Source organism: Mustela putorius, unplaced genomic scaffold (assembly GCF_011764305.1).
Source record: "Mustela putorius furo isolate JIRA1106 unplaced genomic scaffold, ASM1176430v1.1 tig00000460_pilon_pilon_pilon, whole genome shotgun sequence".
In the NCBI taxonomy this organism is placed as follows: Eukaryota; Metazoa; Chordata; class Mammalia; order Carnivora; family Mustelidae; genus Mustela; species Mustela putorius.
The window spans coordinates 18,751,936-19,209,683 of record NW_025421389.1 but is presented as its reverse complement, the minus strand read 5'-3'; the positions used below and the strand labels follow the sequence as shown (position 1 = coordinate 19,209,683).

The 457,748-nt window shown below is 50.3% G+C and overlaps 2 protein-coding genes across 2 annotated transcripts; both read left to right on the top strand.

Moving 5' to 3' along the window:
* Positions 1-10,171: 10,171 nt before the first annotated feature.
* On the top strand, positions 10,172-13,881 carry LOC123392165 (basic proline-rich protein-like). The gene is made up of 3 exons (XM_045080318.1): positions 10,172-10,198; positions 12,554-13,221; positions 13,638-13,881. Exons 1-3 carry the CDS (start codon positions 10,172-10,174, stop codon positions 13,879-13,881), a joined length of 939 nt encoding a protein of 312 aa, XP_044936253.1.
* Positions 13,045-428,094, top strand: GRIK4 (glutamate ionotropic receptor kainate type subunit 4). The gene is made up of 21 exons (XM_045080424.1): positions 13,045-13,221; positions 131,383-131,487; positions 137,237-137,368; positions 253,872-254,036; positions 265,853-265,950; positions 270,495-270,660; positions 280,759-280,937; positions 285,137-285,190; positions 313,186-313,347; positions 323,327-323,479; positions 324,171-324,275; positions 345,998-346,105; positions 352,418-352,621; positions 383,004-383,117; positions 394,543-394,652; positions 398,192-398,365; positions 402,406-402,571; positions 403,435-403,660; positions 407,525-407,653; positions 421,268-421,386; positions 425,027-428,094. Exons 3-21 carry the CDS (start codon positions 137,287-137,289, stop codon positions 425,381-425,383), a joined length of 2,871 nt encoding a protein of 956 aa, XP_044936359.1. The 5' UTR covers positions 13,045-13,221; positions 131,383-131,487; positions 137,237-137,286; the 3' UTR covers positions 425,384-428,094.
* The last annotated feature ends 29,654 nt before the right edge of the window (positions 428,095-457,748 follow it).

Below are 457,748 nucleotides of genomic sequence, written 5' to 3'. Positions count from 1 at the left end.
GCAAGGTGTTTGAAGATGTTTTTTGAGGGGGGAAAAAAAATAAAGTAAAATATTAGCCTTGGGGGAAGGAGGCAAAAAGTCAGGATTATTTATAGTATTTGTTACAAGGGCCTGTGGTTCTTTTCCTTCTTTCGAACTGTTTTTCTGGTTTACTCCTTGCTCTGTTCCCACCATCACCAGGTCGTTTTGTACATGGGGCATCTAAAACCCCAGCCTGAGCCCGAGTTCCCGCTCTGGGATCATGCCCCTGGCTTCCCATCCTGTTCCCCCCAAATCCACAACTTTCCTCGTGTCCCTTGCCTGCCTGAGAGCCATAATGGCCTCATGGGGACTGCTGTATGCAGACAGAACTCTGCTTGCTTTCTGAGATGTCCACAATTCATTTGGGCAACTTGCTTTCCCTCTCTTACCCAGTCACCCTTCACCCCAGTCAGGCATAGCCTTCTCCCTACCCCCCTCCTCTTGCCTCCAGGTGGTCCTGCCTCAACCTTGGCTCTGACACCAGCCTAGAACAGACCCGACTATCCATGTCTTGCTCATCTTCCCAACCTCCCTTTTTTCATTCTCTGCGACCGCTAATTCCCGTTCACTTTGCCCAATTCTTTCAGCCGTTGTGGTTCCCCCCGTGTTCCACCAGCCCCCCACATTGCCAGTTAGCAGTGCGCGCTTATTTGGGTGCGTGCTTTGCAGAGCAGTGTAGCACTCCTGGGGAGGATCCAGCGGCAGGGAGGAAAGCTAGCTACATCCGTGAAGTAGCTACGGTTCCCTGCTCATGAAGTACATGGCAGGTGCCATCCCTTTATGTGCCTAACCTCTAATCTTCACAAGCACCCTGAGAGGTAAGTGGCTTCTTCTGTCCCCACCACCACTTTTTTTTTTTTTTAATAAAAGATAACTGAAGCTTGTGGCCGTTCTGATGTCCCTAGTGGAATAGCTAGGATTCAAGAGGAGGTCTGGCTTCCACCAAAGCCTTGTCTTTATGACCTGCTGTGGAAATGGTTTTTCCCTTAAAGGAATATTTACAATCAAATAGCGAAGACAAGTACACGACTGTCGCTTTCCTGCCTCTCTCCCTTACTAAACCGCAAGTTACTTACTCTGGACCAAGGGGCAGAAATTTGCATTTCATTTCAGCTGTTTGATCTTGGGATGGGTTTGGACACAGCTGAAATAAAAAGAATAAATCCAGCAGCTGAATCACACTGAGCAGAGTAGAAAGGGGACAGGTAGTAGATGGGGAAGCTGGTGGAAAACTATACTAATGACCAACAAGAGGCTTGAAATCAGTGGTGACAGAATAGGGGAAATGGTAGAGTCAAGGCAGGGTTTACAGATGTTGGCGTGTGAGTTACGTGCAGGAGAAGAAGGGGTTAAAAAAAAAAGAAGACTGTTTTGTGCACCTGAGAGATTGGTGTTGCCATTAACCAGAGTGGGTAAGCGTGAAGGAGGGAGGCTGCAGGGGAAATTAGTTCCATTTGCCACGTGGAGTTTAGGCAGCGGTCTATCAAGAGACACGTCCGCCAAGAAGCTACAAGTGTGCTCCTGGTGCCAAACTGAACTGAGTCCCCCATGTTAGTGTCCTGGCTGGAGGGAGAACAGGAGCCCTGTGTTCACAAAACCTCAGAGTGGAAAGCACTTCGCAGTCCGTCCGCTGACGTACCGTTTAACAAAATGGCGCGCCCACACAATGGAATATTATCCTGCCATTAACAGGAATGAGACACACCACCACAGGATGGTCCTTGGAGAACTCATGCTGAGTGAAGAAGCCAGTTATGGAATACCACAGATTGTATGATTCATTTACATGGAATGTCTAAAATAGGTGATTCCATAGAAACAGATTACTGGTTGCCAGAAGCTGGGAGATGGGAGAATACGAATGAGTATGGAAGGATCACAATGTTCTGGAATTCGATGATGGTGACAATACAACCTTGGAAATACACAAAGAACCATTGAATGGTTCACTTAAAAAGGGTGAATTCTATGGTATGTGAATTATATCTTTAAAAAAAAAAAGGAAGGAAAAAAGTACCTCAGAGATCGCCTACTTTGTTCCCCTACTGAGTGATTCAAGGCTTTCATCTGTTCCCTACTTACATTCCTTAAACATGCTCAGCGGCTCCTGCCACAGAGAACTCACTCTCCGTATACCTCATAGGGTTGTGCTGATGAAAAAGAAGGAAGAAATGTGAAGTATGTAGTACCTAGCACATAGTCCACACTTGATCAATGGCAATCCTTTTTTTCTTACTTCTTGCCTGTCCTTTACAACACAAAATCCCAGCAAGAACTCAATAAGAACATACATGTATTCGGTCATCCGATTGCCTGAAAAGCCTGTAGCACCAAGTTGAAGGAATGACCTTGTTGCAATAATCTGTGAAAACATAAGGTTGGTTAGTGGTCTTGTTTTTTAAGACTCTCAATGGGGATGGGGCGCCTGGGTGGCTCAGTGGGTTAAAGCCTCTGCCTTCGGCTCAGGTCATGGTCTCAGGGTTCTGGGATCGAGCCCCGCATCGGGCTCTCTGCTCAGCGGGGAACCTGCTTCCTCCTCTCTATCTGCCTGCCTCTCTGACTACTTATAATCTCTGTCTATCAAATAAATAAATAAAATCTTAAAAAAAAAAAAGACTTTCAATGGGATCTACCGACACTTTGACAGCCGATGAGGTCAGCTGGCTAGCAAGCTTATTTTCCCCTTCATGAGGCACGCACCCACTGTGGCCAAACATCTGAGGCGCTGTTGGACGGGGACAACGGTGTGACCTCTCATTAAGATGTGAGGGGAGCTCTGTATTTAGTTTCAACGTTTCACCCCCTGACCCAAAATGCCAATGATATTAAGAGTAAGATCAGTGTTTATTGGAAACAAGGCAGCTGACCCAAACCTTCTCAATAGCCCTCTGCTTTTTGGTAACTAAAATAGAGAAAGAAACCTAATTTGTAAAGGGAGTGAAAGTAATGAGTTGCTTCCTAGATTCTTACCCTGATCTCAGACTTTTTCTCCTGGTTTTGGCTTAGGTCAGGCAAATATGATGAAATGATAAGGCACAAAAATCCTAGGCAAGAGACAGTTTATTTAGGTTCAATCATCTAGAAGATTGGGACACCTTTTACAAGCCATTTGTTATATGACATTAGCCCAGTGCAGCCCTCATGGTAGCTGATGTCTGGGTAATCTCTTGGATTGCTTCATAAAACACTGTAATAAACCCAACAGGAGAAGCCCTCAACAGCTTTGCACCAAGGGGGCATCCCTCCTCCCACCTCTCGTTCCTTCTGGTTCCTACTCCCCAGCCCCTCACCCACTCACGATGCTGGGCAGCTGGAACCACGGAACACCAGGGTTCCTTTCAGAGGAACAGAACAACCAAAACATCCCCACCTGCTTTTTTAACTGGCCAGTTGGTTTCCTGATTTCAGTAGTGTGAAGCGTTTTTCCTAATCAATGTGTTAACCTCCCCCATATTTATTCAACTAGGTTGAATATACTCTATTAAATGGAACTCTGCGGATGGGAAAATAAATCTGAATTTCGCTTCTCTGGAGACATCATAGTATTTCTTATTATCTGAGGTTAGTGTTTTGCTAGGATATTAATGAGCTGTTTGCCTGCTGGGGAAGTCATTGCTTCTTCCTTCCTTCGATCGCCAAACAAACGATTTTGAATGAACTTGGAAACCAAGCTTAATTTCTTGATTCCTCCTCTGAATCTCGTTTGAATCTTGTTCACTGTTCCTTGCCGCTGTAGGTCATTTGGTGCTCCTATATGTCCATTTCCTCTGACCCTTGCCACTGATAATAGGATTAAAGCCTCCACTCTGTTGCTTTTCATTTACTTCAAATTATTGGTGATTATGTGTGCTGTATTTTCTTTCTTTAGACCCAAGGTATAATTAGGGAAGAGAGCTGGACAAAAGAGTATTTTTTTTCTGTCGCTCACCATGGTGTTGGGTGGAAAATGTCCAGTTCTCCGGATAAGATCCCAGCCGGTCCATGTCTTTTGTGACAGTTGGGGGAGGGACTTAGCTACGTAAATCCAGGCGTGTGGTGGTGTTTTTTTTTGGTCTTATTTTGTGTTTAATGAGATTCTTCAGATATTGTTACTTCGAAGTACTGTTTCTATTTTATCTAACACTCATTAAGTGTCACCCACGTGCTCATTTGCACACGAAGCATTGAGAATCTAGAATGCTTGCGGGTTTAATTTCAACGCTGGTGACTAAAAAAATATGTCTAATGGACAGTGTATGTCATCCTAGGGTATGTTTTCCAAATATTTTCTATAAAATTAATACATATTAGACCCTGCCCCTGGGAAAGATATCTATAAAACAAGGCACACTGGAACATACTTTAAAAGTCAGATTGATCTAAAAATGAGATTTAATTTTTGCTCTTGTTTTGAGTGATTGGTTGAATTTTCTAGCTATTTTGGGTTTGGGTCTTACCAGTGTTTTCCATTCTATAAAGAACGTTTTGGTCTTTGCATTTGGCCCAAGGCAAAATGGGTGGCTTGGCTCAGTTACAAAGAGCAGAAGTGTGGACTACAGATCACTTAATCAAGAGGTGACATAGCTTTGTTCCATTAAACATTTTGTTCCTCAGGTTCTATATGTATTACATTGTTGTGGGGGGAAGGCACCGGGCTGGCTCAATCTGTAGAGCGAGCAACTCTTGATCACAGTGTCGTGAGTTCAAGCCCCACATTGGGCATGGACCATACGTAACATAAAAATGAATGTGTAAAGGAAGAAAGGAAGGAAGGAATGTATAAAAATAGATAGGTATTACATCAGGATGGCAGAGTAGTTATTAAGATAGAACTGTAGTGGAAGGGGAGTTTTCTGGCTTAAAAATCAGAAGATACACAGGTTCTCTGCTCATCGGGGAGCCTGCTTCCTCCTCTCTCTCTGCCTGCCTCTCTGCCTACTTGTGATCTCTGTCTGCCAAATAAATAAATAAAACCTTTAAAAAAAAATCAGAAGATACAACTTGAAGGCTCATTGTTGACTATGACTTGGGTGATGTTCCCATCTTTGAAAGGGGGCTAACACCACAAGTCACAGGGCTATGATGAGAAACACGCATCTCTGATGGCAGCAGCAGCGAGAGCACATTCTAAACTGTGAACTGGGGTGCAAATGTCACTTGTCAGAGTGACAGGGAGATGGCCCAGGGACCTACATCATAACAGAATTGAAAGGTACGTATCAGGGCGCCTGGGCAGCTCAGTGGGTTAAGCCTCTCCTTTTGGCTCACGTCATGATCCCAGGGTCCTAGGATCGAGCCCCACATTGGGCTCTCTGCTCTGCAGGGAGCCTGCTTCCTCCTCTCTCTCTCTCTCTGCCTGCCTCTCTGCCTACTTGTGATCTCTGTCTGTCAAATAAATAAATAAAAATCTTAAAAAAAAAAAGGTATGTATCTTGAGAAGTCTTTCTATGTGAAACCTCTATGTTTGGTTTTTCATGAGTGGGGTGCAGGGGCAGCGATGGGAGCTGGGGACTGGAGTTAAGGGGGTGGACTCCCACAGAAGGGCCTCCCCCTGCCTCACCAGAAGGAGAGAGGGGTCTTCCGGAGGGCCCGGACCACATCTCCTCACACCTGCCTCCCCAGCACCTAGGACAGCGCCTGGCAACAAGCAGGCAGTGAGCAGAACATTCAGGAAACCCCGCTGAGGACTGGAAACACCCCAGCAGTAACCCTGTTATGAGACAACCTTTCTCTCCTCTGCCCCCATCCACTTTTTCATCCAGCTATACCGTAAAGCAGGTCCTGTAAGAGCATGAGAAAACACAAACCTTGTCTCTGGGGGTTAGGAGAGAGAAGACCTACATTCTACTCCGGTTAGCAAATGTCTAAGTATTTATGTATAGGTATTTTTGCCTGGGTCTGCTTTTGCCTTTTTTTTTTTTTTTTCAGTTTAACTTCTCTATTTCTCTTTCCCCGCCAAATTTTGAAGTCAACCTTATCACCTCCACCGGCTCCCTAATTAGCATTTGAAAAGCAGCGCACTCCATCAGACTGTGGTCGGGGGCAGGGCAGGATAACTTGGAGTCGATTTGTATTCTAAAGAACAGGGTATTACTGTGCAGGGCTGAGCTTTGCCCAAGTGCTTAATGCTTGAAAATGCATGAAGAAAACCATCCTTCCTCTAGCAGGTGGTACAGTCTGATTCCAAGGCATAAAATCTGTAGATATATTGAGATACATCTTCATTTTTCTCCACTCACTGTTTTCCTTCCTGAACGTGTATGCATGTGTGCACATTATAAGTCATTTAAAAAACAAGCACGATGTTCATCTATTCAAACTGGTCTTATTTGGGAACTCTCGTCCTGTCTTGTAAATAGATTTCCTTCTTTAACAAGGCCATTAATGCTATTTACCTAGTAACACTTGAGTGTATCAATCATATTAATTTCGTCAATAGAGCATTTAAGTGATTATCACATTTTCTAATATTAAGTATCTTCACTGCATTTAAGAAAAAGTGCCCATGCATCTAAAGAGAAAAGCCCAAACACATAAGGCATGTGTTTACTTTCAACAATAGGAGTTACATTTCTCCAAAGATTGACTTTTTTTTTTTTTTTTTGCCTCGGGCCGAAGAGACAGACTGAGAACCCAAGAATTTAGCGATGGAAGGTACCTCATTCAACCTCCTAATCCAATGCTGGAATCCCTTTTCTGGCAGTCCTGGCAGATGGCCATCCATCTGCTTGTATACTTCCAGTGTCGGGGAGCTCATTATCTCCTGAGGCAACTCATAAATTCTTTCTTATTTGAGCTAAAATCGGCCTGTAACTTCTACCCACCGGTCTTGGTTGTGAAGCAAATAGGAAAGATCCTCAGTGTTTGAAAACAGCTACCACATCTTCCTTTAGTCTTTTTAAAATTAAGAAAACTGGATGCTTCTAAATTAAGACTCTCACCTGGAATCTGGAAGAGTCAGGACGTAAACAACCGAGTGTTAAACCATGCAGTACCCGGTACAAAACTTGGGCTACAAAGCCGCTAGCGGGTAAACATCTCTTCTATCTTCAAGCCTGGCCATAGCCCACTGCGCAGTACAGTTCTGGAACATAACTCTTCCCTCATTTAGCTAGGAGTAGTAAGAAATCTGTCCTGGGCGAATAGCAATCCTACTATCTTATTCTTTTTACTATTCTGAATTCCTTCAGAGGGCACAAGCTCCTAAAAATTGCTGTGAGATAAAACGTAAAGGTTTTCCTTTAGAAGGGAAAATTAAATGCACCAGAACATAAATTTTTGAAAGTAGGAACTATGTCCAGTTTTTCTTTCTTTCCCCCTTAGTGCCTAATATCATTCCTGGCAGATGGAAGCTGCCTGCTGATTTATGGTTTTATTGAGCTGAAAAAGCGAACCAGCCAACATTATGTTGAAATATACATGTATTTGGGAATGCACACTAACATCCATCTATCTATCTACCTATCTATCTGTAGAGAGACATATATACACAAGCATATGCACACACATCTTTTTTTTTTTTTTTTTTTTTACCTTTACACTATCCTGGGGTCGTTTCATAGTAATTCATGGTAAGACTTAAAACCACAATGCAGGCAAAGCTGTTCTCTGGATAAGCTGAAAACCCCAGCCACCCGGGATGATGTGAAAAGTGGCATCTTATTTACTTATTTTGGCATCTTATATATTTCTTAAAGATTTTTTTTTTTTTAGATTTTACTTATTTATTTGACAGACAGAGATCACAAGTAGGCAGAGAAGCAGGCGGGAAGTGGGGGAAGCAAGCTCCCTGCTGAGCAGGGAGCCCGACATGTGGGGCTCTATCCTAGGACCCTGAGATCATGACCTGAGCTGAAGGCAGATGCTTTATCCCACTAAACCACACAGACGCCCTTTTTAAAAAGATTTTATTTCTTTATTTGAGAGAGAAAGAGAGAGAGGCAGGGGGCAGAGGGAGAGAGAGAGAATCCCAAGTAGATTACCCATTGAGCACAGAGCGTGATGCAGGGCTTGATCCCCGGACTCTGAGGTCAAGCCCCAGACTGTCACCAAGAGTCAGACACCCAAACGACAAGACCACCCTGGGCCCCCCTTGGCATCTTATTCTTGCATCCCGAGGTGGTTGCACTGTGAACGCAGACCCTCTCCTGTGTCCTCTCACTGCTAAAGCAATCAGGCTTTGCTCCCAGATACAACAGGCACCCCCCCAACCCCCACCTTCCTTGTCTTCCCTCCCTCTTCCTCCCTCTCCACTGTAGAGCTTCTCCAGTCACTCTTGTTCTTGGAGCTCGAGAAGGACAACAGTGAAAGGGTGAGAAAACGTACAACTTCTTTCATCGTTTGCTTTTAGCCCTTCATCCAGTTTGACTTAAGTGGGCTTATCCCCTTCTCGCAGAGGTCTGTGCCCAGTCGTCCTCCACGCGGGACTCGCCCTAAGCCACAGGTGCCTGCTGCTGGCCTCCACCCCACCCAGCCTGCTGCCGAGACCGTGACCACGTGACGGAGTCCACTGTATGGGAAAGATGGCACAGAGAATACCTGATATCAGAGTGTGCCAGAACTGTGACAAGAGATGACATTTTTTTATGTGACTGAACCCCAAGAGGCCAAGCCCTGGATTTGTCTTATTTCCTATTTCGTCTCCAGGGCCTGACACATAATAGGCACCAAAGATTTCTAGAAGAAGAACAAATTGCCATGATGGCTTATCTCCTCTGTGCAGAAGTAAATGGAAACTGAGACACGGGGTGGAGACGACTTAGGTTCTCAGGTTGGGAGCAGAGCAGGCCTACAGGAGGAGAGGCCAGGGTATTCCGATCAAGGAGGATCCCCGTTTTCACTGTAATTTCCGTGTGAGCAGAATCCTGTATGCCTAGACTAATGAAATGGAGAGAAGAGAGGTTGGGGGAAGGAGCTGCATCAGAGCAGGGTCAGGCTACGGCCATACCACCCTGAACACGCCCCATCTCGTCTGATCTCGGAAGCTAAGCAGGGTCGGGCCTGGTTAGTACTGGGATGGCAGAACACAGTCGTCAAGGGGAGATGGGGCTTTTTCACCATAGACATAGTCTTTACAGTCAGCGAGGCTGAGTGACGTGCCGCCGTGGGGCCTGGGGACTGTGTACATCGACACCCACAGGCGCACATATCTGCTCTGGGCCGACACTCAGTCACAATGTCATTAAGCAAAACCATGGCTTAGCGTCTCTTCTAAGGCAAGAGAAGAAAGAAAAAAAATCAAAGTAAAATCAAAGAACGATTCTCTTTCTCATTTCAGTTCTGCTTCTCAGCTGGTCCTGTTAGACATTCTCCTTTAGGAGGGAACCGTGTATCCCCCAGACAGGCGGCAAGAAGGACAGAGAATTATGTCGTTTAATCTGGAGTAGAGTGCGGTCCTCCAGCGGGGCTGCTGCGTTTGACCCCGTGGGGCGGTGAGGACGCTCGGCCAGCCCTGAAGTTGAACCCTACGTTCAGCTTAGGTCTGTAAAGGCTGCAAGCTTAGCGGGGACCAGTGGTTTACAGTGCCCGTCAGGAAGTCTCATCTGGCTCACGGAGACCAGCGACAGAAGCAAACTCGATTTGCCAGAACAGCAGACCTCACTAACCCCTACTTCATGCTGGTTCATTCATTCAGCACATTTACTGGGCACCTACAATCCCAGGCATTCTGTTGTTAATATAGATTTTTTTTTCAAGTCTGTATTCTCATTACGAGCTTGGGATTAACCTTCAAAAGGATCTTTAGAAAAGAGGTGGTAGGTAAATTTAAGAACAACTGTTCTGCTCTGTGGGTATACCTGAGGAAAATACAAAGAAGGAAGAAGCTAAAAATAAATCCAGGGGAACAAGTCCGTAGTCTTTAAGCGCACGCAGACACGAATCGAGTAAGTAACGATTAGCTCTAATAAGTGCAAGAGAATTCTAGAGAGGGGAGCAGCTTCTTGTAGGAGGAGATTCCTAAACTGAGTTTTGGGTGCATGTGTGTGTGCGTGCGTGTACACATCTGTGTGTGTGTGTGGGTGTGTGCAGAGGGGTGTGGTTTAGGGACCTTCCGGGCCGAAATCAATGTTAACATTCACAGAATGCTCACAGAAGCATAAAACAGGAGGACCAGGGAACTAACTGTGGGCAGCTTGGCACTGATGGAGCAGGAGGTGGGCAGTGGTGCGCGATGCGTGGGCTGACACGCTGTGCCGAGGTGTGTTGGACTCAGTTTTACTTTATAGGCCACATGGGGTCATGAAACGGTTTTAAGTGGAGATGCTAAGCAGTCATGTTCGTTTTAGATCCCTCACTTGGGCAGCCATTTGTGGGGTGCTAGGGGGCCGATCTGAAGGCAGGGACATCTGTTAGAGGCTGCAGCTAAGAAGTGGTGACAGGGGGACACCTGGGTGGCTCAGCTGGTTGGGTGGCTGCCTTCGGCTCAGGTCATGATCCCAGCGTCCTGGGATCAAGTCCCACATCGGGCTCCCTGCTCAGCGGGGAGCCTGCTTCTCCCTCTGCCTCTGCCTACCACTCTGTCTGCTTGTGCTCACTCTCGCTCCTCTCTCTCTCTGACAAATAAGTAAATAAAATCTTTAAAAAACAAAACAAAACAAAACAAAACAAAACAAAACAAAAAAAAAGAAGTGGTGACAGGGGGATGGCATGACCCCCGAGGTCAAGCATGCAAAAGTCACGTGGTCACTGGAGGCCTCAGTTGGCCCTACCGATGCAGTGGGCTCGCTAGGCACTTGTGATGAGCCTTCACAGGGACCTTTGGAAAAGATGGTCAGTAAAGTTAAGATCACGTGTTCTTTGCTGACAAAGGAGGAAGAAGCTATCAATAAACGTGGGAAAACAGACTCCTTCCTGTGCACTCCAGCCCCCAAAGAACTCAGATCCACAAGACTCCCTCATGGTGCGCAGGCACTGCTGAACCCTGGCTGGGACAGATGTTTCAGTTGAGGAGTTCGGGGGGGGGAGCCCCATTTCCCAGCTCCTCGGGAATCCCCCAAATGGTCTGGACTGACCTCCGCAGCCCATCCCCAACCCCAGCTGAGCTGGGGAACTTAGCCTGTCTGGAATCAAGTTCTGAGGGACAAGTGGCACTGACATTCAGGAAAAAAGAATGCGGAGAGCAGTGAGTACTCCAGACCGCTCATCAGCTGAGAGCAGAAGAAGGGAGGTTGTTGTCCCTTCACAAACCCCAGCATGGGGCTGCCGGTGGGCTTTTCTGGCCCTGCCACCCACCCCCTGACTTGTAGAGGGACCCTTGCTTCTAGGGTTAGAGCCCTGAGGGGCAAGACAGACTCATCCTTGCAGGAAAGGGAGAAACGGGGGCTACCTCAGACCCATCAGCAATGTGTCTGACCTTGTCCAAAGCTCCTTCCCGCCTCCTTGGTTAATAGGATGAGCTCACCAGGCAAAAGAATAAGATGAAGAGTTTCACTCAGTATTTTTTCTCCCAAGCCCTTAAGCTTCTATGGTCTTACTGATCTTACATTGTTCCTGGAAAAGGGGCCCCGGGAACCATGCTTGGAATTTCACAGTTGGAGGTCCTTCTAGAGATTATTTAGTTTGCTTTTCTTGTGTTTAGAGATGTGGAAACGGAAGCAGAGGGTCTTGAAGTCTCTTGCATCAGATCCCAGGGATCCCTCCAGTGTACTTTCTGCTGGGCTCAGGGCAGTCCTTCTGCCCATTTGGCAAATGACACCCAGACTGAGGGACTAGAGCTGGAATTAGAACTTCCTTCTGTGTAGCCTGTTCACCCCTGTGGCCTGCTTTGCCAGCTTCCTCCTCTGCGGAAGGGGACCAGTTTCACTTTGCCAATTGATGTGAAGGTGATTGGAAAGACAGTGTGTACCTGCTGTTGTCGTGGTACACAGTTGGTGCTAAATAATGTCCTCCCTAGGGAGCATGATCCCGGCCAGCGTGGGGAGGTGGGGGATGTGAAGTTGTGAGCCACACTGCTGCCTGCAGTCTGGGTGGCAGGGAGGTGGCAAGGGCCGGCGGCCAACCCTCTGTGGGGAGTGCCATGCCAGCCAGTGTTCTGTCCCTTCAAGCCTGAGACCCAACCGCCAAGGCTGAGAACAAACTGTTCACCGAGGGTCCCATCAGGCTGTGGATGTGGGGGCTGCAGCCCCGCGGGCAGGAGGGCTCTGTGATCGGTTCGGTTGTCAGCCAAGACCAACGTGTGTGGTGGAAAAGAGGGACCGATGTTTGCGGACCTCACAGGGCCTTGGACCTCCTTCCCCAGCCTCCTCCTGGGCGCAGCTGCGCTGTAGCAAACAGAGCACCGACTGCGTGTCAGACGGCTTGGTTGCCCTCCCGGTCCTGCCTCTCGCTACCTCGCTCACTTGGGGCCCTGGGCTCTGGGCTGGACTGTGCTCCTCTCTTGGCCTTGGGGTCCTCATCCGTTATACGAGGAGATAGTTCCTCCCAAGATGTTTGTTCTCATCAAACAGCGCCCTGGAACCCAGGCGCGGGGTCTCTCTGGCTTTCTGGTACAATTCGCTTTCCCGTCCCCGCACGGAGTCTCCAGCTCCCCGTCTTCGCCGCCGCCCGGCCGCAGTCTCTGGCAACCCCGCACGCTCGTCCCCCGCGCGGTTCCCCCAAGCCCCACAAGGGGGCGCCCTTTGCCCGCCGAAGCCGGCCGGGCTGTAACTCCGGGGGCCGGGACCGACTGCCCCCTCGCGCCGGGCGGTGCGGGCCGTGCCCGGGTGCCTCCCCCCACCCGCCTCCAGGGCACTACACCGCAGCGCCCGCCTCTCGTCCCGCGGCCGTCCAGCTCCGCGCGCCCCTCGCGCCCCGGCCCCGGCCTCCCGCTCGGCCTCGGCCCCGGCCCCCCCGGGGCGGCGTCAAGTTTGCCTCCGGCCGCCCGGCCCCGCTGCCGGCCCGCTCCTCCTGCGCCTCGGCTCTGGGGCGCGCCGGACGAGGCCCCCCAGCCGGCGCCCGGGGTGTGCGGGCTGCCGGCCACCCGGCCCCGAAGGGGCGCCCCCCCGGCCGGCGTGCGCGGGCCGCCGCAGTTCCAGCGCTGGCCGCCGGGCGGCGCCCCGTGCCTCGGCCGCGCTCCTCCCGCGCTGCCCGCTCCCCGCTCGCTCGCAGCCGGACACAGACTGCCTTCAGCTGCCGGCGGATCGCGCTGGGGCCGCCGCGGCTGCTGCGGAAGCAGGGAGAACCGGAAAACAACAGCCCGGCGGCCCGGCCCCAGCTCAGCCCCCGGCGTGCGGAGCCGCCCAGGTAAGGGCAGGGCCCGCCGCGGCGCCCCCCAGCCCGCCTCTTGGGCTGCCCCCGGCGCCCCTCGCGTCCCGGCCGCGCGGGCCCCGCGCGCGCCCCCTCCCGCGCCCGTCCCCCCGACTTCTGACGTCTCTGCCTCTCCGCTCCCCCGGGGCCGCTGCCCCGCACCCTTCCCTGCCCCCCGCCCCCACCGCCTCCCCGGCGCCCTGCCTCCCTTCTCCCGCCTTCAGCCCGCCGGTCCCCTGCCCTCGGATCCCTGCGTCTCCCGGGCTCTGGACCCCATCGCTCCGCTCCCATAGTTCCTCCAGTCTCCATCCCCGTCTCTCTCCCTCCGCAGCCCTTCCCCGGGCTCGCGATCCTCCCGCGCTGGTCCTCCCCTTCCCCTGTGCAACTCCCCGCCCTGCCTCTGCCCCCTGCAGGGATGCCGGCCCCTGCCCGCAGCCGGTGCGCTCCCCCAGCCGCCGTCACCCCTGCTTCCCGCCCGGCCCCGGCTGCTCTGCCCCATCCCGGCGCAGCCCCGGAGCCCACGAGGCCCCCCTCCCTCTTTGCTCGCTGCCATCTGCCTCCGCTGCCCCCTGCCCCTGCGCTGGACTCCGGCCACCACCACACCCCCACCCTCCACGCCGGGCTCGCTTCGGGGGACCGGCGTCCTATCAGAAATGACCCTCTTTCCCTGGACTCATGAGGCTCCCACCCACCTCACCCTAGTTCACCCGAGTGGGAAGTGAGGGAGAAACTCTGGAGACCTGCATTTGGGCGTGTGATGGGGGAGGGGGCTAAGGAGGAGGGGGGGGGGAGGGGAGCTGATTGAGATTCTCTCCGGTGAGGACTGGCAGAGCGGTGAGCTGCTCAGACCTGGCCTGGGTGGAGGGCCGGCTTGCGACAGCTGGGACAGGGGTTTCAAGGCACTGAGAGCACCTGTGTCTCTTTCCCTGGCTCCCTGGAGCTGAAGAAAGTGAGAGAGGAGGAGCCGGAGCCCGGGGAGAGTTGGCCAGTGGGCGGGGGCGGCGGCGGTGGGGGGCTGGGCCGGGGCCCTCTGGCCAGCCGGCCTGCCTGGCAGTGGTGGGGCGCTGCGGCCCGAGCTTCTCCCCTGCTGGACCTTTGGTTGCACAGCTTTTGGCATCTCTACTTTATGCTGCCATCTTCCTCCTGGTGCTGTTGTCTGGTGATGCCAGGAGGTGCCACCTCCCTGCCTCCCTCCAGTGGCTCTCCTGGGCATGTCTCCCAAGGGCCTGGGTTGTCTGGAAAGAAGAGGGGAGCTCTGGGCAAGGCCGGGGCCCCTCCAATACCAGACAGAATGGTCCTGGGGGCTGGCCCGGAGTGCGGAGCCCTGCTAGGAGCAGAGAGGTACCCTCACTTAAGCTCCCGGTGGGTCACCTGGGTGACAGTGACACTTCCAGGAGCACCTGCCAACGGCTGGCATCCCCTATGACAGAGGCTGTCTGGGTTGGCAGTGGACATCGGAGAGAGCAGTGTGGTCCTGCTTTGTCCCCCGAGTGTCTGTGCTCCTGTGATCTGGCGCGAGGGGCCTAGGGAGGTCAGCTGGGTTCCGCACCCCCCATCCACCCCCAGCCTGGGAAGGAAGCCCCAGGAACTCCACTGGGCATCGTCAGGCCGGTTGTATTTGCTGAAGCTGCAGCCCATGCCTCATCATTAATCAGGTTTATTATTTTCCTCACTGGCTGGATGTGTTCCTCAAGGTCGCGACCCTTTGGAGAGTTAATCTAATATGCACACATTACAGTGTCTGGGTTTGTTTAATTTTCCGTATTTTGTTCATTTCTTGCGGAGCGAGACTTCCATGGGGAGCTGTGGCCCGGGCTTGCCCACCAGCCTCCTGCCCGCCTGGCTGGCTCTATCCCCTAGCCCTCCTCCGGGCCTGCCACCTGAGACCAGAGGCAAGGCTGGTCCCTGGAGGTCTTGGCAGTGCCTGGTGGGGAAGGCGGGGTAGTGAGTGGAGGGGCACCGGGGAGGACATTCTGGCTTTTCTTTGTTTATTTCCCTCCCCCGCCCCCCAGGCGTCTTGATCATTGGCTGACATTTTCATCAGCACCAAAAGTTCTTCCCAGAGCCTGGGTCTGTGTCCCGGTCTGGCTTTCCAGTTTGGTTTTCCCCGAGGATGGAGAGGAACTTTGGAGGAGTGGGAGAGAAGTGGGGGCCGTCATGAGGGGATGCGGGGGGGCTCCTGGAGAGTGGGTCTGAGCCAGACCTGATGGGAGGAAGGAGGACCTGTCCTGGGCGAGGGGAGACACTGCTGGAAAAGCAGAGGAGTGGGGTGGCAGGGGCGGGTGCTGTGCGGCTGGTGGGGGGTAGGCCGTGGCAGGGAGTGTGTGGGAAGAAAGCCTCTGCCGCTACTTCTGCAGAGTACGAATCCCTTATGTGTGTGATGAGCGCCGCAGTTTTCCAAATGCTTTTTAGGAGAATTACTTCATCTGATCTCTACGAGGGCCCTACAAGCATCTCATCTGCACTGTCGCCCTCTAAGGAGGGATCACTGGTTCCCCCAGGTTCTGAGATCCGGAGAGCTTAGGTGACCTGCCCAAGGCTCTGCGGCCACACAGGAGGGCTCCGGACTCCCAGCCCAGTGCTCGGGTCTTGCTACTTGTTGCTGGAGAAGGTCTCTGCTGCTCGGCCCTTCCTCTCCCTGTCCCGAGCTTCATTTCACCTTCACCTTCTCTAGGGTCAGCGCCACACTTTCCCCTCCCCGTGGGGGCTGGCTGGTGGTCCCCACTGCCTTCCCCACCAAGGTCTTGAATCTGGCTAATTCTTGGCTCTGCATTCTCAGCCCTAGACTGGGGGCTTCTGCACATGGCGGAGGTGTGGGGGAGGCATGAGGGAGGAGGATGTCCCGCCGGCCCCGTGCTTCCTCTTAACTGCCTCCCACAGAGAGTTCCAGGTTATTCCAGACACTGGTCTGGAAACCGCAGACCCCTAGGCTCTGTCTTCCTCCTCTGTCTCCCCCACCCAACTCCTGGGCGCCTTATCCCTTTGGTGTTCAGTTCTTTCCAGCGCTTTTGCTACCTGGCCTGACCTTTCCTTTAGTACTGCTACTGCCCCATGCTGGACTCAGCCCCTGGGTGATGGGGACACAGGCTCCTCCGTGGGTGGCCTGTGGGCTCTATGTCCAGGCACCCTGCTGCCACACCTGCTTTCCCAGAAAGATGGCATTTGTAATGCGTCGTGACCAGGTCTCAGGAGCCTCAGGGCTGTCTCCCCCCCACACCCCGCAACTCCTGGACTCGGTTCCGTGGGGGTAGCTGGAGTTTACGGGCCTCCTCCTGTGGCCATGCTTTAGGCCTCTGGACCTGATCCCCCTCTCTGCCCCACCTGCCCTCGCCCCAGGCTAAGGGACGGGCAGATCCGGCTTCCTGTCTTCTTGTCACTCTCTGGGTGACTTTGAACAAACTGCTTAACCTCTCTCAGCCTCATTTGTCTCACCTGTAAAATGGGGACCATCTCCCCTGCCCGAGAGGCTAGTTGTCAGCATGGCTCTGTTTGTGTGGGCACGTGATCTGTCAATGGGAAGGCCACATGGAGGGCTCCTGTCACCCTGCCTCCTTGGGGTGATCTGTTGGTCTCCCTGCCCAGAAGGCAGGTCCCTTGAGGAGCAAGGCCTTTGCCTGGTGCCTGAAGTTTGTCCTTCCGTGCCCCGGTTTTCCGTACCCGTGCACCGGCCCCTGCTTATAGAGGGAGTGGAAGAAATAGTTGTTGCTTGATGATAACATTTGGTTACATAAAATAGGGTATGCCTTACACTGAACAAACCCAACACGAAAAAGCAATTTATGCCACGGTAGCAGGCCAAGGTAAATCGTGGGAAGGAAGGAGGGAATCGGTTTAGCACCGCACACGCCGCTCATTGCACAGTCACCCCAGCTCCATGTTTACGGATGAGGAAAGGGGGCCTACAGGGAGCCCTTCTGAGCCCCGCCATGGTCCGGGGAGCACTCCAGAACCCCCCCTTCCTTCCCTCATACGTGGGCTTAAAAATGGGAGGGAGAAGCCTCCTTATGGAAAGATCTGATACAGGTTTTCTTGGAACAACTCAACACCTCAGTCATTTACATAAGCAGCGTTTGGGTCTTTGGGGGGTCCTCAGTGAGGCAGGGCTTAGCGAAGCAGGTTAAGGATTTGGGGGGCAGCACAGGAGGATGCCCCCTGGATGGGACTAGGAGGGGTGCGGTGGATGTGCTCAGGCTGCCGTGGATGCTGGCGGTCTGATGGGGCTGGAGGTCAGTGAGGACGGGGAAGGACTTAGCCAGTGAGGAGGGCTGCCTGGGCGGAGTGGGGGGGACAGGGGTGGCCTGAGGGGTGGGTGATGTGTGGGGACAGACTGAGGGGTCCTGTCTTCGGGGAGTCAGGGTGGCAGGCATAGGGTAGAGCTAACAATTCAAGAGGACCTTGAAAGCCAAAGAGAAGAGGTTCACTGGCTGCCTGGGGCTTGGGGGGTGTGGAGCCTCCTGGGCAGGCCGATGAGTGAGGGCCCAGAGAGGGCTTGAGGGCTGGGGGCACTGGCAGCAGGGGAGGGGTGCATTTGAGTGGCATTTCCAAGGAACAGCAGAACGTGAGGACAGATTGGAAATAGCAGACGAGGCAGCAGAAAGTGTCGCCGAGAACTTAGAGATTTGGAGCCCTGGAGGCTCCCCAGGATGGTAATGCCACTTTAGAAACGGGGAAGCCAGAAGGGGAAGCAGGCCTGAGGGAAAGCCGAGGAGTGTGTTCCCAGAAGTGCTGGGAGGCAGGTGTGGGCCCGGGAGCATTTGGGGAGGGAGCCTGGGTGGCCCGTGGACTCCTGCTAGAAGTTGCTCCCCGGTCTGTTGCCTCCAGGGGCCCCCTGGGCTGAGCTTCCCTCCAGACACGTTCACAGGGGTGTCCCCAGTGCCATGCCCTGGGCAGGTGCTAAATAAATATTTGTCTTATTAAAATGGCCCCAAGTCATGTTTAACAAATGTTTGTTACTGAAATTCCTGGTGGAACATGGTGGGTGAGGAGGGGACTGGAAGACTGCGGGGGACCTCCGGTGTCCGGGAATGGGGTGTCTTGGGGCTCCCCCTGCCATCAGAATCCAGGCTACTTCTTGCTGCCTCAGTTTATTCTTTGTGACCTCTGTCATCTCAGGCATATGACACACTCGATCTCAGGGACAGAGTCTCGGGCAGGCTCCCTGGCAAAGGGAGGGGGTGCGGGGGGGGGCGGGCACGACCCCCACGACAGGGCACCACAGCGGCGGCCTGGGAGAGGGACTGTGGAGTAAACATATGTTTAGAATTAGAGTTTAAGGGCCAGAGTTAAAGAAGAGGATTTAATAGAATGAGAAATCAATAGCCCAGAGGAGGTTAAGATGTGTAAGTGAGAGCCTGGCTACAAGGTGCACTTAATAAAAAAGAAAATTTTAAGAAGAGCGGAGGACGGCTCCACGCTGCGGGGCAGCTAGGGCAGTTGCTGCCATCCAGCCCGGAGGCTCCTGGGTAGGGAGACTGGGTTTCAGGAGTGTAGTTCGGCTGTCCCCTTTTGGGGGCTGCTGTCTGTCTTTCTGGGTGGCCGGGGTGCGACACTCCTGTCCCTCCCCCAGAGGCTGTGTGGGGTCGTGGTCGGCCACAGCTGGCTCAGATTGCGCAGGATTCAAGTCCCGGCTCCTGCAGCTGTCCGGCTGTGAGCTAAGGACCATAATAGTGGCCAAAGGAACCCTCAGCAGGTGACGGAGCACCCGCGAATGGTCACAGTTGTCGCTGTTACAAGTATGATTACGTTTTCATCTTCACAGAGTCTCTCCTAGCCCCGTTCGGCTCATCCGCCGCTGCGGAATGCTGTCCCTGGCGAGGCTGGTGAGACCGTGGGAACTGGGTGCGGCCCTGTGGGCCTCAATGTGGTTAAGTCACTTGGTCCAAGTTGCAAGGTGGGCAGTGGCAGAGCTGGAGTGTCAGCCCAGGGCTCCAGGCTCCCTGGCCTGTATCCCTTCTGGGGGGCTTTGTGGCCCTCCACACAGGAGTGAGAGGACAGGCAAAGAGAGACGTCTGTAACCCACGTGGTCCTATCTTGGCATCCGAACAAATTCGGGTTGGTACTGACCGGGAACACCTTAGTTCTCTAAGGCGCTTAGACCAGGAGCCCCTCATGGTCAACGAAATGGCCTGTGTGTTTGTGTCTGGGGATAAGCTCACATTGTAGGTAAATGCAGTAAATATTTGTTAAGTGGACAGATTAGTTGACAGCAACAATTCCTATGGCCATGATAATGGCGAGTATTTTTCAGATGCCTCTCCTGTACCAAACACGACACAAAGTACTTTCTATATAGTAACTTCGCTTATCCCCTTACTAACTTTAAGCTTTGGGATACGGTTTATGGTACTATGATTAGTTTAGGTTCTACTTAGCCTTCTGTTATACCCATTTCACAGGCAGGGAGGCTGAGATTCGGGGAGATGATTCATTAGCCTAAAGTCCCATAGCTGGTAAGAAGCAGAGTTGGAATTTGTACCCAGGCGGTCCAATTTAAAAAAATACATATTTTCTTGTTATTAAGTAAACTCTCTCCCCAGCACAGGGCTCAAACTCACGACCCTTAGATCAAGAGTTGGGTGTTCTACCAGCTGAGCCAGCTGGCGCCCTCACTGTCCTGTTCCTCATCTCATAGGCAGGGAGGCCAGGCACGGGGGGCGCACAGACCTTCCACACACTCTCTGGCTTGTCTTTCCTTGACCTGATTTCTTTGACCTCCCGAGAGAGCGGTCACTGGTACTACTGGGGAATCAGGGAAAGGCTTCCCTTCTCAGAGCTCCTGCGCGGGCCCTGAATCATGGGCCAGTCTCTTCCCCCACAGAGGCCATCCAGACGAGAGCCGGGGTGGAAGCTGGAATGAGGCCGACAGGAACCGCGGAGGAGACTCTCTCATGACATGCAAAGTTTGAGGATTGGTGGCACTCGGGGGACACGTGGCTCCTTGAGGTTGCAGCAGTCCTGCCCTGTCTGGACCATTCCTTCCAGTGCACCGGGGTCCAGCCGGCTGGCGTGCGAGGCTGCCTGCATCATCAGTTGGGGGGTCTCGCTGGGGTCTTGGACTCTCAGAGGCATGACGGGGTAGCTCTGGAAGAAATCTGTTGGGACACTCCTGTCACAGTGGTGCTTTTTCATCTTTCCAGCATCTTCCTTGGCCTCGTTGTGTTCATACGATCACGACAGAATGTCCCCAGCAAGGTTGGTGATGGGATAGGAATTCGGGGATGTCTTTCTGGAGGCAGCAGAGACTTTTTCCGAGCTAGAGAAGACTGGAGTGGACGTAGGGAGGGCCAGAAGGGACCCCCTGGAGTCCTTTCCTGAGGGTGGCTCTGGAGTTTCTCACCAGCTGTTTGCTGCTCCTGAGTTTCCATCAGACGATTAGCCCTTATGCTGAAGCCGCTAATGCCACTTCCTGGTGGGTATCCCATATTCAGCGCTTACAATATTCTTGATGATTTCGCCTTTGCCCCAAGGATCGCTCTCAGAGGTGGACAGAGCTGCTAGGTATGATCGCCTCAGACTCCCAGAATTTCCATAACTAGCTGAAAACCAGTGTTTCTCTATTGAAGGCTTAGATTGGGATCCAGGAACCCTGCCCCCTGAAGGGGCTCTTCTGAAGGTGCCTTCTGAAGGTCACCCGTGGTTCTTGCAAATAGTGGAGGCAGTGGTCCCTGGGCGCTCCTGCTCTTCCCAAGGTGGAGAATATTCCACACAATAAAGCAACGTTTGTCCAGAAATGATGATGCCTATTTTATTGCTGGGAAAAATGAAATCCAGGGAGGGCATTAAAAACCAGTCTTATCCCTGGACCGAACTTGAATGCATTCATTCAGCGTCCTACCTGACACTCTCCTCTTGTCTACACACAGAATACCCACCTAGTTATCCAGCCCCAGCTGTTACCTCTCCCCTTCCTCCTCTTCCTCCCCATCTTCTGAAAGCTGACTTTATTGAGCACCAATTACATTCTAGATGCTTTACATGTATTAAGTTGATCTACCTACAACCAACCCCAAGAGTGAACCGAGACCCAGAGAGGTCGTGTAGCTTTCTCAAGGTGACACACTAGAACATGGTAGAGCCAGGACGGAAATTTGGCTTCCCGGGCCATGTCCTTGACCACTCCCAAGGCAGCCGTGAATGAGGGAAGATGTGAGAACACCCAGCCCGCTGTCTGGCATACAGAAGGGGCTCAGGAAATGCTAGCGATTTTCTTCAAAAAATACCAGAAGATTTTTACCTTATTCCCAAGCCAAATCTCCTTCCCATGGGTCCTCATTCTGCACCCCTCCTGGGAACCCCATAAGGCACTCCTGCCCCCCTTCCTGTTCAGTCCTCGGGCTGTGAAGACACCTCATGAGCAGAAGCAAAGCCGGCATCCAGGCTCTTCCTCACTGGGTTTCTGTCCAAGACTCCCTCCCCCACACCAAATCCCTGGCTGGGAAGATGATGGGGGAGCTCAGAGAGGTCCGAAGCTAGGACTCATGTACAGGTAGTTGCCTGATCCTTGGCCACAGGGCTGTGCGGGCAGCTGCCACACATCCATCATAGGACACGTTTCCGGAGCACCTCTGGGGTTCCAGGCGCAGCCACGGGCTGGCACTGGGTGGGCGCACCCCATGGCTGGGCCCTTACACCATGCCCACACAGATCCGGAATCTGCCAGAGGCTACACTGGGTCTTGGGTCCTGGGGGTGGAGGGCTTAAGGCCTAAGGTGACTGCCTGCTCCTTTGGGCTCCTCTGAGGTCTCTGAGGCTAGATGATGCTGCAGCTACCCCCCGCCCCCCCGTGAGGGCCAGAAAGTTCAGGTGACCCAAATCTAGGAGTACAGAGTGGGCAACTAGATGGAGAAAGCTCCCCATTTATTTGAGCTAAAATAGCACCATCCCGTTCGCCTTTGAAAAGGGAGAGTCCTGCCAGAGTCCAAAGTAAATAGGCTGGAACATGCGGTCGGCAAGGTGGGGTGCAGATTGGAAGTAACAAGGCCATGGGCTCTGTAGGCAGCAGAGTCAGCTGAGAGAGCGCATGTCCCTCAGTACCGGCTGGCTGCTCTCTCTGCCCCTCTGCTCCTCTTTGGGGAGGGGGTTAGTCCTGGGGTGAGGGGGATGCTGGGGCCTGACATGCTGGGACGGAGCCAACCTCTGTCGCATGTTCCCAGGCCAGGAAGGGCTGCTGCTCTGTGTCCGTTGTCTTGTGTCAGTAAGCCCTGCCCAGGGGTTATTTGTTCCCTCTGACCTAGCAGTAACTGCCCAAACCCTCTCTGTGTCTTCTCCTCCGTGGCCTGTGCTTCTCCGAGGAGCCAGTAGGTGTCTCTGTTCAGCCTTCAGCCCCGAGCAGGGGAGGCACTGGAGCTACTCACCTAGGGGAGGGTCAGGCCACACTGATGCTGCGGGGAGGTCAGCAGAGGTTATCACATCTGTCTCTGCTGCACTGGCTCAAAGACTGTCCACTTCTCAGCTTTGCATTCTCAATGACTAGGACAGCCCCAGTACATAGTAGCTGCTCAATAAACATTTTGCGGCGTGGATGGCTGCGTCTGTGAGCTCCTTGTTGGCCGAGGCTGTGGATGGGGGAGCCCTCCGCTGTGCTGAGCCCTAGCTCTGGAAAGCAGGGATGGGCTGCTTTAACTCACAGATGTGGGCGGCCGAAGAGTCGGTTAGTTGTGTGGATCTCAAAAGACATTTTCTCCTCAGACCGGGGGGCGGGGGGGCGGGCGGTTAGTGTGACCTGTCATGAGGCAGAACAAGTACGAAAAGCAGCCTGGGTTCTGCCTGGACCTTGACCCTAGGTACACACTTCACACTGTCCTCAAACCCAGCTGAGCCCTGCATGAAGGGCCGGGGGGTGGGGGGACTAGACGGGGCTGTCTTAGTGAGAGCAGGGGTGGTACCCACGGGTGAGGGGCCCTGGCGTGAGATCAGAGTGGGGGTGCTGTGGCTCCTGTGAGTCGGGGGGAGGGGCCGTGGGAGCAGGGACCTCCAAACACCCAGTGTGACCTGGGCCCCTGTGCACTCTGGAATTCAGGTACTTGCAAGTAGAGTCAGCGGGGCGGGAGGGCGGTGTGCAGGGAGGGGTGTGGGGAATGCAGGAAGAGGCTGCCTTTGTGTGGAGACCATGAAAAGGGGCCCAGGATCTAGGGGATGAGAGGAGGTCTTGTTTGATATTTCATGCCCTGGATCCCGGGCCCTGATCATGAGCCACGTGGAAGCACAGCCTCAGGGACTCTGGTCACCAGCTGCTGGCCATGGTCATCCGGGGCCACTGAGTCATCCCCACACACACCCCCTCCTGTGCCCATTTCTGCTGATGGGCGGCGGTGCCACAGGACTGAGCTGAGAGGGGTCTGCGGCCGAGTGTGGGCTCCTGGGACGGGGCCCAGTGCACTCTGTGTGTGCTGTGGGCACTGGGCAGGATGAATTTGCCAAGTGAGATTTTGGCCGACCATCTCATTTTACAGATGGGGAAATTACTCAGAGAGGGGAGGCAGCTCACCCAAAGTCACACAGCTTGCAGAGTCGGGATTTCCCTGACCCCTGGTTTGTTCAGTCTCGTGCCTCTCTGACTTGCAAGGAGCTTCTTATCAAGCCAGGGGGCCCAGTGCCCTGCTTCCCTGCTCGCCCCACCTTTGGCTGGGGCCCTCCACAGCTTCTAGCCAGCCCCCACCTGCCTGGGCAGGGTGTGGAATGATCCACAGAAGTAGGCCCTGCTCTCTGGGAGTCGTGACTCCAAACAGGGTATGGAGGAGGGCCGGGCAGAGGCGTCCCCCCCCCCCAGCTGGGGGAGGAGCGAATCAGTCACATCTAATAGAAGCCCATCTTAAATCATAAGGTGCTTCCTTTTTTTTTTTTAAGATCTTTTTTATTTATTTGAGATAGGGAGTGCAAGAGAGCTGAAGCCTGGGGGCAACGGCAGAGGGAGAAGCAGGAGAAGCAGACTCTCCCACTGAGCAGGGAGCCCAATGTAGGGCTCTATCCCAGGACCCTGGAATCATGACCTGAGCCAAAGGCAGACGCATAACCGGCAGAGCCACTCACGTGGCCCCAGAAAGTACTTTCATTAGATCCTGTCTGACTTTATTTATATAAGACTCAGGAACAGGCAAGGTAATCTTTGGTGATGGAAATCAGGCTAGTAGCTTCCTCGGAAGGGGGCCCAGGGGGCCCTGGCCTGGGGACCACTGGGAACGCTTCATGTCTGGATCTGTGAACCCAGCGAATGGAAAGTTCCTTGGGCTCTTCGTGTGCGATGCATGTGCACTTTTCTTTTTTTTCGTTTTTTTTTTTTTTTCATTTTTCAGTTTGACTTTATTCATGTGTTTAAATATTTAAGATTAGTAAATATATCTATTTTATTTTTTTATTAATTTATTTATTTTCAGCCTAACAGTATTCATTATTTTTTCACCATACCCAGTGCTCCGTGCAATCCGTGCCCTCTATAATACCCACCACCTGGTACCCCGACCTCCCAACCCCCGCATGTGCACTTTTCTATACACATATCATATGGTCAATTTTAAAAGTTTTTAAAGTGGTTCTCATGGCTAGAGTCTGGTCACTCAGCAGAATGTCCCGGAGGAGAGCTAGAGTGACATTAATGGAAATAGCAGGTGGTGTTTGCTGGACACATTTTAGGCAGTGTTGCTCGTCATTCATGCGTATTTTCTCATTTAATCCTTATAACCAGCCTCATTTGACAGCACTTAGAGGAGGGACATAAATGGCCCAATGTCACACAGCCAGCCCCCAGCAGAGGCAGGCCCAGGCCAGGTCTGACTGCAGAGCCGGCCTTGTCGGCAGAGTACAGAGGCCTCCGGAGCTGCCCTGACCCCCTGGTCCATCTGCTTACGGTGGGGTTGGGGTGTGGAAAGCGGCGGGGAGCCTCCTGGACAGTGTTGTCTTGGCCACTCTGCTATGCCCGGTACCTTGTGCCGGAATGTGCAAAACAGCCACAGCTGCCCGGCTGGTCCCAGTCTGGAGATGCCTCTAGAATGGAAGTGGATGGGCAGCAGGAGCCGGAAGGGAGGCAGTGTCCAGAGAGTCGCAAGTGCTGCTGGTGCTGTAGGGGTCTCCGAGGGGCACTGCCGGCTGGTGGGGATGGGGCCCTGTGGAGGCTGGGGCGAGGGCAGATGATGAAAGCCTCCAGGGCAGATCCCTGCCAGGTAAAAGAGGGAAAACCAATATTTCTCCCAGCAGCAGGGGGGGGGGAGCTGATCTGCATAATGCAAATTCCCACACTGTCCCCGCCAGCTGGGGGGTTTGCATCTTCACGGAGACCTCCCTGCTCCCCGGAGAAGACAGGAGGATCCAGGGCACACGCTGGCATCTTCCCCTGGGCTGGGGGCTGAGAGGACACTGGGAAGTCAGGCGCTTTTGTTGCCTGTCTTACTTGGCGAAGCAAGTCAGCCTAACTCAGACTAAGCCACCCTGACATGTGGCCTTGTCAAGGGGGAGAGAGGTGTCATTGTGTTCGTGTTTATATGCAACTGGCAAACCAGACAAAGCCTTATTGTTGTCCAAGGTTTCCAATCAGATGGGGAAAAAGAGGGCCCTGGCTTCATTCCTGGTGCTGGAGGGCTTCTTAGCCAAGGACCCTGCTCACCTCCTCTGGGAGGCCTGCCCTGATTAACCAACTTCAGCCCCTTCCTATTATATCCCAGTCCTCAGCAAGGATGTATATATGCTGGGAAGGGTGTAAGTACATTATCAAAGTTTGATTGTTTAGGGTTGATTTTGTCTTCAGTCTATTTCCAGTACCTTTTCCTATTACCCACTTTGACTGGAGGCTGGCTGAGGACAGAGAGTATGAGGACCTTTCCTTGGAGCCTCTCCTTGCGATTCCCTCTTTGAGCAGTTGCCCATTGAGCCCAGATGGCTGACTCGAGCTCCCTAGTGCAGCTTTGGCTCTCTACCTCAGGATGTTTGCACATGCTGTTTGCCCTGCTTGGAACCCCTTCCTCTACCACCTCTCCTCCTCTTGCTTTGCTCCTGCACATGGACTCTTTTGGGCAGCCCTTCCTGCTGCCTCCTGCAGCCTGAATGAGGCCCGTTTGGGTGCTTTGAAGCCTCTAGCCCTCCTTCCCTTTGGAGCGCACACCACGTTGTAACTGCCCATTTAAGGCTTGGACTCCCTGACTGGGGCCTGAGCTCTGGAGAGCCAGGGATTGGATTGGGCTGTTTGGGCCACTTCTGGGATCCAGGCCCTAACACAAAGCCCCGCACGCGGGAGGGTCTCACTGCATGTTTGTGGAAAGAGGTGAGGCACTGAGTGCCAAAGAGAGATGAGAGGTTCCAGAGCTGCTCCGTCGGGAGCCCACTTGCTGGGCCTGCCCACATCGGAAGGGTTGCCCTTGTCTGTGGACTCCTTCCAGCTGAGTCTGAGCCCCAGAGCAGCTGCTAGAGGCAGGCATCGAAAGCCCAGCCTGGGCACCAGGGATCACATGGTTTTTGCTCTGCACCGAGTTCCTGACAGCGGCGCACAGAGGTGCATGTATTCCACAAACATGCCTGGATGCTAAGCGTTTAAGACCCCTGTGGGGACTAGGGATTAGGAAAGGTGCTGGCCCTTATTTATTCGTCCATGGAACCAGGTAAGTGTAATTTCAGGTATCGTGCAGTTCTTGGTAAGGAGAACCCTTCCTCCCTCATACCCCTCACGGCCACCGCCCCCGCTGTGTGCATGTTTGCCAGCTTGCCGATGTAATAATACTCCCAGCAACTCTGGGAGGCGAGTGTTATTGACCCATTTTACAGACAAGGAAACAGAAGTTCAGAGTGGTTACGCTGACATGTTTGCTTCATGGTGCTAGACTGGTAGGTCGTAGAGCTAGGATCCAGGTCTTCTAGCATGCCCTGCCACAGCTGCCCTTCCTTCCAGGCAGCTAAGTGCCCTGCTTAGGAATCAGGGAGCCCCAAGTGCAATTCCTCAGAGTACCCCCCCCCCGCTTTCACTTGGCGCCTGGGAGTCCATGACCTTGGAAGGGCCTGTGTCCGACCACAAAATGCAGGTGGGAGGGAGACGTCTGGCTTTGACAAATAGTCCTGTGGTCCCAGGACATGCAGGGCTAATTCAAGTGCAAACAGTGTATTAGTATTTATTACTCATGCTCCACTGCTAATAAAATTTGAGTTTTAAAAATAATGGTGAGCAAATGAATTGGTCGATGGTCTGTGGGAAGAGGAAGCAGGGAAGGATATTTCATGGAGAAGAGTGACGGGGGACTTAGCTCCAGCAAGTTCCTTGCAGGGAGGGGTGGGGGGGTGCATGGGAAGGACTATTACTGGGGGCAGCTCTCTGCTCGCTGCCCTGTCCGGGACATCGTTCATCGGCATATTCACATCTGTCCGAGAGCCTTTGTCGAAGGTGGCAGCATCTCCAGGCTGGGTGCCTATCGCCCAAAGAGCCGTTTATATCATCTGTGCTTAAACTCCGAAATTTGGAAAGGCACTTCCTGCAGGGTCCCGTGCCCGTGATCCAGGGGGTGCCCCCACCTCCAAAACCTGAGTTGGATGAGCAGGCTGAGCTCTGCCAAGCAGGGCAGAGACCTAAGGAGTTCCTCAGACAAACGAAGGGACATACCATAGGCTCTGTGGTGTTTGAGGATGTGGGAAAAGGGGCAGAGGACCCCAAGTGTTGAGGGGCCTCGGAGCTGGGTAGCACTTTGGAGTGACGAGAAGTCTGATGGTCAGACACCCTCCCCTCTGCGGGAGGCAGCACCCGTGTCCCTGTAATTCACTGGTCTTGCCTGTGTCTCGGGAGCATCATGGGCTGGAAAAAAGTATAATTTAAGAAAGAGAAGACTTGCTACTGTGTGACTTCAAGCAAATCATTTAACTTTTTTGGGACTTAGTTCGCTGATCTATAAAATGGGAATGCTGAGGCCTGCCTGGCCCGTCATGGGATCAAGAGGGAAAACAAGGCTGTGCAAGCAGAAGGGATATGATGGGCCGTCTGGTGTCTGGAGACAGTGCTCACACTCTCCTCAAGAAACTGCTTTGCGGTTTGGGCTTTTGGAAGGCTTAGAAGATATGAGGGGACCTGGGGGTCTGTGTGTGTAGGTAGTACTTACAAGAGCTTTCGGTACCTATCTGTCAGGAGCAATAAAGGGGGCGTGGCACTTTCCTCCCCTCACCTTCTTGCCCCCACATGGACCTGTTCCGAAGTGCTGTCCCAAGTAGGGCTTAGACACCCAACGTCACCGTGCGCTGGACTGAGCGCTCTGCCCACATGCTGTCCAAGTCTCACCCAGCCTCGAGGTGGGCCCCAGTGTGATCCCATTTTATTGGAGCGGGAAACTGAGGCCCGAAGCAGTGAGGGGCCTACCCAAGGTCACGGTTAGAATTGAGCTCTGCCCAGTTCCTTCAGCGCTCTGTGCCCTCAAGGTTCTGGCCCAAGGATGTCATGCCGAGGGTTGCATCAGTGACCTTGGGGTGACCCTGTGGAGTGGATGCTTTCTCTTTTCTCTCCTGTGTACCCCGAAAGGGAGATGTGCCCTGTCTTTGGATGCCCTGAGCATGAAGATGGACTTCATTGCACCTGGCAGGTGCTTTGCCTTCAAAGAGCCTTGGGCTGCAGTGAGCAGGACTTCCGAAGGCCGAGCCAGGGTCTGTGGCCGCTCAGATGCCTGCCTGATTCTGATTTTGCCCTCTTGGAATCTCTGGTGGTTCCTCTCCAGTTCTAGAAGTGACCCGGCCACGTGCTCTGAACATCCTTGCCCCAACCCCTGGTCCCAGCTCCGTGCACCTGCCCGGGCCCACCCTTCACCCCAGGATGAAGGTCTGGCTGTCCCAGTGGGGTCTGCCCCGGGCGCGGGCACAGTGGCCCTGCAGGGTTTGCAGGGAGCATCCCACCCCCTGGGAGGCATTGACTCAAGATCTCCCCGGAGGGGGAAAGGGTATTGTTTAGACATTTTGTGTAAATTAGTAATATTGTAACTGTTAATTGAATGTGCATCGATTGCCTGTCAGAGGTTTGATTTAATCTGTCCTTCCCTTCCCGGTCTCAGTCGACTGCTTCAGTGGTTTGCTTGGTCTCGTTTCTCTTTCTCTAATGTGGACGCCTCCCCGGCACCCCCAACCTTGGTCTCATTTCGCTGGCTTCATAATGAGCATCTTCTGTTTTCTGGCACTGGCATTGGCCTCCCTGCGGCCACCAGTCCCTCCCAAGTGGATCCACATGACTTGTCCCTCAACTAGGGTTTTCTCAAGTATCTGGAGACCCAGTGAAGACAGACTTGGCCTGGTGCCTTTCTTTCGGGATTCGAATGCTTTGAGATGTTCGGAGGTCTGGAGACTTATGGGATGAGTCCTGGTTTTGCTGATTCATTCGTTCATTCATTCATTCATTCATTCATTATTTGGGGAGGCATTCACTTTATGCCAGGCCTTATGTTCAGCTCTCAGGGAACACATTTCCGAGTTCAGCATTTTGTAGTGAAGCTGGGGCAGTGGACGGATAACACAGTGCAGCGTGATGGGCTGAGGTGGAGGCCAAGGCACCGAGCCGGGGGTGCACAGAGAGGACATGGAAATCAGACGTGGGCAGCAGAGGAGAAATAATACCTGTAATACAGCTTGAGCTGATTTCAGAGAACAAGTAGGAGTATGTCTGGTAAAGAAAAGGTCAGAGGCATCTTAGGCAGAGGGAACAGTGTGTGATGGCTGGGCCAGGGCAGGAGCTGGGGGCAGAGGTGGCCAAGAATAAGGCAAGGGGCTAGGGACGCCTGGATGGCTTAGTCATTAAGCATCTGCCTTTCGCTCAGGTCATGATCTCAGGGTCCTGGGATCGAGTCCTGCATCAGGCTCCCTGCTTGGTGGGAAGCCTGCTTCTCCTTCTCCCGCTCCCGCTGCTTGTGTTCCCTCTCTTGCTGTCAAATAAATTAATAAAATCTTAAAACAAAAAAAAAGGCAAAGGGCTAATCACAGTTACAATGGAGCAGTTCCTAAACATCGGGCCATGGCTAAGGGTTTTCCTCAGATTATCTAGTTTGTACCTATAGCAATCCTGCATGCAGGGGCCAATAGGGTCTTTCATCTCTGCAGTGGCAGAGCCTGGATCCCATGTGTCCTTGGTGGGAATTCAGGGATGCTGCTTCTCTCAGACCCTGCAGCTGCACGGCGGTTGTCTGGCCCCGGATTGGTGTGCCAAGGGTTGGGTCAGTGACCTTGGGGTATCCCCACAGTATAGCTTATGAAGGGTCTTATGTGTGTGCACTGGAATGTGTGAACTATATCCCAAAAGCTGCAGAGAACCACTAAGAAATTTTAGACAGAATAATAGCTCGATCAGATTTGTTTTTAGAAATAACAACTCTTGCTGCAGGATGGAGGAAGAAGGGGATGTGACCCGGAGCGCAGGCACAGAGAGCAGTAACAGTGTGTCAGTGCCCCTGTGCAAAAGCTGGTGCCGCCTAAGGCAGGCGGATGGGTGTTTGGGCGGTGTGGAGGACACAGGGCACCTAGGGGTCGATTGTATATGGATGAGGGGTGCTGGATGAAAGGCAGGTGTTCAGGTGATTCTCAGATTTTTTTTTTTTTTAAACGAGAGTTTACAGAAATTTATTTTTCTAAAATACATGAATACATCTCATCCAAATAAAGTCCTGTCAAAAGCCAGATTATTACCTGTTCCAATTTCCAAATCAATGCAGGATATCTTTGTTGATCATGGAAAGGACTCATGCCCATGTTCCCTAACATGAGAAGACATGTGCATGGCACGACATGCTGGTTCTTTCTGCCCACTGACCGGGAGGCTCGTATAGGGCCTGGATCTCACACTGAGGACCATAAGCTGATACACCATCACTGACATTATTTAATAACACTGTTTCCCCCAACACAGAGAAGATGCATATGAAAACTACCCAGGGTGAAAAAGAAAGCCTTGTGGTACTTCATACCCTCTCAATGTAACTGCAAGGCTCATTAGCTACAGAAATTCCTCATTAACAGTTACCCCGGCCAGGACGGGTGGCTTCTTCTCCCCCGTGTTACTGAGACGTAATTGACAAACCTCACTGTAGAAGTTTAAGCCGTCCTGCTGTCCAGCATGGATATTGTGGAATGATTGATTAATGAATTTAGTTACCACCCATCAGCTCATAGATACAATAAAAAGAAAAGACAAAAAAAAGCAAAAGAATTTGTTTCCTTGTGATGAGAACTGAGGACCAACATTCTCAGCAGCTTTCTGTGTCCTACAGCCGTGTTAACTGTGGTCATCGCCTCGTACATGGTCCCCCAAGGACCCAATCGTCCCATAACTAGAAGTTCGTATCTTTCGACTACCTTCCTCCAACCCTCCCTCCCCTCTGCTCCCCAGCTCTGAGAACCTCAAGCTGGTCTCTTGTTCTGTGAGTTTGGGTTTTTGGTTTGGGTTTTATTTTTATTTTTTTAGATCTCACCTAGAAGCGAGATCATACGGTATTTGTCTTCCTCTGTCTTTATTTCACTTAGCGTAATGCCTTCAAGCTTTATCCATGTTTTTGCCAATGGCAGGATTTCCTTGTTTCTCGTAGCCGAATAATGTTGTGTTGTATATATATAGCACATCTTCTGTATCCATTCACATGTTGATGGACACTTGCACTGTTTCCATGTCTTGGCTGTTGTAAATAACGGGGCAGTGAACGTGGGGGCGCAGATAGGCCCTTGGCGTAGTGTTCTCATTTTCTTTGGATAAATTCCCAGAAGTGGGATTACTGCAATATACTAGTACTCTTTTTAAGGTTTTGAGGACCCTCCATAGTGCTTTCCACAGCAGCTGTACCAGCTTGCACACCCACCAGTAGTGCACGAGGGCTCCTTTTTCTCCACATTCGCACCAGCTCTGGTTGTCTCAGACTCTTCTTTTGGGGCAGCTGGGCGTCATTCACCAAGGCCGGGTGTACAGGGAAGGATTGGATTGCCGTAGAAGATGATGGACTCAGCCCTGTTGTAGACTAGCTAATTTGCAGCGACCATGGTGATCTCCAATGGACAGTTGAATATGCCCACCCAGAGCTCAGGGCAGAGGCAAGGGCTGGGGTGCAGATTTGGGAACTGAGGCAATAGGGGACACATGGGTTTGGAGGAACTCCCCGTGAAAGACATTTAAAAAAAAAAAAGATTTTATTTATTTATTTGTCAGAGAGAGAAAGCACACCAGGCAGAGTAGCAGGGAGGCAGAGGGAAAAGCAGGCTCCCCGCCAAGCAAGGAGCCCAATGCGGGACTTGATCCCAGGACCCTGGGATCATGACCTGAGCCGAAGGCAGCTGCCCAACCAATTGAGCCACCCAGGCCTCCCCCCCGCCCATCATGAAAGACATTTAACGATAGAAGAGAGGGGGTCTGGTGACGAGCTCTGAAGACTGTCCGCTTGGAGGGCCTGAGTCGGGGAAGGGACCAGAAGAAGTAGACAGAGGTAGAAGGACCAGCAAGAGAGAAGGGTGTCTCAGAAGGCAGGGTAGACATGGGGGAATGGTCCCGGTGTGGAGTGCTGTAGAAAGGTACATACGATAAGGCAAAAGCAAACAGTGTTTAGGGGTTTGGCAGCTCAGGGGTCCTTGGCAACCTTCCTGGGAGAGGATTGGATGGGTCAAGGGGAGGGGGAAATTCCAGGAGGGAAACGGTGTTGGACAGGACAGGAAAGGACTTTTGACCGTGGCCTCTGCAGCCTGGCCAGGAGGAGAGGAGAGACCAGGAAAAGTGAGGGCGAGGGCAGAGGTTCAGGGAGGGCTTCTCCAGCCCAAGAAACCCGACAGTTTACTGACTGAGGAAGATCAGCAGAAGTAAAGCTGATGGTGACCAACCATCAGTTGCCCATTCAGGGCTCAGAGGCTTCCTGGTACTCAAACTAAACCTGGGATGATCCTGGGCAAACTGGGACAGTTGCTCATTCTAGGAGAGTTTACTTTCACTGGTGAGCTGGTCAGTCTTTGACAAAGGGCTTGTGTGGAGGAAGCCCTGATGCATAGTATTTACTGAATGCCATGGTGCGAACACCCTTGCTATGGTGTGAACACCCTTGCTATGGTGTGAACACTCTTGCCATGGTGTGAACACCCACACCAGAATTCATTTTAAGCTACCAGCATGACATCACTGAAGGCAGAATTGGGAAGTCTCGTGAGGTGGTCTGGGCTGGCTCCAGCACACAGCAGAAGAGAGCCAGGGGAAAGGGCCTGCAGGGCAGGAGGGGCTTCCCCTCAACGGGGACCAGAAGGAGGAGGCAGGACTCTGGGTGAATTTCAGAGCCGTCAGGAAAGTAAGACCCTGCTTGGAGGGGGCAGGGTGGGCCAGGGACCAGAGGTGAGGCTGGGAGGGAGCCTGACCTTTGGGGCAGATGCTGTCAAGGGTAAAGGTGAGAGTACTGAGGTCAGTGCAGGTTTGGGGAAAGAAGAAACAACCACCAGGAGCTGGGCGGCCCCGGGGAGCCAGGTTCAACATGAGGCAGAGGCCGTAGGTGGGCAGCCAAAGGCACTTTTGGATACACATGTCTGTGCCGTCATTTGGCTGCTAAGAGGGACAATGAGGGGACTTTCCTGCCCCACGGGTAAGGTTAGGGTGAGGTACAGCAGCACTGGGCCAGCCTGGGGAAGTAGGAGAGGCCCGTGGGGGTGCCCAGGAGGGAAGCACCTGGTCAGGCCTGGCCACGGGTTCAGAGCCTCTCTCCTCAGCCATGCCTCCCTTCTGGCTGCAGAGCTGAACACCTCGTTCGGGAGCCAGCTGGCATCCCGGGACTGTCCAGGCTCCTGTCGGTCACAGGGCTCAGCTTGTAGAGTCCCTCTCTGTTCCCTGTGCTGCACTTTGTCTCTGCTCTTGGGCATGTTTTGGGGCTGACCCAGACAACAGGAGGCTTGGCTGGTACCGCTCGAGTTCTGGGGTGTGGGGATCCAGCACCGTGGCCTCGAAGTCCGAAGGACATGGGTTTGAGTCCCAGCCATCACTTAAACTCCGTGGGCCCCTGGTCCAGAAGCTTAACTTCCCCCAGTCTCAGCTTTCTCATCCATGAAAGAGGAGTAACAATAGTCCTCGCCGCAGAGACCAGTGAGGATTCGATGAAATAATTCACAGAAAGTGTTGGGTGCCATGCCTGGGGGCGCAGACTTCGCTCAGTTACTGTTAGACATGATCGCTGTGAATGGGTGTCTGTTCCCGCTGTGACCGCACATGCTCTTTCCTGTCTGCATCTACCTCCTCAAACTAACAGGAGGGTGTTGGCTCCCCGTCCCTCCCCTCTGCTCTACTTCCCTCCCTCCCTCCCTGACTCCTCCCCACAGCACTCACTTCCTGCTAATATGCTATATATTCTACTGATTTTATTTATCATTGGTCTCCCCTCACTAGACTGTAAGCTCCAAGAAGGCAGGAATGTCTATATTTTGTTCACTGCTTTATCCCCAGGATTAGGAAGAGTAGCCTGGTATACAGTAGGTATGAAATAAGTATTTATTAAATGAATTAATAAGTGAAAGCCTCAAATAGCCAGCAATCTTTATTCTTTTTTTTTCTTTTTAGATTTTATTCATTTATTTGACAGAGAGAGAGAGAGAGAAATCGCAAGTAGGCAGAGCAGCAGGCAGAGAGACAGAGGGAAGAAGGCTCCTGCCTGCAAACTTTATCCTTGCTATTTGTGTCGGCTCTTAACTTACCCGTTCCAGAATCTTTTGCTATTTATAAAGCCTGATCTGGATGGTCTTGCTCTAGTATAGTGCAAACAGGTTGCTGTAGGACCGGGAGGGAGGGGACAAATCATTCTACCTGAGGTGAGACTAGGATACGATTCACCAAGAAGATGATGCCGCTGAACTAGGCTTTGAGGGATGAATAGGAGTTTCCTGAGTGGGCAGGAGAGGAAAGGCTATTCCAGGCAGAGCCAGTAGCAAGAACAGAGAGAGGCACGGTGATGTAAAAGTCCTTGGAATGTCTGCAGAAGGGTGAACAGTATCTGGGTATAAGGAATGTGATGCCTGCCGGGGGCTGGAGGAGATGCAGTGGAAGGCTTGGGACGGGTCTGGCGATGTATGGAATCACACCTAAGAGAGGCAGACTTCATGGCCGGGCTGCCTGGGTCCCCGTCCCAGTGCTCTGGCTGCCAGGGGCACGCTTCTATTTGCTATGAACTGGGCATAAGCACAGTCCTCACCTGTAGGGCTAGAGTGGGGATTAAACGGGTAAAATATATGGAGCACTTAGTACCTGAGCAAAGTGATATAAAATATTAACTATTATTATTACAGCAGGAACTCCGCGAATGCTGAATTTTTTATATGCGCATTCGTGCACATATGCTCACATTTGCATTGCCACTTGTATGCATCCCTTGCTCCTACATAATGAACAGTCCTTAAGATACAAAAATGACGCTATAACCTGCCTTCAAATCAGCGGGCACGGTTTTAATTTTTCGGTGGTAGGCATGAATGTACATGAATACGGTATTAGTGAGCTCGGCCGGCTCCTCCCGACCACAGGGCTGCATTTATACCTTCGGGGGGCCAAAGCCAGGAATAAATCTGAGACCCAGACAAACAAAGGTAATCATAAAGTCCTTCTTCGAGGGGAGGAGCGGAAGATTGTAAATGCGATTCTGGAAGCATCGCGTTGAGGAATCGCGGAGAGGGTGAGAGGTGCCGGAAGTCTGCAGATGGGCAGATGGTTTCACAAAGGAGGAAAAGGCAGATTAAAAAATATTTTAAAGCAATAAGTGTTATGGCATTTTCCTCCAACATCTTGAAAGAGTTTACGGAGCAGATGGTTTTGGAGCGCTGGGAAAACAAAGAGGTGCTCACCGGGGCTGGTAAGGGTTCATGAAGAACACGCAAGGTCAAGTCCCATGTCCCGTTCTTTTTCAAAATCTTGCCGTGTTTCAGTATCTTAGACATGGGTGTCTTAATGTCAGGGAGCCTTAAGCCATGTCTTGATGGTGTCTTTAGAGATAAGATGGAAAGCTATGAAAAAAAAAGAAGGAGGAAGAGGGAAGGAAAAGCTGCAAACCGCCCAGTGGTACAGACAGTTGATCTGTAGCTGGCGGAACAGTCCGACCCAGGGCATCGAGGAAAGACCAGGCTGGACCTGGAGAGAATCCACAGTCCTCTCTTTAGTCATTCAGTTGCTCACGGTTTTGCGTGACGGATGTTAAGTGAACCGTCCCCGTAGGTCTCTAGTACCACGGGTGTCATCCTCGGCTCCGTCCTGGTGACATATCGATGTCTTGGATGGGGATAGGAAAGGCAGACTATTGAATTCACACGTAGCACCCGGATGGCCAGGAAAGGAGCTACGCCGCTGGCTGACATAAGCAGCGTGTAGAATGATCGATAGGCAGAACGATGAGCCCAAACCAGAGGAGATGGAATTAACCAGGAGCGAATGTGAACTCTTGCATATAGATTTAAAAAAAAAAAAAAAAATCAATCGCCTGAACACAGGATGGGGAGGCCTGGCTTGGCGTCCTCCAAGGCAGAGGACTTGGCAGTGGGGCTGACCACGGGCTCCGTCTGCCCAGGGCGTGCTGAGAAAAGCATCACGTGGCCAGCCGCGGGGCATGTTCCCCACCCTGCACCCCCCTTAGAGGATGCTCAGGGATGCAGGGTGCCTAGAACCCAGAGTCTCATTCTGAGACATGGTTGATAAAAGCTACCCTGTGTCCCCGAGCAGGCCGGCGAGATGGCACGGGGCTGCAGGGAGGTTAGAGAGAAGACGCAGAACGGCTGCTCGGGACATTGGAAGGTTTGCGGTGTGGCTAACGGAGAGGGCCTGACTTCTTTGTGTCCCTCTCCCTCACTCTTTGCCCCGCCAGTGGACATAGGACCCCCCTCCTTTTCTTTCCCACGTTTCTGTCATCCTCTCCCTACCTGGCTCACGGATCCTTCAGAAATGACGGAGGGGAAAGCAGGCGGAAAGGCAGGTTGTGGACAGCAGGGGAAGCACCCGGCTGGAGAAGTTTAAGTGCTCTTGGGTCCTAGCTGTGGAGCAGGCTTCAATACAGTCACTGTCCTTGATAGGGAGGTCGCACTGCTCTTTGCTGGGCATGAAGACAAGGGAAATGCATGTGTACAGATGAGATCTGTGGGATCTCTGTATTGCCTGGGGAAGTTCTACCTGGAAGGAAACGCCTTTTGGAAGTTCTTTCCAACCCTGGGGGGAGCATTTAAGCATTCTTTCTTCTCTGGTTCCCAAACACTTTGTGAACCGCTTCTCTCAGGCACATATATGTATGTATTAATACATAGTGATACATACATATGCTGTAGGTGTGTGTGTATATGGTGTATGTGTGTCTGTGTACGTACATTCGTGTGTATTTGCAAACTACGCCCCCACCACACTGTGAAACCGCCTTCTCCTAGTTTCAGCTTCCGCCGTGGTCCCACGCCATGCGCAAAGTAGATGTTCAATAATGAATGAGAGAATCTATTGCAGAATAAATACACGTTCTTCTGTGTACAGGTTGGAAGGCGTACTCACTCGTTCCTAAAAACCACCCGAACAAACCAACCTTTGCATAGGTTTCCCTTATTAGGGGGAGGGACCCAGGCTGGAGGGCAAGGATATATATTTACATGTCCTACAGCAAGGAACCCCAGGGAGGTTCACGTTTGTGATTTATTGCCAATGACAATGTTTAAGTAAAAACCTTGTCTTAATTATTTAGCTTTAATAAACAGGAGCGTGTTTTGATGTCCCCGCCGCAGACTTTCATATATCACACAGCCATAATGAGGGCAGAAGTCTTTCTTTAGCGATAGGAAGAAACAAACATCAGCACCACCCACCGTCTCTGAGGCTGCCTGCGTCCCTCCGGACGTGTGTCTTTCTCCAGGATGGGTCTGCTTTCCTGGACAGGTCTGGCATGGCGCCGGGTCAGGGGGAGAGGGCTTGTTTTTGGAGACGCTGTCCCTTCCTGGGAAGAAAGAATGGAGCCCAGTAATTGGTTATGGGCAGGTTCTTGTAAGGGAAGTAGACACTGTCCTGTGGACACCCCCCAGTCCCCACCCCAGTCCACACAGGGCAGGCGCGTCTGATCCCACACTGTGAGGTCAACCTTGTGAATGTCTCACTCTCCCAGGGACATGCATATCCAGCCTCTGCAAATCCTTGGGACTTCACATTCCAAGCATATTTTCTCTTTCTTTCTCCATGAGTTAGAATCAATTTTCACATTAGTAATGAAACTCTGTGTATTGCATTAGCCATTATCATTGGCTTCCTTGCCGCTCTGGGCTGGCTGGGCAGACTGCCTCAGGTCCCTTATACCCCTGAAGTATGGAGATAGGCCAGGGGCTGCACTTGGCTACTTGTCTGAGACCTTTAAACTGGCAGCCTATCTAGTCAACCTCATCGCAGAGAAGAAGAAAGTCAGGAGGGGAAAAAGAATGGGTTTCCATCCACAAGTCGGTGTAATCTGTGTACACAGATTATAGGACGGCAATGCTGAGTCCCAGCCAGGGCTCAGGGCTCCGACTGTGTCCCAGGATGGGCCAGGGGTCCTCCTGCAGGTGTCAGAGGGAAGGCCAGTGACCTCATTGGCCGAGGGAGGGATGGGCAGGTTAGAGGTTTCTTCTCTGCTTATTCTCTGCGCTGGGAAATCCCAAGTAAAGAAAAGGAAGCAGCCCAGACTAACTGCCCCTCAAACTCCTGGTGGTCCCCAAAGCCAAAGCCCCTTCTGAATCAGGTGAGAGGTGCTCAATTCAGGCTGTGGCGGTGGGTAGGAGGTTAGCACCTGGGGCTCTCTGCCTAGGGGAAGGCGCCCTCCGGCGGTGGCGGGGGGGGAGGGACGTGTCCCTGAGGGAGGAGAGTGTAGCTCTCTTACAGGGGTTGGGGTAGCTTCTGGGGGCCTGTGGGATAGTCCTGGGTCTTGTGTCCCTGCGGTCTGGAAGAGGTTCTAGGTAAGAGGTCTGGCACATCGCAGAGAGGACCTCTGGGGAGGAGCCGTGAGTGTCTTAAACTCTCCGTGGTGATCGTCCCTTACCTTGGTAGCCCACTAGGGGGTCACCAGAAGAAGCAGTTTTGCAGTTTCCTTTGCTTTTTACAACACCACCATGGGAAAGAGTGCTATTCGCCCCTCTGCAGATGGACTCCGAGTCCAGTGCTCTGCCTGGGATACACAGCTGCCCCTTGTGGCCATCTGCTGTAAGCAAAGCTGGCTGGGGACCTTACTTGAAGTATGGTAGGTCCCACAAATCGTATTTGATCTGGAGCTTAATTTGAGCTGCCATGAACAAAGTTATTATCAATGCCAAAGTGGTTAAATATTTAAAGCCATGTCAGCTTCTCCTGACTGAACAGGATCCCCAAACACAGAAGCCAGACGCCTCCCCACCAAAAGCAATTTAAAAATTCTTGAGTTTCTGTGGGGCTAGGACTTGGTCATAGGTGGGGAGAATGTGACCACATAGGGTGGGGGAGGGGGCGAAAATGGAGTGCAGCTCGGGCGGTTTGTCAGGGGCCCATCCAGGCCTCTGGGGAGGGATCACTGGGGTCCCAGGGGCTTGCTGCCTGTGGGGAAGAAGCAGGGCTCTCTACATGGTGTGGCATGCTGCTTTTGGGGGGAGAACCCAAACCACAGAGCGCAGGCTCTGAGCCAAGAGATGTGGCTGTGTCGCCGGGTTTCTTCCTGAAGGCACTTGTCTGTGGTTTATAACTTGGGGTTTATCAACGTGTAGGGGTCCCTGAGAGGGTTCAGTGTTGGGGTACAAGGTCAATAACATTCATTAGGTTCTCAGGGAGGTCTGTAGCCTCAAAAATCCTAATAACAACCCGTCTGCTGTGTAAGGCCCTCCCCAACCTGCCCTATATTTTATCTACCCCAACCCCCCAAACTGGGGTCTAGGCATAGGATTTAGGTAAACTTTCTTGAACGTTTTATGCTAGTTCAGGCTCCAAGGTCTTTGTTGGTGCCGCTCAGTGTCTGCCTCCTTTTCCACCTACCGAACTCCTGCTCATTCTCTGAGACCCAGCTCAAGCCTTTGCTGAGCTGTTCCTCTGGGCAGAGCCAATGGCGCCCTCCTTTGAGACCCCGTAATCCTTAGCTGGCTTTCCTGGAGCACCTATCACTCGGGTTGACACTGCTGATTCCAGAGTCTGTTTCCCCAGAAGACTGGAGGCCAGGGGTGCCTTCCACCTTCAGAGGAAACTTTTTGAGTAGACCTTCAGTGCAGCGTGGTAAATTGACCTAAGCCCCTTCAACCACGTTAGAGCAGGCTAAGTTTGAGTCAACGGGGTGGCAAGGGGGGCATCTTGTGGGTCATCAGAACTCTGGTCCTAAAGTAGGGGAGCGAGGTCAGGGCTGGAGCTGGCAGGTTGGGGATAATCACCTGCCTTGTCGTCAGGGAAACCATGTTTGGCCCATGTCACCAAGGGAAAGAGGAAGTGGGAAGAACTAGGACCTTGTTGAGCACCTTGTTGAGCACGATGCAGGTTCCCAGGTTGGGGTCAGACATGGCACCCGAGGTGTCTCATTTAATCACCACTGCAACCCAACGGGGGGAGTTCCTGTTTTCTCTCATTTGGGTGTGTGGAAACTGAGCCAGAGAGCTGGCACAGTTTCCAAGGTCACATGGCTGGTCAGCAGTGGGGTCAGAACTCAACTGCTGTGGTCCGTCATGAGGCCAGAGCACTACCGTCTCCCACGGTGTTGGGGGGCGGCATCTTGGAGCTAGAGGAGGTCTGGGCCGGGCATGGTGGGGTAGCCCGCAGCTGGGGCTCCCCGAGGCGGGGCTCATCCCTCGTCCTGGCTGTGAGGAAACCTCCCGTTGTTGCTAAAAGGACTGAGGCATCCCAGACCTGCAGCCAGCTTATCTTGTCTTTAGAATGTTCTTTTGGCTGCAACTATATTAAGTTAATTGAAGGTTATTTTCCTAAGATGCTTTTTTTTTTCCTAATTATAAAATGATACATGCTCATTGAAGACAGTTTAAAAATACAGGGAGGCAAATGTAAGGGGGTGGGAGGCATCCGTCACCCTACTGTGGAGTAGTAAGCACCGTCAGGTGCCTGAAGACACTATTATTATTAAGCCTTCTTTACACATGAGGAAAGCAGATTCCGAGAGGTTAAGTAACTGGGTGAAGGTCACACAGCCAGGAAACGATGATGGCTGTCATAGACGCAGCTGGCTCCAGGGTCCCCGCTCTTAAACTCCCCCTGTATTATGTGAAGTACCAACAGCAATGAATTTTGAAAAGGAGGAGTTGAAGCTGTTTACTGGGTTTTAACTACTCAGAACTCCAGAAATCTTGATTATAATTGTCAGGTAGGGACCATCGGCTCCAGGAATCTTTAGATAACAACACCTAGAGGGTCTCTAACTCAAGCTCTATGAAGACAGAACAAGAGTTATTGGGAACCACCGAGCTGCACTCCGTCACGAGAAGTTCACTCGGTTGGCGCTGTGTGATGACTGAGGGATGGAACAGTGAGGGGCGTGGCTCGGGGCCACTTCACCTGTGGGCCCCATGTTGTGGTCCGGTGTCCCACAGTGTGACCTGGGTACCCTTGGGTTCTCCCCAAGGTGGCCCTAAGGCCAGTGACCCAGAGGTCTTGGTCTTCTTGGGTTGGTTCAGGTGTTGGCCCTGAGACACAGCCGTTCTGTGTTTCCCATGAGTTACCCTGGGGCCGCATCCTCCCCGGGAACAGCGTGCGGGGACACCAGGCAGGAACCCTCACTTGAAGACTGCCCCTGACCACTGCCGCCTAGCCATATCGGTTTAATTGATTCATCCCCAGTTGGCAGGGGTTTGCTCGTGGATTTCTCAGTCTTGCACCCCGAGAAAGATGGGCTAAAACTAGATCTGGTCCAGAGAAGTGATCGGGAGTGTGTTCCAAGGAGGTCGAGGGGGTGGAGAGAGGGTGAGCAGACCCTCTGTTCTGTGAGAACAGACAGGACAGTTTGGAATGACCCCCTCTGGAATGGAAGAGGACTTCCTGAGGGACCGTGCCTGCCCACCTCCTGCCAGGCGGGGGGCTGGATGGCTTCTGTGCCTTCCGTTCCACTAGCCTGATTCCTTCTCCTCAGAGATCCACTTAGAGCAGGGGGGCTGCAGCCTGGACGGTCGTCTGGCACCTTGAGGGGGCTGGGCCCAGCGTGTTCCCATGGGAGTCCTGTCCCAGAGTGTGTAGAAGGCGGAGGCGGGAGTCTGTGGCCCACACACTGACGGTGCATGGAGAGGGCCTGGGTCTTGAGTGCCTCAGTGAGTCACTCCCCTTCCTGAGTCAGATACCCCTCCCCCACCCCCCACCTACCTCCCGGAGTCCCCTCCCCCCCATGTGGCTCCTAGGACCAAGGATGGAATTTGTGGCAGGCTTCAGGCCTCCCTGGATGGGACATAAAATGGAAATGCGAGAAGTCGATGAAGCATCTTGCTAGAGGAATCAGATGCCACTTCGATCTCTAATCTAGGCTCTGAAGCTGAGCACAGCTTCTAACCGGCGAGGGCTCTGCCTGGCTGTCCAGCTTCAGGCTGTTGCCTGCAGTGCCCCGGGAGCCTCCCCGGCACCCTGCCTCCTGGCTCTGGCAGCTTTCCCTCTGTGGGCTGGCATCTGTTGTGCCCCGGGCCCTTGTGTGGCCATCCCATCTACTGACTGCCCTCCTCTGCCCGCCTCTCCCCCTCCTCCTCGGGAGCCTGCACAGTGGTCTCCCCCTTGGAGCCTGGTCTGGAAGTCTTCCCTAGAAACACTCATGCCCTCCATACCCCGGGCATGCCCCCATCATCTGAGCTAGTTTGTTTTGACATCTCTCTTTGCAGCTGGACTGTGGGCCCTGGGACGTCAGAGACCTCGCCTCGGGCATCTCTGCGCGTCCAGATTCTAGCACGCAGTGACGTCAGCAGGTGGCTGCATGGCTGGAGGGACAGACAGACGAATGTGGGGAAGTGGGGTCACACCAGCCTGAAGTGTCACACACACATTTAAGACAGTAACCAGATAAGTGGGGGGTGGGGTGGGGAAAGGCTCTGGGGTGGGGGTTGGAGCTGGGGAGACCAAATGGGGAAGACTTCCTCCTATTTCCAGCCCGTCAGAGATGGTTTTTGTCCTAACAAAGGCGCATCGGTTTTCTACATGGAAAATCAGAAGATCTGTCTTTGGGAGAGACCACAATTCCATGAGCTTGTCATTATTTTTTAATTAAAAGACAGCAACTGCCAGTATTTGGTAAATTCAGCCTCCTCCCTGTGGGTCCACTAATGTGCCGAATTTATTTTTTATAAGAATCTGTTACTGAACCTACTTGGTGGAAAGAGCCTCGTTAGAGCTTTAAGGAACTTCTCATTAGCGGGATAAATGTGCCGGGTGCAGGGGGAGTGTGCAGCTCGCTGCTGCTGGGCACCGGCCAGGGTGAGCAGGCTGCCTGGCCTTATGTTGGGGGGGACTCCTGAGCCTTCCTGCGGGAGCACACATGTGCTGGGGGGGTACCGGGGAGACGCACGGGTAGGCATCCCGCCAAAAAGTCTTGCCTGAGTCGTCCCCCCCCCCGCCCCCATTACCTGGTGCCTGTACGCAACTCAGCCCACTGGGAATGCAAGCCTGCTGGACTCCCCAGGCCTGCCCCATCTCCCCCTACTCCGCCAGTTCCCTGGAGCTCCCTGATGAGTCAAAATAGCCATCGGCCGTGTTACAAGTGCTGGCGGTGGAAGGGGTGTAGAGGACCCAGGGCGTGGATATCCGGGTGATGGGCCTCTAATTCTAACTATGCGTTAGGGGTGGGTGAGGGTACACAGAAGACACTGATGCAAAGCCTTGATTCTTCTTCTTCTTTTTTAAAGATCTTTTTAAAAAAATTTATTTATTAGAGAGCATAAGAAGGGAGTGGCAGAGGCAGAGGGAGAAGCAGACCCCCTGCTGAGCGGGGAGTCTGACACGGGGCTCCTTCCCTGGACCCCAGGATCATGTCCCAAGATGAAGGCAGACACTTCACTGACTGAACCACCCAGGCAGACGCTTCACTGACTGAACCAACCACAGAGCCTTGATTCTGAGGTTGAATTGCACAGCGGGGAGGCCTAGGGCACGGGGGCCAGGGAGGCATTCCAGGCAGAGGGAACATCTGAGCACCGGCGTGGCGGTGTGGAGATAGGAGGGGGGCAGTCTGAGAAGGGGCCAGTGTCTCCTGGGCTGGACATCAGGCTTGTGGGAGGCAGGAAGGAGAAGCGGCTGGAGGCGGCTTCGTTCCTGATTGTCTCGCTGGGGGGTTTAGACATTCTCTACTGGGGCCCCAGAGACATGACACCATTCTGTTAGTCTCTGGGGAAGAGGGCTCTCCAGACGGCAGGGAGGATTCTGAGGGGGAGAGAGGAGGGTCTCTGGTGCAAATAGCCGAAAACAGAGGCAGGTCCCTGAGCCACCTGCCCCAGCCCCAAGGCCCATTCTGTTGTCAGCAGACTTCTTCTTTGGGGCCAGACTTTGGCGTGGAAGCACAACTCCAAAGGAACTTTCTAGGCCTGAGAAGCATTGTGTTAGAGGCAGAAGGGGCCCTAAGGTCACTCCCACAGCCCCTTCATTTTACAGACAGGACACAGAGCCCCAAGGTGCTGGGATTCATCCCAAGTCACTCAGAAGAGGGGGCAGAATTTGCAGGGAAGAAAGGGCGCTCTTGGCCAGGGGAGAACCTCCACTCGGGCACATGAGCCTGTGCCCAAATAATGCCAGTCAGACAGGTGGGGGGTGGTGCACAGCTGGAGGCAGGCCTGGGTGTGGTCTGGTAAGTGGTCTGGTCCGTGGTCTGGTCCGTGATCTGGTTCGTGGCCAGGTCTTCCCTCCGCCTCGCTTCACCATCGCAGGCAGCCGCGGGCTCCGAAGGATGCTCTTTGTTTCTTGGCTAGTTTTCACAGAAAACACACGTCCCCATGGGGTCCCGTTAGATGGCAGTTGTGAACAGACACGAAGTGTGGTGAAGAGAGAGTGACACCTTCACGGGGAGCTGCAGTGGCACGTGTTGAAAGGACTCTTTCCTTCAAAAGGACGCAGAGAAGGAGAGAGGAGAGGGAGGTATGCCAGCACCCCTGCCCTGAGCCTGGGAAGGGGGACATGCCCCGAGGGCAGCTCAGCTCCCTGCAGGAGCCCAGAACAAGAAAGGGCCAAGGCTGAGGAGGGTGGTGTAGGGGCAGCCGCCAGGCTGGGTGCAGAGGAGGAGCCCAAGAGGCAGGTCTTTCTGAAGGGAAGGCAGACCGGGGAGATCTCTGAGCGGATAGAGCCCCTCGGGACTGAGGACTCCCCCTACCCCCAGCTGCCCAGGCTGCTGCTGCTCCTGGCCCATTGTGCCATTTGGAAAAGGCAGCCCTGTAAGGGGAGGGATGAAGATCCGAGCTCTCCCACAGCTTCAGCCGTTTTGTGTCCATAAATTAGCTTCTCTCACGTAAGCCTGTTTGAGTTGGGTTTTCTGTCGCTTGCCTGGATTTGGTTCTCAGCACAACAAAAGCTGCAAAAGGATTTTGAGCTGGGGGGTGACGGGCTCTGATTTCTATTCTAAAAACATCCCTCTGGCAGCCATGGGGACAAGGAACTGTGGAGGGGCAAAGATGAGAACCGGCGACCACTGAGGCGGCAGGAGAGGTGGCTGAGTCACGAGGGTCGGTCACAGAGTGGCGGACGCCGGGAGTCCCGGTCAAGCTGGGACAGCATCAGCGGGTCTGCTGCTGGTGGGCTGGAAGGATCTGGGGCACTGGGGTGTGGACCGGGTTGCCGAGTGATACTGGAGAGAAGAGTGCGAGGAAGGTGTGGCTTGGGGGCAAGGGGCTGGGGGTTTTCTTTAGAGTGGGCTACATTTGAGATGCTGGTGATACCACTGTATCAGGTCAGCGGTTGGATGCGGGCCGGTTGCCCAGGCTGGAGGTCCGGGCTGGGGAGTCGCCAGTGATCAAGAGGAAAGACAGTAATGTGGGGAGAAAACAGAAACACTGAGGAGGGGGAGAGGAGTGAGGACAGAGCCCCGGGGAATGAGCACCAGGCAGAAGTGGAGAGACCAGCATGGAGGGGGAGCAGTTGTGGCCAGAGAGTGAGGAGGCCAGGGCCGTGTGGTGCCCGGCATGGCAGAGAAGAAAGGGCCCCGAGAAGGGGGAGAGGAGGGAGTGGTCAGCTGCACCCACGGTGCAGAAATGTCTGCAGGTTGGGCAACATGGGGGCCCTGATCAGAAGCCCGGCCGGAGCGACCAAAGAGTGGACAGGAGGAGAGGGCTGGGGGAATGAGCACAAGAATGTCTTTGAGAGGCCCTGTGAGCAGGTCCGTGGGGACAGGAGGGGGTGGGGGGGGGATGGGAGGGGACGGAGGTTCTAGGGAGCACATTCTATTTCTAAAGACCAGAGGTGGCAGAGCACGTGCACACAGGGATGGGAATATGGGGTCTGGGGACCAAAAGGATAATAGGGGAAAGCGGGTCACTTCCAGAATGAAGGCCTCGAGAGAGGGAGGGGTTGGAAAATGAATGGTTTGGCGTCTGATGGGAGAATATTTGCGTGGATGACGGAGAAGGTGATGACAGGCAGAGGCAAGTCTATAGATTCAGTGGGGGATGTTAGGGGGTGCCTGTGTACTTGTTTTCCCTGTGGACTTTGGGGGGCAAGGCCATGGGGTACAAGGGATGGGCTAAGGTATAGAATGCCAGTCTGGAGGGGTTGGTGTCACTATACTGGGGATCTATGGAGCAGGGTGGTCACAGGGCAGTGATGATGATGAGTGCCTGTTGAAAGCTTGTGGCTATAAACTACAGGGCAAGTGGGCAGCCGGCCATGTGGGGCTGTCTGGACACATTCCAGTGCTGGCGTGCGGGCCTGGAGAAGATGCTTAGTTGAGCGCAGGTGGATGCGGGGTTTTGCCAGGTGAGAAAAGGTTAAGAAGGAAGGTGCAAAGGTTTGGAGGGTAATTTGCAAGGGACAGATTCTAATGAGCTATGATTATGCACATCCCCAAACTGGAGAGAAGACACGGAAAATGCAGGTTTGGGGTCATCAGGGTAATAGGCAGTGGTGAGGGTTTTGACAGGTGGCCAGGGGTGTGTGTGGGGTGAGGAGGAGGAGGGCCAGTGACCAAGCCCTGAAAGCCAGCATTTAAGGGGTGAGGGGGGAGCCTTCTGGGGAGATAGATGGAGGGAACTCAGGCAAGGTGGTGCCGTGGAAAGCCCAAGGGAAGAGAAGAAGCTGGGGCCGACCATAGGGCTTGCTTCTAGGCAGTGCCGGAGGCTGGAACTCTTCATTTGAAGGCCACCCAGGGCCCGGTGAGAAGGTTTTCAGAGGAGAGATGGTGGTGGGGGGAGGTGCTGGCCAGAGCCAAGAAGGGAAGGGAGGAGGCGGGAAACAGTGAGTAGGGTCAGAGGATCAAGTGTTAGATACAGAGGGAAGTGGATCCGGGTCTGGAGAAATGAGAAATCGGTTAATTTTCCAAGAAGCTGTAGGGAGAGAAGTTATGATCTGAACTCGGGGTTATATTTGGAACCAGCAAACAGCGCCTGGCTTGCAGGGCCTGGAGCTGTGGAGGAGAGAACCCTCTGGACCTGGTGGGGCGGGGAGAAGTTAAAAGGGGTCAGGGGAATGGACCGGGAGTGAGGGCTGGCGCTGCTGGATCAGGACCAGCCGAGGAGCTGCACCTGTGCCCCGAGGTGTCTCACCCCTCTGGGGGTGCTGAAGTAGATGGAGCTCTCCCAACCCCTGCTGAGTGTGGGAGGGGCCGAGGGAGGGAGGACCCAGGGTCAAGGACAGGCCATTACTCCAAGAATTCACTTTGGTGAGCTGGGCTGGATGCAGGGATGCTAATATGACGGGAATGTTGTAGGTTTCACCCCCAGCCCCCACCCCCACCCGTACCTGCCCCGTGAAACTGACACGCACAAGGCTCTAGGAGTGAAAGAAAGGTGGATGAATATTGAAGTTAAAAACCTAGGGTCTAGCCCAGATGGGTCCAGCAATGAGAGCTGTGGGTTGCATGAGTGCTTTGAGCCCAGGATTTCACTGGCAGGGACAGTTTGTGCTTTAAAACAGCCCTGGAGAGTTGGGGGGATGGTGGGCAATTCGTTTTTCTCTGCCATGAAAGCCTCTGCACGTCTCACAGCATGTTCTGCCCTCTCTCTTTGTATCAGGGTGGGTGGTCAGGGCTCTGCGTGGGAACACACTGTCTCTCTGTCTTGCGACCCCTGCAAGGCCTTCTGCCTCCCCTGGGTTTTCTTTTTCTCCAAGTTTCTCTTCCCACTCCCCCAGCGGGTGTGCGGTAGAAAGTCAAGGGGGAGCTCTGGGTTCCTCTTCCTCCGCGGGCTCCTGGGAGGGGCTTGGTTGGAGAGCCCCTGTGCATCTTTTCATCTCCTGGCAGGTGAGGGAGGTGCTAGGCTTGAGGGTGCAGTGAGGATGGCTCTGGCGGGGGTGGGGAGGGGACATGGCAGCCACGTTGCTGGGAGGGTGGGACCCTGAAGCCCACTGGGTGGGGTGGTTGCTCCCACTGCCTGGGAGACCGCAGACTGCTGCCCACACGTCTTCCTGGCCGTGCACGCCTGGATCAAAGTGAAGGTGTCACTGTGTTATCCACCCATCCTTTTTTTAAAGATTTCATTTATTTATTTGACAGAGACCATAAGTAGGCAGAGAGGCAGGAAGAGAGAGAGGAGGAAGCAGGCTCCCTGCTGAGCAGAGAGCCAGATTCGGGGCTCGATCCCAGGACCCTGAGACCATGACCTGAGCTGAAGGCAGAGGCTTTAACCCACGGAGCCACCCAGGCGCCCCGGCCTGTCTTTACCACGGCTTCACGCTTAGCTCCTGCAAATGGATCGACAAAGCCCCAGAAAGCACGGTGTTCGATGCTTTTTGCAGGCTGGGACCCCAAATGCAGAGCCCGGCTAGTGGCTTCCTGTTTATTCCTTAGGTCCAGGAGCCACGGTGGGCTTTGGGGTCAGATGAGAAGTGGAGAAGCTTCCCTGCGGCTGACAGCAGCCCTCGCAGGTCTGGCCTTTGTTTCTCCAAGTCTGATTTGCACTGAGGTTGCTATGAAAGCTTTCTGCTGGGTCGGCCATTTACTCGAGTAGCCTGGCCAGCACTCCTGACTTTCTCATCTTCCCTTGGTAAGATTCACGGCGGGACTGAGGCTGCTGCCAGAGGCACACGGCGGGCATCCTTCTCTCTCCCAGCCCACCTGCCTTCCCTGCCCTACCCACTCCTAGACGGTTGACTTGGCGGCTAGCATCCAGAAGCATCCAGGGTCCTGATGGGGAAGTAGGGGAGGGGCAGAGAGCTTGGCCCCTGCTCTCCTGCAGTTCTGTGGCCGCCCAGGAGAGCTGTGAGTGGCACCAAGTATGCAAGTTCCTTTTATATCTGTCCCAACCACTCTGTCATCATGAAAGGCCTTGGGGTCCGTTCCCACTGTCCCTGTTATAGATGCTCCTGCCCACTGCGAATCACGGCCAGGCTGAGGCCACTCGTCTCAGGGGCAACAGAAATTGCTTTGCCTTGGATTTGATGATTTGGGCAATGACAGTGTTTAAATGGGCACTTCCTGCTTATGTACGGGTCATATTTCTAGTGGTTTATTTACAAATTGGCTGTTGGCTACTTGAAACGAGTTCTTACAGAAATAGGTTTTCGGGTGATGCTTAGGTTTCCAAGCCGGTGCACAGAGGGCTGTTTCACCGATCAAAGCTAGGGATCTGATAGTTGCAAGCGTCCGGTTATAGGTCAAGTTTACACTGAGGGAAGAATAGGCAGGGGTGGAGGTAAGCCTGGGTGAAGACGAGGGTCACTGACCCTGGGTCTACGGAAGAACGCCATCAGGCTGGGACATTCATTCATTCATGATTCCTTTCTTCACCTCACACCCATCTTCAGCTCCCCTTTGCTCCATCCTCAGAATATATCCCAAATCTAGCCCCTTCTGCTACCTACCACCACCCTGGTCCCAACTGCTGCCCTCTAGCCACCTCCCTGCTATGTGCTCCACCTCCCACCTAGTCCCTCCCCACCCCCCACAGCCAGAGTGAAGCTTTTAAAATGCAAGTCAGCTCAAGTCTTTTGCAAGGATCACAAAGAACTCGGTCCAGGAGGCAGGAGACTGGCACCCACCCCTCCCCCCTCCACCCCAACCATTCCACTTACCTTGGCCCCTTCCACCGCGAAGTTGGGGTCAACGTTTCTCGGGCGCCTGCTTTCTTTTGGAGCTGTCCGGTTCCCTTTTGTCCCTACATGTTCCTGCTTACTTCCTCAACATCCTACATGACCTCTGTCTTTGGAGCGGGCTGACCACCTACCCTTTGCTTTAGGATGACAAAATGGCACCTCCCTCCTCTCACCGGCTGTGTATACACCCCAGAGGGCAGGAGGACAGTTTTCTTTCTTTCTTTCTTTTTTTTTTAAACTCCACAGGTTCATAACTGCAGTAATTCATCTCTTCTGCGCTCCTTCCTTAATTGTGAGTGGCAGTCACGTTCCCGCCCCCGTGTCAGTTTAGCTCAGCTCCATGCACCAGGCTTCGGATTCCTCCTCATTAGTCACCCTCCCTCCCTCCCCTGCATCTCGCCACCCTTCCCTCCTGGGCCCCCAGCCTTCTCTTCCTGGGGTGAGCTGATGCCCCACCTTGAGCTGACCCATCAAGGCTGCATTCTTTCCCCTGAAGGCACCCACCTCTAACTCCCACTGCCACGTTGGCCTGATAGGCTCAGGCTGCCCTGATTCTCAGGCAGGCAGCAGCTTCTTGGAGCTGCCCCAGAGCAGCTTCCGAGGCGGACTGTTCTCTCCTGCGGCTCCATCAGTGAGTTTCTGGGCCCTGTGTCACGGCTGCATGGAATCTGGGACTGCAGGAGCCCCTGGGGGTCATTATGCTCTTCTCTTGCCCTCTGCCCTTCCCACCAAGGAAGAACCTTCTTCCCTGGCCAGGGACTGTCATGTTCAGCATCCTTCTCTTGCATCTGCCGGCAGGCTTCTTGCCGCGGGCTCCTGTCCTTGCATCAGGGGAAAAGACAGCAGTATGTCCTGCTGCTGGAGTCACCGGCCTCTGGGGCTGCACCCCCCCCCCCCCACGCCCATCCCATGCTTTTCTCTCGACCACTTGTTTACGGCTTCCCAGCTGCTCTGCTGTCTGGGTGATGGGAGCACCCAGCCAAGACAATCTGAATTAATTTTGCAAGTAAAATTTCATCAGACGACCTATCAAGCGCTTCACTAAATCAAGACATATTACATCTCGTGTGTGCCCTGAGCCCATTTATCATGAAAGTCAGCCCCTGAAACGCCAGACAGGCTTAGGCCAGGAAGGAAGAACGTTCTTCTGTGAAGTGAGAAGGGTCTTCCTTACCTCTAGATGTGTGACCTGGAGGCCTTTGCTCTGTTCTTTTGCAGAGAAGGCACTGTTGATCGTACTTGAGATTCAGGGTCAGATGACACTGAAACAGAACCCCTGTTTTGATGCTTCCTCACTGTGCAACTCTGTGCAAGCTGCTTAACCTCTCTGAGCCTGTTTTCTTGGGTGTGAAATGGAAATCATACCTACCTTAGAGGGCTGTTATGAGGTTAACTGAGATGAGCCTCCATGAAGTCTCTGTATAGCATGGGCTGTATGAATGTGCATTCCTTTCCCCCATACGAGGTAAGTTAGAAACCCCATGGATGTTTTGGTTCTGACATGTTGACGCGGAGGTATCTGCATTCGACATGAATGATAGGAAATTAACAAGTGAGTAGATGCTTTGCAGGTTACAAGGACGAGTATGTAGTTGACAGAAGGGAGGGAGATGGCTTCAGGGTAGTTCCTATTAACACAGAAAGAAAGTAGGCAGAAGATGTCACCTTCTAGGCACGGTATGGATTCTGTAGGTTGGTCCCTCTTTTGTGTCTTTTTTTCTCGCCCTGACTCATCACCTGTGAGTTGCTGTTTTCACAGAGACCTCTGAGATCTTGATAGGACCTCACTACGGTGATGTTGATGGACCCTCCCCTTTCTGCTTTGTTGTTTGACTTTGTTCCTGTCACCTTTCCAGGCAGCGGTTGACTAGAGCCATTTAGAAGCAGGCAAAGGGAGATAGAGACATATGCTCTCTTATCTGCTGCCAACTTAGGTTAGGACTCCTTCCAGAGAAGTCTGGGGTGGTGACCTTCATGGGATGTGGCCAAGACCCCCTTTGTGACAATTCTCCTCTAAGCTTGGCCTCCTGGGAGCTGGGAAAGTGAGGTCCTGGGCTCCCCAGGACTGGTTTTGGAGGGAGCCCAGGCTCCCTAGTTCCCTCTGCCTTCTCGTCTGCACATGCAGGAGGCACGTGGGCACCAGTGCTGCTGTGAAGGTCCCCCATATTTCGTTGGGGGCCTACCTGTGTTGCGCCTTGAGCCGAAAGGGCCAGACAGAAGAGTCTAACTGTCCACCAGGAGCTCCCAGTCCTGACTGGCACTGGTGGTGAAGGACAGAATGAGTTACGGGATGTAACTTATTTCTTTAAGAAGCACGATTAGGGGCTCCTGGGTGGCTCAGTGGGTTAAAGCCTCTGCCTTCGGCTCAGGTTATGATCCCAGGGTCCTCTGCTCAGCAGGGAGCCTGCTTCCCCCTCTCTCTCTGCCTGCCTCTCTGCCTACTTGTGATCTCTGTCTGTCAAATAAAATCTTTAAAAAAAAAAAAAGAAGCACAATTTAAAAAAAATAAATAAAATACACACACACACACACACACAATTATATATATATTTATATATTTTAAATATTTCCATGCAAGTAGACCTAAGAAAAGGATCACTAATGTGCCTGTCTCTCGGACAGAATACACAGAGCCCAAGCTGGTCATCCACCTCATTACTCAGGGTCTTATTAAAAACATCAGCTACTACCCGGATATTCTGGGTCCCACACCAAGTGGACCCGACCTGCTCCGTTCTTTACCCATTTTGTGGTTTTCACCTCACCTTCTTTATCAGTTGCTTCTTGCTGTTTTTGCCAGCCTGCCTGCCTCCCTTGTGTTTTGCATTTAGTAAGAATAAACTCTATTAGCATTAGGCATACACTAGAGTCTGGAAGGGTCTCTCTTGTTTATTTTAAGGCATTGTTATTGTTTTTGAGAGAGCTAGAAAGCTTGGGGATGGGGGTTGGGAGTGGGAGGGAGGGGAAGAGGGAGAGAGAGAATCTTAAGCAGGATCCATGCCCAGTGTGGAGAATGACGTGGGGCTCGATCTCATGACCCTGAGATCATGCCCTGAGCTGAAATCAAGAGTCAGATGCTTAATCAACTGAGCTGCCTAGGCGCCCCCCAACACTGAGCTTATCAGTGAGTTTACTTAATAAAATAAGAAATAAAATCTAATGTGTCATAGTTGTATCACTAGAAAGCAAGAGAGTATTTCCATGAGCTCTACAAGAGACAGTATGGCCGTGGGTAAGACTTAGTCAAACTGGGGCTCCCGTTTCAGCCCTTCCATGTACTAGTTGGGCGATTTTAGATTACTCTCTGCCTCAGTTTCCTTGCCTCAGAAATGGGATGATTATAATGGCTGCCTCACAGACTAGTGAATTCAATGACAAGACTGCTTTTAAACAGCTTAGCGCATATCCAGCCCATAATGAGCATGGGGATGTTAATGACAATGATAAAAAAAGAGCCAAAACGTCTGATTTGGTGGAAGAGTGGTAGAGGTGGTATGACCTTTGTGTGTGGGGGGGTGTTTCTGGGGACCATCCCTCCCTGCCCAGGATTTCCTCCTCCTCCTCCTCCCCCTCTTCCACGCCTCTCGGAAGCTCTTTATTTGGTCTCAGTGCTAGATGGATATTAATGCCGAAATGTTAGGGTTGGAGATTTCCACAGCCTTTGAATAATAGGCATTTGGAAAATTAAATATTTCTGTCAAGGAGGCCATAAATCTTGGCTGTTTAGGAAGGTGAGAAATTAAAATTGCAGAACAGCTGGGAAGGGAGCGTGTGGTCCAGCCCCTGTGTGTGGTCTCAGGATGAGGGTGGGTGGAGCCCTGGGCTCCCAACTGCTTTGGAGCAGGGACAGGAGCAGGGACAGGAGCAGGCCCGAGGGGCAGAGGCAGTCAGGAGAAGGTTGCCTGTCGCAGGTTCTCAGCCTGGCAGACTTTGAAGTTCAGATGGTTTTGATGGAGGCTTCCTGCTTTGTGTTCTAGATCGGCATCTGCTGCTGGGCTTTAAGCCATCTTCTCTTCTTTCCCTCCCACTAGGGCTTTCCTGCCCACCAGCTAAGTGCCCCCACCCACCTCCCCTCTCAGAGGCAGCGTGCAGCACCACGGACAAGAACTTGCCCTTAGTTCCTTCTGCTGCTGGAGAGCCACCCTGAAAGGGGGCAGCCCACTCTGGGCGTCCCCTGCTCCAGCAAAGGCAAAAGCTGTGATAGGGTCTTGTGTAAAAGGGTCTCCTGGACCACACAGAGGGGGCAGTGCACGTATTCCCAGGGGTCAGGAAACAGCAAAGACAAGAAGATAAGAGGTTGGAACATTCCTGATATGCCGGATACCTAGGAAATACAAGTACCAGTGAGAACAGACTGTCTTACCTTATATTGGGCATTGAGCTAAATTCTTTAAACACATTAATTCATTTAGCCCCAAGAGTCTTAAGATAATATTGTTACCCGCTTTAATAAGGAAGCTGTGATTCAGAAAAATGAAGTGACCTTCCCAGATGGAAGAGCTGAGAATTAAAACCCACATCTGACTTGTATTTTTTTAATATGTATTTTTTCAGATTCTGTTTGTTTATTTGAGAGAGAGAGTGAGTGGGAGAGCATAAGCAGGGTGAGGGGCGGTGGGAGAAGCGGACTCTTCGCTGAGGCGGGAGCCCAATCTGGGGCTCGATCCCTGGACTCTGAGATCATGACCTGAGCCCAAGGCAGACGCTTAACTGAGTGAGTCACCCAGGCGCCCCCACATCTGACTCTTAATCACTTTGGATCTCTTGCCAATAAGGCCTTGTTGAAAATTCAACAGGCAGTCCAGCCTTGTTCCTAAGAAGCTCAGTCTAGAAGGAGAGCGGGTGAGTATATTTGAGGATGGATGGGCAGGGAATAGGGAGGGCTTCCTGGAGGAGGTGATGTTTAAGCTTCGTCCAGAAGGATATACAGGAGCTAGCCCAGGGAAGAAACAGTAGTAGGGTGTTGTTGAGCCGAGGGAAGAGCTTCAATAAAGCTATGAGTGAGAATCAACTGAGTGAGAGTTTGTGTCTAGGTAACAGGAAGCAGGTTGGAACTAAGGTACGCAGGACAGAGAAAAAGCCAGAGAAGTAGCAGAGATGAGACATGAAAGGCCTTCTGTGTCACACTTAAAGACACCAGGAAGCCACTGCAAGGATTTACCCAGAAGGGAACAGGTTGAGATCCTCTGGGGGTGGTAGGACCGCTGGGTAATAAGAAGCAGAAAAATGAGGCTGTGGCAGATATCTGTGAGAACTGATGTGGGCTTTAACTGAGGCCTGCACATGGGGCAAACTTGACAGACTCTCTTAAAGGCAGAATCGAGGGGACTTAGTGCCCATTAGACATGGGGGGGTTGCCATGTGTAGAGAAGGGAGAAACCAGGTCTGAGGGGCCAGCGTGGGCAGCCTGTCCCCTCATACGTGTGGCCCACCTGCTTGGTGGCCATGGGGATCCTCACCATGGACACAAAACCCGTGTCTGGCCTTGTGTGGATGAAGGGGACGCGTTCCCTGGCTGTGGGATGCATGTGACCATTGAGATGTCAGTCATGCCGGCAGGGGCCCATCTGGCCCAGCTTCCACCTCTTAGTTCCCTCCAGGCAAACCCATTCTTTGTCCCTTACAAAAGGAAGTAGGTTCTTCCTGTATTGGACATATGGACGGTGTCATTACTGGCCTCTTTTCCTGTATGGCCTAGGGCTTGCTTAGCCAGCCAGCACTGAGCTTGGCCCTAGCTGCTTCTAGGTTCCTAGCATATGGCCATGGGGAAGGCAGCTGTCAGAAAGCCCCCTTGTCTAGGAGCTCTAAGATCCAAGTTCCCCTACACTCCAGCTTCTCAGGGCTCTAGAGACTACCTTCTGGGGCCTGGATGAACTGGTGCCCAAGAAGAAGCTTGTGAAAAGGAGATAAGACAACCCCTAGATTTCTGGGTTTCCTGGGAAGAAAGCAGGGTAGGTGGCAACCTTCACTTTCTGGGGTAAAATGTGAACTTTGAAAATCTGAGGACGGGAAATTAAGTTCAGTCTTAGGCCAAGCTAGCTAGACCAGGGGCTGAGAGGGGACAACGGCAGCCTCCCGTGGTTTAAGGACGGCATGGGTGGGCTTTGTTGCCGACCCAGATGGCTTCTCCTAGCTTACAGGCCAAAGCACTTAAGGGATTCTAGCCTTTGGTCCTTTGGTCCTCCATCCAAGGAAATTAGATGTGGTGCTCCTGGTTATTCAGCTCTGAATCCCCCCACCCCCTTTCCTGCAGAAGAAGCCCACCTCCTGTTCAGAGAATTTATGGATCCCTGTGTGCCTGTTCTGTCCCTTCTGGCACCTGTCACACCTGGGACGGGTTATGCCATGGGGACCTACCTAGGGCACCAGCCACCAGTCTGGCTGGACTCCTGACGGAAGCCGGAGGGCCTGGCCCCATTATCTGGCCCTCTAGGAGGAAGTGTGCCAGGCCAGGCCAGGCGTGTCTCATGATTAAATACAAGCTCCCAGGGAGCCTTTGAAAGGCTGAGTCGGGGGGTTGTCGGGCGGGGCGAGGTAGTCGTCCTCATGGTGAGAGAACAAGTGCAGGGAGAAAGTCGGGGTGGGGATCGGTGATGTCCAGGAGCACAGGATTCTCCGTGGCCGGAGGAAGGGACCCGGGGCCTGGGCGTGGATGGCGGCGGAGGCGGCGAGCCTGGCGCCCCCCGCCCGGCCCCGTCTCACCACGTGTGCCGAGGCCTTCGTTACTCTGGCAACTCGCCCGGCTCAGACGGCACCCGGCAGCTGAATCCAGCCCCTTGTTACGGGGGAAAATGCTCTCATTGAAGCGCCCGAGCGGAGCTTCTGCCTTTTATTGCGACCGGCGCCACCGGCTTCCATTTGTAAACTTATTAGTGTGCGCGCGCGGCCAGGGGCCCGGGAATCCGGGCGGCGGCGCGGGGCGACGGAAGGGGGCGACGGCCGCCGCATGCTAATCAGGGGCCGGGCCGAGCCGAGGGGTGGGCATGGGCTGCCCGCCGCGAGCGCCCCAGCCCAGGCGTTGCCCTGGGCCCTTCGGTCTCCGATTTCCTGCCCTTGCGCTAGGAGTGGAGTCGGAGCCGCGCACGGGTGGGGAGCGTCTTGGGACCCAGAGAGGAGACCGGTGTCTCCCGGGAGCAGACCCCCCTGCACCCCTACCCGACACCGGGATGGGGCGGCTCCCTCCCCTGCCCCGGGGGTGTCTCGGTCCCCAGGCCCGGGGCTCCGCACAGCCCCAACCCCGTGGGCGCTAGCCCGGCCCGCGAGGGGAGGCCCCGGCGCCCGGAATGATAATGCGCCCGCGCCTCCTTATTCTGAAGGGGCCGGTGGTTAGCCGGGAAGTGGGGCCGGGCGCCCCGCTCCCAGAAGGCTCCCGAGTGGGCTGACGACCAGAGCGTGGGCCTCCCGGAAGCCGGCTGCTCTGGACCCGTCCCCGGACTTCGCACAAGGGCGGCTCTTTGTTGACAGCGCCCCTCTCTCTCCACCCTCCCCACCGCCCCCGGTTTCCTTCTCCCCGCCTCCCCCTTTCCGGTGATCGGCTCCATGTGGGGGCGGGCCAGGGGGGGGGCCTGTCTGAGCGGCGCCCTCCCCCCTCCTGTCCATTCTGCTGGGGACCCTTCGCCGGGGAGGTGGCGCAGGCTCCCGGCCGAGGCGGTGACGCTGGGGCAGGCGTGGGAGGACCGACTGCCGAGCCCACGTCATCTGGCCCGCGAGGAGCGCTGTGCTGCTCTCCTGCCAGCGGGCGGAGGGGCCTCGCCGCCCCCCCGAGCAGGGCCACCGGGCCACCAAGGGAGCGAGGCTTCGCTTGCCTCGCTTGCCTCGTCGCCACCAGCTGCTGACCTCATTAGGGCTGGCATCATGGAGGAGCGGGCGGTTAAAGGACCAGAAGAACTGGAGCTAAGTGGCTGCGAAGAAATTGACAGCCTCCCTGGAAACTCGCTTCCCAATGAGCGGCTGCATCCCTCCTCCTTTAATTAGCAGGAGGGAGCTGGACAAGTTGTTACAACTGCAGGGAAAACGATAAAAGATGGCTTTGTATTAGTGTGGCAAATTTTATTAAACTGAGAGAAAGGGTAACTGAAACATGACAGCCGTGTGTGGAGTGCCTCCTGAATTTGTAATAACCCAATCTTGTTCTGAATCATCCCTGCGTTGGCAAATGGAATATAAAGCATTTAACAGATCCAATATTGTAGGAGGTACAACAGAGAACAGAGGAGTGGGAAAGGACAGGTAGGGGAAGAGGGCCTCCAACCCAGGGCAGCCTTGGCTGGTTAATGAGACTCGAACAGAAATACAGGGACTGGCTCCGGGGTTTGTCTTATTAATTACTCCTGCCCCCCCTGGCTCGCTCTTACATCCTGGTGTTTCCACTTATAATTCAGAGGTAATATCTGGCCACGAGAGAAAACTTAACTAATAGCACATTAGTTGGTAGAGAATGGACAAAGCCATCTTTTCCTAATGGGAGTAGAAAGACAGGGTGTGCCTGTGGTTATCATTTTGATGATAGACATGTGCGTGAGGCCCAGACAGGTTAAGTCCTACGTCCAGGACTTAGTAAATGGCAAGCTTGGTCTGGCACCTGGGTTCGGCACCTGGGTCCTTCAGAGTCCAAAGTCTGTGCTTTGCCTGCTACCTTAGGTCTCAGATTTCAGCTGACAAATGAAAAGGGGGAAAAATCATTTGTAGAGGCCCTTGAGTGAGGAATTGTAGCTCTTGAACTCTAGGGGAATATCAAGATCTCCTGATCTAGGCAAGATACTATTTACTCTGCTTTTCAGAAGAAGTGATTCTGCTCCAGAGATGTGAAGCCACTTGTCCAGGGTCACCCAGCCAGGAGGTGACTGAGGAGGGAGACCAGACCACACATTCCTTCCTACTGAGTAAAGCCTCAGATGTCCAATAATTCCATGCTTATTAAAACAGGGTCTATTTAAGATGATTGCGAGTTGAATCTGTGGACTGAGCCTGACTGACTCCTGCCATTTCCTCTTCTGCTGTCCTCAGTGGAGACAGCAACGTACATCACCGTCTTTCCTGTTGCTCCTCCTGGACTCGAAGGCTGGCATTTAAATCTGACCTCTCCCCTCACTCACATTCTTCCTGCCAAAGACTGAGCTGGACCCTCTTGGGGGTTTCACTTCCCACTCTGGAGTGATTAACATGTCCCTTCTCCCGGCACGCAGAGGAAATGAGCAAAGCACTTCTGTTTGGAAAAAGAGAGAGAGAGAGAGAGAGAGGACAAAAATATATAACACAACCCCAGGCTCCAGTTTGGGTTTGCAAAGTGGAAAACAAAACAGAACCATTTCCCAGGTACTTTTATGTTATTGCCTCTATAATGTGCCCAAAAATATTTTCCAAGTGATTCATCTACAATCCAATAAGAACAACGGCTGTTGCCATTCGTGGGAAAGAAGCTGGAGAGCATTAGTGAGCCATTTTATTTTATGAAGGGGAAGTGGCACAGGTGTTTGGAGCCATTTGCCTGAGGCATCGAGGCCGGTGCCCGGGGGCGTCTGTAGCTCCGGGCGGGGCAGCTGGCAGAGGTGCAGGTTGGCTGAGGCACCAAGCAGACAGTACCCCGTGGCTAACTCGGGACAGGGCTACCCAGGCTGGAAGCTTTCAACTTCAGCGCACTGGCCTCTCACCACTCAAAGATCTCTTTGTCGCCTGCCGACTTTCAGAAAGTATCATTAATGGTAATAATTCACATTTGTAAGGGACTTGGTAGTTTCCAGGGCTGCCATTTAGCCATCACCTGGTGTGATCCTGAAACTGAAACAGATACCGTCATCCCCATTTTACAGATGGGAAGACTGAGGCTTTGAAACCTTTAGTGCTTTATTCAGATTAAGAGGCTCCCTTCCCCACAACCTCTCTTCCCCTGCTGTTTTTGTATGTCCCTGCCCCTCTTGTGAATGCTGGGGATTTTCTGTTGAATTCTGATGTAGAGCAGGAGGTATGGGCTTCTCTAATGGGTAATGCTGCACAGTGTCCGGCCCTGGGACAAGAAGAAGGTTGTTAACCAAGAAACAGGAGTGGTCAAGGGAACCTCAAGGTGGCAGGGGAGAAACTCTGCCAGGCCCTACTCTGCCAGGCCCTACCCTGAACACAGACATGGAGGAAGCTGGGCATAGGAAATGGTGCTTCTTCAGACAGGTGGGCAGGGCCCAGGAAGGGTAAAGAGGGAAACTCAGAGTGGGTCTAAGGGGACCACCAGAGGCCAGGTTGGATAGATGAGTGACCCTCTTGTTCCTTTCCTCTTCTTATTTCCAGGCTGGTAGAACGGTCTTATTGAATCATTCCAGTCTCATTAGTTGTGCATTTTGGATTAAGGCAAAGGACGGGTTTGCAGCAAAGCAATAGTGAGGGGGACAAGATGAAGCTTAGGGGACAAAGGTCAGGGGAGAAGGAGCCTGCTGCCTGCCTCACTGGAAAACCTCCCTCTCCTGCCAACCACGGAAGGCCAGGGTTTGAAGAATTTGAAACCTAATCGTCCACAACAATGTGAATTTACCTAACACTACTGAACTGCACACTTGAAAATGATTAAGACGGTAAATTGTATTTCATGTAGTTTACCCATAAGAAAAATAACTAGTTGTAAGAACTGCTCATAGTTGATGAGTCAAAGGTTTATGAGGGTTCTGACAACAGACAGTATTTCTCTGCCCTACCTTTTCCTAACCCTTCAGCCTCCCCTCTTCGAAGCAATGGCTTTCAACTTTTTATCTCTTTCTTCTGACATTTACATATCTCTAGAGTTCTAAATAATGTGTATGTATCGTTTAGTCTAATGCATCAATTATATTATCTATTGACTTTCTATTTATGCTAATGAGGATTTAGTTCTCTTCTGCTAAGTCCCCTCTGATTCTTACCCTGATGTAGGGTATTTAAATTCTCGTTAAATCAATATTCAGGATTTATACTGCGCCTATTTGACTGTGATTCACAGCTGACAATTATATTATGGTTATGTTTCTTTTCTTTTTCTTTTCCTGACGTTAATAACCTTGTTTTGTTTTGTTTTGTTTTTTGCTTTAATTTTCTCTGTATTTACCAAAAGCCTCTGAGAATAACTTTCCTGAAGGTCAGACTCATCAGACCATCAGTTTGTTCCAACACGTGTCTTGGAGACTTCGCTTTTGGACGTCGCTGTCGTGTCCAGTTGGCTTATGCCTGGGCCTATGGCTCGGCTGTGATCCCCGGATGTTCCCTGCTCTGGTCCCAGGAAATCCCTTTGCCTTTCTGTTAAATACATGCCTTCTTTCCAGGGTCTTGCATCTTCTTTTTTTGGCTTGCTCCATTGTTTGGATGGAGTGCATTTACTGGGAGTTTTTGCAGGTTTGAAAGATGCGCAGTGACCAAAGGCCTGGTGAGGACAGGCCACGGTGTGGCGCTGTACACACTGGACTGGCATGTTCCTCACCTGGGGCACAGCAGCCTCCTCTCCCCTGGGTAGGATCTCCTGCTTTCTGAAGCCCCTGTGGTCTTTCTTCTTATCTCTTCCTCCTGCTGAAGGATTTTGAATTTTAGTAAGGCAGGGCCTTCACCCATGTCCCATTAGTAAGGGACAGAACGGTGACTTGAACCCATCTCCATGGCAAGCATGGCCATCTTGCTTCCACTCTGCCTAGAAAACTTCCCAAGGAAGGCAATGCTTTAGGAGGGGAGGGAGGAGGCAGCGTCCTTCAGCAGGCCAGCCAAGGCCTCCCAGAGACAGCCCCGCAAAGGAACCCATCTCCATGGGTTCAAGTCCAGCATCTTCTTCCAACTGAGCTGTGATCCGTACCCCTTCTACCACAGCAGGACCAGTGCTCCCAGGTCCTTGCCACGCACCAGCCGTCAGGCCTCATGCAACAGACCTCACCTCTAATTCCCTTCCTCTTTACCCAGTTCCATTGTGGATGCATGTCCCCAGCCCCCTGGGCCCCTGCCTGGCCCCTGTCCAGGGAAGGCATGGTCCCCCTGACGTGAAACCCCAGGGGCTATAAGATGACCTGGAGGTTTATCCTTTTCTGGGTGGCTGGTCTGCTTGGTGGAGGGGAATGTGGTTAAAAGGATCAAGGTCTTCCCTGCCTCCTCCCTTCGTCTGTCACACAGCCCTGCTCAGGCCCCTTTGAATTGGCAGGATGTCAGTGGAGGGGATCCCCTGTACGACATGCCTGGTCGCCTTTGCCTGGAAAAACTCAGGTCTGAATCAAACAAGGGAAGGCGTAGCGCATTGGGGAGAGAGTCAGGCTCCTCTCCATCAAGTCTGTTGTAACTCAGTAGGTGAGAGCATGTCATGGAAGCAAACAGGGCAGGAGAGCCTGTCCTTTGCGGGGCTGTCTCTGGGAGGCCTTGGCTGGCCTGCTGAAGGACGCTGCCTCCTCCCTCCCCTCCTAAAACATTGCCTTCCTTGGGAAGTTTTCTAGGCAGAGTGGAAGCAAGATGGCCATGCTTGCCTGAAGTCATGCATAAGTAAAATCCACAGATAATTCCCAAGCTCTGCTTTAGCCATTAGTTTTCATCTTTCTTGCCACAAAACCTTTCTCCAAACTGCTAAGGGAGCAATGCTGATTGATTTGTGCCTTTCCCCTTTATGTTTCCTCTGCTCCCTCTGTCTGCTTCTGATGAAGATAGAAATTAGCTATGAAATAACCCAAGTAAGGCCACTTCTTCCGCACGTAGATAGACAAGCAAGAGTCTTCAGTAATCCATAAACTAGATGATCAGGCCCAATGCCATTTACTGTTTACTTATTCATTTATTCATTCTATGCTGTTTACCCTATGCTGTTTACTCATTTATTCATTCACTCAGTGGAATCTTCTTGATTGAAGAACATTCTAGGCTCTGGGGTGATGAAATCATAGCATCTCGCTATCAGAGGTATTTAAAGTGCATTTGCAGGGGCACCTGGGTGGCTCAGTGGGTTAAAGTGCATTTGCAGTAGCGTGACCTCCTACAGACTGTAGTCACCCCAAGGCCATGAACCTGGATGGATTTGCTCGTTGGGTATGGGGTCCTCTGGGTCTGGCTTGGACGGCAGGACAGGCCGTTTGCTCAGAGTGAGAGCCCCGTAAGTGTGTGTTGTTGATGGTGATGCTTGGCCAATAACGCTAATCCCACCGTTGTCATCAGGGGATAAATCAGTCCTCGCGTGTATGAGAATTTCCCCTTGAACGTGTTTCCAAGGATGCTCAATCACACGTTTTATGGGTTCCAAGAGCTGAGGCATGATGAAAAGGGCCTTGGCAGTTGGCTGCTGGGGAGAAGTTGAGCAGAAAAGAGGGAGTCCGTGAATTAGAGCCCCGCTGCTCACCCATGCTACCCCGCGGCCGCTGAGGACCCTGGGCCTCCGCTCGGCGATCTTCAGCTCAAGCTTGCGAGTTCTTTGGTGGCCGCTCCCCTCTTGTCTCTCTGGGTGGGAGGAGGAGGTAGGCGTGGGGATGGAAAGTTGGCACCAGAGTACGTGGGACTCAGAATGGTTGTGAACAAGTGTGTAAGAGAGCAGAGGAGGACCGGGCAGGGGAGCGGCTGGGACTGGACTTGGACTCAGCAGGCCGTGGTCCTGGCCAACAAAGACCGCATGTGTGTGGCCGTGAGTCGGGAACCAGGGAGCCGCAGAGGTTGAGGGCTTGGGGCTCAGGACCTGCTCCCAGCCCCTTCTGTGTGGAGGTGGCCCAGCCTGACGGCTAAGCCTGCGCTCACACTCCTGCTTCTCAGACTGAGGCCTGGACAGAAGGACAGAAGGACTGCCTCTCAGTCCAAGGCCTGGACATGGCTGATGGCGAGGTCTTGGTACTTCAGCTGACTCTCCTCCACCGACTCAGGGATTGGGGGCGTCACAGCCCTGAGAGCATCTCCTGTGACACATCCTCTCCCCTCCAGGACCAGCCCCAGGGCCTCCAGGACAGAGTCCCCGATGTAAGGTTTAGTTCTTTGTTACATGTTTTCTCTGCAACCTTAGCTCAAGCTTCTGAGAACAAGTCAGGAACGTCTCCCATCATCCGAGTGTGCCCTAATGTGGGCCAGGCGTGTGACAGGGACTACGCAAGTGCTAGGCGGACAGAGCCGGGGCTGCGCTGCGTGGTTGTGCCAGAACGGATGGGGGACAGTGCCCAGAGATGGTGTCGCCAGGCAGGATGGGCCGTCATGGTTCTGGGTCTTCTTCCAGGGAGGGGAGGCCAAAGGGATGGAGATGATGGCGAGCAAACACTAGAAGGGTGCGTGCTCTGCCCCGGGGCCTGTTGGAACGCCTTACACAGGCGCCCTCATTTAATCCTTTTTTTTTTTTTTTTCTCATTTAATTCTTAGTACAGCCCTATGAGGTGGGTGTTCCGATTACGCCCACTTCACAGATGAGGAACTGGAGACCTGGCTTACTCCCGTGCGCTCTTCACATCTCTTCCTTGGCAAAGGCTCGAATTCCCTCCACCTCCCTGTCACTGCATTCCTTGCTCTTCCTGGCTGTTTGCTTGTCCCGCTTCCCCAGGACTGTCCGTAAGTTCTGTTTGCACAGGACAAGGCCTGTCTTGAACCCTTGTGTTGAACCCCTGGTACCTGGCAGGTGGTTGGTGTGGCGTAGATGGCCAGTGCATGTGTTTGAATGAATGGATGAATGAGTGAGTGAATGAACAGACCGCAGGAGTGTCCCTTGGTCTCCACTGACGCGTTCCCCCAGGCTGCAGGCAGGGTGGTTCTTTCTTCTGTGTCTCCCCAAGTGGCCCATGAGCAGAGGGGTGCCCCAGAACCAGGCCCCTCTGTGGAAGCCGTGTTTGTTGAGCACCTACTATGTGCCCAGGTCCATACTGAGTACCAGGGAAGGGGCCCCTGCCATCAAGGAGTTTCCAGCATCTTCTGTGGAGAAATCCTTTCCTTTGAATCTCTCCTGTGCTGCTCACGAATAGCCCCCACTTCATCTTGTAGGAGTTGTAGGAAGGGACGAATGAGGGCCATTCTCGGCAGCCTTCGCAGCCTCAGAGGACTCTGCCAGGGCCACCCTACCGCCAGCTAGACCAGCCGAAATGATTCGGTCATGCACCTTAATGCTGGGATCCTTTGCTCGCTTCTTTTTGGGAATGTGAGGTTTTGTTTGTTTGTTTGTTTCAAAATTGGAAGCATGTAAGTTTTCTGCTCAGCCTGTGGCAGACCAGGGGTCTCTTTCCATTTACTGTCTCCAGTCTTGCCTCGCCTCGCCTCGCCTCTCCTCTCCTCTGCCTGCCCAGCCACTGCCTTGTACCTGGTGTAATGTTCCCTCCTTATTCCGTGGCTCCTCACAGAATCTGACCTGCATCACATCCCTCTGGGTGCCTGGGTCTTCCCACCATCTTCCACGCTCTCCTTCCCCACTGGGACATTTTTGCAGGAGATGCCAAGGGTTTTCTGCGTGGGGTGTTCTCCTGAGAGTGTGGACGTGTCTCAGCACGTGCCTCACACCCTGCCCCAGGCACAGCTGTATATCCAACTCCAGCTCTTGGCGGGTTCTCTGTCCTTTTCCCTCCAGACACCACAAGTCTCTCCAACCTCCTGCTCGGCACCGCAGGGACATTGGCAGGCCTCGATGTCCTTGTGAACTGCGCAATAGAAAGCTGCTGAGGGGACCCTGAGCAGAGCTGCTCAAACGTGGTCCCCAGGGCATTCTGCTGCCGCCGGAAGAGGCAGCTCCTTGTATTTTGAGGCGGCGACCATAGGAAAACAAAGTATGAATGGCCATAATTTCCTGGGCTCCTGAGCAAATTTGTATTTCATTCTGATTATTGAATGTGTTGCCTAATTGTAGCTATAAAAAGAAATAGTCCATCTTCCCCATGAAAGCCTGGTGCTGGCTAATTGTTGTTTAATTAGTTGATTCCAGTGGTCGAGGGGTGAGTGTGGAATTACAATTACAAGTCCTATTATTTCACTGAGATGGCTGAATTAATTAGTGGGACAATAGGATTCCTCATTGTTGACATCTTAAGAATCCACAATAATAACTTTAAGATGGGTTGCAATCATGGAAGTTGGTAATGGATTTGTCTTCTCTGCTGGGTGAGACTGGACTTTAGGAGGACCAAGGCCTCCCTTTCTGTCCCACTCCCAGGGGTTGGATGGGAGTCTGCAGAGGCAGGTGCTCTCAGAGTTTTGGCGGGAGGAAGCAGGGAGGGATCCCACACCTGTGCTTGGCTCTCTCGTGACCTGAGTGGGTGGAGGCCAAGGGTAATGTGAGCTGGGGAAGAGGAGGAGGGAGACGGTCCAGCCAAGAATGTGCAGGGTTTGATTCAAGGTCAATGAAGAACTTTGCTTATAGCTCTGGTGATCACGGACAGCCACGCTGGCCAGGGGCTAGTGGCAGGGCTTTCGGGGAGTCAAGCAGTGACAAGGCCAAGGTCATGCAAGGAGCTCTTGGAACTGGATGGGTCCTCGGGAGCCTATGTTCCCAAAGCTCTCTCTAACTACCAGCCTGCGCTGGGTCAGAGACAAGGTTGGTTCCTGTTTGGTTCCGGGTGACCTTCAGCCTTCTGCTTAAAATCTGACCTTAGCTCCTGCTGGGCATGCCCAGGTTGGGGTGGGGAGCTGGGAAGATTCTGCTCCCTCTCCTTCATTGTCATTTTCCGCCCTCTCCCCAGGAGTCACCAGAAGCATCCTCCACTCAGGATATAAAAGAGAAATATTGTACTGTAGCTTCAGCAAGAGAGGTGATAATGAGGATATAGGAGAAACTGTTTATCCAGGTAGTTAATATATGAATCATCCTGAAGGTCACGTGGTAGCTTTCTTTAAAAGAGAGATTCCTACCCTAGCCTCAGCTGCACATGTGGGCACGTGGGCCAGGGTATTGTTCTGCCCGGAATTCTGGATCTTGTTAGAGTTGGAGCCTGGAGACGTGAAGTCTGAGATGGTGGGGTGGGTGGTGGGTGGGCTGTGGCCTCTGAGGAGAGTGGAAGGGGGTGAGATCCTGTGGAAAGCACTGAATGGGGTGATGGAGATCTCTCAGATTTGAAGGACCTTCTCCCTTCAGGTTCTGAAGACAGTTACCCAGTGAGAGCTGGACGGGAGCCCTTTCCGGGTGCTTTGTTCTGGGTGCGCAACTTCCCCTTTCTCCCACCAGTGTCCCACTCTGTTCTTCCAGGGCTAGAGGCCTCCTCCAAGGGGACAGAGGGCCCAGGGTTTCTTGGAAGGCACATCATTAAGATTTAATGGGACATTTCCTGCCAGACAGAGGGATTGTAAAATGCGACTAATTCAGATAGCTAGGGGAGCACAGAGTCATTTCGCCTGTCGGCTCGCAAAGGCCAGACATGAAATTATGCCAGTCCCCTGCTCTCCTCTCTCCAGCCCTCCCCACCTCACCCCTGGGCTGCAGCTGCGCTGCTCCCGGAGCAGCTCCTGGACAGTGGCCCACCCCACCGGCGGCCGGGTGTGCCGCACAGCCCGCAGAGGGTAGTTAGCAGCACTGGGAGCTTAATGAGGAATGCCACACCAGGCAGGGTCCAGGCAGCCACAAGCCCCTGTGCAGGGCACACGCTCCTTGGCTCAAGCCCTGGGGACTCCAGCCACAGCCCAGGCAACCTTTTGATTCCCCTGCAGTGGGTTTTCCGGAGCCTGATCTGTGAGGATCCTATCCCTTTGGCAGAGGGAGCTGAACAGCTGAAGGAAGGGAGTTGGAGAAGGGGATGCGGTATGTGTGTGCATGTGTGTGTGCACGCGCCTGCGAGAGACAAAGGATCAGAGACAGACAGACAAAGGGAGAGAGAGGGGCCAGAGCTGGAGAAGGAGAGAAATAAGAGTGAGTGGGGGGGCGGAGTAGAAGGGCAGCGGTTGCCTTCCCCAGGGCAGGATCATTTGGTCAAGGCTGGTCTCATCTGTGAGTCTATACCCACAGGAGCCTAGAAATGAGAACAAGGAGGGACAGAGAACAAGGAGTCCCACAGTCCTCTGGGGCTCTCTGCTCTGTACCTTCACTCTCGGGAGAAGAACATGCTGGATTAGATTCCCAGGAACCCCGAGAGAGGCGGGAGTTTAGAGCTGCCCATAGGCATAAGGTGGAAACACCTCTAGAGGTGGCCTCCAGAAGGCTCTGCCTCTTACAGCGGGTGTGACCTCTCTGAGGTCATGTAAATGAGAGGCTGCTGTTGCCAACCTCACAGGGTCGTCATGGGTATTCATGAGACAACACAGCCAGAACTTCTGGGATATACCAGTAAGCTGATGTTAGCCACCTTCCCTCCCTTCTGTGAAAGAGGTGCCTAAGGCAATGTCAGACACAGGCTCCGCTCTCCTCGCAACCTGGTGTCATCAGCCTCTGGGACCCGAGGACCATTCAGGAGCTGCCCAGCAAGACATGGGGCTCGGCCCGACCTGCCAGCTGGCCCCTACCCTGCCTGTCACGTATCCCTTGCTTTCTTGCGTGGCCCAACTTTGCCCATCCCCACAGGTACCCCAAGTGAGAGGTTTGCTAATGCCGCTAGCTTGCTGGTGGCTGGGTTTGAGCCCAGCCTCAAGTTCTGGGCTAGTTACTCCGTCCAGAGTGGGGCTGAGGGTAGGCCATCTCTTGGGCAGTGCCGGGCCTCCCTTGTGTCTGCAGCTCAGAGGCAGACTCCTTCCTGAGGACACAGCATTTGTGGCATACCTACTTTGTACCGGGCCCTGCCCCTAGCACCGAGGATTCCACAGAGGCTAAGGCTGGTGTGATGACTAGCTGTGAATGAAGATGATCAAGATGTGATAAATGTCATGACGAAATGAAAACCCCAGAACAGTTGAGGTATGGGGGGTTTTGGGGGGACCTGAGGGGGCATCCTTCTGAGGTGACGTTCTTCTGCTCAGATGTGGAGGGTCAGAAGGAGCTGTCCACATAGGTCAAGCCAGAGCCTTCTGGGTGAGGGGAATTAGGCTGGAGCAAAATCCCCCATGTGGGGCATACTTGGTGTCCTCGAGAGACAGAAAGATGGCCAGAGTGGCTGGCTCATGGCAGACGAAGGGAGGCTGTGTGGTGGGGCCAGAGCTCTAGGCGTGGCCTTGAGGGCTGGGCAAGAATTTGGATTTTACTCTCAAATGAGACAAGAAGACAGCAGAGTTTGAAGTAGGGAGTGACACAGTCTGATTTATATTTGAAAAAAGTGATACTGACTGCCCTTTAAGAATAAATTATAGGGGAGGAAGAATTAAGAAGCGACATATAATAGGCTGGCTTCGAGCTGATGGTGGCTTGGACGGAGGGCAGCCCTGGCAACAGCAGAAGTCTGTTGGGTGGGATCCAGATATATGTGCTTCCCTTTTCTGAGGAAGGTACACTTCATGTACATTAAAATGCACTATGTAACGCGAAGTTCTATGAATTTTGACAAAGGTGCACACTGTGTGACCAGAGCCACTCAAGATACGGAACGATCCCCTCAACTCACAAATTCCCCTGTGCCTATTGTCAGCCCCTCCTCCCACCTCCTCCCCCAGGCCCACCACTGATCTGGTTTTGTTCCTGTGGGTTTGCCTTTTCCAAAAAAGTCATGTAAATGGAATCATACGGTACATGGCTTTTGGAGTCTTTGCCCAATCCATTCCTTCTCTTCATGCAATGCATCCGAGAGCACTCTTTGTTACTGCTGGGTAGTATTCTGTTCTATGAAAATACCAGTTTATTCATTCACCTCTTGAAGGACATTCAGGCAGTGTTTCATGTTTGACAATGTCAGGTAAACCCTCGAGTACAGGTTTTTATGTGAGTATAAGTTTTGACTTTACCTGGGTCAACCCCAAGGAGCGGAATTGCTGGGTCATCCAGTAAATGTAGGTGTCACTTCATCAGAAACCACAACCTGTTTTCCAAGGTAACATTTTGCATCCGCACTTAGCAATGGATGAGAATTCTAGTTGCTCTGAATCCTTGCCAACACTTGGTATTGTCTTTTTTTAAAAAAAAAAAAAATGTTTTCCTCCATTCTAATAGATACATAGCAATATCTCCTTATGCTTTTAATTTGCATGTCCCCAAACGCGAATGATGTAAGTATGTTTTCATCTGCTCATTTGCAATCCCTCTATCTTCTTGGGTAAATTATCTAAGTCTTTTGTACATTTTAAAAATATATTTTAATTATTTGACAGACAGAAATCACAAGTAGGCAGAGAGGCAGCAGAGAGAGAGAGAGAGGGAAGTTGGGTCCCTGCTGAGCAGAGAGCCCGATGTGGGGCTTGATCCCAGGACCCTAGGATCACGACCTGAGCCAAAGGCAGAGGCTTTAAACCACTGAGCCAGCCAGGCCGCCCTCTTTTGTACATTTTTGTATTGCTTGTTACTTTTCTTATTATTGAATTTTGTGAGTTCTGTATATATTCTGGATGTACGTTCTTTATCAGAACTGCGATTGGCACAGGTTCTCTCCCACTCTGTGGCTTATCCTTCCTCTCATGCGTACTCATTCTTGCTTGCTCTCTCTTAAATCATAAGACCAAGGATATTTATGAAAATAGAACAAAGACTAAAACAAGCATAATTCTTTTATCACAGACCAATCCTCTGTTGTTCAGAGTGTGGTTTCAGAAGACAGCCTCTATGAGAATCTTACCTTGATGGACTAGATTTTGTGTTTCTATGTTTTTTAATTATAGTAAAATACACAGAGCACAAATTTAGTATCATAGCCATTTTTAAGTGTATGGTCCCGTAACATTAAATACAGGTACGTTATTATAACCAGCCTCTAGGGCACTTTTCACCGTTCAGAACTGAAATCTTCACCCGTAAAGCAACAGCTCTGTATTTCCTACTTCTCCAGGCCCAGGTGATGACTATTCTTTCTGCCTCTCTGAATCTGGCTACTCGTTAAGTGGAATCATACAATATTTATCCTTTTGCGACTAGCTTATTTAACCGAAGATAGTGTCCTCACGGTTCATCCATGTTACAGCCTGTGACAGATTTTCTTTCTTTTTTAAGGCTAAATGATGTTCTAGGGTATGTAGATGCCACCTTTCCTTTATCCATTCGTGTGTCAGTGGACATCTGATTGGCTTACACTTTTTGAAGATTTTTATTCATTTATTAGAGAGAGTGCATGTGCACACATGCGAGAGAAGGGGGAGAGGGAGAGGGAAAGAATCTTAAATAGACTCCCTGCTGAGTGCAGAGTCCTGACATGGGGCTTATGACCCTGACTGAGCTCATGACCTGAGCCAAAACCAAGAGTTGGACACTTAAGTGACTGAGCCCCTCTAGGAGCCCCTTGCTTATACTTTTTGATTGTTGTGATTAATGCTGCTATAAAATTGGGTGTAAGCATATCTCTTTGAGATCCTGCTTTCAACTGTTCTATATTCTTTTCATTCTTTGGACAGTGCCTTTTGAAGAGCGGAAGTTTGGGGTGCCTGGGTGGCTCACTGGGTTAAGCCTCTGCCTTCGGCTCAGGTCATGATCTCAGGGTTCTGGGATCAAGCCCTGCCTCGGGCTCTCTGCTCAGCAGGGAGTCTGCTTCTCCCTTTCTTCTGCCTGCCTCTCTGCCTACCTGTGATCCCTCTCTCTCTCAAATAAATACATAAAATCTTGAAAAGCAGAAGTCCTTAATTTGATAAAGTCTAATTTGTCAGTTTTTTCTTTTATGGATTGTGCTTTGGTATTGTGTCTGAGTACTCATTGCCTGATCCAAGGTCACAAATATTTCCTCCTACAATTTCTTCTAAGAATTTTATTATTTCATTTTATTTTATTTTTTTAAAGATTTCACTTATTTATTTGACAGAGCGAGATCAGAAGTAGGCAGAGAGGCAGGCAGAGAGAGTGAGAGGGAAGCAGGCTCCCCGCCGAGCAGAGAGCCCGATGCGGAACTCGACTCCAGGACCCCGGGATCATGACCTGAGCCTAAGGCAGCGGCCCAACCCACTGAGCCACCCAGGCGCCCCTAGAAATTTTGTAATTTTAGATCTGATTGTTTGGTTCATGATCCATTTAGAGGGATTTTTAAAAATATGGTGAGGGGTAAGGGTTAAGGGTATTTTTGTTCATTTGTTCGTATTTTGTTTTGTTTTGCAAGTGGATAACCGGTTGTTTTAGGACTGTTTGTTGAAAAGACTACCCTTCCTCCACTGAATGACTTTTACATTAGATAAGTTTTTGAGCTAGGATTGATAGGACTTATGTTTGGGTGTGGAACACGAGGGAGAAAGAGGAATAAAGGTTGACTGAGTTTTGGCTCAAGCATCTGGTAGGATTATGGTGCCATTTTCCAAGATGGGGGAACTTAAAGGAGAACAAGTTTGGGAGTTGAGAGTTATGCTTTGGAAAAGCCCATGAGGCATAAGAGCATTTGGCAAGGAGACAGCTGACAAAGGAGTCTGGAGTTCAGGGCAGAAGTAAAGGCTGGAGATACAAATTTTGCAAGTCACTGGTGCAGAGAGACAGGTAAGCCAACACTGAGAGTGCCATGTGCTGAGTGTAGCAATAGAGCTTTGTGCGAGGGGGGCAGGGCTCTGGGGCAAAGAGTAAGAGCGGGAGCACGGAAGGGGCTTCAAGGGGGCCAGGTGAGTGGGTCTTAATGAGCGAGTGGGAATTTGCCGAGAGAGGACCTGGGGCATGGCACTCCCGGGGAAGGATCAGAATGTGCACAGGTGTAGGAGTATGAAGCGCGGGGGTCTTAGGGAACCTGCAGCGTTTGGAGCAGCCAGAGGAAAGGCTCGGGAGGATGGGGCGGGGCTGAGTCTGGGAGAAGACAAGGCCAACTCAGGAAGAGCTGCTGTGTAGAGAGAAGAGTTTAAACTTCCTCATGGAGACCCAGGGTGAAGCAGTGACAGACTTTCTGCGAGGTCATGACCATATGCCTCTGCCCTCACATGTCTGTTTCAGACAAATAACCAGGGCCCTGGTGACAAGTGGGGACCTGGAGAGAGGAAGGGGGAAGGTCAGGGAGGAGGAGTTGGGTGCCTACGACAAGCTGATGTGTGCACTTGGCAGTGGTGGGAGGGATGGGAGGTTAGAGGGGCAGTGAGGACATTTAGGGCAAGTGCCCTCCTCTCTTAGGGCTCCCTCCTTCTGCACTACAAGCCAGTCTACCCTTCTTCTGACCTGTGGAGTGTGTTTGTCCCTCGGGATCCCTGATTAGATCAAACCCCACAATGTAGATGGTTCTCTGTGCTTTGCAATCCTGATGTGCGGTTAAAATCAAGGCACCTGCTCACTCCTGTCCACTCAGGCCGGGAAGCGAGGGGGGACCAGAGCCAGGCCTCCAGTGGACGGCGGCTGGGTCTGATCCTTCATCCATCGGCCTAATCAGACCCTGTCTGTCCTGACAGGAATACAGATGTGATGCTTCTTTTTCACTCTGTCTGAAATTGCTTTGTAATAACAGTAGGAGTTAGAGAGGCATTTTTATTGATTAAACAATCGAGGCGATCTGTCTTTACAAAACTGAAAATATAGAGGTGTCTCTTTCTCCCTCTGTATACATTACACATGCTTATTTATTAGTGGCAACAGTCTCTGCTTATAATCAAGCTGATGTTTATGATGGGCGCTGCTTTACCACGCCAGGCCGAGATGGTATAATGGGAACTGGAGTGAAAAGAAGCCTAATGAAATGACACTGACAATCACGGGTGAGAGGCCCCTGGGGAAGGCAGCGCCGGCGGGGATGAGCGGTTGGAGGGAACCATGGAGCCATTTTGATGCGGAAAAAAGGATTCTCATAATGTCACATGGACAGAACAACAGGGCTTTGGATCGGACGCCTCAAGGTTTGAATCCTAGCTCTGCCATTTATTGCGTGTGTCACCTGGGAGAAGCTACTAAAAGTCTCTGTCACCCAAAATGGGGATAATGATGTCTCATAGGATGGCATATGCGAATCACTTAACACAGTGTTAGACCTGTGGAATTAGTACCTCGATCTTTCCAGAATGGGGTTCTAGGTAGGGCTGGGTGTGCTTGGTTTGGTAACTTGGGTAGTGAGCAAGTTCAGAGCTGCTCAGAATTAAAGTTCAGGCCCAGCTCATTCATCTTAGATCCTGCTTGCAAGGCTGGCCTGCCCTCTGGAGCCTGCTGGGTTCCTGGGCCAGGTGCTGGTTAGCTGTGGTGCTAGGGGAGTCTTCCGGGGGAGGGAGCAGGCCGAGGGAGGTGGGTGAGTCACCTTTCCAGTCGAGGGGGTGGAGCGTGGCCTTGTTGGACAAGGAGGCTGCTGCTGGAGCGACTGGCTGCGTCTAAGAGATCTTTCTAATTCCAAACTGATATGGTGTAATTGTTCCAGCCCTGCAGGGCTCTGTAGGAAAACCGCTGGCAGTCGCTTGGCTGCTGGGTTTGCTAAATCGTTTTCCTGAATTCAGTTTATCATCCTCGATTGTGAGCCTCGGCACACAGACCAGGGGCCTGCAGGCTCAGGAGGGCAGGTGGCTGGAGGTGAGCGAAACAGATGTTTGGAGTAGCTATCTCTGCTGGTGGGCTGGATTTGGCCTGCTCTTGGGGATACCCAGAATCCAGAGGGAGGTGAAATAACTTAGGTGGGGTTCTCTGCATGCTTCTGGTCCTCAGGCTTCTGGGTGCTCGGATTTGGGGTCTCTTGGGGCAGGAGCTTCTTGCAGCATGATGTTCTTGGTATTAAAATGTTAGGGTGAGGTGACCACCCTGCCAGTCAACTGCCTTCCTTACTGCCTGGCAACTGATCAGTAATTGCAAACCTGGTACCCGCTGTGTGTATGCACCAAAGGGGATAGGGTTTCCCTGGAGTGGGTGGCGGCAAGCATTGTATAAAGTCTTCATGGGCTCATCTGGAGTAGGTTTTCAGAGGTCAGGGAGTTACTGTGAATTAACTAACCTAGTGAGGAAGGTCTTACGGCAGGAGTGGGGTTTGCAGGATTCAGTCTGCAGGGTGGTCTGGGAGGCATTTCAGAAGGTCAAGGGTAGAAGCCAAGGTCAAAGTGTCTGGAATAATGAATGGAAGAGTTTGGTGTCAGGGAAGAGTAGGGCCAGTGTTCTCAACATTTTGGCTCAGATGATTCTTTGTTATGGGGGCTGCCCTGGCATTGTAGGGTACTTAGCAGCATCTCTGGTCTCTACCTACGAGATGCCAGTCATACCAAACCCCTGAGCCCCCAAGTTGTGAAAACCAAATATGTCTCCAGACTTGTCAGACATGTGTGCAAAGTTGCACCCCTGTTGAGAACTGTTGGTGTAGGGGATAATGAGAGATAAGAGCGAAACATTGGCCGGGCCTTCTGGAAGGGCCTTGGGTTTCTTGTTAACATTGGGATTTCAGCTCAACAACAACAAAAAAATCAACCTGATTAAAAAATGGGCAAAAGACTTGAATAGGCATTTCGCCAAAGATGAAGGACCAATAAGCATATCAAAAGGTGTTTGATGTCACTAATCATCAGAAGTATGATCAAAACCACAATGAGGTATCACTTCACACTCATTGGGATGGCTACTATGAGAAAAATAAAAGTAAGTGTTGATAGGGATATGGAGTTGTACACCATTGGTATACCACTGTGGGAAAACAGTATGGCAGCTCTTCGGAAAATTGAAAGTAGACTTACTATATGATTTAGAAATCCCACTTTTGGGTGTAGATCCAAAATAATTGAAAGCAGGTTTTGAAGAGATATTTGCACACCTGTGTTCATAGCAGCTCTCTTCAGAATAGCCAAGAGGTAGAGGCAAACCACATGTCTATTGATGGATGAATTAATAAACAAAATGTAGCCTATGCATGGAATGGAATATTATTTGGCCTTAAAAAAGGACGAACTGTCTCATGCTACAACATGAATGAGCCTTGAGGATGTTTTGCTAAAGCCAGTCATAGAAGGATAAATATGGTATGATTCCACTCATATGAGGCATATAGTCAAGTTCCTAGACAGTGGTTACTCGGGACTGGGGAGAGGGGGCAAAAGGGAGTTGTTTATGGGTATAGAGTTTCAGTTCTGCAAGAAGAAAAAATTCTGGGGATCTGTGTCGCAACAATGCAAATATACTTAACACGACTCAACTGTGTGCCTACCATGGTTAGGACGGTAAGTTCTATGATATGTATTTTTTACCACCATAACAAAAATTAAAGGGAGTTGGGACTTTCTTCTGGAAGTAATGGGGAGATACAGGTAGATGATTCAGAGAGGTTTTGCTGTGCTACCGTCTTCAGCATTCTTCTCCAGAACCTTTTACCTCTCCAGTATGAAACTCTGTACCCATTGGATACTAACTCCCATGCCTCCCTCCCCCAGGCCTTGGAGTCACCATTCTGCTCCGACTCGATAAATTTGACTGCTCTAGCTACCTCATAGGAGTGGAATCGTACAATATGTGCCCTTTCGTTTCTGGCTTATTTCACTTAGCATAATGCCTTCAAGTTCCTCCCTTTAAAAAACTGAATAATATTCCATTGTGTGGACATTTTGTTTATCCATTTATCTATTGATGGACCACCAAGAGCTTTTGCTCAGTTCCAAACTCCCTTTCCTGCCAAGGGTCCCCAAAGACAGACGCAGTGTGGGGCCCAGTGGGATGGTAATCTGAATGCAGCGGGGAGGCCAAGCGGAAGCCAATGCTTGTTCAACAGCTTGCATTGGAGCCCAAGAGTGACCCCTATCTGGTTATACTACCTTAGTGGTCCTCAGACTTTACCAAGTACCCCCGTCATGAAGAGGACTGGTGAAAACACAGGCTGCTGGGCCCAGCCCCACAGTTTCTTATTCAGGAGAGAGTCAGAAAATTTGCATATTTATCGAGTTCCCAGGTAATATGTACACTGCTGGTCTGGGAGAGCCACTGTACTATATAATTTTAACTCATTGCCCAGGCCAGACAAAACAGTTTGTAGGCTATCGGTGTTCAGTGCCTGGCCTCTTCCTAGCAGAGCTCAAAATCCTCCCCTTAACCCTGACTTCTGAATAGTGAAGACCTGTCTAGGAAGGGCTTGACAGATTGGAGACACCTGCTTTTAGCCGAGGATAAAGTCTCCGGAACTCCTATTGGCTTAGCCACTGGAACATTCTCAGTGCTGACTACCCCATTCTCTTGAGCCTCTTGAATTAGGCGCAGCTGCTGGAGGACAGTGCTCAGAATGTCTGAAAAAAAATGCCAGAGGCATTGAGCCTTTGACCTTTTAACTTTGGGAGCATTTCTTGAATGCACTCCCTGCCTGCAGGAGGATCTCAGAAGACAAAACATGACCCTTCCCATAGAGGATCCCCTTGGGCCTCTCACTGCCCTCCTGCCGGCCTCGCCTCTTTGTCCACAATCAAGGCTCTCCTCAGCAGGGCAGAGCGCATTGGTCTCTTTTAATATATATTTAAAAGGTATTGATAGCCTAAAGGGCCGGAGGGACCCATACACAGCCCTGCCTGGGCGGCTGGCATTTTCAGATGTAAGCTTCTGTCTCCTTCACTCCTGAAAGGTGAGAGCAGGAAGGGGCCTCAAAAGTCATTCTACCTAAACCCCCGAGGCCAGAGAGGGAGGTAAGGGTCACAGGGTCATGCAGCCAAAGGGGGGACAGAGCTGGCTCTGGACCCTGGTCTTTCTTACTGATGCATCTTGCCAATTCAAGGACGTACCTATACTGAAGGTCAAGGTCTGGGGCCAGGAGGTTTCAGTGGCCTTTCCATCCATAAAAGAATAATTCCCATTGGCCTTCTCTTCTTTCTCTCTAGTGTTTCAGCTCCACCCAGTCGTCTGCCCCTTACCCTGCTCCTGATTCCTCTCAGCTGGCCTGCCTTTACCCACAGGCCTCGGCACCAGAGTTCTTGGGTTCACCTGGCCTGGGCTGAGCATTTCCTCACAGCCTCAGACTTTGTCTTTCCCGGGGAGAGAGTGAAATCATCCTGTAGCTTCTGCCTTCCTCCCCAGAAGGGGTCCTTGGCTGTGTGGATCAGCCCGGTGGCCTGGGTCTCTGGTCCCAGACGAATTCTTGTATGGATTCCCTGCATCCTGATGTCCGGGGACCACCTGCTGCTGCCTGGTGGTTATCACCTCGCTGCTGTTTTTCTAGGCTGTGCACAGGGCCTGACATATGATTGGCGCTCAGTCTGATTGTAGAGGGATAGTGGATGCACACATAGGCTTCGTTCCTTCCCTTGAGTTGGATTCGGGTCTCAGGAACTCCAAGCCTGACCATACAGTGACTCAGACACGACTGAGTGACCCATGTCCGTGGGATCTTAGGCCCTTCGTGCCACAGGGTCACTTTTCTCCAGGCCCATCTAACCTTTATTTGGGGAGTACCTACCAATGCCAGGCACCTGCTAGGCCGTTTATGTACGTTATTGATTTTCTCAGCAGCCCTGGAGGTAGGTATCGCTGTCTTTATTTTACAGTCTGGTTAAATGAAGATGTTGAGAGGTTAAGGAGCTTTTAAGAGCCTTGCCTTAACTCGTCCTCAGCTCTCTCTCTCCCTCCCTTCCTTGGCTTTCTGTTGCCTGACCCTGACCTAAGCCTTGAGACAGTCCCACATTGTGCTGGTAATTGCCAAGAGGCGGTGCGTTCAGCGGTTAAGTCACAAGAGCTCTGGCTTGTCCACGCGCGTCCTTCTTGTCTGGAGGGGTAAACTGAGGCAAGTCATCACACTTGGGGGATCCAGCCGTATCTGAGGACCCGGCTCTCTCCTCCTCCTTCCCAAGCCTCCAGCTGGGCTCTGGCAGGTGGGCCTGGGCACAACTGGGCCCCCTGCTGGGCAAGGGCGCTAATGCATCCGAACAACTCTTCAACTCCAAGTCACTTTTCCCCGTCCTCTTGGTACGGTCTCACGGTAGCCAGAGCACTGATCGTGTCAGGGGTTTAGGTGAACAACATGTTGGAAGGGTGAACCCAGATAATCGGGCTGCACCCCGTACCCCCTTCTGCTCCTCCCTCCCTCCCCTCCGCTGCCCCCTCTTCTTGGGAGTTCCGTGGGTCAGGACACTCACACACAACTCTCCGCTGTCTTCATCCCATGCGGCCGTGGTGTTTGCCTCTGGACTGAGGCTCACAGACACCCATCTTTGGTGCCAGCAAAGGGCTATGCTTTTGTTTTGCTGGGCTGTACAGTTCCTGACCTGGGTCTCTTTTTGAGCTCCCCTTCTCATCTGTATTTGCCGGCACAGGAGCTCTTCTTCCCATCAGATGAGTCAGGGGAGAGATCTTGGAAGAGTAATTAATTTGAGCAGATGTGTGTCAGTGTCCCAGGAAATAAGAGCTATGGGTACAAGCCACCTCTGGGCTGCTCTGACCACGAGCTCCGGGAACAGGTGGGCCTCTCTTTAGGAAAACCCACGAGGTCAAGGCCGTTGGTGTTACCAAAAGACCCATCACTTTACTGAAGTCTTTGCTGCTACTTTCTTTAAAATCGAAGCTCTTTTAGTTTATGTAAGTGGTTTACAGGTCATTAGGTACTTGACAGAGGGGCTTTAGGGACAGGAAAACTTTATGTTCGAGCTTAAGAACCCGGTGCCAATTACACATCTTTTAGAGATGAAGATGAAGCATCTCAGAAATTGTATGTAAGCCCTGGGGGCCACGCTGTCTGGCTCAGACGGGGCTCCCCACAAACTTTCAGAGATGGTAGGCAGGGATTCCTACAGAAAGGTCCCTGTTTCTCTTCAGGGATGAATTCTGCGCCCCTCTCCCGACCGATCCCCTACTCAAGGCTCCACCCCCTTGGCTGTCGGGGGAGATCACCGGACTGAAAAATCAGAGTTCAGTTCATAACCTTTGAAGATTTACTATCTTATGCTTTTGTCTAGTGGACTCCCTTTCTGCACCCCAAAGCTCCCTTTCTTACTTTCTCTCAGTTGGGACCTCCCTGCTCTGCCCAGCGCCCTCAGGCTGAGCTCAGCATCGCACCCTGGAGCTGGAGGCGGACCCGGAAGGTCTGGGATGGAGCGTCCTCCTCTCCCCACCGCGACCTGCAAGCCTGCAGCTCTCACACAGCCCAGCCAGAGCTCCGAGGGCGGGGCCTCCCGTGTGTGCTCTGGATCCCCGCCTGTCCCCTTCTCGCCCACCTCCCCGCCGAGATGGGTCCAGCAGCATATGGGGGCGTGCCCTCTTATGGGTCATCTCGGAGAAAGCCACCTGCCACTGCCTACTGAGACACTGAGCTCCAGCTCAGCTCCTTTTCTTGGCCCAGTGACTGAGAACAATGTGGGCACACTCAGTCCCCACTCCTTCACACCCCCCCCACCATTCACTCTCCTGTCCACTTCAGTCTGGTCTCTGTCCCTACTGCTCTGCCCCCCACCTCCCAGCTTGGGGAGGCCACTGGTAGCTTTCACGTGGCCCGGTCCTGTGGACACTGCTCATCTTGGCTTCTCAACAGCAGGTAACACCCTCTTCTGCTTGGAGACCCTTTCTCCAGGCTCTGGACAGGATACTCCCCTGGCACCCTTCCCACCCCCTCTGCTTGTTCTTCCTTTACTCTTGTCTAAATATTGGGGCGTCCCCAGTGTTGGCCCCAGGCCTTCTCCTCTGTCCTCACTTCTGCGCCCTGTGGTCTTGCCAGGTAAGCTCACTGGTCGCCAAGCATTAAATACATTAGATACATTAAATACTATCCAGTGATGACTTCCAGAGTTCTCTCTTGATCTCTGGTCTTGCAATTCTATCTGTGTACTCGAATTTTCCATCTGAATGTCCTGCAGGTATTACAAACATATATATGTAAAAACCCAACAACCCAAACTCTTGATTTCTTTTTCCAGATCTCTGTCTCCCTAAATCTTCCTCATCTCAGTAAATGACATCCACCACTTTGCAAGGCCAGAAACATGGGAGTCAGCCCTGATTTCTCCTGTCTCAGCTCACATCTCCTGTCCCACGAAGTCCTGCCAGTGTACTGCCCCTTGTGTCTCATATTTATACCCCTCTCTCCATCCACCCTGCCACCTACCAGCTGAGGCCTCCATCATCTCTGACCTAGGACCATAGCTTTCGGATTGATCTCTCTGCTTCCATTTTTGCTTCCTGGTCTTCACAGAACATGGCATTTTAAAAACATAAGATGTCGCATGTTACTCCTCTGCTTCCAACCCTTCAGTGGTTTTAAGGATAATGAATAAAATCCTAACTCCTTGCTGTGCCTTATAAGGCTCTGTGTGATCCGGCCATCCATGAGATTATCTAGCCTTAGCTTATATGCTCTTCTTGATTGGTTGTCCTGCCTACAACCCTTCCTCCCACCCTCCATTATAGCAGAGGCCCGATTGTGTTCAGACTGGGAGAATTTTTCGTGAAAGAGGTGGTGTTATTTTCAGGGGGAGACAAGCCCTTCCCCCTCTACTCCAGGAGGTGACCCTGGTGAATCTGAGCTCATCACGGGATGCTGCGACTCCGTGGCCAGTGACTGGCTTCAGGGTGGGTGTGCGACTGGTTCTGTGCCTTAGGACTTTAGAAGTGTCTGCTGGCCATGTGTAGGAAGGTTGTGTTGCCCTCATGAGAGAGTTGTACATAGGGGTGATGCCTCTAGGGTACCCTTGCTGCATTTCAGATGTTGGGTGAGGATGTGGTTCTGGACACCATGAGGGGGGACGCTGCCAACACTGAGGGTGGCAGACGACGGGGGCTGGTCCTCAAAGACATGGATGAATGGCAGAATCTACCCTGTGATCTACTATCTCCCTTAAGTGGGATAATAGATGTCTTTATGGTTCCGGTCACTTTTTTAGGAAGACTTCTGTTGCTTGTAATTGACCCTGTCCTCGCTGATATTCTTCCTCTTCTCACTGTGTCTCACCCTCATTGCCCTGTCAGCCCTTGGACAGGCCAAGCTCTCTCCTGCCCCAGGACATTTGCACATACTGTCCCCTCTGTTTAGAGCCTCTCCACCTGCTTTTCCCACAGCCACTGTTGGTCCATCCTTGGGTCTCTCATCGTTCTCACGTCATGGCTTCTTGCCCCTATTATTTTCTTTGCTGATACTCTGATTAGACTCATTTGTAGCTTCTAGAGCATTTTTTTAAAAAAGATTTTATTTATTTGACAGAGAGATCACAAGTAGGCAGAGGCAGGCAGAGAGAGAGGAAGAGAAGCAGGCTCCCTGCTGAGTGGAGAGCCCGATGCAGGGCTCCATCCCAGCACCCTGAGACCATGACCTGAGCCGAAGACAGAGGCTTTAACCCACTGAGCCACTCAGGTGCCCCAGAGCACTTTTTATTTTATTTTATTTTTTTAAAAGATTTTTATTTGTTTATTTGACAGAGAGAGATCACAAGTAGGTGGAGAGGCAGGCAGAGAGAGAGAGAGAGAGAGAAGCAGGCTCCCTGCTGAGCATAGAACCCGGCGTGGGACTCGATCCCAGGACTCTGAGATCATGACCTGAGCCGAAGGCAGCGGCTTAACCCACTGAGCCACCCAGGCGCCCCCCCCAGAGCACTTTTTAAAAAAGATTTTATTCATCCATTTGACATAGAGAGATCACAAGTAGGCAGAGAGGCAGGCAGAGTGTGTGTTGGGGGGAAGCAGGCTCGCTGCTGAGCAGAGAGCCTGATGTGGGACTCAATCCCAGGACCCTGAGATCATGACCTGAGCTGAAGGCAGAGGTGTAGCCCACTGAGCCACGCAGGCACCCCTCTAGTTTATTTTTAAAAGTATTTCTTGTGTTTACTTTTTTTTCCCCCTAGACTGTAAGCTCCATAAGGGCAGAGACTGTACGTCTCGCACGCCACTTCAGCCCAGCCCTTACACAGTACCTCATGGAGAGAAGGTGCTCACCTCCTGTGTGTGCATCGATTGCCTGACTGAAGGAAGTGTCTGATCCGTGCTAATTTTCCCGCCTTTATCCTCTACTGCTTGGTGACCTGGCATGCTTTGTGCTGTAGCCCTGCCGATAGGATAGTTTCTGGAACATTCTGTACTCTCTCACCTCTGGATGCTGCATGTGCCTCGAACAGTTCTTCTCTCAGATACTCCCACTCATTCGTAGGTCTTGGCTGAGATCTCACCTCTTCCCAGAGCCTCCCTCCCCAGATCGGGAGCCTTCAGGATGCCCTTCTGACCCACCAAATCCCTCACCAGACTGTAGGTCCCTAACTGTCTGCCCCTCCCCCCCCAAGACTGTGAGCTCCTTGAGGGAATGCCTTCTTCCTCACTTCCTTATCACTGTAGCCCTAACACCCAGCTCACAGTAACTGTTCAATCCTTAGTTGCTGAACCGAATCCTTTGACTGACATTTCTGAGTGCTCCCCGTGCGTCAGACATTGTGCTAAGTGTTCAGGATACAAAGGTGAATAAGAAATTGCCTTTATTCTCACATTCTGGAAAGGGACACTGGCCTGTTAACCAGTAAATATATATTGTGGTGAGTGTGGGAAAAGGGGCTGTGGAGACTCAGGTGAGGGAACGTGAATTCTGCCCGGGGACAGGGCAGACACAGGGTGCTGGGAGAGCTTTGGAGACCGAGTAGGAGAACAGCTGGAGGGGGGTTCAGGCCCACAAAGTTATTTCCAAAGAGGAAGGGTGATTCTCTGTGTTTATGTGTATTGGTATTTACAGAATGTAGAGAAGGGGCCGGGCTAGGGAGGTATGTTGGTGTGTGTGTGTGTGTGTGTGAGAGAGAGAGAGAGAGAGAGAGAGAGAGAGAAGGGCCTTCAGCAGCTAGGCCTGTGTTTGACCCAGTTCTCTCCTCACCTGGTGCTTCTTCATGTGTCAGTACTGGGTGGTGGGGGACTTCGGGCCCCCAGCTTGGTCCATGGCTACTCTCACAGAGCGGGGGACACACCAACCCCATACCACTCCGGCCTCAGACGACTTTGTTCCTGGTCTCCCTGGTTGCCAGAAGCATCGCTACTCACCTCCGAGGGCTGGTCCCTTTCCTTCTGCTTCTGCTCCTTACCGGCCCGGTGAGCAGGGACAAGGCCCTTCCCACTGTGACGGGGCGATGCTGCTTCCCAAGGGGGGGGGGTCTTGAGAGGCCTTAGGTGGGTTCACGGAGCGTGCAGAGCAGGGTGGGGGCTTGCAATGGCGGATCCCTCCTTCCTCTTCCCCTCCTGGGCTGGCTCTACCCAACAGGGGTCTCCTTGCCCTGCTCTTGCCCCAGCCCCCGGCTCCCTGGGCGCAGCCTTGTGGCGAACAGCAGAGTCTCCGTGTGACATAAAGGCCCTTCCTTCAGCTGCTTCTTTTTAAACAACAAAAATAAAATTGCCTCTCCGTCTTCCTTGGCTGCCTCAGCCGAACGCCTTGCCAACGTGTTTACATTAAGGGATCGGCGGGGGTCCTCTAGGTTGTGGGCTGTGTGTGTTTTTCCTATCTGGTGCGGCTCCCACTTTGTCTAATTTCCTGATACGGTGCAGCATGCTAATTTTTTCTCTTAAAGGTGTGAGAGGGAAAGGGAAATTGCGGCTCTAGACGAGTCCCTCCTCAGCGGCCCCTGTGCAGTCCCCCCCACCCACCCACCCAGTGTCGTGCTCCAGCCCAATTAGAAACCTGCTTGGCTTTTAGGAGCCGGAGTGCCTGCCGAGGAAGATTCCTATTCCAGGCCCTAATTACCGCTTGATGGAATGAATAAAGACATTGTGTTTCCTGCATTTTACTTACAGAGTTGCTGATGCAGTGAATGTTGGAGGAAACGTCTCTTTCCTCGGAGAGATTAAAAACCAAGTGAGCTCAGCGACTGATCCAAGTGGCTGTTTTGGCGACAGACTCCCTCCTGCCCCTGTGTGGCCTGGCAGTGGAAGCGGACCTGGGGTCCCGAGTGGGATGGGTCCCGAGAGGGACCTGCACTTTCTCCTCTTCTTCATCACAGGGGGAGACCTGGGCTGGATGATCTGAGTACAAAAGAGAGGGTTTATGTAGCCCTGGCTGTGTGTCCCGGGTTTTCACTCATTCTGTCCTATCGCTGTTTTGCGAGGACTTACTAGCCCCACTGGGCAGATGAGACACTCAGGATCCTGCCTGAGGTCACACACAGCTAGCAGGTGGCAGGATGGTGGTTTGAAGTCAGCCTTGCTGTCGTGCTGAGTTCATGGTCTTTCCGCACTGGCCCCTGGACACTTGCCTGGCCTGTTTGGTCCAGTCTGCCCTAGCCCTGGGTGGGGTGGGCGGCCAGTTCTTTGCCTTGAGAGTGGCCAGCAGACTACAGTGGTTAACTTCCACTGCATAAAAAACCTCCCCCAACCTTAGTGGCTTCAAGCAACAAACTTTATGGTTTTTCGTAGCTCTGTGTCCCCCTGGGTGTTCCTTGGGTTTGCACTAGCTCAACGAAGGCACGGTCTGGGATGGCCTCCCTCGGTCTCACCTGGGGCAAGACCCATGCGGTCTCTTGCTTCCCCATGAGACAACTCGGGGCCTCTTGTCTACCTATTTCATATGCAGATGAAACGTGGACACAGATACAGACACCCATCCTTCCTTTGCAAAAAATCGCCAGCGTGAACCCATCTATCTTGACTCATTCACGAGGCGGTGGATGGTTCCTAGCAGTGGAAGAGGGACATGCCAATGGAGAACCCTTTCTAGAGCCTCTGTTATTTTATGTTAACTAGTGTTTGCTTGGCCAAAGCAGGTCACCTGTTGGTGCTCGGATTCAAGAGGTAGAGGAGAGACCCATCCTCTCACTTGGAAGGGCTAGCGCGTCCCATTGCACAGGGCTTGCATCCCAAGATGGGGAAACTGGGATCGTTTTGCCATCTACCGTGAAGGGTGATGTTGCTCAGGAGGCTGTCTCAGCACTCCTGGTCCTGTCAACCAAGGGCTTGGCGAGGGGGACCTCCTGATCCTCTGTATCTGGACAGGATGTCACCAAGCCTGTTCCAAACAGTTGTTTCTTTTCTTTTTTAACATGCAGGGAATGAGAAAGCAACCTCCCGTGATAATTTATCCACATTCTCATAACCGGCTATTATCTTTCATTATTTTTTATTTCTCGGGACCAGATGCTTCCGATGCCTGGGAGTGCATGTTTGGACCGGGTAGCAGGCGCATCCCTGCGCCATGGCCTGTTGCTAGAGCGATGGTGGATGGAACAGCTCTGTGTTGCCTGTCTCCTCATCCTTTCTCTAGGACTCATGGTGTGCCCCGGTTTCTCCAACTGAATTTTACACATTTCCCCCCATTATCTGCAAAACGCAGACCAGAGAGTTTTAGAGGTTCTGAGGAATCAGTGTAGGGATCGAGTCTCTGGGTGTCTTGCTAGCTCTGTCTCAGAGTCTGCATTCCGGGGCCCCCCAGCCTCTCCCCTGTGCCTCCAAGGCCATGGTGACCTATTTTCTGAGTAGAAACAGTTTCTATGAGAGATCTGTGGAAGCCAGTTCCAAGGCCGCCCGCTTTGGTACTGTAGGGGTGTGGGCCTCATTTCAAGGTTGCTCTGGAACTCTCCTTCCACCAGGGGGAGAACAGGGCAGCAGAAGTAGAAGCTCCTTGGGTCTTTCCCCAGCTTCACCGTCTTGGGTCCGTCACTGTGGGAACCAGTCAAACACAGCAAGGCCCCCGAGGAGAATGACACAAAAGTGAGATGCTTTGGGGCTGCTTAGCACTATTGGCTGGTTGTTGGCTTTTTTTTTTTCCCTTCCTGCATTGGCTTGGGCACATAGCCCTGGGCCTGGCCCAAGAGACACACTCCAGAGGGCAACTCACCCTTCGACCCCTGTGCGGGAGGCCCAAGGACCCTAGAGGTAAGGCCCCAGGGAAGACGGTAGTGGCAGCTCTGGTGCTGATGGAAATAGTGGCTTCTGGTTGCCAAGACAGGCGGAAGAGAGGGGGTAGGGGGCCCTGAGGCTATACCCCTGAAGCCTACGTGCTCTGTCCTCAGAGGAACTCCTGAGGCTCCCTGCTCCGGGCCCTGCCTGCTGGCTTTCCGCACAGCCTTGACTCCTGGTGCTTGTTCACTGTCAGCCTTTATGGGTCCCATTAGAGCAAGAGAGTAAAAGGTTTTATGAGGGTGGTTTTTTCCCCTTTGTCTTAAAAAAAAAGGTAAAGCGTTTTCCTGCAAATTAAACAAATGTCAAATCAGCTTTGTTTGCCTGAATGGCAGCCTTCCAGAAACAGTGCCTCAGGGTAACCCAGGGAAGCTGGGCTTTCCACTCCCAGGGCCTCCCCAGAAGGCCTGCCTGGTCCTAGTCAGCAGAGGGCTGAAGCTGGCTTCTTCCTGCTCCTCCAGTCAGGGCTGTAGGAGGTCCCCTCCCGCGAGTGGTTTGTATTATTGAGAGTGAAATTGGGGAGGGGTAAACCTGTAGCTTTCTTCACATCCTCAAAGAGGTGCTCAGCCCTAGAAAAGATTAAGGGCTCATGAGAACTGGTCCATCTCCCTCATTATGGACCAGAAGAACCTCAGGCCCACCCAGGCCAAGTGACCCGATTCGAATCACACAGAACCGCAGCAGCTTTTTGTTTAAAGATCAGATCCCCATGTTCAAGGGGAGGGAGGCTTTTTCTCACTTGCGGGCGATTTGCAAAGCAGCTTGTTTCTTAATTGATTGTGTGTGTAGTGGTGGTTCTTTTTGTTGTTGTTGTTGCTGTTGTTGGAATCACTCCCAGAAGTAAAGGGGCTGAGATGAGCAAAATAAATAAGGAATAAACAGGCCCATCGCGTGGGGGAGGCGGGAAGTAAAGCACCGCTGTGAGTTTGGGGGCGAAACTGATCAGAAGTGAATGGGCCACGATAGAGGCGGGGCCGGATGTGTCCTTCGTGCAGCCTTAATGAGATGGAAAAGGAGCAGCATCAATGAAGAAAACCTGGAGGGAGTTTCTGTATTTTCTTTTCTGCCACAGCGGGGCCAAGGGGTTCGTGTTTTCTTTAAACGAGGAGCCCCAGGCTTTGGTGTGGCCCCCCGACTTCGGCAGGCACCTACAGGCCCGGAGGACTGACAAGGAACTCTAGCCTTCCAGGCCATTGATCCTTCCCTTTGATCTTGCCTGGGTCCCCTCCTCCCAGCTCAGTCACCCGCCAGGCACCCCGGGGCGGCTTCCGTGCGCTCTCACCTTTCTCCTTCATCTGGCGCAGCTCCTTCAATTCCCAGCTTGTACCACTGACAGTCCTGATCCCGGAGCTCCGGGGGCCCAGCTCCCCGCAGATGGGCCCCTCCTCGGTGTTACCACGGACGAGCGCAGCTCCCCCTCTTCTGCTCTCTGTGTAATGATGGGGATGCTGAAAACAATCTTTTGCGATTTTCAACTGATAAGAGTTTTTGCTTCCTGGGGCCGGTCTCTGTTTAGTGGATAAAACAGAACTCTGTAGGAATTGATTGCCTCCCCACTGGTACCTCGTAGGCCTGTTCGGGAAGCCCCAACCCCTTCCTGGGAAAGCCCCAACCCCTTCCTGGGAATGGGAAGTTGGCCAGATTAGAGCCTGCCCAAAGAGAAAGGGGGAAGAAACTAGCTTAGCGTCTTACAGACATTCCCTAGCGCTGACGTCATCGCCACCCCCAGCGGTGGGCATTCATAGTCCATTTTGAAGATGAGATTATTTTCTTTATTGAGGCCTAGAGCAGGAAAGGAGCCCACTCCAGTCTTTTTTTTTTTTTTTAAGATTTTATTTATTCATTTGACAGACAGAGATCACAAGTATGCAGAGAGGCAGGCAGAGAGAGAGAGAGAGAGGAGGAAGGAAGCAGGCTCCCTGCTGAGCAGAGAGCCCAATGCGGGACTCGATCCCAGGACCCTGAGATCATGACCTGAGCCGAAAGCAGAGGCCTTAACCCACTGAGCCACCCAGGTGCCCCCCCCCTCCAGTCTTGACAGCAGGAGGCTTGACTATAGGACTGTCTGCACCCAAGGCTCATTGTCCCCATGAAAGGCCCATGTGCGAGGGTACCCTCCTTTGCTAACTGTGTTTTCATTGTTATCTTGTTAATGCTAGAAATACATCCATGCGCTCAGTGCTAGCTCTCATAACAGGGCTGGAGGCAGAAGAGAAGGAGGAAGAGGGCTGAGGAATAGTTTTTGATGGGGAATCTCCAGAGCAGAGATCACAAAGCGGGAGGAGGGGCTGGGTCCCGTGGTCCTGTGAGCAGACACGCTGTGTCCGGAAATGCTGTTGCTTTGAAACGACTTTGAACGCCTTTGAGCCAGGCAGACATTTTCCAGTGAGGCCACAGGCTCACCTTTCCCTCCTGCCACCTGCCTGTCTGGGTCACACTTATTGTATCGGCTTGGCTGGCTCGGGAGAGTGATTTTGCACATCTAGCCCCAATTCTGCATTCTGCAGCGTCGGATCTGTAGCTTGAAATTGGCCATTTTGGGCATACCCACATCGTAGAAGTCAGCAAACAGGACAAATCAGAGCTTTTTATTTATTTTAGTTAGTGGCTTATCGTTTGTGAGCTCGTGTACCTGCACACCACTATGAGGAGGCATTTGCTTTCGAGGCTTGTTCTAAAATCTCTCCAATTTGTTCTAGGCATGTTCGCCCAAGTTCATTTATTTAATTCAGTTTCATTCACATCTCTTAAAGACTCTGCATGGGGAGGTCATCAACTCTGTCTTTGAAGACAAAAAAATGCACGCAGGGTAGGGCCAGAGCTGGAATTCAAAGTCAAGTCCTTTGCCTACAAGGTCAGTGCTGTCTGATGGCTTGGCTCCTTGGTTCTCCACTGGTTAGTCGGTTAGTTTTGCCACCCAGGGACACTTGGCAAGGTCTGGGGACATTTTCGGTTGTCACGGAGAAGGTGGCTCTCCAGGTATGAAGTGGGCAGAGCCCTGAAATGCTACTACAGATGCACAGTGCCTAGGACAGCCTGCAGGATTGATCCAGCGCTAGATGTCCGGGGTGCCAAGGTTGAGGCCCCCTGGCCTAGCTGGTGGTGCCCCCATGCGTATTTCTCTTCCTTTCCTCTCTTGGGAAGAGATGAACTAAGTAAAGGGAACTTTCATCTTGGTCAGGAAGGGGGAGCCGCCGATTGTCCAGCTGAGGCAGATTCCAGAATGGGCGGCACAGGCGGCAGAATCTGAGTCTCATTTAACTCACCAGTTAGATAGATACTGCTTAGAGCACAGGGTCTTTGCGAAGAGGAGTATGAAAGCCATCAGCAAGTTCCTAGCCGAGCATCAGGCCGCCGGGAATGTTCTAGAGCTGTGGTTCTCAGTGAGAGAGCTTCCTCTCTTTCAGTTCAAGTTCCACGTGGTTTGAGGATCTCCCCTGTGTCCAGGAGGTTCCAGGCTCTGGAGGCTACTGAAGGGAGGAGCCCTGGTCTTGATCATCAAAGAGCTTAGAGTCTGGAGGGGAGGCAGGTGTGGAAGGCCCTGAGCTATCACATGTAGAACGCCAGGCCCCGTGTACAGAGCGACGTGTGTCCTACTTTCCCTGGGTCTGGGGCAAGAGTGTACAAAGGCCAGGGGAAGGCACTTAGAGAGAATTCCTGAGGAAGTTGCTGGATTTTTGCAGGAGGAATAAAGTTCTTTAGACAAGGAAGGGGCAGGAGGCATGTAGACAGCCTGCACGGAAGGTTCGAGCATTGGTGGTGGCTGAGAGCCGGTGTGTCCGGGGTGGGGGGGTGTCTCCAGATCCCATGTTCCAGAGTCTACAGACCCTTCATTCTTCCCTCACTTTCTCTCTCCCTCCCCTCTTATCCTCCTGGGGAATGGCACATCTCAGGTGCAGACACTTGAAAAAGTTCATCTGCTCAGCACTTGATTTATCGGTCAAACCTTCGGTAACTGATTTCCAGTCTCATAAAATATTAAATACATCCATATATTGAATATCACATTTTGATATGTTTTCACGCCTCATTTGCCACCGACGTCAAGGACAGACTCACATTTTTCATGGCATGGGGCCCAGATTTGTCCTCGTACGGTGTTTTATTATATCCCCTTTCTCAACCCTCCACTGCGGACCCGCTGTTCCTCCATGTCTCACTGGGGCAGCCACACTGACAGCCCAGCTTGGCTTGGACCTTCACAGGCCCAGGGCATAAAGGCCACATATATCATCCCCAGGAAAGGTTGTTTACATAGCATCGTAAACATCTGCAGAAAGGCAAGGCCTCTGCCAGTCATCTCCAGATCCTGCATCAGACAGTGGCCAAGCCAGTGGCAGAGCCTAAGGGGAAGAAGCTTTACGTTCATTCTTCCCACCCATTCCGGTTCTTAGCTTGCAACTGACGTTTACTGAGCACCTGTTACATTGTCAGGTTCTGAGCTAGGCCCTGGAGATTTTAAGATGATATACCATTGCCTCACCTTCAAAGAGAAAGGTATGGATGCCATTCAGGGCACAAGAGGGCCACAGGTGTGCAGATAGAAGCGTGTCATAGGGACTATGAGGGTGGAGAGGAAGGCAGGGAATTCTCTCGTGGGAAACACCGGGAGGCGATGGGCGGCAGGAAGGACTTCACAGGAGTGATCCTCGAGCTCAGTGTTTGACGAGGAGTATATGAGCAGAAGGAGCAGGGAGGACGCGGACAGGCCTTGGAAGGACGAAAGATCCTGTTCTTGAGTTGGGAACTCTTGGTAAGGTTGGGGGGACGTGCTCAGGGTCGAGTCCAATGAGGCTTGAGGGTGGACAGAGGTGAGGACGGATCATGGAGCATCTCTGAAGCCATGAGGATAAAAGGCTCATGGGCTTTTTGGACTGTGTCCTCTAGACAGTGGTCTCTACTCCAGGGTTTCAGGCAAGAGAATGCGGTGATCAGATGTGTCACTGGAGATGGTTTCAAGCAGGACAGGCCATTTGGAAGGCTGTTTTTCTCAGCTAGGTGGGACACCATGAGGGTAGAAGCAGGTATAGGAGCAGGATATCACTTTGAGGCATGTGGGAAGTGGGCTTGACATTGGTGATAGAACCAGGATTGGGTGGGCAGTGAGGCAGGGTTCCCTCAAGGGCAGAGCCTGAGGCCAGGATTTAGGTTGTAAGAGGTTCGTTTAGGGGAGGTGACCAATGGCAAAGCGAGACAGGGAAGGGAAGGGATCCAATGCAGGGAGAATTAAAGAGCAGTTACAGTTACAGGCACATGGGTTCAATCCCACTGGGGTCTCGCAGAGACAGTGGGGGAACACAGCTCCAACGTATCCCACCCAAAGGACCAGGAAGTTGGGGTCCTCATCATGTAGTTCCCACATGGCATGGGCTCAGGTTGTGTCTGGGTTGAACTCCCCAGCCCTGCGGTCTGCGGGAGGAAGGCCCCCTGGACTGGGAAGTCCAGGTACTTGCAGTACGGGGATGGTGCTTGCTGGGGATGGGGGCAGGGCCCCGCCAACACCTGTGTGGTGGGGAAGCGAGAGGGGCACGTCGAGAATGATTCCCAGGACAACTGGTTGGGTGGTGATGCCATTCGGAAAGAGAGGCTTTGGGAGGAGTAGTCATTTGGAGGCAGAAAGAGGGATGATGAGTTCGGTTTCCATGTGTTGAGTTTGGGGGTCCACGGGGAAGCATCTCATTGGTGCAAGCAGCTAGTTGATGGGATCTGGAATTCAGGAGAGGGATGTGGGCTCAAGACACGGATTTGGAGTTCCTTTGGGTGGAGATGCAGCCAAAGCCATGGGGTCAGAGGAAGTCATGGTATCATAAAGGCTAAGAGGAGAGAGCTGGGGAACACGAGCATTGACCGAGGAGGAAAGCTCAAACGCCACCCGAGGAGTAACCGGAGAGGTAAAGGACACACAAAATCAACCCAGGGAACCGAGGGAGGCAGTTTCCAGGATGGAGGTGGTTGGAGGCGACAGGAGCTTCTGAGAGAAGGTGCAGTAAGGTGGGACAGAAGGCGACCGTTGGGCAGTGAGGGGGTCATGGGGCCTCTTGGGGGAGCATTTTCAGTTGAGTGGTGGGAGCAGAAGCTCAGAGCAGAGGCAGCTGTGTGAAGTTTATGAGCAAAGAAGTGGCAAGGTCAATGTGTCGTTTTAGAAGATCGTTCTGGAACTGGCTTACAAGATTGGAGAGAGGGGAGGCAGCCAGGGGGCTGCTTCGGGCGTCCTGGATCCTGGCTTGGAGTGGAGCAGTGGGCTTAGGAAAGAGGAGACAGATGGGCGGCAGCTTGCGAGGAAGACCTGATGGGGCTCCAGCTCGCTAGGCTGAGCGGGGTCCGTTTGCGGTGGCTCTCCGGGCCGGCCCCGCCGGTCACCCTCGGCTGGGAGCCTGCAGACTCTGCCGTTATCATGAGCGTGTGTGCGTTCCGGGGCTGAATGCTGTTCCCATTAATACACATAGTCGCTGCCCTCCTCCTACCGACAGGGTGATCTTGGCCATGCCCCTAACCCCTCTGAAGCTCACAGCTTGGAGAAGGCAGTGAGGCCTGCCTTGCCCACCTCCTAAGTTATGAGGCTCAAGTGCCTGATCTTTTCAAAGCACTGCACAGGCTCGTGCGGGCTTTTAACTAGGGACAGAATGAGCATTGGGGTCTGTATCTTTGGAAGGCCCAGGACGGCGTCCACTGACCCCGACCCTGCTGCCTCTAGCTCTGTTTCTCTGCTCGCTGGGCTCTGAGCCCCCAGATGTCCCCTTCTGGAAGCGGCAGTGTGTGCTGACCTTGGATGCTTCCACCTCAAGGTGGACAGGCCTGGCTGGATGGCAGCCTGTGGACAAAAAAAGTGACCTGCCAGCAGGAGCCCTTTTCTCTCTTCCCTCTTCAATTCAGGGCTGGTCTGCAACCCACTGGCAGGGAGATGATTGAACCTGATTTGCTGAAGTACAATAGCAAATTGATTTTGTAGCCACCAGCGCCTGTAACGAATTCCGAGTGAAGTTTGGAGAGCGCCATTGTGGGGTAATGACATTTTAATTGTGTGTCATATTTAGTCTGGCTACAATTTGGAGGCCTGGGGCAGATGCCCAACCCCACCTCCTCCCTCCCCCTGTAAGCCCAGTCTGGTTGTCCCTGATCGGAGGTTATATCCCCTCTCCCAGCCATCTTCTGCCCTGGGGGTTTGGGCGCTGAGCAGCTGGGGGGTGACATTGGGGCCAGCTCTGGGCTAGCTGGCTCCCATGTGCCCCCGTCCTTACTCATCCTTTGTCCTTCCTTCTCTGCTTCTTCCTTCTCGCCCTCTTTGTACTTCTTTGCAGACCTGCCTCCTGCCCCCTTGCCTTCCTATCGCCTTGCCCTCTTCCACATTCTGGATTTTGCTCCTTCGTTCCTCTCATCCCTCCTCTCACCTGCTGTGTGATCTTGGTCATGTCGCTCACCCTCTCTGAGCTACAGTCCTCTCACTTATAAAACCAGGTGGTTAGACTCGGTGGGGTTGGTTCCTCCATTGTCCCTCTCTCCCTCCCCCGTGCCTTCTCCTCCCTCTTTGGATTTCTTCCTCTCACTTCTTGGCTTTAGTTGCATTTTCTTATGACCAGCCTGCCTTTAGGCCAGGCAGCCACGCTGTCGGTGGGGAGCAGGACCTTCCCCTGTCCCAGTACAGGTGGAGGCCCAGGCTGCCTTTTACGGCCTCCGAGCCGTCCACGGGAGAAGGATTTAGGAGGCAGCTGACTGCTCCCCTCCCCCAGAACAGCCAAGTAATTGAAGAAAACATGAATGTTAATGATGCATTTAGCATTTGGAAGTTAGAAGGGTGATTAATATGTTGTAAGTTGTATATTAACACCTTCACGGTGGCATAATGAAGACAAAATATACACTTGGAGATGAGATTGTTTATTCTTGTGTGCAGCACTCCTGGATCCCAGCCCCTTAAGCCTGAGAAAACACGGCGTTGCTGTGTGTGTGCTCAGGAGAGAGTGGGTGGAGGAACAGCTTTCTGGCAAAATGGGTCCTGCTAGTGGGCGGTCCCTCCCACCTGTCTCTCACCTGGCCCTGGAGCTGGGAGCTGGACGCGGAGGGCGGGAGCATGGCAGGCAGGGACCTGGGGTCAGCGGAAGACCAGATGGCAGAAAACATTGTCCTTGAGAAGCAGCCTGTCCAGAGGAGAACGCAGTGTGTTCTTGGTGACTCGTGGGGCGGATTCTAAGTCTTTGGAGGAGCAAACGGATAGGGTACTCTCTTCAGATGTGCAGAGAGGGCGAAGTGAGGGAAGATGATGGACATAGGAACCCCCTGGGGCATCTTGAGCCTCAGGGACTTGGCCGTTTGCCCACCCTGCTCTGAGGTGGTCTCCTCTCCTGGACGGGGGATCCTTGCTAAGTCACAGGCTGGCCCACGTGAGACACACTGATGGGACACTCTGACTAGCTTCTTGTCCCCTGCCGATGCCTCTGGCAGGCCTTTTCGATGAGAGCCAGAGTTGGAGAATGTCGGAACGAGAATTCTCGAAAGAGCCTCTAGTCTCCATCTCATGGCTGACCCTTGGAAGTGAGGCGCAGCTTAAGGCAGAACGGGGAGAGGGCTGGCCCCTTGCTTGCTTCTCCAGGGTGCCAGACCACAGTGCTGAACACAGGAGCTGGGGCCCCTTGACCAGGTCACTCTTTTTGCTGTGTGGACCTGTAGACCACTCAGTTATCCAAGGGGCCAGAGAAGCGTCCATTCCTGACCTCCCCTCCCCCCACCCCATCCCCCCACCGCTACCCATATTCCAAAGTGCGGAACAGTGGGTGGATTTGAATCTCAGTGCAACCTGTATGGCCGTGAGAAAGTCACTTCCATCTCCCGTTCACTCAGCGGGATAGTAATACTTAAGATCCGGCACAGTTGCGAGGCTCACTTGTATCCTGAACACACACACGCAGACGCGGTTAGAATCGAAGTGTCTGTGTGGATGGGGGTGAGGGTGTGCGTGAAATGTCAGGTACTGTTTTGGCCACAGAAGGGAGCCCCCCCCAAACCGATGGTACTGAGGGTGCACTCTAACTCGTGGTCATCCCCGATCGCGTTCCTGGCTGCACACCTGTGACTCAGGATTCAGCTTAGTCATGTCCTCTGGGCCCATTGCCTTGCTGGCCACCCTCCCCCCATCTGGAGTTTCCCCCCTCGTGTGTGTGCTTCAGGTATTTACCCATCTGTCCTGTCGCTGCAGCGTGCTGGTCTCCTCCCCCATCTGACTGTAAGCTCAGTGAGGGCAGAGCCTGTGCCTCGCTCTCCCGGGCCTCCTCAGTATCATCCTTTGGCAAGTGTTCAATGACCGAATGAGGGATCTAACTGCAGGCCTGGTGAGCTCATCGTGGACCGCAGCCCATGGGCATGAACAGACCGGCGTCTCATTTTCCAAGATTAATCCTGCATCCTTCCATGCTACGCAGGGAACAGTGTGCTTTCGGGTCACAGGGTCTCATCATAGTGATGGGGAGTCTGAGACTCCGCTTACCTCCTTATGTGGCCAGTCAGGATGTCAGTCCTGCTGCTTTCTCAAGACCTGCCCTGCTCACACTGTCTTTTCTGTACAGACTCCCAGGATACGTGGTTCTTTCTTCTCCTGACGTAGTTGTCATTCTGCCTTATCCTCTGCTCCCTTGCTCACACAGCCTGCGTCCCCCAGGGTCTTTGGGGATATGCCCCATCTCTATCCCCATCAACACCTCTCACCACTTTGAACTCAGGGTGTTGGTCTATAACAGGCTGTACTGTGAGTGTCACCTAAATGGTATTTCACTGAATGAACGAACGAATGAATGAATGATTCCTACCGTATTGATAGTGCCAGAGCCCCTCCACCTGTTACCTCATTTTTTGTCATGCTAATTTTCTTACTCATCCAGGGTTCTAAGCTCTCAGAAAGAAAGGATCTTTTGAATTCTGTGTCCTCCCAGTGCTGGGCAAATAATGTTTAATGGGTAATTAGTTGCTCATTGATTTCCTCAAATTCTCTGTCCTATTAAGACTTTTGAAGAAAAAAAAAATCTTATTAGCCTTGTTAAGGGCTGACAGCATCTGAAAGAATTGACTGAGCCTGGCTCCCAGTGATGAAACTTGCGGCACGTGGGATTCAACATGACGGGTGGGAATCCTAAGAGTTTTTTTGATCGTTTCCTGACAGGCCCTGATTCCATTAATGAAGGCAAAAGATCTCAGTTAAAGGGAATTATTAGACTTGACAATAGAAGCTGTAAATGCATCCCTCATTAATGACTTGGTTAATTGAGCTGCCTCATCGTGGAGGGTAACTGGCTCTGGGGCTTCCCCTGTGACATCTGGGAAAGAGAGAGGAGATCTCCGCTCGCTCCAGGTCAGGCAGAGACCACACCACAGCTCTGAGCTGCCACCGTGCGTGGAGACCTGAGCTAGGGGCCCTGGTGGGCCTGGGGAAAGAGAAATGACCATTGACAACTTAGATCCCGGGGAGGGGAGAGGGGCTGCGATCACATGACGCGAGCCAGAGGGTCTGTGCCTGAAGAGACAGTTCAAAACAGTCCAGCAAGCGTGAGCGGTGGGGATGCTGGGGGGGACAGTCATTCGAGGCCAGAAGAGCTGGTCTCTGCCAGGTCATCTCAGAGTGTGAAATCCTGGGAGTGGTAACTATTATCTTTACACAGTCGTGCTTAGGAGCCGGCTTTGGAGGTTGGGGAGACTTAAGTTTGCAGCCGAGCCCAACCCCTTCCCAGCTGCTTAGCCTCCGGTCAGTCCCTTACTCCCTGTGTTTCTTCCTCTCTTGTGTGGGGTCGCAGAGGAATCACAGGCACACCTTGCGTTACTGTGATTTGCTTCATTGCACTTTGCAGACACTGTTTTGTTTTTTGTGTTTTTTAAAATTTTACAAATGGAAGGTTTGCAGCCACCCTGCATGGACGAGGTCTTGTGGTGCCTTTTTTCCAACAGTATTTGCTCACATCATGTCTCTGTGTCTCATTCTGGTCATTCTCACAATATTTCAGATTTTTAAATTATTATTACATTTTATTTATGGTTATCTGTGATCAGTGATCACAATTCCTTGAAAGTTCAGATTACGGTTAGCACAGTTTTAGCAATCAAGTATTTTCTAATTTAGGCATGGACACTGTATTTTATCATGTATTATTATTTTTAAAGATTTTATTTTATTATTTGAAAGAGAGAGAGAGCCTGAGAGGGGAGAGGATCAGAGGAAGAAGCAGACTCCCTGCTGAGCAAGGAGCCCGGGACCCTGGGATCGTGACCTGAGCCAAAGGCAATCCCTTAACCAACTGAGCCACCCAGATGCCCCTGGACACTATCTTTTAGACATAATGCTCTTGTGCATTTAACAGACTACAGCATAGTGTAAACATGACTTTCGTGTGGGCTGGGAAACCAAAAAGTTCACTAGGCTTGCTTTTTGGCGATAGTCATTTTACTATGGGGGTCGGGAACCGCACCTGTGGTAAGTCTGAGGGGCGCCTGTATTCTCCGTATTTTGTAGAAGGAGATGTATCTTTCCATCGGGCTAGAACCTGGGTCTCGTTAATTCATGTCTTAGGCTTTCCACACACGACAGCCAAGGGAAAGGGGACTGTGTCTGTTTAATTAGCTAGTGTTGGTAAGAGCTTTGGAGATACAAAGCTCTCGATATGAGCTAATCCTCTTAATCTTTGTAGGGCTAATGTGTGAATGGAATATACAAGGCAAATAGCACGAGGGGTGGTGGTGGGGGGGAATGGAGCAGGAGTGCAGGGCAGCCCAGAGAGAAGGGGAGGGAGAATGTGGACGTGCATTGGCACACACATAACGTTTGTAGGCAGGTGTGTGTGCACCTGTGGTTCATGCTTGCCTTGAGGGCACAGCAGAAATGATGGAGGGGGCATACGGTATTGGATAGGATTTGGGGGAATTGCCCTCCATGGCTTCCCATCACAGAAATTCTGTGATTCTGTGCTTGGTTGGGAAGTGACCCCAGGACTGGGGACAGGGAAATTCCTAAGTTCTGAATGCACATCCGTGTGGTCCAAGGGAATGATGTCAGAGCCTGGTGCAGAGTGGGCTTCCCACTCATTGTCTCAGGATGCCTGGAAAATTTAGGTGTTGGCCTATGGATCCCTCTGGCAACATTGCCTGCCATGCTGTAGCCTGGACTGGGGAGTCTGTGAACCCTCTGGTCTGCTTTGACTTGGTGGCGGACACTCTTTTCTCCCAGGGTTCAGGTTTGGTGTTAAGTTATGGGTGGGTTCACCCTCTCCTCTCTTCCCTCCTCCTCTCCCTAAGAAGCCTCTGCCCACATCCTCCCTAGCTTCCTTCTTCCTTCCTCCTTCCCTCTGCTGGGGGATGAACACAGACCCCCCATCACTGCAGGGCCTGGCCCACAACTTGTGCTAGGCTTGCTCCCCCAGAAGCAGAGGGGGCATAAAGGTGTAAGTGTGGTAGGTACCTTGGAGCCGATCCCAGGAAACAGTCATTTGCCTGAGAAACAAGATAGCAACGAGAAAGCAGACAGTAACACACGTTATAGGTTATCACCAAGGATGCCCAGTGCCCCGTCCATTGTGTCTGCGAGAGAGAGAGCAGAGCAATGGGCAGGATATCCTGACGACCAATGACTGCACATTGTGGCACTGGGTCTGCCTACGTACATGGGCTGCATGGGCTCTAGAGACCAGAAAGTTCTCAGGTAAGCCACAGGTGCCCCACAGCTGGAAGGCCTTTGCTGAGTCTGACGGGCAGTGGGCAGAGCCCCGTGGCTTCTCCTGGCCATTCCGAACTGAGCTGCAGACCAGATCCATGCTTGCTTGACCCACTGTGGGAGGGTAGCTTCCATGGTCATAGCCCGCTCGCTTGTGGATGGCAGCTAGCCTCTAGATTTAGGAGCATTTCTACAATTTTTGTTGCCCGAAGAGCCTGGTAGTGATCACACTTAGGAAAACTGCGAACAAGTCATCGTTTCTCCAGGGTTTCCTGTGTGCCAGATGCCGTGCAAAGGAAATCTCTTGCATACCTTATCTTAGTTCTTACGGTATCCCATAAAACAAGTCTCGTGATGCTTATTTTCCATTTGGGGCAACTGAGGTGCAGGTGGTTAGGGGATTCGCCCCTGTTCACACAGCTTGGAAGAGGCAGATGGGGACCCCTAACCAGGCCCTTGGTCCTGCCCTGCATAGCTCTCCCGCCTCATCACAGGCTCTGGAAGCTGGTGTATGCCTGTGGGTGGGCCAAGTCTGCGGGCCTCCTTGCGCAGACACCCAATGAAATTCAACTAAAAATCTGTTAATTACCCCCTGGATTATGGATCGATTGGTTTGCGCACCTGGAGGGATGGCAGCTGCCTTTAAACCAGGCTCTGAGGAATGGCCCAGCCTCTGGCCCTTTGATGAATTTGTCTCTGCCTGGCAGAGCCTGGCAGCTGCCCGAGCCCTGATCTCTTCCCCATTCCAGGAAGCCCAGCCATGCCAGCGTCTGCTTGTCACTCTCTTTGTTCCGCGGAGCCTCTGGAGACCTCTCAGGAACACATTCTACCTGTTGGGTCTGGCTGGCACACTCTGCTCCCCAGGGCCTGCTACCATGACTGCCATCGGGCTTCAGGATTATAGCTCACGGACAGGGGACCCCAGGGTCCTCTTTAATTGGGTGCTCGGTTTTCATTTGAATCATAAAGCTGAGGAGCCCTGGAGTAGGAGATGTTGATTTAAATCCCACTAATTGCTTGTATGTCTTTGTACTTTTCTTCTCTGGGCCCCAATTTCTTCATAAGCGATGGAATCCTGTATCCCTTCTAGCGCTCTGATCCCTCAGGGAGATGTGGGATGTGACTGGGTTACACAGAGGGAGGCAGGTTAACAGCTGTTTTCAGGCGTGGGTCTCTATTGGGTCACAGCTATCTGCCAGCTGACTTCTCAAGCACCCAGGATCCTTAGAACGGTCCCAGAGGCCTTGGATCCCACCCGTCCTAGAGTTTGAAATAACTGCTGGCCATCGATCTTCATGGGGATAAGCGGCAGAGGGAAATCGTGGAGATCTGTGCATGTAGTGTAGTCGGGGAGGAGAAGGGCTGTGGACACAATCAGATTTGAGCCCCTGGAATGTGGGCCAGCCCCAGGAATGGAGAGGCCAGTGGTTTGGACCAGACATGATGGATTATACCTGCTGGGCTTCTGGGTCAGTAATCCCTTCACTGAGGAATCCCCAGGTACATCTTAGCCAGAGCTCAGTCATAAGGACAGCACTGGAGAACAGAGCTTTCATAGCGGGGTCCTGGGGAAGAACCTGGTAGATTGTTCTTTCAGATTGGCTATGACAGACAAAGGCCTCAAGGAGCCATTATGAGCTTTCTGTTTCTCATCAGATGGAAGCTGGCTACTTTGTTCCAGAAGATTTGACCCTAAGCTGTTCAGCCCGGGTGGATAGAATTGGAGGTTGGCCCCTACAGGGCTTCAGCCGGAGGGCACTGGGATCAGCTAGCATGCCCAAATACCTTCTTCAGCCAGAGCCTGCCTTCAGTCCAGCTCTCTCTGCCTATAGTCTCTGCTTCCCCAAAGAAGACCACATCAACCGAGCACCTGTTAGGGGCCTGGCACTGTGCGAAGCCCTAGGGGATTTCCAGGTGAATGAGACAGAGACCCTTCAAGGGCCTTAGCTCCTGTGGGCAGAGACAGGACATGTGCACGTGTTCCTGGTGCCCATGGAAAACAGCCCAGAAGAGGAGAGCGTGCCATGGATTGGGATATAGGTAAAAATTCCACAGGATTTACCGGGGTGAGGGGCAGGTGGGAGTGGGGTTCCTCTCTAGGGCAGCTGCAGAAGCAAAGGTCTGATGGCAAGATTGCATCTCTGCCTGGCTTGAATGAGGGGTGGGGGGTATGAGGCTAGGTCTGGAACAAGGACCAGGAATCAGTGGGCAGCTCTGGCCCATGTGTTAGAAGGGAGGCAGAGCTTTGAGTGGGCTGGAGAAGACTGGAGATGGACAAGCACGAGTCACTGACTCCTGCCCAAGGGCCATCAGAGACCCAAGGCCAGAGGGTGAAGCCAGGGGGATAGCTTGAGGGAGCAGACGGATGGCAGACATGGGGTTGGGATGTTTGGATTTTTACCAGATACCCCTTGGCCTCGGGCAGTGAACCGATGAGCTTTTCTTGCTCTGAACATGCTGTGATACACTGTGATGACCTAGGCAAGTGATTCCAGCATCCCCTTCTGCGTCGGGCTATTTTTACTGGGCTCTGGGGGTTCCTCGAAGTTCCTCTTGGCCTCTGCGAGATGGGTCAGGGGTGGGGGTTCCCGGGGTGGTAGTAGACGACTGTGGCTGGAGCAGGAAAGCTCATGGAGGCCAGAGACTCTCACTGCCCACCTTCTCTGAGCCGCTTGAATGTTGGTAAAATGTTACGTAAGAGGAGTGAACTGTGTTTTCCTGGAAGCGATCTGAAACTTCCAACCAGACTCTCCGAACAGCTAAGGTTTAGGGCCAAAACATGTTCTGTGAGAGCAGTGTTCTGTCTACCTCGCTCTCCCCTGTATTCCCAGACCTAGCTCAGCACCTGAGCCTGTGTGGGCTATTACGACAAAACACCATAGACCAGGCGGCTTATAAACATTAGGCATTTATGCCTCACAGTTTCGGAGGCTGGCAGTCCGAGGTCAAGGTGACAGTGAGTTCAGAACACCCACCTTTCCTCTACAATCTCAGGGGTGGAAGGGGCAAGGGAGCTCTCTGGAGCCTTGATGACGACTCCGATCCCATCCGTGGAGGCCCCACTCTCATGACCTCGTCACCCCCAAAGCCTCCCCCTTCCTAATACCATCACACTAGGGGTTAGGATTTCAACATATGAGATTTGGGGGAATGCATTCAGTTTATAGCAGTGCTTAATAACTGTTGGATGACTAGATGATTCAAAGGAATTATGGTTCCTTTGGATGGGGAATGCATTAAATGCAGACGTTCCTTAGCCCCGTGGAAACTTCTTGTTCAATTTATTTCGTGTCTCTTTAGCGCCCGCCAGGTGCCAAGTATTACAGTATTATTATTGCTACACGTGGCTCCTTCTAGCCGCCCCCACTTACTGGACATCTGTAATGTGAGAGGCATTGTGCTAAGCCCCTTACAAACGTGATGGCCTTCGTCCTTATGACAGTCCAGCAAAGTAGACATCATGACCCCTCCTTTATAAATGAGGCTCCGGCCACAGTTAAGTTCCTTGCCCAAGACCGGGCAGTCAGTAAGTACAAAAGCTCAAATTCCAGCCCAAGCCTGCCTGACCCCCAAACCTGTATCCTCAGCCCTTATTTCAGGGCTGGGTGGCTCAGTGCTGAGAAAGAGGCCTCCTCTGGCCTTGTCCCTGTTCCCCCAGATTGGCTGAATTCTCTTTGGCTGCGTGTTACCATGGAGCTGTCTACACAGCCCGCCCGGTCCAAAGCCCCTGGCAGCTAGGAGAGGAACACGGTCGCTCTGAGTCCCAGGTGAGGTAAGGAAAGTGGCCGGGGCTCTGCGGAGAGTCTGGAGGATTGGGGGTGATCCTGAGAATCCTTTCTCCAGCCACGCTTTCTCACAGTCTGTCCTGCTGTCTCTGGTTAGCTGGCTGCTTGGACGCCTGCAGGCCCTCCTGCTAGACAGGATCAGGGGATCAGCACTTGGAGCTGTCAGGGAGAAATATTGGAATCATTTGAACAGGTAATCGTAGGATATTGTGAGCTTGTTCTGTGCAAGGAAAGCTCATTGGTGCAGAAACCCTCTCCCGGATAACCCATGGGCATGGCATCTAAGGGATTTCCTGTGGGTTGGACACAAAGGAGGCTTGTGTAGGGCCCTGCCAGTGGTCCAAAGGCCTGGGCCATAGGAGTGGTATCCATTGTGCCCTACGGGCCAATGAGAGGTCATGGAGGTTGGAGGTAGCATGCCTTTGCCTTAGCCTGGGAGTTCAAAGACTAAGATCTAGGTCCCACCTTGGTCGTTTCATTAACCATGTCACCTTGGTCAAGTCAATGTTCTTTGGGCCTCAGTTTCCCCCTCACTGAAACGAAGGGGCTTGCTTGCATGGTTTTAGTCCGTTCACTCTATCATTCTGCCATCCCTAGAAGTTCTCAGTTGGGGCAGCAGAAGGGGCTTGGTGCTACCTAACACGGCATGGGATGTGGCTTGGGCCTGTCTTTCCATGTGTCTGGTTATCATTAACCATAACAGCAAATATACCTGGTGGGCTCTGCTGGAAGGGTGTGATTTCACCTCTGCTTCACAGGCGGGGTGAGTGACTCGCCCCAGGCCACATAGCCTGTAGGGGGCAGAAGTGAGTTATTTGTCTTCACTTGGACTCCAAAGCCCAGGACCTCAGCCACTGGGCCGGTTTTTCAATCTCTCTGAACACGATCCCTTGCAAGAAATACGTTTCAGAGCCAGCCAACCCAGATGACCCCCAGAGAGATATATTATCAAATTCAGCTACTATGTCTGTGTGCTCTGACAGTTCTGTCTTCACCGCTCTTGGCTTTCTCTTTTTGGGATATCATTATTGTATTAGTTTCCTGTGGCTGCTGTAACAGATGACTGCAGAGTGGGTGGCTGACGACAGCAGAAGTATATTCTGTCGCAGTTTTGGAGGTTGGTTGTCCAAAGTCAAGGTGTTGTCTGAACTGTGCTCCTTCCGAAGGCTCGGGGTGGGGGGGCGGGGAGAATCTGTTCCGTGCTTCCCTTGCAGCTTTCGGGGGCTTCGGGCCACTGTTGGCTTTGGACGGTGTCCCTCCAGGCTGCCTGGCCACATCCTCCCCTGCGTGTCTGTCTCTTCTGGATACAGATGATTACGTTTGGGACCCACATGATAGCCTAGGCTCAGCCTTCCCTTTAAGATCCTTAACTGAATCAAACCACTTGCCCTATAAGGCAATATCTTCAGATTCCAAGGATTAATACATGGACTTAGGTTTTGGGGTACCCCTTTTATCTCACTACAATTAGGGACTCATGAATGGTTCAGCGTATCTCCATCAGTTATCCTCATTCTTCTTCTTGAAGCTCAAATTGTCTCATCCTCAGCCAGACGAAGCCCCTTCTGGTCAGCCCCTTGCTCATCAGAGAGGATCCCAAACTAATATAACATTGTACGTTAATTATACTGGAATTTTAAAAAGATTAATGATAAAATTTACAAAATTAAAAAAAAAATTGGACAGGACCTCCATAATCTAGGAGCAGTCCCTTGCTCTCTGGCACAAGCTGGCACAGGCTTACCTGGGCATTCCTTGCCTCTGACCAGGCATTTGTCCAGGTTGCCCTGATTTCTTTCTGTAGTGAGCAGTATTTCTTTTGCAGTATCGTTCATTCTAGTTCATTAAAAAAAGTACTGATTATGCCTATCGACATGATTTCAGGGGCCTGCAGTTTGAAAATCACAGAGTTGGGCTCTTCTGCTTTTCCTCGCCCTTCCCACAAGCTTCTATCCCATTTGAATGTGAAGTACCCCAAAGATAGGGCCAGATCTCCAGTCACTAGCTCTCCCTTGGCCCCAAGACACGTATGTGTCGGCTTCTAGCCACTAAGCCCCCCTCTTCCTTTGTGGGCTTCAGCTCTTTCCTCCTCCCCTCCCCTCCCCCCTTGCTCCCCCTTCCCCGGCTCTGCCCCTCTCTGTCCCTCTCATCCCCCCTCCCCAGCCCCCTCTCCTTCCCCCCTCCCTACTACTCTACCCCCTTCTCCCCCCTCCCCTCCTCAACCCTCTACATCACGGTGGGGCCTCCGATTTGCCATTCTGAGAGGCTAATGTGAAAATTGCTCACAGATGGCACAAACAATGTGGAAAAGAGCCTCTCTCTTCATTAGAGCAACACAGATAGTGTTTTTAAATGATTAAATTGTTATCGCAATAATTATGCCCAAATCCAAACATCTCAATGTGCCACTCCAGCCTCTCATCGAGGGCTCCTGAGGCCCCCATGGGGGTTCTTGAGGAGCAAAATCTCCCGAGCACCCAAGGACGGGCCGCCCAGTTCTTTCTGTGGCCTTCATCATGGGACCAAATGGACAGAAATCCGGGATGAGGGTTTGTCTCCACAGCAGCCCCTCGTCTCTGACCAGGTGCCCCTAAACTTTGGTCTTTGGTGGCTGGCTGCCTCTCTCCCAGCAGTCTTTCCTTGCTCCACCCCCAGGCTCTGAGCGCTAAATTAGCCCACAGGTGATCCTGGAGGGCTGGTCCTGTCCACCCTTCTGGGCTGACTGCCCCGGCTTCTAGAAGTCATGGTTCTCTCAGCACCCCCTCTGGAGTTGGGGGCAGTCTGTGGAGGAAAGCAAACTGGGTGAAGTCCTTCACAGGACAGACACTCATCTCTTACCCTCCCCAGAGTGTTTGGATTTTTGGAGTGTCTTAGGGATCGCTAGCATTTCAGCTGTCCCTCCTTACCCTTAGTGCCTAGGTTGGTGATGGGGGGTGGGGACACACACACACACACACACTCTCTCTCTCTCTCTCTCTCTCTCTCTCTCGCTCTCAGGTCTTCCTTCCAGGACTGGGAACCAGCTCTGCTTCCCTTCTTGCCCGCCAGCCCCCACCCTGCCTGCTGCCCCGAGAAGCACCAAATAAAGACAGCTTCAGGCATCTGGTGATCTGAAGGGGAGGCTTTGGGTGGAAGAGAGACTTAGGTACAGTGAAATACATCCGTGTTAAAAGTAAAGAGTAGCCATCAGGAGACTGCCTTTTAAACAAATATTTAGAGATTGATTTTAATTTCACAGTGTGGTCAGCCGGGAAGGAGATCTAGATGGAGGGCAATAAAGAAGGGAATGGCCCAGGAGCAGCTGCGTGGGAAAGGGGAGTCTGGGGATGCCGAGAGACAAGTGGGTGAATTGTTAACAGACGGCTTCATTTTAGGTTCGGAATTCAGTGTCACTAACACGGGAAATGCTGATGGTCAGCTTTTAAGCTGCTCTCTCCTTAGGTCTTTCTGTCCCTCCCCTTTAACAGGGACAACTCCATCTGTCCAGTAAAGGAGACGTTTCGGTCTGTGTCTCAGTGGACGGATGTCCGACCTGGCTTGTATGTTCTTCTCGTCCCCAGTTCCAAGCAGGGTGCCAGAGACACGGTATCCTCATCCTCGGTGTGCCCGGGGGGAGGTGGGTGGACCGACCGGCGAATCAGCACTTCCGGGTGGAATGGTCATGGTGGGGGCCGACTGGTCAGCAGGGGGGACAGGGTAGCCTCTGGGGGTGCGGGGAGGTGTTGGCGGTGGCCACCCTTGTCCCACCCCAGCCTCTGATGGACAGACGCGGCTCCATCCCCCTCCCATTCAGATTCTACATCTGATTAAGGGCCCTGACACAATATTTGAAGAAATATGAAAAGCCAAGTTCATCTGCCAGGATAGAATTACATTAAGGAGGTTGAAATTAAAGGCTTTTCATGGAAAGAGATCTCGAGGATAATTTGATGGAAGACTTTAATTACTTCAGAGTGCCCCCCAAAAAAAGATGCTTTCAAGAAGAATTCATTTGGGGGAATCGCATAAAAATATAATGTAGGAGAATCTCTTTGAGTTGTTACAGCTGCTATTGATCTAGTGCCTGTTGGCAGCCCACAAAAGGGGGCTTTGATTCCCTGCCCTCTCCTCTATGTGCTGGTGACAGATGAGGCAAGACTCGGCCACCAGGGGCACCGAGACCAAGTCACGGGAAGTGGGTTTAAGTTACTCTGATGAGACACCAGGGAGGACTTTGAAGCCATCTTGCCTGCTTTAATGGACTTGGTATAGATGCTTCTCTGGAAGGAAATTGATGAGTTTCCCCTGCCTTTGGAAGACAGAGAAGCACATCTTCCGTGAGTCAGGAGGCACTGTCCGGAGGTCGTGCTCAGGGCCACACAGGGTAGTGGTTCTAGGACCCCGTGTCCTGCAACCTGAGCATCTTTCCACTGCGAGACTGGCACTGCTTCCTGGTGCACTCACATCTCAAGCTCATTTCAAGCTGGGCTTTCCCCGGGTGAACCGAGTCCCTAAAACCCACCCGAGTTCGCTCAGTCCATCCCTCCGTCTGAACCCCCGTTCGGATCAGAGCTCAGGAGTGACCAAGCTGCTGCCCATTCTTTGATCTGTACCCACACAGTCTAGAAACCCTTCCCACGGCCCTTTAAGCCTATTCCTCCTTGTTCAGGGTTTTTCTGGAAGGATGGTAGAGTCCACTAGGCAGAGCTCTGTAGGGGCAAACAGAATGTTTGCTAGGTAGGCCTGTCCCGAAGAAGCACCTGCCGAATGTGATTGGCAAAGAGCCAAGCCTAGCAGCAAGAAACAGGGATGGTCAGCACCCCGCTTCTTGATGTGGTACCTGACGTCTGGAGGCTCTTGTGACTCCTCTGGGCTCCCCAGTCACTGGTGCCTGGGAACAGCCCCATCCATGCCGACCTTGTCTTGGGAGCCCCTGGGCCAGTCCTGGGGATGCATCTGGGCTTGTAGGGGCTCCATGGCCATCTGCATCATATTCCAGCTTGTTTACTGTCGTATCCCCAAGGACAGAACCTAGTAGGTGTCTCGCTAATATGGGTGGATGAATGAGCATCACAGAGCTTAAGGGAATCCAGTCCTTTATTCATCAGAAATTGTTCACACTGGCCCAGTTTACTCACGAAACCGACATGAGCTGGGAACCTTTGCTCTCGGTCTTCCCCAGAGGAGGCGGCGCATGGTCTGTGCAGGGAGAGCACTGGACTGAGAGTCATAAGGCTGAGTTCTAGCCCCAGTTCAGCCGGTGTTGGCTCTGTGAACCCCGTCTCCACACCACTCTGCTGTGGGGCAGGCGGGCTCTGCTCCCTCCCTCCAGGCTTAGAGAACGCTCTTCCTCTGTTTCCAGCTCTCTTCTTGGCCCTTTGCCTCCCAGAGTCCCAGGCTGGGGGCGGTGGGGGTGGACTGGACCTGCCCACCTGCTGCCTCCCTGTTGTCCTCACCTCCTGCCTGCTTGCTTTGTATAACTGAGGCTGTGTCAGTCCTCCAGTGATCTGCTGTATACAACCCCGGGGCTGCCCAGCCGCACCCAACCCCAGATCACCTCCTGGGGAGAAAGGCCACCTGTCTCAAGGGGCAGGAGCTGCTGGAGCAAAGCTCTCCATACAGCTATTGTCCTCTTGGCTTCTGGGCTACAAGCAGCATGAGCTTGTGGCCTGGGAGCACCTGCTAGAGCTGCCCACAAGGGCCTGAAGCATTTGTCCCTGTTGGAGCAGCTAAGCCAGGCAAGCAGAGAGGGGCCCTTGAGAACAGCCCCCATCCGGCTGCACACTCCCGAATTCCAGCAAGGAAGTGTTCTTCAGGTCCTAACATACTCCTTGAAGAATAAATGTCAAGGCACACTCCAAAGAAGACTCCCGAGCTCATGTCAGGGTGCTGCTGGCAATTGCTAGGCCCCTTAATTTCCCCAAGCCTCAGTCTCCTTGTCTGCAAAATGGGCCTAGAATGTTCACGACGAGATGGTTAGAGGCAAAGCTTGTGAAAGTGCTTTGAAAAGTATAGCCTTGGGGGAGAGGAGGCAGGGGTTCTAAGAAGGCTGGGCGGAGTGAGGGCGTGCTCCGTGGAGGGGTGCTGTAAAGATGGCTCAGATGTGGGGAGAAACTAAGAGGCTTGGTGAGCTGGTGGGTTGAGGGAGGGTGAGTGGGCTTGGTCTTCATCCCCCGGCCCTTCATCTGACCTCTCCGGCCCAGGCTGTTCATGGATCTGACTGCTGTCTTCTTCCCGGCCTGGAGGAGTTGTTAATCTTGCCCTAGAAATAGATCTTCCGTCCATGACATCAGGAGACCCCAGCGACCCCGACAGCACTCACTGCCTCTTAGCTGCCTGTTCCCTTGGCAGAAAGAAGGAATCTGACTCTTGAAAACCTGCTTACTCGGTGTTCACGGAGCCTCTCTGATGACCACGTGACCCTTTGGGTAAGAGCATCCCTGGGGGATTGTAGGTTTCCTGAAGTCAAGAGCTGGGCTCCCAGCGTCCCCCTGACAACACGCAGCCTGTGCACAGAGGGACCTGTGGTGCAAAAGCCCATGATTCCACCGAGATTGCCAGGTCATCCCTGCACTGGCCCGTGTCTCTGCCAGACAGAGGAGGACGGGAGAGAGCAGCTCCCAAGGCCCTGTGGAAGCCTGCTTCACGGGACCCAGGAGGGCCTGGGAATAAGAGCAGCCTTGCTAGCTGTTGGGATGGAAGGCTTCTCCAGAAAGAGTGAGAAGCCCCCCGCTCAGTGCTCGTTTTTGTTTCCTATACCATGAAAAATAAATGTGAAGTAAAGAGGGTTTCAGGAAAAGATCCATCCCTCTTCCCTCCCGCCCTCCCTCTCTTCCTTAAATATTTATCGAACAAGCTGTGTATGCCTTCCGTTATGCTAGGACGCTGAGCGTGAAGAACCTGTCTTCTGCCCTCTTAGGAGCTCACAGTATAGTCAAGAAGATGGAATAACCTCCGAACGAGGCAGTCAGAGTGGGCATGCAGGCGCCGATGGGGGTACTGTAGCCGATCTAGACTGGGTGAGCTTGGGGAAGCCTCAGGGAGTTGAGGAGGGCAACATGGAGGAGGCAGCCCAGAGCTGGGCCTTGGACGATCGCGAGGATCTGGAGAGGTGGGGGAGGGGGGAGGCACGTGGTGAGAACAGAACTGGTCCAGGGTGGTGGTTGATGATCTGAGTTTGTATCCGGTCTATACCACTGAATAGCCACGTGGTCTGAGACCAGTTGCCTTCCTACGTGAGCTTCAGTTTCTTCATTTGAAAAATGGGGGCAAGCACGGTATCTGCCTGCTAGCGCTGTTTGAGCCGAGCACGTGAGGCCAGGTTGCTCCAGAGAACGCGCACCTTCAGGAAGGGCGGCCATTGCTGTTCCCAGGAGCACCGGGGCTGCTCTCTCCCCTCTGCCTTTCCGCTGCTGCCCCTCAGCCTTCTCGTGCCCTCCCAGCCTCCCCACACTCTCTGCTGGGGCCACAGATGTACCTGATGATGTACTCGGGCCCTTGGCCAATCCCCTCTCCCCAAGCAGGGGAGGCTGGACCACCTCGAGCAGGTGGGAATTAAACCCAGCTTCCCTCCAGCTCTGTTCCTTGTCCTCTCGGGCAGGAAGTCAGTGTTTCCCCGGGACGCTGTTGCTGTTTGTCTCGGCAGCTCCAGCCACCTCTGCCTCCCTGACGTCCTCCCCAACCCCACCATGCTGGGTGGCTGGGGAGCTAGCCTTTTGGGAGGAGAGGGGGCTGCTTTGCCCTCAGAGGCAGTGTCTGCCGACCCCTGCTGGAGCCTGACATTTTGTCTGCGCCAGGCCAGAGGCCTCTGTGCTAATTGGGCCTTCCCAGCTGTCCTGGTGTCAATCCGCACCGTGAGCCTGTGGGACCCACCGTGGACTGGCACAGCTCGGGGGCAGAGGGCCCCGGCCACACAGGAGGGGCACCTGGCGTTTGGGCCGGGGGGGGGGCAGCCCTCCTCAGCCTGGGTCTTGGAGCCCACCGAGCTCGTTGTGCCCTCCCCTGGGAGGGTCACAGGCTTCAGAGTCGCTCCTCTTTCCAGCCATCACAACCCTCCCTGCCCTCAGCTGCCGCTCACCTGTCAGCCTCTAGGGTGAACTTCTAGAAGGCCCTTCAGCTGGACTATGTGGGAGCTGAACCCCTCGGAGTAGGCAAGCCAGGCCTCCCGGGGCCTGCTCTTTAGCTCAGACAAAAGGCTGCCTGGCCTCTTTGTGATGCTCTTAAAGGGTTCCTGAAACAAATCGAAATGTGCCTGAAGAACGAGGGTGAATCAGAATCTCCTTGGGTTGCGTGTGCTCCTGGCAGCCCTCTGGGAACAGGGGGCCATCCAGACCTTGAAGCGACACTTCTGCCAGGGTTCTGAGCTCGCAGCCACGGCCACCCTTCCCCGCGCTGCCGAGGGACCCTGCCATCGGCAGAGAAGCCCGCCCCTGACTCCTCTTCCCCAGGTGCTGGGCTGTGTGCAGGGGTCGCTGGGACCCTGTCTCCGGAGCTTCAGGTAAGGCAGAGGCTCTCGGGAGTGAGCTTCTGTTATGGTCCGTGAGTCCGTATCGCGTTGAGCACCGATGAGCTGATGATTTACTCCTGGCCCTTCCAGGCAACACCACTGGGTGCTGGGGGAGGGCAGTGTAGGATTCTGGGAAGTACACCGACCACGGTTCTGGGGCCTCGGCCGTGGGATCTTGGGCGGGGGCCCTTCTCTTGCCAGACCTGCTTCTTCACCTGTGAGATGAGAACACGTGCTCAGGTGACCCCCGAGTTCTTGGAGAAGGGCTCTGCTTCTCGCCTGCATCTGCAGGAAAGAATGAGGTAGGGGCCGGGACGTTGGATGGTCTGGCTCTGGGTCCCAGCTTTGTCATTTACAAGGAGGCTTAGCCTGTGTCTGCCTCAGTTCTCTTGTCTGCAGAATGAGAATCATCCCAGCACTGGGCACTCTGGGCTTTTGGGAGAACTGGTAGAGAGGCACAGAGCACCGAGCCCCGTGTTTAGCTCTTAGACAGCACCTGGAACGTGTCATCTGTCCTGTCTGCTCTCGATGCTGGTGTCTTCATTGTCACCATGCCTTCCGGTTCGGACAGTGCTGGCTGTGAGGCTGGTTGGGAGTTCCAGAACACTTTACAGACTTTAATCAGCTCATGAATCACTTGGAGACCTCGTCAGAAGGCAGATTCTGACACAGTAGGATTCTGAAATGGAGCCTGAGAATGTGTATTTCTCACAAGCTCCCTGGTGATGCCACTGCCATGGTCCCTAAACCACACTTGGAGTGGCCAGGCTGCAGGTGCATGGCTTGGCCATTGATGCACAGGGTGGGTTGGTGTGTTATCCGGGGCCAGGCCTCCGAGGGGGATGGGAGCCTAGTGGGGTCCCAGAAGAGAGGTGACCAGCTGGTAAGTTCAGCAGTCCCGTCATCATCAGAGAAAGAGAGGGCGGAGGCCTCTGGGGAGTGGGGCATCAGGTCAGGATAGGTCTTCCCCGCTGATGTCATGAAAGAGACTTTTAAGATGATTCTTGCTGTGAACTCTTAATTTTCTCATAATTTAGAGCTGATTGTGATGATTGCCTCATGAGTCTTGGGCTTGTCTTTCAAATCCTTCCAAAAGCTCTTTGAGGTTAAGGGTCTGTCTCCTATTCCTCTTCACCCCAGAGCTCCCAGAATCTAGCTGGGCTCGTGAGAGGCGCGAGGGACACCTGCCTGGAACCTCAGCTGTAGAGCCTGATGGGGTGGGGATGGGGTGAGGATGTGGGCTTTGCGGGTGGCCCCTGCTGCAGGCCAGCATCGTCATGTGCTGTCGTGCAGCTGGTGGGGGCACGTGCCCTTCCCTCGGCAGCCTTCCACATCTGGAAAGATAGGGAGGGCAGAAGCCGTCTTAGAGATTTAGCAGGATTAAGTGCGACAAAGATGGAAAGGACCCAGCTCCTAATGGGGCTTCTGCACCCAGCTGCTCCCATGCTGTCCTCTTTATCTTCATTCTGGGTCTTCATCCGTATTCTCAGACGCAGCATGCCTTCTCAGAATTCTGGAGCCACTTAGAACTCCATGCTCATTGCCAAGGTCTTCACTGTGCTGGCCAGGCCTGCCTCCAGGTTAGCTCCAAGCTGTGAAAGGTCTAAAACTTGTCCTCTTTTCCTGAGTGTTCCTACCCCTTCTGCCTTTCCTCCGTTCATCTTTTTTTTGTTTGTTTTACTTATTTAAATTCAATGGGTGAATACGGGGTTACCATTAGTTTCAGATGTAGAGTTCCGTAATTCACCAGTTGCGTATCATACCCTGTACTCATCACACCCCCTGTTCGCCTTGCTGTGAACTTTGGTCCTGCAGGAATGGTGTTCAGGTCTCGCTGCCCAGGGAGTCCTGGGGGTGGGGTGGGGGAAGTCCCACCAGTCCCCTGTAGCCCTCTGCACTACCACTGGCAGCCCCCAGAGGCCTCTGTGTGTTCATGGTGAACACGCCTTTCTCCAGGGACCCCAGGCCCCTTCGTTCTGTGTGCCGGAATGGGAGTACTGCGCTCTGCTTAGCCGCTGGGGGTTGCTGCCGAGGGACATCTGGGTTGGGGGAGTTGCTGCTAATCCTTACTCATTATGCCTGTTTGTAACCCTCTTAGAGTTCCCACGTGGCTGCCTCCTTCCTCATGTGGAACCTGTGAGGCAGGCCCGTTATTTCGCAGGTGAGGGGCCCCAAAAGTCACCTGGGTCACTCAGGAACACAGACGGTGGTACCTCTGTCCCCCCCCGCCCCCGGCTGTAAGTGCCTTGTCTGTTGCCATGGGGAACAGCCACCCTGGGACCACCCACGCAATGGTGAGGAGGAGCGTCGGCCAAGGGCACTGTCTGTGCGGTGACGATGATTTCCAAGTCTTCTTGGCCTGAGCCTTCACTTAGGATGAAATGCCGTCAGCAGGGTATTATCATAATTGGTGTATTTAAAGTGCTTAAATGTCTGAAGCTATGTCGGGCTTGCATGGCCCCCTGAATCAGAGAGGAGCCGCTCCGGGGGGCCGGTCTCGGGAATCGCAGCTCCCTGATTAGGAGCAGACAGCAGACCGTCTTCTGGAATGGTCCCTGCACCTCTCTGTGCACACCCGCCTGTGTGTGTTTGCGTGTATCTGTCTAAAAGCCCTTTGACTTAGAAGTTTTCAGCACAGTACCCCATGTCTGAAGTTAGGCTGCCTCACTTGTCGTTGGTGGGGCTCAATTAGGGACCTGAGAGGCTATTAACTTTTATTACTTAAGAGAAATTCTAAGCATTAAAACTACTGATGTAGCTTTTTCCTGTGAAGCAATGAAAATGCAACGTTTCCTAGGTGAAAGGGGGAGGGCTGGGAGAGGGTATGAGAACTCTCTCTCCCCCTGCCGGCTTCCTGGTGTTTGCTCAAGAGAGAGAGAAGGGAGGCATGGCTGTGTTTGGAGATCTGGGGGGGAGAGACGCCCCGCTTGCAGAACATCTACTGTGGGATGTGCAAAAAGGCCACTGGGAGCCTCTTTGCTTATGCAGCTGTGTAGCTGTGAGCCTGTGTCACAGGGGAGAGCTAGTATCGCGGTGAGCCGTGCAGGCTCTGAAGGTGGCCAGACGTGGGTTCAGATCTCGTTGCTTCCGCTTGAAAGCTGTACCATGTCAGAGCAGCTGCAGCGCCTTCCTGGACCGTGTCCCTAAAATGGGGCTCTTCAGACCCGCCTTTTGATTTGCGATAGGTATGTGAAGTGCGTCGAGTGGTACCTGTCAGGTGCTAAGTCCCCAATACACGGCAGGAGGCAGCCCCAGGTGCCCTGTGTTTGATGGCACGCTGTCTTTCTCTCTCTAAGGTGGTTGGAGTAGTTCACAGACACCCAGATATGTGCTGGGGCCATGGCTGAGGTCCCACAGCCCATGGGGACTCCAAGGTGAAGGTGAGATTCACACCTTTACTGGTTCACACCTGTGCTGCCGCTTTCCACGTGAAGGCAAGGGGAGCCCAGAGAGGCTTCCACCCGGCACACATGGTCTCCTCCTCCCTCAAGGGGCCAGCCCTGGTTTGCCCCCCTGCAGAGCCTGTGTGCAGGCAGGGCCCTGCCCCGGGGTTCTGGAAAGAGCCCCAGGTGCGAGACTCCAGCCCGCCGGCTTGCCTCCCCTGAGAGGCACTTCAGAGAGGGGGGGGGCAGTGTGTGTGTGTGTGTGTGTGTGTGTGTGTGTGTGTGTGTGTGTGTCTTTGTTCCCCTGGGGACCTATTCAGGGCTGAGTCTGTCAGACGGGGGACCTGTTGCTATGTCTGGGAAAACCACTGATCTGGAGACAGCGGGTTTGGAAAGAGTCTGGAGAGCGGGAGAGCTTCATCTCCAGAGCTCTCGTGAGACCATCGCTGGCAAGAGGAGGGGATACCCCCAGCCAGGGAGGGGTTTCTCTCTCCTCTCTGCCAGTCTCCTTGCCAGAGCCAAGCCTGGGGAAAAAAACAGACTGGTGAGACCCAGGGACCTTGAGCAGTCCAAGGGGTTTTTTTCCCTGGTCCCTTATTTGCTTTCAGGACTGAGAAGAGTGGAGGCAGCCGGGTGTGGCTGGCAGCTCTCCCCGAGGAAGCCTTAGGTCCTGGTCCCCACGATGCATCTGCTTCCTGCTCTGCCTGCTGTGAATTTTTGTCTGAGATCACAAACCTATAGCAATTCCCACGTGCTCAGGAGCAGGGAAATATTTGGATAATTCTTGGAAACGCGATAGAGCTGCCCAAAGGCCACTCAATCAGCTATGTAAATTAAGAGATGTAGGTCAAAATCCTGTTTGTTTTTTGGCAGTATAAAGTTGCAGTCCCTGGCAAGCCTTGCACGGACACACCCATGACACCTGCCACCTCCCCTCTGCCTGGAGCACCTGTCCGTTTCTGCCGCCCACTCTCCGTACCTTGGGGTAAGGATGCACCCCCTGCAGAAGGTGCCTCCCTCCACTGTGGCTCATGCTCCCGGAAGAAGCAGTATGCTCAGCGTGTCCCACGGTCTTTGGGTGAAGCGATGGCATCGGGGTGTTGAAGGCGCTAGGGAGGAGCCCTCCACCCCACAGCTTAGGTCTCCTTGCTCCTGCCTGGCCATGGTTACTATCTGGAGTTCAGGCAAATCTGCTTTATTAAAAAGGACATCCCCCAGGGAGGGGTCATACTGTTGAACGGCTTTTAGTCATGGACAATTTAGTGTGAATTAATTAATCTGATGCTTTCTGGTGTGACTGTAGATTAAGAGGTGTAGACTGCCACTTGGAAGGGGCGTAGGTCACATGGATGATTGAGAGATGGTGAAGGGCTTTGAAGACGTGCAGGACCTCTGCTTTGCCGCTTATCTCTCATTTACCTTAAATTTTTTTTTAAAGATTTTATTTATTTATTTGACAGAGATCACAAGTAGGCAGAGAGGCAGGCAGAGAAAGGGGAGGAAGCAGGATCCCCGCTGAGCAGAGAGCCCGATGTGGGGCTCGATCCCAGGACCCTGAGATCATGACCCGAGCCGAAGGCAGAGGCTTAAACCAGTGAGCCACCCAGGCTCCCCCCCAATTTTTTTTTAAATGTAAACTTTTTCATGGAAGTCATTCCAGCGTACCAACCAATGAAGAAATCATTAAGTGTATAGTTTTGAGTTTTTGCAGTGAACACACAGTTATATCCAATACCTGGGTTGAGAAACTGCACATTTGTCCCAGTTGGACCCCCCCACAGGTCCCTGTGACCTGAAGGTCCCCACCATCCTGACTCCCAGTACTAGGGCCAAGCCTTGCCTCTTTCTGAAGCGCACGGACGTGGAATCACGGAGCATGCACCTTTTGTGTCTGGCTTCCTTTTGTTCAGTGTTCTTCTCCTTGTGGGATTCACCCATGTTGTTATACCTTGTTCATTTCATGGCTGTGTTCCATTGTGTGACTATCTTGCAACTGATCCATTCTGTGGTTGGTAGATGTTGAGAAGTCTAGTTTTTGAATTTCATGAACACGGGTGCCTCGAATATTCTTGGACAGGTCTTTCTTATTTCTCTTTGACCTCTCCGGCTAAATGGTGTTCTCCTGGAGACTTCCTCTGACCTCCACCCCCAGGAGAGCTTAGGTGCCTCTCTGTTAGCCAGCGTACCAACAAATGAAGTCCCCCCCCCCACACCCCCACATGGGACTGCAGTACTCCATGAGGGCAAGAGTGTTGAACAGTGATATTTTCAGCTCCTAGGCTATGCACGGGGATGAGTAGGTGCTCAGAAGTGTTGGTTGGCTGAATGAACAGATTTAGATTTCATGTAGATCGCGGTTTTGGCCAGGGCTGGTCCTTATACTAACTGGTCTAAGGAAAGCAGCTCAGGAAAGCTGTATTGGTGATGAGGGAGCAGGAGGCTGGCTGAGGACAAAGCAAAAGCTGGCGCCTTGCACCCCCTCTTCACCCTTTCCCCTCCATAAGTGTAGCATCCCTCAGGCAGCCCTGACTGCCATGAACAATAAGCAAATAGTTAACTTGCAGAGCTCACAATCCTGCTAGACAGGAGTCTCCCTTGGCTTACAAATGTCCTAAATCTCACTAACAAAGACGATTGATAGCAGGATTGTGACACCCCACCAAAAAGTCTCCCAACTATCTTAATGTTAATGGCCGGTCTAAAGACAACACTGATCCAGCAGCAAGGGCAAGGCCTCCGGCAGGCCTGGAACATCCTGGCACCTTGTAGGCCCTCTTTAGCATATGAAAACTCCACTGGAACCTCCCTTCCCCTCACCTTCCCCCAACAGCAGGGTACATAACCTGCCATCCCTCACAACCCGGGGCAGCAGCTCTTCCTGCCCACGGGTCCTGTCCCCGTGCTTTAATAAACCACCATTTTGCACCAAAGATGTCTCAAGAATTCTTTCTTGGTCGTCGGCTCCGGACCTCAGCCCACCAAACCTCACCTAGGTTCTAGAACTTCATCATTGGGGCATTGTGGGGACCCACCAGGATCCTTCTTAGAGACAGTGCTGCTCTTTGGGTCCTGAGTGTCCCTGGGAATGGGATGAGTCCAAGACCGTGGTCAGGGGTGTCTGGCTGGGCAAGAGCATCCTTCTCTGGCAGTTTCACAGAGACCCAGAGATTAAACTGATGCCAAATGAGCTTCCCCCCACTCTGTGTCTCAGAGGGTCCCAATGCCCTGGGCTGCCCTGGACGTAGGCCTCTGGTAGCCAGCTGGGAGGGAGGAGTCACAAAGAACAGATGAGAATGAAAAGAGGCAGGAAGGAAGGGAAGAGAGAAAGAAGGAGCGAGAGAGCGAGTGTAGACGCACGACCAGCAATTTTTCCTTTCCTTTCCAGAAGCAAGGCGTGGGGACAGCCACCTAGGCATGGAGCCTGCGATCTCCGGGGAAGCCAGTGACCTCGTGTTGGGGCTGTATTGTTTTCACTAGCAAGTGACAAAGTCGAAGCAGGAGCACGAGCCTGTAGGAATACAATGTCAGGGTGTCCTCCTGGGATGGGCTTTCCTCCCCCTCTCCACAGCCAGAGTGAGTACCTCTCAGGCTTGCTGGCTGAGCGGTGTTGAGCAAGCAGGCTCGTCTTTATTCATACACCTTTTGCTGAGCTGCATAGCAAATGTGCTGTGAATTTCAGTGTTTTAGAGAGAGAGCCTGATACATACGACAGGACTACCCCACCCCCCGCAATATCACGGAGGCTGGTCAAATTCCACACACATCAAAGCTATTTGGGGTGTCTTTGCTGTGTTTCTGCAGTAAACATTACTTCTTAAAGAAGATCCACACCCAGAATAATTATTTCTCGGAGTGATCCCTGGCTAAAGCTGGTTTAATCTATTCGCTTGGCTCAGCCCAGTATTTTCCCTAATGAGGAGTGCCAGAGTGCTTAAAGCCCACACTGCAGAATGCTCCTTCTTTCTCCTGGGTCCCCTTGGCCTGCAGAACCTCACCTCCCCGACTCCTAATTATCTTGTTCCCGGTGACAGCATCTAAATCCTCATGTTATGCGTATATTTTTATTAATTTAACAAGTATGCGGTGCTTACTGTCTTCCAGACCCTCTTCTAAGCTCTTTAACAAATGTTAATTCACTTAACCTTCACAGCTCTGTGAGAAGGCACATATTTTTTTAACCCCATATTCCTAATGAGGGCAACAAGGCACAGAGAAGTTAAGTAACCTGCACGAGATCACACAGCTAGCGGGTGGAGTTGGAATTTGTTCCCAGCGTCTGCATTCTTCATTGCCATGCTCTGCTGTCTCTCAGCTGTGTCTTCTAAAGTGGCATGATAAGCAGGGGCCTTTTTTCAGGACTGAGAAATAACTTTCTGTGCCTTTCTGAACGTTCTCCAAGCTGGCCCCTTGACCTTGGAAGAGTAGAGGTTCAGCCCCTGGGGAAGAAGTCACAGGCTGTCCAAAGGCTCTGCTGACTTGGGAGCACCACAGTCAGCTGCAAAGGTGACCTTAGAGCTTAGCCCCAAACGGTCTGAGCTCTGTGTGGGAGGATTTCAAGGGCCTGCTGTTTATTCTCTTGCTGGACATGCATACCACCGGCGCTCTTGGCATCTCAAGGTTCGCTGTCTCTTCCTCCTGATTGTTGGTTCCTCTGTTCTTCTGGGATGGGGTCTCATTCTATCCTCTGCCCCTACCTGTCCCCCCCCCACCCCCGTCTCTCCTCTGGTGGAACCAATGTCCACACAGTTGCTCATTCTAGAAGGCAGGAAGTCCTTCTTCCTTCTGGTTTCTTCATGATCCAGCTCTATCCTCTAAAGAGGTCTAGATGCAAACATGCCTCTTCCTGCACTGTCTCTGTTATCCTTAACTCTCGCCAAGACACCCATCCAGCCGATCATCCCAGACCCCAGCCAGAACCCTCTAAAACTGTTTAGTTTCAGCCAGAGTGATCTTCCTATAAGTAATTCTGTTAATGTCACGAGTTTACTTACAACCCTTCAATGGCTCACATTACCCTTAGGATAACATTCAAATCTCTTCGCTTGGCTGCCAAAGCCTTGCATGACTGGGTCCTGTGTGCCTCTGGGCATCATTTCTCACTGCTTTCAGATTCCTAAAGATCCCCGTTTCTTCTCCCCTTCTGGCCATGTCCGTAGGTGCTGTTTCTTCCTCCCACCACTCCCCTTCCCTCTGGCTGACTCTGGCTTCAACATTCTTGCTTCTGAGGATTCCTCCTGATGCCCCGACTGTGGCATGGGGGACCCCCCCCCCAGTGTTCCCATGGCAACCAGCCCACACTTCCTCCGGGATAACACTGTGCACCTTGTATATGAATCTGATGACTGCCTGTGTGTTTATCCGTTCGGCATAGTGTCTTGCGTCCCCAACATCCAGTACAGTGCTGGTTTGTGTAAGATATAAAACAAACAAATTTAAAAAAAACAAAAAAAATGTTTTAGTGAGTGAGTACTACATGAAAAGGGTGTTGACCAAGCAGCCAGGAGAGTCGGGTTTTAGAACCTGCTCTGGCACCAATTCTTGACCTTGATGAAGTCATTTTCCCTCTCTGAGCCTAATTTTTCTATCTGTGAGCCGAGGAGCCTGTGCTGTGTGATTTCCAAGATCCCTTGCTGCATGGAGATTCTGGGATCTGTCTTCACCAGGAGTTGGGTTTTCCCCGACTCTCAACTTCCCAGGCTGTGAAGACCCCCCATCCCCCTGTCCCTTCGCCATGTTGCTGTCCCTTCAGGATATGCTGATAAGCAGAGCCTGGCTTCCAGGCTTCAGCTGGGCTCTGACGTGGCCTTGAGTTCTCCTTGTATCCTAGACAAGAACGCCTTGAAATTCTCTGATGCCCTTCTTCTCACTTCATCTTGTTGGCTGTCAGAACATTGTAAATAGGAAGCTTCTAATGCCACCTTTGTGTCTGAATTGTCACGGTAATCAATAGGCCCGTCCTCCGATCTCCTCCAATCTCCGCGCTCCTGAGGCTGCCCTACCCCCAGCAGAATTGGGAAGCTCCTAGGGGCCATAGCCCCCTCTTCAGAATATGCACAGCCTCCTCAGTGCTCTGCGTGTGTCACGTTGATAGCCGTGTACGAGAGATTTCTCGTATTAGTTCTGCACCTTTATTGAGCGCCTGCTGTATGACACGCATTACTCTAGCTGCGTCGGAGGCCCGAGGAACAAAGGAGACCAAATTCATAGGGAGCTTACATTTTAGAAAGCGTGTGTTGGGGCAACCTATATAAATAAGAAACATAAATAAGTCAAAAAGTTACATAATAAACTAGGAGGCGGTCGGTGTTACGGGAAGAAAGGAAAAGTAGAATGGGGAGGATAAAGGCGTCTGGAGACAGATTTGAGTCAAGGCCTGGAAGAAGATGAAAGCATGAGCCAGTCTTTTGGTGGGAGAATGTTCTAGGCAAAGGGCAGAACCCATGTGAAGGCCCCCCGGGGGGATCGTGCAGGGAGTGCGCGAGGAACCTGGGGACTTGGTGTTGCCCTTCACAGAGCACTCCCTGGTGCATAGTAGGCCTGTCCCCAGGCTTTGTGGGAGGTCAGAGCCCAGGCTGCTGGGCCTGCAGCCAGAGAGGCGACAATTAATCAGAACTGTGCCATGTACTAAATCTTCCCCGGCCCCCTGGGAGAAGCTGGCGGGTCTGATTCAGACAAACTGTTTGCATCCTGGCCCATCGCTTAGCTTTGTGATCCTTAGAGAATTACCTACCCTTGCTGCGTTTCTGTTTCTTCGTCTTCGCAGGAGGGTTCTGACTAGGGCCTCAGAGGGTTTTTGTGGGACCGGATGGTGGGAGCACATGGAAGGGGCAAAGACACCCGTATGCACAGGGTGCAGAGTGGGTGCCCAGGAACGTCAGTCCCCGGGATGCCCTTCCCTGGGTTTTGGGCAAGACATTTATTTTCTCTGAGCCTCAGTTTCCTCTTCCAGAAATAGTATAGTTATTCCAGTGCCACCTACTGCCTAGACTGTCATAGCCATCAGGTCACACAATGTGGATACTAGTACTTTCAGTGTAGACGGACAGTTTCCAGGGGCTCCGTGTTTCTGTGTGTATGCACAAACGTATGCGCATATGTGTATATATGTGTGTATGATTGTGTGTGTGTGTGTGTGTGTGTGTGCGTACAGCTCTGCAGGACACAGGTGGGTTTCTTTTTCTTATGATTCATAAAGGCTTCAAGGACAAGGACATTTGTACAAGACCTTATGCTTCCCCACACTGGGTGCTCGAATCCTCGTTGCATGAAGGAAATCGTGCCGATGTAAAGGCCCTTTGCTGGAGTAAATGTGGACCTCGATCGGCAGAGCTCTTTGCTTCTAGGTAGCAGGAATGTGGGGCCATTGTGAGTTTTATTTGGAATATATTTACTGGGGGCTCAACTATGTGCCAGGTACTGTCCTGGGCACTTCATATGCATTTCTCATTTAAAACGGCCAACAGCCCGACGAGGTAGGTGCTGCTATCATCAGTGTTCTACAGGGGAGGCAGCCCAGGCTGAGAGGTCCGTGTCTTGACCCCAGCTAGTAAACGAGGGGCCTGGCATTAGGAGTCAGCCTTGCAGAGCTGATGCACCTGCCTGCCCCTCATGAGTGTCCTGAAATGTCCCTGCCCCTTGTCATGGTCTGATTTCTCAGGAGGAGGAAGAGGAAGGATTGCTCTGGTGGCCAAGCCCAGAGGGAGGTCCCTGCTTATAATGGCACTTCTCAGGGCTTTGGTAGGCCTTTCCAGGGGGGGGGGGGCGGGAAAGAGGAAGGGCTCAACTTTTCTTGCCTGTAAGAGACCGTGAAGATGGTCAAAGACAAGGCTTGTTTTCCACTGTGTACCCCAGTTTGTCCCTTTCTTTTTGGCTTCAGGGTATGTTAAGATCTTGATGGGACTATGAGAGCCTTGGGCTGCAGGCCTCCCGTTCAGATGCTGAAAACCTGGCTACGTGTGTGTCTGTGCACACGCGGTACATGGTGTATGTCTGTATGAAGGGTGCACGTGTGGGTGTGTGTCTGTGTGTGTGTCTGGGTCCTTCAAGACCAGCTTAATGGTCCTTGCCTGGACCGTGCCTGGCATCACTAGAGCTCTCTGCCTAGGGGTGGCACTGCTTTTTATCTTGGCTGTGTGACTGCCCTGCCCAGCCTGTGCCCAGTGACGGATATCTGTGCCTGACTCTCCTTGAAAGAGTGTCTCGTGTCCTATTCACTTTTCCCTCACTTGCCACCGATGCCTAATAAATGCACACCGAGCATCTGGGTGGAGAGATGAATGGTCTTCGTGCCGCCGTGGCCTACGCCAGCTTGGGCGAGCGTATCATTCTACCCCCGGGTGTGGGTTGGTACCTTCCCGTGGGGTGGTGCACTTGGCCGAGCTGGAATCCTTATCATCCCAGCTCACGGAGGGATATCTGGCCGCGTGCAGCTGACCCAGATGTTCTCCCCTTGCTCTCAGATCTGTGGAGGGAGGGTGCTGGCCAGCCAGCTGTGGTCTGCTGGAAGACCTTTCTTCTGCAGTTCTGGAGCGTTCCCTATTTGGTGCCTGCTGGCTTCCTGTCCCCTTGCCTGCTGGCTTCTCCTTGGGTCTGTGTGGAGAAGGAAAGCGTTGGGAAGTCGTTTCTCCCCATGTTTAATGTCTTCCCTGCCTGCTGTGTCCCCCTGTGCTCAAGTTCCGGGCAATTACCCTCCTGCAGGGTTTTGTTGCTGAGCACAGCAGGTGGGCCTTGTTTGTAATTCACTTGCACCATTAACGCTGGGTTAGCACCATAAGGGCGACTGATCCACTCAGTGCCCCCAGCCCCAGATGCCACTTGATAGCTGGTTGTTAGATTGGCTTGGGGGTCCAGGCATTTCAGAGCTCCCTGAAATGTGTTTTCTCCAGTTGAAAGCAATGAGAAGCTTGATCTATTGGCGGTCACAAAGCACACACCATCATCCACACTAATGGGAAATCTGTACCCAAATGCCACCCCCCCCCCCCAATCACAGTGATTTGGCTCTGGACAATAATAACAATAGTCACAAGAACACAGTAGCCATCTCAGTCAGCTCAGTATCAGGGCAAGCAGGGCACACTTTCTGTTTGTAGCTGCATTGCTAAGGTCATGGGGAATCTTTGAAAGCAACCTTAGGAAGAGTTAACATTTTCTCCATTTTGTCGGGGGGGGGGAAACTGAGGCTTGGGGAGATGACTCACTTGCCCAGCGTCCCTGCTAGTAAGAAACTGAGTCCCGAATCAAGGAACGGTCTGAAGCAGACACAGAGCTTTGTGCTGCTAACCTCTGCCTTATGCGGCCTTCCTTTGGGAGGAATTATGTGAAGGGAGATGGGAGAGGGGAGAGATCTCTCAACCTGCCATCCTAATTATTTTTTTTTGTCCCAGCATTGATATTAAGATGAGCCACTGAGCAGGGGAATGATGAGTAGGATTAAAACATCCACTATAGGTTCACTTTTAATAATTAATCGTACACTTATTGAGCTCCAACTAGGTGGAAAACATTGTCCTGAGAAATCAGACCATGTTATAGAAAACAATGATAAATCATTCATCTGTTCGATCATTCTGAGAGATGGGGAGTCAGACATAGATTCTAGGACAAAAGACAAGGAATAAAATGTTAGTGGGGAAGGTGGAGGAGATTAGCTCGAACAAACCCTAGAGACTGATCTAGAAGAAAATCTTCCTGACTTTCTGATTGCAGGTTATGAAAACATTTTTGGACACATCCTATCCTCTTCAATTTTTGGACAGCCTTGTGCCTGTTTTATGGGAAACTAAGAGCCAGAGAGGCTGGAGGACTGGACCATAATACAGGGAACAGTAGCAAAGTCAGTTTTGAATGCAGGCCTTCTGACTCCCAGTTCACTCATCTACAGAGCCCCTCCCCGTTGGGCCCCATCCAGGCCCTACCAGATGTTTGATGTCCCGTGTCCTGCTGAGGCTGGCTTTGGGCTGCCTTGGGCTCTGCTTTCCTTGGAGATCCTTGAAGTCTGTGCTCTTGCCCAACGCTTGGCAGTCTAGAACCTTTCTTTTCCAGTCTGTGGGCAATCCAGTCTAGTGCCTTAATGTTCAGCTGTGCAGGGTCTGTTCCCTCCAGGCATGGCTTCTTCTACAATCTCAGGCTCTCCTGCAGTGGCTAAGTGCCCACTCCCCAGCCTCTCTGCCCTCCAGGCCATCTGGCACACCTCAGTCTCATTGATCTCCTGCAAGCGCAGCTCCAGGATTCACCCTCCCTTGCCCAGAAACTTTCAGTGTGGCTCTTTATTGCCTACACGATAAAGTCCCAGCTCCTTAACCTTGGCATTTGAGGCCTTCTAGAATCTGACCCCTATACTTATCTGTCTCTGGGTAGTGTGCCTCTGCCAAGCTGGTTAGTCACTGCCCTTTGGACACCTCTTGCTTTTCCTGGTGCCCTGCTAGAAGGTCTTCCTTCCTAAGCAGCATGTGCCTGCACTGTCCAAGAATGCAGCTCACCTGTCCAGGCCTGGGGATGTTCTCCGCCTCTGTTTTCCCAGTGCTTCTTTCTCATTTGGTGACGAAGGCTGCCCTGCCTTGTCAAAGCTGCTTTGTGACTGTGGCGCGTCATGCGTTCATAGGTGTGCTGCTTGTGACGTCCTCCTTTTCCAGGGCAGACAGTGCTCTAGAAGGTTCTGCGGCAGCGTTCTTGGAGGTGTGTCCAGGTCCCATCCGGGTGGCAGCCCCATCAGTAGAGGAGCAATGCTCACAGCCTTTCTCTCCCCTTCTTGGAGAGAAAGGAGCTGGGCTCCCATGGTCATGGTCTGTGCTTCTTTCACCGTGGTTCCTAGGTGGGGCATACGGAGTGTGGATACAGCTCCCTACTTAGCTAAGGAGGTCAAGGTTCTCCCCCACAGTGCTTCTGAGACTATGGGTGCCCCTGGAATTCCTGTCATCCACAAGAGAAGGACTGGACCTCTCTGGGCCATGGCAGAGGGAAAGTGATGGGACTTTGGCAAGCTGAATGCGAGCTGTGCTCTCCTGTGGCTTGTTGCAAATGCAAAAGCCCAAGGCAGCTGCTGGAGAGGGTGTCCTCTGCATCCCTAAGCCCCTCAGAGACCGACGGAACATGGCAGCCCTCCCACCCCGGGGTCTCTCCTTCAGAGGGAAGGCCCTCCTTTTGCCCAGGGCATGGGGTCCAGCCAAGAACCAGAGCTCAGGTGTATGGGGGGTACTCAGAGGTGAGCACTGAGGCTGCGGGTAGCCTGGGGAGGGGGTGGGAGCTGTGGGCGGAGGACAGGAGAGCGGAGAGTTGGGCTTGAACTGTGGCTGGGAGAGGAGTGTGATCTCAGGCCAGGTTCCAGGGTCAGCTCAGAACAACCGACTCTGACGAGGGCCGTGGCAGGCCCAGCAGTCACTGTGCACTTGAACCTGAGGTGTGTTTAGCCTCACTATACATAACAAGGGGACCCAGGTTCAGGGGCTTAAGTAGCGTGCTCATATCTCTGAGCCAGTCATTGAGAAAGTTGGGATTCTTTATTGTTTTTTAAATTATTAAGTAGATTTCTTAATTGAAACCACAGTCCAATCTCTGAAAATGCACACACACTGTAGAGAACACTTTAGAATGAAAAGCAAGTCTCCTTTCTACCCTAACTGCCATTCTAGAACCCTCTCCGGGGGGCAACTGGCCAGCAGCCAGTGACTGTTCTCTGCACTCACAGAGCCTGGTGCCAGGCCTCCCCTACGCAGGTGGCCGTCGGTGCCAACAGAATTGGGTGGCAGGGAAGAGGTGGATGGACCGTTCATAGGCTCTTGGGCAAGTCCCAGAGATTGTGTTTTGCTTGGATGACTGCTAGAAAAAGTTCAGTTGCTTTGCATCTTGAATGGGACACCACGTGCTTTGTTATGCACCTTTATCTTACTATATGGGGCTCTCTTCTTCTCCCCACCCCCCACTCATCCTCCACCCCAGGGAGAGCCCAGGGGGTCCATCCTGGGCTTCTCCGTGGAATACAGACACCTAGGGAGAGTTGGTTTGGCCCCTGGTCTGGCTGGCACTTAGAAAAAGAGGACAGGGCCTTGCTTTCTGACCATGGTGTCAGAGACACCAAAAAGCCGATATGTACGTGAAGTGACCGTGAACAGGACAGACTCCATTTCGGCTGGGTCAAGGGAAGGCTCCGGGTCTGCCACGTGCTTCTTCATTACTAACATCAGAGCGCTTTCCTCTGGCTTTGACCTCAGTGGTGTGGGAGAGAGTCTGTGTACCATCACCTGTGTGTCTCTTGTAACCCATCTTTGGCTTCTGATAGTTCAGTTCCGGTGAACCAGCCCACCCAGCCGTGCCGGCTCTTTCCAGATCTCCTTATGGAGGGCTGCGGTGCATACAGCTTCACCCTAGGGCATGGCCAAGCCTCTCCAGGACAACCCCTCTCCTCCCAGACACCCAGACAGATCCCGAGCAGGGGAAGAAGAGCTGTGTTTATCTGGAGGTAATTAAAACACTGTCCTTAAAAAGCAGTTTCTCTCTGCATCAGCCTTGTCGCCTGCTCACTCTCTGTTCCACTGTGGACACTCTTGCAAGGTCTCTCTGCTCTAAATGTGTTACCAACAGCTCCAGCACTGGGCAGTTTTGTTTCAAAGCCTCAGCTCACGTGGTCTCTGCTAGGAGCTCATCTCCCTCAGGACCCAGCCTGGTGGCCTCAGATAAATGCCAGAGACGTTCCTCACCCGTCCCCAGCCAGTCTTGCCTGTCACATCCGACGCTGGGATCCTCTTCCCGCCTCCCCCAGCTCACTAAGACCGGTGCTTAACTTCCTATCTTCTCACCTCTAACCACCTCCTTTGCACTGGAAAGCAGATTGGATGCTGTGGCCTCCTCTGCTTGTCTGGGAAGGTGGCTGGGTCCGGAGCCAGGTTCATGGAGGCAGCTGGCTTTAGATGCGGAGCTGTATCCAGGAACCAAGGGCCCCTAATGAGGGAGACGGGATGAAAAATACAAGAGACGGGGAATATGTTTCGGCTTTCCATCCTTTTGGACTCCCTGCCATTTCCAAAATGCACATTGCTGGCTCTCACCAGAGACCTCTGGGTCTCCCCTGGGTCGTTCCTCTGTCTGGGAATCTTCTCCCTGCTCACTGTGTCCCCTTTAAGAGACCTGGCTAACTCAGGTCAAACCTTTTGTCCCCAGGGAAATCTTCCCTTCCCACCACATGAGGTCCTTCTGCCACACACTCCATAGCATCCTGAACTTTTCCTTCATTGTCTGTAATCATGGCATCCAGCTTCTTGGATAGGAGGACACTGTCCCTTCCCTGACTGTGAGCGCCAGGGCCTGGACGGTGCCTGCTCGTAGGCACTCAGTAGAAATATTTGTGGAATGAATAAAGTATCAATCCTCTAGTGTTGTTAAGGATATTTCTATGCTTTGGCCAGTCTGGAGGGAAGGAACAAGGTACACCATTTTGTTTAGAAAGCGCTTTGCTCGTCTGTGAAGGAATGCTCCACTCATTTTCTCACTTGGTTTTCTTAGCAACCCTGTAAGGGAGATGGTTGAAGTATAACTTCCCCATTTTATAGACGAGAGGTTAAGAGATGGGTCCAAAGTCTGCTCTTCTCCTCCAGTCCCTGGTTTTTCTCCTCCGCTAGGCTGAGTCTGAATGAGGAAGGAAGATGACCTTCTTCAGAGAAAGCTTCCGGGATGGGGTTGACTTAGAGCAGCGTTTTGGGGATGAGAGAGCTGTGCGGTATTACGTGTGAGAGGCCTGGGAGGCTGCCCTGTTGGGAGAGGCTGTGGATGTGGTCCTGGACGCCTGTGTATAGGGCTGGAGGGAGCCTTGAATAGTGGGTGGAGAGAGGAAAGAATGGAAGTTCTCACGGACTGATTGCATTACAGTTAGAATCTATTGCAACAGCTTTTCAAGGGAGGAGCCCTAGGCCATGGTTCACGTTTGTGGAGATGGAGCTCTCAGAGCTTAAGTGACCAGCTTAAGGACACAGAGTGGCCCGTAGGTTAGGAAGCGGGGGACACTTGCTCTGGCCCCTGGGGAGGGGCAATTCTTTAGAAGTGGATTGAGGGCTTCAGGCTAGATCTACACAGGAAGTGGCTTGGAGGGGAAGAGAGACTGGTTATTCCTCATGTCCTGCTCGTTAGTGTCCGAGAATGGGAGACAGCTGTCGCTTGTCACGTGTCCTGAGTGCTAGCAGATTCCCCTGGTTGCTTTGGTCCTTGAATACCCTTCCCCAATATCAGGCCTGGGCCTGGCTGGCCACCACTGTCTTTAGTTTATCTGAGGAGTCAGACTAGGTCCCACTCCCCAGCCGATGCAAGCCGCCTTTGGCTAACATGCCACATTGTAACTCATCCCAACCTCCTGGACACATCTCCTGATGGTAAATCCCAAACACTGAGGACACCTGGGCTGTTCATTTGGCCAAGGGAGACACTCAGACTCCCTTCTCTGTTGCTTGCTTCCCCCGATGTGAAAATTGTGCAGATGGGCCCTAGATCGACTTGGATTCGACTCCTCTTCTTCAACATCATGATAATCATTATAATCATATTCCAACATTTCCTCAAGTACCAACTGTGTGCCAAGTTCTGGGATACAGAGAGAAGGCACGTGTAGAGAATACTGAGTACGAACCGGTCTTGGAGCCGGTGGCCTGGTATTCCCGTTGGCCCGCCAGGTGACCGTAGCAGGTCTCACGTAACCTCAGCAGTTCCGGCTGCCACATCGATAGGTGGAGAAAGTGTGAGAATCTGCCTCCCAGGGCTCTTCTGAGGAGCACTGAGGCTGAAACAGTATTCTGCACATAGAAAGTGTATATTCAGTAAATGTTAGCATGAAGTCGAATTCTTAGAGCTGCAGAACGGCACCACTTGAAAGAACTTAGCGAACATCTAGACCTATTCCCTCATTTTCAGAATAAGAAACAGACTCAGAGAGGTTATCCCCCAGAGCCTGTGAACACTGGGTCCCTGCCTCCGGTCCTGGGGGGAGATGGAAAACTTAGACATGCTGCCCAACTCTATCAGGCCCCAGAGGTTGATCCTCCCTCAAGGAGACCACAGGGTCTGGGGCAGCGCTGCTTCCCTGACCTGGCCACCCAGCTTCCCTGCACGCTCCGTCCAAGCTGCTGGCTGCTGCTGGGAGCGTCTTCCAGCCAGGGCGGGTCGGAACAGCCGAGAAGCCCACATCCATTTGTCTTGAGGAGCCTGGAGCATCATGAGGAGTAATCAAGATCTTGTTGCCCACAGACGAGAGAAAACCTGTAATTAATCTGGCTGCCCCTCTGATTTCCTCTGTCATCCCCGCTATCAAACACCGTCTGGTGGCTGTCAGCCGCCTCTCGGACCCACCCTGGAAAATCACGATTAATGGTGCAACAGCCCTATGAGGACTGGAGAGAAAGAGAGAGAGACGGGAGAGGGACTTCTGACACATCAGGAGAGGAGAGGCCATTTAGCTCAGCTGGGCTGGGTGGAGTCCCAGCGGCATGCTTACTACCTGAACGCGGTCAGCCGGCGACATGCTGTGTGCTGTGTGTGTGTGTGTGTGTGTGTGTGTGTGCAAACCAGTGGGGGCTGGGGATCTTCAGGCACTTAGCGAGTTCTGCTCAGTGTAGGCAGCACAGCAAAGTGTGTCGGGAAGCTACTTGTGCAGAAGAGATGTTCCCCTGCTCCCCTGGAGCTCATGGTCTGGTTGTGGAGCGAGGTGGTAAGTAAGCACAGATGCTTGGCGAAGGCCTGTGCAGGCACGGGGAGCTGGGCACTGTCCATGGTGCTGATGGGCCTGTCCTAGCACCTTCCATCAGGCGTCTAAGTGTGGAAGTGGGCCAGAGATGCCTGGAGATTTTAGGGATCCTCTGGCCTGAGGAAGTTCACCTGTCCTGAGATTCTGGGGGCGGGGGGGAAATGACAAATCAGGTTCTTTCAGAAGAAGTGGGGATGAGTGATTTTTGGTGTTTGTGTGAGGAAACTGCCCCTGGGTAGGTAAGCAGTAGAGCCCATCTCCTCCCGGAGCACATCCTTCCTGTGCTCAGAGAACAGTGGGCGTCACACGCTGCCTGCCACCAGAGCTTCCCAGGACAGCCTGTGCCATGGAGAAATGGGCTCTAGATTGTAGGCTCCTCCTGGGCAAGTGCTCCAAACGTCAGTCACGGGTAAAGACTTCATGCTGCCAGAGCCTTTTCCACGTATGTTATCTGACTGGATTCGTTCATTATTTCCACAGATATTTTTGAGTGCCTACTATGTGCCAGCCTGTGCTAGGCATTGGAGATACAGGTGGAAAATTCCAACGTGTTCCCCGCTCTCCTGGTGCTCATCAGCCTGTGAGGTAGGCATCACTGCTCCCTTGTTCCTGACGAGGAGGTGGGCTTTGAAGGAAGTAAGCCCCTCGAGAGTGTTCCTTCAGTAAGGTCCAGAGCCACCCCCACTGGCCTGACTTCCGTCCTGGTGTGGCCTGATCAGCAGGGTTATCCCATGTCATCCAGAGCGGTGCCCTCAGTGACACAGGAAAGGGCTACATGTCAACCTTCTGCCCTCCAAGTTCCCAAAAGTCCAGGAGTGAAGCCCAGCTCTGGTTACGTGGGGACAAAGATTCCCCAGAGAGCCAAAGTCATGCTTAGATACCTGCTTTGAACTAAAATTCTGCTGGAAAAGAGCAGCAAAAGTGCAAGAGACAGAGATGTTTCAGCTTTCCATCCTCTTGGACTCCCTGCCGTTTCCGAAATGCACACTGCAGGCTCTCACTAGAGGCCTCTGGGTCTCCCCCGGGTCGTTCCTCTGGGAATCTTTTCCCTGCTCACTGTGTCCCCTTTAAGAGACCTGGCTAACTCAGGTCGAACCTTTTGTCCCCAGGGAAGCTTTCCCTTCCCACCACATGAGGTCCTTCTGCCACACACTCCATAGCATCCTGAACTTTTCCTTCATTGTCTGTAATCATGGCATCCAGCTTCCTGGACATGGGAGTGCTGTCCCTTCCCTGACTGTGAGCGCCAGGGCCTGGACAGTGCCTGCTCGTAGGCGCTCAGTTCCTGCTTGCTTCCCTCCCCATGCTGTGATTCCTCTTTGCCCGGATCTACACCGTGATTTCCCCTTAGATTGTTTGACCTACAGCAAATATACAAAATGTACAAATCAATTGGCAATTTATTTCATATTGGTGTAAACTGAACATATGTCTTTTTTTTTAAATGACCCCTTTACTGTTTTAAGTAAACTACCCCCAACGTGGGACTTGAATCCATGACCCCAAGACCAAAAGTTACATGCTCTGCTGAGCCAGCAAGACGCCCGAGTCAATGCCTTTTAGATGTCATCTGTTCATTGATTCATTTGGCCAATATTAACAGAGCACCTACTATGTGCCAAGTAGCATGCTAGGTACTTGTCACTGTCCCTCCCATCACCGCTGATGGTTCTGCAGGCAGACAGCCTTCTTGTAACTGGCTAGTGCCATGAGAAAGAATGTTCCAGGTGTGGTGGCAGCATTTGGGGAAGAGATCACAGAAAGCCTCAGAAGGGAGATACTGCAGTGAGCCTGTAGAAAACTGTCCCCAGGCCATTGGGGGTCGAGGTCACATCCCACGTGGGAGCTCTCATACAGGTGGCATATTGGGAAAATCAGGGCTCAGATTTTGCTGGAACCTGAGGTGCAATGGGCTGGGGGCAAGGGCAGGTGAGCAGGATCCAGCTCGTGAAGGGTTTGCCTGTGGGACTGAGGAGTTTGCCCTTGATCCTGGAGGCAGGACAGAGTCAGGGGAGACTGAGCCTGGGTATGTCGTTATCATGTTTGCATTTTAGTAAGAATCCCCACCACACAGCTGAATGGAGAACCACCCTGGGAGGGAAGGAAAGACCCAAGGGAGGGAGGCCAGGAAGGCTGCTCTGACCAGAGTCCAGGTCATTGCTGAGAGACATCTGGATGGGGGTGGTGTGAGGGTGACAGACCATGGGGATACAGAGACAGTCATGGGCTTTAGGAGGCAGAGCAGTCGGGATGGGGTGATTGATCAGAATGGCGTGTGGGATGGGAACCATCTTTCTGGCTTGGATGACGAGTGGGGTGTGGTGCTGCCTAAGAGGACGGAGGAGAGAGAAGAAGCAGCTGATGGGTGTGAGGGGTAGGGGGAGAGGTTACCCTTTGTCTAGGATGCAGTGTGTCTGAGGTGCTCAGAATTGCGGGACGCAGCTGTATTATGCCAGGGCCCTGGGCATGAGATGAAGCCACACCATGCAGGTGGCAAGGAGCCACAGGAGGAGGGGAGCTCCCCAAGGGGGACAATGTTCGTGGGCAGGGGGCCTTGGTGCTGTATCTTCAGGATCGTTTCTTTTTCCTCCCTAAATTATTCAGATACTTTTAGTTGATAAAGGCTGCCCTCTTTGGTTCTAAGACCAGATTCATCTAAACATTAAAATGAAAATAAGACCTCAGATTTCTTTGTGCTTTTTGATGAAGAATCTGCAAGCTTCCTCTCTTGTTCTTATGTACACACAGTAAAGCTATATAAGAAAGGCCAGTGGAGTCAGAGACCTGGCTGTCTGGGGCTTTGCCTCCTGATGCCTATGTGACCTTGAGCTAGGCCCTTCCCCTTTCTTGGATTCTGCTTCCTTGGTGTGATTGAGATTTTCCTGTGGATTAAAGCAGAAAGAGACGGTGGAAAGAATTTTGCAAACCAACGAGCCTTACAATCATGAAACACCATGGTTCTTTTGATTCCTGTAAGGTTTGGGAAGAGAACATTTCTCATCTCTGTGCCCCAGATCATACAGTCGAGGCCCCAGAGCAGCCCAGGACCTCCGTCCTTGCTGTCCTTATGTGCGGTCTCCAGAGTCAGCTAGGCTTCATGGCCACGAACGATGGGAGGCAGGCCTGCATGGAAGGAGTGTAGTTGTGTCATCAAATAGAATTTACACAGGCTAATCTGACACCTCTTTAGCAGTCTGAATAATAATTACCGAGTGGCGTGCTGATCAGGCATAAATGGAAGGCATTTGACATAAATGATTATAGTTAGTATTGCTTTTATACAGCCTAACCAGATTTTTACAGTTCTTTCCTCTTTGACAGCTGATTCATTTATCCATTCAACACATATTTATTGAGGCTGTAATATATGCCAGGCCCTGTTCTGGGCCCCGAGGAGACAGACGAACAAGATTTCTGCTCCTCGCCCCACCCCCCCCTTTGTTTGAGCTTGCATTCCAGTGGGGGGACCATCACTGGACAATCAACTTTATCCATAGCGAGTCAGAATGTCAGGCTTCTCTGGAGACTGTGTGTGCTGTAATTTGTCCTTGCATCAACATCCATGAATGATAGGATGGAGATTCTGAGCCTGATTTGCCAACAGCAGAGTTGCCTTTGTCCTTTACCTTTCTTTCTTTCTTTTTTTTTTTTTTTTAAAGATTTTATTTATTTATTTGACAGACAGAGATCACAAGTAGGCAGAGAGGCAGGCAGAGAGAGAGAGAGGAGGAAGCAGGCTCCCTGCTGAGCAGAGAGCCCGATGTGGGGCTCCATCCCAGGACCCTGGGATCATGACCTGAGCTGAAGGCAGAGGCTTTAACCCTCTGGGCCACCCAGGTGCCCCAGTCCTTTACCTTTCTTTACCCAGGTGATGGCTTGAGCCCTTCTATTCATTGAACAAGTTCATCCTGCACACCTGTTGTGTATAAGTAGACTGGGGAATCAACAGCAGGCTGTCACTTGTCCTTGACCTTAAGAAACCCACACTGGTTCCATGTGTGGGCACATGGCAATGTGAGAAATAAAATAAACAGAAATATTTTATTTCTCCCAGCAATGGGAGGAAAAGCTGTAAGAATCAGCATAGGCTGTCACAGCGGCACATAGAGGGGCTCTGGATCCTGGCAAATGGCAGGGGTCGGGGAGAGGAGCATCAGGCAGAGGGAACCAGGGGTGCACAGGGAGCTGCCTGGTACTGGGTGTGGCTGGAACATCAAGTGTGTGATGCTTAAACAAAGACTTACTGAAGTGTGCAACACACACACACACACACACACACACACACAGAAAAGTGAATATAATCCTAAGTACACAGCTCAGGGAGTTTTCACAAACTGACTGAACACACTTGCTGGGCAGGGGGCCTTGGTGCTGTATCTTCAGGATCGTGCCTAGAGTAAGCAACAGGACATTGTCAGCACTTCCAGAAGACCCCACATGGCCCTTCCTGTTACCCCAAGGGTACCCACCAACAAGGCTTCTAACAGTTTTTTATGCTACTTTTCTTAAAAAAAAAATTATTTTATTTGAGAGAGAGCACGAGTGAGCAGGAACAGGGGGAGAGGGAGAAGGAGAAGCAGATTCCCTGCCTCAGGGTGCCTGATGAGGGGCTTGATCTCAGAACCCCAAGATCATGACCTGAGCCAAAGGCAGACAGTTAACCAACCGAACTACCTAAGCACCCCAGTTTTTTATACTTTTTATAGAAAGAATCATGTCATATGTGTGCATGTATGCTTCTGTTCCTAGTTTCTTTTGGTCAAATTATGTTCATGAGATTCATCCTGAATCTCAACACATGGTTGTTGATGATTAATTTTCATTTCCATGGAACCTTCTGTTGTGTGGATATACACTGTATTTCTCTGTTCTGCCTCTGGACAGCTGGGTAGTTTCCAGTTTGGGGAAGTGAAAAGTGCTGCTATGAACATTCTAATACATCTCTAAGACATCTGAGCACATATATTCTGTTGGAGATAGGCTTATTGTGGGGTTGCAGTGTCCCTACGGTACTGGTAAAGCTCTGGGTTTCAGGAGCATAAAGACCGGTTTTTCAAATCCGTTCTATCAACTTACACTTGCCTTGGCACCATACAAGAGTTCCAGTTGCTCCACATCCTTGTCAACACTTGACATTGTCTTTTTTAAAAAGTCATTCTGGTGGGTGTATAGTGGTTTCTTACTATGGTTTGAAGTTGCATTTTTTGATGCCCAGGGATGCTGAGACCCTCTTCCAACGTTTATAGGCTTTTGGATGCAGTTATTAGTGGACTGTCTGTTCTAGTCTTTGCCCATTTTTCTGTTGAATTGTCTGGCTTGGGTGGGGGAAGGGATAATTTTAATACTACTTTCCTAATCAGTGGTGACCAGGGGCTAGCATATCCAGGTGCTTACTAGCTCTGACTTGACCCCATTGATGGTGTGTGACTGGCAGGCTGCAGACTCTGTTCTCAGGGTGTTGGTGGTCTCAGGGAGGGGACAGTACCCATGCTGCCTCGGGGGAGGCAGTCCTCTCCAAGGCTCTGGTTTTGACACCAGGCCCATTGGCCCCAGGAGGAATGGAGATTGGTGGAGAAAGGATGGGGGGGGTGTCATTTCCATCAGGTAGCAGGAGCAGATGCGGAAACCAGCTGATGACCTGGTTTGTGTGCTTCTACTCTCAGTTTTTACTGAGAATGGACCTCTCGATCTGGGCCAGGGAGGGACTGATGGTGTGTAGTTCATCCTTTAGGCCAGGCCTGAGCGCAGCTGCTTTTCCCCTGTTATCTTGGTCTGTGGTTCAGCTCTCCCACCTGAGAGACGCCAGGCTAGTTTTACCTGCGAGGAAACTGAGCTGAGGGGTCAAGGACAGTCCTCCTGAAGGCCACCTTGCTAGCACGTGGAGGAGTAGGACTTGAACCTAGCCCCTTCCCCTCACTGCTCCCCAGTGAGCAGAGCAGGGCATACAGCGTGTCTCCGGGGCAATGGCATAGTCTCGCCACCCCTTCCTCTTCGGCTCACTCATGGCTCTTGTTTCTCAAGAGCAGATGAAGGTTTTCATTCCAGTTAGAGATTTCAGAACCGTGGAGCCCCTTACATCATTCGGTAAGAGTTACTCTCCCAAACCCCCAGCTGGATCGGGGGGCTGGGGTTAGAACATGAACCTTCTGTGGGCCTGGCCTCAGGAGCAAGGACCAAGGAGCTGGCCTGGAGCTGGCCTGGAGGTTTCCCTGCCAGTGGTTCTGCAGGGGTTTGAGAGCCCTCCCCACGGGGCAGCTTTGGTCCCAGGGCTGGGTGGGTGGCTACCTGGCAGGGGCGTCAGACTCACCTGCTCCCTCCCGCCGCTCTCCCGCAGAGTTATGTCATGCCCAGACCAGCAGAGGGCTCCATGAGGATTTATAGAAGATGCCCCGCCTCTCGGCGCCTTTGGTGCTGCTTCCCGCGTGGCTAGTGATGGTCGCCTGCAGCCCGCACTCCTTGAGAATTGGTAAGTGGGGCAGCCCAGCTCTGGGGGATGCCCCCGCCTGGAGCCCGGGTGTTCGTGGGGGACATCTTGTGCGTTGTGCCCTCCCTGAGTTCAGCTGGGCTAGTGGTGGGGGTGGGCCGGGCTCATAGCTCCGATCCTGCTGGTGGTCAGTCTGTCCAGCCCCCTTGTGGGGAGAACAGAGACGCGGAATCCCTGTTCCAGTTTGTGGCGGACTCGGCCTGGCACACGAAGGGTGAAGCAGGAGGGTGGGCATGACTGTGGGGATTTTAAATCCAGGGCTGGAGATTAGAGAAGAAATTACCTCTCCTGGTCTCTGATCAATCCAAGAAGTCTTCCTGGAGAGTGTGCCTCAGATCTAGTCAGGGAGAGCTCTCAGGGGCCCTGGCCGGCTGCTTGGCAGGGCCCTTGACATGGTGTGTCGGTTCTCCCTGGCCTGGTTCTAGAGAGGGAGGCAAGGCTACTGCAGTGGCCAACATTCTCCCCATGGCCTTGCTGCTGTGGGGACGCCCACTCTAGGGACAGGCAGGGGCTGTGCTGCTCCCTGTCCCAGCAGCAGCCCTGGTCCTGGAGCAAGGCCTTTCTCCCCTGGGAATACAGGAGTGCCTGGGAAACCAGGTGCCTCTTCTTCCCCACGACGGCATGAGCCTCATTCCCTATAGGCTCGGGCACTGCTAATGTGGGTCATATGAAAACAGCCCTGACTGCAGGGACAAGAAGAGTTTATGCCAGTGTGCACTGTGCGGTTGGTCCATCTGATGGCCCAGGACTGATGTGGGCTGTCATGGATTGGGGGATTGTGTATATATGGGGAACGGGGTCAGTGTGGACAGGTGGGTTGGGGTACAGCAGTGAGAAGCCCAGGTGGATGGGCTATTGGTCGTAAGAAGGCTGAGTTAACATCAGGACCCCTGGGGCAAGGGGAGACAAGAGCCCCAGAAGGACTCAAATCTAGGCAGCTTCTGCAGATAGGTACCCATGGGATGCCCCTCTTCCCAGACTGGGGTGGGGAGTGAGGGAAGTGGATACTGCCAATAAGGCAGGATCCTAGATCCTAGACCTGAACTTAAAAGTGTTAGAGGCTGATTGAGAAGGAAGGTATCTTGACGCCGAGTCCTAGGAGATTGGCTTTTAAGCCGCTTGTAACCAGGACTGGTCCAGATTCCTAGAGGTTGGCCTGCTGGTGGTGGGCAGGAGGCCCCGGGGGGGCAGAGGCAGGCCAGAAGCCGCGACCCAGGCTAGGCCCGCACCGTGGGCCAGAAGCCAAGCTGCAGGTCTCTGGGCTGCCCCGTGTGGACTCTTGGGCCCACTTCTCCATGCATATGCAACAGTGGCTGATTGGAATCAGAAATGCAGACAGGTGACTTAGTTCTTCCCTTCTCCCTGCCCTCAGCGCGCCACTCTGCATGCTTTAAAGCAAGGAATTAAAAACAAAATCTTCCCTCCCTCTCCCCATTCGTTTTTACCGAACTTCAAAACCTAATTTAATTCTGCTTAGGAGCAATGCAAAACGGTTCGTATCCTTAAGATGCTTAATTTACAAGATGCCTACAGTTATTCAGCGTTTGCTGCGAGGTTTTCTCCCCCTCTAAATGAGCGGATAAAGCGGTAACCCATCAATTTCCATTTGTCGCTAATGGGAAGCGGAAAGGGATTGAGCCAGAAACAGCAGCGCCTCACGGCCTTGGCTCTCCTGACACCGGTTCTCCAGGAGGGGAACAGAAAGTGGAGCTGACAGATCCTTCTCTTGGCTGGGACGCTGACAACGGAGGGCTTCAAAGGGACCCCTCCTGCTCCCGCACCCACTCCTGGAGCATTGCTTGTCCAGTGCTGTCAAGATGCTGTTGGCCCTCTGTTTTGGTTCACGCCAGGCCACTTTCAGCCCATCTCCAGCCAGGCGCCCTGCTGGCTGGCAAGGTCAAACCGGGCCTCCTCTCACACAGAGGCCAGGAAGCAGAGTGAAGCCAACAAAGGGACAGAAAAGAAAGGCAAAACCAAAAGCCTACAATGCCGGGACCCGTTTCCCCCGTCTCCTTGGTTATCCTGGGAGCCAGGAGGTTTTTCAAGTCTTCTGAACCTAATGAACAGAAAGGTGCTAATTACTGTGGGCTCCAGAGGGGATCTGGAGTGGGGCAGGGAGGGGAGGAGAAGTAGGTCAAGAAAACAAGTAGCTGAGCTTGGCAGCAGGCAGCCTTGAGCAGAACGGGCTGGACCGACGCTGGTGGGGCTGGCGTCTCCCGCGGCCCCCAGAGGCGCACGGGAAAGGGAGGGGTGTGGTTCCCCTTGCCCCTTTCCAAGGGTCACTTCTCCCTGCATTTGGTGCTTTCGGGGTTCCTCCCAAACTCCTCAGCCTGCGGAGAGAGTGAGGCTGCAGAAAGGATGAGGAATCCCAGAGATGAACTGCCCCACCTGCTCCAACCTCAGCCCTGCTCCGTCCTCAGCCCTGCTCCGTCCTCAGCCCTACTCCGTCCTCAGCCCTGCTCCGTCCTCAGCCCTGCTCCATCCTCAGCCCTGCTCCGTCCTCAGCCCTGCTCCGTCCTCAGCCCTGCTCCTCCACCGGTGACAGTATGGATGTTTGCAAAGAGACGGCCAAACCCATTACGCTGCCCCGGCACTGCTGTTTTTCATTCAAGTGAGGTGCGGGGCGGGAGATCCAGCCAAATTGTCTATTACGGTGCCCGGTGTTTACCCCCCGAATGAGGTTTTGGGTAAGAGAAAGGGATTTTATTTATGACCGTGAGGCTGCCCGCATAAATTCCCCAAACTCTCACACATATGTCAGCCCCCTTCAGTCATCCGTCTTCTGAAAATGTCTTTTGATTTTGCTTCTGTCCCTCTGGGTTCTCTGAGTGATGACTGTGGGAGCCACAAGTTAATAAATGCTCAGAAGGGGACCCCACCCCATCTCTCCCGCCCTCTAGTACTTGGAGGGACTGTCGTCTTCTCTTAGAGTGATGAAGGATTCTGAAGATCCCATTCTCCAAGCCGCTCATTTCACATATGGGGAAGGAGGCCCCAAGGGGATGTTGCAAGTAGGTGGCCGGGCTGGTGGCAGCCCACGCTAGAGCCACTAGTCATTGACCGCTCTTGCCCTGCTCGCTTGGCCTCCCATCTGTGGGCTCACCGGCCGTTGGGGGGGAGATTGGCCACCCGCGGTATTGTCTCTGGTGCTTTTCTTCCACCCCATTCCTGACATTAGCAAATGTTAGCTTTGCCCTGAACACATGAAGTACTCAGTAAGTATTTGTCAGCTTTCTAGACTGCTTCCTGTTACTCGTTCCTTGGCCCCCATTTCAGCCCCCGTGAACTACTAATCACTGTTACCCAAATAGACCAGGAGGCTTTGCTCTGGGCTTTCCCCTCCTCCCTCCCGTGCGGGGGAGCTGCTCTCCCCATTCTGGCTTCTCTTCCTGGAAAACTGCTCCCACGACGCGTCTGCTTCCTCTTCGCCTCCCCTCACTTCCTTCTCAGGAAACTCCTACCGCAACTACCCCTTCTCCCCCTCCCTCTCCTCCTCTTCCTCCCCCAACACTATTCTCCCAAGCTTCAATGGCTGTCCTTTCTCATGATCTCCCTGTCCGTCCGGGGAGAAATCATCTTTTTCCTGCCATGTTTCCCATTCCCTGGTACTTAACACCTGTTCCAGCACCTGCTGGGTCATGCTCTACTTATCACCAGACTGTGAACTCCAAGGGCAACTGGCCACCGGACACACTCCACGTATGTGAACGGATTGCTCAGATTCAGTCACTGGGTGTGTGGACAGATCCGTAGCCCCTTGCAAGACCAGGTTCCCCAAGAACACATTCAGTATCTTTGTTTTAACATACGGTCCTCTGGTCTTGCGTATGCTTAAAGGGGTAGACTGACTGCAGGAAGGGGAAGACAAAGGAGGAAAAGGAGGAGAAAATGTGCTCGGTCTTCTCTGGAACACATAACAAGAATGGGCTGAAGCTCTTCATTGGGTTCTGATGCTGGCTGTGACAGTAGATACAGTGAGTCAACTACCCATTTACCAGTGCCCTCGACAGGTGTTTGTTGAGTACTCTGTGCCGAGCACTGAGGACTTGGAGGCGCGGTAATAATCACCAGAGCCCCTCCCACTCAAAAAGGCCTTCCTCTCTCCCACGACCCGGTCTTCGTAGTTCACGTATATCCAGCATTGTCCATGGCAGAATTAACCACCTGATGTTTAAGATGAAGACAGGAAGCCTTGGGGAGTTGAAAGATCTCACAAGGTCGTGTAAGAAATTGGAACCTATCACCAAAGCTGTCTCTTTCTACCCTGGGCCACCGCAGCTGTACACCTGGAGACAGAAGGGCGACCCCATTATCAGAACACACATGTAAACGACACCGTGTTCTACCCAGTAAAGGAATTATCAGAGGGAGTCTTGGCCTTATATCCTCTCCAGCTCTCCGTGGATTCTTTTACCTGCAAATCATTTCCCAAGGGCACAGAGAAAGTCCATCTGACCAACGGGGAAACTGAGGCCTGGGGAATTGAGAGGCTTGCTCATGGGGCACAGAAGTCCTGATGGGCTTGGGGCTTAGGAGACACATGAGCAGGTTGTGGGAGCAGTTGTGTCTCTCTCAAGTTCAGAGTTTCCTGGCTGGTAAAGCAGCAGGAACCTGGATTTATTTGACGCTCTGCCTTACTAGGACACCCATGCACTTTACAACTACCATTTTTTACTTGGTTGGTTTCCCCCAGTGAGTTCCAAGTCCTGTACAGAGAACATTAAACATAGAATATTCAAATGTTATAAAGATGGAGATAATAAGAGAACTGGGGGAGGTAAGAGGGAAGAATTAAAAACACCATTTTTTTCATTCTCTTCTGCTGTGTATTAAATATATCTGACACACCGAGATCCAAATATACCAGCAAAATTCTGTGTCTTGCAAAGAAAGGATTCACCATGGGTTTTTTTTTTTTTTTTGAGGAGTGGGCTCCCCTCAATAATCTTACCACATGATGTGATTTATGGCATTTTGATGGGCACGTAACTTGTCATCTCTCTTCCAAACTGAGTCATGCAGGTAGGCAATCAATTGGTCTTTCATATTAGTGACAAATAGAAATTGATGACTTTCTCCTTCATCTGTCATCTAGAGAGGGAATATGGAAAGATTTCTGGGACACAGATCTCTCCCCTGCTGAACACCTTAGGGGATCTGTGTCTGTCTTTATGATGTCTGTATTCCTGGGTCTAACCCAGTGCCTGCCCCAGAGTCGTGCCCACCTAATGTTTGCTAGATGTGTGACCTGATGGCACGGTTTTGAAGGTGGAGCTTGACCGGTCCGTTTTTGGATGTCTCTCTCCCCAGAAATCGGTCAATGCTCAAAAACACCAAACAGTGTCGTTTAACGATAAGTGAGCAACATGTGTAATTAAAAGAGTAGATATTTTACCGAAAGATCAAGACATCTATGTGGGTGTGTGTCTATAAGCATGTGTGCCTGCACCAGGCTGTCTCTCCCTGCTCCCCCACCACGCCTGCTGCCACACCTGTAGTCGGGGGGAGGGAGGTCAGCTGTGTTTAGGTAGGCCACCCAGCCAGGGTGCTGTGCGGAGTCCCTCGGCCCATGATGTCATCATTTGTCTTCACCTGCAGCTTGCCTTCTTCCAAGAGTGCTACACAGGACGCTTTCATGAAGTCTGAATTCTCTCCACCTTCCCAGAGCCCATCGGTGCAGTATGACTTCAGGCTGTAGTCTTTTCTGCTGAGATGTGAGGATTGAGTTTGGTTTGGGTGGGTTTCATGTTACTGATAAAGAAAACTGGGGGTCCCCATTAGGTGAAGTAAGCCAGCAAAGGGCCCCTCCAGCAATGCCACAGCTCCTGACTCCCAGCCATCTGGAGAGTTCTGTGCCATGGTTTGTGGTATGTAATGCGTTCTCACACCTGTGTTAGCTCAATTTCCCCAGCAACCTGCAAGGCAGGTGGGAGTGAGCCCATCTAATGGAGAAAGGTCCTGAGGTTCACAGAGGTTGTGACCTGCCCAAGCTTCTCCAAGGGAGGAGGGGAGCAGGTATGTCCCAGGTGGGTTAGCAGAGGAGCTCTGGGAAGCAGAGTTGGGGCACAGCTAAGGCGGCAGGGTCCTGAATAGCCTGTTGGCGGTACGTTCTTGCTCAGTGGAACTGCAAGCCACTGGAGGCCTGTACACTGTCACCAAGACCTCCTGAAATCTGGCTGAGCTAAAGAGAATAGGCAAGTAATGGTAGCAAATGTTGTGTTTTCTTAAACAGATCGTGAAGGATCTTTGGGAGAAAGCTGGGAAAGGTCCCAGAAGTAGGGATATCAGAGCCAAGGAATGGGGCTCTTGTTCTGTAACTAAAAGTTCTATTTTAGAGAATAGAGCTGATTTTCAGATGAGTTTTGGTGTGTGGCTGCCTGGGTTCCCTTGTGTTAGAATGGCCTCGTTTCCCTTGGGCTCTCATTTTGCCCCTCTGCACGTGCCTGAGAGGAGCTGCTGCTCTGGTGGGTGAAGCCCAGCTGGGCAGAGACGCACCTGGTCTGGGAGAACAGCCATGACCGTATCACGTCAGACTTTTGGAAACCTGTCTTCAGCTCTGTGAGATGGTTTACAAAAGTCTTGAAATGGGGAGTGACTGGTTAGCAAGCTCTATTTTCTTCCCCCTGTGGTGGTTTCAGGTATGTGTGGGGACGGTGGAAATTATAGAGAGAAATTGGGCTGAGAAGTCAAAAACTGTCCATCAGGCAGACGGGATCAGCCATTCTGGGGACAGAGGCTCCCACAGCTGGAGGTGGCCACAGGGGTGGGACAAGGATTTCAGCCTCAAAGCCGGGGGTTGGGCATGTTACCTCGAAGGCCACTTTGAACCTGGGATTCTGTGGAAGCATAGTTTGGTCTGTGTTCATATGTCCATAGGGAGACATTTCATTATCCTTGTGTCCTCATTAACGACCATCAATAAGGGCTTAGAATGGAGGCAGCCATCTGCTTAACTTAAGCCCTGACCCCATCTGGCCCCAGATGCTTGGACAGGGCAGATAAGACAAGATAGCCCTCCTGATCCTTTCTCCTTAGTCAGTGTAGACCTGTCTGCGTGTTTCCCTTCCTCTTGCGGCCACGAGTCGGGGAGCTGGAGAAGCATGGGGGGATGGTGGGAGCTGCTGAGTGTGTGTGAGCCAAGTGTCCGAGTGCCCGTGGGATACACGTGTGTGCGTCGGCAGAGCCCCCACATCCCGCTCACAGCCTTGCAGCTTGGCTCCAGGAATGACAGCGGTCACGCTTTCTCTCTCTGGTCTCTGTAGGAGTAGACACACATTCTGTGTCAACTTGATGGGGCCTGGGCCATGGCTGCAGGGGAGCCCTGGGTATCAGGAGGCTGTAGACACCTGTGAGACTGCTCAAGTGTACTGCTGTGTCTCCCTGTGGGTTTCTTTCCATCGAGCTGAGTCATGGCGCCCAGCTGTCATGGCAGCTGGGTTGGTGAGGCCCATTTGAGCTCACATTGATGAGGAGGGCTGTGGAGAGGGAAGGGAGCCCAGACTGGCGTGGGTAGCGGGTGCTCAGCTTGCACCTCTGTTGGCATGCCTGGGGAGACCATGCTGGTCTCAGGAGGCACCACAGCCCTAATGGGGGCTCTTTCACCACAACGCCTGATGGGAGTTGAGATTCTCTCTGTTAGCATGACCCTTCTCAGAGGAGAGGGTCTGAAGTCCATTCTGAAACTCTACCCCAGGGGCAGACATTAGCCACATCCCCTCAGCTCCTCTCCCTCCCTCCCTCCATGTGTTGGGGTTGAGTGGCCATTTGTGGTGGGCCACGAGAGGGTCCCTCAGTGTCCCCTCCTCCTGGCGTTTTCCACCCAGACCCTCCCAGATGTCTGTGGCTATTCCAAACTGATGGGTGCATGGAGGGCAAGAGGAAAAGGGAGCCAGATGTGTTCTGGGTAGCACTGGGGTTGGCTCTGGAAGGCTCTGGCATCGTGTGGGGTTGATGCCAGAGCAGGAACTCTAACCAGACTGCCTGGGTTTGCATCTGAGCTCCACTCTTTATTGTGAGGTTGAATGACCTTGGGCAAGCACTTAATATCTCGGTGCTTTAATTTCTTTATCCATAACATGGGATAAGAGCGGTCCCCAGCTCAGGCTCTCACGAGAGTTCAATAATTGACCCCAGAGACAGTCCTTCGAACTGCATCAGGTGTGCAGTAAGTGCCAGGACAATGACAGCTGGGATGACGGAGAGGACTTTGGGGCCACCCTGTCTCCATCCGGCAGCTGTCCCCTGCCCTAGCTTTTCTGCACTCCTCCAGCAAATGCTATCTTTCCCCTTTTTCTAAAGCCTGCTTTAAATTCATCTTTTTCTGGGCACTGGGACTCCGCACCTGGTTGGGAAACTCTTTCTTCCAGAATTATCCAGGGGCAAGTCGTGCACATGCTCATATGTGCGCTGCACTGTGTTCACTGACGAGCACCCACCTCTCCCTTGTTTGAATTCCATCTAGCCCAGGAGCCTAAGAGCTTTTGAGAGATGGAAGTCTGTCTTCTCCACCCTCGAGGGGCACTTTGCACACTGCGGTGCTGGTCCCAGGTCCTGGCTAAGGGATCCGAAGGGTCTCCCATCTTAAAACGTCCCCAGCCTCACATCTGTCTTCAGCTAACGTCCCATGTCTCTCCTCCCCTTTACACAGAAACTCTGCAAGAGAATTACCAACTCAAAGCTGTCTATATCCCCTGTCTTCTCACCCTCTCCGTGCGGCTTCCTCCCGTTGTCCTAACATCATCCCCACCAGGATGCCCGCCGGACCGCATCCGGTTGTCAGTCCCGAGGCCTCATCTCACTGGCATTGATGTAGCCTCTCACTCCCTCTCCCTGGAAACATTTCTTGCTCTTGGCTTCTGGTCACGCTCCATCTTGGTTCTTGTGCTTCTCGCCGGCTACTCCCTCCCAGCGTCCTCTGCTGATTCCTTCTTGTCTCCCTGACCTCTGGATAGGGATGTGCCCCAGGCTTCGCTGCTGACACACTTCTCTCCTCACCCACCCCTAGTGATCTCCCTCAGGCTCGGGGCTTTATGTGCGTCTGGCTCCCGTCTTCTCAGCTCCCGCCCCGACCTCTCCCGCAACGCCGGACTCCTGCGCCGACTCACCATCCCCACGTGGATGTCTGAGAGAAACTCAGACTTGGCATACCCAAAGTCAAGGTTTGGATGTTTCCCTCCAGCCTGCCGCTCCTCCTTTCTCCCCCAGTCCACACACTGGAATATGCTACCCCCTCTTTTCTGACTTAGGCGCCAACCTTTGGAGTCACGCTGCATCCTCTCTTTCTCTGACATCCTGTATCTTTTCCATCAGAAAATTCTCTCCAACTATACCCAGAGACCAGCCACTTCTTACCACTTCTCTCTTGCTTTCCTGTTCTAAGACTGTATCATCTCGCACTTGGGTTACCACAAAGCCTTTCTCCTGGTTTCTCTGCTTCCTGCTTGCCTGGTCACTTTCATTTATCAAAATGGCAGCAAGAAATGATTATTTCAAAATGTCAGTTGCACCATGTCAGTGCACCTCCCCAGCGCCTTCTCAGCCCAGAGTCGAAGAAAACAGCCACAGGGTCCCATGGGACACTTCATGGTCTGCCCCACTATTGGGTTACTTTTCCAGTTCCTCTCTAACCGGGTGACTCTTGTTCACCCACACCAACCGCGACCCCAGTAATCCCCTGCCTTTTTCTCCGACAAGGCAAGGACGCGCTCACCTCAGGGCTTTTGCACGTGCTGTGCTCTCTGCCTAACACATGCTCCACCGAGATCCCTGCCTGGTCCATGCCGTCACCCCCTGCAGGCCATGCCCTGCCCCACAACACCCCCCTCCCCCCCACCCACCCTTACTTGCTTGATTTTTTCCTTAGCACTTATGGCCACCTGGCAAACCAGTCCTGGTTGTTTCTGCGTCCTCCCATCAGGGAAAGCTCTTTGTTTTCTTCCCTACTGTTTCTCCAGCACATCAACAGTGCTTGGTGTATAGAAAGTACTTGCTGAATAGCTACCGGACAAATGAATGATGCAGCCCCAGGGAGGGTCCCAAAGGAGCGCCCCATACGCCTGCCGTTCAATGGCAGAGACGATGATGGTCTCCCCGGACACAGAAGCTGTTCTGAACAGGTGTTCCTTGTTAGGGACAGTGCAGCAGCCCTGCTGGCTCCCTGTCCTGCGTTCTCCCATTCCTGCAGCCAACTCCAGGTCCTGGGGCCAATCTCAGTCTCAATCTGAGGAAGCCCAAGCCAGCAGTTAATGACTCAGCATCGGAGTGAATCTTGGCTGCTGGTCTTTCTTCGTCCCCCTCAGATTCAAACACCTGGCCGTTGACTTCTAATCACCCCCACCTGGGTTGCCACCGCAGTGCCCAAGATTCTGTCTCATTGGCAAGTCTGAGACCTCACTCTGGCATTCAGCAGTGCCCAGGCTCCCCTGGGCCTCTATGGCCAGGCCTTGCTCGTCTCTATCTTCTGAGAGTCCAGGGGCCTGAATCTGGACCCACCCTCCAGCTGCGACCCTGCCGCCTGCTTCTGGCTCTTTCCTGCAGCCTCCTTTGCTGGCCAGGGTACCTGTCTGTTGTCTGCCAGCAGATGTTCCCAGTGCTGTACTCCGCCTGTCACACAGTCCTGATGGTGGGAGGGACCCCGATCTAACCCATTCTGCTTTGAAGACTGACTGTTGGTCTTTTCTTTCTGTTGAGCCCAAATCCGTGTGTCCGTCTGTGTCTTCTACTTCCTGTCCCAGCCCTGCCTGTGGCTCAGGAGCATTCAGAGTGGGCGTCTGCTCTTCCCAGTGATGGCACCGCTGGGCTCCAAGACACTGTTCACAGCTCCTGGTATCTCCTTTCTTCCAGAGATCCATCATCACTGCCTTCATTCCTTCCTTCTCAGCATCCTGGTCACCCTCCTCCAAATGGGTTTCCTTTTTCCAGAGTATGCAACCCCCAGATCAGAGGCAGGCCCTCCCCTTAACTGCTTCCAATTGAACACAAGCTCCTGCTCCGGCTCCAAGCCCCTTGTTGGACCCATTCCCACCGAGCCCTGGCTGACCACTCTAGAGGTTAAAGAAAGCCCATCCAGGTCCCACCTCTGCCTGTGAAATGCTCCCCACTCCCCCCACCCCCCTGGCTCTTCACAGGCTGGGCTTTGCTCCCAGCCCCCAGAGTCAATGCTCCTGTTGGAGGGCCTGCAGTAGGATGTCCTAGGGTCACCTGTGCAAGGACACCTGTGTTAAAGAGCCCAGGGCTGGAGCTCCACGATGTTGTGACCCCTGTGGTGTCTCCCCAGATGTGCTTTTCCCCATCCTTTCTAGTATGGGTCTTTTAAGCAGGGAGTGACACAGGCAGGGCAGGGAATGCCACTTGGCTGGCAATGCTCGTAAATTCCCCCTAGTGGCTGGGATCTGACAACATGAGACTTTGAGCTTTCAGCTCATAAATGAAAGAACAGGGATTTTCCCGGAGATGACAGAAAAGGGAAGCACACAGCCTGGGGGGCCTCAGCAGGAAGCTGTGCTAAGGACTTGGCCCAGAGTGACAGCAGCCGCCGGTCTGTGTGGGAGTCGATTTGCTCAGGGTGGCCCCCAAACCTCTAGGCAGCCACCCTGGGGTCTCAGGCCAACAGACCCAGCAAGGGGGCGAGCTGTGCGAAGGCCATCTGTAAGGAATGCTGCTTGTACTTTCTGGAGCCCGCAGGGTTTCTGAACCCAAGGGGACTCTTACCTGGAAATGGTGGTTGATACGAATTTCCCCTTCAGAGCCAATTTGGACGCCAAGAATGTCCAAGGAATTAAGGTTGTTAAGTGGATGTAAGTAGCATTGGTGGAGTTGAGTCAAAGTATCTGTGATCCCTCCTATTGGAGCTCTCCTTATCCTTAATTAGCTTCTTCCTCATGGGCCCAGAGAGCATCGGCTTGAGCAGGACAGGTGGGCCAGGCTCTCTGGGAGGGCTGCCACTGTTGGTTTGTGGTTCCAGCCTGGGGCAGGGGGCTCCCTCTTGGGTCACGAGCCAGCGCCTCTCTTGGATTAAAAATTCATAGGTACGAATCTCCCTTACTGGCTATATTCCTTTAGGCAAATTACTGAGCCTTTCTTGCACTCAATTTCCCATCTGTCCACTGGAGATAGCAGTGTACTGTGGGAGGTTACTGTATTAACTGAGAGGAGGTACGTAAAATACATGGTGTGTGCATCTAGTAATATTTAATAAACAGTAGTTCATTTCCTTTTGTTCCTTAAAAAAAATAGTAATACATTCTATAAAAAGAGCAACAATTTGCTCGACATCGGGGCCAGCATAATTTTTGGATGTTGTCATAGGGTAGTGGAATGGCGATGGGCTTTATTGACAAGCAGTGTTGGAACTGAATTACGGTTTCAGCATGTGACCCTGGACAATTACTTGGCGCCTGTTTTCTTCTATAAAAGGGGAGTGACATTACTTACCCTGGGTGATTGTTGAGGTTTACGTGTGATAACTTATGCAAAATAGCTAGCATGGTGCCTGATAATTTATAGGTCAATAAATAATAGTTATCAGTAGTTCTATTAATTATTATTACCATAGTTAATAATCATAATTATTATTACTGTAGTTTTCCATTGCTTGCCATAATGAATTACAATGAATTCAGTGGCTTCACCAAGAAACATTCATTATCTTACAGTCTGTAATTCTGATGTCCAACACGGCTCTTGCTGGGTAAAAAACTACCGTGTCGGCAGAGCTGTATCCTTTTTGGAGGCTCTAGGGGAAAGTCTGTTTCCTGCTCATTTGAGTTTTTGGCAGAATTCAGTACTTTGCAGTTATAAAATCAAGGTTTCCGTTTTATTGCTGGCTATTGGTTAAGGCTGCTCCCAGCTTCTGGAGTCTGATGCATCCTTTGGCTCGTGGCCCCCTTCTTTCCCCTCAGAGCTGGGGGTCAAGTCCTTGTCACATGGTAGCCCAGCCAAGGAAGGCTCTCTGATTTTAAGAACTCAGGAGATTATATTGAGCCTACGGGGACAATCCAGGATAATCTCCTCATCTCAGGGTCTGTAACCTTAATCACATCTGCAAAGCCCCTTTTGCCTTGGAAGGTAACACATTCGCAGGCTCCTGGGAGTAGGCGGTGGGCGTCTTTGGGGGCCATTATTCTGCTCTTCTGCTTGGACGGCCTCCAAGATGGGAGGCTGAGCCACTCAAAAGCGTTCTCACGAGCTGTGCCTTGTGCAGGGGGCTGTGCGTGCGCTAGAACCTGTTTCCAGTCTAATCCTTGGCCCGAGCTGCCTGACTCCTGTTACGGTCAGCCATTTCGCAGGAGAACCAGGCAACCCAGAACACCAAAGCCAGTGCATTTCCTTGATGAGTGCAGAGAACCCCAGAGGACGGCCATCTGACTATGCCAGCAGTTGTACTGCATGGGGAGAGAGGGCCGGGAGACAGAGAGAGAGAGAGAGAGAGACACTGTAACAGGAAGCCCTTCATCATGTTGATTTAATGCGTCAGGGTTCTAAAGGAGTAACCTACTAGCTGAGTATTAGCTAAGGGCGTGTCACGCAGGCTTTGCTGGGCCTGGCTTGGAGTGATGTGTTTATTTCCTGCCACAGGGCCCGGAGACAATAACGTCCCCCAGGGTCTCAGCAGACTGTCTTGTACTCTGCCTGTCATCTTTCCAGAAAGGGACAGATCCTTCTTCCTCTAATGGTTTGAGGAGCACCATGATATAGGAAGGTGCTGCTCCGAGCAAGGAATTAGGAGGCCTGGAAGCTGGTCCAGCCTGTCCCTCTGCCTCTGGGTACTTACTGAATGCTGACCGTGCCCTGCAGAGGGCTCACATCTGTGGGACATACAGGACAGAGCACATGTTGTTACCGTTCTAAATACAGAAGGGCGGGACTCGCAGACATGAAGGCACCATGGGGCAGTAGGAAACAGGGAGGCATCCAGTGCTAAAGGGTCAGCAAGCAGCGGGGACATGGTGATCCAGGGACCACGGGCACATTGGCATTTTGGGTTTTGTTTGTGCTTCTTGATGCCTCTCCTGCTTCCATCTCAAGCGGGCTTAATGCAAGGGTGGTGGGCCAGCCCTTCCAAGGGCCTTAGTGCAGGAGATACAATGACATTTGCGTTTACTGAGCATCTAATATGTGCCCGTCACTTCCTATGGATTATGTATTTAACATTTGGCAGCAATTTCCAGAGGTAGGGTTGATAATGGCTGGTATTTAGGGATGGAAACTGAGGCTGGGCGAGACTAAGGTCACTCCTGCAGATCCTGGAGGACCCTGGATTTGAACCCAGAGTATTTTGGCTGCAACCCTGTGCTCTGTCCTCCACACCAGGCACCTCCCTTTCTTGCCCCCAGCCCTGCTGCCCGCCACGAAGCCCCCAGGGAGAGGTGTGGGGAGAAGGTAGGCATGAAGAAGGTCTGTTGCCCCCACCACCCCCAGGGGCACTGGGACAATTCAGTTTCTTCAAGGAAGCAGAAGGCAGATGCTGCCCCTGAGCCCTCCTCCTGGTCCTACCCTTGCCGGCTTCCTTTGTGGACATTTGGGAGAGAGAAATAGACTTGAAATTGAACCATAGGACTAGCGCTGGAGGCACCTTCAGGCTAAAACTGAGAGCAGAGGCTGCGCTGCTCAGAGGGGACGAGTCTGCGTGCCGCCTTTATTTATAGTCACTTATTTATTAGGTTTCAAATGATGTTTAACCAGGAATCATATGGCAGTGATCTTTGATTACTTATGCGGCTAATGGCTGAACATATATTATGATCGCTATTTATTCAGCCCTGTTAAATGTACCGGGTGTTGCTTTTCCTGGAAGCCACCAAGGAGAGGGCCCAGAGATTGCTTGCTGTGTAAGATCAGCGTGGGGCCCCAGGGGAAGGAGAATGGAGAAGGCGGCTTGGCAGGTGGTCCCAAAGACAGGGCAAGCCCCCCCTCGCCGAAGAAATTTTTATAAAATGGGGCAATTCTTTGAAGTAGAGGGAGTGGGGATGGGAGTGAGAAGGAACACTCTAAAAGGGAAGAAGAGTTTGGGGTGAGATTTGGGTTTTGGGGGGGGCCAGAAATATCTAACCTTCTAATAATAGCAACTTTTAATAAGTATTTATTGCATGCCAGGGATGGGGCTGATCAAAATTATTTAATCCTATCATCAGGCCCATTTTAGAGATGAGAAAGCTGAGACTCTGAGAAGTTCAATCACATACCCCAGGTCCCACAGCTGGTGTGAGGCTGGAGGCCTGTCTGCCTCTGGAGACTGTATGCCCATTACACCATCCTGCCCAGCTTCAAAACCAGTACCCTTCTCCTCTTCTGATGAAGCTTGACTTCTTTAGTGAACAGCTCAGGAAGATAATGGAGAGCTTCTTGTCCCTGGAGCCCAGCAGTGTGGAGACCGGAGTTGCTGGCTTCTCTCTGCTCGCCCACGGTGCTTGACGAGCTCTCAGGATGAGCTTCTAGCCCCGGGGCACAGCCCACCCACCTGACACAGACCTGGGGGGCCACTTGGGGAGGGGCAGGAAAGGTGCCATTCGGGGTGGTGGTAAACATTTACTCAGACAGTGGGACCCCCTTCTGCCTAAGCCGTGGGGCATGGCAGCCAAGAAGGTGGCAGGTGGCAGGGTCCTGGGGGCTTCAGGCCCTGATACACCAGGATCCAGAGCCAAGACGTCCCCACCCGGATGTCTGAGGGAGCAGGACCTGCCTCTCAGGAGAGCTTGGCTCACTGAATGACCCCAAGCCCACTGCTACCACTCCAAGCCCTGGCCACCCTCGCTGTCACCTCCCACTTCCCGAGTGTTTCCCAGTTTCGTCTTTCTAGAAGAAAGTGCAAACTTCTTTCCAGGATATCCAAAGCCTTCACAGGCAGGCTGCAGACCTTCTAGAGGCATCATTGCTCAGTATCCCTCCCTCCTCCCCATATCCTGCCCCGTAGCCGCTCACTAGCTCCCCTTCCACCTGCTGGACACACAGGCGTCTCCAGAACATGCTTGCCCATCAGGTGCCTGGTCCTCGGCCCCCTCTGCCTGAAACGCTCCCCCTCTCACCTTGTGGGCTGGTGGGATTTTATTCACATTCAAGGCCTTGTTGACCTCTGAGCTCCTCCTGGGTCACCAGCCTGACCACCCTTTCCATGTCAGGGACTTTGGCCTCTCCCGTGCTCCGCTTCCCAGGGTGCGTGTGACTCACAGGGACATGGCGATGGGAGTTGTAAGCACTGATTTCTCTTTTCACCTGCACTTCCTTGGCCTTGCTCATAGCAGGTGGTAAACAAACACTGGTGGAATGAATGAGTAAATGGATGACTCATTTGATCCCGGGCTGCACTGGGGGACGTGTTTGTTCCACGTGGGACGGTATACCCACTGGCTTTGAAAATGGGGACATTGGGGCAGGAAGCAGGGACTAAATGAGCTAAGTTACGCATCTTGAAATAGAACAGCAGAGAGCCTGGAACATTCTGGTTGTGGCGGGGAGGAGGGAGGCTGTGAACTGGCTGTCTCAGAGTTTGGAAGGGAGGGAAAGAGACTTGGGGTGGGGGGAGCGCCCTCCCCGTGCCCTCATCCTCCCTCTCATTACTACGTGCCTGTCTCCAGCCTTTCCAGTTATAGTGGGATACTCTGCAGGAAGCCTTTGACCTTTAGAGATGGTATATGCTCGGCCCAGCATCTCAGGGACCCCCTGCCCTGCTTGGCTCTGATGCCCGATTCCCCCCCCACCCCCCCCACCAGGGAGGCGCCCCTGCGCCCTGGGGTGGGCTGGCCTCAGGGTTTGTCACCCTTCTTCCTCTTCCCTCCGTGCCCTTCCCTTCATCCCTGCAGACACAGCCAGCAGCTGGCCCGGGTTCGCCCAGAGGCGGGGGTGCTGGAGGTGAGGGTTCCTACAGGCTCAGGTCAGGTTGGAGGAGGAACAGAGAACCAGTCCATAGCTGCGAGTTGGGCAGCTCAGAGCTTGGGAGGAAAGCCCAGGATGAGAATGAGTCTCCGGCTGTGGCACCTGCTGCCGTTCAGGGTCACGGCCCCTCTCTGGACCTCCATTTCTCAAGCCGTGGTCCCCCAGGTTCGCTTCCAGCCAGAAGCCCTGGGCTTCTGGGCAGTTCCTCTCCCTCTCCTGAGGCTGCAGCAGACGCATGTGAACCTCCCCGCCTTCGTCCCCCTCTGCTGTTTCCTCTCCCCTCCTTCTCTTCATTCTGCCCCTCCAAGTATTTACTGTCCACCTGGGCCCAGATTATCCCCTGATTAAGTGCCATTTAGCTGTTGGCTGCCTGTTCCCTCCGTTTTATAGACACATTCAGCATGGCACAGAGGCCAAGGCCTGATTTTGGAGAGGGAGGGTAATGAGAACAGAGCACAGCGGCGGCCCACTTAGATTGGATTTTAATAAAGTTTCCAGCTAACCTAAATCATCCTCGTCACAGGCTGCCTAGAGACCGCAGAGTGTGACTGTCAGCCCGGTTCTGCCTCTCCAGGCTGGGGCAGACAGGAAGGTGCAGACCTGGGGTAGTGGGGGGGGGGGGCGCTGCTGGAGGCGGCGGGGGGGGGGGGGCTGTTGGAGAGGAAGTGCTTGTCCCCAGCAGAGGACCCTCCTTGCGGGCAGGGGCGGGCGCGGTGGTAGAGGGTCTTGGAGGGGAAGCCTATCACCTTCTCTTGGAGCAGCTGTTAATTAGTTGCAGATGATGAGATAATTCATAAAAATTAGCCGTGATTTCCTTCATTGTGTTAATATCGCCGGGCAATAAAACTGCTGTTAAAGATGACTTTTCTTTGCATCGAGGAGCAGGATGTCAAGGAAGAAAACAGCCCTCCTCAGGGGTGGAGGGAAAAAGGGAAACAGGGGCCGGGCCACAGAGAGAGAATGACAGGGGGAGCGATTTCCAAGCTTTGGCGGAATCGTAGGAAAGGAGTCCAATTGAAATGCAAATCCTGGGTGTCTCTGAGAGCACTGGCTGGGAAGAAATGCATTTGGTGGTGTCACCTTGGCGATGTGGGCAGACAGCTGGGCCTCAGGGAGGGCTTCCCTGGCTGCGCGGGGCAGGAGAAAGATGGCAGTGACCAGAGGCTGTGGCTCCGGCTTCTGCCCCCAGCAGCCCCTTCCCGCTGGCCGAGAATTTTCCAGGAGAATTCTCTGGAGAGGAGACACACTTGCCTAGAAGGCGGCCTAGGAAGCATGAGCTAGCCTTGACCCCTTCCATCCGCCTGTCTCCCCCAGCTCTGCCCACTCTGACCTGGTGTCTGCTTCTTCAGCGTGCCCAAAGCCTTCCTGGGTTAGGGGCTTCACACACGCTGTTCTCTTTGTCTAGAAGACTAGTATTTGCCCTGCTGCCCTTTGCTTTTCTTTTTCTTCCTTTTTTTTTTTTTTTTTTTTTTGGGCCAACTCCTGTGTGTCCCTCTGGTCATTTCCGCAGATAAGCCATTGGACCGTACTTCTGGTTCCTGACACAGTTCCCACATTGTGTACAGGGGCCAATCAATGGACTAAGAGTCCTTTCCCTGCTTAAGCCTCTTCCGGGTTGCCTATTACCTCCAGGAGAAGGTCGCAGCTCACGTGCATGTTGATAGTAGCCGTAATAATTTGCGAGGCCTGGCATCACCAGGTGCTGCAGACAGGGTTGCTTGCATGACAGGAAAGTATTTCTTCATAGGCTGGAGGCTGCAAGTCCAAGCTGCTGGTGTCGGCGTGTTAGCTTTCTCCTGAGCCCTCTGTCCTCGGTTGGCAGATGGTCACCTTCTCACCATCGCCTCTCGTGGTCTCTCCTCTGTGCGTGTGCACACCTGCTATGTCTCTGTGCGTCTGAATGTCCTCTTGGCATAAGGACACCGGTCACCGGTTGGAGTGGATGAGGACACACCCTAATGACCTCATGTTAATTTCTCACCTCTTTAAAGGCTGTCTCCCCAAATACTCTGACATATAAGGGGTGAGGGTTTCAATATATGAATTTCAGGGGAACACAGGCCACTTCATTGTAGTACCCCATATTTTCTGGCCCTTGCCTACCCTACCGGGCACATCACCACCTCCTCTCCCAACTCTGGGCTCTGCTTAATGCGTCCCGAAAGTGCCCTACTTTTCTATCTGCCACCACACCCAGAAGGCTTTTGTCTGTAATCCTCTAAACGAAGTTTAAATGTCATGTGTCCGATGCGGTGTTCCCGGTTACATTTTCTGCTCCGTCCTAGTGCTCAGACCCTTCTACTGCGTCATCATGCCTTATAAATATCTTTAGGGTAGGGGCGCCTGGGTGATTTGTCAGTTAACTGTCTGCCTTCGGCTCAGGTCCTGATCTAAGGGTCCTGGGATCAAGCCCCACTTTGGGCTCCCTGCTCAGTGGGGAGTCTGCTTCTCCCTCTGTCCCTCCTTCCCACTTGTGTACGTGCTCTCTCTCTCTCTCTCTCTCTCAAATAAATAAAATTTTTTTTTAAGTTTTTTTTTTTTTTTTTTTTAAAGAGGCAGGCAGAGAGAGAGATGGGGAAGCAAGCTCCCTACTGAGCAGAGAGCCTGATGCGGGGCTCAATCCCAGGACCCTGGGCTCAATCTCAGAACCCTGGGATCATGACCTGAGCTGAAGACAGAGGCTTTAACCCATGGATTAAACCCACCCAGGCACCCCACTAGATAAAATCTTTAAGCAAAAATAAATATCTCTACCATAGCAGGTTTGCTTATGAGTGTTTCCGGAACTTCTCCTGTTCTTTTGACTAGCACAGAGGGGATATGCCATCAGTTGTTGAATGAGCAAATGAACACATGGGTTGAAAGATCAGAACATAGTTTTGGGTACCATTGAATAATCCGGAGATGATAATGGCCTGAGGTGATGTTGACTTAGATTAGGAGGGGGACAGTGGAGATGGTGAGAGGTGAACAGTTCTTTTTGAAGTTGAATCGACCAGTCTTGGTTGTAGATTGATGTGGAAGATGAAGGAAAGCTCAGGAATGATCTGGTTTCTGGCTTGAGCAGCTCAGTAGTCAGAGGGATCGTTTATGAAGAAGGGGAGAATGGGAGAGGGCAACCCTGGTTGGGGAAGAGGGTTAGGAAGGGTGCATTAGGAAAGATTCCATCTGGGAAACAGGGAATTCTATAGGCATCCAAGTGGAGATGTCAGGGAGTCAAATGGAAATAATGTGATATTTAGAAGGGAGGTCTTGGATGGAGATATGAATATGGGCATAATTATTAGTCTTTTAGGGAGAGAATAGTGTGGAGGACCTACAACTGAGCAACCTGAAATGTTTGCTCGGAAAAGAAGGATGATCAAGGCTCACGGGGCATTTTGCAAAAGAGACCTAGTCTAGTGAATCCACAATAAATCACAAAGCTAAAGTATACATGAGGGGGACCTGGGTGGCTTAGTTGGCTAAGCATCTGCCTCTTGATCTCAGTTCAGGTCTTGATCTCAGGGTGGTGAGTTCAAGCCCCAGGTTGGGCTCCACACTACATAAAAAGAAAACAAAAAAACAAACCAACTAAAGTATGAGTCTCAACCAGTCAAAATATTTTAACCGGCAAGAAAGGATAGAAAGTTGTGAATTTTGTGTCTGAGAAGCACATTAGCTAATGATGCTGGGTTAGCCATAGAAAAGTAAACAATTTTCTCGAAAAACCAGTCTCTCTTCTGGTGACCAGCAGATACTAGGTCCTGCATTGTGGTTTCCCATCCTGTCCTGGATAAAGTACATGTTAGCCCTGGAGTCTCTGGTTGCCAGGCTAGGAGAAGTTGGATGTGTTGGATGATTCTCAAGGGATAAATCATGAAGTTGGATGTGTTGGATGATTCTCAAGGGATAAATCATGAATGCAGACTTGCAAGTATGAACAGAACTTTTCCAGACCATCAACACTTTCTGGTAAGCATTCTATGTTCCTGGGAAGAAAGAGTGAAACAAATAGCATATGCATTTGATTAAAAAACATTTAATTTAATTAATTAAACTCACATTTAATTAATTTAACATTAATTAAATGTAAGTTACATATTACATGTAATATGTAATAAAATTATAAAATTACATATTACATGAATATGAGTAATATTCACACTCAATATTGTGAGCAAACCGCAAGTCAAGATTCAGAAGAAAAAGAGTAGTATTTGATTCCTGACCTCTGAGAGCTTGTGGAGACAATACTGACACATAGCAAAAATTGAAGAACCATGCCAGACAATCTAATAACTCTAGTGAGACAAAACGTATCTTAAGCGCCCAGTGAACAGTAGAGATCATATATGGTATGAGCCTAGCAGTGGGAGAAGTCACCCTTGCTATACTGAAGTAGTCAAAGGAAGCTTTTCTGTGCTCACCTGATCCAATTACGTATCTTGGGAGAGTGAATACAGGGTGCTCTGCATGGCGTGTAGGGAGTCCAGATGGAATGGAATGGAGTCTGCTTTTTCATGGAACATGACGTTTAGATCTGCTGCCATCTGTTGGTGAGTGTGAAAAGGAGCCAGGAATCCAGCCCAAAAGCTGCCAGGAGTCAGGTGTTGTTACCTACCTGTCTGGGACAAGTAAGCCTTGGTCTGCTCCATTGTCATTAAAAATATGTCCTGTTCCCCATGCAGTGGGAACGTGGTTCTCAGACAAGCAGCATTGACATCACCTAGGAGTATGTTAAAATGCAGACCCTCAAGCCCCACCCCAGACCTACAAAACCAGTACCTACAGTGTAACCAAATCCCCAGGTGATTCTCACGATCATTCAAGTTTGGGAAACACTGAAATAGTCCTGGTGATTTCAGAATCCTTTGGAGACCTCTGGGTGGCTCAGTTGGTTAAGCGTCTGACTCTTTTTTTTTTTTTTTTAAGATTTTATTTATTTATTTGACAGAGAGATCACAAGTAGGCAGAGAGGCAAGCAGAACGGGGCGGGGGGGAGCAGGCTCCCCGCTGAGCAGAGAATCCGATTCGGGGCTCAATCCCAGAACCCTGAGATCATGACCTGAGCCAAAGGCAGAGGCTTAACTCACTGAGCCACCCAGGCACCCCAAGGGTCTGACTCTTGATCCTCAGTTGAGGTCTCGATCTCAACTCTGGTTTTGATCTCAGGGTCATGAGTTCAAGCCTTGCGTTGGAATCTGCTTAAAAGAAAAAGGAATCATTTGGGCTGCTTCCCAGACTCTCCTCCCTGGTAATTCTGACTGGTGGGACAGAGACAAGACTTGGAAATTCATATGCCCAGAAGCTGTCTGCCATCTGCAAAGTTTTGGAAGCTCTGCCTCGGGTGTGGCCATGTCCTTGGGTCAGCTTTCTCACCGTGCATACATCCCTCTGTAGGTTTTCTCTGCATGAAATTGTTCAGTTGAATCTTCTTTTAAAGAATGCCGCCAACAAAATGGCACTGCCAACCAAATGGTGCTTTCTTGGTCTTCACCCTCTCATCCTTTTTTACGTCTTTGTGACTAGTACCGTCTTGACTACCTCTTCCTTTCTGATCTCGATTTCCATTTAGATCTTTGTTGATCATGGTTTCCATTAGGCCAGGGTCATCCTCCTGACTCCTTCTCACTTTCTCCTCCTGACTTTCTTTGTCTCTTTTCTGGTTATTCTTCTTTCTTGAGCCCTTTATACTTTCCTTACTTTTCTGGGCTGTCTTGTCCACTCTGTGGCTGAAGATACCATCTCTGTGTAAACAGCCTCCAGGTTATCTGCAGTCCTACCCCTCTTCAGCTCCAGCTGGGGGCAGGAGGTCCCACATGTGTGATAGCACCCTCAGGTGGTGGGTCAGTGGGGTCACCCTCAGGCAGGGAGAGCTAAACACGTTTATATCTGAGTCCTTCTCTTCATGTGCCAGCTGAAGGATCACAGGTAAATTAATTTACTTTTGAGTCTCCGTTTACCTCTACAGAACGAGATGATTAGTACATCCTTCCAAGGATTATTTCCAAGTCCAGTTGGGATAATGGATATAAAAGGGTAACATGTAGTAAGTGCTTAATAAATATTAGATTCTTTTTTAGAAACATTTTTACTCATGATTGATACCTCTATCGAACTGAACTCAATTGCTGGTACCCATCTGTTCTCTTAGCTCTGTGTCTTTGCTCAAACTCTTCCCTCTGCTTGGATTATTTCCAATTTTGCTATCTTTTAGGGCAAGATCTGTTACTACCTTGGCCAAGTCTGTGATCAACTCAGGCCTGAATCAGCTTTTCCACAAAATTCCTGTACTTCTTTAACTGTCACTCTGATGTCACTTTATACCTTGTATTGTAATTATTTGGTTATGTGATATCTTCCCTATGAGACTAAAAGCTCCACTCAGGCCAGCCTATGACCTTACAATAGCTTTATTCTCTAAAAGCCCGAGCACAGTGCCTATCCATTCCACATCCTGGAAGCTCAGATGTCCTGCTGGTGGGGGGCGGGCTGCATTGCCTTTACAGGTGGAAGTTAATCCATTACTCTTCATTACATATACTAGCGGAGGGTGTAGAATCAAAATAACAGACTGTCTTGACATTACTGCTGTTGGCTTTGGAAGGCAGTGAGGTATTTGAGATTCAGATTTACCTTGCTGATTATGTTTCGTCTGGCATACATTAATGTGGGTTTGCATTCCATCAGCATGCACCATCTGGAAAATGAAGGGGATGATCCAGAAGCCTGCTGAGCAGTGGGAGAAGCTAGGTTAGGATTTTCGATTGTCTGGGGATAACCCCCGAGCGAATACTCAACCCCACCCTAACTGAGCATTGGCTGTTTTATTATTATTCCTTTCTTAGCTTTCTCTGGTCAAAACCCTTTGTGACGACATGGGCATTAGTCAGGGGCACGCTAATCACCTATCAGAGACATAAAATCCTTCTGGTGATGGAGCAGAAACACTTGGTTTTGAATTGATGTCAGACTATTATAATAATGGTGACTTCTATTTGTATAACAGTTGGTAATTTATAAAGAGCTTTCATGTATGTTATTGCATTATAATTTCTTGTGCCCTGAGGTCAACAGAGTAGCTCTCTATTGTATTTGACAAATGGGGAAACCAAAGCTCAGAGAAGTTTGAGTGACTTCCTGGGCTCTCTTAGTTAGATAGAGGCAGAGTCAGGGACCACAGCCATGGCCTTTATAGCTTTTCCCACTTTACCATGTTCCTTTCATAAACTGCCACTTTTTAAAGACATTTAGTATTACTCGCTTGTAAAATTTCCAGGTGGTTCTTTTTATAGTTTCTAATTTTCTGGTGAAATTCTTTATTTTCTTCTGTTTTCTATACTTTCTTACCATTTTCCAACAAAGTTATCACGAAGTCCTTTGAACTCTGATATCTGGATCACCTATGGGTCTGTTTCTATCGTCTGTTTTTTTTCCCCCCTCTTGGATTTTGGTCAAACTATTCTATGTCTGGGCATACCTAATTTTTTTTTTTTTAAATATTTAATGCCAAACATCGTATAGGCTGTAGACACTGTGACCTTCAGGAGAGGATTTACTTTTCACTCGGCAGAGTACAACCAATGATATTAATCTAATTAAAGACTGAACTGAGTCCCAGCTCTGTTGTGTTTTGATAAGGTTTAATCTACTTCGCCCCTTTCTGAGGAAATAGCCAGCATTAATTGAGGACCTAGTGTGTTCACTGGCTCCCTTCTCTGCTGGGTCCTGATTCTAGTCTTCTCTTCTCAGCACCTTGAGATGGCAAGAAAACCTGTTTTATAGAGGCTTTCTGCTAAGGTTTTTTTGTTTGTTTGTTTTTTGTCCTTCTGTTCCATTCAGCTTTAGAATTCTGTAGATGACCTCAAGGGAAAACTGGCCATACATTTGAGGCCCCTTACATTTCTAATTTCCTCTTTGTAGTGCTAAGTCTGCCAGAGGCTGTCCTGCCTTTCTTTGTCCCCTAGCAACAGCCCTATGCCAGTGCAAAGCCTGGACTCCCAGCCTCTCATCCTGTGCCCAGAAATGGCAAATCCCTCCAGGTTAGAAGCAGCTACAGAACATTGGCTCACTCCCCCTCAATTTCCCCTCTCTGTCATCCTGTCCTCTCTGATCCCTGTTGCTCCAGCAGGTCTGTGATGCCTTGAAACAGATGATCATTGTATTTTATTTAGCATTTCTACTTGTTCTCTGTGCAAGTATTGATCTGCCACAAACTATCCCATCCTACCCGGAAGTAGAAACAGATGTTTATTATTAACCTATAAAACCCACAGGATTACAAGGGTAATTCTTAGCTTCGGGTCTCAATAGGTGGCCCAGCCAACTGGGGGTGACCCTTCCTTGAAGCATTCACTAGAGTCTCTGGACTGCCCTGCCAGAAGGAGGCAGGGAAATGGATGGGTTGTAAGCACGTGCCCGGAAGGAAGGCATTCATTAGGCTGAGGAATGAGCGTTCAGCAAGCTCTGGAAGCCTCACCACTCCATCAGGTTTCTAATGATTTTGTCAGAGTGTTAATCCCCCGGGTGAGCAGCAGCATTTTGATATCAGCAAACAGATTGTGTTTCAGCCCAGATAACCCAATATGGAGTCCTGCAAGAGAGCTGAATACAATTCATCATATTTTAATGGGGTGGAGAGAAGCTAGGCAGGATAATTTATACTGGAAATAGGGCAATGGGGTTCACAGTGAGGGTGGGATGGCGGAGAGGCCCTGGATATGGGACCGGCCCCTTCGTGTACCCCAGTGGAGTGTGCTTGTGTGTGTGGGTGTGAAAGAAAGAGAGAAACCATATGCACAGAGTGTGCTCCGGGGATGTGTCCAGTCGGGGCCAGGTCCTGGGAATACAGAGATAAAGAAGACCAAAGCCCAGCTCTTGAGGACCTCACAGTCTGATGGCGGAGGTCGACAAGTAACACAGATGACAAATAACAGGGTGCGAGGTGCTGGGTGGAGCCCAGAGCAGGACAGGGCTTGGGTGGGCCAGGAGACAAGTGAGCTGACCTCCGAAGTGAGCCAGGTGGATGGGGGTGTAAGACACTCCAGGCAGAAGGAACAGGTTGAGGAAATGGGGTGCTCTAGTGTAACCGTAACGTGCCCACCATTTTCAGAAACAGAATTCCCATTGTCTCTGCCATTGCCCTGGTTGGGTCTTTCTGACCCCTTGCCTGGGAGAACCTTCCCCCTGGTTCTGGTCTTTCACTTCCTGAGTCTGTTGTACACATCAAACACGAGTTTTCTTTCTGGCCTATAGACCTGGCCCCTGCTGTTCACAGCTCCAGAACCTCCCAGGGTTGCTCTTGTTTATCAAGTAAAGTACATCATCTTTGGTGTGTGTTAAGCCCTTTCACCATCTGACCATAACGTCCCTCCCTTTTACCATTCCCCTCTGTACCTTTCCCAGCCCTACCCAGGGCCCTGTTCTCTGCTCTGGTCTTATTGGGCCTCTCACTCTTCCTGTCAACAACCAGCATTCTTCTGCCCCCTGGCTTTGTTCCTGGCATTTCTTATACCCGATGAAATTCCATTCTCGACTTAAGACCCAGATCATATGTCACCTTCTCTCTGAAAATGTCCCTGATCTTCCCCATCAGAATGAGTCATTTTTTCTCTGCGTTACCTGATAGTTTGCTCCTTGGTTAAAAGCCCTCACATTTTGCCTGTCTTATGGCTTTTTGTACTCTATTGGCAACAGCCCGACCCACACCGTGGCAATCTCCTTGAAGGCAGGGAGAATGCCTCTTTCATCTTGTAGCCTCCATCAGCCTCACAATGCCCGTGGGTACCCGGTGCTCGATAAATATTTATTGATTGAATGAATAAATGAGTATTGAATGGGCTTTCCATGTGTTTTGCTCCAGGTGTCTCTTATTGTAATTAAAGGGTTTTTTTTAAGTCAATTTCAGACAGAAAGCAAGATAAATTTTACGTGAGCTTTGAGAAGAACTGTAAAAGGGATTTATGGTTGAGTGGGAGGATCTGTGCAAACAGGTTGGGGAGATGCTCACAGGCAGCGCCGGCTCCCGGAGTCGCTCCAGACCCCTAGTGGAGAACCACAGCTGCCCTCAACAGCCATGGCCAAGGCCTGAGGCCCTCAGGTGGAAGGCAGCCCCCCACCCACCCGGCACAAGAGAAGCTTTGGTATATATGGTGTTGAAACACTGGATAAAAACACTCACTTCTGATGGGGCATGTGGAGGACTCAGTGGGTTAAAACCTCTGCCTTCGGCTCAGGTCATGATCCCAGAGTCCTGGGATCAAGCCCTGCATCAGGCTCTCTGCTCAGCAGGGAGTCTGCTTGCCTCTCTCGTACTGCCTGCCTCTGCCTACTTGCGATCTGTCTATCTAATAAATAAATAAAATCTTAAAAAACAAAAACAAAAACAAAACACTCACTTCTGAGAGAGCGTGTTAAGGGTGTGAGTAGCATTCACATATAATCCTCCGCAGCCCCATGTTTGGAAATGGTCCTTGTGTTCTCAGGCACCTCTGCACCCATGGGGATAGTTCCTGTCTGGCATGTTCTCGCACTGCCACCCTGGCAAAGCCCACGTGGGGCTCAGACTGGTGACCTTGCCCTTCTGGCCTTATGCTCCCACCAGCCGGGCCAGCTGCCACAGTAGGACCTCGCTGCACCGGTCTCTTATTTCCAGAGCGAAGTTGAGGCTGGGCCGCGGGCAGCCGGCAGCCGGAACTGGGACCCTGGCTGTCATGAATCGGATGCCTGGGAATAGGTGTTCATTGTGGAGACTGAGAAGACCTTGGCAGCCAAGATGGGTCCCGAAGGAGCCATTTCTCCCAAACAGAGACAACAGCCCTGGGACCTGTGGCTTTCGCTTTCTGATGACTTGGCACCAACAGCCAGGTGCCGGCTTGTCCCCCCACTCCCCCCACCAGCCGTTGTTCCCAAGGTCCAGATTTAACTTTCTCTTATTTTAGTTTCAGGCCATTTCTTCTTTTAATGGTGTCCCAAGCTGCCTGAAATAATTCTTGCCCTTCTTTTATGTGGCTCTGTCTCGCATATTTATGGGAAGTTATCATGTCCTCGCAGGCCCCGGTTCTCTGGGTTCCATATTATGTGCCTTTAACCTCCCTTTATAGGTCAAGGCTTCTAATTCCTTTAATCATTTTTATTACCTTCCTTTGTATTCAGACTCTCTCCATAGCTTCTTTTAAAAACAGGAAAGCCCAAACTTCAGAGTGTGTTCCAAGAATGACCCGAATGGGGGGCAGCCGGGGACCCCTGTTGTGGAGGCTTTTTTGCTCCTTCCTCCCGATGATGCTCTTGTGTATTTCTTGTTTTATCTTGGCCTCACTATTCTCCAATCATCTACCCTAAACTTTCTCTTCCCATGCAATGGGCTTATTCTCCGTGTGGGCGAATTCCTAGACTTGCGATGGGGATGAGGACTCTTTGAGGGTGCCGAAGCTGAGATTAGGAGGGTTGAGGGTAGAAGGAGGCGCGAGGCAGCAGATACCCAGCGCCTGTGATGTCCCGGGCACAGTGTAAGACACGCCACGTAAGGTAACTCATGATTCACACGCGAGCATATGAGGTATGTGTTCTGTCTCCTTTTGGCTGTTAGGGAAGCTGGGGCTCAACATTGTAAAATAACTTCCCGTAGGACGTATAGGTAATAAATGGCACACCTGGGATTTGAACTCAGGCCATGAGATGAGTCCAAAAGCCTTTCTTTCCACTCGATGCAGCCTCCTCCAGGAAAGTGGGAGAGACGGTTTTGCAAACGGAACATTACAACCCAGAGCAGCCTTAAGGTGAGGACTCTGTTTCCTTTGCCTTCATTAAACCTAGATTCTGGGGGACAAGTGTCTTTCTTCAGGCATGAGAATAGGGAAAAAAAAAAAAAAGATCCAGATAACAAACTAACTTTCTTTAGCCCTGATGCCTGTTCTGTATCCTGAACTCAAGTTATTTCCGGCCTCTTATGCAGTGGGAAGCCTGTGCTTCCAGCTCCCTTGCCGCTGGCTTGAGGGGCGTATTGGGGATATCGTTGTACTACCCCGACCGTACTGCTGAGCTGGTTGGAGAGCATTCTCAATCCTAGAGTTTGGGAATTTTCCCCAGAAGTTGATGTTGTACCCAACCTTTTCCTCCTTCCCACCGGGGCAGCCATGTCTGTGCCCTCCTATGCCCTGGATTGGCCTGAGCACAGACCCTCTGTGGTGGGTCTCCCATCCCATCCTCTCCGAGACCAGCCAGGCAGCAGAGGGAGGACATCACGGCCCAGCATGGCCAACCAGCCAAGGTTCAGTGGTACCAGGTAAAATGGCTACCTTCCTTGTTGCTTGGTGGGAGGTAAGGAAGGATCTACCACTGTTCTGGTGCCCCCCACCACCTCCCTGCCTCACCCCATCATAAGAGTAAACACACAAGAGCAGTGCCCCATCAGGAAATGTCAAAGAAAAGGCTTGGCTCTTCCATGATGGAGACACCCCTCCCTCCAGAGCACACTCAGCTCTGGGGAAGGTTTCTGAGGCCACATGGGGGCACATCCCTCACTTCATACCCAACTATGGTCATCATGCTGGTCTTTGTGCTGGGCGTTGGGGAGACACATGAGTAAGACCTAGGACTCGTTTTCAAGGAGTGAGCAGTCTAGTGGGAGAGATGACACGTGATCCAATCATGATAACTCCGTGTGGCAATGTCAGGGATGGTGATCGGCAGAGGCAAGGCACCCACCAGCCCAGAACAGGGGTGGCAGAGACAGGAATGGAGATATCCCCTGAGCTGGGTTTATAAGAAGACTGAAAGTGGGTCAGGTGAAGGAAAAGGATATGCCACAGGGGAATAAAAAGTAGGACAGTCAGGGAGGTGAGATTGGAGAGGAATCCAGGGCCAAGCCATGGAGGCCCAGTGTGTCATGTGTGTCGAAGAACTCTGGGATTAACAGTGAACCCTTGAAGAGGGTTTTAGGTGAGGAGAGCAATTTATAATTTAGATAAGTCATCTCGGTGGGAAGGTGGAAGGCATATTTGAGGGTAATAAAATTTAAAAATAGAGACCAGTCAAGAGAAGTTTACAGTAGTCCATCTGTCCATCCATCCATCCATCCATCCATCTGTCCAAGTACCAATCTGTCCATTCATCCTTTGAATCAATATTTACTGAGTATCCGCTTTGTGTTGGGCACTGGGAGAGTGTTGGGAATACAGAGGTAGGTAAGAAAGGCAGAGTCCTGCCCTCTCAAGCTGGTACGGGAGCGGTGAGGAAGCCTGGACCTGTCTTGTAGAGCAGAGAGAGGAAGGGAGATGAAGTAAGGAGTCATTTTGGAGGTCCGCTCGGTAGGATTTGGTCATTGATTGGATGGGATGGTGGTGAACATGAAGGAGGAGGTAAGGATGTCTCCCATTTTCTCTTCTGGATGACTGCAGGGGCTGAGTCAACCTTGGCATCCCGATTAGGTCTATAACCGAAGGAAAAGCAGAGTTCCTGCCATGTAGACTCAGCTATGAGACTCAATCACTAGCCCCATTCCCCCTTTCCCCTTTCAGCCCGACTGCCTTTTATTCCTTCCTATAAACGTCCTGGGGCTGCCCCTGGGCGCCCGGGGGGCTGCATGGTCCATCCACGGAGGCCGGCATCCAGCAGGGGCAGACAGTGAGCGGCAGATGTGGAGGACAGCAGGTGGCCATGGACATCTAAGTAGAGACATCCAGTAAACACCGGACACACAGCTCTGAAACATGAAGGAGGGTCTGGATTGGAAGCATGGCTTTGGTATTGGCAGCAGAGGAAACCATGAGAGCAGATAACATGGTTGGTGGGGGGAGGGTAGCATCAGAAGAACAACAATGGACTGAATGTCAGGATACCTTGACTTGGGTCTCAGATTTGCCATTCATTTGCTGTGTGACCTGAGCTCTTCCCCACTTGGAGAGTCTCAGACACCCTTATCTGTAAAATGAGATCATCAGACTAGATCGGAGTTTCTTTTTTTTTCCCCCAAACTTGCTTTTAGAGGCTCAATGTTTTGTTCAAATAAAGTCACACACAGAATCCCCATAGGTACACATTGAGCCAGTTGAAGCGGGACATCAGGACGGGGGACTGGGCTCCCTTCTCCTTACCTCCCAACATCCAGCTGTGGCCCCCGAGGGTGCTCTGGGGAGCACACTTTGAGAACCAGAAATTAATGACATTTTTGAGTTCCCTTCCATCCAACGCCAGCCTCCTGGAGCCTGATTCATAGGTCACTCGGGTGTGTTGAGGCAGACACGTGAGTCTCCTGGAGGTCACAGGGGAACTCGTGGGAGGCTGGGGAGGAAGAAAGGGCCCGGAGACCATTCCCGTGCCAACAAACTCGGGGTAATTTTTATCTTTCTGTAGCCTTATTAAAATCCAAGTCCTTTAATTTGTTTCCCTTAAAAAAAAAAAAAAAAAAAAAGATCGAGAAGCAAAGAAGAGCAACACAGACCATAAAACACGGCAGCCTTCCCCCTAATGATTCCCGTTCCCTCCTGCGGTTGGAGTTCTTCCTACTTTATCATCCTCAGGCTTGATCACAGGAACCTGATTATTTCCTTTTCCCCTCCAGAGCGTTTAGGAAGGTTTAAAAAAAAAAAAAAAGGCAAGGAAAGAAAGGTCCTGAGCCTCATCTGAAGCTGCTTCTGGACCTCACCCCTCCGTCTCCTGTCAGGGTCCTGTGCTATTTATGGTCCACAGTCCCCGCAGGAGGAGACCCAGAGACCCCTGGCTAAGAGCCCTCGCCAGCCCTCGCTGCAGCCCCTCCTCCAGGCCCAGGGCTGCGCCTGCAGACACAGGTGGCCCACCTGTGTTCCTACTTGTGAGTTTGCCAGCTGTTGCCCGATCCCAGAGGAGCTGTAAATAGGGGCTTGGTGGCCCTGGGCTTGTGCTTGGAGGCATGCCCCCCGCCCCTTCTGACCTGTCGTGGGGTCAGCCGGCTCTCCCTCCAACCAGGGTGTCTGCCGCGACCTGCCATGAAGAGCCTTACGTGGCTGGCCTCGGGATCATTTCCAAGATGCACGGTTTACCCCGCCCCCGCGAAAAGTCTCACCCTGTCCTCCCTGCAAAGCCAGAGAGACGGTTCTTAGGCCACATCAAGACATCGGCTCTTTTGGGGCGCCTGGGTGGCCCAGTGGGTTAAGTTTCTGCCCTCGGCTCCGGTCATGATCTCGGAGTTCTGGGATCGAGCCCCACATCGGGCTCTCTGCTCATCAGGGAGCCTGCTTCCTCCTCTCTCTCTCTGCCCGCCTCTCTGCCTGCTTGTGATCTCTCGCTGTCAAATAAATAAATAAAATCTTAAAAAAAAAAATCGGCTCTTTAGCACCAACGGGGCTTGAGGCCATGCTTGTCAGAAATTTCATTTCTGCAGAAGAGGAGGAGAGGTCAACCCGCAGGATCCGGCCTAGAAGAAGGCTGTGGGTGGCGAGGTAGAGCTGGGCAGAGCCAGTCCTGCCTCCTTCACACCACCAGAGCCCTGTTTTGAGGTGGAGCGGCTGCAGGCCAACACCCTGTGTGACCAGCATGAGATGCAGGGTCAGGAGCAGCACGGCCTGGCTACTTGTGGGTCGGCCCTGTGGAAAGGCCTGGTGGGGCTGGCAGAGGGAGTTGCCGTGCAGACCGCTGCCCGTGAGCCGCTCCCCCCCAAGCACCAGCAAGGGCCGGAGGGACTCCACAGCGCTCACACAAAGCCCTGCCCTGTGGACTGGCAAAGCACGGGCCTCCACCCTGGTGCCTGGAGGTGCTCTTCTCCCGAGGGGACTTTTCCCTTGGTGCTCGTCCTTTCCAGGCACAGGGCTCTGTCGCTCTCCCTCGCCGGCAGAGGGATCCGGGCTACCTACTTCTGCAAGATGCGAGCACCTCTGTGACTTGCCCTACAAATGACAATAGCGCTAACAAGATCTAATTGGCTATTAAAGGAGAAAGCAGCCCTGTAGATGCTGCAGGCTAATTAACCCTGGGAGAGCGCAGAGCAGGAGGATGGATCTCTGCAGGGGCTCTGCCTGAGCACGTCTGTGCTGAAGTGTGTTTGCCCCAGGGGCAATCAGAGAGAGCTATGCCCTGAACGGTGGACCTCATGCCACCCATGTTGTGTCTCAGAGTCTTGCTCGGTGGGGAGGGAGGGGCAGGGCCCACCCCAATTCAGAGCCCGGGGCATCAGACCAGAATGGAACCTCAGGATCGGGTCCTGTGCACTCCTTGTACAGATGAGGAAACTGAGGTCCAGAGATGAGGTAGGACTTACGCAAAGCTATAAAGCTAGCTGGCTGGTGATGGGGCCAAGATTGCACTTGGGGTTTGGGAAGGCCTGTCTTCCCTGCCTCATGTCCGGGACAGTGTGTGAGGTCCCCCTCTGTCTTGGGGCGTTCAGGGTCTAATGAGGGAAGCAGCCCCTTGAGGGCAGTGTGCAATGTGAACCGAGTAGCGAATGCTGTGCTCCACGCAGGCAAACAGGAGGGCTTCCTAGGGGAGGTGACCTCTGAGCTACTTTTGAGCAAGATGATTCTGGAGAGAAATGTCAGGGGAGCGCATATGGCGGAGGAGCCTGGGGAAGCTTGGATTCATTGAGGCCTGATGTGAGAGAGCCGAGGTTGAAGCGGGGTTTTGAAGTCATCTGTCCAGCATGGAGTCAAGGCGCTATCCTGGGCGTGGTGGGGGGTCAGCTAAGGAGGTGACTTCCTCATGTTTCTATTTGGAAGAGACATGGAGGCAGCCAGATGGGCTTGGGCTGTTGGTAGGACAGAGTCAGGGAGAGCTGGGAGGCAGCCTGTGCTGCAGGCCAGGTGAGCCATGTTGAGGATTTGGCCAAGGCCATGGCAGCAGGGACCGACGTGAGGGCCAGGAAGGAGCCTGCGTGTGACTCTCAGACCTTGGCATTTCCGTAGTGACCGTGTGAGCCCGCTCTGCTCTCACCGTCCTTGCCAATGGACTCCCCAGCTCATAGGTTCTCACCACCGAGCAGAGGCCTTTAGCGGTCTTCTGGTCAGCTCCTTCATGTCTCAAAGAGAAACTGAGGCCCAGTGAGGAGCTGAGATGAGGTGGGATACCCGCTCGTCTGGAACCCTGGCGTCTTGCCCTTGTTGAGTGTGCGTGTGTTGTCTCTTCTGAAAGAAGCTGCCTTCTGCCTCCGCCCATCCTTCGTCACCTTCCTCCCTCAGTTTCCCCCTTGGCCCCTGTGACTGGAGCCCTCTGGTCCCACCCAGGGCCGGCTCTGCCTTGCAGCTCCCCCTTGGATTAAGCCGTCAATCCTGTTCTCAGAGAAGGGACAGTTAGAGCCTGTGGTGGGTCATGGGAGTGAAGGGGAGCCACAGAGGACCCCCCGAAGCACCCGCCATCTCCAAATCCTCGACGCCCGACAGCGCGCTGTGTCCAGACTTGTCTCACCAAGTCTGACCTTTAAGACAGTGTGGCTCCTTGGGCACACGCCAGCTGCTGGGGGGACGGGTCGCTTACGATGCATGAGCTTTGAGTCAGTCGCTGAGCAACCAGGGCAAGACTAGTGTGTGCAGGACGGCTCCTGTGAAGATTCACCTGCACGGTCAGGCGTGCGGGCCACCTTACACTCCCAAAGGTGGGATTTATACTGGGGTGGGGGTGGGGCTGTCGGGTTGGGGCCCGCTTCTCTGGGAAGGGCCATCCACGGTGAGTGGGGGCCTAGAGTGGTCTGGACAGAAGGTCTCCGCTCCTGCACATGCCCTGTCCTGCTCTTGCTCCAGGCCGCCCTCTCTGCTTCCAGGGTCCCAAGGGTAGGGATAGAGTGGCTTGGCCAGAGCCCGAGTGGTCCCACTGACCTTTCTGGCTTTGATGGTGTGGTGTTTCCCAGTTCAATCAATCCATTTTAAGTATTTTGAAAAAGTCTACTCTCCTAATATGAAATTCAGAGATACTAGAACGTTTCTGCACACATGATTTAAAAAAACAAAAACAAAACAAAACAAAAAACTCATCATGTCCTAAATATGACATAAAGGATAAATTAAAAGGAACTAACAGAATGGACTCAATACATAAATGCTTAGGCGTTATTATATGGAGAGGGCAAAAATGTGCCCCAAGTTTCCAGAAAGCCTCCTAGGGCTCTTGTTAAACCACTGGCTTTGGAGTTAGAGGGACTTCTATTTAAAATCTGTCCCTCGCCGCTGACAGCTGTGTGACCTTGGGCAGGTGAACCTCTTTGAGCCACCCGGCTCCTCATCTATGAATTGGCCCAAACAGTGGTCGTGCCCTGGGGGGAGGAGGTCTTAGCCAGATGCAGTATTTTTAAAGCTCTTTGCCCAGCCCTGACTTCTCTCCTGCTTCCTCCACTCCTGATACCCATGTCCTGGCAATAGGTGAGATGTCCTTACCTTCGCCTTTGCTCTGTGCTTCACATCGGGAAGCAATTTTGCGTTGTCCCGCCCTGACCACCTGCTACTCCCTCCTCCCCCCTCTCCATGGCTCCTTGCAGCCATCTCGGCAGCCCAGCCCCTACCTCTTACCTGCCCTCCAGCCTTCTGCCCTCTCAGACATCCCTGAGCCTCTGACTGTCCTTACGCTTCTTTGGCTCCACGCCCGGGGGCGGGGGGAGTACCGGTCCCAGGAGCCCATTTACCCCCTGCCCAAGGTAACTACATTTTCCTAGATTGTCAGTGCATCGTTGTAATCAGGGGAAGTGGGCTCTTGGCTTTCATCTGTCCCCAGGGAGGCGACGTCCCTGGGTAAGAGTTTCTAGTAAATACTCCATCACCCTCCCTGCTGTACATCATGGGGAGAAACCCTGTCTGGCTCAGGCAAGTCTTCCCGCCTGCATCCCTGGCAACCGCAAGCTCATACTTCACGTCAGTCTTTACAGTTCCCATCGCTACTAGATGCTAATAGAACCGACTGTTGCAGTTCGCGCGGCTGCCCGTGGCCCTCTGGTCCCGGGTGGCAAAGCACCGTCCAGCTGTGCTGATCCTCTCTCGGTGGCTCGTGCTCCAGTCCCCCTCCTCCAAAGCCCAGGGCAAACCGTTTGCTCTAAGGAAAGATCCAAATGGCTCTTCCATGGCTTCGGGACACCTGGGTGGCTCCTGGGGATCACTGTAGGCTCCATAAGCCCATGAAGGGTAAGGTCTATACCAGGGCCTTTTGGTTCCTTCAGTTGCTGAACAAATACTTATTTAGTGTTTACTATGGACCAGGTACTGTACTAGGCACTGGGCATGAAGTGGTAAATTAAACACTTACCCCTACCTCATAAAGAATATAAATAATGGTATGCGTCACACGTGTGTGTGCACATGTGTGTGTGCGTGTGCGTATCTAGTCTGTTGGGGATGAGTATTAAGCAGAAAAATGAAATAGGGAAGGGAAAAGGAAGATCCAAGGGAAGGGGCTATGGTGTCCTGGGACAACCTTGCGGGGAGAATGATGTTTAGAGACTGAGAAGGAGTGACAGAAGGAGTCCTGCAGATATGAGGGGAGGATCCCATCAGAGGGGGACATAGCAGGTGCAAAAAGCACAGAGACCAGAGGTAGGAGTGGGCCTGGCCTGTTCAGGGCACAATGGTGTGGGGGGTGGTGGCTGATGTGGCTGGTTCGCTGTTAGCCCTGGCGGAGCAGCAGGAGGGATGGTCAGAGACCTGGGCGTGAGGGTCCAACCACATGGGCTCTTCAGAGTAAAATGGGAACCAGGCAGAGGGTTTGGGGCAAAGCAAGGCCATGATCCAACTTAGATTTTTTTTAAAGGGACCGCCCTGTTGCTGCTTTGAGAAGGGACTACAGGGGGCCAGGGAGGAAGCTGAGGGCCCCCTGAGGGGGTGTTTGCATGCTGCAGGCAGGAAAAAGAGGGAGTGTTCTGGACAGATTTTGAAGGTAAACCCAGCAGACTTTCCTGAAGGTTAAAATATGTGGTGCGAGAGGAAGTGAGGGGTCAGGAGGGACTCGGGGCTTTTGGCTTGACTCCAGATTGGTATTTGCTGAGACAGGGAAGGGGCCCGCGCTGGTGTGGGGAGAAGGTGCTCCTTGAGTTCAGTCTCGGGCTAAGGCTGAGAGGCGGGTCAGAGGACATGTGCTGGCAGTTGGGACATGAGCCCAGAGTTCAAGCTCCTGGACTCTGCTGAACATTATCAGACCACGGATAGGATGTAAGGCCGTGAGACTGGGTTTGTGTGGAGAGAGAAGAGGACCAAGGACAAAAGTCTGGGACACTTCAACATCAGGAGGTTAAAGAAAGAAAAAAGAGATGACTAGATGGAGAGGCGCAACCAGGGCATAGTGGGAGAACCCCGTGAGCATGGTCTTCCAGAAGCTAAGGGAAGAGTGGTCTGCTTTAACAGAGGTTTCTAAGAGATCCAGGAACATGAGGACTGAGAGGTGGGATCACTGCGGTGGGGATTTTTGTCTTACTTATTTTTTAATTATTTTTAAATTATTTTAAAAGATTGATTTATTTCAGAAAGAGAAAGAGCACGTGCATGTGAGTCGAGGAAAGGGACAGACAGAGTAGGGGAGCAGACTCTGCATTGATCGAGGAGCCCAACTTAGGGCTCGATCTCATGACCCTGAGATCATGACCTGAGCCAAGACCAAGAGTTGGCCACTCAACTGACTGAGCCACACACATGCCCCTCATTCTGCTTTTTAATGCTCCACGTTTTTGGAGGAGGAAGTGTGGGGAAGAGTAGTAGAGCCGGGGTGGGGATGTTTCTGAAGGGTCCAGCCCTGCAGAAAACAGATGGGGGGTCGGGAAAGAGGAGCTATTGGATCACAAGGGAAATAGGAAGACATTAACATTCTTGCAAGTTTGCCATCTCATTTTCTTCCCACAGCAAGTCCTGCTAGGGAGGTATTTGTAGTGGTATTCCCATTTTAAGATGAAGAAAATGAGGTGTAAGGAGGAAACATAGCTGCCTTTAGGTCTTGGACTCCTTTTTTTTTTTTTTTTTTTTTTAAAGAGTTGGGGGATGGGACAGAGGGAGAGGAAAAGAGAGAGAGACTAAAGTAGGCTCCCCACCCAGCACGGGGCTTGACCTCAGGACCCTGAGACCATAACCTGAGCCAAAATGAAGAGTTGGACACGTAACAGACTGAGCCACCCAGACACCCCAGGTCTTAGAATTTTAAGTCAATGTTGGCCAATACAATTTTGACCGATGATGGAAATGCTCTGTGTGTGCTTGGTCCAGTATTGGGTCTGTGGGCTACCTGTGGCCGTTGAGCACCTGACATGTGTCTAGTACAACTGAGCTGTCTTCTTAACTGTGTTTAAGTTAATCTAGATTTATATTTATAAAGAGTGACCTGTGGCTAGAGTCCACATTAATGGACAGTGCTGTTCTAGGTGGTGAAAACTGGATTTAAACTCAGTCTTCTGACCCCAGGCCTGGTGTCTTTTCTGTCTTTTGTCTGCTTCCAAGAAGGTGGTAGAATGTTCCAAAGAGGGTGTCTGGCCTGAGTTGATTAATATGTTTTGAAGAGAACAGAGTAGGAGAAGGAGCTTATATATATTAAGCTAAGGGCTCGCCTAGAGTTCTTGTGTTTATTGGTCAATTTATAGGTTCTCCAGAGGGCCCTGAAACCTTTAGTTCCTACTGCTGAACCCAGGCTCTGTGAGTTGGGTGGACCAGAGAGGAAAATATACCTACTACTTGTGATCATTGATAAATCCTGCCATCCATCCATTCCCTCTCCTTCTTGAAGCTTTTCTTGTCTCTTGTGTCCCTAAGACACTCCTTTGAAATATTATTTAAACCTCTTTGGGGGCACTTAGGCTCTACCTTGTGTTATTGTCACTGTCTCATTAATGTCTGGGTCCCACCTCCTGAATCACTAATAAACTCCTGAAGGCAGGTGAATTATGTCACATCCTATTTCCTGTTCATGGTAGATACCAGAGGGTGCGGTGTAAAGGGCATTAGTCTCCATCAGCATTGTGTCCTTAGAGCTTAGAAAACTGGAAGAGCTCTTTGGATGTCTGTTTAATAATTTAATGGTTAATCTTAGAATCGTATAGTTCGGATTCAGATTTCTGGGTGTCCGTCCATCCACCAGCTTTGCGACTCTGCACAAAATACTAATCTCTTTGAAACTCAGTGTCCTCATCTATATCAAATGTGTTTACAGACTTTCTTTTGTTCCCATGAGGATTGAATGAGGGAATGACTGTAAAGTTTTTGTACAGTGCCTGGCTCCTATCAGATGCTCATTAAGTGATGGGATTTTATTGTATCTGTTTTGGTGAGGTGTCTTTGGCTTATCTTTCACTAGACTATGATCTTCTGCAATGTTGGGACTGTATTTTACTCACCGTTGTCCTCTATAGCACTCACACAATGCTCCAAACATATTAGGATCTCTGGAAGAGCTATAAGTTTTATTGCTTGCTGGACACTTTTGGGCCAAACTCAGGAGATGCAGCTGGGTGAGACATGACTGAGATCCAACAGGGAGCATTTAGGTGAGCCCAAGCTTAGAGGATTCAGGGCTTCTAGCTTGGCTTGAAAGCCTGCTTGTAATTTACAGACAGTATCATTGCTTCTCTTCCCCAAGGGGCCACTGAATTTCTTGATTGCAGGACTGTCCTGGATGATTCACCTACTAGAATGTAAGCTTCACGACATTTTAGTCTAGTTCTGTCCAGTGTTGTATCTAGAGCAATACCTGCTCCATGTGGTAGGTGCTCAATAAATGTTTGTTGAATGAAGGAATGTCCACAGATAGGTATGAGAAGCAGTATTTTATATAAGGGTTGTCGTTTTTTTAAAGGACCAAATAATATTTTAGACTTATGAGACTTGTGGGCTTTCTTGTCTCTGTTGCGATTTACTCAGTTCTTCCATGATAGCACAGAAGCCGCCATAGACAAATACGTTGCAGTAAAACTTATTTACAAAACCAGGTGGCTCGTGGTATTCCAGTTGTCCCAGCATGGTCTATCAAAGAGGCTATTCTTTGCCCCATTGAATAGTCCTGGCACTCTTGTTGAAAATGTGTTGGCCAGAGACATTTGCATTTGTTCTGGATTCTCAGTTCTGCTTCATTGGTTTACATGTCTATCTTTATGACAGTACCATAATGTTTTGATTACTGTAGCTTTGTAGGTATTTTTGAAATCAGGAAAAGTGAGTCCACCTTTTTTTCCCCCCAGTACTGTTTTGACTATTCAGGGTACTTTGCAATATTATATGAATTTGAAGATAAGTTTTTCCATTTCTGTAAAAATGCCATTGGAATTTTGACAGGGATTGTATTGAGTCTATGGAACACTTTGGGGGAATACTGCTACCTTAATAATATTAAGTTTTCCAATCCATGAACATGGGATGTCCTTCCACTTAATTAGATCTTCTTTAATTTCTTTCAGCGATGTTTTTGGTTCTCAATATGCAAGTCTTTCAGCTTTTTCATTTAACTTATTATTAGCTATTTTATCCTTCTTAATGTTAACATGAGTGGAAATGATTTCTTAATTTCTTTTTTGGATTACTCATTGCTGGTATCTAAAACACAACTGATTTTTTTTTAAAGGTTTTATTTATTTATTTGACAGAGAGAAATCACAAGTAGTCGGAGAGACAGGCAGAGAGAGAGAGGGAAGCAGGCTCCCTGCTGAGCAGAGAGCCCGATGCGGGACTCCATCCCAAAACCCTGAGACCATGACCTGAGCCGAAGGCAGTGGCTTAACCCACTGAGCCACCCAGGCGCCCCCACAACTGATTTTTTTACATTGATCTTGTACCCTTCAACTTTGCAGAATTTAATAGTTTTAGTAATGTTTTGGTGGATTCTTTAGGATTTTCTATACATAGAAAAATGTCATCTTCTAGGAATAAAGTTGGGCCCTTACTTTACATACAGAATCAAACTCAAAATGGATCAAAACCCTAAATATAAGGACTAAAACTATAAAACTATAAAAAGAAAACATAGGGGTAAATCTTCATGACCCTAGATGTGGCAGTGGGTTCTTAGATTTTACACTGAAAGCATAAGGAACAAAAGGAAAAAATAAATTGAATTTCATCAAAATCAGAAGCTTCTATGAATCAAAGGACATTATCAAGAGAGTAAAAAGGCAACTTACAGAATGGGGGGAAATATTTGCAAATCATGTGTTTGTTAAGAGTTTAGTATCTAGAATATATAAAGAACTCAACAACAAAAAGTCAACTGCATTTAAAAGTGGGCAGTGGATTTAAATAGTCATTTCTTCAAAGAAGAATCTACAAATATCTATCATCTGTGCATGAAAAGATATTAAACTTAACTGGTCATTAAGGAAATGCAAACCAAATCTACAATGAAGTACCACCTCACATCCAATAGTTTGGTTATATGACAAAAATAAGCAAACATTAAAAAAAGAAAAAAACCGAATAGCAAGCATTGCCAAAGATATGGAGAAGTGTGAACCTTTTGTACACTACTGGTGGGAATGTAAAATGGCGTAGCCACTCTGGGAACAAGTTTGGCAGTTCCTCAAAAAGTTAGCGGTAGAATCATTGAATGGTCCACTAATCCCACTCATCGGTGGGTACCCAAGAGGAATGAAAACATGTGTCTGCACAAAAACTTGCATATGAATATCGATAGTATCCTTTTTTTTTTTTTAAAGATTTTTATTTATTTATTTGACAGAGAGAGATCACAAGTAGGCAGAGAGGCAGGCAGAGAGAGAGGAGGAAGCAGGCTCCCTGCTGAGCACAGAGCCCGACGCGGGACTTGATCCCAGGACCCTGAGATCATGACCTGAGCCAAAGGCAGCGGCTTAACCCACTGAGCCACCCAGGTGCCCTCGATAGTATCCTTAAAAGGTGGGAACACCCCAACTGTCCATCAGTAGATGAACCAATAAGCAGATGGTAGTCTATCCATATCCACACTATGGAATATTATTCAGCCATAAAAAGGAATGGAGTCCTGATACATATTATGACATGGGTGAATCTTGAAAATACTGTATAAGAAGCTGGACACAAACGGACAAATATTTTATCATTCCTTTGTGTGAAATATCCAAAATAGGCAAGTCTATAGGGACAGAAAGCATATTAGTGTTTGCTAGAGGATAGGGAGGGGGTGGCTTGAGGGTGATTACTGAAAGGGTATGGGGTATTCTGCGATGATGAAATAGTTTTGAAACTGGAGAGAGTTCGTTGCACAACACTGTAAATGGAGGCACCAATACCACTGAGTTGTACACTTTAGACTATGTGTATGGAATCATAGGAACTGTACGAATTTCACCTCAGTTGTTTACCTGTGGGCGGGCCACAGTCAGTCCTTGTTCGAGAGCACTGTTTTCCAAACTGCCGGCCAAGACCCATTAGTAGGTTGGGAAATCAATTTAGTGAGTCACAACCAGCAGTTTTAGAAAGCTAAAAAAGAATGGACTAGAACACACCAGGGGCATCATGGACCGTAAAGAGTTATTGTTTCATGAAATGTATGTTTTATACATATATATAGGTATGTGGGTCTTGGTTAATGATGTGGTAGATATTTTTTCTATGGGTCATAGTTAATAAAACTTCAAAGCCACGTTTTACATAGTTCTGGGTCCTCTTTTGGGGTCAAGTCCATTGCCAAAGGCTAACGCCATTGTGTGCTTTCGGCTCATCTTCCTTGGAGACCTGGTGGCTCAGGCTACTGTTTGACTTCCTCCTTTAGCCACAGCGAGGCCACCAGGATGTCCCACCCCCAGCGCTGGATCCTGAACACCAGAGAACTGCTTCCCATGTCCGTTCTGGCCTGAGCAGCACTTTTTCGTGCTCAGAGACCATGAGCAGGTCCATTTGGTACCCGCTCAGCAGAGACACAAAAACCTCCTCCTGCCTTTGTTTGTTGATCCACCCTGAAACCCGTGCGTCTCTCAGGAAGGGACCGAGGGCCTAGATCTGACCCTGATGTCTGCCTTTAACTCTCTTACCATCCTTTTACCCCCAACCATACCCCTCTAGGCGCTCTGTGTAGATAACTTGTTGACATTCCGTCCCAGTTTCCTCTGGTCTCCTGGGTTTTGTTCCTAGCTCTCATTTCCCGCTTCCCCACCCTCTTCCTCATGCCTGTGTCAGCTGCTGGGGCTCCAAGGGAGCTGGTGTGAGTGTGCACGTGGGGGTGTGCTCCTGTGTCTGCACATGAACCTGCACCCAGGTCTGCCCTGGGTCCTTCCCCTTCTGCGGGATGCAGGAGCTTGGGGGCCATGGAGAAGCCTCCCAGGGAATGGGATGGAAGCTGGACTAGAAAGGCTGACAGGCCACATGTGTGGTTTTCTGAAGTTTTAGGAGGGAGGGGACCCCTCATGGAATGGGGTTGATCTCTGACCCTAGACATACTCAACCTTCTGGGATCTTTGTCACTCCAGATGAACAGGAGCGGGTAGTCGGTTCCATGCAGTGTTTGAATAATATGGGAGATTCAGAGAGGAGGGCTTATGACCAAAGCCCTGGGGAGCTACAGCTGAATCGATGGCGACTAGTCCCAAGGCCTCTGCGGCCGCCTGCATGGTGGCCTCCTGATTTCTAATTGGTGGCCTTGTGTTTGTTATAGTCACCGCGTTAACATACCAGGTGCTGACAGCTACACCCTATTGCCAAGGCATCAGGCACCACAAAGGGAATAAATACCCCTGAGTTCTTTCTGTCTCAGGGTTCCTGTGACAGCCAAGTGGGGCCTTTTTGTCCTTATCAACACCAATCCCCAGGCTTGAGGGAATCTGGCTTCTTGGGAGGATGCTATGGCGTGATGCTCATTTCCAGAGACTCAGAGAGAAGAGCTCTGGAGAGCTATGGAGGGGGCTGAGCACATGTGATAGAACCACAGCCCTTGGGAGTGGGAGCACAGCTCTTCATATCAGTTTGCTGGCTGAGACCCACTCACTTAGCCATCAGCCTGCCCGGCACAGTGCCTCTGCTCAGGGCGAACCATCGACGGGAAGCTGGAGGAAGGACCTGTCCAAGTGGGCTGAATCACCTTTGAGCTGCCCCTGCAGGTCCCACATATTCGTCTCTACCTGGATCCATGTGGCTTTTAATCTCTGAAACCCTTTCTTGGTGGCAGACTGGCAAAAAGTAGGGGGAGTGACCTAAGAGTCTGGGCAACCCTGGTGACCTAACCCAGTCACAGTCATTCATTAGCTCACAGATCTCCAGTGGGAAAAGCTCAGTGGGGGAGGGTTCTGGAAGCTCGTCCCTGATCCATGTCGCATGGACGGGGATGGCTGATGGTAGAGTGCATGTGTTTGGAGCTGGACAATCTGGTTCAAGACGGCTCACTTCCATGTCTGGCAGGTTGTTGTTGGTTGGAGACTCAACAGAACTGAGGACCAGGGACCCCTCTCTTCCCTTCCACATGGATCTCTCCATGTGGGCTCCTCTGCGGGCTACTTGAACTTCCTCACAGCACAGTGGCGGGGGTCCAAGACTGAGCAACCCAAAAAATGGTGCAGAAGCTGTGTTGCCTTTTATGATTGACCAGGCGGACTCATAAAGCCTCACCTCCCCTGTAGCTCCAAGCCCACCTAGACCCCAGAGGAGGGGCCACAGACCCCACCTCCCGATGGGAAACATGCAGGGTCACATCCTAAGATGAGCATATGGGATGGGAGATGTGACCATTTCTGGAAATTAGAGTGTCCATATAAATCACAGAGACGGAAGAGCCGTTTGGATGTTATCCCATCCTTGGAACCCCAAGGAACTTAATGATGTGGTAATGAGTATGAAGGTAAAGTGATGAGGAAGTAGATGTTGGCCACAAACAACCCTTGTTTCTATCCTTCCCACAGTGGGGGAGGGGGCAAAGGGGGGGCACAAAGCATTTGATCTGCTTCTTTGTTCTATGTGAAAGACCCTTTGTGAGAAAAACACTAGATGGGATTTCTATGTGTTGAGTCTCCCCACCCCTCCCACCTCTATCTCAGCTCAACAGAAATCCCTGATGAGTAATCCCGATCAGGAGGAAACCAGAATTATCTTCCTACTTAACAGGCAGGCAGAGGCGGGGATGAGCCCAGGGCTCGGAGGTGTAGCCCCAGCAGCTGGCAGATTGTCCAGCTTGGGTGGGTTTTTTTGTTTGTTTGTTGTTGTGGTTTTTTTTTTTTTTTTTTTTTTTTTCCTTTTGAATCTCTAGGCCCTGGAACAGAGCCACATCCTGGGAGATGCCCTCAGCCTGGTGCTCCTCCTGGGGCTGTGAACAGGCTCCAGAAGACAGACGCAGCTGCTGGTTCCAGAAATGAAGCTTCCCCTTTAAAGGTTAATTGCCCTCAGCTGTACTGGGCCGGAATAACGTTGCTGAGCCCCGCTGTCCTTCTCCTGTGCTCCCTGCAGCCTGCACAGGGTGAAGGCTTTGGTGTAGGGCAGGGCAGCTGGGCAGTCCCAGATGTGCTGTCCACAGATGCTCCTTTTCCATCTCCCAGCTCCCTCCCCCTCCAGATGGAGGGAGGTTTATCTGTGGCTCCTAGGACTCCAGCAGGTCCTCTGGCTCCTTGATAGTGGCCCAAAGCCTGAGCCAAGTCTGTGGGGTGATTTTTACCTGCTTGGCCTGGGGATATTTCTAAAACCCAAGAGCTTGGAGGCAGACTCTGGACAGGCCGCTCTCAGGAAGACTGCCGGTCTGGGAATCCAGGGTCCTTTTGAGCTAGAGTTTTGGAAGTTGTGGGGTTGGGGACGGGGCAAAGATCACCTATTTAGAATGCTCCCTGGAGAAACTTACTTAAAATGCAGACTTTTCAGACCTACTGAATCTAGAATCTCCAAATCTGGCATTTGCATTTTATTTATTGATTTATTGATTTTAGAGAAAGTTCACACACATGAGTGTGAGGCCGAGGGGCAGAGGGAGAGGGAGACAAAGTCTCTAGTGGTGAGCACTGAGCTGGATGACGAGCTGGATCTCATGACCCTAAGGTCACGACCTGAGCCAAAAACCAAGAGTCAGATGCTCAGCTGACTGAGCCACCCAGGCACCCCTGGCATTTGCATTTTAACGAGCACCCCAGTGATTCGTAGGAATTCTAAAGCTTGAGACCCATTTGTAGTCCCCACCCCTAGTCGAGAATGCCAAAGGCAGCAGCCCGCATGACCTCTTTTGAGAACCCACCCTGTACTTTGGGTTGTGTTACGTGCTAGAGATGGGAGGATCAATAAGACATGGTACCTGTCAGGGAAAGGATACTCAAGAAATAGTTCCAGAAATTCCTGGACTAAGTATCACCATCTGAAATGAGGATTCACTTCCCTGACCCTTCTAGCATCACCTTCTACCAGCTTTTGGAGTCATTTCCTAAGGGCTTCTCTACAAATGCTAACTAGCTTATAGAAAATAAAAGGTCAGTTTGAGAAGAGTCCTAGGGAATTGATGCCATCTGGTTTTTGCAATGTGGGATTTTAATAATAACTACACTTTACTTTTATACGGCACCTTTGACTGTCCCTGCAAATAGACAAATCTAGAAGCGTTTATTTCATACCCAGAATGCTTTGGACAGCTGTTCACACATTTCCCAAAGCTCCTTCCTTTCTGAGGCTCTTTTAGGTTCTTCTGATTATACCAAAGAGTCTTCAGTTTTCCACAACTAAAAAACAAAAACAAAAACAAAAACCAGAGCTGTGTAGAAGAAAGCATCATGAACAGAGAATAAGATGGGATCTGGGTTCAAGTCCCCTCTCAGCCACTTATGACCCATGAGACGTAGAGTGTGCGTTTTTCTCCATTGCCCACCTGCCACACTGGTACCCTCAGCCTCCCTCACAGCGACCAGATGGGGACGGCAGATGACGGTGTGTTAAACACTGGACAGCAGCCACGCACATGCAAAGCATTCTAATGAGGAACAAGAACTCTGTGCTTTGATTTCAGAATTGCCTCAGGTCCCAGCTGTGAATAGTGGTCAACAAGAGGCAAAGCAGAAACAAAATGAAATGACTGACCCCATGTCCCATCTTAGATCTTGCCTCCACCAGTCCCCGTGTCCCGTTTTCCAGTGAACCCTTACAGCTGCGTTAAGAAAGAGGGTGGACAGATGTTATCTCTACAACGAGGAGATTGAACCAGATACTTTCTGGGGTGTCTTCCAGCTCTAAAATGAAAAAATTCTCCTATTTGTCAGCTGAGAAAACAGAGTTGAACTGAGCTGGGGCAGGGGGAGGTTAGGAGGTCTGACTGAGATTCCTGGCTTGTTAAGGACAAAAGTCAAGAGGTGACAGGCACCTCTGGTCCTCTGTGCATGCTCTCCTGGCAGGCTGTGATAGCTCACCTTGACCCCACACTGATGGAGCAAACTTTGCTTCTGAGTCTGGCCTTCTGCTGGGCTCCACTGGCCCCCCAGGTCCAGCTGTGCGAGACATCAGCCACGGGGGCCCCTTGCTCCTGAGCTCTGCGACTCACGGTAGAGCCTTAATAGATTGGAATGAATGGGCGGTTTCTGGCCTCTGGGGAGTGAAGATCCCTTGGCATTTCTTTGAGGAGGGAGGCACACTTCTAGACCCTGAGTCCATACTGGGTCTGACCTGTAAAGATGGAGGCCTGCCCGACCCTTCTCTCTCAGCTGCTTTGCCACCTTGGAGAGTAGAATGAACTGTTGTCACTTTACTATTTTAAATGTTAATGATTTGTATTATTTTAAAATCTGTTTGTGCGCCCAGAGGCCTCTTTGCTTGAGGCCCACTGAGGAAGGAAGCAGGTAAATACATAAACAGGGAGCCTCCCACAGACTTCCACGTTCTCCAGAGCACAGTGCGGAACGTGAGCATCCGGCCTCCCAGCCGTACCCTGGAGGCCCACAGCAGGTAGGGAGGATGTGTTGGCTGCTGTAGGCCTCACAGCGGGCTCCACTGAGCGGCAATACGTCCGGGAAGCATGCCTCCCTCGAGAGACTTTCAATATTAATAGCAACAGTGGCAAGTAGAGGCCGAGGGTAAACAGAAATGAGTATAAAAATGCTCATTTCAAGGGCCACTTTGTTCGCTCCTGAAAGGAGCAGGCCAAAGTGAGGCATTTAACTCTTTGAGTCTTAACTTTCTCAAAGAACTGACCAAGTTGAGATGAGTGTTCTGCATTTTATCTGCTGTCTCAAGTGGGAGACCTCCCCGTGCCCCTCGCCTGTCTCTGCCACAAGCCAACGTGTGTGGGGAGAAAGAGCATACTCACGCTGGTGTGACTTGTGCCTTTGGGCCCGGAGGAGCTGCGGATCTGTTTCACAGTACTGCTGAGTCACACCCTTGAATGGGGCATGTGTTCATGGGAGGGGTGTCTCCCAGGAAAGCCCAAGTCCAGCCAAGTCTAGAATCCCAGGGCAGATTCCCAGAGCAGACAGGGAGCCATCTTTCCAATCTCTGCCAAAACCACGTCAAACAGATCAATTCTTCCTGTACCCCGGGGAAGAATTCCCTCAAATGTCTCTTGCAGGACTGTCCAGTGGTAAAACATAGCCAGCTAATCCACCTAGAAGCCGCAGACGTCCTATTGGGAGGGAGGGGACAGGTGCTTCCTCTCCAGAGTTTGAGGCCAGGGCAGAAAAGCTTCAAAACTGCTGTGCAGGAAACAGGAGATGGGTTCCGAAGGGGTGAGAAGCTTGGAAGTCGTAGTGTCTGAGTGTGCGTGTTCATACTGTAGTTATGTCAGTTCCTTTCAAATCGGTTCATTCATACATTCATGCATTCGGAAATACTTCTTCTGCACCTGCAGCAACTAGATACAGTAACGAGCAAACAGCAAACCGGACCAGGCCTCTGCTTGCCTTCAGCCTCATGCAGCGGGGAAATTAGATCAGTACGTGGTAACTGATTGTAACTGGGGTTAAGTACTTGGCACTAAGGGAGCTGGGATGCAGGGGCACCTGACCTGCTTTTGAAGGTGCTGGAAGCTTCCTCAGAAGGGCTGATGCAGAAGCTGAGTCCTGATGTTCAGCCATGGTTTGCAAGTCGGGTGGAGCTGGTATGCTGGTTTGGGAGTTGACAGGAGAGGGGGCAGAAGTAGCAGAAAATGCGCCCTGAGAGGCAGGACTCAGGTGGGGAGACAGAACTTGGCCTGCTGGTCTCCAGAAGCGCCTTCCCCAAAGCAGCTCCTAACTATCCCCTGCTCCATCAGGAAACACTCCCAGCAGCCTTCTGTACTCTGTAGAGGCCGTATCAGCTGAGGCCGTGGGCTCTTCTGGGTTTGTTTTCTCCTGAGTTCATCCTAGGCTTAAATCCTGCCAGGGACAGGGTGCTCACTGCCTCTTGAGGAGTGGCCTTGCCTGCTGGTCAGTTTTTTTTTTATGTCAAGTCCACATCTGAACCTTGTCACTTCTTTCTGTGAGTCCTGAGTTTGGACTCATGGGTCTAGGGAAGTCGGCTCTTAGTTCTTCTTGATGGTCCTTTACATGCTTGAAGTCAGACACGGGGCCCCTTCCAGACAGGAATGAAAATTTCCCACTCCTTCAGCTGCTTGATTTCAATATATGCCACTAGCCCAGACTCTCTTTTCATCTGACTCGTCCATGTCCCTCTGAAAGTGGTGACCACACTGGTCACCGTGTTGGGCATTAGTCTGGCTAGAGCAGAGATCAGAGAGGCAGTCCCCTCCCTGTCTCAGACCTTGTGCGATTATTAATACAGCCCAAATTGCACTTTAAAAAAAAAAACAAAAACACAGTCAGTCCTCATCAAGCTTGTGGTTTTAGTAACAAAACGACAAGAAAAGCCCACGTGTTTTTCTTATGATAAACCTACCCAGGCCAGGTGTCCCCCACCTATGGGTCTGCTATTTCTTGATTTGGGTCTGCTATGGATCTTGATTTCTAGAATCCAAATGTAAAACTTTTGCATTTTCTCCCCAATATTTTATTTTCTTGGGAGCCCATAGTATTCTTCTCCGTTGGTCATTTTGAGTTTGGATTCTGTCACCCTGCTGAGAGCAGGCCTTCGCAGATTTGTGCCCTCTGCAGATTTGATCAGCCGGCGTGGGCTGTCCTCCCTGATACTTGCTGCGAGTCCCCAGACTCCGGCCGGTAACTCCGTATAGCAGCAGGAGGAAGGCCAAGTGGGCCCCCCTTGCAGGGCTGACACTGGGCTACTCAGTCATTGTCACGTTGTAATTGGCAAATGCAAAAGGAGCAGCGTGCTTTGTGCTCCAAGCCCTTTCCTGGGCTAGGTTTAATTGCTCTGGGATTTATGACCGGAGCTCGTAGGGCGTAATAGATGTGGCTGTGTCTCTTTCATCCTCGCTGGCTACAGAGGACTTCTAAGGGAGGAGGGAAGACAGGTAGGACTGGAACTAGAGCCCTACGAGGTGCAGAGTTGGCCGCAAGTGACTTGATGAGCCGTGGCCGCTAAGCTCGTCCTAAGAGATGGACGACATGAATATTCATAGTTCCGTTTGCCTGTCTCGCCTTCTCTCTGCACGGCAGCCTTGGAAGAGTGGGAAAGGAGGGCTCAAGTCTCCATTTTACAGAGCGAGAAATTGAGTCGAGAACGGATTTTCCGCCGACTCCAGGTCCCACTGAGAGGCGGGAACAGAATGGAGGCTGGGATCTGGGTCTTTGGCTCCGATCCTCTTGCCCTGGGGCATCCTGTGCCTCCAGGATTGCTCACAGGATTCCACCTCTGCTCCCCCCTCATCCCTCTTCCCCTGTGAGCGAATGGGCGTGCCGTCACGCTGTAAACCAACGCCGGGTGGTGCCAGCCACTGTGTCCGCCTTTAGGACAGAGAACTTGCTGCATGCAAGGCCCCATGCTGCGCCCCACGTGGGATGCGAAGTGTGTGACGTGCTCTCCTGGCTTTCAAGCAGTAGGAGTGATGCTTAATAATGGCAGGAATTCACCCAGCTTGGAGGCTCATCTTGACTTCCGAGCTACAACTCGGGGCTTTTGAAGAAAGGAAAGCGCCAGTGTACGTGTCTGCTGCAAACTAGAGTAAAGACAAGGGACTCGAAGAAGGAAAGGGCTGACCTCTCTCTTTCCCCTTCCTCCCCTTCTTCCCTTCCCTCCTTTGTTTCTTCCTCTCTTCCTTCCTCCCTCTCTTTTCCCCTCCCTCTCTGCCTCCCTCCCTTCCTCCATTCATTTATTCTCCCAATTCTATTTTCTATCAACAACTATTTATTAAGAAACTGTTGTGCACCAGGCACCGAGCCAGAGGCTGGGGACACAGTGGTGACCAGGCAGATGCAGTTTCTAGCCTCTTAGGACTTCGCATTTACTGGAGGAGTCAGAGGACTGAGCACTTACGGAAAAGTGTCAAACACATCCTGATAGACGGCATGTGGGGTACTGGAGGATCAGTTAGCAAGGGCCTGTGACCTGATCAGGCTGCTAGAGGAGCCCTCCCGGACGAAATCATAACTTAAACGGAGAACTGAAGTTTAAGTAAAAGGTGGGAGTTAAGCACAGGTGTAGAGTGGGTAAGGGTGTCGTAGTCAGAGGAAAAAGCCTGTTCACAGGCTCAGGCAAGAGAGAACATGGTATTTTCAGGAAATGGAAGGGGAGGAGGAGGTGGGAAGAGGTCGACCTGGAGGGGTAGGTAGGAGTCAGATCATAAAGGGCCTTAGCAATCCTGTTGAGGAGGGTTGGACTTCAGCCTAGTACAGGGGAAAGCTACTAAAGAGTTTGAAGCAGGGGGGCGCCTGGGTGGCTCAGTGGGTTAAAGCACTCTACCTTCAGCTTGGGTCATGATCCTAGGGTCCTGGGATCGAGCCCCGAATCGGACTCTCTCTTCAGCAAGGAGCCTGCTTCCTCCTCTCTCTCTCTCTCTGCCTCTCTGCCTACTTGTGATCTCTATCTGTCAAATAAATAAATAAAATCTTTAAAAAAAAAAAAAAAGAGCTTGAAGCAGGGAAGAACTGATCAGATTTCTATTTAGAGACACTCTTCCAACTGCAGTGAGGAGAATGAATTGGAGGTATTCAGTTGGAGTCCTGCTGATTCTGAAATGCTCTGGGCTTCCAGTAGGTCTGGAACTCAGAAGACAGGTACTGCGGGCCATAGGAATGCACCACATCTGGTCAGCACGGGGACCTGAATGCTGGTCCGGGCCGGGTGCTGGGACTCAGCTTCAAGCCGTAATTGAGGCCCTGGGTGTGGTTGCTCCCACCGGAATGGAGCAGAGGGCCCAGGACCAAATCCTGAGTAGCACCAACCAGTGAGGACAAGCAGCTAATCAAGGAAAAGGAAGTCCGTTTTGGAGTCACAGTGGAATCCAGTGAAAGCTGTGAGTCTTCCTCAAAACAAACGAAGAGACCCAAAGCTCCTGAATGTCTCTGAGGCTGATTGGGGAGGTCTGATGAAGAACCCCTGGCCCCAGGGCACTCCCTGGAGGGAACCCAGGTCCCTGCTCCTTCACCCTCCTCTGCCTTTCCCTGATTGTCTGCTTCTGGCTCTCCCCCACCTTCACGTTTCTTTTGCTAGACTTTCGTTTTCCCCACCGATGACTTCCCAGTCAGGTATGGAGAATGACATTTGCAAAGGGCTCTGAAATTCTCAAATGCCGCTGGCCCTAAGCCATGCTCCTGCAACATTCGCTCACACCAGGCTGCACGGGTGACTCGCTGGCTGCTGTCTTGGGGCCAGTGGACTCGGGGCACAGATCCCACTTTGCAGGTAGAGCTGGAGAAACTGAAGCAGAAAATTCAACACGGCCTCCTCTGGGTTCTGACTTCAATTAAATTCAAATAAGTTCAACATACTCTTCCTGAGCCCCTGCTTTGTGTGGAGCACTGTGGATTCCAGCTGGGGGAAATAACCCAAGCAAAGACACTGGGGCAGCACCACTCTGAACAGAGAAGGGGCTTCAGGGTGGCTTCAGAACTGGGTGCATGGGAAGTCTCCATAAGGCCAGAGGGTAGGCTGGATCCCGATGCTGGCAGCCTTAAATGCAAGGCGGATAAAGAGTCCGGGCTATTCTGTAGGGCAGTAGGGCGCTGGCAGCAGCTTCCGAAATGGGAAGGACCGTATCAGAGTCGAGACAGAGGAACCAGAGCCTGATTTGCAGAAGCTCAAACCTGGGTTTGTGCAGTTACCGAACTCATTAATTTACCCAACATGAATCGAGTGCCTGCTATTTGTAGGCTCAGATCTCAGACCAAAGCATGCAAAGATAAGAGGCAGCCGGTGCCTTCAAAGAGTTGGCAGCCTGGCTGGGGAAACAGAAACAGTGACAAATAGATAGGGAGAAAGCTCAGGCCCCTGGACATGCCCTCCCCGCATCGCACCCTACCCCCCACCCCTGCACAGAGTCCCTTCCCGTAGGGAGAAGAGGAAGAGAGAATCTTCTCTCCGGGGGGTGTTCCTGGAGAGAGCAGAGAGCAGAGACCACCCTGAGCAGAGACCTAATGACGGATTCACAGGAAGGAAGTTCTCACTGTACTTAGCGGCTCAGGGCCCTGGTACAAAAGCCTGTTTGCACGGCCCCGAACCAGGATTTTAGCTTGGAGGGTTAGAGAGGGTCTTAGTGGGGATTAGGATCCAAATCCTCTAAACATTTGCTGTGGGGACCACTTTGTACTCAAGTGGGGAGGGGGTGGCGAGCAAGCAGTCTCCTGGCGTTCGGGCTGGCAGTCTGGGGTCTGGCCGAGAAATTGCCACCTGTGACCAAGTGACCTTCCAGTGGAGGCCACATGCCCCCTGCTTGTTGCAGACCTGGTCACCTTAAGGTGAGCCTGGCCGGGCTAACGCTGAGGGGCCCGAGGGCTGGGAAACAGGAAAGGACCACACACACACACACACACACACACACACACACGGTGGACAACAGCACAGGAGAAGATGCTTTTGGAACAATGATCGCTCTGGGATCCTGTCAGAAGTGTTTGCATTATCATGGGGGGGGTGACCCCTGATGCCCCTTTGGGTTTTTACATCCTTGTCTTGTCTACTGAGTCTGCTCACGGGAACCGCCAGCCTGTGGAGGACCCAGGAATGCTAAGGTCGCAGAGAAGGACAGGGCCCGCTTCTCCTCTCTGCCACCCCCAACCCGACCTCCCCGCCAGCCGGTGTGAGTCCTGAGCCAAGGCATTGGGCTCTGGGTGTGATCTGTGATCTGTGGCTGTATCCGCTGAGGCCTTCCAGTGTCGCTGTCTTATAAGAAGGGAAATGAGTCTCACCCTCACTCCCTGTCTCACTGAGATGATGGGAGGGGCCTGAATGGGCTGGGGAAAGAGCTCATCATGGGGAGCACCCTGTGTGTGTATGTGCGTGCACGCGCGTTTGTGTAGGGGCTTCTCTGGAAAGCTAGCCTGGTGTGGCCTTCTAGCTGGGTGTGCGCACACGGGGTGCTGAGCTCGGCGCCAGGCTGGGGCAGAAAGTCACCAAGGCACACCTCCCGGAGCCTCCTGGTGCCCGCCCTGTCCCCTGACCGGAGACAGCCGCCTGCTGCAAGAGGGCTTGAGGAAACTGCGAATAGAATGAAATCAGGGCAGCTTTTCCCCCTCAAGTGTCTGTCTAGACACACACCTGGTTCCAGGAGAGGAAGGTCGTAAGTCAGGCGCTTGCCGCTTTGGGTCCGGAGAAGCCTGTCATCTCTCCTCGATTCGGATGCCTTTCTTCCTCCATCTCCTCACCAGGAGCCAAGACAGGGCTCAACGCTGGAGCCACAAGACAGCAACCCTGGGACTGTCACTGGAGTTCTCAAGGAAGTGCCCCCCCCCGCCCCGCCAACCCTCTGACCCCCTCAGTGCATCCCTAAGGCAGCCGGGGCCTCCCAGCCACCTTGCCTCTGTCTTTACCCGGGCTTTCCAGAAACAGCAGGAAAACCTCCATCTCTGTAGACGGAGGGGTGATGTGGCCAACGTGTCTAAGTTGCTAAAGCATCCATATTCAGGAGTGGATGTTGGCCGGTTTCCATTTTCCCTGAGGACCGAGCGAGGAGAAACAGACGTAGACAGCCACAAGCCGGATTTCGGCTGGGGTGAAGAAAGAGCTTGCCGCCGGTGAATAGAGTGATTTGCTCGGCTCCTTGCTCCTGCTTCTCCTTGGTATTCTAAGCTGGGGACACTTAACCTCCAGCTGTAAGTATAGCCTTGTCCCAGCACGGGATTAATCCTGCTTCTGAGAAGGAAGAAAGGCGGGGGAGCGCCCAGCATGCATTGAGCACCGTCTGCATGCCGAGGCTGCGCAGGGCGCTCTTTGTGCAGTTCTCCGTTGGGGCAGACAGGAGGACGTCCAGGGCTGAAGTCTGACGCGTTGGGAGGGTCAGCCCAGCTGCTGCTGCCTCTAACCCAGCTCAGGGTCTGCCGGTGCCCTGCCTTGACTTGGTCCTGCCTCGACTTTGCCCCCTAGTCTGGGCCCTTACCTCAAGGTTGCAGGAACCTCTCACTCTGTTTGCTGCTGCCTCCCGAGCCAGCTTCCTAGACCTTCCCCTCTCCTTCCCTGGCACCCTGGCTGGTTTCCTTGCCATGATGACTCTGATCTGAATCATTTCATGACTGGTTGAGCCTCATTTTAATGAGAGTTGCTCAACGCCTCCGATCCTTTCTAGAATAAGGTGGTGCTTAAAGAAGGAAAGCAGTGGGTTTTTAACATATAAGAAGAATATAGCAATAGCAATTTCTGTGGACACACAGGAAGCAGTATTTCCTATACTCTGGCCAAGACAGAGCTAGGGGTGGGGATGGTACTCGAGCAGAGAACTATGTAATAGAAGGGGAAAGCCTTTAGAGTCGGATCTGGCTTCAGATCCCAGCTTAGACACTCAGCTCTCTGTGACCTTGGGCCCAACTGCCCGGTCCCTTGGACCTCGAGTGTGGTCTCTTTTGGTAAAGTCAGACTGATCATAATACCTCGTAGTTGTGAAGATGAGCTGAGGTGAGAAGTCAGTCTCCTGGGGGCCTCCTGAATACGCTCCCTCCCTCCTTCCTGCTTTTCCCGTTTGCCTTCATGCCTCGGGAGTCTGGCGTTGTTGATAGACTCCCCTTCTCATCCTAAACAGAAATTCCATTTCAGAATCAGATTTATCTGGAATGAGAGAGTTAGGGAAGCTTCTCTCCCACCTCGTATTCGAAATCGAAATTTACGAAATAGGAAACTAGAGCACAACAGCTAGACTTAGACGGACAGAAGCTTTTTGCGTGCAGGTATCTTCTGGGGTCCTTCTAACCACAGAGGATTTTTGTCCATGTGACAGAGAAGCCAAGAGGAGAGGCTGAAAGCTGAAGGATAGGAAATCTTAGGAATCTTTGTTTTCTAAAGATGAATCGGAGAAAGGAATAAGTAGATCAGACAAGTAAGATTTGGGGAAACTGGGATTTGATTGACAAAAATTCAAATTGATTCAGGAAACAACTTTCTTTTTTTTTTTTTTTAAGATTTTATTTATTTATTTGACAGAAATCACAAGTAGGCAGGGCGGGGTTGGGGGGGAAACAGGCTCCCTGCCAAGCAGAGAGCCTGATGTGGGGCTCCATCTCACGATCCTGGAATCATGACCTGAGCCGAAGGCAGAGGCTTTAACCCACTGAGTCACCCAGGCGCCCCTGGGAAACAATTTTCACATGAAGCAAAGTATGCCTGAATCAAGGAGCAGCATGGCGCTGCCCCGTGTCTAGAAAGTGGAGCACAGTGTGTGTGTGTGTGTGTGTGTGTGTAGAGAGAGAGAGAGAGAAAGAAGCGAGGGCCACTATTGGCATGACCATTAAAATTACTTCTGCCGGTCACAGTCATAGCACATTAAGGTCTGCTAAGGCAGGATTGGTCATGAAATCGATCAACACTGCATTTTGTGTCTGTCTCTGGTTTATTGTAGATTGTTTTCTCCAGACATCCTCTGATGCCTCTTTGGCCGTGAGCAAACTAATCCAGATTTCCCCCACCACATTTCAGGTCTCAAGGCTGAGTCCCCCACCATTGTAGAGCTAGGGGGGAGAAGGGAGAAAGAGCTGTTTGAGATGGTGCCCCAACCCTTGATCCCAGGTGTGGACTGTGTGGGAGGCAGGACGTGAGGGTCTGTGTGCTCTGGACTGGGAAGGCAGTAAGCTCTCAGGTGGGAGATGATGGTGTGCGGCCACGGGGAGTTGTGGGACAGGCACTGACACTAGGATGAGCAATTGGGAGGGTAGAGGCTGGGAAGGGGCAGGGAGAGACGTAGACTGTAGATTTCAGTTCCGTTTTAAGGACTTGAACGCAGTGGGGTGCAGTGTAGGTTGGAGGGGGAAATACTAGACTAAGGGAGGAAGGGGTAACTCTGTGCTTCAGAGCGCAATGGGAAGGACCAAGTAGCGTGAAGAGGTAGTAGAAGAGGAAGGGCAGAGAGAAGAATGGGGGGCAGGGAGAGGTGGTGGAGTTGAGGGTGAGTGAGTTATACAAATTGGATGTGTCTTTCTGGTAGTAATTACCGAGCACCGGACATCACGCTGCATGCCAGAGAGAGGATACGGCTTGAGCTCTCCTGGACTGACTTCCTCATGGAGGGTCTACATCCACAAAAATGGATGGATGACAGTAGCTGTGGGAGCTCATGGGAGGGGCACTGGTCAGGGGCTCAGGGAGGTGGTTCTGGAAGACTTCCTGGAACAGGTGACCTCTAAGCTGTGAGCCGGTCAACCAAGCCAAGTCCTAGAATAAGGCAAGAGAAAACGAACAGACACGAATGGGGCCGCCTGCTTGGCGATAAGACATCATAGGTGACCCTCGAGAAAATAGCAGTCTTGGGGGATGAGAGCTATGATAGAGGCAGTGGTTTAAAATACAGTGTGTTTAGGGCGCCTGGGTGGCTCAGTGGTTTAAGCCGCTGCCTTCGGCTCAGGTCATGATCTCAGGGTCCTGGGATCGAGTCCCGCATCGGGCTCTCTGCTCAGCAGGGAGCCTGCTTCCCTCTCTCTATGCCTGCCTCTCCATCTACTTGTGATTTCTCTCTGTCAAATAAATAAATAAAATCTTTAAAAAAAAATAAAATAAAATACAGTGTGTTTAAAAAATAATATAAATAAAATAAAATACAGTGTGTTAATAGAAATTTTAAGGAATGGTAAGGCCAACAGATTGGGAGAGAACTGCCGTTGGAAGAGTGGCTTGTTACCCGCAGGTCTCCAGAGGCAGGGCCGTACCAGACCAGGCGGTGGGGGGCATCCGGTGGGACACCAGGGCTGGTCAGGAGGCAGAGGAATGAGAGTAACGGCAAGAATGTTTATTGTGGGTTTTGTGGGAAGGGATGAGTGAGGCAGGGTGGGCCCGCTTAGGTTTGGCTCGTTTGAAGAATTCCAGTGGGTTGTGGAGCATAGGGGTGGCCCTCGTTACCTGGTAGGTAGCTGGCCCTGGGATGATGGGGGCAGGTGGTCACTGGAGTCGAAGTGCCCAATGAGGGAGGTGGTTGGGGGTGTAGGCTCAGAATTGGTCAATTTGTAGTTGAAAAGCGCCTCTAGCAAGAGGATCGTTTACTGTCTTTAGGACTTGGCTAGCCCTGGGAGGGTCAGTCCGTGAGAGCCTCGATATAGAGAATGGAACACATGGTCAATGCAGGCCGTTAGAGGAATGATCGTAGGTGACATTTAATGACACTGTGCCTCGGGTGCTCTTCTTGGTAATTTATGCACTTTAGCTCCATTGTCACTGCTTCTGGAGGAATTAAGTACTAGTTTCTGGATGAGGAAACTGAATTCAGAGAGGTTCAGTAGCTTGAATTGAGTCACACAGCGGGGAAACCTCTGTCGTCCAACCCAGCCAGCGCTGGACTTTCAGGCGAGCCCCATCCCTGTGTCCTGCTGCCAGTCTGGTGGGGCCCCCCCACACCCCCGCACCCCCCCCCCCCGGGCAGGTTGCAGTAAAGGTCAAGTTGCATTCCATCAGCAGTGACCAGTTTAAGTAAAGCGGAGAATTTCTTGCTTTTCCATGCAGCGTTTTTCCTTTCCAGCCTCTGCACTTGAGCCTCCCGCTTCCACCGCAATAGAGGTAATGGCATTCTGGAGCAGGGTTAACAGAGGCTCAGAAGGGTTTTGAGTGAGGCTTTTCCAAAGAGATGTCTTGATGTATTTGGGGAACCAGACTCCCAACGTTGCTCTTCTGCAAGGAGCTGGCGTTTCTGTGGCTGGGCCTAGCTGGCAGGCAGGCTTCCCCCCAAAACGGTGCTCCTCCTTCATTTGCATGCACACAAAGCATCTCCAGGCTTCAAGGAATCTTTTGAAGGGGAAAGACAAGTCTTTGCTGAAGCCTGTGGAGCATCCAGTGAACCCAAATGAGATTTACTTGGTAATTATGTTTTCCTGAAGGAAGTAGGAGGGAGGCGGTAACTAACAGGGCTTTATTCAGAGACACCGATTGCTCATCAGTAAATGGGGCTTTAAGAGCAGAACCATAAACAGAAGATTTGGAAGGGTTCAGATTCCAAAGGCAGCAGTGAGCTGAAGAGGGAGAAAGGAAGAACTGAGCGTTGGAGCCTATGTTTTAATTTCCAATAGACGGCCTTGCCTCCTGTTTGGGTGGCATGGCTAAGGTTCCAGGGCCTTCTTGAAGGTACCTTGGTGGGTTCACTGGGAGGCTGGAGCTCAACCCCCAGCCTAGGAAGACCTTCTCGAGGTCCATGAAGTGAAGTGTCTTCCTTTACCCCTTAAAGGTGATTAGACATGCAGGAAAGACTGAGCCTTCCATGTATTTGTAATCGGGGCAGAGAAGGGGAAAAGTAGCCCCTGGGAATCCCTGGGCTGCTGGTCGTTAGAAAGAGGACCTTGTCAAGGTCAGGACAGTTTGCAGCAAAAATGGCCTTGACTCCTGATTTTGTCACAGAGTTGCCTTGCCCAGACGGGCCACCATCTGGACTTCCCACTGTGGGAGGCACCTCCCTCCAGGGTCCAGGATCCGTGATTTCCACCCACTGCTCTGCAGGGCTTTGTTCCTATCACCTGTCCTTTGTGGGACCCTCAGCTGGAGGGAACAGCTGATAGGTCTTCTTGCGCCTAGCCTGTGATACGTCTCCTGGTTCTTAGCACAGAGAAGGCAGTGGGTAACGAACGATCTGGACCCTGAAGCCTGCCATTATTACCCAACCTTTAACCAGCTTTATGGTCTAGGGCAAATTGCTGAATCAGAGAAGGTAAGGACCCAAACTTCAGAAGCTGAGTTTCAGAGAGGTGTACTTGCCCTTGGTCGCACAATTATACCCAAGGGGTCAATTTCAGGCTTTGGAACCAGATCGTCAACCGAAGTACTGGTTTTCCCACATAAAGTCCACATGGTTTCGTATGGAGCCATCCTGCTTATTTCCAGAACTGGGTCAGTGAGTCTTGCCCAGCCTCCTTCACAGTGGGCAGGACATGTGGAAGTGCTTTGAAGCCAGGAAGCTCTATACCAGCAGTTCTCAGTGGGAGTGGTACCGATTTTTTGGGAACACTTAAAAATTTTGAGGTATAATTATATACAGTAAAATCCACTTGTTAGAGTGTACAATTCTGGGCGTTTTGGACAAACACATGCCCGTAACTCCGCTGCAGTTAAGATGTAGAACAGTGGCATCATCCCCTGGAAATGCTCTTGTATGGTTTTGTTGTCAGCCCTTCTTTCTGCTCCCAGCTCCTGGCAGCCACTGATCTGTTTCCTGGTCCTAGAGTTCTGCCTTTTCCAGAAGATCATAGAAGTGGAATCACACAATGCTATAGGCTGGGGGTTAGGTCCTGAGGCTGGGACCCCCATGAATGGGGTTAGTGCCCTTGAAAAAGAGACCCCAGAGAGCTCCCTTCCCCCTTCCACCATGTTAGAGAAGACGACCGGCTGTGAACCAGGAAGCAAGCTCTCGCACCAGAAATTGCACCTTGATCTTGGACTTCCCAACCTCCAAAACTATGAGGCACAGATTTCTGTTGCATAGAAGCCACGAAGTCTCTGGAATTCTAAGACATACAGTGCGATAGCCTTTGAGTCTGCCTATTCTTCACTTAGCATAATGCATTTGAGAGCCATGTGTGTTGTCGCCTACAACAGAAGTGTGTTCCTTTTTATTGCCCAGGAGCAGTCCATTGTGTGGATGTGTCACAGTGTGTCTGTCTGTCCATTCACCAGCTGAAGGACAGTTGGGTTGTTGCCAGTTTGGGACGACCATGAGCAAGGCTGCTATTTCATGGTCCTACAAACCGAGCAGGTGTTTTGTCAGCATGTAGGGTCGCTTTTGGTTTCATAATAATTGAGGAGGGAACGCGGCTGGTGTTTGAGGAGCTAGTGCTCTTCAAGATTCAGGTAGAGTGCCGCACGATGAAGACGCATCCTGCTTCCTACAAGACATTTAGGTGTTCTTCTGGGACGTGCATGTAAGTGATAAACTTACTGACCTTTAAATACCTGAACCTAGAAACTAACTCCATTTTATTTGGAAAGACGGAATATTTTTTTGGAAAAAAACTTGACTGTGCACTGAATGTTCTATTAATGTAACTATTAAGTAACTTTTGTTTTGTTCTGAAGTTTACCAAAAAGTAATTTTGGTAAAAAGCATTTTGGAGACATCACACCACTCTTCATCAGTCTGGCCAACTCAGCATATGGCATTTGAGTTGCTAACACAATAGTCCCGTGTTAGTCTGTATTTATAGTTGCTGTGCTCACAGTGATTCAAATAGGGTGCAAACATCTGACTCTTTCATTGTGTTTTTTGGGTTAGTCATACTCAAGTATTGTGTAATAAAATACTTGGCTTATTATAAATTACTTTTTAAATTATTTCCTTTTATTATAATTAGAATTCTATGGGTTTTCAAAAACTATGAGGCATACGTGGTTATAGATGGATTTTCTTTCAGAATAAAAAAGGTGTGTTATAAAATATTAGTTACAGAAAGGGAGTATTGGTTCTAATAGAGTTCTTGACAACTGTTCTTTACATGAATTGGGTGGTCTAGACACTTTATCTGGAAGCCTAGACGGGGCCCTGTCCTGAGTGAAATGTGAAATTGGCAAGTGGCAGTTTTAGAAAAATGTTCACATTCCAGAATTTGCTGGGGCACAGGGCCTGGCTCCCTCAGGCGTAGCCAGAGGCATTTTGGAAGACAATTCACTGATAAGTATTGATTGAGCACCTGTTAGTATCACTGCCCACGATGAGGATTCTCTCGGTGGGCGTGGTGGTGGGAAGGTATGGGCACTCACAATATTTATAGATACAAGTTAATGAACGAGATCAATGCAGGAGCTATAAGTGCTGAGAATAAGATGAAACAGTTGACAGTTTTACATAGGCTATAAAGAAAGGCCTCTCTGAGTTCAGACCTACATGGTGAGAAAGAGACAGTGTTACAAAGGTGTCACGAAGAGCATTGCAACCATAGGGAACAGCAAGGGTAACGGCCCTGAGATGAGAAACATATGGGGATGTTTTGGGGACAAAAAAGAGCAGGTGCCTGGAGCAGAGAAAAAGTGGCAGAGGACGGGGTCAAAGGAGACACAATGCTCCAAATTATGCAGGGTCCTACAGGCCACAGTTAGGTGTTGGAATTTGGTTTTTGGCGGTGGGAAGCCTTTGGTTTGTGTTAAACTTGGGAATGATGTCATCTGAGTTTTGCTTTAGAACGACCACCCTGGCTGCCCTGAAGGGAGAGGGAAGGCAGAGAGACCAGGAAGCTCATGCAGAAGTCCAGAAGAGGAGGCTTAGCATGAAGCCTCTTTCCAAAAGTTCAGTCCTGAGTTTTCAGGGCGCCTGGGTGGCTCAGTCCGTGAAGCGTCCTGAGATCTAGCCCCAAGTGGAGCTCTACTCTCAGCAGGGAGTCCACTTGGGATTCTCCCTCTCCCTTTCTGTCTGCCCCTCCCCCCACTCACGGAAAACAAAACAAAACAAAACCAAAAAAACAAGAACCCAAAGTTCATGAGCACTCCTTTCACACAAAAATGAAATGATTATATTCATACCCCATAAAAGTTACTGTAAGAGAATGAGGAGAGTAACATTCCTGGCAGGCAAGGAAAGCAGGTGTGTCCCAGCAGGAAGCCATGCTCCAAAACAAAGAAAAACAAAACAAAACCCACCCTATATCATGCTGTTCTCACAAAGAGCTTAAAGGCATTTAGCAACAATACCAGAAGTGAAACATAACACAAAATGGGGATTAGAAAAGCTTAGCAATTTCTCGAGAGAATTTAAGAAAGGATTAGAGATAAAAGAAAAAAAAAGCCACCGTTTTACTAATAAAGACTAATGACAAGGAACATAACAGCAAATAAACATTGTCAATAATGCCTTATAAGAAAAGAAGGCATAAAGGAAGGAAAAATTTAAATCCGAAAAGAAATTAAGTATGTGATAAGCATGGTTTGAGAGGAAGTGACAAACACTGAAGAAGGCAAAGAAGATTCAATACATGGATAATAGGTATCCCTGGAGGAAAAAACAAACACAAAAAATTAAAGCAAGATCATGAAGCAAATCCTAAAAATTAGAATTCAGAAAAAAGTCTGAAATTAAAAATACATGCTTAAAGCAGCCCGTTGAGAGAGTTTGCTACGTTTGAGAACGCTGACCCAGAAGAACCAAGACATATTCTAGTACGACTACTGAGCCTTAAAGAAAACGAATAAAATCTTTTGGGCATCTAAGCCGAAGAGAACGTGGCTGATGAGGGGAACAAAATGATACCATCATCAGACTTTTCTGCAGCCCTGTGTTATGACAGAAGAAAATAGAGTGACATTTTCAAGGTACTCCAGAAAGAGAAAAGTGACTATGAGAGGCAAGGATTTTATACTCCGTGAAATTGACCTTCAATATTAAGAGCACAAGCTATCATCAAAGAGCATGTATGAACTCAGAGAATTTTGTTCCCATGAGTTCTTCCTCGGGAGCCTGCTAGAGATTGAGTTCAGACACCAAATGGCCAGAGACACGTTGACATGAGCCTGGGTGAGCATTAAACATGAGGTTCCTTACAGCGCGAGAACTACGGGAGGGGGTAGAAGGAATTATATTATATGATACAATGTCAACATGATCTGACAGTTGGACACAGTATATTAAGAGAAGCATAAATAGAGATAGCATTTGCAAAAACATTCTAAACCTTTCATAACACCCGTCATGGTGTTCCCGTTGCTACTGTTTTTCTAAGACTGTTGTATGTATGGTGTGGGGTAAAGCAAATGAATAATTATGGGTTATTCTAATTCCATCATTTCTGTGTCCTTGAGGCCAGAATTCTCATTGCAAAAAGAATGGAAATACAGATGGGGCAGAGCAAGGGCAAAGAAAAAACCCCTGTAGACCCAAATTGGATTTTTTATTTTAGTTTAGTTTATTATTATTTTTTAAAAGATTTTATTTATTTATTTGACAGAGATCACAAGTAGGCAGAGAGAGGGGGAAGCAGGGTCTCTGCTGAGCAGAGAGCCCGAGGCAGGGCTCGATCACAGGACCCTGAGATCATAACCTGAGTCAAAGTCAGAGGCTTAACTCACTGAGCCACCCAGGCGCCCCACATATGTAATATTTCTATCTCTCTTTGTCTATTTTATTTTGCCCCCTGGCTCTGTCCACTGAAAAAGGCATAGCAACTAGATGCAGAGATACAACCAGATTATGGTCTTGCCGTTCCATTTCCCACTGGAAAACAGGGCTTCTTGGAGAAATGTCTGATCCTGTTTCCAGGCAGGAAATGTACAAAATAAGCCTGGAATAGGTCATGTCAAAGGCCAACATAAAGGGAGTCCTGCTGGTCAAAGATAATATTAAAGCTGAGCTGAAATAAAGACAATCATTGCAATGAATTAAAACTCATGTTTAAGCATGGGTTTATGATGTGTATATCCATGCATTCATAAGGACACTACATTTTTAAGTCAGTATTTTTTTTTTTTTTTTTAGTAATCTCTACACCCAACATGGAGTTTGAACCCACAACCCTGAGATCAAGAATTGATGCTCTTCTTCTTCTTCTTTTTAAAGATTTATTTATGTATTTGTGAGAGAGAGAGAGAGAGAGGGAGAACAAGCATGGGCAGGGGGGGGGCAGAGGGAGAGAGAATTGCAAGCAGACTCCCGGCTGAGGGTGGTGCCCGACGGGACAATTGAACTCATGACCCCAGGATCATGACCTGAGCCGAAGTCAAGAGTCAGATGCTTAACTGACTGAGCCAGATGGGTGGGCCCTCATAATGTCATTATGAGGTCAGTTTTAAAATGTCATTATTAAAACTGAACTAATTGATCATCATCAGAGGATGACAGGGAGCAAATTTATTGTTGTGAAAAGCAGGTCAGTAAGGGAATTACACAGTTACCTTCCTCTAGGAACCGTGCCCCTGGGTAATCAAATAATAGATGAAGAGTTGCTCTCCGTAAAAAATTATCCAGGCTGATATATGAAAACTAAAATGATTTAATGGATCAAGGTCTAGATTTTAGACATTAAGCAACCAGAGTTGCAGATACAGGAAAAAGAAAAGGCAGAGGCATGTGCCTCATGAGGAAGGAGCTCAGTGTTGCTTAGTATTGGCTAAAGGCTTGGACTTGAACTTGATAGGGCCTTTAGGTCTCGCTGCCGGGTCATGAGAATACAGGGACAGAGTTGCAGGCTGAACTGCTCCAGGAACCCACAGGCCACAGACTCAGAGGCTGTGGGAGTCCCCACAGGGCAAGTGAACTGAAAATAAATTGTCAGAAAGAGAAAGAGTGGAAAGAGAAATCTGTAAATTTAAGAGAATTTAAAGAGTTTCCAAAAGTGGGCAATGAATCCGCTTGGATGATAAAGCCATAAAATAAAAAAATAACACAGGAAATTACTAGAAAGGTTAGGAAAGTGGTTGTGTGTGGAGGGGAGGATGGGGCTCTGGTTGGGTCTGGGACCAGCAGGCCTTTGGGGTGGCCAACAAGCTCTGTGTTGCAACCTATGTAGTTATTATGGGGACGTTCACCTTATACTCACTCACTAAGCTGTTTACTTGTTTTGTGTGGTTTTCCGTATTTATCTTTTATTTTACCATAACCAGGTAGAACAATATTTTAAAGTGGATTTTGAAGCCACGGGAAGGGTCGATCGAGGTCAGCTGAGAGCGCAGACAGGGAAGACAGCCCGGGACTGAACCTTGGGGGCACCCCAGCATTTGGAAGGCTGGGATGAAGGAGAGATGGAGAGGGAACGGTCACTGAGGCAAGAAAGCAAAACCACAGCGAGGGAAGATCAGAAGAGCAGGTTATCAGGCACAATTTGGGAAGACGGTGTTTCGCAGGTAGATGCTTCCGAGACGACTAAACAGAGAGAGAGGCTAGATTACCCGTGGGCTTCAGCGTGATGTAGGTAATTGGTGACTTTAGGCAGCACTGTCTTGGAGTGGGGGAGATGAAGTGAGGGTGGGTGGAAGTGAGAATGAATGGGTTGGAGACTGCAAAGACCATACCTCTCAGGGCACGTTGCATGATATGTAAGGCGGGGAGTGGGGGCGGAGGTGGGTTAGCAAAGCCCTTAAGCTCCCTTAGTGCCGGGCAGGATGGGCATCCTACCCAGCTCCGTGACACGGGCATTCTCTCTGAACATGAGCTACCTGGCACGTTCTTCTGCCAAGGTCCATCACCCTCCAGCCCAGACCCTGCCCTGTCCCACCCCCTGCTCCTCCAGGGCAGGACGCTGAGCCCGGCAGCAGGGGGGCCAGCTGGTGTCTTGTGAGCTGAGCCAGCAGGGCCCGGAGGGCAGGGGGTACCACGCTTGTGGACAACAACAGCCGACTGTTGAGAGGACGCGACTCAGATCTATGAGCCATCAGCCAGGATTTCTGATCTCTCTCCCCAGCTGCTCTGGCAAAGCTGAGAGAGCCAGTTCTGCCGTGTCTTGTGCGTGCCTTCCTTCCAAAGCTCAGCAGCGGCCCTTTCTCATCTCGATGAGACAGGAGGGTCTGGCGGCTGATGACAAGGCAGGCGTGGGGGGTGGGGGAAGCAGTTGGAGACACAGCCAGTGGGGAGCCAGCTCGGACTTGTCCAAATAGAGAAGCAGAGTAGCTCTTTGTTCATGGAAAGATCAGAGCCCAAAAGTTGGAGCAGAGAAACTTTAACAGCGGGTCTGGAGGCCTTCTTCAGAGCAGCCTGGCAGTTGAAAAGGGGGCATTGTAGCCCTTGATTTGCACCTGTCCCCCAAGCTTCCACTGCCCAGTTTGGTTACTGGGACTGCCAATCCACCCACCCTGTAACCACGTACCTTGCCATAGGTATTGGGATGGAGAGCCAGACTTGGGGTTCCTCATTTGTATGGAGATGGCTACAGTCCCCACCTCATAGAATTGCTCTAGGAAATGGCTTGCTGTCCTAAAAGGGGACAGAGCCTGGGACACAGCAGGGCTGGTTGAATGCATCTGCCCTGGAGCTTTCCATGGGTTCTCTCTGGACACTTCTGCGAGTCTGAGGCTGGACTTGCCGCAGAGCTGGGCCAGGGCTGCATGTCTGCTCATCCGACCTGCCCACTGCCCGGGTTGTTGTGAGGAGTGAGGGAGCCCAAGGATGATTTTGTTAATGAGAAAACCAAGGCCCATAGGGGAGAAATCCTCCTCTCTGACATCTAGAGTTTTCTCTCTCACTCTCCTATATGTCTATACGTTGGAGCCAGAATTCTACATTGCTCTGTGGATGAATAGCCTTTCTGTCCTCTGATGGCAGTGCTCAGCAGGGTTATACGTGCAAAGCCGTCACCCGGTATTTGTGGTGAATTCACACAGAACTGGCCCAGTCCACGCCTGCCTAGTATCTAACGGGCAGGTCCAGGCTAAAGGGTGACTTTTGTGGCTATAAACAGAATCACACCAACAGGACCACATACACCCACCAAACTCATTACCCGTGTCATAGGACAGCGCTCCACCCAGCAGACCTCACACATGCTCCTCCTCGTCCCCCAGGACAGCCCATCTGGTGGCCAGAGTCTGTATTTGGTAAATGCAGATGGCTGGTTTGCTTGACATTGAGCAGCTTGGGATCCGGGCTCCATGGACCATTGGCTGAGCTTGTGTGGATCCAACCAGATGTCTGGCATCGCATAGATCTAGCTTGTTCTGCGCTCCCCGCCTCCCTTCCTGAGCCCACTCTCAGCCCCCGGGGATTTGAATAAAATGCCTGAGCCTGGCGGGACTCCAGAATCTACAGTCTGTCATACCTGCACAGAGCAGTGGGTTGTAGTTAGGCCACTGGGACGGTCCTAGGCTGCCCGTGCAACTTGCTTTTGATCTGAAGATCAAGGGGACTGAGGACAGTCCCAGCTGGTGTCTCACGGGCAGTAGCTCTCAGCCGCTGGCTCCCAGCTCCACGTGAAAGGCAAAGCCTCCGGCTAGAGTAAGGGGAGGGACTAGGGCACCCCCCTCAGGAAACTGCTGACCCCACCTCATCCACAGCTGCCCCATGGCTCTGTCTCCGCTGGGGCTCTGAGCATTGCGCCCTGCCATGCACCGCACCAGCGGAGAACCCCAGCAGGCAGAGGGCAGGGGAATGGCCCAGGAAGCAATCCGCCATGGCCTGGTGACTTGGACAGCTATCTTTGATATCTACCTGCTATCCAGGCTTCCCTAGGTTGGTCCAGAAGAGCTGGTCCCTGCCACTGTGTTCCCAGGGAGCAGAGTGACTAGGGAGGGAGGGGAACATGGTGATATTTCCCCTCCTGTCCATCAGTCAGTCCCCTTCCTCGTAAGTGCCTCAGTTAGTACATCTGTCAAGTACAGTGGCCTCCTTCCCCCTTCTCCTGGCCACGTGCTTTGCAAAACACTCTGATTATGGGCCATCTCCTGTCTCTTCCACACCACCTGGGCACCCTCACCTTTTCATGGAGACAACATCTTCCCTTGGTTTTATATGAACCCAAGGGTTGAGATTGCACGGAGGTACCTGACCCTAACCCCATATTTCTGGGTCTTCCAGCTGGGCCAGGGACCTAGCCACTGGAGGGAGGAGGGGCCTCAGGGAGCCGAGGGTTGTGTGTAAGGCAGTAGCTCAAGCACCTTCCCTGGGGTAGATCTCTGGTAGGTGCTCCAGAGCCCCCACTGCTGTGCTCCCCTCTCCCTCTCCCTGGGATAATTGCTAGCCTTGAGCATTTAGCAGAAGCCTGGTGTCACTCTGGGCTTTTGCATGCATTAACTCAGGTACCGTTCACAGCATCCCCTGTTGTACAGATGAGGGATTGGGAGATGGGAGACGTTAAGATCCTGGCCCCAGGTTTCACAGGTAAAAGGTGGCAGAACAGGCAGTGTACTCTTAACCCTTGTGCCATCCTGCCTTTCCTCAAAGAACGAGCATACAGACTTCCCTCCTCTGGTGGCCTTCTGTTCCTGCGATTGAATACCACACAAGGGACCTTAACCCTCCAGGTCAAGTGTAACATGTATCTGTTCTCCTGAACGTCAATACACAGGCATGTGCCCATGTATGCACATACAGACTTGCACATCGGCAGTCATTGTTTTGCTTTTCATTCATTCATTCATTCACTCATTCATTCATTCAAACAACCAGAACCTGTTGAGCCCCAGTAATCCTTGTGGTGGATGCTGGGGCTTGAGAGGGGAGTGAGGCATGGTCTTGGCGCCAGGGGAATTGTCAGGTCAAGAGAACAGTCCTGGAGACAGACAGTGGACTGAAGCAGGTGCAGCAATAGAGGCGGAGAGGCATGTGCCTGATCTGGGAACCTGGAGAGGGGGAGCTCGTCCAGGAACGGAGGGAAGGTTAGGTATCATGGGATCTCGGAGTCAGCATAAGGAGGGCATGGGCTCTGGTCCCCGCCCGGCCGATGTGGGCTGGGGATTTGTTGCTGACTGATGTGTCTGAAGATGTAGTATTAGGGTTAGCATGGACCAAGTCTCATAAATTTTTTTAAAATTTATATTTCACAACTAGCTTTGTGACGTTGAACAAGTTAGCTAATCTCCTTGAGCCTCAGTTGTACCATTTGTAATGCGGGAGCGATCTTATCTGCCTTGACTACTTTTAAAGATGATGGTAAGGAGAGAACCATTTAGTTCAGATGAAAGAGCTTCAGCGTGGGAACTGGCCTCTTTGCTGTAAGAGCTGGCCTGGCATTGTGGGCAGGGAAGCCAGGATCTTGGGGTTGTGCCTTTAGGTGCCTTGCAGAAGGACTCCAGTGACAGCAGCCACTGGAATATGATTCTTCCAACACCCTGATGTCTCCCATGCAGGGCATAAAGCCCTTTGCAGTGACAGTCCTTGTAAATACTTTGCAATAACAACAACCTGTGTGATTTCAGGTGGGGGGGGCACAGGGGGCTGGAGGAGTGTGAAAGGAGCTGTTCAGTGTCTGTTAAGGCCAGGCTCCCATCAGACCCTGTGCAGACTTGGGAATGAATGTTCAGGAAGCTGTGGGATTCAAGCTTCTTCCTTCCCCTTGGGCCTGGACATGGACAGGATACCCTGGTCCCCGGCTCACGTCAATCAGTTTGGCTTTTTCTTGTTGGTGCATTTTATTTGGGGGATTTAATTCATACTAAAGAGGCAGGAAAAAAAATAAAAAATCCTGAAAGGCCCGTTCTCTGGCTGGAAGAGGGAGTCGGGCTGCAAACAATGACAATAATAATGTTAGCCACCATTTGCTCTGTGCCAGTCTCGGGCAAAGCAGGTGGCAGTGTCATACCAGCTACCGGCTGGCCACCCGGGGGATGGAGTGTTTTTTTCCCCGGGGGGAAGTAGATGAAGAAGAAGCAGGAGCAGAGATCAGCAAAGGGAGTGGGGCGGCGCAGGGTGGAAAGAATGGCATTTGTGAAAAAGACTCTGGGGGGGATGTACGGAGAAGGTAGTGCTGGAAAAAGCAACAGTTCTAAGTGGAATATTAATGGAATCCATTTTCTTGCTGTTTCCTGCAGGAACACTGTGGAAGTGCATGGGAAAAAAAATCACTTTGCAGTAATAACTGTTATTTATATAAGAGAACAGCATTGGATAGATCAAAATGTGAGGTTTCAAGGTAATAACTCGACCCTCACAATCATCATTATCCATTTAAAAGGCAATTTCTGGGCTAGCAAATTGATGGGGAAAAATGGCCTGATCCTACTGTGGTGGTAAATAAATTTATGTTTCAGTTTTATGGTTTGATTTCATTCTGAATCAGATGGGACTTGGGGGCTGAGAGAGTTGGGCAAGGATGGAAGTAGGAATGACCTTGCCCAGAGCACCTTTACTGAGGTCCAGATAGGACTGCTGGGGAGAAGCCGGGAGCTTCTGTCCCCATCTGAGCTGGAGGGCAAAGAGTGGAGATGGGAGCATTTCCTGCCAGAGTCTGTGGGGGCATCTTCTGCCAAGTTTACCTCTAGCCCCTGCTCTTCCCCCTTTCCCACCTGCCAGTTTAACCACCATGCAGGAACATTCCTCTGGATTTTTTTCTGCTCATACTAAATCTCTATATATATATATATATTTTTTTTTTTTTCCAAAACAGACGGGGAATTGTTCTAGATGTATTACATTGTGGTTGACCTTGTTCACTATACTGTGAACTGCTTTCTAGGTCAGTTGATAAAAATGCACCTACTTCTTTTTAAAAGCTGCGCGTTCTTCCTTTATATGAATATTCTATTGTTTAAGTCAACAGTTCCCCTTTTGATGGACATGTGGGTTGGCTCCAGCCCTGTACATGAGTCTCTGTACATTTGCGGGAGACTTTTCTGGAGAGGAATGCTTCGAAGTGAAAGATTTGGGTCAGAGGGTATGAACGTTTGCATCAGAATCAACTAGAGCATTATTGACCTTGAAAAATGAGATCTGACAGCCTCTGTCCTATAGGTCAAATGGGTTCTCAGGATATCAGCCAAGTGGGCAAAATTGTGAAAGATCTTTCTGGAAGTTGGTGCTTTTGCTCATTTGGGGCCAGGATAAAGGCTGAGAAAGGAGATGGAGCTGGGTTTGTAATACACGATGTGGAGCCCCATCCCCACTGATGGTGTCAGTGGTGTGATTGGAAGGGATCTGGCGGGTAATGGTGACCCCCTTTGCCACTTCAGTTAGTGACGTAACACCTACCGCTGAGCAATGAGCATGAATGGGGCACTGTGGACTTGCCGTCCAGCAGCAACGCTGGGATTCCAATGGGGCTGTTTGGGAGCTCAGGACTTGGGTGTGGTTTTTAACCTCTTCCTGGGTGAGATCGGCGCCATCACACACAGCCCACAGAGCTCTTCCGTGGGTTAAATATTATAATTCTTGTAATACTGTTTTATCAAATAGAAAGCACTACTGAAATCCCAGTGTCATTGTTGATGATGGCTCTGAGGTCGATTTAAAACCGACCAGTCCTTCCCCACCCACCCCCACCCCACCCCGGCCTCTACCACAGTGCTCAGTGTCCTAGGACCGCAAGCACAAGCGTGTGTTTTCTCCTCATGGCTCTTTGACCTTGGCAAAGTTACCAAACCTCTCAAAGCCAGACTTTCCCCTTTTGAGAACTTGAAGGAAACACAGCTGTTTAAGGGCTCTGCTGGTTTTTAGATAGAGTGTGGGTTAGATAGGTAAGTCGATAGGACAGGTAAGTAGGCCAATGGGAAGGGCAGGGAGGTCAATCAGTAGGTAGATAGGTAGGTAAGTAGGACAGGTGGGTAGGAAAAGAGACAGATACGTAGTAATACAGATCAGTTAGGTTGGACAGGTGGGTAGGCAGATACATAGGTCATGTCAAGGTGAGAAGAGCTAACCGCCTCTTTCTCTAAAGCCCCCTTCTCTCCTGGCTAAGAGGGGAGGGCTCTGTGCCCTCAGAGACCAAGGACTCAGAACACAGAGCCCTGGCATAGAAAACACCTGAGGAATCAAGGAGCTGTCCCAGACAGATGGGCAGCCGCTTGCCCATACGCAAACGGGAGAATAAAGCCTCCATTTGTATTCAGCCACACTGTGGAGAAATCAAGAAATATTCAGGAGTTGTGAGCATCAGATGAAAAGGTCTCTCTGTCATCATCAAGAATCCCACATTCCTCAGAAGAGAGGCCATAGAGCTCAGGCCTTCTCACCTCCTCTTAGCATATCACTCAATAGCATTTCAAACACAGACAGCCCTTGAATTAATGAAGACACTGTGTGAAGGCGGGTGTTGGAGGAGGGGGACAGGTCCACAGACTGGTTAAGACGGTGGAATTGGGATTCCTGCTCCACCACCGGTAAGCTGTGTGACCTTATGTAAATTGCTTAGCCTCTCTGAGCCAGGGTTCCCCCTTTCTAAAACAGGGGTAATAACATGTTCCTAGCAGGCTTGCTGTGAGAATTAAATGAGGTAAAATGCCTAGAATAGAGCAAGCTTTCAGTACGGGGAGCTCTGTGAAGGATAGCATCCCTGAAATAAAGGTCGTGTATGCCATCGCCGAACTCCTAATGGCCAGTTAAGGTCCACATACTCAGGCCTTTCCCAGTACCAGCAGACACTGCCTTGATGTGCTAACAACCCCTAATGAGCACCATGATCATCATTTACGTAAACAAGCAATTAGTGGGCAAGCAGAAGGCTCTTCCTCAGCATTTCCTATTAATCTGCTGGTCGTTAGCTCACATTAGCTGGAAGCTGATTAACAGCACGTCCTAACTGGCACTGGACGACCTCAGTTCTGAGTGAGGCCTGTGCATTCCTGGCCTGTCTCGACATGCCACAGTCCCCTCCCCTCCGAGGGTTTGTGACAAACCCAGTCAATGTATGGGCTGCTGAAGATATCTGGAAGGAAGCCAGGGAGTGACGGGGAAAAAAATCCCAAACCTCCATAAACGGATTACCTTAGATGTAAAGTCAGGAGTGTTAAGGTGGTTTGAGGCTTGTGAGAAACTTAGACAATTAGTTGAGGCTCTAGAAATGGCTTCCGAGGTACTTAGAGCGGGGCGGTGGTGGGAGGGGCGAGAGGAGGCGTCCAGGCTTCTGGGACTCCTGGTTCCGTGTGCCCTTTGCCGTACTTCTGCTTAATGATTTACTGTGAGCACAGCCCAGTATTACTCTTAATATTTTTAGTATCATGGTTAATATGGCAAACTTTGTTGTCAGATAACTTAATTGCAATTTTAATATGGTTTCTAGAAACAGGCACAGGGCCTGGCACAAACTCTTTGTGGACAGACACACACACACACTCACACACACACGGCCCAGTTCTGAAGGCTCACCGTCTCCAAGGATGCTTTTCAAACAAGACCCAGGGTCAAGGCCATGCAGGTCTGAGTCCTTAACATGACGTGCAGACTTGACTGTTTGCAACCCAAGCCCACGATCCAGTAACTGAACAGTTTAATTAAGCTTATCACTGCTACCCCGAGCCAGGCGCCTCTGTGGATTAATATAGCTAATTCGGTGTCCTCTCTAAGAAGTACCATCCGGGAATGTGATTCGGCTCTGAGAACCAGCCTTCAGTCTCTCCACTCCCCACCAAAGCCTGATCGGGGTGTTCGAGGTTGTCTCCCAAGGTGGTCTCTGGGAAGCCTGTGGACAGGGGCACTCCCCTCCCTCTACAACCCCCGCCAAACGCTCTGCTGTTGGGTCCACTGGACACCTTCCCAGCCCCCGCCTTCCTCCTTCCATCTCCTTCCACCCCTGCTGAGCACTTTTAATTTGCTTGGAATAATTGATTCTGTCTTCTTCTTGTACCTCATTTTCTGCTCGCATTTATTTATCACTTTTAAACCTCTCCTGGATAGAAGCAGGCCCTGGCGTCTGCAGGGAGAAGGCAGAGCTGGGTGTGTGTCGGCGGCTGCTGTGTGGCAGATGGACGTCCAGTGCTCTTCTGGCCCTGGGATCCACCATTTCCACTTCCCTGACTCCCCCTGCCCTGGTGCCCTCGTGGCTGTGACCTCAGTGTCTAGAAAGCCCCTGGCGCGCGTGAGAGTAACAAACAGCCGGACACAATGATGAATGCACAGATGACGAAATCAAAGAGCGAAACATGCCTTGTCTCTTCCTGGCTCTGGCCTTTGTACCTGCCTCTCCTCTGATGGCCCGTGCCCTCCCCTGCACCTCACCCCTACTCAGCATTCACCATAGGGCTCCAGACCTCCATCCTCTGCGTCGCCCTCTCTAGTCACCATTGGAAGTCATCTGGATCCAAACTCACTTTGTGAAAGAGGAAACTGACACTCCCCAGAGTCCCTGTTCCAGGATTGTCCCACAGCCGACCTAGGGCAAGGATTCTGATCCGGAGACCCCTTTGGAGCTCCACACTTCTCTCTCCCAGCACTTTGTTGTTTCTCCCCCTACAATTATTTAAGTTGTTGCTGGGGGACTGGTATCGGGTTATTGTTCTTGAAGACCTTTCACAAGGTAGATAGCAGTGTTTGCTACCCAGTATCGAGCCTCCCTTTAATATCTGCTCGGGTTTATGATAATGATATTAATATCATGCATCTGAGAATTTCATTGTCCCATAGATATCCCGGAGCATTTTTTAAAAGATTTATTTATTTGACAGAGAGAGAAACCACAAGTAGAGAAGCAGGCAGAGGGGGAAGGGGAAGCAGGGTCCCCGCTGAGCAGAGAGCCCGATGAAGGGCTGGATCCCAGGTCCCTGAGATCATGACCTGAGCCAAAGGCAGAAGCTTTAACCCAATGAGCCACCCAGGTGCCCTTATCCTGTAGCATTTTGCATGTAGAAGATAAAGTTTCTTCTTTAAGTTGAAACTCCTGGGCAGTGAGTCACACAGGGTCCTTTGGGAGTCAGAGAGGTTTGGCAAGCTGCAGCCTTCTCTCTGCCTAGGGTTATGGTAGAAATCTGCTGCTCTTCCCCATACCCCCTACAAAGCATCCCTGACTTTCTCAGGAAAATGGTGATGCCCTTTAACCAAATTCCGAGTGGTCTGTGTCATTGGTGTGCGTGTTGGGATTGGGGCTGGGGGATTGAGGCCAAAAGAACCGGAGGACCTCTTTAATGCAGTCGGCCCTGTATGAGCTTCTGACCACCCCTCGCCTAGATTAAGAACTTTGTGGGCTCCTGTTTCTAACTCACTAGCCTTGGCTCAGTGACTTCTCTCAAGTGTTGTAAGCTACCGTCTCCTCCTTCGTCTACTGCCCCGAGGTGGGTGTATTGAAGCAGGAAATGAGAGCTCCAAGGGTTTGGGATTTTGTAGGCAGGGTCCCATCCATGCTTGGGCCCTGGTACTTGTTTGTGTCCCCAGGGGAGTCCTGCCAGTGCTTCCTCCCTTTTCTCCCTGCCCATTGACCGTCTTCTGCTGATCTGATATGGCTGGGGAAGGCGCAGAGCTCTCCAGAACCCCACAGAGCAGCTGCCCTCTGGATACGGATGGCTGGGGTGCCTGGCTAGAAGGGAGGCCCCCTCGCTCTGTGACCCTGGGCGCTGGGGGGCATGGCCGGAAGGAGGGGGCTGCAATAGGACCAGAAGACTTCTCTTCGAGCAGCTCACATAGGGTGACAAGGAGATAGAGAGAAGCAAACAGTCCTGCTGCTGTCCCAGGGGCCCCCTCCTTGGGGAGGCCATGCCGCCGGGTGGATCAGAGACACCTGCAGAGCTTTCCAGGTGGGCTGAGAGGGTGCAACCCAGAGCAGATGAGCTCCCCACAAGGGGTCAGACCCCAAAGGCCTGGGTTTGCACAGCTGAGATTCAGAGGCCTAGCCAAGTGCAGTGAGCACAGCCCCAGAGCCCCAGAAAGGCGTCAGAAAGATGAGAGGTGCCCACCTCTGCTCTGCAGAAGGGTGGTCCCACCAAGGGGGCCTTGGTGTAACTCTCAGGAGGGCTGATGGGCTCTGGTGGGGCGGCAACAAGTTTCAGAACTCGTTTAAAATTTACTTTTATTATTTTTCGCTGATGGATGAGAAAGAGAAATCAGTCTCGCAGTGGGCCCCAAGTTTAGTGTTGTATGATGTGTGCACAAGAAGCCTTTGTGAATGTGCTTTCTTGGCAGGGCTGGCAGGGGAGGGGAGGGAAGGGAGGCCATAGCCTCAGGTAGAGTTTCCCAACGCGTTAGTGCTGGGCAGAGCCTCAGAAGTCCCAGTGTGACTTCCGTGTCTTACAGATAGAGAAACTGAGGTAGAGAGACGCAGGGACTGGCTGGAGCTGACACAGCTACTTTAAGGCAGAGCTGAGACAAGCCCGGCCCCATGCACCCCACCAGCTGCTCCGCTCTGTGGGAAGAGGAGGGATAAGCTGCTGAGCACAAAGATGGAGCCTCTGTTTCTCCCATGGTGGCTCATGGTGGTCATTAAAAGCATGTTACTGAATTGAAAAAAAAAAAAAATTGTTGGGCACCTGGGTGGCTCAGTCATTGCAGCCTCTGCCTTCAGCTGAAGTCACGACCTCAGGGTCTTGGGATGGAGTCCCACATGGGGCTCCCTGCTCAGCAGGGAGCCGGCTTCTCCTCCTGTTACCCGCACTGCTTGTGCTCTCTCTCCCCTTCTCTGTCAAATAAATACATAAATAAAATCTTCAAAAAAAAAAAAAAGAAAAAAGAAAAACAATCCTGAAACCTGTGGTGTGGGTACACGCTGACCCTTCCTTAGTTGTCAAAGGGGATCGTCAGTTTGGAAAACTCTCTCTCATTCTTCTTCTTGTCTAGAGCACGAGCTCCTCAAAGTGAGGAAGGAACTCTGTGTGCCATTTTATTTAGATCGTATAATAATAGTCTCCTGATGAGCTATTCCGTACCGAGTACTTTAGAGAAATTATCCCATGTAATCTTCACCAAGTCAGGCCGTAGGTATTGTTATCCTCGTCCCCGATGAGGAATGGAGTGATTTGCTCAGAGTCCCGTGGCTGGTTTGTGGTTGGGCGAAGATCTAAACTGGAATCTGTAGGTCTTAAAGAAATACATGGGCGGTTGAGCCTTTTGCCCCATGAAAGTTAAGCAAAGAGGTCTGTCTCCCTGTAATATGCCCCCGTTGGCTTTGGCCGGTGTGCAGAGAAGGCAGGCTGGGGAGACTCCAGCGTGAGAATCTCGGTGGAGAGGAAGCAGGCAGGGCAATCTCACCTTGGCAAGACCCCCCCTGGCCAGGCCCCCTACTCGAGCACGGTTAATCAACTCTCCCGTGGCAAGCACAGAACCCAGGCTTGGCGGGAGGGAGCAGGTCCCTGTGCCCGTGGCTGCCAGCAGGAAGCACGTGGCAAGGAGGCTGCTGAGCCGAGGGCAGAGGACCAGGCAGGAGGTGCTGCAGTGCTATTACAATTAAAAAAAAAAAAATTAAAAAAAGGAAGGGGGGGTAGAAAAAAAGAAAAAAAGCCTTGGTGGTTCTTGGCTCTGAATCCCAATTTGCATCTCATCTGGGAGTCATTTGCATAGGAAGTCCTATCGGTAGCTTTATGAAATAAAATAAATAAAATGAATGGGCTGGTGAAGCTGCCAGGCAGATTCCCAAAGCCTGTGCTCTGAGAGGGAAGTTATTGCTTTGTTGGGTTCTCAGGAGCCCTTACTGCAAGGCTGTTTGGGGGTGGGGCTGTGGGGAGGTGGAGGAGAGGCTGGGGGAGGGGCAGGGTGCAGCTTTGCAGAAGGGAGCAGGTCAGGGGCACAGGAGGGCTTCTGCCTGGACTCCTGCAGGCTTCTACTGTCTTCCTGCCTTGGGCCCTGCCCTCTCATTCCAGCTCCTCTGGGACTTCCGGGCTGGGCTCTGTACCTGCTCAACATCATTTTTCCAAGTTGAGAGAGCGCAATAGTCCTGGGGAAGCTCGTTGAAATGAAGGTCCCCTGGTCCCATCTCGGAGTCCGATGGGAACGTCAGAGGGGGACCCAGGGATGTGTACCTCCAGCATGCAGCTGGGGGCTGGGGAGGTCACTATTGGAGGACCCCTGCTTTAAGGTACAGGGGTGGGTGTTGACAAGATGCCCAGTGTTCCCCACAAGGTGACGTGTCCTCACCCCAGACCAGTTGTGTGCCCCTGCAAGCCCTGACCTCACACGGAGGTCTCTAACTTACTATGCCAGACCGGGAAAAGACCTTCAGATGGGCCAAGATCTGCCCAAGGTCACTCAGCCAGGAAGCAGGAGAGTTTGATTTTAAATGCCCCTCTCAAGACTCAAAATCCTGCTGTGTTTTAGTGGGAGGTCCTTGAAGAAGCAGCAGCGGCTTTTCCGGTGGACTTAAAGCCACCACTGGACCACTCCTGATGGTCATGAGTGGGGAGTGGAGGGTGTGAGCACATAGGGGGTGTCATGGTGGGCATAGCCCCTCGCACAATATCCGAGCCTTGTCAGCGGGGGTGGGGCCAGTCCACCAGCTGGGAAGGGTTGCCAAGGCCAGAGGAACCCCAGCAGTGGGGGGGATTGGAGATCCCTGCTCCCCTCTTAAGCCCAGCCATTCTTCTCACACTCCAGGATAGTCCAGCAAAGCTGTGAATGGCTCTTTAAAGGTCAGCCATTTAAATTTGTTTTTTCCTTTTAAAGTGACCCCACTTTTGTAAATCGGTTATGTTTTCTTTCCTTCTATGGCAGCTGGGGGCCCCTCCTCTCCACAGTGTATCCTGGATCGGAGGAAGCAGGAGGGCTGCAGGCCTGGGCTGCAGGGTGCCCTTGAGGTGCCACCTCCTGGGTTTGCCCCTCCCCCCACCATCTTGTGGCCTGCAGGGAAAGCATCCTGGGAGTGCAGGGTGCTCAGCGGGTGGGAGGGGGGTGCTTACCAGTGCTCCACCTGTCACTGTTCATCTCATCACTTCCTTGGCAGGGGAGAGGCTGAACGAAGGATGGGTGATTTGGCAAAGACAAGAAAGCTCTGGAGCTTTGCCTGGCTTTCCCTAGAGCAGAACAGAACTGCTTCGCCTGAGCCCCGCTCTGCGTTCAGCCCGTTTGGGTGTATCGAAGGAATCTGAGAGGTCTCCAGGGCTTCTGGCCTAAGGCTGGGGAGCCAAGGCAGATGCTGAACCTGGGACCACCATTGAACACTCAGACAGCAATGTGTGTGTGTGCGCGTGCGTGTGTGTGTGCGCACACGTGCACCTGCGCATCCGTGAGGGATAGAGAGAGGGAGTAAGTTAGGGGAGCTCTGCCTAAGGATGGGAATAGCAGACAGGTTATCAATACTGGAGTCTAGCCTTTTGCCCTGTTGTCATTCACCAACTGCGGCCTCAGATGAGACATTTAATTTCAATGGCCCTCAATTTCCTCTTCTGTAAAATAGAAGTCATCACCGTCCCAGCCAGCTGTGACTAGACAAAAGTCAAAATGGTAAGCGCGTCCCCTCTAGATGCCAGGATATCATTACTCTGATGATACTGAATTCGAAGGAGAGGCCACATACCCTGTTTTCATTTTGGGCTGAAAGGGTCATCGCCTTTCACCTCAACAATGACATAGCAGTTATTCTGCTCCCAGGCCTGTTTTCATCGCTGGAAGGGATTTGAGAAGGAAGATCCAGCTCAGACCCTTGTTTGCCAAAGTTAGAATCGGAAGATCTAGAGGTCAGAGAAATGAAGACGTCCGAATCTGGGTGCCGGCTTTGTCTTGTTACTGTAAGGAGCTTTGCAGAGTACACTCCCGTAGCCTGCAACTCTCCAGTTAAAGCAAACATTCCAGTGGGTCTTGGTAGGTTCACAAATGCATACACCTCTCAACACCATCACTTCTAGAATGTTCTCACCCTCTCAAAACAGAAAGCCGGTGCCTCTCAGCAGTCATTCCTCAACCCCCTCATCCCTCCCAGCCCCTGGAAACCACCAATCCACTTTCTGGCTTGACCCTTAGTGGAGATCTCGAGTGAAACGTGCCAGACAGGCTGTGGCTTTTTGTGTCTGGCTGTTTTGTGGAGCCTTATGGTCTCCAGGCTCAGCACATTGTGGCCGTGAGGACTTTATTCCTTTTTATGGCTGAGTAATATTCCATCGTGTGGGCAGACCCCGTTATTTATGCCTTCATCGGTTAACGGACATTGGACTTTTTTTTTCCCCCTGCTGTTTGGCTGTTGTGAGTAACGCTGTTCTGAACATGAGTGTCCAAGTTTTTGCATGGATCTGTGCTCTCATTCCTCTTGGATGTATTTCTAGGAGTGGGATCTCTGGGTTATCTGGTAATTCTGTGTTTAACTTTTTGAGGAATTGCCAAAATGTTTTTCAAAGGGGCTGCACCATTTTATATTCCTGCCTGGGGTGATTTCTCCCCATCCTAATCTCGTGTGGTTTTGATCTGCATTTCCCTAATGGCTAAGAATGTTGAACATCTTTTCATGTGCTGATTGGGCGTTTGTATATCTTCTTGGGAGAAATATCTGTTCAGATCTTTTGCCCATTTTTAATTGGGTGATTTGTCTTTTTATTAAGTTGTAGGAGTCCTTTATATATTCTAGATACAAGTCCCTTATCATATATAGGATTTGCAAATCTCTTTTCCTTTTGTGTGGACTCTCTCTTCGCTGTCTCCATGGTGTCCTTTGAAGCAAGATATCTGAATCTGACTTGCAAAAAAAGTGTCCATGTTAATTACATTGAAACCTCATTAATTTGGACTCTGGTAATTTGGAATTAGTCAGGGCAGAGGTTCAAAGTCTGTTCATTCAACAAGCAGTGATGGAGACAGTCGGCAGTCAAGGGCCTGTGCTAGGCACTGAGGAGGGAGGGGTGGATAAGGCAGTGCCTGCCTTTATGGTCCACAGTCTGCAAGAAAATGCTCCCCATTATCCAGCCAGTGGGCTGGGCTCTGATGGCAGAGCCCCGGGGAAGGAAGAGCTAACGCCGCTCTTCCGAAAAGGTTTACTAAGCAAATGAGCAGTGAAATCTATTTGGGAAAATAAAGTGCTTTTGAAGGCCCCTCCATCCCCGTGATGGCTTTCATTTCTGTGCTAACAGAAGATGCTGTTGGCCTGTTCCTATCCTGGGAGGAAACTTGCCTTAGGTGCTTCTGCTGCTCCTCCTGTCCAGGACACTCTCTCACCCTTGACCTTCGTGATGACCGGGTGGGTCAATTGTTAGCGTCACTGTTTATGGAGGAGGAAGCCGTGACTTGGGGAGGTTGAGTGACTTGCCCAAGGTGACAGCAATTAATTATTGGCATGGGATATTGGAGGTGTTCTTCCTCTAGCATCGTGTTGCTGTGCCTTCCCTAAGATGGGAGTGATACTTCCTGGCCTGTTGAGATAGCTTGTCACAGGCTCTACCCAGAGCCAATGTATGGTATCTCTCTTGCAGCATGAGCTTGTCCAGGCCGCACCAGCCTGACGAACGATAGTGTGTTGTTGGCCTCCTCTAGCTCTCAGGCCTTACCCTCCCGCCATAGGCTAGGACTGCAGGCCCCGGCCTGCCATCAGATGCTCTCTGGGTCCCGGTAGCTCCTGGCACTTCTCTAACTCCGACCCTCGAGTATGCTTCGGTGTCCTGATGTGGAGAAAATGCGCCACCCTCTGCTGCCCAGGGAAGGAAGCAGGGCTGCCTTCTAGGCTCAGCACCTGAAAGAAAACCTGTCTCTTGTTTTTGCTTGTTCTTTGTTGCATGTTCCCTGGGGTTTGACTCATGGGATGACCATGAGTCCTGCTGGCCTCCAAATCATTTTGTTTTCCAGCCAGTTCTTAATCTCTTACACCAAGTTGACCATTACCCCCTCTTCTCAGTCATGCCAGTGGATCCCAGTAGCCCCACCCCATGTATCTTCCAGACTTCCCATTGTCCTGATGAGAGCACGTGGCTAGCTTCCAACCCTGAGCTTTCTGGGCAGTTTCATCATTTCAGAGGCAGGAGGCACATTCAGTGCAGTGTCCAGGCCCACCACACCCTGGGGCTATGACCCAGACCAGGCTGCCATGGGCTTCTTCTCTACAGGCTTTATGCAGCCCGTGTAACTCCGCTCCCTTTCCACCTTGGCCCCTCTCTGTACCAGATACCTGCGGCCAAACATCCAGCCTGTGCTCAGCTCATTTCCTGCCTGGAGAGCACAGTTCAGTGGAGCTGATTTTTGTGCCCTTGAGTGAGCCCAGTGTACTTGCCCATTAGCCCAGTGGCCTGTGAGGGTCTCATTGGTGGCACGGCGGCAGCATCAGGTGGGTCTGCTTCCTGTCCCAGTGGGGGATAGGCTCCCAGAGTGGGCACAAGAGGCCACTGGAGGCACGTCCTTGGCCATCAGGAGCCACCAGCCCTGCAGAGACACCAGTAGATCCCCTGAAAGCAGCCTCTGGGGAGATGGAATGGAGAGGGCCGCCAGGTAGGGCATGGCAGGTCTTGTGTACTGCCATGACCTTGAGGCTTTCTGGAAGGTGGTGTGGCCCCTGGAAGGAAAATGGGCTTCTTGCCAAAACCTGGCTTTTATTTTCTCTGGCTGTATCTTTGGGTAAGTCCTCTAACTTTTCTGAGCCTCAGGTACCTTATCTGTAAAATGTGGTTAATAGTATTACCTGTCTCATGGGGTTTAAGAGGCAAAACTATGTAATGGAAAATTCCAAGGATGGTGCCTGGCCCAGGGAGGCCTCAGTAACTCTTCGTCTCTCTTTGTTCATCATCTGTCCACCTCCAAAGCTATAAAAGGAAGACGAGCTCTGGGGTCAGGCAGCATCAGTGAAACCTCTGTCTCGCAGCCCTCTCTGTTTTATTTTTGGGGTTCCAAAATAAGACTCGGTCTCCAGAAAGGAGGAGAGCTGCATTTAAACACTGGTTTTCCCTCTCAGGCACGGAGCCACCGGTCTTCCTCTCTCTGCAGTGACCAGAGAGCCGTTACCAAGTCTGAATTATCTGTGGAGGAGAGATTAGATGGAGGCACAGGCAGAGCCCATGGGGGTCCTTCTCTCGGACCTCTGGGGACAGGCTTTCTCTAGTTCCCTCTGCACTGGATGTGGTTGGAAAATAAGAAGGGAACCGGAAGCATCGGGCTCGCCCCCAGACCTTTCCTGGGCAGTCCCATAATGAAAGACTTTGAAGATTCCTTACAACTTAAGGAATTGACAGCATGGAGGCTAGTATCGTTGCCAGCAGGAGGAGCCATGCAGTGTAAGAGATGTTCCCTGTAGCCCCCTCCCCACCCCGACTTTACCAGAGGAATCACCTCCAGCACCAACAGTTCAAGCCTCACGATGGTTTTAGCTCCCTGCCCAGGATGAACGTTGGGCTGAGATGCCCACTGGGGATTGTTCTCGGCCTCCTCGGGACCCCTGCAGATCCATGTGCCTGGACATCCCTTACACTCAGGGCAACATAATCTGTCCTCCACCCCCTACCCTGGAGCAGGGGCAGCACATTGTTCAGTCCAACAGGACGCAGCATGGCTGTAAGACCTCCCCTTCACTCTACCCGCACCTTTGGCTATCCGCCTTGCTTTTCCCCATCTGAGGACCTAGAGGGCCCTGTGCCTGGCATCTGCATTTCTGGAGTGCCTTAGCAAACTAGCTGCTTGCTGCTGGAGACTTCAGAGGACCTCTTAAGGCTTTGCCTCTGCATTGTCTTATCCCAAAGGCTCTAAGCCAGCCAGTATTGCACAAACTGTAAAAGGAGCCAGCACTAAACCTATAGATTCAGTAGGGTATGATTTATGTTGGAGTAAAGGGTACCATTGTTACCTAAGTTTGGGAATCGGTGTATGTTCTACTCTTAGCAGCACCGAACCAGGGCCTCAGTGATGCCCAGCACCGTCTCGAGGTGTCTGAGAAATCGCGCAGTGAAGACAACTGCTTAGCTTTGTTCCTTGCAAATATTTAAATATCAAACCTAGAACACTCAATGATAGTTAAGTCTCTCTTGAATATACAGACCCTATATGACACGGAGTCAAACATTGCAGAAGATAAAGTGAGTACCGGAAGACAATCACCAGATGTTAATTGGTCTGCATAGGCATAAATACGTGAGGAAGTCTTGGGTGTCTTACTTAATAACATCTCATGGGACACTGCTGTTCCACAAAGTGAGGCCTGGGTAATGTTGTCTGCATGCAATTTACTTATTTGTTTATTTTAGTGAAAGACTTTATTTATTTGTTTATTTATTTAAGAGGGTGGGGGAGAAGCAGGGGGAGAGGGGTGAGCAGGCTCCGTGCTGAGCGTGGAGCCTGATGCAGGGCTTGATCCCACGACCCTGAGATCATGACCTGAGCCGAAATCAAGAGTCCGAAGCCCAACCGACCGAGCCAAGCCAGGCACCCTTGTTTGAAAGCAAGTTAGAGAGCTCCTGATAGCCAGGCCCATCGCGAGGCACTTGGGGTACAGTGGAGAACAAGACAAACGTGGTGTGGGCGGTAAGCGAGCCGGGAGACTAGCAAGGAGGCAGGGACAAACAAGTGCCGTGTGCTACGGAAGGGTGAGCCCAGTGGGAATGGTGTATAGCTCTGGCGCATATCTTTCTAGGAGGTCTCAGGTGGCCCGTCCTAAGACATTGCTATTTATGGTGAAACTTGAAAGATGGGGCCTGCTGGCTGCACAAGGGACGGGGAGAGGAGAGCTCTCTGGGCAGAGGGAATAGTATGTGCCAATGGCCAGAATTGAGAGCTGCTTTTGGTTGTAAGTAATGAAAAACCAAACCCAAAGCAGCTTAATGGGTAAGAAAATGAATCGGCTTCCACAACAGCAAGGGGACAGGTGGGCAGGTGTCACTGCTGGTTGTCTCTGGTGGCTCAGCGAAGGCAGTAGAGACTCAGGCTTCTCCCCATCTCAGTCTGCTGGCCACGCCCTCAGCTTTATCCTGACATCGGCTCCCCCTCATGCTGTGGGCTTTCAGTAGCAATTTTCTTAAGTCTATCAGGAGACTGAGATCCAGACAGAGTTCTCTCTCTGCAAGTTTTGATGGACCAATTTAGAGCAACCTAACCACCCTGAACCAATTATTGTCTTGAGGGTATGCCTGGCTCTGAATGGCTTAGTCTGGATTCTTACAAGAAAAACATGGGATGGGGATTACCACGATCGGCTTAGACCAGGAATCACCAAACTTTTCCCATCAAGGAGTAGATAGTGAATATTTTTGGCTTTATGGGCCACACAATATTTGCATATGGTGCTTTGTAGTTCAAAAAGCAGCCACAGACAAGACATATAAGTGAGGGAGCCTAGCTGTGTTCCAGTACAACTTTATTTATGGATATTAATATTTTCATACTGTGTCATTTTCCTGTGTCGTGAAATAGTCAGCCTCCTTTTTTTCCCCAACCAGGTTACAATGTCAGAATTCTTAGCTTGCAGACCAAACAAAAAAAAAAAACCTCCCAAAAAAGGAGTGGCAGGCTAGATTCGGTTCATGGGCTGCACACACAACGCTGACCTCCAATTGAGAATCAGCACTCTTTCCTGGAGTAGGGTTCAGTCCCTAAACCATGCTGCTGTCACACGGGTGGGAGAGGTAGAATGGATCGGGGGTCAAGCTCAGGTACCTTCCTGGGTACGTTTGAGGGTCTGCAGGAAGCCCAGTGGCTCAACAGGCAAACTGGGCATTACAGCATCTGGGCAACTCTTCATGGTGCACAAAGCCCTTGTTAACAGCTCATGGGCAGCCCTTCCCTTCTTCCTGCCTGGGTGCTGCCATGACGCCTTCCTGGCTTAACTAATACCCCATTTAAAGAATTAATTTTGGAAAATTGTGGCTGGGCAATCACCCTGTCATTTCCTACCAACATCAAAATCCACACACACTCACAGGGTCTTTGTGAACACAGGGCCCCCACTTTTGTTGCCAGACCCTAAAGAGTGGCTGCAATTAGTCAGTAAGTAGTCACTGAAACACTCACCAGCTTTGCAGCCCCCCTGGGTGCAGTAGGGGAAGCGGGAAGGGTTGGATGATTCTGCTTTATAGCGAAGGCGTGGCATGCAAAACAAACACACACAAATCTTCCCAAACTCTGCGGCGCAGAGCCACCCGGATGGCAGTGGCATGATAGAATGACCTCGACTCCCAGCATCTGTTTATGCCACACAGTGAAAGTTAATGAGGGCTGACCCCCTGCAAAACTGGGAAGTCAGGCAAAGTGCAGCTTCCGGCTCAGGCCATCCTTTGCGAAGGCGCGTGGTAAAATCTTCCCCAGCCCTGTCACCATAGCAGGCTCACTGTCCTTTCTGACTTTGCTCTGTCCTTTAAATAAGGACCCACTGTTGGCCAGTCCCGCTGGAGATGGGTTAACAGGATGTACTTTGTTCTGAATTTCAGTTGTGTCTCTTTCTCATGTTGTATATGCGTTTTAGTATTTTATGCTTAATTTTATTTCACGCAGTGAGACTCTGTCTCTGGAGCAGATCATTTCAGGTCAAAGCAAGCATGTGGTGGGGACTGATTTGAAGCTGGGAGAGAAAGGGCAGAAATCACAGCAATATTAATGTTTGGGTTTTACTTCATTGTTTGTAGAGTGCCTGTGCGTGCACACACACATGCATACAGTTTCTCACAGGACCCTGTGAGCTGGTAAGGCTATGACAATGTTGTCACCATTATACCCATTTTATAGGTGAAGAAACTGAGGCTCAGAGAGACTAGAGGTGCCTAGTTGCTGTGTCGCTAGTATATTGGTGGGACAGAGAGTTGAACTAGAAATTCAGACTGTGTCAAAATGTATGCGCTTCCCAATGAGATGCTGCCCCTTTCCTAGCCCCGGCCATCCTCACTTCTCTCTCGGTCTGTTTGTGAGGACAGCTGTGAAGATAAATCTAGTCAGGAACTTTTATAACTAACTGATTCATGTAGATAACCCCAAAGCTGATTAGGCTATAACTGTTGAAGTTCCTTCCTTCCTTCCTTCCATCTAACCATCCATCCACCCATCTTTCTTTCCTTCCTAGCTCTTCGGGGTAGAAATAATAAATACTGTGAATATTGTGCTGTCACTGCCTTCCAGTCGTTCATTTATTTAATCAGACTTTGTTGGCATCTACCACATGCCAGGCTCTGTGCTAGATACTAGGGATATCAAGAGGAGATCTCCATTCCCCTGCTTCTAGTAAACAATTATCGCGCAACACCTAAGTATTGGGATGGAAATTTGGGCAGGAGACAGTGGCTCATGGGAAAGGGCATCCAACCCAGGCTCAGAAGGTCAAGAAGCTGACTTTGGTGACTAGGCCAGGATATGCAGTTAAAAGACATATCGTCAAAGCAGGAATTTGTGTGCATGTGTGTGTGTGTGCGTGTGTGTGCGCACGCGCGTGTGCATGTTTTACATGGGAGAAATGAGAGCCTGTTATATTCTAAGGGGAAGGAGGATGGGAAGGTAGAGTTACAAGAGAAAACGTGTGAAGAGTAAAGAAGTGTTGGAGTTGGAAGGACTGGTCTTACACAGATGAGGGGTATTGCTTCCCCCTGGACAGCAAAGAGTACTGGTATTAAATATTGATGCCTTCGTTCACTCATCTAGTCATATTAACTCATTAGCTCTGAACTGAGCGTTGCGAAGTGCCAGCATTGCTATGCTAGGTAATGGGGATATAAAGTTGAAAATAATGAATTCAATACATATTTGCCAAGCATCTCTCTACTGTGTGCTGTCCTAACAATGACAGCAATAATGTAGTAAGTGTTTGTCGTGGTGCTTGCTTTCATTTGAAGATTTTAGCATCTATTATTTCATTTAATCATCATAACAGTACATGCTAATGTTATTGCTATTTTTAGATGCTTAAACTGAGATGCAGAGACCTGCCCGATGTTACAGAGCTAGTAAGTGGCAGAGGTCGGCTTTGAACTCAGTCAGCCTGCACTCTGAAGCGCATGGCTTGTAAACACTGAGTGTGTGGTCTCAAGCTCGCAGGCCCAGTGGAGGTGGACAGACGTGCAGGCAAACAACTAAAATACAGCAGATGTCTATTTCTGCCAGCACGGTTGACTAGATAAACTGAAACTCCTCTCCTAGAAAATACTAAGAAGTGTTGGATAAAATATAATAACAAACCTTTGAACGCTAGCTGAACAAGGAGGAGAGTCAGGAAAACCACAAGGGACCAAAAATGAAGAGAAAGCGGAAAAACGAAGTGGTAAGCATGTAAATTGATGCTGTGGCAGCTTGGAGTGAGGCTTTGGGGGCTGGGGTTGGGGGGGAATATTGCTAGTCTCCAGATTCAAGCAGTCAAGGAGTTTGGATTTCATTGGCCATGAAGAGGTAGGAGGCAAGATCTTGGAACTGTGTAAGATAGAGAGGTAGAATTGAGAATCCCACATAAAGAAGATGCCCTCAGTGAAATGGGACTTATAAAATAGCCCGATCTTAAGCACAGGGTGATAACTTGGGCACTGAGTGAGAAAAAATGGTCTCTCTGAGACTTTATAACCACAGGGTATCCTTAATGGGTTTGAGGCTGGAATTTATACTTCCTGCTAGTCCAAGAATTACCAAGTTGCAACATCGGTATAAAAAGTGGTCACAGCTTGGTAATGCTCCTGAAGTTTCTGATAAGCAAAGCAGAGCCCCACAAATGGATGTATCTTCAACCCTGGCTGCAAGGGATTTCCATAGATAAAGCCCATGAATGAGAGTTAGCAGGTGCAACAGATGTCAGGATGAGACCCTCAGGAAGTACAGCTTGGAATCAATATGTTTGGCCAGGTGGACTTCACAGGCATTTACAGGTCATTCCATCCAGCAACCACGGAATACACATTCTTCTCAAGGGCACATGGATATTCTCCAGGGTAGATCATATTTTAGGCCACAAAACAAGTCTTAATATGAGAAGGTTGAAATCATATCAAACATTTTTTAACCATAATGGTATGAAACTAGAAATGAATTACAAGAACTAAACTGGGAAAGTCATGAATATGTGGAGATGCAACGATGTACTGTGGAAAGACCAATAGGTCAAAGAAGGAAATTAAAGAGAAAAAAATATCTTGAGGAAAATTCAAATGGAAATACAGTATGCTAAACCTATGGGACGCAGCAAAAGCAGTTCTAAGAGGAAAGTTTATAGCAATAAACCTCTACACTGAGAAAAAAGAAGGGTCTCAAGGAAACAATCTAATTTAACAGCTCAAGGAACCAGGAAAAGAAGAACAACTCAGGGGGCACCTGGGTGGCTCAGTGGGTTAAGCCGCTGCCTTCAGCTCAGGTCATGATCTCAGGGTCCTGGGATCGAGTCCCGCATCGGGCTCTCTGCTCAGCAGGGAGCCTGCTTCCCTCTTTCTCTGCCTGCCTCTCCATCTACTTGTGATTTCTCTCTGTCAAATAAATAAATAAAATCTTAAAAAAAAAAAAAAAGAAGAACAACTCAGCCCAAAGTTAGTATAAGAAAGGAAAGGACAAAACTCAGAGCATCAATAAATGAAATAGAGACTAAAAAGACAGTAGAAATGGTGAAACCAAGAGCTGGTTCTTTGGAAAGATAAAACAGACAAAGCTTTACCTATTCTTACCAAAAAAAGAGAGAAGACTAAAAAAAAAAAAAAGATATGAAATAGATGTTACAGCTGATACCACAGAAATACAAAGTAGTGTAAGAGACTACTACCAACAATTATATACAAATTGGACAACCTAGAAGAAATGGGTAAAAATTCTCAGAAACATAGAACTTGTAAGACTGAATCATGGAGAAATAGAAAATCTAAATAGACCAGGTACTGCTAAGGAGATTGAATCAGGATTGAATCAGTAATGAAAAACTTACCAATAAACAAAAGTCCAGAACTGGATGGCTTCTCTGGTCAATTTTCCCAAACACTTGAAGAATTAATAACAACTCTTCACAAACTCTGCAACAAAATGAAAAGTCACCCTATGAACGAGGAGAGAATATTTTCAAGTTATATTCATAAGGGGTTAATATCCAAAATATAGAAAGAACTCATACAACTCAAAAGCAAAACAAAACAAAATAACCCCAATCTGATTAAAATTGGGCAGAGGACCTGAGTAAACATCTTTCCAAAGAAGTCATTCAAATGGCCAACAGGCAGTCTGAGGTAAGAATTTCTTCTTCCTTGGGAATCTTAGTGTTCCCTTATAATACCTTCGACTGATTAGATGAGGCCCACTCACATTATGGAGAGTAATCTGCTTTACTCAAAGTCTACTGATTTGAATGCTGATCACATTCTCAAAAATGCATTCACAGTGACATCTAGACTGGTGCTAATCTGACTCATAGAATTAACCTTCATAAAGTGGGACCTGATAGTGTCTGTCTGTGATCTGGAAGACAGAGTAGGAGAGTTTGGAGTCAGAGATGTAACGGTCGGATCAGCAGGACCTAGGATCAAGGTGGGGGAGTGAATGAATGGATGAATGAATGGCTGAAAATCTAAGTGACAGCAGAGGGACTAGCATGCATGGCCCCTCTGTCACTGAGGCAGGAGATAAAGAAGTAGGTACAGGTCAGGGAGGAGGAAGAGGGAGCCTGGCCGTTCTTCCTGCACCCCCTGTTTTCTGTCCTGGACACCCTGGGGTGGTTTATGTTTTCAGTATTTTTAACTTCATTTGAGTTGGTGTTGGATGAGGGCCTTGTGACATGGCAGCCCCTTATGCATGTCCTGGACGGTCTTTAGGCCTCTACTTCACACCTGGTCCGTTGACAAGCCTGGGGCCCTAGCTTCCCAGAACCTGCTGTAGATTGAAGAATCTGAACTCTCACATGTGAAACCGCACACAAGCCACATGGAGAGCTCCCTAAGGGGGAAAAAAAAAACGTGTGGGGAGGAAAAGACGGGATGTGCCTAGAAATGCAGCTGGAGTTGGGTGGCTGAGGGGAGAAGGAGTTAGTCCCCCTCCTCCCTTTGCCACCTGTGTGACTTGAACAGACCTAGGCTAACGGTCCTTGCCCCCTAGACCTCACCAGGTTATCTAAGGACCTAATGAGTTCACTTTGTAAATTATAAAACATGGCGATAGTGAGAGGTGCTATTTGTAGGAGCTTAACGTATGCGCAGAGCAAAGAAAAGGGAAATTTCCATTGTCTCTGGAGTGCGAGGGGGTACGATGAGACGCTGACATCATCTGGGGGAAGACCTTTCCCAAGCACCTACTGTGCTCCAGACCCCGTGGTGGGTCCTTGATATTCAGCTGCTTATTTAAACCCCATGCAACCCTGATGACAACCGTTGTGTCAGACAAACCAAGCACATTGCCCAAGGGCAGACAGTGCTGTGGTAGACCTGAAACTGGGGTTTGAGAGTGCCTGACCGTTTCCCCACCACACAGTGTACCCTCTTGGGGTATTTGTGAAGTATTCTTATTATTGTCAGGAGGGCCTGGAGACGTAACGCTCAGCATAGTGATTATAGTCAACGGCGCTATCCTGGAAACTTCAAAGTTGCTAAGAGACTGGATCTTCATTGTTCTCACCACAGAAAGAGGTGCCGAGTGGTACTGATGTTAGCTCAAACTGCAGGGGTAATCACGCTGCAGTCGGTAAGTGCAATCAGCCAACACGCCCTGTGCCTGAAATTAACACGATGTTGTACGTCAGTTACACCTCCATAACAAAAATGAAAGTGGAGTATGGTTGTTGGGGTCAGGCTGAGACTCTTTTGCTACCCGGTGGTCATTAGGCAGATAGTAGACCACGTGGTACAGTGGCAGCCTGGGAGGGCTTCCCTGAGAAGGTGTCTTGGTTTGTCTGAGAAGCTGGGCAGGATGGCCTTCCATATATGTATATATATATATATATATATAATTTGTTTGAAAGACCATAAGAGAGAGAGCATGAGTAGGGGGAGGGGCAGAGGGAGAGGGAGAAGCCGACTCCCCACTGAGCAGGGAGCCCAGTGTGGGTTGGATGACAGGACTTGGAGATCATGACCTGAGCCGAAGCCGGACACTTCACTGATTAAGCCACCCAGGCGTCCCTAAGGACTTCTATCTATCTATCTATCTATCTATCTATCTATGTGACAGACAGAGATCACAAGTAGGCAGAGAGGCAGGCAGAGAGAGAGGGGGAAGCAGGCTCCCTGCTGAGCAGAGAGTCCGATGTGGGGCTCGATCCCAGGACCCCGAGATCATGACCTGAGCTGAAGGCTCCCCCCCAAGGACTTCTCATTGAGAGTGTTAATAAGGGGGGACCTGGGTGGCTCAGTCCGTTGCGTGGCCAACTCTCGATTTCAGCTCAGGTCAGGATCTCAGGGTCATGAGATGGAGCCTTGTTCCGGGTTCCAGGTGGAGTGCGGAGCCTGATTCTCTCTGTCCCTTCCCTCCACCCCTTCCCCCACTTGCCCGCTCAAATAAATAAATAAAGTGTTACTAACACTGAATAAACAAGTTAGAGAAAGGCCAGCCTCCACGTGTTGTTCCGGCAGGCGCTAAGCCTGCCCTGAATCACCAGTTCCGTTACTGCCGTGTAGACGCCACCGCAGTACCCTCTGATGGGTTCATGAATTAAGCATGCGTCGGGGGTGGCCGGTCACATGGCCGGGTACTAGTGTCTCTGCCACACCTCTGGGAGCTGCAGGGCCACAGGGGCAGGCAGGCCACCCGTGCCACAGAGCTGGAGAGGGGATTGCAGTATCCCCACGTGGCCGGGGCTGGCCTCCGGGCTCCTGCCCGCTGGGCTTTGGAGCAGTGGCACTGAAGCCCCCTTCCTTTTTGCCAGACCTCCTTAGGAATGTCTGATTGGTGGCCTTTACAGAGGTGACAGCCTCCATCTCACCTTGCAACTCTGTCCCCACGGTGGGGGATGGGAGTCCGCTGGGGGCTCTTGAAAGGGAATTAGGCTATATGAGTGACCTACCACTGCCTAACAACTCACCCAGGAACTGAGTGTTTATTATCTTGGGCGGTTCCTGGGGGTAAGGAATCCTGGAGCCACCTAGCAGGGTGGTTCTGGCTCAGAGTGTCCCAGGAGGCTGCACTGGAGGTGTGGACCATGGCCACAGTCAGCTCCAAGCTCACCCATGTGGCTGTTGGCAGACCATGGCAGACCGCGGTTCCTTGCTGGCTGTTGAGTGCACCTAGTCCATGACTGTGTGGGTCTCTCCATAGGGCCGGTCACAGCACGGCAGCTTGCTTTCCCCAGAGCAGGAGGGGCGATGGGGGTGGTGCTGGTGGAACACAGTGTGAGAAGGGCCAAACCATCCCTTCTGTCATTTGCTGTTGAGCAGAGCAGCCCAGGGTAAGGTGTGAGGGGTGTGAATTCTAGGAGGCTGAGTTGGCCGGAGTCCCCCGGGGGCCTGACTGGCACACAGCCTAGCAGAGACTCTACTGGGACAACTGCTAGGGAGCTAGAAACTTCGCCTGGACATCCTCCCAACAATTTTAAAGATGCTGTTACAGCTTTCTCAACGAGTACCTTTGAGATCAAGTTCAAGTCTCTTTAAATGGCCTAAAAGGCCCCTCACAGCCCACCCACCTCACCATCAACAGCTCCAGCTTCGTTTTCTCTCTTCTTTCCAGTCACCCCAAGTCCCGGCTGGGGTCAGCTTGGCTTCATGTCTCTGCCTCTGGACCAGCAAGTCCCCTTCCCCAGCCAGCGACTTTGTATTTCACAACCCAATTTAATGGTCTCCTGCTTTGTGAAAACTTCCTAGGTGACTCCCCAGAAAGAGGTCTCTCCTAGCACTCCAGAATCACCCCCCCACACACATACACCTCTCCTGTAGCACGACTCGTTCCATGTGGCAGGTGTTGCTGGAATGCCTGCTCTATCCGAGGCACTGTGCCAGGGCTGGACTCAAAGCAGTAAACACAGCACATAAAATTCCTGCCCTTCCCTGAGCCCTTCCCTGCATAGATTTACATCGCAGTGGGGACCCACACACCACAAAAAAAGCAAGGAAAGGCAGAGCGTGCTGGATATTGATAAGTGCTGTGGACAAAAATACAGCACAGCTGGGTGAGGGAAAGGGTGAGGGGCAGGGGACGGGGGAGCTCTTTCTTGCTGGGTGCTTGGGAAAGGCTTGCAGCTGCTGCAACACAGAGCACGGGCTGGCAGGACGTGAGGATTGACTTGGGGGGATATCTGGAGATAGAATGTTCTGGACCTGTCATGTTGGAATATTTGCTTTCACTTCCATCTGCCATTTCTGTATACTCCTCGAGGGCAGGGACCAGGAATATGTCACCTCTGTGTCCCCACTGCTCTGCCCAGTGTTGGTGTATAGCAGAGGCTTGGGGAATGATGAATGTCCTTTGGGTGAGTGGCGGCAGACACGTGAGAGAGACAGGATCGGACACTCTGCGAACTCCCACAGAATCCGGGAGGACTGTTGGGGGAGAAAACCAAGAGAGAAATTTGTTTTGTGGATTAAGGGTTTGCTCCGTAGACATCCCTCTGTTTTATAGACAGGGGTGAAATGAACGTGAATTTAAATAAAGACTTTAGTCTGTCTTTAATGATGCAGTTATTAGACTGCATTTGGCAATGCGTCCCCTGACATAAAGTTTTAAAATCAGCCTTTTCAAACACTAAATTACCCTTTGGGTCTGCCAGTTCTAATGATAAATAAAGTGCAAGTTGACCTCATTACCATCAGATTCATGGAGTGGGTTAACGTTTGGTAGATTAACCAGTTCTAGGTGCCGAGGGATGAAAGCTACAAAATGATAGACTCTGCTGGAGAATCAGGGGCTAGAGCCACATCTGCAATCAAGTTTGTTACACCGGGATCGATGAGCCTTTGTTTCTAATCGGTGAGAACTTCGATTCCTCCACCATCTTCTAACAGAGTGGCCTGCAGATGCCTTGGCTGGGGCAGCCCGGGAGTACCGGATTCTTTGGGGGCAGGGAGGGAAGAAAGCCCTGACTCGGAAGAGGTGGTGTGAGATGTCTTTGTGAGTCCACAGAGTGGGTTCCCTGGGAACCCTGTGCTTTTGGAGGGGTGTGTCTAGCCCTCCACGAGAAGCACCCCTATAGCTGGTCTGTCAGACGAGAGTGGGGTGAGTGCTGATTTGGTAGAAGAAGGCACTAGAACCTCTGTTGTGTGTTCCTTCAGGAGGGAGAGGGAAGGGCTTCGTGAAAGGTGTGGTTGACTGGTAGGGTTCTCTCTGCCCCCTGAAAAGTTCCTGAGAGGGGACTCCATCCCGTGACGCAGAGGAGGGACCAACTGCCCTCAGAGGAGATGGTTCAGAGGCCTGTGTGAGGAAGGAAGTCAGAGTGGAGGAGAAACCCCCACAGGTCGTGTCTCTCCTCATCCTGAAAGACTAGACAGACAGGGTGGTCAGGACAGAGAAAAGTACAGCTGGTGGGTACAGGAGGGGAGAAAAATATCAGGAAGCTGTCCCCTTTCAATTACAAATACCCTGGTGGGGTGCTGGCGAAGGAAGAGAGAGCTGGGTTGACTGCCAGCCAAAGGCAAGAGGACATGGATGCCTCATGTTGGCCACCAGACATTCTAGAACATGGAGGCCACTGTGTTTGCTGGGAGTGAGAGCCTGGGCCCAGGGTCACACAGATCTAGATTCAGAGTCACAGTGGAAGTGGTCAGGTGATTTAAGGGGTCTGTTTTCTTTGTCATCACCTATAAAATAATAATAGTAATGCCCACTGTTAGGGCATTGTATGTGAAAATTAAAAAGAAAAACAGATACAAACTGCCAGACACATGGAAACATCCAGAAAATAGTGATTTTCCCTAAATCACGAGAGAGGAATCTGCCTCAAGTCAAATAATTCCTTCTCTTCCTTCTCCCCCACTGCCTTCCTCCCTCCCTCCCTCCCAACTAGTCAGCTACTATGTATACATCACTTAGCACATAAAGGGTGATTTACTACACAGAACATTCTAGGAGAAGCATTGTGATATACTGGGCGGCATATTGTCGTGGAGCAAAGGATCTGATGTTTACTTTTAATCTCTCGCCACATCAGCTGCATGGACTTGAATAATTTAATCTTTCTGGGCTTCTGCAAGCTCATCTGTGAAATGGGCATGGCAGTATTTTACTGTTACCTCCTAGATTATTATAAGATACAAATGAGATCAGACGTGTGAAAGTGCTTTATAATCTATAAGAAAAACAAAAACAAAAATACAACCCAATTCTCTGGGGGGCCCTGGGTGGCTCAGTCAGTTAAGCATCTGCCTTCAGCTCTGGTCATGACCCCAGGGTCCTGGGATCGAGCCCCACGTCAGACTCTCTGCTCAATGGGGAGTCTGCTTCTCCCTTTCCCTGTGTCCCTCCTCCAACTCCAGCTCTCTCTTTCTCTTGTTCTAAAATAAAATCTTTAAAAGAAACGAAAACAATTCTTTGTATTTAAGAAATCATTTTTAGTTGTGGTAGAATATATAGAACATAAAACCAGCTTAATCATTTTTATGTGCACAGTTTGGAGATTTTACATGCATTCACACTGTTGTTGCTGTTTTTGAAGATTTATTTATTTGAGACAGTGAAAGAGAGAGAGGGAACAGAGGGAGAAGGAGAGAGAGAATCCTCAAACAGACTCCCTGCCAAGTCTGGAGTCTGACACAGTGCTCTGTCCCAGGACCCTGAGATCATGACCAGAGCCGAAACCAAGACTTGGATGCTTAACCAACTGAGCCACCCAGGCACCCCCATTCACAGTTTCACAACCGTTAATTGCCACCACCCAGTCTCTGGAACTTTTTGCATCTTGCAAAACTTTGTACCTATTGGGCAATGACTCCTTATTCCCTGTGTCCTTGATCCCCTGGCAGCCGCCTTTCTACGGTCTGTCTCTATGAAGGTGAACGCTCTTAGCTATCTCCCAAAGGTGATTGTACTTATCTTTTTGTGTCTGTCTTCTTTCATTTAGCATGATGTGTGTAGGGCTCACCAATACTGTAGCAGGTGTCAGAATTTCCCTCCTTTTTAAGGGCGACTAATATTCCATTATATCTATGGATGCCACATTCTGTTTACCTGGCTGCCTGTTGATGGACACTTGGATTGCTCCCATGTTTTGGCTACTGTGAGTGAGGTTACCATCAATAAAGGCACACAAATATCTCTTTGACATATACCCATATACATCAGCCTCTTTTGGATATATACCCAGAGGAGGAGCTATGGGACCAGCTGGTAATTCTGTTTGTAATTTTTTGAGGAACCATCATACTGTTTTACACGGCAGCTGTACCAGTTTCATTCCCATTAGCACTGCACAAGGATTCCAGTTTCTCCACATTTTTACCAATACTTGTTATTTTCTGGGTTTGCATGTGTGTGTGTGTGTGTTTTAAAGATTTATTTATTTCACAGAGACACAGTGAGAGAGGGAACACAAGCAGGGGGAGTGGGAGAGGGAAAAGCAGGCTTCCGCTGAACAGGGATCCCAATGTGGGGCTCGATCCCGGGTCCCTGGGATCATGACCTGAGCCGAAGACAGAGGCTTAATGACTGAGCCATGCAGGCGCTCTATTTTCTGGGTTTGTTTGTTTGTTTTCTTCTTGATAATAACCATCCTAATGGATGTGAGGTAAAAAGAATTCAGAGTCTTTGTGGTTCACACAAGCACTTGATTTCATGGTAGCTTACCTCCTTCAAAACAGAAAACAGGGAGGCATACAGCATGATCGAAGGCATAACTTGGAAGGAGTCGAGTTTGTTCTGGGTGTGGTCCCTGGATTAGCAGTGTTACCGGCTCCTGGTGAGATGTTAGAAATGAAGATGCTTGGGTCCGGAATCAGAAACCCGGGGGCGGGACCTGACGGTCTTTATTTTCACAGCCCTCCAGGGGCTTCTGATGCAAGCTCAAGTTTGTTCAGAGGAGTAGAAGCCCATGAAGCTGGGTGTGGGTTAGAGGCTAGTTTATGCGGCGTAGAGCTGGGTCAGGGAGTTCACGCTCTGTTTATAACCCTCTGGTGACTGCCCTTTACAGTGAGAATAAAATTAAGCTTCTCATTATGGCCCACAGGGCAATATGATCTCCTCTGTCCCCCTCTTCACCTTCCCTCCTGCCGTCCATCCCGTCATTCACTACACTCCGCCACGGAGCACCAGCGCCTGCAGGACCTGGAGGCATTGGAACGGTGTCACACCTGAGGAGGGGGCTCCTGGCATCTACTCCTCGTGACGCCCAACTTACCGTGACCCCCAGGACAGCCCCCTACAGCAAAGAACCATCTGTCTCCAGATGTCAGGAACACTGAGTCCAAGAAACTCAGCTCTAAACCAGGCTGCTGCTTGCAGGAATGGAAAGAAAAGAAAAAAAAAAAAGAATATTTCTATTTGGCAGAGTAAGATTTTGTCCCCATCTGTGCCTCCCATTGTGACTTTAAATCTTTTTCATAACAAAATCAGAAGACCCCAAGCACAGAAAATTCTTCTGGGAATATGGTGTGCCACGCTTTCGTCCTGTTTCTCTAGGTGCCTGTCTCGAGCTCTGGCTGATCTTGGTTTTTTCTTTCCCTTCTTCCCTCTCCCTTTCTCTTTCCTCCTCCTTCCCTTCTTCCTTCCTCGGTCCTCTTGCTTTTTCTTTCTTTCTCCTTCTGCTCCCTCCATCCCTTCTCTCTCCCTCGGTGAACTGCTCATTATGAAGATTTGAAGTTTAGTGGGTTTATGGTCTCAGTCCTTAATTTTTAAAGCAGGTAATTGCGTAGTCTATACTAAATTAAATTTACTAGCTTTCTACTTCTGTGGCATATGGTGTCTGAATGGGGCTGCTTTTTATCTCCTGTAGGTTAGTGCTATTTCTTTTCCTTTGTCTCTCTGTGCCTTTCGAATATTCTGATGGCAGCCACTCAGCCGCTCTTCCAGCCAACAACATGTCTTTAGGAAACTCAGCCAGTTACAGCGTGAGGTTGCCGAGACCGAGACCTGGTCTACCGAGTTGCAGTGTGGACCCTGGGCCGATGCCCGCTGTCAGAGTGCGCCCCCTCGATGTCTCGGGCTGCTCTTCTGGGTTCTTCATCACAAGGGCTGTTGGTCTTCCCTAAAGGGGCCACCCCACTCTTCCTCGATATCGCTCCAAAAAGCACTGCGTATGCAATTCCCCAGGGATACACTGAAGGGGGGCGGTGGACACCTGCTGAAGCTTAAATTAGTCTCATGGAGAAACAGGGTGCATAGAATGGGTTTTTGAGGGAGGACAGACCTGAGAGGTATTTGTTTGTGTGCGGTATTCTGTAGACCATGTGGGAGGTGCTGGCCTCAGGGAAGCTGACAGAAACCGAGACCGAGTTCCTTCCCTAAATTCTAGATGGAGGCTCCATGGGAAATTTGCTTTCCAGCACAGAGAACAGGGACTGTCCTCCCCGCTCGGAAATAGTAATTACAGTGTGAGGTAGAAGGTTGACACATTTTGATGACACGAAGCTCCTCTCTTCCCATGTTAGGTAAAGGACAAGAGAAAGAGGATGACGTTATTTGAATATATTTTTTGAATGAATGAGCAAATGAATATTCTGTTCTTCTCCCATTGTGAGGCCTCAGCTTACCCTCTAAACCCCCGTGTCCTCCTGGATAAATGTTCCCTGTCCTGGTCCCACTCCCAGGGAGATCACGACAGTGAATCAGATCTATTGCTTGGGCTTTGATCTCCTGGGATAAGAGACGGAGAACTCCAAGGTGCGAGCAGTCGAAGTCATGGCCCTGTGGATTTTTCAGGCCATATTCTTGCAAAGAACTCAAAGCTGTCCTAATCGTCCATTATCTCTCCCTTGCCCTTTTCTCTGAGTGGAGGGACATTAGCATCATCCAAACATGTCAGACTTCTAGCGCCCGTTCTAATGATCATTTCCGATCCGAGGTGACAAGGTCCCACATCGTAAATGGTAGCGGGTGGGGTCCTCCTTTACTCACAGCTGTGGCGAAACTGGGGAGCTAAGAAGCCCTCGGTGCTCTGATGGCCCAGGCTCTCTCCGCAAACTCAGGGAGGGGGCCCGAGGTAATGGTGATGTGGTCGGATGGAGACCGAGGCTTGGGTCAGCAGACCACACAGAGCGCTTGTGACTCAGAGGTGGGGGATTGTGGGGGTGGCACCTGCCCACTCCCCCACGGGGCTCCCCTTTCAGAGCCTGCCTGGCACCCTGTTTGTGCTCTCTACCTCACTCCCCACTCCCATCATCATCGCCCCAACTCGTCCCCGAGTGAGAACAGGAGCCAGAGGCACCTGATGTCCCCACGTCCCGTGTTCTCGGTGGTGTCTACCCCACGAGGGCCTGGCGTCAGAGAGATGATCAGTATGTGCTCACCGAATTGAATTCCCCAGACGGTGAAGCCGACCTGGGCTCAGTGTCCTCTAGAAGTGAGGCAGACCTCCTGGGCACCCTTGGACATGCTCGACCCGCTAGGGCTCCCAGCAGCCCCCAACACTCCCCGAGCCTCTGCCTTCATTCTGCTCCAGCCTATAACTCGGCCGGAAGGCTGTCACCGGCAGCCATTAGAGAAGACAAACGGGCAGCTCCAGCACCCACAGCTTCTCTCCCCCGCCTGGCTCTGCGCGCAGGGAGCCTGGAGCATGGGGATGCCAGGCACTGTGCTGCCGCAGTCATGCATCTGGTCCCACCAAAGCCAGCCAGGGGAGGCTGCCATGGACAAAGCTGGTGGCCCCCTCTGGAACCTTGAGAATTCATGGGGACTGTCCTTCCCCCGGAGGAAACCCAGAGGGACGTGGCACAATCCAGAGAAGCCAGCTCTGGGTGACTTGGGAATATCAATGAGGTATGTGGAGACCTTACAGAGCGGCTGTATAACTAAGGCTCTAAATGCAGATGTAATCGCTGGTCATGCCAGGGACTGTATTCATACATTTGTTTGCAGGGATGTGTCCTTGGTCAGCTGTGGGAGGATGAAGGAGGAAGGGATGGAGCTAAAGGTGAACCATGTTGTGAACGTCCCAACCATCAACACACATTGTGATCGGGTCTTTTAACAAGTCTGGAAGGCACGCGTGATGTGTAGCGTTTGCCTGTATCTGCTCTGAGTCTTGGTCGGGAGGTTGGGGGAGGCGGGGATGGGAGATGATGAGACGTGGCTTCTGCCCTCGAGGTCCTCACTGTTCGGAGGGCTGTCTCGTGGCACCAGGAAACAGCGCTCTACCCCCACCCCTTTCTCATGCACTGGCCGCATCGCCCACCTTCCTTGGGATCACTTCCCCTCGCAGCTGTGTGCTGTGTCTCCAGCTTGGGCTCTTCCTCCTGGCCTCCCTGTAGACCCTTTTCAGCTTGTTATGGAGCCCTATTCTGGGGAGAATCCAAACCTGTCAAATAGAGTGCTTCCCTTTCACCCATCTCCAGAGGCAACTGCTCATGAGAGAGAGAGAGAGAGAAACAGAGAGAGGGGCAGCTGGATTTCCCTGCTCCCCATCCTGCCTGTCCTGCCTCGTTCCCCGAGACAAGCCTCCACTGGCGCGGCACCTGCAGTTCTTACGTTGGGCTGTGATTCCTGGCTCACCACGTCCTCTCATCTCTACCTTTGCTCTCACAGGATCGTCCCCAGCACCCATGGGTCTGTTGTCTCGTGCCATTGCCTTGGAGATACATAACTTCCACCTCCAGCGGGCTTCTCCTCTCCATATCCCTTTCTAACCCATACTCAGGACTGTGGCCATGCTGGGTGACCTTCTGCCTTGGAAAGCTGAAATTTCAAAATCCCACAGTCTGCCAACAGTACCCTAGGCTCCTGATTTCCCCATCTTGCTCCCTTTACTAAAGTTCTTGCCACATCCACATATCCACGTACCCCCAAGCTCTCCGTAGCCTCTCAGCTGTGTGGGCTGTGTTCATTTAGATTTTTGCTGGGTTTGACCCCCTTTCCGGGTCTTTCTTTCAACTCCTGTGTCCCCTCATCCTGCCTTCTCACGGTTCCTCCCACCCTTGACTATACAGACATCTACCTGCCTTGCTTTTGTCTGTGTCCTGAGGCTGCTTGCAAAAAAACAAAAAACAAACAAAAAAAAAAAACCAAAAAACCAAAAAAAAACAGCCTCTCTTCATTTCATCTGGGCCCAAACAGAAACACAGTTACATGCCGGAACACCTGTTCTTAGCTTTCGCCTGAAACCACCTACAGCATCTTTGCCACTGTTGCAAAGATGACGTCAGAAGGTGACGATCTTGCCTCTTTTCAGAGATAATAGAAACTGTCGAGCTCAGTCTCCCTCAACTCCTTTCCCCTCCATGTTTAGTTAGAGCCGTACTGATGAGTATTAGACCAGCACTGACCGGCGTTGTAGCCACTAACATTGTCTGAATTCAGATGGACAGTTTATTTATTTATTTATTTTTAAAGATTTTGTTTACTTATTTATTTGAGAGAGCATGAGCTCATGCGAGTCGGGCTGGGGGCGGGGGCAGAGGGTGAGAGGGAAAGAGAGATTTCCAAGCTGACCCTGCACTGAGCATGGAGCCCCACACGGGGCTCGATCTGACGACCCTGAGATCATGACCTGAGCCAAAACCAATGTCAGAAGCTTCACCTGCTGAACCACCCAGGGGCCCCTCAGCTGTACTGCTTAAGGACAAAGTACACACTGGATTTTAGTATGAAAACAATATGAAAGATCTCAATGATTTTATATGGTATAAAGAGTCTTCTTTGGAAATTTGGGTTAAATAAAATATTTAAATTACTTCCGTGATTTTGCCTGTTTCTTTTCTTACTCGTTTGGAACGTGGCTGCTAGAACACGTCAGGTTACAGGCATGGCTCACGTCGCGTTTCTGCTGGACGGTACTGAGCTGGAGCTTCCGCTGCCTGGTAGCACAGTGAGCTGAAGGAACGTGTGGTATTTCCAAAGACAGAAGGGTATTTCTCTCAGGTGTGAGTCCCTGAGTCAGCCTTGGTCCCCGGCTGGCTGGGGGCAGGGGCCAGGAAGACGTGCGTAGTTCCCATGCATTCCTGTTGTCACTATTTACAGTCATCAAGAAAAGGGAAGGGGAGTCCAGGGCAAGGGGACGACCTGGATGTGTCATGGTTATTGCCACTCAAGCACGTTGTCCCCCTTTGGCTCCTGGCCTCCCCCAGCTGCAGAAGAGGCTGGGGAACATGGTCTGGGGTTGGGCCGCCGTGCATGCAGGTGGCACTTAAAAGAGTGTTTCATGATTAAAAGGAAGAATGGGAGAAAGGCCGTGGGGCCAGCGAGCGTTTCCGTGGGGGCCTCTCCTTCCTCTCACCCTGTCTTCTCAGCCCATGTGAACCTACACCCTGTGCCCCAGGCTCTTTCTCTATTGGCCTTTCTGCAGCACTTGCTTCCAGAAAGTGCCCCCTTGCTTCTGACATGATCAGCTTCTCTCTGCCCTCAGGCTCCTTCTTCTGAGGCCCTCTCCTGGGAAGTCAAAAAACCCTCCCTTGGGCAAAGTGAGTCACTCCACCTGCTGCCCTAATCCCACTCCTTCCCTCCAAGACAAGCTCCTGGACTTGTTCACCAGCTCCTTCTTGAGCAGCTGGGTCTGCCTGCTATCCCCGCATTCTCTTGGAAGGGCTCTCACCAGGGTCCCCGGTGACCGCCTAGTTGCCGAATCTCCTAGAACATTCTCAGTTCTTATCTTACTTGACTTTTCTTCCAGCCTCAGGGCTGTGTCTCAGCCTCTTGCATCAGCTCCACTTTCTCTACCTTCTCCCCCGACGTGGAGACCCCAGGGCCTGAGCCTCATCCCTCCTGTCTCTCCACTGTCCACCCTAGGCCAGATCCAAATTGGCATCACCACCCTGGCCCTGGGGTCTCCCAGGTCTGTGTCTTGAGCCTGGATTGTTCTCTGGGGAGCCAGGCCAGTGACTGTCTCTGCTAAACATCGTGCCCCGAGCTTAACAAATATGATCCCAGACTCATCCCCTGGGCCCGTCTCCAGAAACAGAACAGAACAGCCTTTGTCTTTACACCCCTGTGTTCTCGATGCTAGTCAATGACATCACCGTCTCCACCTAAATAGTTGAACCAGAAGCCCTTCACATCTCCTCCTACCCGCCACAGGCAGCTGCTCTGTTCGTTGCATCCTGTGAATCTTGCTCAGCTCTGCCCCATCCCTCTCCAGCCCTCACCGTCCTGCCCCTCACCCCCTGCCTCATCTCTCTTTCCTGGGCTCTTGACATCACCCCAGACTCCTCTTCCCAGCTCATCGGTCAGTTGCCGCCCCCGTCCATCTTCCATGCCATGAGTGATGGCGCTACAATGCAAATCTGATGACATCACCATCTGTCGAAGGTCCTCCTGTTGTCTCCTCCGTTCCAGTTCCCTGGCATGACACACAAGGTCCTTCCTGCTCAGGCGGCCTCTCCTTCCAGCCTCTCCCGCCAGGTGTTTGGGCCACTGACACCGGCTGAAGCATTTAGAAGCTCTGCATGCTGGATCGCACCTCGTTTTCTGGCCTCCCTGGGAGGCTCACCGCCTGCTTCAAGGTTGTGTCTTCCATGAAGCCTGGGGCAGTATGTGGGAGGCAGTAGCCGCTGGACACCTGTGTGCAAAAGATGCATAGATCGAGGCCATCCCAACAACTTCTCTCCGCTACCCGGAAGAATCTGTGCTTCCTGCAAACTCTGTGGTTTTCCCTCTTAAACCACTATTGTCTCTAAACCCCTCCCTGCAAATGTCTTTGAGAGCCAAAGACCCACTCGTAGTTTTTTGCAATTTCCCAGCACCTGGATGGCTTACAGATGGATCATAATGGGGTTTGGTCATAACACTTAACCGTATCAGGTTGTGGCTATTTGATTTTATGGCCGTATTCTCCTCTGGACACTTTAAAAGCAGAGATACATCTTATCCTTCCTCTACGTACATAGTGCCTTGGTTAAGATAGATGCTTTAATAGGTATTTGATGAATTCATAAATAAAGGAATGATTGAGTGGATGAATGCATTGCCTGTTTCAATTACAAAGCACAAGATTAAGTGCTAAATGAATGGCACAGACTGTCCAGAAGATTCGAAGAGGCAGAATCAGGGCGGCCTGGATTCGTCCAGCACCTGCCTGGGGTCCGGGCGGGAGGGAACTTGAGAATGGCGCATAATTTAGGTAGGGTTTGGATATGGGTAAAGAAAAGCGGAATGCTTTCCAGGAAGAAGAGACTACCTCGAGAAAAGAGAGGGCAAAGTAACAGGCTCTACTCAGCATTCAGCAAGGACTACCTTGATCTAGCTGAGTGGTCAAAGAATTTGATAGAATGTGAGCCTGGAAAGGTGTGTGATGCTAGATTGTGGAGGGGGTGGATGGGAGGCAGGTCAATCCACAACATGGAGAAGCTGGGTTTTCACAGGGGGGAGGCGAGGGTTGTAGTGGGAGTAGAAAGAGAGCAGAGGTTGGGGGCACATCCCTGGGTGGTCCTCGGTGACTGAGCAGGTCCAGTGGCGGGAGGGCTGGGGAGAGGGCAGAACCGCTCCGCCATGGATCGCGTGTGGGGAGGCAGAAAGAGCCCCCCCCCCCAACCTCGCCAATTCTGCGAAAAGATAATGGGTTACATTTGGGACATGGAGTTTGGAAGGGCCTCCAAGGGGATATTTCCCCTTAGCAACCAGAAGTAGGAGTCTGATGTGTGGATAGGGAAGTGGGGCTGGGGGTAGGGGATTTTGGAATTACCTATGTAGGGCTTATAGTTGAGAATGAATTCTTCAGGGAAAGTAGACAATGAAGGAAAAGTGGACTGAGGGTGAGGCTTGGGGAACACTGCCAGCCACGGTTCTGTAAAAGGGGAAGGAGCTGGAGCTCGAAGGGGCTTGGAACAAAGGTGATCAGGATGAAAATCAGGCAAGCGTCATATCAGAGATGTTAAAACATGACAACCCAGAAAAAGCCTCCAGTCACATGTAAATCAGAGACTCAAAATCCTAAAAAAAAAAACAACACAAAAAGATTTGTAAGGAAGGAGAACTTTAGTGAATTCAGAGATGGTGGAGGCTCAGGATGGAGAAGATGCAGAGGAATTGGAGGCAGTAGGTATAGATCACAGAGTTTAAAATGTCTCATTGGCTGAGGGTGAGGAGAGAGGGTAAGAAAACTTAGGAAAGAGCCGGAAGAATAGTAACTTTTTTCTCATCAAAGTGTTTTTTTAAAAAAATTGAGGGATCACTTCCATACGATAAACTGCCTACATTTTGAAGCATACAGTTTGAATAAGCTTTGCCGTTTGTACACCCGTTACACCATCGCCACAGTCCTGATGATGCAGTTTTCTGTCACCTAAGAAAAATGTCTTGGGGCCATTCTCATTCCTCACTTCCCCTCCTTCCTCTGCTCAGCCATCCCGGGCGATCCCCAGATCGGCAACCACCGATCTGCTTCCCATCACTACAGTCTAGTGTGTATTTTCTAGAAGAATATATACATGGAATCCTAAAGTCATGCTCTTTTTGTCTGACTTCTTAAATTCCGTTTTATTAGTGAGTAGTATTTTGTTGTATGGGTATACCACAGCCGGTTTATTTATTCCCTGATGGGTGGTTGTTTCTGGTCTTTGACTATCACAGAGCAAGTTGCTATGAACATTTATGTATGAGTTTCTGTGTAGACTAGGTTTTCCTTTCTTTTGGATAAACACCTAGGAGTAGAATGGCTGAATCATATGGTAGGGGGAGGTTTAACTTCTTAAAAAATGACCAAACTTTTTAAAGTGATGATGCCATTTTACATTCCCACCAATTGTGTGTCAACATTCCAGTCCTTCCAGATCCTCACTGGCTTGGTGTGGTCAAGCTTTTTAATTTTAGCTATTCTAGGAGGTTGATGGCAAGATCTCATTATGGTTTTAATTTGTATTTCCCCAAGACTAATGATGTGGAGCGTATTTTCACATATTTATTTGCCACCCATGTAACTTCTTTGGTGAAGTATACATTCACATCTTTGGGACATTGCTTAAAAATTGGATCGTTTGCGGGGCACCTGGCTGGCTCAGTCAGTGGAGGGTGTAACTCTTGACCTCAGGGTTGAGAGTTCAAGCCCCATGCTGGATGTAGAGATTACTTAAAAAAAAAAATCTTTAAAAATTGGATTGTTTGGTTTATTATTGAGTTTTAAGGATTCTTTGCATATTCTGGGTACAAGATCTTCAGCACATATATGCTCTTTGTATATTTCTCCCAGCCTGTGTCTTGTCTCTTTGTTCTGCTCATGGCATCTCTTGAAGAGCAGACATTTTTAATTTTGATAAAGTCCACTTTGTCAGTTTTTTTTTTTTTAATTTTATCGATTTTGCTCTTGGTGATATTTCTAAGAAATCTTTTCTAACTAAAAGTCACAAAGTTTTCTTCTAGAAGTTTTATAATGTTAGGTTTTACGCTTAGGTCTACGATCTGTTTTGTGTTAATTTTTATGTATGGTACAAGTTGGGGTTGACTTTTTTTTTTTTTCTCAATGTATCCGACTGTTCCGGTGCAATGTGTTGAAAATATCATTTTTTAAATGCGCTTTTGTCAGAATCAGCTGGCCATGTATGGATGGATCAGAGTAGTAATTTCGAAGGAAGGAATAGAAGTTGGCATAACATCCCTCAAAAGCCAAGATGAATTTGGCTCAGACATTTACGGAGTGCTTCCTGTTGTCAGGCAGGGTGCCAGGCACTGGGGATAGAAAGATTAAAGAGGAGATGTTAAAGATGAAACTGATCATTTGGAAATAGAGTATATGTGGGGCTCTATGACTGTACATCCTTGTGGCCCTTGAGCAACGTCTGTGTTCAGAGAAAGCTTCCGGAAGGAGGGGAAGTCTGAGCTGAGGACTCATGCCGAATGGGAGCAGTCAGTGAGCCACGGTGCAAAGGCGGAAGGAGGAGCACGAGTACAAGTGCCCAGGGACCTGACAGCGTGCGTGTGCGTGCACGCGTGTGGGTTTAGGTGGTGCTATGGTCTTTCGGTATTTCTAGAAAGTAAAGAGGGATGGGAGAGAAGCAGAACATAAGATTCGAGAGAGGGAGCCAGATCTTGTGTACCACACCAAAGAATCCCATTTATTTTGAGACCGAAAGCTAAAAGCAGGGGTTTGTGCCTTTCAGTGACCAGGAGCTGCATGTGGGCATGACTGAGGACTGCCACGTGGTGGCTGAACGTTTGGTGGGAAAACCAGGTGAGAGGCAAGAGGTTGCTGCTGAGTAGTTGAGAGGAAAGGGCTGAATTTGGACCATGGGGCTGAGAGAGAGAAAAGGGAACAGAGCTGGGAAATAGTGAGGGGCAAAGCCAGAGCTGTTGGAGGTGAAGGATGGGGGTAAGGCCACGAGGCCTGGAGGGCCGGCGCTCTCATTAGCTAACCTTAAGAAGAACGTAGGAGGGAAGAGGGTGAGTTGGCTTTAGGTCTTAATCAATTTGAGATGCTCATCGAACATTTATGTGGAGATGTCCTCAGGCAGGTGGGCGGCAGTGATGGGTCAAGATCACTTAGGCAGCCTGTGGGAGTGAGTCAAGAGGAGGGCCGTGCGCAGACCTGGGAGCTCTCCAGTGTTGCAGGGTCAGCTAGAGTCAGTAGACCTTGACAGAATGGACAGAGAAGCAGGAGGAAAGCCCCAGGGGCTTCATGTCATGGAAGCCTCCAAACCTGAGGGTCTCAAGCAAAGGACTCCGAACTCGGGACTCCAGACGCTCAGGACTCAGGTTCAGAGGAAACCAGCAGGCAGCTACCGAGTGGTCTGGGAGCTCATGGGTTCCAAACCCAGGTGGCCATTAAGAGCTGTGGGATTTTGGCCAAGTTGCTCACCCTGCCCCTCACTCAGTTTTCTCACCCGTAAATGGGGGCAGTATGTTGCATAGTTGTGTGAGAATTACCTAACGCAATGCACGCGATGTTCTTGGAATGGCCCCTGGCAGACGGCGAACAATCATGCCGGCTAGTGATAGAATTGAAGAATCCAAGTGTCCCCTGACTTCACAACGATGATTGTTTGGGTGACTTTGTACGCACAGCACGAGTGGGCCGGTGGGGACAGAAGGCCGGGGGGGATGTGAGATGAAGTCAAGTCAGCGAGATGTAGAGCAGTCACTTGAGAAGTCTGGTTTGGTTTGAAGGGCGAGCCTGAGGGTCATACACGATCTGCACGGTCCATGTTGGGTCTCTGAGCACGTCCTCGCGAAGGGGAATAAGCTAGTCTGGGGGAGAGTTGGAAGGCCAAGGGGAGAAGGGAAGCATGGTGGGGCAGGGTGTCGGGAGAGGTGAGCTGGGTGTGGTAGGGCTCTCCTGGAATTGGGTCCCTCGTGATCTGAGCCTGTTGGAAAGGGGCGCCTAGCTGGTCCAATTGGAAGAGCATGTGACTCTTGATCGTGGGGTCATGAGTTCGAGCCCCATGTTGGGTATAGAGATTATATATGTACATAAATACATTAAAAAAAAAAAAGAGGTAGAAGGACAAAGTATTACAGTTCCCTGCAAGTGGCTTCATATTAACCTCTCTATGGACGAGAGAGGGAGGGGGAGCTGGGTGGTGGCTAGAGGTGAAAATCCAGGGGATGGGTCTTGTGTCCATCTCTCCTGTTCATATGTTAAAGTACTAACTCCAGCACCTCCCGAGTGAGACTGCACGTGGAGACAGTGTCTTTGAAGAGATAATTAAATTAAAATGAAGTCATCAGGGTGGGCCGTAATCCAGTATGACAGGTGTCCTCGTAAGGAGAGGAGATGAGGATACCGCTGTGCACAGAGGGAAGACCGAGTGAGACCGAGACCGCAGGGAGAGAACGGAGGAGGGAGGCCTCGGGAGAAACCAGCCCTGCCCACACCTTGATCTCTGACTCCTAGAAAATAAATTTCTGTTGTTTAAGCGCCCCTCGTCTGCCCTGCTTTGTGATGGCAGCCCCAGCAGACACAGTCTAGAATGTGAGAGGGAGCAGGCCAGGCGAGGCCAAGGGCAGAGGGCTGTCCTGTGTTGCCCCCCAGGTGAGGAGGAAGGCTGTGGGTTTGGGCTGGAGTGGCCTGCACAGTGTCGTGGCTTTCTCCAGCAGGAGGGATGACAGGGACCCACAGGAGTCCGGGATACAGAAAAGGACACGAGAGCTCAGAGGTGAGCAGGGGAAGCTGGTGCGGGTGACACTCGGGCTGGGAGCGAAGCCGGCTGCCTCCCTGGAACTCCAAGGGTCTCTTCTTGTTAGGACAGGGCTCTAACTGGCTGAGCTGCACAGCTGACAGAAGAGCAATGGAGCCTGCCTGTCAAGACTCTCCCGTAAAACCTCTTTATTCCCCGCTTTAAGAGTTAAGAGTTATCAGAGTGCTTAGAAATCTTCAGGAGGGAGATTCTGGAAGATCCGAAGGATTAAGGGAGGTTGATTTTCCAACCTGAGGCGTCACTGCTGGGCTGTTGGGGCTAGTCCTGTTCCAGGTCACCCAGGCGAGCGGAGAGTAGAAGTGCCAGGCCCCGGGTGCCCGGGAGGACCCCAGCGGCCCTGCAACCTGGAGCACTGGTTCTGGGGGACCGCCCTCTGCCTGAGCAAACAGCGAGTGCTTCTGCACCGTGTCACGTTATTCTTTCACTCAATAACCATTCATTAAGGGCTCCTGCACGTGCGTCTGGAATTGTACAGGAACAGAGATGAATCAGCGCGGCCCTCAGCCTCAAGGAGCCGGCTGCCTCGGGGAGAAAAGACGGAGAAACAGAGAGGCATAATAAAAAAGTCAAAAGTGATTCGTGTCTAATGAAAGGTACAGAGAAATATCTGTGGGAGTTTTAAGGAAGAGGGAATTAATTTGGGATGGGGAACCTGGGAGTTTCAAAGGAAGGAGAGATTACTCTGAGCTTTTTAGGTTCAAGCTAGTTGAAGAAAATTCTAGAGAGAGATGTAAAAGGTAAACAGCCCTCCAAGGCAGTGAGTGGTCTCTTGGGAAACCTAAGGAGAGCATTGGGCTGGGGGCATCAGGGAGGGCTTCTTGGAAGAGGTGGGTCTCAGGGGAATAAGGGACAGAGCTGGTGTCAGCAAAGGCATGGAAGAGGGAAGGCAAGCCAGCTCTTATCCTAACATGGGGGTGCTGTTGCTGTGTGAGTGGAAGGGGGTGCTCCAGCTAGAAGGGCATTGGGAAGCTAGACTGCAGAGGGCCTGGCTTCATCCTAGATACTCAAATGGAACCCGCCCTTGGATAATGGGGAGGCCTGAGGACTTTGAGCAGGCGAGTGATAATCATGGCCACACTCACGGGGTGAACCAGAAAGGATTAGGGTGGGCACAGCCAGGCCTGCTAGCCCCAGGGAGGCATCCTCTCCAGAGTAGATGTAGGCCTGGGCCCAGAACATGGAGAGAGGACCTTAGGGTAGAGGTGGACACAGAGTCAAGAGGCTGCTTTTTCCTTGGCACGAGCTTTAGAACTCACAGAGAACTGGGGGGAGGTAAAGCTATTGGCTCTTGGGAAGAAAAGCCCAATGTCAGTGGGGAGGGTCACCAGCTCCCTGGGTGCAAGAGAGGCCTGTTGAGGACCTGCGATGTACAGATCACTGTGCACGAGTCCCCACAGCTGGAAACCTGGGGAAGACCCTGCTCCCTGATCACCTGTCCCCATCTCAGCCTTGTCCTGGCTATTGCCCTAGACCTTCCCGTGTCTCCTAGCTCACTTCTCTGCAGAACAGTCCTGGGGATGGCGGCTGTGCCAGGTGCTACTGCTCCTCATTAAGCAGTGGCTGGGAGCTCGGAGCATCCTGGCCAATGCAGTCACGGGGCATGTGCGACAGAGCGCCGGCCAGGAGCATCAACGGACACTCGGTCCTGAGCACACTACTCTCCACCTCAGGGGCCCCTCGTTGGGGACTGCCAAACAGCAAGGTGCTCTTGGTAACCGCCTGTTGGGAACGTGTTCTTCTGTTGTCCTAATGGGGCCCGAGTTGGTCCCTCACCCTTTGTGTCCACAGCCCCAGCATCTGGGTTCCTGTTACCATCCTGATTATTCTGATCCCAACACATTTGATGCCAACCAACCATCCAGTTGAGGCTGTTCCAGACAGGAGTTACCATTGTCTAAAACCCCAAATCTAAAGCCAAGTGGTACCCAGAGCGCAGAGGTTGGATGGAGTGCAGAGCCCTTCTTTGGGCCCTGTGGGGAGGGAGAGAAGAAGTAGGTACTCAGGGGACCGCCTAGGCCCCTTAATAGAAAATCCCCACTTTCCCTCTTCCACACCTGGCCATGCTCCCTCTGTCTCCAAGTATGTCTGGTGACACTCTGTGAGTTGATTCTGTGGTGTTCCGCGGCTGGCTGACGTCCCGTACATCTGGGTTTGCACTGGCACGTTATCTCTGTCGGCTCGGGCTGCCATAACAAAACACCGCAGCCTTGCTGGCTTCGACAACAGACATTTATTTCTCGCAGTTCTGGAGACTGGGAGTCCAAGGTCAAGGTGCCAGCAGACTCGGTTTCTGGTGAGAGGACCCTGCTTTCTGGCTTGCCTTCTCGCTGTGTCCTCACATAGTAGGAGAGAAAGAGGACTCTCTGGTGTCCCTTAGGACACCCATTCTATCCGATGAAGGGCTTACTCTTAAGACTTCGTATCACTTGAATCACCTCTTCAAGGCGCTGTCTCTAAATGTCGTTGCATTGGGGGCTAAGGTTTCGACATGTGAATGCGGAGGTGGGCGGGGGGCAATATTCAGTCCACGGCACGTGTCCTCAGTGCACACTGTTCAAGAAGAGAGCACACAACCCTGAAACAGACTACTGGGTGTGCGGTGCCTCCTGTGGTTTAGGTGTGGTTGTGCCCTTTGTTACTGATGGGACAGAGGCAAGACCGGTGTCGAAAGCCTAAATGACCCCATTAAAGCATTACTGAAGTAAATCCCCTCCCCTGCCAGAGGGCTGAGCTCCTTCCTAGTGTGACAGGAGACATGGGCATTTTCTGAGAGATTATTTTATTACTTATTTTATTGCAAGCGATATCCTAATATTTAAAGATCATATGGTCCAAAGAGAAGAATGCCCCCTCGTCTAGAAATCTCACGGGGCTTGGGAGCATTAGTTAGGGGAATGTCCAGAGGCCCAAGGTCCTGCCTGTTAAGTGTTTCAGAGTTGATTTGCCTTGGTGACACTTTCTTTCCTTCTGGAGGCTGCCAAGCTCATGTGCTCCACTGCGATGAATGGAACTGTGTCCTCCCAAAATTCATGTGTTGAAATCCTAGCCCCATCCCCAACCCTGCCACAGATAGCTTTGTATTACGAGGCAGGACCTTGGGGGAAGCATTCTGTTTAGGTGAGGTCATGAGGGTGATGGGGCCTTCAGGATAGGATGAATGCCCTTAGAAGATTCCAGAGAATGTTGTCCCTTTCTTTCCACCCTATGAGGACCATGTGAGAGGGCAGAGGTCCGCAAATCAGGAAGCAGGTCCATCGTCGAACCCAATTCTGCCTGCACCCTGATCTCAGGTCCCCCCACCTCCATCCAGAACTGGGAGAAATGTTTGCTGTATAAGCCATCCAGTTTATGGTATTTTGTGGCCGCAGCCTGAACTAAGACACCCCTCCCTAGTACACCCCCTTCTCAGCAGCAAATCCTGACGAAGACAAGTTTTACTAGAAGGAAGATAAGCCTTGGTTCTGGGTAGAGGGTCTGCATGAGGCCGACCTGGGGTCACCTTCCGTCTCTCCCCCTCACCAGCGCTGTGAATGTGAGCACGTCCCTTGACCTCTCTGACCATTTTCTCATCTCCAAGGGAGGATAACAGGAGGAACGCGCTCATCTCAGAGTCATTACAGAGATTAAGTGAGCCCATATCCACTCAGCACTTATGCTAATGTCACGGGATAAATGTGGGCCTGTTCACATAAAACTCAAGTGTCAGGGATTCCGTCCCTCTTTCTCATGACTTGTGTGTGATGGTTATACCAATTCCTGACATTGCCGATGCCTCTTTTCTATGTTTTAGGGTTAGACTAATGACTTCTATTTTATTTTTAACAGCGAAACATTTTTTCCCCCATATCAAGTCTCCCGTGGAACCCCAGTATCCAAAACTGATAGGTGTGGAGGTGTGCTTGTTGAAGCTGGTGGGGGCTTGGGACGGACCCCCATGTGGTCTCTCCCTCTGCTTCCTAATGGAGCCCAGGGCCCTCCAAGGAACACCATTTAAGAATTACTTTTACAGGGCACCTGCGTGGCTCAGTGGGTTAAAGCCTCTGCCTTCGGCTCAGGTCATGATCCCAGGCCCCGCATCGGGCTCTCTGCTCAGCGGGGAGCCTGCTTCCCTTCCTCTCTCTCTGCCTGCCTCTCTGTCTACTTGTGATCTCTGTCAAATAAATAAAAAATCTTAAAAAAAAAAAAATCACTTCTACAGGCTGCCCTACTTCCTTTCTCTTCCCAGAGTCTTCCTCCTGGGACATCGTAGCACAATATTTTAGGTGTCTGCTTCCCGCGGAATCTTGTCATCCTGGTCTCACTTTCCTGAGGTTACTTGGGTAGTTACTTTGGGTGTCCTCAGTCTCATCAATCACACGTGTGTAGCTCTTTGGGCCGCTCTTACAGGTGGTGATCACTCCAGGTGTGTGAGGATTTTGCTGCGTAATTCCCAGAAGCCCACTTGAATGGCAGGTCTTGGGATGCGCCTCTGTTATCCAACGTGTGGCCCAACCGATGTCAGTAAAATGGGACTTTTATCATCCCGCAAGGCTGTGCATATAAACACATCCACACATCACGGGGGGAGAAAGGCTTTGTAATATTCTGTGTCCCGGATTTTGGGTTGGAAAATGGGTCACAGTAGGTGTGGGAGAGGTGTACAGAAAAGACAGCGTGGGACCTGGGTCTCTTCTGTCCACGCCAGCCGCAAAGATTTCACATGTCGGCGAAACCCATTTGGATCGATACCCCATGTTGCTCTTCTGAGCCTTCAACCTCTGAAAGATAAGCTTGATATTTCTTCTTCTTTTTTTTCTGTAAGAGCTTTATTAAAGTGTAATTCATATGCCACATGATTCACCCATTTAAGACATACAACTCAGTGGTTTTTAGTGTATTCACAGAGTCAGCATCCCCAAAAGAACCACCCCCCCATTAGTAGTCACCCCCCCATTTGTCTCAGTTTTCCCACCACTGCCACTAGGCAACCACTGATCTACTTTCTATCTCCGTGGATTTGCCTTACTGGAAATTTCTTACCAATGGGATCATCCCGTGTTTTTTTGCGTCCGGCTTCTTTCACTTAACATCACGTTTTCAAGGTTCATCCGTGTGGTGGCCCTTGTGAGTCCTTCGTTCTTTTGTCTTGTTGAACACTGTCCCATTGTATGGACACACCACATTGGTCATATTCATTCATGGTGACGGGCACTTGGATTTTCCAAACTTTTGAGTTGTTACACAGAGTACTGTGACGAGCATATATGCACAAGTTTTTGTAGAGATCTGCAGAGATTTGCAGTCTTGTGACTTCCTCTACCAAGAGAACGAAGCCTACCCAGAGCTAGGTTTGTTGAGCCTTTTGGGTACTGTGCCAAGCACCTCACGCAGACTTTCAGGTTATCTTCATGATGGCCCAAGGAGTGGGCTCTCTCCCCATTCTACAAGCGAGGGAACGGGTCTCAGAGCTGCTGCGGGGTGGACCTGGGATCTGAACACAGGTCTCTAGGCTTCCAGAACTCTTACCTTTAATGCTGCTTCTGGAAGATGGGCAGCTCGTGGAACTAAATGACTCCAACCACTCATTTCAAGTTACACCAGTCAAATGCATGTGATATGTCGCTTACAGACATTATCTTACTGAATCCTCACACCACCAAGGCCCTGAGGTTGTCTTCCTACTCTTCATGCTCAGGGAAGAAAAGAAGTTCCGAGACCCTGCCTGGCCCACCAGCCGACATGGTTCCTCAGCGTCCGAGCCTGGAGAGCTGGTGTGCGGCCGAATGTGCCACGACTCCCCCTGTCGTGCCTGGTCTCCTTTCCCCGTCTCCTGTCTCAGGGAGAGTCCTGCACATGCCCAGAATACCATTTTCCAAGGACGGCCCCTGTGTCCCTTCCTTTGCACGTGTGTGCCTGTGTGTGCGTGTCGGCGTACCTCCAAGCATGTCACCACATCTGGGTCTGGTACACATAGACCCCGGTGGCCTGCTGTGACATCTTTGGGTTTCTGAGGTGGATAGGAGCATTGGAATTCATGGCCACGCATGGCTACGAACCAAGACCCTCAGCATGTGGAGGACTTGCTTTTGGACTAGTTCCAAGAACGGCACGGAGGCGGAGGGGAGGGGAGGCGGGGAGATGCCTGGCAGAGGTGGCAGTGGGGGGGAGAGGAGAGACTGGAGAAAGAGGAGGTAACAGGAGAGGGTACCAACTGTCTCCGTGTGGTTGCCTGCCCACAGCTGCTATCTTGGATGACCCCATGGAGTGCAGCAGAGGGGAGCGGCTCTCCATCACCCTGGCCAAGAACCGCATCAACCGCGCTCCTGAGAGGCTGGGCAAGGCCAAGGTCGAAGTGGACATCTTTGAGCTTCTCAGAGACAGCGAGTACGAGACTGCAGAAACCAGTACGTAGAATGAGCAGGGCTGCCCTCTGCTTTCCCTGCTAGCAAGAGGGGCGAGGTAGTGGGAGCTACACCCGTCCCCAGGCCTGTGGTTAGAGATTTTCTGGACAGGGGCAGAAACATGCACCAGCAGGCCCCGAAGGGCACAGTCTGGGGGAGATCCCCAGTTGTTGTTGCCAAGTGTGTGTGGAGTAGAATTAAGACAGGATGCTCATTCATTCATTCATTCATTCACACACTCATTCATTCCTTCATCTATGGATTCATTCATCTCCTGGATGTATTATACACAAACCCCTGAATGAAACCTTGTGCGTGATTAAGAAGAGGGGTGTAGCCAGCTTGGGGGAGGTCACTTAGTCAACGCACATCTGATCACCTATCTTGCTTATTTGTGTGGAGGGCAGCACTGTGGGACTTGGGATGGAGTTTGACCGCTCTGTGGGTAACCTTGGACAAATTACATATCCCTGTTTAACCTCAATCTCTTCATCTGCAAAATGGGAATGCTAGGCTCTCTTTTGCCAATCTTATAGGTTGTTGTGGGGTTTAAAGGATGCGAAATATAGCAAAATCTTCTGTCAGTTGCAGGGGTTTACAGACATATACAGTAGGGCACTCAGATCCCACGTGTGGAGCCCCTACCATGTGCAGGGTACTGCTTTTAATTCTACCAACACAAGAGTTAAGTGTTCTTGTCCCCACCTTCACAAGAGAAGCTGAAGCTCAAAGACGATAAATAACTTGCCCATCCACAGAGAGAGTCAAGGGCTGAGCCGGTGCTGAACCCTGGAGTCCTGAGCTCATGCTGCAAGGCCGCACCGAGGCCACCATGACCTCCCTGGAATTCCCTGGTGTGTTGCTGGCTTCACCTTGACAACTTTCCAGGCTGAGCTTCCCCAGTCAGTGGGCCGGTGACTCAGAGCCGAGCTGGCCATGAACAACCCCGGTGCAGAAGGAGGGAGAGGAGCCCCTCAGCCTGGAGAGGCGATAGGTCTCTTTCCTAAGATTCCGCCCCATCTCCTCCCTTTGTCACGCATTTTAACCTCAATGGCAAAAACAGACAAAAAGACAAACAACTTGCTCAGGTATATATTGAGACAGCTGGTCTTCTGGGGCAGGAGAGGAGGATTCAGCAGTGCTCTGATCTCACATTAGTGCTGTGAGAGAAGAGACACACCCCACCGGCCCAAGTGCAGTAGGTAGGGTGTCCTGTGGATCCAGACAGAGCAGGAAGGGAGGAAGACAGCAGCCCTGTCTCTGCCTTGGGGACAGTGCAGAGAACAAGGTAGACACAGAGGCTGCTGTCCGCTGGCTCCCAGTCTCTCCCCTGTGTGTGCATCAGCGGCAGCTTCCGTTAGCATCTCTTGGTTTGCATTTCCAAGGTAGAGGATCTGCTGGGTCCAGCTCATCTTGCATGGCCGATCTCACCAGTCACAGGTGTTGGCCAGACAGGCCTAATAGCTATGAGCGTCCAGGCTTAGGGACCAAGGATGGGTTCCTGCCCTACAGAACAGGACTGGTGAGACCAGACCGATCAGTGGACACAGTTTCGTCCCAATGGGGGAATGGAGGCAGAACAGGTGCCTGAAATAGCCACACACTTATTCAGTCAATCAGGTAATACATATGTAGTGAACACCAGCTATACTCTGTTCTAGGCCTGGGGGATTCAGCAAGGAGCTGGTAGAAATCCTCGCTGGCAGAGAGATGAAATTCTAGCACAATGGAAGTAAGATTCCAATTTCTCTGCATCTTCTGAATGAGATCAGAAATACCAGTGATGACAACTTGTGAATCTCCTCGTCTGATCTGTGGTGGTTCCTTGTCCAGAAGGACAGGTCTCTGACAAGGGGCCAGATTCCTAGATAGTGCTGTAGAGTGTTCTTCCAGAAGCCAGCTCCAAGCCCCTTCCTTCTCTTGGGTTCTTCGGGGTTTCCCTGGTGGAGCAGAGAGCACAGATCGTGCACTGGGATTGGAGGTCTTTACCACATGTAAATTTCCTCTCCCGGTGACCCAGGCAGCCTGGCTTCTTAAAGTCAATACTTCTAAAATATTAAGCCAGATGAATCAGGGGAATAAAAGAAACTGATATTTTTATTCCACGTTCGAGAGCTTTGGGGCATCTTTTTCATGCCCTTCTTTTAGGCGCCAAGTATTTTTATGAGCTCGTAACCCTTGGTTCAGCTTTTACATCTCAATGTGTTTGAGGCATGATTAGCATTTGTTAGAAACAGGGCTTCTGGATCTTTCTACCCCAAAGGCCTTTCATCTGAAGCCAGAGCTGTTCCCCCACAATGGATTTTAAATACCACCCAGATAGTTCACAGGAAGGTTCCAGCCCAGCCATTTCCCTCCCAAAATAAGGGAGAGAACGGGCAAGTGCTATTGGCTGAAGCCAGGCGGGGACTGGACTTCTCAGTGGCAGTGTTGGGGGAAGGAGAAAGGAGGGAGACGGGGTCCCTGGATCAGGGAGGGACAATAGCTCTACGATGCCTGCTTTGGGGCATCTGTGTTACAAAGAGCAAAAACATGGATTTTAGCATCAGACTGGCCACCTTTAAACCCTAGCTCTACGATTTACTAGCTATGGGACAGTGGACAAGACGCCGACCCTTTTGTACTACAGTTTCCACGCTGATAAGATGAGGGTAATGGTGACACCTCTTACTGGGGTCTTCTGGAGCACACCACAGGACAACGGCGAGGCGCCTTGCTTCAGGCGTGGGACTGGCATTCTGTAGGCAGCTGCTGTGGACTTGGCTGTTGGCTCCCCCCGCCTCCTCTGAGCAGGCTTCCTCCCCCGCATCTGCCTCTCTCCTCTGTTCAAAGTTCAGCCTTCCGTACACAGCAGCCCTGTCTGCCTCCCAGCTCTCCCCACGTGGCCTGTCTTCATGTCAGCTCCCCTCCTGAGGTGGGAGAGGACATCGTAACTGGACATCCCCTTTCTCTTTCCAGTTCTCAGGGCTTGATGCCTCTGACAGCGTCGAGCCTTTGGGCAGTGCCGTGGGCCACCCAAAGCCAGCTGCTGCTCTGTATCTGGGGCTGTGTTTTCCCCAGGTTAGGGGCCCAGGGCTAATTTGCATTATTAACTTCAAAGGATCTGAGTCAGTCTGGGCTCCTGAACAGTGACCCCAACCTCACACCTGTCACCCCAGGCCAGGTACTCTGCTTCCAGCAGACCAAGGAGACCCTGGCGGTGATGTTCTTGGTTGTGGAGAGCTGAGGCGCTGCTCTAAGTTGGGATGGTAACATACCAGCAATGGGCAGTGGTACCTCCTTGCAACAATGGGTGAATTTGCAAAAGCTCTGTACGAATCGTGCTGTCATGATTCATGTTCGGGGAGGGAATATCAGTCGAGGGGAACAATGACTATTTCAAGAATCCAAGACAGCTAAGTGTAAAGCAACTGAAGACGCCGGCGTCCCGAGTTCCACCTCCTCATCTGATGATTCAGAACGAGGCTGGGAGGTGGGAAGTACCAGACGGGGTATCATTAATAACAGCCCCGGACACCGGAAAGTTACAAGTACAAAATCACCTCCTACTGTATCTTGTTCACTTAGATGTTCATATAGTGGGTTTGTGTAAAGCGGGGGTCCTCCGTAAAGCTTCCTCAAACCCGAGACTGGGTCCCTGCACCTCCCTGCTCCTCTCCCCATCGGCTCAGGCTTCTTGATGTCTGACTTCCTGACTCTCTCCTGACTCTCCGGCCGATCTGAAATAAGAGGGATGAACAACACCCATGAGGTCATCCCCTTCCTGCCTGGCCCTTTCCCTCCCAGCGACTGTATCTTATCTCCACCTCAGCCTTTCTCTGCAGGGAGGGTCCCGCGGGCCCTGCCCCCTCTCTGTCCCCTAGATCAGTGTGTCTCCCGCGGCTGCCGTATTGGACTTAACGGAGTTCCCACTCCCTTATCATCCAAACACCCGGAGGCACCTGCCAAAGCCAGTTTGAAGTTTAATTTACTGCAGAGCTAGAAGCGGGGGCCTCTGTGTCAACCGCTTGCCTCTGCCGAGGTTTGTCTCTGTGAGGCCAAGCGTGCTATCAGCTGTCCACACGGCTTCCCCTGGAAACTCCAAGAACGCGCGGGTTATCCGGCCCCACGTGGCCTCTGGGTGCCTGGAGAGGAACCCGGCGTGTGGAGCTCTGGCTGCAAGCTTCCTCCTCCCGCATGAGCTCCCCGAGCTTCTCACAGGCTCCGTGGCTGTGACCTCGGGTGGTCGGGAGCCACCTCTAGTACGAGAGGGTGAGCATCCCCCTGTCAGTTCAATAGAAAAGTCCAAGGCAGCATAAAGGGAGACGGTGAGAAGTCGCAAGAGAAAGTCACATGCGTAGTGATGAGTCACTCAACAAATATTCCTTGCTCCCCACTCTCTGAGCTCCCCACATCACGCATGCACAGTATGGACTCAGAAACACATTGGAATGCAGTGCTTAGAAATCGTCTTGTCCAACCACCTCATGGTTGGAGGTCAGATGGGGAAACTGAGGCTCATAGCCTTTAGCAGGAGGCGGTTAAAACCCAAACATCCGAAAAGTGACATAAAGTTAAGTAGCTCTGCTGTGTGGTTCAGACATGGGCAGAGCACGGTGGGAAATAGGGCTGAGGTATAGCCGGTGGTCAGGTAAAGCCTCTGGGGGGGACCGTAGAATGTTTAGTGGGTGGAGAGCAGGGAAGCAGGGTCTCAGGGCAGGAAGCCACAGTGTCTTGGGACACAGTGACAGATGGGCGTGGCTGGAGCAGAGAGGTTCTGTGGGGTGGTGGGGAAGCCCAGGTTAGCAGTGTAGACCGGGACCAGGTTCTGGAGTTGGACACACCAGGATCCTAATCCTGGCTCTACCAGCACCTCGGGCTTACCTTCTGTGCCTCGCATTTGAGAATAATAATAGTTCTTTCTTTAAGAGGTTTTAATTTTTTTTTTTAAGATTTTATTTATTTGAGAGAGTGAAAGAGAGAACATGAGCAGGGGGAGGGTCAGAGGGAAAAGGAGAAGCAGGCTCCCTGCTGAGCGTGGAGCCCTGGGGCTCAGGCTCTATCCCAGAACCCCAGGACCCTGGGATCACGACCTGAGCCGAAGGCAGGTGCTTAACCGACCGGTGCTTAACCAGGAAGCCTGGTTTTCTGAGGATTAAATGAGATGAGGCACTTGTAAGACTTGGAGTGGTGCCGGATATAGGGTGAACTCTTGATAAATTTTACACAGTAGCAGTAGTAGCAGAGGAATTCTTTTTTTTTTTTTAAAGATTTTATTTATTTATTTGACAGACAGAGATCACAAGTAGGCAGAGAGAGAGAGAGAGAAAGAGGGAAGCAGGCTTCCTGCGGAGCAGAGAGCCCGATGCGGGGCTCGATCCCAGGACCCTGAGATCATGACCCGAGCTGAAGGCAGCAGCCCAAACCACTGAGCCACCCAGGCGCCCCTAGCAGAGGAATTCTTACAGTGAATCCTCCTCTTGGGATGATTACAAGGCTTCAGGGAGCTAGCGTGTCTACCAGCCTGGTGCCTGGTGCCCGGGACGCCCCAGTACATGCTCTCATGGTGGTCTGCGACCAGGCTGAGGGCTTGGAAGAGAATATCATTAGTGACGGGGGGCTGATGGCAGTTGGTGCTCTCTGACCAGGGAGAACCCCACCACGGGGCATGAAGGGGCAGAGGTCTCACATTCTCTCTCTCCTGTGTCCCCTTTCTCAGCTCGGGGATCAGCAACCCCCCCCCCATTCAGCCCACTGTCTGCTCTCTGGTGGGGTTTGAGAATGGACCACACTCCCACAGGCTCTGGTTCAGGTGAGGATACAGTTCTTCCAGGTGGATCGAGGTGATGGGAAGGATGCTGGGTTCTCCCAGCCCCCTCTGGCCCACCTCATTTTCAGCCCCCATTGGCGAGCCCTGTCCCCCACGGGGGCTCAGGGAGCTCTGAGTAGCTCCCTGGAAGTGCCCTGCCCGCCCCCCCCCCCCACCCAGGAGGCCCCTCCTGCCCTACAGGGTCTGGAATCTGTGGTGCCCATGGTTAACCCCTCTGTACTCTCTGTATCACAACCAGACCCTTCCTCTCCCTGGGAAGAATCAGAGAAGGACTTGGGATCCAGGCTGGAGCTGGTATCTTGAGGGAAAGAAATCCACCCCCCCCCTTATCACACCCCATTGTGGTCTTTTATTCCAGCACCTTCTCTGACCCTTGTCTTCTAGTGCTTCCGGTGGCTGGGAAACTTTGTTGCCATGGCAATGTCACTCATGTCTCCCCATTCCCTCTCTTTCGGGCTCCTGAGGAGGCAGAGATAGAATGTGTCCCCCCCCACTCCTGTCCCTCCCACAAACTGCTCAGGGCCCTCACGCAGATGTCTGGATCCCCGAAGTTTCAGAGCCGAGGCCCTTCATAAACAGTTTCCATTCGTGTTGAGCAGAGCAAACCTCATAGGGAACGAGAGAGTGATTCCCAGACCCCAGGAAATCCTCGGGTCATGGGGATTGGATCATAGTGGATCATTTCAATTCAGTTGAGCAAACATCTGTTGAGCAATTCCATTTTGCCAGAGTCGAATAGATGCGACCCGAGCCCTCAAGGAGTTCCCAGTCCGGTGTGGGAGATGGGAGATGGACACTGAGAACAGAAGGCACATGTCCAGAAAGCTGCAAGGCTAGATGTTTTTAGAATCCAGAACTCTCCATATATTGGGAAAGTCATGAGGTGCATACACCATATCTTAAGTAACATCTCCAGGTGGGGCCTGGGGCAGAACCCCCCCAGCATACCTGTATTCAAATATTCACATACTATAAATAGCCTCACATCTGTTTAATAGATCAGATTTGCCACCAAATGAACTTGATGAAAATCATCGAGCTTCAGAGCCTTTTGGATTTTTGGAAATGGGAGTAAGAGATTTTAGCCTTCTATAAGAATTTATTTTTAGGAGAAGCTTCTCTCTATTGAAGCACAACATAATGAGCCAGCTTGGGGTGGAAGCTGGCCAAGAATTCAGAGAACAGGGAAGCTGATGGGCCTCAACAGAGCCAGCATAGGGCTGACTCAGAGCCACAGAGAGATGTGCATAGAAGGGGGAGGAGGGTTCTTCTTACGTAGGGGCAAGATCTGAGTTGGGCACTGGAGGATCAATAGGAGTTTTCCAAGTGAGAGGGTAAAAGAGGGCCTAGACCATGGTCTGGGGGTGCTAATGGTGCTAATGGACTCCTTCTCATAAAAGTGCTTCTATTCTTTTTTTTAAGATTTATTTATTTATTTGAGAGAGAGAAAGCACATGCTCAGGCAAGGGGAGGGGCAAGAGGAGAGGGAGAGAATCTCAGGCAGACTCCCTGAGATCATGGCCTGAGCCAAAACCAAGAGTCGGCCACTCACACGACTGAGCCACCCAGGTCCCCCACAGAAAAGTGTTTTAAAATGAGTAAAATAAAATAGGATGACCAAGGAAACCAGTTACATGAAAATACGGTTAAAATATTTTTCTAATGATATATAAATAAATGTGCTTCTTTATTAATGTATTAAATAGCCAAGCCTAGCAACAGGTCCAACGGCTAGCCTGATTTTGAAATAATAAAACGATCTCCTAAGATTATCTCTAGCACTGCAGGGTGGCAGGAAAGCATTTGTGATGTTTGCTGGCGACAAAGTCAGAGGTGCTGGTAACTTACCGTGGTTTATTTCCTATGTTCAAAATGGAAGGAAATGGCAGAGTTCAGTTAGGAGAAAAAAGAGTGATGTCATTTTTCTCCCCCCTCCAAAGTGCTCACAGGCCACTGACTTCTACCCCCAGATCTGAGGCAGCAGATTAAGAATCCCTGGTTGGGTCAGGGAGAGCTACCGGGGAACAGGCTCGAGAAGGAAAGTAGGAAGGAGCCGGGCGAAGGAGCCAGAAGCAAAATGGGAGAAAGTTCTGGAAAAGTAGTATCTTGAGGAGATCCCATACATTTGGATTTTACTTGCTTCTCAGAAGAAATTTTTCTTATGACAAGTTATGAAAGGAATACATGTGCATTATAAAAAGTAAAGGGGAAGAAAAGGGAGAAGAAAGTCATTCCGAGTCAGCAGTCCCCATGAACGTCCAGCCTCATGAGCCATGGGAGGCTGCACAGTACCGGGCTTAGCGTGCTGACCCTGGGCCCAGGGACTGAGGGTGGGAATCCTGACTCTGACCTTCAACCTTTTTGTCCTATTTTCTCGTCCATAAAAGGAAGTAATAGTTCCAACCTCATCAGGTCGTTCTAAGAACTAAGTAAGTCCATTTGTACGAAGTGCTTAGAATGATCCATAATTAGCATTCAGGAAATGTGGGCTTTTGTAATATCTTCTGGTCATTCCTGAGCTCATAACTGGTTTTTGTATTTACTTCATTGCAGCGTTCCTATCTCTCTACATATAATTTTATACCCTGCTTCTTTCTTTTCATATTATTTCATAAATATTTTTAATACTGTTATAAACCGCTCATAAGCATTTTAAACACCTAAGCAGTATTTCATGTGGGTATATGACCCACACTTTAGGTAAGTATTCCCTTAGGATTGGACCCTTAGATTATTTCCAATTTCCCACGGAAAACGTGGAGCAGGCTTCTGTGTGGTTCACCTGCTGTTTATCGAGCACGTAACCCCAAGTCAGGCCCTCTGCTAGGTATAGAGAACACAGATGTAAGTAGGACCAGCTTTCTGCCCTACAGCTACCACACACCTATGTTTTGGGTTTACAGTTTGTCTCACAGTCTGGAGAACGCATGGGAAGTGAAGAATTCTGGAGACGAGAGAAACCCCTTAGGAGGCAGGTGGCAAAAGGGGACGGACTTAGGACAGTCACAATGGGCATGGAAAGGAGGGGACGGTGGGCAAGCAGTTTGGGGGGTCAGAACCCAGCCGCCGGTGGGGTACAGTGTGTGTGTTCAGTGAGAGAAGCCAGGGAAAAGTCACAGGGGACTTCCGCGGGGAGCTTATGGAGCTAAGGGGGGTGGCGTGCAGTGATTCAAGGCTTTGTTGCCTAATCTCTGAGTTCAAGCCCAGCTCTGGCCTGTATTACCTGTGACCTTGAGCAAATTCTGTCAATGTTCTAAACCTCCATTTCCCCATCTGTAAAGAGGGGAAATACTGAATCTTCTTCCTAGAAGCATGACTGTCAAATCAGATTTTAAGTACCTGGCTCACGTGTTGCATGGGCATAAGAACGCTGTGTAGCATGTCAATGTCGTTCTAAGCACTTCAGGTCTATCAATTCGCTTTAATTCTCCCACCACCCCTACTGTTAGAATTGCCGTTCTAATGACGGGGGAGCAGTCCAGAGAGGTTTGGTAGCTTGCTCAGGGCCTCACAGCAAGAAATGACAGAGCCAGAACTCAAACCCATGCAGTCTTGTGTCAGAGTCCACGCTCTAAATGACTGTGTTTTCTCCCTCTCTGCCGTGGATGTGATGAGTCCCTGTGGCAATGTCCGGCAGGTGTTTGGAACGAGACTCTGTAACCCAGAACATAGGTCAGAGTGCAGGATCACCTGGGCAGGGACAAGAGTGGAGGTTAAGGCAAGGGTGACGTTGCCAAGGAGAGGGAGGCACGGATTGAACCTGGATTTAGCAGGTGGAGAAGGGAGAGGAGCTGACAAAGGCAGTGAGGAAGACTGACCAGAGACGCAGGCAAGAACCAGGGCTGGCTGGTGTTAGGAAATTCAAAGGAGCAAGGCCATCATCAGCAATGATATAAATGCTGTAAAGAGTAGGGTGAGAACCACCAAGAAGTCCCTGATGACCTTGGGAAACAGATTCAGTAGAAAGAAATGGGGTGGGGACCTGCATTGGAGGGGTGGGAAGGGGTGCATGAAGCGAGCCGCGGGGAGGTGGGTGGCTTCAAGGGAACAGAATGAGCACCAGACAGGAAGGGGCCGGCACACTCGAATTTGGACACTGGCTCTGACCTGTGTGGGGTGCGTGACTTGGGAGGAGTCACTGGACAACCCTTGGATGCTCTTTCCTTGTTGGTAAAATCAGGAGCTGAGATCCAGCCATGAAGCTGTTGTCGCCTGACGGCTGATGACTAAGAACGTCTAGCAGGCAGTAGGAGCAAAGCTGGCTGAGATCATGTGGGTTAACTTACAGGGAAAGTGCTTGAACCGGGCAGAGCCCTCTTCGGAGATGGGTCTGTTCACCGTGGCTTTGTCACTGGGAATGGCTCTGGCACAGTAGGGATGAGTCCCCTCCAGCACCCAGCCTCTCTCGAGATCTGTGGCATGGCAGGATCCATGCCCGAGCCTCAGGCTGGGAAAAGAGCTTGTAGATCTGCGTTTTTTGTGGTAAACACTAGGGTTTGGACTCTGAGGCGCTCCCCACCGCCTGTACCCCATGAGGGAGATTGCCTGGCCATGTGGGCCAATGGTGAGGACCGTACCCTAGGAGAAAGAGCAGGGGTGGCTTTGCGGCCGACTCAGCGAGGAAACTTGCACTGATCCCTTAACCTCAGTTTACTGACCTGGGAAATGGCTCGGCCTTACTCTTGACATGAGTAGGAAGAAAATGTGTCCAGAGATAAGCTTTGAGTTTTGCAGGGAGGAATGCCTTATAGCATGTCAGGGAAAGTCAGTGTATATCCCCTGGGGGCAACTCTTGGGTTCTGGTATCACAATGTATGTCCTGAGAATTATGACAGATTCTGTATGTCAGAACTTCCGACTTCTTCTCTCGTCCCTCCTTTCTTGGTCGCTAGTGTTTACAAATGTGAGATTCTCTTCTCCTCTCCTGACCACACAGCCTATCTGTCCACTCATTCATCCAATGAATATGGGCTGGGCACCTAAAAAAAACATGTGCTGGCCACTGAGGAGGTGAGGAGTGGGTGTTCAGAGAGATGGATGGCTCAGCTCCTGCCCTGACGGGGTTTGAAATCTGGTGGGAGCTGAAAGTCACCTAAGCAATAAGCTGAAACAGACACGTTTGCCAGTGTCTTAGTTCAGAGGGACAGACCAGGGGCCTCGGGAGCCCAGGGGGAAGATTAATTCCACATAGAGGAGCCAGGGAAGGTGTGAGCAGGAGACATTTGAGGTGCTCTTTGACAGGAGAATGTCCAATGTAGAGGAAGGAAGGGCTCCTTCTCCACGGGGAAGCCCCAGAGTCAGGGAAGCAGGTGCACCAGGCCAGGGTCTAGGAGAACGGGAGTGGCAGAGGCGGTATTGAGACAGGAGACCCCCTCCTTGCCGCTCACTCTCTTTTTCTGCCTCTCCTTTTCTTTTTCTTCTCATGTCTCCCCTACTCCCTTTGGCTTTAGCGGAGTCTGACTTCTCCTCTCTTGTCTGCGTCCTCCTGCCCTCCCTTTGCACCCCTGCTTGTCTGCCTTTCTCCCTCCCCTTCCTCTTTACATTTGCTAGGCTAACAGATTGCACGGCGGGTGACTGTTCCGTGAACGGGGCCCTGCACCCCCGTGGCAGCCGTGCCTCGCTGTGCCTCCCAGGACCCACCCTGCCGGATGGAGTCTGCAGGTTCCCGCCATTAGCCTCTGTCCTTCAGTGACAGCCAAGACAATTTATACTCCCTGTTGGCTGTGGCCGTATGTTGTCATAACCTGGGCCATTTCCTCATTTAATACCGTCCATAAACTCCAATAAACCTGTCCCGGAGTCCCTTAGTCCAGAAAAGGAGAGGCACGGGGTTTGGAAGGATGGGAAGGTGGGAGGGGGAGACGTGGAGGCGGGGCTTAAGGTGAGGGTCCAACAGGTGAAGGTTGGACTTGAACCTGACACCCAAGCAGGGCACCTGGCCCCTGTCCCACCTGATGAGTGCCTTGTTTCCTTTCCCGCTGTCCACGCTCTGTCCCGTTGCTGGTTGCAGTGTGTCAGATCCTCCCCAAGGGGGTGGTCGCTGTCCTGGGACCCTCGTCCAGCCCAGCTTCCAGCTCCATCATCAGCAACATCTGCGGGGAGAAGGAGGTGAGTGCCCTATGGGGGTGGGGGGCCATGGGCAGGTTGGCAGCCTATGCCTCGGGCCCCAAAGTATCACGGATTCTCAAGGTCTAGAAGAGCCCATTTGGGCCTGGTAGGTGTTACCAATAACAACAACAACCAAACATTGAAAAAGAATAGTCCTTTGTTGGGCACTTTCTTTTCTAACAGAATTTTCTTTCTTTGTTTTTTTAAGACTTTATTTATTTATTTGATAGAAAGAGAGATATCACAAGTGGGCAGAGAGGCAGGCAGAGAGAGCGGGGGAAGCAGGCTCCCCGCTGAGCAGAGAGCCTGATGCAGGGCTCGATCCCAGGACCCTGAGATCATGACCTGAGCCAAAGGCAGAGGCTTAAACCACTGAGCCACCCAGGCACCCTTGTAATAGGATTTTCAAACCTCAAAGACCTCTGGGTCTTTGAGTCCCCAGAGGGCCCCTTGGTTGTGGTGGGGAGAGGGGAGAGGCTGTGGGGGGTAGTGGTCCAGGGGCCACCAAGAGGGCGGGAGTCTGAGCTCCCCAGGAAGTTTTGAGACTATTTGTTTTGACACTGGGATTCTGGCAAAGAATACCTTTGGGACTGCTACATCTTATTGCTAAAATAAAGTTGGAAACCTCTGTCTTATAAATTCTCTAGAATCTTCTTCCCCATTCACCAATTTCCGTGTTTACTTCTTCAGTCAGAGAAATCTTCCTCAGGTGTCCCCTCGGCCTGGAGCCTCTCTAGCGTCCGTGTGGAGCTCGTTTCCTCTGGCTCCAGTTCCGTGGGGGATAAAGACAGTCGGGGATGAGTTTCTGAGTAATAGCCTGCTCCCCGGTCCATCAGCTCTCTCCTTCCTCTTCCCCTGGAGAAAACAAACTCAGAAGTTTGTTTGTTGTTTAGCTCATTGCTGGAATCCTTCCTGGCTTCTAGCTTCTATCCGTCTTCCCCTTCACAGAAATCCCCGGGTTACAGTGGCAGAGTGTCCCTACAGGCTCTCTCTGGCCTCAAGGGCCTTCTAGCTGGATCTCTCGAGGACAGATGGAGCTTGGTGGTGGGGGCGAGAGGTCAGGAGCCAGGGAGGAGGGCGGGCAGAGGGCCTGGGAAAGGAAGGACCAAGCTTGCACCTGTTCTGGAGCCTAGAGGCTCAGCCTTCCAGAAACATTAGCTTTGGGAGGCTCTGATTCTAGATCCCATTAGGATCTGATTCTAGAACCCACTGAAGGAACAGACTCTGCCTGAACAAGCTGTCCCTATCCTACCCATTTGGGAACCTACCGCCTTGATGCTGGACCACTTCTCTTTATGACCCGTAGGCTTGGCCAGAGTCCCTAACGCTTGGGGCAGAATAGCTAATTTCCCTATTTCATGAAACCGCTTTCAGAATCGTGACCTGCACTTTGAAGTGCTGGGAAGCCCTACTCCAGTCCCGTGGCTGGTTCTGCTCCCTTAGGACTGAGCCACTGCCCTGTAGGCTGGGCCCCCTGAACCTTTTCTGGCCGGGGCCAGGTCTCTGTTGACAGCCCCCATCCCTAGCCCCTCAGATGTCCTGAAAGATGACTCTTGACCCATCCCAGGCCAAAAAAGGAGCCTGGGCCCCCATCGCACCCCTTCCACCCACCCCCTTCTCACAGGCCTCGCCCCCGGCCCCGCCCCGGAAAGTGGAGCTGATGTTTAATTTAACTCTTTCTTGCCACACTCCACGGAGCAGTCAGATCTGTGGCAGGCTGTTACTCCAGCAGCCGCTGGGATCCTCGCCGCCGAGTCCGGTTGCTAAGACTTCAGCCCCCTCCCCCCCCCCCGTTTCCTCTTTTCTCCTCCCTCCCCGCCGCCCCCCATCACACTGCCTCGCCATTCCTTCCGGTCATCCCCCAACCCCCATTCCCCGATGGCCTCCTCATGGGCTTCAGTAGATGTTTTATATTAGCTGACACGTTTCCCTTAACCCCGTTTAGCATTTCAGGCGAGAGACAGGGACCCTGATTTACAGCCATCTCCCCGACCCTGCCACTCTGGCCCATGTGCCGTTGACCTGCCAGCCAGGTCATGTTGCCCAGGGAACGGCCAGCCGGTTCCCCCTCCTTTGTCTGGTCATGTCCCTTCCAGAACAACCTTTCCTCTCCGTTCAGATTATGCATTTCTTTTTCATATTTTATGAGGCTGAACTGGCTCGCACTGATTCCCCTCCGCTCCAGGGAGAAGAAATGGAGTTCTCACCAAGGAGTCCGTTCCTTTAAATGCCGCTAACATCTCTATAGCCCCGTGGCCGGCTGGTTCTGCCTCACCTCTCCTTCCCCACACACCTCCATGGTGATGGGGACGGGACTGTTGGATGCATTTGCAATTGCAGATCAATTCTGGATTGATCTTTGTCCTAGAGAGAGAATCAGGGGGATTGGCCTGGGCCGTCCCTGCGCAGCCCCATCAGAGCAGCTGGCCGATCTTCCAGCAGCCTTCAAGGTGGCGGGCTGTGCTGGAGACATCCCCCCGACTCCACTTGCTGGAGGAGCCCCTCATCACACACATCCCCTCACCCCCGCAGGGACAGCTTCAAGAGCTTTTGCAGGAGCCCCAAGATTTGGGGAGAAAGGGGAAAGGGAAGGAGAGAAGGCATTGCTGGGACACTTATGACATGTTAGGTCCTAAGCTGTCCACAAGCAGGCTCTCATTCTACCCTCCCAGAGATCCATGAAGCACCCATTGGTGTCTCCGTGCTAGGAAGCATAGACAGGTTAAGCAACTGACCCCAAATCATACAGCAGAACCTGGCTGAAAACCCAAGTGTATAACCTGTAAAACCCATTTGTCCTTCATTTGCCTGAGTATCCTTCCTGATCCATCTCTAGGGTCTGTGGCTTGAAAGGTATTTCTAAGGGTACATTCTGTTGGGGTGAGTTAGCTGGAGCCCTGCAGTCTGGATGGCCACGCACAGAAGGCCTGGGTCAGGGATGCTCAAACGTATAAGCTGATCGGTCTGGCCACCCCAGCCTCCCTTCCCTTGCTTGGCCTTGGACTCCGTCTTGGCCCTTTGTGACCTGTTTTTCCTTTCAAGGTGCATTTATTATTCCTTTTAGACAGATTGTGCGGGGTGGAAAATATAAGGAAGAAAGACCCTTTATGACAGTCCTCAGATCAACCTCAGTCTTCTAAGTCTTTTCTTGTAACTCACCAGGCTCTCTCCAGGACTGCATTTTTCAGTCTCTGCTGGAAAACATTGGTTGCCTTCTCTCTGTGGTGCGAGGGCTAATCCTGGTTGAAGGCAGGAATTTTCTCCCTAGTGTCTGCTAAGTCTTCCCCTCCTCCCCACCCCCGCCTCCAATCTCAGAGGAGCTCTGGTCTCTGGCTGACCTCTCCCAGGATCTTTTTGTTGTTTTGTTTTAATTTTTTTCTCTCCCAGAATCTTACTAGGACAAGGTGGCAGAATCCTATAGACACCATCTCAACATCCTTCCAGACTCTGGGCCAGCCCCAGCCAAGAAAATTTCTGCTGTCATTTCTAAATAACCGATTCCCAGAGCCAATGAACTCACCACCAGGAAGTTCTTCCTGCTCTCTACCCTCAGTCTTACTTGCTTTAACATCCTTCCAAACCCATGCTTGCTGCGACCTGGCCCTCCCCCAGGGTGCTGGTCCTATGGGAGGATGTGCACTGAGGTTTCCTGAGTCCATCTCCAATAGAGGTACCAGGTAGCTCTCCTGGCTCCGGGTACCAGGGATGAGAGAGACCAAATAAAATCAAGGTGGATGGCAGCTTATTACGCTTTAACTTTCCTATTACCTACCCGATAGCCTTAGCCACTGATAGAACAGCATCAGAGGCTGCTAATATCTCTTTGCAGGAGAAGAGAGGTAGGAGGCAGGGGCAGTGCCTCCTGGAAATGTCGGTAACTGACACAGAGGGAAACTGACACTGTCCTAATGAAGCCAGAGCAGGTTTTTATTTACCTGGCTCCACTTGGAGGCTCTCTGGACGGCTTCTCAGCCTGCGACGCTCCCCACTCTGTGTGTGTGTCTGCAGAGGGACCCATCCCAGGCTGTCACACAGGAAGTTGGTTGGGAGCTGGTTTGTACACACTTGTTGGCCAGGTGGGGCTGATGGGGCTCCTTTCTTAGTCCCCAGGGCAGTGTTTTTCTCTTTTTGCCGCCTCTGCTCTGATTTATTAGCTACCAATGAAATATTGTAAGGATTATGGCTTCGAGACACTTTTGTCTGGCTGCCTAGCTGCGGGCAGTTGCTCTGAGAATAAAGACCTATGACTTTGCCCTCTCGGGGCCACAGTCCCCCGTGCCAAGGTCCACAGGGCACTTATACAGGTCTCTGGCCAGAGGGCTTCTCATCCTGGGTGTTCCTATTTTAAGCATCGCGCAGGACTCATTCTTGCCTTCTTCCTCCGGCGTGGGTGTCCCGAGTCCCGCAAGCTCCATCTCCACCGGAGTGTGGCAAAGGCCTTCCCGAGAAGAATCCGCCATCCACAGCCTCGTTTCCCTCATGGCTGCTTTCCTTTGCACTCATTCTGGATCCTCCCGGACACCTGTTTTTGCTGCTCCTCCCAGGTCCCTCATTTCAAAGTGGCCCCGGAGGAGTTTATCAAGTTCCAGTTCCAGCGATTCACAACCCTGAACCTCCACCCCAGCAACACGGACATCAGCGTGGCTGTCGCTGGGATCCTGAACTTCTTCAACTGTACCACCGCCTGCCTCATCTGTGCCAAAGCAGAATGTAAGCTTCCCCCGCCCCGGACCCCCGCGCGGCTCCGCCCCATGCAGTCCTGGTTCCTTTGTGGATTTCCACCCCCCCCCCCCCCAGGGCTTTGCCCTTGGCTCTGGATCCGCCTGGTAGGGGAGGGCTCCCTCTGCTGGTGGGGGTGATGATCAGCAGCTTCAGGCATTCCCACGTGTCCTTGGCTGTTTGTGGTCTCTGTGTGTGTGTGTGTGTCTGTGAGAGAGAGAGAGACAGAGAGAGAGAGACAGAGAGAGACCGGGAGGGAGAGAGAGAGCGCGCCGTCCAGGAACACCCTTTGCCAGACATGGGCGGAACAGAGAGAACTGGGTTACAGGGAGACTGGCCAACATCCAAGCCTTTTTGCATCTGCAAACTCAATTCCCACATTTTCAGCCTCATTGTGAAGGATCTACAAAAAGAGAGAGAGAGGGAAAATGTAAAATTGGATGCATTTTGTACTTGACGGGCTGAAGAGCTTCTTTCCCTGGAGAGCGGGTTTTGCTGATGGAACAAGGTCCAAGGGCAATGCCTGATAAAGCATTTTTTTGCAAATGCAGGTTTTAGAAATACGGTTTCTCTGACTCTTAGACAATTTGTAACGTAAATTTAGTGTTTATGAGATTTAGCTAATTTGAGCCAGCATTTTCTAGCAAATCTGGGCATCTGTGTGCTCCCAGTGACAGCTGTGCACCCACATGTGGTCAGGCAGGTGCTGGGCCCTGCCTGTCCCTGGGGCCCTGTGCCTGAGCCCCAGGCATCTGCATCCCGTGTAGCTCTCCGGCAGGTCCTGGCAGGCTGCACTGGCCGACCTATGTCCTCTCCGTCGGGGCTCCTGTTCATGTGGGTTCTCAGATCTGCTCTGCCCGCTGGAGTCCCTTCTCCACCCGGAACCCCTCCAGCACCTGTAAACAACCACCCCCTCCCAGCCAAGGGACAAAACCACTTTCTTCACAAGGCATTTGCACCCAACTGCCTCTCTGTGATGGCCATTCAATTCACTTACTTGCATAAACACCGATTTGAGATTTACTCCGGGCTACCCCAGAGAGTAACTGAGCTCCAACTGTGTGTACTTTTTATATAGTTTATTTAATTATCACAATGATCCAGTGGGTTCGGAGGCGTTGGAGTTCCCCGTGTCAAAGTTGACTCAAACTCAAAATCCAATTCCTCGGTCTCACTGGCTCCCGGCAGACAGCACAGACCCAGAACATTTCCGCCATCAGAGAGAGTTCTATTGGACAGCCCTGCTTTAGATAGTGTTTTGTGGCTGAAATTTAAAAAAAAAGGGTGGGGGAGGAATGTTTGGATAAACACTTTACTCTGTTTCGCCTCATGGAGATTCACGGCACACATTAGCACAGACACACTGAGTTGTCCTGTGGCCAAAACACCTATTTACCTCTTCTCTCCGAATAGGATTGACCATAAGTCCCAAAGGGATACTGATCGAGAAGCCCACAGGATGCCAGTGTTTAATGGGGTTGAGGACCATGGCATCCCACCAGGTGGCCCTCCTCCTGTGGCGTCCTCCAACCCTGTAAGGTGGAACCCAACCACGGATTCTCCCCCTGGAAATTTCTGCCACATCCCCTCAGGCAGGACTCAACAAGAGTGCCCCATGCATACAGCGGGAATGTTAAGAGACAGAGGACAGGCCATCAGTCTCTCCCAGCAAAGATTCTCCTGCTGTGCAGGGTCCAGTGTCTGAGCAACCTGATGGGAAGTTCTTTCTTGTGTCTAGCCACAGTCCCCCTTGCTCGTAGGGCGGGTCCTGCTCTCTCTGCTTCAGCTCTTCCTGGCAAGTCAGTTGCTCATCTGTTTGCTGAGCATCTACTGTGTGCTGAGCTCTTCGCCTGATTCGGTTGCCTTGTAAGGCAGGGTTCTTTCCCTTAGAATCATGACCTTCCTTGACATGCATGACATTCATACAGTCCTGTGCAGACGGCAAAGCCCTTTCATGTACATTTTGCCATTTTATGCCCCTCCTTCCTAGTCATTCTAGAACCAAGAAAACAGTCTTGGAGCTGTTAAGGGACTTGCTTGAGGTCATACACAGCTGGTTTTACGTGGCAAACCATGACTCTCACTCAGGTCTTTTGAGTCAGGAGTTCCTCACCTCCCCTTCTGTCCTCCTCATTTGCACAGACAACTTCAGAGCAGTGGCTTCGGGCAGGCTCTGCCTGGCAGGTCCGGTGTCCTTTGAAGGGCAGAGATCTCTCCGGAGCAGCGTGTCCCCCTTGCTCCCTCAAGCAGGGTGCGGGATGGCTGAGCACAGACACAGTCCTGAAGAGGATGAGCCTGCCTGAGAGCCAGAGGGGCCAGGCCACCGCCCAGGCGGGACTCGTCAACCACACAGTGCTACCTCTTCTTGAAGAACTCATCCACTGTGGTTGCCCAGTGACTCCGGGCCCCACCTCCTGGGGCCCAGGGAAGGAAGGTAGGGCAGAGCGGGAGAAGTTCAAGGGCAAAGAGGATTAAAATCTAATCAAAGGATGAAGAAATCAGGGGCTGAAGGGAAATGCAGCTCCGAGCTGGGGAGGAGGTGAGCTTCTGTCTTCCTTATTAATGCAGGGCCAAGAGATGCCGCATGTTGAATTAGAAACAGGCATCTAATTCTATTTTTCAGCCATCAAAATTAGGTATAACGGAGACCGTTCCACAGGGAATCCTACCACCTTTTTTCTTTCTTTCCAAAAGTAGAGTTTTAATAAGCAGGTTTTAGACCAAGTAGAGTTGTATTGTATTTTACATTATTTTTCTTTCATGGGATTAAAAATCAGGACGTCTGCATGTGCCTAGTTCTAATGAGGCCGGGGGGTGAAGGGAGATGTGGTGAGGGGTGCAGGCATGCTGTCCTGGGAGCCCCCGAATGGGGAGAGTCGAGGTTCCCCACCGTGGCCCCTGAGGCCCGTTTGGCGCCATCACCCAGCCTTGCCGCAAGACTACCTTTTGAGACTCTCAGGATGGACCCAGGGCCTTCAATTTCCTGTAGTCACAAGGACAACATGCTAGATATTTTCCTGGTATATTCGAGCGGACTCAAAGACTAAATTTTTTTAATGTTTGCATTGATGTTTCTAAGTATTTTAATGTCCTTTTTGTGGCTACGTGTCCTTCTCCCATCTGTTTAACACCTGTGTGACCTTGGGAGAGTAACATAGATACTCTCCAGCTTCCTGTTGTCTTATCTATGAAGTGGGAACCATGATGCCTCCCTTGCCGGATGGCCGAGGGGATTAAGTAGGACGAGATATCCAAAGAGCACGACACAGGGTCCATACCTGGGCAACAAGTGGCACACGTGAGTTTTTCTTTCCTTCCTTCCTTGGATCCCTTTCAAACAATACCAGGTCAGGACCTGGAGCAGAGTGACCAGAGTTCAGCACTGTCCTTCCATCATCCCTGTGTTGGCTAAACTCTGCCCAGGTGGTTGGAGAGGAGCAGACTCTGATTTTGGGGAGGAAGTACAGTTGGAGAGAAGTCCAGAAGGGTGCAGTAAAAAAAGAACCATCTCGGGAGCCAAAACAAGCTTCTCTACCATGCATGAGCTGTGTGATGTTAGACAGATCACCATACCTCTCTGAGTCTCAGTTCCCTTCTGCTAAAGTGGGAATAAGACTGCTTTTCAGGGCATCTGGGTGGAAGGTATCTGGCCCCAGAATATAATAAACATTTACTTATTTTACCCTGTGATCCTGGCTGTGGCAGCGGGGGCTCGGAGATGGGAGAGTAGGGCTGATACTCAGAGCCCCTTGTGAAAATGGTGGGACTCTAGAGGATCTTCCCCACACCAGCCTCAGGAGGCAACACGCTGTGGGAGGCCTTCTGCTGGGAGCAATACAAAAATTAATCATTTAGTGAGCACTCACTCTGCTACGGCTTTAGAAATTATCCCATTTGAGCCTCGTGATAACCATCTAATATGGACTTTATAAACATTCCTATTATCTGCATGAGGAAAAGGGAGATTAAGTCTTATTTTCAACACGCATGGTTCTTGTTTCCTCTTCTCCCTGCTTGTTTCAATGCTGTGGAAAAGACAGAAGAGAGGCACCATTTTTTCCCATTCTGTGGCTGGGTTGACGCCTTGCCATGCCAGCTCAAGTGGGGAATCAGAAGCCGGAAGCCAGAATCAGGAGACCTGGTTTGGGTCTTGGTCAGTCTCGGGTTTTCTAGCTCTATGATCTATCACTGCACCCCTCCCACCAGGCACACCTGCCCTCCCCGAGTCCTGGGGGTGGGGGCCAGGGTGGGGTGTTCAATCAACCGTGTATGAGGAAACGTGAAAGACTGCTCAGGGCAGGGGCACCTGCTGAACCCCACTAGGGGAGGCACAAGCTGGAGACATGCTCCAAAGTTCGGAGGCAGTGGGAGCGCAGAAGCCACGCTCTCCCCACGCCAGCCCTTGTGTCAGAGAAGACGACGGGCTGCAGGGCCGAGCCAGGCAGAGCACGGTTTGCCCATGAGCGGAAAATCTCACCTTCTCCCTCATTGCCTCTCTGTCTCCTCCTCTGTCTCATGTGGTCTGGCCTCACAGGTCTGCCTGTTCCCAGGGCCAAGCCCAGCTGTGAGATGAGACAGACCCAGGAAGCAGGTGCCATGGGTCATTCAAGCCCTTGAACATGCTCTGTGTCCCTTCCCCATGGTGACTCCTTGGACTCTCATTCCCTGTCTCCCCGTCAGAATCTGCTCGTGGAAAAGGTCTGAAAGCCACACACCCTGAGGCACGAGGCCTGGCAGCAGGAAGGGGCATGAAGCGTTACTGGGTGTAGGGCAGTGCGGGCACAATGGCGAACCATGGCATCTCCCCAAATCCCCGCCACAGTCCCCCGAGGTCAGTTTTACATCCCCAGCCTCCAGCAAGATTTAAAAGTGCCGTCCCTCCCTGGAGAATTAGCATCTCCCTTAACCAGAGCCCACAGCCGAGGGAGTCCGCCAGTGGAGAGGGATAGATGCCAGTTGAAATGGATGTTTATTCTTATTTTTTGGTACAAGGGTCCTTTGTGTCCCCCATAGACCCATCACTTAGGTATTTGTGTCCTAGTCCTGCGGCCCTGTCCAGCCCCGGCTGTGCCTTTCACGGCTTCTCCCGCCTCCTCCCACCCCGCCTGGCCCCTGCCTTCTAGTCAGCCTCCCTCCTGCTTCCCAGAAGAGCCGGCCTGCTGAGGCTCTCATCCGTCCATCCCGTTGGATCCTGAGCGAGGCTAATAGGTTCCCCAGGTCCCTCTCAGCCTTGGACTTGGCAGGCAGACCTGCTGCTGGGCCCCGGGGCCACCCAGGAGAGGAGGGCTGGGGCAGTGGCAGAGAGGAAGCCGGGAAAAGAGCAGCTTTTAACCCCTCTGGTGGCAGCTGCCTTTAGGAAATCCCTTAGTTCCATTAAACAGATAGAGGTGAGGAGAATGACGTTTGGAAAATTCTACACCGCACGCAGAAACTCCTGATGTTCTTAATATCGCTAAACCACACTTCCCCTTCTGCAAATTCCTTGCACTGCCTAGCATGAGAAAGGATCCCTTTCTGATTCATAGAACTAGAGAATCTCTGGGCTAGAAAAAACAGCAGTGTTCTTCTAGTCCAACTTTCCATCCACTGGTGTAATTCACTGACAGTCGGCAAGAGGGGCTTTAGTCTTTCCTTAACTACCTCCAGTGACAGGGAGCTCACTACCACTGCATCTTGAGATAGCTTGAACAGAGCTAAGTCTGTCTCCCTGTGACCTCCCTCCACTCTTTATTCTGATGTGTCGTCCTTGAGGCTGCCAGGAGCAAGTCTGTCTCATGATGGTCCTTCACACTCTTCCTCAAGCCAGGGACCCCCTTTCCTTCAGCTGCTCCTCAAGGCTCGTGGTGTCCTTTCCCCACTTGGCACTGATGCTCCCCTGCTCTGTGGGGCTGTGGGGTCCCGCTTGTCCCCCCACAGCCTCAGTGTCTAGTTCAGCCCCCCAGCCAGCGCCATGCACCCTGCCTCACACCGGGCATGTGCGGAAGAGTCTGAAATGGGAATTCGTATGGAACACCGTGAAATGCTTCGTGTTTACGTATTTCCTATAATATACATATACACATACATATATGCTACCAAGTGTTTTGCGTGGTTTATAATGAAGGACCATATTTTGTGGATTGGATAATAAACCCGGGAAGAGGAGGAGATGGGTGAAGGTCAGTTAGGATGGAAAGGGTGGGGGAGGGGGTGAACGGAAACCGGATTTGTGAAGCATCTTCTAGGAAGGAAACCAACACTGTCCTGCTTGCCTGCCCTCCTTGTACTAACCATGCAAGGTAGTAGTTGTCCTTACTTTACAGATAAGGTCACTGAGGGACAGAGGGAGTCGCCGCCACTGGCCAGTCCCAGCAGTGCTAGAGCTGGGACCCCCCCGGGGGCTCCCCTGCCACCCTGTGCTCTGTTTGCTGCTCCAGGTGCAGTCCAGGCTGGGAAGGCAGTGACTGATAGGAGATCCTGAGTGGGATACAGACTCTCCGCACTACCCCACCCCGCCGACTCGCTGCCCTTCCACTCCGACCCCCCCCGCCGCCTCTCAGCACACATGACAAAGTGTGCTGGGTAAGATGGGGATGCTGGTTCCTTATTTAAAGGGCAGCAGAGTGCCCCACAGGACAGTCCAATGGGGTACACTGGGCACTGATCAGAGCAGGGGCCCCAATTTATCTGACATCTGGGAGGCTCTTCCCTGGGAGTGCAGGGCACCTGACAATTTTAAAGAGATGAACAGTCCTGGCTGGGCATCTCCATGCGAGGCCTAATCCTGCCATCTTCCAAGCTTCCCTGTCTTGTCCCATGAGTTTCACTGCCCCTTTGAAGGATCCCATGGGATTTGGCCTCTTTCCCAGGCAGGCTCTAGCGAGTCTCCCTGCTTTGTTCCAGGGTCCGTGGCACTGTCCTCGGCCACCACTCGCCTTGCCCCTCCAGCTCCGGTGCTCCCTCCTCCCTAGCACGCCCAGGCAGATCTTTTCTTGTGCCAAAGAGAAAGCCAGCTGTCCAGGAACACTGGCTCCTGTGGCCTCCCCTGACCTTCTCCCCTGACCTTTGTGCAAGTCGGATTTTGCTTTTCACATCGCCTCTGAGGAAGACGTGAATATTCTCTCCATTTTACATATAGACCTAAAAAAGGCAGTCCCCAGAAAACGGGATGATTTAAGGCATCAAACAAAATATGGGTTTGACTTGAGCTTCGTGGTGGACTTACTTGCAAGTCCCTGCCCTCTAAGCTTCCAGAGTCTGTATCTGACCAACCCCTCTCTGCTGATGTCTTGGCGGTCCAGGGCCTGGCCCTCAGGACATGTGCAGTGTTGGTTGAACAGATTTGCACTGTGGTCCCTTTTTGTTCTGCGGGCTGTTGTGGCGATGAGTAAAATACAGGAGAAGGAAGGCTGAAACCATACGTTCTAGTTCCCAGCATGCTTCTGCATCTCCGTGAGTTATACCCATTTTACAGATGAACAATGGAGGCTCCAAGAGGTTATATGACTTCTCAAGATCACACAGCTGGGGAGGGCTGACTCAGAGCTTGAATCCAGATCTTCTGTAAATCAGTTGCAGGAAGTGCCCGGCAGCATCAGGGCCCCTTCTGATAAGGGTGAGGGCCTGCAGGGCCACAGAGAGCGGTTCAGATTACAAGTCTCCTTTGACGCCCTGTGGGGGAAGGAAGGGAAAGGCCAAACAGCTATGATGCCTTTTGAATGACAGCCCCTCCCAGGGTTTTCCCCTCCGGGCTGCAGCTGCCAGCTCCCCAGACCACCTTGGTGGGACCCAGGACTAGAGGATGGGGGCTGGCGTGACCTTCCCAGAGCTCCTGTCTTTACCCTGCCAGGTCCCTGGGTTACACCCTGCTACCTTGTCCTTGTTAGAAAACACAGTCACCGTGGGTTTTCCTCCCCATGTCCAGAGATGCATACCCCCAGGCCGCTCCTAGGTTCTGTGCCTGTGGCCCCTGCTGCTTGTGTCCTGGGAGGCCTCTGGCCATATAGGAAGATGTGAAAGTAGAGATGAGAAAGTAGAGATGAGAAAGTAGAGATGAGAGAAAGATCTCTCATCACAGAGATGAGAAAGTAGGAACCCTTGTCCCTGGTCCCAGCTACTTTCCTGCGTGAAGAGGATCTCTACAGATCAAGGGAGGCGGCTGCGATGCCCTTCAGAGGCCTCTCTCTCACCATTTCATCCTCAATGATGTAGGAAAGACATTAGGGTTCAAAGCCAACAGCCAAGAAAGAATTCTTGAGAGTCTTTGGTGCAAAAAGCTAGTTTTATTAAAGCACAGGGACAGGACCTGTGGGCAGAAAGAGGCTCCTTTGGGGTCATGAGGAGTGGACCATTATATATTTTCAAGTTAGGAGGAAGTTAGGGATATAGCCTAAGTCTCTAAGGAATTTGGAAGTTTCCAGGACCTTGAGGGGGCTAGCTATGGTTGGGAAAAGGTCAGTTATTACCATCTTATAAAACCTTAGTCATGAGACCATTCAGATGTAGATCGGCAGGCCATATGCTTTGGGGGGTGTTTGCCAACATATATTTTGGGGGTTTAGAGGTAAAGGAAATTTCTAAAGGAATTCTTAATGTGTTGAAGTAGACGTACGGGCTCCTGGGAGTTGGGAGGAGACAGTCGGGCTGGGATTGCCCTTTTCCCTCAGCAAACTGTCAACATGGAGAGACAGTTGCGTCCCCAGAGGAATGCCACTCTGCCTGTTTCAAGGACTTGTCTGTGGGCTCTAGGAAGGAAGGAGATTTAATAATTTCTCTTCTGCCTTTGTTTCCCACATCACTCAAGGGTCAGGAGGGTGAGGAACCTGTGCAGGGAGGAGTCTGGGGTCATTTGGAAGACATCCCCACCATGACTGTGCTGTAGCTGGGGCAGGAGCGGGAGCGCCGGGGCCTTGGCTCAGAAAGCCAACCCTTCCCTTGCCATCCAGTGTGCGGAGCTACTCATCTCGTACCTCCTGTTCCCCTGTGTGGGATTAAAATGCGTTGTAGGATTGTTGTAAGGACTTGAGGACAAGCCATGTGGAAGGTTTAGCTCATTATCTGGAACACCATAAAGAATCAATAAACCCTACTCTTGTCGTTGCTTTTGGGAGCAAATGCCTGTACTTTTCTTTCCACTGGAGTTGAGACCATCTCTAACCAAGAGACCCTTCCCACCCCCAACCCCACCCCTCCCCGCCACTCCCACCCTCTTCCTGGCCTGCCTCTTCAGAGGCAAAGCTGAATTAAGACCCTTGTGTCTCAGTGACATCATTCTGGAGACCCTCCTCCCACCCCTGCTCCTAGACAGCAGTTAGCTGAGGTGGGGGCGGGGAGGGGATCCCGTATTTTCCTTTTGTTCCCAGCCTGCGTTCTTGCCATTGGAGCGCAGTTCAAAGCCTGTGCTCTTATAATCTTAATAATACCTTGTCTTAATGCAACCACTATGCTCTGAGGAGTTCAAAGGGTTTTGGTGAGACCTGTTTCCTGGACCTTGTGATCTTGAGGGAACTGCTCCCCCACATCCCTGAGGAAAACAAAGGCCCCGCTTTCCTAGAGTTAGATGGGACCTTTGTGGGCCTTTGCGATGGGCGAGGCCCGGGCTTAAGCAATTCACAGATTCCTTCATTTCATCCTCAGCGACATCCTGGGAGCTGGTGGCTTATTCTCGTTTCTCAGAGGAGGAAACTGAGGCCAAGGGCCGTGGCCATGTGAGAAGGTCACTTGGTGTGTGAGCAGCCAAGTTAGGGGGAAAAACCAGGCCTCCTGGTCTCTGAACCCAGGTCTTGGCCACTGGGCAGTGCTGTGTGGGAGGAGTGGGAATCCTCTCATTCCTGTCAAGGGACCTCAATCTCTGTTTAAAAGAACATTCCTGATGGAGATGGAGGAGGCGCGGGGGCTTAGGAACATTCTTTTGACTGAAGCTGGGAATACAGAAGCCCACAGAAGTTGAGAAGCTTGCTCAGGTAAAGGGGCTGCTGCTTTGCACCAGCAGTGGGGGCCAGACCCATGGCCCAGCCTCTGGCCCAGGGCCTCGCTCATCCTGCCTGTGTCCCGGTGTCTCCCAGGGAAGTACCGGGGACCCTCAGCGCCTTCATCCTCTCTCCCCTCCAGGCCTTTTAAACCTGGAGAAGCTGCTCCGGCAATTCCTTATCTCCAAGGACACCCTTTCAGTCCGGATGCTGGATGACACCCGGGACCCCACCCCGCTCCTCAAGGAGATCCGGGACGACAAGACCGCCACCATCATCATCCACGCCAACGCCTCCATGTCCCACACCATCCTCCTGAAGGTGGGAGCCAGGCCCGGCAGGCGCGGTAGGCGCGGAACCTCCTTGTCCCTCCCCCCTCCCCCTCCCCTTGAGCCGGCACACCGCTCCCTCCTTGCCTCAGGTGTTGCCCAAAAGGAAAGGCCAGATGGGGCTGATGTTGGAGAAGCATCACCTCCCGGTGCAGCCACACAGCCCCCAGCCAGAACCCTCTCTACCAGGGTCTGTGGGGTCTCAGGAGGGACCACGGCCCTTGGGGGCCAAGGCTCTGTGCCAAGGAATATAGAAGTATTTCCAGGTGTGGACAGCCAGGGCAGTCCGACCAGCGTGTACAGCAGAGCGTCAGCCCTCTGGGTCCTCCCTGCACAGCGTACTGGTTTCCCAAGCGCTGCCGTGGGGCTTCCCAGCCTAATCCTCTCAGTGCCTAAATGGGGCTCGTACCCCATCTTCCCTGGACAGGCGAAGAAACTGGGACTCTGGGCGATGAATGGCGAGGAGCAGAGCTGGGCGCGTACCTGCTGTCTCTGATAGCCGGTCACCAGCTTCCTCTACCGCAAATACAGGGGCAGGGTGGCAGGCCCCAGATTGGAAAGTCAGGGGTGGCGGGGCAGGGGGTAGGAGGAGTCCATGCTGGAGAAACAGCGTGGGACCAGCTGGGCAGCCTCGGCGTCCTCAGGCACCGGCTCCCGGCCTGGTGGCTGGGCTCTGCCTGCAATTCCAGATAGAGGGACCCTGCTTGCAGGCCGCTCCGTAGCTCCTCCAGCCCCTCCAGGCACACTGGCTTCTTCTAATGCCGTCCTAATTGCACATTAAACGCAACCTGCTATCTTCCACTGGGGGAGCAAGGCTTCTCCTTAACCTCTGCCAAGCTGTGGGGAGCCGGGCAGACACTCAGATGATTGTCTCTTCCTCCCCCCTCTTCCCCCCACACCGCCCCTCCCCAGCTAGTTTTTGTCTCGGAGTTAATAAGAGATTTGAATGAGTTCTCTGAGTACCGAGGGCTGTCCCTTCAGCCCGTTGCTATAGTAATTCTCCGCAGCTCCAAACCCACATCTGTCCGGGTGCATGTACGCAACTCAACACACACACTCAAATGGAAATTTTCTTTTTTTCTCTTGTTTTGTGTCTGGGCCTCTGATGGATGAAGTCATCAAGAGTGGAAGGGATCCTCTAAGTTTCAGGACCTCAAAGAGGTCAACTCCCCAGGGATGATGAGGGACAGAGAGGGAGATAATGGTCCTCCGTTGTCATGTCCCCCTCCCCCCGACCCCATCTCACTCCCCTTGCAGAGGCCAGACAGAATGCGCGGTGCCCCCTGTAGGAGCCAGAGCCTTCCTGAGCTGCCCCCATGTGGAATCATTTTGGGGACAGCCTTTATAATAATAATGTTAACCTCAGGACTAGTTCATGGCTCCCAGCTTATGTGGTTGGGCTCTTTTTGAAAAAATAATACGCCTATTGTTGAAATTTTGGAAAGCACAGAAAAGTACATAGAAGATAATAAGAATTGTTATAGCTTTTCCCTTCTTTCTTATAAGCCTCTACTTTGGGATAGGATAGGATAGGATCTTACAGGTATACATGGAAAAGAAAGACATTCCATCACCCAGAGACAGCCACTGTGAAATGTTGATGTCTCTCCTTTCTGCCTTTATAGACACATTTGTTTCTTTTCAAAATTATTATCACCCTGCACATACTCTTCTGTAACCTGCTTTTTTTTTCCACTTAATTATATGCCCTGCATTTTGCTTATGTCATTACATATTTGTCTACAAATACTTTAATGGCAACATCATTTCTTATCATACGGATATGCCGTAATTTATTTAACCATCCCTTTATTGTTGGAGATACAGGTTGTTTTCAATCTTTCGCTATAATAAACAATACAGGATGCGCATCTTTATACATAAATCTTTATGCACATTCATGAATATTTTTGTAGCATAAATTTCCAGAAGTGAAATTACTCAGTTAAAGAGATGCATGCTTTTAAGGATTTTGATATGATTTGCCAGATTGCCTTTTCAAAAGGCCATAACAATTTATACTCCCACCAGCAGCGTATAGGTATCTTATGGTACCCTTGCCAATACTGGGTATTTTCATTAACAACACTTTTTTTGGGTTTTAATGGCTGAGTTTTTGAAGAAAACTCCCCCTGTCATGATAATTAATAGCAATTGTTTCTGCTGGGTGGACAGTAGCAGGCTTTCCTGAGACCACCTATTGGCCTTGGCCTTTGTGACCTTCACACCAAGCCCATCACTGACCAGTGAGACTTTCGAAGCCGGCTCCCTTTGTTCGCATCTGACGTCCTGGTGCCCCCAGCATGCAGGCCCCACATCAGGCCCCGGAACTCGGGCCGCGGGCTCGTCCTTGCCTGGTTAACAGCACAGCCTTGGGAGTCCCCCAAGGAGGCTGGACTCAGTGTGGGAAGCTGTGTGAGCAGAGAGCGCACGGAGCTTCTGGGAGACTCACTGCGCCCACGTGAGCCTGGCCGCAGAGCTTGGCAGCGCTCTGCTGTCTCTTGATTTCAGAAGGATTTGCAGAGTAATCCCCTACTTTATTGAGCAGCTGTTCCGGCAACAAACTGTGTGTTTACCCAGAACTCAGGTCTTAAAAACCAAGGATCTCTTGTCTTTTATCTTTGGGCAGCAGATTTCGCAAATGGGTTCTAAGCATCTGACGGTACCCCCTCCCCACCCCAGGCCCCAGCCCCTCTCTGTCGCCAGGTTAAGTGGGGTTCCCACCTATCCAGGCAGTGGTGACAGGCACTGGCACTTTTCTATGGACAGAGTTGAGTGTGAGGGGATGGGAGGGGCTGGCCAGCAGGCCGTACCGGCCTCTTGGAAGTGGAGGGGGAAATGTAGTTTTGGAGGAAGAAGAGAGGCCTCGAGTCCCCTGTGACCCTCGCATCCTCTTGCCCCAGGCCTAGAGCCCTACTGTACCTCAGTTTTTGTCAGAGCGGTGGCAATAGAAGGACCCAGACTGCCCTTTAAGGAACCTGTGAGGGCTCCTGTGAGAAGGCTCACAAAGTTACTGGAGCTCCTTGGGAGGTAAACACTTTGTAAAAGGAAAATGTAATCATCCCTGGCCTTGTTTTCCCCTCATGCACCTCAGCGGGCAGGACAAAAGTGGCTTCCCAGTGGCCCTGGGGCTGCAGCATACATGATGAAAATCTGCCTGTCAGAAGGCATGAGGGTCCCCGGGAGAGCTGAGCTCATTATTTACCTGATCTACTTGTCGGTGTCTGTAGCACTTGTCACACTCAAAGTCGGGCACACTGACAGGGGAGGTTGGTGAGGGGTGTCTGTGAGGGCTGCAAAGATCAGACAAAAGGGAGGCTGTTCTGATGTCGCGGCCTCCCAACTGCGGCACGATGACACGCGGGTGTGCTGTGATCAAGGGTGAGGCATGTCACCGGCAGCTTGTTCCTTACTACTAATAAAGGACCAAAGTTTGCAAATGATTCGCTTGTTTCCTACATTACTGCAGATTCAAAGACTCTGATGAGTCTTGCTCGCTTGCCTTTGACAAGGGTTGAATTAATTTGGGAATCGCCTGTAACCCGCAGACTCTCCTGTCTCTGCCTCAGCCCCTAACAGAGCTGTCGGGACTTCCATCAACACCACGGTCCTCCGGGGAGAGGACAGTTAGGTTAAAAGGACTGAAATTAGGCGGCCTGGCTTTAATTTCATCTTTCCCCACTTAGGAGACATGTGGTCTTTGCAAGTTACAAAGCCTTTTGGTGTTTTGAGATTCTTCCACAGTCAGATGAGAGGTGGAAGAGTGATAGGCCTACCTCATCGACTTAGCCCAAGTGAGATGCTCTCTAGCGCCTCGCCCATGCTAAACAGTGGGCACTGTTACTGCTAATAGTTTGGCAGATAATTATTTTTGTCTGTTTTATTATTTGCTTCATTTCCCTGAAAGTCATTTTGGTTTCCATAATATCTGGTTGTATCCATGGGAATGTGTTAGGCATGAGAATATCACCTTCTACGAGTGTCACTGCAGGGGTGGAAAGCTGGGGTGGTGGTGGAGATACCTGACTCTAGAGGCCAGTGTTTCTGTTCTTCATCCTCCCAAAGTCAAGGGCAGCTTAAGAACCAAAGGGTGGTGGGTCAGACAAATGGTGGACGCTTGGAACCCTCACTGCTCACTCACTCCCAGTGAGTTTTTGTTTTCTGTCTAATCTCTATGTCTTCCCTTTGCAGGCAGCTGAACTAGGGATGGTGTCGGCCTATTACACATACATCTTCACTAATCTGGTAAGACATTTTCACAGCTCACCTCCTTGCCATAGAGTATCAATAACTAGGATCAGTGGGGTATGATGGAATGAAGCTTGGGACATGGAGGGAATCAGAGCAGAGGAGCAGAAGTCAACCAGAGAGGCAGGATATTCTAGAAACGTGGAAGTCCAGGAGCACCTGGGCTTCCCATCTGAACAACTCTTGGCCTTGGGAGGACGGGAATTTGGGGAATCTAATGCCTCCATCCACACGCCGCCGGCTACCTTGCACTGATTGGGGTAAGAGCGCAGATGTAGAGTTGCTGTCATTTTGAAATGGCATAGTTTAATCTCCATGGAAGCATTTTGAAGCTGTAACATACTAAGAAATGGGCATGGTCATTGTGAAGGATACACACTCAGAGAATAGAGGGAACCTTGGGGAACTGGTTTAAAAAAAAAAAATGTTATGACTTTTTACTTGAAATGATTGTAGATTCACAGGAGTTGCGAAGATAGTAGAGCGTGGTGCCTTCAACCGCATTTCCTCCAGTAGTTACATCTTACGTAATGGTCATAGGGAATCAAAACCAGAATATCCAAACCTCAGATCTGTCCATCCTGTGTAGATGTGTGTCAATCCCGTTGGAACCAGGACAACACCATCTCGTCACCACAGAGATCTCCCTTGTGCCACCATTTTATGGTCTCACCCGTGGCCCTTCCCCCCACTATCCTGAATCCTTAACCACCACTCATCCATTCTCCATTTTGACACTTTTTTCCTTTCTAGAATGTTATATAAATGGAAGCATGCAGTATCTGACCTTTGTTACACAGTGTAATGCCCTTGAGACCACCTGAGTTGTTGCCTGAATCAGTAGTTTGTTCCTTTTTGTGGCTGAGTCATTATTTCTTGGTATAGGTATACCACAGTTTGCTTAACCATCCATCTTTTAAGAGACATTTTGGTTGTTTCCTGTGTTTGGCTGTTAGAAACAATCCTTTGGAGAAGGGTTTATTTTATAAATGCATGAGATGTCAAGATTACTTAAAGCAGTGGCCCCTCCATGGTGACATGCTTCTGAGCACCTCTTAACTAACGGGAATGGGACCAGGCATTAGGGATTAAAATGGGAATAAGGAACAAAACCTGCCTTGGAAAAATTAAAAATACTTGTTGTAGTGCAAAGTGGCAAATTCTACTAGACGTGTGTACAGAATGTTCCAGATCCTGGAGCAGTCAGGAAAGGCTTTACCAAAGAAGGGACCTTTAGGTTATGCCCTCATTGTGGGGGGTGGTGTTTCCTAAATAAAGAAGGGAAGAGCATTCTGGGTTAAGAATATCCACATGGTGGTTTGAAAGGACATGGGCTGTCCAGGAAACAGGGAGTCATTTCAGACGTAAGGGCCACTCCCAGGATGGGCCTATGCCAATTAATGACCATTCGCTTATCTATTGACACTCCACCCTTGCAAGTTACCTCTGTAGAGGACTTAAGGCAGATATCCATTAGTTTTAAGATCCTTGCTAAGTTAGGAAGCAGAATACAACCTCTTGACTCTTAAATCTTAGAATGAGAAATGTTCTTGAGAAATTATGACTTTCTGGGGTCAGCATGTGTGATAGGGCGACCGAGGAGATGGTGCAGTGTCCCTCCCTGCATGGAGGGACCAGGTCTTCTGGAATGGCCTGCCCGGGCGAGGACAGTCCTGTCCAAAGAGATGGGCTGGGGCCCCCTGATCCTTGTTCATTTCCAGCTGTAGGATTTTATGAATGGCTCTTTCTTTCTTTCTTTTTTTTTAAAAAAGATTTTATTTATTTATACGACAAAGATCACAAGTAGGCAGAGAGGGGGGGAGGGAAGCAGGCTCCCCACTGAGCAGAGAGCCCGATGCCAGTGCCAATGCCGATGCCTGGCTCGATCCCAGGATCCTGGGATCATGACCTGGGATCCTGGAAGGCAAAGGCTTTAACCCACTGAGCCACCCAGGCACCCAGAACGGCCCTTTCTTGGGGTTGCTGTGGAATGGTTCACCCTGAAGCATGCTGAGGCCTCTGTTCTGAGTGGAGCCATCTTAGAGGAATGGAGTGTAGCTTCTTTTCTGGTGTAGGGACTCCCCCTGATGAAGTCTTAGAATATAAGGGAAGTTCATGGGCGTCCAGAGCCGACGACCAAGAAAGAATTCTTGAGACATCTTTGGTGCAAAATGGTGGTTTATTAAAGCATGGGGACAGGACCCGTGGGCAGAAAGAGCTGCTGCCCAGGGGTTGTGGGTGGCAGGATACCTATGATGGTGTTGGGGGAGGTTAGGAAAAAGGGAGGTTTCACTCCAACTTTCATATGCTAAAGAAGACCTACAGGATACCAGATACCAGAGGCCTTGCCATTGTCAAGGTCCTTTTCCCCTTCTTAGCAAGGTGTTTTTTGTTTGTTTGTTTGTTTGTTTTTAAGATTTTATTTATTTATTTGACAGAGATCACAAGTAGGCATAGAGGCAGGGAGAGAGAGAGGAGGAAGCAGGCTTCCTGCGGAGCAGAGAGTCTGATGAGGAGCTCAATACCAGGACCCCAGGATCACAACCTAAGTCAGAGGCAGAGGCTTTAACCCTCTGAGCCACCCAGGTGCCCCCTTAACAAGGTATTAACATTAAGATATTTGGGAGGTTCCTAAAGAACGTCACATTTGTCCCACCCAGGAGTGGGGGTGGGGGAAGGTTGCAGGGTGTTGGTTTCTGCTTTATCCTCAGCAAGCCTTTTGTTCCCTCATCGCCCCCACAACAGGCTTGCCAGAGAGCCATTCAGCATTCCCTCCTTCTCAAGGCCACCACCGCCACAAATCTACCAGCTCCGTTGCTGGAATTTTTACTTGAATTCTAGCATACATACACAGATCATTTGTGCGCAGCCCAGGGAACGTTTTCCAAGGGAGCACACCTGTGTAAGCAGTACCCAGATCCCAAAATAGAACCCAAGCAGCACCCCAGAAGTCCCCCTCCCGCCTCCTCCCCGCTGCTACCCCACAAAATGGAAAACAGAAGGAATTTCTTTGTTTGCTTATTTATTTATTTTTCTATCCTGTGCTGCTGCTGCTGCTGTAAATCAGAGCATTAACATGTAAAAAGGGAGAAAAGGATTCCATGAGTCCCAGAGCACCTCAGGAGCATTTGCTTAAAGTAAGGAGATGTCTGGGGAAGCCCGGGCAAGTTGGCTGAAGCAGGTAAAGGAGATTCAAGTACAATCGGGCTCCATCTGGCCCCCACCCCCACCCCCGTGGGATGCTGAGGGGAGCAGAGGGGAGAGGCAGGCCAGGGGCGCCGCACACGTTAGGCAACCCCTTAGGCAACCCCGTCAGCAGAGGAGGACAAAGCCGCAGGAAGGCATGGAATGTGAACTCCCAGGACAGTCCCTAGAATAAGCTGGAAATGCTTGGCTTGGAGATTTTGAAGAAAGCACCCCCCCCAACCTTCTCAGGACTGATAATAACGCGTGTGATGATTTATCTAGTGGGAAAAAGTACAGGCCTATGAAGTCAAGAGACCCAGGTCAACGTCCCATTCTGCCTTACACGCTGTGTGGCTTTGGGGAAGTCGCACAGACTCTCTGAGCCCATTTTCTCATTTGGAAAATCTTAAATGGGGGGAAAATCTTAAAATCTTACAAGGTCATTGTAAGGATAGGTAAAAATGCATCATAAATTGAAAAGTACTATGGGTTTCTAAGGCGTATTTTTTTTTTTTTTAATAACACGGTGATACGTTCAGGTTTCAAAGAGCTTTCTCCTTTTCTGGCGGCATGGAAGTGAACAAGCTGAGCTCTGGGAACATGCCTCAGCCAGAGAGTTCTTTGAACCTAGAATTACTAGGGCTCACACAGTTTGTAAGTTTGCGAGGAGAAGTCAAAACAGTCACTGTATGAATGCTGATGGTTGAGTAACACTCGGGAAAATAGAAGCAGGGCCACTGCAAAAATCAGTCAGTGGGAGGATTTTCTGGAAGCCTCTTGTTAATGCTTTGACTTTCTGGAAAGGACAGGCCCCTATTAAGAGGAAAGAAACTACTTTTAAGTCCATTCTTCCTTCCTAATTGACCTAGGAGTCTGGAAAAGGAGAGGGAGGGGCCTCTTTCCTGCCCCACCTACCACCACATACAGATGCTGCCCACACGTTAATATTTCTTTATTTCTTTGAATTCTTCAGGGATAGCCATCACGGCCCAGCTCTCTGATTTCTGCCACAGTGATGCGGCGGGTGTTTAGATTAGTTTTTTGAAAGCTTACACGTGAGCTGGAAAGGCAGGGGCCTTTGTATTTGGTAGACGTGATTCAGAACTCTGCTTTGACTAGCTACCAGCTGTGTGATCCTGTGTGAATAACTTAACCTCTCTGAACCTCAGAGACCTCTTCTGTAAATGGACACTATTAACACGTGCCTCAAGAGATGGTATCTGTGCCGCACCTGGCTCATAATACAAATTTAGTAAGGAGGAGAGATTATTTATGAAGTCCTATTTGTGCTTCCCCTGTGCTAAAAAGAACAAGAGATACTAATTTTTCTGTGCAGCCTCTAACGGCCTGTAAAAGTGACTCTCACCATGCCATCCGACTGATTTGCCGAGAATGACTCAAACTTAGTAGTTTAGGCGTTATGCCTGACTGAACTGACCAGAGTAGGGTTCGTGTGTGTCCGTTCTCATTCTTCATTCCCACCCAGGCATTAAGAAGGCAGATCAACACCTCTGTTTTTAGTTTTCTGAGGAACCGCCGTACTGTTTTGCAGAGGGGCTGCACCCATTATGTTCCCACCAGCAGTGCAGGAGGGTTCCAATTTCTCCACAGACTCCCCAACACTTGTGATTTCTTGTCTTTTTGATTCTAGCCATTCTGACAGGCATGAAGTGGTATCTCATTGTGGTTTTGATTTGCGTTGCCTTGAGGATGAGTGATGCTGAGCACCTTACCACGTGACTGCAGCCTGCCTAAGTGCCATTCGGTCCAGTAATTCCATTTCTGGGTATATTTACCCAAAGAAAACAAAAACGCTAATTCAGAAAGATATATGCACGCTCTATGTTTAAGCAGCATTACGTGCACTAGCCAAGATATGGAAGCAGCCCAAGTGTCCATCGATAGATGAGTGGATAAAGAAGATGTGGTGTGTGTGTATGAACATGTGTAATGGCCTATTACTTGGCATAAAAAAGAATGAGACCTTACCATTTGTGACAACATGGGTCATGGATGGACCAGACGGTATTATGCTGAGTGAAATAAGTCAGACAGAGACAAATATTACATGATTCTATTTGCATGTGGAACCTGAAAAACAAAACAAATGAACAACAACAATGACCAAAAAAAGAGACTCAAACATAGAGAAGGAACTGATGGGCGCCAGAGAGGGGGGCCACGGGGGGATGGGTGAAATGTATGAAGGGGATTAAGATGTTACAAACTTTCAGTTATGAAAAAAACAAGTTACAGGGATAAAAAGTACAGCATAGGGAATGTAGTCAATAATAGTATAATAACTTTGTATGGTGACAGATGGTGACTATACTTGCCGTGGTGAGCATTTCATAATATATGTTATTGTCGAATCACTATGCCATACATCTGAAACTAATCTAATTTTATATATCAATTACATTTCCATGAAAATTTAAAAAAATTTATTTTCATTTGAAAAAGAAGGCCAGTTGATTTAGGGCATCTGTAATAAATAAATCCAATTGATTGCTCTGAAGTTTAATCAGTTAATTACCCATTATAAGAGTTGGGAGAAAAATCTCCATCATGAGTCAAACTTCTAAACCTTCAATTCAGTTGACCCTCTAGACGAACCATTTTTCTCTCTGTCCAGCAGGAGAGTGAGGATGCCCGCCCTGAGCTTTGGGGGTCAGGGGTAACTGACAAGGAAGAGGAAGGGGGCCAAAGTTAGCTGAGTGAACAGATGTTTAGCATCTTTTTTATACATCTATTTTTTTTTAAGATTTTATTTATTCACTTAACATACAAAGAGAGATCACAAGTAGGCAGAGAACCCAATGCGGGACCCAATCCCAGGACCCTGGGATCACCACCCAAGCCGAAGGCTGAGCTCAACCCAATGAGCCACCCAGGCACCCTATACATCTATTTTGAAATGGGATTTGGGGTGGTTTGCACTGGTTTCAGAGGTTCAGTGGGAAAAACAGCTTCTTGCCCTGCTTCTGGTTTTGTTGGGTCAGGACTCAGTCCCAGCAGAGTGAGTCTCTGATCAACAGGTGGCAAGGAGCCTCTGAAGGTACCCGGCTAAGGTGGGACCTCAGGACAGGGGATTGGTGACCTTAGAGACAACTTTAATGGTAAACTAAGAGCCACGATGTACATTTGGTCAGTGATCTGGACAGGAACCCAGAGGGAAGCAAATCATGGCAGGTGCACCAAGGTGAGGGTCAAGAGTTCAGGCCCAAACAGGGGGCAAAGCAAGACAACCAAGAAAATGACGCTTGAGAGTCCGCAAAGACACAGATGCATGAGCAATCTGAAAACTGTTTCCTGCCTTTATCCAGATTTCTTTCTTTCTTCGTTTTCTGAAAGTTCTTAGTGGGATGAAGCATATATAACATTCGATTTGCCATTTTAACTATTTATAAGTTTACGGTTCAGTGGCATTAATTGCATTCACAGGGTTATCTGACCAGCATCCCTATTTCTATAATTTTTTCATTACCCTAAACAGAAACCTGACATCCATGGAGCAGTAACTTCCCATCCCCCTCCTCCTGGCCCCTGATAACCTCCTATCGGGTTTCTGTCTCTACACATTTGCCTCGCCTTAGGTATTTCATAAAAGTGGAGTCAGACAATATTTGTCCTTTGGTATCTGGCTTATTTCACTTAGCGTCCTGTTTTCCAGGTTCATCCATGTGATAACATGCAGCAAAACTTAATTATTTATTTATTCTTAATTCTTTATTCTAAAACTGACCATTTTAACCATTTTTAAGCATATCTATCAGTCATAATAAGTAGTAAGTTCTGCAGCCATTACCACCACCCCTTTCCAGAACTCTTTTCAGTTTCCTGAGCTGAAATGTTGCAGCCATTCAACACCCATCCCTTCTTCCCGACGGCTGACGATCATCTGTCCCTATGAATGTGCCTATTCTGAGTACCTTTCGGTGGAAATACGCAAAATTTGTCCTTTTGTGTATGGCTTATTTCACTTGGCATAAAGTCTTCAAGGTTCATTCATGTATCAGCATTTCCTCCTTTTTAAGACTGAGTAACATTCCACTATATGCGTTCCCATTCATTCATCAGGAGACACTTGGGTTCCTTCACCTTTTGGTTATCATGGATAATTCTGCTATGAATGTGAGTCTACAAATACCTGTTTGAGTCCCTGCTTTCAGTCCTTTGGGGCATATACCTAAGAATGGAGATGCTGGATCCTATGGTAATTCTGTGCTTAATTTCCAAGCTACCACCATACTGTTTTCCAGAGCGGCTGTGCCATTTTACATTCCCACCAGCAATGTGTGAGAGATCTGGGTCCTCCCTATCCTCACCAATACTTGTTTTTATTTTTTAATAATCTCTGTCCTAACGGGTGTGACGCAGTCAGATGTGTTTCTCATTTCTGTTTGGAGTTTGCAGATCAAAAGAGGCAGGACCCCATGGCTGAAGTTGAGAGTCAAGCTGATGCAGAAGCTTTGTAATGAAAGAAAGTAGCCAGCGTGTAACAACCCAGTCAGACCTGGTGAAAACCCCCAGGTCAGGAGCTTCCTAGCTGTGCGGCCCTGAAACTCGGGGAACTCGGTTTCTTCATGTGTAAAATGGAAATAATAATATCCATTTCAAAAATTTTTTGGTAAAATTAAAATTTAGCTATTGAGAAGCAAAATGGGATTGGGAGGGAGACAAACCATAAGAGACTCTTAATCTCACAAAACAAACTGAGGGTTGCTGGGGGGAGGGGGCTTGGGAGAAGGGAGGTAGGGTTATGGACATTGGGGAGGGTATGTGCTACGGTGAGTGCTGTGAAGTGTGTAAACCTGGCGATTCACAGACCTGTACCCCTGGGGCTAATAATACATTATATGTTAATTAAAAAAATAAATTTATTTTAAAAATTAGCTATTGATAACACTTTGGATCTGGTAGGTAATGCCAACTACCATAACAGATAAACCCTCCAATGTCTTGGCTTTACGCAATGGAAGTATATTTCTCATTCAACTCACGTCCCGAAAGGGTGTTCCTGATCAATGGGCAGCCTTTCATTATGTCATGCGGAGGCCTAGGTTTCTTCTGGCTTATAAATAGGTCCTCTTAGAGGCCAGGAATGGGAGAAAACCGTGGAGGGTCAGACCCAGGAGGATATTATGGTCCAGGCCTGGGAGCAGCACATAGTATTTTTCTCCCCTCATGACTCCATTGCCTAGCCCTCGGTCACAAGCCTGCCCCTCCCTGGAAGGGGGCCATTGGAAAATACAGTCTACTGTGTACCCAGGCAGAAAAGAAAATAGGCTTGGTGATCAGTTAGCAATACCACCACGTTATTAAATTATTAATCATTGTCACGCATCTCTCTCATGTGTGCCGGGAAAGCAATTAGCGCGCTAAGCCCTGGAAAGTCTGTTTAGAGGTCAACTGATCCTGTCTGTGGAAGTCTGATTAGCACCTCGATGTAAGGGTATCAGCTCTCTAATACACGGACGGGTCTGCCCCTCTGGTGGGGCAGGCCTGAGATGGTTATAGATTCTCTGAGCGTGTTCCGCGCCTGAGTGTGGAAGGAGTCTCTGTCCTCCATTCGGCCTCGGGCTTTGGTGGGGGAACTGCTGTTCTACAAGACTGATGGGAGTTTGGATAGAGGATACGAGGAATTAAGGGCCTCTGGGCAAAGCCCAGTTGGCCTCGGAGACAGCAGAGATGCCATCCGAAGAGAGGGGGTGAAGGAGGAGACACAGTTGGAGCTAATAAATCTGGAGGGATTAGCCAGCTACTAATGAACCCGGGGAGACTTGCAATCACTGCCTAATAGAAAAGATAAAATCACCCTAATCTATTGTCAGAGAGTACAGATGGGCCCCGTGCCAAAGGCAGGAGCTACCGCCTTGGTGGGGAGAAGCGTCAAGATTTAAGGTTAAGGGTCAAAAGCGGTGAAATGTCAACGGAAGGCAGGAAGTCATTGGGCCCTGGAGGCAGGAGGTTTGCCTCCTGGGCTGGCAGGTGTTGCCGGTGGCACAGCCAGCTGGGTGCTGGGACAGCTCCTTCACTGTCATGCCCCAGGCAGGGCCCAGGACTTGGTATTCGGGGAACCATGATTGTGCCAGAGGCCAGGCTGCCATTTGTGGGGTGTGGAGAGAGGCAGCGAGCCCTGCAGAGTTTTTCCCTTGGGGAGTCTAGAGAGAAGGGCCCAGGTGCTGGCTGTGCCAGGATGGAAGGCATGGGGAAGGGTTACAGCAGCGGGAGGCCTCATCTTCTAGGGGACAGGCAGTGAGGAAGCTGCGGCTTCTATCTCCAGACAGGGACCCCAACTGCTTCCATCTGTTGCACTGGTCTAGGCAAACCATTGCCCCTTGCTGGGCTTCATTTAATCATCTGTAAAATGGGTTGTGTCGGGTGACCTCTCAGGGTCTTTTCAGCCCTCAACTGGGGTTATCCTACACCCTGTTGGGGCATTTCATTGCACAGCACCCTCGGATAGAGAACGTTTCTTGGAGATGGGGACAGGGGATGGCCATGAAATTGGAGGGCCCGCATGGACCATGGGGGTGGTTTCTGTTCAGCTGATAGGTCCTCGGACCCCTAAAGAGTAGCCGGGTCCCAGTGAGTCCTGCAGAATGTAACCTTTCTCTGCCCCATCTCTGTCTCGTTTGGGCAGAATGAATCTACACAGCCAATTTTTCTCCTCTGGGTTCATTTTATTGTCAAGCAGACCAAGCCTATGTTTATTTTTCTAAAGGTCTATCAGAGAGATTAGCCATAAGTAATTGAAATTGCTAAAATTATTATAGAAAGGGGAGCCAGGGCAGATGGGGAGGAGAGAAACCAGAGGAAGGGAGCATGCTCATCATCTATCCCTTCTGCTCCTTCGTTGGCGAGCCAGACATAGTCATCTCTCGGGTCTTATTTAATGTCACTACCTCAAGCAGTCTCCTCCAACACCACACTAGGCTGGGTCCTCTGTGATACTGTCCCACCACCCTGTGTGCTGTGTTCTATAGCATTCATCTCAAGTGCGAATTCTTTCTTCTGTATCTGACCCCTCCACCAGACTTTGAACTTCATGAAAGTGAGACCAAGTCTGTCTTGTTGATCCCTGAACTCCAGGTGCCTACTGGCACATAGTAGGTGCTCAATAAATACTTACTGAGTCAATGAAGGGAACAGTTCCTAACAGGGTAACGTTGTTGGACCAGGAGGGCTGGTCAGGTGAGATGGCTTATCTCCTTGCATCCAGAAGGAAGTCAGAACATCCCACGAAGCCCATGAGCACAGAGGTCTGCAGCTTAGCCCAGGAGGGTTGGGCTCAGTGTTCCCTTTGCTGAGATGCCTCCACACTTTCATAGCCCATAGGGTAACTACTTAGTCTGGTATGATGCCCTTCCTCCATTCTGGGCTGGCCAGACTTGAAAGTAAGAGCGTGCAGGATGCTCAAGTGTGCTTTAGTTCAGGACCCAAGAGACAGCATTCCAGGGAGTTCTGATGAGTGGAGTAGTATCAAGACCTGAGCCCCAAGGTGGGCACCAAGACTGAACACTGGGGTAGGAAGAGGCTGAAGAGTATAAAGGTAACCCAGCTGATTGTGCTGTGTGCACTGATTGGGCTGCTTTCTGTCCTGGCCACACCATGTCCAGGCCAGCCTTGGGCAAGTGGCCTCTTCAGGCCACCTGAGCCCTGGAACCGGAACACGATGGTCTTTGGGACCAAACCTCTCCTTCGTGGTTTCAAGGTCGTTATGAAATTATCTGGTCCTGTCTGCCGTCCCCATATGCCGTTTGGCATATGAGCTTGGGTGGATAGAAAGGACGGAAATATGGCTTAAGGGAGGCAGCCAGGGTCTCAGGTCAGAGAGGACGGGAGTTTGCAGCCCGGCCCCACCAGGCGTTGGAGGTCCACGGGGCACGTTATTCACCGGTTGGAATCTCAGTCATTCCTTTCGTGAAATGGGAATAACAAATCTTATAACATCATTTAGTGATGGAGGGTTCCTCATCCTCAGTGGGCCTGCCCACTTCCCTGTGGGGGATTTCCATCTTTAGACCTCAGTTTCCCGACTTCCTGCCTCTAGTTTTCTAAAACCCCAAAGCTAGTATCAGAAACATTTCCAAATTGGCCTCTCACCTGGTTAGAACTACGGTTCCCATGGTGCTCCTGCCCCTCCCATAGCTTGCAGTCTTTTCTGAAAGCACACACCACACGTGTTCACACACGTGCATAGACATGTACTCACCTTGCTACGCACACATACATGCGCGCGCGTGCGCGCGCGCACACACACACACACACACACACACACACACAGCTAGCCCACGGCTACAGTGCATCCTCAGACAACTTTCTAGTGCCAGAACAATTGATTCTAAAGTGTGATTCACTGTAAAATTATTAAGTCTATCTACATTCTTCACCTTTATTGAGCCTTTTAGGAGAACCACTCTGTATAATACTGTACACTTTGGTGAATAAATATGTTTTTAGGGTAATGAAGAAAAGAGTAATGGAGTGAGTGAAAGCTCCGTCTGGGCCTCCAACACCTTCCCCTCCCCCACACCAGATGCAAACCCTATGAAGTAGCAGGTCTGGCAGGAACAGATCTCTCCGGGTCCCCTACATGGGTACACCAGCATCTAAAGGACAAACTCTCCATCCAAATTTGTGCTCTCTGGCTGCCAACCCTCCTGGGTCTGTTCTCCGAGCTAGCTCATTGGTAGGGAGGGGGTGTATTCAGAAGGAGAAATGGCAGGGAGAATTAGAAGGAGATTCAGGAAGTATTGACTAAAGAATTATTCTTTACGTTTGCACTTGGGAAAACTGTGTCTGGCTGCTAGAAGCCCCTTGGCCCAAGTTATAGGATTATAAAGTGCTTAGCCAGCCATGATTTAGTGACTTACCTCCGCAAAATGCTTAAGCCAACCATATGTATGCAGCAAAGATTTATGAAGTGCCTACTGTGTGCTGGGGGAATGCCAGCAGCAGCATGATGGGGCTGGGAGAGCTCTGGCTGTCAATGCGAGGTGTGGAAGGCCAGAGAAGGGAGCATTTAGGGCCTCCGTGGGAGCATGAGAAAGGTTCACAGACAGGGTCTCCTTTAATCATTTATTGAAGGATGATTAGAGATAAGAATGGGGGAGGGACATGGGGGCAGAGGTACAGGGTGGGTCAGAGCTAGAGCACAGGAGCGGGGCTGGGGCTGGAGCAGGTGGGGGTGCGGGGGTGGAGAGGGATGGAGCCGGAGCCAGCAAAGCAAGGTGCAGGTCACAGGACTCCTGCAGAGCTGCTGGGCTTCTTAGCCTCGCATTGACAGGCCCAGGGTCTTGTCTCGGCTGTCCCGCTGATTGACCATGCGTGTAACTCTGAACAAGTTCTCTCTCCCCTGGCAATGACCTAGAGGGTCTCCAAAGACCTCTCAACCCTGATGTGTTACTGCCTCTGTGGACTGGACGAATATTTGATGACTGGCCGAGGGACTTCTCCAGGCCAGCATTTTCCATGTAGAGGAGGGGACTTTCCTCTCCGTGGCTTTTCCGTGTCCTCCAGTGCCCCCTAGAGTCCAGGTCCCCGAGGTGGGGCAGCACACCTGACTTGTGAGCCAGGTGGGTCTTTCACTTCCCCTTGCCCAGCAAGAGCCCTCCTCTCTCCCGGGCCCAGCCCACGTCACCTGCTAGATAACGGGCCTCCCCGTTTGTGCTAATGTTAATGGATGATGATAGCATTGAGTTGGAGGAACCCTTGAGAGGATCTAACTCAATCTCATCGCTTTCCAGTTGTGGAGAATGGCTGCGGAGAGTGCATGACTCACCTGAGCTCTCAGAGCGAGCCAGGAGTGAAGGGGGGGCGGCCCCCTAGTTCACCGGATGGGCACTAACGGAGCGTGCATGGTGTCAGCGACTCAGCGATGCATAAAGCCCCAACTTCCAGGGGGTCAGCCTAGAGGGGGAGATAAACCCAAGTAAATTATTGTAGGTCAGCAAATGGAAGGAAGGGATGATGAGGGCATTCACAGGGCATTATGGGGCCACCAAAGAAGAGCCCCCTGGCCTAGCCGGACAGGCTCAGGGAAAGCTTCCTGGGGAAGGCTACATACACCCAAAGGGCTTTAAAGAATCTACGGGGCTTAGCCTGGTGGAGATGGGGGATGGGCAGGACAAGCTAAATGAGGGATATGCACGGTTTCATATCTTAGACAACATTTGCTTTTTAGCCGAGGCCTTAACCAAGGAAGTGGACAATACGGAAACCTGTGAAGTTGGTGAGGAAAGTTATTTTGAGGTAGGAAGAACCTTTCGGAGCCTTCACGACTTCAAGCATAGGCAGCCAACTTTCCTAACCGTGGAAAACAGGGCAAGAGGGAAGGTCAAGCCCCAAGTAGACCTGAGTGAACACCATGAGGCCCAGATGCCTGATACACTTCGGGCTCCCTTGGGCAGCTGTCAACAGTTGTCCCCCTGCGAGGTGATGGCGCCACTGAGAGAGAGAGAGAAGTGAAGCCAGGGCTGCCTGGGGAAAAGTGGGGAGATTTGGCCAGTTTTACCAGCAGGGTGGCCCTGATGTCCTCAGGAAGCAGCTGCTGTAAGCATCTGATGGACACACTTTTCTGCCGATCCAGAGTCTGGCACTGGCACATTCCTTACGGTGAAGCAGGCTCAGCCTGGCCTGGCAGAGTACCCCCTTCTCTATTCTCCCCAGTTGGCAGGGTCTCCCAAGCCTGAGCCCTAGGGAAGGAACAACCCCTTCCTGGAGAAGGAGAGCTGCTGGCAGCTGTGGTGGCCATCAAGGGAGTGGGTGACGGTGGGCACAGGTCCAGACCCAACTCAAGATGCCAGGCTACCCTGGACTGGTGGGGCTCATTTCCCATCCTCGGTCCCCCTGTGTTATGGCCACACTTCACATGGCCGTTCCTTCCGCAGAGCTTCTGGAAGTTCTCTCTCCGTCCTCTGGATAGTACCCAGTACAGGGCTATAGACCACGAGGCATTTGAATCAAGCCACTGCCTGTCTGGGCTGACAGATGTGTGATTACTCACCAAGTCATCCTGGGCAAGGACCCCCCCTCCTTGGCAAGCCAGGTGACAAAAAAAGAATCATCCCAAGCGGCCCCTGGAGGCTTCTCCAAGAACCACCGACTTGGAGATATTCTGAATGTGTTCCTTTATCCGCTCTTTACCCAGAGCAAGGATTATTCTCCGCTGAGGCTGATGAGTCCGTAGATCTAGGGTGGAGCGGTGGGGGAAGTGAGGCATTATTGTCAGTTATCCTGGAAGAACCAGGCGCCAGTGGCAGGGAGGCAGGATCGTTGAAAATGGAAATGACCCAATTAGGCCTTTATCCCAGAACTTGGGCTGGGAGGAGGAACCTGGCACCTGGGCTTCACAGTGGGCTCTGGTTTCCAAAGCTGAGGCAGGAGCTTCCAAGTACACTTGAATCCTTCCCGCGCGGGGCAGGGGATATGAGAACAGAGTGAGTACTGCCAGGAAAATCAATGGAAACCGAAGAAGCGTTCAACAGGGGGTTTTGAGACCCTCGCAGAGTTTAAAAAACTGCTTCGCTTCGGAGGAGGCAATTATCAGACAACCCCTTTGCTGATGTTTGACAAACAGCATGACCGTGAACGTGGCTCCCACGGGGCTCTCAGAACTAAGGTTGAGATATTCGTGTATCATCCATGTAATATAAATTGAAACTCACTTGTTCCCTGAATCTGCCCCGACACACACACCCTCACACGGCACACACAGTCTCTCATCCACACCCGTGTATGTCACTGACTGGGTGCACCAGACCGTGTATATGAAATAAATCAATTGAAATAAGAACTAGACTCTGGGGACTACTCTGATTCAGTATCTCCGGAAACATAACAGAAACGCCCCCCTCCGACTGCCCAGGACTTCTGTGTAATAGAGCTCCGGAGGAAGGGAAGACCTGCCTTGCCATCGGTCACAAATTTGTTAAAGATTCAGAAGTTCCATTAATTCAGTGAGAGAAGCCTTGACCTCCCCTTCTGTCCAGCGATCCAGTCATCCCCATCATCTCCGGCCAAGAGTCTGAGCATAAAAATCGACCCATTTCCACAGCTGGGATTGTCGCAGCAGTCACCGACGTGTCAGACGCCATTTGAAACTATTCCGTTCAGGATCTCGAGGCCCCAAAACATCACTACCAGAGAGGCGGTCCGTTCCGCAAAGCAGGAAAGCAAGGCCCAGAGAAGCTTGAGAGCCTTGACTAAGGTCATTCAGCCAACACATGCTGAACTTGTGCAGCTGAAAATCTGCCCTTGACCTCCCAGCCCACACCTTGTCCTTATCGAATGGATATTTGTGGCTTTTTCTGTGCTGTATTAACTTTCTGCTGCTGTACGACAAGTGACCACAGAGTTAGCAACTTAAAATAATGCCAGTTATTAGCTCACAGTTCCGTAAGTCAGATGTCCCGCATGGCATGGCTGGGCTCTCTGCTCCGGCTGAAATCTGCTGTCTATCTTCTCATCCGGAGTTTAGGGGCCTTTTCTAGGCTCCTTCGTGTTGGCAGGATTCGTGTCCTTGCGATTCTAGGACTGAAATCTGTTTTCTTCCCGGCTCTTAGCTGGGAACTGTTCACAGCATTCGGGGCCACTCTCCGGTCCTTGGCTGGGACCACCTCCATGACCTCCCCAGCTCCTCTCACCCACGGAGAACCTCCCTCTGCACCAGGCCTTCTCATACTTTGAATCTCTGCGGTTTTCTTCGTCTGCAGCCAGCCAGAGAAAACTGTTTTTTGAAAGAGCTCATGTCCTTAGGTTAGAGGCACCTGGATAATCGGGACCTCATGATCTAATCATAGAAGTAGATCCTGCTATAGCCCCAGTCCCGGTAATTGTGTGTGTGTGTGTGTGTGTCGAGGTGGGGTGGGTTTTAGGAGCTCACCTTAAAATCCTGCCTACCTATGCCAAACTTGTAAGTCCATTCATTTCTTCCGCCATCCGCTCCCCCATCATCTGCAGAAAGGATGGACAAGGAGGGATCTAGCCAGGGAACCAGGAAGAAGAGACCAGAGAGTCTTGGGGCAGGAAGTGGCACATCTCCTGGGAGCTGATACAGCCGGATTCTCTCTGCTGGCCCAGTGCAGGCCTCCAGGCAGAGAGCACCCCCAGCCCCTGAGAAAAGCCTGAGAGCCAGAGTCCAGAGGGGAAACTGAGGCCACTTGGCACTGCGGCAGCTATCACAGAGACGCCTGGCACGGAGGAACTTAGGCCCTGCAAAGAAGAGCGTTTGGGACTTAATGAATGTTTGGAAAGCATAGGGAGTCTGAGAATAAAAGACATTATGGCAAATCGTATTATTATTATTATTACATTATAAGTGCTATTGTATTACAAGCACCATTAGGAGTAGCAAGTGCTGTTATTATGAAGCAATCCAGCTTCTCTGTCCCCAGCGTCAGACTCTACTCAGTGTCAAAGGCATCAACAGCTCCATTAATCCCCATCCGAGGCTTCTCCCCAGCCCCGTCTTTGTGGTCCCGACACCTCCCGTTCACAGCCCAGAGGTCAGCAGGACCCCTGCCCATCCGGCCGAGGTGTCCAGCAACAACCCACACAGTGGATACCTCTCCTGTCAGTGGCAAAGCTGGGTTGATACCTTGCCTGAGCATGAAGATCCTCCTGAAACCATGCCTGATGCTCTCTCCCTCGTGCTGACAGCCCTCCCATAGCTCCCCGTAACCCTCAGGGTAAAGTCCAGAGCAGCCTCGTAGGCACTCCCCTCCAGGCTTTACCCTGCCCCAGTCCCCACCGCCCACGGCTCACCCCAGCCAGACTGTGAGACTCGCAGTTCCCTGAATGTGCCACACACCCTCGCTCCTGGGGCCCTGCGCCGGCTGTCGTCTCTGTCTGGGAAGCTCCTCCTCCCACCTCGCCATCTGGCTGCCTCTTGCTCATCCTCCAGGCCTCGTCTTGCAACCAGCTCTCCGCTTAGGAGGATCAATGGAAATTCTGAGGAAAGGGACCACCTTTCCCGGCTCCTCAAGTGCTCATCCTGACCCACCGTCTGGGACTCGCCACCCGCTTGCTGCTAAGTATATGTGCCCGGAAGAGAGGGATGAGGTCGGTCGTGTGTCTCGTGCCTGATACAATGTGTCAGGTGATGCTCAAGTTTTTCTGGAATGAATGAGGTGAAAAGGGCCAAGATCTGAAACTCTCCTATTAGGTCCATTGCCCTTCCCTGTGGGAAGATGTATCTGTGAGCCCAGTGGCCCAAGTCCCAGTCCTGCCTGAGTCACCTATGTCCTGTCTGATCTGGAGTGTCCCTTGTGGGAGCCCATTGCTTGGTCCAGGGGCAGAGCTGCCGATGGGCAGAGTCAGGAGGCCGGAGCTGCTGTTTGGGAGCACTGCTCATCTTCCTCAAAACCTCCTTAGAGCCCTGGGGAGAGGGGGATGGGGGTGCCTGGAGTCTCTACAGGCCTGAGGTTCCACACCTGATGTGTGACCAGGAGGTCCGATCAATGGATTCGGAGTGTGGGGGGGACTCAACTCCTGATAAGGGAGGCAGGCCAGCAGGGAAGCAGTCATCCTCCCAGCCCGTGGGGAGAGCACCGTGTCCACAGCTTCTCGTGTGAGGTCGACCCACGGAGGTTTCAGCTTCCCAGTTGTTTTATTTTATTTTATTTACTTGACAGAGAGAGAGAGATCACAAGCAGGCAGAGAGGCAGGTAGAGAGAAAGGAGGAAGCAGGCTTCCCACTGAGCAGAGTGGCCGATGCAGGGCTCCATCCCAGGACCCTGAGCGGAAGGCAGAGGCTTTAACCCACTGAGCCACCCAGGCGCCCCACCTTCCCAGTTAATAACCATTATTGAGCCTCAGAGGCACAGACCAGTCTTCGATAGACAAAATGAAGACGATCTCAGCTGCTGGAGTACAAGTGGGAGGGTTCTCCCCCGACCCCCCACTGGCCTCTGCCTTCTTCTTCGTGGGAGCAAATGACCCAAAGGCTTTGGAAAGGTGGTCCCACCCCGATGGGTGTTTACAGGTGAACATTAATTCCTTTAATGAATGTGTATTGGGCATTTGCTAAGCCCAGGCATCCAGTAAGGTACGGGGAAACAGATCAATGAACAAGACAGAATATGGTCTGCGTTTGAAGTCCTGTCTGGGGATTCACATTGGGAAAGAAAAGCAGAGAAGGGACAGAGTCCCTGGGAGGAAGGGGTATACGTGTTTAGGTCACGGGGATAAATGAATAGGAAGCATGTGGGGAGAAGAATCCAGGAGATTTGGGGGCTGAGAGGTTTAGGACCAAATCTCCCATTAAATGGAATTCACTGACAGATACGAATTAGTCTCCCAGCTGCTGCTTTCTTCAAAGACCCATTCCACAAAGAGCAGTTGCCCGGCCTGCAGAGACCAGAGGCTTTGATGCAGATTTCATAGACAGACAGGAACCCGGGGTGGGGGTGCCGGGGGTGTGTGTGTGAAAGGGTACCCAGCAGACTCGACTCCTGGTGGCTCCAGGGCTTTCCTGAGAAAGGCTGAGAGTACTTGTGAGACACAGGTCTGGAGCCTGACTTCTGTCCCATGACTTCTGCCATGCCTTAGGTTCCCTGGGAAAGATGAATGGCTATAGCCCTAAAGGAGAGCCTTGTGAAGTCAGTGACGTCTGGGCTGTCCATGGGGTAAGATGGGGGACAGCCTGACAGGGGCTTCCTGCTTAAATTTAATCAGTAAATAGTGTTGACTTTAAAAAAAAAAAAAGATTTTATTTATTTATTTTAAAGAGAGAAATGGGGGGGCAGAGGAAAAGGAAGAGAGAGAATCCCAAGTAGAACCCCTACTCAGTGAGGAGCCTGCTGCAGGACTTGATCCCATGACCCTGAGATCGTGACCTGAGCCAAAATCAAGAGTCAGATGCTCATCCGATTAAGTGTAGACTTCTTTCTCTATGTTGTGCACCAGTGTAGATGCTGGTAATATGAGTGTGTGTCCGGAGCACCCAGTCCTGGGGAAGTAGCTTTGAACAAACTCACGTGATAAAAGGCTCTGAGTGATGATAGGGATAGCCGTGAAGTATAGTGGTGGCCCAGTGGAGGCCATGGCCAGTTCTGCCTGCTTTGGGTGATAGAAGAGGGCAAAGTGAAGAATGGCAGAGAGGTAGACAGGAATCACAGCATGAAAAGACATGTGTCAGAGCGCCTGGGTGGCTCAGTGGATTAAGCCACTGCCTTCGGCTCAGGTCATGATCTCAGGGTCCTGGGATCGAGCCCCGCATCTGCCTCAGCATCCCTGCTGAGCAGAGAGCCTGCTTCCCCCTCTCTCTCTGCCTGACTCCCTGCCTACTTGTGATCTCTCTCTCTGTCAAATAAATAAATAAAATCTTAAAAAAAAAAAAAAGACGTGTGTCAAACTAAGGAGTTCGTTTTTGTCCTGTTTGCTGTAAAAAGCACTGGGAAATGGAGAGCGACTCATGATCAAATGCATAGTTTAGAACGATCCCTCCAGCAATAGCACCAACAAGGAGCTTGGAGAAATGCCAGACTGGAGGAAGGGAAACCAGTTAGTTGTTAGTCCAAGACAAAGCTGGTGAAGATCTGAATTGAGGCAGAGGGTAAGGGGATGGAGGGAAGGGGAAAGACTCAAGAGATCATTGACGATGTAAAACATTCTCCAACGACCATGAATGTACCCACCCAGGAAAGAATGAGATAGGGAACGTGATAGAATGGGAGAAACAGAGAAGGAGTTATTAATTCTGGACCAAATGATGGGTGGATAAGGGTCACATTCACAGATAAGCAACCAAGGGAGGGGGTCAGATTGGGGGTGGGAGATAAGGAGTTCAAGTTTGGGAGTGACATCATCTTATGGATATCTTCCATCAATCCAGCTTCATAATAATGGCTTAAGAAATTGGAATCCTCTGGTGTTCTCAGTACTCCTGGGGTGAGAATATTAGAAGTTGTCAGTCATTAACAACCTCATTGAAGGGCACATGCATTTGAGTTCATACCGTGTCTCCTGGTGACCTAGTTCTGAGTACACACTTGGGAGACATGAGATAATCAGCACTGATCTTATATGCCAGTACCTGGATCTTAATCCCACCTGTCTTCTGGGCAAGATGGTTAACATCCAGGCGCCTTAGTTCCTTTTTCCCCCAAATGGGGATATGAATGTCCTGTCCGGTCTGAGTGTGCTCGTGAGGACCAGAAGTGATACGTGGAAGTGTCTCGTAAGCTATGTGGAACCATGTCCACAGCAGTAGTAAATGTTATTAATTCAGTAAGAAATTGATGTTTAATGAATGGCTTGTGATTTGCGTGGTGCAAGCTGCTGGTCTCCTCCCTCAGGCAGTGAGAGGCCAGGGCTGGGCACAGAGATGAAGGGACCAAGGGCAGATTCCTCGTTGAAAGCAGCCAAAAAGCAAGGGTGTGTTTGAAATGTCATTGTTAAGAATAGAAACCAGTTCTGGAGGGAAAGGGTCTATAAAGACAATCACAGCCTGATTGGGTCCCGGTGGCCCAATTGGGGGACATTTCAGAGGTCATCAGGCATCAGGATGGCACCGTTTAGGGGTTGCCCGTGGCCTGGCGGGAAGGGAGCTCTTAGATTCTTGGGCCGCTGAGGATTTTACACAGGACTGGAGAGGCTCATCTTCGTGGCGTGTCTGGTGGCCTCCGCGGTCTCCTCATTGCCTGTTAACAGTGCCTCAAAGGGCACGCAAGATGCCTGCCTCGAGCGATTGTCATTGTTCCTTCTACTAATACTAGTAACTCAAGGAATTCATATCATCCTTTGAATCAATGGAGGGCTTTTCCTGTGCGTTATCTCTTTTAAGCCTCACATCAATACCGCGGAGTGTCATTTCCCCCACTTCGTACCGAGAAAACTTGTCTAATTAAAAGAGATAAAAAATGAAGCGATTAAAAAATGTAAAAACCAAGACTGGTTTTGCAACATGGGTTTATATTGAGGAAAATCCAGGACCAGATACCCAGAGAGACAGTATATGCCTTCGAATGTTCTAGCTCTGCATTGATACCTGTTCTGTCCGGAACAATTATTCTCCTAATCATTTCATTAAACCAGCGAGCCAGCTTTTGGTGTCACCGACTTTCTCTAGGCACTAAGGACACAGCAATGAGTGAGACCGCCCAGTGAGTGAGATGGCAGGGAGGCATCCGTGCCTCAAATGATGGTGACCTTAGAAGGGTTTTAAGGATGACTGAGGCTCCTGAAGGACTCATGCCAGATGGTCAAGGTTATGAAGCAGCATCATCACCTTCTTCCCTCTGCACCTTAGCCACATGCACCTTCAGTTCCGCCGCCTTTATTTCCAGGCCCCCCTCTCCACCTGCGTCCACCCGGTGTTTGCTCCTGTCCCTTCTCTGGGCTCTTCACGCTGAATGGGGTGGAGCAAACCTCCCTCTCCCGGGTCCTCAAGATCATCGCTCAGTGGCTCAGTCTGGGGCCCCGCCCCAAGCCCCCAGACCCCTATGTAATTAAAATCCTTCTCATGGAGAGATTTAGTGGATGTTTGGTATGTTCAGGCTACAGGTGTTCATTTTGTAGCCGTGAATATTCTCATCGGTCTTTAAGTTGAACTCTACGTCCTGAAATCAATTGTAACTCAATTTTCCAGCTGTTTTTATAGCATCTCACAGTGAACTCGGAGGGCCTCTGGTGGTTGGTGCTTCCACATGGAGGCGAGTGGGGGGGATGAAAACCTGGAGCGCTGGCTTTGACGTCAGCTGGGCCTGGCTTTGAATCCAGTCCCCTTTGTTCACAGCCATGTGCCCTAGGGAGAGCTGCTTCACTGTTCTGGGTCTTGAGGCTGCTGAAGGCAGCCTCACGACGGCAATGATCGCTCCTGTGTCATCGGGCTGCTGTCGGGAGGAATGGAAACCCGGCTCAGAAAGTGCTCAGCTTTGCCAGGCCCACAACTGGTGGTCACTGCGTTGTAGCAATTATTATTATTCTAAGTATTGCTTTGTTATAATTATTTATGGTTGGAAGATCTGGAACTTCAAGCCTTCTGTCTTGACACAAATAGCCACACCGTGCAATTAACACCTTATGGTGACTTGTTTAGCAAAACTTTTCTCATTTGACAAGTAGCTAAAAAAAGCTTCTTAGAGAGTGAGAGAGAGGAAAAGCCCCCAGGCCAAATATTTCCCTTTGTCAGGATCCAGCCAGTGGCATAGGATTGGGGAGAAAGAAAGAGAAAGGGGGCAGGGTGGAGGGTGAACTGTGTTTGGGGAGAACAGGAATCAGATGTCATGAATGCCTAACGGTGCACGAGCCACTTTCCGTGGATTACCCCGGCAAGGCAGATGTACTTTTCCTGCATTTTACAGGTGAATAGGCTGAAATTCAGAGAGGTTACTGACCTGCCCAGCATCTCCCAACCAGTTTGTGGCCAAGTCAGGATTGGAACTCAGGATCATCTTAGTTCTTTTTACTACAACCGGATGTGTCCTGATGAGACTGCCACATTGCACAACTCCAGGGGCCGCCACTCTCACTGTTGTGGATGTCAATGGCACCTGGGAGTTGGGCAGTGGCGTAGCCCTAGCTCCTGAGATCAGAGGTGTGGTCTCAGATAACGGGCTGTTGCAAAGGAGAAATGATGAAGGCCGGACCTGGTAGGGTTGGAAAAGGAGGGACAGACTCAAGAGATTCAGGGAACATTTGAGAGACAGATTTGACAAAATTGCCCACTGACTGGAAATGGAGTTAAAAGATGAGGAGGATTTGCAGTTTCCAGCTTATGTCGCTGGGGGAATAGCAATACGCTTCCTGGGTTAGGAATACAAGGAGAAGGGGCTGCCAGGGAGACAGAACATCAGAGATTGTCACCTCTGCTCACTTCCCATTTTGCCCAGACCCAGGCCCAGGCGATGTAGGGGTAGGGGATGGGTTGTATCCAGGAGCCCATGTTTTACCTTCTTGCTTTTCTTCCTAAAGTTGAGCACAGAAACTGAATCTGGATCATTCAAAGTTCTTGTGCTTTTAGCTCTAGTCGACTGACCTTGTCCCCTGACCCACAGCCTGCCCTTGCCCTTGGCTCTGTGGCTGGAGAGCCAGGAAGTCCCTGCAGGTGGCTGGTGAGTGGATGCCTGTTGGTGGACCAGGACACTGGAAATGTCTCCCCTGCTGGAGAAAGTGAGGGGCGCTCCCTAGGTTGTACCATTCCCGATGACCTCTCCGTGTCGCTCTCAAACCCTTAGCCATGAGGCTTTCCTTCCAGGCCTGTTCAAAATGGCCCTCATTCAAGGGTAACCATCCCCTGTATCCGTTTGTAGCTGCGACATGAACTTTGATGGCAGTTATGTAGTTCCCTGCAAATCTTTGCACACTCAAAAATTCACACACACACGCACACACACTCTCTCTCTCATACATGTGTGCATGCATACACATTTTAAAATGTTCTAATGTGAAAGTCAAAAGATAAGAAAACAAGCTGTCCGGAGTTTGTTTTTCAAGATACAACAATGCAACCTCCAGAGGATAATCAGGGCGTGGTGCAAATTTTACTCATGTTTGTACATCTTCTGTGGGATGAAGACAGCAGACTAGGAGACTAGGTAAGAGTTAGGCGCCCTGAGGACCCCGGGGTCCTCGGTCAGTGAGAAACGTCTTCAATCAACAGCCCTGAGCCAGCATTTAGCAGACGGCTTGCGGGCGTCAGGCACTCTGCTGGGGGCAGCATGGGGTTCAATGACAAGCCTGACATTGTTGTTCTCTGTAAACATACAGGCCTTTGGAGGGAGAGAGGCCACGAGAAGGTAATGGCAGTGCAGGGGATGTCACAAATTCATGCAGATTTGGGGTCACTGTAGATCCGCGCTTGGTCTGTTCTGCCGCTCAGCTTTACCAGGTGGCCCCTGGCTCTGTTCTTCACCCTGGTTCCCCTCGTGTCACAGCAATGGACTCTAGTCCCATTGGGAGCGGGGACCCTCAGGATTTCCCTTCCTGAACCATTTATAAGAAGAGAATGAAGGCCCCCCCTCCCCCCCAGTAAGAACCTGTTTAACCCCAGGACTTCCAGCCCTTTCTCTCATTTCAAGTACGATTGCAGCCAGCGGACTGTGTGGTCGGTGGGGAGGGGGCACAGGGAACCAAGTGAGCCAGGTGTGCTTTCCTACAGCTTGTGGTGGGCAGCAGGAACCAGATGGCTCTTAATCCTGAAATTGTTAATTTTATGAAATATCCCTCTCAGCACAATGTTTCCGCCACTTGATTTGGGGGTATATAATCCATATTTTCTTGAATGTGTTTGGAGTAGCATTTCCCAGGGCTCCTGGGTGGCTCAGTCGGTTAAGTGGCTGATGCTTGATTTCCGCTCAGGTCATGATCTCAGCATCGTGAACCCCAGCCCCACGCCAGGCTCTCTCTCCCTCTCTTTCTTTCACTCTTCCCACTTGCACGCACACAGTTCTCCCGCACCTCTCCCTCAGAAAAGAGTAGCATTTCCCAAAGTACATTTTGTAGAACACTTCTGTGAGACCCTCGTGGGTTTGGGGAGAAAGAAGTGTTCCATGGTAATACATTTGGAGGGTTCTGGGTTGAACAAAATTTAAACAAGCTACTTTCCTGCAGGATTTCTTTAAGTTTTTCATACTGCTAGTGTGCGTGATGAATCTTGAAAATACAGATATAAATAATATACAGTGTCTTCTCACCTTAAATGGGAACCTTGTTTCTGTGAAATTTCTCTTAACATCCTGGAAAAGCTAGTGTCCCCAGGAATACATTTGGGCAAAAACTGGCTTAGAAGGTGTTCATTGTATAGAAACTGGCAGTGGTCAGGGGTTTCCCATTATTCATTTAGAGTTCAGCCTTCAGCAGCAGCAGAAGAGTCCAAGTTTAGACATAAAGAGGCACTTCCTACCTGAGAGGGCCCTCAGGGAGTAGAGTCTAGAGTGTCCCTGGAAATTATGATAAGAGAACACACCATCCCCTTTTTTGTCCTTTTGTAAGCTCTCCCATGAGTCATTATAAATAGAATGAATTATGAAGGAAGCTCCTGGATCTTTTTATCTTAAGGGGGGCCTTTGAAAAAAAGATATAATTGAGGGATAAGAAGGTAGGAATTAAAAGCAAGAAGACAGACGGGCTGACTTCTAAAAGGGTCGTCTCTAAGTGCCTGTAATTAACTCATTCAGTCTTCCTCTGCCCAGAGCACAGAATTGAAGGAAACACCTTCCTAACTCATGTTTCCTAAATAAGTGGAACTACCGTTGAGGGCCGGAAGGTGCCCGAGAGCTCAGGGTCGTATATCGGTCACTGTCCTACGTTGAACACTTCCATGTGCAAAATATAGTGTAAAGCCTTTTGCGTGCATTTCCCATGTTTCTTGAAACAGCCTGTTGGGTAGCTCTCAGGATGGTTCCTCATTTTAAAATGAGGATCTGAGGCCCAGAGAGGTCCTTCCCTAAGGGCATCCAGTATGGTGCGGAACCTAGATCTGAATGCCAAAGCCCTTACTCACTATACGCACCTATTGCCATGGGGAGTGTGTAGACATCTGAGACATCAGGGCTCCCTTGAGATGGGCCTCCTTCCATCAGGAGGTGTCAGAGAGAGGGTGGAGGGGAGGAGTGATGAGGAAAGCCAAGGGAGAGGGGGCACCTTCCCGCTGATGAGGCCCCTTGGTTGCCTGACAGCAGCCTGGCTCTGTGCCCCCACCACCTCCCCCCCGGTCCCCTTGCCAGATGCATCTCTTCTTATTAGCCATCTGCCCCTCGTGCTGCTGGGAGCCCACAGCGCACAGGCAGCTGCCCTGTTCGAGAGCCCAGAGATAATATCAGCTTATGAGTCAATACGTTCTCTGGCACGTCTGTGTTCCCCTAACGGGAATGCGGCAGGATCCAAAATATACTTAATCCTTAACGGGCTCCACGCTGTCAGGGGTTGGAGGCTCCAAAAGAGCCTTTGTCATTCTAGTTTGTAAGCTGTGGTTCATCAGGCTGGACTCTGGGCCGGGAGCTCCGGCCCACGGCCTCAGGCCTTGGCAGCGGCTACCATAGGTGAGTGTGCAGGGACAGGCCAGGGGCCCCGGCCGGGCTATGTCTTAAGAAAAGGAGTCTGCAATGCGGTGTACGCAGTGCTTCGGCCCAGCCGGAAAGGAAGCCCGGGGCTCCTGCCATCTGTCCCAATAGGCTGAGTGGCTGTTGGGTTTGTCCTGGGCTCTGTAACTACAGAGCTCTGTGCAAGGTGCTCGGAATGAGGGTGCATTGGGTGTGACTTCAGGGCATGAACATGACCTGACCTGTGCTGGAAGCCACTCTTCCAGGAGCAGGATTGGTGAGCTAAGTAAATGCACACCTGCTTTGCCGGGTTTCCTCACACACAGCCTTGGAGGGCCCGCACACCTTGAGCTCAGCCATGCCGGAGGAGGGCGATTCTTCTCCCTTTGACATTGACCAGCCTCCATGGGACTGGTGCCTGCAGGTTTTATCTTGCTGGGAGAGCAGCTGACTCCAGCCAGCCAGGGCCCTGGAAGAGGGCGGTGGCTCCTGGGAGCATGCCCTTGAGCTTTTAAATGTCACTACCCTGGATGGGGTCTCTCTGACTCCCTCATTCAAAGCAGCTTCCCCTACTCCACTATTGTTCCCGTAGATGGCTGAAATTCTGTTTTTTGTGTGTGCTTACTGTCTGTCTCCTCCAAGAACCCACAGCCTCCTTGAGAGCAGGACATGAGTCTCTCTTGTTCGAATCTTTTGTGCCTGGAACATCTTTTGTGCCTGGGTCTGGCTCATGATAAGTACTCGAGTATCTGTTAAATGAATGGGAAAATGTAATAATAAGCGAAGGCACAACCCTATGGGCAGACCTCCAGGCTGAGATTCTTCTAAAGCAAACCTGGCTTTGTCACTCCCCTGACAACAGTCCCCTCCGATCCCAGCCCCTATAGGATGAAGTGTGGGTTTCCTCACCTGCTGGCCAGGCCGCTGAGCTCTGACCTCTGCTGACCTCCCCAGCCTCCTCTCTTCCTGTTCCCTCACCCCTGTATCCCCCGTGCTCACCCGGCAACTCCCAAGCATTGCTGTGCATGTGACCTTGGGACCTATTGAGAAGGCGGACTCCCAGCCCTCAGCTCAGCTGATTCGGATTCAGTGGGTGTTGGGAGGGGCCCAGGAATTGCCACATTTTTTAAAAAAGATTTTATTTATTTATTTAACTCACAGAGAGAGATCAAAGTAGGCAGAGAGACAGGTAGAGAGAGAGGGGGGGAAGCAAGTTCCCAGGACCCTGAGATCATGAGCTGAGCCGAAGGCAGAGGCTTAACCCACTGAGCTACCCAGGCACCCCGATATTTTTTTTTAAAGCTATCTCAGAGAGTTCCAATGGCAGGTGGTCCGGGGACCACACTTGGAGCAGTGCTGCCCGGTCCGAGTACCCGGCAGGCAATTGGCTGACAGGGCCACAATTTCTCACCTCCGTGCCTTCCGATCACAGCCGCCATGGGGACTTCTTTCTGGAATCACCTTTGTCCATCCTCATTTGCCACCCAGAGGATGCCTCTGCCTCCTTCAAGGCTCAGCTCAAAGGGTCACACCATCTGTGCATACAGTCCTGCTTCCCCCACGCTCATTGGACTTTTCCTCTCCCCGTGCCATGCACGTTAAACGTACCCCTTTCTTAGAGATCATGCTACTTATTTCTCTCCTCTCCCAACACTGTGAGCTCTCAGAAGAGCCACCCGTGATTCTCTCTGGATCCTGAGTACCTAGCAGAGTGCCTGCCAGCAAACATTCATGGGACTAGAAGGAGAGCCCTGGACGTGCTCCATCCCCATGCCTCTGCCCTTGCTAACCCCCTTCTCTGACTCACGGGTCTTGCAGGAGTTCTCACTGCAGAGAATGGACAGCCTTGTGGATGACCGGGTCAACATTCTGGGATTTTCCATCTTCAACCAGTCGCATGCTTTCTTCCAAGAGTTTGCCCAGAGCCTCAACCAGTCGTGGCAGGAGAACTGTGACCATGTGCCCTTCACGGGGCCTGCTGTAAGTATCCGCCGGAGTACTGTGCCTGTTTGCCTCCTCCCGCAGGTACCCTCCTGGGGTCCAGCCCGGTCCAGGCCCCCGCTCAGAGAGAGGTGTGTACCAGTGCTGGGAAGTGGTTACAAGGGAGGTTTGGGGAGGAATGAGCTGTGAGCAGCAAGCTTCTTGGAGGCCCGTAGGGAGAGCCCTGTGCAGAGGGACGGATCTGTCATTGAGTGATATCCTGATGTCCGTGCATGTCCTGTGGCCAGACTCCCGATCGTGCTGTTGCTGAGAACTGTCTGAATTGAGGATCCACAGTCCTCCTCTTGGAAGGTACTTGTAGCTCATCAGGTCCTCATTTTTCAGGATAGGAAACCAAAGCCCAGCCTGGGAATGGGGCTCGGGGTGGGGACGTGGAGGTCTTGTTCAAAGGTGAACATCAAGCCTTTCGAAGGGTGATGGTAGATTCTGAGATGTCCTCACTCCTGGTGCAGGGCTCTCTCCATCCTGCTGGACCACTGCTCTGAGCAGGAGCTCATGCAGAGAGGCTATCCTGTGCCCTCACCCATGTTCTTCCTCTTTGAACTTCCTTCCTCTGCTCTATGTGTGATGGAAGCAGAGTTTTCCCCAGCATAGTGCACTGGGTTTGATGTCCTTATTCTGTGGGGCAGGTCCAGTATGCGGGCTTGTGTCCGTCTGTTAAAAGGTGAGATCTCAGGAGACCAGGATTGTCTGGCTTTCTAGGTCCTGTCCCCCCCGTGTTACATTTAAGCCTCCCAAAGCCTCATAAGATAGCTCATGTGATGCTCTTGTAACTTTTCCAAGGTCTGCTTTCAGTATCTTCACTTTGCCGATGATGTAACTAGGCCCAGAAAGGTTAAGTAAACAGCCCAGGTCACACAGCTAGCAAGCAGAGGAACCAGCATCAGAACTCAGGTCAAAGTTTTAATCGCTATGCTGTTTTCCCCCTTCTAGGAGCTTCATTTGTGGTGCCACTGCACACTGGCCTGGCAAAGTGAGAGTAGTTAGTGGGTGTTTGTCGAACGAATGAGGGAATCAGGGAGGAGGAAGGCGGAACAGTGAGCTAGAGACAGAACAAATTGGAAAAGAGGTAGGCCCAGGAGGTGGCAGTGGAACCGGACACCCTCCTGGCGTGGGACCTTCCCTGGAGGGCTCCTAAAATAGGAGCAAGACCTGGCTTTGATACATGTCCAGGGGCAAGGGTGTTTCTGGGTATTTGCACAGACACCTAATTAGTGGTTGGCCAAGGTCATGATCCAGAGATAGGCTTCCTGAAGGCAGGCGCGTGGATGGAGGGCCCTTCCAGCAAGCCGTGTACCTCAAGGACTGCGTAGGCTGCAGGCAGTCCTTGGAAGGAAGGAGTAACTAAGGGGTCAGAGCTCATGCAGAGCTCAGGGAGCTGTGAGCAGGGAGCCGGGTAGAAGGACACTTGAGAACTGAGTTTCGGGAACAGTTTAAGGAGCACATTCCGACGAAGTATTTTAGACCTGAAAGAGGTGAGAATCCACAGGAGGGACTTGGCAGGGGTGAGACATCGGAAGGAAAGGGCTTCTCCCCACCAGTAGATGGGTTTGGGACGGCCCAGGACATGCTCAAGCATGGTAGGACAAGGCTCGTCCCTCCCAGCCGGATGCAGACCTGTCCCCTGCTCTCCCGGCCGGTCTTGCAGCCATGGCTCCCAAATTCTGATGAGGTGCGGGCAGCCTGGGAAGGCTCACGGGGTAGTACCAGGAAAGGAAGCAAAGCTTGCTGCCTGCTCTCCAGCCCAGACTCCTCCACATTCGGCACCTGGCCTGGTGAAATAAAGAAGTCTCTGGGCCATATTTCTAGTTGCTCTCAGAGGGGCTCAGCCCTTCCATTAGCGCTCACAACGACCACAGGCAGGCAGAGGAGAGGCCCGCCCAGGACCCAGTGAGAGGGCTTGACAGGCAGGCCAGCTGAGGACCGGCCGTGCTCACATGACTTGACAGGCAGGCCAGCTGAGGACCGGCCATGCTCACATGCGCCTGAGAGACCACTGGCCTCGGAGGCACAGAGGACCTGGATTCAAACACTGGCCTTGCCGGGTTCTTGCTCTGTGATCTTTGGTAGTTCCATAACTCTTCTGAGCCTCTGATTTTTTTTTTTTTTTTAAGATTTTATTTATTTATTTGCCAGGTTAGAGAGGCATCACAAGTAGGCAGAGAGGCAGGGAGAGAGAGGGAAGCAGGCTCCCTGCTGAGCAGAGAGCCCGATGCGGGGCTCAATCCCAGGACCCTGAGATCATGACCTGAGCTGAAGGCAGAGGCCTAACCCAGGCGCCCCTGAACCTCCAATTCTTTACCTGTCATTTGGGGCTGATTCTGCTCGACCATTTTAGGAGATTTTTCTGAACATAAAATGGAACATAAGTCTATCTTCAAATCAGTTATTCACCAAATGAGCTTATTTTACACGTTATAGGGCCTCCTCAAGGAGAAGTATTAGGAGATGTTTCTGGTAGGTTTTGCTGTATAAATGCTGAGTAACAATCAACCCCCAAATCGCAGGAGCATGTGACGTGCAGCCCTCTTGTAAGTTCATGGATCTGTACATCAGATCGGCTTGTCTGGGGCTTGTCTGGGGCGTGAGGGAGGATTAGCTACAGATTCCTAACCCAGCTGGAGTTCAGCACATCTGAGCCCTTCTCTCTGTGAATCCGCCTCGGTGGCCTCACATCTTCTCAAGGCAATGGCAGGGCTGTGACAAAGCAAGTAGGAATGCACCAGGCTTTTTAGTGCTAATTTCCCAGAATGGGCACACAGCGATTGCCATACCATGTTGCTGGCCAAAGAAAGGCACACAGACACTTTCAAAGTCAGGGAATGAGGAAACAGACTCTGCGCTTTTGGAGAAGGAAAGTAAGGAGTCAGAAGGAAAAGACCTGAGTCCAGGGTAGAATGAAGGATGGGGACCCAGCCCGTAATCCACCCCGGTGAAGCAGAGCCAAAGCCTTTACCTTTCGGGATTCGTGATGTGTGAAGTAAGATCTGCCTCCACCGCTAGTTAAATGGTCCTTGTGGGATCTTGCCCTGTGGAACCCGAGTGAAGCCCCTTAGTTCTGCCTGGAATGGTGAGGGAAGGCTTCCCGGAAGAGGGGGATGCAAAGACCACATTGCTGCTCGCTGCACGTGCGGGACACCGTGCAGGGTGTGAAGGCATCCAGGGTGGAGCAGGGGCCGCCTGTCCGGTCACACGGAAGTAGCCCTCCTGATCTCATTTTTGTCCTTCCCCATTCAGTCTCGGACCTCCCAAAGCCTCAGCATCCTGTGCTCCCCAAGAATGTGGGGGACCTTCAGGGAATGAGGGTTTCTCTGGAGGCTCCCTCCACATTTGGGGTGGAGAACAAGAGTATAAGCCTACTTCAGAGGGGCGATGTGAGGAGATGAAGCATGAGCCTGAGACCCAGCCCCGGTCCCCAGGAGAGGACAGTCCGTCCTGTGTCCCGGATTGTGGTGCTACCTCAGTCAGCTTTCTCTTCGCCGAGCCCTGCTGTTTTCTTGCCGACGAAATAGGGACGTGTGTTCTTTCTAGCTCAGGAGACCAGGGTGCTCATTCCATGTGTTTCAACTGTGCGCAGAGCTGAGAAACCCTGGAGCGCTTCCCACAAAATCATCCCACCTCGACCTCTTCTTTTCCTATTCATGACATCCTATAGCAGATGAGAGTGGTCACACGTCCTTTGTTTGGTAAATGGAGAAACTGAGGCACAGAAGAAGGAGATTAGAGCCCAAGACAGCCTCTCTGTGCCAAGAGCCTTGCAGCCACCATCTCCGTGCCTCTGAGGAGGAAGGGAAGCTGTTACAGAAACTCCTCACCTGGAAGAATATGGAAAGAAAGCTCCCAGCTTCAAACAGCAACAAATCCTTCTCAAGGCTTCTCACTTAGCAACTGCCTTTTGAAAAGCGGTGCCTCTTCCTGTCTCTTTGGGGGTTGAAATTCCCAGCACAAACAGCCCAGCCCTTTCATTTGCTGGGGAGCTGGAAGGCGAGAAATAATCAGTTCCAGGAAAGCCCAGGTCCATCTCTCTCCCCATCCAGCTTTCTAAAAAGGCTGCAGCCAGCCAGCTCCTCCACGGGGACCCGCTCTCTCCTGCCTCCAGGGTCCTCTTCTCTCTCGAAGTTCCCCTCTGCGCGCTCTGTCTCAGGTCCGGTCTCTCTTCCTTCTTGTGCCTTCTCTCTGGACTCTTTCCTTCTCCTTTTCCCCTCCCCCAATCACATCCTTCCCTTCTCTTCCCCTTCCTCTCCTGCCCTCCACCTGCCTTCTGCACCCTTGGCATCTCTCTTGTCCCGTTTCTCTTCCTCCTGAATTGTGTGTGCCCCCCTTGTGTGCAGGGCAGCTGCTCTGAGGACACAGAGAGGGAGCATCTGAGCTGAGGGGTTAGTCATCAAGAAAGAGAGCGAGCGAGCTGGGCTCAGCACACAGGGACACACACACACACACTCCGGCCCGGGATGCATCTCCAGGTGGCTGACAGCACGTTTCTCTCTTGCTCCCGCCTGACGCTGTGCGAGCTGTGGGCGGGGGAGCTGGGGATGGAGACACATACCCACTATTTCACGTGCCGTTCCCATTAATCACACTGCAAAGAACAAAATTCGTAGAAAATCGTTAAAATTACAGATGGCTAGGTTAAGTAATTAGAATTTAGGCTAAAACAGATGTTTGTAATTAAGTGTTTATTTCATTGAATGAAACCCAGATTGTACGGACTATTCGATGAGATTTTAATGGCTCCTGTCCTGGTCTGATTTGGGGGGACAGAGTTTAAGCTACAGAGGTTCAGAGACGAATGGGCATCCGAGAGAAGGGGATCCCAGTGGTCTGGGTGAGCGAGCTGCCCGGGGAGGGGGAGATGAGGTTTACAGGGGTGTGTTTGGAAGATATTCTTATTTTTCTTTCAGAGGAGGGGGCGGAAACTCAGCCACTGTTCCCTGCGTCAGATTGATTTCATCTTAATTTATACAGTCTTTCGTTCCCCTAAACAATTTACAAACAGCTCAAAAGGAAATAACAATGAAGAACCAAATGATAATTTAAAAACAAGGGAAATCAAGAGTCCCTTGCCAACGACATTTTGGTGCCAAGAAAAGAGGAGAGGATTTTAAACAAGGATTGAGCCGTTTGGGGGATTTAATATTTAGAAGATCAGGGGCAGGGGAAGCAGAGACAAGACGAGAGAGGCGTGCGCACAGATGGGGCACGGAAGCCACGGAAAGACAGAGGCGGGTGGGGAAGGGAAGGGCCATGGGATGGGAGACGGGCAGGAGCAAGAACGAGGGGAGTCTCCGTCCAGACTGGAGACAGGGACGGAGCGCTGTGTTGGTACCAGAGCCGCCTTCTCCCAGGTGCAATCCTGAGTGCTTGCCGGAGCTAAACTAGTAAATAATAGCAGAGAGCCAAAGCAAGGAGAGCAGCAGGCTGCTTTGGGATGGCGATCTGCAGTGAGCCCAACTGTTGATGAGACAGAGATCCTAGGCCCTCCGGTCAGAGGTGGACCTGGCTGAGCGGAGGAGATGGGCATCTGGGGTGGGCTGGGCAGCGGGGCTCAGAGAGGCAGCTGGAGGATCCGGGCGGAGGGCCTGGGAGCCTCACCAGGAGTCTGCGAGACAGGGGCTGTGTATGGAAGACTCTGAGGAGACCCAGCTGGGAGGGATGGTGTTCGGGGGCTTAGAAGGCTTCTGCTCGGATGAGCCCAGGTTCAGCCGTAGAGAGGACCCGTGAAGCCCGGGGCTCACTGGGGACTGCCACCGTGTCACCTCTCTGAAGTCAGTATGCAGATGGAGAGGAGACAGGAAACTTGAGGCTGACCCCCTTCCACTGACCCCTGCCCCCATCATCCCTCTAGGCTTCCGTTCCTAGAAGCGCTGGCAGATACCACGAAGGTCCCAGAGCACAGGATGCCCAAAGAACACTGTGGACGGGCACGTGCCCCACTCCCAGCAGCCGGATCATTTGCTAATAAGAGAACATCAGCCAAGAAAACCACATCCCAGACGTGTGGGAACAGCAAGCAGGAGGCAGGAAGGAGCCTGGGGGCTGGTGGGAGGGTGTGAGGAATGGCTCGGAGAGCGGCGTCTGCCAGTCTGCAGGGACTGGGGTCTGCCAGGGACCAGCACACAGCCTCCTGAGAAGAAGAGCCTCTAGAGGGGGATGAGGGGGCCCAGGCCTCTCTGAGGGCAACCGTGCCCTGGGAGGAAGGTGGTCCCTGGGGCCTTGGTACTGGCTAAGGTGCATTCAGCTTCCAACAAGGGAAGTCTTGTATTAAATTACTTTATGCACCAAAAGGAAACAGGTGAGCTCGTGTCACAGCAAGTTGGGAGGGAAGGCAGGCTCTGGACGGATGTTTCTGGAAACCCAGTTTTCTTCTGTTCCTCCGTCCCCTCTGTCAAGCCAGTGCTCAGGCCAGAGCCAGGCTGGCTGCCGCAGGCCCAGGCGCCGTGTCCTGACACGGCAGTGCTGAGAGGAGAAGGAAGGACTCCCTCTCTTGGAGAGTTCTGGGAAGTGATCCCTCCCCGCTGGTCTCCGTTCCTGTCTCTGGGGATCCGAATTGGGCCGCTGGCCCGTTCCCGATTCAATGATGGCGATGATGGAAGGATTTCTGGACCACTCAGGATCCCCTGAGAGCTGGGGGTGGATTGGCCATCCCTGCAGCACGTGGGGAGTGGAGGAGACCCGCGCACAGTGGGAGGAGCTCTGCTGGGGAGGAAGAAGGGGAGAATGGGTGCTGGGTAGGCAATCGATGGTCCTCTCCTACTGCCGCCTCCGTCCTGCCCTGTCCTGTTCTCACGACGTTTCTAAGTGGCTCTTTACTGAGAGGCTAGTATGAGGACAGACAACCAGTTGGACCAAGGGGCAAATTGGGTGATGGCCAAACCCAGGACGAGAGAGAGGCCTGCCCACTACCTTTCCTTACCCCCAGCGCTGGCCCACGAGTCTCACGCTCCTGTCTGCTGTTGAGAAGGTCACCACATCGAGAAGACTGCCCATGTTGTCCCGGGAGGCTGGGCATGTGAATAAATCTGACAGGGTAATGACTCACCACCGGTTTCTCGAGGGGACGGAAGGACAATGTCGTAGACACAGAAGGAAACCAGACTGGAGAAAGGGTCCTGGGACTCCAGTCCTGGCCCTTCCTCTGTTCTGCTTGGTGACTTTGGGCAGTAGGTGAATTCTTCGAGCCTTGGTTTCATCACTGATAAAATAAGAGAGTAGGTCTCTTTGATGTCTAGGAGCCTTTCCTGTCTAATAGGCCGAGATTTTGAGACTCTCTGAATGGACAGATTAGTGGCAAGACAAAGGAGAAGGTGGGACAGAAATTAGTTTACTGTATCCTTTAAATAGCCAAACAGAAGGATCTGGGGGTTAATGTCAGTGGCGGTAACCAACGCCCCCCTCCTCGGGTCAATGTTTGTCTAAGCTGGAAAGGGAGAGTCTGTAGCATTGATCATTTCCATATGTCCTTTTGGCAAGGAAATGTGAGAGGTCCATTAATAAAGGAGCCACATGTGCTCGGGGGAAAATGAATTATGTGCAAAGGACAAGGACAGTTGTAGGCTCTCCGAGAAGCATTGAGCGCCTTGCAGGTGAGCCTGGGATCAATGAAGAAGGAGCTGAGCTGCAGAGGGGAAGGCGGTGGGGAGGAGAGAGCAGGAGGTGATGGGCAGGAGGGACTCTAGGGAGGTGGCCGGTCAGCACGGCTCAGCCTGACTGCAGAGCTTTCTACTGGTCCTGATCGCTCTGTTTCGTGCTCCTGCCTGCTTGGTCTTTAGGCCACAGGGCACTTCAGGGACAGGGGACAGAAAAGGAGGGGTGAGGGAGCTGAGAGACCCAGCCCAGGCACAGCGGGTGCAGGGGCTCCTGCCCGTGTGGATGTCTTGAAGGAGAATGGGAGATGTTGGGGTCTCAGTGCTGCCACATTGTAGGAGCTGAATAAATGTGGAAAGAAGGAAAAGAAGGAGCCAGAGAGGGATGGAGAGGGGAAGAAGGAGGAAGAAGGCAGTTTTGCAACGCAAGTGAATGCGGATCAGGGCTGGGACGCTCTCTGGGCTGTTCTCCCTGTAACTGACTTTTAGAAAGATGATCTGAAGTCAACACCGCTCCCCCCTCCCCCCACCAAGTCGCTATCACAGCACTCCTTGCCCAACAGGCAGCTCAACTGCAGAGGGAATAAGTCCCTGTTCCCAGCGTGTTTCCTACCTTGAGCTCCCCGTTCTTTCGACTCCCTGTAGCCTTCGTTCAGCCAGCACCTGCTCCCCGGGCTGACACCTGCCAGAACCCAGGGGGTACACAGTTGGCAGAACACGTTACAGACACGCAAGCCAGGGGGCTGCCTCTCCTTTACGGGGAGCCGTTGTTCTCTCCAGGCTTCCAGCGTGCTCGGGATTGCTCAGCACGTGTGTGAGGGCTGGAATCTAGACTCTGGGTGTCCCCGTCCCCGCCTCAAGATGCTTACACTCTGTCTTGAGAGCTCGAAAAAAATCCCAGAGGTCATCACATGGTCTCCCTGCCTCCAGCCTTGGAGGGGTCAGACTCCCAGGGCCTGGCCAGGGAGGAGGAGGTTATAAGAAGTGACAGATCCTGATATGACTGCCCCTACAGGGGATGGCCTGCCACTCAGGGCTCCTGTGCATTTTGTCCCTATTGTCATTTACACTCAGTAGGTTTTCTTGTTGGGGACTGTATGTGAACAGCCAAGTGTCGTCCAGGGCAGGCAGCTTCTGATTTTCCGCCCCTACCCAAAGCAGCAAACATTGGGTTAATACATGGGGCAGGGCTTTGGCGGAGCCTCTGTGGGCAGATTTCACCCAAAACTTAATTCAGTTCTAGAAATGTGTCTTGGGGGGCCTACCACATGCTGGGGCCCGGTGCTAGATGCTAGGTGGGGTATAGAGATGATGACCCTACCTGTTCCTGCCTGAAGAGCTTGCAGTTAGACTAGGGAGAAGAAAATTTGAGCAAGCTGCCTGGGCTTCTACCCTGGGCTCTGACTCCCTCCGCAGAATCATCCCTGCCTGCATTGCTGGTTTCTTGCCTCTTCCCCTCCCATGCGCCCCCCCCCAAGTGTGTCCCACACTTTGCACCCCTGTGCATGTCCAGTTCCACCTCTGGAGGCCCTTTTCCCTTTCCCCAGCTGCTCCCCCTCCCAGATCCAGTGATGTCTTTACCAAAATCCTTCAGCGCTCAGTTCCCACGCTGTGTCCTCCAAGAAACGTTTCCTTGATCACGCAACATGGTCTTCCTCTTTGGACCCCACCCTGCCCTGCCCTGACCTTTGTGTGTCCGCTCACTCGGTTTCACGTTACCCTTGTTTGGGTCCTGTCCCCCGCCCCCTACACCCTCTCCTATCCACGGCAGCCTCTTGCAGGAATAGAGTCTTGCTCAGTTTGGGCTTTGCGTTTACCAAGTGCTTTGTAAGTACCCATCACACTGAGTAGTACAGAGCAGTTGACCGACAGTAGGAATATCCAGGGAGATGCCATTTCCTGGGGTCTTCTAGGAAGAGGTGACCTTTGGCCGAGCATCGAGCAATGGGCAGATCTGAACGTAGTGTCCAGGTTTCTTCCCTCTTCCCGAGATCGGTAGCCCCATCCCCTTCTTGGGGATTTCGGACAGCAACGGGATTTGCTACCTCCTTGGGGCAAAGAAAGAAAAAGACATCCTTGAAAGTGGTTGGGGCTCCAAGGGACAGCTGGGTGGTCCAATCCCAGAGAAGCCTTCGCCACCCCTGCCTGCCTCCAGCAAACGCCTGAATGCTTCGGGGAAGTGGAGCTGTCCCAGAGCCAGGCAGTGGCCCCGAGCAACAAACAAGTGCCCTTATTTCTTCTTTGTTTCTCTTTTCTCTTGTCCCCCTCCCTTCTTTTCTTCCTCCTTTCCCTTCTCCACCCCCTTCACACCCATCCCTCCTTCTCCCTGGGCCCCCCCACCCCTGCCCTCCTGCCCGCCGTCCGCCCCCTCCCAGCTGTCCTCGGCCCTGCTGTTTGACGCTGTCTACGCCGTGGTCACCGCCGTGCAGGAGCTCAACCGCAGCCAGGAGATCGGCGTGAAGCCTCTGTCCTGCGGCTCGGCCCAGATCTGGCAGCACGGCACCAGCCTCATGAACTACCTGCGTATGGTGAGGGGCCGCTGGGGCCCCGCAGTGGGGGGTGGGACGCTCTGCTTGCCGCCCTGCGCCTCCAGGCCTTCTCGGAATATCCCAGCCCTGGATAAAACAGCCATCCGCAGTGACACCATTCCCTGCACCGTGGGCCACCGTTGTTCCCTGATCCCTGACGCCCCACTGAGGAGGCATAGTCTGGAGCTGGCTTTCCTGGCCACATCTCCAGCTGTGGCTCCCCTGAGGGGATGGACATGGATCTCTAGGCCACGACGAAGACCTCTCCTGTCAGAGAAGCCTGGTGCAGAGTGGGTTTTGCATTTAGAGTCAGGGGTTTCCTGGCTCCCTGCAGACCCAAAGGTGGGTGAGCAGCTTCCCAAAAAGGATAGATTCTGTTAACAAATAGCACCCTCGGGGAGGAACACAGGAGAACTGGAGTTCAGGCCGCCATCTTGGCACTGTGTTGTTTTATGTGTGGTCCTTGGGTGTGGGGCATCCTTCTCCGACTCCAGCCCCAGCCAAGTCTGAATTCATTCCAGAAACATCACATTTGTAGTCATAAGATCCTGTGGTTGAGAGACAGGCAGGAGAATGGACCTTGATGGTCTGCTTTCTCTCAGGCATCCTTAAATAGCCCGTGTGTGGAATGCTTAGAGCCAAGTAGGACACGGGCCCTATTTGGTGCTGTAACTCACTTTCTCTTGGACAGGTAGAATTGGAAGGTCTCACCGGCCACATTGAATTCAACAGCAAAGGCCAGAGGTCCAACTATGCCTTGAAAATCTTACAGTTCACCAGGAACGGTTTTCGGCAGGTAAGTCTGGCTCCACAGTCACGATGGCCCATCCTTCCTCATTGTTCCCTTCTGCGTCCCCAACTCTCTCATCCCATATCTCCTTGGCACCCAGGATGGCCCCTTCTCTCGGTTATTGCCGGGAGCTACAGGTTGCCTCCTATGCATGGCTCCCGGCATGCACCAGCCTCCCCCACTTCTGGCCACCAAATCAGCTAGTGTGGGTCAGGGACTGCAGCCTCAGCAGAATACCAAGAAGGAGGCCATCATGCTCTGTAGGGGAAGGGGGGCAAGAGGGTATCACCTAAGGAAGAAATTCCCAGGCCATGCCCACCATTTTGAATTATTCTACTCCCTGAGTTTCACCCTAACGCTGGAGCCAGCATCAGACTCCCGAGAGCACACAGGGAAGGAACCAACTGGGTCCCTTGGTGTTGGAGTGGACGGGCAGCTCCCTCCTGCTGGCTCTTTCTTGACCGACCCACGCCCACCCATGCTGCTCACAGCTCTCCCCTCCTGTCTGCTACCTATCTTCTCCCATCAGCTCTGGATAGCTCCGTCCTCTGAAGCTCCTTTTCAACCCCTTACTGCTCCCTCCTTTTTCCATGAGCTCATTCTCCCTCTGTCCGGTCCTCTCACATCAGCGGAGACAGGGATCCGCACAGCCCCTCCAGGAGCCTCCCTGAAGGTCTCCCAACTGCCCCGTCATCTGGATAATCAACCCCCTATTCTTAAGCTAACCTTCCTCCAGCCTTAGAAAAGCCAGAGAAATTGGAACTGATGAGCTAATTATAGCAGGAACCAGACGCACTGTCAGAGTAGCTGAGCGCGGGAATGTGGCCCAGAAGGGGCTACAGTCACCTTTCCTCAAGGTTATCCAGATTCTTTGCCCTCCTCCTCCTCTTCCCCTTCCTCTCCTCCCCCTCCATCATCATCATCACCATCACAGAGCAGCTTGGCGCTTCCTAAGCTCTTACCACCGGCCATAAACCATATTGGTTGTGTCCTATGTGTTTTCTCATTTAACCTTACAGACTAGGTGCTTTCCATTTATTTTCATTTTATTTGTTTGTCATCTGCGCACAGAGACAGTTAATCTGGATACCATCTATTTCCTTTTCTTGTCCGGCTCAGTGGCTAGAACGTCAGCGTTCAAAATTGATAAGTTGTTTCTGCTCTTAAGGGGAACACTCTGGCCTTCCACCATTAAATGTGCTGCTGGCCCTGGAACTTTATAGATGTTCTTTATCAAGTTGAGGGCTTTCCCTTCTCTTTCTAACTTCCTGAGAGTTTTTGCCATGAACATGGGGGTTAAATTCTGTCAAGTGCTCTGTCTGGGTCAACAGGTAGAATCGTATTACTTTTCTTCCTTAGCATGATCATAGGGTGGATTATATTAATTGGTTTTCAAATGTTTAACCAGTGTCACACCCCTGGAATAAATCCCACTTGGACAGAGTGTATAATCTGTAGGCATTGTTGGATTTGGTTTGCTAATATTTTGTTGAGGATTTAACATCTATGTTCTGAGTGGTTACTGCCTTGGGCTTGAAGGGTTTTTTACTTAATTTTTTTTATTCCTTTTGTCTGCTTTAGGTATCAGGGTTCTGGCTTCACAAAATGAATTAAGAAGTGTTCCCTTTCTCTTCTGTGTTCTGGAATAAGTTGTATACAACTGCTGTTAATTCTTCTCTAAATGTTTGGTGACACACTCCAGGGAAGCCATCTGGGCCTGGAGATTTGTTTTTCAGGAACCTTTAAATTACAAATTCAATTTCTGAAATGGTTATAGGACTATGCAGGTTATTTGTTCCATCTTAGTTAGTGTTTGTTCTTAGTTGGTAGTCGGTAATAGGTACTTTTTTTTAATGCCTATTTTATAAGTGAGGAAAGGATGCTCATGGAGGTGGACAGACCTGGCCTTGAACAGTTAGCATGGTAGCTGACATTTCTGACTCTGAAGCTCGCCTTCTTAACCGTTATGACAGACAAATCATGCCTCAACATCGCCTTGGTAATTTGTTCAAAACACAGGTTTTTAGACTCCACTGTACAAGGGTCCCATTGGATAGACCTCGGGTAGGGTCCAGGAACTGATGTGGTCACTGAGTATGCAGGGGGATTCTAACAAAACCCTAGACTACACTGATGAGTCCTGGCCATCAGTTCCCATGTCTGAGGGGCTCCGGTTCAGCCCTTCCTTCTGGGAGGACAGTGATTATGCTAGGCCACGATGCCACATTACCTTTCTTGGAAAACAACAAGATAAAAGGAGAGAGTCCAGGGTTAGGTAGATAGCCAGAAACGCTGGGCTGGAGTATCACCTAATGGTCATCTCATTTCTCTAACCAACCGATGAGCATGTGCTCAGTATGAGTGAAAGTTCTGGCTTCCCCGGCTGAACATTTATGCAGAAGAAGCAAGTCCCTACGAGTGTGGATTTGACCCTAAAGGGTCAGCATGCCTCCCTTTTTCTATGCGATTTTCCCTAGTAGCTGTAACATTTCCACTCTTTGATCTAGAAATGACACCGCTTCCTTCTGTCAGGTACTGTGCTGGGCTCGGAAGAAACCAAGCTACAGAAGGCACAGTCCCTGGCCCTGGGAGAGCTCACAGTCAGGGGACACGGGAAAATAATAAGTGCAGTTTGGGGTTAGGAACCTCAGATCATGCCCTCGGGCTCCTAATTCCCTGAACAAAGGAAGCCTCCAGCCTGTAGGGAAATTGCCAGGCAGACTTCTGTGAGCCCCAGTATGCTCATGGGCTGCGAAATGAAGAACGTTCATTCCTGTGTTCAGTAAATACCTGTTGTGCCTACTATGGTCCTGACTTTTGTCTAAGCACAGGCTTTAAAGAATGGGCAAAGTGTCTGCTTTCCTGGGGCCTATATTGTAGTATGGGATAAACAATGGCAAACACATCCTACATAATACAGCGTCAGTACTGATCAGCGCTATAGGAAAAATTAGAAAGGGTAAGGAAATGAAGCGCGTGGGGATAATCACGGGGAAGACGTAGTTAGGAGAACATAACACTCATGCCCAGCCCCAGACGCACTCCATAGAAGGTTCAGTCCCAGGCTCCCCATTGAACCTCACACCTGCGTTCAGAGCACTGCCCGGAAGGGGCCCCCTTCCAGCCCCCTCCCACCAGGCAACACCCACAGTGGCAGAGTTGGTTGGAGGCTCTGACCCCATCTTCTGCTTGAATGACAGCTGGTTAGGCTCAAAGTACCTCTTTCCCTTAACTCTGCTTGTCCAGTAGGCACTACTCAGGCTGGGAAGAAACGGCATCACCACCCTCCAGGCCCCAGCTCAGCCCAGCCCAGCCCAGCCCAGGGCAGCCCAGTACAGCCCAGCCCAGCCCAGCCCAGCTCAGCCCAGCTCAGCCCAGCTCAGCTCAGCTCAGCTCAGCTCAGCTCACCTCAGCCAAGCCCAGCCCATCAGGGGATTCTGGTCTGCAGCATCCTGAACAGTGGCTACTGGTCCTTCTTCAGCTGCATACACGGTTGGTGTAGGTAGGGTGTCTCCAACCCAAACGTGCAGAGGAATGACCTAGGTGCTTGCTGTAATCATACATTCCCAGGCCCCACAGCTGTAAATTCTGAGTCAGTAAAAGGGGTTGCCTTGCGTAGGTCTGCATATTCTTGTCTGGCACCCAAAGAGCCAATTACAGTATAGGGAGGCCACAGGCTGTGTTTTGACAAATAGTGCCCTCTGTGCATAGAATTTCCTCTTGACCTCCCCCCACTCCCATCTTTTTGAGCCAAGGAGTCCATCAAAGAGGAAGACGTTTCTGGTCTTCCGCTACCCTAAGGGATGCACATTATTCTAAGATTTTATTTTAATACCAATTAGTTAACATGCAGTGTGATATTAGTTTCAGGTGTACAAATAGTGACTCAGCACGTCTCTGTGTCATCCGGGGCTCATCACGACCCGTGCCTTCCTCCGTCCCCATCACCTAGTTCACCCCTCCCCCCACCCCACCCCTTTCTGGTGACCAGCAGTTTGCTCTCTGTAGTTAAGAGTCTGTTTCTTGGTTTGCCCTCCTTGTCTCTCCCCCCCACCTTGGCTTGTTTGTTTTGTTTCCTAAATTCCACATATGCCTGAGATCATACGGTATTCGTCTTTCTCTGACTGATTTCACTTAGTGTATTACTTTCCAGATCCATCCATGTCATTGCAAAAGGCAAGCTTTCATTCTTTTTTATGGCTAAGTAATATTCTTTATTATCACATCTTCTTTATCCATTCATCATTGGATGGACACTTGGGCTGCTTCCATAAGCTGGCTATTGCAGATAATGCTGCTATAAACACCGGGGTCCATGTCTCCCTCTGAATTAATGTATTTGTGTCCTTTGGGTAAATACCCAGTAGTGCGATAATTGGATCGTAGGGTAGCTCTATTTTTAACTTTTTAAGGAAGCTTCATACTGTTTTCCAGAGTGGCTTACACCAGTTTGCATTCCCACCAACAGTGCACGAGGGTTCCTTTTTCTCCAGGGACACCCATTCTTGATTGGATTTATAAAGTGGATTGCGGTAATCCGCTTTATTACCCATTTTTCTTCAACAGATCTGGTGACTGTCCTGCTACTTCCCTGTCTCGCTCAGGCTCTGCGAATACCCGTGAATACCATGCAAGTTGTATCATGGGCACAGACAGAGCTCTGCAGCTCTGGTCCCCAGGTCCCATCTCAATCACCAACCCAATCTTTACCTCTTGATAGGTGTCCTTCCCCTGATTATTATAGGATGAAGAAATGGTTTGGGGAGTGATAATTACTTGGGCTTCTTTTCCAGGGTGGGAGGAAAGTCAGTAGCTCTGCTTGAATATTCTTCCAATGCCATCCAAGGTGGTGCTGGCAGGGGAAGGGAGAGCGACCAGGAACAGAGGCAATAACATCTCTTGAATACCTGTTGTGAATCAGACACCACATGGGCCCTTGGCACAGATCCTGTCTGACATGGGGGACTGCCCTTGAAGGTGGATAAACCCCCACATCACACATAAGGAAACTGTTGCTCCAGGAAGATAAGGAACTTGACCCGAGTTCACTATTAGCAAAGACTTTGGGCAGAGCTAAAATTCACCCTCAGGCTTGTCCAACCTGAAAGCCCATGCTCTTAGACCTCCCGCTCTTGGCTTTTGCTCACTTTCTTGGAATCCCTGAGCTCCCAAATCAAAACACTTCACTCAGGTCTGTTGCTTTGCTGTCACCTGCCCCTGGTGACCTGCTGGGCTGGGCTTTCTTTAGTAATGGTGTCTTCTCCTTCGGATTTGGTTTTGTTCTTTCTCTTCCTGTCTGGGTGAGTGGCTATTAAGAGCTGGTTTTGATTATTTAGAAAGCACCACACAGGGACCCAGTGGGTTGTAATTGGTAAAATGTCTGAACCAAATGCCATATTCCCTGCTGGTGGCTGATTAAGGGATTATTGCCATTTTTAAAATAGTCTTTCAGAATTGAGGTGGTTTTTTTTTTTTTTTTTTTTTTTTACCATTAAAAGAATTACTATTTTGATTCTGTTGGAGAGGGTTTTCCATCTTGGAATTCTGTGGAGCTCCTATTGGAGACTGTTTGGGGGGAAATGTTCCCTAGAGTGTCCCATAAGTGGTATTTCTGAAGCTGGACCATCTCCCATTTGCTTATTTATGGGCCCAGAGGTCAATGGTATTGCTTTAGGGTTCCCCAAGGCCATCCTCTTGTTCCGCCTATGTGAGCTCTCCATTCTCCTGCCCGTATTCTCCCTTTCCGTTCCCCAGAAGATGTCCTAGATCACATTGGAATAGTATAATCTCCCTTCTTCATTCGGGATAAATCAGATTTGGAAGAGACAAGGGGAACAAAGAAAGAAGCAGAGCATGAGAGGGCCCTTAATTTTCTTCATTTAACTTAGTCTGAAGATCAGAGATTCTGAGCAGCCCCCACGTGACTTTCTTAGGGCTGTAGTAGGATGAGTACACCTTTTATCTGAGGATTGGAAAGGGCTTAACAGGCTCTAATTAAGCCTTTGGGAGAAGGAGGGCTGAGGCATGGGGGCCTGACATCCCTCGCTAAAGAGGCAGATCTCACTTTTCCTATTGGATCCCTGTACATCACAATGGGGATACCTGAGTTTTCTTCCTGTGTGAAGGTGGTAACTCCTCAACGTTTGGCCTTGTTAAACCCGAGGATTAATGAAACTAGATTTGCATGGTACTCTCTTCTGCTTTCCCGTGGCTAGGTAGAACGTTGGCTCTGCTGACATCATGAGATAATAAGTTTCCTCTGTGATGCCCCATGCAGAGTGGTGTACATAGATATTTAAAATTTCCCATCTTGTATCAGCCATACATAAAGGCTACTCTCTCCATCTTGCAGGCAAAGAAACTGAGGCAGAGAGAGATAAAGTAATGTGTCCACATCCATACAGCTAGTGAGTTCCAGGCTTACCTGAGTCCAGGCCAGGCTATCTTCAAAGTCCATGGTCTTTTGACTCTGCATCTGGGCCCCAGAATGCGTTGGGGGAGACCTCCAAGGCCTCTAGCCTAATCTTCCATCCCAGTGCAAGAATGTTTTCCATAGTGTCCCCGAGAGAAGCGGCCACCCTGCCTCTCCTTGAGCCTTCCCTGGGCTGGGGAGTTCACTACCTCTCAAAGAACATATTTCCAGATCTTCTAAGCAAAGGGTCAAAATCTGCCTCCTCATTCTGCCTTCTGAAGCAGCTGCAATGGCCCACTTTGTGTTCTTTTTACCAACTCTTCAAATATTTGAAAATAGTTTGATTTTTCTTCATTTATTCACTTCTTCCTGAAATTTTGCATAACACTGTTGGAGCACCTTCTCTGTGTCCAGGGTGGGGAATGCAAGATACATGAGTCATGATCCCTTCAAGAGCTCATAATCTTTGGGGAAAGGCAAAAATTGTGGTCAACAATTACCCTAGTGAGCCTCTGATATCTTTCCTTCTGCCAACAACAACCCATAGCTGTTCCCAATATAATATGGCCCCCAAACCTCACACCTCTGATGCTTTTGGGTTTGTTTTGGTCTCCATCAAAACACGAAGCTCAAATTGAGGACCACACTCCAGATGGGGTAAAATGGGATAGGGTTGAGAGCACTGGCTCACAAATGCTAAATTTCCTTTCACCACATTAGCTTGCGTCCTGGAATTAGCCTCCGAATCTTTGATTCGTTCAGAACTCTGGACGTTGGGGTCAATTACTTGTTCTACTTGCACCCTTGCCCCCAAACTATGCAAGGTTATTTTCATGTGAACTTTTCGCAGAAACCATCCCTGAGCCACCCCTCCCATAGACCACTTGTGTACTTAAGTCTGTTCCCATGGAAATGGAGAGATATGCAGATCTGGCCAAGAGTGGGCGAGGAAAAAGCCTTGAGAACTGATGGCCATGTTTCGTTTTCCAAAGCTGATATAAACTCAGCTTTTCAAAGGGCTGGTTCTCTGGAACGACTTGAGTGTAGTTCTAACGAGGCAGGGGATGAACCAGATGGCTTTTGTGAGTCACCCTCACTAGCCAAGAACTCAGGGGTCCCATGTCCTCCAGAAGGTTCAGGGAATCCAGCTCCAACTTCCTGAGTTCCTGCGGGACAGCCTGCCTCTCTCGAATTTCCTCTCCTGCCGCCTTCCTCGACAAGCCCGCACACAGGCACGCCGGCCCCCCGTGCGGGGACGTCTGGGATCGGGCAGTGTTTATGGTCGTAGAACTCACTTCGGCAGCACCCCCGAGCCATGTGAAGGCAGCCAGCTGTATTTCTCACCATGGCTCTCTGCGGCCGGGGACACTAGCAAACAAATTCTGTTGCTTTGATGGCAATCTTAACAGAACTGTTGGTAGGATCCCCTCCTGTCTCCACCTCCAGACCCTTTTCCCCACTTCAAAAGCAAACAAACATAGAACAACAGAAAACTCTAGAAAGACCCTGTCACATGAGAGTCTGTGCTGCCATTGCCTGCAGGTGGCATTGGGGGAGCAGTGAGGAGGGGGTCCCCCCTCCGTGGAGAGGCCCTGCCCTTTGGCCGATTCCCTCCCATCATGAGCCTCTGTGACAGCGCTGGTGTGCTAACGAGAACAGCCATTAAGGCTCAGACAGGTTCCCGGGTGGAGCGGGGGACGTTGCTCTGAGTGTCCTGATTGCTAGTGTCTAATACATTTTCAATTTGAGGAAGGAGTTTACCATAAATATGCAGATCCTTTGAAGCTGCCTTTGCGGAGCCTGGCTCGGAGCGCCGGAGCGGGGGTTTGATTGCTGGAAATCAGCAGCCTCGAGTGCCAGCTCGCTGGCTGGGGGACAGAGCTGACAAGAGTGGGCTGGCTGGGGAGGCTGCTTGGTGGGCCATTCCCCAGGAGCCAGCGAACCAGCGAGCGCTTTGCCTTTGATGAGGAAATTCTGGGATGGCAAGCAGCTCTCTGGGAGAGGATGGGGGCTGCTTTGAAGGTTACTGAGAAGTCATTTGCGTCTTCTTTTTAATTAAGGAGCCGGGAGAAGGGGAATTGGTCCGAGGTTTGAAATAGCTGATGTCTCCTCGAATGTCATAAATTCTTAGAGCGGGAGGAGCCCTGAAGGGTCAACGGGTCCAGGTCTCCCTCCGGAGAAAGCGGACAGGCGTGTGTCACTCCAGGTCCTAAGACCCCTCATGGCCCCGTTTGCTCCCAGAGTGAAATGGCAGCTCCCCAGTGAGGCCATCACATGCCAGGCCCTGCTTACCTTCAAGCGTCCTCTGGTGCTGTGGGGCTTGGACGCTCTGCCTCTGCTGGGGGTTTTCTGACCCTCATCCTTGAAAGCAAAGCCAGCCCCGCCCTGCCAAGAGTGGGGCTCAGCACAGGCTTGCAGAAAGCAATGCACCAGCAAAGAAGAGACTGGGGTGTGTGCAGGGAGCACCCCAGACTTGTGACTCTAGCCCTGAGGAACTCACATCCAGCAGGGATGCTGGAGCCCTGGGGACCTAGGATTTTGTTGTGAGAGCTCTCTAAAAGCTACCTTTCCCCAGTTTGTTCAAAGAGAGGGTTCCTATGACAAGCCTCTGTGTTGGCAACTGAAATTTGAAGCTGTGAAATGGGAGGTGCCCCAAATCACCACACACGTTTTCCCTTCCCCCAGAGAGTACCGTCTGTAAGTGAATTAACGCGCTCTTCCATCCCTCTTCCCAGGAGGGCATCTGGCTTTCCTGGCCACCCCCCGGAAGACAGACAGCCGAGGGGCAGATGAGCTGGCTTTGGATGGGTGTGGCCTGAAGGTCCCTCTCTCCTCCTGTCTCCCCGGCCCGTGTGCATCTGGTTTTTTCTCCCAAAGCACTGGCACTTCCTGCTTATCAGCTTTGACGGGAAATTCACCGACTGCAGAAGCTTATTCACACATCAGCCGCCAAACAAATTAGAGCTACTTAAATTTTCCAAACGGGGGGCTGCTTTTGGGCAGAGGAGCGGGGTTGCAAAGTGCTGCATTTTAAATATATTTCTTATACTATGCCCCATCACGCATCCTGCCGGAGCCCAGCCTGGGGAAGTTTGCCAGTGCAGAGTGACTCTTCTCCGCGCCTCTTCAGCCAGCTCATGCCTGGGAGAGCTAGAAGAGGCCGAGCTGCTAATTTGGTCTCATGAAGCAGCCCACGTCATCAGCTCTGCTGAGAGGTGGGCACGCCACCGACCAGAGGTGTGGGCAGTTGAGGGCAAGCAGGCCGGCTCTGGGGGTAGCCCAGGGAGGCGAGGGGGAGCCGTGTGCCGAGACCCTAGCGTTCTATTCCTCTGTGTCCCCCCTCCTCCCAGTAAAATAGGGCTGATGGTCTTAATGATACCTGCTTTATGGACTTTATAAAATGATCGTGAGCGCAAAACGAAAGGCTGTTTGTAGATGTGCTTGGAGGATTCTGCCGTACTGTGCAGAATTGAGTCCTGTCCTCTCTCTCCTGGAGAGGCCTGTGTCTATATTTCTCTGTCTTTGTACGCAGCTTTCCTGGAGTCTTGCTTGTAGCCTGGTTCAGGGCAGAAACAAGGACAAAGCAGGGCTGAGACATGTGTTTACCTCACCCCTGCTCCGAGTCCAGAGCGCTGCGGGAATGCCAAGAAGCCCAGCCCCCGCTTGGGGAGCTCAGTTCTGCCACCCAGCCCCCCCTTGCTGCAGGAGGGGCTCCCCGTGGCCTTCCCCTCCCCTACTTCTCTCCTTCTCCACCCCTAACCTCTGTCCTCCGTCTGGTCCTTCATGTGGCAGCTTCACACATGCCGCTTGGCTCTGGGTGGGATGAAGATAAGCCCAGAAGTCACGGCTCCCTTCCTGGGAGAATCGATAGAACTTTCTAGGGCCTACCTGATGTAGCACTGCCCTGACGAGAGCTGCCGATGCCCCCAAACTAGAAACTCCCCCATCTGCTCAGAGTCCCGTGAGGCCCAGCCACACGCAACCTCCCTGTGGCCCCGCATCCCGGTGGGGGCAGCGACGGGCCGTTCTCAGGCCTTCCCTGCGAGCTTAGCATCCAGTGGACTCTTGAAAGACAGGGAGCAGCCAGGCTCCTCCAGGCCCAGACACTTCATTAGAACCATTAGTTCAATTGGCATCTGCCGCTCAGAGCTCAAAGTTGTGTGTTATTAGTACAACTGCTTTCCCAAGACACTTCTCCACCTGGCGAGTTTAACAAATGAAGCCAGGAGCTCTCCATGCCCCGACCGTGGCGTGTTCATTGGCAGTAATTTCCTTGGAAGATGAAAAATCTGAGGCATGCCTGAGCACTCTGATGAATTCTCTCCTTAGCAGCTAATTTGAAATCCCTACTAGCTTCTGGGAGGCGGGAGAGGGATGTGCATCTGGGTTTCCCTGTTTCCAGGCTCTCCTGTGCACTTGGCCGGTGCCAGCATGAGCCGGACCGATGTTGGCCCTCCCCCCGCCCCCAGAGGCTCGGAAGAGAGTCTGTGAGATTGTTGATCACACCAGCGAGAGGGAGAAAGTGATGTAAATAAAGGAAATTATTCAACTTATAAAGTACTTCTGTCCAAAAAAGAGAAGCAGAAACACAAAAAGGAAAAGTCGTCTGGGCCCCCTTCGCTGCCCTGTGTGGGGAAATTGCCCTTCGGAAGCCACGAGCCATTGGAAGAGCCTGGGAAGTCCCCCGAGCGTGTCTCTGGAGGGCGGCATTTTCAGTCCGAGCTGCCTGCTACACACTGAGCTCCGCTCCTGCCCTGGACAGTATTTATCTGTCGCCAGAGTCCCTGAAAATAGCCGCTATGGGTCTCTTCTCCTTGGCAGCCGGAGCAGTAAGGGCCGGGCCAAATGCCACTTGCTATCCCGGAGGTCGGGGATTCGGGATGGAGGTCTGGGCCCATCTCCGCACGAGCCAAACACTTGAGCACACGCACAATGCAACTGTCTCCTCGTTATTGACGGGTTCCGTTTTTGCAAAACTGTCTACCCCCTAGCACCTGTCTGTGTCCCAGAACCAGTACTCGGGGCAATTCTCCGGACAGGGAGAGAAGAGTGGAAACTGAGGCAGCAATAGGCACGTTCCCGGCTGAGGCAGAATGGGCAGGATCTGCTTCTGCTTTCGGTCCTCGTACTGTAAACCTGTGTCCTTTTTTGTGGTCTACTTACTGCCAAGCCTTTCACACCGGTGGGTTTGTTCCTGGTTCCAGTGCTGTTTAAGATGACCGCCCCCGCCCCCCAGCGGAGTGCTGAAGTGATAGGTAGCGGACGGAAGCACCAGAAAGCCATGGTGTGCCTTCCGGACAAAATGCAGGTGTTCCAGAAGCATGGTGCAGGTGTGAATTGTAGTCTGTTGTTCAGTATGAGTGAATCGACAGTATGTGTGATGTACGGTGTCGGTAAGCAGAAACACACATAAGACGAGGTTATGTGTTAACTGGTTGAGGAAAATGCAACAGAGGCTCCTTGGAACTGAACCCTGCTTTTCCCCTAGGAGCAGTGACTCAGCATCCCCTAATTCAGTAATTTCTGCAAATAATGACAATCTACTGTGATGAGATTCAGCCAGGAGAGACCAGGAATGAGTCCACTTAAGAGCTGTTGAACTTGTCCTGTGGTGGTCTTTTCTCTCTGCATTCACTACCCCATACTCCTACTTTCTTATTTTTTTATAATGTTCCTCTGTTCCTTGATGCCCTGGCCTTCCTCCTGGTTTCCCTGGTATAGAAGTAGAAGCTAGATCCTACAATCTTGGGGCCAAAAGGAGTAATAAAGGTCCTCTAGACCAGTACTCTAATCAGATGTTTGGATTCTTGCAAGTGTGTTCTCATGAAGTAGAGTCTGTGCTTGAATGCCTCCCATGTCAGGGAACTCACTACCTATAGAAAGGAGAAAGCTCTCATTATTAGAAAGATTTGCTATCTAATGGTCAGAATTCTTTTGCCCTTTTTTCTGCTTCCTGGGTCCACACATCTATTCTATCCTTCCCATTGTTTGCCTTTCCTTTTTCCTTATATAGTACGATTTCAGTCTCCTCACCTTCCTGGTCAATTCCTTGGAGTATAAGCTCGTTCGTCTGTGCTTTGCTTAAAAAGCAGTGGCTGGAACAACTCGCAGGATTTCAGGTGTGGTCTGAGAAGAAGAGTACCGTCTTCCCTCACATCAGACCAGCCATTCCTTTGTCAGTGGTGTCCGCAGTGTAGAAGTGTTAATACCACCGATTAATTTTCACGTTAACTAAACACAGTGTCTTAGCTCCAAGACCAGGCTCTACTAGAGGGAAGCCAGGCGTCAGCCATGGGGCACAGGGAGAGCTATTTCATGGCAGGAGGGAGAGGGCCCTTCCTCACATCCCTTTTTGGTGGCCACCTTTGTGCCTGTGCACCTGAGCTTCTGGTCACCTCTCCAAGGCCTCTGTGTTGTCCCTCTCAGGACTGTCCCTCCCCGCCTTTTCCCCCAAGGCACTTTGGAAAACTATACCACATTATAAATACAGCTGTCATTTTTAGGAATTCAGGTTAGAGCTGGATAGGATTAGACTCTATCCTTCCTTTATAGGAGAGGTAAGGCCGAAAGGAAGTGACTTGCCTGAAGGAAATTCATAACATAATTAGGCAGATATTTACTGGGCACCCATGACACGTTATAGGTCAGGCCTTGTCCTGGGAGCTGGAGCTACATAGGGGAATTTATCAATGCAATCACCAACTGTTTCCTAAGCACTGATGCCCTGCTAGGCTTTAGGGATGTGATAGGGAGCAAGACAGAGCCTTATCATTCATGGAGTGTACTGTGTAGTGGGGAAGACAGACTGGAAACAAATAATAACTGAAATAATTATATGATTACAAGTGCAATGGGCACTGCTCTCCCTTCCCCTCTGACCCTCCCACTCATGATCTGTCTGTCTCTCAAATAAATACATAACTTCTTCTAGGTAGGGAAGTCAGAAACAAAGACAGGGAAAAGTGTGGACTCTCAGACAGGAACCTTGTAGCAAATAACAATGGATGAGACGTAAATATTCGGATATTTACTAAATGTTTAATGACATATCCATAGCCTGGAAGAATTAGAATCTTGGGGACAGTGGAGTCTAGTGCCCCTGCATGGGTTTGAATCTGCATTAACCTACCCTTCCCAAGCCTCAGTTTTCAAGTCTGTAAAATAGGGATGGTAGCAGTACCTCCTTAGTAGTGTCATTGGGAAGATTAAGTAAGATGACGAATGGAAAGCATTCAGTCTAGTATCTGGCCCACAGTAAGTATTCAAAAGTATTAGCTTGTATAATTTTCTTAGTCTTTGAGCTATACGTGATGAGGACTTGGAGTTTATGGTGGCCAAAGATGTGTTTATTGAGCATCAGCTTTGTTCCAGGAGCTCTGTTGAGCTAATGAGCGTGAACAGGCAAGGTGTCCACATTCCTATGCCAGGCACTTCCATACTTTGGGAGCAAGACTTCCACATGGGTTTTGTAACCCAGGACGCATGGACACCTGCCTGTACGTAACTGAAACCAGAGCTTATGAATCATGGCGGCCCCTGCCGTGGGCAGTACTCTCTGATCTAGTCTGGATTTAGATTTCATTTTTAAGATGCAGGTCTTGACCCACTAAATTGATTTCAGAAACCGCTAATGGGGAGCAGCCATGCTCGAACAAAACACCACCTTAGACCAACTGAGTTGTGGCTTAATAAGCACAGGTAGACATTCCTTTGATGTGAAGTCTTCCCAGTTTTCTCAGGGCTTGTTTCTGATCTCTTGCCTTTGGTATTTACTGTGGTTATCGTTTGATCCTGAATTTTCACAGCATTCTGCATGTAAGCATATATGTTGTGTTAAAAGCATATTTTGGCTAAGAGAACAAGGTCTTTGATCAACATCAGCAATGCCCTTTGTTCCCCAGATCACCCCCTCGGGCCCTCCACTGTGTCCTTCCTTGTGACCCAGTCTCCTGCATAAACTAAGCTTTTATGATTGGAGATACCGGATTTAAATTCTATAAAAGTTTAATTCCTTCATGCTTGGGGTGTTTGCGGTAGGGGTTTAGTTTAGTAGGTCCGTTTTGAACTGACCTTCAAGCCAGGTACAGCCCTATGCTGTAGAGACTCTGAAACTATAACTCAGTCTCTGTTAATTCCAGGGGTCTCTAGTCATGGTGTCTCACATCTGCCTGTCGTTGGTCCTGCCTATAGGTCAAAATCAGTTCTGTGCACTCAAGGAGACCCTCACGTGTTACTGTGTGCATCCTTCCTCTTGAGAATTTCAACTTCGAACCCTGAACCTGAGGTCAAGAAAATGAGTCCTTGGTTATGGTTAATCCAGCTTCGGCTGGTCCCAGAGAATAAGGATCTGGAATAAAACAACAACAAAAAATGCTTGTATTGGGATAAGACTTTAAATTTGTGTCACATCTGGGATTGTCTCAGATCAGCCCAGTAAGTGGAGAAGTAAGGGAAGGCCTACCCTTACCTCATAGGAGGCAAAATTGACTTCCCAAGCCACATGGCAAGGGCAGGATGGAACTTGATGTCAAATCTCCTGGCTTCTGGTCAGCTGCATGGCCACCAGACAGACAGTACTTTATTATCTTCCATTCCCATGGCTGCTTCTGGCTCATCAAAAGCCATTTTAATATTATCTTGGTTGATGGTCAGCTACAGTGCTGTGCTATGGGCAATGGGTTCGTTTATTTCCATTTTATGGATGAGAAAGATTCAGGGACGTTATGTGACTTGCCGAGATCACACCGCTTATGCACGGCAGAGTAGGAAAGAAGATGTGGGTCTTCTGGGGCATCCCCCAACCCTCCATCCCCTTGTGTCTAGCAACCTCCCTGCACCTTGGCCTCGATTTTGTGGTATCTTGTAGGAGACTCCCTTCAGAGCTGTACTGTCCAAAACACAAGTTCATAGTCATCAAAGAGGTATGTGCAAAGGCCCAGATCCTAACATCAAGAGAGCCTGCAGCCGTCCCAACTTGACCAGACGGTACAGAAATAAATAGAACGTGGCTGCAACTCCCAGTTTAACCTTCTGTTCGCTAGAATCCACAGCAAGCTGCCTGACATCTCTGAGTCTCAATTCCTTTGATTCTTTCATTAATTCGTTGAGTCTTTCAATAATAACTTGTATCAAGTACCTATATTAAGCATTATTACTGTTGTCGGAAATGTCTACAACTCTCAGGTGGGAAAAATAATAGGATTGTTATGCAGAATCAGGGAAATTTATGTGAGCAAACCAGTGGCAGAGTGCCCAGCATGCAGAGGTGATCGATAAGTATTTGCAAACTCTGGCTGTGGAGCAGAAGGCCCTGCCTGGCCGTGGAGTGATGTCAGCTTCTCTAGAAGCTAGATCCTGGCAGCGCTGAGTGCAAAGAACAATCGTTCCAATGTACATAAGATATTAAATGTTACAGAGCCCATACCCACAGATACAGGCAAAGATGGGAGGAAATCCCTTGGGGCTTTATTTATTTATTTATTTTCTTTAAAGATTTTATTTATTTATTTGACAGAGAGAGAACACAAGTAGGCAGAGAGGCAGGCAGAGAGAGAGAGAGGGAAGCAGGCCCCCTGCCGAGCAGAGAGCCCGATGCGGGACTCGATCCCAGGACCCTGAGATCACGACCCGAGCCGAAGGCAGCGGCTTAACCCACTGAGCCACCCAGGCGCCCACCCTCCTTGGGGCTTTAGAAATGAATCCCTTTTTACCTACTTGGGAGAGAACAAATAGGCAAAATGACAGCTCTGAGTGATTCCAGGCGGGGAGGGAGAGAGCTGTGGCGGAGGGGCACATGTGGCTGCTGCAGGCAGGACCTGACCTCCCGAGGGGACAGCAGAGGGCTCTCCCTTGGAGGCATAGCAAGAAAGGCAAGCAGTGAGCAATGATCTCGTTGCTGAGCACATAATTAGAGCCCAAGACATATGTTCGGAAAGAGAAGAGAAGATAGTTTGGGGAGAAGTTTGACTTTGGGAGAAAAAGGAGAGAAAGGCCACTTGGAAGCAGTGACTTTTGAACTGTAGCCTGAAGGACTAACATCTGTGACCTCGATCAAGGCTTGGAAAACTTCTCTGAAGGTCCAGATGGTAAATAGTTAGACTTTGCAACTCTACGCTCGTCTATGAATGCAGTCACCGATAGGAAGTAAGTGAATGGATGTAGCTTGTGTGCTGATAAAACTTTATTTCCTAAAACAGGCAAGAAGCCAGGTTTCGCCTGTAGTCTGTGGTTTTGCAAGCCCTGAATGGCTGAATGAGGCCTGGGGGTCAGGGTGGGTAGGCAGCACAGAACATTCCGGAGGGGGAATGGCATGCGCACAGACCCTGGCAAGAAGGGACACATTGCACTTGAACACGTCAGCAGGACTGGCACACAGACAAAGCTGGAGAAGATAGTGTGAGATGAGCATGGGCAGTGGGCAGAGGCCCGCCGTGCAGGGCCTGGTAGGCTGTGGGAAGGCCCTTTATCCTTAAACCAAAATGGGAAGAATTGCAGGGTGTTAAGCCTGGGTTAGAGGAATCGTATTTGAGATTGTGTCAAGACCACTGCCCGCTGCCGGGTGAACAGAACAAGGGACCAGAGTGTCCCCTCGTCCAGAGGGAGCTCAGTAAGGCCAGGGAAGGGGGAGACTTGGGGAGGTTTGCTGACTTGCTTAGGGCCCCTGGGCCTTGCGGTCACGGTGTAGATGTTAATGTGGCCCTCCACGCCCCACGTGACACGCTACCAGCTCTTTCGGGAAGCAGCAAGGGAACCCTGGGGTCATGGCCCTGGACAAGCATTTCCCACGGCGTATTGCCGAGGGAGTGACCACCTTGCTTCCACCGATCTGGGGTCACACACAGACTAAATGCAGGTCTCGGACACTCCTTCAGCTGTTCGGCAGTGGCCTTTCCAAAGGACTGCGGGCAGTCTGTATGGATGCCCCAGAATCCATTCCCCAGTGCCCCGACAGCCCATCCGGCCTTATCTGGGTTTTCCTTACAGCAGTTCATTGGAGTTCTGTCCCTTGGTTGCTTGCCCAGGGGTTAAACACAGCTATCCTGAGAGCGGTACCGAGTGGCAGTTCACGAGGAAAAAAGACACTCTGAGAAGTAGACAAATTAACTTATCAAAGCACAGAAATGAAGGCAAGTGGCCATCCCCATCTCAGTGACACAGACCAGCATTTATCACAGCACAGGGTAGTAACTGCCTTCGCAACAATGACACTGAATGAAGGTCAGGACTCTCACTCTATTTAACAAGACAGTGGAACGTGTAATTCTCTTCAAAAGAATTTTTGGGAACAGTGCTTTCAAATAAATAATTAAAGTCTCCAAAATTTTACTGCTTAAGGAGCAAAATTATTATTAATTCATATGAACACAAATTAACATAAACCCTGTGTCCTTTAGAAATGGTAGATGAAGGATTCTTTCTGGGCACACACAAACACTGCCCGTATCATTGATTTACGGAAATGTTCACATTTGACGAAACACTCCAATCACGAGATGCTTTTCCCAGGAGCATCAGAATCAGTTGTGAAAAGAGGTACACATTTTTAAATATTATGATCTTCAGGGAGCGGCATATTGGCCTTGTCTTGAATCCTGTGTTTTTTCACTTACCAGCTCGGTGACTTGGGTTGGTAAAGCCCGTGATAGGGCACGGAAGAGATGCCATCTTCTGTCTCAGACCATGGCATTAAAAATTAAATTAACGAATGCTTGCCTAGTGCTCACATACATACCATGTCCTTTAGTCTCATTAAGGAGTCTATGAGGTAATAATTACTATTTTCTGCCCCATTTTATAGATGAAGGAAACTGAGGTTCAGGGGGATCGAGCAACTTACCCAAGGTCACACAGCTCCTCAGCAGAACAGCCATGTTAAACTCGGGTCCCCCCCACTCTGGGGCCACTGCATTCATGGTACAGATGGTGCAGACTCAAGGGCAAGGAGAGGCTGGAATCCAGCATGCCCAGCTGAGCACCTGCGCGGCCACACCAGCCCAGGGGGAGGGTGCATTTTTCTTACCTGCATTAAGGTGTCGTCAAGGCGATCAGTGCCATCCAAGTCTATGGACATGGTGCAGAGAGAGAGAAAGTACAGGGAGGGGGCTCTGGGAAGACATCATTTCAACATAATCAGGCCGGCGCGTGTAGGCACGCAGAGGATGACCAAACAGCTGTTCCTGCAGGAAGTTTGGGGGACAGGTGTCAGCAGTGTGGAGCGAGGGAATCTGGCTGGAGGCAGAGCTACAGATTGTCAGTGAGGAGAGCTGTGTCTCCTGCCCACCCCTGGCATGTGTGTGGCGTGGAAGGGGCCCAGTGGGTGGGACAATTAGCCTGTACCCCAGGATGCCTGGCTCTGTCTCTCCCTTTCCCTCCCACCGCCTTTCTGTAATTAGATTGCTCTAGGTAATAGCTGCCAGGCTGCTTTGTTGCATCTGATGAGTTTATTAATTTCTTGGGGACTAATGGGAGATTCATTTCCTGACTGGAGCTCAGGGGCTAATTAGTCTGTTTGCTGTGTCCCCAGAGGTGGGGCGGGGCGGGGTGGGGTGTCAGATCAGGCTGTCAGATCTGGCTCCGGATAAATCATTTCTATCTCTGGCTTTTTTGGGACCCTCTCTGATGGCTTGGGTAAGATTGAGGAGTCTGGCCTGGGGGCTGGTTAGTAAAGATTGGGTCCTCCAGGAAGAGCAGAGGTGGGGCAGTGGGAGTGAGAGTTGCTGAGGTCTTGCTGGCCCTCTTGGTGTGAGGTGCACATTTAGGTGACAGATGAGACTGTGAGAAATTCTGTCCTTGTCCCACACATCTCAGTGGTGACATCCAGCCCAATTGTTTATGTCCTTCTGTCTAAATCTGGCCCTTCCCACCTGAAGAGACCACTGGGAGCCAATTCTAGCCATTTTCAAGGTAGGGAAATGAGCCTTCAAGAGGAGTCGTCTCACTTGACATTGGCAGTGGAGTGTCAAAACCCAGGACAGAAAAGCGGTGCAGGGTTCTTGCTGGATGGCTGATGTTCCTTTCTCTGGTTCGCCAGGCCTGCTTTCATGGAGCCCGTGTTGGCATTGCCACCAAGAAGATAGCAGCAGACAGGAAAGTCTTGTTTTAGGGATCAGAACTCCACGTTCAAGCCCACGCACCACCACCAGGCGGGTGACCTCAGGCAAGCCGCTGAATGTCTCTGAGCCTTGGTTTCCTCATAAATCAAAATGTCAACGCTTCCCACAAAGTTGGGGGGAGAGTTCAAAGAGATGATAGAACACATCTAGCATGACAGGTGTCTTGTCACTATTGCTCCCATTCTACTCTGTGCTAGAAAATCATCCTCCCCACCCACTTTCCCTGCAGAAGGGGGCAGGTGGGGGGCTCCAGCAGCAAGCAGATGAGGCCGGTCCCTTCCAGAAGCAGTAGGGGCTCCAGAGAGCTAGAGGGGGCTCACTTGTCTTCTGCCCACACTCCACCGGCAGCAGCAATCTGCTGATATGAAATGTTGGCTCCCCTGCTTCCAAGTACCAGCCCCCAAGCAAGATGCTGGGGCGTGAGCACACACCGGCCAGCCCCACACAGGCTAGTGGAAAAGACAGGCAAACGCAATTGCGCTGTAGGACATTGGAAGAGCCAGACAGGATGGCCGTGAAGGCTTGCTTGGGAAGACGCATCTGGGGCTGAAGCTTGGGCTTCTCGGCTGCTGGGTGAGGCGACCCTAGGACAAGGTAGCCGAACTCTTATCTCAGCCATCAGTTGGTTTATCTGTCAAATGGGGTCTCCCGTGTGGATAGCATGAGACTCTGCTTGTAAACGAGAAATGAATGAGTGTGTGTCCAGGACCCATCTGCCCTTGCAGCGGTGAAGGCTGCCGCTCCTCTCCACGTGGCACCCTCAGAGGGGCTTGGAAGGCAATTTGGGGTCATCTCCCCTCTGGCAGATGGAAGGCTCGCCTATGAGACCATCAGTCCTCACTTGGCCCTCCCCTCTTTAAGCTGCCGACCATGATACAGAGAGAGGGTTACTGACTCCCCCAGACCCGCCACTCTCCAGCCCTACTGAGTGGGGGTTAGGGCCAGGGGTGAGATATGTCTTCATGGTTGTTCTGTTTTCCAAAAGAGGAACTTGGAGCCCAGCTCTGGTAAACAGAGCCGCATGCCATCCATGGAGCTTGGGAGGGTTTTCCAGGAAAGCTGCTGCTGGTGCCTAGAGGTACCTGGCAGAGCTGGACATGTGCATTTCACTGGGTTTCCAGCCAGTTGTCAGCCATGTCTCCTGGATGCCCACCTCCAACCCAAGAGCCACAGAAGGGATTTACCAGGGGCTCTGGCTAGTAGAAATGTATTGGTATGTCACACATACACACACACACACACACACACACATACACACACACACACATATTCATACAAGAGGTTCCACTGAGAAAACAAACCATCTAAACACCCAGTGAGGTTGAGTTTAGGTATAGGCGACATTCTAGAAAGGAAACCTGTCAGTTGGGTGTTTTTCCTGCTTAAAGGGAAGACAGTGGGGAAGAGGAAGGAAAATAGTGTCAAATATATTCTCACAAGGACCCAGTGACGTTTCTGGGATTATTTCCATTTCACAGATGAGCAGACACACTCAGAGAGGGCCAGTCAGCGTTCGGAGGTTATGCGTTGGGGATCCATGCTCCTGGGGCCGGGCTGAGAAATCTAGCGTCGAGCTGGTACAGCCAGGATCTCAGCTGGCTCTGAGGAGAAGGCGGGCAAAAATTACCACCCCCGCTGACAGATGGGGGAACCATGATTCAGATTTAAGTAACCTGTCTAGGTTCTCACAGCTAGTGAGCGCGTCAGCCAGGACAATGACCCGGGTCTTCCCTCTTCTGGTTCATTCACCCACTGAGCCCCTCAAACAACATTCACTGAAGGGACGAGTGTCTGTCAGTTCTGTCCACTCTACTGTTCTGGTTCTTATGTAGGGAATCAGAATTATGGGCGGTAGGCTAAAACAAAAGAGCTTTGTGTCTTATTCCTGCCTTCAGGTAATGCAGTTCCCCACTTTTCGTTCCCTTCCGTGTGAACGAATGTCTCGGAACTTCCCTTTTTCAGCACCCCCCATCTTCCCGGACCCCCTCAACCCTATGGAACGGTAACCCTGCCTTCATCCAGCCCCTCTCCATACTCCATTTCCCTGCCTTCTTCTATGGCTTCCATGTGGTTCGGCCCGAGGGAGGGGACTGGCCTCTCGGCTCCTTCCAACCCTGGAGGTCCGCCCACGACCTCAGTAGCCCTGCTCCCCAGCTGCCTCCTCACCCCATTCCTTCCCAGCCCTCTCTCCTGTGTCTCCTCAGATCGGCCAGTGGCACGTGGCGGAAGGGCTCAGCATGGACAGCCGCCTCTATGCCTCCAACATCTCCGACAGCCTCTTCAACACCACCCTGGTTGTCACCACCATCCTGGTAAGCGGGGTGGTCCCGGGCCTCCCAGCTGCAGCTCCCCGGGGTGCCTCCTCCAGCTCCCAGCGCACCCGGGCTTCCCAGAGAACGCGAGATGGGAGCTCTAATCACAGCGCCGAGGCCAATTTATGACACTGTAATTACACGCAAGTTGCTGTTTCATATGGAAATGATATCTGATGAGTTCCAGAGCAGCTGGGGAAGAGGGATGGAGTGCAGAGACATCCCAATTTGCGGATGCCTCTTCCAGGGTCACCCAGACAGCCAGGGTGGCTGTGCCTGGCCCAGGGAAGGGGACCTTCTGACATGACGGTGGGGGAGGGGAGGAGCCCAGCAGGGGACTAGATCCAGTCTGACACCATGGCCCCACTCTTTCACAAAAGCCTACCTCGTTTGGTGCCTACTGTGTATAAAATATGCCCCCTCCCAGTAGATCCCCAAATTTCCATGGGTTTTTATGGCTTGTTTCTTCATTTCCAGATGGTCAAAAGAATTCTCCATCTATAGAGTAAGGAACCATCTGCCTTTTTTATTTGATTCAATTCTCGTCAACAGTTACCAAAGCCTCCTCCCCATGGGTCAGGCACATTCCCAGAGACACAAAGATGAGTAAGACATGGTCTCTAGCCTCAAAGAGGGTATGATTTAGTAGACAGCAGGGGTCAAATGCATTCATGGCCAAGGTTGTCATCTTCTTCCCCTGTAGAGACCTCATGTTTTACAAGATTTATCAATTAACCCAATGACATATATTAAGCAATAATTAGTTTGTTCCTCTCCCCTCACTCTTCCCCTCTGAACGAATCAAAAGCGTATTTGCCTGCCTGGCGCAGTGTCTTATCAGCAGGAGATAACCACTGTAGCCACGCTGATATAATTCCAGCCCAAAGCAGAGACTCGATGCACTAGTTAGTCTGCTCAGCCTTATCATTGCTGAATGCACGAGGTCTGCAAATGCGTCTGTTTCTTTAGGCTTTTTGAGATAATGAAAGAGCTCGGGGACTTCCATCCCTACCTTCATGAACTCCTGGGGCACAGGAACATTAGACTGGAATTCTTGATCTACTGTGGGCAGAGTGCAATCAAATTCAGGAAAGAGGGGCACACCTGCCACTCTGGGAGTTGAAAGAGGGAGGGGTCCCATCCCATTAGGAAAGTCAGCAAAGCTTCCTAGAGAAGAAGGGGCACTGAAAACGGGCTCCAGAAGACGGAGCGACGGGGAGGAGAGATGAATGAAGGACAGCATTATAGAGTGTTTAGGAAATGCTGAAAAAGGCAGCTTCTCCAGGAAATAGGCCTTGGTCGAGAGGGGAAAGGTTGAGACCAGAAAAGTGGCCTGGGCCCATAGTGCTTCAGGACCTGGATGCCATGCTGTTGAGTTTCCCCTTCATGTTAGGAAACGGAGTCACTGAGTATTTTCGTGAATTTATTTAGTGACTCTTTGGGGGGCACTGCTGTACACTGGGCACTGTTGTAGGTACCCGGGAATGGACAGAGCTGGAGGAGGGGAGTCAGGGTGCCAGAGCATAGGTGTCCGTGTGGACGTGACTGAACTGGGGAAATCCGGAGCAGAGACCTGTTGGGCGGAGGCGGGAGCCACGTGGCTATCTGGGAGAGAATATTCCAGGCAGAGGCCAGGCTCAGAGGGAAGAATGGAAAGAGCGGTTCCAGTCCCGGGGTTTTGTCACTTCCCCTCTCAACTCCAGCCTTAGCTTCTCTGAACCAACGTGGAAAGGCCAGAAAGATTGGGGGGTAGTGGTGTCATCACGGCCCCTCCTCAGGTCTGGAGGAGCCTGGCGGACCTGGGTGATGGCGAGCTGATGTCCCGGCTGAGCACGACAGTGGGGACTGCCCTCCCGCCGATTTCTCTACCTCAGAAGTGCTTCTTGAGTCTGTCCCTGGCTGTCTGTCCCCAAAGCCCATCCCCCAACTGAGGCCCATGTCCCTCTTTCACCTGAGCGTGACCTCCCTGGAGGCTCCCTTCTCCCTTGCTCAGTCTACCGCCCATAACACTCTCTACCACTTTGTGGGCATGACCTTTCTAAGGAGGACCCACTGCCCCTGCACTTGGACTAGAAACCCCTCATAATCAGGCCCAGCTTGCTGTACCCGGTACCTGCTTCCTCTCCACGTGACTTGGGCTCTGGTAGTCCGGGACTGCCCGGCATTTCCTCACCGTATCATGCCATTGCCTGCTTCTGCACATGCTGTTCCCTCACCCCAGAGTACCCCTCCCCCAATACCCGTTTCTCTCCGGAATTGCCTGTGCACCTTTCAAAGCTCTTTTGAGATGTTACTTTTTCCATGAAGTCCTCCCTAACCTGACTCCTGCCCTCTCCCCATCTCTAGCACTTTGCCCACGCTTCTGTTGTGGTTCTTTCTCCTGTTAGAGGTGGTTGCTTCCGCCCTACTCCCCTTCTAGAACGAAAACTCCAAGAAGATTGGGGTTCCTGGCATAAAGTGGGAGCTCAGTGATTGGAATTTGAATATAGGAGTTTCTTCCTCCAGGGTAGGGAGATGTCCCTTAAAAGCCAGCCAGAGGCTGTGAGGGACGTGGGGACATCACTGGGTTGTATTTCCTGCCTCTCAGGGGCTGGACTCAGACGGTGCTCAGAGTTTTGGCGTGAAACCACAGGGATGCTGAGACCACGGGTTGTGCTTCTAGATTGGGAAAAGCCATCTGACTCTATGTGCGCGTGTGCATGTGTGAGTTCACATGTTCATATATGCACATGTGTGTTCGTAAAGGGCGACAGCAGGGCTCCTCTGTGTCAGGGGACATTTAATAACACAGTAAGCAGAGTTCAGACACAGATTTTGCCTCGTGCGTGTGTGTTTGAGTTGGCGGCTACAAGTCAACAACTCTCTCCAGGAATGATTACCTTAATTTAGTCCCTGGGGACCATTTGTGGGTTATCCTTGGCAAGTGGTAATCCAGAAGGGCTTATCCCTTAAAACTCAGCACACATCCCTGTTGTCTCCTGTTCCTTCGGGGGTACGCCTGGGACATGGGAATGATGTATTTGCACAGAATTAGCCGGAGCTCTCACTCCCTGGGCACTTACTGTGTGTCAGACCCCAAGTTAAACATTTTGCCTGTGTTACCTCCTTCATTCTCCCAACGCTCCTGCTGAGACAGGGGCCCTGCTCCAGGCCAGCGTGCGTTCCCATGTTCTCCAAAGTGCTGGTGAACCCCAACCTTTCTGATATTTTGAGTCTGTCCCCTGCTGTCTGTCCCCACCTGTCTCTCCCTCCAGGATTAGTCTTTTGTATGCTTACTTTGAACATGTCAGTGAATTTTTCCATTACCATGAGAGTACGGAGTATCTGGGGAGAAGAATTTCATGAAACTCCCAGGGTTAATTAAAGATAGACTAGGGGGGCACCTGGGTGGCTCAGTGGGTTAAAGCCTCTGCCTTCGGCTCAGGTCATGGTCCCAGGGTCCTGGGATTGAGCCCTGTGTCAGGCTCTCTGTTCCTCAGAGAGCCTGATTTCTCCTCTCTCTCTGCCTGCCTCTGCCTACTTGTGATTTCTGTCGGTCAAATAAATAAATAAAACCTTTAAAAAAAAAAAAACGATAGACTAGGATGTTACCAGTCCAGGGTTGGGATGCCCAGCTAAACACTATTCTTCAGTGCTTCTCCCTCAGTCCATGAGTACCTAATGCTGGAGCTAGATGGGGCTCCCAAAGAAGGGGAAGAGTCCATCCAGGTCCCATCCAAGGAGCACATCCTAGAGGAGAACTGGACCCCTGTGGGGCCCTGGCGGTGAGTGTAGTGGGAGTTCTGAGAAGTGAGCTGGCCTCAGAGGAGGTGATGGGACCCCAGAGACAGAGGTGAGTTAGGATAGGCAGAAGAAGAGGAGGGCGAGCACTTGAGGCAGAGAGAAACCATTGAATCAAGGACAGGATGTGTGGAAGGCAGAGTCTGGCCTATCTCACTGACACAGCAGTGAACTTGGTCATGAAGCGGAACCACATCACCTTTGACTCAGAGCTCCCTCTCCTTCACAGACAACATTCTGTCTTCTCTCCCATTTCCCACCCACATAATCGCTCTCCCATACCATCCCCTCATGGCCTCCAATCTGTCTGACTCTCCATCTTCCCCAACCCAACACGAGCTCAGCAAACCGGCATTTCAGCACCTCCGTCTCTTACCTTCTAACACAATCCCCACCATGATGCTCAGCCCTCCCACCTCATATCTGTCCCACACCCAGCTGTCCCTGTAATCCCTGCTCCCAGCTCTCAACCTCCCAACTTCAGCTGGGCCTTGGCACCCCCTGGGCTCATGTCTTGTTCCTTCTGTGTCCTAACCCCTGAGCAGATCTGTCAAACCCTTCTGCACACCAAGTCTTCAGTCCTGCCACCAACCCAACTCTGGGGACTGACATGGATTCCCTGCCCTCCGTCGCCTCCCTTCCTCTCTGTATCCCACGTCCATCGATGCTTTCACCTCACCTCCAGGCCCGCTTCCCAGCATCACTCTCACCTTGGCCCTGTCCCCTTCCACAATGCCCCACCAGCTAGCACTTCTCTTGCTCATCTCTCCATCTGCGGGATCCTTCCCCTCTGCTACAAGTATACCCACATCCCTCCTATCCTCCGATACCATTGCCACCCCCTTACTCATGCCCAGCTACCCCTCCAGCTACCCTCCAGTTTAGGGGATCGTAAATCGTGCTGTTGGTGGACACTAGGGGAGTCCTTCAGCCCTGTGGTTTGCAGACGGGGGAGCTGAAGCTGCAGGAGAGACATGGCCAGTAGCCGTCAGGTGAAGAGGTCATCTGCCTGCCTTCCTTTGTCCCCTAACATCTCAGAATTCTGGTCCCTTCTCTCATGTACCTCTCATTTGCTCCCCATTCCTGCAGAGTCCTGCCAGCCCCCCTGAACCTGTCTTGGAAGGGTCGCCAGCGACACCTGGCCCAGGTGCCCTTCGCAGCCCTGCTTCCTCTCTGTGTGGGAATGTCTGCACTCTCCTTCCCCCTCCTCACCTCCTTGGCTTTCAGTGGCCACATTTTCCTGATTTTCAGCTTTTCTGGCTACTTCTGCTTTGCGTTTTTCTTGGGCAGCTCTTCATCTTCCCACAGTGGAAGATCAAGGTCTTGTCCCTCTTCTGTCCTTCCTCAGGGCTTCCCCCTCGATGGCCTCACATGTCCGGCAGCTTCAGACACCCCCTCGGTGCAGAAGCCTCCCAGGCCCTGCCCTCGTCTTGCTCTCACTTCCCATTTGAGGCATTCAGCCAGGACTTCCTCCTGGACAGCCTACCAGCACCCCACATTCAACATGTTGCAAATCCTCTTCCTTTCCAAACCATCCCTGTGGGTGAGGTTGCCGTCCTCAGTCATCCACTCAGGCCCCACAAGTGTGAGGGCCCCTACCCTCGATGCCCCACAGCCCCTGCTGTCCAGCCTGACCTTCTCGCTGTCTCTTACAGCTCCCAGTGCTCCTACCCAAGCCAAACTGTGGCTCAGGACTCAGTGTCTCCTATCAGGAGACAGTCCGGCCTTTCCCCCAGGTGTTCTGTCTTACAATCTGATATCCTTAACCCTTAAGTCTTGCAAACCCTCCCTGCTTCCGTTCCATGTGTGTACGATGTGTCTCCACTTTGTCCTGGCTTCCGAGGCCCATCGGACCCTAACCCATCTAATTTATCCTCGCAGCCACCCCCGCACACAACCCACACTCCAGCTGAGAGGAGGATCCATTGTGCCCTGAGGAGGCCATGCTCCTTCTCACTCATGATCATGCCTTGGGTCTTGCCTTTCCCCTGTCTAGGATGCCCTCTGCTCATACCTCCCCCATCCATCTTCCAGGCTCCTCTGGCCCAGCTTGGATTCTGTCTCCCCTGTAGAAACTTCTCTGGACATTTCACCAGAGAGCCCCATCCTCCTTCCCAGAGCTCTCATGGCTAGATGTGCTCTGCCTTGGGTTGCAGCTGGTCCGTGGGTGTCTGACACTGCCTTGCTGCGTTGTCGGCAGCCTAGTATCTTGTGATGTCCTATGATAAGTCTGTGTGCAGTAGACAAGAGGAAGGGAAAGGCAGAATGGATGGAATGGGGGGTAAGGTTGGATGATGACCTTGAACAAGGTGGAGGGTCTTCAGCTCAATCCTCTGTGCACTGGGGACCCTTGCGTGGTCCTGGTAAAAGAAGTGCCTCGTGGTTGGGAGGAGAGCTCCTTGCCACCTCCAGAGTAGCCCCCGTTACGCACATCACTCCCCTCCCCCCCCACCTCGGCCTTGGCACCCCCATCCCTTGTGGCTGAGACACCAGGAACAAGATGAGAATGACAGCTGCCCAGTTTTGCTGCAGGAAAACCCGTATTTAATGCTGAAGGGGAACCACCAGGAGATGGAAGGCAATGACCGCTACGAGGGCTTCTGTGTGGACATGCTCAAGGAGCTGGCAGAGATCCTCCGGTTCAACTACAAGATCCGCCTGGTCGGGGATGGTGTGTACGGTGTTCCTGAGGCCAACGGCACCTGGACAGGAATGGTCGGGGAGCTGATCACAAGGGTAAGGAGAGGGGAGGTGATCTGGACTTGGAGGTGGGCCAGGGAGGGAGGCAGAAGGGCATAAGGTCGTACCATATACTCATGAGCCATCCACGTATTCAGTCCATCATGCATTTTTCATGTAGTTGTCTGTGGCACAAATCTTTTCTGAGCTGACACCAAGCCAGGCACGGCTGGTACACATCGGTGAACGAGACCACCATGGTCCCTGCCCTATGGCTCTCCCAGCTCAGCACCTGTTCCAAGTAATGGAGGTTTTGGCCAAACAACATGGATATGATTGTTTGGGGTCCATTTCTGGAAGAGCCTGGTGCTTTTGTGTGTTCTGATGATTTCACTGCTCAGTAGTATCCCCTGACAGAGCTTGGACAGGCCTGGGAGAGCAGAAGGCATCACATCCTTTGACTTTGACACTGGAGAGGAGCTGTCAGGGGAGATATAGTAAAATAGCAGGGGGAAAGGGATGGACTGTCAGAGCAATTGGTCACGGTTATGGTTATCTTGCTTCTCGTCTTATTGTCTGTGGTTGTTAATGTGCTGTTACAGACCCAGAGTCAAGGTGCACTTGGATAGGCTGTAGGTTTCCAGGGTAAATGTGGGGACTTGGTTAAGATGCAGGTGAGCGTCACAGAATGTCAGTCATTTGCTCAGTTAGAGCAGTGATAGAGAAAGTTCTTCCAGGGAGAATTCTCTTGTTTTTTTGGTACACACTATTAACACCCGTAAAAATTAATTAAGTCATTACTGATTCAGTGTCCACGTTTCCATAACCGAGTTTTTGTGGCCAGAGTCCTGCTGATGGGAATTCTGTGCAGAGAGCTCAGACCTGGGTTCCTAGCGCGACCTTGAACCAAGCCCTCTCCCCCTCTGTGCTTTCCAAGTGCAGAAGGAGCCCCTGCAGGGCTTCTGCAGCCTCTCTGTGAACACCAATGTGCAAGGTGCTTTACATACATTATCTCTAATCCTCTTTAAACATAGCTTTTAGCTAGTTGTTATCCTCATTTTACAAACGAGCCATCTGAAGCTCAGAGGGCTTGAATGGCTTGTCGGAAGCCACAGGTTAATATGAAACGGGGTCGGGATTTGAATCTGGATCTGTCTAACACCAGGACCCATGGTCTTCCCCCCACCACCCACCACTGCAGCTGGACTGTGATGTCACGGAGAAAGGTATCCTTCTGTCCAGGCCCTTCCTGTCTCCTTCCTTTTGATGGTTCCTCCCTCCACATCTCCCTTCCCTTCAGTCTGACTTTTTTCTTTTCATTCCTTCCTTCTTTTTTTCCCCCCTGCCCTTGCTCTCTTGAGTTAATATGATTTTAACCCTTCCTATGTACTGCACTTGGGACGTGGGAAATTTTTGTCATCCTAGTGTTCAAGGATAAAAATGTTAGGCTGTTAAGAAAGCTGTCCTTGGCGGTGCATCATGAAATGGTCTATCTGGACATGAGCATGAAAGATATTGAAGAGCAGAGGAGGAGGGGTGCTTAGAAAGGGTGGCCTGGCAGGAGAGACAGCATTTGCAATGACCCGGCGGGGTACATGGCCAGACTTGTGCAGGGAACTGTGAACGCTCCAGTGTGAGCTGATTTTGAAGTGAGGCCTTGCTCCCAGGGAGACGTTTGCACACAGAGGACTGATCAATCAACAGAAGGCTGCAGAAGGCCTAGAAGGAGCCCTGGGAACATCTCACAGGGGCAGGGGTTGGGGATGAAGATTTCTTCCGAGAGCTGTCTGCTCTCTTTGAGATTCGAGCCCATCCTGCCAGCGATGCCCGTGCTTCAGCACAAAAGGACGCGTGTGCTCCTTCTCCATTCAGCCCCAGAGCCCCTCCTGGAACAGATTTCTGGTTTGCATCTCGCCCTGCAGCCCTGTGGTTAAACCCCAGAGAGCTGACATGCCGAGCCTTTTCCTCCTCCTCTTCCCAACCAGCTTGGTCACCTTGAGCCCATTGTTTTCAGCACCCTTGGGCTGCCTGGTGACGGGTAGGGTGATTTCAGGGATGCCAGAGTTAGTGTACAGCCAGTCCCCTTATAAGCCCCCTAAGGAGCATTGACATAGGCCGGCAGGGAGAGGAGGGGAGTCTGAGGCTCAAGGACATGCATTTCCATACCAAAGGACTTAGGCTATCAACCAGGGATCCTAAAAATTCCGCCCAGGCGGGCTTTCAAGCCCAAACACTGCTGCTTTGGTCTCATCAAGACTTGGCTATGTAATATTTTTAAAAATATTTTATTTATTTATTTGACACAGAGAGATCACAAGGAGGGAGAGAGGCAGGCAGAGAGAGGGGGGAAGCAGGCTCCCCGCTGAGCAGAGAGCCTAATGTGGGACTCCATCCCAGGACCCCGAGATCATGACCTGAGCTGAAGGGAGAGGCTTAACCCACTGAGTCACCCAGGTGCCCCACTGGCTATGTATTACTAATTAATTAATTCCTAAAATCATTAATTCCATAACCACTTATTAGTTACCTTCTGCTACTCAGATGCTGGAGATACAGTGGGGGACAAAGTGAACATGGACTCTGCCCTCATAAATCTTACCAGTGAGAGATGGATGTTGATGAGAGATCATACTACTATATAATTTCCAGGGGTGCCTGGGTGGCTCAGTGGGTTAAAGTCTCTGCCTTCTGCTCAGGTCATGATCCCAGGGTTGTGGGATTGAGCCCCGCATCAGGTTCTCTGCTCAACAGGGAGCCTGCTTCCCCCTCTCTCTCTCTGCCTGCCTCTCTGCCTACTTGTGATCTCTGTCTGTCAAATAAATAAAATAGTTTTAGAAATCAAAAAATTATTACTATATAATCTCCAACCATAAGTGCAAGTGAGGCAAAGTAGAAGGAGCTATGGGAATGCATCGGAGGGCAGCGGGATCCCGTCGTGGGAGGCAAGACGGCCGGGGAGGGAAGTCTTTTCCCTTTGGAAGAATAGGCCCAGAGGCTGCTGAATGCTGGGGGGGTTGGTCCTGGGCAGGACTGGGTGATGCAGGGACCCCACGCTCCCCAGGTTCAGGCTTTGATACGCCTGCCAAGATGGTCCCCGTGGTTTACGTTAGTCCTGAAGCCTGGATCCATCCTGTGTGATCAGACAGGGACATTTCAGAGGCTGGAACAGCAGAGTCTGGAATGTTCTAGCCAGAAGAAACTTCCGAGCCCACCACCCCTGAATCTGTCCCTTCTATAGTTGAGGAAACAGGCTTGGAGAGGTTGACGATCACATGGCTAGTAAGTGCAGAGTCAGCACTGTAAGCTCGGATCTCTCTGACTTCAGCGCTCATGGTCTCAGAGGACACAGATTCTGATGCTAGATGGACCCAAGGTTCCATTTCTGGTCACCTTCTTCTGAGCTTCCGTTTCTGGTCAGCTCCTTCCGGATGTGCTGAGTCTCATTTCTCCTTGGCTGAGGTTCACTCCACAGAGGGTCACATTCCCCATGCTTCCGGGTTGTGCCCCAGAACCCATGGCCACCTTCAAAGAAGTCAGATCCTGAGGCAACAGTGACAGCACCCCTAGAGCCAGCCACGGTGGACGGGCCTAAGCCGCTGAGTCACCTCCCTGCCCACGGCCTTGCCTGCAGCCAGATGAGCCCGTGCAACCTGGGTCCCAGGAGGCCCCGCGTACTCCTGTCTCTCAGCAGCCTCGGGAAGCCTCGGGGCTTGAGGCTGGAGGCACAGGAAGAAGGGGTGAGGTGGGGCTCCACGAAGGGTCAGGAGGAGCAGACGGTAGGCTGGGCCAGCCGGGAGGGTGGAACGCCATGCTGGCAGGGCCTCAGCCACTAAGGAAGTGATAGAATGTGCTGTGGATTGTGAGGACACAGCTGCTGTGAGGCCACCTGCCTGGGGCCACAGGTAACACTGAGCAGAAGTCCTCTTTTTTTTTAAAGTAAGTTCTAGGCCCACCGTGGGGCTTGAACCCCGAGATCAAGAGTCCCCTGCTCTACTGACTGAGCCAGCCAGGCGTCCCTCAGGAGTGATTATGACTAGGCTCATTGAGGCATACCAGGTGTCTCAGTGCCCCTTTCTTGGCTTAAGGAAATGGCCTTCCCCCATTCGAGAAATGAAACTAAGCCAATCATGATGACAGCTAAGGGTGTAAACGATTGTTTATAGCATCACACCAGGGTAAGTCAGAGATTTCTTCATGGGGGTGTACCGGTTCTGGGCCAGGGCCTCCGTGTCAGGGCTCAGGGCTTGTCCTGCAGGCACTTGTGGCTTTGGGGAAAGAAAACGTGCAGAGGGGAAGGCATCCAGCGTGTGTGTGTGTGTGTGTATGTGTGTGTGTGTGTGTGTGTGTGTGTACAGGGCTGCCCACCAGCTTCCCCTGGACAACTAGCAAGGTGAGGACAATTAGAACTGCAGCAGGAGAGAAGAAAGCTGGACATAAAGGGGGACCACACACCCCACACGGGGGGTGGAACCTGGCTAAGAAATTTCTTCCTTTAGAGTATTTGAAGAATACAGCAGCTTCCCGCACATGTGAGTGAGACGGAGAGCAGTGCCGAGGTGTGGACCCTCTCCTGTGGGTGTTCTAGAGCCTCTGAGTTCATGTCCATTGTCACCTACTGACCCAAGGCCTTTGGGCCCGGACACATGGCGTATTAGTTGCAGAAGAGTATTCGAGCATGTTTACGGCATCTGTTTGGAAATCACCAGAATCTGTCTCTTGGCACAGATCCCGTGACAAGTGGGTTCCCATCAGCTGGACCAGGTAGATGGCCTCTCATGCCTGTGCTATGTTTGAGCAGCGGAGAAGAGAAGGGTGACTCTTTAGGGAGGCTGTTGGGTTTGGTTTCATTTTGCCTGAGTCAGAGCTTTCTCCAATGAGCCCGCAGGCCTGCCCACAGTGATGGCGTGTGTCGGTGGAGGTGTATTTGGTAGAGAGGAGGGGATGGACTAGAATAGTGTGAAGTGGGAGGTGCCCCAGGAAATGTCTCAGGGGTCCTCCTGTAGCACTCCAATAAACTTATTTAGAGTTTTCTTTGAAATTGTTCGAGGCATTCAGATACAAAGATGACTAAGACAGGCCCCAGGGCACTCTTTGGTGAGGACTGTTGGCTGAAAGCACGATGAGAAAGACAGTGATGGGAAAGAGCAGGGTACATAGAGAGAGGGCTGGAGAACAGGCTCCTAATTCTGCTGGTGACATCTAGGAGAGACTCTTGGAGGAGGTGACACTAGACCAGTATCTCTAAGGATGAAGAGAGGTTGACCAGACATGGAGGGACATGGAGAGAGAAGAGCATGCCGGGAGGAGGGAGCACGAGATCCTGGGCCGAAGGTGCATGGATAGTTTCCATCTTAGGTTAGAATATCCAAACGGATCGTGGTGGGAAATGAGGTTAGGAAGCAGACAGTGGTCATTGATGAAGGGCCCATGTGTCCTCCTGCGATGTGGAGCAGGGACAGCTGATGGGGGTGGGGGTGAGACAGTAGCAAGGAAGCCATGGAGAAGGCTTTACTGTTGCAAGAGGTGGTAAGAACCAAAAGTAGCTCGGGCGTTCAAAGAAGGTACACATCCAAAGGCTATCTGAAAGGTAACAGTTTTTCTTCTATACAAAAGAATATAATCTTTTTAAAAATATATGTTTTAAAAAAAAAAATATCATTTATTGTTCCAGCATCCAGTAGTACCCCTGGTTATCATTTTAGTTTCTCATCCCTCTGATTTCTTAACAAATATATATACTTTACAGAAGTAACAATAGCAATGGGGTCATAGTGGACGGGCTGTTTTGTAACCTGTTGAAAACCCCTTAATAGATCAATCTTCAGGACTCAGGGACCAAAAGAGTGCGGACAATGCAAGAGGAGGGCCCCAGTAAGAAGACTCCCAGATTTCTAACTTGGACATCAGGGTAGATGATATTGCTGATCTTTGAGGTGGAAAATTCAAGAGAAAATCAGGGTGGGAGGAGAAGGGAGAACGAATTTCGCTTTGGAACTGGGAACTTTGAAATGCGTTCTGGACGTCCAGGTAGAGGTGTTCCTCAGAGAGCTGGCTACCGTGGGCTCGGCGCGCTGAGGCAGTAGCTGCTAGAGTGCCCCGTGAGTAGGAGGTTGCTGCTGACGCGTTGAGGGGGGAAGAATGCCCCAGGAAAAAAAAAAACACATCCCCAAGAGGCCACAGAAAGGGAAAGGATAAAGAAGTTTTGCAGCCCTTGAAAGGAGGTACCGAAAAGCATTTCTCAGATTTAGCAGGATGGGAGTCACTGGCTGGAGCAGTCCCAGTGCAGAGCTGGACTGAGATCTGATGGCCATGGTCAAGGCTGATGGCATGGTCTTTAAAGAAGCCTTAGCTTTTGTGGGGAAGCGGAATGAGGGGTTGTAGCCAGAGGGAGCTGTGGAGCAGAGGGCTGGCATGTTGCTTCAAGTGAACTCACTATGGGAAGGGCTGCTCAGAGTTCAGAACTGAGCACAAGGCCTGGGACAGAACACAGGGTGGGGTTCACTGACACTCCAGTGTTCCCATGGCAGCAGATAGCTGGGGAGCAGCACGCCCGGGGTGTTTCTGTCCAGGGTGCTGTCTCAGTATTGCTTCCCCTTTGTGCCATGATTTCAGGTCCGAAACCACTTGCACAAGCACTCATGCTTTACTTTTCACCACGGTGCTATCAAGTAGGTACTTCTATCCCTGTTTTACAGAAAAGCAACCTGAGGCTTAGGAGTACAGAATGATTCTCCCAGTGTCCCACAGCCAGTGAGTGGCGGGGCAGGGTTAGGCTTAGGCTTTGAGTCCTAGTAGTCCATGCTGGCACACGACCCCATCCCCCTGGAAGGGCAGCCTCGTAAAGCCACAACTGGCATTCACTTCAGAGATGTCCTTCTAGCCGGAGGTTTTGGAGGGTGCCTGGGACTTGGTACCCACATCTGGCTCTGGCCCATGAAGGGATTGCACTCCATCTGGAACGTGAAAGATCTGGGCAGAGGACCTCCATGATGCCTTCCTGTCTCACTCTGCTTGGGTGAGGCATCCTTGTTGGTAAAGCCTGGAGCACTGGTATCCTGAAGGGGAGGAACTGCATTTCACATCCATAGGACCCAGCTCGAAAGCACATTCAGGAAGAGAAAGAGTCTTCCTCTAGTTTCGAAGTGCAGAACCATCCACCCTGTTGGCATTCAACACCATGTTGGCAGAATGGCATATTAGGTTCAAAGAGAAAAGGGCTTTGGAAGGCTTAGAATCAAGGCTCATAAGCCTTTGACATCAAATTGCTCTTACCAGTGACATTTTGATAAATTAAGTGTAAATGAAGCTGAAATGCCTCGTTCCATTTCCTCTACTGGGCCCCTTTGAGAAAGGATTGAGGAGCCAGTTTGCCAGAGACCTGGTGGGGTGGGCCATGAGTGGCCTTGACCAATGGGGAAGGCTGTCCAGAGATATTTTGCGGAGCTAAAAAAAATAACCGCAGCAAGTCCCCTGGGATTGCTTTTCACCATGAAGCCAGAGAATATTTTAACTGCAAATAGGTCATAGAATTCTGTTCTTTAAAAGAAAGATGCCAATCCAAGGGGCTAAAACTCTGTGTTCAACTCTTACCCCCATGCAGCAGCCAGGCTCAGGGAGAATTTTACTCTACCTTCCCCAGGAAGACCTGCTTTCTGAATTTCCTCAAATCAGGAAGAGATGGGCTTCAGTGATCATTCACTGACTCATTGATAGATTGATTGATTCATTCATTCGTTCATTCATCAAAGTTCACTCTCTAACAAGCACTATTTGGATGTGAACAGCTGCCAGTAAGGAGTCCAGCATCACTTTAAGAGGCCGACAGGTAAAGCAAGAATTATGGTACAGGGCGATATATTAATAGTGATGGTAATAATAATGATGATGATGATGATAATAATGGCTGACATTTATTGTTTCCTATGAGCCCAGCACTCTTCTAAGCACTTGAAACACTTGACTGTATTAATTAACTCCTTTAGTCCTCACAACAAATGTTGCATATGAGGAGACTGAGTCACAAAGCTGACAAGGAACCTATTTAAGGTCAGGCAGGTAGTGAGTGACAGGGGCAGGTCTGGGAGAAGTATGGGCACATGTGAGCGGGGAAGGGCTCACCAAGGAAAGGACGTAGTAATAAGGATGGAGAAGGATCATCTTGGTCGAAAAGACTATCCTTGGTGCAGCCAAGGCCGAGATACAGACCGACCGGTGTGGGCGGTTCTGTGTGGCTGCAGTCAGACACGGGAAGGAGCAGGAGAGAGTAGGGTTATAGGCAGGGCCCGTCGTGATCAGATTTATGAGTCTGGATATTTAAGTGTGTCCAGAAGACTTTCGGGGAGCTGTTGAAGAACACGGTGGTCTGTTTTGTTCGAAGATGGGAGTGCCTTAATTGGCTTTGGCTCCTGAAGGTTCCTGTGGTAGCAGAGAGGGGAGTGGAGGGGACAAGGGAAGACCAGATGTGGGTGTACTCATTAGGCATCTGTCCCATGATCCAGGTGGACAGATGGCCATCGAGTCAAAGCTGTCAAGCCATGGTGGGGGCAATGCCCAGGAAAAGATGGTGATACGTAGGGACTTCAGCATTTGATTCTAGGACCTGGTGAGGGGTTTGGGCTTCCCTTCCTGAAGGCCTTTAAGTGCAGGTTTGGGTACCTGCCTCTCGGGGGAAGACGATGACTGTTTGACTCTGGGAAAGGTCCTTTCTGGAAGAGCATCTTGCGGGAGGCGTGTCTTGTCGCCATGCTGGCTTACGGCTCCCAGAGGCTTGGGAAGGGAGGAAATCCATCTCGCCTGGCTCATTATTCACATACCATTGTCCTAGAGAAGAAAAGGGCCAGGGTTCTGGACCACATGTTGGGCTACAGCCGCCCCCGCCCTCCCTCTCAGCAGTGCCTGCTTTTACACTGCTCTGTCTCATTTCCAATTCTCAAAGCTGCTTTCCCGTCACGCACCTCCTTTTACCTACCTGATAAAAAGCTGATAAAGCGGTCTTGAGACTACAGCCACACTCCCCTCCTTCAGAGACGACTGTGTCAGCAGCCACCAGTGCAGTGGGGCTCTCCTGTCTACCTCCGTGACTGCTTCCCTCTCCCCGTTCAGGAGCGCCCTGCCTGCACCCCGCAAGACGGGGCCTGCAGAGCCACAGGCCGAGGCAGGGTGAGCCCCAGGTTCAGCAGATGGTTCTGCCAAGGCCTTCAGATGTCCTCCTTCTCCTTGCTCCTCTTGGCCATATGTGTCTCCTCTGCTCCAGACACTTGGTGACATCTCTGCTTAGTTCAAAGCTGAGTCCCCAGGAGTGAAAGACCGTAGGAGTATCAAGGGCCAGGCACAACACAGGAGCTCCTCTTGCTGCCCCGCAAGGGGCCCGCGAGATGCAGGGAGTGACTTTGGCCGAGTTTTCCTGTCCTCTGTGTCTGCTTGCTGGAATAATGGGGAGGAGGGAATAGACTTGCTCCAGGAAAATGGCAGTAAGGGAGATGGCTCTGAGTGGCCTGCTGGAGGGGGACATCTGGCTGACACTTATATCCTCAACCCCCTTCTCCTGGAGGTGGGTGTTATTGTAACTGCTTCCTTTTTACAGACTAAGAACTCACAGCCTCAGAGAGGCCAACACCTGGGAGTGCTAGATTTTAAAACCAGGTCCCTTCCCTTTAGGAGCTTCCCTTTAGGGGCTCTCCCTTTAGGCTCTTCTGCCTGCTAGAAGGGCAGGCAGAGAAACAGAAATTATTTTAACACAAGATGGTATGGGATAAGTCCTAAATTAGATATACGAAGTACATCATACTTGAATAGCAACATTGGAGGCAAAAATGACTTCTGAAGGAGGCTGTTGGGATGGATTCTTAGTGGAAGGAAGACTAGCAGCTCCTTGAGGGCAAGCACGGCATCTTACTCATCTAGACCTCATTATGCACCCAACTCGGTGCCTGGAACACAGCAAAGCATTACAAAACAGTTGCTTTGAATCCTACAGAACAAGGCGCCATGCACTAAGTATTCCGTGCATAAACTTAGCGAGATCACCCCTCATCCTTTGATGCTGTCTCTTGGTGGCAACCCAGCTATCAAGCCAAGGCTTAGAAAACCAGACTATCAATCAAATAGTCTGAATCAGCTGTGTAGCACTGTGTAGGTCACGGTGCTAGGGGCCTGGGACCAAAGGGCAGACCAGATTTGGTTCCGTCTTTGGAAGGTTACCGTCGTGGTGATGTAGAAGTAGGGGGAGCACGGGCACATTGAAGAAATGTTTGCTCCATTGTGGCCACAAGAGATGTGAGTCTGTGGCTAGGGGAGCCCCAAACCAGGCAGGACCAAGTAATGACATTGTACACCACTGCGAAGGTGAACAACTTAAATCCTTCTGTCCCCTAAAGCAGTCTTCAAAAGCGTGAGGGGCAGAGAAGCTCAGCCCAGATTCAAGAAAAGACCTCAGGGCTCTGCCTCCCTGTCCTTCCAACCCTGTGGTCGTTCTCTTCCACAAGAGGGGAGTGGATGTGGGTATGTCCGGGGGCCGGGGGAGGGTGGAGTTCAGCCGTGTTCACAGCTATGTCAGCTGCTTCAGACTGGGAATTCCTCCAAACCCCATGGGCTTCTAGAAGCAGCCCGGGAAATTGTCAGAAGGCTCACTTCTTGGGAATTATTTCCGCCGTCCCCACGGAGTCCAGCTGTTAAGGGGAATGAGGGGTCCGCAAAAGGAAATGGAAATGTATTAATTAAGGCATCTCTAAAAGCCTTCCAAGAGATTGGCTTGCTGTTTCACAGAAGAGACAGGCAGTAGGGAATTGATTTGGGGCAGGGGTGGGGAAGGAAGCTATAGAAGAGGGTATCTTATTATCTTCTGAGGGTCCTCTGGTCCTAACTGCCCACCCACACGGCAGAGCTGAGATGTATCTGCAGGCTCATTCAGGCTCTGGGCTCTAAGAGAGCTTTCAAGAACTCCAGTTCAGTATCAGGCACTTAACCTCTCTTTCAGTCCCCAAAGCATATTCTTGTTCACCACCCAATTCTAATAATTCAGTTCCTGATTATTCTTCAAGCCGAGTCTCTCATATAGCTAACCCCAGTCCTTGGACTCCCCTTTACCCAGGAATAAGAAACTTATCCCTGAGCCTGAGGCCAGGACCCAACTCGTCCTGATGAGATATTCCCATCCTCAGCCAATATTACCTGCCCCTGGATGCACTGATTCAACATCAGTTGTGGCTTCAGGTTGGTAAGGCACAGTCTTTACTTCCACTGAACTCACATGCTGTATACATGGAACCTCCAAATACAGTTGCACAGCAGCCCTCACGCTGCTTGCCAAGCAAGTACTGTGATCTGAGCCTGTAACTACCTGTATAGATCATCTTCTTAAAGAGAGAGCCTTTTGTTGACCAAACCACATGCCCACTAAATCTACTGGGAGGGCGAGCTTTTATATGTCATAGCATGGTCCCAACCACACTGGGAATGGGACTGGGTGTGTGAAAATCATGCGGCCATACATGTGATATATGCAAAATAGAATCATACAAAACTTTGTGGGAACACAGAGAAAAAGGGAAAGAGTTCGTCCCCAGGAAGCCAGGCAGAACTTTGGAGCAGAGCTAATGATAATAATAGCTGTCGTTTACTGACTCTACTCCTTGCCAGGCATTTGTCATATATCAGTTCCTCTCCAACAATAATCTGGAAGGATAACTATTATTATTTATATTTTATAATGAAGATGCTGGGGTTGGCCCCAGCTTAGTGGAGAGGCTAATTCAAGGTCACACAGCTAACAAGGGATTGATCTTGAATTCAAAGTCACGGCTGTCTGACATCAAAGTCCACAGTCATTCTAACTCACTGAGATGCCTGAAAGGGAGGTACAGTCAAGTTGGACCTTGATGGACAAGTAGGAATTTGACAAGCACCAGGGGGAAAGATTCGCAGGCGGGGAACTGTGTGGGCAGACGTGGCATCTGAAATGGTTGACAGCTTTAAGGAACACAAGTCGTGCACTGTACTCTCTTCCCAGGCTGAAGGGAGGTCAGTAGCTTGATGCTGGTGATGCCTGAGAGGCACATCTAGGCCAGGTAATGAGAATGACCGTGAGGAGTTGGGACTGTGTTTTAAAGACAGTAGGGAGCCACTGGCGTCTGTAAGCAGGATTGGATCCTTAGTGTAGAAATGCGTTGTAGAGCCCTAGTTCTCAAACTGTGGTCCTTGAGCCAGCAGCAGCAGCATCACCCAGGACTTACCCGAATTCCAAGTTCAGGGGTCCCATCCGGACCTACTGAAGCAGATACTCTGGCATGGGGCCCAGCAGTTTGCCTCTGAACGGGCTTTTCAGGCAACTGTGATGCACGTTCAAGTTCGAAAGCCCTGGTTGGTGATGTGTGGGCACGCGTCTCCAATTTAGGAACCACTGGTGCCCGTGCCTCTCCACTTTGAGAACCATCAGTGCCCATGCAGCTCAGTAGACGGATGGCATGGGGAGGCCCTGGAAGCCACAAGACCAGTGTAGAGACTACTGAATAATTCAAATGAAGACGTGAATAATGGTAGCAGCACGGAGAGTTGAGTCGCGGTAATGGATGAAGCAGGCTTTGCGGAAGTGAAATGGATGGGCCTTGGTTATCCAACGGGGAGAGAGCAGGGAAGGGAGGGTGACGGCAGACTCCAGGCTGACTCCCGCCCTCTGATTTGGATGACAGGTGGCTGGTAAAGTCATGAACTGAGAAATAGTACAAGGAAAAAGAATAGCTTTAGGTGGCAGAGATGTACATGACATGAGTCTGAGGGTGAGAAAGACCAGAGGTCATGGGGAAAGGCCAGTGGGAGGGCAGAGCTGGGCCTGCTCTGCCTTTGGGAGTCACTGGGATACACATGGTAGAGAAATGGAAGGACTGGCTGTGCTCATCCCTGTCCTCACACCCCTTTCCTGCCCCTCGGGCCCTCGTGTAGATCCTGCTCTGCCATATGGGAGCCATGAGGGCAAGTCCCCCAACGTTCCTGACCACTGTGTCTTCATCCTCAAAATGGAAGTGCTAGCGGCCACCTCTGAGTTAGAGTATGAATCAGTGACCTACAGTCTCGGCAGTGTGCCTGGCATGTGGTCACTCATGGAGCGTGAGCCCTCTCTCTCCTATCGCTGGCATCTATTACCCATCTCTCCAAGCACAGGAGGCTGTGCTTGTGCTTCCTCTCTGGGCTCACAGCTCAGGTCCTCAGCCTCCCCACCATCCATCCCCATCCCTCCAACATACACATGCACACAGGCATGCCCACCTGCTCCTGGAGGTACACACAGCCCGGGCTGGGTTCTTCCCTATTATGGGATGGCCTGGGCTGTGTCCTTTGGCTACACCATGCCCGGTCACTGTATAAAATTACCAGATCAACACAGAGCAAGCAGCCCCCGCCCAGTTCTGCTCCTATAGTGGGGAGGTCCCGCAGCCTTCCAGAGGTTCTATGCAATGGTGGTGGCCTGCTTCTGAACCCCCTCTTTTCTTGCCTTTGTGGGGAAAAGGGGCACAAGGAGCAGAAATTCCCTCCAGAGGGAGGGGCTCTCTGGGCCTTCTCTTGGGGAAGGAGGCACCTCTTTTAGGTGATGAGGGGCTGGTAAGTCCACGTGTCCTCTTGGGCTTGAGTTGAAAGTCAGGGTCTTTCCCTGAACCTTATATTAGTGGCTGAATCTTCCTGGGCCACCATTTGCTCCCCTGTTAAATGAGCATATTCATTTCCCCTATGTTCTGTCTTGCATCGGCCACAGTTTCACTAATACCGCTGGGGTCTGAAGGACTGATCCAGAGCCCACAGGGCTCTGACTCTCCCCCCATCACTTGGTTCTCACTCTCTGTGCTGTACCCCTACTGACATTGTCTTTGTCCCTTGGACACACATGCTTCTTTCTGGCACATGGCCCATACGTTTGCTCTTCATTCTTCTTCTTTCTTTTTTTAATATATATATTTATTTGAGAGAGGGAGAGAGAGTGTGAGCAGTGGGGAAGGGCAGAGGGGGAGAGAGAGAGAGAGAAGCAGATTCCCCACAGAGTAGGAAGCGTGATGCGGGGCTTGATCCCAGGACCTGGAGATCATGACCTGAGTCGAAGGCTGACACTTAACCAACTGAGCCCTTCAGGTGCCCCATTTGTTCTTTATTCTATTGGAAACCTGTCTTACCCAAGTCCAATATGCTGTTTCCCTTTCATTATCCATGTCTAAGCCAGGTGTCACCTTCTCTGAGAAGCATTCTTTCCTGCCACCCTAAGGGACCTCCATCCTTTCTCTTAGTCACACTCTACCACATTATTTTGTTGCATTATCTTCCATGAAATCATCATCATCTAAAGTCGTCTTGCCTATTATGGGAATATTTGATTCTTGTGTGTCTCCCTTCTCTAGAATGGAAGTTCTCAGAGATCAGGAATTACATCTGTCTTAATCATCTGCATAATGGTATAGGACCCAGAATATAGTAGTACTCAATAATTGCAGGATGGATGGATGGATGGACGGACGGATGAATAGATGGGTAGGCGGACAGATGGTTGGATGGATAGGTTGATGGATGGATAGACAAACAGATGGAAAGATGAATGGGATGCTATAAAGGCAAAGAACGAACCATTACAACCTCTGACCCCAAAGAAGTTAGAGCCTGGACAGAACAGCCCAATGCCAAGAACTAGCTATAGATCTTCAGACAACCCCTTGGACTAGTACTAGGGAAAGCACACCAGTGGCCTAGGTTTACTGCGGCGTTCAGTAGGTTGGGCTGTTGGAGTTGATGCCTTCTCTGGGGCTGCCGTTTCACAAGCAGCTGCATAGGCCTGCATAGGCTTCCCGTAAATCCCTGCCTCCTCTTCCTCCACGCCCAACCCCACCCCCCTTGGCACGCCCATATTATCTTGAGAAAGAAGAGCTTCAGCGACCCCACTCCTCTGTCTTCTCCCCATGAGGTGGGAATGTCCAGGGTTAGTTGTCTGGCTCTAAAAATGGACCCAGGGTCTCCTGATCTGTTCCCCGAGTCACATCTCCACCACTGTCCACCTGTCCAGTTCCAGTTGGCCTAACTGGGTGTTTGCTCAGCCACCCCCCCCAACCACACACATTTATCTTCTAACTGCCTTTGTCATAAACCTTGTCCCCATTGTACTTGCTGACTTTGTCCCCTGAGTCTGTGTGTTGAGGGGTGACAGAGGCCTGAGCATCACGGAGCAGGCTCGAGGTTCACCTGTCTGTGGCCTTCTCAGTGCCCCTCACCTGAGACTCATGTGCTGTGCTCCAGCCCTCATGCCTCCCTCTGCTGACCTTCTGCATGTCCCTTGGCTGGAAAGTGCTCTAAAGATAATCCCGGCCCTGTTGGGTGAGCCCTTGCTATGTACCAGAGACAGTGCTAATAATTGCTTTCTAAATATTATCTCATTGATTCCTTAAAGAACTTTACTAGGTAAAGTCTCATCACCCCCCATTGTGTAGACCAGCAAACAGGCTCCGAGGCTAAACATGTCCAAGGTCACGTGGCTACAGAGTGGCAGAATCGGGCTCCGAGCTCAGATGGGTCCACAGCATGTTCTTTTAATTACTGCACAGAGCTGCCCTGAGCACACGCCAGGCTTTGCTTCCCTAGCGGGACCTCAGTCATCAGATCCTGCTGCCGGGGCTCCCCGCCCTGCCCCAGCAGGCAGGCCCTGCTCAGCTCTCATCTTCCTCTGAACAGAGAGGCCTGCTTCAAAGACTCCTAGAGTGACAGCTCCCTCTGTCCTCTGGCCATTCCTCACTCACAGAAATGAATTTGCTCCAGAAGGTCTTGCGGCGTTCAACTTGCTCACTGCCGTGGCTTGGCCTCCCCATCTCACAGTTCCTGGCCAGCACCATGATAGGCTCTGTGGGGCTTATTCACAGACTATTTTTCGTGCCATCCTCGAGCTCGTCAGGAGCCACTGACATCCCACCATTTGTCAGCATGAGAACCAGGCCGGTGTGGTTCGTGCCAATGGCAGCGTTGACAGTGATGGAAGCCGCCGCGAGCCCTGGGCTGCTCCAGACATTTCCAGAACCTGAGGAATTATTTCTCATCTTCTGCAGCCCTCAGATAGGCTCCCTCCCCTGCTTGGCGACAAACTCCTGCTCTGGCTGTCTCTACATTTGCAATCTAGGCAGCAAAACAAAGGCCTACATTTTTTTTTTTTTTAAAACGGCCGCATGTGGCCCAGTCAGTAAACTTGGACTGCTCAGATAGACACCATCGACTCTTGCCAAATGGATCCCTTCTCCCAATTCAGGAGACACCCGGAGCAGACTGCCATGACCTGGAGGGTGGTGGAACGGTGGGCCGGGGTCCTTGCTGGGGCCCCAGCCAGGAAGTGGTGAAAAGCGGGGTGCGGGCAGGAGACCTAAAGAGATGAGATGGGGTCAGGAGCTATAGCCAGTGTGTCCATTGGCGTCATCCTGGCCGAAAGTGAAGATGAGTCAGTTGCAGCAAATCAGGTTGAAGGGTTCAGCCTTCTGGAAACCCCCACCGGGCAGGATGGTGCATCCCACAGCAGAGGCCACGTCCTGGGGGCTTCAAAGGGACTAGGCAGAGGATGGAGGCTGGACTCTAGAATCAGCCACAGCATAACAATGGCAGTGAGCACTTACTAAGCACTGAACATTGACTGCATCAGGCCCTGCACCTTAGCTCATTTAATCCTCACAACCCTATGAAACGAGCAAACAAATTCAGAGAGGCTAAGTGGGTTGCCTGAGGTCACACAGCTATCAAGGAGCAGACTTACACCCAGGGCTCTCGGACAGCGTTTCAAGACCCACCTCGAGTGGGGGCTGCCCAGGGCTGGAGGGTGATGGCAGATCCCAGCAGGGAGGACTGGCTACCTAGGGGTGTGGCCTGGTGTTCAGCAAAGAGTTGGTCCCTTCGGAAGTTTTGTAGTTTTGTAGTCTGTTCAGCTGTTTGGACCAGATGAGGGATCTAGACTTTTTTCTGCATCCAGATGCAAATACAAATCTAATTAAAACATGCAGCTGTTCCTTTCTGCCCTTCTTGAATTAGAAGTCACCCAGATATTTACACGGAGATGCGCAGTAGACATGCCGGGCCTAAACTGACCTTTCTCGGGGTGTGTGAAATCCCCAGCCTGAGGCACAGTTATTGTGACCGTGGTAGCACCCCCCACACCGCGTGTTTTCTGGGCCTTTCTTTCCCAAAGAGTCATCACGAGGCTCCGTGTCTGCTTGGGCAAACCACTGAACTTTTTAAAAAATTTAGATATAAATAGATATATAGAAAAGTACAGAGATCTTTAAGTGTCAGCTTGATGAATTATCTCAAAGGGAAGGTACCCATGTGATCACTCTCCAGGTCAAGAAATAACACCATTAGTAGGACACAGAAGGACCCTCGTCCCTGCCCCACCAACATGCTTCCTCTTCTCTCTACAGCCCCCTTCCTGCCCAAAGTTAGCCATTATCCCTGATTTTTTTCTTTTTAATTTTTTATTTAAACTGATTTGGCCAACAGAGTACCTCGTTAGTTTCAGCTGTAGTCTTCAATCATTTATCATTTGCATGTAATACCGAGTGCTCATCGCATCACGTGCCCTCCTTGATGCCCGTCACCCAGTGACCCCACCCCCCACCCGCCTCCCCTATCTCCGATTTAATACCTCCCGACTCTGCTGAGCCTTACTTACTCTTCTGTCTCTAAACTGGCTACTGCTGACCTGGCAGGTGTTGTGAGGCTGAAAGCAGTCTGTGCAAAGCCCCTTGGGGATGTGGTTATAGGTGGGCACACAAGCCACGTGGGACACAGTGGGACACCTCTCAGAAGGGGATCAAATACACTTCATCACCCAAGAAGGGTGGCCAGAGGCTCATGTGACTTCTCTCACTCGCCTCTTCAAAAACCTACAGGAATCCCTGAGAAAATGCCCTTCTGCCCTTTGCAAGGGTTTTGACTTGTGCGTGTACTGATAAGAGATGAGAGAAAGGCTGGGAGCGTCCCGCGTTCTGGGTCTGATTGGTCGCATCGTTGCTCCCTTCCTCATGCCGTTGGGTAGTTCGGGGGCTGGTGTGAGGCAGGGCTGGGACCTCCCTCCTTGTCCAGCAGGATCGTGAGGTGTGGGCAGAGACGTGGAGGGGAGTTGTTGGCACGGAGCAGTGAGGAACAGCGGGGAAGCCTCTGGGAGTTCAGCAGTACTTCCCACAAAGGGTGGTCGTTGATTTCATCCCACAAAAACCATCCTAATAACGGGGCGGTTGAGTGACACTGGGTTTCATTACAAGGCCGACAGGTGGGAAAGGAAACGAAAGCAAGACGGCCCCGTGGGCTAGTGGTATGGTCAGATTCCTCGGAAGCGGCTTGCCTGAGCCTATGTGACCCGCCCCCGCAGTGTCGACTTGGAACCTTGAGGTCCCAGATAGATGTTGAGCCGGTGTGGTCAGTGCAAGCCTTCTGCTTATGAAGTCAGGGCTGCAGGACTGATCCCCACGTGGGCCGGGGAGCTGTGCTCTGTGGTGGGGCCCTGCACTGTGCCCCAGTACTCACCCTGTGCCAGAGTGGGTGACGGGCCTGAGGGTGCAGACTTACTAGTGACCATTCCATGCCTCTCAACGCCTGTCCTTCACTATCTGGAGGGATTTCTCGATTCCGGGGGAAAGAGGGGTGTTTGTATTAGAAATGAGTGTGTCATCTTACACATTTCAATAGGATTCTATTTTCTTTATTTGACACGTGATTGCTGGCATGTCTGCAGAACGTCGCGTGTGATGGTGAGGATGACGATGCGGTGACATGGAGGGAGCAAGCCAAGCTCGGGCATCTCAGGGCTTCAGGGCACAGGTGCAACCTGCTTGGACCCAGCTGTCGCTGCTGTTCCTTCTTTGTCCCTTCCCAACCACACAAACACTGTGTCATGAACATAACGCACGTTGGTTTTTCCAATTGTAGGATTTCTTTGCATTTTCTCACAACCTATGCCAATGTTTTTGAAACAGTATTTTCTAGCAGAATTGAAGTTGATCCTTTAATGTGGAGCCCACAAATAAAAGAGCTTATGCCTCTGTAGCATCTCCTGTTCTGGGCATTGTTCTAAGGGCTTTCACACCGTAATTCATTTGGTCTTTGGAAAGCACGTATGCAATATGTAGGATTCCTGTCCCCATTCTTCAGATGAGGAAACTGAGGTACAGAGAGATTAGGTAACTTGCCTAAGATAAGTGGCTGGTGAGTGGCAAGGTCGGCCCTGGAGTGTGTTCTCTTAGTCAAAACACGACTACAAAATTGCTCCCCCAGCGCGGAGTCAAGGTAAGAGAGTAGTGCGAACAGAGCTCCTACTTCTTTGATTCCCCTGTTCGTGCATCAGATGTTTATGGGGAGCCCACCAGATTCCAGGCCCTGTTCAAGTCTCTGGGGGTACATGTGCATACAAGGAGGTACAGGCTTCTGCCTCCTGGAGATTGCGTTCTAGACAATAAACAGCTAAATGAATAAACACAGAGGACAATTTTGCATCATCATTTTTGCTGTGAAGATAACACAGGATAATAAGACAGAGAGTGTCAGGGAGGGGGTCCTTTAGATGGGTACACGGGGAAGGCCGCTCTGAGATCTGAGCAGTGGGACAAAGCCAGCCTAGCCACAGCCAAGGCCAGGGCAGAATACCGCCGCCGGAGGAAGGAGGAGATGTGAAGACGCAGATGAACTTGGGAGGTCAGAGGAGCAGGATGAAGGCCAGCATGGCCCACGGGTGGCGAGTGGGCAGCAGGGCACAGGAGGTCTGGGGTCAAGAATGACACTTGGCCCTTTAACGACATGGGTTCGCACGGCGTGGGTCTGCTCATACATCGATGTTTCTCTGTAAATACAGTACAGTATTAGAGTGCAGAACAATGTATTTTCTCTTCCTTATGATTTTTTAAAATTATGTTATTTAAAACCAATTAATTAACAGTGTATTATTAGTTTCAGAGGTAGAATTCAGTGACTCATCAGTTGCATATAATGCCCAGTGCTCATTATATCACGTGTCCCCCCACCGTCCATCACCCAGTTACCCCAGCCCCCCCAGCAACCCTCTGTTTGCCCCCTATGATAAAGAGTTTCTTATGGTTTGTCTCCCTCTCTGATTCCATCTTTTAAAATTTCTCCCTCCTTTCCTCAATGCTCCTCTGTTTTGTTTCTTATCCTTTTGATTTTCTTAATAAATGACACTTTCTTTTCCCTAGCTGACTTTATTGTAAGAATACTGCAGAGCATACCATACAACATACAAAATAGGTATTAATCAACTGTTCGTTATCCGTAAGGCTTCTGGTCCCCAGTAGGCTATTCATCGTTAAGTTTCAGGGAGAGTCAGATGTTACACATAGAGTTTCGGCTGTGCGGGGGGCCAGCGCCTTATCCCTGTGTTGCTCTGGGGTCAGCCTGTCCTATTTGCTGAGAAGTGTGTGCAAGTTCCTTTCCTGGGGTCCTTGCACACCCGAGGGCCTGAGAATAGCATTAACACAGTCCATAAACTTGGAAGGGACAAACTGACACCTCTTCTTTGCTAAACTTAAGCTCAAATATGTTATTTCCTTCAATGACAGCTGTGGGCAACAAATGGTCGTGGTATTTTAACCACACCTGCGCCATTGTCATTGCTGGTGTCACCGTAATGTTGCTCTTAGACCAACCTCTGGCTCTTCTGTGCCCCGGTAGCGCAAAAATGGAAAAATATTTTGACAGTCGTCTTTCTGCACCCTACAGTTAGGCAATACAGCGAATGGGAGAAACATCTGTAAATGTTTCTAAAGAAGGGGTTGAGAGACCTCAGCAGAGTGCGAGAAGGGTCCCCAGGCACAAAAGCGATGAAGAAGTCAGTATAGGATAGAACAGCGCCATCTCCGTTCGTTTCTCAAAAGCCTCCTCTGGCTACAGTCAGAAGAGGGGACACTGAGAGGCAGGACCACACCCGAGCTCCATTTACATAGGTTGTTACCTCTCATCCTTCCAGCAGCCATAAGTGATTTTGCCCATTTGAGAGAGCAGGAGACCGAAGCCCAGACTTGAGGTAATTTGGCTCAGCCGGTGGATGGCGGGGGGCTGGGATTTAAACATCCATCTCTCTGTGACGCCGAAGGACAGGAGGGTCCACAGCCCGTGAACGGGAGCCTGGGACAAGAGGTCAAAGGTGAACGGCATCCGCTTGGACCCCCGCACCACACCACCTCACCTGTGGACGAATGGCCGTCCCCTTCTGACTCTGCCAGATTCTGAAATCTGCCCACATAGGCCAGTAATGCAGCCCTGAGCCGAACCAACTAAATATTTCATAGGGATTTTAATTTAACTCTAAAGAAATTCATCCAGCCCTGAGAACAGACTGCCCCTTGGAGTAATAGCACTGGGGAGCACTTGGGCCCGAAGATGACATGCCACTTCCCCAGGAACACTAATGTGCCTGGGACATCTGCTCCTGAGCATTATGGAGGAGGGACTCCGCCCAGCGAGCACAGAGAAATCCCACAAATGTGGGTTTTGTGTTGGTTTGTGAAAGCTGTGATCGGAGCCTCCCTCTGAACAGGGAGCAGGCCTTCTTTGGGGCCTGGGTGCTGGCTGGGTTGGGGTGTGTGTGTGCATGTGTGGGTGTGTGAATGCATGCACGTGTGTAACAGGTGACCAGCTGCCTGCTCTCCTCTGTTCCCTCATCTGTGTTTCCAAATCCTGGGAAGGGAGGAGAGGTAGGGCTGGCATCTGGATGAGGACACGGTTTTGCAGGCGCCCGGTGAGCCCCAAGAGCGAGTTTATTCTTGACCCCGTGCACAGCGGGAGGAGTGGGAAGTCAGCCTGCCTCCCACCCCTGGTGAGCAGATGTGCGCACTTCTCAGGCTTGTTATTAGGAAGGCCTAAATGATGACTTTTCGCAGAAGCTCGAGCCAGGAGTGGGAGTGAGCTCCCCATCTCCTTCAGATCCTGCTGCCGCTCTGCCTGGTGACCTTGTGAGTCACGGCAGGTTCCCTGGGCCTCTCGCTAGGCGGGGGAGGAGTGGGGAGGGAGAAAGGCACCCAGCAGGTGAATCGATCCAAAGACAGGAAGTAAGCAGATAATCTAATTTGAAATGGGCTGAGCTGCAGATGTTAATCTGCTCACTGCGCAGCAGGAAAGGACTGGGGGCCGGTGAGATTCTGGAAGGATCTTCATGCAGCCAGTCCCGCCTCTTCTCGCTGGGCCCAGGGTGGGCCTGTCCTCACCCTCCCTGTGCCTTCCCCCGGGCAGCATGAGAGCACAGGCCGGTTCCTCTCCTGCCTGAGGCTCCAGGGCATAGACCTGGGAGGGCGTGGGGGGGGGGGCAAGGAGCCTGCTGCTAGGGATGTGGGGCATTGAGTCTTCTTTAGGCTGGAAGAGGAGGATTGTATCTGACCACGTCTGGATCATGACCTGAATCTGGTTCTACCATTCTGACTTGCTGATAAAATCCCTCCTGCGTACAGGCTTGCGTCAGACTTCAGCCTCATTCTGTGGTCAGCGAGGAGGCCCTCTAGGGTAAGCCACGTTTGGTGGGCTGTCCTCCTGTGTCCTGCAATGTTGGCTGTGCTGGTTGTCCATTTAGGGACGTATTGGGGGCCCACTTTGGGAAATCCCCCTTGAACAGTGCAACCATCAAAAGTACACAGCCCTGGGCACTGGGTGGCTCGAACGGTTGGGCATCTGCCTTTGGCTCAGGTCATGATCTCAGGGTTCTGGGATCGAGCCCCACATCAGGCTCTCTGCTCAGCGGGGAGCCTGCTTCTCCATCTCCCTTTGTGTTCTCCCTTTCTCTCTCTCTGTCTCTCTCAAATAAATAAAATATATTTAAAAAAAAAAAAGGGTACGCAGTCCTGAGACTACATGTGGGTCTGAAGCCAGCTTTCTTATGTCCTAGCTTTGTGTACTTGAGCAGGTTACTAACCTCTTTGGGCTTTGGTTTCCTTGTCAAACAGGGCCAATGGCAACGATGAAATGCTACGTATGTTAAGTATTCCAAAGACCTTGTCCCGGGAGCTGAGACAGGCACCCAGATGCCCACACCAACAGGAGGGGCAAACATTTACAGAGAGTTATTCTGTGCCAGGCCTGGCTTGAGATGGCATGCTCATTCGATTCCCATAGAGACTCTGTGAAGGTGGGAACTGTTGTCCTGCCCCCTTTAGAGAAGAAGAAAGTGAGGCACAGAGAAGGTGCGTGCAGAGCAGACAGCCAGCTAGGAAGTACAGAGTTGGAGGAGGAGCCCTGGGCCCCCTGCTCTGATCCAGGGCAATGCGTGGCATACGCCCCTCAGTGGTACAAGCAGTGTGTTATCGCTTTTGCTGATGGAGCAGAAGAAGGCCTTACTCCTGGGGAGGTGACAGATGTTTTTGCAGAGCAAGTAAACTGTGAATGGACCTTGAAGACCCAGTGGTTGTGGGTTGGACATTCAAGATGGAGGACACAGGTCGTTGGAGCCACTGCTGTTGGGATGTGCAAGGTGTGTTTGGAGTCAGGTGCTTGGGGCCCCAGGGGATGCTGGGAAGTGAGGCTGAAGTCACTGGAGTTCACAGGATTGTGGATAGTTGGCTAACAGGGAGGACAGGTATGGTTGTCATGGTGTGAAAGTTTTTATTTTTTTTTTTAGAAAAATGAGGATGGTCTTTTCTTGCCTCTCTTGAATCTTTTTTCTTCACTAGAGCCAACTGAATTGGTTGAGGGTTCAGGACACAGTCTCTGAAGCCCAGCTGCCCAGGTTTGAATCTGGTTCTGCCACTTACTTGCTGTGCAACCTTAGGCAAGTTCCTTAACCTCCCTGAGCCTCACGTTTCTGATCTGTAAAATGGGGTAATCATAGTAGCTTGCCCCATACGGGTCTTAGCGCTAAGTGAGATAATATGCAGCAGGTGCTCCGTCCATTACCTGACACACAGGAAGGGCTGTAGGCGTTAGCTGCCTTAGTGTTACAAATCTTATCTTGTAGGCCATCCACTGCTTAAAATACTCAGGGTCCATCCGATTCCTCTTCAGTGTGTTGCCTCTTCTGCCTGCCTCTCCAGCCTCCTCTTACAGCATGCGCCCCAGCCTTATGTCCTCCGGCCACTCTGGCTTTCTTCCAGCCCCTGGAATGCACCAAGCTTCCTCCTGTCTCAGGGCCTTGGCACATGCTATCCCTTCCCCTGGGAGTGCTCAACTCAGGCCATCTCACAGGTAACTCCTGCTCAGGCAACTGCATCTCATCTTGGGAAAGCCCCTCCCGCCCCCCATCCCACCCCCAGACCTCCCAGACTCTGTCAATGCTCTGTTCTACCTTCTCGTGGTGCCTTCTAAACCCCTTCATAAAACCTGTTACAGCCATAATTTTACAAACATTTACTCTAACGGTCTGATGATGGGTCTGCCTCCCTAGTGGACTGTCAGGGGCCGTCAGGGGCCATGCCTGTCTCTCAGCACCTTGCCCACTGCCTGGGTCAGGGAGGAGAGTCAGAAAAGAGGGCTGAGGGAATACTGAGCATCGCAGATGGAGGAAGAGGCACTGAGTTCTGCACATTGTCCCTGCCTACCCCGAGAGTCCACACTCAGGTGGGGGGAACCCAGAACATAGCACTCACAAGAGCTCGACGAGCTCAGTGTCCCATGTCACCCTCCGCCAGAGCCTAATGCACATGATCCCTCGCTGCCAAGCCAAGCTTGGTGGACTCGGAGCTCCTTCCTGCCTGGGTGTTTACGCGTTATGCCGGCCCCGTTCTCGCAGCCTTAAGCAGGCCTCGCTTCAAATTCCGTAAGCCTCCTCCATATACCGGGATCTCCCGAGACAATTATCTTGGAATGAAGGTTTCCAGGAATGCTCAATACAACCTTATTCTGTGCAGCATTTTCTCATTCCATCTGTAGCCTCCCAGAGCTTTCCAGAGTTAAGTAACACAATTACAGAGTTAAATAAATGACAGCAAAGAATGCGAGGCACTGTGGGGCCTGAGCGGCAGGTGAAATAAAGTGTGTGCATGCAGATGGGGCCTGCAGAGGGGCAGGAAGCGCTGGCACTGGGGAGTGGCTGGCTGCCCCAGGGGGCAGGAGGCTGGGGTCGTCAGGGTGCAGGGAGGGGGAGAGTGCTGTAAAACAAAAACAAAAACAAACAAACAAACAAACAAAAAAACGGAGAGAAAAGATCTGGAAGCTGATCACAGATAGCACCATGGAAGTCAAAGGAAGCTGGAGAGGTCTTTTAATCTGCTGTCCCTGGAGGAGAATCACATAACAAGGAAGAGACTTTGGGAAATGACTGGATTTGGTCTCCAAGCTGGGTGTCAGCTTTTTCCTTGAGTTTTCTAAGCAGTGGGACAGGATGAGGCCTAAGAAGGTCCATATGTGAATCTTTGGAGACAGGCAGTCACACCAGTGTTAACACAGCTCTATGTCTGTCCCGGGATAGGCCAAATGTCCAGGGTCCCCTGCCCTACACGAAGCTAGAAGAGGCCTGGCTGCCCTCCCGAACGTTCCTGCTCAGCATGGGTTGGGGTACTGTCTGCAGAGACTCTTGTAGGCCTCCTGGTGGCAAACGTGCACTGGGTACTTTCTTTGCACTGGGCCCCGTGCTCGCGTCTACAGAGTGTCGTCTCACTCAGTTCCTTAGCAAAGCTAGGAAGTGGGTCCGATTATCATCCCCACTTTACATGTGAGGAAACTGAGCCTCAGGGAGGTTGAGTGACTTGCCTAAAGTCACACAGCAAGTCGGTGCATACTAATGGAATCCAGACAGGTCCTTCCCATCCTGAAGGCTGAACCTCAGCCCCTCATCCTGGGGCCTCCACAGCTCCCCCAAGGCCCGGCAGAGCTCTCCAGGGTGTTTGGGTTAGAAGACTTGCACTCCCGCCATCTCTCTTAACTTGCACAATAAAATGAGTCCCAGAGAGGCTGAGTGGCTAGAGGCATGCGTCTTCGGCCCTGTCCCATCCTCTCCTTAGCTCAACTCTGTGGCGGGGTGGGGGGGGGTGCCGGTCAGGGGAAGGCGGGCTGAGGCCACTGGCGGTCGACCCTTGCTGCTGGGCCCTGGCTGAGAGAATGGGAGAGCATTTTGCCCAAAAGGGGGCAGCAGCTCTCTAAAAGAGGAGGAGGACACAGAAGAGTGCTTTGTTCCCTTCAGACGGTCCAGGATCCAGGGCTGCCATCAGACTCCTTCCCTGTGGTAGCCGTGTTCTCAGGGAGGCGCCAGGTGAGAGCCAGGGCTCAGGCAGATGCCGCCTGGAGCCCTGCTGTGAATTTGCGGCCTTCTTCGCAGCCAGGCCCCAGCTCCCAGGAGAAGCACGGCAGCCACACTGAGCCTCCAGGCTTTGATATCAATGGGGGCAGTTGCATGACCCCTATTTAAACTCCATGAGAGAAAGGATAGTCTGTTTTGGAAGTGACCTCCAGGCCAGCTCCAGCCTGCCCTCCCCTTGTAAATTCTGCAAACATCCAGGAGATAAAAGAGGGGGATCTCTCAGTGGCAGAACATGAAGCTCTTCAAAGAACACTTTCAATCAAAACTGGGGAGGAGAGAGGTCTTTCTCTCAGAGGGAATGTATTTATATGCCCCTGTGTGTGCGCGCACACATACACACCTCCACCCCAAGACCGGGAACATCGTAATGTATACAGAACTTTCTGCCACTTCTCTTTTATCAGCCCTCCTTCGGTTCCCCTGGCTCTGGGGGATGCCTACCTTTTTTTGGTTTCCCACTTTGTGGAGCTACACTCCCAGACCTGCTGTCCAGATGGGGGTGTCCCTTCCTGACCTTTCTGGATTTCTTTCCCTAAAATAAAATGTCCCCTCCCGGGGTCCCTGTCGGCTGCTGGTCTTTGCTGACCAGTCTGCGAGTTTCTTCCTCAGAGCTCCTTCACCTCGTCTGTTCCAGAACATTCAATTCTGCGATCCACCATCATCTTGAGCAAAACAGGGGCCCGCGGAAGTAAGCTCTACCCATTTGAGGCAAGCGAAATGCGAGTGTGGGGTTTGGGAGCTGGAGAAGACAGTTTAGAGGGCATGTGGTGGGGGCCTTTTCATCTGACGGGATGAAACTTCACCCCAGAAAGTGGAGTCACTCGCCCACGGTCACAGTGAGCCGTGGCCTGGCTGCAACCAGGGCCATGTCTTCTGATGTCCTGTCTACAGCTCTTTCTGCCCAAGAGCACGGCCCTCCTGCCCCGAGTGGCCAGAGATGCAGAAGGGCTGGGGCGGACGGGCAGCCTGCCCTCCCCTCCCTCCTTCCCCTATGCCGATGGTTGCTGGCATCGTACACTCCCAGCCCCCTTGGCTTGTTAGTCTGGTTTCATGGCATATTATCTCCTCATCTAAGACTGCTTTATAGCATAATGTCTTTTTAATTAAGGTGAAATAAAATGAACGCGCATCTTTTGGAATAACCGGATCCCCAGAGGTTGTCGCTAAAATTTCGGGGGGTGTTGAAGCCAAGGTAGATAATTATTATTCTCTACTGAGTTGATTAAATAAAAACAAAACAAAATAAAACAAAAAACACCACCACGAAATCTCCATCATTTCTTTTAGCTTGCCACGGCTTTTTTCCATCCCTCTCCTTCCCTGCCTCCCCTTCCTGTAACTTACTCCTGCCGGGGGCGGGGGGGGGGCAGGAAAGTGAAGAGGGACCGACTGGTGGCCAGGAATCAGCAGTGTCCACATGAGGCGGTTGTTCTGTTTGGCCCCAGTTTGGAAAAGCTCTCTCTGTGAGTAGACAGAGATGCCCTGTCCGAGCCTGGGGCACACACTCTCCCTTGGGTATGTGGCCGTTCTGCATGCACCCGGGAAAGGCTCTACGGCTTTACCATGACATCATGACAGCTTTTATAAACTTGTGAACCGATTTCCAAATTCCAACTCAGCATTTGCCCTTTTGGGATGTGTGGGTGGCTCAGTTGGTTAAGTGTCTGTTTTCGGCTCAGGTCATGATTCCGGGGTCCTGGGATCAAGTCCCGCCTCGGGCTCCTTGCTTAGTGGGGAGCCTGCTTCTCTCTCTTCCTGCAGTTCTCCCTGCTCCTGCTCTCTCTCTCTCTCTCTCTGACGAATAAATAAATAAAATCTTAAAAAACAAAAACAAAATTTACCCTTTGGGGGCGAAAGCTGTAGGTGAGGAAAAGAAACCTGTGGGTAGAGTTGTTGAGTTCAGTTAATTGGCAGGACAGGATCTGTGTTTTTAAATACTAAAAGCTGTGTTTATCTTTGCCCACTTTATCCATTTTGGTTTCCTCCTCTTTTCTTCCGTTCTTTCAGTCCAACCCAACTGACTCTCTCGTCTCCTCCTCCCAAGGTTCATGCAGGGCTTGGCTGCCGACTAGCTAGAAGCCTGCCCGTGTGGGACCCGGCGCTGCACCTGCTGGGTCTTTGTGCTGCGTTGATTATCTGTTGGCCTACACCTGTGCTCTCAAGCGGGCAGAACTGCCATCAGTGCCACCGTCACGGAGGAGCCGAGGTTCTGAAAGACCCAAGCAGCCCTCCACAAAGAGCCCCCAAATGAAAGCATTAACAATCTTCTAATCAAACTTCGTTTTTTAATCTCAAGGGTTGATTCATTTGATAGCAGTAATTAGCACTCTCTTGGAGAAATACAGAAAGAGCACAATGAAGCATTCACATATTTCATTTTATATTGAAAAATCTCTTACATCCGCACCCTAGTTTCTTTCCTTGGCACCTGGCCTGCCTTTATAAGGCCCTGAGTTTGTTAACCTCTGCCAGATTACATGGCTGCACCAGCAGACGGAACGTGGATCGGGAGTGGAGGTGCAAGGTCGAAATGCGGGAGAGACTGACCTTTGCCAAGAGATTTATCCTTCTTGTACGCAAATCGCAAATTCCCTTGTGTGCGGAATGAGGACCAGCATGTCTCTTTCTCTATTTTCTTTGCAGTGATTTAGGAAGAATCGTGCACTTGTGCGCGTGTGTGCGTGCGCTCATTCAGAGACGACGCCTGGCCTGTTCTCAGACTGCGGGGGACTCCACTTGTCCTCCTTTCCGTCTTCCTCTCTCCCATCAGCTGCTCCACTGGAATTAGAAGAAGGAGTTAAGCTGACATGGAAACCAGTGGAGGCCAGTCTGAGATACACGCCTCCGTTATAAAACATGGTTCTTTGGGGCACCTGGGGGGCTCAGTGGGTTTAGCCTCTGCCTTTGGATCAGGTCATGATCTCAGGGTCCTGGGATCGAGCCCCACATCGGGCTCTCTGCTCAGCGGGGAGTCTGCTTCCCCCCCAACCCCCGCCTGCCTCTCTGCCTACTTATGATCTCTGTCTGTCAAATAAATAAAATCTTTTTTTAAAAAAATGGTTCTTCCATATTAGTGGATGTCAGAATCAGCTGCGCAGCTTGGTACCCACCGTCTGATCCAGGGGGCCCTGGGGTGTGACTCAGGAATTCGCATTTTAGTCAGCCTCCCACAGGATTCTGATTCAGGTGGTCAGAGACGAGATGTACGAGATGTTGAGAATCCCCGTTAGAGAATCTCTGGGCAGGGTCCTGGCACGGTCTTCACCTCACATCCTTGGTTTAAGGACAAGGCCAAGGATGTCTAGGGACTGGCCTAGGTTAGGGAGTTGGTGAAGGACCGGAACAGAACGCTGGTTCTGGGCTTTTCCCCTTTGCACCATGCACGGGGAAGCAGACCAAGAGGAAGTGAGTTTGCTTTGCCAGGGGATGGGTTTAAATAAGGGACGAGGACGAACTGTCTGGCAAAGAGGAACACTGAGGAAGCCGATCGTGTTGAATTCAGACTCTCATCAGGTATGGGCATCTGTGGTGTCCTACAAGGGCCAAGAGCACAGAAGGAAATGTCTTCAGAACAAATTCTGGTGACTTTTACATGGAAGGCCACAGAACCTTCTTTTACTTCTTTGGCGCCTGAACTGTAACCTGAGCAGCAATTTAAGTGTCCAGGGCCCTGGGAGGCCAAGGTCCAGTCCCAGCTCTGACAAAGACGAGCTCTATGGTGGTGGGGCTACCCGCTCGATTGCTTGGTGGTGTTAGCTTGTCTCTCTTCCATGCTTACATCCATTTTCTCGCACCCCCAAGACCCCCACCGCGGTTCCTCTTCAGGCTCGCACCTCCGTCAAGTTTTGTGGACTGAGCAAATTAGGAAGTTGAATTTTAAAATGACTTCCTGTTGAGAATCCAGTAGCCTCTGTGCCCGTTCTCCCTCTCCTTGGGCATTTTGAGATGGTCCCTGAACAGTCCTCTGCTGTTTGTACTTACTGATGTGTCTAGAGGCGTCTGGCCACAAGTGTGCCTGAGTTCCAGCTTCAGCACCGTGTCCTCTCGTGAATGATTGTTCGGGTCTGAGATGGCTCAAGGCCACCCAGAGTCCCTCCCCACACTGAGAAGCCAGACCAGAGTGACATCTCCCCAGTAGGGACGGCCTCTGGCCACAAGTCTCTGTCCCTGCATCTCACCTGGGCCGCCCCACTGATGGGATCTGTCTGTCCCTTTCAGAAAGCGGACCTGGCCGTGGCGGGCCTCACCATTACTGCGGAGCGGGAGAAGGTGATTGATTTCTCCAAGCCATTCATGACTCTGGGAATTAGCATTCTTTACCGAGTTCATATGGTAAGAGACTTATTTTATAAGCATTTATGTCATTAAAGTTATTTGCATGCAAACACTGAGTTATATGGTAATAATGAATGACTCACAGAAATATTTAGATTTCAAGACTTAAATGCAAATGAGCTGGGCTATTTTTTCCGCATCAGCTGTGCGGACTTGCAAACAGGAAGAATGGAAAAGTCACACTTGTGGGCTTTCCAGTAAAAATTGCTTCTGCCTCACTGACTAGGGATGGCTGAGAGCGAGCGCTCAACCCTGGTTGTGCCGTGTGTCGGTGAGTGGACCTGTTGGTCACTCTGCTTCCTCCTAGAGACGGGGTCTCCAGTCCAGATAAGTCATCCCAGCATTTTCAAGGACTTTGCTGATTCCCAGGTGCATCTCTGTTCACTCTGAGCATTGTCTGGTGAGGGAATGCAGACTCCATCCTCTCCGGGTTAGCTATATTAGTGAATAAATGATGTCATTTATATCTGGCCTATCCCCTTTTTGACATCCTTCAAAAAAAAAAAAAAAAAGAGAGAGAGAGAGAGAGAGAGAGAAAGACTTCTCTGCTTAAGTTGCCTAGAGTGAGTAGAGTAAGGGTCTAAATGAGTTTGGGAAGGCACACCAATAGGCGTGAGGACAGACCTGATGGAGGACCCTGGCCAGTGGGGGAGGATCAGGAGAGTAACAGGGCTACAAAGGGAATACTAGCGATGTTGCCAGGACACAGTTGCCTGAACCAGAAGAGCCTCCCTCTCATCCTTTTATCCAAACTGACTCTGAATGCACAGCTATTATAAAGATTCCCCAATGCTCAAGTCATTCTCGGTGTCTGAAGTCACACTAACCTAGAATACTGCAGGGTGTTACCCGGCGCCACAAGGCTGCCCAACAGGGAAGGGATCAAGCGCTCATCCCACGTGCCTGCTGAAGAACAGACCCTCTAGCTTCTGACCCCTTCCCTGGCCCCACATCCCAGCCCTGGAGAAAGAGGATTGTCTGTATTCACAGTACCAGCCTGGGCTCACATAGCCAGGGCTACTAGGACATCGGAAACTGCAGCCCATTTCTGTAAGAGGGAGAGTTCCCTTGTCACAGAGCCCATTGGAGCAGCTCCGAGGAACACTATCCAATGCTGGACCTCAGCATCCATCATGATCGCTGCCTGGCTTAGAAAAGGAAGTCACGGCGTTTAGAAGAAGAGGCAGCATCGAAATCCCAAGCTCCCCAGGCTAAGACAAAAAGCAGTGTGAGGATTTGGGCACTGTTGGCGCTGTCATTGATGTGGCTGTCTTGTGAATTAAGGGCGAGAGCGATGTCCCCCGCCTCTTTTCCACGATGATGAAAGCTCCCGTTCATTGAGCAACTCTTACATCCCAGACGCTCTTTCCAGCCCCTGCAAGGATCTTGACTGTGGTCATGGGTTGACTTGTGTCCCCTCAAAAGACATCTTGAAGTCCTAAGCCCCAGGACCTTATTTGCAAATAGGGTCTTTGCAGATCTAATCAAGTTGAGATGATGTCATACTGGATTTGAGCAGGCCTTTAGCCAAGGAGGGGTGTCTTTGTAAAAGGAAGAAAATGTGGACCCGGGGGAGAAGAGCGTATGAATTTGGAGACAGAGTAGCAGGATGTCTCTATAAGCCAAGGAACACCAAGGATTGCCAGCAACCACCAGGAGCTAGAGGTGACAAGCAGGCATCCTCCCCTAGAGCCTTCAGAGGGAGCATGGCCCTGCTGATACCTTGATCTTGAACTGCTCACCCCTGCCTGGGAGACTATATGTTTCTATTGTTTCAAGTCACCTAGCTTGTGGTACTTTCTTCTAGTGGTCCTAGGACACCAGTACCCTCGTGTTGTTCTTGTAAGTGTGAGGGCAGAGATCGCACCCAGGAATGGTGTGCTTCGAGCCTGTGCTGTCTCTGGGACACCAGGTGGCTCCCCTCATTCAGGTGATCTTTGAGTAACTTGTTCTGGAAGGCTTTCTTGTGTACCTTTTCTCATCTGGTCCTTAGGACTGTTGTTTGAGAAGAGGGAAGGTATTAGAATTCCAACTTGACAGTAAGGAAACTAAAGTCACACTTGGAACTGACACACGGTGGGGCCTAGAAGCCAGGTGTTCTAACTCTTGAGACAAGGGTTCTTGTCCTCCTACCTGTCCTTAGTCCCTGGGTGATTTTCCAGCTAGCACTGTGTCTTGAACCCGCCTCACCCCATTCCTGCAACTGAGCCCCGAGGCAGCATCCCAAAGAAGTGGGGGAACATAGGACCTTTCTCCAAATCATATTACTATGGCCAAGCTGTACAACTAGGCTCTGGCCTTGATTTCTTGATTAATGCCAAGGATACGAGAGCCCCACTCACAACCCGATGGACCAGGAGGAACCATGTAGGTAAAGGCTCCTGATCATTGGTGTTTCTACTCATTGCCTGGGGACGTCCTCTGCTAGGCTACCCTCACCACTGGGCACACCACTGCCTGGAATATCAACTCCAGCCAGAAACAAATTCCCACTCACCAGTCCTCTGGACATCTTTAATTGGATTGTTGGCCAGATATTACCCACTACTGCAAACCTATGATTGTATTAGTTCTTGGAACATGATGTTTTACACATCAGCTTCCCTAAGCTATGGTGCCCAGGGTTTGATCAATCACTAGCTTAGATATTCCATGAGAATATTCTGTAGATGGGATTAACAGCTGTGTTCATTCCACTTTAAGTAAAGGAAGTTACCCTTGATAATGTCGGTGGGCCTCATCTAACCAGTTGAAGGCCTTAAGCACAAAAACAGGTTTCCTGGAACAGAAAGAATTCTGCCTCAAGACTATCCCTTAGAAATCCTGCCTGAGTTTCCAGCAGGTGCTATAGATTTTGGCCTTAACTGCTCCCACAATGGTGAGAGCCAATTCCTTAAAGTAAATCTCTTCACACACACACACACACACACACACACACACACACACATCTCCTACTGATTCTGTCTCTCTGGAGAACCCAAAGTCATACGTTCCCCTTTCTGGTCAGGAGACCTCCCCACTTCCAGCCTCTTCACTGAGGCACTGATCTTCCACGTGGCTGCTCAGAGCTGATTTATAACAGGGGGCCGAGCTGAATAAAAATTGAGTGCTGGATGAACACCTTACACTAAGCAGAGCTGACAGTTTATGCATTTATTCAACAAATATTTATTGAGTGCATTCTGTGTGTAAGGCAGTGTGCTTAGAAAGTACCAAAAAATCAGCTGGAGAGAACAATCCTGAATCAATGAAACCAGGGGAGACCTGGAGAGAACAGGTCTGAGATGAACTTTGCTGTATCTGAATTGGCAGAAACAGCTAATACCACAGGATAGCTCCATGGAGTTCACCATGAAAGCCTCAATCTGAAATTACAGAGAGAAGCTCTCTCTCCTATAATAGTGTTAGGTTAACAAAAATAAAGTTGAATACTGGGGGTTTATTCTTTTGTGAATTTTTCTCAGGTTGAGAGTATTTATTATTTTTTGACTTTTTCTCAAGTTCATAGTGATGATTTTGTGAATTTTTCTCAAGTGGAAAGTTTATTATTTTGTGAATTTTTCTGAAGTTGGTAGTTTCTCAAGATGATTAATTTCATTTATAATCTATAATGGCCCAGAATCTATATCTTAATTCTGTATCTGAGGTCATCTGAGTCATGAGTGATTGTTGCCAAGATGTGAACCTCTGGTGATGATGAAGCCTGTGTGCAAAGGTTAAAATAATTAACCCAAAGTATAAATGCCTCTTTTGAAAATATTGCAAAACCCTCCTAAGTAGTAAGGGGTGGCAGGTATGTGTCTGAAGTCTAAAGACAATCAGAAATAGTGTGTGAATTTACAGTCATCCTAGATTACCTAGGGTTAGTTTCTCACCACCATGGGATCACCAAGTGTCGATGATGTGGTATTTTCCTTCTTCTCACTGTTGGGGTATAATCTCTGTTTCTGCTCAGGCATTTCTAGGACCAAAATGGGAAGACTGTTTTGCTATTTGGATGCCTTACTCCCTGCCACTCAGAGGCTGACTTAGAATTCTGGCTTCAGTATTTGTTACTGTTGATCCCTCCCACTTCCCCACTTTCTAGAACTCTCTCCGTTCCAGGTTCCAGGTCACTGTCTCTTCCTCTTCTTCCTCCTACCACCCTGATCGTTGCCCCTCCAGCATTTCTGTTGACTCTCTCTCTCTCTCTGCCTGCCCCGTGAATGTCCCTGGTGCATTTCCCTTCTCTCTTTGACAGCTCTCTGCCGCATCTATAAATCCAACCCTGGCCACTCCCCTGAATTCTTGAAGCTTTTTCTAGCATGACTAGACATCACCTGACCATCTCATGGGCACCTCAAATTTGGTGTCACAAACCATATTCTGTAGAATTCTTCCTCCTCTTCCCCTGTCCCATCTCACCTCATGGCATCTCCACCCATTCCCCCGAGCTGCCCTTCACTTCTCTCACTGCACACGTTCAGTCAGTCAGCTCACCTCCTAGATGGTTCTCAAGCACGCCTTCCACCCCCACTGAATCCACCTTGCTTCAGGCTTTCCTTATCTCTGACCTTATCACCATCCTGGTGGCCTGTATCCTCCTTGAGTTCACTGGATGAGAGGTGTGACCCTCCCATCCAGTACTGCGTCCCCATCAGAGGGCCATAGTCACTTCCAGCATTCATGAAAAAGCAGTGGAAAGTTCTGGAGCCAGATCTGCCATGTACTTGCTGCATGTCCCCTGTGTCTCAGTTTTCTCATGTGCGACAATGGGTTGTCATGCAGATTTAATGAGGATACATAAATGCATAAGTAACGCACCTATAACAGTGCCTGACCTGTGCACAATAGGGCATTAGCTTTGTATTTCGTAAATGCACGTGACTTGCTGAGAGTTAGTTTTTTAGTTTACTGCTATTTTTTTTTTTTTACTAATGGAATCATATCAGCCTCCTACTTAAGATGGTTCACTGGCTGCCCATCACTTAACAAGACCAAGTCCCTCTTTCTGAACATGGAGAACACAGCCCATCTTTCCTGTTCCACTCGTAGCTCCTGCTATAGGTGTCTTCACCGCATAGCACTCACCACTTCACCAACACACAAGCCTCTTCTGATCTAGGTTTGTGCCCGTCTTCTTGCCTCTTGGCCGCGGAACAAACTCCTCTCCAGCCTTCGATACCCAGCTCAAATGTCACTTGCTCTTCAGTGTGACTCCTCTGGATGGAGCTGTTGGTCTCTTTCCCTGAGCAGCAGCTGTCTGCCCATGTATTTGCTGCACTGTACTGGTCTTTATCTCTTTCTCCCTAAGTGGATCCTAGTGGGAAGAAGGTACCCTCTTGTCAGGCCAGAAGCTCTTATGATACAGTTTTTGATGTGGAAACATGATCATCCCAAACAGGCTATATTGGCTCCATAATTACAGAAAGAAGAAAGGCAGGAGGGAAGGCTGAGGGAGGTACCCCGCTGTCCTGTGGGCAGTGAGCACCACTTTCTTTTGTGGCTCCTAATGGAGCAGCACGGAGCCCAGGAGCCTGGCTTCTGTCAGGAGGCCTCATAGCCCAGGCAGCAGGATGAGTGACTAAACTAGATTTCCTGTTTCTTTTCTGGCCTTGATCTCAATGGTCTAGATAACAAGAGGAGATGGGAGGCCCATGTTTCAGGCCACCCAAGTACATCTTCTGCTCCAGGCCCGCACAGCTTTCCCCGGGACTCAGTGCTCCCTCCCCACCATTGCCTGCACCGCCCGCATACAACCTAGCACCCACCTGAAAAAGCATTACAATCCCTGGTCAGGGCTAGATGAGCTTCCAAACCATACATACAGGGTCCAGCCTTTAGAGTCTGGGTACCAACGAGATCTGAGTACCCCTACTATTCCAAGAATGCAAATGAAATAACAGGACATCTGAAGTTCAAGACTCTCTTGATTTCCATGGTACATCAGCTCATTCAGTATACGCTGAAGCAGTAAGGAACCCAGGGGCATCTGTACTCTGGGGTTTTATGATTCTGACGCCCGCTGTGAGGACTCCAATATCTATGTGAATGGAGGGGAAAAGAGCACAGAGAAACGAAAACATTCATATTGAACATCAGAGTATATTGTGTCATTTTGCTGTCTTTTTTTTCCTGCAACAGCAATTTGCCTAATGATGTTTTGCTCCGATTAATATTAAAGTAAGTCTGCATTCCTCCAGCACGCACTGACTGTTGTAGGAAGGCGTCATCTGCGTGTGCCAGACGCCAACCTGAGATTTGACGCTTGGCACGTATACCCCCTAAATGGATAATTACATTTAAAAAGTTCAGTGTTGACATAGTCAAGGTGGTTGGGTGTACGTCAGGGTACTTGTGTGTTGACTAACATCTGTCTGGCATCTCTTTATTTATGAAGCACTTTTGCATGGAGTCTCTGCTTTAATACAGCAACCCCCCCCCCACCGAGGCACAGTACCATGGTCCCCATTTTATGTGGAAGGATGCTAAGGTCCGCGATGGCTAGCGGGACCATGGAGAGAGGAGAAAGCACAATGGTGGAGGGGGCACTGAACCCAACTTTCTGGTCCCCAGGTCCATACGCTTTTAACTACCCATCTTTATGGTACAGTTAGGTGCATTTCTCTATGTCAAGGCCATGTGTCGGGGGAATGTTCTAGAGCCTTTCTAATCTGAGAATACTATCTATTCTATACTATCCTATCCTGTTTAGTGTCTCCAGCCAGCCAGAGTACCTACGACTTCTTCTTCGAGAGCATGCCTTTGCTATCTTCCCTCTGTAAGGTCCTCACCCATCTTTGATTAACAAAGTGGAGAAGTTTTATGCTCTGTCTTTTCCTCTTCTTAACTCTTATCTAGAGTCTTCTCTGTCAAGAAAAGTTAAAAAAAAAAAAAAACAACAAAACAACAGACAGTGATTAAAAAGTGAGAGAGGCATAAATGCCAACATTAAATTAATGCCCAGAATTTTCGCTGGATATATTACCCGTTTTTTTTTTTTTTCAAGAAGGTCTGTTTCATTTCAGAAAGACTGTCTAGAAGAATGGAGAACGATGCTAAGTAAACCAGTGAATCATTTCTAATACTGCTTAATACCCTGCTATAAGGAAACAGAACGTGCAGAGTTCTGTTCCTTAAGGCTAAGTAACACGAGAGCCCATAACATGGAAATATGGTTTCCTGGGTGTATCATCATTTTCATATTGGTATTTTATTGGGCGCTCCTATCTCACAAAGCTCCAGGTGTTCTATCAATATTACTGTAGTAATTCTCACATTCCCCCTTCATGTTGATGGCCGGGTCCCATTTTCTGGAAGAAGACAATGGCACTCAGAGAAGTTGAGTGGCCTGCCTGGAATCACTCAGCAAGTCAAAGTCAGTGCCAGGATTGGAATTTACATCTCCTCGTACTGGATTTCCAAAGAGCAAAATGAAAATAGATCTGCTAGCGTGTGGGTTACATAGGCAACAAACTCATGTGGGTGTTTTATGTGAGGAGGAATTAATTGCTTGCCTCTTTTTTCCCGTTCGCTTCAGAGGTGGGAAGTGCATGCTAAACCCAACTATCATCAAGACCGTCTATTGCAGACACCCTGAGAAAAGTTACCTGTGGGTTCCTGGGGCGGGGTAGGAGGAAATCCTCTTCTTCTGCCTCTTCCAGAAAGAGGCATGGACACTGCCTTCTTTTATCTCTTCAGCCCTAAAGAGTCTTTTATTGACTGTGGACCACAGCTGGGAGTTGAAGGAGACCTCTGAATGCGTTGCCATTTAGTTGTAAAGACCACGTGGAGGACAGAAGGAGCATTTGTCCTTGACTCTGCAGGAGAGGAGAGAGGGTGCAGGGCAGGTAGAGAGTCGGTATCACTAGCTTGTGTGGTGTCAGCAAAAAGGAAGGGGTGACCAGGATGCCCAGCCCCTCCAGGGACAAGGGAGAACCCACCACACATCTGACCCACTCTGTGCCTTCGTTGGAAAGGCCGAGGCAGAACTGAGGTTGGAATCCTTGGCTTCTAAGAGCCGTCTTTCCAGAATAGAGCCTGGTGTTGCCTTAATGGCTTCCCTGGAGAGCCCTGGGAACCCTCATGACTCATGGGTTATAACCCATAGAAATTCTAAGTGTTACAGAACGTGACTATGGCCACAATGGCATTCTCTCCCCAGACATCATTCGCATGTGTCACTGTAGGGCAGAAAAAATATTTCTTGTCCATTGAGGGAGAACTAATATAAAAGGAAATTCCACTGTCCTCCCTCCCCTCACTCACGGCTACCATTAGCCAGAGGAGAAGCCAACACATATGGCTTTTACTATGTGTGAACTCATCCAGCTCTTAAAACACCCTCCTGAGGTAGGTTTTATTGTTACCCCCATGTTACAAAAGAGGAAATGGAGGCCCAGAGAAGTTAAGTAACTTGTTCAGGGTCACATAGTTGTAAATGATGAAGCCAGTATTCAGTCCTGGGCAGGCTAGCTACAGAGTCTGTGTTTTAATTTACTGCCTGTCCTGTATTACCTAGCTCTGGTGTCCTTATGTGTCTGGCTCTAGAGTCTGGGAAAGCAACTGCATTCTCACTATAATGTCATTTCTTCTAGAATGAAGTTTCATTGACTCAACAGATTATCTTTAAGAACAAGAGGAATTTTTGACATGCAAGGGGAGTTCACTGCCACTTTGTAGCACCCCCTCTAACATTCTAAGGGTCTCCCCATGCTGGGATGGTGATCTGTTGGTGACCATCCCCTTGGGTGTCTCCCATCATCAGACAGCATCAAGAATGCTGGCTCTGGTGTGGTCAGCCTGAAACACAGTACAAAAGTCCAGGAGATAGGGGCTTCCGGGTGTCTGGGTGGCTTAGTTGGTTAAGGCTTTGACTCTTGGTTTCAGCTCAAGTCATGATCTCAGGGACATGAGATCAACCCTGAGCAGGGCTTCACACCCAGTAGGGAGTCTGCTTGAGATTCTCTTTCCCTCTGCCCTTCCCCTTCGCTCGCTCTCTCGAATAAATAAATCTTTAAAAAAGCCAGGGAACTAGTTAAATTTTGGTGGCATCTAATTTTCAGTCCATCTGCAGTGCTTGGCCTGTCCTGGATGTCTATGGCGTAGACTCTATAGAACCAATTATCTATCTTCAAAGTGGTTGCAGTCACCTGAAGAAACTGGTCCACCTTGCAGCCCACAGGACATGTATGAATCAGTAGAAATGCCTATAAATACAACAGAGTCCAAATAAATGATGATGGGTACAAATAATGTTCAAAAGGGCTTCATGGGGTTGACATAGAGTAGGTTGGGATTCTGCTGGCACTGGGGAAAAGACGTGAGATTAATTAGGGGGTTGATTGGAGCAAGTTGCAAAGATAAAAAGGAGAGGAACATGCGGTACGGCGGCCATCTGAACGAGGGAGAGGTGGCATCTCTGTGGCGCGGTGTGATGAATGAGCACCAGAGAAATTGAAGCCATCGCCAGTGATTTGAGCAAGGCACTTAACCTCCCCAGGTCTCCATTCTTCCATCTGTCAATACAGAGAACTGGGTATTGAAATCAAGAGGACATAGTGAAACATTCTGAATTCTCCGGAAGGAAAGTATCACCATCATATATCCTCTGGGTTAGGGAGAATCTGTTATTTGGAAGAAATGCCGGTGGCATATGACACCGGATTTGCCCCCAAACACCAGTAACTCAGATGCCTTTGGGGGGAAGAAGCAATACAAGGCATCCACATAGAAGGAAAAAAATAGTAGTAGTTCGGAGCCTGCAAATAATGTACTTCTCTTTGGCATCCTATAAACAGCCTGGGCTCCGCCTAAACTAAGGCCGTTTATGCCCAGACCCAACTCTCACATAACTGCCCACTCCTTGCTCTTCTGGTTGGCGTCAGTCAATCACAAGTAGAATCAGATGTTCTCTTGCCAACATGACTGATATGTTTCCAGCGGAGCGATGTTTACGTCTTGATCCTTGTTTGTGTGATGTTCGATGTTTTATAACTTGAGTCTCCAGGAATTTTTCCCACAACCATGCATCATTCCTTATCACCCCTAACCAAATATGGCAGCTTTAAATAGTGCTGTCATTTTCCTCGATTCACTCGTTGTGATATAATCAGGTATAGATTTCTGACATTGAGCATCTAATGGGGTTTCAGATTCAGAAACCAACAATGAAAGACCCCCCCCCCGAGTATCTCTCAATTGAGAAACACAGAGTGAAATCATCACGAGTGACAGGGCGCTAAACTTCATGTCCATTTGCCCTGATAAACTGGGGGGTGTGGAAGGGCAGGAGGAAGGAGGAGCTGGAGAGAGCTGGCCGTATGTAGAGGGGGCGACTACCGCTGAGCTCCGGCCCATTGGCGATTGAGGCCCAGAGTTTCCAGACCACTCCATTTTGTGAAAGACGCCAGAAATCTGGACTTTTATATGAGGCTTGTCAACTCATGATAGCCACGAATGTAGAATGGGTGAACACAGCAGGGGAAACAGGATGTATGACAGCTATCTGTGGTAAGCCAGCAGTGTCGCCCTTTTGACCTATAGGGGCTCTGACCAAGGCCAGAGAAGGGCGTGCACTTGCCCAAGACCCCAGAGTAGATCATGGAACTCCATCCTGCTCATTGCATTTCACTGTCCTCCGGAAAATATCCAGGGGCTTGGTACCTAGGTTTCTGCTCCTGGCCCCATCCTTTGGCTCCCTTGACTCTGGCCAGGCACACCCCTGGGCTGGGGACAGACCACGTCTCCCCACAGCGTGATGGTACCTGAGCTCTGAGCTTGGTGTCGGAAGATGAGCATTTGAGTCCCAGCCCTCCCACTCACTGGCTGTGCGACCTTGGACCCACATCTCTCAACTGCCCTGGGCTTTCGGTTTCTTCACCAGTAACGTGGAAATAATAATCTGTCTCATGGTACCATTTTCGAGGTTAATCTCTTTTTAAGGTTAATCTCACTAATGCATCAGTTCACCCTCCAAACAAAAAAACAAGGTGCCTGTTCCGTTAGCATCCTTGTGAGAAAGACGTGAGTGTCAAGGAGGGGCGCTGTCATACTCCAGCGACGTGGACACCAGCGGCTCAAAGCCCCTGCGCCCACCATGCCGTCCTCGAGGAGGGTAGGGGGACACAGGGTGGTACATAAGGGATACTGAGGGCTCTTCCCCTTGCCTAGCACGAAGCCTCCCTTAACCAAGGAAGTGAAGTGGCCCCAGCTGTCCCTGTGTTTGGTCTGCTGGGATCAGGGCTGGCTAGGTGTTGGAGCAGCCCCTCTGCACCTTGGACCCCAGTGCCATTTAAGCCAGTCACCCAGAATCCAGGGGCAGGGCCATCTGGGGCCAGACCCACATCCCTATATCTCCTCTGGCCTGCCCCGCCCTGGCCAGGGGCCATCCTGACCCACTGAGAATCACCCACAGTGAATCTGGTTTTGTCTTCATTTCCAGGGACGCAAACCTGGCTATTTCTCCTTTCTGGACCCATTTTCTCCTGGCGTCTGGCTCTTCATGCTTCTAGCCTATCTGGCCGTCAGCTGCGTCCTCTTCCTAGTGGCTCGGTAAGCTCGCCGCCCCTTCCCTGTCCTCGCACCGCCACCTTGCGTCCACCTCGAGAACTGCATGGGAGGGGTAGGGAGTGGGAGGGGCGGGTTCAGAGGACCTTGGGGCCACACTGGAGGGGTGGGAGGGGGACTGGGGACCTGACCTGCTCTCTGCTGTGCTGTCCACCTGGCACCACCCATCCCCCCACCTACTCACGGCTTCCCTACTATGCAATGGTGCAAACAGGCCAGTTTGTCTGAATTTGCTTCTGTACCCCTGTCTCTTCCCCATTCTGTTCCCCAGTCTCTAGGCCCCCAGTTTGGGTTTGGGTCTTGGAGGAGAGAGGACGGGAGGAGGGTGGCAGGAAGAGCACTCTGACTAAGCACTATGCCTTTGGCTGCCCTGGCATTAGACCTTGCCAGTATCTGCCACAGAGTGAACTGAATGATGACCAGAGCTGGGGGACCGGAGGTCTCAGGGCATGGGCGACAGAGAAGGTTTCCTCTGAAGAGGGCCTGGCCCTTCCCCAGCCCAGATCCGCCCGTGAAAATACAGCTGCCTTGTTGAATGGGAGCTGTGGAGGATGGCACAGGACAGGAGGGCGGGAGGGAAAAAGGCATTTGCAAGTAGGGTTGATTTGCAACAACGGGTCCAGATCAGGGTTTGGGGACAATTAGGCCCTCCCTCTCCCCTGCAAACAGAAGCTGTCCCTGGGCCTCCCGAAGAACATGAAGGCATCCCATGGCTGAGGCCTCCCATGAATGTGCACAGAGAGGGTGGTCGCTCTCCGGGGCTGGGCCGTGGGATCAGCCTGGGCTTTGGGACAGCCGGCTTCCTATCCAGAAGCAGAACAAGCCCAGGGCTCAGGGGTCACCGGTTCAGAATCCACACTCTATGCTCAGCACCCAACTCACCATAGCATAGGACCAGAAAGGGCCTTTACTTTCTGGTAAGTAATAGAACCATGGGATGAGCTTCCGGAGAGCTGGTGGCGGCTCTGTTCCGGCTGTCTCCCTAGTGGTCTCCTCGCGGCCACAGTGGCAGGACTCGACAATTCCAGGGTATGTCCCACCTCTGCAGGCTGAGGCCTTTCCCTAGAGCATGTCTGTTCAACAGCTCAAGGAGAACATGTGCTCTCTCTAGTTAGAACACAGAACCCCAGGGCAGCTCCCAAGCCTGCCCAGGGAGCATTGCCTCACCCAGTCTCTGCCTCTTCCAGTGGAGATCAGAGCCACGTTCAGGAAAGTCAGCCTGAGCCCATGAGATCCAGCCCAACAGAAGAAGGCCTTGCTCACAAGCTGGTAGCCTTCAAAGGCTGCTGTGTGTGTCTCTCTGGTGCCACCTTCCCCCCTCGGGTCTGGAGGCATTGCCACTGTCAAGTATCTGTTGTCAGTGACAACGGGTGAGACATGCAGGAGGCTGGCATGCCTCTTCTCCACTTCACCACACTGTCGGCTGCTGCTTTTAGGAAGCTGTCTGCCTGAGCCCTGGTTCACGGCTCTGTAATTCACTCTTGCCCCCTTTGATTGAGCCCCAGTGTGTAGCTATTCCCATAGCTCTCGGGGGACCTTGAGGGCCCTGGAAATGGTCGGAAAGCTTGGTTCCTAGATATACAGACACAGACGCCTGCTTTATCCTGCCTGCTGCAGCCTGAAGCTTTTTACCCAGCTCCGGGGGCTTAAACTGCCCCCCTTCCTGGCCCTGCACACACACACACACACACACACACACACACACGCACTACCCCAGGATCCGACATTAACAAGAGGACTAATTAAAAAAAATACCATACACACACACACATTATATCATATATGTATAATGCATGAACCTGGGTTAATGCACCTACCTTAGGTACAGGTTTTAAAAACAGGGTACCCTGGGGCATGAGGGCTCCTGGGAGGTACCAGGGACTTTGGAGGGGTGGTGAAAGGCTCGGTAGCCAAAGCTCTGGGCCTCAACTCCTCTTCATCCAGACCAGTTCCACTTTTATCTCTTGATCTATTGTACTTCTGGGTGAGATTTTGGGGGGGGAAAAACCTATCTGGAAACCACTAATCTAAGGCAGCCGTTTCTAAGCCGGCTGATATCAGAGTCACAGAGGAGCTTTTAAAAATATGAATTCCCGGGCACCTGGGTGGCTCAGTGGGTTAAGCCGCTGCCTTCGGCTCAGGTCATGATCTCGGGGTCCCGGGATCGAGTCCTGCATCGGGCTCTCTGCTCAGCGGGGAGCCTGCTTCCTCCTCTCTCTCTCTCTGCCTCTCTGCCTACTTGTGATCTCTGTCTGTCAAATAAATAAATAAAATCTTAAAAAAAAAAATGAATTCCCAGGTTCGATCCTCTCAACATCTCTAGGGCCGAGGCCAGGGAATCTATCTCTGAAGCCCAGTTCTAAGAGCCTGTGGGCTTGGAAACCACCAAGGACAAGCCAGGTCTGTAGGCCATGGGGAGAAGGAGCATATCTCTGGACACGGGCCAGCGATGACACACTGGCATTGTACTCAGGAACAGTAGGGGCGGTGGCCATGTGGGCGAGCCGTGGCAGAACAACAAGCAGGCTAGGCCAGGGATGGAAAGGCTGGTGATGAGACTGGCACCCAGTTCCACGCCCTGCTCGGCAACACCTCCGTACGCATCCCTGTCGGCACAGCTGGGGGGTTTGTGTGGGAGTGGGTCGAGGAGGGAAGGCATGCATCTGGGGGGCATGAAGAAAGGGCATCAGAGAGGGACAGTGGAAGGGAGAGGCAGGGGGCTTAGAGAAGCCTTTCCCGACCCTGTGTGCCCATCACACTCACCTGCGGAGCCTTAGAAATGCATGGAAGCAAATCAAATCCTCTGGGAGTGGCATCTTATCAGTGGCGTTTCTTTGAAAGCTCCCAGGTGAGTCTGACACAGAATCAGGGCTGAGACCCACAGCCCAGGGGACCATCTAGGCCAGGGTTTCTCAGCACGGACCCGGGGCATCACGGTGAGCCAAGAAGCTGCTTAGTCGGCACCAGACTCCCTGAATCTGAAGCTTCAGGCGCTGAGCCCAACAGTCTGTGTTTGAACAAACCTTCTTGGTGATTCTGATGAAGGTGAACATTTGCGAAGCACTGTTCTGGCTGAGGGTTTAAACACTGGCTCTGTGGGGTCCTCCGGTCCCTCTGTGACCACTTAAGGGGGCTGAGGGTGGCCCCCTTAAGAACACAGCACTTCCCAGGTGTCCCCTCCCGTCCCCTGCCACATGTGGCTTCTAGTCAAGGAGGCTGCACATTAATCTGTTTTGTGTTTGGAGTTCCACATCATGACTTGTTTTGAAAAATTAAAAAAAATTTTTTTTTAATTGAAGAAAAGCGGTACAAACACTGCCAGCGTAGTCTAAGCCCCTTGGTTTTGGTTGGGAGGATCCTGGTCCAGCAAAGGGAAGTGGCTTGGTCAAAGCCACAGGCCTGGGACTGAGTACAGAGGTGAGGACAGAAGGGAGAGCCCCCCTCTCCCCCCGCCACTGCTCTTTCCAGTGTGTTCTTCACCCCCACCCTCCCTGGCACTGGTCTGTGTTCCTTTTCTCCCACAGGTTGACCCCCTATGAGTGGTATAGCCCCCACCCGTGTGCCCAGGGCCGATGCAACCTCCTGGTGAACCAGTACTCCCTCGGCAACAGCCTCTGGTTTCCGGTCGGGGGATTCATGCAGCAGGGCTCCACCATCGCCCCTCGAGCCTTATCCACCCGCTGCGTCAGTGGCGTCTGGTAAGATCCGGGGCAGAGGAGGGGCCAGGCCCAGTGGGGTAGGGACCCCTGGGGGGTCCTCGGGTGAGCCTGCCCTGGCTGCAGGTAGCCAGGAAGCTCACAGAGAGCTCTGCCTTCCAAAACAGACTAGCAGGGACCTGGGCTGCATTCCACCAGCTCCAGAAGGCTTGGGAGCACTGGCTTGAGAGCACTGGCTTGGGCACACTTTGTACCATCTTTTCCTGTTCCCCTTTCCCTCTGCCTCGGAGGTCTGGAGACAGAGGGCAGGGAGTCAGGGCGGGAAAGGGGATGCAGAAAACTGCCTTGTAGGCACACAGCCGAAGGGATTATAAATTCCTGACCTGAAAATGACCTGAGGTTGAGTGGTTCGGCCTGCCAAGGCATATGCAGATTTATGCAAATCGGGGTGTGCAGCGGGAAATGCCTGCTGGAAGAATGGAAACCCGGCTGTCACATCTGGCCCCCTCTGCCAGCTTTCTCCACCTTCCTCCCTCTGGGCCTGGCGCCAGGACCTTGCCAGACCTGCCCACCTCGGCAGGTGTGGGCAGAGGCAAACTCTTAGTGGCTCAGAGTTGGACAGGCTCTCGGGGGCAGTCCCCACGCGCAGGTAGCCAGCCTGGCCTGCAGCTCCCTTCTCCTCCTGGCTCACCCAGGGCAAAGAGAAGACGGTTGAACGATTTGGTGTGTGGGAAAGCAGTCTGAAAACTTGAAAGTGCTACATAAATATGTGAACTAATCATTGCTGTTAGACCCTTATGGGGAGAAATGAAACACACACACACATATATGTGTTGTATGTACACAACAGACAAGAGGCCAGCTGGCAGAATCCCAGTTCCCCAGCCTTGCTTAAAATCCCACTTTGCGTTTGGCTCTCATAGCCTAAAGGACTTACAGCCTCGGTGTTCTCCGCTCCTTCGCAGCCTGTGTAAGCCAATGGAGAAGGGAAAAGTGGTGTTTCCACCTTGAGCACCAGTGTCTGGACAGTTACCAGAGGGACACTGGACTGGGACTGATGGGGAGGTAAAAACACAACTGGGACATTGACCCCCACCCAGCTGGGGGTTTTGTTTTCACTGATAAATGATAAATATAGTAGGATTTAAGACATCTGGGCAATTACCAGGTAATGCCCAGAAACCACCATGTAGATCAAAGGAAAGAACTGGGTTTTAATGTTCCCCGGGAAAAGGGGCGGTCTTGGGAGGGAAAAATCGCAGAGTTCCATCAAAATCCTGGAAGTCAGGCAGAAGCCATACAGACAAGCAGAAGTCGGCCGCAGACTCTGATCTCTTTCTACTTGGAGCTGTTCCTTCCAGGGGGTGTATTCCTGTGTACTTCTCCGAGGGCTCCATCGCCGGCTGCACACCGCCCCCCCCCCACCACTGTCAGCTCCCCAAGTCCCAGGCATTCCCTCCTCCAGAGAATGTCTGCCTGAGCGCCTGGGAGGGCCACCTGTCTCAGAGGCTAGCCCTGGCCCACTGGTTCAGCAGTACTTTAAATAGCTGTCGGGGGCTGGGAGGCTCCCTTGTGTCTGGGGGAGGGGGGGCCTTGACTTGTTAGGGAGATCCTCTGCCCCTCGGAGCTCTCCGTTATCAAATCAAGGCCTCCGTTTGATCAGCTCCCTGAAGGAGTGGGAGAGCCAGAGAGAGGGCCATTGCGGCCTGCCTTAGATTCCCCACCCTGAGCAAGGGACGAGAATGCCACATTGCTAACAAGAATGTCAACTTGACAACTGCTAATGACCCTTTCACATAGGAGCAGGGCTTCACTGACCCCTCTGGAGAGAGCATATGAGAGAGTGTGTGATTCCCTTTCTCAGCAGAGATGATAGGCTTGCCCCAAGCTGCTTGGCTCTCTGACCCATTCCTTTGTGACCAGCCGTATAAAGTACCTCGAGGCCACCCACGGTGGGAGAGATGCCAGAGTATAACCAGGAGGCTGAGGGAAACTGCCCAGCCAACTCTGAGGTCAAGTCCACACCCGGGGCTCATGAACCCATGGTGCTATCCCGGGTAGCTAAGCCCCTTCAGAATTCTGGCCTCCATGTGGAGAAGGCTCACCCCACCTCCCTGGCCTCCGCTGGGGGATGGTCAGAAGAAAGAACTTGCAGCAGAGTGTGAGAATGGAAGCAGGAGCAGGGAAAGCAGGTCTTAAGGACGGAAGGACACCTGACCCTACTTACAGGTCACACGTAGGGAAGGTGGCCAGATGCTTTTCTTCCCATAGTCAGTGGGAAGGTCTGTCTCTACAGTTCTATCTCCCATTCCTCTGGTCCTTTACAGAGGATTAGTCACCAGCGACATCTTATCCCATTTGATCTCACAATTCTCCAAAGACAGGCAGAACAGGCATTACTATTCCCGAGCAGACGAACCTGGAGGATGTAGGTGGCTTTCCCCCCAAGGTCTCACAGGTGGAGTGGAACAGGCCAGAACTGAAACCAGGTCACCTCCCCAGGGGTCTGGCATATAGAGGCACTCATTGAGTTGGTAGATGACCCTGTCACTTCCCACCTGGGAGGCAGCCTACAGGAGTCCTTGGACACAGTGGTAAAGGAGACAGTGGGACTTCCCGCTCTGAAAAACCCCCTGGAATCTGTCGGCCTTTGGCTCCTTTGGCAAATGCTATGCTTTAGTCGACAATGTCTTCATAATGAGGAAAGCCTCATTAATTCAGACTCCGCGGATTCAGAACCTGTGATTATCCAACCTCAATTATGCCTGGATATGTCTTTGAACCCCTATAAACAAATGGATTGGGATGCAGAGCCACACTGCTGACCAGATGGTAGAAGGCTTATTTAACCTACTTAAGTGAACAAACTAGTTGTAATGGCATTAAGCATGTACACTGCTTGAGTTGCAAAATTATTCTCATTTTAAATGAGTTCGTTTTACCCAATAAAATACCCCTCTATTTTGAAATAGTTTGTGCATTACAAGAGTAGTTTCTTTTTTTCTTTTTTAAGATTTTATCTATTTATTTGAGGGAGTGAGAACACGAGAGAGAGAGAGAGAGAGCATGCGCAGGAGGCAGGGGGGCGGGGCAGAGGGATAAGTAGACCCACCCTCCCTGAGCAGGAAGCGAACCTGATCCCAGGACCCCGAGATCATGACCTGAGTCAAAGGCAGATGCTTAACTGACTGAGGCATCCAGGCACCCGCAAGAGTAGCTTCTAATTCTAACTTCTCAGCAGTCACAGGTGCTTATCACCAGTTAATATTTAAGAGTTTCTTGTTGGTAGAACTCATTTTAAAATACGGATTTAGGGGCGCCTGGGTGGCTCAGTTGTTAAGCGTCTGCCTGCGGCACAGGTCGCAATCCCAGGGTCAAGATCAAGTCCCGAGTCCAGCTCCTTACTCAGCGGAAACCCTGCTTCTCCCTCTTCCGCTCCCCCTGCTTGTTGTGTTCCCTCTCTTGCTGTGTCTCTATCTGTCAAATAAATAAATAAAATCCTTAAAAATAAAATATTAATTTATCCATGTGTTACTTGGAAAGTTCCTTTGCTTCTCTCAGCCTCCATTTCCTCATCAGCAAAATCAGGGTAAGACTTACCTCCCTTAGTTGTAGGGAGTACGTGAGATGATGTGTGTGGCTCCTGGCAGGTGCTCAGCCCATGGCGATGCACATCAGATTGTAGGCTGCATCATGAGAAGACAGGGGCAGCCCCCCAGCCCTGGCTCTAAACAGAGCCCCCAGAACTGGCACCCTCCGCTCATTCACTAGCTCATTTCTCATGGTCTCCAAGATGGCCTCATGTGCATGGACATACCTCTTTTGAATAGCAACCCAATAATCATCTCCTTTAAGAAATGAGGGGGAAAAATTAATGGTCTTCTTTCAAGAAAGGCTCACAAACTCTGTTCATTTCTGTTGACATCATATGCCCTGCCTCCGTTTTCTTCCCCCACGGAGCTGGGAGCTCCTTCTGAAGAGGGACTCCTGGTCTCTTCTGTGTTGCTGCAGGACTGGGGGTGGGGACTAAGACTCCTGGGGGTGCCTGGGCAAGGATGATTTCCTGGTCTTTTCTCACATAGGTGGGCATTCACGCTGATCATCATCTCATCCTATACGGCCAACCTAGCGGCCTTCCTGACCGTGCAGCGCATGGATGTGCCCATTGAGTCAGTGGATGACCTGGCTGACCAGACCGCCATTGAGTATGGCACAATTCACGGAGGCTCCAGCATGACCTTCTTCCAAGTAAACCCATTGGGTGGCTCACCGACATGGGGAACTGGGCAGAATAGAGTTGAGATATTTGTCCTCTAAAGATAACAACATCAATCTTCATCCCATTATCTCTAACATCTAGTTTGGAGGTTCACTTGGGGCTCATCTATGTCCGGCTCTATAAAGTACCCTTGGAGTTAATAGGTGTCCAGCCATCCAACTACCCAAGATGTCCATTTTCTCATGAAACAAGTCCAAGGCCTTGGACTTCAGTTTTCTGTTTTCCATACAAGCCTCAGTGCCTATCGGCACCACAACAACTGAAGGCATCATGCAAACACAGGTGTGGATAGACACACACACCCGGCTAAATTCTCCCAGTCTTCTTATTTGTAAAAATAGAGGCCAGCATTGGATCTGGGATTGATACGTTGGTTTAGGGTCAACAGAAAGTGGGTGACACTCCTCCTTCAGACATTGTCTCTTAGAAGTCCCAATGACCCTGAGTTCACTGCCTCCTGCCTGAAGGACAGCAAAGGACACAACCAGAATTTCCATTCTTCATTCGGTCCAAACCCGGAGGTTGGCAGCGAAAGTCTTCTCTAGGGTAGATGGGGCAAAACTGATTATCAAACCACTAGGCAGAGTTTGCAGTGTCTTAGGACCCTGTTCTTTCCTTGCCTTCCTGTGAGAGGTTTCAAAGTCACAGCCCCCTCTCTTGCCATGACAAGTGGGTCATTGTGAGATGGAAGGGAAAATGTTATATGGACAATAATGAGGGGGCTGAGTAAGAAAAGGGCCAGGATTTTAAGGTCCACTTTGATTCCCTCCCTTTTAAAACCAGCATTTCCTTTCTCTTGTTCTAATCTTGCTTTCTTGTGTTCTTTTCCCAGAATTCCCGCTATCAGACCTACCAACGCATGTGGAATTACATGTATTCTAAGCAGCCAAGTGTGTTTGTGAAGAGCACTGAGGAGGGAATCGCCAGGGTGTTGAATTCCAACTACGCCTTCCTTCTGGAATCCACCATGAATGAGTACTACCGGCAGCGAAACTGCAACCTCACTCAGATTGGGGGCCTGCTGGACACCAAGGGCTATGGGATTGGCATGCCAGTCGGTATGCAGGAGAGGAACAGCCTCTTTGGGTAGCTCCATCCAGGCAGGGTCAGAGTAGCTAGGACCACCGAATGCAGCACTGAATTCGACAGCCCTGTTCTAGAACCAGTTAACAGTGACTTTAGGTGGGCATTCTTCAGGTTAAAAAAAAGCAAAAAAAAAAAAAATCCGAAAAACAAGCAAACCCACATACTTCCATCAGAGTTCTCAATCTTTAATTATGGCCGGTCAAATTGATTAGTTATTAATTGATTAATTACTCAAGGACACGTTGATGTCCTTGGTGGATGCTTCAGGGCTTTTGTTTTCCCTCTTCTGCTTCCTGCCCTTTGGCCCTTGCTCTGTTGATGGACCTCTAGCAGTGGGAAGGGGAAGGTAGAGGTGGTCAAACTTAATTAATTTTGCTATTAGTGTCGCTGGGGAAAGGCTTATTACAAAAGGAGATAGTCATGATGAGGTGAGGTGGTTTTCAGATCATCTGTGGGACGCATCTACTCCCAATCAGTATAAGTCATTGAAAATGAACAGGAGAACTCAGTATTCAGCTGACTGTGGCCTTCCAGGCTGTTATAGGATGGTAGGGATGTTTGACTTCCAGAAAGATCTCCCAACTATGCTTTCTAAAGGATATTCATGCTTTGGGCCTTCTCCTGCTGATAGTGCCTTCATCAGAAGGTGAGGGGGAGCCCTTTGAACTGCTTTTTAGATTGGAGAGGGAATCTGAAAATGTTCCCCTGGTGCTTGGAGCATGTACCCTTCCCTCACTCATCATGGAGAGCCACACTGTATGGCACTGTCCTTGCCCAACGTTGTTCTTCTACAAGGCTGTCCTGTACAAGGCAGCAGGGGGAGAGGCAGCAACTGAGGCCATCAGACCATGTGGGGAAAGCGATATATAGCACATACATCTTTGCTGTCATCTAACACACTCCTTTTTTTGATCATTACTTAACTTAGAATTCTTTTGGATTCACTATATCCATGGAGTGTGAAAAGCATGGGTTTGGGGACAGGCAGACCTGGGAATGCTCCTGGTTCTGGACTGTGGAACCTCAGATCGTTTAAGCTCTCTGAGTCTGTTAACCCATCTGTAAAATTAGGTTTCTAATGCCTATCTTATAGAGTAATTGAGGGGTAAACCTAATAATCAGGTCAGGTGCCTTAAACCACAGCGTCTCCCACTTATGCTGTTTGAGGGGGAACATGAGTGCCCTCCCCATCTTTTCCCTAACCCCCTATGTTATTTGGTAAAAGCAGGTGACTTCTTAAAGATGGATGGGAAACAAAGCCAATGAGCATAGGCAAGGATACAGTTCATTCTTGAGCTCAATGAATTCTGACACTAGCTCTTCTGTAAACCCAGAGGCCTCACTCCGGGCACTTGTAAGACCACATATGCCCTTCTTACCATCATATTTCATTGATAGTTATTAATGTGCAGATTATGACCCTCTTTGAGAGATTTATTGGCTTCCATTTTGTTTCAAGATGGTGGCGTGAACCACAAAACACACTTTAACATGCACCTTGATCAGGATCTAGCTGTTTAAGATAAATTTTTTTAAATTTCAGTTAAATTACTGAAATCTCAAATGCTTTAAAAGTGTTCATGGAACAAACCTGTTGAGAGTTGACACAAAGCAGGCCAACTTGAGAAATTTTATCAATAATGAAAGAAAAAGAGAAGGAAATACATTTCTTCTTCTGTATCTGGCATGATGCTATTTTCACATGTCAGCCTACCTGCGAGGTAGATGTGGCCCTTCTCTGAGATTCAGGACAACAACGTACTTGTCCAAGGTCACAAAGCAGGTAGAGGAGCTGGGTTTGAGCCAGGTTCAGCACTTTGCTTTCCAGACCATGTTGCCAGAGGATCCCACCCACTCAACAAGACAGGATAGGTGAGCTGTGGACTTGTCCAGGTTCTCAGATCAGGTTGGGAAGAGCATCATACAAGCCAGTGATGAGAGAGAATTTACATCCAGCTGGGGTTACATCCAGGAAAGGCAGCATGTGTGTCGTTTTTAAGTGGGTGGAGAGAGGGGTAAGGACATAACCAGAGAATAAGCTATGTGCTTGGACCCAAGAAAATTAAGAAAAACAGCACACGGAATGAGAGGGAAAATTAGTAAAGTGGTTAAGGCAAAGCAGGCAAACATGGAATAAACAGAATAATCCTTTCATGGAGCCCCTGGGGTACTGTTGAAGTTGGGTTGAAAATGCCTTGAAAACTGGTTGAAATGCCTGGCTGGGCCGGACAGTTGTCTGTAAACCTGGAATGTTCATCAGTCTCACAACGTAGCCCCATCTTGCAGTTCAAGTAGCTGACCGCTGCAGGTGTGTAATAAGTACCTACGGCACACGAGGCGTTCTTGATGTTGGCCCACGTCGCATAGACACGTTCTGTGCCACAAGCTTGCGGATTTGCATGCCCAGGCATAGTTGTATCTCCAGGAGGGAAGCTTTCCTCTGTGGGTCGTGGCTGTCAGAGTCCTGAGATCTGGCAGCTGATCTAGTCCTGGTCTGTCAAAGTGCAGTCTGTGGCCGAGCAACAGGGCATCCCCTTTGGAGCTTGTTAGAAATGCATAACCTGAGGGTACCTGGGTGGCTCAGTGGGTGAAGCATCTGCCTTCAGCTCAGGTCATGATCCCAGAGTCCAGGGATCGAGTCCTGCATTGGGCTCCCTGCTCAGCAGGAAGCCTCCTTCTCCCTCTGCCCCTCACCCCACTTGTGCTCTCTCTCTCTCTCTTTCTTTCAAATAAATAGAATCTTAAGGAAAATAAAAGGCCCATGGAACCCATGGATTCAGAGTCTGCAGGTCAACCAGATCCCCAGGCCATGCGTATTAAAGTTGAAGAGCACAAATCTATTTGTTCCAAGCTTCGGCCTGAATCCTTCGCTGTAGCCTTTTCCCCTGAGGCATCTGTCCACATCAGGCCTTCACAGAGCTTGAGCAGGAAAACTGAGCAGTTTAGCTGGTCTCCAGCCTCTTGGCAGCTTTTCCTTTAAGATCTCCGCCTCAGCCCGTACTGAGGCATTGAGCTTCCCATGGTTTCATTTAAGCCTGTTTTTGTGATTAAACCTAAATTCCAGAACCAAAGCTCCTTGACCATATTCCATTAGAAAAATTAAAAAAGAATTGCAGCGAACAGAAGCCTTCTGTCTGAGGAGGGGAGGAGGAGCGGTATACACAGGGTGATGGACGGGGACGGGGGGTTGTCGTACACTCAGCAGGCCGGGGGGGAAGGTTGGGCTGCCTGTGACTGGCTTCTGCACACAGATGGGGGAGAGGTGGCTTCTGTCACTCTCTCGGGTGGCTCTTCTCCCCCTGGGGGCTGCCCTGGGTAAACAGGTGTCAGGTGTGATGTAGCAAGAGTTACAGGTGCCTGGGAAATTCATTTAGATCAAGCAGAAGACAGACAGCTGACGGAGGGAGAGGTCTGTGTCACACACGTTTTTCCACCCTGGCCTCTTGGAGGCAGATGGGAAGCCTCATGACCAGCTTCCCTAGTGTCCCTAGGCAGGTCATTAAACCCGAGTAGAAAGTGGTGGGGAAGTGGGGCTCCACGGGAACCCCAGAAGCCGTCGCTTGACCCTCACTAGGCTCTCAACTGTGGGCTGAACATGACATCAGTATAGAGAGAAGGAAAGTAGAAAGGCCCAGAACCCCTTCCTCTTGGTTCAGGGTCCTCAGAACCAGCCAGGGGGAGAGCCGTGCTCCTGTGGGGACCCCTGCCGTGTCTGTCCCTCTCCTCCTGGGGTTAAGTGACCAGAGTGCCCAGGAGGTGTACTGAGGGAAAGGAGCAGAGTGATGCTTCACAGCACACTTACACCCCGTGTTCTGGGCTCTCCCATGATCCCACAGGTTCGGTTTTCCGGGATGAGTTTGACCTGGCCATTCTCCAGCTGCAGGAAAACAACCGCCTAGAAATTCTGAAGCGCAAATGGTGGGAAGGCGGCAAGTGCCCCAAGGAGGAAGATCACAGAGCCAAAGGTAAGCGGGTTCAGGAGCGTCCCCTCCTGCTCTGGGGGGCAACAGCTTGTTCTGGTGTTGAGAGTCCAGGTGATGGTCGCTGGAACACACGGAGAGCAAGCCTTGGAAGAAGTTAGGGCTGGGTGGGGCCGGGCTGAGGGCTGGAGCCTCTGCGAAGGCTCCCCCAGAGAGGCCAACCCTCCCCTCACCCGTCTCCCCCATCCCCTGAGCTCTGCTTTGGTTTTCTTGTCAGGCCTCATCATGCCCTGATACTATACGTTCTATTCATGCATTTGTCTACTTTCCATTTCTTCTACCGGAATATGTGTCATGCGGACAGGACTTGTCTTCCTCACAGGGCTGTCCACAGGGCCTGGCACGTGGATGTTTTACTGAATGAATGAATGAGTGAGTGAATGAATGAAGTCTAGATCAAACTGGATAGAAAGCAGTCACCGGCTGATATGTGGGTGGGGGAGTGTTCAGGGTCCCTGAGCACCCGGGGTTTTTTGTAGGGGGTTCGCCCAGGATAGTCCCGGGCTACATGTCGATCGTTTAATGCCTCTTAGTTATTTTTAGAACCCCCTTTATGTCTCGTAATGTCCTGGCTTGGACAATAAATCATATGATCGCCCTAGTCATCTAAGGCAGCCTTGCTAAAATATGTAACAAATTTACTTATACATGCTGTCCCCTAGGAAGGCGGCCGAGGAGGGAAATGAGTAATACTGTATGCTTCCTTCTCTGTGCAGCGTGAATGATTATCCGTGATGAGACCGTGAACGAGTGACTTTGTGTTTCCAAGTGTGTCTGCGTGGGAATCCATCCTGCAAGACTAGGTCTTGGGAATATGGCCTTCTGGGTAGTTTAGTGGCCTTTTCTAAGTTAGAGGAAATGCTGCCCCTTCCCTCATAGGAAGCCACGGAAGCCACATAAACCTTGGCTTTCCGGTCCCCAACGATCAAGTGTGGAGGAGACTAACTCTGTTCAGAAAAAAGAAAGGAAGGGAGGAAGGAGAGAGAGAGAAAGAATAGGAAGGAAAGGAAGAAAGAAGGAAATGAATGAATGAATGAATGAATGAATGTGGGTATCAGAAAACTTCTGTGGATTTGATAGAATGAAGTAGATGTTGAAGATGTTTAGGACCTGAGTGGTAGGGAGGGTCGGGATGGGGGGCGGTGCCGGCAATGGGCCCCTTGAGGAAGATGCAGCAGGAATCCGTGATGTGGGCAGGGGCTCCATGGGCGCAGCCGGAGCCAAGCAAGGTTCCCGTGGGGAGAGCGGAGCTGTATGGAGGGTTTGTCCCGGGAAGGTGTGGGTAGCGAAATGCTCCTGCATCACCCCCTCCCCACAAAAAGACACGTGGATTAAAAACAGTCTAAATCTGACTAGGCCTGGAACAGTCAAAATAAAATGAGCTTATTGATAAGGTAACGTAGGTCAATGTTTTTCTGTGATAAGAGTGACCTTCAGACCGGTGGGAAAGAGCAGCCGTCTTGCCAAGCGAGGGAGGGAACCAGTGGTGGCTTTTGATCTGGAATAATCTAAAGTAGAAACAGGGAGGTGAATCTGGGCCCCAGAGCAGAGGGACCTTGAGTCCATCCTCTGACCGATGACTGAAATAGGAGAGATGTCCAGGTAGCTCTCTTCGTAGAAGCCCCTGGTCCCCTCTACCCCCACTCCCCCAGCGGGCTGGGTGCCTTCTGTGGCTTGGACAGAGAACTCAACGTTCTACATTGCAGCTCCTGGTCTCTGCTTGGCAGATGGCCCCTTAGCCATGGACCCAGTCTTGTTTGTTTCTGTGTCCCTAGCCTCCCCGACAGAGCCTGGCACGTACTAGGGACCCAGTAAATATTTGCGGGATCTGTGACTAAAGCTGCTGGCTGGTAGTTGTCAAAAGCTTCTAATGGCAGTGCCCTCCTGGGTCACATTAGTAAAGTGACTGATGAAACTGATTCAGTGACCTTCCTACACAACCTTCACCCCAGAGCTATCCACGTAGTCAGGTCCTTCCTGCCTCTGAGCAGCTGACCCAGAGGATGTGGTGACGCAGAGACACTGTGGATGAGGGAGGCTGGAACACCATGGGGAGGGGGGTGGGCAGGAGTCAGGGCTCAGAGCAGTGTAGGGACCCCAACAGACTCCGGCAGTGTCGTCCACCCCCACCCCAGCTGGCAGCTAGCTCTGCCAACTCCAGATCTCCCTCCCTCCTGCTTCCCACTGTCTGTCGGCTTCCCCGGCTTTCCCTGCCTTTGTCAACCCGATCCCCCATTTGATCTCTAGGAGCACATTTCCCCTCGAGGCTCACTGCTGAATTGCTCCCATGTCTCCAGTTTCCCCCTTTCATCCCTGACCCCGAAACCTGGCCACAGGTCCTTCCCTTTTGTGCATGTATGTCTTTGCCGATGTTTATTTAGGCATCCCGCCGATCCCAGAGAGAAACAGTAAAATTGGCAAATACGATGATTTGGGTGCTTTATCATGGTCACTCACGGGCCCCTGTCTGGATCATCTCTCCCACTCAAGGTGTCACTGAAGTCCAGTGGACTTCCCCCAACCCCCCTCCCACCCTCCAAGAAGGGAGCTCGTTGACTTTTACTGTCCTGCCTACCTGTTTGTTCTACCATCAGCTACGAGGATAGCTCTCTTCCCTCGGGCAGTTTCTAGAGGGTTCAGGATCATGGGCCTTGGTTCAGATGGATCCCACTCCACAAACAGCCTTGTTACAGACACTAAAGAAACATCTTTGAGCCTCAGTTTCCTTCTCTAGGAAATAGAGATGACGATGAATAATCATGTCACCTCCCAGGACTATTGTGAAGATGAAATGACATAAATCATGTTGAATAAACCCTCTGCAAAAGTGACTGGCACGAAGGAAGTGAGAACTAATTTTATTCCCAAATCTAGTCCTCGAGGAGCAATTAAGGCACTGTGAGAGTTCTGAACTGTGTCCACGGCCACAAGCATGCCCACTCATCATGTGCTCCTTAAGGCTAGATAGCTCTTCTAAAACCCACACTTACGACATCTCTTTTGCATCTGTTGACATTTGTCCCCCACAGACTATAAAAAACTCAAATGCAGGGGCTGTGTCATATTTATTTTTGTATCTTGGTGACCAGCATTATCACATGACATCCATGTTTTGATGAAAGGATGAACCGTGAATGAATGAATGATTGAAGTGGGCAATCATCTCAAGGACCTCCAGACTGGTACTATGCCTGTTGCCTCCCAAATAGGAACCCTGACCCCCCCCCCCCGCTGGTGGCATAGAAATGTTCGCATACCCCCACTGCATCCAATGTGCTTTGTAAATCAGTGCATATCAGACGCTGTGCTAGGCTCTGAGATTATGGAAGAGACGAAGACATGGCCCCATCCTCAAGAGGTTTAGAACCTAGAGAGGCACAAATCATCACTATAATGCTTGCACTGTAGGAATGCTTTATGAGACCCATAAAGAAAGTGTTTATGAAGCCCAGGGGAGGAAGTGATTAATTCTGAGCAGTGGTCAGGGAAGACTTTAGGGACATTTGGCCTGAACCTTGAAGCATGTATCAGGAGTCACTGCTTTAGGAATGTTGTAGAGCGTAGCTATTGTGTTCAGAAACTGGTTTGAATAAGTAGGACAAGGTCGGAGTTCAGAGAGCATTGAAAACTTGTAGGTAGCATTTGGACTGCAAACCAGCATATCCCAAGCTTTTCGTTGGTAGGAATTAATAGCAGCAGACACCAAGCCTATACTCTTGGGGGCCTGGAGACATCCACTAAAACAGCCCACTGTGCTTAGAATGTCCTTGGTCTCCTGTTTTATTCTAAAAACACATGAATTTTGCAACTTACAATGTAACATAGGCTTGTTTATTTAAAATGGTTTTTCCACCTCAACTCTAAGTAAAATTAGTGTCCCAGAAGATGCTTCATAAATATCTAAGGGCATTGCCAATGCCTTGGCACCCTGGGCTGAGTTTGAGAGCGTTGGCTCCAGACTTCAGAGATGCTGGGCTAAGACGGGACATGATGAAAGCAGGTTCTGGGATGGAATTCTGAGCTGTCACTGGCGTTCATGGTCTCAGGGGACAGTCCTTGCCTCAGGAGGAACAAAGAATCAAATTATTGACTTTAAGTTCCAACAGTTCTTACAACTCAGCAGAGACAGTGTTCTTAAAAGTCAAGGTTTTTGATTTGCTGGAAAAATATTTTGCAATATGGAAGGCTAATACCTAAAGGAAGCTTGGCATGAAGCTGGCACTAGAAATTAGAGAGTAGAAAAATAATACAAGACCCAGGCCACATCTGCAAACCAGATTAAAAATAATAATAATAATAATAATAATAATAACAACAACAACAACACCCTGGCCAGGATAGGGAGCTTCTGAGCAGGAAAAGGATATATTAGAATGTGGAGGGTCCTTAAGAAGGAGCTCTTTACCTTGCTGGGACACAAGACAGGAGCAGATAGAACTCCTAGATTAGTTGGGGATTCTAAGAGGTAAAGAGATTTTTTTGTTTGCTTCTGGAGTTTGGAAAGCCCCAGAAATATGTGTCATACTACAGTGAAGAGAGGGCATGAGAGATGAGACAGGGAGGGAGCGACCAGTGACAGGCTTGCATTTTCCTAGTCCCACAGATATTGGAAATCTAAGTGGAACCCAGCATTAAGACCAGACACCTAACCCATTCCCATGACACATCATCTCCTTCCTATCCTCAGACCCGGACTACATCCAGGGGTGAAGTGAGAACAGAGGAAATACAGCATTTGGCTTAATTTAAAGCCAAAGTGACTGAAGTCTCAAAGTTTTTGGCGATCGGTGGAAATGGGAGCTAGGCGTAGATATCAGGTAATTTAGAAAAAACTTAAGTTAGAGTTTCTGCCAAGTGGAAAACCCTGGGGTTTGGAAACCCTTCCCCAGTCCACAGAGGCTGACGCTAGAGCTCAGGAGGGATGGAGAGGGGAGGCACACAGGCAGATCAGGCTCCTGGGGAAGTTGGAGAGGTCATAACAGGAGGCTCCACTCTGCACTGGGGACGAAATGTTCCCTGGCACAGAGAAGAGAACGGAGCAGATGAAAAGGGAAAAATAAAGAGTGAGGTCGCCCTGCCTGGGTCCCAGATGCTTCAGGGGATGCTAGGGTTCTCTTAACTAGGCTGTGTCCACTCTCTCCAGCCGCCCTTTGGAAGGAAAGGATGGGCTGTATTAATACATCCAAAGCGCCCCGTCTGGGAGATGCTGTGCAAGTCGCCATAAGAGCCAGGGCTTGGCTCCCGTCCCCAGCCACGGCAGCTGGTGCCAGTTTAAGGCAGTGGCCCCATTTCTGCCGTGGCCGAAGCCCAAACAAACACGACTCAGAAAGCTGAAAGGGCTTCCTCGCCCAGCAAAAGTCCGCATGACCCTCTCCAAGCCAAGCGAGAAGCACTAGCCTGGAACGAAGGCACCATCGCCTGGTCTCTCTCTGGCAAATTAGCCATCAGACTTCACGGAACGTAACTTCCTGCTCCAGGGAGCCCCTCCTGGGGCAAAAGAACAGGACCAGCGTGACCCGAAAGATCTCTTCCTTTACATCTTTAAATGGTTGCCAGGAATGGAGCCACAGGAACTTTTTTTTTTTCCTTGCATCTCAAACCCAACAAAGGGCAGTCATATTAAGTTGCTTTCCAGAGCGGCTCCTGGGTGATCTTTCTTTCCCTGATGTGAGTCCGTTGGCTTTCCCGTGAGCCTAAAGGAAGGAGGAGACTATGCAGCCGGCAGAGAGGGATGGAGACGCAGGGATGATGCGAGGAGGGTCATTTTGTCAGAGGCTTCTGAAACGGACAGTGGCTGTAGGCACTTTGCTTTCAAGTACAGCTGGTCCCTGACTTAACGACGGTTTGACTTCCGGTTGTTCCATTTCATGATGGCGCGCAAGCAAGACGCATTTAGTATACCGCGTCCTTGGAACCTGGGGTTTGGATCTCTTCCCAGGCTAGCGGTGTGTGGGACGATCTTCTCCCATGATGCTGGGCAGCCGCAGAGCGCCCAGTCATCCTGAGATCACCAGAGTCAAGGCTGATACACCAACAGCCCTTCTCTCTCCACACAGCCATTCCAGGGTTCACTTACAGGATAGTGTTCAGTCAATTACATGAGATCTTCCTACACTTGGTTACAAACGAGGATTTGTTCAAGATGATTTTGCCCAACCGTAGGCTAATGGCAGTGTCCTGAGCACATCTCAGGAGGGCGAGGCTAAGCCATCATGTTCAGTGTGTTAGGTGTAGTAAACTCATTTTCCACTTAGGATATTTTCAACTGACAATGGGTTTATTGGGACATTGTAAGTCGAGGAACATCTGCAGTGTGTACCAGACAGTGGGCAGTAGCTAACATAATTCTTCTCCACTTCGTTATCCTATTAAAATGCGAGAAGGATCTGGTGCTACCTTCCTTCTAATCCAGTATTACAGCTCAAACATCATTGCCAAGTTCCAGAGAAGAACCCTAACACTGGGATGATGCCGTCAAGCATGATGAGTCTTTTTGTCAGGCATCCCTTGGCTCTGGTGAGAACCACACTACCCCTTCCCCAGACCTTCCCCAATTTCCTTCCCCGCCTGGAGCTCAGTGACCATCTATCTTCATCTGCTGAAAAATGAAATGGTAGAGTGTATGGAAGCCTTGTTCCAAGCTCTTTCGTTTTCTTCTGCAGTTTCTTTTCAAAACCACTTGTTTTATTTATTCTCTCACTCAGCCCCTATAAAAAGAAATCTCCGTTAGCCACTCACAAATGCCGGCACCCTGATTCAAGGGGATTGGGTTACCGAAGGCTTTGCAGAACAATGGTTGTACAAAAAGGTAGCCGGTAAATTCCAAGGAAATTAAATACCTTTATCTTGAAAAACACAAGCTCACAATTGGGCTTCAAAGGAACATAAATACACCACCAGGCTGTGAAAATCAGGGTCCCCTTTCAAGGATGGAAAAGGGGCCAGTGGTATTGACTCACAGAATCCTTAGAGAGCAGGAAGTTTGCTGTCTGGCCCAGGGGGATGTGAGACATCTTAGTGAGAGTGGGGGTGAGGGATGGGTGGGGAGTGGACTCTGGGGTTGTTTTCCTCTCTCTCTCTTCTCAGGGGGCCCAGTCTGATGATCCCGGTTCTCTGGTTTCTCTGGAGAGAGCCAAGACTGGAAACCCGAATATGGGAGTTTAGGTAGTGTCTCAGAGAGATGCTTGCCGAGGAAGCTTCTCCCTAATCAAATCAGATTGACTGTTGAGAGATGGAGAAATTCCCAGGGGATGCCAGTTAACAGGATCAGGAACAGAGGCAAATGGTGGCCCAGTGTGTTTGCCGTCAAAGGAGGTGAGCAACCGTAGAGCCTACAGCTCAACTTTGTGCAGCTGTGGAGTCAAGGTGGAGTCAGTGAAGCATTGATTCAAGCGTTTGATGTAATGTTGTCAAGGGGAGAAGGGAATTTTCTAAGTGGAACTCACCGCCCATACACACAACCATACATCACCCCTGTCCAAAAAGAGTGACCCTCTTTTCCGGTCACTCTGGGTAGGAGGAGAGGTCCCAGGAATGAATTCGGTCGTCAGAGCGTGGGGGTGAGCTCTGTAATCTCATCCCTGTCGCAGAAGGAAGACTAGTTCTGGGAAGAGGCCGTGTGGCTCTGGCTTCAGTTGGGATCTGGCCCTTGCTGCTGGCCGTGGGACCAGGGGCACGTTACCCGACTCCACTACGTTGATTTCCTTGTCAGAAAAATGGAGGCAAACATGGTAGCAGTTTCACAGGGATTCAATGAAAATGTTTAGCCTAGTAACTTTGCTGCCAGGAAGCAGTCATAAAGGTCAACTTCATTTTTATAGAGAACATGAGCGGGGGCAGTGAAATGTATCTAGATATCACGTCTCAGCTGTAAAAACTTGGGCCACTTAACTTTCTTGAATTCCTGTTTCTTTCACTGTAAAATGCCGACAGTGGGCCTTTTTTTTTACAGTGTTTTTAATGATAATTGAACAAGATAGCAAATGTTTTTAAAAATGAGGCGCTTGAGCTCGTATTTTGATAAATTGTAAAGTGCCTCTCCCAAGCTTGTGTTTTGATAAATTGCAAAAATTATCAGATGCCTCTTCCATTCCTCTTCGACGTCGTGTCCGTTCGCCTGCTGTCACTCTCTTCCGTCACTGTCTGGAGACTCTGCTAGTCTAGTCAGGGAATGTCACGGGAAGAGTGAATGGCACGCTTTGCTGTTTCTGTCCTCGGCTGTGCACACCTGATGGGTCCCTTCGTATTTTCTCACAAGGTCGTAGAGGTCAGCTCACACGTGGTCTCGTGAAGTTGCTATTTACAGTAAATAAGTCTCGGAAGATGGGACCATTTAATATATTTGCGTGGAGGTAGGTGAATATGACTTTTGAGATAGAAAGTGCTCGAAAGTCACTTTGGTCGAAGAATTCAGGTGTCTATCAAGAGTTTTCAGTGTGGATCGCTGCACAGAACTTCAGCACACTGCCTGGTGCTCAGCTCGTGGAAGCTTCTCGAGAAAGATTTATTGATCCACATCCAAAACAAATACATGGGATCGTAGTGCCGGTCTCTCTGCTCTCTGTACCCACCTCTGTGGTTCTTGCGGCCTCTGCCTCTTTGCCTCCCAGGCTAGACCTACCCCTTGTTCAAAAGGAGCATCAATGCTTCTCAGTTGCCAATTTCCACAGTGCCACAAGGAGATATGCAAGGGGAGTACAGCACGTGACTCCAAAAAGTGATCACTTTCAGGTCAGAACTGAAGGCAGAGCAGTTGGGTGGAGATTCACATCTGCTCCGAGGTCCTCTCTTCCAGGTTGCCATTCCCCTGTGTAGTTCTAGAGACAAGGAAAGTTGTTGGTTTGCATTTTCAACTGTAATTTGTATTTGCGGGCAAGCTAGGAGTGACACCAGGGTTAGTGTTTAATCAAGAGTTTTCAGGGGGAGCTCGGTTCTGTTCCAGTTGATACGGTCTTATTGCCAGGGCATAGCTGAGGCTCTGAGACTCAGGTGTCAAGAGAGACTATCAGTCTGAAAGCCATCTGTCTAGGTGGCTTCTGTGGTGTACAGCTAAGAAGGGAAAGGGGCTGTGATTAGCCGACTCCCCCCTTGCAGGGGCTGAGGCGGCTGTGAGCGCATGGAGGGCCTGTGATCAGACTGGACGGTGTCCGTGCTCGAGGAGAGGCTGTGTGCGGCAAAGGCATTCGACTTTAGGAGAGTGACTGATGGCAGCGTTAAGTAGAACTGCTGGGCTCTCCTAGCACTCGCTGCCTGCTCCCACTCCATCTGTTTCTCAACTCTGACTATGCCAGCAATCTATTCCTGCCTCCACTTTCCAATAAGTTCCTAAAGGCACCGATGGCTTACAAGCTCGCTCCTAGGCGGGGAGGCCGCCCAGCCAGGATTCAGCACACTGGAGCTAACAGCCATGATTAACATGCTGGACCTGAAACTTGAGAAGCTGGGAAAGAAAGACCTGGGGGTGTTTCAGTGACGAATGCTTTCTCCCCACATCCTGTTAAAACCTCAGCTACTCTGAGAAGCTTTCCCAGATCTGATCAAACTTATCCCAGCTCCAATCACCTGTCTGTGTATAACCCTCCCTCATGCCCTTGCACCTGCCGGGGACCCGGTACCCTGAGTCCACGTTGTGGATTAGCCCATGTCAGAGTTCAGTTCTGCCTTGGCCAGCCACTCCGCACAGTCTGGGCCATCTGCTTCTGTGACCGGGCTATGAGCCCCCGACAAGGGCTGTCACACTTTACTATTATTTCAAACAGAATTTAATTAGGAATGAATACATTTCACAGTATGGATCCAAAGCTTTTGATGATGCAGAATTCTACATAGGAGATGTCTTTATCCTCTTACTTTCTGTTCATTCTTTGCACAAACATTTATCGGGCTTCGATTACGGGCCAGGCACCGTGATTGCAAGGTTACAGAGCTGAGCGAGACCTGGATATATCCCTCCAGGAACTCATAATATAGTGAGAAATCCAGAGATAGCAGATCAAACTAGGGCATTATTTGATGCAATGTTAGAATGAGTCACAGTGCATGATCAGTGAAATACCAAAGCCGTATATCTAACAGAGCTAGGTAAGATCAGGGAAGGCAGCCTGGAGGAAGTGACCACTCCGCAAAGCCTTAAAGGAAAGGTGAAGTTTAGCGCAGTGTGTCTGGGGGTTTCAGGTAGGCTCCAGGCAGAGGAGGGTACAGAAAGAAGACAGGGGCAACAATGCTATGTGCTGGGAACTATGAACAGTAACTAGAGATTTCTCGCAGTTAGATTTTGCATTTTGAGAAGTTCACTCAAGCAAACTTAGTGGAGGGTAGAGTTGAGCGATACAGCTGCAAGCACGAGGTCATTTCCGAGACTGCTGAGTAGTCCAACCAGGCGACAGTGGGAGCCTGAACATGAACGAGGAAAGCAGTAGCAGGGAATGAGAGAAGGGTGAGAAAGTAACAAGTGTTTAGGAGGCAAAATCAGCAGGACTTGGTACTAGCCAGTGCAGGAGGGGGAGGCAGGAGACCAAACGCAGGGAAACGAGGAGAGAAGGTGCCTTAGAGCCAGCAAAAGGCATGGAGAAGTTTGCAAGAGGACAATGTCTTTATAAAAAGTCAAGAAGGAGATGTGATTGGCAATGCCAAGTGCTCTAAGAGGTCACTTAAGATCACGACTGGAAAATTTCCAAAAGGTTAGAAACGTGATGTTCGTTGGTGACCTTGGTGTGGGTGGTTTCAGTGGTGCAAGACAGAATTGCGAGATGAGTGATGAGTAAGTGGGAAAAACAAAAGTCGATTCAGATAGAACCATTTTCTTCTTCAGCTTCCCTGGGCCTAAAAGGTTTTCAAGCATCCAAAATTATGTTTGAGGCCTGAAAAAATGTATTAGCTTCAAGATGCAAAAAAGAAACTGCAAAATTAAATTAAGACACGTTTAATTAAATATCTCTAAAATGTAACATTGTTTCGACCTCATTAATTTTTAAATTTAATATTCATAAAAACTTCATTACATTTAGAAACAATTTTGGGGGTTAGATTTTTCTCATTTTGCAAACATTCCCTTGTATGCACAATGATTGCTGAGAAATCACAGCCAATTATACATTAAATGTTGCCTGCTACTCAGTCACATCACAAGCAAAATTTTAAAAATGCATTTAATGTTAAGATATGGGTGCATTTTCTTCTACTTGCTGTTATGTGAGAGGGGGGCCTCCAAATGTATGCTTTTTTAAGGGCTTTAAAATGTCTTAAAATAGTTCTGATATAGACAACTGTTTCAAAAATCTTGGCCAGGGAAGGAAGGAGAGAGAAGGGGTGTTCACTAGACAGAGCTGGAAGGGGAAGGAGGTTTTCTTATTTTCTCTCTGAGAAGAGAGGCACGTGAGTATGTGTCTATGTGTAGGGAGAGTCAGGGGCAAGAAGAGAGTCAAAGGGTCCGGGTGATGCTGAGACAGGCAGGGAGCCCAATTGGCAGAATTGGCCCCGCTGAAAGGGCTTTCCCCTCTGCAGAAATAAGAGGGGAGGTTGAGGCCTTTCAGGGGGATCCTAGTCTTTTTTTTTTTTTTTTTCTGTTTCAAGTGCAACTATCTGAAAGTGACCAGAGAGTCTTACAGGAACTTCGCAGTCACTTGGGGGGTCTGTTTACTTGAACAGGTGGGCATACCTCATCTAGGTTATGGGGTACCATTTCTCCTTCACTGAGGCCCTCCATCCAGCCTTCTCCACAGCTGAAGTATCACCCATGGAGTTCACCCATGATGCTCAGATGTACTTCCCTCCACCCATGCACCTACTCCTGGAGCAGACACCAGAGCATCCCAGCATCTGTGCCCTTTTCTTTCTCAAGGGTCCTTTGTGTTCGCCCCACTCACGTGGGTCCTGATGTTCCCATGGTCAAAAAACTTTCTGCTCAAATGATCCCAGGTTAGAGGGGCAGGTGTTAAAATGAACCCTAACCTCCTTCCTCCCAGAAAGTAGAAATCTTCTCCAAACCCTATATGCCTTCCCTTAGAATTGAGTTTTTAAATATCCCTTTGTCTGGGGTTATTCAAAAGAGAGGATCCATAGCAGATGATTAGTGTAGGCGCCTCCCTCCTCCCCCCCACCCCCACCCCCATCCCTACATGGGCTGGGCCATTGTCACAACAAAACAGAAAAGCAACAGACATCCACTCTGAGGCTTTGTGAGAGGAAACCCGAGGCATCTTGAAATGGCTCCTGGCTACGTAGAGCTATTTTTCCAGCTCTCCAAGATGCAGAACTCATATAAGCTCATTTATAGTGGTGTATGAGGCTGGCTTTCCCTAACGCTGGCGTAGCTCCGTGTCCTACCCCTGATTACACAGACACTCAAATGTGCAAGCATTCCAGACTAGCACAGGGCGTAGGCTACCCTCCTGGCAATTTCCTGGATCAAAGTTGCTTTCAGATCTACGACGGTGGCCCCTATTGAATCAGGGTCTCATGGGCTTATGACACGCTTCTGAAGTTTGGGTTTCTCTGATGCCAAGTAAAGCATCCGGTGACACAGCTAAACTCAATGTTTGACACTGTGGAAATGAAACAAGCGTAAAACCCTACAAATATTTACTGAGTATAGGCTATCTGCCAGGGATCGTGCTTGGTGGGGAGAATACCACTGGAAACTATGCCTGACTTCAAGGAACTTCATGATGTATTTGCTCTGAAAAATACTAATCTCCAAAAGAATTTTAGGTCTGGCTAGAAAAGAGTCACCTGTGAAATGTATTTTCAAATGCAGATTCCTGGGCCCCACTCCAGAGATATGGATTCAAGAGCTCTGGTGGTGTAAGGACGAAGAGTCTGTATTTTGAACAAGCTTCCCACGTGGTTCTGATGGCCACCACTGGTCCAGAGGGATAAAAACGTTCTGTCTCAATACGTGTCTTCTTAACCTGTTGACCCAGATACAGAACTGGATTTTTTTTTTCTATCCATAGCTTGGTTGAAAAACTGCTTTATATCCAACAAAACCGGTATTGTAAAGATGGACTAAAATTTTTATGAACCACCTAGAATTTATAGGTATTTTGGTATCATGTCTCTGCAGGATAAATCAAGTTTTCCCTGACACTTTTTTTTAATTAATTAATTTATTTATTTTAGAGAGATTGAGGGAGAGAAAGAGAGTGGGCAGTGGGGGGCAGGGGGTAAGGGAGAGAGAATCCCCAGCAGTCTCCCCACTGAGCACAGAGTTAACATGGGGCTCGATCTCACGACCCTGAGATCACGACCTGAGCCAAAACCAAGAGTTGGACGCTTAACCGACTGAGCCACCCAGATACCCCTGACCCTTTTCTTAAAATCACCCTCACCTCCGACCCCCAGAAGGCCTTTTGGAGGCTTCTCACCAGACTCCTCCTTTTCCAACTCGACTCTCCCTCCCCTCTTCTACTCCAGCTATGCCACACCTTTTTTTTTTTTTTTTCCTCAAAAGAATAATTATATCTCCTGCAAGGAAGATGTGTGAAAAGCATCTACAAGACTCAGGTTCTGGTTGGTTGAACGACTTCCAGCATTTTGGTAGAATGAGTATGACTTATAGCCCTCTTATGTTATTTTGTGTTTGTTCTCACTCTCTTGCAGGACTGGGGATGGAGAATATTGGTGGAATCTTTGTGGTTCTTATCTGTGGCTTAATCGTGGCCATTTTTATGGCTATGTTGGAGTTTTTATGGACTCTCCGACACTCGGAAGCTACTGAGGTAAACCTTTGAATGGGTACGACCTGTGGTGTTGGCCGATCGGCTCACACACCTACGAAAGTCATTTCAGACAAAACCTGTGAGATCCCGGAAGAGGGGGGAGCACACACGGGACAGCGAGGCAGAAAGAGTCCCGATCCCACGGGCAAGCGGTCTGGGTTGATGCTTCATCCCTTATAATCATACCACTGCAGAAAGTGCACTTAACTCCTGAGCTTCAGACTCTTTTCCAGAACAGCCCAGGTGGTAAATACATAATGTGTGTTTTACTCACAACGAAGTCTTCTACAACTGTAATATAAGGTGTAGTGTGAGCAAAGAGGAAAAGCCCAAAGTACCAGGCTACCAGTGGAAGGGACGACTTTGGTTCTTCTGTCTTTGGTATGTTTCGCCTTACTGGTAAAGATATTTAGAGATATCCCAATTCACATAAGGCCAAGAAGTACATCTCCCTTCTCAGGGATTTTGGGTCCGTTTAATTCCCAAACCTGTAGCTTAAAAACTGGGTTAATGTAAATTTCACACAGACTGAGAAGTCTGGATAGAAGGCAGAAGACTTTATCCCATTCTTTCCCATTCTACCTCTGAGAAGGGGCACCGGTCCTGACATGCTGAAGGCATTATTTGGTTTTTAACGCATGTTCACTTTTCTCTCAGTCTCTCAACTCTGGGTCGTTGTAAGCCTCCTCCCTTACACTGGAAACACAGGGATATACATGTGCCCCTCCATCTGTGGGGTCCAGCCTCAGGCGGGGCCTCAATACAGCACTGCCTTCTGCTCCTTTTACTTTTCTGTGCTCAGACTCTTTCCCATACCCACTAGGACTTCCAAACCATCACCTGCTCGTCACATCCCTCTGTCCCTTCATGCGTAACGGTTAATTTTACTCCTGCCCACTCCCACAAATCAGGAGTGGCTAGCCCCGAATTAAAACCCCACTAAAAACTTTACCCACAGCTAAAGCCACCCCTGCAGCCACCGCAGATGCTCCTGGGTACCCCTCTGTCTCTGTCCTCATCCCACTTCCCTCGGCTACTCCAGGATTTTCCTTTTTCTCCATTTTAAGTTTACCTTTTTCTCCCTTGTATGTTTACCTCTTGCTCTCTCCCCAAAATCTAAAATTATGCTCAAGTTTATCTTCTATTTTGAAATAATAATATTGGGGCACCTGGGTGGCTCAGTCAGTTAAGCATTTGACTCTTGATCTAAGCTCACGTCTTGACTTCAGGGTCATGAGTTCAAGGCCCTTGTTGGGCTCCATGCTGGGCTTTTCAACAAAAAGTCATAAAATAGTAGCAGTGTTACTATTACTCTTGTGCTATCCTTCCCCTCCTCCAAACCAGGGGGATCCAGCTGTCTCCAGTTCCTGACCTCCCATCCAGTCCTCAATGCAGGGCAGTCTGACTCCTCCCTACCCCTGCACTGAAAAGTCATTGCTAAGAGATCTAACCCCTCCCAATAGACAAAACCAAAGAGAACCCAAGGGGCCTTACTGGACCTCAGTGTGCCCTTCATGAAGTGGACAGTTCCTTCCAGAAGCTTCCAGAAGCTTTCTCCTCCCTTGCCTTGCCTGACACCAGGCTCTCTTGGTTCCCCAGCCCCACCCCAACTTCTTCCCCCAACTTTACTGGTTTTCGTGCATTGTCCACTCCTAAAATAATGGTGCTACTTACTTACTCTGTAAGACTCAGTTCAGGGGTTCCTTTCTGAAACCTTCCCCAGTTCTCCTGCCTTCATCCTTGGATGGGAGGAGTTGATCATTTCTCCTCTTTTCCAATACCACTACAACCTGTTGATCAAGCACTTAGACACTGTATTGCAATTATTTTCATATCAGCCTCCCTACTGAACATTGTATTGCCTAAAAGCCAGGACTGTGGCCACTATCTTATTTTCGTGCAAAGCACAGTGCTTGATACATAGTTGACAGCCGATAAATGTATGTCTTGTCACATGTAATAGATTAGGCAGGTGCTATTGTTTTAGCTTTACGGTTATTACTGGAAGCACAGAGATGTTACGGGACTTGCCCAGAGTCTCTGATATTTAGTAACAGGGCTCAGTTTAGGAAGGGTTTAGATGGGTCGTATCCCATTAGATGATATTCCTTCTCTGCAGCCACTCCAGATAGAGGATCTGGTTATTCTTAAAAGCTTAAGCACCCTCAGGATATACCTCGAAAACCTCAGTGAGAACTTCTAAGAGCTAAAATGAAGAGTAAAGGCTTCATTAGCTCTTTGGCTCTAGTAGAACAACCATTCCATTGATAGAATACGAAGACTGGAAGACAGACCATGAAAGAGCAGGTTTTTTTCCTCCTGTCATCGTCCCGGAAAGCGTCCTTTCCAGCACAGAGTAGAGAACTAAACAGAGCGTGCACGTGCTTTGGAGTGGATAGGTTTAGGTTCAAATTCTGGCCCAGCTCTTGGTGAGTCAAGTGATTTTTCACAAGGTCTATGACTTCGCTGAGCCTCCCTTTCCACATCTGTGAAATGGGTAGAGTAGAAGTAGCAGCCGTGCAGGGTCATGATTCTTCACCCACAACTCTGAAACCTAAAAGGCTTGGAAAGTTCCAAATTTTTAAATATATTTTGTACAAAGTACACTGGGCGACAAAACTTGCACAGGTCTGAGGCTAGCATTAATGTTTGTGGTCTTTGTCCCACTCCGTGTAAAGGTATGAACGTTTTGCTACAGAAATGCTAATGGGCCCTTTTCCAGTTGTATTGATAAATAATTGACATACATTACGGCATAAATGTGAGGCATAGAGGGTAATGGTCTGATTTACCGATACTTGTGAAATGATCACTGCAGGTTTCGCTCGCATCTGTCATCTCATACAGATACAATAAAAAAGAAGGAAAAAAAAAAGAAAACCAATTTTCTCCTTGTGATGAGAACTCTCAGGATTTACTCTTAACAACTTTTAATGTGTTTGAATATAGGGTCTGCCCTAGACCCCACTGGCTTCGATACATAGTATAGAGCATGGGTGTTGTATAACCACTCTAAAATCTAAAATATTCTGAAACGGAGCTGGACCCGGGGTTTTTTTTTTCAGGAGGCTGTGGACCTAGAGGGTGGTGATTGCTGTTCCTTTTGTTGTTATATTGAGTATTCTTTCTAGCTATAACCACTCGACCCAAAGAATGAGAGTCTTTAGCCTGAGAACAGAATGTTCACGGAGAGTGAATTTTTCAGGTACTTGAAACACTGACCTGCAGAAGAGAGGCTATTACTTAGTAGGCTTCAGGGTATAAATCTAACAGGGATGGATGGAAGGAAATTTTAGGAAGACGAATTGTGACGTCTGTAGAGGGAAGAACTTTTTCATGGGCTCTGTCCCAACATAGTGAGGCCAGTGTCTTTGGAGGTGTGCGGCAAAGACTGGGCCACCAGCTGGCAGGGTGTGGAGCACTATGGTAAGGAGCGCGTTCAAATGCTAAGTGGGAGGTATAATGAGGGGATGGGTTGACAGGTCTTCCCAGTATCTCCATACCTACAATTATTCAATTCGGAGACTCTGCCCCCCCCCCCCCCCCCCTGGCCACCCAAGCAGATGTGCAAGGGACAGGCCAGGGACCCGCAGGGGCTGGTTCTGAGATGTTGAACTGTGACCTCCTCCTCCCTCCCCAGGTGTCTGTCTGCCAGGAGATGGTGACCGAGTTGCGCAGCATCATCTTGTGTCAGGACAGTGTCCACCCCCGCCGACGGCGAGCTGGGGTGCCTCCGCCTCGGCCCCCCATTCCCGAGGAGCGCCGGCCGCGCGGCACCGCGACGCTCAGCAACGGCAAGCTGTGCGGGGCCGGGGAGCCTGACCAGCTGGCGCAGAGACTGGCCCAGGAGGCCGCCCTGGTGGCCCGCGGCTGCACACACATCCGCGTCTGCCCCGAGTGCCGCAGGTTCCAGGGCCTGCGGGCGCGGCCGTCTCCCGCCCGCAGCGAGGAGAGCCTGGAGTGGGAGAAGACCACCAACAGCAGCGAGCCCGAGTAGCCCCGGGGGCGCCGGACACGTGCAGGCCGGGCGGGGAGGCGGGAGGGCCGGCCGGGGGCGCTGCGCTCCGCGGGGAGCCGGGACTCGTGCGGCGTCCACCCTTCTCACCTGAGCCTGGATCCAGGAGCTTGACCGAAAGAGCGCAGAGAGCCTGCCGCCCCGGCCAGACCCAGCGCCCGGGGCCGGGAGCCGGGACCACCCAGAGACATTGCACCCCAGCGGCGAGGGGACGCCCTCCCTCCTGGCCACAAGGACCCATCTTCTCCCAGTGGGCCTTTTTCTCCCGCCAGAATTACAGAGTCTGGGGTGGGGGTCCCTCCTCAGACCTGTCCAATGAATTGGTGGAATCATCAGTGGAATTTCCCCTAGGAAGGGGCCATTGTACCCTGGGTCTAGTTCTTACAGGAAAACAAATTAAACTCAACAGGGAAGTTTTTCTTTTCTGGATTTGTATATTTTTGTTAATGTTGTTTTGTTTTCCCTTCCCCATCTTCGCCCGCCCCGCCCCACTTTTCTTCTTCGTGTTGTCTCAATTCTAGCCATTTGATTTGGGGGGGGGTTGTTTTTGTTTTTTTTGGAGGGGGAGGCTGCGTTAGGCATTGGGAGTCTAAATAATCCGTTTCTTTTTCCTAAATTTTAGGACATGGAGTGGCCAGTGCATTGGATTTCAGGTGCCGACCTCTCTTTTCTGAGTGGGGGTTGGGGGCTCCAGTGAGTGTAGGAGAAGGGTCTTGGGAAAAATGAGGTGGAGAGTCTCAAAAGTCCATTAAAGTAATTTTTTAAATGCCCAAATCCAATCAATTAATGGTTTACTGAGAGAGACCTTGAAATGCCTGGGATTTCAGGGGTTACTATGTCTTCTCTTTCCCTCTCTCTCTTTCTGACTTTCACTACCACTGGGTTTGATTTGGGCTTTTGTGAAGGTGATCTCTGAAGAACAGAGACAGGGGAGGAGAGCAGAATGCATTAGGTGTCCTGGGGCATAAGGTGTCCTGGGGCCACAGAGTGGCAGTAAAACACTTTTCCCATACCCTGGCTTGGCTTCAGATGGAATGTGCTAGTCACAGGGGAGAAGGGAGGTGGGGCCCCCCTATTGGTACGGTGCATCCTTTGTCAAGGGCATCTCTTTAACCAAACTCAGAGGCTGCCTTTGAAGCCAGACGCCCAAGACTATTGTGGATTGGGTGATTTCTTTCTACTAGATGTGAAATCTGGGTGCAGGGGTGTGTGTGTGTGTGTGCATGTGTATGTGGGTGAGTGTGTACTGTGCGTGTTTATTAAGTGGAAAGAACTTTAAATAATCAAGAAGGTGCCAGGTTTTTAGGACATAGGTGGGGTCTCACAGCTGATACACCCAGGGCTGGAAACTGGGGCCTGTTGAGCTCTAACCTCAGCTGAGGCAGAAGTCCCCTCGTGTGAGTTTGAGTAAAGTATTTAACTTCTCTTCCATCTCCGAAATCAGAATGACTGATGCTTTCCAGGCTCTCAGATGGCTGCTGGTTACTGTGTTCTCTGTGAGATGTTTGCGGGGTCCAACACACTCAGCTAAGGGGAAGGGCTTCCCAGCATCTCTGTGACCTTTGCTTGGCTTCACCAGCTGGGAGTTTCATGCAGAGTTTTCATTTTCTGATGGAAAACAAATTCTATGCAATTCCTGATTGTAAACGTAGACAATTCAGAGGGAGACAGAAATAAATAGCCCCTACCACCACCGTCACCACCACCACTGTCACCTCGAAACCAACTGTCCTCACATTTCTGTTCTGAATGTACTAAAAATAAAGACATCTCTGGAAGATGATGAGCTTAATTCCATGGGTTTTTTTGTTTTTTGGTGGTTTTTGTTTGTTTGTTTTTACCATTTGGGTAGTTCAACAGCTTCCTTATGCCAGTCCTGTTAGTTAAACTGCCATCCTGGGGGCCAAAATGGGACCCTGATGATTTCCCTTAAGGACGCCGGTAGTGTCCTGGCTGACCTTTCTCATTAATTTGAATCTTTTTTTTCCCCTCTTAAACCATCAAATGATGGCAAGCTCTGAAAAGACTCGAATATTTTTTTCAAACTTGCCTCGAGTCTCGTGGATTTGGTGGGAAGGGCACCGAAGGCCGCCTGACCGCAGACCCCAGTGGTGCCCCACTGTTCTAACCCACAGCTCCGTTCCTTGCTTCCGGCAGTGTGGTCTCTACTGTCAGATCACACTGGGGCGGGAACGGATTTTTTGTTTTGATTTTTTTTTTTTAAACAACTCGTTTTTATGAGCAGGATATCTTGATCAATAGCCAACTTTTTTTAATGGATTAGTGAAATAAAAGTCCCCATGAATCATTTATGAAGTCTGTGTCCTTCACCGCGTGCAGTGAAGATAAGACTGACAGCGCTAGACAGTTTCTATTAGCTGCGGGGACGGTCGCTGTGCCTCGCCCGAGCTGATCCGTGAACCTGCAACCAACTAGTCCTCTTCCTTGGTTCGCCTCCACTTTTTATCTGTTGGTTGTCGGCTTTCTTTTCCATTCTGTATTTTCTATCTGACTCTGTATACTGTATAAAGCGGTTTTTTCTTGTCTGTTTATCTTTCTTCAACTGGAATATTTACAATAAAACAGAAACAAACCCTGAAGTGTTAGTGATGGGTGAAAGCTGTTTGGGTTTGGGAAGGATAGCTTGGTGTGTCTGACATCCAGATACGCTAAAAGCAAATAAAAATATAAACCTACTTGGTGTCTTCCCCTCCACCTGCCCTCCTCCCTCCCTCTCTCTCTCTCTCTCCACCCTCTCTCCCTTCTCCAACTCCCCCACCCCCTTTGGCCTTTGTTCAGATCCCAGAAAAATCTAGGTGGCTTCTTTCAATTTGTAGTCCTGGGAGTCTGAGCCAACCCCCCTCTCCCCCCAAACGGATACACATGTTAATGAAGTTCGGGATTCGTAGGGTTTTGTCTTCCTAAATGCACTTTCACAGAATAGCCATCAATTGATACCCGGGGTAACTCTAGTCAGATATCACCCCAGATTCCACTGGGAGCTTGAAGATTACATCAATTAAAATATAATACTTTGCTTTATTTCTTTTAATTGCCTTGCAGGGCCCCAACCGTCACAAGATCTCTACCCCAGAACCCAGGTGGGGTGTAAGTTGAGCGTGTAGACGGCCGAAAATCTTTTGGCTTCCTCTAATCCAATGGTCATAGGAGAATATTCATCCTGGGAACTTGCCAACCGGCTGCCTTATTGGTTAGGTGAGACCGACATAGCGTGATAACCAATCCACCTGGGGCCACTCTGTGAAAGTTTATTAGTTTTGGATTCCAAGGAGTTGAATTTTCTTTTGGAATCCAAGGGGGACTTCCCCATGGTGTAGGAGTCAAATACGTGAGCCAGCAAGGGCTGGGGCATTTCAGACACAGCAGATTGGTGGTTGGAGTGGAGCTTGAGGAACCATTTGTGGCTCTCCCGCCAATGGGGTGTGCACAGCAAGGTAAAATAGTCTGGAAACGATAAGGGAGATTTAATTCCCTGACTGGTGGTTCACTCTCTTGGGGTAATAACAAAGAGGCCTGTTTGGAAAATTCAGAGAAGGAATCCTTTCATAAGGATTTTGCCAAAGGCTGGTGCTTCCTATGGGGCCCTCTCAAGACAGAAATTAAACCTTTAGTTGCCTTGAGTTATGAGTGTTTTCTGTGAAAGATGACTTTCTCCCCATAGGAAAATCCCCACTGTTACCCAAAGGGTGCCCCAAGGGGGTGTCAGCCTGGTAATCCAACAGTGTGCCTCAAAGATCAGTGATGTCAAGCCTTCAAAAAGCTGTTCTCATAGAGAAAAATATATATATTTTACTTTGTTTTATTAAAAAATGCATTTATATAAATATGAGTATAAATATTTATGTATCTATATATCTACATATAAAGAGAGATATATTTTACAACTTGGTGTGGCTACTAGAAGAAAAAAGTGGGCAAGTTTTAGAACTGAAGGTGTCAATAAATCTGTTACAATTTAAAGACCAGCAGGTAAGAGAAGTTCTATCACTCTTGATAGAATATCATTTTTCAAATTTTATTAATGCCATACTCCTAAATCTGGAGAATGAATGAAAAAATACTAGTATCATACAAAGCACCAGTGTTGAGAAACAAAATCCACAAAGGCAATCAAATGGAAAATGACCTCTCTGGTCAAAAATAACAGAAGACTTGAGAGCCCAAGAAGGAAGGAGCATGCAGAAACTGAGCTATAATCTGTCCAGATATTAGCTAAGGGCATGCATATAAGTATTTTGCTGGCTGGGATGTATTGAAGTGCATCAGGGAATCAGTGCCTTGTGACTGAGGTTTTGTCTGGGGACTTGACCCTAGTGACAGGTAAGACTGCGTTGACTCCATATTATGGAGGGTAGAGATCAAACATGTGACTGCAATGATCCTCCTTCTAGAAAATTAGCTAAAAGATACTGCTCACTATATTCCTTGTGCCTAACCTAATGTTCTCTCTTGACTATGCCAGAAAAGTCAGAGGGACCAAAGGACTTCTCATCCTGTTGGCACTGTTTTGACATTGGTGAGTGACCTTGAGAGGGGATTTCTTTAACACACAGCACCACATTAGATTCTGTGGGATGTAGTGAGGAAAGGGAAGAAATTATTTCTATTCTGCCTGGGCAGACAGAGCTCACCTATGAAGACCGATGGAAGTAAGACATGAGATATCCAAGTGCTGGAGTGTGTGACTTGGAATATAAACCACATAGAAATTCAGAGGGGCCAAGGACCCTATCCACGTGGTGGAGATGGGCTTAGTGGAGGAAGCAGGACTGTGACTTGGGGGGTGTTAAAAACGGTTTTCAAGGCTAGAAAAGCAAGGCTTTGCTTCTTCTCCCTTGGCGTGCACTGTGGTTAATTCACGTTGAATTGAGCACTCTTACGATGAGAGATCGCTTTTGCCTTCATCCTCATGCTGCTTTTTGTGGGATTCCAGCTCTCCTACCGTGCGCTTTCCTATTTCCAACACTGGGGATTTGTATCTCTGTCTCATTCCTGGGTTTCTTTAAATTACATTAGTGGGATTCACTGCAGAGACAAACAACCTAGCCCTGCAGAATACAGAAAGACTAACTGAAGTAGGCAACGGAATGGTGCCAAGTGGAGAATGAGCTCAAATATTTTTTAAATTGGGGGGAAGGAGTGTGAATACAGAAGTGAAGGTGTGGAACCAATGTGAACAGTTAATTCAGAACCAACCTCCCCCCCATTTGTGATGTACAGGAACATCGAAAATGATTTTCCTTTTCAGTCCATTAAACCATCCTGTTATCCATAGTACAACGGAGTCTGCCTCAAAAGTTATTCTACTTGGATTGTTTTGATTAGGTTTGTGGTAGCTTTGCCATTAAGAGTAACAGAATGTAACTTCCATTTCTACATCATCTGTAATCCTGGAGCACTAACTGAGCATGAAAAAGCATGTCAGAGCCCCAAAACGTGGTCAAATTTTGAAGGTCAAGGAGTCATCCACAGGCAGACAGCACCCAGCAGCATTACCAGGAACCTGGGTCTGCCCACGCGCTCCAGTGTGGGGACAGGATTCGAAGAACTAGCTTGAGGAGGATCAGGTGAGAAACAGTTCTGTACAGAGAGATTTATTTTTCTTTGCTTCTTCCCTTTCCCCTTACATAGGCTGAACCATGCGTGTGTGTACATATGTGTGTGTGTGTGTGTGGTTTAACACACAGACCTGCAGGTTATGCCAGTGCTCCCTATGCCCATTTCAAAAGAGAGAGAACGCTTTGCATTAGCACTTCAGCCTTTCTCCGTGCTGCTTGATAATATTGCCAGGTTTAGTCCTCTGGCTTAGTTCCCACTGAGTGATCTTTGATGTAATTTATTTCTAAGCCAACCGTATATGTAGATGCAGGAAGTAAAAGGTGTTTTTTCCCCCATTCCCAGTTGAGTGTTAAGATGCCTGAGCTGACTTCTTAAAACCTCTTTCCCTCTGTCCCCAGCAGCTGCCAAGCAAAGTTCCTCTGGTGTCAAGTGAGCAGACAAAAAGCAAAGCCAATAGTGTTACTGAACATAACCTGTGAGAACAAGAGTAAGTCTTCCATTTACACTCTGTCCTAATCAATAGTCCATTTTAGTCCTTATAGTCCAATAGTCCTTATCCATGTCCAATTTAGGCAGAAAACAATTTTCAGAAAGGTCAGGACAATGGAATTGTTAAAATCTGAGTGGTCGAGTGGGCCAATCAAGTACAGAATTCAGAAGTAACATTTTTAATCAGCTAGCACATTTTTGTTCCAAAGACAGCAGCAGGTTTGCTGAGCCTGCCCTTATTTCCAGAGGATTTAAGGTCTTCCCTGATCCAGACCAGGCTGATCTTTCAAACTTCTCCAGACCCTTTTCTCACCTACCCTCCATCCACCCTGCAATCCATCCACACCACTGCCTGGTCCGGCTTGATCCTGTGTATTCCGTGCTTTTCATCTGTCATCGCTTGGACAATGCTCACCTCCTGGAATGTCCTTCCCAGTCATCTCTGTATCGCTAGAGCTTACCGACTGAAGAACGAGCTCACATCCCATCGCCCCCTGTGAAGCCTGCAGTGACCCCCATCCGCAGAGGAGTAAGGAAGTAACCTCTCCCTCTCTTGAACATTCCCAAACCTTTTCAATGGCCCTCAGCACCTTCTGTCACCTTGAACTGTATGTACATGATACATGTGTTATTCTTACCCCCACCGACCAGAGTAAGGCACGAAAAGTGCAGAGAACTTGCCTTTTCCATCTTTTATTCTTTCAGTGTAGGATTGAAAGAGCTCCCGTGAAGGAATGTCTGAACGAATGAGGCAAGTTCAGCTGAGACCGAACGTACATAAAAATGCTGCAGGGGGACACTGAGTGGCAGCAGTATGTTAAGAAACACTTGATCTAAAGCAGTTGTGCGTAGAACAGATTAATAATTTATACCAGGCAAGAATATGATTTCCTTTATTTTACTGGGCACGAACTGAGTGGGGAGAGCAGGCTGATGGCATCATGGGCTGTTGGAGCATGAGTTCCAATCGATAAGGACAAGGGGATATTTTCTTCCAGCTGTCTACAGGCCTTCTCTCTAGGTTAGAAGGATTCAGCCTCCCGACTCCATATGCCAGTTTTGGAAAAATCAATCAGCCTTCTCCCTTCTCTCCTCATTATCCTCAAAAAGTGATTTCTGCTCAAAACAAAATTACCAAAACTTGGTAATTTGGGCTATCCATTTCAATAGAAGTCCATCAAGGTGGTACTTGCTCAGAGCAATGGGGCTCGATCTTCTTTACCAACGTAATCAAAATCAAGTTCAGTCTCCTCCTACTTGCCAGGAAAACCCAAACCTCTCCCCTTGGTGGCTTGTTTTTAAAATGTAAGACACCGTCACAGTTTGAAGGTCAGTGAGTTACGACTCTAGCATGTAGACTGATTACTATACTGAGAAGTCTGGTCAGTTTCGGCGAGTTTCAAAAATGCTGTTTTCCTGAACATATTCCTTAAGGTTCAGGTATACACACACACACACACACACACACACACACACACATATATACACACACGTATATATATGTATATTATATATACATATAAATATTATATATATATGTAATACACATGCATTATAGAAACTTTGGAAAAATCCAAAAAGGAGAAGAAAAAAAAACAAAGGAACCTAAACTGCAGTACCTAAAGAAACTCAGTATTAAAATTATGTCTTCTAGTGATGGCTCCATAGCTCAGGGGTTAGAGCACTGGTCTTGTAAAATTTTGTCTTCTAGCGATTTTTATGTGTTTTTGAACCATGGTGACCTTATGGTGTGCTAGTGCATTATCTTTCTCTCCATACACACTGAGCTTATCCAACAAGATCGTGAGCTACTTGAAGGCAGAAATTAGGTACCGCACTTCTCTGGGGTCCCTGGAGTAGCAAACAGTAAGCCTTGCTCAGTGCCCTCCACCATAGTAGGTGCTGGAGTCATGAGTGGCTTCGTCCCTGATTTGTTTATCAGTCAATGAATGAATCAAAACTATAGAACAAGGTTCTTGACCTTTGAACTTTTACAATCCATGTTAAAAGGCCAATGCACAAAGCATTCTCACCTAAGACAACATAGGACTAAATGTCAAATGAAGGATGGGATACTTGTAGGATAATTCTTCAAGGTGACCCGTGGGGAGGAAAGTGGCCTGGGTGGGACTTACCTGGAGGGGTTAGCTACGATGGAAGAATCTGAAGTTCTTTCTCCCTCCTAACCATCCAACAAGCCCCCAGTAGAAATAGGTTGATCCGGCTCCAGCCAGTCCTCATTATCCTATCCAGGGCCAAGCAGCCTCTCCATGGACTGTCTCAGAGGACTCGCTATATTCTGCAAAAGCAGAAGAAACTGGAGCTCCTTTCTCTGCACAAGGGCAATTACCCAGCTAGGGTTTCCTCTCAGCTCTGGGACAAGGAGGGAATTCTAGGCTATGTAGCCATGCGGTGGATAACTTTCTCCACTGGTCAACCTACGAGAAAGGGGTTTTAAAACTTTTCGTAGTTTTGTCCGCTCAGGCGGGCGGAGGTGTTGAAACAGTACTCTCTGCTGCCTGGTTATCTGATCGTCGTGGTCTCGGGGCCCCCATTATACGACCTGTGCTGGAGCATTCTGGAACGGGGTAACTTGCCTTAGCTCTGATGGGCAGCATGTGAGGGACACCCCGGGGACCTAGGGGGCTTCTCAGATGGCCCGAATTCAATGAAGAGTTCTCAGCTTAATCAGTAGGGGCATAGCCATCAGGTGGATCTGAAGGATTTTCAACCAATCGTATTGCAGGAGTGCCCTGGGTGTAAAGAAACTTATAATATCAAGCCACATTTGGCACGCTCCAGCGAAGGTTGTGACAGCTTGTCTGACGGGGTGCCCGCCTCTCTAACAGCTCTTTTAATTCCAGATGAAATGAAAATTCCCTCCTTAATAGTCATTAAGGCTCCAATTTTATTTCTCATTATTAAACCATGAAGTTGGCCAAAACATTTAAATGAAGCAAAATGAAGAGATTTATGGGCAAATTGGAGCCTAGGTGAAAAATTGAAACCTAATCTCCAAAGATTAAGAAAAACATAATAACCACACTATTGGGGGGGGGGAGAGCAAACCTCAGAGTAAACAGGGGGAAATGTTCTTTGGTATTTTTCCCAAAGAACCAGCACTTTAAAATTGAGTTTTTGAGATGATGATTTCATGCTTTGTAATACCCACATGATTCGAGAACTGTTGGAATAAGACTTAAATGGTATTTTAGTCTCCACGTAGAACTAGAGAAGTATGTCAGATTGATAGCCCTAAGCAGCCGACAGCCTCCTGCAGAGAAAGAACACTGTGGTGAGGGTAACATGAATTATTTCAGATCCCCCTTGCCCTAAAGACAGACTCCTGCTAGGTGGCCAGTGTGGGGGTCAGAGATTAAGCTTGTTTGATCTTCCGTGGCTCCACTGAGAGGGCCAGGAAGGGGCTGTGGTGCCCGAGGGAAGGATGTTTCTAGCCGGCTGAGTGTTCGTGGGTAAGCACAGGGCTGAGGCCCTGTTTGGAATCCTTATCAGGGGCCGTCTTCCTCCCAGAGGAGGAAGCTGCTGCAGGGGCAAATTTGAAATGCTAACTGAGAGATGGAAGGTTCCAGAGGCAGCCACTAAGCCAGCCACCCACCACTGAAAGCATTTTAATTTAAGACCAAAGAGTGTCATGGATAATCATAATCTCATCTGTTGGTCCTAAATCTCTTCCAGCAGTGAAGAGAGGCAGTTACCTTAAGGGCAGTGAGGACAATGATTGCTCCCTGGGGGCTTTCAGAGAAAAATCCATATACCTCCAAATGAAACAGCTGAGGCTTGTGCTGAAGGTACATGGTATGATCTGGAGGCTACTGTTAATTATTCCTGGGTTCCTGCTGTCCCCCAGATACTGCCTCTCCCCCATAAATACGCTGGGGTGCCTGAAACTATCCATAGAGTGTACGATATGAAGCTAATCACTGTCAGTCAATTGTTATCCAATAGCAGAGACAAGGCCTGGGAGAGGTCAACTTTTGTGCAGGTGTTGGGGGCTCACGTAAGGTGCGGGGCCAACAGACCTGCCTCCAAGGATGCTGGGTTGCAAGGAAGCTGGTCCCAGGGACAGAGGGGTCAAGGGGTGGGGGAGGAAGGGAATGAATATTTCTTCCCTGTATGTTGTGTTCCAGACATGATACAAGGTGCTTTCACCTACGCAATCCTATTTCATCCTCGTGGTAGCTCTTGAAGTTAAGAGTGTGTGCACCCTTACCCTCGTTGTAGAGCTAAGGAACTGGAGGCTCCGAGAGCTAAAGTAATTTGCCCAAGTTCACAAACCTCTCCTAGCGTGGATGTGAACTCAGATTTGCCAGCTGCAAAGAGCACCCTCTTTCTGCAGCGTCATGCTGACTCCCTGGAAACTAAGGAAGAGGGGGCTTGTTTCACAAGTGAGGCAGCCAGGATTCACCTGCCCAGCAGCCAGTGAGGGACACTGCCTCCCTCTACACCCCTTCCGAGATCGGAATGGAGGTAGAATCTCTACACAAGAACGGGAGACTGGATTGATAACCAGATTTCAGTCCCCTCAAGATTCACCTTTCCCTTGGAGTCTCGTCGCCCATCGCTGTTGCCGCCATCTTTGTCTCCGGGGCCATTTCTACTCTTTCACAAATTGGACTCAAGGGGTCTTAAGACTCTTTCCTTCCTTCCCTGTAGTAGGGCTGCAATAAGGCTAACATGATGAAATAAGAATTAATTAAAGGCTCAGAGATAACAAAGGGAAAATAAACACGGATTAAGAGGCAGTTTACTAATCAGGCCTGGGATTTGTGGCTGGTCCCCAGAGGATGGCCCAGCCTCACAAGGCACCTCAGGCGCCAATGCCGCCACTCCACCCTGCCCCACCCCATGCACCTGAGAACATCTTCAAGCATCTCCCAGGACATGTCTCCACATTTCCTTTTTTGTTTGTTTGAGAGAGAACACAAGCAGGAGAGGCAAAAATCTCAAGCAGACTCTGAGCTGAGTGTGGAGACGGACGTGGGGCCTGATCCCATGACCCTGAGATCACGACCTGAGCTGAAACCAAGAATCCTCAGCTTAACCCACTGCACCACCAAGGCACCCCCCCCACCTGTCTTTCCATTTCTAAGCAACACTTTCCTTGTGCAGATAGGTGCCAATCTTGACTAATTTATTTATTGCTAACACCAACTTCATAACCCAATCTGAGTAGAAAAAGGGGAAGAACTTTTTACAACTTGTTAAAATATGAATACCAGTGACATTTTTATTTTTTAGTATAACCCCTCAAAGCACTGGCAGCAACTGGTTTCCTTGACCACAGTCATCAGGACCTCATGGAATAAATTCTTCTTATGTTGTATCTGTTCCATTTAGAACAAGCTCTATTTTCATAGAGCTACCAAGTCAGCTATTACCAAACACTTGAAGACTTTCAAAACTACAGTGGACTATTTCACACCCATCAGCGCTACACGCAAACAACGAATCATGGAACACTACATCAGAAACTGGTGACTAACGTAACATAATAAGAAAGTAATTCCCACTATACTTCCCACTATAACATCTGATGCTCAGTAAGTATTTATTAAATGAAAAAAAACCTACAGTGGAATATCTCATACCCATCAGGTAGGCAAAAATAAATAAAAATCTGATAAAACCAGGAGCGCGTGGGTGGCTCAGTGGGTTAAAGCCTCTGCCTTCAGCTCAGGTTATGATCCCAGGGTCCTAGGATCAAGCCTCACATCAGACTCTCTGCTCAGCAGGGAGCCTGCTTTCCCCCACCGCCCCCTGCCTGCCTCTCTGCCTACTTGTGATCTCTGTTAAATGAATAAATAAAATCTTTAAAAAAAAATCTGATAAACCAAAGGCTGATGAAGATGTGTGGTCAAAGAAAGTCTCCTCCATCTACTGCCGCTAAGAATGTAAACTGGAGAACAATTTGACAATCGCTAATAAAGGTAGAGATGAGGAACACCCAGTGAATCATCAATTCCATGTCTTAGCACGCGCTCCAGAAAAATTTTTGGAAATGTTCACATGTAGACATGAATGAGAGTATTCACAGCAACAGTCTGTAACAGCAAAATAAACAGACCTTTTTTAAGAAACTGGGAAAAAATGAAATGTACACCAATAAAGGGATAGATTTTTAAAATTATGATTTAATCAGTGCTCTGACACAATTCACAGTTGTAAAAGTGAATGAACCAGCTCTACATAGTTCCATATGGATTAGCCTTTTGGTATAATATTGAGTGCAGACCCTACATCCCAGGTGAACTATGCAGTCTCTCAAGTTTAATCATTGATAAAAATGTTTGCTCAACTATTCTTCAAAGCAGCATTAATTATATGGACATGGCCGCAGCTAGGTATTTTGGGAAGTAGAAGTATGGATCTCACGTCAACAAGGACGCTTTTCCTTAAGGAAACCGCTCATGGTTTGAGTGCATCTGTAACACACTGAGGCTCACTGTACAGTGCTGGCAGGCCCTAGATGTGTGCTGAAGAAATGAAACAGGTGCAAACGGGAAAACCAACCCCCAAAGCAGCTCCCTATCACAAATGCACAAAAAGGGCAGTAACCTCAGTACAGGAATGCAGATAAGTGGCTTTTAATGAGAATGTGTTAGGTCAACAGAAATCCGGAGGAGACTGTTCAAGAACTCAGATTGCGCTGTTGCTACCAACAGAGTGCAAGGATTGAGAAGTGCTTTCTCCCTCTCTACTAGAGTATTAATTCTACTCAAAAGATCAACAGAGTGATTTCTTTTTTCAAATGATGTTTAGTCCTCTTGTGCCACTGGGAAGAAAATCATACAAAATAGGAAGGGATCGTAAGACATGGGGAGCGGGGGGAACCTCCTAATTAAATTGTAGAAATAAAGAGGCGGCTTGGTATGGTGGAAAGTTAGAAATGGAGTTACAGTCCGCTCCACTACTCATGAGCTCTGGCAATTCATCGCATGGCTACCTGGTGCTGTGCGTTCAACTCCAGACCACCGCAATATAGCATGTCAAATGAATGTTTTGGCTTCTCAGTGCATATAAAAGTTATATGCACACTTTACTATAGTCTTGTTAACTGTGCCATAGCATTATAGATTTAAAAAATGTACATGTCTTAATTTAAGAATATTTTATTGCTAAAAACTGCTAACCATCATCTGAGCTTTCAGAGTCATAATCTTTGCTGGTGGAGGATCCTGCCTCCATGTCGATGACTCATCAAGGTGGGCGTTGCTGAAGGCTAGGGTGGCCGTGGCAAGTTCTCAAAATGAGACAACAGTGAGGTTTGCTACATCACGTGACTCTTCCTTTCATGAACGATTTCTTTGTAGTGTACAATACTGTTTCGTAGCGTTTTACACGCAGTAGAACTTCTTTCAGAACTGGAGTCAGTCCTCTCAAACCTGCCACTGCTTTATCAGCTAAGTTGATAATGATTCATGATTCTCATGAATCACGAATGTCCTTAATGGCATCTAGATTGATGAATCCTTTCTAGAGGTTTCCAATTAACTCTGCCTACCTCCATAGAGGAATCAACTATTCAGGACAGCTACAGCCTTATGAAATGTATATCTTGAATAATAAGACTTGAAAGTTGAAATCACTCCTTGATCCATGGGTTGCAGAATGGATGCTGTGTTAGCAGACATGAAAACGACCTTAACCTCGTACATTACTGGCAGAGCTCTTGGTTGACCTGCTGTTTTGCATGAGCAATAATATTTTGCAAGAAATCTTTTTTTCTGAGCAGTAGGTCTCAACCGTGGGCTTAAAATATTCAGTATAAACCAGGTTGTAAACAGCTGCGCTATCCTCCAGACTTTGCTGTTCCATTTACAGAGCTCAGGCAGAGTCGATTTAGCATAATTCTTAAGGGCTCCAGGACTGTGGAGTGGTAAGTGAGCACTGGCTTCAAGTTAAAGTCTCCAGCTACGTGAGCCCCTAACAAGAGAGTCAGCCCGAACTCTGAAGCCAGGTTTTGATTTCTCTCTAGCTATGAAAGTCCTAGATGGCATCTTCATCCAACAGAAGGCTGTTCCGTCTGCACTGAAACACCTGTTGTTTCAGGAAGCCACCTTCGCCGTCGGAGCCAGAGCTTCTGGAGAACTTGCTGCGGCTTCTACATCAGCAATCACTGCTTCGACTTGCACTTCTCTGTTATGGAAATGCTTCCTTAAACCGCATGAGCCCACCTCTGCGTGCTTCCAACCTTTCCTCTGCAGCTTCCCTACCTCTCTCAACCTTCACAGAATTGGAGAGAGTCGGGGCCTTGCTCTGGATTAGGCTTTGGCTTAAGGTTGGATATTCTATCCAGACCACTAAAATTTTCTCCGTATCAGCAATAAGGCTGTTTCATTTATCTTTCCTGTGTTCACAGGAGGAGCCGGAGGAGCACTTTTAATTTTCTTTGGGGACTTTTCCTTTGTATTCACAACTTGGCTAACTGTTTGGCTCAAGAGGCCTAGTTTTCTGCCGATCTCCACTTTCAACATGCCTTCCCCACTAAGCTTAATCGTTTCTAGTTTTTGATTTAATGTGGGAAACGTGTGAATCTTCCTTTCACTTAAACATTTAAGAGACCATTGTAGGGTCACTAATTGGTCTGATTTCAATATTATGTCTCAGGAAATAGGGAGGCCTGAGGAGAGTCAGAGAGAGATGGAGGGATGCCTGATTGGCGGAGCAGTCAGAACACACACAATATTTATCAATTAAGTTTGCCATCATATGTGAGCTCCCCAAAAGCGTTATAATGGCAGCATCAAAGATCACGGGTCACAGATCATCATAAAGAGTATAATGAAGACAGAAGATTAAAATATTGCAAGAATAATAAAAAATGTGACCCAGGGACATGAAGGGAGCAGATGCTGTTGGAGAAATGCCATGATAGCCTTGCTCAACACAAGGTTGCCACAAACCTTTAATCGGCAAAAGATGCAATATCTGCAAAGCCCAATAAAGCACAGCTCAGTAAAATGAGGTGTGTCGATAATCTCCAGTGTCTTATTTTGTAAGATAGAACCTCTTGCAGCGTTACTGGGAGGAGTGCAGAGATAATGCATATAAAGAAATGGTAGAGCTTGTGATGGTGGTGATTATCCTTTTCCAGGCTGCTACTTCTCACTGCTGTCATCTATACCCTCCTCTGAATATTTATGATGCTGATGGGAAAGGCACAGGAAACTTACAAACTGATCAAAATTTAAGTCAGTAAAACATTTACTAGCAAGATGTAACTTTCTGCACTCAGGTGATAACCAGACCGTCCATTTTATTAATATAGTGTTTTTCTGGATTCATTTTAACTCTACAGTTTGCACATTATTGACGAGCAGAGAGCTGACTATATAGGGTAGACTGGCCCCCAGTAGAAGTATTCTCTTTGGTGAGATGCTTCTAGCTGAGCTGGAGGGCCTTTATAAGGAACAGCCCGATGACTGACTCTACTGTAAAGACTGTGTTTGGATATGAAATTCACTTCATTATACGGTATCTGTTTCACTAGGCCTTTGGCAAAACCCCCTACCTGATTTTAGTGCCAAAAACAGCTTAAAACCCCTTGAGCAATTGGTTTGATCCCATGGAATCCTCTGAGTGGACAAGATTCCTTTCCTTTGAATCCACATCTGGAAAGCTCAGCGTGAGGTCTACAAACTGTCATCACTGTGTGTGCATGTTTTAGGTCTTGGAGTCATTTTTGTTCCTGCCCCTCTTTTCTCTGCTTTCACCCTGCTTTTAGCTGGGAGAAGACACATTGAGACATATATATATGGCACATATTTCTCCATACTAATCTACAAAAGAAATTATGTAGTGCTGTCATTCTGGGTGGAGTAAGGATGGATTAATATACCATGGACTAGTCTCAGATTTTGTTTCTCCCACGGACCCTTCCTATGAATGTGTTAAAATGCAGCTCTTTAAAAAAAAAAAAAAGGCAGTTAAATTGTTAACTCCCATCTAGATCCTAAGTAAGTGTTTTCCCAGGACATCATTTAGACTATAGTGTCGCACCTCGGGAGATGAGGTATTGAAGTGCTGCTTGAGACATGCTGGGAAAACTCTGGAAAATAACTTGCTAAGAGAAAAACAGTTCAGGGAAGCAATTTTATCTTCCATTTTCCTGGTGGGATGCTCTCTGTTGTGTATGTGTAAGCAACAACCTATTCCATATGCGGAAAGAGCAGAGCCGTGCCAATCTGAGACATGAAGCAGCGGCACTCAACAGATAATTTACGGGGCAGAGAGTCAAGGACTCAGAACTCCTACTTCCCCAGTCATTGTCCTTGTTACGCATGAAGGACCGCCATTACACTTCCTGAATTTTGCTCTCTGGTGTTTCTGCTTGGAAAAAAAAATTATGTATATTAATGTTTGCTGTACGTTCAAAAGTATATCTTAAGACATTCAAATCACATGCCTTGTCCCTGACTGAGAAGAGGACATACAGCTCAGGATGACGGCCAAACGTGAGATGATGGGCCTCCATTCTAAGCAACACATACCCCCCTCTTTTAGGAAAGGTGCAGGGACATATCCCTCCCGCCAGCAAAGTTACTTCATAACTCTGTAATTCTTTTTTTTTTTCTCCCAATTCTTTTTGAACCAAGTCCTGGTGAGGTGCAGTGAAGATGGATGTGATGTCATGAGGGAAAAGTGTGAGGAAAGATCCCTTCTTTTATGCCTTCTTTTTCCTCAAAATGCTGGAATGTGTGCTTTCTTCTTTCATTGTAGAGTTAATGGAGAAAAGGGGAAAGCTTGGTCTTGTGGAGGAGAAGTCCACAGAGGAGTTCCTCAGGAACATGTAGGAACAGAATTAGCTGCCCTCAAACAAGACACAAAAATCTCTGTTCTTTCCTTAAAAAGCTCAAACACATAGCTTCATTCCCTCCAGGACAGGTTGCTCAGATGAGGGACACACAGCCTAATGGCTGAGCTGCAGGCTCTGGAGTAAGGCTCTTCAGTTCAATTCCCAGCTCTACCACTTCATACTGAATGGCTTTCAACAAATTGTTGCACTTAATTTCACTAACCCTCATTTTTCTCACCTATGCAAGGAAGATGGTAATAATAGTCCCTGCTTCATAGGATTGCTGTAAGGAGTAAATGAGACCATCCCCATAAAGCAATTAGTATAGTACCTTAGTATATTAAGCACCAAAATATATCAGTTGTTATTACTTATTGGATCAAAGTCATTTTAAGGATGGTTGAGCCACAAATTTTTACTTTTAAAGATCCCTTTTGAATGCGAAATTACTCTTCATGCTTCCACATACTAGGACCACAGTTATATGTTCAGTGTCCAGTGATTAAGAATTGGAATTTTTAAAACTACAGATGTGGATGTACATCTTTTAAGGGGCCATGTGTATTTAGGTGCTGTTATTTATTCAAGGTCTGGTCCATATGGGGATTTGCAGACCCCTCACCAAGCCTGAGTCCATAGCTAAGGAAACAGGGCCTCCCTGCAGTCAATCCTCTGTGTTTTGCAGAACAGTAGGGTGCAGTGATGTGTTTATAAGGTATTCCATGACAAAGGGCTCCAAGGCCAAACATGTATGGGATATACTGTATGTTATAAAGTTAAACCATTTTTCTCTATGACAGGACATCTTGGAGTATTCATAATGCAAATATGGACAGTGATTCTCCAAAAGATAAGATGTTGCTTCTCCCAGACATTTTTTACAAAAGGGTGTGTGTGTGTGTGTGTGTGTGTGTGTGTGTGTAAGAGAGAGAGAGTGAGTGAGAGAGAGAGAGCGAGAGCGCACCTGTAGCGACTTGAGAACATGAGGCTTGGAAATTCACCTTCACTAGACCTCCTTTCACTGGCAGGAATGCTGAGTAGCTTCTAAAATTCCCCTGTTGCTTTACTACCAACAACACTGCTGTTGACCTCCATGCTACCTACTTCAGAGCACCTCTCTTCTTAAGACACTATAGCCCTTTAAATAGGCTCTTCAAAGGGTTGCCTCATTCTCTGAGTTTATAAACTCTTCTGTGAGAAAGTTCCCAAGGAGTGGCCTCAAAGAGTTTCCTGCTTATTCTATGTGAGCTTTCCTTTCTGCACACCACAACGTTGTGACTCAGAATGATCTTGACTCTTCTCTACCCCCACGCACATTTCCTTCCTATCTCAGAAGCTGGGGAAATATTTTTCCCACCTCTTTTCAGTGAGCTTTGATTCCAGTGTCTTCTGATCCTGGAACAGGAACACTCACTTCTCCTTCCACTAGACTCAAAGGAACCTGTTCCATGCTTCTTTGTTGGACAAACAACATTTTCCCTATTTGCTTGTTCATAAAATAAATATTTATAGAGTGCCTATATGAGTCAGGCATCTGTGGAGATAGAGATAGGTATATTTTGGAGGTAGACAACACTTGGTAGAGTCAAGAATGAATTCCACATTACTGGTTTTGGCAGCTGGTGTGGAAAGTGGTGCTGTTTACTAAGATGGGGAAGATTAGTTTGGGAGGGAAAGCAGGGAGGAGACTGAGATTTTTTGATGCATGTTAAATTTGAGATGTCTAAGGACTATCTATATGGAAATATTAGAAAGGCAGTTGCAAATCTAAATCTGAGGATTGAGAGATGCCTGAGCTGGTGATTTAGAATTCATTAGCATGAAGATGTTCTTTAAATCCTGGGCAAAAGATGACATGATCTAGGGATAAAGGAAAGAGGACAAGGAAAAGAAGAAGCCCCAGGAACCTTAGGGAACTCTTAATATTTGGAGGTAGGGCAGAGAAGAATAGACCAGTCAAGGAGGGTAAGGAGGAGCAGACAGAATGACAGAGGAAAACAAGGAGGAAGTAAGATCCTAGAGGCCAAAAAAGAAGGGAGATCTTGAAGGAAGCAAATGCTACTGTGAATTTAAAATAAAACAGGTCATTAATTACCCTCATAAGAGTGGTCAGTGGAGAGGGCTGGAAAGAGAATCTACATTGGAGTCAACCCAAGAGGGAATGGTGAAAGAAGAAGCAGAGACAAGTATAGCCAGCTATTTTGAAGAAACTTTCCTGAGAAAGGGCAGAAAAATAAAGCAATAGGAGAAAGGGTATAGAATGTGAAGTCAAGAAGATGGGAAATACTAGAGCATGTTTATAGGAATGGGCAGTAGAGAGGAAGACATTGGTGAAGCATAAAAAGAAGGGGGAAACCAGAAGGTAGAAGACTTTGGGTGGATGAGAATAAAAGATATCTAGAACCCAAAGGGAGGAACTGGCCTTTGACAGGTGAAGGGATACCTTCTCCATTTTAGCAGCAGAAGAAATAGGGGCGAGTGCAGGTCTTTGGGGGGAGGTATAGGAAGATAAATTTCCACTGATGGTATTTATTTTTACTAATGAAGTCTGAGGTGAGGTCATCCACCTAGCAGGAAAGAAGGCCAGGAATATGGGAAGTCTGAGGAATGAGGAAGTCCTCTTAAGGAGTGGGAAACTAGAAAAACTCAGAAAGATGGATGACCGGTACCGAGTGCCCACGTGCAGTTAGAGATGTAGTCAAAGTGCATCCTAGTCCTCAGCTCCTCTAGTCCTAGCACAGTTAGGTTCACATTTAGGCACTGCCATTGGGGATATTTGCAAGAGGGTGTGTATATTAATAGACCATGGAGTCCAAACTGTATGCACCCACTACAGTGGCTGGTACACAGTGGACAGAATGTATATCTCCCCTTACATTGCTTCCACAATTCATTTATATAACCTCAACAAAGTTGGAAAATTTCAGTTTTTTGATTGGAAACAGTATTTGGGCAGGAACCCAAGTTCTATAAACCCTCGAGCCTTGTCCTACTATAATCATCTAATTCTTCACTTTCCTTTCCTCATTATGGTATCTGATGTACATATATATCAAATACACACACATACACACATATACTCACACAAGAGACAAGGACATTCTCTATTTTTGTGAGGTCTTGGCCTTAAACCTTTCCCTTGAGGAATGTCAGGTCTAAGGGGTGGGGAGTCACCTGTATAATAAGTTACTTGTCAAAGCTATAATGGGAGAATGTGAAAAGTCCTTGGAAGCATAATGGAAGGAGCAATTTAACTTTTTCTGGTAAATGGGGATGTCTTCACAGAGGAATTGACATATGAGCTCAGACTTAAAAGACAGAAGTTTCATTTAAGCCTTAACTGTTCAGTAGGAACTCACTTTCAAGAATGGAAAGGACTTATAATAATAGCTAATACTTACTGAATGCTTACTATGTGTGTGTCAGGCACTAAGCACTTTAAATACTTTAGCCATTTAATCTATAAATAGGTTCTATTTTGACTCCTATTTTTCTAATAAAGATAAGAGATTGATCTCTCTGCTACCGAGAGGTCCAAATAGGACTCAAACCAGATCTTAGTGACACTAAAGCCCAGGAAGAGGAAATAGCATGAGCAGAAGTGTGAGGAAGATGAAAGAGCATGAGATGCCTGTGTAAGGGAGAGCAGACTGGGCAGGGGCACAGCGGGGAGCAAGTACAGGAGCATGGAGCCAGAGAGGATAGGAAGAATGAGGAAGATGAGCCAGGAGATCTAGGTTGTGACCAGATTCTAGTCCTCAATTTTGAATGGGTTCTAGTTGTCTATTTGCTGTACAACCAACTTCCCCAAACTTACTGGCATAAAACAATCATTTTATTATGCTCATAAATTTGGTGGGTCAGGAATTCAGAGAGAAAACAGTGGGAATGGCTTGTCTCTGCTCCATAAAGCCTGGGGCCTCCACTGAAAACTCAGGGCCGAAGACTGGAAATACATAAAGACTCAAGGTTCTTCTCACGTGTCTGGTGGTTGACATTAGCTGTTGGCTAAGACCTTAGCCAAGGTTGTTGGCCAGGGTTGTTCCATGACCTGACCATGTGGCTACGTTAGCTTCCTCAATATGGTGGCTGAGTTCTAAGCACAAGTGTCCGAAAGACGTGGCATTGTACTCCACTGACTGGGGGAGTCCAAGGACCACTCAGGTTCAAGGAGAGAGGACATAGGCTCCACCACTCGTGGAAGGAGTGTCAAAGAATTTGTGACAAAAAATTACCACAGAGTCAGTAAGTGAGGTCATCAAATGAAGAGGGATCTTTAATTTTATGAAAAACTAGTCTACTACCCACCAAGGTGATGTTTATTGGTATACAACTTCCTCACGTAAAATGTATGAATAATACTAGTTGTTCTGCCAGAGTCCCTCCTGAACCTTTCTTTTTCTCATTTCCTTTCCCCTTTCTGCACTACCTTACTTCCCTCATTTATAACTTTACATGAAAAGAGCCAACTTTAAAAGAGTCGTATGGGAGTACCTTGAAGATTTTTAGAGAAAAATAGCTATAAAATCCTAAAAAATAAATAATGAAATAACATGTAACAGAATTTTATATTGAAGAGGACTATCTTCCCAGTACCTCAATAGTTGGCTGAATCTTTTGGGCTAACATTATGTATAATACTTTTAATTACACTCAGTATTACTTCAAAATTGGTACAATTTTTTAAAATGACATATTCACATTGCTCTGTGGAACTTCCCGAGGTAGGTGAACAGCTAAGCCTTCCAAGACAGATGGATACCTATGAGCAATATTTAATCTTAATTGCACGCCAAGTTTACGTATGACATGTTCCTGGCTTGGAAGGGATGCTTACTGTGACACAACTTTGCTGATCTAAATGGTTACAAACAGTGGAGAACAAACAGCTGCATTATTGTGAGCCAGGATTTAAATCATGCCTAAGAACACATTTGATTAGATGCTTCTCTGCATCTTCAATTGTGCCTACAAATGGTTCTTTAAAGTGTAACTCAATAATATAATTACTAGTTCAATTACATTCCAACATTCTCTATTAACTTGTTTATTCCACAAATTTTGTTGCCTAACTACCATGTCCAAGTCTTGAGCTAGTCACTGAATGCTATCAACAAACTATAGATCAAGAAGTATGTCATTTTTAGAGAGATTCCCACTTTCATGATTACTCTTTACTGGATAAAATACCTTGGCTTTGCATGAAATTTATCTTTAGAAGCTAAAGGTGTAAGTACATGAAAAGGTAAGACAATATCTGGCTCAATCAGGATCTCAGTGCATGTTTCACTTCTATTATTATTAAGGCCAAAATGCTCCCTAAAATTCTCTCAAGTTCCCATATCTCTTCTCACTGTATTTCTTGAATTAGGTCAGGGATTAGTAAAAATAGCAAAAAATATATATATTGTGGTAGAAATGATTTGGGAACTTCTACTTCTAGCATGAACCCTTTGAAACTAAATCTCCCTTGGAAGACAGCTAGAAAAACTGGACAAAAAAAAATTTTTTTTAAATTTGTTTGTAGGCATCAGGCAACTAGTAAAGGAAGGAAAGGGATCAAGATTCAAGGGAAAACAGAATCCAGAGAGGCACTGAGGCTGTTTCCCCTGTAGTGTCTGCTGATTGAAGAAGAGAACATTGAGGGCCTTATAAATTGAGCAGTGTTTTCCAGAGCCTTATGGGACCAGGAATACAAAATTGAAGACATCAATTTGTCTGAGATTTGACAAGGAAGGCCTTGATGATCCACCATGTGTTGGTTAGGTCCTTGTCTTAAAGAACTATTTCTTGGAAGGATGAACTGGAATTAGACCAGCTCACAAATATTTTAAAGCCTAAATTGAAATAATGTCTGAAATTGGATTAGAGTGCTCAAAGATTACTGATGCCCTAGTTTTGTGACCAAGGCTAATCTAAATTCTTTCTGGAGAAATATAGCCATTACCTTATGCCTTAAATTATTGTTACAATGTTTAACCTAAAATTCATGTTCTGTGATTAAAATTGATCAGGATGTGAAGAGATAAGAAAACATGAAAGAAAACCAAGAGAAGCAATGTATGACCTATAAGACCTTCAAATAATAAGCTAAAAGGCACAGACTTAAAAATAACATGATGAAATATTCAAAAAAGATAAAAGATTAAGAATTTGGGCTGAGAACTTGTAAATTATAAAACTCAAAAATTAAAAGAGCTCAATGGATGGATGGTATAACAGATTACAGACAGCTGAAGAAAGAATTGATGAACTGGAAGAGAGGTTAGAAGGAAATATCTGTACGAGGTTATAGAGAGGGAAATACATGGAAAATTCCTAAGACACAGAGAATAGATCAAGAAAGTATAACAGACATGCAACAAGTGTCTGAGATGGAAAGAACAAATGTGTCATATAGCTGGTAAAATTTTTCAAAATTGATGACCTTCCAAAAGAAACAATGGAAGCTAAAAGATAATGCAATGATATTTTCAAAGGGCTGATGAAATATCTGCCAATCTAAACTGGTGCAGCCACTATGGAAAACAGGAAGGAAGTTCCTCAAAAAGTTAAAAATAGAACTACCCTACAACCCAGCAATTGCATTACTAGAAATTTATCCAAAGGATAGAAAAATAGTGATTTGAGGGGCACAGGCACCCTAATGTTTACAGCAACAATATCCACAATAGCCAAACTATGGAAAGAGCCCAGATGTCCCTCAACAGATGAATGGATAAAGAAGATGTGGTATCTATTTACAATGGAATATTACTCAGCCATCACAAAGAATGACATCTTGCCAATTGCAACAACATGGATGGAATTAGAATGTATTGTGCTAAGTGAAATATGTCAGAGAAAGACAAATACTGTATTATTTCACTCATATGGAATTTAGGAAGTAAAACAGATGAACATAGGGGAAGGGAAGGAAAAATAGGATAAAAAACAGAGAGGGAGGCAAACCATAAGAGACTTTGAATTCTAGGAAATAAACAGGGTTGCTGGAGGGGAGATGGTTGGGAGATGGGTTAACTGGGTGACAGGCATGAAAGAGGGCATTTGCAGCTGATGAATCACGAAATTCTACCCCTGAAACTAATAATACATTACATGTTAACTAAATTGAATTTAAATAGAAAAACATTTTTTAAAGAAAATATCTGCCAATCTAAACATTCTAAACTAACAAAAATGTCTTTTTGGAATACAAAGTTTAGATAAAGACTTTTGCTTAAGATAGAAGTAGGAGAATTAATAACGTCTGGTCTATTCCTATAAGAAATACTAATGTGTTTGTCATACAAAAGAAATGAGTCTAGAAATAAGGTTGGATAAGGATAATAGGAGGGAAAAAAAATAAAATTTGAGTGATGTCAGGAAAACAGAAGATTAGGAAGCTCCAAGATTTTGTTTCCCCATAAACCATTAAAACAAAAAGAAAAACAGCCAACCAAAAACTATACTGACCAAACTTTGTAGGTGCCTTGAAAACAATTAAAGGTATACAGCAACCAAGCATGTCTAATCAAGAAAAAACATCTTCAGAATCACAGGGAAGCGCGGTGGTGCTTTTGCTTATCCTCCACCCATTCCACCACCCCCCACACCCCGCCACCATGCAGTGGTGACAAGTCTTGGTTTTCAGCACCAGCAACCCAGTTCTCCATCTTGAACAAAAGGGAGCAGAACAGACCTTACTTGAAAATTGTTCGTACTCAGTTCTGACGCGATTGGCTCACTCATTCTGCCTTATACACTTTGGACTATCAGTGGGGAAACTGGTGGGCACTGCTAGTAAAAGCTAGAAGGGGGCTGTAAACCCCCGAGGCAAGAGATTATGGGTAGAGACATACAATATAACATCAAAAGCCCTGGGAAGAAGCTAAGGTGAGACTCTAGAAAATTAGTACATTCAAAAGCAGCCATATATACAAAGGAATTCAGAGGTCACATGCATGCCCAGAAAAAAACTCATTCTCAGAAAAGTCTTGAGAGGACTTTTAAGTTTTCACCTTAGGCTGATCTCTAGGCTCAGAGGACGTATAGCTAATCTGTAAAGAACCGTTCAGCACAGATCCCGTCTTCAGAGACAGGGAAACAAGGTTATTGTATCTCTCTCTCTCTCTCTCTCTGAGTGTGTGTGTGTGTGTGTGTGTGTGTGTGTGTATTTCTGTGTATATTTGTGTGTTATTTGTTGGTTTCTAGCTTTCAAGGAAATCTCCATCAAAACATTGGCTGAACATGAAAACAGAGAATCAAATGAGCTCACATGACAAGGAACAGTCCTTCCAAAAGTAGTTTGTAAAAGCCTTAAAACAAATCTTCAACAAGTTATAGCCTTCAACAATTTAAAAAAAATAAAATAAAAAAACACAGTGAATCCTAAGGATGTGGGAGAACCTCATTTCCAGAATTACCACATCATAATAATCAAACATCTTGGAAGCGTGCTGGGCCCATATAATAATCAAACATCCAGTTTTCAGCAAGAACAAAAATTCACAGGGCATACAAAGAAACAAAAAAATACAGCTCATTCAAGGAATAAAATAAACTGACAGAAACCATCCCAAGCAAGTCTAGACATCAGGCTTACTAAAAAAAAAGGCTTTAGAACAAAAGTATTAGGGGTGCCTAGACGGCTCAGGCAGTTAAGTGTCGACGCTTGATTTCAGCTCAGGTCCTTATCTCAGGGAGGTGAGATTAAGCCCTGTGTTGGGCTCTGCCCTGCGCCTGCTGCCTGCTTAGGACTCTCTCTCTGCCCCTCTCCCCATACAAGTGCTCTCATCCTTTAAAAACAAAACAAAAAAAGTCATACCTATGCCCAAAGGCCTAAGGAGAAAATGTACAAAGAACTAAAGGAAATCAGGATAAGAGTATATGACCGAAACGAGAATATCAACAAAGAGATAGAAAATATAAAAAGGAAGCAAACAGAACAGACATTCTAGAGTGGAAAAGTATAATAACTGAAATGAAAAAAATTCATTGCAGGGGTTCAACCACTGATATAAGTCGACAGAAGAAAAAACCTCAGTAAACTTGAATTTAGGACAATTGAAATTCTTCAGTATGATGAGCAGAAAGAAAAAATAAAGAATGAAGAAAAATGAACAGGGCTTAAGGGACTTGTGAGACATCAGGTGGATAAACATGTGCCCGATGGGAGTCCCAGAAAGAGAAGACAGGAAGAAGCAGAAAGATTTTTTGAAGGAAAAACCTTAGGACAAAACTCCCCTAATATGAAAAAAGATACAAACTTTTACAAATCCAACAATCTCAACAAACTCCAAGTAAGAGAAACACAAAGATACCCACGGCCAAAATACATTAGAATCAAACGTTCAAGGTGAAGTAGAGAGAATCCTGAAAGCAGTGAGAAGCAACGTATCACATATAAGGAATCCTTCGTAGCTCTCCCTCCACCTCATTTTATGTTACTGATGTCCCAAATATTGTGTGCTAATTAGCAAAGATTAAGAGTTATTTCACACATTTGTCTTTATTATTTAAATATTTTTTTTTTTTTTGAGAGAGTGAGCCAGCATGAGTCGGGGGAGGGGCAGAGGGAGAGACTCTAAGCAGCCTTTGCTGAGCCACTCAGGTGCCCCTCGTGCATTTGTCTTTTGCATCTTGTAGAAAATGAAAAGTGAAGTTACAAACTAAGATAGCAATAATACTAACTTTCATGTTTGTCCATGAATTCATATATTCACACTGTTTCAAGTTACTGTAGAGCATCCTTTCATTTCATACTGAGGCACTCCCCTTAGCATTTCTGTAAGTAAGCATTTCAGTAAGCCAGGTCTGGTGGTAATGAACTCTCAGCTTTTGTTTATACGGAATGTGTTAATTTCTGCCTCCTTTTTTTTCAAATACTTTATTTTAAGTGGGCTCCACACCCAGCATGTAGCCTAACATGGGACTTGAACTCACAACCCTGAAATCAAGACCTGAGCTGAGATCAAGAGCTCGACATTTAACTGACCGAGCCACCCAGGGGCCCCAAAACGTATTTCTCAGAGGGAGCTTCTCTCCCTCTGCCTTTCCTCCACTCATGCGTGCGCTCTCTTTCTCCAATAGGTAACATTAAAAAAATAATAATAAAAGACAAATGTGTGAAATAATTATAAATCTTTGTTAATCAGCACACAGTATATAAAGATGTCATTTGTGACATCAATAACGTAAAATGCGGAGGAAGAGCTATGAAGGAATCCAGTCTTTGTATGCAACTGAAGTTAAGTGGGTATCAATTAAAGTAGATTGCTCTGACTTTAAGATGTTGGATGTAAGTCTCATTGTAACCACAATGAATATATCTATAGAATATACACAAAAGGACATGAGAATGGAATCAAAACATGTCACTACAAAAAAAAAAAAATCAACCAAACATAAAAGAAGGTGGTAATGGAAGAAATAAGAGACAAAAATTCTATAAAGCATATAGAAAACAAGTAGCATAATGGTAAAATTAAGGTTTCTTTAACAGTAGGCTCTTTTTTAAAATATAGATTATTTACTTATTTATTTACAGGGACAGAGAGATTGCACAAGAGGGAGGAGGGGCAGAGGGAGAAGGAGAGAGAGAATCCGAAGCAGACTGCCCGCTGAGTCTAGAGCCTGCCCTGTGGCTTGATCTCAGGATCCTAAGATCATGACCTGAACTGAAATCAAGAGTTGGATGCTCAACAGACTGAACTGTCCAGGCGCCCCCTTGTCAGTAAGTATTTTAAAAATGTAATTGGATTAAATGCCCCCAAGAAAAAGACATACATTGGCAGAATGGATTAAAAAAAAAAAAAAAAAACAACAACAAAAAAACAGAAACCAATGACCGTCTCTAAAGAGATTCCCTTTGTATCCAAAGACACACTTAGGTGGAAAGTGAAAGGTTGGAAAAAGATATTCTGAGCAAATAGTCAAGGGAGCAGTAGTGGCTATACTAATATCAAAAGTAGTCTTTAAGTCAAAAACTGTCGTAAGAGACAAAGAAGGGCATTATATATCCATCAAAGGGTCAATGCACCAAGAAGATGTCATAATTATACACCTAAATGCACAAGACAATGGAGCACCAAAATACATGAAGCAAACACTGACAGAACTGTAGGGAGAAAGAGACAGCTCTACAATAATACTAGGAGATTTCACTATCCCAGTTTCAAGACTGGACAACAGGAGAGCACTAAGGAAACTGTCTTGATCCATTTGGGCTGCTATAATAGAACACCATAGACTGGAGGGCTTAAGAACAATAGAAGTTTACATCTCACAACTGTAAAGTTAAAAGCCCAAGATCAAGGTTCTGACAGATACGGTGTCTGGTGCAAGCCCACTTCCCGATTCATAGATGGCCATCTTCTCACCATGTTGTTACATGGTAGAAGAAAAGGGGTTCTTTTTGGTTTTTGGTTCTTTCTGGGTTCTCTTTCATTAGGATACTAATCCCATTCATGAAGGCTCCAACCTCATAACCTAATCACCACCCCCAAAGGTCCCACACCTCTTAATACCATCACATTGGGATTAGGAATTCAACATATAAATTTGAGGGTGACATAAACATTCATTCCATTGCAGAAACAGAGGACTTAACACTGTGGACCAACGGAACCTAACAGACATATACTCCACCCAACAATAACAGAATATACATTTTTCTAGATATACATGTAACATTCTCCAGGATAGATCATCTTTCAGGCCACAAAACAATTTTTTATCAATTTAAAAGACTAAAAGTATACAAAATATTTTTCCTTGTCGTAGTGGAATGGAATGAAACCAAAGGCAGAGGAAAATTGGAAGATTTACAAATATGTATAAATTAAACAATGCGCTCAAATAATCAAATGGGTCAAGAAAGAAATCACAAGGGAAATTAGACAATATGTTAAGATAAATGAAAATGAAAACATACTGAAAATTGAGACGTAGTGAGAGTAGCCAAGAGGGAAATGTTTAGCTGTGAATGCTTCCGTTAAAAAAGAAGATTTCAAATCAACAACCTAAATTTACACCTTAGGGAACTAGAGAAAGAAGAAAAAACTAATCTAAATCTATTAGGTGGAAAGAAATGATAAGAATTGGAGCCAAGATAAAATAGAATATAGAAAAATAATAGAGAAAATCAAGTGAAACCAAGAGTTGGTTCTTGGAAAAGATTAACAAACGTGACAAACCTTTAGCTGGTATGATGAAGAAAATAATGAGTGAAGACATAAATAACTAAAATCGGAAATGGAAGTGGGGATATTTATACTAATTTTACAGAAATAAGGATTATAAAAGAGTTTGAGGAACTGTGGTATGGCCAATACAATGGATAGCCTGGATGAAATGGGCAAATTCATAGAAACGTACAGCCTACCAAGACTAAAGCTGGAGGAAATATAAAATCTGAAATAGGCTTCTAACTAGTAAGGGGATGGAATCAGTAATCAAAAACCTTTCAACAAAGAAAAGTCCAGACAAAATAGTCTTTAAGGTAATAAGCACCACTGGAGATAAGTGGGATATTTCACAGTGAGAAAGTTCAACTTACCAGCAGGAGAATGCAATTGGAAACTGGTTTTTATCTTATAACATACTATAAAAGATGCAGATCAAAAATTTTCAGAACTACAAGAAAGAATTTATCTATAGTCATAGAAATTTTAAATATCTCTAGGCATCTAATGAAACAAGCAATGAATCTGTTATAACAATTATTACAAAATCAACTGCTAACCAAAAGTAAGAATATAGGAAGATTGAACAACACAATTAGCAAAACTGATCTAATTGCTTGTATACTAAATTGAACTCAACAACTGTTGTATACATATTTCTAAGCACTCAGAAAAATCATCTCAAGTTTATCATGTACTTAGCCATAAAGCAAGGCTCAATAACTTCCTAAAGACGGAAATCCTACGTGTTCTCTGACCACAGTCTGACTCGAAATTGATTTAAATATCCCTTAAAAATCTCCATACATTTAGAAGTTAAGAAGTAGTCTCCTCCTCCTCTTTCTCCTTCTTCTTCTTCAAACTATTTTTAAGTTCAATTAGCCAACATATAATACATCTTTGTTTTTTGATGTAGTGTTCATTGGTTCATTAGTTGTGTATAATATAACACATAGCTCAAAGAAGAAATCACAAGGATTATAGACTGCATATTTGTGTCACACCAAAATTCCTATGTTGAAATCCTAACCTCCAATAGAATGGTATTAGGTGGAGCCTTTAGGTTTGGAAGGTAAAATTTAAGTGAGGTCTTGGGGGATGAGGACCAAATGATAGGATTAATGTGCTTACAAGAGGAGGAGACTAGAGCTTCCTCTCTGTCAGTTGAGGGTATGGAGAAGGAACCTATGGAAAGCCAGGAAGCAGGTCCTCACCAGACCCCAATCTGCTAGAGCCCTGATCTCTGACTTCTCAGCCTCCAGAGCTGTGAGAAATAAATACTTGTTGTTTAGGCCACTCAGTGGGTATTTGTGTTATAACAGCTTGTAGTGAGTAAAACAACAAAGGAGATGTGAACTGAGTAAAAATAAAAATACAATTTAACAAAAGTTGTGGGACTTAGTAAAGGAGTGCTTAGTGGAAAGTTTATAGCATTGAATGCCTGTATTAGCCAAAAGAGTAAGATGTAAAATTAGTATTCTAGGGGCACCTGGATGGCTCAGTGGGTTAAGCCTCTGCCTTCGGCTCAGGTCATGATCCCAGGGTCCTGGGATTGAGCCCCGCATCGGGCTCTCTGCTCAGCAGGGAGCCTGCTTCCCTTCCTCTCTCTGCCTGCCTCTCTGCCTACTTGTGATCTCTGTCTGTCAAATAAATAAATAAAATATTAAAAAAAAAGATGTAAAATCAGTAGTCTAAGCTTCCACTTTAGGAAACTAGTAAAAGAAGTGCAAATCAAATCCAAACTAAGCAAAAGGAAAAAAAAAAAAAAAAAAAAAAAAAAAAAAAAAGACACCCCAGAAATCGATGAAATTGAAAACTGGTAATCAATAGAGAAAATCAGTAAGATCAAAAGCTGTCTAGCTAGGCTATCTAAATAGAAAAGAAAAGAAAAACAAATTACAATGATCAGAAGTGAATGAGAGGCCATCACTATGGATTCCAATAACATCAGAAGGATAATAAATGTAAGAAACAACTCTATACCCAGATATGTGATGACCCAGATGAAATGGACCAATTCAGTGAGATGTAATTTGCTAAAACTCATGTAGGAAGAAATAGACCATCTGAATCGTCCTACATCTGAAAAAGGTACTGACTCAATCATTAATAACCTTTCAAAACAGAAAACACCAAGCCCAGAATTCAATTATATATAATTCAAATTATATATAAATTGTCTACAATCTCTTCCCGAAGATAGAAGCAGGAGTACTACCTAACTCTATGAGGCCAGGGTTACCCTAATACCAAACAATGAGATTACCAGACAAGTAAGTTACAGAACAATATTGCTCATGAACATAAATGCAAAAATCCTCAAAAAAATTATAAATTGAATCCAACAATGTGTAAAAAGAGTTATGTACCATGACCATTAAGGCTTTATTCCCAGGTAGGCAGGACTGTTCCAACATTCAAAAATGAATGTTTTTGAAAAATTAGGAAATATTTAAAACTTAATGATAACGAAAATGCTATATATCAGAACTATGACCCACAACTAAGCTGTATTTAGAAGCAGATATGTAGTTCTAATGGTATTTTTTTAAAAAAGAGGAAAGTTAGAAAAATAGTAGTAAATTATATCCAGTAAGAGCAGAAGGAAGGAAGCAAGAAGGATAAAAGTAGAAAATAATAAACAAGCAAAAACAGAATGGAGAGACTTGAGAAAACTGTTCTTTCAGAAGACCAACAGAATTTGTGAGACTAATAAAGGAAAAAACAAATGGCAAAAGTAACCAGTATCTAATAAAAATGAGATGTCACTGCAGACCCTGCAGCTCTGACAAAGATAATAGGACATTATAAACAACTTCAGACTAATGCATTTGAACATTTATATGGGGTGAGCAAATTCATAGAAAAATACACCTTACTAAAACCGATACAAGAAGAAATAGGGATATTTGAATAGTGCTATAATTAAGAAATATATCAAATCTATAATTTAACACTTCCCATATAGAAAATTCTAGGTTAAACGGCTTTGTTGGAAAACAATTGGCGAAGGAGTTAAAAATGCCAATATACAAGATTTTCCAGAAATCAAAAAAAGATAAAGCCTTTCACTTAATCTTATGAGACCCTTAAGAAAAACACAGACCAAAAAGAAAAAAATAAGAAAAAGAAGATCAACTCAACAGAAAAAAGACCCAGACTCTTCCTGAAAGAGATTATCAATTTGCCAATAAACATGCAGAGACTCAGCTTCCTTGTCAGTAAGGAAATGGAAATTAATCCAAAATAAGATACCAGTACAGAACCATCAGAATGGCTAAAATTTAAAAAGCTCACA

What these genes read in the sequence shown, in the direction of transcription:
- GRIK4 (XM_045080424.1), top strand. Translation starts at nt 137,287, where the DNA reads ATGCCCCGCCTCTCGGCGCCTTTGGTGCTGCTTCCCGCGTGGCTAGTG. An exon ending in ACATCTGCGGGGAGAAGGAG is followed by an intron (nt 265,951 to 270,494) that starts GTGAGTGCCCTA and finishes TGCTCCTCCCAG; the next exon opens with GTCCCTCATTTCAAAGTGGC. An exon ending in CGCTGCGTCAGTGGCGTCTG is followed by an intron (nt 398,366 to 402,405) that starts GTAAGATCCGGG and finishes TTTCTCACATAG; the next exon opens with GTGGGCATTCACGCTGATCA.
- LOC123392165 (XM_045080318.1), top strand. Translation starts at nt 10,172, where the DNA reads ATGCGTGGGCTGACACGCTGTGCCGAG. An exon ending in GGCTGACACGCTGTGCCGAG is followed by an intron (nt 10,199 to 12,553) that starts GTGTGTTGGACT and finishes GCCCGGCCGCAG; the next exon opens with TCTCTGGCAACCCCGCACGC. An exon ending in CGGCGTGCGGAGCCGCCCAG is followed by an intron (nt 13,222 to 13,637) that starts GTAAGGGCAGGG and finishes TGCCCCCTGCAG; the next exon opens with GGATGCCGGCCCCTGCCCGC.